Below are 576,716 nucleotides of genomic sequence, written 5' to 3'. Positions count from 1 at the left end.
TAGAGCAAAAATCCCCTGATCCGTGGGACCAGAGGAGAGCCTAGCATAATAAACAAAGGATTTGAAGCAGTCTGTAAATATAGATACTCTACAATTAAAACAATTAACCGCAGAATTAAAGCAAACCTGTCCGGCAATTTCTGTTGGCTTATCTGGGAGCCAGCTATAAGGGAGAAAAGCCGAGCTCTGTGATATATACATTTATATATAACTGGCATCAGAACTTGAGTAACCGTGCCCAGACACAGTGATCTCTAGTGTGAGAACACAGAAGACTGTCAATCATTGTGTGTGGGCAGGGTAAGCAGAAATCTCAATATCTCTTTTAGGAGTCCCGTCGGGATTACTCAGAAATCATGCTCTTAATAATATAATCCTACAGTATCTATCATAAGCTTTTCTCTGTCAATCTCCGGAGAAGCAGAAATTACTTGACAGATTTACTATAAACAGACTTAGGGTACATGTTCTATTCTACAGAGGCATAAATCACAAAGTGCTGTGTTGGGCTCTGGCCATCCTTTGCAAAATACTACAGACTAGTCAGCAGATTAGATGAGGACACTTTCAACAGATAGTCAACAGTCATCCTTTAAAGGCATTGGTCACATTTAGACCAATATTGAGAGACAAATGTTATTTTATAACAAGAAGTTGTACAATTTTTCAATATAGTTTCTGTATCAATTCCTCATGGTTTTCTAGATCTCTGTTTGCTGTCTTTCATTCTGCTTACTCATGGTTATGAGTCCATTGTCATGTGATATACGGTCAATAGTCATGTAATGAACACACAGATGTACAGCACGTCATCAGGCAGATTTCTGATTACTATGCTGTGGCTATAACAACCTTTGTACCTGTGTGATATCACATGACCATAGACTGATTGTTAACCACTAGAAATAAGCAGAATGAATGACAGCAAGCAGAGATCTAGAAAACCATGAAGAATTGATACAGAAAGTATATTGGAAAATTGTACAAATTTTTATTATACAAATAACATTTGTCTCTCAATATTGGTCTGAAAGTGGTCAACACCTTTAAATATGGTCTTGTTGTAGGTTTCTATTTTCCAGTAGTGCAAATGTACCACGTTACCATTACTCTTTCATAAGAGCATATTTGCTGTATTACATTGTACAAAAAATAGAGGCTAGAGCAAGCTTTGCCCAGTTTGACATGGAATCGCCATTGGTCATGTGTAAGATTGGTCTTTTCACTCCTTCTTCTCTGGTGTTTTGTTTAGCTCCCGGAAGCTGATATTAAACTCTTTGAACATCTGAATTAATATAACTCCAGTAGACACAGTCGTGAACCCACACAACATGGCCAAGAAGTCTACTGCTCCAACTTTGGTCCATTCTTGAAAAAGAATTGCAGTTGCGACCAGGACTATCGTTGTAAACGTAACATAATAAATAGCACTAAATATGCAAGAGTCATAGTCTTCTAGAGCTTTGTTAATATATCGAAACTGGATGAGAATGCTACACCCCAGGACTGCCAGGAGGCATACAAAAAGGTAAGTTGAGCTTGAGCTGCTTGGATTGTTGGTAAAAGCATCTTGAGCAAAAAGTCCAATGCCTTTGGTACAGGGGACAGTAAATGTACCTAACAGCGAGCACACACCTATGTAAACCATGATATTTTTCTTGCCATACACTGGGGAAAGCCAAAATATCAGCAACGTCAACATCAGGAGAACAAAACAGAGGTAACCGAGGAATACTGAAAGACATAAAATATAGAGTATTAATATTTCAGATAACATTTTTAAGAATACTGGTTATAGAGGACATTTCACCACCTCCACCACCTCTCTGTAATAGGTTCTGCTACTTATTCTGGTGCCGTTGAAGTTTTTTCTCTAATGCCCATTGTTCTTGAGCAATCATATTTGATAGTTTCAGCAAAATTATGCTCTCTACTGTAGGCGGGTCCTGGGCTGGAACAGAAAAACAGGGACCGCCATCTGACAGCATAACGGTGCTAAAACTAACAGAAATAATTGCTTAGGAACATTAGGGGCTAACGAAGAAACGCCAACTGGGCCCGAATCAGTGGATCAATGCCACTGAAGGATGCAAAGAGTTAAAGTTGCTTGAGGTGTGGAAGGCATTCTGTAACTGTCTAAGAAAACGGATAGCCCAATGGATGAGGCAGCCGCTAACCCTGAATCATGGTCTATTTATAACCATGACAGAAAAAGCAGGGTTAGGGACCAAATCAACAACTGAGCTATTAGATGTTACAGTCTGTACCTTAATCATTGTGTTTGGGTAATGCTGTGATAGGATTCTATTACTGTTTTTGTGTTACATTTAGATTAGCTGACTTAGAATTGTCACAATGGACATTTTGTGAAGTGGGTAGAGACCTAAAAATCAATGGATGTAAAAGAATCTAAGAAACTGTATGACAGGCATTTCCATTTCACTATATTTCTACCACCACGAACCAGGTCACCCAGCAATATACCTTTTCTGTGTCAGCACCAAGTAGATTAAAGGATTTCTATTCAACACATACTTTTATACCATTATATATATCTTGTTAATGTACACATTCATAAATATCAGCAGTTTCCTGTTCTATGAGAACTAGCGACCCTGATGATATATACAATTGAGATGTGTAGTGTCTTTGGAGTTATCTGATGGTGAAGAGCACAGGTGGTCAGCAAGCAGGAGAGAAGGGCCAGGAAGGGTATAACAAATAGGGCACCAAAAGTGAACTGAATATATGACATAATGAATGAAATAGAATACGTCCTTCACATTATCCTCATAGGAAAACAATATTTTACCAAACAAAATCTGGGGCCAAGATTTTAAAGAATATCAATAAAAAATAATTGTGTTAATGAAATTAGTATTATGAGTGTCCTATATTGAGCTGATCTTCCTCATGAGGATATATTCTGCTAGAGGTTTCTAAACTGGACCTACATGTTAGACGCAAATGTCAGCTGAACCAGACAATACAGGCAGAATCAGCTGACCATTTAATGTATAAGAGGGTGTTCTAACATTTTCCCCACATTAGGGCAGGGATTTCAGCATGCCCAATTCTTTGTTCTCAAGATAAATCTCTGCCAGAAGATTTTCTGAGTCCTGCTTTTGTCTCGGAAACAATAATAGCCAGAGATTGTTCTGGAGACCATGTGGAGAACGCCATGAAGAAGCTTTACAAAGGAACATCACCCTAGCCCTGCTTCCGGGATAATGGTCTTTAGCTCAGGTACACTAACAGCCCAGAGTTACACGGATTTAGTTGTGAAATCACTGGTGTGGTCATTTCTCCATTTCTCTCATTTGTAACAAGACAATTTCAGGCCACTTGTTGCTCGTGCTATTGTCAATAGCATGTAACTTCATTGAAGGTGAGAGCAACAAAACTAAGTTTTCCTTCTACCATTAAATACACCCTAGGACTGAAATTATTATGATAGAAAATACTACCCTAAAAAAAAAGCCCTGCAAAAGATACCTGGGGACAAGATATGCACAACTAATACACAATAGTTTGCAGGACTATGTAATATATAAAACCCACAATAGGAACCAATGACAAAGTTCCTATATAGTATCAATAAGTTGGAAGACTGACTGCGATAAAGGGAGAGATATTGCCTGGGACATAAATGTAGAGCCATACAATTCAATCTAACAAATACAGAGTTCAGCCATGTGATTAACCAACTACTGGCTAGAACTGGATCATTACCATCAATCATGCATGTGCTCAAAACAAATAACCCAGTCAGTGGCTAATATCAGTATCCCATTGGGGATTAATGATTAATATTCATATACAATATATCTGAGTTCAATGATAATAGCCACTGAAAGTGACTGCACTATACTGATATAGTCACTCCTAGTGAACATACCACAAGAAAGCCGACAGTGTGCTATACTCAGCGGACTATCGGCTTTCCCGTTATGTGCGCCTGGTGAAGAGCTATCGGTGCTGTTACCGTAGCTCTTCAGTGTCAGGAGGGCGTTCCTGACAGTCTGTGCGGAACGCCCCTTCTGACAGTAGAGTCCATAGCGCTGTACTGTCAGAGGGGGCATTCCTTACTGCCCAGCCATAACACTGAGTGGTGAGGAACACCCCTCCTTCCTCCTGACAGTACTCGCCCATAGACTAGTACTGGGGGGGCATTCCTCACCACGCAGCATCATCGCTGGGCAGTAAGGAACGCTCCCTCTGACAATACAGCGCTATGGACTCTACTGTCAGAAGGGGCGTTCTGCCCACTGTCAGGAACACCCTTCTAATGATCAAGAGCTACAGTAATGGCACCGATAGCTCTTCACCAGAGGCACATAATGGGAAAGTTGATAATGTACTGAATTCAGTGCACTGTCAGCTTTCTAGCTGTATATAAAACCGCAGGTGCCTGAGGACATGAAAGGTTCTCTTTAAGGTATAATTGCCGTGTTGGCACTTTGCGATAATTTAGTGAGTTTTGAGTTGCAGTTTGGGTATTTGGTCTCAAATAGGTTCTCCATCACTGCTCTATAGGAACTTTGTCATTGGTTCCATTGTTTCTTATTGTGGGTTTTATATGTTAAACCCACTCAGTTCCATAATCTCCAAACTATGGTATATTAGTTGAGCATATCCTGCCTCAGGTATCTTTTGCAGGGCTCTCTTTTTTAGGGCAGTATTTTGTATCATATTTATTTCAGTCCTGTAATAGTAGACATAAAAGCTTTTCTTTTGTTTTGTTACTCTCACCTTCAGTGAAATTAATCCTTTACCAGTGGTAGGTTCGCATCCATCAGTGAAGTTCACGCCAAGCATGTAAGAGTGCATATTTCTTCACGTGGTGCTTATACTCAATACAAAATAAATCAAAATGCTTTGAATATTTTGTTTCCATTTTCGATCATTTCCATATCTATCAATCCTGTAATTTCCATAATTCCAAGTCTTTTTCCTCTTGATGCTGCAGTTTCAGTGTTGAGTGTATAAGAAACAATACATTTCACAGCACTAGAAGTTTTCCATTGACATGTTTGTGAATTAGATTTGTATAATTACTGGAATTATATGATGGTTTAGGTGGAAATGACTCAGCTGATGCAGGCCCGAGTTCAATGCACTTTATTCAATCTGTTATTGTTATGCAGCTCTCATTTCATCATCATAAAGAGGATTCACAGCAAATTATACAGTACCCCACTACAAATTGTTAAGAATATTAGACGCTCCATAAGAGTTGTATTACCTGCATAACAGCAATTAGAATATTCATAAAATAGGGGATACATTATTTCATTTAGTAGAACATTATGTTTAATTTCCATTATAAAATTAAATAAGGTCACATTTTTGTCAGTATCCGGAGTGCAGATACTGAAGGGTTTGAGTGGTTACCATAGGAATTGCCTGGTTTCACCAGTGGATCTAAGGAAACACAGTGCAAACATGTTGTTGAATTTCCATCAAGGTGAACCAAATGCACCTCACCTACAGGAAATACCAAAGGTTGAGAGCCACAGGTCATGACTGAAATGTTGTGCATTTAAAACCTTTAGTGCAGGTCACTTATTGCAGTGGCATTTAGTCGCAGCATTTGGATAATAGTTGTTTAAATCTCATCCACTGTGCTGCTACTGTAGATTATAGTCAACCCTTCCCCTTTATTCCCAGCCTCATGGTATATTCAGATGGTGCACTTAAAACAGCAATGAAAATAAATGTGTTTTTACATGTAAAATGCGAGTGCTTCCAAAACACGTGGTTTTTCTGAAGAAGTTTTTGATACAGTTTTAAAGGGGTTCCTCCATTAAAGACTTATCTCCCATCCACTTTGTTAGGATTTCCAATCGTTAGGTACCCCATTGCTGAGGAGAACAAGGCACTGAAAGTCCCCTATGTCTCTGTCAGTGCACTTAAATGATTGGCGCTCCATTCACTGCTATGGGGCTGCCATGACTGTAATATCTGCATGGAACACTCTGCAATGAATGAAACACTGGTCACGCAAGTCCACTGATGTTTCATTCACATGGAGGAGACATAGGGGACTTTCAGTCCCCCGTTGTTGTGATCACTGGGGAACATGGCGGTCTACCCCCCAGGTTTGTGACTCTTATCACCTATTCACAGTGTCTTTAATGGGACAACCCCTTTAACCTCACTCAACTGCACTGTCTAAATTAGGGATTTGAGACCACAAATATAAATCTAACTTAATTTACAGATAATATGCTGTTGACTATCACCAATCCTTTGGTTTCTCTCCCGAACTTGATCAATACTATCTCCCGTTTTACGAAATTATTAGGCCTTAGACTAAATACATCAAAATCCAAAATTCTACAATGTAACATCCCTTCGGCCACTGCCAAGTTGATTGCCCTGAATTTTGGCTTTCAACCGAGAGATAAATATTTTCCCTGGTTAGGCATTAATTATTGCAACTCTTTAGAAGCCCATTTTAAAAGGAACTACGCCATGTTGATCTGAAGCACTGAAAGGACCTCGTTGCATGGCATTGCCCCACTCTCTCCTGGATAAGATGTGTCCACTCAGTTAAGATGGTTACCTTATCCCGTATTCTCAACTTTTTCCACATCCTCCTGACTCCGATGTCCTCCGCCTCCTTAGCATCCCGCCAGAATTAAATCTTAAACTTTATTTGGGTCTACAAGCGGCCACGTATACACTGGTGTGTTATGTATTTCCATAAGAGATTGGATGGGTTACCAGCGTCTCTTACCTTCATAAACATTATGTCTCCGCTAGGCTCTCCCTTAGACTAATTTTGGACTGCACAAGTATTGCACTTTTTCCGTTCTCCCACCCCACTCAATCCAGAAATCTCACCTACCAGCTTTGAGCAATTGTGCTGGTTTAGAGTGGCGGATAGAGGCTCTCTCACTTTCATATATGGTTTCTTTAACGCTCCACCCCCTGACCTTAAGCCTGACTTTATGGCTGCCTGGGAGCAAAACCTTGGCACTACCCTGACCCAAGTCCAAAGGATTGATTTAATACAAATAAAGTAGGTGTGATTTTAACACCACATTTATAGTTACTTTATTTATTTTTATTTATTTGGATAAGACTTCAAGCCTTCCCTATTTTATCTGTGCACATTCATGGTGTATTTTTCATATAGATGCACTAACTCCTTACTATATAATATTGTATCTACTGCCATGAGGTGTTAAATGCGGATTCAAATTTTCTCAGTTTATGTCTTATGTTGGTAATTTTTATATATATATACAAATAATAAAACATAATTTATTAGAATATATGTGTGCGGGATTTATTTCTAAAATTTTGTTTGCTAAATTCAACCTTAGGCTGAGGCCACGTTCCACAAACGCCTTTTCTTTTACTATAGATTTTGCTATGGTTTTTTGAGCCAAAGCCAAGGAGTGGAATGAGCAGAAGGTAGAATTATAATATCTTTTGTAGATATTCTTGGCTTTGACTCAAATTTTTTTTTGCAAACTCTGCAACATAAAAAGCTGCGTTTCCCCAGCGTGGGACCTTAGCCTTAGGCCCCTTGCAGACAACTATGGTCAGACTGCTATCCGTGTATTTCATGGATATCACACTGACCCATTCTTTTCTAAGGGCCCATACAAACGACTGTGAATTTCACGGTCCTGTGTGCAGGGGCGAAACTCCTGGCCGCAAAGTATAGAACAGGTCCTATTCCTGTCCTATTTTGCTTGCCCTTGCCTCTGTGGCTCTTATTAATTTAATGAAAGGAGCCGCAGAAACACGGCCCTGTGTGCCTCCCTGTGCTTTTAATTCACTGCCAGCCAGTTGCAGCACGGTTGTCTTCCACCGGCCTTAAAGGTGTTATCTAGGATATTTTAGTACTGAGGCAGCAAGCCAAAGAAAGTTAAACCTTAAAATAAATAAATAAAATACTGACCTCCTCTTTCACCAGTACTAAAAAATCCTGGACAAACCCCTTTAAAATGGCCATGGAGATTCGATTTTAGACCATCATCAACTGCCTACAATGAACTGTGGTTGATTGGTTGTACAAGCAACTATCCCAAACACACGAGCAAACCTTCCAATGAGCATTTGAATACCCCAGACACTTGGGAAAATAACAGATGAAAATTGTCCAAATTTGTACCATTAATATAAAAAATATAAATAAATAAAAAAAAAAGATAAAATCACAATGAAAATGGATTTAAATTATTGTTTGGCTAACTAGCACGTTTAGCATGAAACCTCCAGAAAGATAACTGTACCTGGGTTAGAAAGTTTTTCTTCAAACTCAGCTCGTGATGTTATACTTTCAGACTTGGGAGAGTGGATAATAAGGATAACAGAGCCCACACAGCTGAGGAGACATCCCAATTTTCCCAAGAAATTAAGCTTTTCTTTCAGCACATATGAGGCCAAGACCGACCTTCCAAATGTAAAACAAAATGAAGCCACATAAATTATTCAGGAATATAAAATGAGGTTTAGAATATAACATGATGTCCCGATGTAAGTGAAAGGCATTGCACATTTATACCAGGGGCTTTCCATAGAAAAGAATGACTGAAAACGTGGAAACTGCAAGCGAGAAGGAGCTAAATTACCTTTAGCATGTGGAGATAAGTAACAAAGGAACAAGATCTACATGTATAGAGCATTTGTGAAACCTTCATAGCTCAGCCATTTGCACTACAAGATTTATTTTTCCATAAATCACAGGAAGCTGTTATTGTCTGACATTTTACAGATACTGTATAAGCAATGCTCCCTCCTATGCCGCCCCTGCTATCTCTTGTGTCACCCCCTCTACCTCATAGATTGTAAGCTCCAGCGAGCAGGGCCTACAGTCCCATTGTGTGAAATGACTTATTACTCTGTAATGTCTCAATCTGTCTGTAGTTGAACATTACAAATTGTACTGTGCTGCAGAATATGTTGCGCTATATAAATAAAATGTATTATTATTATAATATTAGTATTATAGTGGAACTGAAGACTGGTTTCCAGTTTCTCTATTGACAAGCCTGCTATCTCACATTGCATTTGCTATCCCTCTCCTCACACCAATAGCCCTACATTCACACACAACCATGGGTGAAAACAGAGGTGAAAAATGTCTAAAATTTTTCATGGCCATTTTATACCCAAGGGGCACTCATTTTCCCAAATACCTCATACATATCAGCACATGGAAGGATCTGTGAAAATGGACAAAAATAGAGCATAAGCTGTATTTTGATAGTCTGTCACAGCGGACTGTCCAAATATCGGTCATGTTAGTGGCCATTCGCAGACAGTCTAATTAATATGGCGGTCATACAGTCAATTCTCACTCCTGTGTGAATATAGGGCAACACTGCACTGAAAGAAACTGCCTGCTTGAATCAGTGCTGATGCTGCTGCGATCAAAGAACTTTATTAGCTAGATGGTTCAAAGGTTTGCAGTAATTTGCTATACTTTTCTCCATTCTTCCATTCTTAAATGACTGGAGTGAGCAGCCTGCAAGTAAATGAAGCTTATAAATGGAATATAGCGCTTTCACTTTTTTTTTTTTACTTTAGATTAAAATCTTTAATTAATACAATCTCAGCTAGAAATCCTAACATGTTTTTAAGTGGATCTCTGAGGTAGCATTTACTAAACATCAAATGGCAATCAAATTTATTTATTTGGCTTACTTATACTGTCTCATCATATTCCGCAGCACCTTATGGAGATATTGCCAAAGGGGAATTCTACTAGCGCGATTAACTACTTTTTTGGCTAAGGCCCACGTATTGAGCAGCAGCCAAAAATTTGCGGACTTTCTGCTTCTATTATACGTATAAGGAAAACTCCAGCGCTTTCATAGGTATGACATGCTGCAATTTATAAAACGTCGAGCGCTTTTGAAAATTGACTTTTTATGCACTGTGTGGATGGGATTAGCCATAATCCCATCCACTTTACAGGTAATATAAAACACTGCAATTTTGCAATGTGGGCCTGAAGCATTTTTTGCAGAAAGTCAGCAGAAGAATTCCACTCCTGTAATTAACTACTTTTTTGCTAAGGCCCATGTATTGAGCAGCAGCAGCAAAAAAAATCTGCGGACCTTCTGCTTCTATCATACCTATAAAGAAAATGCCAGTATTTCCTTAGATATAATTGACATGCTGTGACTTATTTTGCAGCTTTTCTGGTGCTGATTTTTTTTTTTTAACTTTGCAGGTACTGTAAAATGTGGCGTTTTCGCAACGTGAGGCCAGGGCCTTAATGTATTTTGGAACTTCCTATCTTCAGTGTGCCGACTAGGGTGCCATTTCACACTCCCACTTTAGAAAAAAAAAAAATAGCAAATCGACTTACCCAAAAGGAATGCCCAGAGCACCCAATGGAGTTACCAGCACAGCTGGAGCAGCTGTATAGGCAAGGAAATTTCCAATCTGCCCTAAAGCCACTAGAATAAAGTCAATATATAGTTAGAAGACAAGTATGTGCCTTACTAGGTTTAAAAAAAAAAAAAAAAAAAAATTATATATATATATATATATATATATATATATATATATATATATATATATATATACACACACACACACACACACACACACACACTTATACAGACACATACAATTGATTTAAGAATATATTTATCCCTTTCAGAAATTCAGAATTCAATTACGCTTTACATAAGTAGTTTAACTAGTCAGATCATTGATACCATGTTTAGCTGGAGTTCACACAGTGCTTTTTTGCTCTAGATCTGTGCACATTTTTTTAATTACAGTGATGAGTGGCACATGTTACCATGCATCTCACCAGTGGTGGGATTCACATTTTTTTAACAACAGGTTCCATTGGGGGAGGTATAGGTGTAAGGCAAAGGCGGTGAAATCTTTCAGGAGTTTCCCCTATAGCACAAAGCGACCAAGAGTGTTACCTAATATTAAAATATATATATATATATATATATATATATATATATATATATATATATATATATATATATATATATATATATATATATACACACACTCACCGGCCACTTTATTAGGTACACCATGCTAGTAACGGGTTGGACCCCCTTTTGCCTTCAGAACTGCCTCAATTCTTCGTGGCATAGATTCAACAAGGTGCTGGAAGCATTCCTCAGAGATTTTGGTCCATATTGACATGATGGCATCACACAGTTGCTGCAGATTTGCCGGCTGCACATCCATGATGCGAATCTCCCGTTCCACCACATCCCAAAGATGCTCTATTGGATTGAGATCTGGTGACTGTGGAGGCCATTGGAGTACAGTGAACTCATTGTCATGTTCAAGAAACCAGTCTGAGATGATTCCAGCTTTATGACATGGCGCATTATCCTGCTGAAAGTAGCCATCAGATGTTGGGTACATTGTGGTCATAAAGGGATGGACATGGTCAGCAACAATACTCAGGTAGGCTTTGGCGTTGCAACGATGCTCAATTGGTACCAAGGGGCCCAAAGAGTGCCAAGAAAATATTCCCCACACCATGACACCACCACCACCATCCTGAACCGTTGATACAAGGCAGGATGGATCCATGCTTTCATGTTGTTGACGCCAAATTCTGACCCTACCATCCGAATGTCGCAGCAGAAATCGAGACTCATCAGACCAGGCAACGTTTTTCCAATCTTCAATTGTCCAATTTCGATGAGCTTGTGCAAATTGTAGCCTCAGTTTCCTGTTCTTAGCTGAAAGGAGTGGCACCCGGTGTGGTCTTCTGCTGCTGTAGCCCATCTGCCTCAAAGTTCGACGTACTGTGCGTTCAGAGATGCTCTTCTGGCTACCTTGCTTGTAACGGGTGGCTATTTGAGTCACTGTTGCCTTTCTATCAGCTCGAACCAGTCTGGCCATTCTCCTCTGACCTCTGGCATCAACAACGCATTTCCGCCCACAGAACTGCCGCTCACTGGATGTTTTTTTCTTTTTCGGACCATTCTCTGTAAACCCTAGAGATGGTTGTGCGTGAAAATCCCAGTAGATCAGCAGTTTCTGAAATACTCAGACCAGCCCTTCTGGCACCAACAACCATGCCACGTTCAAAGGCACTCAAATCACCTTTCTTCCCCATACTGATGCTCGGTTTGAACTGCAGGAGATTGTCTTGACCATGTCTACATGCCTAAATGCACTGAGTTGCCGCCATGTGATTGGCTGATTAGAAATTAAGTGTTAACGAGCAGTTGGACAGGTGTACCTAATAAAGTGGCCGGTGAGAGTATATATATATATATAACATATTCAAGGGTAAGACAGCCAGGATGCCCACAGATCAGCTATTCTGAGACAGTATGGCTACCAGTAATGTTAACATGCCGGAAGCAGTGTTGGTTACCCTCTACAATGTAAACTGCTGCAGTACCTAAACCCACTACTACAAATTGAGTGATGAGTGAGCAGTGCAACTCTTGGCATGTTAACATTACTCATTGTCACACTATTCTGGGACAGCTGATCTGCAGGGGTCCTGTTGGTCGGACCCCCGCACATATAATATTATTGGCCTATCATAAGGCCATCAATATTAGAAAGGTGCATAACTCCAGTAAGACTAGGGTTCATACAGCAGAAAATTAATAGATGTTTGAGGTGTACAACTACATCAGATTCCACTTCATGTTCAGGTCCTCCAGGGCCCCCCAGTGGAACTAAAGCAGAAATTTGGCTTCCATATTGGCTTTTCCGTGTTGATTAGGCTCAAATGAATTAACCCAATCAGCGGGGTGTCTCACAACGCCGACTCTGTGGCTGTTTCAGCAGCAATATTGAGCTGGACACTTATTTTTTCTGCATCCTACTTTGATCTTTGTCTGCCATTGAAAACAATGGAGCTGACTTTTCGGCATGAACATACAGTGTACGGTCCCCCACATAGTGGCCCTGATACAGTACAATGTTCACCATGTAATGTCCCCCATACAGTAATGTCTCTATATAGTAGTCCTCATAGAGTATACTGTCCCCTATGCAGTAATGTCCCCATGTTATATATATGTTTTTGCTACGAAAGATGGGTCAGGGCTTATTTTCAGGGGATGGCTTATTTTTTTTTTCCATGAACAACAATCCACATTTATTCTTTAGCAAAAATAATAAATAAATCAACATTTATTCAAATAATATCATGTACCCATATAGTTGCCTGTGTACAGTATAGTGACTCCATATAGTATACTGTCCCCCATATAGCGGATCTCATACAGTAATGTCCCTATATAGTGGACCCCATACAGGATAATATGCCTCATACAGTTCTTAGTATTAACCTATCTTCTTCCAGTCTACGCCGTTCTGCTGTTCCCCTGTGCACTGCTGTGATGATATGCATCCGAAGCAGGAGGAACCAGGGAGCAGAGATATAAGTACATTCATTAATGTGGCCTGCAGCATACAAGTCAAAAAGTGATAGGGTAGGAAGCCCCAGCTCTTTCCATCAACAGAACCAGGTCGGAGCTTCTCTTCTCCCCATTTCTGTGATCCAATTTGTAATTATTTTTTTTATTATTATTATTTTTAATGTAGATTGTGAGCCCCACATAGAGCTCACAATGTACATTTTTCCCTATCAGTATGTCTGGAATATGGGATGGAAATCCATGCAAACACGGGGAGAACATACAAACTCCTTGCAGATGTTTTTTTGCCCTTGGTGGGATTTGAACACCAGGACTCCAGCGCTGCAAGGATGCAGTGTTAACCACTGAGCCACCGTGTGGCCCCATCCAATTTGTAATTTTAACAACCAGATTGGCAGAACTGGTTGCATCCCACTTGTATGCTAACAGTCAGAACACCAGAGGTTTTCAGTTTAATGACCATTGACAGCATAGTAATATGTGCTAGGCTTTACTGCAACTGAAAACGGCATGTATTTCTTCAACAAACCCCCCTCCCCCCAAAAAAAAAACCCCAAAACCCCCCCCAAAAAAACCCCCCCAAAAAAACCCCCAAAAAAACCTGTGTAAACCCAGCCTAAAACAAAACAAAACAAAAACATGTGCAGAATGTTAACAAAAAGGGTTGGCTTGTGTGCCCTGTTATGATATATGGATGTCATTTTACCAAACCCATGTAGCTGCTGGGTAGAATCATCTTACATATGACTGGTAGCCATGTAGTACTACATTTGCGGTCTGTAAACACTGCTGACCATGGCTTTCTAATAACTTTTTGCCAGGGGTGCAACTCCTTGGGTAGTTAGGTGATCATCCCAGGGCTGAGTTCAAAAAGAGGTTGATGGGACATCACTTTAATTATTTTGTAATTATATCAGTGACTTACTTGTGATTGTGCCTATCCACCATATCAGGTCTGTAAGGTAAGACACACCTACAATTAAAAAAAATAAAAATTATATATATTACACAGGGAATGATAATGAAATACGCATAATGCACTGCAATTCTCGTGAAAAAGTCTAATATATTAATAAATAATAATAATAATAATAATTAGATAACTAATTATGGATTATTTACTAACATTTCTCAAGGATAATCAAGGTTCACTGCTTCATAGGACAATTATTTGTTGTTTTCCAATGGATCAAAAGTAACAGTGACAAACTGTGTTAAAGGGGTTTTAGGGATCCTGGGAAATTTTCTTACTGATGACCTATTTTCAGGATAGCTTCTGATACCCAGAAGCATGTAGAATAGCTGATTGTTGCAGGTCTTGTTATCTGACCCCCATCTATAGGATACCTAATCCTGAGCATAGGTCATTACTATGTGAACTACCCAGGGACCTGGAAAACAGTTTTAACTTAAAAAGGACTTGCCAGCTCTACTAAACTAGAAAGTCAAAGTCAGAAAAAAATTACCGATTGACTGTGATTTCAAAATAAAATGATTATTTTATTATCATATTATACAATTATCAATATTGTATAATATATTAGATGTATAGTATGCCACATATTTACTTTCATAGGAATTCAAAAACTAGCTTTTTAATGGAATAGACGCTATTTGCTTCTGACTGATCGTGCCATTTATAAAGGAGTTGGAGTCACACAGAGAGTCGGACTGTAGAGTACTGTAAGGAGGGGGGCATTTCTCACAGCTCAGCATCATGGCTGGGCGGTAAGGAACGCCCCCTGAGACAGTTCAGAGCTATGAACAGTTCTGTTGAGGGGGTGGGGGCGCTCCTCACAGCCCAGGAACGCCCTTCTGACAGTGAAGAGTTACTGGTAACGTCACCGATAGCTCTTGCCCCCAGGGCACAGAACGAGAAAGCAGATGGTGCGCTGAATTCAGCACACTGTTGGCTTTCTAGCGGTATATAAAACTGCATGTGCCCGTGGACATGAAAGATGCTCTGTAATAGTTACATTTTGTTCATTAACAAAATGAAGTGAATGAACAAAAGAGAAATCTAAATCAAATTAATATTTGGTGTGGCCACCCTTTGGAGGAGGAGTCCTAGAGTTGATGATATGGCCCCCACAGAGCTCTGATCTCAACATCATCGAGTCTGTCTGAGATCCCATGGAGACACAGAAGGATCTTAGCAAGCCTGCTTCTACAGAAATTTTGAAGAAACAACCTGTCAAGTTCCATTAAAAACTGTGTGCAAATATACCTAGAAGAATTGATGCTGTTTTGAAGTCAAAGGGTAATCACACCAAATATTGGTTTGATTTAGATTTCTAATTTGTTTGTTTACTTTTCCTAGCAACTTTTTTTTCCTAACAACTTTTCCTAAATGAATAGTGCATTTAAATATTAGACACTTTGTAATATATCTTATTAAGAATATCTGTTTACTTCTCCACCCAGCTGGCGTTCACACTACCGTTGGATGTCCGTTCTGATAGTGTCTGTAAAACATTATCGGACACTAACTGATGTTAATGTGTCAAGGTTTTTTTTTAACTGATCCTTTTAATGCATTTCTCTATACAGTGCATTTATTTGCTGGGTTTTTTTTATTTCTGCTTTCTGAACTTGCGCAGCGAAAGAACGAACAGCAATAACGGACAGTATAACAGACGGCCGTCTATTACTGTCTGTAATAGACATTAATGTTAAAAAATAACGAATGCTTGTCTCAGTTGTTAATTGGCTGACTGGGGATTCCGGGCTATTACCAATGGGGACCAGTAAATGGAAAACATTGGGAACTAGGCAGTGTGGAAATGGTCACTAACTTTTCAGACAACTTATTTAATAGGCATCTCATTTAATCAAGCATGCGATTCTGACCCCAAATCAAATGAACTTTAATTAGAAATGTTGCTGCATTCTGAATAAAAAATCTCTAGTGTTCCTATGGGCTGTTTCTCCTCACAGACTCCGCAGACTGCTTTTGCCATGGAAGTGAATGGAGCAGGGGTGCATCTTTATCCACCATGGGTAGTAGACACCCAGTTTTCAGGATCAGTCGGGGTCTTATTGGTGGAGCACCACTGCGCAGCAACTTACCCTTTGAATATAGGATAACTCCTTAATTTAATAATAACCCTTTTAAAAATGCAATCACCTCAGCAATGACAACTGTCAAAGGTCCTGCTCAACAGACCACAAATAATGAAAGTTGAAGCTGCATATGCATCAGCGTATGTAACACAAATCTACCATACAAGCAAGCATTAGTGTGTATATTAGGGTAAACACATGAGCATTCTTGTGCTGTTTTTATTGCCCTACATGACAATATTTCAGGTCTTAGGATAGCAATGTAAACTTCTGCAGCTATGATGACATCAGGAGAGTATGCCAGTCTATGTTCTGTACTGGAAAGGGCACAGGAATGTGGAGAAGACATATAGGTCAACCAGAGAAGGAATCCACAAAGATGCTCTGAGATGCCATTCGACACAGAAGCTTTGTTGCAGCAGTCTCTGTGAAAGGCATGCTGGGTATTGTGGTACACACAGAGGGAGGTCAGGCTGCTAGTTGTAGGCACTGCAGTCAGTGAGCCCCTTACCAGCTCTGCGCAGGGCTGCTACTGCATCAATGTGTGGTTGCCAACAAGACTCTAGAGGCTGCTACATATATAATATCTCCTGCAAGACAAGACTCCCTAGGACTGGCACACTGCCCTCCCTTACCTCTTGTGCGGGCTCTCAGGATGCCTTTCTTCTGCAGTACGAACGTGGAGCCATTCAGCAGACTGGAGAAAACTGCCACACTCAGCCCCAGTAAGGGCAACTCAGCCTGGAAGTCCATGCTGGCAATGCTGGTGTTGTGCTGTCACTCCCCTGCCTGTAGCCTTGTCATGCTCCCTCTTCCTGACACCCGCAGCATGTCAGTCCCCTTCCGGTATCACCCGTCCTGTCACTTTCCTGTGCTCTACACAAACTCACACACATACCGCTCTCTGCTCTATACTGCCATTGGGATATGCGGGCTCATTTTTTTTTTTTTGTTCTAACTTTATTGCTATAACACAATATTACACAGCGTGCACGTTCCTGTTCTACAATTGTTTGCAAACACGAAGTGGTACCATAGAGCCACTGCGGCCATTACTCTGATGTTAGGAAGGCTTTAGAAACAGAACAAATCACGACACATATATTTCCATTCAGTCCATTTCCATTCAGGGTTTGTATTTTGAAGCGTTTTTTACACGTGTCATTTAGGGAGCATGTTTTGGAACGTTTATGCATGTAGAAAAACACGCTTCCGGAAAAGCTCCAAAAAACGCTCCGTAAACGCCACGTGTAAAAACGCTCCAAAATATGCACGTAAATTTTTTACACGTGTAAAATTACACTCCATTTTACTCCGTGTGAACGCACCCTTCTACTGCCCGATAAATGAAGAAAAACAGACGCTTCCAAAAAAAAAAACCTGAAGGACACGACCCCATTTTTCAAAGTTGACATGTGTCACTTACATAAATGAGGCTGGTTTCACATCTGCGCCTGGCCTCCGTATGGGCATTCCACTCGCCTTTCTGCATGAAAAATAAGGAGAGTAAATCGCTGCAAGCCGCACTTTTCTCTCCGCATTTTATGCCCTTTTTGGATGGAAACCACAAGGTTTCCTAAGATAGCCTCTTTTTTATGCGGATTAGGTTTCCGTTCGGAGGGGCCTGTGAAATGGAAACCCTTGCACAGATGTAAACCAATCCTAGTTTTGAGATTATTTGTGATACATTGTACTTCATGTTAGTGGTAAATGTTGATCAATATTTCTTGCATTTTTGTTATAAAAAAAAAGAAAGAAAGAAACATTGATCAATATTTAGTGTTTCAAACAGTCATAAAACCCAAATACATTAATAAATATTATCTACCATATCTCTGCTTTATAATGGCATCTTTTTTTTTTTTTAAAGTGGACCTTTCATCAGATTGGGCACAGGCAGTTCTACATACTGATGGAAAGCTGACAGTGCGCTGAATTCAGCGCACTGTCGGCTTTCCCGATATGTGCCCCTGGTAAAGCGCTATCGGTCCCAGTACCGTAGCGCTTTACAGTCAGAAGGGCATTTCTGACAGTTAGCCAGGGATGCCCTTCTACCCAGCTGCGCCTATTGCGCTGTACAGTGTGAGCGGGGAGGAACTCCCCGCTCCCTCTGCTCACACAGCTCGTCCATAGACGAGTATTATCAGAAGAGGGAGGGGGGAGTTCCTCCCCGCTCCACAGTACAGAGCGATAGGCGCTGCTGGGCAGAAGGGCATCCCTGGCTAACTGTCAGAAACGCCCCTCTGACTGTAAAGCTCTACGGTACCGGGACCGATAGCGCTTTACCCGGGGCACAGATCGGGAAAGCCCACAGTGAGCTTTCCAGCAGTATATAGAACTGCCTGTGCCCAATCTGATGAAAGGTCCTCTTTAAATGTAGATTGTAAGCCCACATAGAGCTCACAATATACATTTTTCCCTATCAGTATGTCTTTGGAATATGGGATGGAAATCCATGCAAACACGGGGAGAACATACAAACTCCTTGCCTCCTTGCAGATGTTTTTTTTTGCCCTTGGCAGTATTTGAACACCAGGACTCCAGCGCTGCAAGGCTGCAGCGCTAACCACTAAGCCACCGTGTGGCCCCCTGGCATAATCTTTTAACCCCTTAAAGGGGTATTACCAACTCGCTTGTTCAGCAGCCTGCATGCTGTCTGCTCTGTTCACTTCCTGGTTTTCTCGGTACATTGGTGGGCGGGGCTTCACTTGCTCTGCTATCTCCCCTTCATAGCAGTATGTTTGCAGTCAGTAATGAGGGATTGGTTGTAAATGCATTACCACAGTATGAAGTTGATGTAGAAGCTGATGTAGCAGAGCTGGATTTTAGTCAGTTTGCAATACATACAGAGGTATCGGAGTCCCTATCTCAGCCCTTATCAGCCAAATTCAATTAAACCGACTGATAAGTGGAAGAGCAGGAGATAAAACAGCTCAGAAATCCCGGAGCACTCACCTCCCCCCTCCCCTATCTGAGAGCAGGAGCTCCGTTACTTGTCTGTGACAGAGACATACACAGCTCAGAGCTGCTGCTGAGCACTCAGCCCCCCTCCTCCTCCCTGAGAGCAGGGAGCTACATCACGAGGAGGTCAGCTCAGCACCAGGCCCATGGTCATGGAAACACAGTATAAACAATGAAGTGAATAAATTAAGATAGCGGCCAAACAAAACAGTTTTGATAAAGCAATGTATTTAGGAAATCGAGAGGGGAGAGGGTTCAACACACTTCCATTAGAGCAAAATGCAAGCACGGGCAGCGAGGAACAAGAATCGGAGCAAAGACTGCTTATAGACTTTCACTGAAGACTCGCAATGATTGAGCAGGAACAAATCTGAAGTGTGGGGCTGATGGTGGGGTAGTTTGCAGTGGGACCGAAGAAAATGCTTGTGCAATTGGTTTGAACATGCTACGTCTACACCAGTCATCTATATGTGCCAGATGAGCAGCAAAGTAGTAGGACTTCATGTCCGGGAAGGATAGACCACCGCAGCTCTTGGGGTGGAAGAGGAGCGCCTTACCTTCTCTTGCGGGTCTGTCCAACCAGATGAATGTCAACTGGACAGTAGTAAGTGACCGAAGAAAGGAAGTGGGGATGTGGATAGGAATGATCTGCATTAAATATTGGAGATACGGTAAGCTGTTCATCTTCAAAATGGTGCATCTCCCAAACCAGGTGAATGTTCCAGCGGACCATCTGTTGTAGTTGGCATGGATAGAAGCTAGTATAGGAGGGAAGTTGTAATGAAAGAAGTCTTTCGGGTCAGGCGTGAGATGGACCCCCAAATATTTTATAGTATAGGCCGCCCAGTGGAAGGGGAAGGATTGGCTCAGGGAGGTGACCTGAGAGGCAGGGAGTGTAATGTTAAGGGCCTCTGCCTTTAAGAAACTGATCTTGAAATTAGAGAGCTGGAGTATTCCTGGAAGGAGTACATTAAAATGGGGAGTGAGACATGGGAGGAAGAGAGGAAAAACAGCAGATCATCTGCGTACACCACAACTTTATAAAGACAGGTGGGGTGGGCCATGCCCGAAATATCTGGATGCACCCTAACATGGCGTAGGAAGGGTTCCAAGGTCAAGATGAATATAAGGGGGAACAAAGATGTTGTGCCTACTTAGTGTCATGAGAGACATGCACTTCTAAAACTATTAAGTGAGTTATCTTGGTTACAAAGAAGTTGTATATATGGACGAAAACTGCTGCTTGGGCACACAGCAGGACTCAGAAGGGAGAGAGTTATTAGCTTTTTAGCTTTAGGAGTATTGATTTAGAGGGATTTTGCAGAATCCTAGAGGTGCCAGTAGAAACCCCCCAAAATGACCCCATTTTGTAGTGCAATCTTAGGGTCTCATCAAATGCTACATCGTGTCCCAAAAACCAACTACCGTATATACTCCTACTTCCTGGCGCCCTTAGTGGCTGCCTCGATACAGGGCTCCAAGCTAGGAGCAACCTTTATTCTTTCCTTTCTCACTCTTTTTCTCAGTATCTTCAAGAATCCTGTAACCAAGCAAACTAGCAATATGAATTAGCAACTATAAATCGAATGGAAGACCCTGTGGAGTATTTTGTTTCTATTGTAAAGCATGGACAATGACTCAAGACCTGGTTCAGCTGGTTTCCTGTGTGTACACATGTGCCTGCTACCATCCCCCCAGGAGCTAAGGACTGCATGGACACCATGCGGCATGCAGAAAAACCTACATGGAAATGCGGACTTCTTCCTTCAAGGAGATGATTTTTGGCGTCTATTGCTGATGTGTGAAGATGCCTAAGCTGACTGGTATTTCTTTCTATTACTGTGGACATGTGGGACTCTGTTACAACCTAGGAACCTACCATCACCCACCCACCCCAGGAGTTATGGAAGCTTGGCAAGAGAGCAGCACCCTGTCTATCTGGACGGCTTCAGACCTCTCTGGGCAGTAGAACACAGTCGTAAGAAGAAAGGAGGAGGAGGGCTTGTGATGAAGGACATTTGGGGCATTTTTGTGGTTAATGGACAATAGTGCTGATACAAGATACCAAACTATCAGCTGTGAGCATGAGATCTCACCACCTAACAAAGGAACTACCACATGTTATCATGATAGCTACATATGTCCCCCACGTCTGCAAAAATGTTTTCTGCTTGTTATATCTACATGCTGTGACCCCCTCCTCGTGTCCCCCAACCACATTCGGCTGTATTATTAACATCAATCCGCACAGAGAACTAAATGATCCTGCAGTGTGTCTGTGTTTCTTTCCTTTTTAGTTGCTATGATTCCTAGGATTTCTCTATCTGCCATGAGCTGTATGTGTTTTTCTCTTGTTATATACTACTGTACCATCTATGAAACTGTATCACTGAAATTTCCCCATTGTGGGACTATTAAAGGATTATCTTATCTTATCTTATAAGCCGACCCAAATATAAGCCGAGGCCCCTAATTTTACCACAAAAAACTGGGAAAACTTATTGACTCGAGTATAAGCCTGGGGGGAATGCAACAGCTACTGGAAAATTTCAAAAATTTAAATAGATACCAATAAAATTACATTAACTGATCTTTGATTAAAAATCAATTGATAGGGCTGCAAATGCAGACACATATAGGACAGGTAGAGGACCTACTCCATAAGTTGCAGCTCTTCAATTTGGACCAGACACACAGCTGCAAAAACAACGGCATCTATGTGTACTAACCCATTGAAATGTAATAGTCCATAATTTTATGCACCATTGCAGATTAAAAGTCTGGTCATGTGTATTACAGTTTAATAACTCCATGTGCCTCAGGTTAATAGTAGTTAACCCCATCATGTCCCTCACATTAGCCCCCTGTGTGCCTCACATAAGGGTTACTGATATGTGAGAGACATGGAGGTAATCATTATTACATTAAACATTATAAAGGCACTTTATTATTACCTCCATATGTCTTACATATTAGTAACCCTTATATGGGGCACACAGGGGTTAATGTGAGGGACATGATAGGGTTAACTGCTATTAATGTGAGGCACATGGAGTTACTAAAACTAAATTAATAACCCCAAATGCCTGACTTTAATAGGAATTGTAACTCCAGTATGTACCTGTGTGTTTTACTTTCACTTTACTGTGTGAACTCTCCTTGATGCAGACACAGGAGCAGGGACCTGTTGCCTCCCGGGCTTTCATTTCTCTTGTTAGTGAAGGGGGGGGAATGTCCTATATCATTACTGTAGCAACCACTGAAGGACACTCCCCCTTCACTTAATTTATGCAGGTCCTTGCAGTCCTGTGCTGTGTGCTTCATTTTGTTGGACACTGACTCGAGTATAAGCTGAAGGGGGCTTTTTCAGCATAAAAACTGTGCTGAAAAAGTTGGCTTATACTCGAGTATATACGGTATCTAAATTAGTGGTTAAAGGGGCTCTATCAGCAAAATTTTGCTGTATGAGCCTCATATATGCGTGAATAGCCTTTAAAAAGGCTATTCAGACACCGCTAATCTTATTTTAAACCTTCGTTCCATTTTAAAATAAAACTATAAAAACATATAGGTAAATCATACCTGAACGTGCACTGACGTCATCTTCTGGCACGCCTACCTCTTCTTTCTTCTTCTTTCGGTGACACCCTCCGGTCCTGTCTCATCCCCAGCTTCATCTTCATCTTCTTCCAGCGGTTCAAATCCGAATGGTTGAAATCCGGCGCGTGCGTAGTAGCGCTCCCTCCGGAGCTACTGCGCACACTCTGGCGCCATTTTTCTCAATGGCAGTGCCGCCGGAGTGTGCGCAGTAGCTCCGGAGGGAGCGCTACTACGCATGCGCCGGATTTCAACCATTTGGATTTGAACCGCTGGAAGAAGATGAAGATGAAGCTGGGGATGAGACAGGACTGGAGGGTGTCACCGAAAGAAGAAGAAAGAAAAGGTAGGCGTGCCAGAAGATGATGTCGTATCGTGCACGAACGCCCCCCGTGCATACAAAGGTATGATTTACCTATAAGTTTTTATAGTTTTATTTTAAAACGGGACGGGGGTTTAAAATAAGATTAGTGGTGTCTGAATAGCCTTTTTAAAGGCTATTCACGCATATGTGGGGCTCATACAGTATAATTTTACTGATAGAGCCCCTTTAAAAAGCACATAGGGCTCATTCACATGTGCCCCACTGTGTGCCCAAACAGAAGTGTATGCCCAAATGTATGACACTGTTGTAACCCAGATAACATACTTAACAATGCCATTTGTGGGTATAAACTGCTGTTTGGAACAGCTGGCACAGAAGGGAAGGAACACAGTTTGGTTTTTGGACGTCATGCACCTTTTTCAAAGACCTTGAATTGCCAGTAAAGTAGAATTTGTAGACATGTTATACCATTTTGGAAACTACACTCTTCAAGGGATTTATCAAGTGGTGTAGCAAGCATTTTTAACCCATGGGTGTTGCATTAATTAAATTTCCAAAAATGAATGTGCAGCTGATAAAGAAAAGTGAAAATTGCAATTTTTCCAAAACTACACTATTTCAGTGCCAGATATTTTGTTCCCAGCTTGGGCAAGCAGAGACACACACTTCAAAAACTGGTAAGAAAGTATCCCGGACACAACAGCATATGGATCATTCATCTCTGATATAAATTGGACACAACATATTATGTACTGAAATGATGTAGTCCTGAAAAAAATTCATTTTTCTCCTTTCACCATCAGCTGCGCATTCATGTCCTGAAGATAAATTCATGCAACATTTGGGGGTTAAAAATGCTCACTGTCTTTTCTCTCTCTGTCTTCCCATTTTTCTAGACTCCACAGCCTGTCTCTCTCTCTTTCTTATTCTATTCCCTTTATCTTCTTTTGCTTTCTTTCTTAATTCCTCCCATTCCCTCTCTCTTCAGTTTGCTACTCCAGCAATTTATTTTTTCTTTTCACTCCCTCTCCTTTTCCCACTAGATGTTTTGTATTTGGACACTATGTCATGTTTGCAGAGCCCCTGAAGTGCCAAGTAAATGAATCCCCTAGAGAGTGACCCCATTTTGAAAACTACACCCCTTAAAGATTTTATCAAGGGATATAGTGAGTATTACTATCCCATATGTAAATGCATAGCAGATGATGAAAAGTAAATACGTAAAATGTTCAGAGTGAATTGGGAACACCAAGTTCCCTACAATTTTCCCTGTAGCTCCTATGATTTGGGGTGGGGGGTAATTTCTGGTGACTTTTCCATTGTTAGCTCTAAATATACGCTTGCACAGCTTATACATTCTCTTCCTGCTGCAACCAATTTTGTCCCAAGGATATGGTGATTTTCTTTTTTTTGATCATCACATTGTACAAGCTATTTTTTTTCTTGTGATGTCGCCATATAAAGGCTTGTTTTTTTGTGGAATGAGATGCATTTTCTAATTACAACAATTTGAGGTGTCTAGAACTTATTAACACAATTTTATTAATTCTTTCAAGATGGATTAAAAAAAAAATCAATTCTGGCATTATTTTTTAACATTTTTAATTTTTGCTCTTCACCATACAACATAAATAATATGTTACCTTTACTCTATGGGTTGGTACGATTACGGCGACATCATATTTATATAGTAGTTTTATGTGTTACTGATTTTGCAGACTAAAATTACATTTGGGGTACAAAAAAATCTATTATTTTTCCATCGTTATCTTCTGAGAGGCGTACCATTTATACAGGAGGTCCTTTTGGATCCCTCTGTTTACTTGCTTAAGCTCCCTTCCTCCCCAGACACCTAGGTCAGAGGACCTCCAGGCTATTCCTGTATCTGTGCACTGCTGCTAATAAAACGCTCATTGCAATCCACTGGTGGCAGATCTCCCCCATACTGGCCCGGAGCTTATTGCCTGTATGAAGGATGTCTGAAGCATCTAACTGCCTCCCTTCATCACAAAGTGGAGGCTTTTAATGCTGTGTGGTCATCTTGGGACACGTACTGCATTTTGCAAGATCTCTAATGGCGTTCCGGCATCTAATTTTGTGGGAAGATACATTTTCCCATGAGATACCAGTACATCATTTTGTGTTAAGGGGTTAATCGTTCTTTAATTGATTTTAAATGTTAAAAGGCTTACAAGTGTAACAACGATTTTTCAGATTTACAAGAAAATTTCCCAAACCCACATTTTAAGGACCACTGTGAAGAGGATTTTAAAAGCCTATGTTAAAAATCCCCATAAATCACCCCATTTTCAAAACTGCACCCCTCAAATAATTCACAACCACATTTCACGGAAATGAAAACAATATGGAGGTGAAATTTAGAAATTACATTTTTTTCTCAATAATTCTCACTACTCAATAATAAAACTGACACATTCACAAGGGGTTAAAGAAGAAAATCTATTAATCAATTTGTTATGCAGTTTTTCCCGAGCACAGAAATACCCCACATATACTGTAGATGTAAACTAATGTATGGGCAGACGGCAGCGTGCCAATGAGAAGGAGCACCCCTGAGCGTTTGAAAAACAGATTTTCCTGGTATCTTTTTCAGATATCATATCTCATTTGCAGTATAAAGTATCAGTACAGTGGAACCCCCCCCCCAAAAAAAAAAAAGTGACCCCATTTTGGAAACAACACCCTTCAAGGAATCCATCAAAAGGTATTGTGAGCATTTTGAATCCACAACTATTGCACATATTTTATTAACATTGGAATGTGAAAATGAAAAATTACTAAAATGTCACTTTATCCCCAAATTTTTCATTTTCATAAGGGGTTAAAGAATAAAAAACACCTCACATTTTGTTAAAGACTTGCACCTGCATATAGCAATACCCGTTTGTGGTTGTAAGCTGATAAATGGGTACATGATGAGGCTTGGAATTAGAAGAGCACTATTTGGCTTTTGGAGGGAAGATTTTGCTGGAGTAGTTTTCAGATGCCCTGTCACAATTACAGAGCCCCTAGAATACCCATGCAATAGAAACCCCCCAAAAAGGGATCCCAATTTGGAAACTGCAGACCTCATAGAATTTATCAAGGGATATTTTTACACTCCAAAAAGAAATGTGCAGTGGATTGTGCAAAATGAAAATTGAAATGTACCCTGATATCTGCTACTTAAGTGGCCGATACATCATGCCCAGCTTGTGGCACTGTGAAAGGGCAGTTCTCCGGGTATTATGCTGTTTCCTGATTTTGGAAACACTCTACTTGCGGCCCTAATCTTTTGCCTGGAAATACGACAGGGTTCAGAATTTAGAGAGCATCATGCACATTTGAGACCTAATTTGTATATTTACACTGCATTGGCAGCCATTTACATAGGCCCAAAGATACAATAAACTAGCAGGAGGACCCGGTTTCGCACAGGTATATTACATTTTTTGTTTGTGTAGTGGCCCCATAAGAATTGTCCAATTTTGCACTGGTGTATTTTGTATGTTGTTTGTGTTTATGTCCATAAGCGTCATGTGATTATGTGTATCTTATTTTGGATATCAGTGAAAAACCTGTGATTAGTTGTTATGGATACCTGGAGTAAAGCTGTGTGTATGTGACCTTGTGTAACAGTGTCATCCACAGTGCCCTGCTTCTTTAAAGCTGACATACAGCAGTGAAGAAAAATGGCTGGGTTGCTATGGAAACCTGGAGTAAAACTCTAATGTGTGGTACTCTGTGCAGAGCCGTCTATATAATTCTCCAGCATATGGTACTGTGTGCTGAGGCACGTATCTAATCCTATGGCTTGTGGTACTGTGTGTAGAGGCACGTATCTAATCCTCCCTGTGTGGTATTGTGTGAAGAGGCGTGTATCTAATCCTCCGCTGTGTGGTATTGTGTGAAGATGCGTGTATCTAATCCTCTGGCGTGTTGTACTGTGTGCAGATGTGCGTATCTAATCCTTCCCCATGTAGTACTGTGTGTAGATGCAAGTATCTGATCCTTGTTGGTGTGGTATTGTGTGAAGAGGCGCGTATCTAATCCTCCGGCAAGTGAAACTGTGTCCAGACGCACGTATCTAATCTTACGGCATGTGGTACTGTGTGCAGACGTGCGCATCTAATCCTCTGGCATGTGGTACTGTGTGCTGAGATGCGTATGTAATTCTCTGGCGTGTGGTATTGTGTGCAGAGGCATGTATCTAATCCTGCCCCGTGTGGTACTGTGTGCAGATGCAGGTATCTAATCCTCACCTATGTGGTATTGTGTACAGTGGCGCGTATCTAATCCTCCGGCATGTGGTATTGTGTGGAGAGGCGCGTATCTAATCCTCTGGCATGGGTTACTGTGTGCAAAAGCAAGTATCTAATCCTCCCACGTGAGGTAATGTGTGCCGTGGCATGCATCCAATCCCCCCGCATGTGGTAATGTGTGCAGATGCGCGTATGTAATCCTCTGATGTGTGGAAATGTGTGCAGACACGCGTATCTAATCCTACGGGATGTGGTACTGTGTGTAGATGTGCATATCTAATCCTCTGGTGTGTGGAACTGTATGCAGATGCGCATACCCAATCCTCTGGCATGTAGTACTGTGTGCAGACTCATGTATCCAATCCCCCGGCGTGTGGTACTGTGTGCAGATGCGCGTATCTAACACTACGACATGTGGTACTGTGTGCAGACGTGCGTTTCTAATCCTCTGGCATGTGGAACTGTGTGCAGATGTGTGTATCCAATCCTCTGATGTGTGGTACTGTGTGCAGATGCGCGTATCTAATCCTCCCCCATGTGGTACTGTGTGTAGACGCGCGTATCTAATCCTCTGGCGATGGTACTATGTGAAGACATGCGTATCTAATCCTCCGGTGTGTTGAACTGTGTGCAGATGTGCGTATGTAATCCTCCCCTGTGTGATATTGTGTAAAGAGGTGCGTACCTAATCCTCCCCCGTGTGGTACTTTGTGCAGACACACATATCTAATCCTCGGTCGTGTGGTACTGTGTGCAGACGCACATATCTAATCCTCCCCTGTGTGGTATTGTGTGAAGAGGCACGTATCTAATCCTACAGTGTGTGGAACTGTGTGTAGACTCGCATATCTAATCCTCTGGCGTGTAGAACTGTGTGCAGACGCACGTATCTAATCCTCCCCTGTGTAGTATTGTGTGAAGAGGCACATATCTAATCCTACAGTGTATGGAATTGTGTGTAGACTTGCGTATCTAATCTTACGGCATGTGGTACTGTGTGCAGACGCGTATATCTAATCCTCTGGCGTGTAGAACTGTGCGCAGACGCGCGTATTTAATCCCCTGGCATGTGGTACTGTGTGCAGATGCACGTATCTAATCCTAAGGCATGTGATACTGTGTGCAGATGTGCATATCTAATCCTCTGGTGTGTGGAACTGTGTGCAGATGCACGTATCCAATCCTGTGGCATGTGGTACTATTTGCAGACGCATGTATCCAATCCACTGGCATGTGGTACTGTGTGCAGATGTGCGTATCTAATCCTCTGGCGGTGGTACTATGTGAAGACATGCGTATCTAATCCTCCGGCGTGTTGAACTGTGTGCAGATGTGTGTATCTAATCCTCCCCTGTGTAGTATTGTGTGAAGAGGTGCATATCTAATCCTCCCCATGTGGTACTTTGTGCAGAAACACGTATCTAATCGTTCAGCGTGTGGAATTGTGTGCAGACGCGCATATCTAATCCTCGGTCGTGTGGTATTGTGTGCAGACACACGTATCTAATCCTCTACTGTATGGTATTGTGTGAAGAGGTGCGTATCTAATCCTACGGTGTGTGGAACTGTGTGTAGATGCGCGTAACTAATCCTATGGCATGTGGTACTGTGTGCAGACGCATATATCTAATCCTCTGCCGTGTAGAACTGTGTGCAGACACGCGTATCTAATCCTCTGATGTGTGGTACTGTGTGCAGACGTGCATATCTAACCCTCCCCGTGTGGTACTGTGTGCTGAGACGGATATCTAATTCTCTGGCGTATGGTACTGTGTGCAGGGGCATGTATCTAATCCTCCAAAGTGTGGTACTGTGTGGAGATTCACGTATCTAATCCTACGGCATGTGGTACTGTGTGCAGACGTGCATATCTAACCCTCTGGTGTGTGAAACTGTGTGCAGATGTGCGTATCCAATACTCTGGCATGTGGTACTGTGTGCAGACACATGTATCCAATCCTCTGGTGTGTGGTATTGTGTGCAGACACGCGTATCTAATCCTTCGGCATGTGGAACTGTGTGCAGACGCACGTATCTAATCCTTCAGTGTGTGGAACTGTGTGCAGAAGCGCGTATTTAATCAGCTGGTGTGTAGGACTGTGTGCAGACGCGTGTATCTAATCCTCTGGTGTGTGCTATTGTGTGCTGATCTCTGTATCTAATGCTCTGATGCGTGTATCTCAGTTTGGATATCAGTGTTGGATAGTACATGTGGAGTGACCGTGTGTATGGCAGTTGGAATGTGAGTGAAAGACTCGCAGGTTTGTATTGGCTAAGGGGGGACATTGTGTTGGGAATGCTGTATCTCAGCAACGGTACGTCCGAGCAAGTTGGAGTCTCGTCTTAAACCTTCCCGGATACCTACAATGCGAATACAGACCCGGTATCCGCTGTAATAGAGAGAGGCGGATGTCGGGTCTGTATTCGCATTGTGAAGGCTAGACTGGTCTATGAGCGCGCATGCAGGGCCAGCGGCATCTCGCCGCTTGGCTTTGCATATGTGACCCCGCCCACCAATGACGCAACAAAGCCGGAAGACAGAAGATTTTATAGCAACGAAGGCTGGTGAGTATGCGACGTGGGACAACTCCTTTAAGTACTGTGAAGATTTGCCAGCCGCTAACACGCATTTCTATGGGAGCTAGGTATTTATATCTACTATTCGCTCAATACTAATAATAAATAATTCACCCCCAAAATATGACCCCATTTTCGAAATGATACAACTCACAGAATTTAACAAGGGGTATTATTATCATTTACAGTCCAAGAGTGCTTCCTCAAAATTAATGTACACAGTAAAAAGTAATTTTTTTTTTTAAATATGCCATTTCAGTGCCAATATGTTGAGCCCACTTTATGTCATCAGAAACGTGCACTCCTAAAACATGTACTCCAATAGCCCCATGTTGCGGAAATGCTATTTTTTTAATGCAGAATTCGCTGCATTTTTGAGCCAAAACCAAGAGTGACATTAAAAGGAATGGGCATCCAGGCAGTGAAGAAAGTGCTCACTCAGATGGTTGGGGTCTGGGCAGAAAGACACTAAAATGATGTCCTCGTTAATAAGGAAATAAGAAACTACCTTAGTTAGGAAGGGTAGTGGCGGACGGAAGATAACCTTTTCCTTGTGGAGAGCAAGAAAGGGAAGTTTCTAGGAGAAGGCAGCCAGCCTGAGAGAACCTTGGATAGAGGTTACGGCCATCAGGAAGGCAACCTTTCAGTACAGAAGACGAAGAGAGATCTCACGCAAAGGTTTGAGTGTCGAGGATCATGCCCAGGTATTCCATATTCTGGGAAGGCACGAGACTTGTTGTTGAGCCAGTCGATTCAGCGAAGGAGGTCTAAGGTGATCAGTAAGCTGATCAGATTATCCATTTTGGAGTGGGCTTTCACTAGCAGATCATCCAAGTATGGAATCACGGTAACTCCTCTGGAGTGGAGGATAGCCATTAGGGATGCCATCATATTAGTAAGTACCTAAGGGGCAGAAGCTAGCCCGAAAGGGCGCACAACCAACTGAAAATTATGCAAACCCACTGCGAAATGAAGAAAGTGCTGATGGCACAGTGTAAATGGAGGTAAGTGTTGTAAATGTCGGCGTACAACAAGAATTTCCTGGTTTCCAGGGATGCCACCACCGACCATAGGGACTCCATGTGGAACTTGCAGACATGGACAAAATGGTTGAGCCCGTTCACTTCCAGGATGGGGCGAACGGTGCCGTCCTTCTTGAGGACGGTGAACAAGTTCGACTAAAAGCCCTAGAAGCACTCTGAAGCATAGACAGAGATAAAGATCGGAAAAGTCCTGCAGGAAAGAAGCCACTGAAGCAGGGGAAGTGGATGGAAAACAAATCTTCCCTGAGGAAAGGAGAACTTGATAGTAGCCGATCAACACCACCTCTCAGGCATTGTCAATGCTGGCAAGGCAGATCTCCTGGAAGGAGAGCAGCTACTCCTCACCAGAGGAGCCCTGAGTGGGGGAAGACCTTCACACACAGCAATGCTTGGAAGGTATGGAGGGCTTGGAGCAGGAGTTTTGGGAAAAGTGCCCTCCAGAGCGAGAGTTGGATCCATGAATGGAGCAAACCCCCCCCCTAAAAAAAAAAAAATATTTTTTTTTGCTTGACTTGAATATAAGCCGAGGAGGGCTTTTTCAGCACAAAAACTGTGCTGAAAAACTCGGTTTATACTCGAGTATATACGGTAGCTAAAAAGTACATCCGGCCCCGCAAAAAAAGACGCCCTATACATACACGGGGATGGCACAGTTTTTGGATTTTTGTTAAGGGGTTGAAATGTAAATAAAACCATATAAATTTGGTATGTCCAGAATTGTACTAAAACATAGAATACAGGCGATATGTCATTTTGGCTGCACAGTGAACGCTGTAAAAACAAAGACCATATGAAAATCGCACAAATGCACTTTTTCTTCAAATTCACCCAATTCTGAATTTTTTTTCCAGCTTCCCAGTACATTGTACAGAATAAATAATAGTTCAATCATGAAAAAAAAAATTGCCCCGCAAACATTAAGACCCCATGTGGTTCTGAGAGCGGAGAAATAAAAAAGTTATGGGGTTTGGAAAGAGGGGAGTCCAAAACAAAAAACGAAAATCAAAAAATGCTGTCGGCAGGAAGGGGTTAAAAATATATATATTTTTTTACCTGGATAACCTCTTTAAGTCTGGGAAAGTCGCCTATGGCCCAGATAAGAGAAGGTCTGCCAGAGAGGGGCCGGCAGGGTCCTGAGCAGGCTTAGGTGGAAGGCAGTGAGAGCAAATAGGCTCAGGTTGGCTACATGGCGACTTCTGTGCACAGCTTGTGTCACCAGAGACACACACTCAAGCTACAAAGGGGCTTTATTACCATAAACGAAAAAAAAAAAAACATCTGGTATTGTCAAAGCAAAGAATGGTTAGGGTTGGGAAAAGGGGGTGGGAGTGGGCATGGGGTGAGTGGTTTGGGGGTATGTGCATGCTTGGGGTCTCGTTGTTCTTGTTTGGGACGTGTCGGTATGGGTGGGCGTAGAGTGGGTGGGTGGTGAGGTTTAAAGGTCTTTGGGTGGTGGGGTTTAATAGTCTTTGGGAGTCTCATCTTCCTCTTGTTTGGTGGCAGCTGGACACATATTGGGCAGCGATCTCCACTTCTCCCAGTAGGATGTAGAGTTTCCTCTTCTCGTCTGCAGATGTGAAGTCTGGGATGTGAGCTCTAAAAACTGTTAAGCGGGTATCCCGGGCAAAACAGCTTTTAGAGTAAGTGTATCCCGGGCCAAAGAGATATTCCTATCCAGTTTTGCAGCCGTCCTCTTGCGGCTCCTATTCCTTTAATGTGTGGGGCTGTGGAAGCACATGTCCCCATGCAGATTCCCCCAGACAGAACACCAATGCAGATGTGAACGAGGGGTTAGGTGCAGCACACCATGTGTTGCCAATGACTAAAGTAACCCCTCGTTCACATCTGTGTTGATATTCCGTCCAGGGGAGTCCGCATGTGGACCCCCTGAACGGAATACCAAACGTAATTGCAAGCGCTGTGCAGTAAAAGCACACGGACTCCATAGAGTATAATGGGGTACAAGTGCATGCCGCATCCTGCCTGCACAATTCATGTGGATAGGAAAGTAGATTGTGAACTACTTTCCTGTCCGCATGATCCCTGCGGAGATCTGGTGGCAAGCATACAGACCCTATTATAGTCTATGGGGATCTGCGTGCTTTTACTGTGCAGCGCTTGTAATTGCGTTTGGTATTCCGTTTGGGGGTTCCCCATGCGGGCTCCCCTGGACGGAATACCAACGCAGATGTGAACGAGGGGTGACTAGCCAGGGCTGCATCAAGATAGCCAGAAGACCTCCATCATGTTTGGATTCCTTAAAACCTTTGTGTTGGGCAACTTGCATGCAGTGGACGACAGACAGCCTATATTAGAAATATAATAAAAGTAGCCATATTGGATGTTCCCTAGCTCACCCATGATGAACTAAACTGACAGGGGAGGACAACTCAAGAACTCCTATCTACTGACTTGTGTAATGTTAACAGTGTCCTCTCCATCACCAGAGCATTCTAGTATATAAGCACACTAGTATATAAGCACTCTAGTATATAAGCACACTAGTATACAGGCACACTAGTATATAGGCACACTGGTATATAGGCGCACTAGTGTATAGGAACACTAGTATATAAGCACACTGGTATATAGGCGCACTAGTATAGAAGCGCACTAGTATAGAAGCACACTAGTATATAGGTGCACTAGTATAGAAGCGCACTAGTATATAGGCGCACTAGTATATAGGCGCACTAGTATATAGGCGCACTAGTAATATAGGCACACTAGTAATATAGGCACACTAGTATATGTATAAACGGGTTTTATTAGAGATTTTTCAAAATTAAAACATATAAACAGAAGGGAACAAGCGGAGCAACGTCAATAATCAAAATGGACAAGGAAAAAGGGGCGGCTCAGGAGGAAACCCCAAACCGCTAAATTAGCGCAGTACTCGCACAACATAATACAAAAGAAAAAGAAGAGGAGAGAACAGAAACAAGAAAGAAATACAAAGGAATCGGAAAAAAAACAGCCAGGACAAACATCGGAAGACAAACAGGGGAGGGAGAGGAGAGGACAACGGGAGAAAGAGAATATAAAAGGCCACACCACACTCAAGCAAAAGAAGCGGAAAAGTCAGATGATTCCTGGAACAAGATCCAAGGCCGCCAGAGGCGTTCAAACCTGGAGTAATCAGGAGAGTCCTCGGCCACCAAAGCCTCCATCCTCTGAATAACAAGGAACTCCTGGAGGAACTCAAGCAAAGAGGGGGGGGATGGGGCTACGCCAATGCCTCGGAATGACAGCCCTGGCGGCCGTAAGGGAATGCCCCAAGAGGTCCTTCTTGATCGCAGACAATTTGCCCGGAATGACAGACAGGAGCGCCAACTGCGGGGAGGCAGGAACAGAGCGCCGGCACACTAGTATATAAGCGCACTAGTATATAGGCGCACTAGTACAGTCCTATGAAAAAGTTTGGGCACCCCTATTAATCTTAATCATTTTTAGTTCTAAATATTTTGGTATTTGCAGCAGCCATGTCAGTTTGATATATCTAATAACTGATGGACACAGTAATATTTCAGGATTGAAATGAGGTTTATTGTACTAACAGAAAATGTGCAATATGCATTAAACCAAAATTTGACCGGTGCAAAAGTATGGGCACCTCAACAGAAAAGTGACATTAATATTTAGTAGATCCTCCTTTTGCAAAGATAACAGCCTCTAGTCGCTTCCTGTAGCTTTTAATCAGTTCCTGGATCCTGGATAAAGGTGTTTTGGACAAACAATTCAAGTTCAGTTAAGTTAGATGGTGGCCGAGCATGGACAGCCCGCTTCAAATCATCCCACAGATGTTCAATGATATTCAGGTCTGGGGACTGGGATGGCCATTCCAGAACATTGTAATTGTTCCTCTGCATGAATGCCTGAGGATTTGGAGTGGTGTTTTGGATCATTGTCTTGCTGAAATATCCATCCCCGGCGTAACTTCAACTTCATCACTGATTCTTGAACATTATTCTCAAGAATCTGCTGATACTGAGTGGAATCCATGCGACCCTCAACTTTAACAAGATTCCCGATGCCGGCATTGGCCACACAGCCCCAAAGCATGATGGAACCTCCACTAAATTTTACAGTGGGTAGCAAGTGTTTTTCTTGGAATGCTGTTTCTTTTTGGACGCCATGCATAACGCCTTTTTTTATAACCAAACAACTCAATCTTTGTTTCCAAAATGAAGTTGGCTTCTCCAAATGTGCTTTTGCATACCTCAGGCAACTCTATTTGTGGCGTACGTGCAGAAACGGCTTCTTTCTCATCACTCTTCCATACAGCTTCTCTTTGTGCAAAGTGCGCTGTATTGCTGACTGATGCACAGTGACACCATCTGCAGCAAGATGATGCTGCAGCTCTTTGGAGGTGGTCTGTGGATTGTCCTTGACTGTTCTCACCATTCTTCTTCTCTGCCTTTCTGATATTTTTCTTGGCCTGCCACTTCTGGGCTTAACAAGAACTGTCCCTGTGGTCTTCCATTTCCTTACTATGTTCCTCACAGTGGAAACTGACAGGTTAAATCTCTGAGACAACGTTTTGTATCCTTCCCCTGAACAACTATGTTGAACAATCTTTGTTTTCAGATCATTTGAGATGAGCTGTCCATGTTCGGCGACCATCTAACTTAATTGAACTTGAATTGTTTTGTAGAAAGAAATGGTCCAAAATACCTTCATCCAGGATCCAGGAACTGATTAAAAGCTACAGGAAGCAACTAGAGGCTGTTATCTTTGCAAAAGGAGGATGTACTAAATATTAATGTCACTTTTATGTTGAGGTGCCCATATTTTTGCACCGGTCAAATTTTGGTTTAATGCATATTGCGCATTTTCTGTTAGTACAATAAACCTCATTTCTATCCTGAAATATTACTGTGTCCATCAGTTATTAGATATATCAAACTGAAATGGCTGTTGCAAACACCAAAATATTTAGAACTAAAAATGATTAAGATTAATAGGGGTGCCCAAACTTTTTCATAGGACTGTATATAGGCGCATTAGTAATATAGGCACACTAGCATATAGACACACTAGTATATAGGCGCACTAGTAATATAGGCGCACTAGCATATACGCACACTAGTAATATAGGCACACTAGTATATAGGCGCACTAGCATATAAGCACACTAGTATATAGGCGCACTAGTATATAAGCGCACTAGTATATACGGTAGGCGCACTAGTAATATAGGCGCACTAGTATATAGGCGCACTAGTATATAAGCACACTAGTATATAGGCGCACTAGTATATAAGCACACTAGTATATAGGCGCACTAGTATATAGGCGCACTAGTAATATAGGCACACTAGCATATAGGCACACTAGTATATAGGCGCACTAGTAATATAGGCGCACTAGCATATACGCACACTAGTAATATAGGCACACTAGTATATAGGCGCACTAGTAATATAGGCGCACTAGCATATAAACACACTAGTATATAAGCGCACTAGTAATATAGGCGCATTAGTAATATAGGCGCACTAGCATATAAGCACACTAGTATATAAGCGCACTAGTATATACGGTAGGTGCACTAGTAATATAGGCGCACTAGTATATAGGTGCACTAGTAATATAGGCGCACTAGTAATATAGGCGCACTAGTATATAAGTGCACTAGTATATAGGCACACTAGTATATAAGCGCACTAGTATATACGGTAGGCGCACTAGTAATATAGGCGCACTAGTATATAAGCGCACTAGTATATAGGCGCACTAGTAATATAGGCGCACTAGTAATATAGGCGCATTAGTAATATAGGCACACTAGCATATAGGCACACTAGTATATAGGCGCACTAGCATATACGCACACTAGTAATATAGGCACACTAGTATATAGGCGCACTAGCATATAAGCACACTAGTATATACGGTAGGCGCACTAGTAATATAGGCGCACTAGTGATATAGGCGCACTAGTGATATAGGCGCACTAGCATATAAGCACACTAGTATATACGGTAGGCGCACTAGTAATATAGGCGCACTAGTATATAAGCACACTAGTATATAGGCGCACTAGTCTATAGGCACACTAGTATATAGGCGCACTAGTCTATAGGCGCACTAGTATATAAGCACACTAGTATATAGGCGCACTAGTATATAGGCGCACTAGTATATAGGCGCACTAGTATATAGGCGCACTAGTATATAGGCGCACTAGTATATAGGCGCACTAGTAATATAGGCGCACTAGTAATATAGGCACACTAGTAATATAGGCACACTAGTAATATAGGCGCACTAGTATATAAGTGCACTAGTATATAGGCGCACTAGTATATAAGCGCACTAGTATATAGGCACACTAGTATATAGGCGCACTAGTAATATAGGCGCACTAGTAATATAGGCGCACTAGTAATATAGGCGCACTAGTATATAAGTGCACTAGTATATAGGCGCACTAGTATATAGGCGCACTATTATATAAGTGCACTAGTATATAGGCGCACTAGTATATAGGCACACTAGTATATAGGCGCACTAGTAATATAGGCGCACTAGTAATATAGGCGCACTAGTATATAAGTGCACTAGTATATAGGCGCACTATTATATAAGTGCACTAGTATATAGGCGCACTAGTATATAGGCACACTAGTATATAGGCGCACTAGTAATATAGGCGCACTAGTAATATAGGCACACTAGTATACAGGCATCCCTTTCGGGTAGTAATTGCCGCTCCTGCCATCAACAAGGCCGGCGTGTGTCTGTGTACAATACGCACGGTATACGCTTCTAGACGCCTGGCAACAGGTCACGTGAGGGTTCCTTGCATGACGTCAATGCTCCACCCATACCCATCCCCTTTGCAGCTCTGGGAGGATGTCCCGCCCATCGTCGGCGCTGGTTCGTTGCTGTCGCTGTGTTCTGCTGTATGATTGGCTGATGGGCTTCTGGCTGCGTCTTGTTCTTCCTGTGTTGCCCACAGAGGCCGCTTGATCCTGACGGGTGAGCTGAGAACCTGCTGCGGCAGGTTGTGTGTGTGACCCGCTGGGGGTAGTTGCCCCTCGCAGGTTACTGGGGCAGTCACTGCAGGTGAGTGGGGCCTGATTGTACGTGGAGGTGTGTGTAGGCGCTGTGCTGAGCCACTGTGGTATGGCTGATCGTGTAGCATCATCTTTATTCTTATCATTCCTCCCTGAGGCACAGTATACACTGAGATGTGATCTGCAGCCTCCACTAGACAGCAGAATGGCAGCCTCTAGAATCCCAGCCCTGTGGGGGAACTCTCCACTTCAGCACCACTCTGCCTACAGAGATGCAGTAGCATAATCCTAGTTCAGGGGCTGGATTGATGCAGGGTTACCCAATAGTCTGGATTATCTATGGTGTTTTCTAATCAGTGTAGAATATGCATAAAATACTTCTGAGCTCTAGATTTGTATAGTGTAGGTTATGTGATATGCAACATGTGTGGGATATGGGGTTATATGACATGAAATGTATCATATGCTTCTTTATCTGTCTGTACCATTACTGAAGCATATATTCCAGTGTTTTCCATCACAGTGCCCCTTATCATGTGTCTGGTGTATTAGAATTCTAGATATCAGATGCTGGGTACACATCATTTTATGGTCAGTTCTGTCACTAAGGCTTCAGGTGTCTTCTCATGCAACCGAAATATTGCAAATGTCCAATTTAGATGGAACTGACTTTGTCACAAATATTTCTTCAGCAAATCTGCCATGTGTGAATTCGCGCTTAGACTTTTATTTATTCATCGCATCCAATGATTACTCAGGATGAAGTATGTCCTTGTTATCCCCTGATCTGTTCCAATTTTCCTATAAAAGTAGACCCCTCTTCTGTGCTTCTGTACATTAGTGGATAAACTGATCTCCGGAACACTGGCAATGGCATGCTCTAGTCTGTTTTTGCTGTAATTTGGGACAGTCACATAGCCCTAAAGGTATCCACAGACTGAGGTTCATAGGTTCACTGCCAAACATGTCTGGTCCCTAAGTGCATATCTGTATAAAGTATTCTTATTGCCTTTGGTGGTAAAAGTATTATAGCAGGGAAACCTTTATTATCACATGCCTGTGTTGCAGAAGGCTGCAGCGTTTTTTGGCTTGTATGTACCGTACAATATATCTGGTACTCTATAGTCTGTGGTCTTCCAAGACATTTAGGCTATAACACTTCGTTTATCAGTCATGTGAGGGTATGTGTGCTCAGCCATCTCTCTCTCTCTGATAAAAATACATGTATGTGGGGACATAACACAATGTGCCACTTCCTGGCATTGTGCAGAAATGGATGAAGCGACTGCTGTATAGTGGGCTCCTTTCTGCATCCTCCTTGGCAGGTGGGCTTCAGCCTGGTGAGGTGTGCAGTGAATGCTGTACATCATAGAAGATACACAAATGCCTTTATGCAATCTTTGGTCTGACATGGACCCACAAAGCAAACACTGGGGACCGGGTATCATGGTGAGCAAGGCCAGGCCTAGTGATGTGTACCTTGGGACTTGTGCTCACGAAAGACTAAACCACGTTGTATTTAGCCTGCAAGTACTTGCCTGTGGAGGTAGAGGCTAGACTCGAGGATACACATAGTATTGTAGCATCCTATGTACCTGCTAGAGAGGTACTGAAAAGAGGAGGACTACCCTCACCGCTCTCTCCAACTTTGCTGCTGTGCTGCCTGCACTTTTCTGAATCGTGTGTTGCTCTTGTGGGACCCAAGTTCATATAAATGTAATGGGCCTTCACTGTACGTTTGTACGGATCTTCCATCTGTCACTGAAGGAGCCGGTATTGTGCCAAAACCTTCCTTTTTCACACTGTAAAAAGACAAACTTTTAAAAAAATATATATATACTTGTTGTCATTGGATTTGAAAGATTTGGGCTTTGTTGCCCCACTATATAATAATCGCTTTTTAAAGATAATGGCCATGCATCACTATTCAATATACTATACAATATCTGCTATATAATAGAATAACGGTTCTTCTGTTCTGTATGGATTGTGTTCAAGATCCTTTCCTGGATTCCATCTTGATTCAGTGCTGTAGGAACACTCCCCTCTGAACTGGAAGTACTGCTGATGCAGATATAGACTATATAATAAGTGCACTTTAGATTAATAATTGTCTTCCTGGTGTTGTTATACCAGACTGCACGGGCCTTAATAGCTAGCACATACTGAGAAACAGAAACCAGAAACATTTTGCATTTGCTTCCTTATTTCTGTGCAATCTAATGTGTTTGTACTGGGTTTTTGTTGATTCTGCTGCTTTTAATTGGCTTCAACTACTAAATACTGATTTTATTATTTTTTTTACCAGCCTTTAAGACTTCCTACTTTTGTTAGTTAAGGTGTATATTTGTTACACTAACCTATTTGCTTAAAAAAAGTTGAACACAATGTATAATTTATGAAAACGATAACTCACTCCACTCCAATATATGGAAAAGATGGAGAGCACGTCAGTATATTTTGAACTTGCTTAAATTTAATAGGTTTCTGATTCCATGTATGACAAAAGGAAAGCCGCATATATTGCTTAAAAAAATCAACAAGTCTTATGGTACAGCTGGCGAGTGTGAGAAATGTTTTGGGCACAGTATGCCCTTCATCAGGAAAGTTGCAGGTGTCTCAGGGCTCAGATTGAGAGCGATGGAGGGGTCCCAGGGAGGTGACCCTGGTAGCTGACCCAGTAGGTGTAGGATGATGATGGGCAGTGGCTGTGTTCTGTACTAACAGTATGGCAGGTCTCCTTTTCAGCATCCGGGCAAGCTGAATAAGGTATACAATATAACTTTTCCTCCTTGATCCAGAATTGCCTTTCACACTTCTGGGAAAGCTGGATAACCTAGCTTGTGGAGTTTTAATTTGGAATACTGAAGACTATATTATGATATATTATAATTATGCCACTTCCCAGGATTTCCTTTTCATGATTCTGGGAAAGTTGGGTAACATATTAGCTAATGCAATAATGGGGACTGCTGAACAATAAATATACTTAAATAAATCCTCCTTGCTTGATCCCAAAGATTTCTTGATTTGCTTTTCAGAGTTCTGGGAAAGCTAGGTAACCTAGCATGTGACGCTGTGACAGAGAACACTGAATATATATATGAAGAGACTGACAGTATAATAATAGCAGTTCTGGTTTGGGTGTTTTTGGTCTGAACAAAACTGCAGGTAGAAGTCTGGGGATATTGAAATACCCGATGTGCACAAAACCACGCTGGTTTACCAAATTGACAGACTGTCTCAGCTACCTTTCGAATAATTGCCCAGTCCTACTATGGAATTAGAATGTGATCTCATAAAAACTTTTGTAGGTATTTCTATGCTTAGTCTTGTTGGCCAATTTTTCCAATTACTTAGAACAATTCTATTTGGTTCAGTCACTATTTGCTAATTGAGAGTTACTATGTGTAATCTGCACACTTTGGTGAATGAGCAAACTTATTTTAGTATCATTTGCTTAGAGGAGAATGTCAGTGTATTAACCCTTATTGACATGCACTGTACATGTTCGGAGGGGTACATTTGTGTGTTTGACCCATGTAAAAGTACAAACAATCAGCTGGCAAACAGACATTCGTTGGATGATTGCATCATTTGTGTATCATGTACAATGGTAGATTGCCTGTAAATCATTGCCCTGTTTACTGAGGCTAGTATTCTGCCCAAAAATTCAGTCTGTAAGACTGGGTTCACACCAGCGTTGGTGTTGCGTACAGGGATTCCATCCCCCTCTGCATGAAAATGCAGAGAGAAAAGAGCTGAAAGCAGTTTTTCACAGTTTTTACCGCAGTTTTTCTCAGCTTACTTTCTGCTTCAGTTATACCTATAGGGAAACTGCCAGCATTTCCGTAGGTATAATTTACAAACTGCAACTTTCGAAAAAAAATGTGACGGCTACACATATTTTTCTGCAATGTGTGGATGAGATTCGCTTCCATAACACAGTCCACTTTGCAGGGACTGTAAAACGATGTGGTTTTTGCCATGTCATTTATTCTATATGGGGTCCCGGTTTTAAAGGGATTCTACCATTAAGATTTTTTTTTTCTCGTTGACACGTGGGAATAGCCTTAAGAAAGGCTCTTCTTCTCCTACCTTTAGATGTCTTCGCCGCGCCGCCGTTCGGTATAAATCCCGGTTTTCATCGGTATGCAAATGAGTTGTCTCGCAGCACTGGGGGCGTCCCCAATGCTGCGAGAGAACTCTCCAGCGACACCTCTATCTTCTTCAGGAACGTACTCTTCACGCGTCTTCTTCCGGCAGACTTCTAGGCCTCTGGCAGAGCTGACTGCGCATGGCCGCTTACACAGTAAGTAAGGGGCCATGTTCTTGTGGCCTGTGGACATGCGCAGTTGGCTCGACCCGAGGCCTAGAAGTTTCACCACCTACGCTGGAAGAAGATACATGAAGAGGACATTCCTGATGAAGATGGAGGCGTCGCTGGAGAGTTCTCTCGCAGCATTGGGGACGCCCCCAGTTCTGTTTGAGCCCTGGGGCCCGCCCTCAGTGCTGCAAGAGAACTCATTTGCATACTGACAAAAACCGGGATTTATACCAAACGGCGATGTGGAGAAGACATTTAAAGGTAGGAGAAGAATAACCTTTCCTAAGGCTATTCCTACGTGTCAACGAGAAAAAAAAAAAATTATTTTAATGGTAGAATCCCTTTAAGGTTGTACACTAAATTTACTGATGCCATTCAAGGGTGTGGAAAGGGAAATAAACAAAATAGAAAAACTGAAACTGAACTGTCCTCAACAGGTTCTTTCTCTTTGGAATTTTAGGCAAGATGTCTTCAGAAAAGTTCACCCTAGTCGCCCAATCAAGATTCGATTCAAAATGGCTGAAGACAGATTTACAGGTAAACTGTCTGGTTTATTGTATAATATAGTCTATTTCTAGTATTGTGATACATGTGAATAAATTCCTTGCATTACTATTATCATGATTAATTCCTGGTAAGTAAATCAATATGTTTAATATAGTGGGCCAGCAGCTGGGAAGCATATTGTATATTTCATCCAAAGATCTATTGCTGTTTTGTGTGTTTTATTTCTGTAGCAGAATAGTAGCAGGGAGTTATTCCAGTTAGTGGCTTATTTACCTCCTGAATAATCTGTAATATAACTACATCAGCAGTGTCATTTGCTAGACATATTTGTATTCTCCTCTTTAAATGTAGCCCTTTATCTTTTTCTTGCAAATAATTGGATTTGTATTTCAAAAGACACCCAGAGATGTTGTTAACAAGTATACAAAGTGTAAAAGCTGCATAAAATGCATTTATGGTGTTTTGTTTGTTTTTTCCCCCCAAGCCAAAAAAGCCACAAAATGTGAAGGAAGCCTTGCTGTCCTGTAATAGGTTATGAAACTTTGAAATGCAAGGGTTAAACTAACCTGTTGCCATGGGATATTCATTTACTTTCATATAAACTATGGTACTTGCTATACTCTCCTCCAAATGTATATTTGCGTGAGAAGGTTAAGGCATATGGTTTTGCTGGCCTTTGCTGCTAGAAAAAAGTGTTGCTTGACTGTAGTTTGCTTAAAGAAACATCCTGGCAGACATCCTGTTAGTAGCCAGTGGAAATCTTCTCCTTGACTGCACATGACCATTCTGACATTTACAAATGGTCCTCTTTATCAGTAAATTGATCTCTTATGCAGAATGTGGATCATACGACAGGTACGCATCAGCACTTTTGTTAAAGGCGTTTTCCCATAAACAACATTTATCACCTATCCACAAGGACTTTCACAGTTAAAGGGATTCTATCATTGGCTATAGTGATTTTTATCTTTGCATAGCCTTAAAGAGGTATTCCCATGTACATAATCATATCTATACTTGTAGATAATTAAAAGTTAAACATTTTTGCAAATATAAGTAATTAAAAATTCTGCAAAGTTTTAAAGATTTTGGGGGCATTCACACTGAGTAAACGCTAGCTTATTCTGAACATAAAACACGTTCAGAATAAGCGGCGTCTAAAGCAGCTCCATTCATCTCTATGGGAGCCGGCATACGAGCGCTCCCCATAGAAATGAATGGGCTGCTTGTTTCACTCTGAGCAGTCCCATTGAAGTGAATGGGGAGTGCCGGAGTGTACGGCAAGCTCTGCTCATGCCGGAGCGTACACGCCGGCACTCCCCATTCACTTCAATGGGACTGCTCGGAGTGAAAGAAGCAGCCCATTCATTTCTATGGGGAGCGCTCGTATGCCGGCTCCCATAGAGATGAATGGAGCTGCTTTATACGTCGCTTATTCTGAACGTGTTTTACGTTCAGAATAAGCTAGCGTTTACTCAGTGTGAATGCACCCTAACTCTAACTTTCTTAGTGGTGAGTCTTTTATCTTGATTGGATGCCAATGGTTACGACCACTAATGCAGAAACTTTCTATGGTCTGGGACTTGTCAGGAGCCCAGCCATGATTTTCTTATTGTACCGGGGTTATCAGGCAGAGACACTACATGTATCAGAAGATATCCCGGCCACAATAAAGAATTCATGGCTGATTTTCTGACCTTAGAAAGTTTCTGCATTAGTGGTCGTATCCATGGCAACCGATCAGGATAACAGACTGTCACCACTAAGAAAGTTAGAGAAAATCTTTAAAACTCTGCAGTATTTTTAATTACTTACGTTTGCAAAAATGTTTAACTTTTAATTATCTACAAATTTAAAAATAATTATGTAGATGGGAATACCCCTTTAAGAAAGGCTATTCTAGACATCCCTTTTATGCATTGATCGGTGCCACTGTTTTTACTTTTTTTTTTTTTTTTTAATTAGCCCGCTTTTATTGATATGCTTGTTATCCTGCACGGTGCACCAGAAGCCTTCTCGCTGTTCCCTGAGCACTGCTGCGTCATCAGCCTTTCTCGGTTTTCACCGCCCCCTTCTTTACACAGGAACCCTCCTCCTACATTTATTCACTGCTACCTTCAGCACAGCTAGTCACATACTGTGCTATTAAAATCGCGCACGTATGCTGTGCATGACTATCTGCTCTGGAAGCAGTGAAGACTGAACAAGAACCACAAATCCAGTGTGGGTGGAGCAGTAGTGCACACGTGTGACCAGCACTCGATTCATTACTATAGGACTGATGGAAGGCACAGAGTACAGAGTAATAGCTGTATAGAAGTGAAGAAAGAGTTTGGCTCTCTGCACGAAATCAGTTTTTAAAACGGTCTCAAAATCCTCAAAAGTTGATTTAGAAAAGTTTATTTTAAAACCCATTGATTTCAATGGGTTGTAAAAACCATCTGCTGGAGTGTGTCTGGAGCATTTCCGTCTGGTATCTGCTCTTTTGAATGGAGAGAAAAGTCAGATTAACAGTAAAAAAACAATCCATGTTTTTTTGTTTTTTATTTTTTAAACATTGAAGTCTGTGGAAAGCGGATTACAAACTGATAGCAATCAGTTTGTGTCCATCTTGCAATCCGTTTTTTTTCCTCTCTGCACATGTTCAGAATGAAGCAGGGGAAAGAAAAAAAACTGAACAAAACCAGATTGATCAAAACCAGAAACAAACGGATAACAAACTGTCCTTTTTTTTTTTTTACAAACACCCATTGACTAATCCTTTTCGTACCAAAGCGGTTTGCAAGCGGATGGACACCAGACGCAGATGTGAACCCAGCCATACACAAGTACATTGTACATGCTTGAGAGCCTTCTTGGAAATCCCTAGTGTTTAAGTGATTGTATTGTAAATGTAGTACGACTGCTTTGCCCCTGATTGGGAGGTGATAATGCAGTGCAAGATGGCCCCCAGTGGGCTAGGAGTACTGCTGATCCAGCATGGGATAAAATTAGTCCCGGTTCTAGATTAAACCTCAATGCCACAGCATCTACAGGGACTCTACTTCTGATACGGTCATGTGATAGTGGCCAGACGAAAAAATTTTAGTCCCTACTCGGTGATGGACTTCAGAGAAATGGAGCCATAGCATGTATACGCGGTTTTATCTTTCTACATCTAATAATTACACACTTCTTATGGATCAACATGGCCATGTCCTATTATAGGAATTTAACTATAGTAACCTATGTTCTGTCAAGCACCAACCTACTGTTTTATTTTACAGGTTGGGCAGTAATAATACTAACCGTTAAAACAAATGATCATCTATTAACATTGTCCCAAATTCTGTAATCTCTAGAATAGTGGGCTCCACAGCTTGTATCACTTCCAGGTGGATATGTAGAATTCCGCATATTCCCTGGGTACATTTGAATCAAGATAACTGCCAGCAGTGGCTGTTGGGGCAGAAAGCACATTATAAATCTACATATCAATACAATGTAGCTATTATATGAGGGTAAGGTATGGTTCACAGCTGTGCTCGGGGAGTCGGCTTGGGGACCCCCTGAACGGAAACCCATACACATTAAAAAGCGGTTACCTGAAAAACCTGTGGACCCCATAAACTATAATGGGGTCCGTGTGGTTTTCACTCAGTTCCTGCAAGAAGCACTTTTCTCTCTACATGTTTCTTGTGGAAATCATACGGACCCCATTATAGTCTATGGGGTCCATGGGTTTCCTTAGGTAACTGCTTTTTAATGCGTATAGTTTTCCATTTGGGGGGTCCCCAAGCCGACTCCCCAAATGCATATGTGAACCGGGCCTAAGAAAAAGACCCTATTATAGTAGTTTACTAAGTCTGTATAACATTGGACATAGCTGATCCTCTGTATCATCACATATGAGTTCTCAGGCAACATTTACAGTAGTAGTAAACAACCATGTCAGCTGACAGGTTGCTTTAATAGTGTCTGATAGCTTAGCTTGCTCTTTTTACACAATATTAGACACTGTGTATATGTATACTCTTCTTTGACATGTGGCCAGTGTGTTGTGGTGGTCTTCAATTTCACGGCCTCAATGAGAAACCCTTGCCAGGAAATAAACTTGTGCTCACTCCGTCACTGGTTGTTTGTGTTCTACAGTTGTGCAACTCATTCCGTGTTAGCACCTACTCCTAGAAAAGCCTTGCCCATAAATTGTAGATTTCTCCATGCAGGTATTTGTTTTCCCTAAAGGAAGTCGAGGTATAAAGCAAATCCTTAAAAGCTGCTCCTGTATTATGGATCCACTTCTAGTTTTATCTTCGTTGTTGTTGTTGTTTTTATTACCATCCAACTTGTTGTACTCTATAATATATGTGTGTACACCTATATATAAGCTATATGTAATCAAGTCAGTTTCTACTTTGAGGCATGTGACACATGTGGAGAGAAAAGTAGTCTATGGGGTCCGTGTGGTTTATTGGGTAACCGCTTTTTAATGCATATAGGTTTCCATTCGGGGGTCCCCAAGCGGACTCCCCAAACGCTGATGTGAACCAGGCCTTACTTGTAACCCGTATATTAACAAACATTGAGGTTAAAACATGTGGTTTAGTACATTGTCCTTTACAGTCACAACCGACTTGACATAAGAGAATTTATATCTTGGCAACTTTTTAGCAAAATGTTAGTTAAATGGCATTATCCCGTATAATGTTGTATATAAAAAAATTTCTATTTCATCACAGTGCATTTTTATTTCCAGTTAAAGGGGTTTTTTCGTGGCCAAATAGAATTTGTTCTATACACAGGATAGTTCATCAGAATGTGATCTGTCGCAGCCAAGTTTTCTGTTCTAGCAGTCTCCAGGTGCTGGAAGCTGCTATAGGACAGGCATTTCTGCTAATATACAAGTAATAGGAGTGAAGTATCTGCCCCATCCACTGCATAGCGCTGGTTCTGGTGAACTGGCACACCGCTCCTATTACTTGAATAGGAGTAGTGTTGCACGTGCCCCCTGTCCACTAGCAGCCTTTGGCACCAAATGGCTTCTGTGTGGAGTCCAGGTGTTGGACACATTACATACTCATGACCTTTAGATAGATCATCAATATATAGATTTGATTTGTGGACAGAAAACCCCGTTAGGCTGAGGCCCCACGCAGCTGTTTTTGTTGCAGATTTTGTTGAGGTTTTTTGAGCCAAAACCAGGAATGGATTGAGGAGGAAGTATAATAACTTCCTATATATTTCCCATTCCTTTTGTAGCCATTCTTGGCTTGTGCTCTAAAAACGACAGCAAAATTTACAATTAAAGCTGCATTTCTGCAATGCAGGGCTTTAGCCTTAAAGGGTTTAGAGGCTATGATTATCAAAATCACAAAAAAAACTTTAAGTGTAATACAGAAACCTTTATTTTCTTTTCCCACTTTACAGCTTGCCTTCACTCGGGATGGGTTCTGCAGTCTGTGGAACGAAATGGTGAAAGATGGGGAAATTGTTTACATGGGAACTGAATGCAGCCAAACTGGAGATCTTCCATCCAGAAAAGGTTAGAATTTTTTTTTTTTTTTTTTAATGTATGCATGTACCCTGTACTAATAATATATATACTCATTAGCATAAGTTATAATAAATCTGCATTGGCCTGCCTTTTTTCCCGCCCAAATTCACACAGTGTAATGGATGAGATGCGGTCAGGACTTTTGGTGCAAGAAAGATCCTTGCACCAAAATGTGCCTCAATATCATCTCTATATACCACATTACTGGCATACAGGGCATGATGAATTTACTCCAATTGTCCTGAAGCTGTATGACAGATCTTCACTTGGAAAATCAAAATTTTGCCTGGGAAGTGGTGCAGTGCCCCTTAGTATCCCAACATCCTTCCCTGGCTTTACTTGAGAGGTAAACAATTCATGCTGTTTCTGTGATGCTTCTTTTGACTCCCGATACTACTTCATTCTAAAAAAAAATTTCCCCTCCCTTGCATTTTTTTCTCATCTCTTCTATTACTTTGGTTTCTATACTTACCATCTGACCTTCAAACTCTCCTTCACATGCTGCAATTGAGCCTGTCTTAAAATAGTCAGTGTAAATGCTTTTAATCAATTGGAATTACTCTGGGACAACATTAGCACCCAATATAGTTGGAGTATTGTTGGTTTGCCCACAAAATTGTACTCGATAGGGTAGTAGAAGCAGTATTGGGACCTTTTTGTTAGGTGAGAACATTCTGTGTCCCCTGGCTTCTAAATGCTAAATCAGCATTTCAATGTTTTAGCCAGTTCTCTGTTGGTACATAAAGATATTGTCACTCTTTGTCATAGTTACTTAAAGAATGCTCGTCAGTATGCTTTATTCAGGCTGCGCTCCCTTGGTTGTACACATGAAGCAAAGGTTGCACTTTGTGACATACTTTTAAGTCTATGGAATTATCTAGAATAACCAAATGTTGTTTAAAGGGCTTGTCCAGCTGTTTTAAAATTGATGGCCAATCCTTAGGGTAGCCGCCCAGTATCAGATTGTTGTGGGTCCAATTCTTGGTACCTTTGCCAATCAGCTAATGAAAGGTGTTGAGGCACTTGTGAAAATAATGTGACCTTTGTGGTTTTTTATTTTTTATTTTTAATTAAATTGGGTTATTGTTTATTAAATGTTTTTTTACATAACAAAGCAACCTCAGCGCCATACATCCTCCTAAACCCCATATCTCCGCACCCATCCAGAGACGCACGTGGACAAAAATTTTACTTCAAATAAGCCGTTTTACTAACGAACAGTATTGCATGTATATGACAGCAGTAGTCATTGGGAAAGGGAAGGAGGGCTGAGAAAGCAGGGTCACCCGCTGAAAGCCCACACCCTCGAGTATCGTGTATTAGTTAAATGACATTCACTCATGAGATATCCCTAGCCTATGCTATTGAATAGGATTTTTCAAATGTACTGATGGTAGTCCTGGGGTATCTACCCATGGACCCTATCATTTTTAGAATGTAACTTCTGCCTTTCTTTTATAATATACACTGTTTTCAGACCCAATTACATTTTTCATTTTCATGCTACATATTCAGGCATGGATGGAGGGAATGTCTGGATCCAATGCTGGGCAATTTCTTTGCCTGTTACAGCTTTTTATCAATGCCCAGTAGCCCTCCTCCCTCTTCACCCTCATCACCAGGGCAATACTATAAACCTTACCAAAGCCCGCTGGAGCCTCTTTAATGTTGCCATCTCTTTGGCTCTACTGCTTTTTACATAAACAGTAGTACGCAAGACTAATGGTCTGGCCTACATTTGTTCTATTCTGGCTAATTGTAATCTTGTGTAATCTTGTGTATATGTTACCAGTTCTTAATACCACTTCTCCAACATCAAATGCATATTATAGCCAAGGTTGTGTAGTTGGTTGGCCAAATTTCCAACTTCCTCTATTTTTGCTCATCCCAACTCAGGCTCCTTTATAAATGGCTTATAGCCACGGTCAGTCAGAAGCAGTAAAACTCCTGTAATATGTTAAAAAGCCAGTGAAAGTAAGTAAGCAAAAAGCTATAGATCTAATTATACAACTTTAAAAATTGGATAATATAATAAAAAGAATCACTTTATTTTGAAGTTAGAATTGTTTTCTGACTTTGCCCAAAATTGGTTCAAACCCTTAAGTTCTTTGACTTATATGTAGAATTATTTCCACATTTAGGTGACCTTATTCATTTGTTCTCTGTTTACATAGTGCATTTCAGATTCTCTGTGTTATAGTGTGCTGTTTTAACTCACTTTAGGTTCATTTGAGCCGTGTACACATTAAGTATATATTCGGACACAAGTTTCACATTTTCTTGGCAGGTTGAACTAACTGGGGTGTCCTTTTGTAACGAAAAACTAAAAAGAAAATTAAACTATAATTGATGTAAAAATCTTAATTTCTAGATGAAGTTAATGAAGCTCAAGCAAGTTCAAAAAAGGAGGATCAGAATGATAGGGAAAAAAAAGATGAAGATGAAATGCCAATACCAAACTACAAGGCCAAAACAATTATGGACAGCTGGGTCTGGGGAAGACAACCAGGTAAGAACTGACCCTAAAGGGGCTTCCAAAAATCATTTCCAAATACATCTACAGTTGTGCCAAATACTCACTGTTCCCTTGTGCACCCTTTTATTGGTTTTATTTTACTTCAGAGCCCTTGTATCATTGTTATTTACATATAATGCATTTGTGAACAAACTACATTTCCCATGATGCATCTGCCTGCTCTCAGCCTCTGTGTACCCCTCCCTTGTTCATTCTACCCTCTAATGAAATCACATCTGAGGTCACATGATGCTGTGATGTTTTGTTTGCAAACTGACCCCCCCCCCCCCTTTGAGCATCAAACATAGAGGGTGAGAGCAGGGAGATGCATCATGTAAATGTGTAACCCATATTCCTTTCAAGGTACATAATAAATCTTTCTAACTTACTTGGGCAGATAAATTAATGCTAACTTTTAGACACGGCAAACTTAAATTTTTCAAAGTGTCTTATCTAGATTAAAGAGAGACCAGATTATAATAATAACAATGAAATAAACTGGAGGGTCGAATCTCAGAAATATTTGTGGAAACTAATTTGGTGGTAAAGGGGGTTGGGGTTCAAGGTGCGGGAGCATATTCTATTTTGTGAGGCCACTGTGTAGCAGTATAGGGGGGAGGAGGGGCACTGTGGGGAGCATATACTTGTGGGGTTGCTGGGGAGCATTATATACCATGTGAGCAACTGGGGGCTTATTTGAGCATTTTATACTGTAGAGTGCACTATGGCGGGTTTTATAATATGTGGAGCATTATACTGTGGTGGAGGGCTCAAAATTCCTGCTGGCAGCCCCGTGTGCTATGCCAGCATCACATTTCCCTCAGTAAAATCTTGCACATGCGTGGGGTGCTCTATGGCAGTGTAATTTACCGTACACTACTGTGCATGAACCAGCCATGGAGCTATTGGGACATGCACAGTACTGGAGGGAATGAGGATACTGGGAAATTGCTCAGTAATGCTCAGTAATGCCGGATAGTCAGCACATATGAAATATTTCAGTAAAGGAAAAGTGGTGTAGGCTGTGGTATGATGTAAGTAGGAAGCTATTGAGTGCCCTAGGCTCTTCAGTCCAACACTTGGTGTCAGGCAGGAGCAGACAAAGGATGTGATTCTGAGCTCTGGCACTGGCTGCCTCTGATTGGAGCTCTGAATCACACCCCCAGCCTGACACAGCCGTTCTGACATTACAAAGCTTAACTAGCATTTCAGGCACCAAAACTAACAACACTGATGGTTCAGGAACAGTGGAGACTAGAGAGAAATTTCCAGCTGGGCTGGAATTAGTGGAGCGGCACCTATTAGCAGATGCTAAGAACCTGAGTTGGTGGAAGTGGTGAAAGGTCTTCTATAATATATATTGCTGTGTGTACTTTCACACCTATTTGATTTAGCACTGTGTAGAAGGTGTTGGTACCACCAACAATAGTGATGGAGTATCCTATTGTCAATGCATGCAAGATACTACTGTTAATTACTGTACTGCGCTTCCGCCTCTTTGGTCACATACACAGTCCGTACACTGTTGCTACGTATACAGTGTCCAGACTGGGGTACCTAACAGTTTACCTGTTACTTCAGGGGATAGGAAATAAATCTATTAGAAGATGAATTAAATGCTTTGGGTAGATGTTTGGAAGGGGTGGGTTTGCATATTCAGGTTTTCTGATGATTTAGAAGCCATAATCTGGTGTGGATCATAAAAGGAGCAAAAATATAGTGAGTAGGTGCTATTCATCTCCTTATAATAAAGGAAGCACGCACTTGTAGCTCTTATTAGATGTTAAAGAGCTCTTAACGAAGTCAAAATAGTGCTCACTACTAGATGCTCCTGGCAGTTATATGCAACTATTTGCTGATCTTGGGGTTGAAAATTTTTAGTTCTCAAAAAGATTTTTGAAAGTAGTTATTGGTAATTCTTTTCACATTGAGATGATTGTATTCATCATTTGAAATTTAAGCATATGTAAGTATGCAAGCCACCAGAAGTAGAAGCAGAACAAGAGTTAATACTAATCTTCATCTATGTTTTTAAGTCTCTTGTAAAGACCTAAAGTAACTCCTTCTTGCATGTGTCTGCAAATACCTATCTGGGGACTTGTTTCCCCACAAATTAATGTTTTACTCAGTAGATGCTGTTGACCTACGGTCTGTATTCTGCATCAATGGCAATGCAAAAAATAGCTAGGATATACCATCACTACTATGGTGGTGGTTAGACTGCTAAGAACATTCATGATGCCTGGAATGAAGTAGTCCCAATTTATTGCTGAGTTAAAAGGGATAGAAATTGTGAATGGTACCCCCTACAGTGAAATTCTGATGGAATATCTGTGATTTTATAGTTATTTTTTCATGGGTTCACCAAAGTGAGCTGTGTGGTAACCCAGTAATAAATTTAGCTTCTTTGCTATTTTCCAAAGTGTCCTCCTCGCACAGTGTACTACAGTTAGTACATGCATAGCTAAACAGGAATTCACACTTAGAGGAAAATTGGAAAGCTGATCTTCATGTAGAAGAGAACCCTGTTGTTAATATTTCCAAGAACTTCCTCCTTAACTGGTCATATGGGGGGTATGGCTCAAGTGTTTCTAGTACATGTGGCCTTCATACTGGCTATTAATAATCTCTTGTATGTCAACTGATAGGGAGTTTCATCCTTCAGTTTTTACACAAATATCCAAACAAACTATATTTGTTAGGTGTACGTTGATGTTTCTTGTTAAGGTAATGAATATCATTTAGACATAAATTTTTATGTACAATATATTTTTGGATCCACTACTAACCTATGTTGAACATTGTCATCCAAGTTCCATCTATTCCAATTAATTGTGCTGTAGTATTTAAATTGCCTCAGCAGTTTTTGAACAAGTCCGTTTTTATTCATATGCTAATTGGACTGGGTGCATGATGCATCGTGCACCTGCTTTGCTATTGTTTCCTATGGGTGTATACAGCACAGGCTGCTTCTGATGACTCAGCTTTCTGTTTGCGCACACACACATAGGAGATAATAGCAGAGACGAGTGCTGCTGGGAACTTCCTGTGCTGGCTGGAAGCTCATTAGCATATGAATAAAAGTGGACTTATTCAAAAACCACTGAGGTAACTTACATACTAAAGGTAGGTGTGAAATAGACTTTCTAAATGCTTTGCAAGGATGTGATTAGTTAAAAATGACTTTTCCCAATGATGGAACCCCTTTAATGGGAATGAACTTCTAGGCACCATACCAGTACTAAGGTAGATACAGCCATGTGTAAACATGAAAGTGGCTCCTTAATTCCATTGATTTTAGAGGATACTAACATCTGCCCGCGACTTCGTCCACAGGTTGGTGGTGGCGCTCAGCCGCGGAGAGGCAACTCTTCTCCCGTGCTCCCCCTGCCGCGTGTGGCCAGGCCCCTTCTTGAACCCACCAAAGTGGGTCCTGCGCACCATCCTCCTGCGCGCTAGCCAGGGGCACAAATGCTTTGCCCTCGCTCACCTTACCCGCACCCTACAGTGTCCCGGTGTACTTACTGCCCTGGCCGAACCGATGGACATGGTGTCTCTCGCTGAGTGGTGCTGCGCAGCCACGTCAGGTCCTGAGGGAGGCTGCACTGTCGCTGTAGAGAATACTAGAACTCACTAGACTGTGAAGAGAGAAAAGTATGGTGCACAACTGCGCCAAGCATCCCTTGTGAGCACCTTAGGGCCCAACAAGTCATTCATAGGGGAAGAATAAAGATCAAACCAGAACAAGGAGTTAGGATGGTGGGGAGCAAGCCACAACTTCTCTATCTCCATCCATTTTGTGTGAGCCTGGAGGGTAGACTGAGCCGGAACACTATGCAACTAGGTTTTATATTAGAAAATAATATAAAATGTTAGTAATGGAAAAGGCACCCCTGGTACTGGGGGGAGGGAGGGGGTCATCAGTAGCTGCCTGTGTCTTCCTCCGGCCCAGACAACCCACAGAATCAGGGCACAAAGGTCTCGAAGAGGAATCTGTATTAGGAGATTTTCAACTAGAGTAATTTCGGCAAGATAGTCATCTTTACCGTGACTATGCAGCCGAAGAGGGACAAAGGGTTTTCCAAGCACTTTAGTGAGAAGGACCTGTATGTGTCTAAAGAGTGGAGGGAAATTTTCTTGGTGAAGCTGGGAGAACGGCTTGGTCGAAGAGATTCCCTGTCACATACTGTTAGTGAGATGGGGGGGGGGGGGGGGTGAATAAGCTGAAGGGAGTTTCATTGTTGTGGAAGTAGAAGAGTAGAGGCCTTTAATTGCTACTAAGAAGGGGCTATGTAGACAATATGTGTCTAAAACTGTAAACAAGAATGGCCACACCAGGTGATCAAACACCTTTTCTGCATCCAAGTTCGAAATCACATCGATAAGGTCAGTTGTCGTCCTAGTGGGACTGGTGTGGGGGAGTAAAAAGTGTACGGTAACTCTGTCAGGTGATCCTCCACAAGTCATACATAGTGTTGCCTAATGATATAACTGAAATGAGTGGAAAGCCTACAGTGGACAAGGTGACATGAGGTGCCAGTCAGACTGATGGTCCATGGAATCTGAAAAATGACATATTTAAGTCACCTCCAATAAAAATACCTGCAGTGGGGAGGGCTGCGTCTTTAAGAACCCTAGTGAGGAAGTCAGAGGGTAATAGGCTGGCCTTTAAGTTTACTGTGAAGAATAACATATCTTGTGTGGCGTCTAGGAGATACAACCTCAAGGGTGAATGATGGGGAGATGAGAATGGCCGTCCCTGCATGGTTTTAGATTGGGTGGCAGAATACACTGTGGGGTAGAAACTCAGAGCATAATTAAAGGAGCAAGAATCGTCAAAATGGGTCTCTTGCAGAAACGCAGTATCCGCTTTAAGAGTGCATAGTTCTGCTACAGCCATTTTGGGCTTTGCATTATAATTAAGACCTTTGACAATAATAGACACAATCTAAGAAGACAACATAAAGCTTACCACCAGACGACCAAAGAGCCGTAGGGCCCTGATACTCAAAAGATGAAGATCGAGGTAACCATGAACATGGAGGCAGAGTAGGCAGAGGCAAGATGAGGTAGACACAGGAAAAAAACAAAGAGGGAAGGAGGAAGACCAGACAAAGAACACAACAGATACAGGAATAGAAAAACAATCAATAAATCCTGGGAGAGCTATTCCCGGTAGGGAATAGATTTAAGTGCAAAAAAACAGAGGGAAAATTTATCTATAATAACGTGCCATGTAGAATCAAATATAACTACGGCCTAGCGTCCCTATGCATTGGGAAGCAGTGAAAAACAAAACAAAAAAAATAAATAAAAATTGGGAAGCGAGGCTGTGGAAGCGGATCAGGCGTGTCAGAGAACCAGCTATCCCAGACCAGATACGAATCCCAACAGCCTACCCTGCCATGTAGCAAGCTCTAGCAAAAATGAATAACTGAGCCTAAACGACTGTGGGGAAGAAAGTAAGAATGAAGAGGCAAACTGCCCATAAAGAACAGCGAAACAAGGGGGTTAAAGCATTGTCAATGCAAAAGAAGGTCAGTGAGGGGAATCCCAATGAAGAGGACAGGGAGATCTGGAGGCAGGAGCAGAGTCCATTGAAGGCAGATGTCGCCGCTTCGGCAGCATGGTTTTCCACACGGGTTTGAAAAGGGAAGGCAAGGCAGCAACTTCCCAGTCTGAAATGGTAGGTGGAGAGATGCCAAAGATGGCATCATAGATAGCATAGTCCAGAGATTGCAAAGTGGTGGTACGCCCATTCTTCTGAGCTATACAAGGAAAGGGGAACCCCCAGTGATGGGGGAAGCTGATGGCCCCGCCGGACTGAAAGGAGACTCTTTAGGAGCTGCCATTTCTGTAGCGTAATCCAGGAAATGTCAGGATAGAGTTGGAACTTTGTGCAAATCTTGCATGGAGCAGGCTCGCCCCATAATGACCTCTTTAAGCTCAAAGTCACAAAGTAGATAATATCCTTAGGAATGGTGGTCACTTCCTTAGGACGGAGGACTCTGCGTGCTCTATCTAACTTAATGCGATGGTCTGGTGGCTTGTCTAAGTGTAGATTTCTGATACTCCTCCTCTGTAGCCTTTGGCCGTAGTCCGTTGCTATGCCTCCTTGGTTATCCAGGTCCACGAGGTGACTGGTCTTGGCCTTAAAGGAATTGGTCACTTTCTAGACCAATACTGAGAGACATATGTTATTGTTTGTATAATAGAAAGACATACAATTTTCCAATTCTTCACACTTTTCTAGAACTTCGCCTTTTGTCATAAATTCTGTTATTTCTAATGGACAAAACTCTGCCCATGGTCATGTGATTTACAGTCCATGGTCACGTGATGTACACACAGGTGCACAGCTGATTACCAGGCAGATGTCTGATTACTGTGCTGTGACTATAATGAGCGGCACCTGTGTGCTCATCACATGACCATGGACTGTAAATCACATGACCATGGTCAGAGTTTCATCCACTAGAGGTAAGTAAAATGAATGACTGCAAGCAGAGATCTAGAAAACAACGTTATGTTTCTAAATATTGGTGCCAGTTGGTGCAAGTCTATGCGCGCGCACAGCTGCAACTTCTTGTTTAAAGGTGTGTTTGACTTCGTCGATCAAGGTCTTAAGGCTGTATTCACACTGAGTAACGCTGGCGTTTTTTGTGCTTATTTTTGCACATAGCGCTGCGTTAATGCCGCGCTATTTTGCGGTGGCGTTGCCCGGCGTTAACGCGGCGCTATGTGCAAAAATAAGCACAAAAAACGCCAGCGTTACTCAGTGTGAATACAGCCTAAAGATCTGTTTAGTGGGAAGCATTTGGAGTAGGGTTTGTTATTAAGAGAAGGGGCCAAGGCTGATGATGGCTGGGGGTGCTGATGACTGACTGCCAACACAGGAACTGGTCCATCGGGGAGGGACCTCTAAAAGTTGTCTGAGGGCCAGGGACCTTTTTGAGAAGCGTCTTCCCCATAACAAGTATGTAGCTTCTACAAGTTCAGCTAAAATGGCAGAGGAGAAGGGAGCACTTAACTCATGTGACTGTCTCCATCAGCGTCTAGGCCACGTCTCCCCAAAAAGTCCTCCTTTAAGCACACAGACTTTTCGTCTGTGAAGCCATCCTTTTCTGACCGATGCAAAACGGGGTTTAGCATTGTCTTTCAGAAATATGCAAGGTGATTTATTTTGATTGGGTTTTATGAAGTTCTAGGTTTGTATGTGTGGCTAGCCACAACTTTGGCACATAGCTTGTTTTATTACGTAAATGGTATATACTTCATAGGCCAACTATTAAAATAATAGTATCAGTGCTTGCACAACACAGAACTGCTATCCCCAGTAGTATTGACAATCTCTTTGTAGAACTGTGGGATATATTGATGCTGTAGAAGCACAATGGAAAATTTTAGTTGCTGCGGTTTTTTTTTTATAACGGGTGTAATACTAGTGTGTATGTGTATGTGTGTGTGTGTGTGTGTATGTGTATATATATATATATATATATATATATATATATATATATATATATATATATCAGTTAGCTAAATAACAAAACTATATTTTGTGTTATTAATTTCTTATACTGTTGTATGTCTTGTACAGATGTCAGTGAACTTAAGGAGAGCCTCTACGTGCTTGTAAAGGAGCAGCAAGTACTCGCAACACAGACTGCCACCACCACCCTCTCTGCTATGAGACTAAAGCAAAGACTGGTCATACTGGAGCGATATTTTATTGCACTGAACAGAACTGTTTTTCAGGAAAATATCAAAGTAAAGTGGAAAAGTAACACAGTCCCTCCTCCTACAGTGGAAAAGAAAGGGTAACTGCTTCTTAATAGCCTCCCATGCCTATAAAATATTAATGTATGCTCATCACTGTATTAATTTACACAAATGATACTATAAAAGTGTAGGAACTACTCCTGATATATTCTCCAATAGAAAAAAAAAATATGAACATGGCCCAAGTAGCTTTAATGCAGTAACTGATATGTATGTTAATATTTTGCTTGCAATGCATGTACTTTTGTATACATGTTATGGCATGTTTCCCCAATTTTTGCATTCACAACTTTGCATGCTGTAGAACTGCAGTTTACCAGAATTCCTTGTTTGTTTAGAGCTTGCACCAAACACTACTATAATGTGATGCAGAAAAAACTAATAATCCCACTATATTGCTGGTTCTGATCTGCTAAAGGGGTTGTCCAGTCATTATAACCATTATCCTCATGCCTTATTAGGATGACATCACCTTTTACTCCAAGGAGAAGCTGTGGCTCTCGCTGTAGCAAACTCAAGCCGGTAAATAATTTAGGCTAGGGCGACACCGGAATTTTGGTCACAACACACATTGTACAGCCAACGATAGCAGGATATTGCTGCATTCACTGCAACTAATGAACTCAATGTAGTCGTGATTTGCAATTTACCATAGTACAATACTTACAAAGGATCCAACAGGGTTATTTTGTTTTGCGACCGATGTGTTGCCACAGGTTGTAGAGACATCCCCTTTTTGGCAGCGTTTATCTACATTTGGAATAAGGTGAAATATGAATGTCGCCTGTGCTATGATCCAGATTATAACTCTGGATCAGAAAGTGTAACTAAAGCAGTGTTTTAAGGAGCTTTTACATGGGTCAGTGAATGCTCATTCTCAATTATTGGCCTGCCTGTCACATGAGCACTAATGGTACATTGAAATGAGCAAATGTTCATAGTTTAGATCAGGGGTCTCAAACTCAACTCAGCATGTGGTCCGCAGAGCAAGATCCCAGCCAGTCGGCGGGCCGCACCGCGGCAAATTTAGCTCCACCCACTTTTATGTTGACTCCGCCCATTCATTTTTCATGTGCCCCCACACTGTATAATCCTCCTACAGTCACCCGTAAACTATGTCCCCCCTCCATCTTTCCCCCAGTTACATATACACCCTTCATCTGCCCCCAGATTCATGTCCCCACATCTCTGCCCTCAGATTCATGTCCCCCCATCTCTGCCCCCAGATTCATGTCCCCCCATCTCTGCCCCCAGATTCATGTCCCCTCCATCTCTGCCCCCAGATTCATGTCCCCCCATCTCTGCCCCCAGATTCATGTCCCCCCATCTCTGCCCCCAGATTCATGTCCCCCCATCTCTGCCCCCAGATTCATGTCCCCCCATCTCTGCCCCCAGATTCATGTACCCCCATCTCTGCCCCCAGATTCATGTCCCCCCATCTCTGCCCCCAGATTCATGTCCCCCCATCTCTGCCCCAGATTCATGTCCCTCCATTTCTGCCCCCAGTTTCATGTCCCCCCCCATCTCTGCCCCCAGATTCATGTCCCCCCCCATCTCTTCCCTCAGATTCATGTCCCTCCCCTGGTTTAGATAATCACATCAAATGATTTTTTTTTTCAGCAGCACATATTCCCCAATGTACTTTGCATTAGCTTGTTTCAAGGGGTCATGTGCTATATTGTGTCGGTGCTTGACTTTCCTTGCATCGTTCCTTGTGCCAGGGCTTTTACTCAGCATTTCCTATAGATTACATCTATACACTTTGGATTTCCACAGGTTTCTGTAAGCTAACTAAAAACTATTTATTTATTTATTTATTTATTTATTTTGAAGAGACTTAATTAAAAACTGTAGTCAAATAAATTAGAGTCCACAAAACCCAATCTTGTGACCACATTAATAGTTCTTTATTTTTTTCCCATTTGTGTGCACTTAATTTCATTTACATAATTTTCTTTCTTTCTTTTTTTTTTTTCTTACTTTCACACTCTGTACAACTTTTTATTTCTCATCCGGTCTATTTTGTTGTTTCTGAAAATGGTGACTTCATCCCTTGCAGTGAGGACATTTTTGAGCATACCTTTCATGTACACAGCTCTCGTCCTGTTGGCCAGGGGGTGGAAGGACTTGCTAGAGTGGGCTCCCGAGCTGCACTGTCATTTGCCTTTGCATTTCTCCGAAGAGCATGGAGATCTGGTAAGTCAAACTCTCCTTGAATGTTCATTTTCAGTCTCTCTGTGAGTGACCTGTATTTATGTTGCTATGTAATGCTTCTATTGTTCATGTATCAAATAAGTTTCTTATTTGGTTAGAAATAGCAGCTACAGTATGTCCAATGTACGGTATATCCACATTCTGTTTGCCTATAATGCAGTATATATTCCTGCAGCACTTTTACCTGCAAAGCCACAAGTACATTGGTAGTCAATTCGAAAATTGTTACCTTCAGCATTTCATCCAGGCTATGGCCTCCTTCTATGTCATTACTGAGTTATCTCTATGAGATATGGTGCTGCTGCAGATGCTACTTTTCTAGCCCCAGAATTTGCTGATCTCATTTATCACACCTCAGCAGCTGTTAGTGTTGTTTGAGTTTCTCTTTACTTTCTGACTTATACATTAACACATGTTTCCCTAAATAATCTAAAAACCTGCAACATAGTAATTTGGCATTATTGTCCATGAGTAACTATAGAAAAATCCTGCTGTTAGGCTGATGCTCTATGTGTGTGACTCCTGGGACCCTTGCTACCCTATGATAGATGTGCTAGAATGGATATTGGTCATTGGATGATGAGTTTCACATCCTGGGGCACATGTGGTTTAATATATCTCTAGAAAGCCAACAGTGCGCTGAATTCACCCCTGAAGGAATACATAAACCCTTGAAGGAATTTATCCAGGGTGTGGTGAAGATAGCTCGGTAGAAGCAGTGGTGCGGACCCAAGCAGTCAATTACAGGGACACAAAATATGCAGCAAACAGGTTTATTTAGAAAAAAAACCCCATGAAAATAAATAAAGCTTCACTTCAGGCACAAAAAGAGCAAAACAAAATATAGCCTTAAAGAGGACCTTTCACCTCCTGGGGTACATGCGGTGTAATACACCTCTAGAAAGCCAAAAGTGCGCTGAATTCAGCACACTATCGGCTTTCACGTTCTGTGACCCCGGTGAAGAGCGATCAGTGCCAGTACCGTAGCTCTTCACTGTCAGAAGGGCGTTTCTGACATTCAGGAAGCCCTTGTTCACAATAGCATCTATTGCACTGTACTGTCAGAGGGGGCGTTCCTTACTACCCAGCTATAACACTGAGTGTTGAGGAATGCCCCCCTTCTCCCCCAGTACTTTTCTATGGACTAATACTATCAGGAGTAGGGGAGGCATTACTCACCGCTCAGCGTCATGGCTGGATGGTAAGGAATACCCATCTCGCAGTACAGCACAATAGACGCTACTGTGAAGAGGGGTGTTCCTGACAGACTGTCATAAACGCCCTTTTGACAGTGTTGGAACAAGAGAAGAAGAAAAATACGGCACCGAGCCAACCCTAGTATAGTAAATTCAGCACAGGTATGAGTAAAGGTAAGCAAATGGAAAGCCGCTCACCTTAGGGGGTTGTGTAGGATACAACAACCACAACATTTAAAAAGATGTTAGAAACCTAGAGGGAAGCAGCTGGAAGAAACGTCACTGGGACGTAGAGGCATCAACAGACTGGGACCAAAATCTTCAGAAGGTTTGGCAAGGAGAAGCGCTCACCCAATTGGATAACGATATGTTTATTAAGGCACGACGCATTTCAGGCACTTAGGCCCTTTATCAAGTGCAATAAATCACCTTCCCAGAGCAGCTGGGAGTCTTAGTGGTTCCGAGTTCAGGCTCCAAACCTTCTGAAGATTTTGGTCCCAGTCTTGACAGTGTTGGCACTGATGGCTCTTCACCGGGGGCTCAGAACGGGAAAGCCGAGCTGATTTCAGCGCACTGTCAGCTTTCTAGAGGTGTATTACACCGCATGTGCCCCAGGAGGTGAAAAGTCCTCTTTAAATGTTTGGAAAACCCTTTTAATCCTGTTTTATTATTTTAAAGAAACCTACAAATAATATTACAGAATGTAGAAAAGTATGTAGTTTGTATGCAAGTATGGTTATACGTAGGTTGATTTGCAATAGTATCCATCTATAAATTTAAAGCAACAAAAAAGAAAAAATTGACTTGTAAGCTCACCTTCCCACAGACCAGGTGCACGATCATGAACTTCTGGACTTATCAAAGTTTTGTGTATCCTTTTGTGTATCCTCCTGCACTTCTAGGGCTATGATTAAGGGATACCGCAATCCCGAAACGCGTCAGCCTAATAGCTAAATATGTAACAACAGCGGTTTTTATCTACACCTTTTTGGGATTTCTGCCTTTCTCACTGTTCTATCTGTTTGTGAATTTTATATGAAGTATTAAGAGTTAAATTTTACCACAACCAAGAGCTGCGGATCTACTCTCTCTCAGTATTTTCTACGAGTATCCATCTACAGTATGTAAAAAGCAGGTTATAGACATTGATAGCCTGAGGAGCCACAATACATAAGCATGCTTGGTAATCCATATGTGGCGAGCCCAGGATTCCTTCTCCAGGATGCAAAATGATCAAATTTGACATTTTTGTCAGTAAATCAATAATGTACATCCAGAAGTTTTAGATTGTAGTGTGGGCCACACTGTATGCCAAAAGTCTGCAGGGGCAAACAAAAATCTTGATGCAAAGATAACTATTTTTATCAGACATATACAATCCTCTATAAACCTGCTATATAATTTAAACTTGTCCTTGTACAGCGAGCTCCATGGGTACACATTCAGCTGTCGTGACAATTCTGTGTCTTTAGTGATATCGTTGTCAAGATGTTTACTGGATGACTACTCTTAGGCACTCTGCTGAAGATCGTATCAGTTGTTACAGAGATCGCAGTAGTCTCCTTGGCTCTAGACAGAGTTGGAGCTGGTATGATATAAGGAGAATTAGGTCATCCAAGGGATGGGTGATATCCCTGTACTCTGGGTGATATCCCTGTACTCTGGGTGATATCCCTGTACTCTGGGTGATATCATTGTACTCTGGGTGATATCCCTGTACTCTGGGTGATATCCCTGTACTCTGGGTGATATCCCTGTACTCTGGGTGATATCCCTGTACTCTGGGCGTGTGCACAATCTAATAGGAAAGATGTCATGGTAATGGTAAAAAAAAAAAAGTGGTGGCCAGGGACCACCCTGTAGTATATACCTCCCAGGTAGAAAGGTGGCTCAGTGGTTAAAGGGGTTGGCCACTTTCAGACCAATATTGACAAACAAATGTACAATAAAAAGATATACAATTTTCCAATATACTTACTGTACCAATTCCTCACAGTCTTCTAGATCTCTGCTTGCTGTCATTCATTCTGTTACTTCTAGAGGATAAAACTCTGACCATGGTCATGTGATTTACAGTCCATGGTCATGTGATGTACACACAGGTGCCGCTCGTTACAGTCACAGCACAATAATCAGACATCTGCCTGGTAATCAGCTGTGCACCTGTGTACTCATCACATGACCATGGATCGTAAATCACATGACCATGGTCAGAGTTTTATCCTCTAGAAGTAACAGAATGAATGACAGCAATCAGAGATCTAGAAAACCGTGATGAATTGATACAGAAAGTATATTGGAAAATTGTATATCTTTTTATTGTACATTTGTTTGTCAATATTGGTCTGAAAGTGGCCAACCCCTTTAACATCTTTCATCACTGGAGTCCTAGGTTCAAATCCAGGCAAGGGCAACATCTGCAAGGAGTTTATTTTCCCTGTTTGGGGGTTAAAGGCAATGGCGGCTCTTGGGTTTTTGTAGAGCTTTTGCACCCAAGTGATGCATGTCTGACCAAAGCTAGTTGGCATCTAAAGTAAGAATGGCAATTTGAGAAAACCCTTCTAAATTCCTGGGCCATATGAAATTATTTGTTTTCCTGTCTTCCTTAAGAAATGTGGTTTATGGGCCAGTTGAGTATGCTTTAAATACTTTAAACTATGTCAAGCTGTTCTTAGCTGTATCATTTTTATTCTTGGCTTATAAAATGTTTCTAATTTGTGATATTATACTCTGTCTTCCTTCTAATGCTGTTTTTTTTATTTTATCCAGGCGAGGACGCAGATCTATGCAGTGAACTGCTACAAGAATCACTTGATGCCCTTCGGGCACTTCCTGAGGCCACACTCTTTGATGAGGGCACAGTTTCATCTGTCTGGCTTGAAGTTGTTGAGCGAGCCACAAAATTTTTAAGGTCTGTTACAGGGTGAGTTTGCTGTGGTTTTTGTTTTGTTATTATTTTGTTTATTTATTGTAGTTTTTTTTTTTTTTATTTCTTTTGTGGAACATAGTTGTGTGTATTAATACTGTATCACTGCTTGCTTGTTATAATAAAGCTGTACTAATTTATGTACTAACTGATTCACAAGGTTCCTTTCAAATTGTTTTACTTATGAGGTTATCCCTGCCTTGTGTCAGAAATGTGTGGTTTTTTTTTTTTTGTTTTTTTTGATCCAGTAGTGGAATAAGCAGAAGTTTTCGAGAGATTTCCTATATCTTGTGTAGCCACTCCTGGGTTTGGCTCAAAAAACCGCAGAACAAACTGCAACAAAAGGAGCAGCTTTTCTGCAATGTGCGACCTCTAGCCTTTACGGGGTTGTCAAGACAAAAATCAACCACCCTTTTAATGTTTAAATATGCTGGGAACAGTAAAATATAATCTAAAAAATCCATATTCTCCTGTCCCTGTTGCTCCGGTGTCCTCTCGCGCCTCCTGATTTTTCTACTCTCCCAGGTCTCTTCTGGAGTTGTGCTGAAGCTGCTGATTGGCCTCAGCAGTCATGTGACTGCTGAGGTGAATCATTTGCCTCAGCAGGCATCAGGAAGAGTACCCATGATGTCAAAGGTAGTGATATTTAGGCCCTTAGCTGATTGACTTCAGTGATCGCGTGACTGCTGAGACGAATCAGCGGTTTCAGCAGGACACCGGAAGATGCCGCCGGAACAGATGAACTGGGAGGTGCTGGAGGACACCGGAGTAACGGGGACAGGCGAGTAGGCCTTTTTTTTTCTTTTTTTTTTTTATAACTGCCCATGGCAGATTTAAACATTAAAAGGGTTGTCCATTTTTGCCTAGAGAACCCCTTTAAGGAAAACACCAGCATGTGACATGCTGCAGATTTTTTTTTTTTTTACATTGTGTGGATGGAATTAACCAGATCCCCATCCACTTTGCAGGTAATGTAAAAGGTTGCATTTTCGCAACATGGGTCCCAGGATTTGCGCATGGACTACTCCTCCATCGATGAGACCTATGTAAACAGATACTTCCCATATTGTAGATGCAGTCCCTGGAACATATTCTGTCTTATAAGTTGTCTTCTGAATGACTACTTATTACCATTTAAGTTCATGTAATAATAGGGCAGAAGTCTTACATTGTAGTATACTGGTTATAGCGACATTGTAAGTTGTGTTGTCCAATGCAAATGAGTCTATTTAATATCCAAATTCTGTCCTATACATAACCAGTTTTTCCCCCTCAATAAATTTGTTGTACTAGCAGTATGTGGTCACATTTTCCAGTATTCATGTGACCCAAAAGCTGGCAAATTAGTTAAAAAAAAAAAAATCTTAATTGAAAGATGGTCAGTGAATTACCGTATTTTTCGGACTATAAGACGCACTTTTTTTCCTCCCAATATGGGAGGAAAATGTGTGTGCGTCTTATAGTCCGAATGCAGCGTGCGCAGCGTCTGTGTCCCGTCTGTGCGAATGAAAAGAAGAGCAGCACGGTGCCTGCCTGCTCTGCCCCTCCTTCCCTGTCTGTGTCGCGTGTTTGCAGGAGCGAGATCTGAGAGGCAGGGAAGTAGGGGCGGGCCAGACAGGTGAAGGAAGCGTGGTTTCAAGCTTGCCGAGAAAACCACGCCTCCTTCTCCCGTCTGGCCCGCCCCTCCTTCACTGCCTCTCAGATCTGGCTCCGGCAATGATGCTACACAGACAGGGAAGGAGGGGCGGGCCAAACGGGAGGAGGAGGCGTGGTTTTCTCGGCAAGCTTGAAACCACGCCTCCTTCACCCGTCTGGCCCGCCCCTATTTCCCTGCCTGTGTGGCATCATTGCAGAAGCGACATCTGAGAGGCAGTGAAGGAGGGACGAGCCAGATGGGTGAAAGAGGTGTGTTTTCAAGTTTGCTTAGAAAACCACACCTCCTTCACCCGTCTGGCCCGCCCCTTTTTCTCTTCTTACATAGCTTCACTGCAGGGTGTCTCTTTCCATCCATGGATGAGATTAGATAGAATAGATAGATAGACAGATAGACAGACAGATAGATAGATAGATGGATAGATAGATAGATAGACAGACAGATACACAGATAGACAGACAGACAGACAGACAGACAGACAGATAGATAGATAGATAGGAGATAGATAGATAGATAGATAGATAGATAGATAGATAGGATAGATTAGATAGATATGTTCAAATCACCCCCATAGCCCTACAATACATATAAAACAAAAACATTACTGTGAAACACATACACATTTGGTATCCCTGTGTCCGAAAGCCCCCGGTTCTATTTACATTGGTGAAATATTATATTATTAGGTTATTAAATATTTCACCAATTTTTTTTCCTTAAAATTTTTTTTTTCCCTATTTTCCTCCTCTAAAACCTTAGTGCGTCTTATGGTCCGGTGCGTCTTATAGTCCGAAAAATACGGTACTCTAATAACACCAGAATATAATAAAATAAGTCTTTAATAAATGAAAATAGATAATACTTAGCTGTGGTTACAAATGATGCAATAGTTCACTGGATGGGGATCATTCACTGATATACACCCATTGTTTGATTAATTCCGGAGGGGCGGGGCATCTTTTTCTCATGATTCCAGCTGAGACTACCAAACCATAGCCCCCTACAGTTTTTCTAGTATCTTTGGGGTGGGTGAGTGGCTGAATAGTATACAGCAAGCATGTCAAACTCAGGGTACCCCGAGGGCCACATGAGTAACAAGAGGTTGTTGCGAGGGCCGCACACAGCAGCTAATGTCACACACGATTTTAACAGCACTCATGAAAACAAGTTATGAAGTAGTAATATGTAACAGCAACATATATTTAACAAGAATACAGCAATTAAAAACTAAACATTTATTTGCTATCATTTTTTTCAATCTTTTTTAGATAAGTGGTGATCAGTCAGCCTTGTTCTCTGAGAAGATTTTGTTAATTTCATAAAAGAAAATTATCTGTTTACATATACACCCTTCATCTGCCCCCAGATTCATGTCCCCCCTCCATCTCTGCCCCCAGATTCATGTCCCCCCATCTCTGCCCCCAGTTTCCTGTCCCCCCATCTCTGCCCCCAGTTTCATGTCCCTCCATCTCTGCCCCCAGATTCATATCCCCCCCATCTCTGCCCCCAGATTCATGTCCCCTCCATCTCTGCCCCCAGATTCATGTCCCCTCCATCTCTGCCCCCAGATTCATGTCCCCTCCATCTCTGCCCCCAGATTCATGTCCCCTCCATCTCTGCCCCCAGATTCATGTCCCCTCCATCTCTGCCCCCAGATTCATGTCCCCTCCATCTCTGCCCCCAGATTCATGTCCTCTCCATCTCTGCCCCCAGTGTCATGCCGTCCCCTCCTTCATCTGCCCTCAGTTTCACGTTCCACCTCTATGCGTACACACAACTTACCTTCTCCGACGACTCTGAGTCCTCGCTCCCCCGCCGCACTCTCTCTCTCGGGCTAGTTCACACGTGAACTGCCCGCGCGGGTTTTGACTCTGAGAGAGACGCGGCGAGCCGCGTCTCTCTCTGGTCAAAAAACGCCTGCCGCGACCATCGCGGTCGCAGGTATCCCCTCCGCTGTCGGCTCAAATGAATGAGCCGACATAGGAGGTTGCTGCCGGGGGTGCATCACGTCACATCACGTCTACACAGCAGCGTGTAGTAGCAAGTAGCCGCGAGAGTTGCACCTCTGCGGCCCGCACAAAAGTCTCAAACTTTGTCTCAAGAGACAAAGTTTGAGACTTTTGTGCGGGCCGCAGATATGCCTGTAAAGGGCCGCATGTTTGACATGCCTGGTATACAGAAGTATACAGAATTTGACTATTTTTGATCACTATAAGAATTTTTTTTTTTTTTTTTTTTTTTTTTCTTGAGCAATTTTGAACCAATAAGCACTGAATCAGCCAAAAAAAATGCATGATAATGTATAGGATACTTTTTTGGGTTTCTTTTGTTTTCCGTATAGATTTTGGTAGCAAATAACCAATTAAAGGGATTTTCCAGGCACATGATATTATCGATCTACCCTTATGATAGACCATTGGTGTTAGATTGGTAACACTCGGGTCTCTGCTGTGGCACTTGGCTCAGCTCCACTTTCTCTTCTCAGGCTCACCAACATGGTGCAGCGTAATCCCTTTCACATGAGTAGAGTTGTGCTACAATATCAAAACATTGGGCGTTTGTTTTACATCAGTTGGATATTGATGGCCTATCCCAAGGACAGGTGATCAATATCTTAGTCCTGGAGAACCCCTTTGTTGTTAGGGAGCGTTCACACTACCGTCGGTGTCCGACATGTAGTGTCCGCTCCTAGTGTCCGCTCAAAATCTGTCACGGACACTAGGAGCGGACACTAGATGTGTCCGTGACACCTGTCATTCACTTGAATGGGCATCAGGTGCATTCTTTTGCACTCCGTGCCCGTCCTTCCCTGTCCGCAAGAGAAGATGTCTGACTTCTCAAGCGGACAGAGGAACCCTGCATGCAGGGCTTTTCTGTCCGCTTGAGAAGTCGGACATCTTCTCTTGCGGACAGGAAAGGACGGGCACGGAGTGCAAAAGAACGCACCCGATGCCCATTCATTTGAATGACAGGTGTCACGGACACATCTAGTGTCCGCTCCTAGTGTCCGTGACAGATTTTGAGCGGACACTAGGAGCGGACACTACATGTCGGACACCGACGGTAGTGTGAACGCCCCCTTAGTTGGTAATTCTTAGATTCATACTCTCCTCAATATGTTCCTCTGAATTACTTACTGTAGAAGTGCTTTTATGGGTATTAATTGATCTACCATCAGTATATTAGTTTGTTCGTGTTCTTTTTGTTTTCAGTGATATCCATGGTGCTCAAAGTCCTAGGGGTGCGGGAAACATTCCACTTCAAGACCAGCACTTGGCACTTGCTATTTTACTAGAGCTTGCTGTACAGAGAGGCACTCTAAGGTTAGTATGTATAGCAAGTGAATTGTGTCTATATAAAATTATATTCTAGTGTCTATTTTTTCCTACCGCACTGCCTCACATTATATTACACTATGACAGCAATATATGTAAACACCCACAGTCTTTAGAGGAGTTATCGGCTTGACCAGAATATTTCTTACCACCTCTACCAAGGTCATCAATGTTGATTTATGATTAAAACTTGGCTCCACAAAGGTGTCTGCTAATGAATGGTATTAAATCATTATTCCGTAGTTGGGATTTGAATAGAGCAATGTTTGTATGCGCCTTGTTTGTGTATATGTTGAATACAATGGTGAATTTCCCAAGTGCGAACAAAAGCTTAAAGTTGGTTTTTTATTATTTGTTTCATGAAATATGCAATTTTCATATATTTTGTGTTTCCTAGCCAAATGTTATCTGCTGTTATGCTGCTACTTCAACTCTGGGACAATGGAACAAGGGAAACTGATAATGAGAGGTCAGCCCAGGGAACCAGTGCACCTCTCCTCCCTTTACTACATCGCTTCCAGAGTATTGTGTGCAATAAAGATATTCATAACCTGGAAAAAGAGATTCAGGTACGTGCTCAGGATGGTGAGAGGCAGAGGAGCTAGAGCTGCCTATGGAAGCTTTGCCATTTTTTTTACTTGGATTTAACTAGTTCTAGGTTAAAACATAAATATATATAATTTTTTTTTCTAGGTGCTCTCATGTCCTCTAAGCCCAAATGAAAACTTCTTGCGTTATCTGATATTGCCTCAGGACAATGAGCTAGCTATTGACTTGAGGCAGACTGCTGTTGTTATTATGGCACATTTAGACCGACTGGCTGCACCATGCATGCCTCCACAGTGCAGCTCACCGACCTCACATAAGGTATACTGGTTTTCTTTTATTTCGGCTTTTCACTTAGCCTTTTGTATGTAAATATATCCATATAATACCTTTATGGCTACTATGTTAAATATCACTGATTTAATATGATTTTAGATTTTCATTCCGGCACGTGGGCATGTACCTGATTACACGCCGAAGCCACTTGATCATTCAGGCGCAGGTCGCTCCAGTCAGGGCCTTTATTAAGTGTTAACGGGATCCTATCATTAAAACTCATTTTTTTCCTGCCTAACACCTAGGAATAGCCTAAAGAAAGGATATTCTTCTCCTACCTTTAGATGTCTTCTCTGTGTTGCCGTTCGGTATATAGTCCAGTTTTCATTGGTATGCAAATGAGTTTTCTTGCAGCATTGGGGGCGGTCCCCAGCGCTCAAACAGCACTGGGAGTGTCCCCAATGCTGCGAGAGAACTCTCCAGCGCCGTCTCCATCTTCTTCAGGAACGGGTCTTCTTTGCGTCTTCTTCTGGCGGTGGCTTCAAACTTCTAGGCCTCGGACAGCCTGCTGAGCATGCCTGCTGGCTACAAGAGAATGGCCGCTTATAATACTGTGTAAGCGGCCATTTTCTTGTGGCCGTCAGTCATGCGCAGTCGGCTTTGGCCGAGGCCTAGAAGTTTGAAGCCTCTGCTGGAAGAAGACGCAAAGTAGACCTGTTCCTGAAGAAGATGGAGGCGGCGCTGGAGAGTTCTCTCGCAGCATTGAGGACGCCCCCAGTGCTGCGAGAGAACTCATTTGCATACTGACAAAAAACAAATTATATACTGAATGACGGCACAGAGAACACATCTAAAGGTAGGAGAATAGCCTTACTTAAGGCTATTCCTATGTGTTTAGTCACAAAAAAACTATGCAGACCTGCCATGTACAATTGGAGTATATTAGTAAGTCATCTAACTTGCATTTTAACACAATAAAACTTTTTTTTTTAAACTGAACAACCCCTTTTAAGCTTTAATAAATTCTAGTTGATTGTTTTTCTGTTAGCTTGGGTAGAATTTGACTTGAAGTACTGTCATGCTACTGGATAAAAGGCACAGATTGTAGAACTGATTCCTTGCCGACTTGGAACTGGGATATTCAACAAGAATCTTACTTTGCTACTTCACGGTGCTAGAGGACACATTTATTTTAAGAAGGCGGTTAAAAAAAAGTTTCATCTTTTTAAAGACCGTGTAATGTAATGGTCTAAATTTAAGCTAAATATATTTTTAGCTGAAATTAAAGTACAAATCTATGACCAGCCGCAATAGTAATATATAGAATCTCCCATAAAATAGTGGGGAAAAAAAAGCTTTAAAAAAAAAAAAAATAAAAAATAAATGTTCTAAATCCCTCCTTTCCCTAGAATACATATAAAAGTAGAAAATGACTGTGAAACACATACACATTAGGTATCTCTGTGTCTGAAAGTGCCCGGTCTACCTAATATAGGGTATCTGCAGTGCTCCTGTTCCGTCGGGAAGGGGTTAATAGGAGCACTGCAGATACCCTATATTCAGCCAGGCTGAGTTCCAATTGCGGGGGAAACCCCCCAGTCCTCAAGCTCAGGGAAGGGGCAGACAGACAACCAAAACACCCCCTCCCCTTCCCAGCACCCAACACCTACTCCACCCAAAAACTCCGGCCATTTTAATTTTTTGAAATTTTCCAGCAGCTGCTGCATTTCCCCCCTCTGCTTATACTTGAGTCAATAAGTTTTCCCAGTTTTTTGTGGTAAAATTAGGGCCCTCTGCTTATATTCGGGTCGGCTTATACTCGAGTATATATGGTAATCCACATGGTATTACAGCAGTTTACTCCTTTTGTTTCTTAGGGTTCCTTACAGGAGGTAATCAGCTGGGGTCTATTAGGTTGGAAGTATTATGCGAATGTGAATGGCCCGATACAATGTGAAGCTCTCGCTACTCTTGGTGTTACACAAATAGCCTGCGCTGAGAAATGTTTTTTGATACTTTCCAGAAATGGCAAAGTTTACACTCAAACTTATAACAATAATACACTGGTAAGTAGAAAATTTATTGTATTGTAGTGTATTGCAATAATTAAGGAGATGTAAAGTGTTGTCCTATGCATTATAGGACCAGTTGCTTGAATTCCTTGTACGCAGAATAGCAGACTACATAGAAGGCTCTCGATGCTCTTTACAGATTAAATTGTTGTCTCTTCTCCAATTAGTAACTAGCTAATTTAGCTAACAATAAGAGTTAAAGGGAAAGTATTTGTGCAGATATCACAATAGATACAAGGATGCTCACTACTGTGACAGGCTTACTTAAATTCTTTACATTTGCTTCCTTTAATGGATTTGTGTGTATATTCTTTAGCTCATTTCTGGGGACACCATAGAAGAAAGTAAAAAAAAAAACTGCGTTTCAATGATCTGATTGGATATTAGAGTTACCTGAGTGTTTTCTATCTTTAGTAAATTATCTCACAAGTAAAAAATCCTTCCTGTTTACTCTGTTAGGGCTAGTTCACACGTGAGTATAAGGGGAGGTTTTTGACAGCGGAATTCGCGTCCAAAACCTCCCCTTATAATGGTGGTCTATGGAGACCGCCGGGCTTCTGTTCTCCGCTAGCGGCGAGCTGCTGCTAGCGGAGAAAAGAAAGGACATGTCCTTTCTTCAGGCGGAAGCCGCGCAGTCTCAGCCGCGCGGCTTCCGCCCCCGGCAGCTCCCTCCTATGTCGGCTCATTCATTTGAGCCGACAGCAGAGGGTTAAGCCACGACAGCGATGGTCGCGGCGGGCGGGTTTTTGACAAGAGAGAGACGCGGCTCGCCGTGTCTCTCTCTGTGTCAAAACCCGCGCGGGCAGTTCACGTGTGAACTAGCCCTTAGATGGACAGTTAAGGCTTTATTAGATGGCCTAATGTCTGGCCTCCAGGACTACCGATCAATGAAGAACACAATAATCGGCAATTGTTTGCATCAACCTTATTAGAGAGGCTGATGCAAACTGAGGGTAGGAATGATCTCTACTGTAGTAGTAGATCCCACAAAATAACCCCCTACTCCCCCATGTGCCTGCATGGGGCAGCACTGCCCTGGCTACACAGAGCGATGGATGTTCTGCAGATAATGTGTATCTTTTAGCTTGCTTAAAATATGCGATCAGCTGACCAACATTCGCTCATTACTTATCCAATAGACGGGGCACTTATCGCAATGAGCGTTTCTAGAATTGCTCCTTACTGATAATTGCCCTGAACATCAGTATGTCTAATAGGGCTTTTAGACAGTTCTCAAAGACAGGCCCTCAGCGTATAAGTGGGAAACTGCCTCCTCGTGTGTTTGGGTTTCAGTGTACCACAAGCTTTTCTAGTGAAATGACCTTTTGCGATACAGGGAAGTATAAGTCTCAATCAATGTAGATAGCTGGTGTGAGTGTCAGTTTCCTGACAGAAATATTGTGCTTTTCTCTTCTACCAGGGACCACAGGTTGTGCAGGGTCTTGCCTCCCGAAACATTGTGAAGATTTCTGCTCATTCTGATGGTCAGCATTATCTGGCCTTATCTGCAGCTGGTGAACTATTTTCTTGGGGTTGTGGTGACGGTGGAAGACTAGGCCATGGAGACACTGTGTAAGATTTTTTTTTTTTTGTATTTTTTTTTTTTAAAACGTTTTCTTAATGTGAATTTAAGTTTTATGTGGCTGTCTAAAACTTTCCTCATTATTCTCTTCAGTTCATTAGAAGAGCCTAAGCTCATCTCTGCCCTGTGTGGAAAGCAGTCTGGGAAGCAGGTGGTTCACATTGCTTGTGGCAGCACCTACAGCGCGGCGATCACTGCTGATGGAGAGCTGTATACTTGGGGCCGAGGAAACTATGGAAGATTGGGACATGGTAAGTACAATTTATACTGACAGATATAGAAAAGTGACTGGTGCACTGGGTCCTTGATGCAAGAACATTGCATGGAGATAACGTGCCTCTTCAGCGATTATCTTTCACATTTAGTAACCATGTTACTTGTTGCATATACTATTCTGACACTATCTAGTCTAATATTTTAATTGTAGTTCTTATAAAGAAAACCTTCCACCTTGAAAATGAAAATGGAGTCTATTCTTCAGGCATGATGTTATAAAGCAGAGGGAGCTGTGCAGACCGATCTATAGCTTTGAGGGAAAAGATTTAGTACAACTTTGTTCTTTCTATGCTTGGAAGAAGTAATTGAGTCCAGCAGGTGGACCTAACAATGGCCAAAAGTCTTCCCTCTATGATTGACAGATATATATATATATATATATATATATATATATATATATATATATATATATATTTTATTATGTTAAAAATATGACTTATAGCACAACAGTGAGGAATAAATTGCTGCTTCCATAGGTTTTAAAATAGCTGTGTCCTGTAGTGTACCATATGGTGTGACAGAATCTCTCCCTGCTCCACAACCACCAAATTCCTCAACAGGGTACACAGCTAACAGAGTTAGTCCCCAACGCCTCGGTGTCTGCTGCCACACTCACATATGCCATATGATGGTAAGTGTGATAATTATGTCATGGTTCTGCTTCTTCTAGGCTCTAGTGAGGACCAGACTGTTCCAATGCTGGTGACTGGACTGAAAGGACTTAAAGTAGTTGACGTTTCTTGTGGAAGTGGAGATGCTCAAACTCTAGCGGTCACTGAAAATGGTATTTTATTTTTTTTTCTTCTGTATACGGTTACTGTCCCTGAGATGAAATATTTAATATTCTTCGCTGTATCGTTCCTCTAACCTTCCAAAAAGCCACTGAGCGAATTGCTTCTTATGAAATTATATTATTATGTGCGTTTGATTTACAGAGGATGGGTTGTGAGCCTGATGGGGACATGGGCTGGTATCTTTTAAGAGCGCTGTGCAATGTGTTGTCTGTGTATAAGTGACAGGAAATAAATCTATAAGTTAAAGCTATAGATGTTTTCAAAGAACTCTACTAATAGCAGTTGAGAATTATTATAAGGAACCAAGCAGTCAATAACTGTGAAAATATGATTAGCAATAATTTAACTTTTTTTTTTTTTTTTCCTTTCTTTTTAAAGGTCAAGTATGGTCTTGGGGAGACGGAGATTATGGAAAATTGGGTAGGGGAGGTAGTGATGGCTGTAAAACTCCCAAATTAATTGAGAAACTTCAAGACCTGGACATAGTAAAAGTTCGCTGTGGCAGCCAGTTTTCCATTGCTATCACCAAAGATGGACAGGTCTATTCCTGGGGTAAAGGAGACAATCAGAGGCTTGGACATGGAACAGAGGAACATGTCCGATATCCCAAAATACTTGATGGATTGCAAGGTAGGTTTTTTAACTACAGACTATAATAATAGTAAGTGTATTTACAGAAACTTCACAGATCGGTTGATAGCTGTTGATATCAGAGCGATGAAAAAAATGATAAAATATAACTTTTAGCAACATGAATTACCCCAAATATGTCTCCTATAGGTAAGTATCGTATATTGACATTAGGTGTAGCCTATATATACAAGCTCCGCTTGTTAGTGACAAATATACACCCCCCCAGGTTAAATAGAATAGCACTCCCTGTCACACCGGGAACAGATATAACTAACTACCAGTGTGCAGCAAAGTGCCAAATCCCTTGGGGTACAAAGAGCAGAGTTCACCGTTACACTGGGGATGGAAATGGTTAACCACCAGTGCACAGCGAGACGTTTGAAAACTGGCTTTATCACTAAGAGACACCCATTATCAGATTAAGTCGCCAGGTGAGTATCGGTCAGCCTTTCTTGGATCCTCAACTAACAGCTTTCAGCCGCTCTACAGCCACAATAAGCAGCTCACTACAATTTCACAGCTCAACGCGTTTCTCCTGCGTTACTGCAGGTTCATCAGGAGCTAAGAAAGGTATCTACCGGCGTCTAGCCTGCCTGTCCAGTTCTAGTATTCCCCCAGATGTGCGGTGGGAATACTGATGGTGTGCCCCAGTACTATAGAGTAGTGTATTTACACTCTGGTACATGAGTCTTGACATGAGAAATAGGTTAGACATAATATTTATGTAACTCTTTGCCTAATGGGTGTTAAAGGGAATCTGTCATGCCGAAAATGCAATCTGATCAGTAGCAAGCATTTTATACAGAACTAGGAGCTTTGCAGATTGATGTATAGTTTTTTGGGATTTAGCATGGCTTGTTATTTGTAGATCTAAATCTCTGCTTGTTCTGGGCTTAGAATCTGCTTATAGAGTTGGCTATCAGTTACTGAGTAGAACCGCCGACTTAGCTCCAGCACAGAACAAGAAGAGATTTAGATCAATGATTAACTCTTTGTCACATAACATGTATAAAAATGTATATGTTATAAAATATAAATCTGCTGGTGAGGCGGCTGCTGCGTCCACAACTGCTCAGCTGTTTCCTGCATCCTATAAATATGAGTGGAGCCATCTCTATTCATTCTCTGCCCAGATTCAGTAGCCAGTGGCTGCATTTTCCAGGTGAGTAGAGGTACCTGAATTCTTCACGCGGAGTGGGAGACTTGCATCTAACAGACATCCATGTCATATTCTGTATGTTATAAATGTATAGGAATATCTCTTTAAACTTATGAATGACCGCTTGTAATAAACAGTTACAGTTTTTACACTCATCATATCAATAATTGATACCTTGTAATTTATTCTTTACTTTGTATCTTGAAATTATTATTTTTTCTTTCTCTCAGGCAAGAAAGTGGTTGATGTAGCAGTAGGCTCAACACATTGCCTGGCGCTCACTGAATCTGGAGAAGTATACAGCTGGGGTAGCAATGATCAATGTCAGCACTTCGACACCTTGCGGATTGCAAAACCTGAACCTTCTGCTCTCCCTGGATTGGACTCTAAACACATAGTTGGAATTGCATGTGGCCCTGCTCAGGTATGTATCTTTTGAACTTCTGGAAAATATATATTAGGGCGAGGGGTGGGATTTAAGACTAATGTTTCCTATGCCAGTCTTGATTCATCCCTTCTCCTGTTGGTGCAGGATGCTCCTGAATGATTAAGAGAGACTAACCTCTTAATAATTCTACAGCATCTTGCAAAATCCCATACACCAAAATTGAAACTTAAACCCGTTAGGGACTGGTTTAGATTTCAGATATAACTCTGGCTGGGTTCACACCAGCGCATGAAGTCCATTTGGGGTTTCCGTCCATGAACCCACTTAAAAACTCTACTACATCTGTATATATCAAAAAAAGGATTTTAAGTATAGTGTGTGATAAAGCAGATTATTTTTTTTGTCTGGTCACATTCCTCTTGAGTCAAGTAATCACATTTCTTTAATTTTATTTTTTCCTATATTTTCTGTAGAGTTTTGCCTGGTCTTCATGCTCAGAGTGGTCCATTGGCCTTCGTGTGCCTTTTGTGGTAGATGTGTGCTCCATGACCTTTGAACAACTTGATCTTTTGCTGCGCCAAGTCAGTGAAGGGATGGATGGCAGCTCAGACTGGCCACCTCCACAAGAAAAGGAGTGTATGGCTGTAGCAACACTCAACCTTCTTCGATTGCAGGTAATTCTTATTTTGGTGCCTAATAAATGTTGCTTTCACTGAGCCATCTATTGACTCTGGCTTTTTCCTTCAGTTGCATGCTGCTATTAGCCATCAAGTAGATCCTGAGTGTCTGGGCCTTGGTCTTGGAAGTACTCTGTTGAACAGCTTAAAGCAGACAGTGGTTACTTTGGCTAGTAATGCCGGGGTCTTGAATACCGTGCAGTCTGCTGCCCAAGCAGTTTTACAGAGTGGATGGTCTGTTCTCCTCCCAACAGCTGAGGAAAGAGCTAGAGCTCTATCTGCCCTGTTACCAAATGCAGGTAAGTTTAAGTGACATATTATAGCTAGTTAAAGGGGTATTCCCATAACTCTTGTTCTGCAGCCTGAAGGCTCTGTACTCTCTCCACTTCCTGGATTTCTCGCACATTGGTGGGCGGGGTTTCACTTGCTCTGCTATCTGCTATGATCCACAGTATGACGCTGATGTGGAAACTGATGTAGCAGAGCTGGATTTGAGTCAGCTTGCATTACATACAGAGGTAACTGACTCCTTATTTCAGCCCTTATCAGCCAAATTCAATTAAACCGGCTGATAAGTGGAAAAGCTGAAGATAGACAGCACAGTAATCCCGGAGCTCTCACCTCCCCCTCCCCTATATGGGGAGCTCCATTGCTTGTCAGCCTCTCCCTCCCCCCTTGAGAGCAGGCAGCTATGTCACTTGACAAATGAGCAGATAATCCCAAGTGCCAGTGTCAACAATGAAGTGAATAAATTAAGATAGCGGCCAAACAAAGCAGTTTTGATAAAGCAATGTATTTAGGAAAAGTCTTATATCCACATAAACTAGCAGTATAGATAGGATACTTGTTATGGGACAACCCCTTTAACTTTGATTAAATGAGTAGTCCTATATGAATACACCCTTTTCTATATGGTTAAAGTGGATATATAAATATTGTAAAGGTAGGATCGCCCACTTCAGAGCACTCCCTGGTGATAACACTTGATCACAGGGGCACACTGTGCCTTTGTAACCCTTCTAAAATTCATTTAGCCATCTCTTGTAGCCGTGCATTTGCCCAATAGTCATTCTGATAGCAGTTGAAATGTTGAAGGCTATTGATCACTGCTTTTTCAAACTACAACAACTACAAGCATGCATTTTGAGAGTTGCAGTTTTGTAACAGCTGGAGTGCCATAGGTTTCTGACGGTTGTGCTATTTGTTGTCCATTTTCCAAGTCAATATCTACATTTAAAATCCATATATATCAAAGCTAACCTCTTTGTAAAGACTGAACTTGGTGAGGAAATTCTACCATTAAATGAAAAATGTTTTTTGGCAGTCCTGAACAGTTGCATGGTGCAGTGACCTGGTGTTAGCCCTCCACCAATCAGATATTGATGGTCTATCCTAAGGCCATCAAAAATGAGCCCAGTAAACCCCTATAAATGAACATTTTCACTCTAAATGTTCCTCCGGTATTTGTGGCGGCTGTAAAGTATATCTTGAACCTTGTTATCTGCAAGACTGCAGCTCCCATAATCCTGAAACTATAATAAAATAAAAATAAATGTAGAAAATAAAAACATATTACAACAAACAATAGTTATAAATATCTGTATTTTTAGCTGGTAAAAAATACAGTTCAGCGGAGTTGGTAAACCAAACCACCCACTCCTCCATTTTCCCATAGTTTGACCATGGCTATCAGCCATTTATGAAAGAGTCAGTCTGAGCAGGAGTCGGTCAGAAGCAGTAAAGATCCTCTAAGTTATTAAAAACCTATAAATTGACTTCCCATGAACGTAAATGTGCAACCCTGCATCCAATTAATTATACTGTATTGTACTGTACAATTTAAAATGATTATTTTATTTTAAAGCCAGTCAGTAATTTTTTTTAGACTCTTGACTCCTCAGCCCTGAATAAATAGGCATTATTTCTGTTTGTAAAATATTGCAGTTAACAGCTCACTAAAGCTTAAGATATAGTATAGTTTTAGCTCCTTTTGTTACTTTACACTTCGTGTTTATGTGCAATGCTTAAGTGTTTTATCATTTAACAATATTTTCCTATTCTGTTTAGCATCTGGAAATGAGATGACTATAAGTCCAGGGCGCCGCTTTATGATTGACCTGTTGGTGAGCAGTTTGATGGCTGACGGAGGATTAGAATGTGCACTAAACACTGCAATAACTGCAGAAATTCAGGTACGATATAGCTAAAAATCTTATGGCTAAGTTTTCTTTATCTGTCTTTCTAATTGTTTTGTTCTATGCTGCTTTCTGTTTATTCTCATAATTGTACTTTTTCCCCTCACAATTTTACTGCTGTCTTTATAGTTATGTTTAATCTGATTTTATTATAGTTTTCAAATCTAACAAAAAAAGACAAAAACAAAGGCTTAGTGGCTCGCAGGCCTCGCCTATGAACAAGAGGATGGACTGGGATGAGACCCCAGCCAGCATTATAAAACATGCTAATATAATTAAGGGATGGAAGGTCCAAAAGTATGGGGCCACGAAAACAACATTGATACAGATATGGGGAGAAAACAAACAGACAAAGGGGAACACACATGAGGAACAGCATTCAGGGGAACACATACAGTAAAAGAAAAGGGTGGGGGGGGGTAATATAGAGGGAGGGGAAGGATAACCAGCGACTCCCTCCTGGGGCAGAGAAAGGATAAAAAGGTTATACTACATCAGGAGAAAAAGAATTCAGTGGAATCCTGGAACACCACCCAAGGCTGCCAGAGAGCCTGAAACTTGGAGACATCAGGAGTATCCTCCACCATCACGGCCTCCATTTTTCTTAATAGGAGAAGCTCCTGTAGAAATTCCACCAGAGAGGACGAAACCGTGCTCCGTCAATGTTTGGGGATGACTTTTCTGGCAGCCATGAGAAAGTGTCGCAGGAGGTTCTTCACTGCCGAAATCCTGCCAGGGATAACTGAAAGAAGGGCCAGTTTGGAGTCTTTATGGTTACGACAGGCAAAATGATATTTTTTACAATTACAAGTCTCCAGTCTTCTTGGTTATGATGTGTGGGGAAGGTAGCTCGGTAGTAGCAATGGTGCAGATCCAAATAGTTATAGACAGGGACGCAACGTCTGGTGCAAACAGGATTATTTGGAAAAACAACAAAATGAATAAACCTTCACTTGAGGTACAGAATAAACAAAATAAAATACAGCCTTAACTTCAGGCAGAAACGTCAAATAAAACCCTGCTCATCCGAGCACTAACTAAACAATAAAAAGCTAACTATATGTGTGGCTTACTATCAACCATACCAACAAACAAAATAGCACAGTAAGGTTTTGCCAGAGTCTCAGTATTTCAGGACAGGCCCAGGCGCTTCCTCTTGCTCCCTGGATCTGCCCTGAAGTGCAAGCTCTGCATTTCTGAATGCATTGTCCTCTTACTGATTTCACTGTGTGAATGCACATGTGCCAGTAAACTTCACAACAGTCAGGGAGCTACTAATTTTTTGTTCTTTAATTGTTTATAGTTTTGTGTTTCTAGCCTGTCTTGTGATATTTTCATAGGATATTGAAGCCAAGAAGGAGGCCCAGAAAGAGAAGGAGATAGATGAGCAGGAAGCCAATGTGTCATCGCTGCATAGGAGCAGCACACCACTGGATAAAGACTTAATAAACACAGGAATCTATGAATCTGCAGGAAAGCAAACCTTACCTTTAGTACAGCTTATACAGCAATTACTTAGGTAATAATTTAGCATTTTTTTTAATCACTTTACAGTGCTCCTATTGACTATTGAAAGTAGTTTCACTGGATTTCCATTAATAGCCTGAGTTTGGGATAGGCCATTAAAGGGTTTTTCCTAGATAACAATATTAATGACCTATCCTAAGCATAGGTTATCAGTATGAGTTTGATGAAGGTACAACAATGGACATCCTCATGATCAGCTTTCCTGAGCAGCAGATACACATAGAATGAAGGAAGCAGACAGATCCCTTCTCTGTGTAGTAGCTGAACTGAGTCTGTTCACTGCACATGGGATGCTAGATGCCGGTTGCCCACCAATTTGATGTCCTTGATCTAACCTTACGATTGGTTATCATTATTATATAGAGTACCTTTCATGTCCTCCTGCACATGTGGTTTTATATACCACTAGAAAGCCGATTGTGTGCTGAATTCAGCGCACTGTCAGCTTTCCTGTTATGTGCCCCTGGAGATATCAGTGCAGTTTGTTTTGGCACTGATCTGTGCCCACCGTCAGAAGGGCGTTCCTGACGGTCTAGCTGGGCTGTGAGGATAGCTCCCCTGACAGTACTCGTCCATAGCCCTGTACAGTCAGAGTGGGTGTTCCTTACCGCTCAGCTATGACACTGAGCTGTGAGGAACCCCCCTTTCCCCCAGTACAAGTCTATGGACAAGTACTGTCAACAGGGGCATTCCTCATAGCCCAGCTAGATTCTTAAGAACGCCCTTCTGATGGTGAGCAGAGATTGGTGCCTAAAATTATAGCACCAATATCTCCAGCCCCGGACATACATAACTGGAAAGCCGACAGTTCGCTGAATTCAGGGCACAGACTGCTTTCTAGTGGTATATAAAACCAAGACAGAAAGACATGAAAGGGCCTCTTTAAGGCCGCAACTCCATTTTTCGCGTGTGGTTGATGTGGCACTGTTCAGCAGAATTGGGTGAAGTGATATCCGACTTCGGGCTGGTTTTTGTATTCAATATTTTGTCTTATTGTGTATTTGTTCCATAAATCTCCTCTAAACCTCTGTTTGATGTCTGTAGGAACATTGCATCTCAGACCATTGCTAAACTTAAAGATATGGCACGGCGCATCTCCTCCAGCTTAGATCAGGAGCATTTTAGTAAGGAAAGATCAGCATCCATGGATCTGTTGCTCCGTTTTCAGAGATTACTGGTCAGCAAGCTCTATCCAGGCACAATGGTGGACCCATCTGCAAACACCCATGGTATATATATATTATATATAAAATGTTAATTTCACCTTATGGATAGGTTTTGATTCAACAGTTCATTCATATTCTTTTGTGTCTGTCATTTAGCCCCTGATCTTTTAGGTGTTGGCTCCTTATTGAAAAAGTATACAGCTCTTTTGTGTACACACATTGGAGACATTCTTCCTGTTGCAACCAACATTGCCTCAACCTCTCATAGGCATTTTGCAGAAGTGTCCCGTATTGTGGCAGGTGATCTTACAGGTAATGTGATAAATCTTATTATGAGAATCTTTATGATGAAAATCCTTTTCCCATGTAATTGTTAATGTGCGCTTCCACTTTTGTTACCAGGTGTTCTCCTCCCAGAGCTGGTGGTCTCGGCAGTACTGCTGCTTTGTAAAAATGCTTGGCTTATGCAGGAAGCTGGTTCCATCCCTCTTCTGGCTAGTCTTCTGGAACCTCTAGATAGGTTTAACCATTTGGCACCTGGGAGGGAAAGAGATGACAATGAGGACTTAGCATGGCCTGGCATAATGAGTAAGTTATGGTTTTGTTAATGTGAATGTCTGTATCAGTGTAATGCTTCAAAGCCTATTTCTTGATCTATGAGTAAGTGAAATTCATGTGCAATATTGTGATGGTAATGTGGTTTGTGACTTACTAGAAATATACATCTATAATTTCCCAATTTTTATTATTTTTGTTTTCAAAGGCTCATTTTTTAGTGGTCAGAGCTCTAGGAACAATGAGGAAGTTACATTAATACGTAAAGCAGATTTGGAGAATCACAACAAAGATGGAGGATTCTGGACTGTAATAGATGGGAAAGTCTATGACATCAAGGACTTTCAAGCACAATCCCTACATGCGAATACTATACTTGGTATGTTTACTTTTCATTGAAGATCAAGCCCTTTTTTGGAAATGGCAAATATTGTCCTTGCTATAGTTTAAAGTTTAGACAACCAAGTATTTGTACCTTTTAGTATTAAGAACATTTCCTCCACAAATTTGGAGATCTCCTGCTGTCGGCCAATAAGGTTGGTAGAAAGTACTGACACTTGGCACTATTGTATAGAAAAATTAGGTAATGAGGAGATCATCTCTCTACTGGGAATGTTGAATATCAGCATTTAGGACAATATAATGTTATTTCCAGCATTACAAATTGCTGAAACTGCATTTAAATTCTTTTATTCTCCGGTTGTGTACAGTATTTGTTGATGATCATGTTTTTTAATGTACCAAAAGGTCACTTGCACTTCTGTTGCAATTTTATAAGCCTCTGCTAACATTTTTTCCACTCTTCCATAGCTCACTTTGCTGGTGAAGACCCTGTGGTGGCTTTGGAGGCTGCACTTCAGTTTGATGACACCAGAGAATCCATGCATGCCTTCTGTGTGGGCCATTACATGGAGGTAAGCTAGTGACTGTATATTAAAGGGCCTCTATCATTGGGAAAAGTAATTTTTAACTGAGCACATACTTGCATAGCCTTTAGAAAAGCTATTCCACACATACTATTTGTATGTTAATCCCCTCAGTCATTTTTGAATGAGCCTACCTTTATTCATATGCTAATTAGCCAGCAACGAGCACCCAAAAGTCTCAGTGAGCACACTCTGCTGTGTGTGAGAAAGCAGGGAAGGCTGATGAAACATCATTAGCAGCAACAGCCTCCTTGTTCTCACACACAGCAGAGAGTGCTCACTGAGACTTCCAGGTGCTCGTTGCTGGCTAATTAGCATATGAATAAAAGTAGGCTCACTCAAAAACGACTGAGGGGATTAACATACAAAAAGTATGTTTGGAATAGCTTTTCTTAAGGCTGAGCAAGTATGTGCTTAGTTAAAAATGACTTTTCCCAATGATAGAGCCACTTTAAATGACATAAATAAAGGAAGAAATTGGGGCTGGAGAACTACTAATTACTATTTGTTTAATTTAATATTTTTATATATATATATATATATATATATATATATATATATATATATATATGTTTTAGCATCTAGACTGTAAATTGCATGTATTTGTATTTCAGTTTTCTAATTCCTTTTACAGTTTGCTTTCTGATGATCATTAAAACTGGTATATAAGCATTTAAGCAGTTTGGTATTGACACTTTAAAGTATTTTTATTACTAAGAGCACCCCTTGTGTTCATAGGCATTATTTGGCAATGCAGCTCAGCCCCTTTCACTAATAGGGGACTGCACTTCAAGTCTGTGGACAGAAATGGTGCCCTTTTGGATTAAAACAGCCATTTTTTTTTTTTTTTTTTATTCATTTATTTATTTATTTTTTTAATAATGTGACACAAATTAAAGGAGTATTCTATGACTTCCATAACCTATGTTGTCATTATCAAATTGGTTTTGAGTCCCAACTCCTTATATTGACGATTGAAGGGGTCACAGGGCAAATGTGTAGGCCTGTGTAGTAACGGACTTCACATCTATCGTTATAATTACGTAGTCCTGAATGCACCTCAGTCCCTTGGAAATGTATTGAACTGAACTTTAGTACAAGGCACAGCTACTATATTATGTGTGGCATTGTGCTTGATATTTTGGTAATAGATTCCTTCAGTCCACTGAATGATGCAGATGTTGGGTGTTAGATCTGACTGATTTGATATTGATGACCTATCCTAGGGATAGATCATCACTATTAAAATAGGAATACCCCATTTAAATACTTTTAAAAAGGGTATATTTCCAGCAGATATACCTAGTTTATAACTTGGAATTCTTAGCAGGCATTCACACTACAGTTAGATGTGCGTTTTGATAGTGTATGTTTTTTATTTTATTTTTTGTAAAAAAAGACATCATAACAGACACTGACGGATGTTAATGTGTCCATTTTTTAAGTGCTCCATTTAATCGATAAAAGACACATTAGCACCAGTTAGTGTCTGTTTTTATACAGTCCGTTTTTTTTGTTTGAGCGTGCGTAGAAAAAAACCTGACAGCAATAACAGACAGTACAACGGACGTCCATTAGACATTAATGTTTAAAAAAAAAACAAAAAAAAAACAAACTTGCTGTCCATCATAAGTCTGTTATTTTGAACGGACACAAATACTGAAATCAATGGGATTTTTAACAAATTTATGACTGTGTAGTGTCTGTTGTTAAAATCTTGTAACAGACAGTAACAGCGGACACTACAGAGTGTCACCAACAGTAGTGTGAATGCCCCATTAGTGATTGGGTTAGCTACTTTCTGCAACTCATTTCCACATTCCCTATTGAGATATATAAAGTTAAACTATATAATGATCTGTAGGAGTAAACCATGCATGGCATGCTTTGGAAACAGCAATTTATACAGTTGCACTTATCTGCAGGACATAAACTTTATATTGCTTTGTAAATCCTAAACTTTATGTGAACAGAGCCTTGCATCCTTAAGCTCTCTTTGTTGCACTGTACAATAAAAGCTTCTTTTTTTTTTTCTTTTTACTTTTAGAATCAGGAGTGTAAGCTAATGCTCTTGAGAGCAATGAGCTATGGTTTTGAGAAATATTCCATGATTTTCACGACAGAATCACTTTAACACTCTTATATATTTTTCTTTAATTTAGGCTTGTTTTTTTCTTTTTCTTGTTGTTATTGTACCATGTGTTCTCATATTGGCTGTCCCACTGATACAATTTAATTTGCTCTGTTAGATAAAGCAAAATTTAACCAGATGTTAAATCGAATCAGTTAGAAAGAATCTCTCCTGTGTCTCTTTCATTGTTATATACTTGTTATTCCACCCCTTTGGTTTCCTTTAATCTCTTCTTATCTAGTCCTGCTAATGTGTCTTTGCAAGTGCAACAACAGCACTAATTTCAGCTCCCAAATCCTCTTGTACAGGGGGGAATGATTGATTGCTGCTATTGTAGCTTCTTCTAACCAGTTCTGAACACTTTAAAGCGGCTCTATCACTGGGAAAAGTCATTTTTAACTAATCAAATCCTTGCATAGCCTTTAGAAATGGCTATTCCACACCTACCTTTTGTATGTAAATTGCCGCAGTGGTTTTTGAATGAGCCCATATTTATCCATTTGCTAATTAGCTACCAGCCAGCACAGGTAGTTCCCCAGCAGCACTCGTCTCTTCTATTCTCTCCTATCTGTGTGTGCAAACAGGAAGCAAGAAATTATCATCATCAGCAGCCTGTGCTGTACACATACATAGGAAAGAATAGGCAGAGGGTGCACGATCAGACTTCAGGGATGCACTGAGAGGCTAATTAGCATTTGAATAAAAATGGGCTCATTCAGAAACCACTGAGGCGATTTACATACAAAAGGTAGATGTGGAATAGCCTTTCTAAAGGCTATGCAAGGATGTGCTTATCTAAAAATGACTTTTCCCAATAAATGGAGCTCCTTTAAGCTCTAGATCTAGACAATGCAATGTGTCTTTAAAGAGGGTGTCCAGGATAACCCATTTTTTTGTCAGGAGGCTGGGGAAGGTAAAAAAAACCCCAAAACAACATGCTTGTCTGCTCCAGGTACTTTTGTATGAGCAACTGTGGTCTAGTCCTACTATTCACTAGTCTTGTTTTGGCGGAAGTCCTCACCGCACTTGACGTCTGAGGCCAATTGGCGGCTTACAGGGATGCTACCATTAAAACCTCTTTTTTGTGGATAAGACATCGGAATAGCCTTTAGAAAGGCTATTCGTCTCTTACATTTAGATGTCATCTCCGCCGCGCCGTTCATTAGAAATACCAGTTTTTACCGGTATGTAAATTAGTTATCTTGCAGCGATGGGGGCGAGCCCCAGCGCTGAAAATGCGATGGTGGCGTCCCCACTGCTGCTCGAGAAAACGATCCTGCGACGCCTTTATCTTCAGCTGGATCCTCCCCTTCTCTGTCGTCTTCTTCCTGTGTCACCTCCGACGCCTGTGCAGTTGTCTCTGCCAGTGAGACACTAGTAGAGCCGACTGCGCATGCCGGCCGGCGGCCATTTTTGGGAAGCCGCTCTTTCTCTTGTAGTTCAATGCAGGAGCGGCCTCCCAAAAATGGCCAACGGCCAGCATTCGCACTCAGCTCTGCTGGTGTCTTCCTAGCAGAGCCAACTCCGTAGGCGTCGGAGGTGACGCAAGAGGAAGACTACAGAGAAGGGGAGGATCCAGCCAAAGATAGAGGCGTCACAGGATCGTGTTCACGAGCTGCAGTGGGGACGCCCCCATCGCATTTTCAGCGCTGGGGCCGCCCCCATCGCTGTGAGAGAACTAATTTGTATACCGGTAAAAAACGGTATTTCTAAGGAACGGTGCGGCGGAGATCACATCTAAAGGTAAGAGACAAATAGTCTTTCTAAAGGCCATTCCGATGTCTTATCCACAGAAAAAGAGGTTTTAATGGTAGAATCCCTTTAAGGATAGGATCCAGGACGTCACTGGTGACATTTGCAAGTGATGTCCAGGTTCCTTTGCTAAGATCGCTGATTGGCGTCAGCGGTCATGTGTGGCGAGGACTTCTGTTAAAACAAGACCAGCAGCAGGCGAGTGCTTGTGTTGTGTTGTGTGTGTTGTGTTTTTTTTCTTTCTTTCCTCCTTCTATAACTTCCCCGGCCTTCTGGCAAAAAACAGATTCTCCTGGAAAAGGAGTTTTGTGTTAAAATTTAAGAGAAATGTCATGTTTAATTGTTTTGTTTAATGTTTATTCCCATAGCCTGACCAAGAAGTGATTACAGCACCAGATCTTAGCAGCCTTTCTTCTCCACTTGTGGACACGGAACGAAATTTGGGTCTGCTTCTAGGACTTCATGCTTCTTACTTGTCCCTTAGTACACCGTTGTCTCCTGTAGAAGTTGAGTGTGCAAGTAAGTGTAGTGTTTTAATAAGACATATATGAAATCCAGTATATGTAATGAAAATAAAGTCATTGATTGGCTGCTGTGGTCTTGTGAGCCTCTCCACTTTTGGTGTGGGGGATATTGTCTCTCCTTGGGGAGAGACCACCATATAGGTGTGTGGAGACTTATTAAGCCTTTACCACTCCACTTCGCAAGGGACCATGGGAAGAATATGCAAATCTGTCTTCCATGATGTAATTAGGAAGTCAGCTGCTGCCAAAGTGTTGCAAACCAAGAGAGGGCGCTCACTGGAATGTGCAAGCCTGTCTTCCCTGATGTAGTTAGGAAGACAGAATTTCAGTGAAATAACCCAACAAAGGTTTGCTCCCTTTAGCATCATGCTCGACCTTCCAAGAGACCTTTGTTGGGATTATTACCAGGTATAGTCTCTCAATCGAGGACGGCCGTTTCGATGTACTTGCATCTCGTCAGCTCAATGTAGAAAGGACTGTAGAGAGACAGATTTGCATATTCTTCCCACTTTTGGTGTGGTTAGCTAGTCTTTATATTGGAGGGAATGGGGATCAGGGCTGGAGTGGCATAACTTCACTTACACTACACATGCTTTTTTTGTGTGGCAAAAATGCACTGTGTGAACCAAACCTAAAACACATTTTGTGTTAAATTGATTTAATCAAGGATGCAGCTCTATTTATTTTTCAAAATTTTATTTTTGTTCATAGAATGGCTTAAATCATCTATATTTTCGGGAGGTCTCCAAACCAGCCAGATTCATTACAGTTATAATGAGGAGAAAGATGAGGACCATTGCAGTTCCCCAGGCAATACTACGCCAAACAAATCAAAATTGTATGGACATCGGCTTTCCATGAGTGATCATTCCCAGCCCTTTCTTCAAGCCATTGCAGACAACAATACTCAGGATCACAATGTTAAGGTAAATTTCAGCAGATTAGTATTATTGGTTTTAGTATTACAAGATAAAAAAAAAAGCAACAAAAAAACCCACTTTTTTTCCCTTGCACTATTATGATTTGTTACAGTGAAGAAATTCTTCCCGGTTAATTTTGTGCATACATTATAATAACCTAGCTATGTCAAAGTAATACTATACAACTCTCAGTATATAAGTTAAATAAATTTTTTGTTCTTTGTTTATCCGCTCATTTATAGGAATTTCTGTGTCACATAGAGCGGTACTGCAAACAGTGTCACTTGACCACGCCAATTACATTTCCTCCAGAACATCCAGTTGAGGAAGTAGGCCGCCTGCTGCTCTGCTGTCTATTGAAACATGAAGATTTAGGTATGATGACATAAGCGACTTTTAAAAGTTCATATTGGATATTGCTATGACCTTAAGTAACAATTTGATCTTGAATTGATCCAGTGAATAAATCTATCAGGTTATGTAGGCTACACGGTGAATGTTGCAAAATTTACAGTATAAAGAGGCAATGGCAATATTGCTATGTTTTTCCATTCCTTCCCAGAAAGAGTTAATACAAGTCTATCAATGTTATCTACCCCAAAATAGCACCATTACACACTACCACTTGTCTTGTGAAAAAACAACATTCCATCATACAGTTATATTGACTGAAAATAAAATGCTATAGGGCTTTTTATGTTACTACAGAAAATCCCCAAAAATGCACTTTGACGGTAATATTATTAGAAAGTAACATGAATTGGAACTCCTTATTCAGGGCTCGTTCACATCTGTGCCCAGTGTCCGTTCTGCAAGTTTCCGTTTCCTGCACAAAACAGAGGCAGGAGACGGAAACCTGCAGGACTCTTTCTCAACTATTCATTTGAATGGATGAGAAAGCTGTCCAGCCGTGAGCGGCGGTGAGCGTTTTATGCTCTCCGCCGCAAAATCGTTTTTTTAAATCCGGACACAGAGTCGGACATGTAGTACTCTGTGTCTGGATGAAAAAAAAACGGTTTCGCGGCGGAGAGCATAAAACAATCACCGCCGCTCACAGCCGGACCCGGTCTGTGCTTTCTGTCTTCTTGCATGCAGAAGACGGAAACCACAGAACGGAGACCCAAACACAGGTGTGAACCTAGCGTCATCCTTGTGAATTAATCATGATGCTAAACATAAGGGGCAACAACCCGGCTAAAGTAAACAGTAAAAACTTGCCAAAATTCTAGTTTGAGCCCTCTGACCGCACATTTCGTCATATTATATTCCATAATGCTGATCTACGATCTTTGACATTATTCTGTCTTTTTTTCTCCTTGCATAGGTAACATTGCTTTGTCTATGGTCCATCACGGTGCTTTAAATGTGGATCAAGTGAAACACAAGACATTGCCCAAATCTGTTGTGGATGTGTGCCGAGTTGTTTACCAAGCCAAGTGCTCACTCATAAAGGTTAGTTGTCTAGTTCTTCACAATTTTGTGGGGTTTATGAAAAGGATCAAATGTGACTTCATATTTTGTTTCCACCTTGTAGACACATCAAGAACAGGGGCGTTCCTACAAAGAAGTATGTGCTCCAGTTATTGAACGCCTCAGGTTTCTGTTCAATGAGCTGCGTCCTGCAGTCTGTAATGATCTGTCCATTGTGTCAAAGTTGAAACTCCTCAGCTCTATCCCAAGGTGGAAAAGAATAGTTCAAAGAATTATCAGGGAAAAAAGAAAAAAGAAAGGTACTACTTGAGCTTGAGACTTTTGTTTTAATCTTAAAGGCTGTTTCGGCTGGATGGGTTAGCTGACTCTAAGTATACTCTAGTTGACCCAGTGTTTCATCTCGAGAAAGCCAGTGCTAGAACTGCTGACATATGGTATATATAAAATTTTTAGGTCTTTTTCATCTTTAATACATTTGTTTCTAAACTGTGTCTTTGGTAGTATCCAAAAAGTCTGACTCTGCTGATGTGGATGATACTAAAATTGGTAATGAAGAAGGGGAACAAGAAGAGTCCTTTGTAGTACCAACAAGTCCTTTGTCTGTGGATAAAAAGCCGCCATCAGTAAAGTCACCCAAGGTTTGTAAAAATCATGTGCATTTTACCTATGTTTTCTCAATAGTGCTTTTTTTTTTCTTTTTTTTTTTTTACCCCTAAATAAACTATTCACTTTTTTTGAAGGATAAATGGCAGCCAATCCTGAGCTCTGTAACCGGTGTCCATAAATACAAGTGGCTCAAGCATAGTGTACAGGGTACATACCCACAGTCTGCTTTGCTGAGCACAGTTATGGAGTTTGCCTTGAAGGAGGAGCCTGTTGATGTCGAAAAAATGAGGAAATGTTTACTGAAACAGGTGAGGTGCTATTTTATCCTATCTGTGCAGATTTATGCTATACTATTTTATGTTTTGTTCATTATTTTCTACACTCATTTGGAATTACTATATATTTATTTTTGTTTACTTAGTGTAGGAGTAAAAAGTAACGCTAGAGCAAATATAGTGGTCTCTCAATTTGCAATATTAATCAATTGAGGGACAACCATTGAAACCTGAGGTCATAACTAAGTAATACTAGTATGTGGTTCCAGTCCTAATAATAATAATATATCCGCCATGCTTAGTGTAAGTTCACATGTAGTTGTTTTTTTTTTTTGTTTTTTTTTGCAGGTTGAGTTTTGAGATGGAATCCACCTACAAACTCAAATGCAGATTTTTTTTCATTTTAGCTGTTTTTTTTTTTTTTTTGTAAAGCATCAAGACCGATATTTATGTGGATTGAGACTTTCAAATACCATTGAAATATGTGGGAGGCAGAACAAATGCTGTGGATTTTGAAAAAAAAAAAGTTTTCAAAAATCGTTAACGTATTTTTTTTATTTTTATTTTTTGCCTCCCATTCATTTCAATGGCGTTTGAAAGTCTGAATCCACATACCGTATATACTGGAGTATAAGCCGTGGTCCCTAATTTTACCACAAAAAACTGGGAAAACTTATTGACTGGAGCATAAGCCGAGGGGGTGAAATGCAGCAGCTACTGGAAAATTTCAAAAATTAAAATGGTCGGAGTTTTTGGGTGCAGTAGGTGCTGGGGAGGGGTTGTTTTGGTTGTCTGTCTGCCCCTTCCATCAGCTTGAGGACTGTTCCCCCCCCCCCCCCCCCCCCCTTGAAATTCAGTCTGCCTGAATATAGGGTATCTGCAGTGCTCCTATTAACCCCTTCCCGACGAAACAGAGCACTGCAGCTATCCTATATTCAGTAGGTTGGGCACTTGCAAACACAGGGATACCTAATGTGTATGTGTTTCACAGTCATTTTCTACTTTTATATGTCTTCTAGGGAAAGGAGTGATTTAGAACTTATACTTTATTTACTCTATTATATTTTTTCTAAAGCTTTTTTTCCTTCACTATTTTATGGGAGATTCTGCATATTACTATTGCAGATGGTCATAGACCTCCCCCCCCCAGGATGGAAAACAGATTTGCATATATTTCAAATAAAAAGTCAGTAAAAGTTAGAAACTGTAAATCACTTTCACTGATAGTGGCAGGAGTTTTCTCAGTATCCTACATAGTACGTACTTACATAGATAGATAGATAGATAGATAGATAGATATTGCATCCAACAAATAATATGGAGCCTCTCTCACCTGGTGTCTAAAAGAGCAGCTCATCTTGGCGCAGCTAAAGAGAAGTACATAAGATGTAGAATCACAATGCATTATAGAGCGGTACTACTAGTCAGCTGGTCTGTGTATTCGCTTCACTAATCCAGAGGTTTTACAAGTGAAATAAACATGTTGATTGGTTGGAATCTTAATCTGACGTTTGTGTGTTCAGTCAAGTTACCATGGTCCAAAAAATACTATTGTATGTTGACCATATTACATTATAACTTTTAAGACTACTGTACATTGATAGAATTCGGAAGTAAATCTGAAGTAGGAAGCTTGAGAGGACTGTGTGCCAAAAAAGATTGTGGATGTCATGATGAACCTTTATGAACGTGATGTGGAAAGTTGTATTGGATATGACTTGGTGATGTTTTAAGGCTGAGACTAAATGTTCTTGATCATCACGGTATGTATTTTCTTGCAGCTGGAACGGGCAGAAGTTCGCCTAGAAGGAATAGATACCATGTTAAAGTTGGCAGCCAAAAGCTTCTTACTTCCATCTGTCCAGTATGCAATGTTTTGTGGTTGGCAGAGACTTGTTCCTGAAGGAACCAATTTAAGGTACATTTTAATGGCTTGCATTGTACTTTACTATTATTTTGACTGGTTCAGTATTCTAGCTTTTCTTTATGTTACAGTGAACCGCTCACAGACTGTTTAAAAGATGTTGACCTTATTCCACCATTTAATCGTATGCTGCTTGAGGTGACATATGGGAAACTGTATGCCTGGTCGATACAGAACATTAGAAATATATTGCTTGATGCTACTAGTAGATTTAAGGACATGGGTGAGTACCTTTAGAGCAAATGAACTGCTGTATGTATTAATGGCTAAACCTAAAACGGAATGTCTTCGTAGGTATCCAGCCTGTTCCTCTTCAAACCATCACCAACGAGAATCCCTGCGGACCAAGCCTTGGAACCATTCCACAAGCCAGGTTCCTGCTAGTTATGCTGAACATGTTAACACGTCAACATGGTGCAAACAGCCTCAACTTGCTAGTCAATTCTGGCATGCTGGCACTAACTCAAACCATGCTCCGTCTCATTGGTATGACTTAGTGTTTTACTTTTTTAAGACTGCAGTAGAATGTTGTTGTCTTTCTTTACAGGATCACTTATATCCTTGTCGTTTCTCCAGGTCCTAGTTCAGATAACTGTGAAGAAGATTCAAGTACAAGTTTACTAGGCGCTTCTGCCACTGTCTTGGAGGAGTCAAGAAAGGAAACAACACCAGTTCAGATTCCTGCCTCTGGACCAGAACTTGCGGCTATGATGAAAATTGGAACGAGGGTGATGAGAGGAGTAGACTGGAAGTGGGGAGATCAGGTAGGTAGTCATCCAAGAGAGAAACTGGTTTGTATAATTCTTACACAATTTACAAGTTCCCCCAAAATAATCCCAATAAATATTGTTTCAGAAACCAAAATAAAATGGTAGCGTTTAAATAGGTTGTCCAGGTTTTCTTTTTTCTATTGATGAACTGTCTTCTGGATAGGTCATCAGTAAAAGATCACGGGGGTCCAACACCGAGGACACTTGCCAATTAGCTGTGCGAAGGGGCTGCAGCGCTGTAATCCTTCACTATTCAAATAGCACACTGCTTGTTTAATAGTGGTGATATAATAACATTCTTGTCTCATTCATCACTATGGGATGAGGCTGTAATTACGTAGCACAGCTGCTATGAAACAAATGGTGTGTGTGAAACATTTGGTGGAGCCAGGGTGCTTGCACAAGTGCTGCAACCATCAGTTAAAAACAAAAATACCCCCCCCCCACCCCGCCAAAAACAACAAAACTGGACAACCCTTTTAGTCCTTTCCCAACATTTACCGTAATGTTACGGCAGATGTTGAGTCCTTAAAGGGGTATTCCCACGTCGCATACTCACCAGTCTTCACTGCTGTAAAATCTTCTTTCTTCCTGGTTTCTTGCGTCATTTGGTGGGCGGGGTTTCACTTGCAACCTGCCGTTTAGCTCCGCCCCCAAATTGGTGTGTAGCTCCGCCCACCACATAGCGTGATCCTATGGGGCGGCTGAAGGGTCTGTGATGTCATCAAAGGTCCTCAAATAACACTATATGCACAATATTGGACTATGAAGTATAGGCAGGAACAACTCCATTCTGTGTTACATACAGAGACTACCTGTCTCTGCCATAATGAACACAATTGAATTGGCTAACCTGATAACTGGGAGAACAGAAGACGAGTTCAGAAATGAAAGCAGCTCCTCTCCCCTATCTATGAGCAGGAAGGTCACGTGGTGTAGACACAGGAATAGCTAGAAACACAGGCTCGTTCCTGTGCACTTAGCCCCTCCTCCCTCCCCCCTGAGAGCAGCAGATACATCACTTGACTTTTGAGCAGATAAGTCAAGGGCTGTGTCAACAATGAATTGAATAAAGTAAGATAGTGGACAAACAAAGCAGTTTTGCTGAAGCAGTGTATTTCGGAAAAGTCTTACATTCACATTAACAAGCAGTATAGATAGGATCCTTGTGATGGGACAACCCCTTTAAACATGGTGGCCGCCAGGTCTCAGTTGTATTATGCTGATCACAGGTATTAACCCTACTAATACCATTTTAGGAAGGATTGCCGATCCTTGCCAAGCTTGTCACTACGTTACTTCTATTACAGGCCTCACTAGTCAGCCTGAATTAGAACTACAGTGATTTTTACAATGCACTAAAGGTCTTCAACCTTTTCATTTTTTCTCCTAGTATTCGTGTAACACAGTCATTGGGGAATATATAACTGGTAATGAAATTCTAACAATATTTAAGTACCGTATACAACATTATATGTGTCTACGTTCTAGGATGGCCCACCTCCAGGACTTGGCCGTGTCATCGGAGAGCTAGGAGAGGATGGCTGGATCAGAGTCCAATGGGATACAGGCAGTACAAATTCCTATAGGATGGGAAAAGAAGGGAAATATGATCTGAAACTGACAGAACCCCCGCCTGCCACTCAGCCCATGGCAGATGACTCTGACACCGAGGATGACTCAGGTTAACTTTTAAAAAAATGTTTATACTATGCTCATACTTATGTAATATGAGGTTGTACAGTTTTAAAATTTTAATGTAATGAACTTTTAATTTTGCTTACCTATCTTTTAATCTTCTAGAAGGTGAACAAGTGGACAGAAACTTACACCCTACCTCTATGATGCTGATGAGCACTGTAAACCTCCTCCAGAATCTTTGCCTCTCAGCTGCTGTAAATGCAGAGATTATGCAACCAGAAGCAACCAGAACTCTTTGTGGCTTGCTCCGTATGTTGGTAGAGAGTGGCACTATGGATAAAACTGGTGGGTAGAACTTAAATCTTAAAATTACATCTTCATGACTTCTCATATCTAGGCATGTCCTAAGATTTTATATTATTTTTTGAATCATTGCATGTTTTTTTTTCAGTTTCCTCAACAAATAAAGTTGTATATAAGGAGCAGCATAAGAGCTGGTGCACATTGGGATTCATCCGTAGTATCGCCCTTATGCCGCAGATGTGTAGTACCTTGAGCATGTCACAGTGGATAGCCCTACTAATGAAAATTGTAGAAGGTCCAGAGTCCTTTACTGCAGCATCCTTACAGCGTCAGGTACTGTGTTTTATTATCCTTGCTTTTATGTTGTACTCTGACAGGGAACAATTATAACTTCTATGGTCGATGATAACTGTTATGCACCTAAAATAGTGAAAGTGAATATTGTTTTCAGTTTTTGCTGTGAATTAACCCCTTCCCAACAACAAGAGCTCTCTCCATATATAGTGGGTGACAGCTGTATTATGTAGCAAATATTTGCCAATAGCAATTGTGAATGGTGCCAGCATCAGTTGCGGCCGTTGAACTTTTCAGTTGTGGTGCAGCGATCTAACAATAAATTGCAGGGCACAACTATTTTGTATGCAGCATTTTACAAGTGCAATACAGTACTATAATGTATGAACATCTAATTTTGCAAATAAAATAAATCTATGTACAGCTCTATATAGTCCCAGCACTTCTTCATAAATCGGACATACCCTGTGGTAGAGCATCTATATATAACTTGCATTGAAAATGGCAGTCTTCATACATCTCTCCCAATAGGTATTGACATGTCCGAAAATATCTGATGATCTGGCATAGAGGATTATACCAGTTCTGTGGCAGAGTACTTAAATTCAACAGCCAAAGACTGTGTAAGGCCAGGGCACCATGTGGTGTAGAGCTAGTAAATTCCATTCATACATTGTAGAAAAATACACACAGTGGAAATGCTGTGATTTCCAAAACCAATGCACTTTTGTACATAGCAGAATGCCAATTATACCTACGGAAATGCTGGCAGTTTCCCTATAGGTATAATGGAAGCAGAAAGTCTGTTTCTGTGAAGGTCTGTGGACTTTGTGTGAAAAGCGCTGTGGAAAAAATCACAATACGTTTCCTGCGTGGTTTTTCACTACGGCCCGCTATGTGGAGCCTTAGCCTAAAAGTCTTTAAATTTCATTTCCCTCTCTGAGGTTAACAAGGACAATTTTATCAAAGCCACAGCCAATAGGATATGCTGCTGTCCTTTAACTGCATACTTTAATCACGGACTTAATTGAACTTTGGAGATTTTGTACATTTGAGTTAATAACTATAAATTGACTTAATAAAATAAATAAAGCAGGTAATGTGTTGAAACAAAAAAAATCTCTTTACTGAAGATAATCATTGACTTGGCAATGGCTTCACTTACTTATATGCATCATGGCCCCTGTGGCTAAGTTATCCCACCAGTAAGTACTGCCTGTTATTGCTGAGCCACTGAATGGCTGCAGTGGTCATGCGTGAGCCACTAGCAAACAAAGACTGGCAGGGATCATCAGAGCTTGATTGCTAATATAGTTTTTTTATTTTTTTTTGGCATTTTAACCAATTGTAACCTGTTTAATTACAGAGAAGTTTGTTTTTATTTATTTTTCCCTTTTTTCATATTTTAGATCCTTGCTATTCGTTTGCTACAAGCTGTCCTTCCTTCATGGGACAAGAATGAAAGGTCAATGGACATGAAGCTTCTTGTTGAAAAGCTTTTTGGTTTTTTGGGTAGCTTGCTGACTACTTGTTCTTCAGACATCCCCCTTCTCAGAGGTAAATGGAGCCGCACTACCACTTAGTTTACACCTGTCTTGACTTACCATTTTTAAGTGTTAACTGCCTTTTTCTTTGTTTGTAGAATCCACCCTTCGAAGACGAAAAGCTCGACCACAAGCGTCTTTGACCGCAACTCACAGCAGCACTTTAGCAGAGGAGATTGTAGCTTTACTCCGTACTCTTCATTCATTAAATCAGTGGAATAGTCTCATCAACAAGTACATCAATTCTCAGCTAAGCTCTGTCTCTACCATTTTTGAGGGAAAACGCATTGATGTGGTAAGGAAATATCTATGGTGATAATAGCATATATGGTGTAATACCACCACACAGATGACTGACTGACCAGATTTAAAAAACAAAAAAAACCCAACAAAAACCTGATATATTCCTATGTGAACACGACAAACAAGGTGTCACTGGCTGCATATAGGTAACAGAAAACAGATGGAAATGCATGAAAACAATATATGGAACAGTTCTGAACAAAAATAACCATGATAGAAATACCATAGTAAGAAATACAACCACATGAAATACAGGTTACTAACATATGAAGTAAGTGTTTATATTGAATTATTATTTATTTTATTTTTTTAAATCCACATTAACCCAGAGTACACTAGTAAGCACTGTAAATAATGTGCATTACTTCATGCCGTTTTCTGCCACTGCAAAACCTGCTGTTATGATCTGCGGATCTCTGACCATGGACTGGCCCCTGACTGATAACTTCTCAATCACAAAAGAAAAATAAAAACATAATGTAATGAGCAAGTTGGAATTGTAATAACAGAACTTAGTATCACACAGTGAAAAAAACCTTACAAAAGTCCAAACTTCCAAGCAGTAAAAGGACTAGGGTTCACTGCACATGGAACAACTATACCTGGAACAATATGCACAATACTTAGCAAATATCCAGACAGTATGAATAGGCAGCAAGGTTTGCAGAATGGGCCAGGACTCAGACACAGATGAAAGCAACAATTTCTGGCAGACATACCACTTCAGGAACTACTGGAAACTGGAGTTTAAGACTGGCAACTGACAGAATGCTCCTGCGGAGTTATATAGCCAGGAGCAGGAGTAATAAGAAAAGTGATTGAAAGCAGCACTCTGAACTGCCCACAACCTGTAATGAGTTCCCAGCAATGCAGCTCATCACATAATCCACGCATGAGTGCTACCGCAGAGACCGCATGTATGAACATTCCTTTGCAGCGTGTCAGATGTTTCATGTGCCGAATGCTGTTCAAATACTCTGTAGCCTCAGTCTGTTAGGTTCAGGTGCCAAGACTGGGTCATAACACCTGCTGTGGGGAAGTTAGCTTGGTAGAAGCAATGGTGCGAACCCAACTAGTCAGAGATAGGGAGACAAAATGTGACGTAAACAAGTTTATTTAAAAAAACACGGTAAAATAAATAAACGTTCACGTAAGGTACAAAAGTAAGCAAAATAAAATACTTCCTTAACTTCAGGCAAAAAGGGAAAACAAAACTCCTGCTTGTCCGAGCTCTAACTAATACAGAATAGGCTAACTGTACATGTGGCTTACTTCTGGCCACACGATCAAACAAAGCACAGTTCCTAGTATCATCTCGCCAAAACTCAGCTCTCCAGGACAGACCCAGGTACTTCCTCCCACTCCCTAGATCTGTCCTGAAGTGCAGGCTGTACAGTCTTTTTTTGGGCCAATAATGAGCCAAGGATCTACACCTGGGGCTGAGGTCTACTCAAGACCCGCTCTGGACCACACATAGGTCAGGAATCTGAGGGATATATATCGTGACTCCAGCACTCTGCCTGTCTCCTTCTCACACTACTATTTCTTTCAGATGTTACCCTAAGGTATTTTTCATGAAGATAGAAGTAATGTTTTGATTCTTTTCATGTGGATTTATGTCCTAGAAGTGTTTTTATCTTCTTCTTTTAGCAGGCTGTGTTGGAGGATTACTTTCCTGACTCTGAAAACCCTGAAGTGCGTAGCCTTATGGCAGTGTTGGCTGTGATCGGTGGCATAGACAGTCGCTTACGTCTTGGAGGGCAGGTGTTACATGATGAATTTGGAGAGGGCACAGTAACCAGAATCACTCCAAAAGGCAAAATCACCGTACAGTTCCATGATGTGCGCATCAGCCATATTTGCCCTTTAAATCAACTTCACCCAGTGAGTGGAATTATTCCTGTCATTATGGTCATATGTGGGATTTTTTTTCCCTTCCTCTTTGTATGTAATATGATGCTTATGTTCTCTTCACACATTTCCCTTTTTAAATCTTCTAGCTGCCTGTGGTGCCATTTTGTGTGAACAACCTGCCTTTTACTGATCCAATGCTATCTGTCTGGGCACAGCTGGTTAACCTGGCAGGGTGCAAGCTGGAAAAGCACAGGATGAAGAAGTCTCCCAATCAGGGGCTTGCAGGTAAAGTCCACTTGAATTCCTCTTCTGTGGCAGAAATGGATTGCTCTGAGTGGTTTAATTCTGTATCTTCTGTAAATCGCAGCATGGGCAACATCATTACAGGATAGTGATTGGCATTTATCCCCGTTTAGCTAGTTTGAACGATCGTCGAAGTGCAGCCTTTCTGACCTCTGCCACTCTGTCGCAAAACGCAAAGTGTCTTGAAACTTTAAGAGTGATTATTGTGATTCAGAATGATTATCCAGTCGATAAAAGGAAGCTTTGACAGCAGGGCAAGAGGATTAAATTGATCGTCTCCTTCAAGGGAAAGACATTACAATCAAAGCACAGCTCAGATTTAAGCTACAAATAGAAACCTCTGCTGTTTACTACACTGAGAGCTTTACAAGTCATCACAGCAGCTCCATAGTGCCTCACTTTATTATGCCACTTATTTTATTCTTTCACAGACCAAGTTGATCTGGATCGTTTGAGATGTCAGCAGCTGAAACTTTACATACTAAAGGCTGGTTGGGCCCTTCTATCTCACCAAGACAGATTGAGACAGATCTTATCTCAGCCATCCGTACAAGAAACAGGACTCATTTCAGCTGGTATGGACGTTTATTCTCTCACGCGAAATGTTCAATGTTAAAGCTCTGTCTACAGTGGTTTTGGCCATTAGCCCTTTCACTGTCAGGTGTGCTTTTTTTTTTTTTTATATATATTTTGCACCTCTGACTGCCAGGACAATTTTTACAGTTTTAAGATGGACAAATAAAATGTAATTTGCAACATCAAAAAAAAAAATAAAAAAAATTTACTAACTTAAAAATACAAACTCCTCACCCCGTACCTATATATTTATAGGTAGGGTTTTATTTAAAAAAAATGCAGATAAATTTTTTAGTTGCTAAAAGTAATAACCAAACTAAAGGTTCTATGCACCACACCTCCTACAAATTAGAAATCAGCATGTGCAGAAGTCATTCATATCACTAACATTTACAACTGCATGCACATATCTTCATGAAATCACCAGAACTGGATGTAACAAAAATCTGCTTTGATGCTGGAAGTGTTAAAGTATCATCCTGTAAAATGTAGGGATTACATACTGTGAAAAATAAGTGCCCTTTAGATTTCTTGAAAGTAGACATAGCCATGTCCACCTTCATGTAACGTTGTGACAAACACAAAAACATATATTTGCACATTAATACTCATATTCAAACGTACATTCACACACAAAAACATAATAGATTAAGTTGTACACAATTTATATATACCGCAAACCGCAACTACAACAAAAAACGCAACTTAATTTCATATATATAAAACCACCTTCATGTAAAGTACATACTCAAGCAATCCCTTTATACAAATAAAATGAACTTTTCAAAAAAACTGCAGGATGTGAGAAGTTCATACATAGTACACATATATATATTTACAGGTGCAGGTGTTAAAGAAACACCAAAAATCGCAGATATGCGCAAAAGAATTTTGTGCATGCAAATTAAATAGGGGCTTACATATTATGAATGCAACCTCTGAAGTTCCTGTGGTTCATCATTACTGGTGTTAGAGAGCCAATTGTAGATATGATGACCTACTCTATATACTGTGTCAACCCCCCCCCCCCCAAACACCCGACATTCAGTGAGTGAAAATTAGTCTTAAAGTGGTATTACATTACTTCCCTATGTGACAATCAGAGATCAAAAGTATAGTATTCTCTCTGAGTGATAGGAAAGGGGATAACATGGACAGAAGTCCTTGCTACCCCTCCTCCTGAAGTCACATTCAGGTTATGTACAGTAAATGATGATTTATCATTGTCTCTGCAGCTCTGAAGGACACTTTACACCCTATATCTCAGGATCTGTTTGGTCTATGAAGATGACCTTGGATTCATTCTATAGATGATAACTTCATCTGTAAAATTATATGAAAGTTATCATCATAGCCATACAGATTTTAAGGCTAAAATTGTATCTTAATTTCTGAAGGGGGTTTTTATAGGAGAATATTAAAAGTGAATATAATACATACTATTTTAGTTAAAAAAAAGTTTATTTCTCCATTTATCGGGTTACTTTCTACTTTATCAGTAACCAAATCTGTAACTAGAGAGTTTATATGGACAGGCAGTTCATAAACCAAGCAAGGCTTAACCATAAAAGGTTAAGAGTTGCTGCTGGACTTGAGAAAAATCGGACATAACTTTATCACAACCATTTTGAAAGCGTATACAATTCTCCAACCCTAAAAGGCCAATCGTGCTTGTGCCAGTTTGTGTACAGATGGCAGCCACCACACTTGGCTTAACTCTCAACAGAGAGCCCTCTATCATCGTTCATTTCTACAGTTGCAAGTAACTCTGTACTGTCACACTAATATTTTTCCCAACCGCTTCTTTTGCTATATTGTTACAGCATCATCAGCTAAGCAATCTTAGTCCCTTATTTTTCAGTGTATGATTTTTTTATTTTATTTGACATTTCCATCTTTAATAGCACTTCAGAAAACTGTAGCTGAGCACATGTGGCGTATAATCTTAGTGTGTTTTAGTAAAGACTAGAGATGATTGAACACTGTTCGAAACAGCCGTTCCGAACAGCACGCTCCCATGGAAATGAATGGAAGCGGCCGGCACGTGGGGGGTTAAGCGGCTGGCCGCCGGCAAAGTCTGCGTGTCAGGTGCTTCCATTCATTACTATGGGAGCATGCTGTTTGGATCGGCTGATCCGAACAGTGTTCGCTCATCTCTAGTAAAGACTACTGTATTTCTTACCACGCATCATCTTCACCTTTGTAAATATTTACAGATGCAACCACTCTTACCTTAGATCAGAGTTGGTAAAAGATTCTAATTTCTTATGAAACCTATTTGAATACAATATCACTATTCTAGCGAAACCTTTGCTAGCTACCGTTCACAACACAACCACTTGATCATACTTACCGCATATAGATAGACATCTTATGACAGTTGCAAAATCAAGCTGGTTATCTTGTGCCACATGTCTTGTAATATTCTGAGCCAAGAGAAAAGGTAATGAACACTGGTATATATAAACCTGAATCTAAGTGGTTTTTGAAGGGGTTGTCCAGGAAATACCATTTGTTTTCTGGAGGACAATGAAGATGAACACTCATACCTGTGCCCAGTTCTCTGGTGTTCCCCACTGCTGTCTGATCCAGCGGAGTCCCAGGGCTTGTTAGAGTGGACCTTAGTGGTCTAAAGAAAGTTTGTCACTCACATACATTACCTGTGTTGTGTCCCGGGTCCTTTTCATGGATCACATGCAGCAAGTACTTTCGTCTGAACAAACCCTGGGGCACCACGGGACCAGACAGTGGCCTGAGACACTGGAGTGCTCGGGACAATTGCATATGTGATATATATTTATATTATATTTATATTATATAAATATATATATATAATATTTATTTATTTTTTAAATTTTCACCTTCCCAGACCTCCCCTGTTAACTTCTTGCCTCTGGCACCAAGCCATATGGCTACTTATATTTTTGCCCTTCATGCTAAGAGTATCTGCCAATTATTTTAATTTACTTTCCTTCAAGATGAAGGTGCTGCAGCCACTCCAGATTTTGCGGATATGTCTCCAGAGGGTCCACAGCCACCAATGATCTTGTTACAACAGTTACTAACCGCAGCTACTCAGCCTTCACCGGTGAAAGCAATATTTGACAAACAGGAACTGGAGGTAAATTTCTGTTTTACTTCTCTAACTTTAATCTTGGAATATCAGACAGTACTCTCCAGTTTCAAGAAAAGAAGAACTGGCAGATAAAAGAACTTGTAGAGAAGCTGCTTTTATGGGGAAAGTCAAGTGGTTGGTTTGATGGTGGAAAGCTTTTTCCTCCTTGCAAAAATCTTGTGTACCCTTTCATTTTGAAGCGCCTGCACTTTGTACTTAAATTTACTTGATTTTGTTTTTTGACATTAATGGCTGATTCCTATTTGCCATTTTACAGGTTTACAGCTGTCTGACATATGCATATGAAGCTATCTGTTTAATATGTACCACCAGAAAGAAACTTTCCTGCCTGATCACACATGTGGTGCAATAAAGCACAAATGCACGCCGAGCCGTGGTGTTGAGAGAACCATATACTGTCCAATGAGTATTGTGCACTTGTCCAAGTCTAATCATTAGGACCTGTGCACAAAACTGAGTGAGTGTCATATGGTTGCCTCAGCAGCTGTACTATCAGGCATAGTGTTGCTACTCTCTACTCACAATGCATCCTTGGAGGTAAACTTTAAATCACCACCTTTTGTTTTTCTTTAGGCAGCGGCACTGGCAGTTTGTCAGTACTTGGCAGTGGAGTCCACACATCCATCATCTCCACTCTTTGATGACTTCTGCAGTTCAAGTGAGGTCTCGTCCCCTGTGACTGTACAGCACATCTGCCCAGCAAAAGTAAAAAAGCGAAAACCATCTCCCATACCACCTGTACCAATTGTTGTACAGTTGATGGAAATGGGATTCCAAAGAAAAAACATTGAGTTTGCTCTGAAGTCGCTTTCGGGTGCATCTGGAACTGCTTCAAGCTCTCCAGGTACGTGACTTTTATGCCAATTTTATCCTAAAATCAGAGATCAAAATTGGAAATGCACACTTTTTTTTTTCTTTCTTTTTTTTAACCGTAACCTGCTTTCCCAAAATGTTAAAGCAGATGTATCACAATCATATGTCCTACTTAAAGAGGTATTCCCATGTACATAATTATTTTTAAATTTGTAGATAATTAAAGGTTAAACATTTTTGCAAATATAAGTGATTAAATATTTTGCAGCGTTTTAAAGATTTTCTCTAAATATCTTGTGGTCACAGTCTGTTGTTTTGATCGGTGGCCAGTGGATACGACCATGAATGCAGGAACTTTCTAAGGTCAGAAAATCAGCTATGATTTCTTTATTGTGGCCGGGATATCTTCTCATACATGTTGTGTCCCTGCCTGATAACCCAGCTACAATATGAAAATCATGGCTGGGTTCCTGACAAGTCCCAGACCATAGAAAGTTTCTGTATTGGTGGTCATAACCAGAGATGAGCGAGTACTATTCGAAACGGTAGTTTCGAATAGTATGCTCCCATAGGAATGAATGGATGCTGTCGGGGCCGACGTCCTGACGCTTAACCCCGTGACCCCATTCATTCATATGGGAGCGTGCTATCCGTAACTACCATTTTGAATAGTACTCGCTCATCTTTAGTCATATCCATTAGCAAACGATCAAGACAACAGACTGTCACCACTAAGAAAGTTAGAGAAAATCTTTTAATTACTTGTATTTGCAAAAATGTTTAACTTTTAATTATCTACAAATATAGATATTAGTATGTTCATGGGAAAACCCCTTTATCTGTTTACACTGGCTGTCTCTTACACAGTATTAGTTAGAGCTGCACCAATGTATGCAGTATTGCACAACCTCAGCCCATCAGAGCAAGGACATCTCAAAACTGCATGGCAAGTCATCTTGGCACGTCAGATGACTATAGAGTGCGTTTGTCTTGGCAGTCTGTCAAGCTATTCCGTTTCCTCCCAAAGTCAGTGGACCAAAAGGACTAGCTTGACAAACCTCCGAGACATTCCCTGTTGTCTTCCAAAGTTGCAAGACTGCTTTTTCCATAGTATTTTCATATAACATTCTTTTTATCCCTTTCTTGATGGTCCATGGTTGTGCAGTAGTTGTGTTTACTATCTGTTGTGTTGCAGTAATAGCTATAAGGGCTGATCACTGGCATTACGTGGCTAATAATGTGTTATTTATTTGCCTTTTTGGTGCCGTATTTTAAACTTTTTCTTATAGGTTCTGACTTGCCAGTCACGTCTCTTGATCTTGGCTCTGATTGTCCCATGTACTGTTTTCCCTTTTTGATTTTTAGTAAGTAGATAGGTAATATGTTGCTTATTGCTTTCCAGCATTGACTTGGTCCTATGATTTTAGGTGTGGAGGCGTTAGTCGGGTGGTTGTTGGATCATCCTGACATTCAGATCACTGAGCTTTCAGACTTTGAGACTGCCTCTGAAGAGTCAGATGAAGAAGTGGTGGAAGAAGTAGAGGAGCTGGAAGCTGCATATCCAGATGTTAGTATTGAGCGGTCTTAACAATAAGTTTGGTGCGGAGTTCCCACAAATCCATGCCTTCCTTCATCTTTATCCCTTAACATTTACAGGCAAATGGTGCGGTTGTCACAGAAAGCCAGACTTACAAGAAAAGAGCGGACTTCTTAAGCAATGATGATTATGCAGTGTATGTGAGGGAGAACATTCAGGTATGTTACATTCATATTTGGTAACTCTAAAATTTTCTTACCTAAGAGTAAAATTGCAACTTTATCATAGTGACTAAATTTGGCGCAGGCAATGTTTGGAGGTCTGTAATGTTGTGTATGTTTTAAGGTTGGTATGATGGTGCGATGCTGTCGAACTTATGAAGAGGTTTGTGAAGGAGATGTGGGGAAAGTCATCAAGTTAGACCGTGATGGACTCCATGACTTAAACGTTCAATGTGACTGGCAACAGAAAGGTGGAACCTACTGGGTTCGATATATCCATGTGGAGTTACTTGGTAAGTCTGTCTTCTTTAGTATGAATATGACAGGATGGAAGAGGGACTATAAGTAATCGGCATATTCTTAAAATTTGCAGGATTTCCTCCCCAGAGTTCTCATTCCCATATCAAAATTGGTGATAAAGTGAGAGTGAAGGCCTCCGTTACAACACCTAAATATAAATGGGGTTCAGTTACTCACAGGAGTGTGGGGGTTGTTAAAGGTAATTCATTATTCTTTATTTAAAAATATAGTTATGCTTGTAGTGTTCAGATGTCCCATATGCCATTGCCATGTTATAGGAGCTGAATGTCAAATCCCAGTATTCAGTGTCACTGAAATCATGTGTGACCCGTTCTTTCTTTTGAGGATATTGAGATGTAATGAACTCTGCTGTTTCTTTAAGTTAATGTTATGATTTTATGTTTTGCTCAATGATGTGAAAAACCTTGTTTGTTCATATGTGAAATAAATTTTTCTTCTTTTTGGTAGCCTTCAGTGCCAATGGGAAAGATGTGATTGTAGACTTCCCTCAGCAGTCACACTGGACAGGACTGTTGTCTGAAATGGAATTGGTTCCAAGCATTCACCCTGGAGTGACGTATGTTTCTTCTCTATTCCTGACATTTAGTTCATGTAGAAGATTGTAACACTTTCTATAGGTGTAATGTCTATTTTAGTCACTTTTAGCTTTGCTGTACTATAGAGCAACTCAATCAAAACCTAAGATAATCTGTTTGAGATAATATGGGGTAGGGTCTAATGCATTACCCCTTTGTCCCCTTGTGCTGTGTCCAGAAGAAATTATCCTACTATGTTGTGCATACAGCTCCTATGCTAGCCTATGTGTCTCCATGGTTACAGATTCCAAATGAACATTTGGTAGACTAATCATGCAGTTATGTGTCTTCCTTGTGCCCCCTTTCCATTGAATCAAATCAAATCGGCTTTATTGGCACGTCCGAATGGATATTTGGCATTGCCAAAGCTAGTAAAGTGGGTGTTGGGGGGGAGGGGGAGTTGGAGTCGAGGGAGAGAGTATGGGGGGGTGGGGGTTTTTTTGATTTGGGGTATAACAGTCCGTGGAGTCTCATCTTCCTCTTAGTTGGTGACCACTATATGGGGAGGTGGGGTGACTTTGTATTAGCAAGAAAAGGGAAGGGGAGAGACATAAGAAATAGATTAATTTATTGCAGCAGGTCAGTAATCATAGAGACTCAGAAATCTACATAGAAGCTGTTGACACATGACAGTAGTACATTTTTTAAACACAGGTGTCATTATTTTAAGATTTTAAGTGCATTGTACCAATAGAAATAGTCATGACATATGTCTGTTTTAGTATGCACACTTTTATATATACTAGCTGTGATACTTTGTACAGTTGGTGCAGGTCAGTAGTGTTACTGTATGTTTGCACATGGATGGGATACAGTACAGTGACTACACTGCATCGCATGTAAACTAAGTAATAGTGGAGAAGCTTTTCTTACCTTATTTTTTTGTCAACAGTTGTGATGGGTGTCAGATGTTTCCTATTCATGGGCCTAGATTTAAATGCCGAAATTGTGATGACTTTGATTTCTGCGAGACCTGCTTCAAGAACCGAAAACATAACACAAGGCATACATTTGGCAGAATAAATGAACCAGGTACATAGTGTTAACCATGTGTTGCTATGTGGAATATAATCGCTGAGGCAAATTATTTTATGCTTATTAGTAATTTACACTCCCGCATCAACAGGTCAGTCTCCAGTGTTCTGTGGACGCTCAGGCAAGCAACTGAAGCGACGGCACAGTGGCCAAAGGGGCATGTTGCTGGATGATTGGTCAAGAATTGTGAAAAATTTGAATGTGTCATCTTCTGCAAACCAGGCGTCACGTCTTATAGATGGTAGTGATCAGTGCTGGCAATCTTCTGGCTCACAGGGCAAGGCAAGTTTAATGGATATAACAGAGATGGGCAAGATATTTTGTACAGCATGCTGAATTAAAAAATAAATTTAAAGATTAGGTGCTCAGAGTGCCATGCAATAATTGAAAGGTTCAGGGGCCACACTGTGGCTCAGTGGTTAGCACTACAGCCTTGCAGTGCTGGAGTCCTGGTGTTCAAATCCCGCCAAGGGCAAAATCCATCTGCAAGGAGTTTGTATGTTCTTCCCACGTTTGCATGGATTTCCATCCCATATTCCAAAAAAGACATACTGAAAGGGAAAAAAAAAGTACATTGTACTCACAATCTACATAAGAAAAAAAAATGATGATTGAAAGGTTCCTTAAATGGAAGTTATATAATGGGACTAACAACTGTAATACAGAGCGTCAGTATGACAGCCTTGTGATGCTGGCCTATGCTGTGATCATATGTTTACTGGATGCTATTAAAAGCATGTGTTAATGGTTTAAAAGAAAACTGACAAAATGGTGCTCCATGCTGTGTCTTTTATGTGGTAAAATGGTATGCATCCCTATGATGCACCGCAGTCCTACACCTCTTACATAGGAGTACTGCACCCTCTTTATTCCTTATATGTGTATGTAATGAAGTGGATACAGCAGCACTGTGTGAGAAATGAAGAGGTGCAGACTACAGCAGTCCTTTGTAGTAAAGAAAGGGGTCTTGGCTGCTGGCTACAAAAGTCATGTGCAAAATATTTTTTTACAAAAGGCTAGTGTAGCCAGGAATCAAGAACACTGTCTTTCCTAGGACTGCTGCCTGTCGCTGCATTCTTTACACAAGACAGAATACCCATATCAATAAATAAATCACTTACCAGCTGTAGCTATATACAGACTGGGCCAGAGGGAAGTAGAAGTAACTGCATAAAGGGTTAACTCCACTGAGGCCGCCAGCCAGGGAACAAAAGAGTAGACCATTGAGTTATTTAAAGATACCTGCAGTGATTTATTAATTTGTTTGCACCTTCCCTGACCTGTCACAGCGCTACCGAATATTTGAATACCAGCGTTCTGTACGTGCCCGTGTTTGTAAAGAAGAGAGATGATGATGCTGTGGCTACTTTTCCTTTGAGGACCTAAATATATTCCTATATAGTTTATTTATGTTAGTCTTTTCTGTTCCTACAGCATTGGATCAGGTTGGAAATCTTCCCAGATGTCTTGGTGCACAGACTCATGATGATTGTGGACCCTGCGGACAGTAGCTATATGCCTTCGCTGGTGGTTGTGTCAGGTAAGCAGTCTGTAATTGCTATGATGTCTTATTGTTACTCATGCAAGACAGGCAATAAAACTCTTTTTTTTTTTTTTTTCTTTTTTTTTTCCCTTCAAATTTTAGGTGGCAGTTCCTTAAATAACCTAATCGAGTTAAAAACAATCAACATAAATCCTACAGACATGAGTGTATTGCTCCTCAGTGACTGTACAGAGGTAAGCAGTCATGTCAGTAGATTTATAGTTTTATGTTTGATATTATGTTGTGTAGTAATTTGATTCATTTCTTTTCTGAAGTATCACAGATATATTGAAATTGCCATAAAACAGTGTCGGAGTTCGGGCATTGATTGTAAGATCCATGAATTGAGTATCATAGGTCAGATTCGAGCAGAGGATGAAGACATGGCAACTGTGCCATTTCTTGCTTCAGATAATGAGGAAGAAGATGATGATAAAGCAAGTACTGGCAGGTGTGTTATTTATTTTGGGATCGTTGTAAATCTATATTGTGTGATCTTAACAAGACATTAGACCTAAAACGTTCTAGTGGCTGAACATACAGTCTCCAAAATAAAGCAAAGTTAGACATGCTTTACAGCGTTCTTGCACTGCTGTTATTGGCTGCCTAATTTCTACAGATGATATATTCGTAAACTTCTAACTGTATGGCCAATATCCGCATAGCTGAATTGCGGCGAAACGTGTCCGATACGTGACTAAGGCACTTTACAGCTATGCGTGAACCCAGCCTCAGCTTGAATTATTCCTGCAGTCACATCTGTCAGACTGCCACCATTGAAGGCATAACTCAAGCTATTGCTGATATTTGAATACTATTTGTCTTCTTTTGGGTTTGCCAAAAATCTTGTTTTCCAGCTTTGTTAGAAAAAAAGCAGCAGCTTTAGAATCGGCAGCAACAATCAGAACAAAGGTGTTTGTGTGGGGTCTAAATGACAAGGATCAGCTGGGAGGATTGAAAGGATCAAAGGTAAAGTTGGCCTTGTGGATTTTAACGTTTCATGTTGTGGCTTATTATGTTACACCTTTACTTATTGTTGTAATTTTATATTCTATGCCATGCTTTTTTCTGCAGATCAAAGTTCCTTCATTTTCTGAAACCTTATCTGCTCTCAATGTTGTTCAAGTTGCCGGTGGATCCAAAAGTCTTTTTGCAGGTACTCAAAGTACTCACTTAGCTTAATCTTTGTGTCTCTTTTTATCTGGGATTCAGTGCCTAGATGGTACAGATAGTTATGTATCTGTGTTTTAAGAACACTACTGACATCCTTGTAGTCTTACCATTTCCATCTGTTTGTAGTTTGTTTCTTAAACTTTCATATCTCAGAGACTTATGATGTTATTGAACCCCGGCTGGATAACTTTTCTTTCATCATCTATGTGCAGTGACTGCTGAGGGGAAAGTATATGCGTGTGGTGAAGCTACCAACGGGAGATTAGGTCTAGGCATTTCCAGTGGCACAGTGCCTATACCTCGACAAATGACAGCCCTCAGCAACTATGTAGTGAAGAAAGTAGCTGTTCATTCAGGTTTGTCATTCACTTTATAGCCATCTATTTAGTATATGAATATATGCTTTAGTATGTTTTTACCGTGAATGAAATGACTTTGTTTAGGTGGAAGACATGCAATGGCTTTAACTGTGGATGGCAAAATATTCTCCTGGGGAGAAGGAGACGATGGCAAGCTCGGGCACTTCAGCAGAATGTGAGTTTATCTTTGTTTGCTTTTGTGTTTTAAATTATTCAGATTTGAATAAGAAGAATTGAAATTGTCAAAGTGACTTTATAATTCCTGAATAAATCAAAGCTTAAGCTCATTTCCGCTTGTATTGTAATATGTGGCACATTGCAGTTTTACAATTAATTTTTGTGCATGTTTAGGAACTGTGATAAGCCAAGGTTAATAGAGGCTCTGAAGAGCAAGCGGATCCGGGACATCGCCTGCGGCAGCTCCCATAGTGCTGCTATTACTTCTAGTGGGGAACTGTATACATGGGGTTTAGGTGAATATGGTCGGCTTGGGCATGGTGACAATACAACTCAGCTGAAACCTAAAATGGTAAGTTTTGCAGTGCCAGCATTCGTTATCATATGTACATTACTGACTGTGGTAAAAGCACTATCAACTATAACATGTTTCATTCACTTATTGTAAAGTGCCCTGCTTCATCTTATTGCATGACACCCTGCTTCATCATCTTTTACTGCAATCCACTTTACTTTATTGCAAAGTGCTTCACTTCAAAGTGTGCTTTAGCCTTTGGTTTCTAGTTTGTCTTTTTACCTCTGACAACTTTTTCAGGTAAAGGTACTCCTGGGCCATCGAGTCATACAGGTTGCATGTGGAAGTAGAGATGCGCAGACACTGGCTCTGACAGATGAAGGTATGTTCATATCGGTAACAAGACTGTATGAATCCTTTCTCTGTGTTTTACTATAGATTTTCAACCAATTTTCATTCCTGAAAATATATAGAACATTTCTGCATTCTGTGTGGTCGTGAGCAACATGGATAGTTGTTTAAAGACTAGTTTAAAAAAAAAATAAAAAATTGTGAAAATTGGAATTAGATTTTTTTTCCAGTGTAGGTGAAAAAAAATAGGAGTGATTGGTTGCTATGGTCAAACCCGAACTGAGATGAAGTGATGGGAAAGATGGTATAAGATTTCCTTCATTCCGATGGATTGGGATTCCCAATTAAAATGGTGGTAAAAGTGGACATGATTATATAAATAAGGTGGTATACAAGAACAACATTAATGCAGTTTACTCCACCATATTGGTATAATTATATCCATAATTTATTTTAATCTCTGGATTAAAGCGGTCGTCCAAGACTTTATATTGACGGCATATGCTTAGTATGGGTCAGCAGTATGAGATTGGTGGGGTCTGAAACTTGTTACCTCTTTGATCAGCTTCTGTGGCTGTAAAATCTGTACAGTTGTGGAGCTAGAAGCATATAGCTCCCTAAATTATGTAGTGTCCTACTTAAATGAGAGACCTTAGCACACCCACCACACAATGTACCGAGCTGTCTTCTAATGTCTTTGCACACTGTTCATATCCAACAATCTCAACAGCTGATCACTGGGGGTGCTGGATGACAGGCTTCTAGACAGACCCTTTAAGGTTTAGGATAGAGTTAAAACAGATGTAACGTTTTATATGGCTAATACTCATTTAGTCTCAAACGTACAGTAAAGTAATTCTTTTTGTTGGTTCTTCTTATGTGCAATTTCCCTTAGGCATATTCATAATGTGCTTTTATATTTTCTTCAAGGACTTGTCTTCTCTTGGGGGGATGGCGATTTTGGAAAACTAGGTCGTGGAGGAAGTGAAGGATGTAATGTTCCTCAAAACATTGAAAGGCTCAATGGTCAAGGCGTGTGCCAGATTGAATGTGGAGCTCAATTTTCATTGGCATTAACAAAATCTGGTGTTGTCTGGACATGGTAAGTGACAAATAGTGATTTTTAATGTGAATCTTCATAATTCTGCTACAATTTAATAGTGATTTTTAGCATGTGGTTTGTATTAACCCCTTCCCGACATGCGCCGTAATAGTACGGCGCGTGTCGGGTCTGTAACTATGGCGACCGCCCGGGAGCCGGGCAGCCGCCATAGCCGCCGGGTGTCTACTGCTTTAAGCAGTAGACAACCGGCTCTCATGCCTCCGATCGGTCCCCGGACCAATCGGAGGCATTAACCCCTCCGGCGCTGCTGTCAAAGGCGCCGGAGGCGCCATTTTCCCGGCGGCGCATGGGCGCCGCCATTTTGGCAAGGATCGCCGGCTCCTGGAGCATGCTCCAGGGCCGACGTCATGTTGCAGTGACAGCCGGGAGCCTTGTTAAAGGCTCCCAGCCGGTCTGCAAATTCTCTCTTTTGCAGGCTGGTGTATACAGCCTGCAAAAGAGATGATGCTTTTTTGCAATGCATTGCAATGCATTAGCATTGTAATGCATTGCATTAGTGATCAGACCCCCTGGGGTTCAACACCCCTAGGGGGTCTAATAAATGCAAAAAAAAAAAAAAAAAAAGTAAAAAAAAATATAAAAAAATATAAAAAGTATTAAAAGTTCAAATCACCCCCCTTTCCCTAGAACAAATATAAAAGTAGTTAAAAACTGTGAAACATATACATGTTAGGTATCCCCGCGTCCGAAATCGCCCGCTCTACAAATCTATAAAAATATTTTTCCTGTTCGGTAAACGCCGTAGCAGGAAAAATAGTCAAAAGTGCCAAACCGCCGTTTTTTCACTGTTTTAATTCTGATAAAAATTTTAATAAAAAGTGATCAAAGCAATAACATTTCCCGAAAATGGTACAACTAAAAAGTACACCTGGTCACGCAAAAAAAGACGCCCTATGCATCCCCGTACACCTATGTATAAAAAAGTTACGGCCGTCGGAATATGGCGACTTTTAGAAAAAAAAATTTTTAACACCGTTTTGGAATTTTTTTTAGGGGTCAAAATGTAAATAAAACCATATAAATTTGGTATCCCTGGAACCGTACCGAAACACAGAATACAGGGGACATGTCATTTTGGCTGCACAGTGAACGCCGTAAAACCAAAGCCCGTAAGAAAGTTGCAGAAATGCATTTTTTCTTCAAATCCACCCCATTCTGAATTTTTTTTCCTGCTTCCCAGTACATTATATAGAATAATTAATGGTGGCATCATGAAGAAAAAATTGTCCCGCAAAAATTAAGACCTCATATGACTCTGGGAGCGGAGAAATAAAAAAGTTATGGGGTTTAGAAGGAGGGGAGTCAAAAACGAAAATCAAAAAATGCCATCGGCGGGAAGGGGTTAATGTGTGCAGAAATATAAACAACTCATTCCTAAATAGATGATGTAGTATGTTAGGGGTCAGACAAAAGCAATACATTTCCAGTAAAGACAATTGGAGCCGGACGCATAAGTGTACAAGGAAAATTGAGTTTAATTACTTAAACCATGCATTAATGTACAGTAATGGGATCCATCAGGATTTTAGTATTTTTAACAACAAGAATACTGCTGCATGTTGCGTTATTCTTGTCATCAAAGTGCTAGAGCTTCTGTTGTGGTTTGTGGTTGACATTGTTAATACACCCAATTACAGTATATGGATTCAAAGGTGGAAATTTACTCATCATACCCGTACCCATACCTCACTTCCACACCTATTATTTGCTAGATCACTGATACAGAAAGTGTTAACACTGTTAAAAAATATTTCAGGGGCAAAGGAGACTATTTTCGACTGGGTCATGGCACAGATGTTCATGTAAGAAAACCTCAAGTTGTTGAAGGCCTCAGGGGAAAGAAAATTGTTCATGTTGCTGTTGGAGCCCTTCATTGTCTTGCAGTTACTGACACAGGACAGGTGAGATGATCCCACTGTGATCTACTTTCCAATGTTTTTGTTATTGCACTAGTATGCACGTGTTATCATTTTTCTTAACTAATATGCAAAGAAATGTATTAATAGCTGTTTATTTATAGGTTTATGCATGGGGTGACAATGATCACGGACAGCAAGGTAATGGAACCACAACCGTCAATAGAAAGCCGACCCTTGTCCATGGTTTGGAAGGGCAGAAAATTACCCGTGTGGCTTGCGGGTCATCTCACAGTGTGGCCTGGACAACAGTGGATGTGGCAACACCTTCTGTTCATGAGCCGGTCCTCTTTCAAACAGCCAGGGACCCACTAGGAGCCTCATATCTTGGTAATCCATTTACGGGATTAAAGCCATTAAATGTTTTGTTGTACATTCTCTTTCTCTTCGATTATGTGTGGACTCAAGCTGTGCATATTCTTCCTTCAATGGGTAATGTAAATCAATGTCCATGTCTTTACTAAATATCCTATGAAAATTAACGTCCTTGTTTTTTTGGTTACGTCCTGGATGTCAGCAATTTAAGAATATTCTGTTGTAAGAGAGCTTTGGTATGTTTTACATATTAATCTACATAAGTTAAAGGCTTTGTGCTCACTGCCATCACTCAAGTCTATTGTTCTGATCTATCACAGGATCAGAACAACAGACTGAAAAGCTAATAGAATGACTGAGAGAGAGCACACTGCAGACTTTCTTCCATTGAAAACTAAACAAGACAGAAGAAAACTACTATTTAGTTTTTAACATTTACAGTGATTGGTAGCAGATACAGAATGAGGGTGCTCCATCTACATCAGTCATTTTGTGAGCTGCTCAGTCCGTTGTTCTGGTCTGGCATAGGTGGACACACGCACCTATACACTTTTTGGTCTGGTGCTTTCAAACACCCATTGTACCCCATTATACTCAAAGGGGTCTAGCAGGATCCGGGCATTCCACTATTTTAGTGGTCCATGTGTGCATTGTTCTAGACGTCCTCTGGACCTGAACAACAGACACCCCTGCACAGATGTGAACTTAACCTTAGCCTAACCTGAAGAACTGAATGCCACTCAAGTATACTATTATGATACATTAACAGTAAATATATTAATTAGCATTCTTTAAATGTGAATTTTCCCTTTTTGTTTATTTTATTTTATTTTATTTTTTGAAGGTGTACCTGCAGATCCAGAATCTTCATCGTCTTCCAGCAACAAAATCAATGGTGTGAACAATATCAAGTCGAACCGCCCATCCCTTGCAAAGATTCTTCTCTCTATTGATGGGAACTTAGCCAAACAACAAGCGCTCTCTCATGTTCTTACCGCATTGCAGATTATGTATGCTAGGTAGGAAAGTACATTACTGACAGATTTTTGCTTTTGTGAATAAGTGATCAGAGAAAGTAATTTGCATTTAAGCACATTTTTGTTAGTGATCTGAAATTCCCTGGTTGGATGTATTATATGGTAATCGTTTTGTGGCACTACTACTATACACAATTACAATTGTACCCAGAAGAAATCTGTTCAAGATGCAATCTGTAGAAAAGAGAAGAAGCAGAAAAATCTTACCCTTTGAGGAAACTAATCACTGGTTTGAGATTAGGAGTTAGATGAAGCCTGTTTTCTGCATATTTTATTCAAGTCGGTGGCAACTATAACATTTTTTCCAATTAAATTCTCCTTTCTTTTCGTGTGCAATCCTTATGCCTTTTCTTTATTGGCGATTATGTGTTTTTTATGTTTGGCCATTAGTTTCAGGTTCTTTGTGTTTCTGGCACAAAAAGTTCAAAAGTTAAAACTCTTCTTTTAACTTTGTCTACTAGAGGGATGACCTCCCAATGACACCCCCTATTTAAATATAAGTAAGCTGATCACCGCAGGTCTAGATTCTCTAACCCCTAACTTTATTAATGACCCAAATGTGCAGAATACATATAGATCCCTGGTAAATGGTGTGATGTGATATATTTATTTTACAGGGATGCTGTTGTTGGGGCTTTAATGCCGGCTAGTATGATTGCTCCTGTGGAGTGCCCGTCGTTGTCCACTGCCCCACCTTCAGATCTGTCTGGCACATCTAGCCCCATTAACAGTGATGATGTAGGCTTAGCTATGGATTTGGAGGATCGGTTAAGTCCCAGCCCCTGGCAAGATAGACGTGGAGAGGTATGTTTTTAGAAGATAAACTCTGTATGCTTCATAGTATGGAAGAGAAAAGATTGTTAAATCATACATTTTCTTTAGGTGACCACCTCTGAAGATGCAGTGACCCCTTCTGCTGTGACTCCTTCCGCTTCTGCTGCTTCTTCTCGGCCTTTTATTCCAGTTACAGATGATCCTGGAGCCGCTAGTATCATTGCAGAGACAATGACCAAAACCAAAGAAGTAGGTGATCTCTGTTGAGGTTTTTTCAACTTACGGGTAGTATGTAACCAAAAAATGGCTTATTGTGTGTGTTTTATTTTATTATATTGTGAGTGTTTTATGTTTTATTTTCCGTGTTACCATTTTATAGTTAAAACATAAAATCATGCTGTTTTCACTCTCGCCACTAATCCTAATAATATGCATGCACTTACTGATCTGTACACTGTACATTCTGTTGGCCTTACGACAGGCATCTAATTATCATCACAGGCAGGATTTCAATGATGGGTAACCCCTACAGTATACATAGAGAACACAAGATCATATTATACACAGTAGGTGTGATGGTCACTGCTTATCTACTCCCCCTCTACCTCACAGCGACTTCTGTGCAGATCTCATAGCATGTCGAGAACTCTCTCCTATACATCTGAACTAACTTCTTCAGACTATTGCTCTCTGTGGTCCTTGATGTGGCTGATATTTTAAAGTATATCTCTGTTAACAGCAGCTCCTGATAAATGGCTGCCACCGTAATAATGTACACAAAATAAAAATGAGTTAGAAGATTGTTTCGCTATCTGGTTTTAATTATTTCATTAGTAAGAAAACAAAACATAGGTGATGCGTTCCCTTTTAAAAAGCTTCTTAATGGAATCGGCATAGATTTTTGCAGCAACAACTTCTTATATCTAAAGGTTTTTATTTTATTTTATTTTGTCTAGGATGTGGAAAGCCAGAATAAAGTGTCAGGCCCAGAACCTCAGTGCCTGGATGAATTCACCAGTTTACTTGTGCCTGATGATACTAGAGTCTTAGTTGACCTTCTCAAACTGGCCGTATCTAACAGAGCTGGAGAGAAAGGGAAAGAAGTTCTGTCTGCTGTTCTGTCTGGAATGGGCACGGCATACCCACAGGTCAGTGCATAACTACTTGCATTACGTTATTGATGTATTGTTTAGAACAGGGTTAGGGAACCTTCGGCTCTCCAGTTGCTGTGAAACTACAACTCCCAACATGCTCCATTTACTTCCATGGGAGTTCAAAGAACAGCAGAGCAAGTATGCATGCTGGGAGTTGTAGTTTTGCAACAGCGACAACAAGTATAAAAATAAAAAAAACCTAGTCTCCTGATAAACATTGTTACACCTTTGAAGCTGTGGGCTGAATTGGTCAATACGCCCCTTATGTTGAAGTTGTTTGGCCAATAGGTTGGTCATGATGGTGCATCCCTTTTATATATTTTTTTAATTAATTTTTAGACAATCACTACTTGTTAGAAGGGTCTCTTGACAATAAGTAAAGTACAAGATGTCCTTCCACAGGACCACTGTGCAAAAAGCTTTTATCAGCTGATAAATCTGGCAAAGTGTGCCTGTTGAAATAAGTGGTTTGCTTGTGTAATATAGGACAGGTCAGGTCCTCAATTTCTGGTCAAGAAATAAGGACTCTGAACTGGACCCTTGGTTTTCTAAACTTGACCGTCCTTTTCTTTTTGTCTACCAAGTTCTTCTCCACTAAGGAGTGCCTGTTCACCTGTGACAAAACAAATGACACAGTGGAGTATAGTTACATAGGATAGGACATCCATTTTTATATTGGTGGGACTCTGGCACTTTCCCTGTACAAGTGTGATCTGTGGTGCTCACTCGCTGTACTTTTAATAGTACTGTTGAGTACTACAACAGTTGTCCTATTCCAGTCTATAGAAACTACAGCATGTGAGCACTGCTTCTCGTGCCAGCACAGGGAAAGAACCAATTGGGGGAGGTCCTACAGTCTAAACCTCCATTGACCTAAATTGTTGTATTCTATAGAAAAAGTTGGACAACCCTTTTAAGGTTGATAAGTTTCTTGTATAATGGTGAATAAGTTGTTCTTAGTATTGTTATTGTTTTTATTCCAGGTAGCAGATATGCTGCTTGAGCTTTGCGTCACAGAACTAGAAGATGTTGCCACAGATTCCCAGAGTGGACGTCTCTCCTCACAGCCAGTTGTGGTAGAAAGTAGCCACCCATATACAGATGACACTTCAACAAGTGGCACAGTCAAAATACCCGGTAATCACTTGCCATTTTTTTCTGGCATATTATGTGAAAAACTATTGTTTGAAACGGAGTACGGTATGTTCTTTTTTTTAATCTTGGTGATCATGTATACCTATAGGTGAAAACCGATTGTGGCTCGCCATAGTTTATGCTATTTTATGCCTCATTTAAGTTGGTCTTTTATTTTTTCATTGCATAGTGAAGCTAAAGTTAAGCTAAGTAATGAAAATGCTCCACATTATATAAGAAGCGTAACTTTAGTAATAGTGAGTTTTGTTTTTATTTTTTTTGGCTTTTTTTTTTTTTTTGGTACCTGTAATTTCTGAGTTGGTATTTAACCATTTAAATGGGGGGAGGGGAACACAAAAAATGCCTTTTATTGTGCATGTGCATTTTGTAGCTGCTGCTTGCCCCAGTGGCTGACTGCATCTAGCTGTGACTATTGGAGAGGGAGGTTGAAACTAAGTGCAGCCTGCTTTGACTACTTGAGGAAGGTGAAAGGGGTCTTGCCGTATCTTACCACTACTTTTATATGTTGTTAGCATACCGTTCTATAGCTGACATTGTACTGTTGTTGACTTTCATGTTAATCAAACACCTTTGTCTTTTTGTCTGTCTCATTGTGTGTTGTGCTAAAAAGTGGTTATTTGTAAAGTAATGTGCAAAATTCTATGTTTGATATAAACACATAATTTGTGCAGTATTGAAATATTTGACCAATATGGGCTAACTTGTGGGAGGGGGTGTTCTATCTCAAATCCCCCATATCAGCCGTTCAGGAGAAAACATTCAGAAAGATTCAGTAAGCTAAATGCACTAGAATTTCATCTTAAATTGTGCTAAAAACAAGCCTGCATGCTTTATACATAATTTTTTTTATACATTTAATCCAATCTTGGTTTTGGCTGCGCATGAAAACCTGAACTGTGGCAAAAACGTAAGACTCTATTGGGACTATTACTATCACTCCTAAGCATGCATGTTGCCAATAATGGCACTGAGTAGTAGAGCTGCCGATCAGCTGACTAAAGCGATCGCTCACGGGTCAGATGCTCGCATCTTTTATGCAGGTAAAGGATGTGATCATTGGAAACTCAATGCTCTTTGTAAACAGTGTAGTGCTGCAGGCAAATGGGGAAGGGGGAAACCATTGCAGTAGGGAGTATTCCTCTCTCATTCAGTTTGCATCGACCTGTTTGAGAATGCTAATGCAAATGAATGCTCTGACTGTGTAAGACTACAATGACTAAAGATATGTAAGATTTATCATCCAGCTACAGCCAGCTGTGATCCGTCCTGGTTAGGTTTACACTGTCCAAATGAAAAATTGGACTAAGAAGTCTCCCCAATTCCAATAATCTTATAGTTCTAGAAAGGGAAGCTGTCCTGGGGCAGCGTGGCTCACCAGTTGCAGTGCTTGGGTTCCGGGATCAAGGGCAACATCTTCATTAAATTTGTATTTTCTCCTTTTGAAAAGATTTCCTTTCGTTCTTCAAAAACAGTTTTTAGTTTTCCATGAAATTGACCATTGGTTTTGTGTTGAGTCCACTGAATGTGAGAAAAAGCAAAATCACAAATTATTGTTGCTGTTGCACCTCCATCCTTCAACATATCACAAGAAACAATATAAATAATGAATTATATATTATGAATTGTTAATCACTAGCCCACTGCCATAGTCTTTCTAGCCCAACATGGACAGTAACAATATTAACCCATTCATTACAATCAAAGACAATAGGTGAGTCGCTGTAGACCACAAGGGATATGGCAAAATCAGTAATGACTAAGTCACACTATGCGTAAAAGAGTTCTGCAGATTAAGGGAGAATGAATGAGGATGGTTGAAAATCACTATATGATATTGGGAGCAAGCGGCACTGTCACAAAGGTTGTGTAGCCATGTCGCATCCTTGAGATAAGACAGAAGCGGCTGTAAGTGACAGCAACTGCACCACATCATTATGGGAAAGGTTCTTACTGTGTAGTTCAGTCTTTTCTCCCTTAAGCAAGAAATGGGATTACAAATCGGCTTCTTTAAAACGTTGTACAAAATTGTTCACATTATCCTTCTCAGCTACGCTTAAATTGTCACTTTCTGTCCTTGCAATTTGCAGAATGACGGGGGCACTTCAGGCTCATTTATCTGGCTTGGAGCTGTAAAATTAGCCCTGCTTAATGGCTATTAAGTGGAAATAAACTACATGAAAGCTTAAAAGTACAGTAAACGTGTAATGGGGTAAAATGGAAATTTATCAAAACTCTTATAAAATGTTATCAAATAATTGTCTCCATCCATGGGTCAGAAAGTATGTTATTTCATGGCTAATGGTATTTTTACATGCATTATAGTGATCTTCACAATTTGGAAGATTTCAGCAGCATTACTTAACATATAAGAGGCCAGTGCCAAAGTGTGTACGGCAAAACAACCAAAAATGCTTCCAAAAAGCTGACGCGGATTAGCTCTACCTTAGAGATCACTGCTGTGTGAACTGGTGAAATAAGAAAGATAAATACTCTGTTGTAGGATAAAGTTAATTTCTCAGGATGTCTTTAAATGCAGATTTGAAACTTGGCCTCGTAGCCTGAAAAATTACACAGAGAGCCAGCAGTTGTGGGCACATGAAGTCACTGTTGCCATAGCAATATATTGTCAGTGCGGAGGATTAAAGTACCAATTGCTGCAAAATCTGTGTTTGGTCACCTGAAGCTAATATCATAATGGCTTTTTAAAGCTCCTCACTGCCCAGGCTGAGGCGCACAATGTTCTGGGATCTCTGGGAATGGGAAAATGTATGAACAACTGTTCCGAGCTTCACTCATGTGCCTAGGAAAACGTTTGCTTACTGCTCTGAGCAGCATGACATATAGTCTACTGTCACACTGCATGTTAAAGTGGCCATCCGCAGTATATGACAAGTGGATTTTCCAGTACAGTGGCATCTATCAACCATAGGCTCACATGTATTTTAGGCTTCCTTTTTTGTACACTGGATGGCTCTTAATGAAATAATCCAGTCTGGTGCACTATTCCATACAAGAACAAATGTATCCAGGACTGACTGATGGACCCAACTGGCCTATTATTATGTTCCGCATGTACCTCTTACTCTAGGTTCACACTACTATTTGGCTTTCTGGAAAACTAACCCACTTAAAAAGCGGGCCCCAGATATCAGGAGTAGGCCACCTTCGGCACTCCAGCTGTGGTAATACTACAACTCCCAGCATGCATACTTGCCTTCTGTTCTTGGAACTCCCATGGAAGTGAATGGAGCATGTTGGGAGTTGTAGTTTCACAGCAGATGGAGTGCCGAAGATTGCTGATCCCTGCCATAGAATATAATGGGGGTACACCCGTCTACTGTTCGAAAAATGCTCTGCGTTTTTTAGGCGGGTTCAAGGAAGGAAACCCAATGCGTCGGTGTGAACCCAGCCTTAAACATATATTGGAAATGCATAAATCAAAGTCCCTTGGTGAAGCTTATTTCTAGCTCTGACGTTGTGAAAAAAAACTCTTTAAAGGAAGACTTAAAAAAAAAAAAAAAAAAAAAGTGCTGCTGTAATAAAAAAAATAATTTATTAAAAAATAAAGTACAAGTAAAAAATACAAATATAACGGCGATGTATTTTTCAAGCTCTGACTCGAAGTTGCTTCAGTTATATGAAAAACCCTTATTAAAAACATGGTTTCCCCAAATGTAGACGACCCTAGGTCTTTGGAGTCTGCTTGCAAGTCTTTTCTGCATGGGAAATATGAAAACTTATAATTTATCCCTTTGAAAGCACATCTCTTGTAAAAGAAAGCACAACAATGTTTCTGGACTCTGATTTTTGTGTAACCTTACTTGTCAGGTTTAGGGTCCGTACACCAAACTGGTGCCTCTAAGAAACACTACCATCAGTCTGCTTCTTTTACAAGAATAATTCCTGTCTCATTTTCTGGTCTTCCCACCATCCAATGACTATAAGGCAACCCCTCTATCCTACTCACGGTGCAGAGCCTTATTTGGCCGAATATATACCTTTTATCTGCAGAGCTCAGGGCGGTGTGCTGTATTAATTCATAAATAATTTCTGCTAAGTTAGGATCCTGTACATATTAGCGTTTACGAGGAGTTTGCAATCTGTAACTCTCCATATGTTGTGAAGCTACCTGCTTGTCGTGAAAACCGAAGGCATGCAGATCGCTGGGGTCTGACCGCTGGGATCCCGTTCTCCTGGACATTAGGATACCGACCTTTGGACCACCGCAGTGATCTGATACTCCTCTTTTATCCTGTGGCTAGGGGATAAGTGTCTGTATTGCCACAACCCTTTTAACTATTTAGACACTAGCACTTTGCTTTTCAATTTGGCTGTATATATTTTTGCTTTTCTGTTGGTTATGTGTCTCTTACAGTCCATTGGTAACATAGCTACTGCATGTACTTACATATATATAGATGTGTTTCTAAAGCTTCAGGTTATGAAGATGACAAAGGGCATAGTATTTATCCGTGAGATGAGGGAGAGCTGGGATGAAAATTTAATAACCTTTAGCAGTTTCAGTTGGCTACTGAAATAATTTAGCATCCTGTGTTTTATATGTATGTTAGTAATTTACAGTGATGTGACGCTGTTTTCGATCCTGTGATCATGTTACCGTAGTTTTGCAGTAGATGTTTTTGCCTATTTGTTACATTTGGGATTGATCTACAAGTTTCCAAAGCTATCATAAAACTGTTAATGTGTATCATAAATCCGTATTATTCCAGTAAATATTTTGTTCATTTTAGTCCTTGCATTTCTCCATAGCACACAGTGTTGCAAAAGTGGTAGTAAACTACAGTACAGCCATATTTTTTCCCTTTTTACTTTTTTAAACTCATGTTAATGCATTTTTGTACTATATCATATTATTTATTTTTTTAATTTTTTTTTTTTAGTTATTTTTGGTGTGCCCTATAAATCAGTTTGCTTTTAATTTAGAACATTATAAGCTCATACATAGTCTATATAACTGTATGACCGATTGTGTTAAAACAACATTACTCTTTTTATGGTTGTTTAGGTGCTGAGGGCCTTAGAGTAGAATTTGACCGCCAGTGTTCTACAGAGCGGCGACATGACCCGCTTACCATAATGGATGGGGCCAACAGGATAGTTTCAGTCCGATCAGGTGATGTGCAAAGTGTTGATAAAACATTTCACTCTTTCCATATTCACTGATATATTTGTTCTTCAGTTGCTCAAACATACAATTATTTATATCCAAACTAAAAATGGCAGTACCATCTCTTAGACGTGTGTAGCCCTTTATCGGTTCATTCCATAATTTTCAATGCAGTCCTATAGGTTGATGCATGAAAAACCATTTTCCAGTCAAAAAAAAAATGCACAAAAACAATTGTCAATGAAGATTTGAAAGGGTATCAACCAGTACCTTAATCAATCAAAATTTAGATTTCTGTTAACAGTAAACAGTTAAATGGGTTTTCCCTTTCAAATGAAGTATACATGCTGTTGACTTATTCACAGGATACATTATCAGTATGTGATTTGTGTTGTTTGACACCTGGACCCCATGCAGATCAGCTTTTCTTGTAGCCTCCAGATGCTGAAAGCTGGTGCAGTAGACAGGGAGTCTGTGTAGGTTGCTATTATTTAAGTAAAAGGCAGTGCAATTCCCTGGAACCACCATCATGCAGTGGATTGGGGCAATGCTGTTCCTATTACTTGAATAAGAGCAGCCTGCACTCACTCCCCATGCATTGTAGCAGTTTCTACCCCCTGGAGGTTGCTGGAACAGCTGATCTGTGTGGGGTCTGGGTGTCATACTGATAACCTATCCTGTGGATGAAAAATCTATATGGGGACAGAAAAGCCCTTTTAACCAAATTTTGGGGAATAGTTTTATCATATTTGTAGATGGAGTTTTGACCAATCAATACAAATCATGGTGAATATGGAAATTATATTAGACCAGATTTAGTTCCTATAATATTAAATCTGTAACAAATCTATAAAAAAATCTTTCTTGGTCTTTGTCTGTATTTCAGTAAAGTTTACTGTTATATTGACACTTCTTCTCTGACATATTGCGCTGGTTGCGTAGGTGTTCAGCAGTTTAGTATCCTATGATTATTTTTGTGATTGTCAAATATCCCTCTATGGACCGAAAATGGAGAAAAAGATGCAGCATTCAGGGAATTCCAAAATTTCTGTGATGTTCAGATTGCTCTCCTGGGCATTGATAACTCCTGCCATAAAAATGCTGGAAATTTCCAACACCTCGATAAACTGTCATTTTCAGTTCAGGACTAGTACTAATACTATTTGTCACGAATGCCAATGTTTTACCACTCTCGAAAATGTACCCACCGTAGTCCATTTTACAGATAAAATTTGTATGTTTTCCATTACAGAAAATTGTGTTGAATTGGTCCTCTATCTATTCCTCCTGTCAGTAATGATGAAGTAATGTTAGCCATGCTGCCATATTCACCCTACTGTGTATAAGTAGCATTTCTGCTACAGTGGGTATTATGAAAGGAAATCAGTTGGTCGAGGTGTCTGTGTATAATATCAAACTAGTAACTGATATGACAAGTCTATTATACAACATGGCAAATATAATGCTGATAAATCAAAAAAATAAATATTCATTGTCCACATGACAAACTGTTAGCAGCAAAGTACAATGCTATTGTGTATAATTTTAAGAACCATTTTAAGAATATTTTTACACATGACTAATACTTTGTTCACCTTATTTTTGGTTACATCAGACAGATACATTGAGAGCATCCCGTGGCATGTACCTCCAACTTTTCTAGACTCCCAGTATATGCGAAGGCCTCACATAGCAAAATGAAGCTAAAAAAAAAAAAAAAAAAGCTATGGAATGTTTTTCATTGAGTCTTTGCTGAGTTTTTCTCCACAGATTTTTTTTCCCTTATAAAACCTGTAGGGAAAAAGTGAACATTTCCACAGGTATATGCTATTTTCAAAAACGTGGACATCTTTGAAAAAGCAGCTTTTACCCATTGTTTTTATTTTTGCAACGTGATAATGGGATTAGCCAGAATCTAATTCACTTTGCATGTACTGGTATGTCAGTGAAGAAGTTCAGGTCTCCTCCAGTTCTCAGAAATAAGATTTAATTCAAACCACTTGAGCTTCTTCCCTGTGTCCTGAGTCCTTTTGGTTCCTAGTTCAGTGCCATGAGTATATTTTATTTATAAAAAAAAAACCAAAAAAACTCTCTCTTAAATTTAGGGTAAGTTCACATCTGCACCCGGGGTCTCCGTTATGCAGGTTTCCGTTTCCTGCCCGAAACTGGGCAGGAAACGGAAACCTGCAGGCATTTTTCAAACCTATTCGAATGAATGGGTTTGAAAAGTGTCCAGCCATGAATGCCGGTGCATTTTGTGCTCTCCGTGGCAAAACCGTTTTTTTTTTTTTAACTGGACACAAAGTCGGACTTGCAGGACTTTGTGTCCAGTTTAAAAAAACCGGTTTCGCCGCGGAGAGCATAAAATGCTCACCGGGGATCAAGGTTGGACACTGTCTGACAGGTTTCTGTCTTCTGCCTGCAGAAGATGGAAACCTGATAACGGAGACGGACGCTGGTGTGAACCCAGCGTTACTGTTGGAGCCAGACGTATTTCTATATGGTGTTCGATAGCGAACATTGCCATTACCATAGGAAACATCCATGTGTCCCTATTTATCACCATGGTAAGGTACCCTCTGAAGGTGCACTGCCTTTTAAAGGGCGTCTATCAGCACTAAAAATGTTATTAAACAAGCCCCACTTAATGGCCACTTAATTTTGATGAGAACCTGCTTTTTATTTGTATGCAAATGAGTGAAGAGTAGATCGGGTGCATGTTCAGGGTGACTGAGCATCACGACCAGCTCTTCCTCTTCCTTTGGAAATCTATGAATGTGTCTGTGTTTCTGGGATGAGTATTGAGTGAGAGGAAGATCTTGTGATGTTCAGCTGCTTCCAAAAATGCCCTTGATGCGTTCTTAGCTGTTTTGCATAGGTATAAAATAGTAGCATCTCCTCCAAATTAAGCAGCCATTATACAAGCAAATTCTAGCACTGTGCTCACAGCTCTGAGCGGTACTTATTACTGGGGCTGGCTCAATAACATTTTTGTTCTGACAGTCTTCCTTTAAATAAAAAATGACTTTTATATTCCATCATAAGCCGTTACCAGTATATTTCGAGAGTTACACTAGACATCTCATTGATATGATTGAATAGTTACTTAACTTTCATCACCAATGTAGTAATTAAATCTCCCTTAATTTTATTTGGTAGGCCGAGAATGGTCCGACTGGTCAAGTGAACTGAGAATTCCTGGAGATGAACTGAAATGGAAATTTATTAGTGATGGGTCAGTTAATGGCTGGGGCTGGCGGTTCACAGTTTACCCCATCATGCCTGCTGCAGGTAAGGACTGATAATGTTTTACTTCAGTGTCGATGACTTGGTAATCTCCTTATAATTTTAGAAGTATAATACAGTCCTATGAAAAAGTTTGGGCACCCCTATTAATCTTAATCATTTTTAGTTCTAAATATTTTGGTGTTTGCAGCAGCCATTTCAGTTTGATCTATCTAATAACTGATGGACACAGTAATATTTCAGGATTGAAATGAGGTTTATTGTACTAACAGAAAATGCGCTATATGCATTAAACCAAAATTTGACCGGTGCAAAAGTATGGGCACCTCAACAGAAAAGTGACATTAATATTTAGTAGATCCTCCTTTTGCAAAGATAACAGCCTCTAGTCGCTTCCTGTAGCTTTTAATCAGTTCCTGGATCCTGGATGAAGGTATTTTGGACCATTTCTTTCTACAAAACAATTCAAGTTCAGTTAAGTTTGATGGTCGCCGAACATGGACAGCCCGCTCTCAAATGATCTGAAAACAAAGATTGTTCAACATAGTTGTTCAGGGGAAGGATACAAAACGTTGTCTCAGAGATTTAACCTGTCAGTTTCCACTGTGAGGAACATAGTAAGGAAATGGAAGACCACAGGGACAGTTCTTGTTAAGCCCAGAAGTGGCAAGCCAAGAAAAATATCAGAAAGGCAGAGAAGAAGAATAGTGAGAACAGTCAAGGACAATCCACAGACCACCTCCAAAGAGCTGCAGCATCATCTTGCTGCAGATGGTGTCACTGTGCATCAGTCAGCAATACAGCGCACTTTGCACAAGGAGAAGCTGTATGGGAGAGTGATGAGAAAGAAGCCGTTTCTGCACGTACGCCACAAATAGAGTTGCCTGAGGTATGAAAAAGCACATTTGGACAAGCCAACTTCATTTTGGAAACAAAGATTGAGTTGTTTGGTTATAAAAAAAGGCGTTATGCATGGCGTCCAAAAAGAAACAGCATTCCAAGAAAAACACTTGCTACCCACTGTAAAATTTGGTGGAGGTTCCATCATGCTTTGGGGCTGTGTGGCCAATGCCGGCATCGGGAATCTTGTTAAAGTTGAGGGTCGCATGGATTCCACTCAGTATCAGCTGATTCTTGAGAATAATGTTCAAGAATCAGTGACGAAGTTGAAGTTACGCCGGGGATGGATATTTCAGCAAGACAATGATCCAAAACACTGCTCCAAATCCTCAGGCATTCATGCAGAGGAACAATTACAATGTTCTGGAATGGCCATCCCAGTCCCCAGACCTGAATATCATTGAACATCTGTGGGATGATTTGAAGCGGGCTATCCATGCTCGGCGACCATCTAACTTAACTGAACTTGAATTGTTTGTCCAAAATACCTTTATCCAGGATCCAGGAACTGATTAAAAGCTACAGGAAGCTACTAGAGGCTGTTATCTTTGCAAAAGGAGGATCTACTAAATATTAATGTCACTTTTCTGTTGAGGTGCCCATACTTTTGCACCGGTCAAATTTTGGTTTAATGCATATTGCACATTTTCTGTTAGTACAATAAACCTCATTTCAATCCTGAAATATTACTGTGTCCATCAGTTATTAGATATATCAAACTGAAATGGCTGCTGCAAACACCAAAATATTTAGAACTAAAAATGATTAAGATTAATAGGGGTGCCCAAACTTTTTCATAGGACTGTATAAATTGTACATCTTCTTCTAGGACCAAAAGACCTCCTGTCAGATCGGTGCATCCTGTCCTGCCCATCTATGGATTTAGTCACTTGTCTTTTGGACTTTCGATTGAATTTCGCTTCCAATCGGGGGATTGTTCCACGTCTGGCGGCTTCCCTTGCAGCTTGTGCTCAGCTTAGTGCTCTGGGTATGTAATGAAGTTCAGGATTCATTTATTCAGTAGTTCTTGGCTTGATAATTTCATTGCTATGTCCTTGTCATTGTGCATATTGTAGCGGCAGGCCACAGGATGTGGGCTCTCCAGAGGCTGAGGAAACTTCTTACCACAGAGTTTGGACAATCTATTAACATCAATAGGTTACTTGGAGATGGAGACGCTGAAGCACGTGCAATGGTAAGGAATCATTTCTGTTCACCAAAGTTTTCTACCAACAAGTTTACATTGCTTGATCAGTCATTGCTTTACTTCACAGCAACTTTTTGTAGCACTACAGAATGTAGCAAGTGGCATTGTAGCCTTGGCATTAAAGATAGAGAAAGGAAAATGGTACATAGGGTAGTGGGCTACACCTTATTGCTTGTAGATGGCAGCAAATGTTATTGCCTAGTGAAAGTTGTCTTGTCAAGAAATAAGCGGTCTACACATGTCTTTTTTTCACATAAGATCTTTTTTCAGAGTTTTACTGGCAGTGCCTTAGCTGCGTTGGTGAAGGGCCTACCTGAAGCCTTACAGAGACAATTTGAATATGAAGATCCAATTGTGAGAGGAGGGAAGCAATTACTTCACAGCCCATTCTTCAAGGTAAGACGCTGTCCATCATAAAGGATTGAAATGTACCCATGAAGAGTTTAAAAAGCCCCTATAGTTTCTTAAAACCTTTTACATACAGTGACCTATTATAAGCTGTGCTCTGTGTCTGTTGTGGGTGTCCTGGGCAAGGAAGGATTACCTGTATATGGACCGTAGACTTTATATCATATATTTTAACTTATGGAAAATGGCATTCTTTATTTTGTATAGTTTTTCTGGAGTACCTTCAAGTAATGAAATATCTCTAATGAGCTACTGCATAAAGATTTAACAAATATTAAAATATGTGCATATGTGTTCATTTCATTCCATTGCATTCATTTAAGCAGTTATGGTCACTTATTATAAAAATGTGACATAACTGTGTAAACGTAATTCAAAGTAACAGTTATATGATTATATACTTGTGTGTCTTGTAGGTTTTGGTGGCCCTTGCTTGTGATCTTGAGTTAGATACTCTTCCATGCTGTGCAGAGACTCACAAGTGGGCATGGTTCCGGAGATACTGTATGGCTTCAAGAGTTGCCGTTGCACTAGACAAGAGAACACCTCTTCCTCGGTTGTTTTTAGATGAGGTATACGTCTTCATTTTCTGTGACCATAGTAATAAGTTAAAAAGAAAAGAAATTACTTGCTTATGATTTTTATTCTTACCTGGAATAATTTGGTTTTGCATAAAGGTTGCAAAGAAAATCCGTGAGCTGATGGCAGATAATGAAAACATGAATACCGTCCATGAGAGCCATGACGTTTTCAGGAGAGAACAGGATGAGCAGCTTGTCCAGTGGATGAATAGGTTTGGGTTATTGTATACTTCTATTAGATGTAACTGTATTGATATGTTTACAGCCTCTTCATAAACGAATCTTGCTTTGTAGACGACCTGATGACTGGACTTTATCAGCTGGTGGTAGTGGCACAATCTATGGCTGGGGCCATAATCACAGAGGACAACTTGGAGGTATTGAAGGTGCAAAGGTTAAAGTTCCAACACCATGTGAAGCACTGGCAACGCTTAGACCTGTACAGTTAATTGGAGGAGAACAAACCCTATTTGCTGTCACCGCTGATGGGAAGGTAACCAAGTTAGTGAATGCTTTTCCTTTGCTATAACATGAATTAACATGTTATTAATTTTTTATTGTAATGTTTTTTTTTCCAGTTGTATGCTACAGGATATGGGGCTGGTGGTAGGCTGGGCATTGGTGGTACTGAATCTGTGTCAACACCCACACTACTGGAATCCATTCAACATGTTTTTGTGAAAAAGGTTGCAGTTAACTCTGGTGGAAAGCACTGTCTTGCTCTCTCTTCTGAAGGGGAGGTCTATTCATGGGGTGAGGCAGAAGATGGAAAATTGGGCCATGGAAACAGAAGGTAAATTAAACATGATGTAAGAAATAAAATTCTGTAAAAATAACTGATCCTATTTTTTTTTCTTTCAAACATCTATAAAATAGATTTTCTGTCTCCTGTCTTGAGTGTACATCTGTATGTAACCTTTAAACATATTAAACTTATTGACTATAAGATACCTAAAGTTGTTCTAATCTAGGAAATTGTGGCTGACATAGTAAAGGAGAGGGGAAGCCCTTCTTATGGTTCTCAGAGCAGAGATTTCTTACTTTAAAAAAAAAAAAAGTTAAGTTTGCATCTTAAATTCTATTTTTCAGTCATATAGTCAGTTTCCTTTTATTGTTGCCCTTGCAGCCCATGTGATCGACCTCGTGTTATTGAGTCTCTGCGAGGAACAGAAGTTATAGACATAGCTGCAGGTGGCGCACACAGTGCATGTATCACTGCAGCTGGAGAACTGTACACTTGGGGCAAAGGAAGATATGGACGTCTTGGGCATGGTGATAGTGAGGATCAACTGAAACCGAAGTTGGTGAGTATCTGTTACCTATACAAAAGTAATATTTGGCACTTTAGCACCCTGTAATTTGTTCAGAATATGTACCTGTCAGATTTAAAACTGATAATCTGGTGCTTGCACTGTGTTTACACCAAAGGGGTCATGCTATGCAATGTTCAGGTGCCCATGTAAATGCCTGGATCATCTACGCTGTTAATGAACACACTATTAGGCTGGTCTTACACGACTGTATTGATTGTATGGTCCGCAAGTTGCTGATCAGCAACATAGACTCCGCAGACGCCCGTGAACTGCTGCACTCGCCCATAGAGTTCTATGGGCGAGTCCATGCAGTGCCGTAATTCACGGCCATTACGGACCTGCTCTATAAATTGCGGACCTCGGTTGCGGCCCGGCACAGCACGGATAAAATATCCGGTGGTGTAAGAGGCCGCATTGAATATAATGTGTCCAAAATTGAAAACCCTCAATTGCAGACTTGCATTACGGCCATGTAAGACCAGCATTAAAGGGATTCTTGCAGATATAAAATGATTCAAAACCAATAATAGTGCAGAGTAATGGACTTTAGCAAGAGCAGAAACCAACTTGAAGCAATGCAGTGATAATATTTTATGGATATGCAGAGCAGCCTGTAAGTACATCTAATCTGCTTTGATTTGCCTACAGATAGCAACAAGTTCTCTGTCATCTAGAATTGCTGTCCAATGTCACCTTGTTAGTGGTGAATGACATTTTCATCCTCTACCCTTTGTCACAGCTGTCTGTCAGCAAATCTGGCACTTGGGATAGACCACAATTAACATTTATTGTCCCTTCAATATGCAAAGGTTTTATTATTTCTCTCCAGGTGGAAGCCCTGCAAGGATATCGGGTCATCGACATTGCCTGTGGCAGTGGGGACGCACAAACTCTCTGCCTCACAGATGATGACACAGTTTGGTCTTGGGGAGATGGAGACTATGGAAAACTTGGACGAGGGGGCAGTGATGGTTGCAAAGTACCTATGAAAGTAAGCATTTCTTTTTAAATGGCGGATCAAATGTCATAAATGCATTTTGTTCAGTTAGTTTTTCACAGATTGGTTAAAATTCAGTCATTGCCCAACGGGCCTCTAGTAAATCTAAGTTTCTGATACCTAATTGCAGACTGGAAACCGAGGGAAATGGGTAATGGAAAATAATGCTTTTATTCAGCTACTGTAATGTAAGATGTTTATTCTTGTTAATGGGTTTGTTCCAACTACCAGCACACCAGCATATCTTGTACTTGGCGAGTTATAGAAACATTATGGATAATTGTTTATATGTTTTTTGTCCTCTGCAGATTGATTCTCTGACAGGACTTGGCGTTACCAAAGTGGAGTGTGGTTCTCAGTTCTCTGTGGCTCTGACAAAGTCTGGTGCTGTCTACACGTGGTACGTTCATTGTAAAAAGAAGCAATGCAATGTATCAAGATATTCTTTCTTCTTTCTTGTTCTTTATAATACTCATTTTGTTTTTGTAAGATTTTTAAGTTTTTTTTTTTTGTTGTTGTTGTTCAGGCCACCATTTTCATGTGCTTTATTAGGGCAAGTCCATCTAAAGGGGCAGACAGCCCCTCTGTTAGGTAGAACCAAAAGCTAATTGCAGTGCTGCCCAAAATTTGGGGCAGGAGGGCTGTTCACTTTCCATGGGAAAAAATATATATGCCAATAGTTTCCAGTGGATTTCCCCCTTTGGAGTAACCGGAGTATATTGATCCATTGCCTCCCTTTTAATAATGGCTGATCAGTGGAGGCAGTAAATGGAGTTCTTCAAACCAGTCAGCCATGTTAATGATAAAAAGGTATTATCTGTATCTACTGTGCCACAATGTATTGGAGATTAACCATAACCAGTGCAAGAGAAAGTTTTTAAAGCGCCCGCCAGGCACCTGCTATACTTTTTCCTTGCTCTACTCTTGATAAATCCCTCAGTTTGGGGTAGATTTCCTAACAGTCTGAATTTTTGATACTGCAAACTGAGACTACACAGACCTAAGCTCCACTAGGTCTAATGTTGTTTGATAAATCTTGTGCATGTTAGTCTATAGTAGTCTGACGTTACATCTCTTATTAGGTGACTTAGTTTCTGACAAAAAAAGTGTCAACAATTTTGGCACATATTTCTCACAATGGCTTATCTTAAGATCCGCTGCTTTCCCAGAAAGCTGTACCCATTTTCATACAAGCCTCTGAAAAAATGTATGAAACACTTGGTAATTGTGGCCCAGGGCATCATTTTGGTGCATTTTGCTTAGTACATCCGCACCCCTCATTGTGTTAATTTTAGGGCACAAATGCATGATGTTCTTTGTACTGGTGAGTCAAAGTCCTTCATTTTGAATGGGTTGCATTTTTACTTCTAAATTTTTATATGCAGGGGAAAAGGTGACTATCATCGGCTAGGTCATGGATCAGATGATCATGTGCGGAGGCCACGGCAAGTTCAGGGTCTTCAGGGGAAGAAAGTTATTGCAATTGCCACTGGGTCACTGCATTGTGTTTGTTGCACGGAGGATGGTAAGCTATAATTTTTTTTTCTTTCTTGCATGATTTCTTGTTTTCCATCCTGCTTACTTGGGAAGAGGAGGAGGGGTATGTTTTCCGACTAAAATTAGTTTGTCTTTGATACTACAGTTTATAGCCCATCTCACAGTGGAAATAGCCAGCTTTTATTACTTGTTCCCTGAGGATACTGTGGGTTTATTGGTTCCTGAGTTTTCTAATATTTTGTCAAGGCTTCTGTCTCCATATAATCTCAGCGCTGCCGCTTGTAATCGGGCAAGACGATCTAATCTATGTAGTTTGTTTACTCCGGCTCTGCTTCAATTTAAATTTACAGCCTGAGATTTTATTCTTATTCAATGCAAGTCCAAAGAGATTTGTAGTGGAAACTTGCCAGCTAATTTTATCTGTATGGATCATCTACAAGTATTTTATTTATTTAACGTCTGGTGCTGGCGAGGGTCAGCTTTATTTATTCATACAGACGTACTATACTGTATAAATGTGTGCTCTCACTTAAGTGAATAGAAACTCACATGGTTAATCCTTATTCCTAGGATTATTGCTATGTTTGGTTGTTGGCATATGGGAGGAGTTTTAAAGGGGTTTCCAGGTTTTTTTCTTATTTTCTATGGCCTATCCTTAGGTTGGCTCTTAAATATCTGATTGGTAGGTGGGTGTGGAAGATCTACTTTATATCTTATTCACCTTCCTCCAATCCTTCCTTCGCTTATTACAACTAAGTGATGATCATCTTGTCTTATACCCTGAATGACATTTTCTGTTTTAATAAATGTTGTTTTTATATGTGTATGACTAATACACCCATGGCTAAATTCTTTTAAACCTGGGACTATTCCTAGAAATCACTGGAATATATTCAGATACCTACTTGACTTGCCCGACAAACATATGTGACACAGTTGTCGCAGCTGTGTACCACACAACTCTGCCAGTGGGGCATTTTCCTAGCAATGAATTCCTTCATATCTAATAAATGTTATATATTTTCTACAAAATTGTATTTCAAATCTTTTCAACTTGACAGGGGGCAATGTGAATAATTTACAACTATTTTTTTTTCTTCTGCTTATTGCATGTGCGTGCTGTGTTTTTTGTTTTTTTTTTTTTGATTTTTTTTTTAAACCACTTTGACACAGGATTTCTAATACAATGACATAGTGCTAGACATTTATTGTTCTCTGCAGATTTTCCTTCTTTTCCATTGAGTAGAAGCAATTGTTGTCATCCTTTAGTATATTAATGTAGTAACTGATAATGAAACAATACTGGGACTATGGCTGGAGCGTAAGTGTTTAGCCAGTGTCTTTGGGTTGAATTTTTGGAATTGAAACCTTACTCAGTAAGATGTATATTTTATGAAAATGTAAATTGCAAATGACTTTTGAACCAGTAAGGAATTATGAGTCACCTTCCTTTCCCTGTCATACACCACCTTCTCCTAGTAAACTGAATTTGCATTTCGTAGGTGAAGTATACACATGGGGAGATAATGATGAAGGACAGCTTGGAGATGGAACCACAAATGCTATTCAACGACCTCGCCTTGTGGCTGCTCTTCAGGGTAAAAAAATAAACCGAGTCGCCTGTGGTTCTGCTCACACATTGGCCTGGTCTACAAGCAAACCTGCTAATGCTGGCAAGCTCCCCACACAGGTAATCTGCCTCTGACGTGTTCACATGGGTTTTTTTTGTTTGTTTGTTTTTTTTTTTCTTTTGGTGGTGGGGGTGTCATTAACCATACATAATTATAGTAGTAGGAATAATTATAATTATGATAGTAATAATAATAATTGTAGTAATAGAAATAATTTTGGTAGTAGTACGTATAATAATAATAATTGTAGTATTAGTGGTACTGGAAACCATAGTTAAAACCAACTCTAGTCAAAGTAGTAGCAGTGATAACAACAACAAATATGGACATCTCTGGTGGTGATTATATTAGTTTGCATTGTCTGTATTATGGAGTAAAACCATATTAGCCATCTCGACAACCAAATAAATTAAACTTTTACTCCAAATGGATGTGAGGATTCAGGAGAGCAGAGATGAGAGCAAAGTCTGTGGTTTCATTATAACTCCACGGCAACATGCTATTTGTCTTGGGTTTATGTTTGGCTCAGATCTTTCCTTTGCCTCTTGTAACTAATCTTGTGCATAGTCATTTCCCCTGCACCTCAAAAACATCTCTAGAATCCATCCTTTCTTTACCATTGAAGCATCAGAAACTCCCTGACTCACTCTCGACTTGACTACTGTAGCTCCCTAGGCTCATCTTTCAGTCTCAGTATTACACCAATGCCTCTGGTCTGTGCCAATCACTGTAAAGGTTCTTTATTAGAGATGAGCGAACAGTGTTCTATCGAACACATGTTCGATCGGATATCCGGGTGTTCGCCATGTTCGAATCGAATCGAACACCGCGTGGTAAAGTGCGCCAAAATTCGATTCCCCTCCCACCTTCCCTGGCGCCTTTTTTGCACCAATAACAGCGCAGGGGAGGTGGGACAGGAACTACGACACTGGGGGCATTGAAAAAAATTGGAAAAAGTCATTGGCTGCCGAAATCAGGTGACCTCCATTTTAGACGAATAGTGGATTTCAAATCCGGGTCATATGAGAATGTGAACTTTGTGACTATGAGACAGGGATAGCTGTACAGGCAGGGATAGCTAGGGATAACCTTTATTTAGGGGGGAATGTTATTAAAAATAACTTTTTGGGGCTCTATCGGGTGTGTAATTGTGATTTTTGTGAGATAAACTTTTTCCCATAGGGATGCATTGGCCAGCGCTGATTGGCCGAATTCCGTACTCTGGCCAATCAGTGCTGGCCAATGCATTCTATTAGCTTGATGAAGCAGAGTGTGCACAAGGGTTCAAGCGCACCCTCGGCTCTGATGTAGCAGAGCTGAGGCTGCACAAGGGTTCAAGCGCACCCTCGGCTCTGATGTAGGAGAGCCGAGGGTGCACTTGAACCCTTGTGCACCCTCGGCTCTGCTACATCAGAGCCGAGGGTGCGCTTGAACCCTTGTGCACACTCTGCTTCATCAAGCTAATAGAATGCATTGGCCAGCGCTGATTGGCCAATGCATTCTATTAGCCCGATGAAGTAGAGCTGAATGTGTGTGCTTAGCACACACATTCAGCTCTACTTCATCGGGCTAATAGAATGCATTGGCCAGCGCTGATTGGCCAGAGTACGGAATTCGGCCAATCAGCGCTGGCTCTGCTGGAGGAGGCGGAGTCTAAGATCGCTCCACACCAGTCTCCATTCAGGTCCGACCTTAGACTCCGCCTCCTCCAGCAGAGCCAGCGCTGATTGGCCGAATTCCGTACTCTGGCCAATCAGCACTGGCTAATGCATTGTATTGGCGTGATGAAGCAGTGCTGAATGTGTGTGCTTAACACACACATTCAGCTCTACTTCATCGGGCTAATAGAATGCATTGGCCAATCAGCGCTGGCCAATGCATTCTATTAGCGTGAACTGAGTTTGCACAGGGGTTCTAGTGCACCCTCGGCTCTGCTACATCAGATTGCTACATCTGATGTAGCAGTGCCGAGTGTGCATTAGATGTGTAGTTGAGCAAAACTGACTCAGCACTGCTAAGTCTCTGCATTCGCATAGGAATGCATTGGCCAGCCTTCGGCCAATCAGCGCTGGCTCTGCCGGAGGAGGCGGAGTCTAAGGTCGGACCTGAATGGAGACTGGTGTGGAGCGATCTTAGACTCCGCCTCCTCCAGCAGAGCCAGCGCTGATTGGTCGAGTTCCGTACTCTGGCCAATCAGCACTGGCCAATGCATTTCTATGGGGAAAAGTTAGCTTGCGAAAATCGCAAACTGACAGGGATTTCCATGAAATAAAGTGACTTTTATGCCCCCAGACATGCTTCCCCTGCTGTCCCAGTGTCATTCCAGGGTGTTGGTATCATTTCCTGGGGTGTCATAGTGGACTTGGTGACCCTCCAGACACGAATTTGGGTTTCCCCCTTAACGAGTTTATGTTCCCCATAGACTATAATGGGGTTCGAAACCCATTCGAACACTCGAACAGTGAGCGGCTGTTCGAATCGAATTTCGAACCTCGAACATTTTAGTGTTCGCTCATCTCTATTCTTTATTCACTATAGAATACAATTCTAAATTGTATCACCCTCCTTGCAATGCTCTCCATATCACAGCACCTCCCTACATCTTTGTCTGCCTTCCTGCCAGTACTTTCCATTCTACCAGTGATCTAAGGCTAACATTCTCATATTCATAACCTCCCCTTCCCTCCTGAGTGTCACCATTTCTCTGGAACCACTGACTATCAGATTAACACAGTCTCCAGTGCATCCTAAAAACTTCTCGTAATTTAACTCTTCTACACTTAACTCAAACTATTCCTTCTCTGTTCACCCTTCCCCTCTACATTATCCCACATTAGCCCTTATCTAAGTGCAACCCTGCATACCCAAGCACTTTGGATCTGTACATACAAAGACACCGGCAGCTTTACTTATTTGTTCTACCTTATCCCATAAAAATAACTGGACCATCACTGGTCACCTCTTCTACCTTGCACATTATAAACTCTTGCAAGCAAGGCCCTCATTCCCTTTCTGTGAATTGGTTTGTCATCCTGTAATGCCACATTTTGTTTGTACATGAATATGTTGTTGCTATACAAATAAAATGTATTCTACTTATTCTACATACGGATTATGGACTCTGACAGTTTGTCTGATGAATTTCACACTGAGCAGGACTAAATAGTCTGCAACATTTGAGAATATGTGTGACTGTAGTCGACAAACACAATTTTTCATAAACAATTGCAAATGTTTATCACATACAGAAAAAAATATCAAGTGTCGATAGCTTTTACGCAAATGCTCCATGTTGCTAATTGCTGGGGTTTTTTTTTTTTTGTTTTTTTGCTGCATATTTTTGAGCCCAAACCTAGCAATTGCTACAGAAGGAATGAAAAATATCTAACAAGCTGTTATACTTCTCCCTTCTCCCTGCCCAATCTATTCCTAGCAAAAAATGCAGCAAAATCTGCAACAAAAAAAGCAGCTTTTATACAAGGTAGTGCCTTAGCCTGAAAGGGGTTTTCCACTTTTCCAGTATCATTGACCTATACTTTAGAGCTGCATGGTTTCCGACAGCCAGGACCCCAGCAGAGAAACAGTTTCAGGACAGCGCGGCTCCTGGTAATTTTACATGCTAGAGCCACACTGCTCGGTCAACGCTGCAGATTGTGCAGCTTTCCCGACATGTAGGACTATCACAGATCTAAAATTGATGGCCTATCGTAAGGCTGTGCCATCTGTATTAGACAGGTGGATAACCCCTTTAAAATAGAGGTTGCAGGCCCTTTAATTACAGAATGAAATTTACAGGTTGTCTAGCATTATAGTACATAGCCTACTCTACATATTTGTTGCCTTTTGTATACCTATATGTATACATGTATACATGTTTGTATATCTATTTTGAATGTATATGACACTTACTTTTACAGGTACCAATGGAATATAACCACCTTCAAGAAATAGTGATTATAGGTTTAAGGAATAGATTGCTATTACTTCACCATATCTCTGAGCTCTTCTGCCCATGCATCCCTATGTTTGATTTGGAGGGAAAGCTTGATGAGACTGGTCAAGGTCCCTCTGTTGGCTTTGATACACTACGAGGAATTCTTATCTCCCAAGGAAAGGTATGTGTCTGAACTTCTTTTAAACATAATATTAGAAATGGTTGAATATGTAAGAAATCTGCTTTGTTGACACTACCTTAAGTCATAATGAAATCTGAAGATCCTGTTATAATTCACTGGGGCTGGGGTAATCTATTTCTTCAATGCATGGGTTGCTTGTTAACTTCTGCAACATCTGGTGTGACAAGTGTTTTGTCCAATTACAAGGCACTGATGCAAACGGGTAGTTCAGTAGTGACGGAAGAAAAGTTAGCCATGTGAACACTCCTAAAGATATGCTCGGATGTCCTGTAAATGATATCTTAATGACACTGCATTGTCAGGCTAATTGTGAGTTCTCTATGTAGGAGGCTGCCTTCCGCAAAGTTGTCCAAGCAACCATGGTACGAGACCGCCAGCATGGCCCAGTGGTTGAATTAAACAGGATACAGGTAAGCTGCTAGGACTGGTGTGCTTTTACTTGACAGATGTGTGATTTATGGTCATTTACGAAAGTGTTTGATTCTGTAACTGTATGTGCTGAAATTTGTAATGTTATTCAACTACTTATCCCAGTTTGTGGTTTTCAGCCCTATGATGCTATAGTTAGCTCTAGCGAATCCTATCCACACATTGCAGAAATATACGCACAGTTTTGGAAATCGCAGCATGTCAATTATACCTAGAGAAATGCCAACGGCTTCCCTATTGGCATAATTGAAGTAGAAAGCCCGCAGAGGAAACATCTGTGGACTTTCTATAAAAAGCGTGTCAGGAAAAAACCGCAATGTGTTGTCACTTTTTTTTTTTGCTACGCTACGTAGGGCCTTAGCCTAAATTCACAAAATAAAACCGTGATTGAATTCCTACAAAAATAAATATACATCTATTTATACAATATTATTAATTTTCTAATATAATAACATTTATTTTGAAATCTGAATCTTTTTTTTTTTTTTTCATCCATAACATTATGTTTATGTAGTTCTCTTCTCCTTTGATCATAAATAGGCTTTTTTTTTGAGGATTATGATATTTGTTTTATGTTTTGTTTTTCATAGGTGAAACGTTCAAGAAGTAAAGGAGGTTTGGCAGGTCCAGATGGCACCAAATCTGTCTTTGGCCAGATGTGTGCAAAAATGACTTCCTTCAGTCCTGACAGCCTTCTGTTACCTCATCGCGTCTGGAAGGTCAAATTTGTTGGTATGAGATTTTATACCTAAGACACAAGCAACAAACTCTTCATTATTATTATTTGGTAATAGATTTTGAACAGTTGATTTCAGTTGCTTGAGGTTAGGGTATACAATACCAAGGTGTCGATGTAAAAACTTTAGTTGAGCACAGTCTTTACTAAAGATAAGGCTTTTAGATCAGATTTCTTTAAAGCGGTATTCCCATGACGCTTGTTCACTAACCTGCAGGCTGTTGTGCTCTCTTCACTTCCTGCTTTTCTCGGCACATTGGTGGGCAGGGTTTCACTTGCACGGGATTGGTTGTAAATGAATTACCACGGTGTGAAGCTGATGTAGCAGAGCTGGATTTGAGTCAGTTTGCATTACATACAGAGGTAAGGGACTCCCTATCTCAGCCCTTATCAGCCAAATTCAATTAAACCGACTGATAAGAGCTCAGAAATCCCGGAGCTCTCTGAAAAGCTCTGTTACTTAAAAGACACAAACAGCTTAGAGCTGCTCCCAGCCCCTCCCTCCCCCTGACAGCAGGCAGCTACATCACTTGACAAATGAGCAGATAATCCCAAGGGCCATAGAAACGGAGTGTAAACAATGAAGTGAATAATTTAAGATAGCGGCCAAACAAAGCAGTTTTGATAAAGCAATGCATTTAGGAAAAGTCTTAAATCCACATAAACTAGCAGTATTGATAGGATCCTTGTGATGGGAAAAGCCCTGTAACTGCTCATGTAACGTTTTGATGCAGTTTTTTTGGTATTTTTTTTTTTTGTCAAGCCATCAAAGGAGAAAAATTTAGTTAAAAGCTCTAGGGATTTCCTCTGTTTTATATGCATTTCTAGTCCTGGAAACAAATAAACTTTACCAAAGGTTAACCAGATATTGAACAGAAAGCCAAAAAAATTCAGCAAAGCCACGATATGTGAACAGAGCCTTTTGGAATGTATTTGATAGGTAAAACTACTGATGAATCCAATTGATAAAAACCTACTCACACAGACTAAAGTGGAAGTAACATGACAAACAATTGTTCTTGTGTTTTAGGGGAATCTGTGGATGATTGTGGAGGGGGCTACAGTGAATCTATTGCAGAAATGTGTGAAGAGCTTCAAAATGGACTGACTCCACTTCTGATCGTGACTCCAAATGGAAGAGATGAGTCCGGGGCTAACAGGGACTGCTTCCTTTTGAATCCAGCAGCTAAGACTGCCCTTCACATGAACATGTTTAGATTCCTTGGTAAGTTTGTGCTTTAAAATAAACCTGTGTCATAATCTGATATGTATATTTATTACTCATTAAACAAAGCAGTTTACAATCTGTTTGTATATTAGTGTAATACTGCTGCATTATCTATATTATGTTATGCATTCCTCCAATTTGTAGAGTCTCCTATTGTTTGAAGTTCCTTCCCCACCCGTTTAAATAAATCCCAATAGCCAAACAGTGCTATTGGCTAATGTAACAGTCTTTACACCATGAATGTAAAGGAAATGTTATATTCCCAAAACCATATGTTTTCTGAAGTAGATTGAAACGTCCCAAAAGCCCTTTTCACCTAATTTGCATATGAACATTAGGCATTTTCTCGATTAGTTGAGCTGCAGAGGTGAACAACAAAGGCATATTTGGAAAGTGTAAAAGAACAGTACAAGGTGCTGTCATTACTTTGATTATGATTTTCCTGCTGACAGACTCCCTTTTAAATGGGTTGATATAGTGATCCAAGTAGAGCATGAGATGCAGAAAAACTAAATGCTGAAGCGTGCAGAGTTTGTGTGTGTCACTTATTTGTACATTCACATTTCTTCACAAAATCATCAGAACTAAATAAACCAAATCTGTCTGAGATCCAGATTCCATTTTGTTGACACTTTTTTCTCATTTTGAGCAGGAGGTCATGTGTGCAAGTGCGTTCATCTTCTCTAGAATCTATGATATCCTCCCTCTAAAAGTGATAGCCATAGACCACATATCCTCTCTGCTTGGTAAGAAGAGTGAGAATTCACAGAAACTTTCTTGTACCCCCCCTTAGAGTTAGTGGGGGCTTTACAGGACAGAAATTACAAGCAGAGAGGTCACTTGAAACCCCTTGGCCCCAGTGCATTTTCTATTTATAAGACTAGTGCCTTCTTTTGTTGCTGAGACACCAATGGGCTACCTGAGACTTTTGCTGCCTCCTCTATAACTATGCCCCTGAACAAGAACAAGTTTGAATGTTTATTTTTAATGTCACTTGGAGCTTGTCTGGCCCACATTTACACCCAAGATGAGAATGTAACCTCAAACAACTGCTGAACCCTGAATATAGCACGTCATAGGTGACCATACATGTTAGACAACTGAATGCTGAACCCTCTGACTATCTAATGTGAAAGGCAACCTAGGATGTGTGTGATACATAATGACTTGTAAACGTTACTGTAGCTCATAGAATATCAAGGCGGAAAGTAAAGGTCGGGTGTGTTGAAAACCAACCCAACACTTTTTATCCCTGGCATATGCCATTGGGGTAGAGTCGGGCTACTTCATACAAGTTATTAGGTCCAGCAGCAATTTAGCTTGCATTATATTTGAATCTACAATGATGGCACATGTCAGGGATAAAAAGTTTTGGGTTGGTTTTCAATTCTACCCATCTTTACTTTCAACCTCAATATTCTAGGAGCAGCAGTAACATTTTTAAGTCCTTATGTATTACTTATGTCTTTGGCAATGAATAAGTTAATGGAATAGAAACCTGTTACAATTCAGATTCTCTATTATCTGTGTATTATCTGTTTTGTGTAATCATCTAGGGAAAACAAGAATTCATTGGAACTCGGAGACAACTCGAAATTGAACACGTTCCAGTTCTGCAGTACATACTAGTATATTAACAAATGCTAAGTACTTGCAGCAAGTAATCTGTCGTGCTACTGCCAGCAGGCGTATAGAATGCTGCATTGCAGCCAACAAGAGAGAGCTGGACATTAGATTTGTCTTTCTAAGAACTGAAAATACCAGTAATATGGAAAATACTGCATAGTGTGAAGCACAGTGTCTTACATAGTGTGCAGGTACCGTAGGGCTTGTTAATGAGAACCAATACAGAAAAAATCCCAGCACAGTTGCCCATAGCTATGTGTTGAGATGTGCAGTAGAGAAATGAAAGTCATATTCCGAGTAATATCCTGGGCTATTTAATAACTAGCGACTCACAAACTATTAAATGAGTTCTGTTCTCTCGCTCTCTAGGTGTGCTTCTTGGAATTGCAATTCGAACTGGGAGCCCTCTAAGTCTTAATCTGGCCGAACCAGTATGGAAGCAGCTGGCAGGCATGAATCTGACAATTGCTGACCTCAGTGAGGTAAGCTCGGATTTAAGCACATAATATATGGTAATATCAGGAGAAGTGCACTCGCTGTCACAGTAGCCTAATACCTCTCTTTGTGGAGGGATAAAGAAATACTAATTCATAATCTCTCACGATTCCCCATAAGCACATAATTCAAGATTATCCTTGACTGGCCTGGTCCTAACAGGGGAAATGAACCCTTATTCAACATTTGCATTTTGAAGGTATCTTTTCCTTTCATCTCTTATCTCAGGTGGATAAAGACTTTATTCCTGGACTTATGTACATACGAGACAATGAGGCAACATCAGAGGAGTTTGAAGCAATGATTCTCCCTTTCACCGTGCCCAGTGCAAGCGGTCAAGACATACAGCTGAGCTCCAAGCACACACACATAACCCTTGACAATCGCGCAGAGTATGTAAGGCTTGCCATCGGCTACAGGTGTGTAGACGGTAGATTTGGTGTCATTTAGAGATGAGCGAACAGTGTTCTATCGAACACATGTTCGATCGGATATCAGGGTGTTCGCCATGTTCGAATCGAATCGAACACCGCGTGGTAAAGTGCGCCAAAATTCGATTCCCCTCCCACCTTCCCTGGCGCCTTTTTTGCACCAATAACAGCGCAGGGGAGGTGGGACAGGAACTACGACACCGGGGGCATTGAAAAAAATTGGAAAAAGTCATTGGCTGCCGAAATCAGGTGACCTCCATTTTAGACGAATAGTGGATTTCAAATCTGGGTCATATGAGAATGTGAACTTTGTGACTATGAGACAGGGATAGCTGTACAGGCAGGGATAGCTAGGGATAACCTTTATTTAGGGGGGAATGTTATTAAAAATAACTTTTTGGGGCTCTATCGGGTGTGTAATTATGATTTTTGTGAGATAAACTTTTTCCCATAGGGATGCATTGGCCAGCGCTGATTGGCCGAATTCCGTACTCTGGCCAATCAGTGCTGGCCAATGCATTCTATTAGCTTGATGAAGCAGAGTGTGCACAAGGGTTCAAGCGCACCCTCGGCTCTGATGTAGCAGAGCCGAGGCTGCACAAGGGTTCAAGCGCACCCTCGGCTCTGATGTAGGAGAGCCGAGGGTGCACTTGAACCCTTGTGCACCCTCGGCTCTGCTACATCAGAGCCGAGGGTGCGCTTGAACCCTTGTGCACACTCTGCTTCATCAAGCTAATAGAATGCATTGGCCAGCGCTGATTGGCCAATGCATTCTATTAGCCCGATGAAGTAGAGCTGAATGTGTGTGCTAAGCACACACATTCAGCTCTACTTCATCGGGCTAATAGAATGCATTGGCCAGCGCTGATTGGCCAGAGTACGGAATTCGGCCAATCAGCGCTGGCTCTGCTGGAGGAGGCGGAGTCTAAGATCGCTCCACACCAGTCTCCATTCAGGTCCGACCTTAGACTCCGCCTCCTCCAGCAGAGCCAGCGCTGATTGGCCGAATTCCGTACTCTGGCCAATCAGCACTGGCTAATGCATTGTATTGGCGTGATGAAGCAGTGCTGAATGTGTGTGCTTAGCACACACATTCAGCTCTACTTCATCGGGCTAATAGAATGCATTGGCCAATCAGCGCTGGCCAATGCATTCTATTAGCGTGAACTGAGTTTGCACAGGGGTTCTAGTGCACCCTCGGCTCTGCTACATCAGATTGCTACATCTGATGTAGCAGTGCCGAGTGTGCATCAGATGTGTAGTTGAGCAAAACTGACTCAGCACTGCTAAGTCTCTGCATTCGCATAGGAATGCATTGGCCAGCCTTCGGCCAATCAGCGCTGGCTCTGCCGGAGGAGGCGGAGTCTAAGGTCGGACCTGAATGGAGACTGGTGTGGAGCGATCTTAGACTCCGCCTCCTCCAGCAGAGCCAGCGCTGATTGGTCGAGTTCCGTACTCTGGCCAATCAGCACTGGCCAATGCATTTCTATGGGGAAAAGTTAGCTTGCGAAAATCGCAAACTGACAGGGATGTCCATGAAATAAAGTGACTTTTATGCCCCCAGACATGCTTCCCCTGCTGTCCCAGTGTCATTCCAGGGTGTTGGTATCATTTCCTGGGGTGTCATAGTGGACTTGGTGACCCTCCAGACACGAATTTGGGTTTCCCCCTTAACGAGTTTATGTTCCCCATAGACTATAATGGGGTTCGAAACCCATTCGAACACTCGAACAGTGTGCGGCTGTTCGAATCGAATTTCGAACCTCGAACATTTTAGTGTTCGCTCATCTCTAGTGTCATTCTCTTATTTGGCTACAATTGATTTCAGCAGTTGTTAACTGTTTGTCAGGATAACACCACACACAACGGCTATGGTGTGGCTAGGTGCATCCAACTGAAACCTCACCCCACTGGTCAATGGTCACACAGTGGGGTGAATTATATGTCAATTTAACCAACAACATCCTGCAACCTTTCATCAATTCAGGTGGGAATGTTTTCATCCAAATGCAGTTAGCTGCACTGCTGCTCCTATACATGCCGTCACTCTCAGGCTTTGCTGGGAGTTGTAGTTTCATAATAGCTGAACAGTCTAGGGATGGCCTTATATGTTGTTTTAGTTGCCAGATAAATGCTTGTTCAGCTAGTTGCTGTCTCCCCAACTTTGTTATTGGAATGGAGAGAGGGGATAATGCTACTGCCAGATATTTCAGGTGGAAGTTTATCTACTCACAGTACAAAAGTATTGGTCGTGTTGAAATCTCAGGCACGATCTATATCTCCCCCAACATCTGTTGTCAGGGAAGAGTTGGGAGGATCCAGCTGAAAACTCCTGGGTTCATTGCTATTGTGTATGGCCATTTTAAGGGGGAAAATCATGGCGCTAGAGGGTGCTGATAATTGATATAATGGTCACAGGCAGACATTAGGCCATTTAAAGAGGACCTTTCACCGATTTGGGCACAGGCAGTTCTATATACTGCTGAAAAGCTCACAGTACTCGTTCATAGACGAGTATTATCAGAAGGGGAGGGGGGAGTTCTTCCCCGCTCACACAGCACAGCACGATAGGCGCTGCTGTGGAGAAGGACGTCTCTGACTGTCAGGAACACCTTTCTGACTGTAAAGAGCTACAGTACCAGGACTACGGTACCGGGACCGATAGCTCTTTACCCGGGGCACAGATCGGGTAAAGATATATACCCGTATATAGAACTGCCTGTGCCCAAATCGGTGAAAGGTCCTCTTTAAAAAATATCCCTGTCTCCACTCAGCGGTTCATATAATTTTTGGCTTGTGTAATAAATAAGCTTGTTAAAGAGACAGCAGTCATTGAGTGAAAACAATTGCTCCTTGCAATTGATCTGTAGTGATCATTTCCATATCTTACAAATTCCCAAATTGGTACCATGTGGGTGGTGGTAAATATCGCTTTTGATTTTGACATCAGTATTTTATAAACTGCTGTTCGATGTTGTTTAAACAGAATGAAATTCTAACCAGTGCTACAGCACATAAGGTGTTTCTACAGCTTACACTAGGTTCATATCTGCATTACCACGGTTACCCATTGTCCCCATAGACTATAATGGGATCCGCTCAGTTTCCGCCTGAAAAGGGCAAGAAATGCGGAGAAAAAAGCACTGCGTGCATCACTTTTCTCTCTGCATTTTTCAAATGGAGACGGGAACTAAATCTCCGTACGGAGTGCCAATGCTGGTGTTAACCCAACCTTATACAGAAATCTATGCAACTATGTGCCATTCTGTAACAAAGCCTATGTGAAAATTCAAGGCCACAACCATGGGGCAGTGTTTGTTGAAAATACATCAGTTTTTTTAAAGTCTGATTGTTAGAAAAACGTGCACATATAAGATTTAGATATATAATATTTGCCTGGAACGGGGAAAAGCATGAATAAAAAGTGGAACTCTAACTCAGTTTTTATTTATTAACACACAATAACAAGAATTCTATTTATCTGTTAAGAAAAATTAAAAATGGCTTGTAGTTTCTCCATGTTACTGTAAACATTACGTTTAGGTCAATATATACAGCCAAACTCTTCAGCATTTGGCTATGCAGGCATTTCCTATGTGTCACAGGGACCGTAAAGCAGAGAACAGTGGGGGCCCAGGGAGCAACAGGTGATTAATGGAAGGAAATAGGACTGTTTTGGTTATTACCATATAGCCCTCTGCAAATTTTCTGAATATATATATGCTGCCTGCCTCAATGTACGCTAGCTGGCAAAAGAAGACAAGAATAGGGTCACAGATCCAGTGCTGTTTATAAGAATTTTTTAGGCGAGTAGTAATACCATGAATCAGATCTTATGTGCTGGAGATCCACTGTGTTTTCTATTGAGTCTCATGTTCAAAAAACCCCCCAAAAAAACGTTTTTTCCTTTATGTTTATTTTTATGGCAGAAGAAAAACTTGTGCGTGCATCTTTCTTCCATTACAAAAATAAACAATGTTTTTTTTTACACTAGCATCAACGGGAACGGATGCAGACTGACGCTAGGTTCACACCTATGTTCGGGGGTCCACTTGGGAACCCCCTGAACAGAAACCTAATCTGCTTAAAAAAGCGGTTACCTGAGGAAACCTGTGAACCCCATAAACTATATCGAAGTCGGCCAGGTTTCCACCTGAAAGGGGAAAAATACAGAGAGAAGCTTTTCTCCGCATTTTTTTTTTTTAAGTGGGTTTGGGGACAGAAACCCCAGAATACGTTCAAGCGCTGGTGTGAACCTTATGATGGATGAGAACAAACGGCGTTCATATCTATCTATCTATCTATCTATCTATCTTCATCTAGCATACTTTTAAGACAATAATGTCAGTTATAGTTATTATAGGTATTGACCAGTCCTAAAATACACTAATGTCAGGGACTCTATCCACACCCTGTCAGCAGCTATCAGTCACATTTAATGGTAAGAAGTGTAGTCTAGCATTATTGTTACTGTCAAAACAACAGACATTACTATGGAATCCCAACAGATACCATTGTGAAATATTTGAGCCTCTTGAATAACATTGATATCTGTAATAGAGATGAGCGAGTAGTATTCGATCGAATACCTCCCCTGCATAGTTATTGGTGTACTCGGTCGAATGCCACATGGTAAACGCAGTAAAAATTTGATTTCCCTCCCACCTTCCCTGGTGCTTTTTTTATACCAATAACTATGCAGGGGAGGTATTCAATCGAATACTACTCGCTCATCTCTAATCTGTAGTACAATGGATCTGGACTATAAACAGAAGCCATATTGCAGAGGCCTCTGTCACCAATTCTGCCAGATTTAACAAGATGCACAGCGCTGCATTTATCCCTGTTGTTGTTAAAATGATAGACACCATGGTGCAGTGTTGACTGACCCCATGAATAGTTGTCATTTGTGGATAAATGCATGAGGCCAGAAAAATATGTTAGGTTGAAACCTCAGTCACTGAGCCAATATGAGAAACTGTGTGCGTGCGTGCGCGCGCGCGCAGACATGTGTAAATAATTGGTAATGTGCAAAAATTTTAAGCATGTGTGGGGAAATTGATGGAAAGTAAGAGTTTTCAAAAATAGAAGCGTTACGGTAATTGAAATAAATAAACCATTAAGTAAGTGAACAAAAGAGAAATCTATATCAATATTTGGTGAGAACATCTTTTGCCTTCCAAACAGCATCAGTTCTAGATACACTTGCACACAGGTTTTGAAGAAACTCAGCAAGGAGGTTGTTCCAAACATCTTGGAGAACTAAGACCTTGGAGAATCCTCAGTGGGTGTAGGCTTGCTCAAATCCTTCTGTCTCTTCATATAATCCTGGACAGGCTCTGTGGGGCCATACCATCACTTCCAGGACTCAGCCTACAATGGGTGCTTACACCAAATTTTAATAATTTTCTCTTTTGTTCATTCACTTTTATTTTGATTGACAAAAATAAACTATTAAGGCTTCAGTACTGTATATAATGTATATTTCTAATGTGTGTGTTTACATGTATATATGTAATAAATTAGTGGATATAGATAAATGTGCATTTATATATGTGTGTGTGTGTATAGAGAGATATATGGATAGATAACATTTACGGGACTTGTATTGAAGTAATGTTACCTTCTGTTAATCTATTCTGCCCATAATACTGCCAGCACGACTGGAGACATAAAAATGTCTGACCCCTGCTACTTGAAAATGAAAGAAAATTGTTTGTCTTTCTTTGCTACTACTTAGTAATGATAGGCTGAAAATGCTCAGCTACAGAGAAATTTGCTGAAAAACGTCCGGTTGTTTTATCTACCTTGTGAAAATAAGAGGGAGAGTTTTGTATCATACAATCTAGTCCTGGGATTTTCTCAATTTGAGAAATAAGAAATGATTTCTAGAACTACACGAGGTCTATTTGGCACTTGTCAGTGCAAGCAGTGGGATTTAAGAATATGATTCATGTCTTTCCAGTTTAGGATTTAGCGAGGCCCCTTATGTAAACCAGAATACCACACATAGACTTGAAAGAGGACTCCTGCCCCTAGCTAGCGAAAATCAGAAGCTGTTAAGATAAAAGCTCTATTGATTTTCATTAGACAAATACATGTAGAAGCATTTAGAAAACGTCTGTTCCCGCTTCAGGTCATTTTCCATTATTTAGTTTTAAGAAATAAAGAAAATATATCATTTAAAGCGCACCCCTAGCCTCAAATTAATAGTTAAAGAGATTATACCATGAACAAGATATCCTTTCCCCCCACTGCACATTCAGAACAAAGCCATGCTGAATGTGGGCATGACCAGTGGTGGATAGCGCTCCCATTCACTTCAGTAGGAACGCTGAAGAAAGCCTAGGACTTTCCTTCACCACCAGTGTGGGAAGGGGCAGTGAGGATCTTAGCAGTCAAAAATCATGTCGTTACTATCTACCCTGTGGATAAAGGAGAAATAATTTTCATGGCATAATCCTTTTAGGCTAAGGTCCCATTAGTCATCCTGCAGCAAAAAAGCACTGCAGGAAAAAACGTGGTGGTAACGCATTGTGGTTCTTCCCGCAGTGCTTTTGACAGAAAGTTTGCAGAGGCAGGCAAATCGTGGCGTTTATGCCACGTGGGGCCCTGGCCTTAAAGTATACCTCTGATTTGTAAAGTAGCTTTTCATAAATGAATAACACATGTGAATATAAGAAACTATGGATTATATATCATTATAAATATATGTTTAGTTCTCCACTTATTTAGGCTACTTTCCTCCTCTTTTTCTTCTCTTAGGTTTTATGTAGGTAAACTGTCTTGGTACTTGGCTCTCACACACAAGTCTATGAGGAGGAGGAGGAAACTGTTAATTGATTTTATTGTCTCGCTCTGTGCAGTCTTTTTTTTTTTTTGAGAATACAGCAGTGTCAAAGGAACTCTCTCTCACCCAGTGTAAAGGTTTAGCAACTGCAGTTATTGTGTTTAATCTCCAGCAGCCTCCTCCTCCCTCTTTCCATTGACGTCTATGTAAAAAAAATAATATATATATAAAAAAATAAAATAACTAATAATTGGAGGCTGAAACCTATTTCTTTAAGACATTACAAAGTTTCTTATGTTCCTCCGTACTATTGATTTATTTTAGGAAGTACTCTTTACAGTCACACTCCAGGGAATTGCATCATTAGCATAAATTTAAGATCTGTTGTACAGTCTTCTGACAGCGCCTGCAGAGTAGAGGTGTGGAGATTTATGCTCTACACAACTCTACTGGGCGCCTTAAATATGACCCTAAGCCACTTTTGTGAAGTGAAAAAAAAAAAAAGTCACGAACAGGACATTTGAATGCGGTGTGTGCGTTGTAGTCATAACTTGGACACATCCACAGCACAGATAAAAGATTTACATGAAAACCTCATAATAAAGGTTTGCATATGTAAAGGGAAGTCAGGAGAGCTGGCTGCCAGCCTACAGCTATCTCATAAGTATGGTCAGCTTATCTTGGAGCCACATTAAACATAAGGCTGGATTCACACCAGCGATGGCTCTCTGTATGGGGATTCCATTCCCCTCTCTGCTTGAAAAATGCAGAGAAAAAAGTGCTTTTCTCTCTGTATTTTTTGCTCTATTTGGGTGGAAATCAGGTGGACCCCATTACAGCCTATGGGATCCACAGATTTCCGCAGGTCAACTCTTTTTTTTAAGTGGATTAGGATTCTGTTTGGGGGGTTCACAAGCGGATCCCCCGAACGGAAACCCAAACGCAGATGTGAACGTAGCCTAAGCCTGTTTTATTGATACACACAGACCTTTCAATAGGTTCCTAGATTATAATTGTGATTATTCCACTTCCTCTTCACAACAGGTTGCACGAGTTTGATGAGCAGGTAGCTGCAGTGCGCGAGGGGATGGCACGTGTGGTTCCAGTGCCGCTTCTTTCACTCTTTACTGGTTATGAACTTGAAACCATGGTATGTCACTATTGTGTACTCCCTTTTATTACACTGCTTGTATATTTCTTATTAGGGGCATGAACATCTAAATATATAAACTAAAGTATACAAACCCTATTAATATGTGTGGGATGAAGTTCTGTGGCAAGCAACTGCAATAATTAAAGTTATGCACTACAGAGCAACCTTTTTGTGCATGGTGTGCAGGATACAAGGAAATTCAGTCCACCCTTGGTGTATTTGCTGGCGGATATTCATATCATATGTAGATAATTATCTCTGCAGGTAGTGACTGTATGCAGATGCCTTTTGGATTGATACCAATCATCGATCTTAGGAGGGTCCTGCTTTGAGGGGCGGGTACGAGCAATTTCCTTGACAGTCAGGAGGCTATCAAAGGCTATATAGTTGTGTTGCAGGATATTGTATTAGTTAAACCCTCCTTAATGTTCAAGTCCCATAGAGAGTCTAAATATAAAAATTTAAAGAAAAGTTTTAAAAATGGTTATACAAGCAAAAGATATGTAAAAAGTTAAATTGCCTCTTTTTCCCTGGCTCCCATGTAAAAATAAACCGAATGATATATAAACACATTAGATATCGCCATGTATGATGATGCCAAAACAATAATAAAAAAAAAAATATATAAAAATGTTTATTCCATATGATGTATGGCGTAGAGAGAGAAAAATCGAAATTTCCAAAACTTGTCTGACTTTGTGTCCGGCTAAAAAACAAACAAACAAACAAAAAAAAACACTTTCCCTGCGGACAGGCAGAAGACTCTCCCAGACTGTCACCTTTGCAAATCCATTCAAGTGAATGGGTTTTAAAACTGACCGCCAGGTTTCTGACTCCTGTCCAGTTTCTCGTGCCAGAAGACAGAAACCCGCCGGATTGCACAAAGTGGACAATGAGCGCAAGTGTGAACACCCCCCCAATCGTTTGGAATCCTTTTTGTACCAAACTTTTTTTTTTTCGTTTAAATGGTTTGCAAGCAGGTTCCCAGTGTTACACAGCTGAGCACACAGTCTGAAACTTAGTTATGTGTGTTTGAAGAATACAAAAGAAATTTAACAATTATTTTTAATCACCAAATTCTAGGTATTAAAAAATAAAAAAATAAAAAAAATTGAAAATTGTCCATAAGGTTGAAAAACAATATATGAATTATGAACAGAAAAATAAAAAAGTAGCCTAGTCTAGAAGGGGTTAAGGAATTGTAGATTGCATGTCAGTAATATTTCTGAATACGGAGCTATACTTCAGTCTGTGAGAGGGCTAATTGATTTGCTGGATGTAACACATTTAATGTAGAGCTTCTTTTTTGCAAATTACTTCCTAGCACATTCTAGTCATTTGGAGGTTTCCAACCTGAGTTGCCTCCATGAGAAATCCAATTAATTGAGTGCAGTCCCTATGGAGTGTGATATGAGTATTTTCTTTAATATCATAGTGCTTTAGTGTTGAAAATCCCCCATCTTGCCAAGTTAATTTCACTAGATTTGATGAACCGTATCGCTATAAAATATATTGTCTTGTACCTTGAAGATTTCACATTTCCATTCAGTACCTCCATAATTTGCCTATGTTGGAATTGGCTAATTGTTCTATATTGTCCTTTGTATTTTGTTAGGTCTGTGGAAGCCCAGATATTCCCCTTCATCTTCTGAAGTCAGTTGCCACGTATAAAGGGATTGAGCCCACAGCATCTCTCATTCAGTGGTTCTGGGATGTGATGGAGTCATTCTCAAACACTGAGCGTTCCTTGTTCCTCAGATTTGTGTGGGGTAGAACCAGACTTCCTCGAACAATAGCAGACTTCAGAGGCAGAGATTTTGTCATTCAGGTAAACTGATTTCATTGTCTAAAGTTGCATTACTGCTATCTGTGCACCCAATGACGTCCCAGTTCCTTGTCCACTTATGGAAAAGTACAGGGACTGGTGGATCGGGGATTTAACATCTTTGGTTATTCTGTGAAAAAGCATATGTACAAGTCACATTGCCAATATAATATGCTGTAAAAAAAAAAAAAAACACAACTCAAATTGGTGTAAAAGCACATATGGGCCACAACATATAACCGGCATCTGGCTGCAGAGGTAAAATATTTTAGCAGGCTGCCATAATGCAGCTAAACAGTGCATAGGAGGATCCCGCTATTACTGTACATTTTCAAACTTAGTAGTTGACAACATGTAAGTCTGAAATGAACTTTTATTTACACCATTCCACTCTCGCAAGTGTGTGTGGATGTCTTGTACACACCTGCTTCTATCTCAATGCTATTGTATTGCCACGACTGCCACTGTATGTGTTATAACAGTCTACAGTGTAGACTATATGCAGTGTAGACTCTACACCATATACATGCAATTACAATACTGTAACACAACACCTTTCATAGAAATAAAAAAATGTTGGCAAAGCTGGAAACTTTCAATTGTCCAAAATGTCTTAGTATGCCGAAGCATTAAGATATCTACACTGAGTCTAAGGAACTTTCTACTTTTCAGTAATACCAATGGGAGAAATTTCACAAGCTGTCTTATTGCTGTGCTACCATCTTATTACAGCACCATGCTGAGATTCACAGACCCCTTCTGAACAATCCATTCTTTACTTGTGTGTTTGTAATGGCAGAACGGTACACACTTCAATGGGACTGAATGAAACGCCTGAATTCAGTGATGAAGATATGTGTCCCAATACTTTGCCATGTAGTATATACTGTGGCAGATGTATTAAGATTGACATTTCATATGCTTAAAGGAAGTCTGTATAACATTAAGAAGAACAAAAAATGGTCACAAAAATATATATTCAGAAATCAATCATATGTAAAAATATTGCAATGTTTATTCAATAGTTAAATTGAGTCTGTCACCAGAGTAAAACCTGTTAAACTAGCAACACCATTGGATAAGTCAGGCTCATAGGTCACATATCCATTTATTTTACAATATGCAGATGAGTTTGGAACCATAGCCCCACTCAGTGCTCCAAACTGCTACTCTCCACACTTCTCTAATATGCCCTCATTCACCCTTCCCTTCTTTGAGTGACAAGGCCAGGGAGCTATGCTGAAAGCTTGCCTTGTGCTGTCACGTTCATGCTGACATATTTGAGTGTGGGGTGTAGCAGTTTGGAGTAATGGAGCAGTCCTTGGGGTGCAGACCTTTTCTTTGCATATTGTGAAATTAATACCTTGACAAATGAAGTACCAATTTTCTAGGGGAAAAATGTGTTACACACAGATGAGTCTGATCTATCTGTGTTGCTGCTGGTTTAATATGCTTTACTTTGGCGTCAGGCTGCCTTTTAATAATGGGACCGAGTGGCGCAGAGGACAACTGTTTTATGAAGAAGCTGTGACGCATTTAGTGTATAGCCTTGCGACAGAATGGAGATCTTTGCCAGTTAGAAACTGGTGTAAGTTTCCATTATAACTCACGCCGGAAAACTGCTTTGAGTTATAAGAAGTATGTCAGGCCGAGGCATCCCTGGCCTGCCCTGCTCTGCCCACATTCACACAATGTATTAAGTAAGGCACAGAATGGGGGGATGCACATATGGAGAAAGAAAGGGCTTTGAAGAAGGGCTAACATGGAAGGATTGATAATTTCCCCCCATCCTCTTGTTCCTTTTGTTACTAGGTTTCATAAATGCCAACAATACTAGATACCTATGTTAGGCCTCCAGAGCTTGTCAACTGCCGTTGACCTGTTATATTTGGTCTCCTGATCTAGTACCCACATTCTTGCTACAAGCTGCATAAGGCCTGCAGGTTTATTAATATGTTAAATTTCCTTCAAGCTTGTGTGTGATGGTCTACTACTTTTTTAGATTTGGGTTATTGGGGAAGAATTCGCCAGATTATGGCAGGTCTTACACGTTTTTAACCCATTTTTCTTGAACCATTTTTATAATATTAAATGCAATAATATAGAATATAATACAGCAAATACAACTAGTATTCTCATATTGTTTCTTATCTCATTTCTAAACAGGTCCTGGATAAGTATAACCCTCCAGATCATTTTCTTCCAGAATCCTATACATGTTTCTTCCTGCTGAAGCTTCCCAGATATTCTTGCAAGCAGGTTCTTGAGGAAAAATTAAAATATGCTATTCACTTCTGCAAGTCCATAGACACTGACGACTATGCACGGATTGCACTTACTGGCGAGCCAGCCGCAGATGACAGCAGTGATGACTCTGATAATGAAGATGCCGATTCGTTTGCTTCAGACTCTACACAGGACTACCTTACAGGACACTAAGGGAGCCATGACAGAAGTAGTGGGCTCTCCTAATGCACTGAGACTCCCTGCATTCAAGGCAAATTGGCAGTCCAAAGTTTAGCAGTAGTTACTACAGATATATGAAGAAAGACTTATTGAACTTTTACATTGTGTTTGAAAGCGATGCGTAGGTGCCTATTCCTTATTACACTGCACTTATATTGTGTTTTATTATATGTGTTGTAAATGTTTATTACAAAAACAAACAGTGCAGTGTCCCAATGTGAGGCAGCACAGCCTTTTACATGTGAGTGCAATAGTTTTTCTTTTTTTTTCTATTTAGTGTTGTATACCTGTGTAATTTCTTAATGGTTGCAAATAACCGTGTAGTGGAGAACATGAAAGTATTAATCATTTTCATTTCCCTCTCCTGGCAACCTGCTTATTAAAACGTCTTCGGAAGCAGCAGATCAGTATTCCTTCCGGTCACATGGAAATGAGAGAAATAAGGGATATTCCAGTGTTTTCCTAATACTAGTTATGTTTGTATATTTCCGCTCCCACTTTCTGCTTTAAACGAACTCCTGTCACAGTCATTACATTTTATGGGAAATATGTATATAACTGATTAGTTCCATGACATATGCAATCCATTGTCCTTCTGAATAAACTGTGTCACTACAATATTTTACCGTGTCAGCCTAGTGCGTAGCTGTTTTAGTGAGTTATACAGCAATGGCAAAAATGATACATAAATATTGAACAGTGAATATCTTGGGAGTTTTTGGTAATTGAGTGGATTGGTATTTGGGCCAGCGGGAGTTAATGGGAGCCATTTTTGGCAGCAGATTTTGAGGCGGTTCCGCGTCAAAATCCGCTGCCAAAAGACTCTGTGTGAACTAGCCCTTACAACTGAGATGTTTTTAACCTAGTAAGCCCAAAGGTACCTGTTAAAATAAAACTGATAGGTAGTGGCCTGAGTTTCTAAACCCTGCTCAGTCATCGCAGGCACAACAGCGTATCTGAAGAGGTGGCAGTGTCTGGTACTGCAGGTCAATGTCTGATAACTGGATTGTGCTGAGCAGCAGACTGCTGGAGAATGCATCCAGAAGTTAGATAGAACATAGATAGTTAAAATATCCATTAATCTATGTAGATGGAAGAAGATAGCACTATTTTACATCAGTGTATTAAAGGGGACTCTATCATTGGGAAAAGTCATTTTTAACTAAGCGCACACTTGCATAGTCTTTAAAAAGACTCTTCTACACATACCTTTTGTATGTAAATCGCCTCAGTAGTTTTTGAATGAGATTGTTTGTATTCATATGCTAATTAGCCTCCAGTGTGCACCCCGGAAGTCTCAGCAAGCACTGTGTGCTGTATGTACAGCACAGGCTGCTGCTGCTGCTGACTCCTCTCCCTGCTCTCACACACAGCAGAGAGAAGAGTGCTCGCTGAAGGCTAATTCGCATATGAATAAAAACTGGCTCATTCAAAAACTACTGAAGCGATTTACATACAAAAGGTAGGTGTGGAATAGCCTTTCTAAAGGCAATGCAAGTATATGTTTAGTTAAAAATTACTTTTCCCAATGATAGAGCCCCTTTAAATGGCAAAACCTAGGGAAAGGAAACTGACCATAGAAGGGAATAAGGAATGGTGAGCAGGTACTCATGTAGCAAAGGTTAAGTGGCTGTATTTGACAGTGACAGCACACTACTGCTTGATATCTTATCACAAAACTCAATACACCCATTGAAAGAGTCAATTTTACATTGTGTGCCATAGAATTGTTAATACTGAGTGCCTGATTTTACTGATGTAGAAAAGCTTAACAGATATTCATGAACAAACCTATTCCCTGCCCTAATGTGTATTCTGTGTCCTCTATAAATAGTTTCCATGGACAAACCACTGTATGACTAAATGAGATCATCATACACAATGGCATACTTAAGCCTAAGTGTGTACAACAACTACCATTAGACTGATGGAAAAATACAACTCAACATTCCATTCAAGTGAACAGAGGTTTAGATCATCTACTAGAGGCAAAGCTTTCTTGTTGTTTTGGAGAAAGCGCTAATCTTCAATCCTTTTTTCCAGAGGAGCGTTGCATATCCTACAACACTCCTTATAGCTTCATGGTTCTCTCCTTATGAGGACGCAGTACCCCCAACATCTCAACAGATGTTTTTTCATCCAGCCAAATGCTTGTTCTGCTCTGCAGTGGTGAATGGCAATGACCCTGGAAGAGATGTCTGCAGATGAGTCTGTACTGGCACATATACAATATTCCAAGGCCTCCTTAAAGTGTTACACACTGATGTATAGGCTTGTTGCCATCCAATAGGTGGCACTAGAAGCACAGATTTGCTTCTTTTTTTTTTTTTTTCTTCGAAAGGAAGCTTATCTCCATACCTTTAGTCCCAGAGGCTTCCTGTATAAATGCAGTGCCAAATGTAAAGCTTGGTAGAAGAGAAATAACAGTGATTGAAACCTAGCTGCCATACTGTAGCATTAAAAGTTCCCAGATCTATTACCTGAAAGATGTATTTAAAAGTACTGTGTAGTGTCTAAATGAGTGAATTTGGATTATTATGTTTGGTATGATGATACAATAAGAAGCTTAAGTGTGTGTATACACTATATATATATATATATATATATATATATATATATATATATATATATATATTATATTATAATATCCCACAAGGTAATAGGGTAAATACTGTCTTTGGAATCTCCTGCATTCTACAGGTTGCATTCATTTCCCTCTTGTTGAGCGGGAGGTTTGACAATGGCTCATGCATTTTGTAACCACTTAATGTGCTTTTTTTTTCTTTTACAAATGTTTGTTTCTGCATTCATGTGTTTTGATCAGCGTAATGGATTGTGGATTATGGCCAATGGTGTGTCTGTTAATGCGTTAAAAGCCTAAGGGTTGAATCACATTTTTGGCACAGCCCAAAGGAGTCTGATGGAATTAACAAAATGTCGAGTTGCAGACTGATCAAAGAATTGGATTTCAAAGATTTTTTTTTTTTTTTGTTTGCTTGAAAACGCGCACTTTTGGAGCGGATGGCAAAGGGTCAAGGGCATGCAAAATCTTGTATTCATTGCTAGTATACACTTGTCATTCTCTTGTTCATACACAATTCTGTTTCATATTTATGAAACTTTGATTTGTACTCCAGGTAGAATATTTTACCCAAACAGCTTGTGTATGACCTTTACATCAGAATGAGAAATGCAATTTCGCTGTACAACATTACATGATTGAGTAGGATTATTTGGTATTGCAGTAAGTGAACAGAACTGGAGGTCATTGGACAGTAGGCTACCTTTCTAAATGGTGGTGACCATGTACTGAACTTGTAACCAGTGGAGAGCTAATGATGGTCATCCATATATAAAATGAATGCTTGTGGCCTGAACTCGTGCACCCTGTAAGGCCAGGACCACACATAACATGATCACCACACGTTTACATAAATCTCTGTTGGTTAAGCTGCTGCGATCTACAGTAGCAGTATAGTGGATGAGAATTACGTGCCCACTAAAATCCACAACGCAAAGTGACTTATGACTTGTGATGCAGATTTTGAACCCTCAACCCCAGGGGCGAACCTGCCCCTTTTGCCGCCCGAGGCGAACTACAGAAAGCCGCCCCCCGCCGGGAGGTGGGGGCGGAGCGGAGGGGGGGGGCGCGTGGTGAAATGAAGAGGCGGGACTTAGCGCCGTTTGCTGGCAGAGAGCAGGCACGGAGATGACCTGCTCTCTGCCTGAGCGTGAGGGGAGGCTGCTGGAGGAGCGCTGCTCCAGTGGCCTTTCCAAACCAGCGCTCGATGCTAAGCCAGTCCAGGACAGCTTGTCCTGGACTGGCTTAGGTAACCAAAAATGCCGCCCTCCCTGAAGCCCTGGCATAGCACCGCCTGAAGCGCTCGCTTCAGGTCGCCTCATGGGAGGTGCGGCGCTCAACCCCAACTATGCGAAGGTTCAAAACACTAGGAAGGGGGATTTCTACAGAGGACCCTGCAGGTCAGCTTTAGCAAAAAACACTCAACTTCTAGTGTTTTTTTGCTACATCGACATGTTTTTGATTAGATATCTGGCTTCATTCACACTTCTGCATGTTGGTCCATATCTTGCATCTGGCCTACAAATACTGATGGAAAATAAGCAAGTGGGAATAAAGCCTAAATCATATCAGTTTAAAGGGCAATGGTTCTTCAGTAGGATTTCAAGTCCCAGCCAAAAGGTGTAAATTTAAAGGGGAACCTTTGCATCTGCAGGAAAGACACAGGTACATTATTCATCCACATACACTGTATATCGGTACTGCAAGGTATAGTAACTTGCTGATATGTTGGGAAACCAAGAGCTAATGCAGTGTTCACACTAGCGCCGCTGTCCACCTTTTGGGTTTCCGGCCTCATCCCAGTAAAAGCTGCATAGGGGGCGACTTGCATTCAGTTTAAGAACCCATTCATTTGTCTCACAAACATTAAGTCCTCATATGGCTCTGTGAACGGAAAAAATAATAAAAAAAAATTATGGGGTTTGGAAGGCATGGAGTCAAAAACAAAAGTAAAAAAAATTGAAAAAATGTCACCGACAGGAACGGGTTAAAGATGGTCAGGCCAAAAGAGTTTGTAGAAGACTGAAAGAAATGTGCCTGAAGTGGGGCCTGCCTCCAAAGGTGGATATGGCTGTGGCCACACTTTCCCAATGCACCATTGTCAAACCAAGGATGGGTCAAACCTTCAGGACCCTGTTGACAGAAGGGCTGAGTGTTCTTTGAGGTGATGTTATTCTGCCTGTTCCGCTCCGACTTTTGTTGCCGTACCTTCCAATAGGGTCTTTAGGAAGATCTCTGCTGACATCCATCAGCTTTAGAGAGTTATTCTGGAGTCTCCAGGGATAATCTACTTAAAGGGGCTCTATCACTGTAGAAGTTATTTTTAGCTAAGCACATACTTGCATAGTCTTTGGAAAGGCTATTTCACTCGTACTTTTTGTATGTAAATTGCCTCAGTAGTTTTTGAATAAGGGCTCGTTCACATCTGCGTTGTTCTCTCCGTTCTGCAGGTTTCCATTTCCTGTATAAAACAGAGCAGGAGACGGAAATCTGCAGGAGGCTTTCTCACCCATTCATTTGAATGGGTGAGAAAGCTGTCCGGCCGTGAGCGGCGGTGAGCGTTTTGCGCTCTCTGCCGCGAAACCGGGTTTTTTCATTTGGACACAGAGTCGGACATGCAGTACTCTGTGTCCGGATTAAAAAATCCGGTTTCGTGGCAGAGAGCATAAAACGCTCACCGCCGCTCACGGCCGGACCCGGTCTGTGCCTTGCGTCTTCTGGCAGGTGTGAACCTAGCGTAAGTCTGTTTTTATTCATATGCTAATTAGACTCCAGTGTGCACTCCGTTAGTGTTTGTGCTGATGACTCATCTCCCTGCTCTCACACACATAGAGAATAGAGAGTGCTCACAGACACTTCCGGTGCACAGAGAATGTTAATTAGCATATGAATAAAAACTGACTTATTCAAAAACTACTGAGGCGATTTACATACAAAAGGTATGTGTGGAATAACCTTTATAAAGGCTATGCAAGGATGTGCTCAGTTAAAAATGACTTTTCCCAATGATAGAGCCCCTTTAAGTATATAAGCAGTCAGAGTGAGGTCAAAAAACATAAAGAGTCTTGTACATCATGCCTCACTTGATATTTGGGACAGATGTAGATCCGTTTCACAACTGCTGACTCACTAGCTTCTATATTTGCTTATTTAGAGCAGAGATGAAAAGTAACAATTTTTGGTAATTAATGCCCTTAAAGAAAGCCATTTCCTAGTTGGAGGCTATATGGGTTGGTAACAAGTTAATAATAAAGAGCATGACTTTCTCGCCTGTACATTCATGTGTAGGCTGCTGTGTAGGTGGATATGTATTCAATCACAGATTATTCAGGGTTGCTGAAAGTATAACCGAACTATAAAAGCAGTCAGCAAGTGTGAGTTATGAGTGGAGTTATATTGTTATTTCTCATATGTTATGTGAGCTGTTGGCGGATGCACAGTAAAAATGAGAATTCGCTTACCTGAAATTCAATTTCTTTGTTCCTTTAGGCAGCGCTTGTATTGCCTTTCATTAATCCATTCCCTTTTTAACGTCAGTTGATGAAGTGCAGCATGCCTTTTTATCATGCCATTTCCCATTACCCAGAAAGGTAAGTAGTACCCATAAATATGTGTGTGTGTGTGTGTGTATATATATATATATATATATATATATATATATATATACAGTCCAATGAAAAAGTTTGGGCACCCCTATTAATCTTAATTTTTTTTAGTTCTAAATATTTTGGTGTTTGCAACAGCCATTTCAGTTTGATATATCTAATAACTGATGGACACAGTAATATTTCAGGATTGAAATGAGGTTTATTGTACTAACAGAAAATGTGCAATATGCATTAAACCAAAATTTGACCGGTGCAAAAGTATGGGCACCTCAACAGAAAAGTGACATTAATATTTAGTACATCCTCCTTTTGCAAAGATAACAGCCTCTAGTCGCTTCCTGTAGCTTTTAATCAGTTCCTGGATCCTGGATGAAGGTATTTTGGACCATTTCTTTCTACAAAACAATTCAAGTTCAGTTAAGTTAGATGGTCGCCGAACATGGACAGCCTGCTCTCAAATGATCTGAAAACAAAGATTGTTCAACATAGTTGTTCAGCGGAAGGATACAAAACGTCTCAGAGATTTAACCTGTCATTTTCCACTGTGAGGAACATAGTAAGGAAATGGAAGACCACAGGGACAGTTCTTGTTAAGCCCAGAAGTGGCAGGCCAAGAAAAATATCAGAAAGGCAGAGAAGAAGAATGGTGAGAACAGTCAAGGACAATCCACAGACCACCTCCAAAGAGCTGCAGCATCATCTTGCTGCAGATGGTGTCACTGTGCATCGGTCAACAATACAGCGCACTTTGCACAAATAGAAGCTGTATGGGAGAGTGATGAGAAAGAAGCCGTTTCTGCACCTACGCCACAAATAGAGTTGCCTGAGGTATGAAAAAGCACATTTGGAGAAGCCAACTTCATTTTGGAAACAAAGATTGAGTTGTTTGGTTATAAAAAAAGGCGTTATGCATGGCGTCCAAAAAGAAACAGCATTCCAAGAAAAACACATGCTACCCACTGTAAAATTTGGTGGAGGTTCCATCATGCTTTGGGGCTGTGTGGCCAATGCCGGCACCGGGAATCTTGTTAAAGTTGAGGGTCGCATGGATTCCACTCAGTATCAGCAGATTCTTGAGAATAATGTTCAAGAATCAGTGACGAAGTTGAAGTTACGCCGGGGATGGATATTTCAGCAAGACAATGATCCAAAACACTGCTCCAAATCAACTCAGGCATTCATGCAGAGGAACAATTACAATGTTCTGGAATGGCCATCCCAGTCCCCAGACCTGAATATCATTGAACATCTGTGGGATGATTTGAAGCGGGCTGTCCATGCTCGGCGACCATATAACTTAACTGAACTTGAATTGTTTGTCCAAAATACCTTTATCCAGGATCCAGGAACTGATTAAAAGCTACAGGAAGCGACTAGAGGCTGTTATCTTTGCAAAAGGAGGATGTACTAAATATTAATGTCACTTTTCTGTTGAGGTGCCCATACTTTTGCACCGGTCAAATTTTGGTTTAATGCATATTGCACATTTTCTGTTAGTACAATAAACCTCATTTCAATCCTGAAATATTACTGTGTCCATCAGTTATTAGATATATCAAACTGACATGGCTGCGGCAAACACCAAAATATTTAGAACTAAAAATGATTAAGATTAATAGGGGTGCCCAAACTTTTTCATAGGACTGTATATATACATATATATATATATATATATCCATGGGCCTCGTACTTATATGAGCCTAGGTGCTCATATAGCTCTACACAAGTGTAAATCTGGATATAGAATTCATGAAATCTCACCTTTGTTATCATACAAATCAAATTTGCTAAGAAAGCTGAAATAAGCATAAAATATATTGGTAGAGATTTATTAAGATAGTGTTTTCACCACAGTCTTCATATCCCTGTGCTTGCAGAGGATGCAACTCCACCTAAGTCAGATGTAAACTCCAGGGCCATATGCCTGCACTGAATATCATGCCAGCCTGTAACTAATGTAGACTTCAGGTACAGTCCTATGAAAAAGTTTGGGCACCCCTATTAATCTTAATCATTTTTAGTTCTAAATATTTTGGTATTTGCAACAGCCATTTCAGTTTGATATATCTAATAACTGATGGACACAGTAATATTTCAGGATTGAAATGAGGTTTATTGTACTAACAGAAAATGCGCAATATGCATTAAACCAAAATTTGACCGGTGCAAAAGTATGGGCACCTCAACAGAAAAGTGACATTAATATTTAGTACATCCTCCTTTTGCAAAGATAACAGCCTCTAGTCGCTTCCTGTAGCTTTTAATCAGTTCCTGGATCCTGGATAAAGGTATTTTGGACAAACAATTCAAGTTCAGTTAAGTTAGATGGTCGCCGAGCATGGACAGCCCGCTTCAAATCATCCCACAGATGTTCAATGATATTCAGGTCTGGGGACTGGGATGGCCATTCCAGAACATTGTAATTGTTCCTCTGCATGAATGCCTGAGGATTTGGAGCGGTGTTTTGGATCATTGTCTTGCTGAAATATCCATCCCCGGCGTAACTTCAACTTCGTCACTGATTCTTGAACATTATTCTCAAGAATCTACTGATACTGAGTGGAATCCATGCGACTCTCAACTTTAACAAGATTCCCGATGCCGGCATTGGCCACACAACCCCAAAGCATGATGGAACCTCCACCAAATTTTACAGTGGGTAGCATGTGTTTTTCTTGGAATGCTGTTTCTTTTTGGACGCCATGCATAACGCCTTTTTTTTTATAACCAAACAACTCAATTTTTGTTTCCAAAATGAAGCTGCCTTGTCCAAATGTGCTTTTTCATACCTCAGGCAACTCTATTTGTGGCGTAGGTGCAGAAACGGCTTCTTTCTCATCAATCTCACATACAGCTTCTATTTGTGCAAAGTGCGCTGTATAGTTGACCGATGCACAGTGACACCATCTGCAGCAAGATGATGCTGCAGCTCTTTGGAGGTCATCTGTGGATTGTCCTTGACTGTTCTCACCATTCTTCTTCTCTGCCTTTCTGATATTTTTCTTGGCCTGCCACTTCTGGGCTTAACAAGAACTGTCCCTGTGGTCTTCCATTTCCTTACTATGTTCCTCACAGTGGAAACTGACAGGTTAAATCTCTGAGACAGCTTTTTGTATCCTTCCCCTGAACAACTATGTTGAACAATCTTTGTTTTCAGATCATTTGAGAGTTGTTTTGAGTAGCCCATGATGCCACTCTTCAGAGGAGATTCAAATAGTAGAACAACTTGCAATTGGCCACCTTAAATACCTTTTCTCATGATTGGATACACCTGGCTATGAAGTTCAAAGCTCACTGAGGTTACAAAACCAATTTTGTGCTTCAGTAAGTCAGTAAAAAGTAGTTAGGAGTATTCAAATCAATAAAATGATAAGGGTGTCCATACTTTTGCACCGGTCAAATTTTGGTTTAATGCATATTGCGCATTTTCTGTTAGTACAATAAACCTCATTTCAATCCTGAAATATTACTGTGTCCATCAGTTATTAGATATATCAAACTGAAATGGCTGTTGCAAACACCAAAATATTTAGAACTAAAAATGATTAAGATTAATAAGGGTGCCCAAACTTTTTCATAGGACTGTATCACTTATGCCAGATTTCTGGCACAAATAGTGATAAAACTAGCAGGACCTATGCTCACATCCCCTTTCAGAAAGTGGCAATAACAGTGTACAATTGCAAATTGTGACAATTTTTCTGGTAATGGCCATTTAAAAAAGTTGTAAACCCAAGTTGTGCCCATTTTTATTAGACAAGAAAACTGGTGGATATTAATACATTTCCCCCGTTACTCCTAATGACTATTCCCATGACCATTATTTCAGTTTTTATGACTTACCGTATTTTTCGAACTATGAGACATATCAAACCAAAAGACACACCTAGGCTTTAGAGGGGAAACATAGATTTAAAAAAAATTTGAAGTTGGACTGGCAGCTGTAGCTTTTAGTTTCACCATTTTGAGGATTGTCTATTGCTTTGATCACTTTTTATTCAAATCAAAGGTAAAACAGTGAAAAAAACGACAGTTCGTCACTTTTGATTCCTCTTCCCGCTATGACGTTCACCCTACGGGTAAAATAGTTTGTAGACCAGGCACTTTCAGACACAGGGATACCTAATGTGTATGGGTTCCACAGTAATTTTCTACTTTTATATGTATTCTAGGGAAAGGGGGTGATATAGAACTTTATTTTTTCAAACTTTTTTTTACTATTTTTATTAGCCCCCATCTGCATCAATTAGCAGGTCCCACAGTCTGCAATACAACTGTATTGCATTCAATGAGAGATTCTGTACATTACTACTGACGCTGGGTACACCCCAGCGTTCGATCTCCGTTCTGAGGTTTCCGTCTTCTGCATGCAAAAGTCGGAAACCTGTCAGACCGGGTCCGGCCGTGAGCGCCGGGGAGCATTATATGCTCTCCGTGGCAAAACCAGTTTTTTTAAACCGGACACAAAGTCCTGCATGTCCGACTCTGTGTCCGGATAAAAAAGAAACGGTTTAATCGCGGAGAGCATAAAACCCTCCCCGGTGCTCACGGCCGGACACTTTTCAAGCCCATTCAAATGAATGGGTTTGAAAGATGCCTGCAGGTTTCCGTCTCCTGCCCAGGTTTGTGAAGGAAATGGAAACCTGCAGAATGGAGACCGGGCGCAGATGTGAATGAGCCCTGAGGCTGCTCATTTACCAGCTGCAATAGTAATATTACTATGACAAGCCTAGAAGCCTTCATAAGGCTCTCAGCTGTCACAGGAATGGGTCAGCTCATGCGATCTCACTGCGTGGGAGCCAGCCTGCAACTTGAGAGGTATGGGGTGGGGCCGACTCCTGGGGCAATGTTTACACTTTGGGGGAAAACTTTGAGGTAGTAATGCCTGCTATCAGAGTGGACTCTGGTTGCAGGTATTAGCTCCAGGTCTCTGCTGTACATTACAGCTGGTAGCTGGTCCCCATGCGGACTCCTCAAATGAATTACTGACACAGATGTGAATGAGGCCTTAAGGACACTAATAGAGTTGTAATTGGAACCTAGCACCTGAAATTCTGGATTGTACTTCATCCTGTTCAGCTGAGAAAACCCTCAGAACCTCATCACAGTTACAGACATTAGTCTAAAGAGATCATTGATAAGATCTATTTACTGTCCATTGATATACTTGTATGAGTAATCAGGTCACCCATAAGCCATCTCTTTTCCAAAGTGAACAAACCTAACTTTGATAATCCGTCTTTATATTGTAATCCTTTCTTCCCTTCATTATCTTGATTGCCTTCCTCTGCACCCACACCAGTTCAGTTAATAATGAATAATAAAAAAGAAGAGGACAGTGCTGAGCTTTGTGGCACCCCACTGGTGACTATGACTAAATCTGACTATGTGCCACTAATAACCACCCACCCTTTTCTATCTATGAGCCGAACAAATACAAATATTTTCACCTAGTCCCATTAATCTCATTTTATCTATTAGCCTTTAATGTGTACAGACAAAAAGATACATTACAGGGTAATAGTAAAGTTACACAATGAGACTGAAGGCCCTGCTCGCAAGAGCTTACAATCTATGAGGTAGAGGGGTATCATTGAAATATTCCATGGTAGCATTTCTAGAAACTCACCAAATTTTCCCACAATACTATGGATGTTAAACTTACCAGCCTATACAGCTCACTTTTAGACCCCCTTTTTTTAATATTGGCACCGCATTTGCTAATCCTGTTGATCAGACCCAGTCATTATTTAATTCTTAAATAATAGATATAAGATTCTGTCTACCACTGTGAAGAATTCCCCAGAAGTCGGGGGTGTATGCCATCTGGACCTGGGGATTTGTCTATTTTAGTATCTTGCAGGTGGCACTGGCACCTCATCTTTTCAGTAAGTGTATAGTATATACAATATTCCTACAGCTCCATCTCATCTTCATGTCTGCCAGTGTATATAGATGAAATTGTCTCACCTGTAATTTTCTTTTCCTTGAAATAAATATCAGAGGGAATCGATGCATACAAGATCTCCCTGAGACAATAATATAAGACATGTTGTATGCAGCAAAATATCAATTTATTAAGGAGGGAAGTTTGTGCTGCCCTGGATTTATGGAAAGGAAAATTACAGGTGAGAGGATGATATCTTCCCTCTTCATCCTCTGCAGCACAACATATATGGGAGTGAATTGATTAGCAATAGTAATAGTGGATTACTGAGTCAACCATTAACCCCTAGGTGACGAGCACCGCACTTGGATCACTAAATCAATAAATGAATAAAGCTCCAAAATTCCCCTTTCCTATATAAAATGAAATCTAGAATTGAAACGTTATTTCACTTGCACGTTGAACGTCTTGGTGAAACAAAAAAACAAAAAAAACGCTAGAAATAATGATTTTTCACCATCTCTTCTTTCAAAAAAATGCTATAAAAAGTGATCAAAAAGTCATATGTATCCCAAAACAAAATCAATAAAAAAAACACTGGTCGTCCTACAAAAATAAACTCTCAGCTAACTTTGTCAACCATCCCGGCTGAAGTGACGTATCTTCCATCATTGACATCAGCAGGGAGTGCACCGGAGCCCAGTAACAGTAATTTTTTTTTATGTTTGGGTCTCCAATGATTATACTCTAGGGTCTGAAAAGGCCCCAGAGTGTAATAATTGTACATGGGTGGTCAACAATGGGGCATAATATTGTGCGCAGGGGCCACTATGGGGCATAATACTGTGTGCAAGGGCCACTATGGGGCATAATACTGTGTTCAGGGGCCACTATGGGGACATAATACTGTGTACAGGGGCCACTATGGGACATAACAGTGTGTGCAGGAATGCAGGGGGAAAACGGTTGGTCAAATGTTCTTCTTGGGGCCCTGCCATTCCTAGTTACACCACTGACACTAGTGACTAACAAGTGACATCTCTGACTGTAATTTTTCACATTTCTTGTCTCTCCCATCCGCAATGACCACTTCTTTCAGCAGTAATTTGTCTCTGCATGTCCGACTTTGCGTCCGTGCAAAAAAATCGGTTTCACAGCGGAGAGGCTGCATACGGACACTGTCAGTTTGCTTTAAAAAAAAAAAAAAAAAAACATTGAAATGAATGGGTTTTTAAACTGATCGCTGGCAAGCCGTCCCCAAACTATTTTTCCTGGGATTTTGGTGGAATCACGGCGGTCGGACAGCGGCGCAAGTGTGAACACCCCCTTACAGGCTAATATGTGTGCCAGTTGTTCATCTCCCTCTAATCCTTCCCTAAGAAAGAGACCACTGACTTTATGAACAAGTTTAAACAGCAATAAGAATCCATCTTTGAAGCAAAATCTGCTCATAGCTCTAAAGGGCCTGACTGTGTGAGCTGAGTCTGAAATATTGTCGGACTCAGATGACCCAGAAGAATATTATATTCTTGATGAAGACAAACTACATGGCCTAATAAACACAGGCATCCAGGGATGTGGGGCATAAAACAGTCAATCTCACAGTAGCAAAATTGTCAAGAGAAATCGATTTTTCCTCTAGAAGATTCTACCTTTGTAAAGGATCCAATGGACTGCAAAGCGGATCCCATCTTGAAGAAAGTCTACATCTCCTGTGTGGGATCCTGCAAAACCTCACTGTTCTCACTATCAGTTGCAAGACTTTTTCACATATGGCTGAGCCACTTCACTAGAGATCTGGAAAAAATTCTCAAGACATTACCTCAGATGAAAGGTGGCTGTATTTTTATGTAATTTTCAGCTAGATATTTGGCCAGGTCCATGGTCCTGACTAACTCAGCAAGATGTTCTCTGTGGTTAAAGCTCTGGTCAGTTGATACCCCCTCCAAACACAACTTCTGTAGTCTCCCATTCCAGGAGAATTATTGTCTGGGGAACAACTGTCCAAAATATTGAAATTTTTAACAGAGAGAAAAGAAAAAAAAATCTGAAACAGGAGAGTTTAGCAGAGGGTTTGGGTCACAAGAGACAATCTCCTAGGTTCAGGAGGCAGGAGGAATAACAGATATACAGACAAAGAAGACAGAAGAGTACCAATGCTCCTTCAGGAAGAAAACTATCTTAAAGAGTAGTGAACTATGACACCAGAAGTCTAGGATCAACAATAGGAACAAGGTTAAGAAACTTCTCTTATCAATGGTCTCAAATGTTGTTTGCCAATTTTGTGACATCACCTATCCAGAGAGGATATACCATATAGTTCAAGACAGTGGTCCTTCAGTTACTCGAGAGTTTATTGAGAAGGCTGCTCTAGAGGAAGTCCCATGTTCCAAAAGAGATCAAACGGTTTATTTCATCATTTTTCTAGTCCCAAATCAAGGGTAAAATTGAGACTTGTCATCGACCTAACTGTTCTGAAATGTTTCTTGGTGAAGAAGACCTTCTAAACGAAGCCCATTTGCTTGATGGTCCATTCTGTAACAAAAATGACTTCCTAACAACAATAGATCTGATGGATTCAAATCTACGCGTGTCTATTCTTCCAAGTCGCATAAAGTATTTATAGATTGCAGTACAGTCCTCAAAAGGGATTTGTCAAGTACAGCTCACTTGCCTGCCATTATGGATATTGTCAGTTCCACACATTTTACCAAAATCGTTGTAGTCCTGACTGCAGCCCTTAGGCTGAAAGGCATCTATGTCATTCCATATTTGGATGATCAGCTGGTGATCTTAAGAAATTCTTGTAAACAGTCACCTTCACATTGTCCTGGACCTCCTCCAGAGCTATGGATTACTTATGAATCCGCAAGAGATCTCACCTAGTTCTGACTCCTAGTTCCATATTTGACATTTCTGGGGTTTGTCATGGATTCACAACCCTTTTCAGTGACTCTCTCCTTGAAGAATTACCAGCATTTACTGGAAGGTACATATTTTATTTATCACCCCAGAGTCTCAATCTAAAAGGCTATGAGAAATCTAGGCTTAATGATGTCTAACATTGATGGGGTACCAAGGTCTACAGAAGACATAAGAGGTTTGCAGTGGAATATCCTACAAACCTGGTACATATGTACCTCTCATCAAGGGACCTTTCTAGTATCTAAAGTATGTGTCAACACATGAGGGGTAATGTACCTTCAAAAGTGTAGGTATGTATAGGGTTTAAGTATTTGTGAGGTCACAGCTTGGTACTGTCCTTGTAAGGGCGGGAGTCTTTTGGGGAGAACTGGGAAAGTTTCTCAGGGTGAACATAGGAAAAACTAGGCAGGAGCAGACAAGGGGTGTGATTTTGAGTTCTGAAAGGGTCCATTCACATGAAGTTTTTTTGGTGCTGATTTTGACACCTCCCATTGAGGAATCGACATAGAAATAAAGCCTCCAGTTGATTTCAGTGGGTTTCTTTTTCCTCAATGGGAGGCTTTTTTCCATGTGGATTCTGACACGAATTCAGCGTCAAAATCAGCGCTAAAAAACTCAGTGTGAATAGACCCAAACTGGCTGTCTTTCATTGGAGCTCTGAATCACAGCCCCCTGTAAAGTTTTATTTGTATCTATTTAAAGATGTAGCAGAGTTAACCCAAATGTCTGCAGTTGGTCAAACTGCTGCAGTTTGATATCTTAGTACACAAGACGACAAAATCTATCATTAATAATCGATAGTTTATGAAATTTTGAAGTTCAATTTTTTGAAAAAAAAAACCCTAATTTTTTTTCCCAATGACGTTCTTTGTTTTTTTTTGCTGTCTTGTATGAAATTGTATTGCACTAGAGCAGTTTAACCAATTGCAGAAGTTTGGGATAACTCTACTACATCAGTATCTCTCTATCCATCAAAACAATATTTTGTCAAAATATCTAGAAACACTTAATTTTAAATAATTAATAATTTGTAATACTCATAGCTTATCTTTAAGACCAGGTTGGACCAGTTGCTATTAATCTGTTCAGCTTAAGAAACTTACATCAGGTCTATCATTCATTTTACAGACAAAATGCACAAGGATGAAAAAAACTAATCAAATATCCATCCTGTCTGCTATGCAGGTAAAAAAATGAAGTAAACCAAGCAAGACTCCTCTGCGACAAAATCACATTATGGAAAGGTTTTCATTTATAGAGATGGGCTAAAAATAAATTGCCAATCAGTCTTTTCCGTGTAATCAAATCTACGCTTACAATTTGGCTTTAAAGGAAATAACAATTTCTGAATTGCTTCCAGAGCCCAAGTGCTGCAAGTCTGATTAATACTCTGCCTGAAAACCGATGGCTTATCAGATTGGCTCAACATATTTCCTGCATCTCCAAGTTGGCTTTAACATTACAAGTGGCTATGAAGAAGGTTCTATTTAAACAAAGAGCTCTACTTAGTCTGTTGCCCGCCTGATGTAAGTAATGAGCTACTAAAAGAAAGCAATGCTCTTATGCCAGCAAATATATTGGTTTATAAAATAATGAGGGAGATTTATTAAGACTGATATTTTATATCCAGTGTACCAATCTTAAACAGAATCCACTGGAGTAGATTGCACCAAATGTATGAAGCAGTGCTCCCTCCTTAAAAAATCTAGACCGTCTCTAGGCTTTCCTAAAGACTGAAAATGACATCTACATCTGTTATGAGCAGGACTCGATTTCTGCTTAATTTAGTAGCATTTACTGTCTATAGAATTGCTAAATCTTTTCGGGGTTTCTGGACATGCCACCTTCTGCTTACCCTGACCTCTCCACTTTTGAATAGTGACAAAAAAGGGGAACAGTGCAAAGTTAATAACAAATGTAGCATGCTTTGTGACTTGAGTTAGGTTGCTTTTTGGAAAAATACCACGGCAGGTTTTAGGCTAGGGCTAGATGCAAATCTTGGCTATGGATCCCGTTAATTGATCAAAGATGCCATATTCCACTGCAACATCTTTTTTGTTTTAATGTAGATTGTGAGCCACATATAGGGCTCTCAATGTACATTTTTCCTATCAGTATGTCTTTGGAGTTTAGGAGGGATTCCACACAAACATGGAGAGAACATACAAACTCCTTGCAGATGTTGTCCATGGCAGGATTTGAACCCAGGACTCCAGTGCTGCAAGGGTGCAGCCTGCACCCTGCAACATCTTCACCATTGTAAGAGAATCGAGTCACATTGCTCCTCAGAGGGGAGTGTAACTTCTAATCACAAAAAGAATGGCATTGCTGGATTTTTTGTGAATAGCTAAAATCACCAATCACAGCACTCTTGGGGTCCCAATGTGATTCTATTCACTAACATTTGTGAAGGAGTTGAAGGGTTGTGTGATGGGAATTGTGATGGGAGTTGCAGCTAAAGTGGCAATGTAGCCCTAGTCTTTAAATTATTTTTTAACCAAATCTAGGAATGGATTCATAAAACATTGGAAAAATATAAAATAAAGACTTATACAATACTTTTCTCTCCAAGTGGAGAGAGTGTATGGATAGAGATGAGCGAACAGTGAAATATTCGATATTCCTTTCGAGTAGCCCCTCAATATTCGACTACTTGAATCGAATATCGAATCCTATTATACTCTATGGGGGAAAAATGCTCGTTTCAGGGGTAGGCAATATTCGATCAAATTGAACTTACCAAGTCCATGAGTGGGGGTTAGGCTGGATTCTCCGAGAAGTCTTCTCCGTACAGCATCCCTGCGGCATCTTCCAGCTCTGAATTCACTGTGCCAGGCATTGGGCCTGGGCAGAGCCAACTGCGAATGCCCGCACTACAAGAAAATGGCCGTTTACAGTCAAAGCGGCCATTTTCTTGTAGTGCGGGCATGCGCAGTCGGCTCTGCCAAGGCCCGATGCCTGGCAGAGTGAATTCAGAGCCGGAAGACGCTGCAGGGACGCTGCACGGAGAAGACTTCTAAAGGTAGGAGAAGAACCAGCGTTGATTGGCCGAATGTATAGCATTCGGCCAATCAACGCTGGTTCTGCATCAAATTTTTCCATTCGAATAGCGAGTGGTACTCGATCGAGTACGAGTATTTCGAATACCGTAGTATTTGTTCGAATACCTACTTGATCGAATACTACTCGCTCATCTCTATCTATCAAATAATGCATAAAATCTACAGTGGCATTTTTCAAAACATGCTGTGAAAGAAGGGCAAAGGTATTTCTTTAGATATATTGAGATACAGATCCCTATTTTATATGCAGTACCTGTATTGGAAATGAATAGACCCTGAAATTATTATCTGGAACACATAACTAGAATTGCCTTATTTTGTCCAGTAAGCCCTGACTGAAGGCATAGCCTGGGGGAGGCCAGCATGACAGGAGCTTGGAGAGAATGGAGAGAGGGCTAATGGTCAAATATATTTTATCATTAAAGTTCAAAGAGAGATCAAAAAATAGGAGGCCCAGCCACAACCTCAGCTTTCCTGCTTGACAATAATACAAGGCAGCTACTTCCAAGGATACACCATATTCTTCTGCGTTGATGGCGCTCTTCAACCCAAATACAGATATATGTCAAAAACATAAGAGAAGAAGATGGGGGAACTCACCCAACCAGGATAAGTAAGTAAATTTAGTCTTTATTTAATCACAGTAAAATCACATCAGGAGAGGCAGTAGCACATGGCATCTGAAGGCAACAGCCATTTCACGGTATCCTCAAGCGCTTTCTGAAACCACATGTGTAATCATATGGCTTGAGAAACGCTTGAGGATAGCATGTTTTTGGGATGGGGCATTTTACGCTGACAGGTGTTTTTCCATGGGATGCTCCTTGTTGTGCACTTACTTTGAAACATTTAGTACATTTTTGGTATGGGTCATTAGAATAGTGTTGGGATGGCCATTGTGTGTTCGTTACCTTGGCAATTATTTGTTTGTGGGCCCGGCTGGATCTAATATGCATTTCTTGTTGGTACTCTATGGGCTCTACAAATGAGACATGGAACCTGTAAACTATTTCAGCAAAATCTACTTTTCAAATGCCTAGTGTGCTCCTTCCCTTCCGTGCACTGCTGTGTGCCCAAACATCAGTTTACACCCACATGTGGGGTATTTCTGTGTTCAGGAGAAATTGCATAACAATCTGTGAGATGCATTTTCTCATTTAATCCTTTGTGAAAGTGTTAATTTCAGGGCTTAATGAATGTATTCCAGCAGTACCTTTATTTTCAAGATGTAGCATGAAGATTTTGAATAAAGTGACATTTTGCGCGTATCCACTATGTTCATTAGCTCATAGAACTATGCTCATTCTTCCGGAAATCCAAGATGGTGCACGGAGCATACACAGAAAGGGTGCATTCACATGGAGTAACGTGCCACGTGATCTGACACGTATACGCCGTGTGAGATTTTGAGCGCCGTATACGCTCCCATTGATTGCAATGGGAGTTAGTCTCGTATACGCCCCGTTATTTTGCGGCCGTGATTTTGTGGCCGCAAAATAACGCGGCATATAAGATCCAGGCTCCCATTGAAATCAATGGGAGCGAATACGGCGCTCAAAATCTCACACAGCGTATACGTGCCAGGTCACGCGGCACGTTACTCCGTGTGAATGCACCATAAGCTTGGAAATGTAGCTGGATATGCTGGTCTGCTTGTTTTCTGGGACTGGCACTGGGAGGTGATGGGTTAACATTCCCAGTGGAAGGAGGATAGGGGGATTTGTCTTTGTTGTTTTATTGTATTGCATTGTACTATGCTATATGACTGAGATGTACTGTCTGTACTATGTTTTTTTTTAATAAACATTGCTGAATAAAAATCATGTGATTTTTTTTAAAAAAAAAAGATACAAAAATAATTTTCAGATCTGCAGTTAATAAGTCTTCTGTAGACACTCACATCATAGTCACATCATTAAGCTGGACACACTGTATTGAGAATGACAAGATTTTAATTTACACTCATGTAACACTTTTCATAGAGCCATTCTTACTTCAGCACTCTCACAGCTCAATAGTACTGAGACTGGGCCCGCAGTTTAATATTTCTCAAATCTGCTAACGGCACAGATCAATAATATCCATATTGCTCTTACCAATCCAATGTACAGTACAAAAGTTCCAATTCAGATGAATCTGCTTTTGGCTTGCTGGAAAAATTATATTTAAGATTGAATGGATGAAAGTTAGATTTATAGAAACATGTCAAACACACAAATATACACATGGCTGTGCCTTTCCTATGTTCCCAATAATTGTTATAGTCATTGTGTAGTGCAATCACTCAGATTACAGAAAATTAAAAATATTCTAAACATTATTTAATGGAAGGTCTAAACCCTTTTCTAATGGCAAATGTGGTTCTAAACTATAGGGTTATAAACAATTTAGAAAACTTGAAAGTCCTGCGTTGACCCAATTATATAATTCCACGTATCAAACCTCTGAGACGCCAGATTCCTTTATTGATTCTCAAATTTTTCTTTTACAAAAACCTTAAGCATCACCCTATATAGTCTGGTGGACTAACTCAGAATTCTATATTGATTGGTTACATGGTACCTTTTATTACACAAACTTGAGAATGGATGAGTCTTTCCCAGACCCATTACACTAATTGAAAATAAAAATAATGAACCAAGAAGGAGTTGCAATCGAATAAAACTAGAGGCATGTCTAATAGTCAGCAATTTCTCACCAATAGGTACACTACCCAAAAGTAGTCTCTGAGAGCCTTTTTATAGGTCAGAGACAGAAGCAATTTTATGCCCTCTTGGCAAGACCCAGTGTTTAATCAGAGCACACCTGTAATAATTTACAGATTTACTTGAGACATAACTATAGGCCAAGTATTGCAGCAATCCAACAGTTTTGTGTCAATGAGTGTACATCAGCAATATAATGCTTTTCATAAGGGGACCAGCGATAACCCTCTGATTATTAGCACAATGAAAGAGAGGTAGAGCTTTTTTGCTCTTCACCCAAATTGCTATTTACATCTAATCCTAACACCAGAAACCAAGGGATACTTTACAAACTTTTACATTATATTGCCACAAAGATGGTCTTTACAAAATGGAAATTGGATTATTATAGATTTATCATGGTTTCCCGCAACATTTTTTACAGACAGTTTGCAGAGTTTTCCTCTGCGGATTTTCTGCTTCTGTTATACCTAAGGGAAACTGATGGTGTATCTATAGGTATAATTAACATGTTGCAATTTCCAAATCCGCCATGGTTTTGGAAATCTCAGAGTATCCACTGGGCCTATTTTTCCACAGCATGTGCATGGGATCATGCCATGTGGGAAACTGGCCTAAATATTCGTCCCTAAATGTTAATCTTATTCACTACCTCTGGTTTTGTCCAAAACAGTTTTGACACAAATTATCTTCCTTTAATTTGACAAACAGTACTGATTTTTCACCTACGGACAGTGTTTGGGCAATTTTGGAATATATAGATCTTAAAATATATACCTGTACTCCAAGTCATAGAAGAATGGAAGATTATGAAGATAATCTGTTTTCCCTTAGCCCAAACAGCAGCACAAGATGGGGTATTCCTGCCCCTGTGTGCTGTTAGGACAGGTGGAACTTTTAATTAGCTAATAGAACTTTCCCCTATAAGAGGCCAAGAGACCTCCTCCCCCCTGTGTTAGTCCAAGAGTATAAAATTATACACATATACAATAATACAATAATAATTGGGAGGGAGCCTTGTGCTGCTGTTTGACAAAAATTGGAGATAGGTAGGTAACTATCAGGGACGTATTTAAAATTTCACTTTTATTGATATGTTTTAAAAGCTATACTTAGTACAAGACAACATAACAAAAATGTGGTATAAAATACCCCAAAATTAACAAAGGTAATGATAATGTGCAACCACCTAGCCTGTGGGGGAGTGGGACACACCGTCCTCCACAATCGTTTATTTACCCCACTAGTGTTACACTTATTATCTTTGTTGTGGATAATGGGTTAAAGAGCAGGGCTGGAAAAACGTGTGCTATAGCCACCTTTGTTATCTATAGAGTACTGGCTGGCAAATAACTCCACTGCTATAGAGTTTTCCTTCCCATAAGCTGGAGCTACAGTTAATAATTCATTTTGTTAAAACACTGAAGCTCTCTGCTGTGCAATAAAATGCCTACAAAAGAGGACTTGTTGGTAAGGCTGGTATACAGAGTAACCGGATAGTAACACCTATCAAAAGCTAAGGTAGTTATCCGGGTAGAGCTGCTCTGCTGCTGATAAAGCTGCTCTGCTGCTGATAAATCACATGCAGCTCAAGCAGCTCAATTCCCCTTGCCTGCTTTAGGGCTAAAACAATAGCCGAGATAATCTTAAACTTAGCCTGACGCGGCGTTTCAACATACTAACACTCTCCGTCAGCATGAATCATCAGAGGCTTTTGTTGTGCACAGGAGATTAACTGACCACTATCTAAATCACATTAGCGTCTTATGATATGACTCCTGTTTCCCCCATGGCATTGATGTTTAGCCATAGGGGGGCGCGGGAGAATGCTGAGTTTAAATGTGCAAAGCCACACCCCCTAGCAGACGCTATAACCAATCAGCGTGTGCAAACCAGACCCATAGTTCTGACGGCCGGCATGTGACATTGTGTCTTTACTGCACATGTGCAGGCGAGCACCACTCAGAAGCCGGAGGTGTGTCCTTACTCACTACGGCCGACTCCGCCCCGAGCTCCCTGCACATTCAATGACATCAGCTAGATGAGAACTGCCAGAAGGACCATTCATAATAACTCCCCAACTCCGCCCCCCTGCAGTTCAAATACACAATTGTTACAAAGGAAATGTCTATACAGGTGAGTATATGACCTGATGAATATATAAAACACCATGACTATATGACAGAACACTGGGATCCCCTCCCAGAGGGGGACTCACTCAGCACATCATCCTGGTACCAGCTACACGGGGATACTGCACAGGGAAAACAGATGACTACACCTCATGCATAACCCCTACCAAGAACTATAGAACCATACTACCATAGCTGTAACCATAACTATTACCACCCTACACCACCATCCAAGATCTTAAAAGGTAGTAGATAGGGTAAATCACCAAACAAAATCCCACATATGGAAATGGTAAACTGAACCCAAGTTTAAATAAAACAGGCAAACGAGATGCCATCATTAAGACCCCACGGTTTCACAGTCTTTAACGTAAAGGTCCATCTAGCCTCCCGCTGCAGGAGCTTTTTATCAAAATCTCCCCCCCCCGAGGAGATGGATGGACCAGTTCCACTCCCTGGAATTTTACAATGGACACATCTCCACCGTGTTTCTCACATATATGACGTGCCAAAGGGGTGTCTTCGCCTCTAGAGATATCATTTATGTGCTCACGAATCCTTCTGCGGAACTCGCGAATGGTTTTACCCACATATTGTGTTCCGCAGGCGGAGCAGCTGGCCAGATAAATAACTCCTCGTGTCTTACAATTTATGAAATTTTTATTAGTATATTCCATATTTGTCGAATTACTCCTAAAGGTCTTGCCAGGTACGATTGATGCGCATGCCCGACAGGATCCGCAGGAAAAAGTCCCCACCAGACCCTGAGCATGCCTCCCTAGCCAGTTATCATTTACAAGGGGTGCTAGATGACTCTTCACCAATCTGTCCTTAAGGTTAGGACCCCTCCTATATGTGACAAGCGGATAGTCATTAATCTGGGGACCAATGTCTGGGTCTGATTTAAGAATTTCCCAAGTGTTTTTTAAAACATCCACCACTTCTCGATTTGCGGAATCGAATGTTGCGATAATTCGCATATCTGCCGTTTTATCCCTTTCCACTGGTTTGAGCAGAGATGTTCTGTCACGTAACAGGGCATCTTTGTGCAGAACCCCATCCGGGTACCCCCTGCATTGGAATCTCCTACGTAGATCGCTGGCTGCCACTTCATAGTCTGCTACATTTGTGCAGTTTCTGCGCAACCGCAAAAATTGGCCCTTCGGAATTCCGCGGCGCAGTGGGAGGGGATGGCAACTCTGCCAGTTTAACAGGGAATTGGTAGATGTTTCCTTCCTGTAGATCGTGGTCCCCAATCTACCCGATGGTGACTTAAAGATAGTGAGATCTAAAAAGGTGATTGAGTGCTCCTTGATCTCTGAGGTAAAAAATAAACCCAGATGGTTAACATTAAGCTCTCTCACAAACTCCCCAAAATCCTCTCTTGTTCCTCCCCAGACCAACAGAACATCATCGATGTATCTGACCCAAAATAAAATTGATGATGCCCACCTTTCCATTTCATCACCAAAGACCACCTCCCTCTCCCACCAGCCCAGGTACAGATTAGCATAGGCCGGGGCACATGGGCTCCCCATGGCCACACCCCTGAGCTGGTGGAAGAAGAGGCGGTCAAAAAGAGATTCTTAAATCAGACCCAGACATTGGTCCCCAGATTAATGACTATCCGCTTGTCACATATAGGAGGGGTCCTAACCTTAAGGACAGATTGGTGAAGAGTCATCTAGCACCCCTTGTAAATGATAACTGGCTAGGGAGGCATGCTCAGGGTCTGGTGGGGACTTTTTCCTGCGGATCCTGTCGGGCATGCGCATCAATCGTACCTGGCAAGACCTTTAGGAGTAATTCGACAAATATGGAATATACTAATAAAAATTTCATAAATTGTAAGACACGAGGAGTTATTTATCTGGCCAGCTGCTCCGCCTGCGGAACGCAATATGTGGGTAAAACCATTTGCGAGTTCCGCAGAAGGATTCGTGAGCACATAAATGATATCTCTAGAGGCGAAGACACCCCTTTGGCACGTCATATATGTGAGAAACACGGTGGAGATGTGTCCATTGTAAAATTCCAGGGAGTGGAACTGGTCCATCCATCTCCTCGGGGGGGGGAGATTTTGATAAAAAGCTCCTGCAGCGGGAGGCTAGATGGACCTTTACGTTAAAGACTGTGAAACCGTGGGGTCTTAATGATGGCATCTCGTTTGCCTGTTTTATTTAAACTTGGGTTCAGTTTACCATTTCCATATGTGGGATTTTGTTTGGTGATTTACCCTATCTACTACCTTTTAAGATCTTGGATGGTGGTGTAGGGTGGTAATAGTTATGGTTACAGCTATGGTAGTATGGTTCTATAGTTCTTGGTAGGGGTTATGCATGAGGTGTAGTCATCTGTTTTCCCTGTGCAGTATCCCCGTGTAGCTGGTACCAGGATGCTGTGCTGAGTGAGTCCCCCTCTGGGAGGGGATCCCAGTGTTCTGTCATATAGTCATGGTGTTTTATATATTCATCAGGTCATATACTCACCTGTATAGACATTTCCTTTGTAACAATTGTGTATTTGAACTGCAGGGGGGCGGAGTTGGGGAGTTATTATGAATGGTCCTTCTGGCAGTTCTCATCTAGCTGATGTCATTGAATGTGCAGGGAGCTCGGGGCGGAGTCGGCCGTAGTGAGTAAGGACACACCTCCGGCTTCTGAGTGGTGCTCGCCTGCACATGTGCAGTAAAGACACAATGTCACATGCCGGCCGTCAGAACTATGGGTCTGGTTTGCACACGCTGATTGGTTATAGCGTCTGCTAGGGGGTGTGGCTTTGCACATTTAAACTCAGCATTCTCCCGCGCCCCCCTATGGCTAAACATCAATGCCATGGGGGAAACAGGAGTCATATCATAAGACGCTAATGTGATTTAGATAGTGGTCAGTTAATCTCCTGTGCACAACAAAAGCCTCTGATGATTCATGCTGACGGAGAGTGTTAGTATGTTGAAACGCCGCGTCAGGCTAAGTTTAAGATTATCTCGGCTATTGTTTTAGCCCTAAAGCAGGCAAGGGGAATTGAGCTGCCTGAGCTGCATGTGATTTATCAGCAGCAGAGTAGCTTTATCAGCAGCAGAGCAGCTCTACCCGGATAACTACCTTAGCTTTTGATAGGTGTTACTATCCGGTTACTCTGTATACCAGCCTTACCAACAAGTCCTCTTTTGTAGGCATTTTATTGCACAGCAGAGAGCTTCAGTGTTTTAACAAAATGAATTATTAACTGTAGCTCCAGCTTATGGGAAGGAAAACTCTATAGCAGTGGAGTTATTTGCCAGCCAGTACTCTATAGATAACAAAGGCGGCTATAGCACACGTTTTTCCAGCCCTGCTCTTTAACCCATTATCCACAACAAAGATAAGAAGTGTAACACTAGTGGGGTAAATAAACGATTGTGGAGGACGGTGTGTCCCACTCCCCCACAGGCTAGGTGGTTGCACATTATCATTACCTTTGTTAATTTTGGGGTATTTTATACCACATTTTTGTTATGTTGTCTTGTACTAAGTATAGCTTTTAAAACATATCAATAAAAGTGAAATTTTAAATACGTCCCTGATAGTTACCTACCTATCTCCAATTTTTGTTTATTAACTGGGCACGTAGCATTGGTTATCTCTACTTTAATTTTTGAATTGTGCTGCTGTTTGGGCTAAGGGAAAACAGATTATCTTCATAATCTTCCATTCCCCCTACGCCCAACAGCAGCACAAGATGGGGATTTAGCAAGTATTGTTAAGGGAGAACCCCCGCCAAAGTACGGGTCACTTACAGTGGTCAGTCACCTGCTCCAAATCAATCATGCATGTGCGCGCTGACTAGAATAAATTCTGACTAGTATATCAGGGTTAATCCCAGTCCATGCAATGAGCGTGATGCCTATTCACACAGAACTGAGGTTTATTGAGAAAAGCACAAATCTTATACAGGAATGCAAGAAAGATAAGATAACGGCAGGCTGTAAGCATATACGTCTTGTATCCGAATACACTGGCGATCAGTCATTGGCTCTTGAATTTTCAACATCTCCTCAAGTTTCGATTCCCAGGAAAATGATATTGTCTTTCTTGTAAATCACATGACAATCGTGTGCGTCAGCATCTGGGTGCGGTACTGGATACAGGTGCCATCTTAATGTGTATAAGGTATAATAAGCTTGCATAGAGAAAAATATAATTTCTTAAGCAGTATAAGAGATATATAAAAACAGGAATATATGGGTTTACCTTCACAATCCCCCCTAAATTATATTTTTCTCTCCCTAATACCGTTGTTGACTAAGTTGACCTTTGCAGCTGTCCCATGGTGGGGAGGGGTAACCTGGAGACTTCACTTGACTACTGGAGCCAATGTTCCTAACAAACACCAACTCCTTCCATCAAGACTTATCACACCATGGGAGTCTGCCAATCCCTAAACCTGTCCCTAAATCAATCCTTGACGTGAAATGAAATTGTTCTTCTGAGAACTTGGGGGTTTTACCACAGGCATATCTATCTCAGTCATCTGGAGTAATGAGTCTCCTTCTCCAGTGGAGATAACCATCTCTATGCTAGCAACCTTCAACATCAATCTCTTGTAAATGGGAACACAACAACACAGAGCAACCAGTCCCAGGACTAATAGTCCCATCATCACCATACCCAGGGTAATAAAGAATTGCTTCCAACCTCCAGCCCATTCTGTCATCCAGTTAGCCCATGAGGTGTCAACTCCAGTATTTCTCTTTAATTCTCCAGCTAGTCCCTTTATCTTATTTAGAGCCACCGTAATTTTACCATCCACCCCGGTATTTTCCGGAATGTAAGTACAGCACTCTTCACCGATCATGGAGCAAACTCCTCCTCTTTCTGCTGTGATCATGTCAATGGCTAATCTGTTCTGAAGGGTCATTCTAGTGTTGGGACCTAGTTCCTCAATTATCCCCTGGAAGGCATCTCGGCTGTAGTTGACAAATCTCTGCTGATTGTAACACAGGTAGTTAATCCAGTCAGTGTTTTTGTTAACCTGCACTTGAGGGATTATAGAGGCAAATCCTGCAGCAATCTGATCTTGGGCTTTGAACTGATCAGGGACCCCCCTTGGCACTCCAATGGCATCAATATACACGCTAGGGTCAGACTGGAAACCTTTCAACAGGGCTGATCTTTTCTCCCTTGTTGGTGTCTACGACTTAGAACCCTGATCTCCTTCTTCTGGGTCCCAAGGGGTTATCCTGAAGGGCATAACTACTTTCACCAATGTGCACTGACCTCTCCAGGTTTGTGGTAGTTTGTTTCTGAGTCTACCATCCCCACATAACCAAAATATATCAAACAGGGCTCGGGTAAGGTTTTGGAGAGAAGAGGAGGGGATGGATGAATTTTTCTTACAAAAACCTAGACCAAAGATTCCCAGCCCAGTCCCTGCTGCCCTATTGGCTGTAAAACAGGTATAATTACCATCATGGACATATATCTCCCCTGGGGGTCTCACCCTCAGATGACTAGTGACTAGGGGAAGGTATTCTGGGCATCTATTATCAGATTGGTTCCTCATTAAGTTCAGTAAGCAATCAGTAGAGTTCCCTTCAGGTAGCTCAAAAGGAATGGTGGTCAAGTGCACATTGGCTGCTGCACATGCCAGGCAACTGACGGTGATGTTTGCTGCTCTGACTGTATACCTGACCCATTCCACCCACAGATTCTTCCTAGGGCTGGTTTGGGTTTCAATGGAAAATGCATCTTGCCAGGTCAGGCCTGGGATGGGAATCACCTCCTGGACAAGCTGGTCCTGTTTTTGGGTATCCATTTTTGGGGCTTCAGTAGGCCTGGATGCGATGTCTTTGAGTTCTATCACTCCCAGCCTCCCAGCTAAAATTCCCCCATACATACCCAGGACATATTTCCCAACATCCCCTGAGGATGGGTTCTCTATGTTTAGATATAAAGGGAGACAGATCTTTGGCTTATTGTCTTTGCAATGTGCTGGGTTCCACACCCCCTTGGTCAGTGTCATTCGACTTATCAGGGACTTCCCATTCTTGTCTTTCTTATCTAGACCCTCTTGGGGACGGTAGGCCCAATCTGCCCCCGTGTTCCAACCCACATCAGACCAGTAATAACAGTTCTCATTACCAGGTCGGGTGACACACAAGTAAGCTTGACCTCCCCCCCCCTTGTCTGTACGTTGGGTCATAGTAGAAATTTAGGCATTCAACCACATTACAGAAATCAAACTGGTAGGTGACTACCGGGGCCATGGTATTTATCCAAAAAATGGTACTGGGAAGACTGAGTACTGCTGGAGTCAAGATACTCAGTACTATAAAAAGGATATGCATTATTCTGCTTCGAGTGAAGATCTCTGGCAGTGAGAAGCGTGGATCCAGAGGTCCTTCCCTTCAAGCTTCACAGCAGTGGGAGTGATCAGCAGGACTCGATAGGGACCCTCAAATCGTGGTTCCAAACAGTCTTTTCTGACGTGCTTCTTCAGGTATACACTATCCCCTGGCTTGAAGGGATGCACCGTGTCACCTGTGGACTCTGGAAAAGAAGCAGAGACTAGAGAGCGGGAGTTAGACAATTCTTGAGCAAGAGAAATCACAAACTGCACAAGCTTATCCTGTCCTTTCTGCAACTCTTGAGTCTCTATCTCAGCTATCTTAGGTGGGGAACCAAACAGAATCTCATAGGGAGTGAGCCCATGCTTAGACTGTGGGGTATGTCTGACATGATACAGAGCTATGGGCAGCAACTCTGGCCAGGGAAGAGGGCTGTCCTGGCTCATCTTGAGAAGTTTTGTTTTGAGAGTACCATTCATCCTTTCAACCTTCCCTGAACTCTGTGGATGGTAAGGTGTATGGAGACCTTGGTGGGCACCCAGCATGAACCATAGTTCTGAAAACACTGAGGCTGCAAAAGCTGGACCTTGATCACTTTCGATGACCTCTGGGATACCAAATCTGCAGGCAATCTCAATCAGCATCCTTTTTGCGGTTGTCTTGGCCGTCATGTTTTTCACTGGGTACGCCTCCGGCCATCCTGAAAACATGTCCACTACGACCAGCACGTATTCATATCCTCCAGCCGGAGGCATGTGAATATGGTCAACTTGGATCCTTTGCCATGGGTAGTCTGGCTTGGCAAGGTGTTGGGTAGGAACAGGCTGAGTGCTGCTTGGATTGCAAGTTTGACAGACTTGACAGGCTTGGTTGTAGGCAGTCAGGGTAGTGCTGATTCCAGGCGCGTGGTAGTATTTTCTCACAAAGGCTAGAGCCTGGTTCTTCCCTCTGTGTGTCATTCCATGTGCCCAAGCAGCTACAGCTGGATACATGCGCCTAGGGAGACAGTAGACGCTGTTCAGTTTCCATAACTGAGTATCCTTTTCCATTTCTGCTCCATCTTTCTTCCATTGTCTCCTTTCATCTGGTGGTGTTTGTGCTTGTTCCTGTTGTAGCTTCTGGAGGGATATTTTGACTGCAGCTGGTGTCTCTAGTTCTTTTCCAGGTGGATCTTCATCCTCCTCTTTTCTTTTCTGTGCTCTAGTGGTCACCATTGCTACTTCTGCCCCTCCAGGTTTCCACTGGAGCTCCTGGTTCTGCCACTTGGCTGCCACAGGTTCCAGTGCAGCTTGTTTTGCAGCTTGATCTGCAAGATGATTTCCTCTGGCTTCTCTGCTGTTGATCTTCCCATGAGCCTTCACTTTGAGTACTGCTACCTTCAGTGGTTTGGTCATGGCTTCCATGACCCCTCGGACTAATGCAGCATGCTTCACAGGAGTTCCCGAAGCACCACAATCGATCCAACTGGATCACCTGTCAGCCAGACAACGACACACCGACGGCCACCAGCAAATGACACATATATGAATATGCATACACTTACCGTGACTCTAGTGAGGGTGATCAGGCCTCGGGTCGGTGAGACGTCGTCCAGCGTCCAGGGTCTGGCGCGGGTCGGTCGTCCACGGTGGTCCCACGGTCGTATTCCCGGGTTTCGGCACCACTTGTTAAGGGAGAACCCCCGCCAAAGTACGGGTCACTTACAGTGGTCAGTCACCTGCTCCAAATCAATCATGCATGTGCGCACTGACTAGAATAAATTCTGACAAGTATATCAGGGTTAATCCCAGTCCATGCAATGAGCGTGATGCCTATTCACACAGAACTGAGGTTTATTGAGAAAAGCACAAATCTTATACAGGAATGCAAGAAAGATAAGATAACGGCAGGCTGTAAGCATATACGTCTTGTATCCGAATACACTGGCGATCAGTCATTGGCTCTTGAATTTTCAACATCTCCTCAAGTTTCGATTCCCAGGAAAATGATATTGTCTTTCTTGTAAATCACATGACAATCGTGTGCGTCAGCATCTGGGTGCGGTACTGGATACAGGTGCCATCTTAATGTGTATAAGGTATAATAAGCTTGCATAGAGAAAAATATAATTTCTTAAGCAGTATAAGAGATATATAAAAACAGGAATATATGGGTTTACCTTCACAATATAACCCCTACTAGGGTGGGTGGTCTTGGCAGGCCGATGCCAAGACAGAATGCCCGAAGGCTATAGAGTCCGCAGAGCACCAGTCCAACCTATAATGTCTGGCAAAGGTCAGCTGTGAACTCCAGGAGGCAACGGTACATATCTGCTCCAAGGAGAGAGAGCGTCTCTCTGCCCAGGAAGTTGACACCGCTTTGGTAGCGTGGGCACGGACAAATTCTGGCACAAGAAGGTCCTGGGCGTGAAGGGAGCAGATAATGGCCTCTCTGATCAAGCCAGTGATCGACGGGTTCTGATGGATAACTGGATAGGCTTCTGTAGTCCTGAAGGACTGTGGTTCCAGACTCTCAGGATCTCCATCTGTAAGGGGCGCATGTGCCATAAAGCCCACGGAACTGCCTCGATGGCTGCGGACATGAGACCTAGGACTTTCATAGCCGTCCTGATAGTAACCTTCCGGGTAGTGGATAGGTGATGAGCCGCTTGACCAATCTTCTCCTTCCGAGGAGGAGGCAGGGAGATCATCATGCTGAGAGAATCCAAAATAAATCCCAGGAATTGGATCCGGGTAGATGGAACCACTACTGACTTCTGCCAGTTTATTAGCCAGTCCAGCTCGTCTAGTAAAGCCACTTGGAGTCCAACTGTGTGGCGAGAACCTCCCTTGACTGGGCTTTTAGGAGCCAGTCGTCTAGGTACGGACTATGAAAATCCCTTGGAGGCACAGGGCGACTGCGACCGGAGCCACTACCTTTGTGAAGGTGTGGGGGGCCGAGAATATGCTGAATGGGAGGGCTGTAAACTGGAAATGAGATAATTTTCCGTTTAGGTATACAGCAATCCTTAGGAATCTCCTGTGAGGAGGATAGATGGGTACGTGGAGATATGCGTCCCTTAGGTCCAGGGTGACGAAGTAGTCTCCGGTCTGTAGAAAAGGGAGGACCGATCTGATGGTCTCCATACGGAACCGTACCTTGTGAATGAATCGATTCAAGTATCTGAGATCGATGATCACGCGCCTTCCGCCTGATGACTTTGGTACTAGGAACACCGGAGAGTAGACGCCTTGACCGAGTTCTGAACGGGGAACCAATTCCAATGCTGCTTTGTCCACGAACTCCTGGACGGACTTCTCTAGATGAAGTTGTCTGGTGCCCTGAAGAGGGTGGGTTCTTACATATTTTTCTGGAAGATTATTAAGTGCGGAAAAGCTTATTTTGTAACCGTCTCGGATCACTTGTAGGACCCAGGGATCCTGAATGAGACGGGACAAGGCGGACACATGTTGAGAGAGGCGACCGCCTACCACCGCCGAAACTTGGGGGGAGGGGGCGGGGTAGTCAGAAGAATCTTTTCTTCTCAGGGTCACGAGAGGACCCTCGACCTCCACCTCTGGACTGGGAGCCAGGGTGCCTTTGTCCACGAGAGCTTCCTTTGGGGAATCCACAGCCACGAAAGGAAGATCTTCTAGCTGACCCCTCATCTTCGTCATAGTCCTTAGACCTGATGATTTTCATCAATCTGTGCATTTTCTCAATTGGGAAGACGGGTTTCTCAGTTTCCTCCATTTCTTCCTCCGAGGAAATTTCATCCACTATGTGGAGATCTTCCAGAGGGGGGGAGGGACACCTGGAGGGGCTCCACCCATGGTCTTTTAGCTAGGTGCATGATAGACTCCTTCACCTCCCTCATGGATTGTTCTACGAATAGTTTGACCCAGCCAACAACATCACAAAGGGGTATGTCCCCTGATGGGAGTCCTCTGCAACCACGGCAGCACTAGTATTCATAGCCATCAGGTAACAGGAACCCACACTTCCTGCAGGCTAAGTGCTTACGTTTGGAGGTTGATTTTCTCCTGGGATCCACAGAGGAAGAGGAGGACATCTGGAAGAACAAAGTATATGTTAATGACTCACAAAGAAATAAGCTGCTTCCCCCCCCCCTCCCCCCCGAGCCACCTATGCGTAAATGCACCGCAAGGATAAATTCTAGATTTGCTAACAAGCAGCACAGTAGGCAAAAAGCTTGTGCACAGACGTGGGCAAGCATAGCCCTAAGGGTGAGGGGGGTGTAAATAGCCCAGGAGGAAGGTGGGAGGGGCGGGGCCACCAAAACCCAGAAGCGTAAGTCGGGGGGAAGACTCCTGGCCGGAGCCTGCCACGGCACAAAGATTTCGCATGGAGCGCGGGAACAGAAAAGTGTCCCCACCCACACGACAAAAGCCAGCGCGGCGGAGAGCCAAAATACAGAAGAAGCGAGGAGACAGCCTCATGGCCCGGACTCCCAAAGGGGGAAGAGGAGGAAAAAACATCAGCGACAGGTTAGAAAAACTGGGGGAGAGGCAGAGACACCCCCCCACACCTGTTCAGTCACACAGGACAGAAAAAAACACTGGGGGGGGAGGAGGTCCCTCGGGCCCTTTATAGGGGAAAATTCTGTTAGCTAATTAAAGGTTCCACCTGTCCTAACAGCACACAGGGGCAGGAATACCCCATCTTGTGCTGCTGTTGGGCGTAGGGGGAATATTATATATTGCACCTGCCATAAAAACGATTCTACAGACCCATTTAAAGCTAACCCCCTTCTTATAGTAGTTTATTTTGGAGAAATTAACCTTTGTTCCAAAGATGGACCGCTCTGTATAAGAAATAACGTATACAATATTTCTTTCACACTTGGGAAATTATTCCTACATTATCACATCAAATAGTCCTTGCATGACAACTGCAGATTTACTACCTGGTACCAACTCCAGATTCTCCGAGGTTCCCCCTGATGTTTATTGTTAATTCCTGTCTTACTTTCTGGGTGTTTTGGAGACTCCTACACAACATTTGCATGGATTCAGGTGTCATCGGCACTATAGCTTTTCCCTTTTACCTTATTTATCTACTGTTCTTTTTATTCCCTTCCTCCCCTCCTCAATTTGCCTCTCCACATGATCTCGATGATAATTGTACATCTGCAATATGTCCATTATGAATTCCTATACTGCTGAATGTTGTATTATTTCTTCATGCATCAAACTAAATTTACAAAATGATCAAATAAACTATTTAAAAAATCTAATTTTATGGCTTATGGTAAGATTTCATGTAACCTACAGTATATAACTATGTGACAGGATATATTACAGTATATAACATCACAACTGTACATTGTACATCAGCCATTGTAGTAAAATCTTTTAGTTCACTAGACTATTATGTGACTATTATGATTATATATATATATATATATATATATATATTATAGATGAGCGAACACCGTTCGATCGAATAGGCATTCGATCGAATATCAGGTCATTCGAGGTATTCATTCCCAATCGAATACCACATGGCATACGCAGTAAAAATTCGTATCCCCTCCCACCTTCCCTGGCGTGTTTTTGCACCAATAACTGCACAGGGGAGGTGGGGCAGGAACTACAACAACGAACTACGAGGAGGGGGCGGAGGGGCGGGGCCGAGTGGAGGGGGTGAGGCCGAGCGGAGCGAGCATCGTTAACAGGCAGAGAGCAGGCAGGGAAAGGACCTGCTCTCTGCCTGAGGGGCGGCCGCTGGAGCAGCGCTGCGTCCACAGGGCCGCCTCAATGCACCGCTCAGTGACGGTGACGCTAAGCCAGTCCAGGACAGCTTATCCTGGGCTGGCTTAGGTCAGCAAAAATGCTGCCCTCCCCTGGGGCCCCGGCATAGCGCCGCCTGAAGCGGTCGCTTCAGGTCGCCTCATGGGAGGTGCGGCGCTGATCCTACTTGGTGTTTGTATTTAGCCAACCTTGGTCACAAGGGCAAGTTTTCCAAAAGGGGGCTGTGTTATGGCTACCACAAAATATGGTTACGGATAGGACCCTTTTGTTAGAAACCTGAAGATGCAGCCAAGGTTGGCCAGGTCAGGCTTAAAGGGATCCTATCATTAAAACACAATTTTTTGTGACTAACATGTAGGAATAGCCTTAAGAAAGGCTATTCTTCTCCTACCTTTAAATGTCTTCTCCGCGCCGTCGTTCGGTATAAATTCCGTTTTCCGTCGGTATGCAAATGAGTTCTCTCGCAGTACTGGGGGCAGGCTTCAGCGCTCAAACAGCACTGGGGGCACCCCCAATTCTGCCAGAGAACTCTCCAGCCCTGCCTACATCTTCTATCCAGAGGTTTCACCAGAGCTCCTGATGTAGGAGATGGACTTGGCTGCTTCCTTTGGCCAGCACTGCAGCAGCCCCAAGGGTGCGGGACGCTCAGCGCACCACAAGTCACAACAAGCCCAGAAATCTGAAAACCACTCATCTGAGCACGTGCAGTCTCCAGGAGGTGGCAGAGGGTCCATATACTATAGTCAATGAGTCCAATTCGGCAGCAAGAGGTAGTACAGTACAAAAGGATGAGATGAGAGAGAGGTCAGCAGGCCGGATCGGTATCAGAAGGTCACGCAGTAAAACATCGGAGATCAAGGAGAATTGTTCTAGTAGGCAAGCGGTGGTCACAACAAGAGGGAATGGGGGTACAGAATCGGCAGGCAGAAAATCCAGTCAAGAAACAGGAGCAGGAAGTCAAAACAGCAAATGGTACCAGGAACGCAGAATAGGAGCTAACACCCAGAGAATCTGAAGAGCAAGCAAGCAGGGGCGGTGGAAGTAACAAGATATAGGCTCGGAAGTGACGCAGTTAACCCCTTGAGAAGCCAGCGCTCCGCTGACACATACAAGGACGGGAGCGGCACCTTACAATGCACCTGCCGAGGTACCGGCTCCCGTCCTAACAGACAGCTTCCAAAACATATTGAAAAATATCAAATTATGTTATTTTGTTATTTAATTTTTAGTAAGTGGCGCTAAAATGAATCTTTGCCCCAGATGAAGGAAAGCCAAGTCACATATATTGTATCAGGAATATTAAAACTCTTATTGGTGGATGCCTAAAAGGGTTATTTTAACAAATACACCTTTTTCTATGTATGATCCTTGTCCAACCAGGCATATTCCTTGCAGCTGTAGCCGGGGAAATGTAGATATATTGGGATTGATGCAATATCATTGGTTTGAGTTTGCCAGTACTGTAACATTTTAAGGTCTCCATTTTGACTTGTAGAGGGAGATGCAAAGATGTGACCCTCCTTGTATTTTATCCATTTACCCTAATGGCATATGAGGTCTGTTGGATCCTAACATTGAATTTAATGACTTTGCGGTTCTAGCCCCTTGATGCGAATTTTTAACGCATTTTGTTCTTTTACACATTTAAATTTTTGTATTCACCGGCATTTCTAAAGCATTTTCCTGCATTGCCATCCTAACCAGAAAGATAAATCAGTGAAGACCTGAATATCATTACACGTATCTCAGGGCAATACTGATATCCTAGCAACCTGTGGGCAGAGACAAATCCCCAATAATTATCAACTTGACATTTGTTTTGTTTAAGGCGAGCAATTAATTATCTGTAAATGTGGAGAGTTGTCAGAATTTCTGATCAGTGTTTACCAGAGCAACAGCTTCAACTGCAAATGGCAAGAAGTATTTACACTCAATATTGTGACATTTGGCATAAATCAAGATGTAGGCTGAACAGAATGAGTTAAGAAGCTGTTAGAAGAGAATTAAGGCCTAAGACAGAGTAATTGTCTGCCCAGGCAGATCTGACCACAGGGCTGAGGATGTGCTGTGAAGGTTGACAGGAAAGCTGTGGCTACTGTCACAAATTTACTAAAAGCAATAAACACATGGTGGAAGGGACAGCGCTCTATAGGAATAATAATGTATACTGACAACAAGAAAAAAGTGAAAGGAAGATTACTGTATATTGTAAATAGCAGGGATGTAATGAAATGGATACTAAGTAAATTGACTGTCACTACCCTTTAAGACATTTCTCTTATGGATACTCATTTCACTTTTTCCAAGTACTGTTTTTCCCAACATGTAGATATATTTTGTATATACATTGCTGTATAGGTCTGTGTGGACAATTGGGTGACGGAGCCTCAGTGAGCACCTTTGCGGCACAACTCATGCGGAAGCAGTGTTTTCCACTAAAAGAAAAAAAGAATCCAAAATCATGTAGCCTTTGGCGCACTGACATGCTGGAATGCTATAGAGTTTCCAATGACCAAGAGTGTATGGTGCACTCCAATGTGAGTGTGGATATTGGGTCCCAACCCTTACAGTACAGTAGAGAAAGGATTTCATACTCCAAGGAAATTTTGTTTAAATATTCGTGCTTTTAATTTGTCACACGTGGTGTATCCATGTAGAGTAAACTCTGAGTGGTGTTTCAATCAACACAGTCACCTTCATCAGACTCTTGATTGAGTAGCCCAAAGTGTGATGTGCTTCCACATGTACGATGGCTCCTTAAGACCCCATAAAGTATAATGGCCTCCTTATATTCCCATATAGTGTAATGTACCCTTTATATCCCCCTAGTCCTCCTTATGTACCCATACAGTATAGTGGTCCGTTATGCCTCTATACAGTACAATAGCCCCTTTATACATTGGTATAATTTGCCCATAGAGTACAATGGCCACATTATGCCTCCATATAATGTCCCTATTTGCCTCCATTAAGTACAATGGCTTCAATGACCCCTTATACACCCATATAATTGCCCTTTCATGCCCCTCTATAGTGCAGAACCCCATTATTCCTTCGTATAATAGTCCATTATCTTCCCATATAATGCCTCCTTATGCTCCCATATAATGGCACCTAATCTTCTATACAGCACAGTGTCCCCTTATGCCTGCCCGCTCCTCCTGCTATAAGAAGAGTGAATGTTAAGTGCAGATTTTACGCTCATCAATCATAGCTCCTCAGACCACTTTCCCTTCCCTGCTCTGACACACAACCCTATCAGTGCTGGAGCAGGGAAGGGCTGGGGGTCCTGGAGCTATGAATGATAAGTGAGAATGAAATCTACATTTACTGCTCAGCTCTGTCAGTGCAATACAAATGGAAGTGTTCATTATAGAAATCAAATGGGCCCCCTAGATGCTCTGGGTCCTTCCACTTGCCTAGGTTTGCTGGGTGCTGGTGCCAACCCATGTCTCCCCAATCAACTCCACTTATACTCGTTTTTCAATGCATCTAGGGTTGGCCAGCTTCTGCAGTTCCTCTCACAATTGAATTCCTTATCTATATTATGTATGATTATAGGGCATCGATTCAGTAAGAGATTTCTGATCCTTGTAAAGAGCCCTAAATGTTTTGTGCTTGTTTTATAAACTTTGGGTTTGTGTGTTATAGCTTAATGGGAAGGAACATGTTTGGTATCTGATGGTGTGAAGCAGCTGCTTCATTTAACAAGGTAAAATTGTTTCATCTTTGACCATTTATTTGTAAAGATGTTCTATAAAGTAGAAGTCACCACAAGTTTGTTTAAATGGCACATTGCATTTCCTTACATTTCTTGTAGCATCTAGCATACAAATTAAAGGGATTCTATCATTAGAATTCCTTTTTTTCAGTACTACCACACCAGAATAGCTTTAAGAAAGGCTATTCTTCCCTTAACTTTAGAATTCTTCTGTTCACCACCACCATTTTGTTGATATTCCTAGTTTTCTCCATATGCAAATGTGTCTCCAGACAGCACAGGGGATGGTACCCATGCACTCAAACAGCATAGGGGGCTTCCCCTGTACTGCCTGAAGACTATACAGCGACGCATCTGTCTTCTTCTACAGCTGAGCGTCCTCCTGCTTCTTATTCTTCTGGCGAGACTGCGTTCACTCATGCACAGTGGGAATGAGCCAGCAGGAATTTCAATAAGTAAGAGAATCTACTACAATCTAAGCATTATTCTCAATTCAGTACTTCTCTCTATATGTCCTGCATGGTCCTGGGAGTGCTTCAGAGAGAGGGAAACAGTGTCCTTTACTCACTGTGTGTAGTGTGCAGCAGATATTCACCACCAGTTCAGAGAGAATTACAAATTTCACATGTGTCATGCAGAAGGAAAAGCTGCTAAATAATGCCGAATGCATGTCATATAATCGTCAGAAACACTACTGCTCATCATGTGCACACAAATATAACAGCTTTTCTGAGATGACAGGCATGTAATAAGTGATTTCTTTTTGCTATATTCGGCAAGGACAAGTGACTACTGGTACCAAGTGGCCCAACTATAGGTAGGGATGAACATACTGCTTGTGCAAACTGCAATGCACTGCACTGTTATCACACATATCTATCATAGCCAGCTTTAACTTTTTTAATTTATTGTATGTTAGCTATGTAGGATTGAGCCTACATGCATCATCAATCACTGGGCACCCATGACCCTGTTGCTAGTTCATTGGTTTTCTTAATGATGTCTAATTTTTATTTTGTTGGGTATCAGATTGCTGGGTCCTCTGCAGATCAGCGGCCTTCCCATGACCATGTGAGATGTAGTGCTTACCTGCTATACTTCTAATAGTGGTTATAATAAATACTGCAACAGTTGTCTCATTCAAGTCTATGGGAGGAAAAAAGTACAAGCAAGTAAGCACTGCTCCTCGTAGTGTTATGGAGAAAAGTTGATCTCTAGGGGTCCTGATCAGATCTCCAACCAATCTATTGTTGATTTCCTAAAAGCTGGATAACCGCTTTGAACTACTTTTTTTTTTTTTTTTTTTTTTTTTTTTTTACAGACCACAGTACATAAGGAACACCATACAAGGCCTGTGAATTTAGGGATTCTCTGTATGGGTGTTTAGTGTGGAGTTTTGTGCAGAAAATCTACAGATTCCACTTATGTGCATGTATTCTGAATCTTCCAATACTCAAACCCACACATCAGTCTCAGCATCTTGGTAGTTATACTATGAAATTTGTCACTCACAGCCTATCTGATTGTGACGTCTTCATCATCCTATAAGATGGGGTGGGGGGCAATAATTGATAGTTTGCTACAAGAATATGCGGATAAGGCCTGCCACCAAAAATAAGGATTATTATTTGTGGAATAGATGGACGCAGGGGTAGATCATGGAAAGATTTGATTTTTTACATCCTGAAGAAGAGGGACATATCAACCTTTGAGTAAACACATCACTATCCAGTGATTCTTATAATAAAGGCAGGGATTTGTGACAATCTTTCATTTTTGTGAAGAAAAAGAGAAGCCATCACAGCTAATAAGAAATTGCTGTCAGGAGGGTATTATGGATGTGAAAGTAAACTGAATCTCCTGAAAGCCTGATTATAATGTGAACAGTAGAGAAGGAATGATGCATTATAGATGTAGGTTTCTTTCATCAACATGTCATAGTAAAGCGCCTGAGTATACAATAGTACGAATTTACCAGAAAGACCTTCTTTATACAGAATTGACATGTTCATCACATGTATTCAACATTCAATAGCATCTATCCTTATAAGAACTGAAGCAGTCGCCTGTAAACAGGAAAGTAAGAAATCAGCAATCCTGCGACAAATGTACATCGCTGGGAAAATGTATTTCCCCTTTTCTCTATAATTGTATATGGTCACTCTATGTCTTTTAGATAAAAGTAACATAATTACCACATTACAAGCTTTTTCTTAACACTCCGTTGACTTTCACAGTACTTTTACTCCTAGTGGGAGGTGACAGGCAAAGTGCTGAAGTCCCGCTATATCAGCCCAAGATTCATGACTTATGTGTGATCCTGTGCGGGCCTGGAATAGGCCTCATCCCCAGGTGTGGGTCCTAAGTCTTTTTACTGGTCCATAAAAGGTTGAGAGCCTGCACTTTAGGGCAGATCCAAGAAGTGAGGAGGTGGCTGGGTCTGTCCTGTAACCCTGAATCTGGTGAGATCAATTTGTGCTTGTGTTTTTCGTGTGGGCAGTAGTAAGCCACATGTATAGTTAGGTAATTACTTCTGTTTAGTTAGTCGCTCAGATGAGCAGGAATTTGATTTATTTTTGCCTGAATTTAAGGCTGTATTTTGTTTTGCTCATTTGTGCCTGAAGTGAAGGTTTATTTATTTTCTGTTTTTCTAAAATCTGTTTGCTGCATATATTATGTCCCTGTCTTAAGTTTTTGGGTCCACACCACTGCTTCTACCGAGCTACCTTCCCCACACTAGGTACGATAACTGTATATGGTACATACACACTAATGTTATTTTCTCAAATGATGAAGTGTATGGAGAAGCAATCCTACTATAGTTTCTTCTTCAAATGTCTAGACTGTGTTCTTTAAGTGACAAATTGTTATTGTAAGGACTAGAGATGAGCGAGTACTGTTCGGATCAGCCGATCCGAACAGCACGCTCCATAGAAATGAATGGATGCACCTGGTACTTCCACTTTGACGTCGGCCGGCCACTTAACCCCCTGCGTGCCGACTATGTCCATTAATTTCTATGCGAGCGTGCTGTTCGGATCGGCTGATCCGAACAGTACTCGCTCATCTCTAGTAAGGACATTACAGGTATAAGGATACCCAACATGTACTTTCATAATGAGGGATGGTATGGATTTAGGATCTGTGCCATCAGCAAAAGGTGTCAGCTATATTATAACTCCAGTACAGACTGTTACACCACTTAGATGCTATGGTATAGCATTCACTGCACCTGTGTTTTTACATAAGGATATGGCTCTTCTTGTAAACCTATCACCATCCCTGTAGTGCAATCGCAGGGCACCCATATGTTATTGTGACGGTTTGGAATATAAGAGTAGCTGTCAGCAAGTAGAAAGTGCTAAATAAAATACATCATTTGATTCTCGCTGTTCCCCTGGACTATTTGGTGTAGACAGGAACCTTTTATTTTCCCATAGAAAAACATAAGGTTACCACCCACTTGGAGGATCAGAACTAGTTTACATATAATTTTCTGGGGCCATATCTTTTGAATGGATGGACAGATTTTAACCTCTTTCTGCACTGGCATTTTTTGGTTTTTGTTTTTGACTCCTCGGCCTTCTAAACACCATAACTTTGTTATTTTTCCAGTTATAGAGTTATGTAAGGGCTTAATATTTGTGGGACAAATTATTTTTTGTAATGGTACCATTTAATATTCCATATAATGTACTGAGAAGCTGGAAAAAATTCAGAATGGGATGCAATTAAAACTGTGTTTGTGCGACTTTCTTACAGGCTTCGTTTTTACGGCGTTCACTGTGCAGCTAAAACGATAAGTCACATGTATTCTATGGGTTAGTACGATTCTGGAGATACAAAATTTATCTAGTTTATTTTTTTTTTTACGTTTTAACTAGAGATGAGCGAACACGTTCGATCGAATAGGTATTTGATCGAATATCAGGCCGTTGGAGGTATTTGTTCCCAATCGAATACCACGCGGCATACGCAGTAAAAATTCGTATCTCCTGACGCGTTTTTTGCACCAATAACTGAGCAGGGAAGGTGCAACAGGAACTACACAATGGAGGCAGTGAAAAAAATTGAAAAAACCCATTGGCTGCTGAAAACATGTGACCTCCCATTTATAAGAATGGCTGCCGCCATATTCACCATACTTGCGGTCAGAGATAGGGAGAGAAGCATATCTGCTGAGGGCTAGATAGGCATTAGCTTCAGATAGGCAGGGAAAAACCGAAGAACAACAACAGCTCTTCTCAGAGCTATACACTGCAGGGACAGGAGTCCAGCTTTCCACGGACGGTGGAAAACAGGGATACAAAACAGTTACTTCTTGCTATATACGTGCACACCAGCTTTTGTTAGGGGTGTCCCCACAAAATTGTGCAGTGTCTGCATATTTTACCGCAGCATCCCATCCACTACACAGTGACTGTAAAACACCGCAGTTGTAATACACCGCATTTACACCACATGGGGCCCTGGCCCAAAAGTGTATTCCACAATGGTATAATAAGGAATACTGTACATAAGACACAGCAATTGTCTTACCATAGCATGTGAGCTACCATAATGTCAGCAGTATATACATAAAATGTTTGTCTTGACCAGCAATAGGACAAAATCTAAAAATGTCACAAAATATATATTATATCTGCACAAACTTATAGGGAAAGGCAAGATACAAAGATAATAATAACTTATACCAAACCTGTGCTAGGAACGCTAAACCACTCTATGAAAACGTGTGACGTGTAGAATGAGTGAGGGACAATTTGTTGTCTCCACTGCAGGCCCAATGCTTTTAGATAACCACCTTTTACAATCCTGCAGAAGATTGTTTTATCATGTAGGTTGTGAAAATACAAGGCACAGACTGAGCCCTAAGACGGCACAGTAACTGTATTCCAGTACACTATGCGGCTGCTTCTTTAGCCCTCTGGTCAAGCGATTGTTCATTGTTATATCATCTGACACAGCAGAGTTTGCAGACGTCCAGCACATGATTACAGCCTGCTACTTTTTACTAGATGAGCTTTCCAAATTGCCTGCCAGGTATGTTACTTGTGAGCCTAACCTTATCAACTTCTCTCTCCATTGGCGTCACATGAAATGAGATAAATGAAAGGAATGGTTGTCTGATACATTTTTTTTTATTCCCACTATTGAGTCTGAACTTTTATAAAAAGCGACCCTCAAGCCAATTAAATTCCTTCTACAAATAGTTTCCAGCAGCAAATGGTTAATGAAATGTCTGTACTGTTACAGTCTCTAGGAGCTTGGTGCTATAAAAATATAAGGTTTATATAGTGAAAGACAGTTTTATCCTGGGAGTAAACTTTTATCTATTTTTCTAGCAATACCCTTATTTCAGCAGTGCGTCTGGAGTAGAACTGTAAGTGCATGTGTCACCGATTTACTGTAAGATTTCATTAGTCCAACATCCAAGAAGAAACCAACCTCATGCTAAATTAGTTGTCTTTCTGAAATGTTGCACATACAGTCTATCTATCTATCTATCTATCTATCTATCTATCTATCTATCTATCTATGTTACCGGTATATAGTATAGTAGAAACAATTTCCGGCACTCAAGATTGCAGCTTCCAATGTGTATATTTATTAACATCCGACAAAAATGTATAAACGTTTCGGTCTGGTGTAGACCTTCTTCAGTATGTCGGTATACTGGTTATAAGTGAAGTGGAAGCCAAGGAGTAAGGAATAGGAAGTCCAGGTCAAATAAGGACCTTATTTGACCTGGACTTCCTATTCCTTACTCCTTGGCTTCCACTTCACATCTAACCAGCATATTGTTGCAGTGCATTGACATTCCAGACTGTCAGAAACGCCCTTCTGGCAGTGAAGAGCTACAGTAACGGCACAGAACAGGAAAGCTGATAGTGCGCTGAATTCAGCGCACTGTCGGTTTTTTAGCGGCGTATTACACCACAAGTGCCCCAAATGGTGAAAGGCCCTCTTTAAAGGGATTCTATAATTGCAATTTCACGATTTTAACTCAGCCTATATTCACCTGCATCACCCCACCCCCTTCTTGATAGAAGTTGACTCTTTCTGTTCCTCTTCTTTGCTCCCTCCTTCCGTCTGTATGAACGAAATCTTGTGCGGCCGAGTATACAGCGCATGCTCCTACCAGTCAAATAAACTTAAAATGTCAACTGACAAGTCATCTCTCTGCTTTCTAAATAAAAAGGCTTATATTGCCATTCTTTAGAGGAAACAACTGCATACACTGTAATGGCGGTTTGGGGACTTTATTATTTAACTGCTGCCATACATCTAATGTATAATTTTGCTGACAAAAACTGTCCTGTGGACAAATTGCTCCCCATACAAATGAACCCTAGTTTGTCAGATAACATGGCTCGCTACACAAAGCTTACCCTCAATAAAGAGCATTTTATTGTTTTACCCAATAAGCACTTCACACAAGTTTATGCTCAACAACCTCTATCATTCATTCTTTCATTTTAAAATCTTGCAAGCCGGCAGGAATGTGTTCAGACTTATGAGGTTACATGTGTAGGCAGCAAACATAAAAAGAATAATGAGCGGTGTCAGATTTTTGGCTGTGCGGTAAGCGCTGAGCTGCAACCATTTTAATTATATCTGAGTAGCCAATCTCGAGTCAGTGACAAAGGTTAATTTATAAGCATCATTGTTGTTCAGTTACAAGCTGTGTTGTACGGTTGCACATTCACATTTACAAAATGCTACATATTGCTAGAATGTGATCACTTAAATACACTTTAATTGAATAGTTGGATGGTTCTTCTGACACAAGAGTGACATCCAATGTTGCTGTACTATGTGCTAGAAAACCAAGGCGTTGTAGTAACTGTAAATATAATTACTGGAAGTCGTAGCCATGGAAGAAAATCAGGGAATTATAGACTTGGCTGTAGTTTCTTTCACAACCATAACCGTGCAATTCTCGGATAAACTGCAGACAGGCCCAATGGTTGTCAAAATGAGCTATAAGGCCGGGGCCCCACGTGTTGTCGTTTTACAGTACTTGCAAAGTGGATGGGATTCATGCGAATCCCAATCCCACTTTGCAGTAAAAACCGCAACACGGACATACTGTGATTTCCAAAACTGGCACGGTTTTGAAATCACAGCATGTCAATTATATCTATGGAAATGCCGACAGCATTCCCATAGATATAATTGTAACAGAAAGTCCATGGAGAAACACTCTGTGAACTTTCTGTTCAAAGCGCTGCGGAAGAACCACGATGCGTTCCTGCCGCGGTCTTTCCCACAGCACTTTAGCGCTGCGTATCATCCCGTGGGACTTTAGCCTAAATGTTGTACTTGACATGTATATGGTTGGATATTAAAAAAAGGCCTGACAAAATCGTATTAATGGGTTTGTCCTGAGGCAAAAATATGCTTTTTTTTAATCTTAAATTTAATTTTTTATAACAATTAACTTTCTAATATGTGCTGGTTCATCATGCTGGTTCAGACACGCTCTCGTGGTCCCGGCAACTCCCCTTACGATTTTTTTCTGACACATGCTGAATAAGTAATGTGCTTTAAGTGGGCTGGTTGTCAGTTTCAGTTCAATAGCCATTCCAAGTTCAACATATTGAACTTAACAATACAGTCAGTTCCCTTCAAGCATGCCACCGACTCAGCCACTCTTTTAAAACAAATGTGGAAATGGAGGTATTAGGACCAGATTGTATAGAGTTGCATTCATTCTTTCCTTTTGTTTTTTGGTAATAAATTTGGCTACAAACCAACAATTGTTGAGAAAAAGCTAAAATACCCCTCTCTGGAATAAAGAAGCACACACAGATGATGGGTTTGGCCACAGCATTTATTAAAACAGAGGACAAGAATAATAGAGTATAACCTGGCACCCTTAAAAATCACCAAAAACACAACAACTTTAAATTACAGTGGCTCACCCTAGCTCACCTAATCGTAGTGTGTTAGTTGTTTGTGTGCTACTTTGTGTGTTAGTTGTTTTAAAAATGAAAATGGTGGAGAAAAAGAGACCTCTAAGGGTATGATCACACAGAGGAAAAGGTGGCAGAAACCTTTTCCGCATTGTGAGCATTCCGCGCGGCTAGCTGCAACGGGATGCCGAATGAATGGGCCTAAACAGGAGCGTGTCTCGAGCCACGGATGGCGCGGCTGACTCAGCCGCAGAATCCGCGGCAAGATAGGTCATGTCTCTTCTTTTTTTCCGCTACTAACTAGCAGAAAAAAAATGTGAGTGGCTCCCATTAAAGTCAATGGGAACCATTTTTGCAGGCAGATTTTGAGGAGGATTCTGCGTCAAAATTCACTTGCAAAAAAATTCAGTGTGAACATACCCTAACGCTGATTTTCAGGCGGATGCTGCAACGGACAAAGTACAGTTGGAGATACCCCACTAATTGGAATAGAAGCTAAAACATAACTTTTAATAACTTAATTAAAAACAGACCCAAATCCCCTTTAGAAAAAATGAATTAAAGTGAACTAGTAATGTAGAACCCAATCCACTTAGAAAAATGCAAAAGGGTGGAAAAAGCCCTAATCAAATTGCTATTGATGCCCTCCGCTACATATGCAGCACCTGATAAACAACCTCAGGCATGACAGGCCAGTGTGGCGCAAGTAGCAAATTCAATGACCATGCATTCATTCACAATGTTGCTAGAGTATATATGGGAGCATTGTTAGGGGTTAACTGTCTAATAGTATTGTTAGGGGTTAACTGTCTAATAGCACCAATGGGTTGGCTAGTGCAACAAGAGTTAACATGTCCTTATCAGTAACCTCCCTTCCCCCCTCAAAGCAAACATTCATTAGATCAGTAGATGCTGCCACTGCCTGTCAGTTTATAACTAATATATGACCATCGTCACTTTGTCTCTCTCTCAACGGGCCAGCACAGATGTGAGCATATCCTTAACATTATCGTATACAAAATCAGGTATTGACTCCAAAAGTGGGTAAACCTTCAATAAATTTACATTAAAACTTCACTTTTAATAGTATGCTCTAAAAATAGCCTAAATAGGCTCTAGCAATAGTCAACTCTACTAAAAAATATGGTGGTCAGATATGTACCTGTATATATCGGAGAAAGTGACACTAGGACTAGTCCCTATCCAAATTTGCTTTATCTCCCTACATATTACAAATAGTATACTGCTCCTGTAAGGTTGCTATATAAAATGTGCCTAGAAGAGGCAATATGAGATGTAATCAGCCGTAATTCACACCATCCTCAGAGGCTACAGGTCTAATGCCACATTAACTGAGGAACAGGAGTAACACAAGCTGCAATGTTGCCCCTACAAGCAACCTATAAGATACAACAGCAGTTATACACTACTAGATACCCTTAGGCTTATACTGTCCCATATTGAGCCACACCTCAATATGGGACAGTATGTTGCTGGGAGGCAGGGACTCCAAGCATCACAGACAGCTATACTATTAGGAGTCTCTTTGCCTGACAACACATGCATGCGGGGTAACACTACACATCAATATGTGTAATAGGCAAATTATTGAAATAAATGCAAGTATGTACTCCTCATTTCCTTTTCTATCTAGCTTTTAGAATAATCTCTCGGAAGGTGGTGGCGAACAAAGATTATATGATGATCCCAAAACAGTTTTTTGTTAGCACTATCCCTATTTCTGCTGCTTGCTTTGACACTGTTATATTAGGTATGTACAGCTGTAACTAGAAGGATACAGATTTATATGCCTTCCACCTAAGTGCTATCTGTATATAGCCATATACTTTTAGTTCTTACTGCTGACTTCATATAGCCAGACCTACCATATATTATTTTTTAAGCCAGAAAACTGAGCTCGATACAGATAGAGCATATTCTAAAATTACACAGCACAGAATTTTGTAACCAAAATTTGACTGATGGAAGGTGGATGTAAAACAGAATAAGTTTACAACTGGAATTGTTAAAAATAGTCACGGCTGTGTTGTCACTGCTGAAATTTTTCCAGAAAATTAACCATTTCTCCCACAAAAGTATTGCAATTGAATATGTGTTATTTCCTAAATCTTTAAAATTGTGAGTAAATAACTTTGTTCAAGCATGGGATGTTCTTCCAAACTCACCTGTGGCTAGTAACAGGTGTGGGCAATATAAAAATCACACTTGATATCAGATAATAAAAAGAAGAGACGTTGACTCAATCTTTGCATTATTTGTATGTGTGTGCCGCACAGTATGGAGAACCGAAAAAAAGAGAAGAAAACTGAACCAAAATTGTGGAAAAATTTCAACAATTTCATGGCTACAAGCCCATCTCCAAAGATCTTGATGTTCCTATGTCCACAGTGTGCGACATAATCAAGAAGATTGCAAGCCATGGCACTGTAGCTAATCTCCCTGGATGTGAACAGAAGAGAAAAATTGATGAAAGGTTGAAACGCAGGACAGTTCGCATGATGGATCAGCAGCCAAGTGCCAAAGAATTCAAGCTGTCCTGCAGGCTCAGTGTGCATCAGTGTCAGTGCAAACAATCTGTTGACATTTGAACGAAATGAACGCTATGACAGGAGACCTAGGAGGACCCCACCGTTGACAGTGAGACATAAAAAAACTAGATGGCAGTTTGCCAAAATGTATGTGAGTAAGCCAAAATACTTTTGGCAAAACATCTTGTGGACAGATGAGACCAAGATAGAGATTTTTGCTAAAGCACATAGTTCTACTGTTTACTGAAAATGGAATGACGCCTACAAAGAAAAGAACCCAGTACCAACAGTTAAATATGGTGGAGGTTCAAACACGTGTTGGGCGTAAGTACAGTATTCTGGTATGGTGTGTTGCATTATTATATGCTTACAACCCCATGTCTGCTATATTTCTTTATAGCACTCTCTGCCTGAGTAGTTTATAGCATCTTCCATTTTATATGTTACATGGTTATTATATCTCACAGACTTATAGCTTTGGTTCACAGCCTTGGTAGCCATTTATATATAAAACACTCAATCCCTTTGCTTTTGGGATAATAATTGTCATCTGTGCACACACTCATTCCATTAAACCACACGTTCCTTTGTTGGCATTCTGGATACTGTTCTGTATATCCCCTTTATTTATTTATCATGATGTTTCCGGTCACATTTATGTCTTTTTATATGCAGTAATTAATAAAATATGTTTTTTTACATGAGCATGGGACTTTTTTGTTGTTTGGATATAACTATGAGGTCCCAATGAACCTTTCTTGCATTAGCCTTTTTTCTTTCATATTCAGTTGACGCAGATAAACAGAAAAATACAATGCCAAATCTATTTGTGCATAAAAATTGCCAAAATGTTCCCAGTGCTTTATTAAAATATCAAAAGGTTTAAGGTCTGAATAGAGTTTTACGTGTCTTAATAGAGTATTACGTGAAGGTTGATGGTTTAACAAAAATAGATCTTTGTGTCTTTGTGTATCTGAAAGCTCTGCATTTACAGTTTTCAGATATTTCCTCCACTACAGCTGCAGATGAGCTCTGACCCTTTCAATCACACACCAGCCCTTAACATTAATATAATGATTATGATAGAAATACAGAAATAGAAGTTACACAAGTCCGATTACTTAAAAAAATAAAATAAAATTCAATTCATAGCTGACAACAGGAAGAAGACTTCTAGACAGTGGGAGACGAAAAGAAACGTATAAATCGAATTTCAGTGAATCTAATGTTCTTTTCAATAACTATTATGTTACACCAATCTGGTATGTCATAAATTAGAGTGATGGGAATCCAGCAGCCGATACCCCTACCGATCCTCAGGACAGAAAGCTCTTTCTCCATCATTCAACCTATAAATAAAAATTCTAAACATTTATGAGACCATGGTAAAAAAAAAGACCACCATTCTTTTACGATGCCAATCCCCCTTTTATTTAACTTTTATAAAATGTCTGTTTCTGTAATCAATAGACCCTTTAGGCTAAGGCTCTCCCTTGTGGAAAAGGTGTTTTTGTTGCAGATATTGATGTTGTTCTTTGAACCAAAGCCAGGAATGGACTGAGTAGAAAGTAGAAATATAAGTAATTCCTATATACAGTGGCGGCCAAAAAAAAATTCACCACCAGTGGATTTTGTCAAATGTATGCGATGCGTATAAATTGAGTCCATGCAGATGATATGTATACCTCCTACTATGAAATTGACTGAAAAATGTCACGTGACATCATTGCCAAATATTCGTCATCCAGGAGAGAAGAGGATAGAAATGAAAAAAGACAATCATTATATTTTGTGAAACAGTGTGGTTTTTTTGGCCACCACTGTATTTCCCATTCTTTTTTTAGCCATTCATAAAAAATCAGCAAAATCTGCAACAAAAAAAGCTGCTTTTCTGTAATGTGGCGCCCTAACCTTAGGTTGGCGACACACATTATGTACTCACAGTGAGTTTGCCAGAGAGAAATTGCCAGCAGCTAACTCATTGCAATGCTCAGTAGCAATGGAGTGGATGGTATGTAAACTCAATCCACACACTGCAGTACATCTATTATTGCTGCATGCTTGCCCATAGTTTCCAAGTTTTACAATGCTAAGGTTCATAGCCTGGACCAGTTACCCACGAATTGTAGTTGAAAGCCATTTCAATAACCATACATTTTTGTCTGTTTTTGATCTTCTATGTGTGGATGGGGTATTGAAGTAAGGGTGTTAAATGCTCTGTTTCATTGTTATGATTATAGAGCATGTCCCATCCTGCTCCGTGATATTGGAACACGTTCTGAATCAGCGGCGTTAAAACAGATCCCATTGCTTTCTATGGGAGCCGGAATACGTGTGCTCCCCATAGAAATGAATGGGCTGCTTTTTTCCCTATTGCTTTCAATGTGTATCTTTCTGTTTCTGTCTCTGACTCTTATAGCTATCAGTTCTTTGAGTTTTCCATAGTCGTCTATTTCTTAATATTTAGAGCCACTAGGAAATAATCGCGTTCACACTACCGTTGGTGTCCGTTATGAAGGTGTCCGTTTAAAAGAAAAAAAACGGACACCTATCATAACGGACATTAACGGACACTAACTGATGCTAACTGATGTTAATGTGTCCGTTTTTTTAACTGATCCATTTAATGGATCAGTTAAAAAAAACGGACACATTAGTATCAGTTAGCATCAGTTAGTGTCCGTTTTTTATACTGTCCATTTTTTTCTTCTTGCTGTTTATGCTTTCTGAGCATGTGCAGAAAATAAACGGACAGAAAATAACGGACTGTAACTGATGGCCATCAGTTACTGTCCGTTATATGTCCGTTGCCCATAGACCTCAATGTTAAATAAAAAACGGACACTTTCTGTCCGTTTTTTCAAACGGACAAAAAAATCCTGCATGTGTGATTTCTCTGTCCGCTTGAAAAAACGGACATGGTTGTTAACGGACACAAACGGACACAAACTGACAACAGATGAAATCCCATTGAAATGAATGGAAATTGTAACGGACACAGCTAGTGTCCGTTGCGAAAATCTTGAACGGACAGTAGCAACGGACACTGCAATCGGACACCAACGGTAGTGTGAATGCCCCCTAAGCTGCTTCATTACCCTCTACCAAACATTCCTGATATCTCTGACTACCATCCTAGATGCTGTTACTGGTAAGTCCCCTAGGAATTGCCTAGGATAACAATTCTCTCAATGAGTGCACACCTAACACTTATTTTCTTTTTAGTAACTGTCTTTTCATATATAACCCAATCTTATACTTACTAAAGCAAACATGCCAAATAATTTCTCTTTATATGTGGGATTGCCAGTCACTCTCCTTATGAGCTCTAAAAAGCCTTGGCAATGAGATCATCCTTTTCCCTTTCCATAAAAGTACATTAAAGGCCATATTAATTGCTATAACATCTCTAGGGGACTGCAAGAACAGTAATGTTTGTAGAGTAGGGTATAAAATCCTCAAAAAAATAAACATCTTTATTAAGATATTGAGAGCTCCTTCTACTTCTCCAGTTCTTTGTTCATTCTCTTTGTAACTCTAGTGTAATTTAACATGTAAATTTCTTTATTTTATCTCTATGCATAACTTTATACCCAAATACAGAATTTTTTTATTTTCCTGTTGTCAATCCTAGTTCTGTCACTTTATCTGGATATCCATTGTCATCTTAACTGAGAAAAAATACCTCACATTTTCATTTATTGATCTTAAATCCAGTAAACAACCCATACCGAGCCCTAAATCCTATAACTCTTCTTAGTGAATCATTACAGTCACAGATACAGTATACATTTTTCTAATAAGTTTGACCTATTTGAATAACGTTTATATCTTTAGATTCTTTAGATCTTTGGATTTCAGTCTTAAGCAGTGAAAGGGTGCATGTCTAAGGCCTGGTTCACATCTGCGTTCAGTATTCCATTCGGGGAGTCCGCATGGGAATGGAATACCGAACACACTGACAAGTGGTGCGTAATGAAAGCACACGGATGCCATAAACTATAATGGGGTCCATGTGTGTTCCGTGCGGTGTCCGCACGAGTCATGCAGAGAGGAAAGTAGTTCATGAAGTACTTTTCTCTCCGCATGACAACCAAAGTGTGTCACCTGTGTATAATAGTGAAATTTGCACTTCCTGGAGTCCAGAGTAAATTTCATCTTTCCTGTTCGTCCGTTGGTAGTACACACATGGGAACTTATAAAGCAATAGCAAAGTCCTGATGTAGAATGGCTGGAGTATTGAGCGGCCCCACAGATTCCAGTGAGGGTTGTTCTGAGATGTCATAACAGATACTAATATTTTCTTTTCTCTCATAGGTAACAGACATGGAGACAGGATCTATCTCCCAGGATAGCGGTGTATTTGCTACCATCAAGGGAAATGGGATGGCTTTTCCGCACTGAACACAGGGTTGATCTCTGTCCCTCAGTGGCAAAGGTGTAACATTATGGCGGCGCCCAAACAACAATCTTGGTAGACGAGCAGGAGCTCATATGTTGGGGTTCCATACCCCCCCCCCCCCCCCCTTATGCCGGCAGGACATACTCAGGCAAGTGGCTGACAGCAGTGCTGCTCAAACTCTTACATGTTATGGCGCCAGTCTGTGTTTGCTTTGCACATGGTACTTGTGGTTCTCCAGGAAGTGATGTTTTCCCTTCAGCCGAGGCTGAGTAAGGGCAGAAGTGACATAACCATGTGCATCAATGCTCCCTGCATCTCATAATGCTTGCTGCTTCCTTGGCTATGGTGCACTCAGCTGACTACTCTGCCCTCTACTTGCTACTGTGAGTATGGCACATGCCTGCAACCATCCCCATCCGTGTATCTGCCAGAAGAGTTTGGAGGTTTTTGTCCTGTGTCTTATAGCCTTTGTTTATCATGCTATATTTGCTGTTTTGCCTCATGTATGTTTGCATGTGTATACCGAATGCTTTCTGCTTGCTTTGCAGCTACTAAGCATGTGTTTTCTGTGTCTTCAATGTGATCTTCTCAAGAAAGCTCCAGGAAAAGGTTCCATAAAGCAAGACACAGAGTTTGTAATAAGTGTGACAGCCATTGCCTGATGACTTGCTCTCTGATACATGTGAGGCCTGTGTATGTCCTGCAGCTCCATTATCCATGGAGGATCCAGGTCGTTTCTTAAAATGCAACAAAAAGGGGTACGGGGAAAAAGGAAAAACACAGCCCACTCACTCTGTTCAGATGAAGAAGATGTCCATAGACTTGGTAAGGTGTGGTGTCCACAAACAATCGCGGATGCCCGGATCCAAAAACTCCAACGGTACGAGTGGTTAAACTAGTGCATACGGAATCCAGCACCAAACGCGTTGTTTTTTTCTTAAAACTTAGCCTTTAACCCCTTCCCGACATTCGCCGTAATAGTACGGCGCTGCAGGGAAGGGCTTCCCGCAAACCGCCGTACTATTACTGCGGATGCATGGTGCGCACACAAAACCTGTGTGCGCACCATGCACAGCGGGTGTCAGCCGTAATACACGGCTGACAATGCCCCGTAACACCCGCGGTCGGAACCGGGTCCGATCGCGGGTGTTAACCCCTGAGATGCCGGTGATCAACATGACCACCGGCACCTCCGGGGTTACAGTGTCATATGGAGGCGATCGGCACCCCCCGCGCCGGTTTCGGGGGGTGTCGGTGTTCGTAGGGGGCAGCCCGGGGTCTGATCAGTGACCCCGGGTCTGCCCCTTCACTTACCCCGTCCTCGCGCCTGGCCGATCCTGCCGTAAATGAAGCTGTCAGCCTGTGCGTCCACACAGGCTGACAGCTTCCTATACTCTGCAATACACGTGTAACACGTGTATTGCAGCGTATCTCTATTGAAGCAGTGATCAGCCGATCACTGCTTCAATCCCCCAAGGGGACAGAAAAAAAAAAGTGAAAAAAGTCAAAATAAAAAAGTTTAAATAAGTTTAAAATAAATTATAAATAAATAAAGCCCCAAAAATCCCTTTTTCCCCATATAAAATGTTTTATTATGTAAAATAAAGAAAAATAGAAAAAAAATTACATATTTGGTATCGCCGCGTCCGTAATAACCTGAAAAATAAAATTAAAACATTATTTAACCCGAACGGTGAATGTCGTAAAAAAAAAACGTAGAAAACCGCACAAAATAATGATTATTCACCACCTTTCCCTTACAAAATGTTCAATAAAAAGTAATCAAATGGTCATATGAAAACCAACATGGTACCAATAAAAAGAAGAGGTCTTCCCGCAAAAAATAAGCCCTCAACCAGCTCTGTCTAGCGAAAAATAAAAACGTTATGCCTTTCAGAAGATGGCGATGCAAAAACAATAGATTTTTTTCCCTGAATTGAATTCTATTCTGCACAAATAGCAACGCATTAAAAAACCATATAAATGAGGTATCGCTGTAACCGTACCGACCCGCAGAATAAAGGTAACATGTTACTTATGCTGTACGCTGCACGGGAAAAAAAAAAATGCTAAAAAGCAATGCCAGAATTGATGTTTCCTTTTACATCCCACCCAGAAAGAGTTAATAAAATGTAGTCAATAAGTTACAGGCCCCAAAATGGTGGCATTGAAAAGTACATCTAATACCGCAAACACCAAGCCCTCATATGGCCACATTGCCAGAAAATAAAAATAAAAATCTACCTTGTACAATGTGAAGACAAAAACCCCAAAAGTCGCCAAATCATTAGGACATAAGTGGCTGTGACTAGAAGGAAATGTGTAAGCGGTGCGAGCGTTTTCAGGGGACACCCCATATTTAGAGCTTATGAGAGATAATACAGCAGCACTGACCCCCCAGAATGCCCCTCTTCCCCGTCCATGTCATAGGAGCTAGTGGGAAAATAGAATGGGATTTGGTGTGCCCAATTTACTCCGCACAGCTTACACATTCACTTCGGGGTTACTATTGCTCACTACATCACTTGATAAATTCTTTAAGGGGTGTGGTTTTCAAAATGGGGTCACTTTCTAGAGGTTTCCACTGTTTTGACTCCTCAAGGGCTTTGTAAATGTGACATGGTTCCTGAAACTGATCACAGCCAGATCTGCCCTCTAAAAGCTCTTTGGCGCGCCTTCCCTCCTGTGTCTCGCTGTGCGTCCATATATTAGTTTACACCCACAAGTGGGGTACTACGGTAGTCGAGGGAACTTGCCTAACAAATTGTGGGATGCGTTTTCTCCTTTAACCCCTTGTGAATGTGCAAATTCTAGGGCTAAACGAAAATATTAGTAAAATAAATTCAAATTTGAAAATTTCACCTCCATTTTGTATTAATTCCTGTTAAGCACTTATAGGGTTAAATTACTAGGTATATGTTGTTTTGGCTTATTTAAGGGGTGCAGTTTTGAAAATGGGGTGATTTATGGGGGGCTTTAATACAAGGGTCTTTCAAAACGCTTTCATAACTGGATTAGGCCCTTTAAAAAATGGGTTTTGGAAATTTCTTGAAAATTTTGAATATTGTTGTTTCACTTGTAAATCTTATAATGTCCGTAAAAATTAAAAGGGTGACTAAAGTTTGATGCCGACATAAAGCAGAGATCTGGGACATGAGATTTATGATATAATTTTGGCGGTCTGACTATCTGTATGTAATGCACATCATTTCAAACTTTATAAAATGCATATTTTTCAAAATTTCCACCAAATTTCCAATTTTTTTATAATTAAACACAAAACATATCAACCAAAATTTACCACTAACATGAAATACAATGTGTTACGAAAAAACAATCTTAAAATCACTTTGGTAAGTTAAAGCGTTCCAAAGTTATTGCCACATAAAGTGACACATGTCAGTTTTGAAAAATCGAGCTTGGTCAGGAAGTCAAAAAGTGCCATCGGCGGGAAGGGGTTAATTTCAGTGGTTAAAAACCATACATCATGGAAAACATTACAATTCTTGCTATCACATCAGGAGATGATAACTGACGCGTTTCGAGGACTTATGATCCTCTTAGTCAGACTAAGAGGATCATAAGTCCTCGAAACGCGTCAGTTATCATCTCCTGATGTGATAGCAAGAATTGTAATGTTTTCCATGATGTATGGTTTTTAACCACTGAAATTAAAGGCTAAGTTTTAAGAAAAAAACAACGCGTTTGGTGCTGGATTCCGTATGCACTCGTTTCTTAAAATGGTTAAACAGCAAATATCAGAGGCAGTGCAGGGGTTAAATCTGCATGAGGAACTACAAGTGCCAGAGAGTCCTCCTCTCCTGATGAGAGTATACAGGAGTCAGCTGCACCTTCACACTCTGAAGTAGATTCCTCCTCTGTGGCCTCTAATTCAGATCAGTCTGAATAATTTTATTTGATGTCTATAAACGGCCTTAATAAATTACTTACAAGTGTTAAAGTCATGGTGGAGGCAGACAAAAATGTGCGGTATAAGCCTAAAAGGCAAAGGGTGTTTTATTTTCTGGCTTCCAAGTACAGGTCATTCCCAAGTCACCCAGTGTTGGAGGAATGGATGAGGAGAGACTGGGATAAACCAGATAAGAAAACTGACCCAGAGTCCAGATCAAAACTATTTACAAACTAGATATTCTGTGACAAAAAGCTGTGACTGAGTCCTCAGTTGGCCATGTTATCCAGAAAGGTTGTATTCCTATTTGAAGACTCAGCGCTCCAGAAAGAGTCATGCACCATAAAGCTCATTCTCTTATTTATAAAAAATAAATCCTACTTCTGCAGTGGGGGCCTGTAAAACGGCATTAGCCTGTGTCCAGTGACCAGGGCTCTCAGAGTCTTACTTGTAATACCCCCCATTACCCTCTGTCCCAGTGGCCAGGGCTCTCAGAATTTGGGTCAACCACTCAACTAGAGAGCTAGAAGTAGATTCTCCTAGGGAAGAAATATTCCATTCTTGTCCCCTCTTGAAAGCTGCTGCAGAGTTTTTATGCAGAGCCTTGTAGCACCAGTGTTTTATTTTTTCTCCCTTGCGGTGACCCCTAAAAAAAATAGATTTCAGGCCCTTGGGGGTGAGCCCTAAAACATTAATGTTCAGGCCCTTGGGGGAGCCCTAAAAAATTGCTTTGCAGGCCCTTGGGGGGTATCCATGAAAAATCAATTAAAATAAAAAAAAATGTAAGTTTTTTTTAAGAATTACATTAGGGTGAAGGGGCTGGGGAGGAGGAGGAGGATGATGATGATGATGAGAGAATTGGGTACTGGCAGCCCCTCTCTAGTACCTGGACTGTGAACTGGATACCCAGCTGGATATCCACGTCCTTGCCCACGTCCCCTGCTGCTACTGACGAGGGGCACTACTGGCGGCTCCTCTCCAGTACCTGGACTGTGGACTGGTTACCCAGCTGGATATCCACGTCCATGTCCTCACCCACGTCCCCTGCTGCTTCCCTGCTGCATAATTGGCAGGTTCACTTTATGTTTCTCACACTGAGAACAAGATCTCCCTATTACTCCAAAACGAAAATGGGACGAAGATGGCCGACACTATTCTTATGAATCAGAGGTCACATGTTTTCGGCAGCCAATGGGTTTTTCCAATTTTTTTTTCAATGCCTCCATTGTCGTAGTTCCTGTCCCACCTCCCCTGCAAAGTTATTGGTGCAAAAAACGCGCCAGGGAAGGTTTTTTACTGCGTTTGCTGTGTGTTATTTGATTGGAATTGAATAAATTGAACAGCCTGATATTCGATCGAATACCAATTTGATCGAACGTCGTTTTCTCACCTCTAGTGGATATCTCTTCACATTCCACAAAACTATGTGGATAGATTTAATAGTCTTAATATCCAAAAAAATGGAAGTGTCCCATGCTCTGATGCTTCTTCCCTTATGCCCTCCCCTTAAACCCTTCCCCCTCCCACATTACATAGGCGGTCACCCACAATGGGTTAAATAGCAATGCTGGATTATCTTTTTTAGAAGACTACGAGGTGGGGGGATTTATTAAGTAATTTACATCAGTTTTCTAGCATATATAATTTTAGTAAACACTATAGTTGCACTAAAATTTATGACTTTTTACTTCTCTTGATACTTTTGAAGGGTAGAAAGAAAAGGGGATGATATTGGATTGATTTACTATAATTTACTGCAAAAATTATAGTGCAAACCAGAGATATATTTCAATTTCTGCTACACAGTCAGGCACAGATCTCCCAAATTTATTAAGAGGCATCCTTCTCTCATCTTTTGATGTATTTTACTCCAGCATACTTTGGTTTAAATGGGAGTATATGTTCCCCATTGTGGTGCGCATTTCCTGTGTTATTCATGAACATTTCTGAATAAATTGACAACTGAACTTTACTATTTCCCATGTCAACAGTGTGTGTCTGTACACTGTCTAGCAAATGAGGAAAGAGTTGGGACACAACCTATTGTAGAGGGGAATAGTCACACCAGGTTGTCAATTTACTCATAAATGGTGATATACTTGATGCCACTCTTGGGTAGTGTATGTTTTTGATACTCTGTAGTGAAAAAGGTGACCACTGCAATATATTGAACATTTGTACTACAGTACAGACTAAAAGATAACAAAAACAACAAACATTTATAATGTGATTTTTTCAAAGAGCAGTCCATAGATTAAGGGTATGTCCACACAGAGTTTTGGGCAGGTGGATTTTGACGCAGAATCAGTTTCAAAATCCGCCTGCAAAAAATGGTTCTCATTGACTTCAACGGGAGCCCCTCGCTTTTTCTTCCCACTAGCTAGTAGCGGAAAAAATAAGCAACATGACCTATCTTGCCGTGGATTCTGCGGCTGAGTCAGCCGGGGCGTCCACGGCTTGAGACACGCTCCTGTTTATGTCCATTCATTCAGGCCTAATCAGGGGCAGAATGCTGCGACGGAATACCAATGCTGCATCGGTATCCTTTCGCGGCTAGCCGCGTGGAATGTTCTCAAGGCAGAAAAGGTTTCCGCGACCTTTTCCGCTATGTGAACGTACCCTAACTAAACAGTTTACTGTGTCACCAATTCCACAAACCTTAGCGTCTATGTACTGGGATGTCATTCTCAACTGTGTCAAATGCTGCTGAGAGGTTAGGATGGTGCCTCTGCCTCTCTCTCTGGCCATGAGCAGGTCATTTGGTACTTGTGTGAATGCTGATTCTGTGCTTTGTTTTTTCCTGAAGCATGAAAAGAGTCATAAATGTCATCTGGTATTTAGTTCCATAGCAACAACCTTTTCTATAAGGTTCCATAGTAGGTTACAGACAGGTCTGTAGCTACTCTAAGCATCTATGTAGGGTTTCTTTAGAAGGGTTTGATGACGGCTACCTTCAGTAGATCACGGCAGATCCCACTCTGCACAGAACAGTTCACTATGTTCTTCATTGCTGGTCAGGGCATTTCAAGGAGAAGTGTTATCGTGTCACATCTAGTTTACATGTTGTACTGCCTAGGCTCTGAAATCATGTGTTGTTGTTTCTTGGATTTAGTAAGGCATAATACATGTGAAAATGGTGCATCTGAGAGCATGTAAAATGAGATAAAATGTATTTAAACTATTACACAATACTGTGATTGTCCAGAACAAAGCATCTGGGAGTATTGTCTGGTGTAGAATGTGATAAAATGTATTGTAGGATCTGGGAAATGAGCCCAATGAAGTATTCAGGGAATATTTCAACAGTAAAAAAGGTATAAAATCTGGGAAAGTAGAAAAGCAGGGCACATACGGTACTTTCCTATATTTTGGATGGCGACAGTATTTTACATAATATCATTGTATTTACCTACAATCTATGCATGTAGAAATCCTGAATCACGTTACTGGTTATCCACAAATACATTCTTTTTCCTTATACTTTTGTATATTCCTTTCAGTACTGTAGCCTCATTAAATGTCGGAAGTAAAAATAAAAAAAAAATGTTTAGAACTTTTCTTATAAAATCCTTAAATAGTACCAAACCAAAGGGACAGGACAGTATGAAAACAGTGCTACCAGTGAGTGATGTTCTCAATTGGTACTATATAGAGGATTGACGTCCAACACATTTCCATGGTGACCCAGGGCTTTTGAAGGCTTTAATTATCTTCTTCTAAACTCTTTCTTGAGAAGACGGCATGCGATCTCCTGTATCCACAGGAAAATTACATGAGAAAGCCAGTGAAAGACATAAAATACATTTGTTTTTTTAGACAATAGACTGCAAGTGTGATTGTATGTTTCTAAGGAACATAATTGCATTGATGTGATGCTTGTTTGTGGGTGGGGGTCTCTTTCATGTGGTGCTGCCTCCTGGAAACTGACAGAAATATGTTTTTTCTTCCTGAAGTTATATTTGCTAATTGTACTTTTAACATATTCATTTCCAAACCTGTGAGTCCTGTAGGCAACATGACCTTAACAAGCACTAGCCTACTAGTCTTCAGGACCATGCTGTGCAATGTACATATTGTGGGGAAGTTAGGTCGGTAACAGCAGTGGTGAGGACCCAAACAATCGAGACAGGGACACAAAATGTGCAGCAAACTGGTTTATTTAGAAAAAAACAGGAAAATAAATAAACCTTGTCTTCAGGCACAAAACAAAACAAAGCACAGCCTTAACTTCTGCAAAAACAAAATAAATACCTGCTCGTTTGAGCCATTAACTAAATAGAACGGATCACCTAACTATACGTGTGGCTTACTACCAGCCACACAAAGAAAATAAGTGCAAGATACTCTTACTGGACTCAGAGTTACAGGACAGAACCATACACCTCCCCTCACCTCATGGAACTGCCATGAACTGCAGGATCTGCAGCCTTTTATGGGTAAGTAACGAGCCAAGGATCTAAAACTGGGCTGAAGCCTACTCCAGATACACCCTGGACCACACACATGTTCACAACCTGGGGCTGATATACATGGACTCCAGCACTTTGCCTGTTACCTTCTCACAATATATACAATGTACACTGCATTCTGTCAACTCCACGCTACACCTTTACATCTGTGTTTACTACTTGTATTTGCTGTGTAAGTAAACATGAAGGAAAAAGAGAACAAACAGGATGGCACTGCTGGATCTGTAAGTATGATTCCTAGTAGGCTGGAGGTGAATCAGAGGGATATGACCTTGAATATAAAGAGCCGTGGAGGTGCTACACAACCAGAAACAAAGCAATGTGGCAATATTGAAAAAGTGGGAAAATTGGAAGGGCACTCACCCACATAGAGGCTCATCTTCATAAAAAGACTTCTTTATTTAAGTATCACATCTTAAAAACAATTCTTGAAGGGAGGGAGAGACAGCATCAGAATGGCAAGAAGGCAACAGCCGTTTCACGCAACTATGTGCGCTTTCTCAAGCCTCAAAATGCAAACATGAAGGAACCAAACTAAATTTTAGATTGTTTGTCAAACGTAGGTTCCAGGAGCTTCAGTGTTCCTTTGAATAGGACCTTAGCTGACTGTTTTTCCAATAATGATTATTTCAGTATCATTCAATACTGTGTTCAATATCAGTATTCAATGTTTTATATCAGTGCAGCCAGTCAGTATATTATGCTGCTGTAAAGGTTTCATTATTCAAAGACATACTCCTACATAGCCATATTGTGACATTTGTGGTGTGTGAATACTTGTGAACACTTAAAAAGCATGTAGATGCCACATCCAGTCTTTCTTGAACTGCTCCCTCAATATGAGAAATCTATTATCCGCTGTGAAAGAAGGGCTGACATTACAGGGAGTACTTGTATACAATAGATGCTGTAGTTAATGCCAAGCAGTGATTCAATACAGCAGACGTTAAAGGGAGTCTACCATTAAAACCTCTTTTTTTGTGGATAAGACGTCGGAATAGCCTTTAGAAAGGCTATTCGTCTCTTACCTTTTGATGTGTTCTCCGCCGCACCGTTCCATAGAAATACTGGCTTTTATCGGTATGCAAATTAGTTCTCTGGCATCGATGGGGGTGGGCCCCAGCGCTGAAAATGCGATGGGGGCATCCCCACTGCTGCTCGAGAACACGATCCTGCGACGCATCCATCTTCAGCTGGATCCTCCCCTTCTCTGTCGTCTTCCTGCTGCGCCACCGCCGACGCCTGCGCAGTTGGCTCTGCCAGTGAGACACTAGTAGAGCCAACTGCGCATGCCGCAGTACCGGTATTTCAAAGGACCGGCGCAGTGGAGATTAGATCTAAGGGTAAGAGATGAATAGCCTTTCTAAAGGCTATTCCGACGTCTTATCCACAAAAAAAGAGGTTTTAATGGTAGAATCCATTTAACTCATCTTATCCTTAGGGGCAGTGAACTACATTTCCTAGCATTACTTGCTTCTACTTGCTTGGTCTTTTAATTTTTTAAATTTGCGGTCACTACACCTGACAAGCCCATGTTATCATGAATAAAGAAGGTAGCCAGACTAAATCAGTGTCATACTGGGATGTCTCGGGACCACCACTGTAATTGATTCTAAGGGCCTTAATACTGAATTCTGTGCCAGCATGGATCTTAGAGAAAGCGCCAGTGATGACAAAGTGTGCACTTTGAAAGGTGGAAAACATTGTTCTTGACAAACCAGCCTTTATATTTTCTGTATTGCTCAGAGATGTCACAGTTTGGGGTTAAATAGAAGAGATTATTAGAACAGTCTCTATCACTGCAGCATAATGGCACAGCGGTTGGCAAGAATAAAACTCCAACTCTCAGTGGGTTCTGAGGATCTGGAGGTTGCAGTCCTTAGAGGGTCAGGGAAGAGTAAGAACATTTTGAGATGGCAGAAAGTGAAGAGCAATTGAGGTGGACTTCTGCATCAAATTCCCCTTCATTTTCCAGTCCTCTAAATACCTGTGGTGGAAAGTCGAAGCAAAGCTTAATGTGATCAACCTTTTACTGGTTCTCACACAGTTTATTGCACCCTTTCCTTGCCCTTACATGGTATAAAGCCCCCTTTCCTGACCTCCACATGGTATAACGTGCCCTTTGCTGGCCCCACATGATATGAAACCTGCTTTCCAGGCCCCTCAATGTTATAAAGCTCCCTTTCCTGGTGCACTTATGGTATATTGTCCTATTTATTGCCTCCCACAGGGAATAATGCCCCTTTACTGACTCACACATGGTATAACACCGCCTTTCATGGCCCCACTTTGTAAAAAGTCCATGTTACATGACCCTAACATAGTATAAAGCCACCTTTACTAGTGCTCACACAGTATAACGCGCCCTTTACTGGTTCACACAAATAGTAAAGCCACTTTTACTGACCCCCACAAAGTATAATGCTCCCTTTCCTGATCATTACACAGTTTAACACCCCTTTTCCTGTCCCTACACACAATATAAATGCCCCCTTAGTTACATTGCTAACTTTATTGGCCCCCACACAATAATTTCTCCCATTACTGGTCCCCCACACAGTATAATGCCCCTTTATTGGTCCCTTACTGTAAGCGCCTTATTTAGTGGTCACCCTGTAGTATTTGCCCCCTTTACAGGATCCCATACAGTATGCGCCCCCTATACAATGACTTTACGCAATTACTCCAGCAGGTAATGGCTGTTATCCACTAACTGATCCCTGTTCCTACCCACGGCCTCCTCTTCTTCTCTTTCATCCTTCAGGAGGTCCTATGAGACACACATCATGTTAATAATGGCTGTTACTGTCGCTCCTTAACCAAACTAGCTGGAATTGAACACCATCACCAGGTGATTTATTACAAATACTTTTTTTTTTTTTACTCTCACAAAAAAGTGTTTGACACATTAAGAGAAAAAAAATCCACAGTGGACATGCTGCGATTTCTACCTTCTGCTCAATCCACTCCTGGTTTTGGCTCAAGAAAACACAGCAAATCTGCACCAAAAAAACACAGCAGCAGCTTTTCCGCAATATGGGGCCTCAAGCCTTACAGTGTAAATTTTTGGAATTACAATTCAGGGGAATGATAGTTTTGCAACAATCCACCAGTTTAACATGACTGCTGGAGTCTGTTCTTACTTTTCTGTACTTGACTCTATGTATCTTCGTACTAGAAGTACTGATGGAAGACACAGCGCTGTTTTCAAAGGTCTTTCCATGTATAACACATTTTTATTATTCTTCACTTATTCAAATGAATGTTAAAGGGCAATGAGATACAGATTTTACAGCAAGCCCTTCATCTGTATGGATGTGTACCCTATATGTGCTGATAGCTCTGACCCAAACACACTCGTGTCGTCTCTTTAACATTACGCTCTGTATTTGTAATGTCAGCCCTTCTTTTCTAAGTCATTCACTTTTTAGCAGCCTCGCATGTCTCGCAGTTACCATGACAATGCTGGAAACTGTCACACACTATACAAATGGAACATTCATAACAAAGCCTCTTATTTTGACACAAGCTTTAACCTTTTTATTGACTTGTTAAATTGCAAAAGATTCCTTTACCGGCATATAGATTAGGTGGGCAGGAAATATTTCCCTTTATGTCCATTTCTATGGTAATCTTTTCTTTTGTTCTGTTTTTGTTGTTAAACCATTATTTCATTGCTCAGAAACGCTTAGTTGATGCCGATTCATATTCATCTCTATGTCAAGAATCCATAGCAGTTATAGAAAGACCTGGTTACCCTTTTTATAAACTCAATTTGCAGTGGCTTTTGGTACTGAAGTGTCCATCATAATAGGTGACAAAGTATATATTCTGCTTCTATACACTTCTGTTATTTTTCTAAGTCAATGAGGCACATTTATTAAACTACTTGCACCTTTTTTGGCGTTCATTGCGCCTTACCACTTTCCCTTCCGACACCAGATTTAACCAAGCTTCACCATCATCATCCTGCTGAGATGGAGCCACTAAAGGAAACCCTGCCTTCAAAGGCATGTTCTGGAGCTATGACTGAGCCAAATCTAAACACAGAGTCCTTTGGAACTGAACAAAATTCACCAGCAGTGTTTTTGGCCCTTAGGGTGAGTTGAGCCTTGCACCAGCACGTGTCCTGTAACATCAGGCGGGCCCTAAGTTCTGCGCTAAGTTGCACAAAGCTCCACTTGACCACCGACGCGTGGACAAGTGCATGCGGCCAGGGACGCTGCATCTCAATTGCAGCACACTGGCTGAATGTAGTTGAGGCTGGGACTGGGTCGCAAACTGTGGTGGCCTGCCTTGTCTCCCCGCCCAATATTGCTGGCAGGAGTGCTGAAACACCACCCTCCTCCTCCTCCGCCGTTATATCGACCCCCAGCTACGAGCTGGAAACACTGCAACACTGGCATGGGGAGACGTCAGCAGGCCATGCTGAAGCTCATCAGCTTGGGGGACAGACAGCACAGTGTCTCCGAGGTCAGGGATGCCATCCTGGATGAGATGGCAATGTTTTTTGCCCAGGTGCAGGTTGGCGTATGTGATAATGGCCGGAACCTGGTAGCAGATCTGGAGCTTGCCAGACTCAAACACGGTCCACACATGGCCCACGTTTTCAAATTATTGTGGCAACGGTTTCTAACAACTTACCCCAATTTACACAAGCTACTGGTTAAAGTGAGGCGCTAGTGCTCCCACATTGGCAAGTCTACAGTACCTGGTGCTAGCCTCAATACACTCCAGCAACGCCTACATCTGCCTGAAGCACCGGCTGTTGTGCAAGATCACCACACGCCGAAACCCTAGATACCGTATGTTGAGCAGGGTGTGTGAGCAGCAGAGACCTTTGATGGAGTTCCATCTACAAAACCCAAGGGTTCATCAAAGTCAGCTCCCTCAGTTTCTGCACCATGAGTTTCCATGGGTGGCAGACTTATGTGAAATCCTATCCCATCCTTTCTACTGGACAGGAAACATTAGCCACGCTCTTCACAATTGCTGATATGACAGCTGTGTTAAGCAGGGTGCAGGGTACAACGCAGACCAGGCCCGAGCACCAGGAACAGGTGTTACAATGGCTATACCCACACCTATACCTTTGTCTTCTAATGCTTTAAAGGAGAGAGATCCTTTACCGCAAGGTAGGAATGGGATTCGCTAGAATCCCATCCACTTTGCTCTTACTGTAAAATGCTGTGATTTTTCACATGGCGTTTCTGCCATGGGCAAATCACAGCATTTCCGTCCTGTGGGGCCCCGGCTTTAAAGAAATCAGTGGCGTAACTATCGAGGTAGCAGGGATAGTGGTGGCCACTCCAGCCAGTAACGGGCCCTATTTACTGACACCACGGGCCCCACAAACATCATTATTATACTTGTGGTCTTTTCAGACCCCCGAGTATAATGATCGGAGGTCCAGGAAAGCTAGGAGAACATAAAAAAACATGTTACTTAACTTTCCACCGGGGAGGTTTGGGTCTACTTCTGGACGCTCCCTGATGTCACATGAACCACGACGCAGGTCCCAGTCATGTGACGTCATGGGTCATGTGACGTCCCGGATGTCATTAAAGAAGGCCGACGCCACCAAGGACTGTAGCGGAGCCGGAGATGGGTAAGTAACATTGTTTTTTATGTTTATATCCCCTCTTGGTCTCCGATTATTATACTCTGGGATCTGAAAAGACCCCAGAGTATAATAATTGTACATGGGTGTTCACTGTGGGGCATAATACTGTGTGCAGGGGCCACTGTGGGGCATAATACTGTGTGCAGGGGCCACTATGGGGCATAATACTGTGTGCAGAGGCCAATATGGGGCATAATAGAGCGGACAGGAATGCGAGGGGGGGGGGTCAGTCGGGGTCTTCAGCAGGCGTCAGTGAGGGGGGGAGGCCATGTCAAAAGTTTGCCATGGGAACCCGCCGTTCCTAGTTCCACTGAAAGAAATCCATTATGACCATAATTGTTTTGAAACCACTTATATTCTGGTACATACATCCTCTATTTGTGTATATTTAAATTTATTCAATCATATCTTCATATAAAATTAAGAAGAAATTAAATTTACCCTCCCCCACTTCCCCAAACTTAATACCAGTTGGTGATGTGAATACACTTCACTATTCCCTATGTAGATACATTCAATTAGGCATAAGTTATATAGTAGAAAAATCTGATTATTTCCATCTGGAATGTCGACAGAAGACACAATACTGAAGAATTTCTTTAACAGCTTAAAGCTGTCATATTTATTACTACAATTTAACATGCATTTTATACGTCTATGTACATTATACAGGAAATAACATTGACTTAATGCATGTATGGTGCAAACAGCATTGTTTGGCATGAATTTCGGTAAGAAAACATCTGTGTTGATGACCTTTTCATAATATTTGCAGGAACAAAATATTGGTGAAATGAAGCAGAAATAATGATATATCATTAAACAGTGATTATCTGGATACGCTTCAGGTAGACGCTATGCAAGTAACCCCACATCTGTCACAATGATGAAGGGAATACAGCAGAAATAACGCAGTAATAGTACATGAAATCCTTCTGTAATGATTCTTGTTAAGGATTTTTTATCATTTACAGAGGACTTGCTGATATGTTTGTCATAGTAAATACTCGCTTTCCCCATCAAATAACAATGAAACAGATGTAGAATTCTGCATTATTTTGGACCTCTATTATTTTTCCTGGAAATTTTCTGGACCTAGGCCTTTTGATGACTCTTTACAGTCTGACTATGTGAAGGCTAGTTCACACGTAAATTACGTGTGGCTTAATTTGGTCCAGAAAAAAAAACGCTTCCGGTTTTTGGATCTTGATGCGTTTTTTTTTTTTTGTTTTTTTTTTAGAATTTTCTGGAGCAGATTTTGGTAAAAACCGCTTCAGAAAACACCAGGTGGTTTCCCCCTCCCCTAAAGTGAATTGACCGTATAAAAATGTGTCACGTTTTCGGTCATGTTTTTTTGCAAAAAAACCGCGCCAAAAATTTGATGCGTTTTTTGCAAAAAAAAAAACAATGCGTTTTTCGCCTCCCATTCACTTCTATTGCTTTCCTCAGGTGGAATCCGCCTGAAGAAAGGTCATGTTGCTTCTTTTTTATGCTAGCAGCAAAAAATTGCTTGCAGAAAAATGAAAGCTAGCGGTCTCCATAGACCACTATTGTATGGAGGCGGATTTTGAGGTGAAATCCGTTGTCAAAGTCCGCCTCATTGCCCCCGTGTGAACTAGCCCTTAGAGTGTATGGGGGTCTAATTCATAGAATGGGGGGAAGAGCATTACTTTTTGTGCCACAGCAGGTGAGGTGTGTATTACACTGCTTCTACTAATAAAGCAATAACATACAGTGCCTTGTAAAAGTATTCATGCCCCTTGACCTTTATCACACAACACAAAGTAGCAGATAATTGTGAAGTGGAACGATAATGATTTATGGTTTTCAAAATTTTAATCAAACAAAAATCTGAAAAGTCTGACATGCAAAAGTATTCAACCCCCTATATCAATACTTTGTATAGTCACCTTTCACTGCAATTACAGCTGCAAGTGTTTTGGTCTATGTCTCTACTGGATTTGCCCATATAGAGACTGAGATTTTTGTCCATTCTTCTTTGCAAAATAGCTCAAGCTCAGCCAGATTGGATGGAGAGTGTGTGTGAAAAGCAATTTTCCCGTCTTGCCACAGATGCTCAATGGGATTTAGGTCTCGACTTTGGGGCATTCTAACAAATGAATATTCTTTTATCTAAACCATTCCACTGTGGCTCTGGCTGTATGTTTCGGAGCATTATCTTGCTGGAAGGAGAACACAGATCTGCGAAAAAAAAAATGTTTTCAAGAGCTGTTTTGGTTATTCCACGTAATCACAATGTTTGTGACTTCCATTTTGTCATAGGACATCATATTTACTGACAATTTATGTAAATATGTTAAATTAGGCAATACCTCAAAATAAGTAGAAATAGACTCATAGGGTCCATTCACATGGAGGAAAATGGTAAGGAATTTGATATGGAATTTCAGTGCTGAAAAAAAGCCTCAATTCTTCTTCCCTGTGAGGCTCCTCTTGGTTCACTTACGCTTGTGAGTAGCATCTGGAATGTCTCTGAAGCATTTTTCATTAGCTCACTCTGGAATTTCTTTTCTTTGAGAGATAAGGTTTTTTGGCATTTTATATTTTAACCCCTTAGTGACCAGCCTGTTTTGGACCTTAATGACCAAGCCACATTTTGGAAATTTGCCCTGTGTGACTTTATCAGTGAATAATTCTGTAACAGTATAGCGCATCCAAGCGATTCTGATATTGTTTTTTCGTGACATGTTGTACTTTACTGAGAAGGTACAATTAGACTGATATAACTTGCGTAAATTTATTAAAAAACTCGCAAATGCGGAAAATTTTTTAAATTTTTCAATGTTTTCCATTTTCAGCTGCGATATCTCACATATGCACAATAATACAGGGCAAAAAAGTTAGTAGTTATATATTTCTAAATATTCCTTTTGTGTTTCAAGCATATTTGAAATAATTTTAACATATTTGAGTAATTTAGACAATTTAGAAGTTTATCAAGTTTATAAGCAAAATTTGGAAATTTTGAGTTTGTGATTTTTTCCTGTACCAAGCGATGTTTGCAGACAGGAATAGGTGGCATAATGACAGAAACCCCCATTAAATGACCCAATTTGTAAAACTAGACCCCTTCAGGTATTCTTTGAGGGGTTTAGTGAGCATTTTGATCAAACAAATATTGTTTTGCAAGAATTATTACAAATGATGAAAAAAATAAAATTTTCATTTTCTTCAAATATGTGTCATTTTAAAGCCAGTTTTTTTGCACACAACACATCAAAAAGAAGAAACACACTTCTCCCGTGTTAAAAAATGTACACTTTGTGGCCTTCGTCCTATGTACACACATACAGCAGGGCCCAAGAGGTAGAGAGGGCCAAATGGATTTCAAAACACAAATTTTGCTTGCAGAGATTGCAACAAGATTTGAGTTACCAAAGCAATTGAAACCCCCCATAAATGACCCCATTTTATAAACTAGACCCCTTAAGGTATTCATTGAGGGGTATAGTGAGTACTTTGGCCCCATAAGTTTTGAGAAAATTTGCATCAAACAAAAAAATTTCATATTTTTTTTTACACAAAAGTGTCATTTTATAGGCAGTTTTTTTGCACATATCACATGAAAATGAAGAAAAACACCCCAAAATAGATGACCTCATTTCTCCTGTGTTCAAAAATGTGCACTTTGTGGCCTTAATCCTATATATGGACGCACGGTAGGGCCCAAAAAGTAGGGAGCACCAACTGGATTTTAAGACACAAATTTTGTTTGCAGATATTTTAGACCCATTGCGCATTCAAACAAGATTTGAGTTACCAAAACAATTGAAAACTCCAATAAATGACCCCATTTTATAAACTAGACCCCTTGAGGTATTCATTGAGGATATAGTGAGTATTTTTACCCCATAGATTTTAAAAGAATTTGTGTCAAACAAAAAATTCTCATATTTTTTACACAAAAGAGTCATTTTAAAGGCAGTTTTTTTACACAACAACGCATGAAAATGAAGAAAAACACCCCAAAATAGATGGCCCCATTTCTCCCGTGTTCAAAAATATACACTTTGTGGCCTTAATCCTATGTACGGACGCACGGTAGGCCCCAAAAAGAAGGGAGCACCAACTGGATTTCAGAACACAAATTTTGCTTCCAAATGTTTCAGGCCCATTGCGCATTCAAACAAGATTTGCGTTACCAAAATAATTTAAAACCCCAATAAATTACCCCATTTTATAAACTAGACCCCTTGAGGTATTCATTGAGGAGTATAGTGAGTATTTTGACCCTATAGCCGTTTCACAGATTTTACTAACCTTGGGATGTGTAGGTTAAAAATTACTAAAATGTCCCTTTATCCCCAAAGTTTTCATTTTCACAAGGGGTTAAAAGAGAAAAAGCCCCCCACAGTTTGTTACACAATTTCTCCTGAACACGGCAATACCCCATATGTGGCCATAATCTGCTGTATGGGTACATGATGGGGCTCAGAATAGGAAGAGCGCTATTTGGCTTTTGGAGGGCAGATGTTGCTGGAATGGTTCTCAGGTGCCATGTCGCATTTGATGAGCCCCTAAAGTACCAATACAATGGAAACCCCTCAAAGGTGACCCCATTTTAAAAACTACACCCTTCAAAGAATGTATCAAGGCGTATTATCACTTTGAGCCTAAAAATTCTTCTAAAAAATTAATGTACAAAATGAAAATTGAAATTTTGAAAGAAATATGCCATTTTGGTGCCCAATACGTTGCCCCCACTTTGTGTTGTCAGAGACCTGCACTCCTAAAACTATTAAGTGGGCCATCCCGGGTAGAAAAAAGTTATATATGTGGGTGTAAACTGCTGCTTGGGCACACAGCAGGGCTCAGAAGGGAAGGTGCATTGCACTTTTTAGATTTTGGGGTACAGAGTTAGAGGGACCCTCTGGGCGCCATGATATTTTTGCAGAGCCCTGGAGGTGACAGTAAACTGGAATTCCCCAAGAAGTGACCCCATTTTGTAGGGGCAATTTTAGGGTCTTCCCAAATGTAACATGGTGTCCAAAAACGAAGAATCTAAATCTGAACTCCAAAAGCACATATCGCTCCTTCACATCTGCTCCCTGCTGGGTACCCAAATGGCAGTGTATGCCCACATGTATGACACTGGTGTACCCCAGATAACGGACTTAATGCCATATGTGGGTAGAAATGGCTATTTGGGTACAGCCGCGCACAGAAGGGAAGGAGCGCTATTTTGGTTTTTGGCGCACAGTTTGGTTTTTGGACGTCACTTTTGCAAAGCCCCTGAAGTGCCAATAAAGTAGAATCCGCAGACATGTCACCCCATTTTGGACACAACCCCACTGATGGGATTTATCAAGTGGCGTAGCGAGCGTTTTTAACCCTTGAGTGTTGCATTTATTTAGTTTCCAGAAATGAAATCGTAGCTGATAATGAGAAGTTAAAAATGAAATTTTTCCAGAGATTCGCCATTTCAGTGCCAGGTATGTTGTGCCCAACTTATGTCAGCAGAGATACTCCAAAAACTGGTAAGTGGGTATCCCAGGCACAACAGCTTTCAGAGCGTTCATCTCTGATACAAGGCGGGCACAACATATTACGCACTGAAAGGACGGATTCCTGGAAAAATTGTCATTTTCACCTCTCACAATCAGCTTCGTATTCATTTATGGATAATAAGTTATAGCAACACTTGGGGGTTAAAAATGCTCTCTGTACCCCTGGATAAATCCTTCAGGGGTGTAGTTTCCAAAATAAGGTCACATATCAGGGGATTCCACTTTACTGGTGTTTCAGCTCTGCAAAAGTGTCATGGCATCCAAAAACCAAACCGTCTGCACTCCAAAAACCCAATAACCCTTCTTCCCTTCTGTGTCCGGCTGTGCCCTAATATCAGTATATACCCACATATGACATTACGTCCGTTATCCCGGATACACCAGTGTCATACATGTGTCATACATGTGGCATAAACTGCAGTTTGGGCGCACAGCAGGGCGCAGAAGGGAAGGAGCACGATGCGGCTTTTGGAGCACAGATTCATATGTTTGGTATCTGGACGCCATGTCATGTTTGTAGAGCCTGTAAGGTACCAGAAAAGTGGATTCCCCAAAGGAGTGACCCCATTTTGAAAACTGCACCCCTCAAAGAATTTCTCAGGGGGTGTAGTGAGTATTAGTATCCCAGACGTGACTGCACAGCGGATGGCGAAGAGGGAATATATAAGCTGTGCGGAGGACATTGGGAACACCAAATTCCCTACTATGTCCCCGTAGCTCCTATGATTGGTGGAGTCACTCTGGGGGTCACTTTGGGGGTCACTTCTGGTGTCTTTTCGCTCATAAGCTGTAAATCTGGGGTATCCCCTGATATCCGCTCGCACAGTTTATATATTCCCTTCCTGATGCAGCCAGTCGTGTTCTAATAATTTGGCGATTTTGGGGTTTTTTTGCCTTCACATTGCTAGATGCTATATTTTCTTTATTCTTTTGGTGACGCGGCCATATAAGGGCTTGCTGTTTGCGGGATGAGATGCATTTTGTAATGACACCATTTTGGGGTGCCTACAACTTATTGAATACATTTTATTAACCCTTTTTTGCTGGATTTAAAAAAGAAAAAAAAATCAATTCTGGCATTGCATTTTACCTTTTTAATTTTTCGCCATGCAGCGTACAGTATAAGTAACATGTGACCTTTATTCTGCGGGTCGGTACGGTTACGGCGATACCTCATTTATAGTATTTTTTTTATGCGATACTAATTCTGTAGAATAAAAACACATTTAGGGACATAAATCAATGTTTTTTGCATCGCCATCTTCTGAGAAGCGTAACATTTTTATTTTTCGGTTGACAGTGTTGGTTGTGGGCTTATTTTTTGCGGGACAACCTGCGCTTTTTATTGGTACTGTTGTGGGGTGCATATGACTTTTTGATCACTTTATATAGCATATTTTGTAAGGTAAGATTCGAAAAATCACTACTTTCGGCGGGATTTTTCCTTTTTTTTTTTTCCGACGTGCACCGTGTACATTAAATGTTGCTTCAGTTTTATTGTACAGATTGTTACGGACGCGGTGATACCAAATATGCATTGTTTTTATTAATTTTTAGTGTTTTTTTTAATATAATTCATTTTTAGAGATGAGCGAACAGTGTTCTATCGAACTCATGTTCGATCGGATATTAGGCTGTTCGGCATGTTCGAATCGAATCGAACACCGCGTGGTAAAGTGCGCCATTACTCGATTCCCCTCCCACCTTCCCTGGCGCCTTTTTTGCTCCAATAACAGCGCAGGGTAGGTGGGACAGGAACTACGACACCGGTGACGTTGAGAAAAGTAGGCAAAACCCATTGGCTGCCGAAAACATGTGACCTCTAATTTAAAAGAACAGCGACGCCCAGGTTTGCGTCATTCTGAGCTTGCAATTCACCGAGGACGGAGGTTTCCGTCCAGCTAGCTAGGGCTTAGATTCTGGGTAGGCAGGGACAGGCTAGGATAGGAAGGAGAAGACAACCAACAGCTCTTATAAGAGCTAAATTCCAGGGAGAAGCTTGTCAGTGTAACGTGGCACTGACGGGCTCAATCGCCGCAACCCAGCTTTCCCAGGATCCTGAATGGAATACACTGTCAGTGTATTCCCGTATACCCGATATATACCCCGATACCCGTTCCAACGGTGTGCCCCCCCACCTTCACCCCAGAAATACCCTGCAAGTCCCCTAGCAATAGAATTGGGGCTATATACACCCACAATTTTTACTACTGGTATACAGTGCCATTGTCTGACTGGGAATTCAAAGAATATATTGGGGTTATAAATACCCTCATTTCTTGCTACTGCCATATAGTGCCAGTGTCTGACTGGGAATTCAAAGAATATATTGGGGTTACGTGCACCCACAATTTTTACTACTGGTATACAGTGCCATTGTCTGACTGGGAATTCAAAGAATATATTGGGAATACAAATACCCTCATTTCTTGCTACTGCCATATAGTGCCAGTGTCTGACTGGGAATTCAAAGAATATATTGGGGTTACGTGCACCCACAATTTTTACTACTGGTATACAGTGCCATTGTCTGACTGGGAATTCAAAGAATATATTGGGAATACAAATACCCTCATTTCTTGCTACTGCCATATAGTGCCAGTGTCTGACTGGGAATTCAAAGAATATATTGGGGTTACGTGCACCCACAATTTTTACTACTGGTATACAGTGCCATTGTCTGACTGGGAATTCAAAGAATATATTGGGAATACAAATACCCTCATTTCTTGCTACTGCCATATAGTGCCAGTGTCTGACTGGGAATTCAAAGAATATATTGGGGTTACGTGCACCCACAATTTTTACTACTGGTATACAGTGCCATTGTCTGACTGGGAATTCAAAGAATATATTGGGAATACAAATACCCTCATTTCTTGCTACTGCCATATAGTGCCAGTGTCTGACTGGGAATTCAAAGAATATATTGGGGTTACGTGCACCCACAATTTTTACTACTGGTATACAGTGCCATTGTCTGACTGGGAATTCAAAGAATATATTGGGAATACAAATACCCTCATTTCTTGCTACTGCCATATAGTGCCAGTTTCTGACTGGTAATTCAAAGAATATATTGGGGTTACGTGCACCCACAATTTTTACTACTGGTATACAGTGCCATTGTCTGACTGGGAATTCAAAGAATATATTGGGAATACAAATAGTGTCTGACTGGGAATTCAAAGAATATATTGGGGTTACGTGCACCCACAATTTTTACTACTGGTATACAGTGCCATTGTCTGACTGGGAATTCAAAGAATATATTGGGAATACAAATACCCTCATTTCTTGCTACTGCCATATAGTGCCAGTGTCTGACTGGGAATTCAAAGAATATATTGGGGTTACGTGCACCCACAATTTTTACTACTGGTATACAGTGCCATTGTCTGACTGGGAATTCAAAGAATATATTGGGAATACAAATACCCTCATTTCTTGCTACTGCCATATAGTGCCAGTTTCTGACTGGTAATTCAAAGAATATATTGGGGTTACGTGCACCCACAATTTTTACTACTGGTATACAGTGCCATTGTCTGACTGGGAATTCAAAGAGTATATTGGGAATACAAATACCCTCATTTCTTGCTACTGCCATATAGTGCCAGTGTCTGACTGGGAATTCAAAGAATATATTGGGGTTACGTGCACCCACAATTTTTACTACTGGTATACAGTGCCATTGTCTGACTGGGAATTCAAAGAATATATTGGGAATACAAATACCCTCATTTCTTGCTACTGCCATATAGTGCCAGTGTCTGACTGGGAATTCAAAGAATATATTGGGGTTACGTGCACCCACAATTTTTACTACTGGTATACAGTGCCATTGTCTGACTGGGAATTCAAAGAATATATTGGGAATACAAATACCCTCATTTCTTGCTACTGCCATATAGTGCCAGTTTCTGACTGGTAATTCAAAGAATATATTGGGGTTACGTGCACCCACAATTTTTACTACTGGTATACAGTGCCATTGTCTGACTGGGAATTCAAAGAATATATTGGGAATACAAATACCCTCATTTCTTGCTACTGCCATATAGTGCCAGTGTCTGACTGGGAATTCAAAGAATATATTGGGGTTACGTGCACCCACAATTTTTACTACTGGTATACAGTGCCATTGTCTGACTGGGAATTCAAAGAATATATTGGGAATACAAATACCCTCATTTCTTGCTACTGCCATATAGTGCCAGTGTCTGACTGGGAATTCAAAGAATATATTGGGGTTACGTGCACCCACAATTTTTACTACTGGTATACAGTGCCATTGTCTGACTGGGAATTCAAAGAATATATTGGGAATACAAATACCCTCATTTCTTGCTACTGCCATATAGTGCCAGTGTCTGACTGGGAATTCAAAGAATATATTGGGGTTACGTGCACCCACAATTTTTACTACTGGTATACAGTGCCATTGTCTGACTGGGAATTCAAAGAATATATTGGGAATACAAATACCCTCATTTCTTGCTACTGCCATATAGTGCCAGTGTCTGACTGGGAATTCAAAGAATATATTGGGGTTACGTGCACCCACAATTTTTACTACTGGTATACAGTGCCATTGTCTGACTGGGAATTCAAAGAATATATTGGGAATACAAATACCCTCATTTCTTGCTACTGCCATATAGTGCCAGTTTCTGACTGGTAATTCAAAGAATATATTGGGGTTACGTGCACCCACAATTTTTACTACTGGTATACAGTGCCATTGTCTGACTGGGAATTCAAAGAATATATTGGGAATACAAATACCCTCATTTCTTGCTACTGCCATATAGTGCCAGTGTCTGACTGGGAATTCAAAGAATATATTGGGGTTACGTGCACCCACAATTTTTACTACTGGTATACAGTGCCATTGTCTGACTGGGAATTCAAAGAATATATTGGGAATACAAATACCCTCATTTCTTGCTACTGCCATATAGTGCCAGTTTCTGACTGGTAATTCAAAGAATATATTGGGGTTACGTGCACCCACAATTTTTACTACTGGTATACAGTGCCATTGTCTGACTGGGAATTCAAAGAGTATATTGGGAATACAAATACCCTCATTTCTTGCTACTGCCATATAGTGCCAGTGTCTGACTGGGAATTCAAAGAATATATTGGGGTTACGTGCACCCACAATTTTTACTACTGGTATACAGTGCCATTGTCTGACTGGGAATTCAAAGAATATATTGGGGTTATAAATACCCTCATTTCTTGCTACTGCCATATAGTGCCAGTTTCTGACTGGTAATTCAAAGAATATATTGGGGTTACGTGCACCCACAATTTTTACTACTGGTATACAGTGCCATTGTCTGACTGGGAATTCAAAGAATATATTGGGAATACAAATACCCTCATTTCTTGCTACTGCCATATAGTGCCAGTGTCTGACTGGGAATTCAAAGAATATATTGGGGTTACGTGCACCCACAATTTTTACTACTGGTATACAGTGCCATTGTCTGACTGGGAATTCAAAGAATATATTGGGGTTATAAATACCCTCATTTCTTGCTACTGCCATATAGTGCCAGTTTCTGACTGGTAATTCAAAGAATATATTGTGGTTACGTGCACCCACAATTTTTACAACTGGTATACAGTGCCATTGTCTGACTGGGAATTCAAAGAATATATTGGGAATACAAATACCCTCATTTCTTGCTACTGCCATATAGTGCCAGTTTCTGACTGGTAATTCAAAGAATATATTGTGGTTACGTGCACCCACAATTTTTACTACTGGTATACAGTGCCATTGTCTGACTGGGAATTCAAAGAATATATTGGGAATACAAATACCCTCATTTCTTGCTACTGCCATATAGTGCCAGTGTCTGACTGGGAATTCAAAGAATATATTGGGAATACAAATACCCTCATTTCTTGCTACTGCCATATAGTGCCAGTTTCTGACTGGTAATTCAAAGAATATATTGGGGTTACATGCACCCACAATTTTTACTACTGGTATACAGTGCCAATTTCTAACTAGGAATTCAAAATGCGCAAGGCTCCCGGAAAGGGACGTGGACGAGGCCGTGGGCGAGGTCGGGGGAATGGTTCTGGGGAGCAAGGTAGCAGTGAAGCCACAGGGCGTCCCGTGCCTACTCCTGTGGGGCAGCAAGCATTGCGCCACTCCACAGTGCCAGGGTTGCTTGCCACATTAACTAAACTGCAGGGTACAAACCTTAGTAGGCCCGAGAACCAGGAACAGGTCTTGCAATGGCTGTCAGAGAACGCTTACAGCACATTGTCCAGCAACCAGTCAGACTCTGCCTCCTCTCCTCCTATTACCCAACAGTCTTGTCTTCCTTCCTCCCAAAATTCCGAAGCTTTACAGAACAATAACCCAAACTGTCCCTGCTCCCCAGAGCTGTTCTCCGCTCCTTTCATTGTCCCTCAACCTGCCTCTCCACGTCACGATTCCACGAACCTAACAGAGGAGCATCTGTGTCCAGATGCTCAAACACTAGAGTCTCCTCCATCTCCGTTCGATTTGGTGGTGGATGACCAGCAACCCACCCTCATCGACGATGATGTGACGCAGTTGCCGTCAGGGCATCCAGTTGACCGGCGCATTGTGCGGGAGGAGGAGATGAGACAGGAGTTGGAAGAGGAAGTGGTGGATGATGAGGACACTGACCCGACCTGGACAGGGGGGATGTCAAGCGGGGAAAGTAGTGTGGATGTTGAGGCAGGTGCAGCACCAAAAAGGGTAGCTAGAGGCAGAGGCAGAGGTCAGCAGCTTAGGCGAAGCCAGGCCACACCCGGAATCTCCCAAGATGTTCCAGTTCGTACCCAGCCCCGAAAAACTCCCACCTCGAGGGCACATTTCTCGAAAGTGTGGAGTTTTTTCAAGGAATGCGCCGAGGACAGATATAGTGTTGTCTGCACAATTTGCCTCTCGAAATTGATTAGGGGCTCTGAGAAGAGCAACCTGTCCACCACTTCAATGCGGCGTCATTTGGAATCCAAGCACTGGAATCAGTGGCAGGCAGCAACGGCAGGACAAAGGCCGCCTGCCGTTCACGCCACTGCCACTGCCTCTGCCACTGCCTCTGCCTCTGCCACTGCCACTGCTGACTGTGCTGGCGATGCACTCCAGAGGACGAGCCAGGACACCACTTCATCTGCCTCCGCCACTTTGTTGACTTCTACCTCATCCTCCCCTGGTCCTGTCTTATCTCCTTCTCCTGCACCATCAAAGGCACCATCAGGCGTTTCTTTACAACAACCCACCATCTCTCAGACATTGGAGCGGCGGCAGAAATACACTGCTAACCACCCACACGCGCAAGCCTTGAACGCCAACATCGCTAAACTGCTGGCCCAGGAGATGTTGGCGTTCCGGCTTGTTGAAACTCCCGCCTTCCTGGACCTGATGGCAACTGCGGCACCTCGCTATGCCGTCCCTAGCCGTCACTACTTCTCCCGGTGTGCCGTCCCCGCCTTGCACCAGCACGTGTCACTCAACATCAGGCGGGCCCTTAGTTCCGCGCTTTGCACAAAGGTCCACTTGACCACCGACGCGTGGACAAGTGCATGCGGACAGGGACGCTACATTTCACTGACGGCACACTGGGTGAATGTAGTTGAGGCTGGGACTGCTTCCCAAACTGGCCCGGTGTACCTCGTCTCCCCACCTAACATTCCTGGCAGGGACACGAGAAGAACACCCCCCTCCTCCTCCTCCTCTACCGCCTCCTCCTCCGCCACCGCCTCCGCCACCGCCTCCTCCTCCGCTGTTAGATTGACCCCAGCTACGAGTTGGAAACGTTGCAGCACTGGCGTTGGTAGACGTCAGCAGGCTGTGCTGAAGCTGATCAGCTTGGGGGACAGACAGCACACTGCCTCCGAGGTGAGGGATGCCCTCCTCGATGAGACAGCAATATGGTTTGAGCCGCTGCACCTGGGCCCAGGCATGGTCGTTTGTGATAACGGCCGGAACCTGGTAGCAGCTCTGGAGCTTGCCGGACTCCAACATGTTCCATGCCTGGCCCACGTCTTCAACCTAGTGGTGCAACGTTTCCTAAAGAGCTACCCCAATGTTCCAGAGCTACTGGTGAAAGTGCGGCGCATGTGCGCCCACTTTCGCAAGTCGACAGTAGCCGCTGCTAGCTTAAAATCTCTCCAGCAACGCCTGCATGTGCCACAACACCGGCTTTTGTGCGACGTCCCCACACGCTGGAACTCAACGTTTCAGATGTTGAATAGAGTGGTTGAGCAGCAGAGACCTTTGATGGAATACCAGCTACAAAACCCTAGGGTGCCACAAAGTCAGCTGCCTCAGTTTCACATCCATGAGTGGCCATGGATGAGAGACCTTTGTGACATCCTACGGGTCTTTGAGGAGTCCACAAGGAGGGTGAGCTCTGAGGATGCGATGGTGAGCCTTACAATCCCGCTCTTGTGTGTTCTGAGAGAATCCCTGATTGACATCAGGGATAACTCAGATCACACAGAGGAGTTAGGGATAGCATCCGATCCGTCACAGCTGGAGAGTAGGTCCACACATCTGTCCGCTTCACTGCGTTTAATGGAGGAGGAGGAGGAGGAGGAAGAAGAGTTGTCCGATGATGTGATGGTGATACAGGAGGCTTCCGGGCAACTTCGAATCGTCCCATTGTTGCAGCGCGGATGGGTAGACATGGAGGATGAGGAGGAAATGGAGATTGAACTTTCCGGTGGGGCCAGAGGAGTCATGCCAACTAACACTGTGGCAGACATGGCTGAGTTCATGTTGGGGTGCTTTACAACCGACAAGCGTATTGTCAAAATCATGGAGGACAACCAGTACTGGATCTTTGCTATCCTTGACCCCCGGTATAAAAACATCTCGTCTTTTATTCCGGTAGAGGGGAGGGCCAATCGCATCAATGCTTGCCACAGGCAATTGGTGCAGAATATGATGGAGATGTTTCCAGCATGTGACGTTGGCGGCAGGGAGGGCAGTTCCTCCAGTAGGCAACCAAGTTCTCACCGGTCCACACAAACGAGGGACACACTGTCTAAGGTCTGGGACACCTTGATGGCACCCCCTCGCCAAAGTGCCGCCACGGAGGGTCCTAGTGTCACCAGGCGTGAGAAGTATAGGCGCATGTTGCGGGAATACCTTTCCGACCACAGCCCTGTCCTCTCCGACCCCTCTGCGCCCTACACGTATTGGGTGTCGAAGTTGGACCTGTGGCTTGAACTTGCCCTATATGCCTTGGAGGTGCTGTCCTGTCCTGCCGCCAGCGTCCTATCTGAGAGGGTGTTCAGTGCAGCCGGTGGCATCATCACTGACAAGCGCACCCGTCTGTCAGCTGAGAGTGCCGACCGGCTCACTTTGATAAAAATGAACCACCACTGGATAGAGCCTTCATTTTTGTGCCCACCTGTGTAAAGCACCCCAACATGAAACTCCATGTCTGTACTCAACCTCTCCAATTCCTCCGCATCCTCATACTCATCCACCATAAGCGTTGCACAATTCTGCTAATACTAGGCTCCCTCCAACATGATTTCCCCCAACTCTGCTGGTTAGAGGCTCCCTCCACCCTGATTTCCACCAACTCTGCTGGTTAGAGGCTCCCTCCACCCTGCTTTCCCACAACTCTGCTGGTTAGAGGCTCCCTCCACCATGAATTTGCCCAAACTGGGCTGGTTAGAGGCTCCCTCCACCATGAATTGGTCCAAACTGGGTTTTTTAGAGGCTCCCTCCACCATGAATTGGTCCAAACTGGGGTTTTTAGAGGCTCCCTCCACCATGAATTGGTCCAAACTGGGCTGTTTAGCGGCTCCCTCCACCATTAATTGGTCCAAACTGGGCTGGTTAGAGGCTCCCTCCACCATGAATTTGCCCAAACTGGGCTGTTTAGAGGCTCCCTCCACCATGAATTTGCCCAAACTGGGCTGGTTAGAGGCTCCCTCCACCATGAATTGGTCCAAACTGGGGTTTTTAGAGGCTCCCTCCACCATGAATTGGTCCAAACTTGGCTGTTTAGAGGCTCCCTCCACCATTAATTGGTCCAAACTGGGCTGGTTAGAGGCTCCCTCCACCATGAATTGGTCCAAACTGGGTTTTTTAGAGGCTCCCTCCACCATGAATTTGCCCAAACTGGGCTGTTTAGAGGCTCCCTCCACCATGAATTGGTCCAAACTGGGCTGTTTAGAGGCTCCCTCCACCATGAATTTGCCCAAACTGGGCTGTTTAGAGGCTCCCTCCACCATGAATTGGTCCAAACTGGGCTGTTTAGAGGCTCCCTCCACCATTAATTGGTCCAAACTGGGCTGGTTAGAGGCTCCCTCCACCATGAATTTCCCAAAACTTGGCTGTTTAGAGGCTCCCTCCACCATTAATTGGTCCAAACTGGGCTGGTTAGAGGCTCCCTCCACCATGAATTTGCCCAAACTGGGCTGTTTAGAGGCTCCCTCCACCATGAATTGGTCCAAACTGGGTTTTTTAGAGGCTCCCTCCACCATGAATTGGTCCAAACTGGGCTGTTTAGAGGCTCCCTCCACCATGAATTTGCCCAAACTGGGCTGTTTAGCGGCTCCCTCCACCATTAATTGGTCCAAACTGGGCTGGTTAGAGGCTCCCTCCACCATGAATTTGCCCAAACTGGGCTGTTTAGAGGCTCCCTCCACCATGAATTTGCCCAAACTGGGCTGGTTAGAGGCTCCCTCCACCATGAATTGGTCCAAACTGGGTTTTTTAGAGGCTCCCTCCACCATGAATTTGCCCAAACTGGGCTGTTTAGAGGCTCCCCCCACCATGAATTGGTCCAAACTGGGCTGTTTAGAGGCTCCCTCCACCATTAATTGGTCCAAACTGGGCTGGTTAGAGGCTCCCTCCACCATGAATTTCCCAAAACTTGGCTGTTTAGAGGCTCCCTCCACCATTAATTGGTCCAAACTGGGCTGGTTAGAGGCTCCCTCCACCATGAATTTGCCCAAACTGGGCTGTTTAGAGGCTCCCTCCACCATGAATTGGTTCAAACTGGTTTTTTTAGAGGCTCCCTCCACCATGAATTGGTCCAAACTGGGCTGTTTAGAGGCTCCCTCCACCATGAATTTGCCCAAACTGGGCTGTTTAGCGGCTCCCTCCACCATTAATTGGTCCAAACTGGGCTGGTTAGAGGCTCCCTCCACCATGAATTTGCCCAAACTGGGCTGTTTAGAGGCTCCCTCCACCATGAATTTGCCCAAACTGGGCTGGTTAGAGGCTCCCTCCACCATGAATTGGTCCAAACTGGGGTTTTTAGAGGCTCCCTCCACCATGAATTGGTCCAAACTTGGCTGTTTAGAGGCTCCCTCCACCATGAATTGGTCCAAACTGGGGTGGTTAGAGGCTCCCTCCACCATTAATTGGTCCAAACTGGGCTGGTTAGAGGCTCCCTCCACCATTAATTGGTCCAAACTGGGCTGGTTAGAGGCTCCCTCCACCATTAATTGGTCCAAACTGGGCTGGTTAGAGGCTCCCTCCACCATGAATTTGCCCAAACTGGGCTGTTTAGAGGCTCCCTCCACCATGAATTGGTCCAAACTGGGTTTTTTAGAGGCTCCCTCCACCATGAATTGGTCCAAACTGGGCTGTTTAGAGGCTCCCTCCACCATGAATTTGCCCAAACTGGGCTGTTTAGCGGCTCCCTCCACCATTAATTGGTCCAAACTGGGCTGGTTAGAGGCTCCCTCCACCATGAATTTGCCCAAACTGGGCTGTTTAGAGGCTCCCTCCACCATGAATTTGCCCAAACTGGGCTGGTTAGAGGCTCCCTCCACCATGAATTGGTCCAAACTGGGGTTTTTAGAGGCTCCCTCCACCATGAATTGGTCCAAACTTGGCTGTTTAGAGGCTCCCTCCACCATGAATTGGTCCAAACTGGGGTGGTTAGAGGCTCCCTCCACCATTAATTGGTCCAAACTGGGCTGGTTAGAGGCTCCCTCCACCATTAATTGGTCCAAACTGGGCTGGTTAGAGGCTCCCTCCACCATTAATTGGTCCAAACTGGGCTGGTTAGAGGCTCCCTCCACCATGAATTGGTCCAAACTGGGGTTTTTAGAGGCTCCCTCCACCATGAATTGGTCCAAACTTGGCTGTTTAGAGGCTCCCTCCACCATTAATTGGTCCAAACTGGGCTGGTTAGAGGCTCCCTCCACCATGAATTGGTCCAAACTGGGTTTTTTAGAGGCTCCCTCCACCATGAATTGGTCCAAACTGGGGTTTTTAGAGGCTCCCTCCACCATGAATTGGTCCAAACTGGGCTGTTTAGCGGCTCCCTCCACCATTAATTGGTCCAAACTGGGCTGGTTAGAGGCTCCCTCCACCATGAATTTGCCCAAACTGGGCTGTTTAGAGGCTCCCTCCACCATGAATTTGCCCAAACTGGGCTGGTTAGAGGCTCCCTCCACCATGAATTGGTCCAAACTGGGGTTTTTAGAGGCTCCCTCCACCATGAATTGGTCCAAACTTGGCTGTTTAGAGGCTCCCTCCACCATTAATTGGTCCAAACTGGGCTGGTTAGAGGTTCCCTCCACCATGAATTGGTCCAAACTGGGTTTTTTAGAGGCTCCCTCCACCATGAATTTGCCCAAACTGGGCTGTTTAGAGGCTCCCTCCACCATGAATTGGTCCAAACTGGGCTGGTTAGAGGCTCCCTCCACCATGAATTTCCCAAAACTTGGCTGTTTAGAGGCTCCCTCCACCATTAATTGGTCCAAACTGGGCTGGTTAGAGGCTCCCTCCACCATGAATTTGCCCAAACTGGGCTGTTTAGAGGCTCCCTCCACCATGAATTGGTCCAAACTGGGTTTTTTAGAGGCTCCCTCCACCATGAATTGGTCCAAACTGGGCTGTTTAGAGGCTCCCTCCACCATGAATTTGCCCAAACTGGGCTGTTTAGCGGCTCCCTCCACCATTAATTGGTCCAAACTGGGCTGGTTAGAGGCTCCCTCCACCATGAATTTGCCCAAACTGGGCTGTTTAGAGGCTCCCTCCACCATGAATTTGCCCAAACTGGGCTGGTTAGAGGCTCCCTCCACCATGAATTGGTCCAAACTGGGGTTTTTAGAGGCTCCCTCCACCATGAATTGGTCCAAACTGGGGTGGTTAGAGGCTCCCTCCACCATTAATTGGTCCAAACTGGGCTGGTTAGAGGCTCCCTCCACCATTAATTGGTCCAAACTGGGCTGGTTAGAGGCTCCCTCCACCATTAATTGGTCCAAACTGGGCTGGTTAGAGGCTCCCTCCACCATTAATTGGTCCAAACTGGGCTGGTTAGAGGCTCCCTCCACCATGAATTTGCCCAAACTCTGCTGGTTAGAGGCTCAATCCACCCTGATTTTCAAAACAAATGTTGGTGCCAACCTCAACTTACTACAAGGGCCAAATTCACTGCTGGTGACAAGCTCTCCTCACTGCAAGTGCCAAATACACATGTTTCAAGGTGTTTTCCTACTGTCAGAGAGGTGGTATTGAGTGTGTAAAGTGTGTAGTTGTTAGGCTGTGATGTTGGGGTAATAGAGGGTCTTTGGTGTGTTAGATGCCCCCAGACATGCTTCCCCTGCTGTCCCAGTGTCATTCCAGAGGTGTTGGCATCATTTCCTGGGGTGTCATAGTGGACTTGGTGACCCTCCAGACACGGATTTGGGTTTCCCCCTTAACGAGTATCTGTTCCCCATAGACTATAATGGGGTTCGAAACCCATTCGAACACACGAACATTGAGCGGCTGTTCGAATCGAATTTCGAACCTCGAACATTTTAGTGTTCGCTCATCTCTATTCATTTTCTATAAAAAAGGGCATTTTTGGGGCTTTATAACTTTATTCACTTTTATTATAAACTTTATTTATTTATTTTTCACTTTTTTTCTCTTACTTTTTCATGTGTCCCTTTAGGACACTTGGATTAGTGATGCTTTGATAAAAGCATCACTAATTCTCTATTAGACGCTGCAGGACACAGCTGTCAGTGTCTTGCAGCGTCTAGAGGAAGTCAGTCGCAGGGGCTGCCTGCGTCTGACTTCCTCTTACCCCGGGCAGGGTCAACCAGGTATTGGGGGTCTTTAGCAGTCTGGGGTCACTGGCCAGACCCCAGACTGCATGTTTTTCATATCGGCACCCCCCGATCTCGCCGCGGGGGGTGCCGATCATACCGGCAGCATCACGGAACCGCTTCAGTTCCGTGATCATGTTTGATCATGGAACTGAAGGGGTTAAAACCCCCCGATCGGAGACCCCTCCGATGGGGGGTAATGGAGCAGGGTCTTAGCTGTCAGGTACAGCTAAGATCCGCTCCATTTACGTCGGCACTGACAGGGAATCCTTCCCTGACTGCCCGACGTAATTTTACTATAGGGCAGTCAGGAAGGACCTGTCAGTGCTGACGTAATTTTACTATGGGCCGGTCGTTAAGGGGTTAAGTGCACTTATGTGAATTCAAGGGGTGTGAATAGTTTTTCAAGGCACTGTACCTAATACATTTAGAAACAATGCTCTTCTGAAAGCCTCTATAGAGTGTCCTCCGATGCCTTACCCATTCAAAATAAGCAATGCTACCCATATGTCACAAGCAAAATGTCTCCTACAGAGTGTTATAGACAATGACCTTTTCCTAGATACTGAAAGCCTGTTAAGGCAAAAAATTCAAATAATCCAAAAATGTATATACAAATACAAACACGGGACATAACATCCACACTAGTAAGATACCCCTGCAATAAGACCCAATGTGGTATTTTAATGTTGAAAACAATTAATAATAATGGCTGTTGGCTAAATGGCAGGAAAATACCAAACCATGAATTAATCCCCTTCTAATAGAGTGATATACATAATATTAGATACTGATATTATCCCAAAGGGATTATATGTAAATAACTACATTAACATGGGAATAATGATGATTACCCAGATTAAACACTGCCAGAGAGATACCAAGCCAAACAAAATATGTCATGTACACGAAAGAAAGGATCCTCTTACCAGGGGTATCTATCTATCTATCTATCTATCTATCTATCTATCTATCTATCTATCTATCTAATCTATCATAGCCTTTAATTTAATTGATATGTTAATATCCTCTACCTGAATGCATAAAAGTAATATCAGACTGTTGTGGGATGATGTGCTCCATTGGCATTTTCTTGTTCCCTGACAATTTGCCTTATAGTGAATAATTGAAGTTCTGACTGTAAGAGCCACATCTATCTTTAAGTGTGTGGGTGGTAATCTTTCCCTAAAAATTAGATTTAGTTTTGTGAATGCTGAAAATGTATTTGGCTAGAGGTGGTTGAGAAAGTGGGTATCATTTGAATTGCAGTTTTGTTGATAGACTTCTATATGTAGCAGCTGTTTTACTTGTTCATTTTTATCTGAGAATTGTATTATTACTTCAGTGACAAGAAGCGATTAGAGTAGATAAGCTAAGAAATTTCAATGAGTGCTGTACTTTTGTCACATATTGTTATTCTACAAAAATTACTGATATGAAATGAGAATGAGGGGACCCCCCCAGAGCAGTATTGCTCGGGGGGACACATGGTACCATGGTACCATAATAAAAGGTGTTAAAATTTAACTATAAATTTCTCCTCAGGAGGGCTTAGGGTCAAGACATGTACAGTAATTTGAATTTCCCGCCAATTTTAATAACTTACCTCAGGTAATGGTACAGGTCTCGAGACTGGTAGATCAGCTGACAGGATTCTTCTGGAAGGTTCGAAATAGGCGGGGTTAATATCAGGTGATTTTGAATCTCGTCAGCTGATTGGTGGCTATTTTGGTTTAGGCGGGAATTTTGAAAATAAATAGCCGCGCAATCAGCTCTTCGGGGCAGTTGAAGAAGATCTACAAGCAAGCATGGAAGAGCTGTTGAAGAGCCTGCTGAGGAAAGCCGAAAGCGCCGGCGGAGAACAGTGGCTGAGGCGCTGCCTCAGTGAAGAGCCGGCGGCATCTGAAGAGAGAGAAGCGGCAGCCGAAGAAGCGGACATCCTGTCCATAGGTGTCCCGGAAGAAGAGGAAGTGGAGTTCCTGGCTGACGTCGGCGGTGAGGCAGAGGGGAGGGGGAGCGAGGAGGCGTGGCGCCCGGCTAGCAAAAGAGCCAGAAAGAGCCGGCGCGCGTACACGCCCCCGCCCCCTTCGCAAAGCCGCAGCCGAAGCGGAGGCCGCCGCCGGCAGCCCAGAGCTCCGAGCGACACCAGGCATGTCGGAGCAGCTGACCGGTGGGCGGAGCTTCTGCCGCCCAAAGACAGCGCAAGCAGCGGGCGCCGAAGAGGAGAAGCCGACGCAGCATCGAGGGAGCGGCAGGCCAGGAGGCCAAAAAGGCAAGGCGAAACAAGCAGGAAGATGTCCGGAGCTGCAGGGGAGAAACATCCAGGTCAGCAGGATCCATCGACTTCAGCAGCAGCAGGAGACAGAGGGGAGGACATCAGGCCCTCGGAGACGGGTGAGAACTCCTTTATGTCTTCTATACACAATGTTGATTTGTTTAACCAGTTTGTTTCTTTGATGTCTAATGTTGTTGCTATGTCTAAAAATGTTAATCCAATGTCAAATGCATGGTGTCCTGACGCATCGGTGTCGGTCACTTCCACGCCCAATTTAAATATTCTCCCGGTGTTGGAGAGGGGCAGCGGAGTGGCGGAGACGTGCGCCAAGGAGGCTATGCCATGTGAAATTACACCATTAGGTTTCCACTTAACCAATTTAGTTAAAGAAAAAATTTGGAAAGGTGATTTTGTCGACATTCTGTCCTTGTTGCCCTCCGCAAAAGAGTCTATTTTTCGCGGGGACAAGAAGGACAAAAAAGAAGATGAGCGCAAACGTAGCGTTCCGCGCTCATTTAACAATTGGTTGCAAGGGTTTTGTATCTATGCATCCGTATTAGGGGAAAAATTCCCGGACAGGTGCAGCGGTCTCTTCCAGCACGTGGATATAGTGCTGGAGGCTTACCGAAATTTTGGAGGTTCCGCTTGGTTCGCCTATGATGAGTCTTTCAGGCAGAAACTGGCGGTTCATCCAAACTTGCGATGGGGGATTAAAGACGTAGGGTTGTGGATTAACCTTATGCTCCCTCAACGTGCTGCACCACCTGCTACCAAACAGTTTAGTGCATCACAGACGCCTTTTAAAAGGGGCGTCTGTTTTGCATTCAACGACTCAGCTTGCAAATGGCTGCAGAACTGTCGGTACCGGCACGAGTGCTCGTTTTGTGCTGGCACTCACCCGGTATCAAGATGTTTTAAAAGAGCCAACAGTCAACAGCAGCCAAGTGCAAGAGAATTACTCTCAAAAAGTTTGGACACCAGTGAAGCTGGAAAAAATGCTTCCGTGGTTAAACAAATATCCAAACAAACGGAAGGCTAATTTGTTAATTGCTGGTTTTTCCAATGGGTTTATGGTTCCAAAATTTAAAGGTTTAGGTTGTAAATGTTATAAAAATTTAAAATCTGTAGATTATTTTGCTGATATTGTTAGGGAAAAATTATTTAAGGAGGTTCAGGCAGGCAGGATTGCTGGACCTTTCCCTCACCCTCCGTTTCAAAATTTTAGGGTTTCCCCGTTGGGAATAGTGCCAAAGAAAGAAGCGGGCACTTACAGACTAATACACCATTTATCATATCCACCTCATGATTCTCTAAATGATGAGGTGGATAATGCCTTAGCTTCTGTTCACTACGCTTCCTTTGATGAGGTTATACCATTATTAAGAAAGGTGGGGTGTGGGGCATTTTTAGCAAAGGCAGATATTAAATCAGCTTTTAGATTACTCCCGGTACACCCTGACGGGTATAATTCCTTAGGTATGTATTTTGACAATTATTATTTTTACGACAAAATGCTGCCTATGGGTTTTGCCCTGTCATGCTTCTATTTTGAATCATTTTCTAGTTTTCTACATTGGGTGGTGGGAGTTAATATTAATGAGGGTGGGATTTTACATTATCTAGATGATTTTTTATTTATAGGTGATTCACAGTTATGTCAAAATTTGTTGAGCACATTTATGGAGGTGTGCGATAGTTTTGGCGTCCCTTTAGCAGTAGATAAGACAGTTTATCCGTGCCAGGAATTAGAATTCCTGGGCATAATAATTGATTCAAAAAAGATGGAATTTAGATTACCTTATGAGAAAGTTTTAAAGTTGAAGGAATGTTTGATTGGCATGTTAGCAAAAAATAGTACGACGCTAAAAGAAATGCAATCCCTGCTAGGGTCATTAAATTTCGCCACCCGCATTATCCCGATGGGGAGAACTTTTTGCAGGAGTTTATATCACTCCACAAAAGGTTTAAAATCTCCTAGATCCCATATACGTTTAACTAGAACTATAAAAGATGATTTGGGTATTTGGTTGAAGTTTTTAGGACAATTTAATGGTAGAAACTGTATTCAAGAGGATTTCCAGTCTGCAGAGTCTTTAAACTTGTTTACAGACGCTGCTGGGAGTGTAGGATATGGTGCCTTTTTCAATAATCAATGGTCAGCGGAACGCTGGCCTATATCTTGGATATTACAGAAAGTTACTAGAAAGATTGTAGTTTTAGAACTATTCCCAGTAGTAGTAGCCATTGTCATCTGGGGTGATAGTTTTAGGAATAGGAGAATTTTACTGCACACTGACAACAGAGGAGTGCTGTTTGCAATAAACACTTTATCTTCTAAGTGTTTATTCACAACTAGACTGCTACAGCATTTGGTATTATGCTGTTTAAAGCTTAACATCTGGCTAAAAGCCGTGTATGTTGAAGGTAAAAAGAATAACATTTCGGACGCTCTTTCTCGTTGTCAGTGGAAAGTTTTCAAGTAATTGGCACCGGAAGCAGCAGAAAAAGGAATTCCTTGCCCCTCCCATTTATGGGACTTAATTTGGGAATAATTGAGGACAGTATTAAAAATTCGGTAAGCGGTCGTACATGGGCAGATTACTCTGCGGCGTGGAGAGAGTGGTTAAATTTCTGTAATGTTTATAATTTATCTGTTTTTGAAGTGGATGTAGCTCTAAAGCTTGTGTTTGTTAATAGTTTATTCATGAAAGGTAAAGCAGTGTCATCGGTTTTAAAAATCTTAGCTGGTGTTTCTTTTTTCTTAAAATTGAGGGGTGAGGATTCGCTAATGAGTTACTTTCCTATTAGACAATTGGTGAAAGGTTACAAGAAAAAATTAAATAAAAAGGACAATAGGAGACCGATAACTTTCAAACTATTAATAAAAATTTGCGAGGTCTTGCCATCGATTTGCAGGGATCATTTTGAAACAATGTTGTTTAAAAATGCCTTCATAACTGCCTTTTTCGCTGCCCTAAGGATAAGTGAACTGGTTGCCCCCAATGCTCAGGACGTTTCACCGTTAATGTTGTCGGATGTCCAGTCCCATGAAAATTCGGTTTGTATTTTTCTACGCAAATCTAAAATGGACCAAGCAGGTAGGGGCGAGGTTTTAAAAATATCTTGCTTACAGGACAAAACAATATGTCCTGTTTATAATATATCTTTGTGGTTACAGATCAGACCTAAAGGTATGGGTCCATTTTTATTACACAAAAATTTGAGCCCTCTTACTAGGTTCCAATTTTCTGCTATTCTAAAAAAGGCTCTTGCTATATTAGGTTTAGCAGAATTTAGATTCACTACCCATTCTTTCAGGATAGGCGCAGCAACGGAGGCTGCAAAAATGGGTTTGGATCAGTCAATAATAAAAAAGATCGGGAGGTGGAAATCTGGGAGGTTTAAATTATATGTCCGCCCGGAGTTATGTCTTGATTAACTAATTATATTTTTTCTAAATTAGGAAAAACGTTAATCGTATGGATCTTAGGGCACTCGTTTGTCTTTTGGGCGGCGAAGAGAGCAGTGCAAAGGAATTATTCAGCGAACCTGTCATTTTCCAGCAAGTTATCAATCCATTGGCATGGCATCAGAGGTTTAGCGTGGAAGAGACTAGTTCAAGAAGTTAAAATGTTAAAAAATGTTTTACCATATCCTGATTTAGTGATAATACATTGTGGAGGAAATGATTTAGCGAGGGTTAAAACAGTATCTCTGTTATGGGAAATGAGGCGAGATTTTGCATTACTGCAATGTTTATTACCAAAGTCTGTCCTGGCATTCTCTGAAATTGTGCCTCGCTTAATTTGGTCAGGTAAGTCGGGTAAGTTTTATGACAGGATTCGCAAACGGGTGAATAGAGCGATGGCAAAATTCTTGCCGAGTCTTAACGGTTTTTCCTATAGGCATTCCGATCTTGAAGGATTCGTCACAGGTTTGTATTGGAAGGATGGAGTTCATCTATCTGAGATAGGGAATGATGTTTTCAATGTGGGTTTACAAAACATGGTTGAAAGATGGCTGCGGTGTTTTGGGGGGGACATGGATTGGTAATCCATGTCCTGTGGGTCAGTCTATCAGCGTATTGCTGATAGGACATACCTTTTATGGATTTGTTTATGTATTAAATTATTTAATTTAATTGAATATTTATTTATTTAATTTATTCTTGAATTATTTAATTATTTATTTATTTATTGATGGTTTTTAAATTAAATCCTTGATAAACACCGTGGCCAAATAAATATCCATAAATGTTTCTTGGTGTGTGTGTGTATTTATTTATTAGTAGTAGTAAGATTAAATTTTTATTTATTGGGACTTATGGTACCATGAGGGGACCCCCCCCCCAGAGCAGTATTGCTCGGGGGGACACATGGTACCATGGTACCATAATAAAAGGTGTTAAAATTTAACTATAAATTTCTCCTCAGGAGGGCTTAGGGTCAAGACATGTACAGTAATTTGAATTTCCCGCCAATTTTAATAACTTACCTCAGGTAATGGTACAGGTCTCGAGACTGGTAGATCAGCTGACAGGATTCTTCTGGAAGGTTCGAAATAGGCGGGGTTAATATCAGGTGATTTTGAATCTCGTCAGCTGATTGGCGGCTATTTTGGTATTTTGGAATTTTGAAAATAAATAGCCGCGCAATCAGCTGTTCGGGGCAGTTGAAGAAGATCTACAAGCAAGCACCCACCCTCCCACCCTGATGTAATACAAGACTGTCATGGTGTTTATTGAAGGGGGTCAGTCTATCAGCGTATTGCTGATAGGACATACCTTTTATGGATTTGTTTATGTACTAAATTATTTAATTTAATTGAATATTTATTTTTAATGAATTATTTAATTTATTCTTGAATTATTTAATTATTTATTTATTTATTGATGGTTTTTAAATTAAATCCTTGATAAACACCGTGGCCAAATAAATATCCATAAATGTTTCTTGGTGTGTGTGTGTATTTATTTATTAGTAGTAGTAAGATTAAATTTTTATTTATTGGGACTTATGGTACCATGACTGTCTTAAATATGTCTTTTACATCTTATTATAAAGGCAATTCCCAGAAAAAAGCTTTTCCTGGGACACAGGGACGTAACTACTGGGATACCCGGGACATCAGGGGGCCTGATGACAGCCACTACTGCTGCATTTTTAAAAAAAATAGGCCATTACCTCCAGGAGTACCAATCCTGGCTCCTGCTCACGGCTGCTGTCGCCTCTCCTTCTGAGGCGGTCGCTGTGAGACCCCCGAGTATAATGATCGGAGGCCCAGGAGCGGTGACGGAACATAAAATAGTCTCCTGGCTTCAAGCAGGCTTCAGGCCTACTTGTGTGAAGTCCCTGACGTCACATGGGCCAAGGCTTGCATCCTTATTTGTTACAACGCAAGCCCCGGCTTTAGTGACATCCCGTACATCATTGAAGATGGCCGACATCAGCAGGGACTGCACCGGAGCCTAAGAGAGATAAGTAACAGTGTTTTTTTATGTTTATATCCTTCCCTGGGTCTCCGATTGTTATATTCTGGGGTCTGAAAATTATAGGTCTCCATGTTCCATAACAGTACTATCCACAATGCCTTCATAACAGTGCCATTCACGATGCCCCTACAAGACAATAACGGCTGCAATTCACCTATAACAATTGCTGTTACAGTCCTTATAACAGTTAGTTATAACACCCCCATAACAGTGATCCCATAACAGCAAAAGTATTTCAATGGTAATGGCTAAAGTGGCCCTATGAGTACATTGTATGGGCTACAGTATCTCGATAAATCATTTTTATCTGGATTAGTCCCTGCCATAATGCCCCCTATAAAAACCAGTACCAGTGTCCCCTCATAAATATGATCCCTGTGTTCCACAACCACTATGTTCACTATAATATCTCAAAATGAATACTAGTTACAGCTCCTGATCCTATAGTCGTGGGTTATCTGCTTCCATCTGCCCCATGTTCCTGCTGATGTACAGTAAGAAGCATTTAGAGCATTGGTGAGGATCATTCTCTACCCACTGAGAAAAATATAAGACTGCTTCAAGTATCTCATCCCCTCTCATCATCTCCTCATAATACCAGCATTTACATCTCATGGTGTCACTCGTTCAACATACTAGCCCTTTATTGTGTTGCTTCTTTGCAAATCCCCTGTGTAAATCTATATTTATTTGCTCTTTGTTTTTTAAGCACTAAAAGGAACTGGATTCTTAAGGACTTAGACAAAGCCATCATTTATTGTCTCTCCTGTGTGAGTTAATATCCTGTGGTGGGCTGCTGAGACATGATAACATCTTAAAAACACAATCAATAAACAGCAAGCAGCTTAAGATGGATTTGGTGACCAATCTATGTGCACCAGACATTGTAGTCATATCCACTGTGGATCTTGGGAATTTGTTATATATTTAGATTCTAGCCGTCCTGTCAAACTATATAAAGAAGAGTTGATTTCTTAGCTATTATACTGTATTTTAGAACTAATATTATTCTTTCCATTTATACGCTGATGCACAGTTCTCCACAGGTAGATTCACACCTCATTGAGTTAGGGCTTCTTTTCTCATCTAAATGGTAAAACATCTAAAGACTTGAAAATGTCAGAAGCTGGATTTTCTTGGGAACCCTTGCATTTAGAAATCGATGATAACCATAACTCAAAGAAAGTAATATACAATATTAGTGATTGCAATCATTAGTTTCCCTCTTTGGAATATTTTAGAAAATGATTTACTGGAATAAAATATCAAAGTATATAGAATAAAGTAATCTGCCATTTATATATTTAGTGCCTGATGAACAATGTTTTACATTCATAGTCAAATGTATATTCTTATCACTTCTAATGTATTATAATCATCCTTGCTGCTGCTTCCTGATGGGGTTAATGGAACTTCTAATCTGTTTCAAAACCTTCAGAATGGAAACTTTTATCAACTGTAGAGCAAGTCTTAGGGGGCATTCACGGGCGTTGATTCTGGCATGATAACTCGCATCAGAATCAGTGCTGAGAAAAAAGCCTCCCATTGACTTCAATGGGTTCTGTTTTCCGTACGGAACCCATTGAAATCAATGGGAGGCTTTTTTCCCATTGATTTCAATGGGTTGTGACTAGAGATGAGCGAACAGTAAAATGTTCGAGGTTCGATATTCGTTTCGAGTAGCCCCTCAATATTCGAAAACTCGAATCAAATATCGAACCCTATTATAGTCTATGGGGGGAAAATGCTCGTTTCAGGGGTAGGCAACGTTCGATCAAATTATACTTACCAAGTCCACGAGTGAGGGTCGGGCTGGATCCTCCGCGCAGTCTTCTCCTTGCAGCGTCCCCGTGGCGTCTTCCAGCTCTTCATTCACTCTGCCAGGCATCGGGCCTGGGCAGAGCCGACTGCGCATGCCCACACTATAAGCGGACATGCGCAGTCGGCTCTGCCCAGGCCCGATGCCTGGCAGAGTGAATGAAGAGCTGGAAGACGCCGCAGGGAAGCTGCAAGGAGAAGACTTCTAAAGGTAGGAGAAGAACCAGTGTTGATTGGCCAACTGTATAGCATTCGACCAATCAATGCTGGTTCTGCATCGAACTTTTACATTCGAACAGCGAGTGGTACTCAATCGAGTACGAGTATTTTGAATACCGTAGTATTCGATCGAATACCTACTCGATCGAGTACTACTCGCTCATCTCTAGTTGTGACGTGAGTTATAGTGCCAGAATCAGCGCCAACTTCCTCCATGTGAATTCCCCCTTAGGGTCCATTCACATGGAGGAAAATGGTTTGGAATCTGGTGTGAAATTTCAGCTCTTAAAAAATAGCCTCCCATTGACTTCAATGGGCTCCTTTTTCTGATAGCCCACCTGAGGGCCCACGTTGTGGAAACGCAGCTTTTATTTTGTTACAGATTTTGCTGTGGTTTTTTGAGCCAAATCCAGGATTGCGTTGAACAAAAGGGAAAAGTATAAGAACTTCCCGTATATTTCCCATTCCCTCTGTAGCCATTCTTGGCTTTGGCTCAAAAAACCGCAGCTAAATCTGCAATAGAAAAAACTTGCGTTTCCACAACGTGGGCACTCAGGCTTAAAATAAACAGGTTTTGCTTTAAGGCTGGGGCCCCACATGGCGTAAACGCTGCAATAGAAATGCCAAGGAAAATACAGCAGCATTTTACAGTCACTGTGTAGTGGATGGGATTCCAATGATTACCATCCCAACATTGATGAAATACTCACAATTGACACACGGCAATTTCCAAAACCGTTGCAGTTTTGGAAATTGCAGCATGTCAATTATACCTACAGAAAAGCCCATGGAATCCCTATTGGTATCATTAAAGCAGAAAGTCCACAGTGGAAACGACTGAACTTTCTGTGAAAAAACCATGATGCATCTAGAGTTAAAAAAATATGTGTGGAAAGGTAAAAGTCTCAAAACATTCAGTTACTAGTTATAAAATGAGATCCTAAAAACAAAGTTGCAAACGTGCACAAGCACATGCCAAAATCCGTCTTTTTTGATGGAGTAGTCAATGGGTATCCATCAATGAAGGGTCCACTTGAGTCTGTTTTTGCCAGATTCATTTTTTTTTTGTTTCCCCCTTCTTCATTCTGAGGATGCGCAGAGAAGAAAAACAGATTGCAAAAAAGACACAAAGGGATTACTATCTGGTGGTTTTTCGGGTTTTCCATTTGTGTCCACCTTACATAGACCTCAAAGTTAAAAAAATGGATTTGTTGAATGGTCACATGGCAATTCTCTAAACGCACAACTGCAGGTGATTTTAAAAACTCATTGAAATCAGAGAGTTGTTTAAACAATCTGTTCTAGTCGGATGATCTTTAGATGGATCACAAAAACCGATTCCATGTGGTGGGAGGTGAGGACAAGGCGGATTCTTACACAAGCATTTCACTGCCACTCAGTATTATATACAATTGGATCCTGAACAATTCTCAGTGTTTTCACCCAGTCCTTCTCACACTGCTGATGGACTTTTCTCACTGTCTCAGTAAAGCCAACCTCCTGTGAGCTAAACTTAGCAGTTGTGACACTGTCTAGTCAGCTCTAACAATGTCACACATGTTGGCAGAATTTGGGTAAAAATTCCTGGGGAATTGTAAAGTATAAGTATTATAATAATGATTATGGTAGGAACAGAAATCTAAAATTCTATTTACTATTCCAGAATACTATTCTCTGCAATTGTGCCAGGTTTTTTTTTTAAAGTTTACATTTATTAATTTGATTAATTTGATTAATTTATTAATAAATTGTTAATATTTCCTTTATACAAAGTGGTGCAAATCGATGGACTGTAAAAAAAAGGGTTAACTCTGCTTATATTGAAAACTGGCTCCTTGCCCTATTTCTGCAGATGGATGAGAGACAGCAAATCATGTAAAAGCACTCTGCAATCATCTCAATTCAGAAGGTCAATGCACAATATGCTACTAGAGTATATTATACTGAATCATATTTCTAGAAGGTGAAAAAATGGTATCAGAATATTTTATATATAATTTACCGGTAGTTTAGTTTTGGCCCACGCTGCGGAAACTAAACTTTTTTGTTGCAGATTTTGCTGCTTTTTTTAAACCAAAGTCAAGAATGGATATAAAAGGAATAGGAATGAGAATTTAGAATTGAGTTTTCAATGCATTTTCATTACATTTATTGGGCTTTGTTTTTTAGCTGCAGTTCACTATGGGGTCTTTAGGCAAAAAGACAGATTGTAGAGTATAAGTATAATAATATTGGTTATGGCAAGAGAATTATTAACGGAAATCTTGAAATCTATTTACTATTCCAGAATGCTAGTCTGTGCAATTATACTAGCTATAAATTATTCAATATTCAATTAATCAGCGCTGAATTTTTGACACATCGCATCTTAGAATTACCTATGTTTTATCAGTGGTTTTAGTATATATAGCCATAATTTTATTTCAGTAATTTGTAGTACTTTTCTGTGAGGCCTAGTTCACATCTGCGTCGGTAATCCATTCGGGGGATTCCACATGGGGACTGAATGCATTGGCAAGCGGTGTACAGTGAAAGCACACGGACTCCATAGACTACAATGGGGTCCGTGTGCTTTGCACACATTCTCCGCACGGAAACTGGGGAAAGAAAAGTAGTTCATGACCTACTTTCCTGTCCGCATGACTCGTGCGGAGATCGTGTGGAGAGCACACAGATCTCATTATGCTCTTTGGGGTCTGTGTGCTTTTACTGTACACTGTTTGCCAATGTGTTCGGTAGTCCGTTCAGGGGGTCCCCATGTGAACGAGGCCTTAGATCAGATTAGGCAGACCAGCCTTAGTTCCAAATTCCTAATTCCTAATTCCATAGCCTTATGACTGGTTCAACAATTGTCATTTCTTGGACCATTTTTATAGCTACTATCTATTAGTTATTGTGCTTCTAAGAATTCTTCACAGTTCCTTCATAACAGTATTATGCTACAAAGGCCCAATACATCCCAATTATGCTTCTTAGGAGTGCTAGCTTTAGTGTCACTATAAGTTCCCCTTTCAGTGTCTCTGGGGTCTCTGGAAGTTACATGGAAGTAGACAGACACTACATACAAGTAACATTCTACCTCCTTAACTAATTTCTTATTCTTCTATATGCTATTGTCCTGGAGATGGCTGAGTATATGGTAATGAGCTATGTTTAATCGAATTCAAGCAAGGAATCCAAAGGGCATAAATATCAAAAGACATACAACATGGATGTACAAAGGTGTAACAGAGGTTTCTGGGTCCTAGTGCAAAATTTGTAATTGGTCCCTTTTCTACCTTTTTTCCATTTAGTATAGTAGTATATTTTAAGTTATTGAGGGATCTTTGGGCCTCTCAGGATCCAGGGCCTGGTAACACCTGTTATTACTACACCCACTATAGCTACTCCCCTGTAGATGTAATGACTTGTCTTGGAAGTCAGATCCCCACCAATGAACAATTATGGCATGTACTAAAGTTATGTTTACCTTACAAGATGAGAAAAAGCAGTTCAGCTTCCTTCTGACTACTTCTTGGAAAGTGGTACAATTGTTTTGGCCTTCATTCTTTTTCTTAGCTGCCTAACGTTTCATTGAACATTACTGCCCTTGACAAATGCACAACCTTTCTTAGACATTTTCCCAACACCTACATTTCATATGAAATGTCAATGGCAGTAAGAGTACTTGTACATTTTGAAAAATCGTATTAATACTCTATGTAGACATCAAATAAAAAATGATACCCTTTCCTCCTGAATAAATTCTTCAGAGAAGAGTGCTTTTATTATTAATGCATACAACTGGCTCTAGAGTCTGAAATGCTATATTTATAAAGCAGATTTCATTTCATTCGATTCCCCTCTATTTATTGTGCTGCTTTATATCTGCAGCCTGCTTCAGTTGAGTCTAATATGGAGAAGGCTGATGCAGATCCTAATCCCTCATCACGTTTTAGCCATGTGACTGCTATATGTGAGTCGGAATCATTCCTCTGACTTTATAGAGATAGATGCCATGTATTACTGAACCACAATAGTCTATCATGGAGATATATTTTGACAACTAATAACATTTGAATTGCATGAAGCAATGCTTTGGGTTTAGCGATCACTGCTGGCCAAGAATTATTCATGGTCGTGATTTATATGACTAACTATGTAAAGCGCATAATAAATATATACATTAAATACACAGCAGGGCAATATCTCATTAGTTTCAATTGAGACATCCATATATAAGCATTCCAGTGATGAAAATATCACCAGCAATATCATATACTGTGAATCTGCATAATGTATTTGCACATTAATATTTACAGCAGAGATTAAAGCTGAAATGTAGGATGGCACGATCTAAACATAACTGGCATATGCTTTCCTCTTTACTAATCGATTCCACTTTAGACCATTTGCCAGCTGGTAAATGCCTTCATACATTTTCTTCCAGTTCAGAATTACAATCCAAATTTAGTGAGAATTCACTTTAGTCCTGCAACAACAGGAGATGATCCTATAGTAACTGGCTTAAGAATTGCCTAGGAAAGTAAAACTAATCCAACATTATATTGCAACAACAATAAAGAGCTAATAATTGATAGTATGGGCCCTCTCACAAATAATTTGGGTGTAATTCCGGAAGAGGATGAGGAAAAGACAAATCTATTAAATGCTGCCTTCTCTACTATATTTACACAGGTAAAAACAATGACATCATTAGTAGTAATGTGAATTTTCCATTAAGGCTAAGGCCTCACGTAGCCTCACGCAGCAATAAGCGCTGCGAGAAAAAATTGTGGCGGAAACGCATTCTGGTTTTTGCCATATTGATTTCCATTATACCTATAGGGAAACCACCAGTGTTTTTGTAGGTATAATTGACATGCTACAATTTCCAAAACCGCAATGGTTTTGGAAATTGCAATGTGTCCACTGAAAGTATTCTTCCACAAAATTGATTCACTTGTATGTACTGTAAGCCGATGGCTGGTCAGGTAATGGAGGGGGTGTACATCTCACCCAGACTACTAAGGTGGGTGAGATGAGAAAACTCCAGAAGCAATGTTTGTTCTCAGCAGACAACTTTCGTCTTTTGAGGATTTTGGTAAATGCTCAGTATTGGGCTGGATTTTTAGGAATGGCAGGTAGGTTGGCAGTGGGACCTGTCATTCCACCCCCCTCCAGTCCACACTTTGGGGATGTTCCGGCAGCGACTCAGATGCAGAGAGTCTCCTAGTCAAGGAGGCTTAAGAAGCCAGCTCTAGCAGCAGACTTTTGGCAGAGCTTGGCTGGAGAGCCAACAGAGAGGTCATATTTTTGGAGCTGTATCCTGAATGATTCTACTGGCTTTTGGATTTCTGTTATTCTAGGTGAAGTAACCTATTCTATGTTTAGTTAGAGCCTAGCCGGGCAGGTATTTATTTTTGTATTGTTTCCTTTTGTTGCTGCACTACCTTTTTGAATGAAAATAAACTCTACCTTTGTTTTGGACTAAAGAAACTGGACTTTTGTGTCTATGCCACCCCACCTAGCAACCCCAGACCCTGACAGTACCTAAGGTGCTACTATAGCAATACTCTTATGTTATGACAGATTAACTTAACGTGAATTAATGTGCCTGTCCTTAGTACAGGACCCCTGCTAAATGTCTAGCAGGTCACTTTGCCCAATTACTTCCACCACCTTAAACTGTAACCTGATTGGCTTCTGCATTCATGGGCTACCACAGGTCAAATGGAACAAAGTAATTCCAAATATTCCTTCTTGGTGTTTTTATAGTTCAATGGTAAAAAGAGATAATAGCCCACACTGACTAGGTAAAGGGGTTAACCAACACCCAAAATGAATGACCTGTGCTTAGTAGTGATCAATAATTTGAGATTGTTGGGGTCTGACACCTAGAGCCTCTCCCAATCAGCTGTTTGAAGCACTGGAAGCAGATGGGTCTGTATACTGAGCAGTGTCTGTGCCGAATTATTGCACCTCACCTCCCATTCATGCAGGCCACTCGTAGTCAGGAACATCGCTATACGGGGTGCATCAGTAGCTATTAGACTCTGGACTCCAGGGAGCCCCCATAGATCTCTCTTCCACATAGAATAGACCACTATAATAAATGGCACAAGGTAGGAATGGGGCCCCATGACAGATTTTTCACTGGGGCCCAGGTCACACCTCCAAGTTACACCTCTGCTCACAGTGTATGGTGCTGTCTGCTTCCACCATCATATACTGTGCAGAGTTGGGGGTCCCAGGCGTTGGACCCCCACTGATCTGAAATTAATAACTGTGGTTTGAATAACTCCTTTAACAATTACCAGTTAATAGTATGTGGAGGGAAAGCAAGGAAAACACTGATCAAGCCTTTCCTGATAGTAAGGTCCAATTAAAAAATAAAGTGTTAAAGAGGAAGTGAAGAAAATGTTCAGTGGCACAACTAGGAATGGCTGAGCCCCAGGGCGAACATTTGGCATGGCCCCACCCTCCAACCCTGACTGACTTCCCTTCCTCCGCGCTAACTGCATTCCTGCACACGCTATTATGCCCCATAGTGGCCCCTGCATACAGTATTATGTCCCATAGTGGCCCCTTCACGCACACTATTATGCCCCATAGTAGCCCCTGCACTTAGTATTATGCTCCATTGTGGACCAACCATGAACAATTTTCAGACCCCAAAATAAAATGATCGGAGACCCAGGGGAGTATCCAAACATAAAAAGCACTGTTACACACCTCTCCTTGGCTAACATGCACTCATAATGATGCAGGCCCAGCCAGTGGTGAACCTAGCCTTTCTGCTGCCTGAGGCGGATGACAGAAAGGCGCCCCCCCCCCTTCCCGCGCCAGACTGAATACCGGAGTGGTGACATTACAATAATACAGTGCGTAACATTTTGTGGTGACTTACCGGAGACGTCCCTGACTAATCGCTCACATTTCCCGTCTCTTCCCTCTGGACCGCCATGACCACTTCTTCCACCATGTGATTTGTCTCTGTAAAGTTTGCAATACAGACATCATTGACTCCCCAGGCACCCAACCCATATTGTCCTCACCTACACAAAGCCCCTTAAAGAGGACCTTTCATGAGTTGGGGCACATGCGGTTTTATATACCGCTTTGAAGCTGACAGTGCGCTGAATTCAGCGCACTGTCGGCTTTCACGATCTGTGCCCCAGGTGAAGAGCTATTGGTGCCAGTACCTTAGCTCTTCACAGTCAGCAGCAGCAACTATAACGCTGTACAGTGAGACCAGGGAGGAACGTCCCCTCCCCTCCTGATAATACTCGTCCATAGATGAGTTCTGGGGGGATGTTCCTCACCGCTCTCACAGTACAGCGCTATAGGCGCTGCTGTGAAGAACGGCGTTCCTGGCTTATTGTCAGGAACGCCATTTTGACGGTGAAGAGGTACGGTACCGGCACCAATAGCTTTTCACCTGGGCACAGATCATGAAAGCCGACAGTGCATTGAATTCAGCGCACTGTCGGCTTTCCAGCGGTATATAAAACCGCATGTGCCCAAATCCATGAAAGGTCCTCTTTATATAGTGCCCCTAATTAATAATACCCCCTTATATTAAAAATGCCCCTAATAGTCCTTATATAAATAACTTTTTCAGCAAGGAGGAGTCCAGCACCACACTCGAGTCCTAAAACTGAACTTTTATTGTCTTGTAGGTTTAAAATCCATATAACAAAGAGCTCATTAATAGAGATGAGCGAACAGTGTTCTATCGAACACATGTTCGATCGGATATCAGGGTGTTCGCCATGTTCGAATCGAATCGAACACCACGTGGTAAAGTGCGCCAAAATTCGATTCCCCTCCCACCTTCCCTGGCGCCTTTTTTGCACCAATAACAGCGCAGGGGAGGTGGGACAGGAACTACGACACTGGGGGCATTGAAAAAAATTGGAAAAAGTCATTGGCTGCCGAAATCAGGTGACCTCCATTTTAGACGAATAGTGGATTTCAAATCCGGGTCATATGAGAATGTGAACTTTGTGACTATGAGACAGGGATAGCTGTACAGGCAGGGATAGCTAGGGATAACCTTTATTTAGGGGGGAATGTTATTAAAAATAACTTTTTGGGGCTCTATCGGGTGTGTAATTATGATTTTTGTGAGATAAACTTTTTCCCATAGGGATGCATTGGCCAGCGCTGATTGGCCGAATTCCGTACTCTGGCCAATCAGCGCTGGCCAATGCACTCTATTAGCTTGATGAAGCAGAGTGTGCACAAGGGTTCAAGCGCACCCTCGGCTCTGATGTAGCAGAGCCGAGGCTGCACAAGGGTTCAAGCGCACCCTCGGCTCTGATGTAGGAGAGCCGAGGGTGCACTTGAACCCTTGTGCACCCTCAGCTCTGCTACATCAGAGCCGAGGGTGCGCTTGAACCCTTGTGCACACTCTGCTTCATCAAGCTAATAGAATGCATTGGCCAGCGCTGATTGGCCAATGTATTCTATTAGCCTGATGAAGTAGAGCTGAATGTGTGTGCTAAGCACACACATTCAGCTCTACTTCATCGGGCTAATAGAATGCATTGGCCAGCGCTGATTGGCCAGAGTACGGAACTCGACCAATCAGCGCTGGCTCTGCTGGAGGAGGCGGAGTCTAAGATCGCTCCACACCAGTCTCCATTCAGGTCCGACCTTAGACTCCGCCTCCTCCGGCAGAGCCAGCGCTGATTGGCCGAAGGCTGGCCAATGCATTCCTATGCGAATGCAGAGACTTAGCAGTGCTGAGTCAGTTTTGCTCAACTACACATCTGATGCACACTCGGCACTGCTACATCAGATGTAGCAATCTGATGTAGCAGAGCCGAGGGTGCACTAGAACCCCTGTGCAAACTCAGTTCACGCTAATAGAATGCATTGGCCAGCGCTGATTGGCCAATGCATTCTATTAGCCCGATGAAGTAGAGCTGAATGTGTGTGCTAAGCACACACATTCAGCACTGCTTCATCACGCCAATACAATGCATTAGCCAGTGCTGATTGGCCAGAGTACGGAATTCGGCCAATCAGCGCTGGCTCTGCTGGAGGAGGCGGAGTCTAAGGTCGGACCTGAATGGAGACTGGTGTGGAGCGATCTTAGACTCCGCCTCCTCCAGCAGAGCCAGCGCTGATTGGTCGAGTTCCGTACTCTGGCCAATCAGCGCTGGCCAATGCATTCTATTAGCCCGATGAAGTAGAGCTGAATGTGTGTGCTTAGCACACACATTCAGCTCTACTTCATCAGGCTAATAGAATACATTGGCCAATCAGCGCTGGCCAATGCATTCTATTAGCTTGATGAAGCAGAGTGTGCACAAGGGTTCAAGCGCACCCTCGGCTCTGATGTAGCAGAGCTGAGGGTGCACAAGGGTTCAAGTGCACCCTCGGCTCTCCTACATCAGAGCCGAGGGTGCACTTGAACCCTTGTGCAGCCTCGGCTCTGCTACATCAGAGCCGAGGGTACGCTTGAACCCTTGTGCACACTCTGCTTCATCAAGCTAATAGAATGCATTGGCCAGCACTGATTGGCCAGAGTACGGAATTCGGCCAATCAGCGCTGGCCAATGCATTCTATTAGCCCGATGAAGTAGAGCTGAATGTGTGTGCTAAGCACACACATTCAGCACTGCTTCATCACGCCAATACAATGCATTAGCCAGTGCTGATTGGCCAGAGTACGGAATTCGGCCAATCAGCGCTGGCTCTGCTGGAGGAGGCGGAGTCTAAGATCGCTCCACACCAGTCTCCATTCAGGTCCGACCTTAGACTCCGCCTCCTCCAGCAGAGCCAGCGCTGATTGGCCGAATTCCGTACTCTGGCCAATCAGCACTGGCTAATGCATTGTATTGGCGTGATGAAGCAGTGCTGAATGTGTGTGCTAAGCACACACATTCAGCTCTACTTCATCGGGCTAATAGAATGCATTGGCCAATCAGCGCTGGCCAATGCATTCTATTAGCGTGAACTGAGTTTGCACAGGGGTTCTAGTGCACCCTCGGCTCCGCTACATCAGATTGCTACATCTGATGTAGCAGTGCCGAGTGTGCATCAGATGTGTAGTTGAGCAAAACTGACTCAGCACTGCTAAGTCTGCATTCGCATAGGAATGCATTGGCCAGCCTTCGGCCAATCAGCGCTGGCTCTGCCGGAGGAGGCGGAGTCTAAGGTCGGACCTGAATGGAGACTGGTGTGGAGCGATCTTAGACTCCGCCTCCTCCAGCAGAGCCAGCGCTGATTGGCCGAATTCCGTACTCTGGCCAATCAGCACTGGCTAATGCATTGTATTGGCGTGATGAAGCAGTGCTGAATGTGTGTGCTTAGCACACACATTCAGCTCTACTTCATCGGGCTAATAGAATGCATTGGCCAGCGCTGATTGGCCGAATTCCGTACTCTGGCCAATCAGCACTGGCTAATGCATTGTATTGGCGTGATGAAGCAGTGCTGAATGTGTGTGCTTAGCACACACATTCAGCTCTACTTCATCGGGCTAATAGAATGCATTGGCCAATCAGCGCTGGCCAATGCATTCTATTAGCGTGAACTGAGTTTGCACAGGGGTTCTAGTGCACCCTCGGCTCTGCTACATCAGATTGCTACATCTGATGTAGCAGTGCCGAGTGTGCATCAGATGTGTAGTTGAGCAAAACTGACTCAGCACTGCTAAGTCTGCATTCGCATAGGAATGCATTGGCCAGCCTTCGGCCAATCAGCGCTGGCTCTGCCGGAGGAGGCGGAGTCTAAGGTCGGACCTGAATGGAGACTGGTGTGGAGCGATCTTAGACTCCGCCTCCTCCAGCAGAGCCAGCGCTGATTGGCCGAATTCCGTACTCTGGCCAATCAGCACTGGCTAATGCATTGTATTGGCGTGATGAAGCAGTGCTGAATGTGTGTGCTTAGCACACACATTCAGCTCTACTTCATCGGGCTAATAGAATGCATTGGCCAGCGCTGATTGGCCGAATTCCGTACTCTGGCCAATCAGCACTGGCTAATGCATTGTATTGGCGTGATGAAGCAGTGCTGAATGTGTGTGCTTAGCACACACATTCAGCTCTACTTCATCGGGCTAATAGAATGCATTGGCCAATCAGCGCTGGCCAATGCATTCTATTAGCGTGAACTGAGTTTGCACAGGGGTTCTAGTGCACCCTCGGCTCTGCTACATCAGATTGCTACATCTGATGTAGCAGTGCCGAGTGTGCATCAGATGTGTAGTTGAGCAAAACTGACTCAGCACTGCTAAGTCTGCATTCGCATAGGAATGCATTGGCCAGCCTTCGGCCAATCAGCGCTGGCTCTGCCGGAGGAGGCGGAGTCTAAGGTCGGACCTGAATGGAGACTGGTGTGGAGCGATCTTAGACTCCGCCTCCTCCAGCAGAGCCAGCGCTGATTGGTCGAGTTCCGTACTCTGGCCAATCAGCACTGGCCAATGCATTTCTATGGGGAAAAGTTAGCTTGCGAAAATCGCAAACTGACAGGGATTTCCATGAAATAAAGTGACTTTTATGCCCCCAGACATGCTTCCCCTGCTGTCCCAGTGTCATTCCAGGGTGTTGGTATCATTTCCTGGGGTGTCATAGTGGACTTGGTGACCCTCCAGACACGAATTTGGGTTTCCCCCTTAACGAGTTTATGTTCCCCATAGACTATAATGGGGTTCGAAACCCATTCGAACACTCAAACAGTGAGCGGCTGTTCGAATCGAATTTCGAACCTCGAACATTTTAGTGTTCGCTCATCTCTACTCATTAACTTGTTGGTTCTTTCATATTGAGAAGGAAACGTCCAGCGAGACTAACAAGTTAATGGGCTCTTTGTTATATGGATTTTAAACCTGCAAGACAATAAAAGTTCAGTTTTAGGACCCAAGTCTGGTGCTGGACTCCTCCTTGCTGAAAAAGTTTGAATTCATTACACAGCTGATGGAATTTATGGTTCAAGCATCTACCATCCTGTCTGCACAGTGACACATGTGAGTAATAAATCTGCACTGGGAAAACCATGCAAGCTGGCTGTGAAATTTTTTCCTTTTTTTCCCTTGAACTAATAAATTATCTAAATAACTCCTGATAATAAATAAAGTGCCCCCTCCTAATGACCCCTTAGGGCTAGTTCACACGTGAACTGTCCGCGCGGGTTTTGACACAGAGAGAGACGCGGCGAGCCGCGTCTCTCTCTTGTCAAAACCCGCCCGCCGCGACCATCGCTGTCGCGGCTTAACCCTCTGCTGTCGGCTCAAATGAATGAGCCGACATAGGAGGGAGCTGCCGGGGGCGGAAGCCGCGCGGCTGAGCCTGCACGGCTTCCGCCTGAAGAAAGGACATGTCCTTTCTTTTCTCCGCTAGCGGCAGCCCGCTGCTAGCGGAGAAAAGAAGCCCGGCGGTCTCCATAGACCACCATTATAAGGGGAGGTTTTGGACGCGAAATCCGCTGTCAAAAACCTCCCCTTATACTCACGTGTGAACTAGCCCTTAAATACCCACAACTCGCCTTAAAAAGAAAAAAAAAAAAAAGTTATACTTACGTACCTAGGAGTGCTTGATGCAGCCGCGTCTCCTCTTCATTAGCCGGGATCACAGCGCGCAGGACGGCTGCTGCGTCTCAGCGTAGGAGGCGTATGACGTCATCACACGGCGCTTCCCACACAGGGAAGCAGACGTGTTGTCTGTCTTCTCCGTGTCTATAGAAACACGGCATTAGTTTTAAATAGATCGGTGTCTTGCAGACACCGATCTATTTAACAGCGCAACCACTATCAGGAGGGGCGGCATATAATAATGGTCTGGAGCAAATCACACAGACCAGCGCTCCTCTACGCCGCCCCCCCCCCCCAAAGTGCCGCCTGAGGCCGTCGCCTCACGTCGCCACATTAGAGGTGCGGCCCTGGGCCCCGGCCCACGTCATGTTTGGGATGTCACCAAACAGGTCCGCAGACTGCTGGAGCAAAAGAGAGATAAGTAACTGTTTGTTTTTTTTTATGTTCCCTTACCTTCTATGGGTCTATGATCATTATACTCGGGGTTCTGCCTTATATATTTTGGTTTCAGTAATGAAGATTATTTTATAATAAAAAGCTTTACAATTTTCTAATATACATTATCTGCCAGTTCATTGTTATATTTAAGGCTAAGTAGTATGCTTAATGATAACTTTTAGTGAAGAGCTCTATCTTCTCATAGATACAGATATACTTAAAGGGGCTGTCCATGAAATAAAAACTGGAGTAGGAGTCTGGGAAAGGTGAAAGTAAAATAAAAAAATTGTGTACGGAAAAAATAGGATACTGACATGGCTTGAAAAAGCGCTTAGATACAGCGCGAAACGGCTGTTGCCTTTTGATGCCTTGTGCTACCACCTCGCTTGATGTGATTTTACTTCTCATGTAATAAAGGACTGTTTTACATATTTATCCTTGATTGGTGAGTTCCCCCACTTTTTTCTTAAAAAAAAAAAAAAAAAAAAAAAAAAAAAAATTGGGGTAGGAGGCTGGGAAAGGTGAAAGTAGAAAAAAAATACAGTGTCTCCTGCCGCTCTCTGGTTACTCAGAGATGTCACTGGACCCGGGTCCTTTCCTTTGACCGCACATGACTGATTGGCTTCAGTGACCATACGCAGTGAAGACTTCTGCCAGAACAATCCCTCAGGCTCCACTTGACCGGACAGCAGTGGAAGACACCAGAGTTCTGGGACAGGTGAACATTGGCTTTCTTTTTGTTTTACCATCTCCAACCTCCTGCCTCAGTTCTGTATTTCCTGGACAACCCCTTTAAATGTTCCAATGTTACAGTTGCAGCATGATTGGATCATTCACCTGTAGTGGCTTTCTCTTTCTCTTGTGTATTGGAAGTAGTCTTTATCTGGGCAACGACTAGTACGTCTGCTGCAAAGTATTTTTTTTCCCCTGACCCTTTTGGCTTTACTATAATACAATACAACTCCCTCTAGTGTTCATGGGCAAATGGCCTTACGCAGAACCCCAATAACTAGCAAGCAAAATATTTACCTTTCCACATTTAGTTTCATCCTAAATTATGCTGTGATCTTCACATGGATCTTTAGGATCTATTATCATGTCAGAAACTGGACCCACTGGCGAAGACTGAAGACATTGCCATGTGAATGTATGGAAGAATCTGTACATGCCTACAATACAACAGAAAAGACCTATAGAAAACCTATAATTTTACTTTTGTCCAATTTAGATCTATTTACGAAATCATAGAACACTTTATGAGATTTTGTAAGGCAATATCCTACTGGATTTAGTCACTATACCTTCCAAACAGCAGATTGAATTGTTAGCACCTCACACGTTACGAAAGTGCTCCAAGAAAAAAGTTCAAAAGAAGCACATGAGTGTCTGGAACAAATCCATAGCTGCATGTGACTTGTTCAGGAGGAGCCGTCTCAGGGTGCTCTTTCTTTCATCCTCACGGATGGATCAACTTTAAAGCTGTTAAGAGACCCTCTGGGATAATCTTTGCCCTGGTCCATCTGCTTTGTTGGCACCATTATGTCCACAAGAGAGCTTGTACAGTGAAATATTTTCTCTCTAGCTTACAATATAACTGCAGTCATCTAGCAAGAAGCTTGTTCCACCCGTGAAGTACAAAACAGCTTTTTTAATATATTAAAACTACAAGTACAAGAACAAACCATACCTGCAACTATAACCATATGAGTCTACCTATCTATATCTATGTAGATGGAAAAACACTGCCTCAGCACTTCAAGTATTATCCAACCATAGCGCAAACTTTATTCACTCATGTGATGCAATGCTTCAGTTCTATTGAAGCTTTTCTCAAACGACAGGACTGAAACAGGCCATCGCAGGAGTTAGTAAAGTTTCCACCTTTTTTGGATTACATTTAGAAGACAGCAGCATCTTTTTGCATCTGGCTATTATAGGACCTTTGGATCAAGGTTAACCTGCTGGCACCTACCTCATTTTTTACCTGATGCTGCCAATCTCTGTTTTTCTCTAGTATCTCTCTTCATCCGGTATTTATATGTCTAACTGCAAAAATGTAACAAGACTATAACACTTAATTGAGAATAATGAAAAAGGTATTCCATCATATACGTTTGTTACATACCTATATCTTATACAGTATTTCAATACATTCCAAATACAATAAATTATATTGAATCACAATGTTTACGCATTTCCCTTATCATTCACCTCCTGTGTTTGGCAAGCCAGAGATATGATAGGAAATCAGGAGGTTTCAAGGAGTCAAGATGGCAGACAACTAGAGATGAGCAAACCCATTTAGAACAAACCGATTTCAACCCAAATTTTCCCAAGCTTTTAGTTTTTAAAGAAACCTAAACTTTCATAATTTGCCTTGGATGAACTGAAAATGCCACTACCACAAGTGACATGAGATAGAAGAGCATAACCTGGTCTCTGTGAATTTGGTGGGCTTCTGGCAGTCATGAGTGGTCGGTGGAAAGGTTATAGTGCTGATGTCATGTAAAGATCTAGGATACTGCAAAAAGAGAAGAAGATCCATTTTGTGAAAGAACGTGCTAGGAGAAAGAAATCCCAATGCAGCTACAGCAATGGTTATACATTGATAGTGAATCCGATTGAGCACATCTGGGACATCATGTCTCACTCCATTCACCGTCACGTTGCACCACAGACTGTCCAGTAGTTGGCAGATGCTTTAGTCCAGGTCTGGGAGGAGATCCCTCAGGAGACCATCTGCAACCTCATCTTGAGCATGCCCAGTAATTGTAGGGAGGTCATACAGGCACAACATGGAGGTCACACACACTACCGAGCCTCATTTTGACATGTTTAAAGGACATTACATCAAAGTTGGATCAGCCTGTAGTGTGTTTTTCCACTTTAATTTTGGGGGTGACTCCAAATCCAGGCCTCCATTGGTTAATACATTTGATTTCCATTGATGATTTTTGTGTGATTTTATAGTCATCACATTCAACTTTGTACAGAACAAAGTATTCAATGAGAATATTTCATTCACTCAGATCTAGGATGTGCTATTTGAGTTTTCCCTTTATTTTTTGAGCAATGTAGTATGTATTATTGAAAATAAAGATGCAAAATAATAACCCGATTGAAAAAAATGGCTTCAAGCCATTCAAGATGAACTTATCAAAAAAACCTGAAAAAGTGCCCAGTCATGTACCAAGGAAATAGCCATAAAGCGGTTAAAGCATAATTTCCTTCAGGTAGCACTATCAATTGTAATGCTTGATGAATCACAGCCAGGTGCTCCAGTATACTGTATTGCCAGCTTTACCTAGAAGCGAATAAAAACTAAGAAATGTTCTTACCACTTGAACTGATTTCCAAAAAATCCAGCTGATTCTGATTTTCGACTACTATTAGACATATTGTACTATGTACTCTTATGGGAGTTACACTGAAGGGTGCCTGCAATACTGTACTTTAAATAGCAGTAGAATCTGCCCACTATTGAGCTAGTCCTTGTAACAGGTGGCACCTGGGAAGTAAATGTGTCCCCATAGATAAGGGTTTCTCTGTGTATCAACCATCTACCCTAACATTAAAACTATATGTCTAATGACTCACAATTCATGTTGATAGTTTTTTTTTTTTTTTACTGCTGGGCTTCTTACCAAGTTCTATGGTTGCTGGCAGAGGAAGATCACAATACGTGGATGGTGATGGCACTAAAAATGAACAGATGCGCAGTCAGTGAATAAATCTAACTAGATTGAAATGATAAATACAAAACACCTGTCAGACTTGGGGAAGCAAAACTTTGCAATCAATATGCTCATCAATCAAGTGGACAAGTGCTCTTCTAGCGGAGCTTCATTTTAGGGAAAATGCAATGTTTCCTTGTCAATTACATTAAGCACTTTTGACACTTTAACTGTGTAGTTGCTGAATTATGTAAAGCATCCTTTTTGCTATGCTAGGTTTGCATAACAGTAATAATCCTATAAATTAATATATAAGTTTTATGATTTGAAGGGTTGAGGGTAAAAATGCAAAATTATATGTATTAATAGCATCATTACAGGATGTTTCATGAATGTCTAATAGATATCCTATGTGAATATCTAATAGATATTCCTAATGTCTATATATATTCCTTGTGGGTCCTATTTCTGGAATCCACAAGGAGCTCCAAAACAGAAGTCCTCTGACCTACCGTTTTGCCTGGTCTGTGGCCGCTGCGAATGTAGAATGGGCTGCACATAAGAAGCAGCTCTCTCTATCATCTTTTAAGGAACTTCTAACAACAGGCAAGCACGTTTCCTGTCTCTTCCATTTGGACCTCCGTGACCACTTTTTCCAGCTGTGACTTGACTCTGTAAAGTTTGCAACACAGAAAGTTTTGACTTCTCCAAGCACCTGACCCCCTATATATATATATATATATATATATATATATATATTCCCCTCATAGATATGCCCCACAGTGGCTCCTGAAGCCTCTATTATGCCTCACAGAGGTCCCTGCAGCCTCTATTATGCCTCACAGTGAACCCTGCAGCCTCTATTATGTCCCACAGTGGACTCTGCAACCTCTATCATGTCTCACAGTGAACCCTGAAGCCTCTATTATGTCCGACAGTGGCCTCTGCAGCCTCTATTATGCCTAACAGCAGCCCCTGCAGCCTCTGTTATGCCTCACAGCGGCCCCAGCAACCTCTATTATGTCCCACAGTGGCACAACACAGTGTGTCGCAGTGGCGCATCACACGACCATGAACTGTATATCACATGACCATGGACTAATTGTAATCCACTGGAAGCAAAGAAAGAATAACTACATGTAGAAATCTAGAAAGCCATAAAGAATGGATACACCAAGTAGATTATGAAATTGTACAACTTTGCATTATACAAACAATAACATTTATTACTGAAGCCGAATAACCTCTTTAAGGTAACCATCCAATGTTTATGGGGCCTCCCAACTCTCTCCTGATAGCAGTAATCTAACTGCCCAATCCTTTTGTTCATGGGGAGATAAATTGCTGGTAGAGTTATCTGTCAGTGGACTCCTCCATTCTTCCTATTCTGTATACATGTGCTGCTCAGTTGAGCCAAATGTGCATGTGTATGGGGAGATCAGGTGAGACAGCCATAGTTTGGTCGACAGCTTTCTTATACGTTTGACCTGCTTTACATTCTCTGTATACTTTAAAACTTTATAAAGGTTATCATTTTATTGAGGGTATACAATGTTAGAAAGTGAACAGAACCTAATAGGTAAAAATATTTTTGAAGTATCTCATTTTCCACTTGTATTTTTCCTTTGATTATACAGTATATGGAGATTGAATTATGCAAGGGCTTTTGAATGTGAAAAGTCAAAGTTTGGAATGCCCAAATCTGTTTTAATCCTATATTAGGCAGTAAGAGATTAAATGATAATTATCATGTGTAAAGTAAGTAGCATGGTGAGTATGACCTTGAAGTGTGCGGCACAATGGACAAGCCTTAGTTTATTAAGTCAGGAGTGAATCAGCCTTAATGAACTCAAAGGATACATTAAGGTACTCATGTGTATTATGTTGTCAGGCTGAAAATAATGAGAATGGTAGATCGAGTCTTATGACCCTCTCTACTCAACGAGAAGGTTAATTAGGACATTCTGCTGGTGGTACGTAAGGTGCCTTGGATTATTTCCTTCTCTAAGAAATACAAAGAAGATGGGCGCTGTTTAATTGGATTCTTAAATCTTTTAAGTTTTTTCCTCAAAGATTTTGCAAGTTATTGATATAGAAATATACATAAACTAATTATGTTGTTAGCGATATCATCGAGAAACAGTAGGCAAAAATACTCACTAATAACTTTTCTAGTTTGTTAGAAACTGAATATGCAAGTAAAAGCAAAGAGGGAATTTACTAACCCATCTATGGCAGTTAACTGGCATAGATGGGTGTAAATGAGGTGCATTTTTGGCGCACAGTCAATTCTTGTACCAAAGGTATGCTACAGTGTTCCTTCGGTGCATTGCTCGACAGTTTTTATGAATGTGGACGAGGTCAAGGTAGGTCACGGCGGGATGTTTCAGTCTGACAATATACTAGGTCAGAGCCTCTTAATGATTCTGATTCTGGTGCCCACCATTGTGATAGAATTGAAGTCTACATCAGTTTTCTGGTGTGAGGTACAGTAAAATTGTTGGGCTGAGGCGTCCCCACCACGGCCTGTCTCTACCCACTTAAAAGGAGGTGAGTGTGGATCAGAAAGGGAAGTGGTATATCTATGATGCAAAAATGCGTGTTGTACGCCAAAGATGTGTCAAAACTATTGCCATCTATGGCTGTTTTCTCTTGTAGAGGGAAAACATAAATTCTCCCCATTGTGTCTAATAGAATATATTATAGCACATTTACTTATTATATCTGATTTTTAGACAGTACAAACTGAGATTTGTCATTCTTAGAAGGACCAGATATATCACAGATGGTTGTGGAAGATGAATTTGGTGCTTAATTTTCGATTTTCTAGTTTAAGGTTATACTTAGGCTCACTTTGTGACAGAAATCTTCTCCAGAATTCTGGAATACACCGTTACATCATAAACCCCATCCTGTTGATAAACATTGTCTCTTAACCACCCTCCAACTACCAAGCTCTGCCATTGGTGCATTGAATGTAGGTCAGTTTTTTTGGCATTTAGCTTAGGAAATTTTGAGTATAAGAAATATAACCAAAATGCCTTGTAGAATATGTATAAATGCTTAATAGGTTCAGATCCCAGCGCTAAGAACTGTGCCTATCTACAAAATAGAGAACCCCTCACCAATCTAGCATGGTGATACACTCCCGGTGATTTTGAGCTTCTACATCTAATTACATGCAAAATACAAGATATGTGGAACCGAATATTTGTCGTGTGAGACAATTTTTTTTTTTAAATGTAGATTGCAAGGGATCACAATGTACATTTTTTCCCCTATCTGTATGTCTTTGTAGAATGGGAGGAGATCCACATAAACACGGGAAGAACATACAAACTCCTTGCAGATGTTGTTCTTGGCCAGATTCGAACCCAGGACTTCAGCGCTGCAATGCTAACCACTGAGCCACCGTGTTGCCCCATGTGAGACAATTCTTAGTAAGCAATTAACATCTGTGCGATTCACCTAAAATTTGCTATCTCATTTTTTTCCACTCACGTTAAAGGGGTTGTCTACTTTGGACAAGCCCTACTTGATATAAAGTTATTTTGAAAATAAGCATAACCAAAAGTCCTCCCCTACTGGAATTGCTTGTGATCAGCTATTACTGTATCTCTGGGAAAACCAAGCAAAAAGTGTGCGATTTCCCTGCAGCACCTCCACGGGGAACCTTATGTATTACATGTATTAAAATCAATGTATTGTCTGTTTAATGTGTCTGGATAATGTAGAAATGGAAGGGTCCATTAGAATCAGAGACAATTTTTTAAACGACGCTCCATGATCTTAAATATGAGTCTTCCCTCTAAGAGCTTGACTTATTACTATGATATGTGAAAATGGGTTTTCCAAACTTGACAGCCCTTTTAAATAAGTGTTAACAGTATAACCACATATCATGCTATTTGATAGTGCTCACCTTGTGAGGACAGGAATCGAATTGCTATTGAAATGGACAGGAATAAGAAAATGTAGAAAAAGTGAAAAGTAATATTATGGTCTTTTAACAGATACAGGAAATGTATTTTAGGTATATTTTGAACTGGAAAAGGGCTCAGGCAAATGATGATATTACTAGGGACTAAGGGACATTACTGTATCCCTCTTCTTCATATTTTACATTCTGTATTATTCCAACTTATAACAAATCAAAGAATTGTGAGATATTCACTCCTATATGCTTGGCTTGGCTTATTGGGCAAAAAAACCTTACATGAGGCTGAGGGCCCCACATGGTGTAAATGCTGCAGAAAAAAACGCGTCATTTCACAGCAATCTAGCGAATCCCATCCCCACTTTTCTGGAAATATAGGTGCAGTGACATACTGCAATTTCCAAATTTAGAAGATCATAATATCACCAGTGACATGAAAATTTTGATTTTAAGAGGGAATTTTAAATCAAGAAAACAGTGACTGATTTATGAATACAAGAGCATGACCCTATTTAAGACTCTGGACAATGGAATGAATACATCACTTGGGTTCATGTCATTTTATACAAATCACTGAACTAAGACAGCCATAAAGATAAAGAACCTGGGAAATGGGAATTGATTATTTGTTTTTATATGTATATAGTAATAAGCCTCTTCCTCCCCCTCCTGAAATCCTATCCCTGTGTCCAGTTATACATAAATATGCAGCCAGCAGAAAGTGTTATTAGACATATCTGAGGAAGAAGCCCAGAGTAAGCTTCGAAACGTCATATTCTGTCATCATTATGAGCTAGCCATTAAAAAAGGTATCACCTACTGAAGACTTGCAATTTTTTTGTTTTTTTATATTTCATAACCACTGGCTAACACAGTACAAAAACAAACATTTTCCTTATACCAAAATTTAGCTGTGAAATGCTACGTGGGGCCTTAGCCTAACATGGTAACACTAGAATCCTAATATATTGAATTACAATGCAATGTGTCATTGTTGAATATAGTTTTGTTTGGTGATAAAAAAGGGTGTAGTTTTCCCAGGAAAAGAAGTATGGTAAAATCCAAAACAATATCTGCAGTTTACATGAATCCATAATGGTAGTGAAGCTAGTACTGAATTACATGTAATTAATGTTCTACAGTTCTTCTTAGTAGTATTGACTGGTATCGCTGATGTTAATATCAAGTGTGATTGGAGTTATGGCTGAACTTTGTTGAAATTTACAGCTGAATGTGCAAGCACTGAAACCTGCAGAGCTGACTGACATAATTAATGTCTTTGGTAGAATGCCTTCACCATGATAAAAGTCTACACGTAATCCCATTACTGCTGCTAAAATCACTTCCGCCATGGCAGTTAAAGGGTTATCTCTTCAATGTTTTGTTGTAGCCATTTTGCACTGAATGAAACCTTTTCAAAAGAATTCTAAAAGGATATGAAAGTTTCATTGTAATGTATTTTATGCAGATTGCATGCCGACTTACTTGAAGATGATAATTATTCTGACTTCATAATACCACGGTGCAGTACAGTTCTGCTTGACAACAGTTCTTTCATGAACTTTAAATGGAATGAGATGAAACAATACCTTCTCACTATTATTGTAAAAGAACCGCTTTATCGAAGGCAATGTGACAAGTCTTACACTTAGCAGAATGTCAGCATGTCTTAGTAGGGAAAATATTGTATAGACTGTTTCCCAATAGCACTTCTGACATACTCCTTTTGTCACAGCTTCTGAAGGCAAGAAGAAAAGCCAAGTACAGCAACTTAAGATAAAAATGCTCCAAACTGGAATAGAAAATTTGTTTGTATTATTACTCTCATTATTATTGTTAGTGATAATCTGATCTATCTATCTATCTATCTATCTATCTATCTATCTATCTATCTATCATTTCTCTACCTATATATAACAAAGAAATTCCAATTGCGCAGTCCTCAAAATGTAATAAATAAAATAAATATATCCATTCTATCTATCTATCTATCTATCTATCTATCTATCTATCTATCTATCTTGAATCAATGATTTCTTGAAGAGGTTAGACATAGTAAATCCTCTGAATTGGGATCCCTTTTCTCAAGTTTTTTAGTGTCTAGAGTGCCACAGATGCGGGCAGCCATCTTTCCATTCAACATACAACCAAATGTGGATGCTAATGAATGCCTTTTTTAGGGAAGTATGGGGTCAGAGAACCACTGATCTTATAATATATGGGCTCCCAGAAGTGCATAGGCCAAAATGTCCATTGTGATAAAAACCCTTTAATGCAATATCTAATATAACGCATAAGTGGATATGCCATAAAAGTGTATGTGGCACAGTTGCTTTAATGCATCTGTAATATTTTCACTCCTGGTTTCTATCAGTTTGGTGTGGTGAGCCATATAGTCCTAAATATTGTGAAATTGAAATGTTGCAGAAGTTAAAACATTCTATGCTGATACAGTTTCAGTGTGTGACTAGCACAAGCTGGACTATGTAGCTCCCATTTCAACAAGTCCTAACCGGAAGATTCTTTTTTAAAAATGACCAAAGTTCACTGGATTGAAGATGACCAAACCCACTGATTTTGGCTTGGTAGGCCTTCTATCTAATATCTATGAAGGTCTCCTAACTTTCACTTGATGACAAATGCGAGGATAGATGAAGGCTAGACTGTTGGACTTCAACACATTCAATCCTTTTCTTGCTCAGGAGCATAAAGGAGTATTCTCATCTCAAGGATCCTACAGTTAGGGCCAGAAATATTTGGACAGTGACACAAGTTTTGTTATTTTAGCTGTTTACTAAAACATCTTCAGAAATACAATTATATATATAATATGGGCTGAAAGTGCACACTCCCAGCTGCAATATGAGAGTTTCCACATCCAAATCGGAGAAAGGGTTTAGGAATCATAGCTCTGTAATGCATAGCCTCCTCTTTTTCAAGGGACCAAAAGTAATTGGACAATGAACTCTAAGGGCTGCAATTAACTCTGAAGGCGTCTCCCTCGTAAACCTGTAATCAATGAAGTAGTTAAAAGGTCTGGGGTTGATTCCAGGTGTGTGGTTTTGCATTTGGAAGCTGTTGCTGTGACCAGACAACATGCGGTCAAAGGAACTCTCAATTGAGGTGAAGCAGAACATCCTGAGGCTGAAAAAAAGAAAAAATCCATCAGAGAGATAGCAGACATACTTGGAGTAGCAAAATCAACAGTTGGATACATTCTAAGAAAAAAGGAATTGACTGGTGAGCTTGGGAACTCAAAAAGGCCTGGGCGTCCACGGATGACAACAGTGGTGGATGATCGCCGCATACTTTCTTTGGTCAAGAAGAACCCGTTCACAACATCAACTGAAGTCCAGAACACTCTCAGTGAAGTAGGTGTATCTGTCTCTAAGTCAACAGTAAAGAGAAGACTCCATGAAAGTAAATACAAAGGGTTCACATCTAGATGCAAACCATTCATCAATTCCAAAAATAGACAGGCCAGAGTTAAATTTGCTGAAAAACAACTCAAGAAGCCAGCTCAGTTCTGGAAAAGTATTCTATGGACAGATGAGACAAAGATCAACCTGTACCAGAATGATGGGAAGAAAAAAGTTTGGAGAAGAAAGGGAACGGCACATGATCCAAGGCACACCACATCCTCTGTAAAACATGGTGGAGGCAACGTGATGGCATGGGCATGCATGGCTTTCAATGGCACTGGGTCACTTGTGTTTATTGATGACATAACAGCAGACAAGAGTAGCCGGATGAATTCTGAAGTGTACCGGGATATACTTTCAGCCCAGATTCAGCCAAATGCTGCCAAGTTGATCGGACAGCGCTTCATAGTACAGATGGACAATGACCCCAAGCATACAGCCAAAGCTACCCAGGAGTTCATGAGTGCAAAAAAGTGGAACATTCTGCAATGGCCAAGTCAATCACCAGATCTTAACCCAATTGAGCATGCATTTCGCTTGCTCAAATCCAGACTTAAGGCAGAAAGACCCACAAACAAGCAAGACCTGAAGGCTGCGGCTCTAAAGGCCTGGCAAAGCATTAAGGAGGAAACCCAGCGTTTGGTGATGTCCATGGATTCCAGACTTAAGGCAGTGATTGCCTCCAAAGGATTCGCAACAAAATATTGAAAAAAATATGGATATGACTATCCATCATTTTTTAGGCAATGCTCTTGGCTATCTCACACATGAATTTGACTTGCAACTATTTAGCATATGATTATGCAGATTCTGGCCAATCATTGTGGGAAAAGCTTACCACCCATAGGAATGAATGGAAGCGGCCAGCCGCTTAACCCCCTGCGCGCCGTCTGCGTCCATTCATTCCTATGGATTTACCACAGCCTGCCACTCTTCTGCTTTGTCCCTGTTTTACCGTATACTCAGCTGAATATACGATAAAACAGGGACGAAGCAGAAGAGTGGCAGGCTGCGGTAAATCACTGTGTGCTGTGCTGCTGTGAGGACAATGAGGCAAGTTTACAAGTAGATAGATACAGTACTACTGAACATTGACCTGTCTATCTACTAGACAAGTCAATGTACAGTAATATCTATCTACTCGTGAACTTCGCTCAACTTACCTGCTCAGAAGTGCTGTGGTTGCCCTCTCCTGGTCCGGTCCTCTGTCCTTCATGTGGCTTCAGAGCACCCTGCTCCCTGCCCCCGCCTCCACCTCCCTAGACTAGTATTATAGAGAAGGCTGGGCTTAGGCGAGTGTGGGTGGGTACGTCTCCCTGCCCACACTCTCCAGCCGCACCAAGCCCCACCTACTCCCTGCATCTGTACAATACTAGTCTAGGGAGGCAGAGGGGGGGGGGGAGGGCAGGGCGCTCTGAAGACATATGAAGGACAGAGGACTGGACCAGACGAAGAAGAAATGGGAGCTGCAGCTGTGCAGGTAAGCGGAAACACGGGGGGAAGAGGGGGGTTGGGTTTATCACTACACGGCGTGGGGTCCAAAAATTGAATCAATTTTTGGACTGCATGCTGTGTGGTGAATAGGATCGTATTTAAAATCCGATCTCTGATTATTTAAAAAATCCCATTGATTTGCATTGGGATCAGGATAGGGTTCAAATGGAAAATGATCGGAAATCGGATTTTAAAAACGATCCTGAAATTTCAAGATCGGCTCAACCCTACTCCCAAGTCAATGGTTCAAATCAAGCATCAGCCATTATGAAGATTTCCCAAGAAAAGAGAACCAGCTCATCAATAAAGGTCTCTTGGCCAAGAAAATTGCCAAACTATATCATGTGAGTGCCGTAATAGTTGGAAGAATAGGCGATGAAGTCCATCCATTCAAAAGCCAAGAATTTATATTCAGGCAAAATATTGCCAACAAGTTGGCTCATCACAAGGTCTATCAGTCCTGGTGCAACAAACGTGGCAGTGAAAGTGGCTCGTATGCTTTGTAATAGTGAGATCACAGATGTCCATGCAAGCACCGTGCAGCATGCGTTAAAAAGTCTGGAATGGTTGCTCAATAAAAGATGAAGAAGCATCACTGGGAGCGTGTACAGGAGATGTGGGATCAGATTTCGTCTGAAACATGCTTGAATCGGGTCGAGAATGTTACAAGCCAAAGGTGGATTCACAAAACAATAAAACTTAACTTTTAGGAGCAAAACAGTACCTCTTCAGTTAAATGACAAGAATCTGCATAACTAATCATATGCTAAATAGCTGCAAGTCAAATTTATGTATGAGATAGCCAAGATGAATGTCTGTATAGATTGTAGTCTCATGTTTGAAGCTGTAGTGGATGGTGAGAAATCGAGCCTGAGAGTCAAAGGTTGAAAACATTGTTACTAGAGATGAGCGAACAGTGAAATATTCGAGATTCATTTCGAGTAGATCCTCAATATTCGACTACTCGATTGAATATCGAATCCCATTATAGTCTATAGGAAAAAATGCTCGTTTCAGGGGAAACCACTATTCGACTAAAGGAGAGTCACCAAGTCCACGAATAGCAGCAGGAGAGTGTTTAGGAGGAGTGCTGTGCAGTTAAAGCGCACGGACCCCATTATAGTCTATGGGGTCTGTACGCTTTAACTGCACAGCTCTTGCAGTTGCGCTGATAAAAAGTAAGCTGCCTCATAACCGCAAGCTGCCAGCTCTCCCAACTAGCAAAGACGAGCCTGCGGCAAATCAACGCTGGTTCTGCAGAAGGCTCTTCCTTGCTTGTCAGGAGAGCTGGCAGCTTGCTGTTACAGGCAGCTGACTTTTTTGTCATAGGAATGCATTGACCAGCATTGATTGGCCAGTATACAGCATTCGGCAAATCAATGCTGGTTCTGCCGGAGGCTCATCTGTGAGGAGGCGGAGTCTAAAATCGGACCACAATGGAGACTCCTATGAGAAAAAAACAGCTCCCTTGTAACAGCAAACTGCCTGCTCCTAGCAAGGACGACCCTGCTGCAGAATCAGCGTTGATTTGCCGAATGCTATACACTGGCCAATCAACGCTGGTCAATTCATTCCTATGAGAAAAAGTCAGCTCCCTCGTAACAGCAAGCTGCCAGCTCTCCTGACTAGCAAAGACGAGCCTGTGGCAAATCAACACTGGTTCTGCAGCAGGCTCAATCAACGCTGGTTCTGAATCGAATATTTACTGTCAATAGCTAGTAGTATTCAATCAAGTACGAATATTTTGAATACCGCAGTATTTGATCGAATACCTACTCGATCGAATACTACTCGCTCATCTCTAATTGTTACCCTTTTGCACAGCAGTGTATGTAAATTCAAGAGTTTTCCTAAATACACTGCTTTGGCATTGCTGCTTTGTTTGCCTTATATGTCAAATCATTCCTCCTATTGTTTAGACATCATTTCTTTGGTTCCCGACCTGTTCAATCTTATCTATCATTATAGCATTATAGGATGGGTGATATGACTCAATGTTCCCCGTAATGGAGGGAGTTGAATTCTCAAGACCATGAGTTGTTTCAGAGCTCTGTCCAGGCAATCATGTCAGCTAATTGCTTTTTGATGACAAAGGCACAGGTTTTTGTTTTTTTTTAAATCTATCTATGTAAATACAAAGACAGCATTGAGTTAACTGCAAGTCTGTTTTCTCTGTAACATATCAGTTTGTTTTATCTGTCTAATTCTGCGTAATGTAATATACATTTACAGAGCAATCTTTTTTTATCTGCATTTACAGTACAGTACAGTACAGTAAAGGAAATGTCTGTTACAGGCAAAGTATGAAATCAGGCATTCTATAGAATGCCTAAAACTAGCAGTTAATGTATGAAATGATTCGTCATTTCACTCATTGCCTAGGTATTCTATACAATGCCTGACGAGAAGCAAGAAAAGTATGAAATGTTAGGCTGCAAGCAGCAAACCGCTTGAGCTCCCTCCAAGCGCTATCCCTCTTGTCCCTGCAGAGCTGTCGCTCGATCTCAGCATTAATCCTTTGGGACTCCTTCTCCTCAGCAGACAGGCAGCAGCACCCCGCTGCCATCGCCGAGACCTCAAAATAGTCCCTGCAAGTGAAAGCTTCAATCCCGAGCAGCCAGTGACAAGGGAACTTGTCTCTGCCTGTGTGTTCCTGCAAAAGTTCAAGCAGAGGAGGGAGGGGTAACGAACAAAGCCAATGAATCCCGACCTGGGGATGATCTTATCTCTCTGCCCAGGACAAGTGACGTACCTCCCTGCTCTCAGGAGGGAAGGGGGAGCTGAGCGCTCGGAGCGAGCTTGTATTTCTGAGCCGTTTATTTCCTGCTCTTCCAGTTATCAGGTTGGCTAATTGAATTTTGCTGATAAGGGCTGAGACAGGGAGTCTACTAATGCTGTATGTAACACACAGACCTAAAACGGAGTTTATTGCAAGCTGACTTTTGGTCCTGTAGCATGTAAATTTCTCATCACCTATCAAATCCAGCTGCTACATCGGCTTTATATTGTGCATCTTTCAGTGATACTGTGCTATTTTTTTTTTAAAACCATCCCTCATTACTGACTGAAAACATGTACTGCTATGAAGAGAGCTAGCAGAGCTGGCTTTGTCTGGGAAACAGCAAGTGAAACCCCCACCCACCGATTTGCCAAGAAAACCAGGAAGTGAACAGAGCATACAGCCTGCAAGTTGGTGAACAGGCGAGTTGGGAATACCCCTTTAAAGAAGGTGGTATGACTACCAGTTATTCTTTCATGCCGCTTCATGGAACAGCAGCAGCTCATTTGGGGGGGCTTTTTCATACTTTGCCTAAATAGTGTTATGGGAAGAATATGCAAATCTGACTTCCATGATGTAATTAAAATGCCAGTGCCTCAAGTATGCACACCAATAGAGGGCGCTGACTGAGAATGTGTAAGTCTATCTTCCATGATGTAATTAGGAAGACAGAGTCTCAGTCAAGCAAAACCTATAGAGGGCGCTCCCTTTAACATCATGCTGACCTTCTTAGAGGCCTTTGTTTGCAATGATGTTGGGATTTTACCAGATACAGTCTCTCAGCCAAGGACAGCTGTTTCGATGTATTTGCATCTCATCAGCTTGGCGCAGAGAGGACTGATCTGGCAGAGGTGAGAGACTTAGACAGGGTTAAGAGGATATCCTCACTCCATAGGGAGAGATCACCATTTAGGTGTGTGGAGTCTTATTAAGCCATGAGCGCTCCACTGCAAAGGAACATGGGAAGAATATGCAAATCTGACTTCCATGATGTAATTAGGATGCCAGTGCCTCAAGTATGCACACCAATAGAGGGCGATGACTCTGCACCAAGCTGATGAGATGCAAATACATCAAAACAGCTGTCCTTGGCTGAGAGACTGTATCTGGTAAAATCACAACATCATTGCAAACAAAGGCCTCTGAGAAGGTCAGCATGATGTTAAAGGGAGCGCCCTTTATAGGTTTTGCTTGACTGAGACTCTGTCTTCCTAATTACATCATGGAAGATAGACTTACACATTCTCAGTCAGCGCCCTCTATTGGTGTGCATACTTGAGGCACTGGCATCCTAATTACATCATGGAAGTCAGATTTGCATATTCTTCCCATGTTCCTTTGCAGTGGAGCGGTCATGGCTTAATAAGACTCCACACACCTAAATGGTGGTCTCTCCCTATGGAGTGACGATATCCCCTTAAATAGCGTTAGGCATTCTATAGAATGCCTATGCAAAGTACGTAACGAATCTTTCTTTTCATACTTTGCCTATAAATGCCAGGCATTTTATAGAATGCCTGCATTTCTTACATTGCCTGTAACATCTATACCTATTGAGGGACTTCTTAGTGTCCTGTCCATGAAACAGTCAAGGCCCATCAACCAGCTTGCTGAAGAATACAGAAAGTGATAAGAAGAGACAGCAGGTAAACTGGTGATAGAAGGAGATGGGAAAACCCCAATAAGTTGCCACAAAGGAGTATGTCAGGAGCTCTGTCCTCACAAAGAATGAATGCACACTGTCATTGGAACAACACTGTCGTTTTTTTTCTAACATCTATTTAATTTGTATGACCAACCTAATTCACACGTTGTAACGCGAGGCGTTTTTTGTGCTTATTTTGTGCTTATTTTTACGGCCGTAAAAAGACGTTTCCATTGAGTTCTATAGTAAAATACGCCTGTATTTTTACGTCCGTAATTTTACGTCCGTAAAATAACGGACGTAAAATTACGGACGTAAAAATACAGGCGTATTTTACTATAGAACTCAATGGAAACGTCTTTTTACGGCCGTAAAAATAAGCACAAAATAAGCACAAAAAACGCCTCGCATTACTCCGTGTAAAAGGCAGTTTAACCTGAACAAGTTCCCTCAAACCAGTATGAATCACTGTAGGGCAATATACAGCCCCTCACTCCTTTGGAAATATCTCTTTTCCTTATATTATTGAAATTAGTTTAAAGCAAATTACTACTACTAATACTAATAATAGGAAGACAACATGTACGATTTTTGATTGATTCCAAGTATTTCCCTTTATTTAAAGCTATTGTACTGAAGAATGTAAAATAATAATTGAATGTGGTAAATCTTCTCCAGAACTGAAATGAGATTATTCTTCACATTACGTTTCTGAAGTATGCACAATAATTTAAGCCACATTAAGCTTCAGTTAAATAAATGTTTTTCATCTCAGTGTTCTAAATCTGAAACTCACAATGAGCAGCCTGTATGCTGGGCGCACATGAGGAGCACATGTCCCAAGTCACCTTGGGAAAGAACAATGAGAGGCTGAGGAAATTTCATAACATGTTACTATGAGAACCAACCCAACCCAACCCAGTTATTTAATGACAATGTCACATGATTAGACCTTTTATATAATAGACTCTTGTGCTATACATTTGTATTACAAGTAGCTTTTGCTAACAGTAATAGTGGAAGGAGTGCAAGATTTTGTTTTCTCTCTGCTTTGTAAATTGATAATGCTTGAGAAGCGGTTTTCTTTTATCTCTTACGGCATAGCTACAATTTGCCTAGTGTAATGCCTCATTATTAGAGATGAGCGAACACTGTTCGGATCAGCTGATCTGAACAGCACGCACCTATAGAAATGAATGCAAGCACCTGTGACGCCGGCCGACCGCCGGCAAAGTCAGCGTCACAGGTGCTTCCATTCATTTCTATGGGAGCGTGCTGTTCGGATCGGCAGATCCGAACAGTGTTCGCTCATCTCTACTCATTATGTTATGCCAACCACAGCCGTGCCACTGCTATTTTCAACTATACATATTGATTAATGCATCTTCTCTTTGTTATAGGTTGGTAGAAAGTTACATTGGTTACGATAAGTTGGTAGCTACCTTTGCACCACTGTTAATTTTCAATGCTGCCGTGCATCATAGGATGGCAGCAACGGACAATAACTGTAGCAGAGTAACGGACACATACAGAGCTCTTTCTGTCTGTGTCTGTTTCCATTGACACTAATGTAAACTACATGGTGGACACTTTTCTCCATCATGTTTGTGAATTCCTGCCATAGTTTATGTGATGTTTGAAAGTAGTACATAACAATGATTTTGGATGGTTCTCTGGGTATAAGAGGGGTCGAAAAATATGCTCAGTTTACAGGGTATGGACTGAGGACATATCCCTTAAAAATATTTGCTTGTTCCTTTAAAAGGACCATAGGTTATCTCAGACACTACTTAGTAGTTTATTTGTGAATGCATGTACATATATGTAAATTATTCATAATATGTAATTCATAGTAAGTAATCTGGCCTGTGGGTTGCAGTTTTCAGTGATGTCCCTAAGTTAAAAACTGTGACGGCAACGTATCGTGGTTATTCCTGCAGTGCTTTAAACTTTCTGTTTCAATTATATCTACGGGGAAGCCGCCGGCATTTCCATAGATATAATTGACATGCTGCGATTTCCAAAACAGCGCCGGTTTTGGAAATCACAGTATGTCCATGTTGCGCTTTTTACCGCAAAGTGGGCATGGGATTCACAAGAGTGCTCCATCTGTATCAGTTATTCTGTTGGCGTTTCAGTCCATTACTCTGATCCTATGACAGATCTGAATGGACTTGAATAACAACAGTGTGAATTTAGGCTTTGAATGTTACATCTAAACTATTGTCAAGTTATTAAAGTTGTGGATAATGATAAATTATATTTTTTACTATTAATTATCTTCACTACTCATTCACTTGTGAATAATAAACATTGACAAAACTTGTTCCTGTAGATGAAAAGAAAAATCCTGCTTACAGTAAAACAATGCACGTGATGATAAATACCTGCTGATATACTCATGATATATACAATAAATAGATCCTCATAACTGAGGGCACGAGAATATGTTCTCTCATATTGTAGCAAATGCTTCCTGCAAGTAAGACAAAGAAAGCACTTAGCTTAAAGAATGCTATAAACTTGTGTTAGAATTGCTGACCAGAAAGAATCATTGACAATACCTTCCAGGAGAACATGCACTGAATGAACGGGCATATATCAAACATTAGACATATTCGATCTGGAAAGCACCCTCTGCATCATCTCTTGTTACACTTACTACTCACATCTGGAAGAAGTGATTCCAATAATAAGATTTAGTGGCATCATATATCATCACATATATATTCATCACCTGCTGAAGCCACAGGAAATGATACAATTGGCTCTTTCTTTCTAGAATCCCAGTCTTTCAGTTACAAGAACTCTTTATCAAATGCCAAAATCTCAATGAGCAAGCATTGTTTGTAAATTGTACACACCTCCGCTGAAACATGTCTTATACTCTAGAAAAACATTTTGTCACTTCTATATCTACGATTCTTTTCTTATAATGTATATATGTCTTAGCGGATTGTCAAGCTTTAAATACCTTATTAAACAATTACAAGGTAATAAATGGAGTCTCCTTTAGTTATTAGGATGGGTGGAAAGCATCTACAAAGCACATCTTTATCATGACATATGTTCATTACATTATAATGTACACTGTCTGCCATGTGATATAATTATAGCCTCATCCCATAGAAGTACATAGGTTGAGGGGGTAGTTACTGTTAGGAGTAGTGTCAGAACCTCCGCAGTGGTGATGTGGGAATTGCCGGCCTTCTCCTAACATGGACCATGACATAATAATAATAATAATAATAATAATAATAATAATAATAATAATAATACATTTTATTTATATACATTACACAGAAATAGTCACTTCACACAATATGACTGAGGGTCCTGCTTGCACGAGCTTACAATCTATGAGGTAGAAGGGGTGACACAAGAGGTAGCAGGGGCGGCATAGGAGATAGCATTGCTTGTACAGTGGTCAGAAAATTTTGTAATAGAGTTTACTGTCATTACACAAACATAAAACTGTAAAAACCATCCCCAGTTGTGTTCTTTAACATGCAGGTGATGCCTGGACATAAAAGGATAGCCTGAAAAGGCATCATATGGTGTGGGGTAATGTGGGAGCGGGAACAGAGAAGGTTCATTACAGAGATTCAAATTCAAACAGTACAGAGGGTTTTATATTAGGAATTTTGATAGGCCATTCTGAAAAGATGTGTCTTTAGTTTGCGCTTTAAGCTATAGAAATTGGGAGTTAATCTGATTGTCCGGGGTAGAGCATTCCAGAGAAATGGTGCAGCTCAGGAGAAGTCTTGTATACGAGCGTGGGAGGTTCTGATAATAGAGGATGTTAGTGTTAGGTCATTGAGTCAACGGAGAGCAGGGGTTGGGCGGTAGACAGAGATGAGGGAGGAAATGTATGGAGGTGCAGCATTATGGAGAACCTTATGGATGAGGATGATAAGTTTATATTGCATTCTGTAATATGCAGCCAATGTAGTGACTGGCACAGACAAACTTTTCTTCTTCTGGGGAAGGGTTAATGTTGGTGCCTTTCAGAAACTATTTATTGCTCACTTCTGCTCCCATTCACCGCTGGCTATTCAGTCTGACCTGGATGTTAGCTCTCCTTTCCTGTATTTCTTGTGTCTCTTGCCTGAATTCTCTCCTGTTGTCTCCTGACTTTGTACCTCCACTCTCTCCTTTTACGACCTCCGCTCTCTCCTGTTACGACCTGCGCTTGCCTTCAGATTCCTGCTCCTTGATTACAATTTGGTACCACTCTGCTCTCCTGTTACCGACCTTACTTGTTAGACCTCTCTTCTGGATTACCCCTCTGTACTGTGCTGATCTCTCGTTGAGGACTAGGATTGGATGAGTTCTCTTTTTCTGTACTGCTGCCACCTTTTGGTTACTGCCATATGTTGCTTTCTGCATCTTTGGATTTTCATCCTGTCTCTGGAAGTTTTCCAGTAAGTGATTTTAGTTTCTGGGTTTGTTGTGACTAGTGGTGCGCTGTGCGTCTTGTGTTCTCTGAGCTGTAACTGCCCTGCCCAACAGTAGCTTCCAAGTCCATCCCCACCATCAGGGGCTCTGATGAACATCTCTGGAGGGTCGATTTTTGTGCGGCTCAGAGTGAGCTGGATGCTCAGCAAAGTTTTTGCCATGTGATCAGTGTGTCTGGTGCTGGGACTCACTACACAGCCTGGTGCTTCATTTGATTCCTAACAGTTATATTACATGGCTACTCTGAAATGAAAGATACAATACATAAAGAAGAGGGGCCATGGTGCTTGCACAGGTCAAATAGCTGATTAGTAGGGATCCCAGATATCAGACAACTGCTGATTGATGATCTATCCTGAGAATCAGTGGCTTAATGATCACCGTCGCAGCGCGTGGGACCACATCTGGGCCTAGAGGGGTAAGAAGTCCGTTGCCAGTTGGAGATGGCCAAGGCCCTTCAGCACTATGATAGCAGCCGGAGAAAGCCTGATTCCCCAACCACATTCTTTTATACACCCCTGGCAGCGTAGATTGGCATTGAACTCTGCTGCCTATGAAGGTCACTGTACTGAACTCTCTAGGCAGCATGGGTGAGCACTGATCTCTGCTATCTGTAGTGTAATAGTTTTACATAGAAGACAGAGAGGAATCAAGATTTCCCCCAGTGATTAACCCCTCTAAAGAGAATATTCCTATTACCAGCTAATGATGGATAAGCTGTTTCCCCACAATACACAGCTCCCAGCATTGTCTGCATGTCAGGCGCTTGTCTGCTCACTTGTATTCTTGAAAACAGCAGTTATGGGTACTATAGTTGTATCCCTTTAAAGTCTCTGGGATACCACTGCAGCACCCATAAATACTGCTATAAAGAATATGCTGCAGGGTGGAGATAGGGGGCCCCGTTCAAAGTTTGTGCTGGGGCCCACAAGACTTCCAGTTATGCCACTACTGTGGATCATTGTATTAGGAGGACATAACCATAGGGCACTATTTAAAGGGGCACACAGAGGGTTTACTAATTTATTGGGCACACGGGGTCTTTTTTAATTTAAAGGTGCACAAGGGTGTTATGCATTCCTAGGGGGTTTTATATGATATATTTTATAACTATGGTGAGCACCAAGAAGGGGACTTTATTTAATTGAGGAAAATGTGGGCCAGGTGTCTAGAAAAGATGTTTGTGTTGCTAACTGTGTTGCTAAGTGGTCATGTCAATCCAGATAGAAGTAAGAGTAAGGGTGCATGCACACTACGTAACGCCGGGCGTGTATGAGAGCCGTACACGCCGGCGTTACAGCAGGGCTGCCGAGCACTTCCCATTCACTTCAATGGGAGCGCTCGTAAACGCCGCTGTTACGAGCGCTCCCATTGAAGTGAATGGGAAGTGTTCGGCAGCCCTGCTGTAACGCCGGCGTGTACGGCTCTCATACACGCCCGGCGTTACGTAGTGTGCATGCACCCTTAGGAAGCCTGCACACAGAGTTTACGCTCGCTCATTCTGAACGTAAAACTCGTTCAGAGTGAGAGGCGTAAAAAACAGATCCCATTGACTTGAATAGGTGCCGGCATACGCACGCTACCCATTGAAATCAACGGGAGGCTCTTCTACCTATTGCTTTCAATGTGATACGTGCGTATGCCGGCACCCATTCAAGTCAATGGGATCTGTTTTTCACGCCGTTCACTCTGAACAAGTTTTGCGTTCAGAATGAGCGAGTGTTTACTCCGTGTGCAGGCTCCCTAAGTGTGAATGAATACAATCAGAGAAGTCACCTGTTCATCACTAAATTTTCTGTCACTGGGCCATTTTCTGTTTCAGAACCAGACACATTTTCAGGTTTTTTTCTATGTTCGGTTTTGAGGGCTGTAACATTTTTATTATTTGCATTATTCAACTAATTTTGGTGTCTTTTTTGGGTAACACATTATGCTTTATTTTTATGTTGTTTTTATTTTTGCATGTTTTTAAATTTTTTTTATAACTGCAAAAATATAAACAAAAGAGGAGGGAAATTGTATATGTTTTTCACTTTTCCATATAATGGACCTCTGACCACTATTTTTATTGGTGGGGGGCTGATTTCCCCTGTAAGTGGGGCTGATATTTTAGCATCAGTTGCAGAAGGAATACAACCTCCTGGCCATAACTATAGAGCTTATCTGGGTCCTGTAAAACCCAGCAGCGCTAACAGTCTCTGATCCTGGTGCCCATTTACTGCTGTGTACACAGCGATTGAGAAGGCAGGGACGGTAATACACCTTCCTTGCCTTCTCTAGGGAAGCTCTGGATGTAGTAACAGCATGCTCCCTGTTTCTGCAGCTGCACAATTTAGTGCAGCTGCCTAAAACTGCAAGGAAATACCAGTATCTCCTTGTAGAATAAAACAACCACTTCTGGAAATATACATGTGGACAAAATTGTTGGTACCCCTTGTTTAATGAAAGAAAAACCCTCAATGGTCACAGAAATAACTTGAATCCGACAAAAGTAATAATAGCCAAACTACATGTTGACAAGCCACAAAGCTTCTGGGAGAATGTCCTATGGACAGATGAAACAAAAAAACAAACTTTTTGCCAAGGTACATTAGCTTTATATAGAAAAAGGGAAGGAAGGGAAAGGAAAATATACTCAGCCAACTTGTAGTGAAAATCACTCTCCCATATATCGCTTCCCACTCTGAGATCTGTGGATCTATAGACCGGCTCGGAAAAAATATGCTCCCTCGGTCCGGAGCCAAACGATAATACATCCAACAAGAAATTGATTCCAGCCAGGTTACGTGGAAAGATGTAAAAATACTTCTTCTTTATTGTTAAAAAGTTTACAAAATCACAGCAGCATGAAAAACAGGAATGTGGGCGTCAGACTGACGCGTTTCGGATATGTAATCCTTTGTCAAAGTCTTTGACAAAGACTTTGACAAAGGATTACATATCCGAAACGCGTCAGTCTGACGCCCACATTCCTGTTTTTCATGCTGCTGTGATTTTGTAAACTTTTTAACATTAGCTTTATGTTCACAGACGGAAAAATGAAGCATATCTTGAAAAGAACACTGTCCCTACTGTGAAACATGGAGGAGGCTCTGTTATGTTCTGGGGCTGCTTTGCTGCGTCTGACACAGGGTATATTGAATCTGTGCAGGGTACAATGAAATCTCAAGATTATCAAGGGATTCTAGAGAGAAATGTGCTGCCCAGCGTCAGAAATCTTGGTCTCAGTTGCAGGTCATGGGTCTTGCAACAGGATAATGAACCAAAACACACAGCTAAAATCACCCAAGAATGGCTAAGAGGAAAACATTGGACTATTCTAAGTGGCCTTCTATGAGCCCTGACCTAAATCCTATTGAGCATCTTTGGAAGGAGCTGGAAAAGGCATCCTTCAAACCCGAGACAACTGGAGCAGTTTGCTCATGAGGAGTATGCCAAAATACCTGTTGAGAGGAGCAGAAGTCTCATTTCATTAAACGAGGGGTACCAACAATTTTGTACATTTGTATACACTATATGAGTGATCTGGAAGTGGTTAAATGGCCTGCAGAACCTTCCGTACTTACCATTATATAGTCACTGCATGGCGGTAATATTGTTATACCCGAATAAGATTAGGTTCACATCTTTGCATGGGTTTTTGTTGTTCTAGTTTACCAGGAGACCTGAACGACGGAGAGATGGATTGCTAAAATAGCGGGTACTTGCAGACACTTGTTGACCCCCTAGACTATAATGGGGTCCCTTGGGTGTCTGCCATTTTTATACTGAAACATGTTTTCTTATAGATTCTAATGAATCCATGAGGTTACTTCAGTATTGAATATTTCTAATTGACAGTTATATATTGATGACAAAATCAAAACGAGCCAAAAATATAGCTTTTTCATGCCTGAAAACTCCCATAGTTACTAGTAAAACTCCTCTTATACAATGACTAAGCTTTATTTGTATGTTAAAAAGAGAACCTCTTTAACAATATGTAAGATTGAATTTACTGTGCAGGAAGACAAGCCATATTCCCAAAGCACCAAAGATTAATGGAGCACAATAAAGTTTCAGTGTATTCATTTTATTTAGTTCCTTTCTTTTGCATTATTCTTCTTTCTTCATTAACATTGCTAATCCCTTAATCTTAAAGGAAGAGGACATACTGAATAATGGCATGCAAACATGTTACTGCTGTCTTCAATGCATTCTCAGTAAATTAGGTTCCATTACATGTATAGGACAATAATGTATATATACTTTGTGAGCCAAGTTATGGTAGATATTGTAGATACTCACTACAAGAAAACATTCTAGGAAAGATGTATGAAAATATATCGTCATAGAATATATTAAAATATGGGAAAATATAATATTTATTACACAGGCTTCTGTAGCATGTGAGTGCAGGTTTCTTCATACACATTCAGTTGACAAGCAACAAGATCAGTCAGGTCTACGATACTCTTCCAATGCTACTAGATTTATTTCCATAAAAATACAACAACTCAGAATTTCTCATTATTTTTATGGGGCTTGTAGGATCTACTACTGTTCTGCTGAAACAAATGAAATACCATATTTTATGTTCATCTGAATGTGGTTTCATGGTTTCCGCTTTTATTTCTTTCTCATATATTTCAGACCATTTAGGTTCTTGCTATACGTTTGTTGTTCCCTTTCTCCTCATAATAAAACTGATTTAAACAGATATAACAATCTTAAATAAATGTTTAATAAAACCTGAATAGGAATTATTACTGTCACATTGGGAAGATATATCCTGGTTAAACATATTTATGAAGCGCTAAGACAAATGTATGATGGATTCAGTTTCTTTTGGTAGCTGTGGTGTAAGTCAGAAGTGCAGGATTAGCTTAATTTTCTGGACATGTTCGTATATTTCGTTGTATTATTGGATGATAGAAAAGAACATTCTGTCTCCTGTCATATATATCTGAATGTAACTTTTGTCAGTTTTATTCTTTGGTACCTATCATAAGGGAACATTTCACTTTAGCATGTTTTCTATAGTGATTGGTGGATTGTATGCTAGAAATAGTTAGATTTATTACTATTATTATTATTTAGTTATTATTTTTTATTTATAGAGAACCATTGAATCCATGGTGCTGTACATATTATGTACAACACCATGGAATATTATTATATTCCATGGTGTTGTACATACAGTACACAAAATATACAAAACAAATACAAATACAATACCATCAGTGACCAACAGTGGGACAGTTGGAACTACGGGACAAAGGGTCCGCAAGGGCTTACAATCTATGAGGAGGAGGAATAGAGACAGTAGGTGAGGGTGGAGAATGTTCAGATGGTGTTGTGATGACGGTAGCATTAGGTTAGTCTCCAGAGTCTTCTTGAAGCCTATGATTGTGGGAGACAGTCATGGATTGTGAGTTCCAGAGTACAGGGGATACACGGGAGAAGTCTTGGAGACAGTTGTCTGAAGAGTGGAAAAGGGAAGAGCGGATTAGGAGGTCTAGGGAGGATCGGAGGTTACATGTGGGCCGGTCGCGGGAGATTAGGTAGGAGATATATGGATGGGACAGGTTGTGGGTGGCTTTGCATGTCAGCGTTAACATTTTGAACTCTATTCGCTAGGTGGCAGGTAGCCAGTTAATGGTATTGGCAGAGGGGAGCAGCCAATGAAGAATGGGAGGAGAGGAGTATTAAGTGAGTGGAACAGTTTAAGATGGACTGGAGGGGAGCAAGAGCATTTGGTGGGTGGCTGTGGAAAAAGGTGTTTCAGTAATCTAAGCGGGAGATAATGAGGGCATGGACTAGCATTTTTGTGGTTTCAGGGGTGAGGAAGGAGCAGATTTGATGGATTCTCTTGGGTTGTAGACAGCAGGATGTGTTGGTTTTGAAAAATAAGTCAGAGTCAAACTTTATCCCAAGGCAGAAGACCAGTGGGACTGGTGTAAGTGTGGTTCCATTAACTTTGATAGATACATCAGGTAGAAGGGCTGTGTGAGAAGGGGTAAAAATGATGAGCTTTATTCTCTCCATGTTGAGTTTGAGAGAGCTGGAGAAGAAAAAGGAGGCTACAGCCACTAGACACTCTGGAACTCTGGACAACAGAGGGGTAATGTCTGGTCCAGAGAGATATATTTGAGTGTTTTAGGCACAGCAATGGTATTGAAAACCATGCTAATTCTATGAGTTGGCCAAGTCCAAGGGTGTAGATAGAGAACAGGAGGAGTTCTAGGACAGAACCTAGGAGGACATCTACAGAGGGCGCGGCAAGGAGGTGGTGTGCGAGTGGGAGATGCTGAGTGTGTGGCTGTTGTGGTTTGAAGAGATCCAAGAAAGGGCTAAGTCTGCGATGCCAAGGGATGAGAGCATTTCTAACAAAAGGAAATGGCTCGACTGTATCTAAGGCGAAGTAGAGGTCAAGGAAAAGGAGGACAGAGTAGTGACGCTTGGTTTTGGCAGTTAGTAGGTTTAGTGACGTCGGTTAGTGCAGTTTCTGTGGAGTGACGGGGTCTGAAGCCTGACTAAGTATAATTCATATTACTTACTAATAATCAATTTACAGTCTTCTCTTAGTATTACTAAGAATCCTGACCGAGAATTACATATGTTGCATGCGTTACAGATTTATTATATGTTTTAGATGGCTTAAAAAAAACTAATAATATAATCTGGGAATAATAGCCAACTCAGGAAAACTCATCCAAAAGAATATTCTACCATCCGCAGTCAGCTGTTATGTGGGTATTGCATCTCATCAGTGAAGAGCAGGGTAGTGGCTGCCTGTGTGAGAGGTCTAGACATGGGTCAGAAGGGGTACTATGGCTCATTAGGGAGTTAATACAGGGACTTATTAGACCATGCATGATCTGCTGAGAATTCTTGGTAAGGAATATGCAAATAAAACGTACTTGGTGGAAAAGAAGAACATGCTCTAGCACCATCTTTTGGAAGGTAGCTTTCTGTTTGCACTGATGGTAGGTGATAAACTTGAAGCATATGTGAGTGGAAGAATCCCTCTTCCTTTTGGAGGAGTATTGGCTTGGCTATTATTCTCAGACTATGCTTTTTTTATGAAGACCATGCAATAATCTATAGGGATCTGCCTTCCTAAACGTGGTGCTACCCCTTCTACCTTAGTAAATATCATAGATGAAAATTAATACAAGATTGTTAGAGACACACAAGGTGATCATTTAGGAGCAGGGGATCCATATACCGTTCTTGCACAGAAGCACCTCGCTATCTGTGTCTGCCCATGTCTATACCAATGTGCTATTAAACTGGATCTATATGCAGTAGCCATAACTGAGACTGCAACTAACAGTAGATGTTTGCATGCAATCATTTTGTTGAAGTTGTTTGATAGAGCTTGGCGAAAGCTTGTAGATACTGCTTTGCTCCAGTGCCCACAGGGAGAGTTGTCCTATAGTCTGCATATGTTCACTTCTTGCAACCTTTATATCCAAAGAATCTATTACAAATTCAGCAAAGCTTTGGGCTAAATATTTCACTTCATATTATGTAAAACAGATAAAGTAAAAATACATTTCACTCCGTCGTAAGTTTTATGAACAGTAATTATACTTATCTTTCATGGATTAAAATCAATGACTTGATTTTCATAGCAGTCTAGTGATTTCTCTAGAGTAATGGTATTTGACACTGTACAATTTTATACTTGGCTATAACTTGGAAATAATGTTCATTAAATTTCATAAGAGACTCAAGGGGCATTTAAGCTGAGGATAAGTAAATAAGAGCTGATCTTTTTTAAACGTCTCCAATAAAAAATAATGAGAGGGTGCAAATCCCAAGTGGTCAGGCCTGAACTAAGAGAAATGCAGAAAGGCACAGGACTTTATTGTAAAATACACATTGTTTATTGTTGTACTAATGATGTTTGCACTTTTGAAATTCTGCTGATGTATAATATAGAGTAAAATACTTCCATACAATTACTTCAGATAAACAGGAAACATTCTATGAGACACAAAGGGATTGGCTACTTTATAATAATATTTATTAAAGGGCTCGTTCACATGCTTGAAAGTTTCTGAACCCTTCAGAATTGTCTATATTTCCATATACTTTTGATCTAAAACTACATCAGATTTTCACACGGTCCTAAAAGTAGATATGACAGACAGAAATATGAGATATAGTCATTTATGTATAGAAAAATATGATCCAATATCTGTTGATATATAAGTTGAAGGTCCCAGCTGTTTTGAAGCAACGGGATGATAAGTAGGTGATTTATCACAGTCTGATCTTCAAAACACTTTTGTGGAAATGTTTTTTTCGTGGCATAAATGAAGGACGTTTATGAGGACCTCAGATTGTTCCTGTGAACGAAGGACATTTATGAGGACCTCAGATTGTTCATGTGAATGAAGGACATTTATGAGGACCTCAGATTGTTCATGTGAACGAAGGACATTTATGAGGACCGCAGATTGCTCATGTGAACGAAGGACATTTATGAGGACCTCAGATTGTTCATGTGAACGAAGGACATTTTTGAGGATGTCAGATTGTTCATGTGAACGAAGGACATTTATGAGGACCTCAGATTGTTGATACTCATCAAACTTACAAAGTCATCTCTAAAAAGGCCACAGTCAAATTGTGTACAAATAGAACAAATTCAAGACAACTATTATACTCCCGAGGAATAGTTGACCAACAAAAATAATGCCAAGAGGAAGGCGTATAATATCTGAGAGGTCAAAAAAAGTACCTGAGGTAACCTAAAAGCAACTAAAGACCTTTCTCCCATCAGCTAATGTTCGAACAACAATGATGTGCATGGCAGGATTGCAAAGGAAAAACCTGCTGCTCTCCAAAAAAAACATTGTTGCCTATCTGCAGTTTACTGAGGATTACCTGGGTATACTAGAAGACGATTGGACTGTTTTGTGGACAAATGAGACCAAAAATGAGGCTTTTTTTTTAAATGAGAAGTGTTATGGTTAAAGACAAGAAAACACTAAAAACCTCATACCATCTGTGAAACCCAGTAGTAGTAGTAGTATCATGGTTTGGGCCTGTTTTACTTCATTGGGCCCAGGATGGTTTACCATCATTGATAGAACAATGAATTCTGAATTTTACCTGCAAATTCTAAAAGTCAGTACTTCTGAGCTGAACCTCAAGAGAATGTGTGTCATGCAGAAAGTCAATGCTGAGCATACATTTTGATGTACCAAAGAATGGTTAAGAAGAGTAAAGTTAAAGTTTTGGAATGGCCAAGTCAAAGTCCAGAGCTTAATCTAATAGAATTGTTGTGGAAGGACCCGAAGAAAACAATTAATGGAAGGAAACCTACCAACATAACAGATTTGAACCTGTTTTGTAAGGTTGAATGGGCTAAACATCCTCCAAGTTGATGTGCAGGACTCCTGAACAATTACCAGATGTTTAGATCCAAGTATTGCTGGCATAACATCACATACCTTTTCCGCTTATGGGTAATGGGAAGAATATGCAAATCTGTCTTTCATGATGTAATTAGGAAGTCAGATGCTGCCTCAGTATTGCAAACCAATAGAGGGCGCTCACTGGAATGTGCAAGCCTGTGTTCCCTGATGTAGTTGGGAAGACAGAATTCCAGTGAAATAACCCAATAAAGGTTGCTCCCTTTTGCTTGACCTGCCAAGAGGCCTTTGTTTTGCAATGACGCTGGGATTATTACCAGGTATAGTCTCTCAATCGAGGACAGCTGTTTCAATGTACTTTCATCTCTTCAGCTCAATGTAGAGAGGACTATAACCTGGTAGAAGTGAGAGGCTTAGACAGGGTTAAGGGGATATTATCACTCCTTAGGGAGAGACCACCATATAGGTGTGTGGAGACTCATTAAGCCTTTAGCACTCCACTTTGCAAAGGATCATGGGAAGTCATATTGGATAATTTTATTCTATAAACTTCTATACATAAATGATCAAGTCTAATATTTTTGATTCATCTGGTTCTATTTATTTCATTTTTATCTGATGTAGTTTTAGGTCACATTTATGCCGAAATATAGAAAGATCTGATTGGTTCACAAACTTTCAAGCACCATTGTATGTAAGACCTTATTCACAGCAAAAAACTGTTTTATTATAGGTTCACATCTATGCTAGAAGAATGGAAACCCAATCAATTTAAAAAACGGTTACCCATGGAAACCCGCGGACCCTATAGACTATAATGGGGTTTGCCGAGCCTACGCCTGAAAAATGTGGAGAGAAAGTTCTGTTTCCTCGAGCGGAATCTGTTTTGATGGACATGAAGATAGTCATGTGAACAGATCCACAGACACTCATGGGTTTTAAAATGGCCATGTCACTTATTCACTGTCATGTAAATAAGCTCCTTGTACGGGATTCAACTGTTGTTTGCAAATGTTAGGTCCATTAAATATGTCACTGTTATGTGAACAAGGCCTAGATGTCACCAAACATTATCCCTACTGCTAGCACAAGTCTCCTGACTTTGTATGAACTTTCTGTGCAGAGTTGCTGATAACTAAACACATTTAGTGCATGTGGTGATGTGGACAGCAGAATCTCTTGTATCAGCCCTTATCCATAGCGACACCTGTACAATCATCTTGACGCAACGATACTTCAAGGTACCTTAACTACCTGAGGCCATTTATACACTAATATGTCAAGGTGTGCGAGGAGATAGAAAACTCTCACTTCCATTCTATGTGAAGAAGAACTTAAAATGGAAACCGCTATAGAGTTATAGATATTCAGTAGATACAATAATGTCACGTGAAGAAATGATATGACTTGTGGTTCTATTATACGTTTAATGACTTTGTTGGATAAATGAGATTGTTGTGTCATAATTTTTATTACATAATTTTTATGATCCTTATTTTTAGATGACTTTTCAGGATGTTGTTTCCGTACACTATTTGTAACCATTATTCAGTATGTCTTCATTTATCATTAGTTTTCCCCTCTGCAAGCTCTCCCTCTAATTCTCAGTTGTCCCAGAGCTAGTGGGTAGAGACAAGCTGCTTTTGCTCCCTAAGTCTCTCTCACTCACTCAAAAGCAACAGCAACAAATAGGACATTAGCAAAAAGTTCTAACTAGTATGGATGTGAATAATGCACTCGTGTTGAGATAGATTAGCCATAGACTTCTCTGAGGAGATGGATTCAACAGAGATTTCAGAGTCAATGTCAATTTAAGGATTTAAAGGGAAAGGAGGAAAAGAGCCTGATAACAGAAAAGAAAGCATTTCTTTCTAAATAACATATATGAGAAAGTTTCTTCAATCTACTTGCACTCTAGATTTATACAAAGTGCTGCGCCTTGGCTTTATTGACAATTTGTTATTTACAATTTCCTATATTCAAGCAAGATAAGAACAGTGGCTTGAAGATAGGAAATTACAAGCAGTGAGCTGCCAATCTAGAGAAGATGGTTGGCGCTGGTTTTTGAATGAGATCTTGAGCTGTAGAAGGAGCTCTGCCAAACTAAGAAATGCCCTTTTTGCACTTGAAACAGATTGTTCTTGAAAAGGGAGCATCAATTCTATTGCGCTTCCACTTGCAGCAGACATAACACAGTATATTGATTTTATTAAGTCATGAAATGGTTCCTTTAAGGATGTGGTTAAATAATGTTAGTATATTACAGAATTTAGTATTTCACCACCTCCACCAGAATTTACACACGTGGAAAAAATTGTTGGTACCCTTGTTTAATGAAATAAAAACCCACAACTCACAGAAATAACTTGAATCTAACAAAAGTAATAAGAAATAAAAAGTCAATGAAAATGAACAAATGAAAGTCAGATATTGCTTTTCAACCGTGCTTCAACAGAATTTGTAAAGTTATTTCTGTGACCATTGTGGGTCACAATGGAGCAGCACCTATTAAATGATGTCAAAAGTTGGACTTGTTGGAAGTGTAAAGGGGCCATGTGCATGTATGGCCACTAGAGATGAGCAAACACTGTTTGGATCAGCCGTTCCAAACAGCACGCTCCCATAGAAATGAATGGAAGCACCTGGCACGTACACTTTGCCGGCGGCGGGTCGCTTAACCCCCCGCGTGCCAGCTACGTCCATTCATTTCTATGGGAGCGTGGTGTTCAGAAAGGCTGTTCCGAACAGTGTTCGCTCATCTCTAATGGCCACCTCTCCTACATATTGCTTTAATAGTGGACCAGGAAAAGACCCAGAGATATGATCTACTTCAACTACCCACCCACCTAAAGCTGGTCTTCACCATGATTCATACTTACAGTGCAAACTGTGAATTTCCAAAGTATATGGAAATGAATAGATATCATGCAGCCATATCATCCTGTCCCTAAGATCTCAGACAGTTTTTGGTGACCAGCGTAAGATCATAATACATTATCTCAAACCTTGAAAGACTTGTTTGAGCCATGACATTTAATAATAGTATGGCAAGGACTCCACAGCAAAAACTGTTTGTGTTATGGTCACTGTATGTAGTTGTGCAAAAAATTGTGATCTTCATGTGAAAATCTCAAGAAGTTTAATACGGTGTAGCCCTCGCCTTATTTGACATGGAATTTGCTTGACCTTGATTTACACTAGACATTCATCAGTAGCCATATGTCTACTTGTTCATTACTCAGTAACCAAACCTTTGTGTCTAAGATTTTTATCCTCTGTAAAATAACATTCTATCCAACAGAGAAATGATATTCTTCTTTGTAAATGGATCCTTGATTGAAAATGTTACATCAAGTTATTTATGGCAGTCTATTTACTGCTGTAAAACAATAAATGGTAAGTAGGTAAAGGCTTACATATGGAGCATGAAGAGCAGGAAGTGTATAATCGATGAAAGGATGCAAATTACATAATTCACTTCTTCAGGTTTATACAATGTTAATTAATTCCAAGCCAGCAGTCTCACTGTAAGCTATAAATGGCAAGACATGCAGCTCAGAAGAACAGATGCAAATGAAGATGGGGGGTAATTGAGAAAAGAACAAGCCTCCCTGGGTGCTCTCGAGTTGAAAACTTTCTGTCTTGCGATATATTATGCAGTATCAACGAATAAGATTCTCAAAACCAAAGTAAATCAGAAAAGTAATCTGACTGTGCAGGAAGTCAGTTTCATACAATATATTTCACTTTTGCTGACATGTTTGGCAACATGTTCCTAGTTTTATTACTCCCATCTGAGCATCAGTTAATAAACTACAACTCATGTCATGTAGGACTATAGTACAGATTATATACATTTCACATTCTTTATGTGTTACAGCATCACTTTAGTAAGCCATTGGGAACAGATAAAACACTCATAGATGCTTCAGTTTAGCTACTGTAGGATATAACAAATATTAGTTCACTTTTCTATGAATACCTAAATCTCTTTTATGGCTACCTGATTTAAAACATAAAAAACACATCCAATGACATCTGTTGGTCCCAGTTCATTTTTTGGTATTATAACTAGCACATAAAGAACTGATAACCTCTGATACTCCTATTTCATCACAGCCATGTTCCTCAGATCTCCTACAAGTTTTTCTGTAGGACCCTGGTGGTTTTCAAGCATTGCATTGTAAAGTTTGAAATCTGCAAATAAAATCTGAAGCAATAATTGCTATCCATTGGGTTTAAATTACAGAATGCAAATGAGATTTGTTTAAGTCTATGGCTAAATGGTGACTTTGGCCGTGACTCCTATCACACACCCAAAGATCTCCATAACTCCTATCACACAGCCAAAGATCTCCATGACTCCTATCACCCACCCAAAGATCTCCATGACTCCTATCACACACCTAAACTTCTCCATGACTTCCATCACACACCCAAAGATCTCCATGACCCCCGTCACACACTCAAAGATCTCCATGACTCCTATCACACACCCAGAGATCTCCATGGCTCCTATAACACACCTAAACTTCTCCATAACTCCTATCACACACCCAAAGATCTCCATGACTCCTATCACATACCCAATGTGAGTGAATGGCGTCACAGCATACTCCCTGTAAAAATAATAATAATAATAATAATAATAATAATAATAATAAGTAATTTACTTATACTGTGGAATTTGGGATGGATTTTTTTTTTAAACACAGAACACAGAACAGAAGTTTTAATGGCCATGATTTCATTCAAACACCCAATACATATAACCATACAATGCCACTAAGATGCCACAAACCAAAACACTGAGCGAGGTATTGTCTTTTACTTTAGACCAGGGGTCGGCAACCCCTGGCACGCGTGCCAAGAGTGGCACGCGAGGCATATTTTGCTGGCACGGCAGCCAGCCCGCATCCTTCATACACTAAATTGAGAGAGAGAGAGAGCGTCCCTTCAGTGCTCTGGTAGAGCTGCGGTGTAGGACACGCCCCCTTCTCTCCCTGCCACCAATCAGAGGTGAGCCTCTCACTGTACAGGATAAGGGCTCCCTGGAGCTGCTGCTACATGTGAGGAGGAGCTCCTGCCGTCTGCAGTCCTGAGGAGGAGAGAAGCAAAGTGAAAGTAAAAACACCAGGTAAGTGTGTGTTACTAACTATTCTCATTAATGTCAGGCATTTGGGGTTATTAATTTAGTTTTAGTAACTCCATGTGCCTCACATTAATAGCAGTTAACCTCATCATGTCCCTCACATTAACCCTGTGTGGCTCACATAAGGGTTACTGATGTGTGAGACATATGGAGGTACTAATAAGGGACCTATATAATGAAGATATTCACTTATTACCTCTATATGGCTCTCATATCAGTGTCCCTTATGTAAAGCACACAGGGGGTTAATGTGAGGGACATGATGGGGTTAACTGCTATTAATATGAGGCACATTGAGTTGTAACCTGCAATGCACATGACCAGACTCTTTATCTACAACTGTGGATAAAAGTACAGACCTATATATTTCAATTGACCCATATATACAGCCATTCTTTTTGTGGCTATGTATCTGGGCCAAATTGAAGAACTGAAAACTATGGAGCAGGTCCTATATGTGTCCTATACATACCCTGTATCTGTCCTATACGTACCCTATATCTGTCTGCATTTCCAGCCATGTCAATTCATTTTTAATGTATAGGTCAGTGAAAACCACATGCGTGCCACTTGTATGCAGGAGGCGTAAGTCTGAGGCCCCATGTTGCAGAAACGCAGCGTTTTTGTTGCAGATTTTCATGCGGTTTATTTCAACCAAAGCTAAAATTGGCTACAGAAGGAATGGGAAATATATAGGAAGCTTCTTATACGTCTCCCTTCTGCTCAATCCACTCCTGGCTTAGGCTCAGTAAAACACAGCAAAATATGTAGCAAAAAAAGCTGTGTTCCCTGTGCCTCAGCAGGCTAAAGCCCCACGTTGCAGAAACAGCTTTTTTTTGTTGCAGATTTTGCTGGGGTTTTTTAGCCGAAGCCAGGAGTAGATTGAGCAGGAGGGAGACATATAAGAAGCTTCCTATATATTTCCCGTTCCTTTTCTAGCCATTCTTGGCTTTAACGGAAAAAAAAACGCAGCTAAATCTGCAATTAAAAAAAAGCTGCATTTTTGTAATGTGGGGCCTCAGCGATTCTATTGGATGGTGACACTGTAACTAGATGCAATTATAGCCAAATCCAGTTCCTGGGCACCAGTGCGGTCACTTTGTTGAAAGTGTGACACCGATTAATTCCTGGCTGGGATTTTGCTGTTACTGCACCACCAGGAACTAAAAGTGACTGAAATTAATCTGCGTTTCACTTAGGGAGCGTTCACACTACCGTCTGTGTCCAACAGCTAGTGTCCGCTGCTAATGTCTGTTCAAAATCTTGTGCGGACATTAGCAGCGGACACTAGCTGTCGGACACCGACGGTAGTGTGAACTCTCCCTTACAGAATACTGAAGTTACTAACAGCCGAGGACTGGATGGAGCATACAGGCACATTGTGTGTCAGCTCTTTACAGGTATGACCTCACTCTGCTCCCAGTCACATACATTACCACTAATTCTGGGTTACGCATGTACTTACATTGCTTCTAATGGAAAAGAACATATGTATCCAGGCAAATAGTGGTAAGCGCATGTGGCTTGGATCACAGTATGACAGCACCCCTGTGCTATATGACTTTAGTGTAGGTGTCGTCGGCTTTACAATTATTGGCCGGCACTCCGAGGACCTCATCTTTCATTTTTTAATTTAAATCGGCACGCCGAACAAAAAAGGTTGCCTACCCCTGCTTTAGACTTTCAACTAACATCTGTCAGCAATGCTTGAGTCCAAACCTAAGTCAAAAACAGTACAAGAATGTCATAAAACACTCAGACACTACGCTAAATATTATGTGTTAAGAAACATGGCACAGTTTACTAAAAGTTGACATGAGTTACTCTAGTATTTTCCATGTAAATATTACAGTTGGGTGCTAACACTAAGCCCGTAGTTTACCTTTTCGAGGTGTACTTTTCTCACTCCACTACATACAAGATTACTTTTTTCTCTCCCTCATTTGAATAGATTGCCTATGGCAGCCTGGGAACTGTATCACATGCTAGTAAACCTAGGAATTCCTGTCCTGAGTGTGGCTCTGGGAGTTATGTAGAATGTGATGGTCACTCTTTCTTGCTGCAGGGATATTAGTTGTTGAGGGCTGATCCCAATTATTCAGTGACCTATTCACTTTCTCTAAATCAAAGCTCCATTCAGAAAACACAAGCCAGCCTGCTGCTCACATTGCTGGAGGGCACTGGGGAAATGTTTTCTACTTGAATCCAACTTCTTTTCATTCTTCCTGACTCACTTTTTGTCATCTTCATACCTCTGCAACCTCTACTGGAAAACTTCAAGTCCCAGGATCTACAGATAGAGTAAGTGTTGGATACAATTGTTTTCTTTATCGTATTGGTATCATTTATACGTCATACTATAAACTGGATATAGCACATATTTGCGACATCAGGACATCTTCAGCCTTAATATCACAATATTACAGTCTTAAATGTATTCATATTCATATTCCTCGTCTCTACCTTTTTAAATTCGTTCAGTGATTCGTAGAACCATTTGTTTTTTTATACAAAGTTACCCAATGTCAATGCTTTTTGACACTATAAGAGATGTAATTTTCTTTTAAATAAAAACTGTATTTGTGATCTACATATAATTGTATGTTACAAGTTATTATTATTATTATTATTATTGTTTATTTATATAGCACCATTAATTCCATGGTGATTTACATTTGCTTTACAAGTGGTAACATACTCCTTTATGAGCACAATGATGTCATACATGACTGAATACAGTAATGGTCCAGTCCATGTTCATGTCCATAGTTCTCACTTATAAGAAGCTAATATTTATCTAAAAGCAATGTATGTTTGGTTTATTTTAGTATGGACCAGTGTATTTAAGCATTGTGTAATAGAGAGACAACACAGACAATTCAGAAATAACATATTGGATGAAAGGTGAAAACAAAGCATTTATTACATGTATTTAAGGTTTTCATTCACAGGACAGATTTAGCATCACATATGTGATGGCTCCTCCTTGTATCGGTTTGTTGTTGGCTAAACTAGAATATAAAGCAATACTAAAGCCCAATAAGTTATTATGAAAAGCCAATGCAAGCTGAGGTCAGAAACATTGTAATTCAGGCAAGGTCAGGTTACAACTGTGGGTCAGGGCATGGTGCATACAAAATAAAGGTTGGACTATGATTAGACAAGAAAAGATCAAAGTATAATTTAAATTCAAGTATGTGACAAAAAGAATCATTAATCCAAAAAATGACAATGAGTTTTACAGCAATCCAACATTTCTATGGGTGTGGGCTTTTTTTTTTTGTCAATGAGTTGACATGTGGTCCAAAGTCTGTCATTTTTACATCACCTGTAAAGCCGCCACTGAACAACTACAGTGAACACTCTTCCCAGTGTAACACCACAGCAATATAATCAACCATAAGGGCATAATGCTACCAAGCAACAATATTTTGCTAGCGTTATACTACATATTACAGCAAGTAGTACTGTACATCATGTGGAGTAAGATAAACATTTCTATATTACAATAACAATACAAGGTGCTATTCTCATAATAATAGGACTGAAGGTAACCCATTGTAAAAGCAAGGATGCAACAGTGTGAGGTGTTAGAGTTCCTTTTTAGTAGGAGGGTAACAGACCCATTCTCAACACTGTTAAAAGTCCATCGGATTTCATGTGCATTTGTGTAATTTCTTTGAAGTGCTGACAGTTTTTTGTTTCTTTGTACATTTGGGTTTGACTGTGCCGATTTTGGTTGTGGACTCTATCCACCTATCTGTTTTTTTAATCACAGTAGAATATAGTTGGATTCTTCTCTTGAGTTCATTTAAAGGCATAGGTGAGTCTATTTAGTGTGGGGTCTGATCTATAAAAGTTTGGTAGATGGTGTTTCAGACTTTGATCAGAATGTGTGCTAAGAACTTCAAATTTCTGACTATGGTGAACTTAGCAGTAATGCAGTTCTATATGTACAATGTTTGCAATTCGCTGTTTCATCTTGTGTATACTTTTGCAATGCAGCTAGACATACGTGCATCTGTGCATTCGTTTCAGTATGTGAAAAGTGCTGCTGACCCATAGGCTGAAGCAATATTTCAGAAAAGCTCAATTTTCTCATTCCAAATATTGCTGCATTTTTTATTGTTTCAAACAGAATGGGATTTATAAATGGCTTCAAAAGAAATTGGGTCTATAAAGGACACACTTCTACTTCTCCCTTCTGCTGATGTAGTCCTGGCTTTTGTTCAAAAAATGCAGCAAAATCTGCAACAAACAAAAGAAAGCCTCTCTGTGTGGCCTCAGTCTAATACTGCAATAGATAGAAAGTATTGGTATGTACTATTATAGAGCATACTTGTTATCAACATATTAGAGCCCAATAATCCTAGATATTAGAGCACAGCCTACAGTAACCTTGCTTATAGGCTTGGCTTTTTCCACATAAGCAGCAGAACACGTTTTTCATGCAAGGAACAGTGGTTCCCAAACTTTCTGTAGACGGCATCCACTTTGACTGAGACTTATCCAATTCGAAAATCAAATTCCTTGTAACAGTAAAAACAATGGTTATTAGATTGATATTGTTTGTTGCTGCATTTAGTTTTATCCTGCCTCTTATTCCGCTGTTATTATGCTGTATTCTGACTCTTATTCTGTTGTATTCTACCTTTTATTCCTCTGTATAGTTCATCTTATTCCACTGTGGTCAGCATATTATTTTGCTGTATTCTGACACTTATTTCACTGTACACGCCTCTTATTTCAGAGTATACTGCCTCTTATGTAGTCAGCCAAATATTCTGATGTACTCTGCCTCTTATTCCAATTTATTATTCATCTCATTTTGCTTTTCACCACTGTATTCTGCTTCTCACACTTGTGTGCACCTTCTATATGTACTAAAATCTGCCATGGTGTTCGATCTCATGGTTGAAAGACAAGGCATCCTACACAGACATTGCACTGGCCTTTTAGGAAATGTAGTTCAGTTTAGCAGGGGCTCCATTATTAGCAGGAGTACCTTCTGGATTATATTTCCTAAAGGACCCATTGGAGAGGGATAATAGAGGACTAGCAAAAGGCAATAAATATCCAGAACATTTATTGACTCTCGTGGTGATATGTTCTCATACACTGCCTGTGTATACCCACAAGTATTTTTGGGGACTGTACAGCTGCCCATTCATGCATTCACTTCCAAGTCTGTTTGGCTCCTCCACTCTGCTCCAGTCCACACCTCCCACTATGCTGCCCACAAGGCTGTGCAGTGCTCTGCTCTAGATATGGCTACCCTAGATATAGACTTTGAAAAAGAAAGGTATTCCGAAACGCGTCAGCCTGACGCAGAGACATTGTGGGATGCGTGTATACAATATTTTATGAAGAAATTTAAATAAAGATGGAGTTTTAATTTTCCACTACGGCCATGCTGGATCCGTTTTATTTTCGGATTTACCCTAGATATGACCTAATCTGAATATCACGGCAAAGTGCAAAACCCAGAGGCCTTTCCTTGACCACCAACCAGGGGGTTGTGACCCATAGTTTGGAAATATGTGGTTTCTTGTACTATTTACATTTTGCAGGTCAATAGGAAATTTCAAGACACTAATGTATTTTCCTACTTTATTCTTATTTGTCCCTAGATAAAATCAAGAGTTGGTATAAATAGTCTTGTAGAAATAAATACAATTATTAATTACTTTACAACACATTGAAAAATAGATAGATGGATAGACAGATAGATAGATAGATAGATAGATAGATAGATAGATAGAAAGAAAGAAAGAATAATCTCTAAGACTAAAAGACTTTATGAGAACGTAGAGGTTAATGAAGAGAGAAGCATTGTACAAGAATACAGGCATATAATGTTTTACAGCTAGATGTTGTTTGTAGTTTTTAACCTATAGAAAATGAAAGATATTATAAGGGTTCTTCTGTTTCTAAGTGGCATTATAAAAATCATGAACAAATGCTCCTGTTTCAATTGAATGTGTATATGATTTGTAAGACAACACCTTAGAAAAGACAGCTCAAATACCAATAAATGAATATACACAGCCTTGAGATTCTATAATTTCTTTGTATAGTGTGTGGAATACAGTCTGTTGCCAACATCTGACACTTGCCAAGGACTTGATGCTTCTCTAAAAACATGGAAATACCGCATAATTAGAGATGAGCGAACAGCGTTTGATCGAGTACATGTTCAATCGGACATCATACTGTTCGCAATCGATTTGATACGAACACCGCATTGAAGATGCACTTAAAGTTCGATTCCCCTCCCACCTTCCCTGGTGCTTTTTCTGCACCAATAACAGCGCAGGGGAGGTGGGACAGGAACTACGACAGCGGGGGCATTGAAAAAACTAGGAAAAAGCCATTGGCTGCTGAGGACATGTGACCTCTGATTCAAACGAACAGACGGCATCATCTCCGATCATTTGTGCTTGCACTTAGTTAGAGAGAGACGTCTGCTGAGGGCTAGTTAGGATTTAGATTCTGCTAGGCAGGAATAGCAAAGAAGAAGAACCACAACAGCTCTTTTAAGAGCTACACTAAATGGAGAAGCTGAAACAAGCTTGGCACAGTGTCTACCCACTAACTCTAAAGTGGGATTCACAGCAATTAAGCCAGGCTGCTGGAAACCCAGCTTTCCATGGTGGGGATTAAGCTAAGTGGGATACACTGAAATTGTATGCCCATATACCCTACATACGCTTAATCCATGGTTCAACAGTGTGAAACTAAGGGGTATACACTGAAATTCTCAGCCCATATACACTATATACACTTCATCCAGGTTGTCATGGTGTGTACCCACAAAAAGCAGTGGGATATACATTATAATTCCCAGGCTATAGACGCTTCATCCAGGTTGTCACGGTGTGTACCCACCAAACCATCAAAACCATCTAAAAATGCGCAAGGCTACTGGTAAGGGACGTGGACAAGGCCGTGGGCGAGGCTGGGGGCGTAGGAATGCTACTGGGGAGCAAAGTCGCGGTGAAGCCACAGCACATTCTGCGCCAACTCCTCAGGGGCAGCAAGCATTGCGCTTCTCTACAGTCCCCAGCTTGCTGGCCACATTAAGTAGGGTGCAGGGCACAAACCTAAGTAGGCCTGAGCACCAGGAACATGTGTTACAATGACTGGTGGATAGTGCTTCCACCGTATTATCCACCAGCTAGTCAGCCTCTACCTCAACTCCTCCTCCTACACAACATTCTGGTCAGCCTTCCTCCCAAAATGCCCAGTCTTCCCAGCAGAGTAATCCCAAATTTCCCTTCTCCCAGGAGCTGTTCTCTTGTCCTTTAACTGTCCCTATCCCTGTCCCTCCATTTTCTGATTCCACGGAGCTACCAGACGCCATCCCTAGCCGTCACTACCTCTCCCGGTGTGCCGTGCCCGCCTTGCACCAGCACGTGTCATTCAACATCAGGCGGGCCCTAAGTTCCGTGCTTTGCACAAAGGTCCACTTGACCACCGACGCGTGGACAGGGATGCTACATTTCACTGACGGCACACTGGGTGAATGTAGTTGAGGCTGGGACTGGGTCACAAACTGGGCCGGTGTACCTCATCTCCCCGCCTATCATTCCTGGCAGGGGCTCTGAAACAACACCCTCCTCCTCCTCCTCCTCTTCCTCCGCCACTGTTAGATTGACTCCAGCTACGAGCTGGAAACGTTGCAGCACTGGCGTGGGTAGACGTCAGCAGGCCGTGCTGAAGTTCATCAGCTTGGGGGACAAACAGCACACTGTCTCCGAGGTGAGGGATACCCTCCTCGATGAGACAGCAATATGGTTTGAGCCGCTGTACCTGGGCCCAGGCATGGTCGTGTCTGATAATGGCAGGAACCTGGTAGCAGCTCTGGAGCTTGCCAGCCTCCAACATGTTCCATGCCTGGCCCATGTCTTTAACCTAGTGGTGCAACGTTTTTTAAAGACATACCCAAATGTGCACGAGCTACTGTTGAAAGTGCGGCGCTTGTGTGCCCACTTTCGCAAGTCTACCGTAGCTGCTACTAGCCTCAAAAAACTCCAGCAACGCCTACATCTGCCCAAACACCAGCTGTTGTGCGATGTCCCCACACACTGGAACTCAACATATCATATGGTGAGCAGAGTGGTTGAGCAGCAGAGACCTTTGATGGAGTACCATCTCCAAAACCCTAGGGTGCCACAAAGTCAGCTCCCTCAGTTTCTCAACCATGAGTGGCCATGGATGGGAGACCTATGTGAAATCCTATGGGTGTTTGAGGAGTCCACCAAGAGGGTCAGCTGTGATGACGCACTAGTTAGCGTAATAATCCCGTTCTTGTGTGTGATGCGAGAATCCCTCATTGCCATCAGGGATAACACAGATCACACTGAGGAGTTAGGGATAGCAGCAGAACCGTCACAGCAGGAGAGTAGTCCGCTTCACAGCGTTTAATGACGGAGGAGGATGAAGACGTGGCAGATGATATGATTGTGACACAGGAGGCTATCGGGGAAGTTCAATGCGTCCCATTCTTGCAGCGCGGATGGGGCGAAAGGGAGGAGGAAGAGGAGGAAATGGAGAGTGACCATTAAGGTGGTGGGGGCAGCGAAGCCATGCCAAGTAACACTCTGGCACACATGGCTGACTTCATGTTGGGGTGCTTTTCAAGTGACAAGCGCATAGTCAAAATAATGGAGAGCAACCAATACTGGATATTTGCAATCCTTGACCCCCGGTATAAAAATAACATTTACTCTTTTATTCCGGTAGAGGAGAGGGCCAATCGCATTAATGACTGCCACAAGCAATTGGTGCAGAACATGATGAGATGTTTCCATCAAGTGTCGTTGGCGGCAGAGAGGACAGTTCCTCCATGAGGCGAACAAGTGCCGTCCGATCCACACCCACAAGGGGTACACTGTCTAAGCTCTAGGACATGTTAATGGCACCCCCTCGCCAAACTCCCGCCACTGAGGGGTCTAGTGTCACCAGGCGGGAAAATTATAGGCGCATGTTGCGGGAATACCTGTCGACCACAGCCCTGTCCTCTCCAATCCCTCTGCACCCTACACGTATTGGGTGTCGAAGTTGGACCTGTGGCTTGAATTTGCCCTATATGCCTTGGAGGTGCTGTCCTGTCCTGCCGCCAGCGTGCTATCTGAAAGGGTTTTCAGCGCAGCTGGTGGTATCATCACGGATAAGCGCAGCCGGCTGTCAGCTGAAAGTGCCGACCGGCTGACTTTCATCAAAATGAACAGCCACTGGATAGACCCATCATTTTCGTGCCCAACAGTGTCAAGCATACCAACATGAATTGTCATGTCTGCGCACAACCTCTACAATTCCTCCTCATATTCCTCCACCATCTGCATTGCACAATTCTGATCCTTCTAGGCTCAATCAACCCTGATTTCCCCAAACTCTGCTGGTTAGAGGCTCAACTAACCCCAAGGGCCAAAAACACTGCTGGTGCAAGGCTCAACTAAGTTAAAGGGCCTTAAAACTCTGCTGGTAAGAGGCTGAAGTCACCTAAAGAACCTCAATCTTTGCTGGTAACTCAGCTTATGGGCCTCTAACTTAATTTGGAAGGGCTCATGTTAAGGGCCAGAAAAGTGAATTTTGGAAGGTCACACACACATCACACACACACACACACACACACACACACACACACATCCACAATGACAGTTAAGAGTGGGTACTGTTGGATTTCCCCTTGCCTATTCCATCTGTGGTTGTCATGGGCAACGTGATTTAAAGAGGTGCTTGTTAAGGTTACATTAGAGTAAAATCTGGGTTTCTGTCTATCCAATTGGGGAGAAAAAAAGGTTTCCAGGTATTTTTCCACTTTCATAGGGGTTCTACTGAGTTTGGAAAGTGTCTAGTTGATAGGCTAGATTGTGGGGATAATGTCTTTCCTTAGGGAGAGACCACCTTTTCAGGTGTGTGGAGACTTATACAGCCATAGTTGCTCCACTGCAAAGGGACATGGGATGAATATGCAAATCTGTCTCCCAAGATGTAAACAGAGAGACAGTGCCTCTGTTATGCTGCCCTCTATAGCAAGCACCCTGAACAACATGCCCGACTTCCCAGAAGCCTTTGCTGCATGATGCGAGGTTATAACCAAATCAGTTTCTCAGCTACGGACGGCACCGTTTCTGTCTCTTTGGACTTCATCAGCGCAGCATAGAGAGAATTGATTTGGTTTAAGTGAGAGGCTGAAAGACCAGATTGTGGGGATAATGTCTTTCCTTAGGGAGAGACCACCTTCTCAGGTGTGTGGAGACTTATACAGCCATAGTTGCTCCACTGCAAAGGAACATGGGAAGAATATGCAAATCTGTGATAGTGGGGTAATACAGGGACTTTTGCATGTTAGATGCCCCCAGACATGCTTCCCCTGCTGTCCCAGTTGCATTTCCGAGGTGTTGTCATCACTTGTTGAGGTGTCATAGTGGACTTGGTGACCCTCCTGAGTAAAACATTGGTTTCCCCCTAAACGAGTATTTTTCCCCATAGACTATAATGGGATTCGAAGTTCGATCGAACAGTCGAGTATTGAGTGGCTACTCGAATTGAACTTTGAACATTTCACTGTTTGCTCATCTCTACGCATAATATATTAATAATGTTTTGCTTTTTATAACCCTCAATTAACATCATAAATGCATAGATAACAAATGAGAGATTCTATCTAATCTACACTGAGGAGAAAAAGGTTAACAATGTTTTCAACTTGTGACTTTCAGGCTCCATATCTCATCATCCACTACAGGGTCGATTGTGAAGCTACCATCGTTTTATAGATAATCATCTTGGCATTCACATACATAAATTTGACTTGCAGCTATTTAGCATAAGATTAGTTATTCAGATTCTTGTCATATTATTTTGTAAATCCAACACTGCCTGAATCCTTCTGGGCATGCTCTCGACAGAAAACTTATCCCATGTCACCTTCTTCTTCCACGTTCCCAATGTTGGTGGATACCACTTGACTCATTTGGGTATGAATCCAGCTTTTTCTTCAACTCTATCCACAAGTGTTCATTTGGGCTGAGGTCTGGCGACTCTGGGAGACAATCCAGCACCTTTACTTCATTGTCATTGAATCATTTCTTTGCTAATCTTTACAAAAGCTTTGGGGTCGTTGTCCTGATGGAACACTATGCCATTCTTTTCATACTGTACACATAGTACTTGAGGGTATGAAGTAACCCGTATTGTAGGATACTCGCATATAGCTCAGGATTGAGACTTCCATCGATCCTGGTCATGTATGTAATGTCTTTGGCTATGAAACAACCCCATAACAATAGGCTTCCTCTGTAAAACTTGACAGTTCCTTCAATTTCTAGTTCTCTTAGCCCATTTTTCAGTTATTTCTTCCAGATCCATTTGCAATCCTCTACTGTCCACTTTTTTGCAAACTCTAGACAACACTTCTTATGATGATATTGAAGTTAAGGCTTCTTCACCTTTTTTGGGGCCACCATTCCAGACTTGCGTAATATGCGTCACATGATGCTTGTAAGGATGTCTATGATCTCACTATTATGAAGCCCTGCACACAGTATTATGCCGCATTGTGGACCACCCATAAACAATTATTATACTCTGGGGTATTTTCAAACCCTAGAGTATAATGATCGGAGACCAAGGGGAGGATAAAAAAAATAAAAAACACTGTTACTTACCTCTTCTGCGCCCTGGCACACTCCCCACTGATGTCAGCCACCTTCAATGATGGAAGAGACATCACTTGAGTAGGGCCTGTGTCGCGATGCATTATGATGCAGGCGTGGTCCACATGATGTCTGGGACATCACTAAATAAGCCTGAAGCTTTTCTTGGATCCCAGGAGAGGTGAGTAACAGTGTTTTCTATGTTACCTCACTTCTCTTAGCCCTCCAATCATTATACTTGGGAGTCTGAGTATAACGATAGTGGCCTTTGTTGTGTTCGCGGGCCCACGGCCTTACTTACCGATCCCCTCTCTTGATCACAGCCTCTGCAGAAGCAGGAGCAGGAGCAAAGCAAGGATCAGTAAGTAAATTGGGCAGGTAACAGCCTATTAAAAAAAAAACAAAAAAAAAAAAACCCATCAGGGGCTCTCCAGGCCCTCTAATGTTCTGGGCCCTGTGGTAGTCGTTACTGCTGCTACAACAGTGGTTACTCCCCTGGCTATTAGGAGCTGTGAGAACAGGTTGTAACTTGTAGTATACAAGAAGAAAAAGATTTTTCCACCACCAGGAGCTAAACAGTAACAATGCAGTTACATGACAACAATGAATCTGCATAACTAATCATATGCTAAATAGTTAAAAGTCAAATTTATGTATGAGATAACCAAGATGATTTTCTATAAAATGTTGGTAGTCTCATGTTTGAAGCTGCAGTGGATGGAGAGATATGGAGCCTGAAGGGCAAAAGATCATAAAATTGTTACCCTTTTGCTTGTCAGTATATAAGACACTTGAAGTTAATTTGAAGAATGAACGGTGAATGAAAACATAGAATGTTTTATGGAAAAACAAGAAAATGAAAACATAGGGTTACTGGCAAACTTGTTCATGTACAAAATGTTCTGAATATTGCTTCATTACTGTGTTTATAAAAGTGATCATAGATATCTATAGACTATGAAACTTGGTCCGTGTGTTTGCTGGATTTACTATTTTAATCATTATCAGACAGAATGTTGCTGGTATGTATAGATTCCTAGCATCATAGATAGCTATACTGCTAGCAGTGCCTCACCCAGAATACTGTTCAGGCCGGAGAATCTGGCCAACCCATGGACTGAGTTTTATGACTGAAACTCGCTCGTGTGAATGTGGGGTAAGACTACTTTTACATGTCAACATCTTAATTTTTTCATCAATAAGCTGGAGTGGGTCCAAGTCACTGTACTTTTTTTTACTGTTCAACAACTGGTTTTAATTTACAAATACTAATGCAAAATACTGAGAAGAATATGCAGGTGTGTAAACGTGCTATAAAGAGTGAGGCATGTATAGTTATTAGTGTACTAGTCTCAGCCATCCAAGAGCAGGAACTGATGAACATTCGGCTTTATTATTTGTATGTTCGTATAATTATAGGCAATTAAAGTGTATGCTTTTCAAAGCCCTGAGAACAAGGCACAATGAAGGTAATGAGCTCATAGCAAGATATCCCAAATGAATGCAATTTTGAAATATGACTCATGTAGGCTTTTAAGGTCTTTTCAAAAGCAAACAAACAAGGTCAAGAGGCACTTTAGAAATGACAAACTATGTTCAACTTTATAAATAAATATGTTTATTTAAAAACTTTGAACATACACTAGGTATCTGCATTAACCTCATGCCAAAATAGGCAGTACGCTTTAGATGTTTGTCATTTGAACCTGTTGCTTTTGGTAGGACTTGACGAGGATTTAGCCATATTCACACGGTCACTGTTTGGTCAGTGATTTACATCAGTAATTATGTGCCAAAACAAAGTGCCAATTGAAAATGCAGAACAGGTGAAAACCTTTTCACTTTCTTTATCTCTGTATAGTCTTCACTGATGGTTTTGACTCACAATCACTGCTGCAGATCATTGTGTAAATAAACCCATGATAACAGGAGTTGGGGACCATAAGGATCAGACAGTAAGGGTAAGTTCAGACGGGGCTTTTTGGTAGGAAACCTGAGCCGGAGGCTGCCTCAGGTTTCGGACCAAAAGCCGGGTAGCCGCGACTGAAAGCCATGGTATGTACCCACAAAACCCAACTGGGATTCACACCAATTGTCAGGCCATATACGACCATCACAGCCTGCCACGGTGTGTACTACTAAACGCTAAAGTGGGACACACAGCAATAGTCAGGCTATGTACGCAAAACCCAGCTTTCAATGGTGTGTACCCGTAAAACCTAACTGGGATACACAGCAATTGTCAGGCTATATACACTTAATCCAGGTTTTAAGGGTGTGTACCCACCATAAATTAGTGATATACACATTAATAATTTTTTTCTTTTTTTTATTATGTAGATTGTGAGCCCCACATAGAGCTCCCAATGTACATTTTTTCCTGTCAGTATGTCTTTTTTTAATATGGGATGGAAATCCATGCAAACATGGGGATAACATATAAACTCCTTGCAGATGTTTTTTTGCCCTTGGTGGGATTTGAACACCAAGGCTCCAGCGCTGCAAGGCTGCAGTGCTAACCACTGAGCCACAGTGTGGCCCCAGGATACACATTAATTGTCAGGCTATGTACGCTCAACCCAAGGGCCACAGGTCCAACTTCTACATCCAATAAGTGTAATTTGCAGAGGGATCGGAGAGGACTGGGCTGTGGTTGGCCAGGTACTCATGCAACATGTGCCAGCAGGTCACAGAAGGCCAGAGTCTTCTCAAGCTGGGACGGCTATATCTCCTGGGCCAGCAGTTTTAAGATGAGGCCGTTGAAGCCTTGGGCATGTGGGTGGGTTGCGCTGTACTTCTGCCTGCGATTACAGGCCTTTGTAGATGGGGAGTTGCTGGGAAGAGGCGCATGATGGTGCAGGTGAGAGGAGCAGAGGCAGGAAAAGGTACAGATGAGAGTGAACTCCCCAAAATGTCAGAGGCAGATGTTGAGGTGTCCAGGCTGGTGGCTAGAAGAGGGAACATCTTGGGCCTTGCTGCCTCTGACCTGGCTTCTGGGATTCAGCTGTCCTGTGCCTCTGGACATGCCTCTGCCTCTAGCCACCCTCTTTGCTGCACTTCCCTCCACATCTACACTGCTTTTCCCCGTAGACATAACCCCAGTCCATGCTTCTGCCTCTAGTCACCTTTTTTTTTACTGCTTAGCTTGCCTCCACATCTACACTGCTTTCCCCCCTAGACATGGCTCTGCCTCTAACCACCTTTTTCCCTTCTTAGCTTGCCTCCACATATACACTGCTTTCCCTGCTAGACATCACCCCTGTTAAGGTCGGGTCAGTGGCCTTGTCGCTCACCACCTCCTCTTCCAATTTCTCACTCTCCTCTTACTGCAAACCGCACATAACCACAGCCTGCCCTGATGGCAACTGTGTCTCGTCATCAACACTGAGGCCGAGAAACTCTGGTTGCGGGTCCAGAACCACAAAATTGTCAGGAAATGGCGGATGCTCCAGTGTTTTGGCATCAGGACACACAAAGTCATCTGGTAGCTCCTGGGATTGGTGAAGTGGTTGGACAGAGTGAGGGACAGTTAAAGGACCTGAAAACCTCTCCTGGGAGGGGGGAAATGTGGGATGACTGTCCTGGGAAGATCGGGCATGTTGGGAGGAAGGTGGACAAAGACTCTTGGCAAGGAAGAGGACTTGAGGTAGTGGCTGACTGGCTGGTGGAGAAGGAGCTGTAAGCATTATCCGCTAGCCACTGTAACACCTGTTCCTGGTGCTCGGGCCTGGTCTGCGTTGTATCCCTGCACGCTGCTTAACACATATGTCATATCAGGAATTGTGAAGAGTGCATGCTAATCTTTCTTTAGCTTAAAATTTGGGTTTCTGTCCAAACAATTGGGGAAGAAAGAAGGTTTCCAGGTATTTTTCCAGTTTCCCTAGAGGTTGTATGGAATGTGGAAAGTGTTTTATTTGATGGTCTGTGATAGTGGGGTAATACAGTGACTTGGGCATGTTAGATGCCCCCAGACATGCTTCCCCTGCTGTTCCAGTTGCATTCCAGAGGTGTTGTCATCATTTGCTGATGTGTCATAGTGGACTTGGTGACCCTCCTGAGTCGAACAGTGGTTTCCCCCTTAACGAGTATTTTTTCCCCATAGACTATAATGGAGTTCGATATTTGATCGAACAGTCGAGTATTGAGCGGCTACTCGGATCGAATTTCGAACATTTCACTGTTCGCTCACCTCTAATTGTAATACATAGCCTTAGAGAATGGAATATTTAGAGCTCACTAGCGGATGTGTACAAAACCATTATATTCATTCAAATAAGAAAGTAGTTTACATGAGCATGATGTTTTAATACATACAGAACATATTAGATTCTGTTGATATCTTTGTTGTGTTCTGTGATTTTCATAATGTATATTGGGATATGGTCCACACAGCTACATTCTATATTTTTCCCATTGTCTACACTGTATGGTAAGTTTGTTGGCAGATTCCATTGTACTGTAATGAATAGTAAACTATGCTTTTCAATATAATAAAGAAAGCTGATACATTCCACCTACACATGCCAAAAGGACACTCTTTAAGTGTATAGTTGTAACAATGGATAGATTTGCTGTATACCATACATCTATGAAAATTTCCTGATGTTTACCCTAATTGTAGCAAAAATATAGTGTGAACATAGCCTTAATTAAAATTTTTCTTTTAGCTTCCTCTGTACCACTGATGGTGTGTGAGGCGAAACCTCTATTCCTTCTCTCCTACAGTATATACCGTACTACCAAACATTTGTGTACTTGCATTCAGTTGGCTTACTAATCACTGCCGAGACTCTGGAAAGTCTGCGGATATCTTCTGCACCGGAAACTTAAAATTTAATGACTTCAAACTTTACTATCTGAACACAAGTAAATTGCTTCATTTACTAAACTTCCAAGTAATCTTATGACAGCAAGGACTGATAAATGGAATGTAGCTACAAGATACGTGTTTCTATTTTTTTTTAAGTGTCGGGAATGTGATGATAATTCCTTTCATTATTGTGATCTCAGGGTAAAGAAAGAAATGGCAGGCATTGTCGATTATATAGACTACAAATAATTTGGTGGTGTTAGTGCTCCGCCGAAGCTTACTGGTAATCAAACATAGAGACGATAATTATGCGCTGCCTTACGTGAATGTATTCAATTTAGCATTAATGGGTAGGAAGTTTTACACAGCAGCTCATCTCTAGCTATACAGCTAGACAGAAAAGAGTCTTGTATATATCTTATTAAAATTTCATGAGTCTGTGTATCAAAGTAAATGTAGCATATGAGTAGCTCCAGATGTATCAGAAAGTCTTGCCTAAATTATACTTTTTTTTCAATTTGATGCAAAGTTTACATTTGTAAGGCTGTAGTCTAAGCCATTCTGATCATCAGTATAATTAGAAAACTTTCCTGTGTGGGGTTATAAGAATGAAATGTTTTAGTGGATATTCATTTTCCCTTAGGGCTCGTTCACACGGAGTACATTGCGTGCCGCGTTTACGGGACGTTTGCGCCGCGATTTTGACGGTGCATGTTTGTAAGTTTAGTGTAAGTCTTAAATTACCAAACACAATCCCATGCATCTGATGGAGTGGTGTAAAACATTCTAACTCTGGACTCTAGAGCAGTGGAAACATGTATTTTCTAGTGAGGAATCACGCTTCTCTATCTGGCAATGTGATAGATGAGTCTGGGTTTGGTGACTGCTAGGAGAATGGTATCTTCCTGATGGTATAGTGCCAACAACAAATTTTGGTGGAGAAGGGATAATGATACAGGTTTTTTTTTTTTTCAGGGTTTACCAAGGCTCCTCTGAAGCAAAATCAAATGGCTCGGCATATCAAGACTTTTTGGATAATTGTTTGCTTCCAACTTTGTGAACGCAATTATCATAAACAACCTTAATGTGAAATATTTTCAACTTGAGTGTTTTTAGGAGATAAAACACAGTGGGAAAATGTAAGCTTTGCTTAGGAAGCAATTTGGCATATTAAGGCTCCATGCACATGAATTTGTACTGTTCTACATGGGTTACTAGGTCTAACATCCAAGGTTTGTTGTATTGTCTTTGACTTTGAATTTCTTTTTGATGAGACCACATTTGTTTCCTCGAACCCAGGTGGGTTCTCTCCCCACCCCCTCCAACTATTACACTATAGCATACCTATTCCATTTTATTTTTTCACCTTTATTTGTTTTTGGTTGTTTATCATTTTATCCACATTATATTACAAGATTTATCATCTTTAATTAATCATTGTACTCTTGTACTAAGATTAGTGTGGTTTTTTCCATGTTCATCCTCTTTGCTGATCTGTCCACCACTGTAATGTGTTAGGGCCCCTTCACACGGCTTTACGCGTGCTCCCATTGAAGTGAATGGGAAGTATTTAGAAGCGCTCGCGTGTACGGCTCGGAATGAGCCGAGCGCTTACGCCGTGTGAAGGGGCCCTTATGTTATCTAGACTGTCCTACAGATTGTTATCTTGCATATATGCTATATCTTTTCATTAGGCTGGTTGCAGATGATCGTGCTGCAACTGATCTGCCTTGAATTAAAAGCACAGGCTGCACACAGGGGACATGGGGATGTTCCCCGTCTGCCGCCTGTGCACGAGCCATGCTTCCTCGGCTCCTTTCATTAAATGAATGAGAGCCATGAAAGCAAGGGCAGCAAAATAGGACAGGAATAAGACCTGTTCTATATTTTGTGGTTGGACTGTGGGCCTGCACACAGGACCATGACATTCACTGTCATGTGTAGGGGCCATAGCAAACTGACCATGGCCACGGTCATCTGCAACATGCTTAATTTGATAAATACTTTTGAAACTAAAATGGTGGAAACCCAATCAACGCCTTTATAGTCTAAGGGATCTGCTGTGACCACTGTTAACCACTGTTCAGGAGGTCAGGCTCTCTGTTGTTCGGGTCCATCGATGGAGCCCAGCACAGGTGTGAACTTAGCCTTAGTGTGCTCATATTGGTAGTGAGTACACTAAAGAAATTGTAATTGCCCCAGATCCCCTTTAGGCTTAGGTCACACACTGTGGAAACATAGTTAAAAATGCTGTGGAAAAAACCTTCCACAGGTATAATTAACATGCTTATTTTTTTTAACAAACATGCTTTTTGAAAACTTTTTTTTTTTTTATAAATTCTTTATTTATAAACTCAGAACAAACAGAAAAAACAAACAAACATAGTGAAACAACACTTAACATAAGCGCGTAGACCAAAAAGGCCCAACGTTTAAACAAAGGGCCAGTGCCACATAGAAAACAAATAACTCCTAGGTCAAACAAGTGAGGGAAAGGGGGGAGGAGGGGAGGGGGTGAGAAAAGAAGAGGAGAGAAAGAATGGGAGAAAGGAAGTAGCATGAGGAAAAAGATGGGGGGGGGGGGGTCCAGACCACAAACGAGCCACGAGCCAACGAGGCGTGCCTAGCCCATAATGTCTGTGTAAGAACGGGACCCCTGAAAGAGGATCCAGGGGGTCCAGGCCCTGACAAAAGCCTCACGGGTGTTTCTGATGGATGCCGTGAGGTCCTCCATGGACTGGATATCCTCCACCTTACGGAGCCAGTGACAAAGAGAGGGAGGATTAGGGGACTTCCAAAGGGCAGGGATGCAGGCTCTAGCCACATTAACCATGTGTCTTATCGCCGACTTACGATAGGCACGGAGGGAGGTATCCGAGAGATGTAGCAGATGAAAACTTTTTTTATCTGCCGTATTTATGCAAAGGCCAAAAACTCTTTTTCTAAAGAACCCCCGGGTGACAAATTATACAAGGGCAGATATAAGACACTAAACTACACATGCAAGGCATGTCTACTGCTTTGTATCTACTTTTTCTAAACCCCTGTCTATTACTCTGCTCACTGCATATAGTTTTTCCCTTAATAGCTGTAATAAGTGATTTGCACAGAATTATGAATGGTCATTACTATGGAGCATGGCGCAGTAGGTCAAATGCGTTATGAACTTAGAAGCATGAAATTCATCATTTTGTGTTTTATTCTCTAAAAGGCTACTTTGACCATTAAATCAATTTCAATAAAAACACAAACACAATCATCCATGGTTAATTGGAATATTATGAATATGGGTTTAAGCTGATGTGCCAGATGCTTCAATTATAGTCAGCATATGCTTATTTCTTAATATTCTGCTATTTATAATGTATTGTCATTGTGTATATTTAGATTTTTTTCATCATATGGAAATGAACAAACTTTAAATAATTCTTGAACTTTCAAAGTTTTGATTTTCGGCAAGCATGTGCAGTATGTCATTAATATACAATGCAGTATATTTATTAATTGATTTTGTCCCCAAGTTTGTTTGGTTTTTTTTAACAGTGAAAGAACAGTCAGTGGGCCGTGATAGACTTTGTGTAGTGTGGCATCATATATGATATGTCCTTGAATGGTTGAAAAACAACTGATTCGCTGCAATGAAAAACATGGGTGAGAACCGGACATGGTTGTATGAACAGAGCCTTACCATTTACGTTACCACTGCTGCCTCTCAATTCCATGTAAAACAGACATTTCTGTTACACAGTGCTGGCTGCTTTATATGTAAAGATAGTCCTATGTAAGTATAGTTATAGATAGTGGGGTCAGGGTGGCAATTAAACTATAGCTGCAGCAGTCACCATCAAACTCACAGTCCACTATTTCTTCTATCTAAAGGCCCTCAGGATTTGGAAACATTTTGGAGGGCCTGGGGGAAGGTATAACATAAAAAAGAAAAACATACTCCCTGGTGCTCTGATGTTCTCTGACGCAACTTGTTCAGTCACATGCTTCATTCATGCTTCATTCCTCAGAACGGAAGGGACCAATGACATACTGTATGTGAGTGACATATGTGAATGGCCTCTGCAGTCATGTGGGTTGTTGGGCTTTTGGGACATGAGGCACGGTGCGTGAGTGAACAGTCTGCGGCATCAGAAAATTGAACATTGGGGAAAGATTAATATGCTTGTTCCTTAATGTTACATTTACCTTGCCTGGCTCCTCTGGAGTTTGTCCCATTCTTAGACAACATCTCTAAGAAAAATGTCCCATAGTGTACACAGTATAATGTTCCACTGTGGCCCCATACAATATGATGTCTCACAGTGGCCTCCATACAGTATAATATATAGTAACCCCTCCACACAGTACTGTATCCAATGATGACCCCTCCACATGGTATAATGTTCTATAATGGCCCCTCTACACAATATTATATACCATAATGGCCCCTCCACATTCTATAATGCCCTAGAGTAGCCCATACGGTTTTCTTTAAGAAGTTTTGGGGTTCGCCACCAATGAACCAGCACAGGTCTTCCAGCTTCTTCTTGTTACAGAGACATCATGGATGATGTCAGAGACAGATGAGGCCTCTGATTCAGCCTCAGTGGTCATGTCAGCGTCTTGATACAAAATGACCCCAGTGTAATATCATAGGGGTAACACCGCTGTCATTTTGCATCCCAACGCTGATTTAATTCATAATGTCTCTTAGACTAGAAGAGACTGGAAAACCAGAGCTCAGGAGAGGTGAGTAACACTATTTATTATGTAGAGACCAGAGTATAATAGCAGTTTTGATTTGGACCTGATCAGTCCTAAGGAAACCACTAGGTGAACCTTGTGTGACAAATTTCATGAGGTTTGCCCAACAAATATAATGGGCCAACTTCCCTCCATGGGCCCTTGTTCAGCCAAACTGCACAAGGGCCCACGTGTGGTTTCATATGTCCTCCCCTGTAGTGACTGATGTCATTGGCATGTAAACGATTTGCAATGCGAAAGATTAAAAACTGGGATCAGAGGAGACATTAGACAGCTGCAAAGCTGGTTCAGAATGACAAGGGACGTGGTGTCCCTTTGTCATCCTGAACCAGCTTTGCAGCTGTCTAATGTCTCCTCAGAGTGTAGAATAAGACCCCTTAGTATCCACTGTTCCCTCCAAGCTTTGCACTTTGGAAATTATATAATATACAAACATTTTCAGACAATTATAGCAGCTATTGGGCTCATTTACCTCATTACTAAATTGTCTTAACTTGATTTCAGGTTGCCCAGTTTACAGGGAACACTTTTAGAGATCACTATAAAAATAGCATATTGAAATAGAAGGGTGTATTGTTATTCAGGAGGAGGTAAAGAATTATAGCTTTTTGCAGCACCACAAGCCATCATTACCAATTACTAAAAATTAAGCCCTTATGCCTTATGGATGGATAATTAACTTAAGTTTTTTATATGTTTTTTTTCTTAATAAGACACAGAGGCAAGAAACTTTAAGAGACCGAGGCATGCTTTACATTTCTGTTATCCATCATTAATGAACGAGAACACTAAGCTGTAATACATTAATATATCTTCAATTATGTTGCTTAGGTAAAATAGTGAAATAATATATTTATATTAAATTTGCAACAGGAATATGTTAATTAAAACGAGCAGGATGATTCTTAGAAATCGATGTATCTCAGCGGGATTGCTCATACTAATTTATGGTAAAATCCTAGCTCGATGTGAACATGCTGCTCCAATAAAATACCAGTCAATAGAGGCTAGTGAAATTAACTCACGTTTATGAAAATCCTTAGATTTTTGTGATGGCTATTCCTTATAAATATAAGAAAAAACATATAAAGAACAGTTAAAAACAGCACCTTTTTAATATGGGATTTGGACTATGTTTGCGTATTGTAATGTTGACCATATTAGAGACCCAAATCCTAACTCTACGCTGTTATATTATATAACATATGTCAAATACCTTACAAATCTTGGAACTTCTCTATTGTCACAGTTATGAGATTTAATAATTTGGAAAAGACTGTGCTTATTTTGTCATTTGATTGTTTTTATTTATTTCCTGTGACTTTTTAGTGGATTCCACAGCGGAATAATAGTATTATGTCTGACCTTAAAATACTAATCATTATTCTCGCAGCACGGAATCAAAGCACAACCCCTATAATGGGAAACATGCAGGACACAATTTCATAAAATAAGTAATTCAAATCCATAAAACTTGAATGAACGCACATTTGAAATTGAATTCCCATAGACCAGAGCAGATATTAGGGACACTTGAAAGAGGCTTGCTCTATAGATCACTGTATACAGTATCATACTGTATATATACTAAATAAACATGAGAAAAGTCTCAATAAGTGGATTATGCAGTTTTTCCCACAATATAACATGATATACCAACACTATTGACATAATACCAAGCCAGCATTCTCCCACCAAATCGTATTTTGCCGTAATGGCTTCCTCGGGGTCTGCTGACTGCAGTGTTCTGCCTTTTTCTCTCATAAGTTGTTTGAACTCAGGTCTCTAATATCAGAAATAAATGGGTTACCATTAATACAGACACCAGGAATGTGTGGTAGAAATTCTTTCATTTTTACAAGTTATTTTAATTGTTTCATGCTTTCATCTCAAGTTTATCATCTGATGAACTGATACCTGCCAGGCATTCTGGTCACCACCATTTACGTCAATGCTGCCTTTTATTCTTTCCCTTGAGGCAATAAAATATGACTGATGCAGTAAAGTTGGACTATTGTTAACTTTTTACTTTCATAATTACTTTACATAAGTGAATATATTTTTGTCTGCATTCATTCAAATAGATACATTTATGTAGAGATGGTAAATTATAGAATTGCGCAGATTTGTAAAGTATTGTCAACTCTATAACAAAAATTATCTAACATTCTATTTATACGTTATTTATTACAGCATTGATTAATTTTCCGTACTTCATAACTAGGGTTGAGCGATCGTGTTTGGAAAAGATCGTATTCCGATCGGCGATCGAGAAAATTTCACGATTGCGATCGGAATTCCGAACATGATCTTTTTATGTGGGATCAAGATCGGTGATCTTTTCCCACAATACTTTGCTTAGCCTTTACACTGAGTATACGCTGTATACTCAGTGTGAAGGCTCCGCTGCAGTTCCATAGGAATGAATGGAAGCAGCCGGCACACAGCCTTAACCCCCTGTGCGCCAGCTGCCTCCATTCATTCGAATGGGAGGCTAAACTAAATATCTCTAGCAGCTACTTACCTCTAGAGATGGCTGCTCCGGTGCCCTCCTTCTTCTTGCCTCGCTGCCCTGCCTCCCAGGTTAGTGTTTAAAGCGCTAGGTAGGCTTGTGGCTTAGGAGAGTGTGGGCGGGTACAGGGCGGGGAGACATGACATCTCCCCTCCCAGTACCCGCCCACACTCTCCTAACCCGCCCACACTCTCCTAACCTGGCAGGGAGGGGGCAGCAAAGGGAGAAGAGAAGCGTGCAGCGGCAGCGAGGCGAAGAAGGAAGGCACCGGGCACCGGACCAGCCATCTCTGGAGGTAAATGGACACCAGGGGGGGGGACTAAGTAGCCAGAGGATTAAAAAAAAATCCTCTGGCTACTTTAGTGATTCACTACACAGCGTGGATTCTAACAATTGTTAGATTCCATGCTGTATAGTGAATAGGATTGCTTTTAAAATCCGATCTCCGATTAATTAAAAAATCCCATTGACTTGCATTGGGATCGGAATTGGGATCGAGATCGGGTTCGAATGAAAAATGATCGGAAATCAGATTTTAAAATCGATCCTGAAAAGTCAGGATCGGCTCAACCCTATTCATAACATTTTGTGATGGCAATAACATTGGAAAGAGGAACTGATTTTCCTTCAATCCAACCATATCACAGAAGACGGATATTTTCATTTCTCTGCCAGAGTAGTGCTGCCCTATTCAGCTACTTTTATGCACAGTCTTGCAGCCAGTGATGTACTGAAAGATAATACCGCTGGAGCCCAGTAGAGTCCCCTGGGACTCCAATCATTATACTCTGGGGTCCGAAGAGACCCCAGAGTATAATAATAGCAGTTTCAGTTGGGATATATTTGGTCCGAATGGAACCACCAGAGTCACGAGACTGGTGGAGTTCACCCAACAAATACTCTTGCCGCTGGCCTGTAGCCATACTTACCAATCCCAACTCCAGCTCATGGCTGCATCTGCTTCCACTTCTGCCATCTAGGTGACCCTGTGTGTTCCATATCACCTTGCTGTCAGAGACATCCTGACATGATGAGTGTCAGTGACATGATGTGATGCAAGGTGGCCCCCTGGAGGGCAGAAGGGAAAGCATTGGTGGCCATGGACAGAAATGAGGATCGGTAACTAAAAGAAGCCCATTATCTGCTGGGGTTACTCCAGTAGGTAACGGCCTAAAAAAAACCTGCAGGAGACCATGGGGCCCACTAAGGTCATGAGCCCAGTAGCGGTAGTTATGGCACTAATTTCTGCTAGTGTTACATCAATGAGACCCAGCTATGCATCTGACGGTAGGTTTACACTAGCCCAGGGCTTACAGTCATTTGGAACCATCAGGGGTGTGAACAATGGACAGCTGGGTTGGAAAAACAGCGGTTACACATGGAGGACTATAATGGGGGTCTGTCAGGTGTCCGCCATTTTAAAAATGAAAGCGGTGGAGAACAACTCCTTCGTGCAGGACTCTTTTTTACTCCACCGATTATCAGAGGTCTCTGCAGAGGTCTCTGATGCAGATGCAAACCTAATCTGAAACGTATGGATAGGCCATGCTTGGCAGAAGTGAGGTGAAGTTAAGCGGGTAGAGCCTAAATGTACACCCCTGTTGAATGCAGTTGATTTGTGAGTACACTGTAGCATTTCTGTTCATGTGCCTATAACCTTTGTTTTTATTCCTCGATATTTTCCTTCCTGTGGCCATTGGTTTAACTGAGCCTTTCATCCAAAGGCTTTAAACAGAGCAGTGTATCTATCTAAACCATTTTCCTGATGTTAAAATGGCATCACTCCGATTCATTCACACTAACATGAATCAATAGAGTCTTTAAAATGAGGGAAATTTTTTTAAACGATAGATAAAAAAAAAAATACAATCATATATTGACCTTATGTTAAAGACATTTTTGTACTATAATGGACGGGTGAAACATCTGTCATTGTAATTTCGTAGTAAGCATGAAAAAAATATCAAACATGCAATTTTCATTTATTTTTCTCTTTGTGTGCTGATAGAGGAAGAATAAAAGTAAGAGCTTTTTCAATCATCCATTCATTATCTACTCTCAGAGAGGAATTTTAATCAATTCGGCACTTTTTAGAACAAGGCCATAATGTTTTAATATAATCATCTCATCATTTAAATGAATTTTATATGAAATGTAATTTTTCGCTTCTGTGGCAGTTAGAACAAGCTGCTTTACTATATTCATTAGAGGAAGAGAAATGGCTCACTAATACACTCTTCAACAGGGGACAGTCATAGGCAGACATGCTATTTGTACCAAACAGGCGTTTCATTAACAATAAATTGGCACGAGCTGGCAATGACTGGCATTTATGAGGAATAAAATACCTGATTAACCTACGGGCTGCTGTGCTGCACAGATTGCAATAAAAACTTATTGATATTACACCTGATATGTATTTATTTTGGAGTAAAAATTTCTCATCCCCCAGATGGACTGTTTCCCTTTTGTACATTGTACATGTATGAAATTAAAAATGTCTAAGATAATAAAACTTTATAAAACTTTAGAACAATCTTGTGGGATGGTTTTAGGGGTAATGCAGTATAAAATATCTGAAATAATAATAATAATAATAATAATAATTATAATACATAGCTTTCTGAGAGTTCAGTTCTTCAATAATTTCTAAATATGGAGATATAGGAGAAAATTATATTGCTTCCAAGTGCAAAGGCATATTAGGGATCTGGGAGGGATAATATCGAGGCCGACGTTTGACACAAGACCCTTTCTTGCACTAAACGTGGCCCTCAAACCCCTCATTCATTGTACGAATGTGGGTCGGTGCAGGGCAGGGATAGGGGAGGCCTGAGATGTCCATGCCTCCGTCCAACAGATTTGTTATAACTCATGCCAGTTTTCTTGTGTGAGCTACAAAGATAATCTAGGCCAGTAACCTAACTAACCTAACCATTCTGGCACAGGGACAGCAGACCAATTTATGAAGAGGCCGTAAACTCTTCATAAATATCTCAGTCCCTATAATATAGACTTGTTGCCGCTAGTCTTAATAAATTTCCCTCAATGGTCATTTTATTGTGGAAACAGAGAAAAAAGCAAAATGTAAAACTACAGTATGTTTTCCACGGTGTCTTTTCTGTTATTTTAGACTGGGACCCGACGTTGTGAAAATGCAACCTTTTGGCCATGGCGGAAACACTGCAGCAAAAAACTCTACGTTTTACATTACCTGTACTTTCAACTCCCTAAAGAGACATAGTACTCCTTGTGGTCAATGTGTAAAGTAAGGGTCCGTTCACACTGAGTTTTTTGGCGAGGATTTTGGCGCTGAATCCGTGTAAGAATCCACGTGGAAAAAACGCCTCCCCATAGAGTTCTATTGGTTCTGGAAAAAAGCTTCCTTCAGGTGAATTCCGCCTGCAAAAACCAATGCAGTTAATGGGAGGAGGAAAATCCACGTGGAATTGGCAAAAATCCACATGGAATTAGCAAATTTCCAAATTCCTGAAGTGGAATTTTTCCTCGCCAAATTCCTCACCAAAAAACTCAGTGTTAATGGATCCTAAGGGTCAGTGCACACAGTTTTTTGGCATTGATTTTGACGCTGAATCCGCCTCAAAATCAGCCTCCAAAAAAGGGAAGCTATTGGGAGGCTTTTTTTGGAGACTGATTTTGAGGCAGATTCAGTGTCAAAATCCGCACCAAAAAACTCTGTGTGCACTGACCCTAAGAAATTACAACAAAAAACACTTGTAGCTTTTCCAACTGATGTCACAGCGTACTTTGGCTTGTAGTGCAACTCTATTCACTAACATGAGTGACAAGGGTGACACAACAATCTTTGGTTACGTGTCAGGAGTCACAGCCAAGGTCATAGTGTAGCCCTATCCTAAATTAATCTAAAGCTAATGACCCACAGCCTGACTGCATTTCACAGTACAAAAAATCCTAAATCCCATCCATACATTGCAGAAAAAAATGTTGTAGAAAAACTGCATGTGTTTTTGAAAACCAAAGCATGTCTATCCTGCAAAAACACAATAAAAAACACAATGCGCTTCCACTGCGCTTTTTCAGCAGCATTTTATAGTTGCGTACTGCAATGTGGGGCTTCAGCCTATGTAGAATAATAAATGCGAATGACAATGGGAGTAATTTATGAAATGCACTTCTTTTCACTGAAATTTTGTGCAGTTACACCTTATGTGCGCCTTTTCAGTTTCTAGTGTGATTTACTAATCGGGCAAAAGCTGTTGAAAACTACCTTGCACAAGTCCTCGCCATGTGTCTGGCACCTTTTTGTTGTGCCTACATAATTATTAAGACTCAGAACAGAATGGTATTTAACCCCTTCCCGACATACGCCGTAATAGTACGGCGCATGTCGGATGTGTAACTATGGCGACCGCCCGGGAGCCGGGCGGCCGCCATAGCTGCTGGGTGTCTACTGCTTTAAGCTGTAGACAACCGGCTCTAATGCCTTCGATCGGTCCCCGGACCGATCAGAGGCATTAACCCCTCCGGCGCCACGGTCAAAGGCGCCGGAGGCGCCATTTTCTCGGAGGCGCATGGGCGCCGCCATTTTGCCGGTGATCACCGGCTCCTGGAGGTATGCTCCAGGGCCGACGTCACGTTGGCATGACAGCCGGGAGCCTTTACAAGGCTCCCAGGCTTGTCTGCAAATTATCTCTTTTGCAGTTTGGTCTATGCAGCCTGCAAAAGAAATGATGATTTTTTGCAATGCATTGCAATGCATTAGCATTGTAATGCATTGCATTAGTGATCAGATCCCCTGGTGTTCAACACCCCTAGGGGGTCTAATAAATGCAAAAAAAAAAAAATTTAAAAAAAGTAAAAAAAAAAATATAACAACATATAAAAAGTATTAAAAATTCAAATCGCCCCCCTTTCCCTAGAACACATATAAAAGTAGTTAAAAACTGTGAAACACATACATGTTAGGTATCCCCGCGTCCGAAATCGCCCGCTCTACAAATCTATAAAAATATTTTTCCTGTTCGGTATACGCCGTAGTGGGAAAAATAGTGAAAAGTGCCAAACCGCTGTTTTTTCACTGTTTTGATTCTGATAAAAATTTGAATAAAAAATTATCAAAGTATTTCCCGAAAATGGTAGAACTAAAAAGTACACCCGTCCCTGCAAAAAAAGATGCCCTATGTATCATGCGTATAAAAAAGTTACGGCTGTCGGAATATGGCAACTTTTAGAAAAAAATATTTTTTTTACACAGTTTTGGATTTTTTTCTGTGAAACTCATTTTTTTTGTTATTTTTTTGCAGGTTTTTTCCTCTCTATGTATATGAGATGAATTAAAATGTCATTCACTTTGCTGATATTGTAAAATGGAGCATTTTTGTCCACTTTGTTTCCCCAGCAGTCGAAAATGCTGGATATCTGCAACATGGAACCTTAGTCAAATGTGTTTTTGCCTAAAAATTGTATGTATGAAAAGATAAGAAATACATTGCAGTTCACCTCCCACTGATTTCAATGAGTGCTGATCTGTAGTGACAGGATTCATCCACTGTTGAATTTCAGCTAAACAGGTATTTATAGATTAAGACAGGTCATTTACTCCGGCATTAAAGACAGATATAGCTTGTTACCTAAAAATAGAACATTCCGTAACACATTTCTCAGTAGTGTGATTTTCTAATATAGGAGCAGTCAGTTATTTGCTGTGTTTCTTGAAAAAATAACGTACAAATTTTTGCAACACAACACATGGTGGCTCAGTGGTTACCCTTACAGCTCTGGAGTCATGGGTTCAAATCTTGCCAAGGACAACATCTACAAGGAGTTTGTATGTTCTTCCTGTGGTTGCGTGGATTTCCTCCCATACTCCAACGACATACTGATAGGGAAAAATGTAGACTGTGAGCTGACAATCTACATTTTTAACCGCTTCCTGCCGATGGCACTTTTTGACTTCCTGACCAAGCTCGATTTTTCATAACTGCCATGTGTCTCTTTATGTGGCAATAACTCTGGAACACTTTAACTTACCAAAGTGATTTTGAGATTGTTTTTTCGTAACACATTGTACTTCATGTTAGTGGTAAATTTTGGTAGATATGTTTTGTGTTTTGTTATGAAAAAATAGGAAATTTGGTGGAAATTTTGAAAAATATGCATTTTATAAAGTTTGAAATGATGTGCATTGCATACAGATAGTCAGACCGCCAAAATTATATCATAAATCTAATGTACCAGATCTCTGCTTTATGTCGGCATCAAACTTTAGTCACCCTTTTATTTTTTACGGACATTAGAAGGTTTACAAGTGAAACAACAATATTCAAAATTTTCAAAGAAATTTCCAAAACCCATATTTTAAGGGACTAATCCAGTTATGAAGGGGTTTTGACAGGGGCGGATCCAGGGCCGGGCGAGCCGGGCAACCGCCTGGGGCCCCGCGCTTAGCGGGGCCCCGCGGCACGGCCGGGACCTAACAAAATGGTCCCGGTCGGCATGTCCCGACTCCAACTGAGCTCAGTGTTAAAGCAGGAGCTGAGCTCACAGCTCCTGCTTTAAACGCCTATGTATTTCAGCTCATCGGCGGTAGGACGCCGATGAGCTGAATGCATAGGCGTTTAAAGCTGGAGCTGTCACAGCTCAGCTCCTGCTTTAACGCTGAGCTCCGGCATTTGTAGCCGCGATGTGATGACGTCATCACATCGCGGCTACAATATGTGTATGAGGGAGAGAGCTGCGGGGGAGCGAGGAATGGTGAGTGTGTGTGTGTGTGTGAGAGAGAACGTGAGAACGGCATGACACTGGGGCAGATGGAGGGGGAGAACGGCATGACACTGGGGCAGATGGAGGGGGAGAACGGCATGACACTGGGGCAGATGGAGGGGGGAGAATGGCATGACACTGGGGCAGATGAAGGGGGGAAGAACAGAATGACACTAGGGCAGATGGAGGGGGGAGAATGGCATGGCACTGGGGCAGATGAAGGGGGGGAAGAACAGCAGGACACTGGGGCAGATGGAGGGGGGAGAATGGCATGACACTGGGGCAGATGGAGGGGGGAGAATGGCATGACACTGGGGCAGATGGAGGGGGGAGAATGGCATGACACTGGGGCAGATGGAGGGGGGAGAATGGCATGACACTGGGGCAGATAGAGGGGGAGAGAACAGCATGACACTGGGGCAGATGGAGGGGGGAGAACGGCATGACACTGGGGCAGATGGAGGGGGGAGAACGGCATGACACTGGGGAAGATGAAGGGGGGGAGAACAGCATGACACTGGGGCAGATGAAGGGGGAGAACGGCATGACACTAGGGCAGATGAAGGGGGGAAGAATGGCATGACATTGGGGCAGATGAAGGGGGGAGAACGGCATGACACTGGGGCAGATGAAGGGGGGAGAACGGCATGACACTGGGGCAGAGACGGGGGGAATGAAACTGGGCAGATAAAGGGGGAGAATGGCATGAAACTGGGGACAGAGATAGAGGGGGGGACATGAAACTAGGGGTAGATGAAGGGTGTATATGAAAATGGGGGGGAGATATAATTTACGGGTGACTGTAGGAGGATTATACTGTGTGGAATCACATGAAAATTGAATGAGAATGGGTGGAGTCAACATACAAGTGGGCGGGGCCTAATTTGCTGCGGCGTGCTGCGCGCGCCGCACGTTTTGTTCCCTCTTTCTAGTCTTCAACAGTTGGGAAGTACAGGTTAGAAGTGCAAGACCCCCAGTAAGTAGGGCCCCGCCAAAGTCAATTGCCCAGGGCCCCACAAACCCTGGATCCGCCACTGGGTTTTGAAAGACCCTTGTATTAAAACCCCCCATAAATCACCCCATTTTCAAAACTGCACCCCTTAAATAAGCCAAAACAACATATACCTAGTATTTTAACCCTATAAGTGCTTAACAGGAATTAATACAAATTGGAGGTGAAATTTTCAAATTTGATTTTATTTTACTAATATTTTCGTTTAGCCCTAGAATTTGCACATTCACAAGGGTTAAAGGAGAAAACGCATCTCACAATTTGTTATGCAAGTTCTCCCGACTATCATAGTACCCCACTTGTGGGTGTAAACTAATATATGGACGCACAGCGAGACGCAGAAGGGAAGGCGCGCCAAAGAGCTTTTAGAGGGCAGATCTAACTGTGATCAGTTTCAGGAACCATGTCGTATTTACAAAGCCCTTGAGGTGTCAAAACAGTGGAAACCTCTAGAAAGTGACCTTTTTGAAAACCGCACCCCTCAAAGAATTTATCAAGTGATGTAATGAGCATTAGTAACCCCAAAGTGAATATGTAAGCTGTGTGGAGTAAATTGGGTACACCAAATCCCATTCTATTTTCCCACTAGCTCCTATGACACGGACGGGAAAGAGGGGCATTCTGGGGGGTCAGCGCTGGTGTATTCTCTCTCATAAGCTCTAAATATGGGGTGTCCCCTGAAAACGCTCGCACCGCTTACACATTTCCTTCTAGTCGCAGCCACTTACGTTCTAATGATTTGGCGACTTTTGGGGTTTTTGTCTTCACATTGTACAAGCTAGATTTTTATTTTTATTTTCTGGCAATGTGGCTATATGAGGGCTTGGTGTTTGCGGTATTAGATGTACTTTTCAATGCCACCATTTTGGGGCCTGTAACTTATTGACTACATTTTATTAACTCTTTCTGGCTGAGATATAAAAGGAAACGTCAATTCTGGCATTGCTTTTTAGCATTAATTTTTTTCCCGTGCAGCGTACAGCATAAGTAACATGTTACCTTTATTCTGCGGGTCGGTAAGGTTACGGCGATACCTCATTTATATCATTTTTTAATGCATTGCTATTTCTGCAGAATAAAATTCAATCAATTATTTTTGCATCGCCATCTCCTGAAAGGCATAACGTTTTTATTTTTTGGAAGACCGAGCTGGTTGAGGGCTTATTTTTTGGGGGATGACCTCTGCTTTTTATTGGTACCATTTTGGTTTTCATTTGACCATTTGATTACTTTTTATTGAACATTTTGTAAGGGAAAGGTGGTGAATAATCATTATTTTGTGCGTTTTTCTACGTTTTTTTTTTTTTTAATGACGTTCGCCGTTCGGGTTAAATAATGTTTTAATTTTATTGTTCATGTTATTATGGACGCGGCGATACCAAATATGTAATGTTTTTTCTATTTTTCTGTATTTTACATAATAAAAGATTTTATATGGGAAAATGGGATTTTTGGGTCTTTATTTATTTATAATTTATTTTAAACTTATTTAAACTTTTTTATTTTTACTTTTTTTTCACTTTTTCTTTTCTGTCCCCATGGGGGATTGAAGCAGTGATCGGCTGATCGCTGCTTCACTATATGTATCTGCAATACGCACAGGATGACAGCTTCTATTCCTGGCAGGATCAGCCAGGTAAGTGCAGGGGACAGCACTGATAAGACCCCGGGCTGCCCCCTACGAACACCAGCACCCCCCGAACCAGCGCGGCACCACTGTACCACGATCCCCAAAAATGTCGGCGGTCATGTTGACTGCCCGTATCGCAGGGGTTAACACCCGCCATCAGACCCGGTTCCGACCGCGGGTGTTACAGGGCATAGTCAACCGTGAATTACAGCTGACACCCGCAGCGCATGGTGCGCACACAGGTTCTATGTGCGCACCATTCAGCCGCAGTAATAGTACGGCGGTTTGCGGGAAGTCCTTCCCGGCAGTGCCGTACTATTACGGCGGATGTCGGGAAGGGGTTAAGGACAAAAAAAGCAAATTGTACATACCTTATGCATGTGCACCTAAAGCATATTACCAAGTGTGCAGTACAAGGGGAGCTTTGGAGGATTATGTAAAATGTAAAATGCCCTAATGCATTTCCACTACATCACCAATGGATCATGCCTGATGAAGTTCATACATAGTTACATAGTAGATGTGGTTGGATGAAGACATCAGTGTTATGGTCTGGGGACCCTTGACCACGGACTGGCCCCTGACTGATAACTTCTCAGTACAGTACAGGAAAAACACACCAAAAGAAAACAAAATCGGAAGTATGAGCAGTTTGGACTTCTAGTGTGGATCCTCCTGCACCCTGCCTCGCACAACTAGAAGTAGCCGTGAGCCCGACTAACTTGCCTGAATGGGCACGAGCACAGCCGGAGAAGTAGCTAACCTACCAAGGGAAATAGAGCCCCTGTCTAGCTTCACGTTTACGAAGGAGAGGCAGATACAGAACAAGCCCCCACGGATGTCCAGACGCGGACTAACGGTGAACATGAGTAACACAAAGCATAGGAAGAAAATAAACGTGAAACACAGAATAACTGAACTAAGCAAGGGATAGGGAAAAACAGAACTTAGGATCACACACAAAAAAACCCTACCAAAATTCCAAACTTCCAAACAGAAAAATACCTAGGGCTCGCTGCGCCCGGAACACTATGTCTGGATAGGAGCTCAATACTTAACGAACCAGTCCTGTGTGAACAGGAGCAAGAAACTGGATGGGCCGGGATGCAGATGGTAGCAGCTTCAGACAACAGACCATTACTGGAGAACAATGAGGAACAAATGATAATACCGAGCAACCACAGGAATAGATTGTTAATACAATACAAGGAAGATTGGCAGCAGCAGTAATTCAATCCAGAACCCCTTAGGGAACAGAAGATGCAGGAGAATGACCGATGGATATGAAGAAAACCGCGCTACTCTCTTGGGATAAACCAATACACGCACTTTATTCCACTTTCTAAAAACACAGTTTTAAGAAGTGTTTTTAGAAAGTGGAATAAAGTGCGTGTATTGGTTTATCCCAAGAGAGTAGCGCGGTTTTCTTCATATCCATCGGTCATTCTCCTGCATTACTGGAGAACAGGAACAGACATTTAAGACCAGCCTCAGATAGCATGTACAACAGCCTTATATAGTAAGAGAAGGCCTCGCCCATGGCCTGTCAAGTATTCAGCACTGCAGAGAACTTAACCCCTTCAGAGGCCAAGACACACCAGGCACTGATCCACCAGGCCACTCACCACGTGATCCATGCCCGAGTGCCAGAGCAGAAACAGCATGTCTGGTGTGAACATTCCCCTGCCGTGCATCAGGTGATTCACGCGCTGAATGCCGTCTGGACATTCTGCGTCTGAACCTAAGAGGCCGAGACTGCTGAGACCGGGTCATAACAATCAGTCCATCAAGTCCAACCTATAACCCTGCAATCCCCTACAGTGTTGATCCAGGGGAAGGCAAAAAACCCATGAGGCTCATGCCAATTGCCCCATTTCAAGGGAAAAAATTCCTTCCTGACTCCAATCTGGCAGTCAGTATAAAAACCCTGGATCAAAGTGTCATTAAAATCTAGAGTCCATAACCTGTAATATTGTTCTCTTCAAGAAAGGCATCCAGGCCCTCTTTGAACTTGTTCATTGAATCCACCATCACCACTTCCTGGGGCAGAGACTTCCAGAGCCTTGCTGTTCTTACTGTGAAGAATCCCCTTCTATGTTTCTGGTGAAACCTTCTCTCCTCCAGACGTAGAGGATGTCCACTTGTCACTGTCACTGGTCTAAGAGTAAAAACATCCTTAGAAATTTCTTTGTATTGTATTCATAATTCAGAATGAAATGTTGCACGCTATTATTAATCTGACAGTACCTTGTGTCTAAAATAATATAGCATTGTAATATATGAAATAATTGCCCAATTGTGAAAAAAAAACTGAAAATAAATACTTGTACTATTTCACTAAAGAACCAAATGGTGTGTTCAGTAATTTTAGAATATTGTGGAATGGGTTGTAGAACCCCTCAACAAGCACCACCAACACCTTTATAAAGTGTGCGGCACCAGCGATTTAGAAACATGCTTTTGTGCCACATACCAAAGATGCAATCTGATTTGTATATTGATACAAAGTTTATATCTGCATTGCAAGTGCATGTTGGGTATGTACAGAGCATAGTAAGTGCCCCCATTCTTCTTCGCAGTTGCTTCCCAATGCCACCCCTTTAGCCATGTATCACTTTTTATTCTTACATTCTAGGACAGCATAACACCAAGTTATAAAAATTGTTTCATTGGCAATACAAGAATTTACGATATCAGACGTGTCAGTAGAGGAGGCAGGTTCCCTTTACATGTAGTGATTATAATAACTGGCTACAATAACATTTAGAGGTAAATCGTGGCACAACCTCTGTGTGCCTATCACATGTTCTTGATGTTGCAAAACATAAAAAAAGTAAAAGTTTTTTTTTTCAAGTACATATTTGAGTTCCCTCTCTCTTAAGGTTGGATGTACATATTCATGTGTAATATATACACATATGTCATGTAAGATTGCATCACACGTGTTGCCATAGTGGAGCCCTGGGGGCTTAAACCTAGAGCAACATTTAAAACCAGATCTATCCTAAAACAGATGGTAACCCCATTGACTTGTAATGAGATCTCTAGAGTTTTATCAAGGTTTTCATAATTTCAATAGCAAGAATAGCTCTGTATGCTGCAATATATTTACCAACAAAAGTATGGAACCCTGTAGGGAAGTTCTGTGTAGGGGTAAAGTATATTTAATATATGATAATACAGTGTTTTTGTGCTTTCATGGAGGCTTGTAAACAGAATATTGACTTTTAAATGACTATTTCTTAATAGAGTAGTATCAGGCTTCAATGAGCAGGTACAGTGTGATTTAGAGGGTTTGTATTTCAATAGAAATATTTTAATACGATTTAGTGGATTTTCTATGGCAGTGTGCGTTAAAACCCATGAAACTGCTGATGTGAAAAGTCAGTGACATTTATTTCAATTTATAGGACCTGTAGAGACTGAATGTGTTATTATAGATCCTAGTGAGACTGTATCATTATGCAAGTATTGATTTATTTCTTCTATCTCCTGGTGCGTGACTGGTCTCTAATGCACAGGATGCAAATCTTAAAAGAAACAGAAGGGTGCACTCTGGTACAATATGTTGATATTGAATGTTGTTCTTGAGTCCTAAAAGGGTTATTAATGTAAGATTTGTCTTTAGAAAAGAGGATGGGGAGGGGGGATTTGGTTGTTTATACTAAGTGTGTATTCATAAAGTGTAAATCAAGATTTTCTTTGTGGCATTGGCCTCATATAAATCTAATATAATTAAACTTTGTACCTAGCAGCATCGTGTTCCTTTCATGTAAATTTTGAGTATACTAAGAAGCAGAAGAAACCTAAAATTGAAGGATACTATGCTTTATTTCCTAGGGGTTATTGGAGGGTGAGCCTGTAGAATCATTTTATCTGGTGGGTTAAAGGCATCGCAGTCCAACATTGATGCTAATGGGCTTATCTGAGGATTCTTTAAAGAGCCCACTGTGAAATAGAACTTCTTTTGAGACAAAATGCTAAAATAGACAGTTTTAGGATAGGCTATCAATATTACATCTGTAGGCGTCTGATAGCTAGGACCCCTGCATGTCATCTGTACCATGACAGCACATTTACAGGTAATAACATGTCGGGAGCCATGCTGCTCATCAGCCATACAATGTGCACCACTTAGACCTAAACCCATCGTTACACATTGTACAGAAAGCAAGCAGTGTGGTTCTTGAAATTGTTAACAATACCAGTATCCATGCTGTCCTGGAAAGCTGATCTGCAAAGGTCCTGCCTGACGAACCCTTCTTAAGTGTAATATTAAAGATCAAAGGTAAATAAACCTTACAGAGGTTGTCCAGGAATTGGAGAAACCTTCATGGTAGTAAGGTACTCTGTTGTCTGTTGTCTGCTGCCAATGTCCGTTCAGTCTTGTGCTGGCTCCTCATTGCTGGAAGTCCTGCACCTCATATGACTGTTGAGACAAATTAGTGGCCTCAGTGGTCGCTGGTGAAACAATATACAGTCCTATGAAAAAGTTTGGGCACCCCTATTAATCTTAATCATTTTTAGTTCTAAATATTTTGGTGTTTGCAACAGCCATTTCAGTTTGATATATCTAATAACTGATGGACACAGTAATATTTCAGGATTGAAATGAGGTTTATTGTCCATCAGTTATTAGATATATCAAACTGAAATGGCTGTTGCAAACACCAAAATATTTAGAACTAAAAATGATTAAGATTAATAGGGGTGCCCAAACTTTTTCATAGGACTGTATGTGAGTGATGTTACCAGTCCATCTCCACTGAAGCCACTGATTGCTCTAAGTGGTGATAGGACTTCCAGTAGCAAGATGCCAGCACAAGACTGACAGTGGGCAATGGGAAGCTGGGGACAAGTGAGTATGCTTTTAATTTTTTTTATAGCCTTGTTAAAACTTGACCCCTTGTTATCCAAAAAGATTCCAACTGAGTAAAAACAGCAGATGCAACAGTGTCTAAGCTTCTGACACAAAACATCTGGACACCCTTTGAGTGGATTATTCCCAAATTAATCTGTCCCCAAGTGCCTTATCGAGAATATAATAGAGCTCTCTCTCTCAAAAAAACCCAAACATTTGCGGGGTCACAGTCCAAGAACTGGTAACACTCTTGGTGGGAAAGGACATCTAGGCACATTTGTCTATAGTTGGCATTGTACCTCATGAAAATATTGCCTCCTTCATCTGAAGGCTTGATAATTATGGACTTCTCCTCCCTCTTCAGATCAAGTAGCTCTTCAATCTGTTTGTGACTCAAATTGCCCCTCCCCTTTGTGCCCCTATTCCCTTTAAGGATAGACTAACCCTGTACCACCATTTTGACAAAGGTATTGATAAAGCCAGTATCAAATACTGAAAGGAGCAGGGTGCTTCCTTTAAATAATAAAGTCAAAAGCTAAATATTGGTCTGTAGGACCTTCTCCATTTTCTGAAATTCAGAATTAGCAGGGAAATGTCTTGCCATATTGATTGCTAGCTTAAATTAGCAGAACATTTATCCAGAATGATTTGTTCCTTTTCAAGCAAGATAGAGATAAGTATAAGTGGACTATTTGCAATCTTTTTCCCACTTAGTCAGGAAACGCACCTGACTAACAGGTAACACGGGTTTTCTTAATCCTTAGGATATTATCCAAATGCTTTTTTCTGCACTTCCCTAAAGGACTTAACAAAGTCATTAGTTGTTTAAAGAGTAACTGAATTTTCATAATATGTTGAAAGATGTGCAGTTTCTTGCCAGCCATACACTCTATGACTATATGAGCCTTCATACATAGTGTTTTATCAGTTTTTCTGCTGCTAATAATAACATTATGGCTGCAGCACATTTTACATTTTTCCCTCAGGCAGCTGGCCTTTTCAGTAAGGAGCAGTCTGTTCCCTTTCCTGTCCATTACTATTATTATTGGTTCTACATGTAATTCTTCCAGGGTTACCTGTAAAATAACAAACGATTGGCTAAGAAAAGCCCAAGTAACCATAATATAGGAGATTCAGGGACACTGGACAGAAAATACATACAGGCATGATGCATCTAAAAAAGATCCCTGAGGCTAAGGCCCCACATTGCGGAAACACAGCTGTTTTTATTGCAGATTTTGTTGCATTTTTTTGAGCAAAAGACAACAATGGCTACCAAAGGAATGGGAAATATAAAGAAAGTTCTTATACTTCTTCCTTCTGCTCAATCCACTCCTGGCTTTGGCTCAAAAAACTGCAACAAAAAATGCTGCGTTTCCACAACATGGGGCCTTAGCCTGATACAGGAGAAGAGAAATCTATGAGCAGAGACAATCACAGTCATACAATCAGCCAGAAGAAGATACTGTCAGGAATCTCCATTCTGCCACTATTGCTTTAAGGATACTGTGCCAACCTGAGGTACTTCTACAGTGTCAGATAATTCTCTTCTTATCCAATTAGTAGCTGAGAAGACATATTTAAACTCTCTTCTGCCTCAGCCAGGTGCCAGCAGTTATTTTCTCTTGTTTGGCTCTCATACCTGACTTTGTCTTACACTGCTTCATACTGATCTCTAGGAACCAAATCTTGGCTTGAAAGCAGAAAACCTCTTATTTCCTGATTTTGCTTCTGACTCTGACAAGAACTCTAGTAAATCAACCCCTGGTTTGTTAGCCGCTTATCTCCTGACTGTGTTGCGGACATTTCCTCTTGGACTATGACTACTGGCCTGAACATTTAATAACCTGATTTGTCTTCCTGATTCTGATTAGCCTTGTACATTTTTTTGTGAGTTCTGGTTTTTATTTCTGATAGTAGAGCATTTATTTCTTGTACATGTTCAGTGGTGACAAGTTGTACTCCAAATTTAGTAAAGTCCATCTGTCCTTGTGCTTGGTGCTGGTAAAAGTGTTTAGGTGTCTGAGATCTATTTCTCAGCACTTTATAACATTTAACAGCTAGTTCTACTTCTCCTTATCAGCCAGATCCTGCAATTTTCTGATATTCGCTATAGGGACTCCACCATAGCAAAACTTCAGACCTATAATAACTAGAGATGAGCGAGTAGTACTCGATCAAGTAGGTATTCAATCGAATACTACGGTATTCGAAATACTCGTACTTGATCGAGTACCACTCGCTATTCGAATGTAAAAGTTCGATGCAGAACCAGCATTGATTGGCCGAATGCTCTACAGTCGTCCAATCAATGCTGGTTCTTCTCCTACCTTTAGAAGTCTTCTCCGTGCAGCTTCCCTGCGGCGTCTTCCGGCTCTGAATTCACTCTGCCAGGCATCGGGCCTGGGCAGAGCCGACTGCACATGTCCGCTTGTAGTGCGGAGGATCCAGCCCGACCCTCACTCGTGGACTTGGTAAGTGTAATTTGATCGAATGTTGCTTACCCCTGAAACGAGCATTTTCCCCCCATAGACTATTATAGAGTTGGATATTCGATTCGAGTAGTCGAATATTGACGGGCTACTTGAAACGAATATCGAACCTCGAACATTTTAATGTTCGCTTATCTCTAATAATAACTATTTTTCATTATGAAGCATATTCTTAAGTCTGTGGACCAGATGGAAGGAATTACCCAGCTGGTACAGGATTTGGCTAGGTACCGAATTTTCACTTGACTGGGTTTCTCATGTCAAAAATGTATGGTCAGTTCTCTGGGAATACTACTTGTATACTAAAATGTGTATTTGGTGTAAATAAACTTACTTTTTTGGGTTATATTCTGTCTCATGTGATTTCCTTGGATCCAGCCAAGGACCAGGCTATTATAGATTGAATACATCCTACCACTCTTAACCCCTTCTCGACATTAGCCATACTAGCATGGTCAATGTTGGGTGTTTAACTATGGCAGCCGCTCGGGAGCCAGAAGGCCTCCATAGCTGTCATGTGTCTGCTGTTTTATACGTACTAATGCGTGTGCATTGGTGCCTGAAGTGATTGTGGGCATTAACCCCTCTAGTACCTCAGTCAAAGCTGACCAAGGGACTATTTTTCCATATATATATATATATATATATATATATATATATATATATATATATAGCACAGACCAACAGTTTGGACACACCTTCTCATTCAAAGAGTTTTCTGTATTTTCATGACTATGAAAATTGTACATTCACATTGAAGGAATCAAAACTATGAAGTAACACATATGGAATTATATACTTAACAAAAAAGTGTGAAACAACTGAAAATATGTCTTATATTCTAGGTTCTTCAAAGTAGCCACCTTTTGCTTTGATTACTGCTTTGCACACTCTTGGCATTCTCTTGATGAACTTTAAGAGGTAGTCACCTGAAATGGTCTTCCAACAGTCTTGAAGGAGTTCTTAGAGATGCTTAGCACTTGTTGGCCCTTTTGCCTTCACTCTGCAGTCCAGCTCACCCCAAATCATTTCGATTGGGTTCAGGTCTGGTGACTGTGGAGGCCAGGTCATCTGGTGTAGCACCCCATCACTCTACTTCTTGATGAAATAGCCCTTACACAGCCTGGAGGTCTGTTTGGGGTCGTTGTCCTTTTGAAAAATAAATGATGGTCCAACTAAATGCAAACTAGATGGAATAGCATGCCGCTGCTACTCTGGTAGCCATGACCAGCAAAGCACCCCCACACCATCACACCTCCTCCTCCATGCTTCACGGTGGGAACCAGACATGTAGAGTCCATCCGTCCACCGTTTCTGCATTGCACAAAGACACGGTGGTTGGAACCCAAGATCTCAAATTTGGACTCATCAGACCAAAGTACAGATTTCCACTGGTTTAAAGTCCATTCCTTGTGCTCTTTTGCCAAAACAAGTCTCTTCTGCTTGTTACCTGTCCTTAGCAGTGGTTTTCAAGCAGCTATTTTACCATGAAGGCCTGCTGCACAAAGTCTCCTCTTAACAGTTATTATAGAGATGTGTCTGCTGCTAGAACTCTGTGTGGCATTGACCTGGTCTCTAATCTGAGTTGCTGTTAACCTGCGATTTCTGAGGCTGGTGACTCCGATGAACTTATCCTCCGCAGCAGAGGTGACTCTTGATCTTCCTTTCCTGGGACGGTCCTCATGTGAGCCAGTTTCTTTGTAGCGCTTGGTTTTTGCAACTGCACTTGGGACACTTTCAAAGTTTTCCCAATTATTCGGACTGACTGACCTTCATTTCTTAAAGTAATGATGGCCACTCATTTTTCTTTACTTAGCTGCTTTCTTCTTGCCATAATACAAATTCTAACAGTCTATTCAGTAGGACTATCATCTGTATATCCACCTGACTTCTGCACAACACAACTGATGGTCCCAACCCCATTTATTAGGAAAGAAATCCCACTTACTAAACCTGATAGGGCACACATGTGAAGTGAGAACCACAAATGCAATTTTTCTTCAAATCCACCCCATTCTGAATTTTTTTCCAACTTCCCAGTACATTGTACAGAATAATTAATGGTAGCATCATGAAGAACAAATTTTCCCTCAAACATTAAGACCTCATATGGCTTTGAAAGTAGAAAATTAAAAAAGTTCTGGGGTTTGGAAGGAGGGGAGTCAAAAACGAAAATACAAAAATGCCATTGGCGGGAAGGGGTTAAACTACTGTGTGCCCTTAGAGCTATAGAGCTTGCTGTAAAAACACTGCAGGACAATCAATCTTCAGAATCAGTATACCACCCCCCAAATCTTCTCTGTATTTCAGGCAATATACAGACAGTTATTACAGTACTTACTTTGTGTGTTCCATTTTTTCACAAACCTTGAATGACACACACTGTAAATTTACATTGCTATGCAGTTATGTCAAATACTGGAAATCCACCATCTGTTCGCTAATTTTTTTTCTTGAGGCTCGGTTGCCTCTGGGGGCCAAAATCTAGGTCATATATCAATGTCCTTCTGCCAGCTAACATAATTGCTTTGAAAAAAATTATATTCAGCATGAATGACATATGCACCAAAGTCCCAGCTACTTTTACCAAAACAAAATTCTTTGGGGTCTTGGTGTAACACAAGAGTTGCCAAATATTCTCAATTCAGTTAAGACCCACCATTTTGTGACTGTGACCTTAATAAGGATTATGTTCTCTTACAGACCATTTCCTTGCACAAGGCTGTTTGAGGGTATGTTCAGCTGCGGAATCTACGGCAAGATAGGGCAGCCCGCTTCTTTTTTACACTACTAACTAGCGGAAATAAAAATTGTGAATAGAATATTATGAAGCCTGTGGAAGCTCCTATGAATAATCATATTGCCAGAATACATGTAATACATGTGATGACTTAGAAAGAGGAGAACACTTTTACGTTGGCATACAGTTCTCACATGCAGTATGTGTACCACAACTCTTACTTTAGGGGAGAATGTCTGGGCCCAAAACAGAGAGGAAGTATAAATCTTTCCTTTTTTTATTTCAATGTACTATTGCTTGCTTTATCTTTCGATGCAAAAAACCCACCAAAAAACTGTGTGAAAGTGACTTAAAACCATTTTTGTGATGACTTTGTGTATCATATGGTTAGCCATATAAGCACATTTTTTAGTTATTTTTTATGACATAATTCTAATTTATAAATGTCAATTTATTTTCCTTATATATATTTATTTAATTTTCTATTTATTTTTACAGTTTTCTAAAGTGCTTCCCAAAAGTAAAATGTACCTAGAGAACAATAATGACGTCCCGCGTATAAGAAAATTGGAGGTGGAGCGAACTCAGACAAATGCCACACATCATTCCAACTTGAATGGTCGAATTGGCACAGCCGCTGTGGCCGGTGACTTCAATGAGCTCTTACTTCTAGAAAGCTTTCACCGAGTAGCCGATGCTAAAAGTGAGAGGGACAAGTCTTATCAGAACGGGCAAGATTGTAGCATTGCTTTTGGAGAAGACTTTGGCCCAACCCCAGTAGAGGGAAGGTAAGGAAATCCACCTACTTCAATAATTATAATGGCATGTAGAATGGTAGTATGAGTACATTTGTGACCTGAACTTGTAATACTAAAGTGTTACCTCAAAGGCCAAAGAGGAATAACAAATCTACAGCAACTATTGAACCATAATATAGGCTGTTCGATATTAACTATGTATTTAAACTAGTTAGGGGGGTACAAAGTTTTATATTCGAGCATTTATGACATTGGCAGAATATTACTGATAGTTATTGAGTCTTTGTTTATAGTGTGTGTACTACAGACAATTCCAAAATTCTCTCATCTACACTAAAATCTCGGGAATAAAAACAAATTGGAGTACTAAAAAATTAAAGCAAACCTATCACTGCATCCATGCTGTCCTCTCAGAGAATGGCACACAGTAGGGACAGGCACATGGATTTAACATGTGCAGCAAAAATGTTGTGTTTTGGGTAAACTCGTATCTTGTTAGTGGCTTCAAGCATACGCTCTAGGAGTTGTGTGTATTCATGAACACAAGGCTCCCACCTCCAGTTCATTGACTGTTCTTTCCCTATTGCATTACATGAGGAAGGGGAATGGAGAATTTTCAGATGTTTGACAGGTGGGCTAAGAGAGCTCAATACTCATGAGTGCATCATGCTCCAAGTACACAGTGCTTGCCTTGTAATAGGATCTTGATTTGAAGGACCCAAATGCCTGTGCATTACATAGACAATCCATTGATTTTAAAGCATTGCAGGGGACTAGAAAACTTGAAACAATTTGTGATATGGCAATTTTATATCTTACAAAAAGGGTTGTAAAAAGTGGACAATCCCCTAACCCAAAAGGTAGAATTAATATTTCTTCCCTTACTACTGTGACTTTTACTTTTCATTGCCTTTTACAAAACCTGATTCATTAATGTGGTGAACTGTAAAGTGGATGTATAGAAAAGTGTATACTTATGGTTAAAGGGGTTTTCCCCACCAAGATAATCATATTTAAATTTGTAGAAAATACAATTTTTTGAGATTTTCTCTATTCACCTTAGTGGTGACCGTCTTCTGCCTGTTAATGAATTCAACCATGAGTGCAGGAACTTTATATGGTCTAGAATTTGTCAGCAATTCTACCATGATTTCCTTTTTATGGACAGGTTATCAGGCAGGTACAATATGTGCAGTAGAAGATAACCTGGTCACAATAATGAAGTGAAGGCTGTGCCAGACCATAAAAAGTTCCTGCATTCATGTAAATATCCAGAGGACTACGACTAAGATAACTAGAGAAAAAATTGTTAATTAATTACTTATATGTGCAAAATTGTTTAACTTTCAATTGTCTACAAATTTTAATACAATTATATTTTTGGAAAACTCATTTAAAGAAGTCAGCCTATGTTATCTATATATAGCTCAATGTATATAACTAGAGATGAGTGAGTAGTATTCGATCGAGTAGGTATTCGATCGAATACTATGGTATTCAAAATACTCGTACTCGGTCGAATACCACACGGTAAAAGCAGTAAAAAGTCGATTCCCCTCCCACCTTCCCTGGCGCTTTTTTTTATATCAATGCAGGGGAGATGGGGAATGAACTAGGACAATTTAGGCATTTAAAAAAATGTATATAGTGGTGATGAGCAAGTAGTGAAATATTCAAATTCGATTCGGGTAGACCTCAATATTCAACTATTCGATGGAATACCTACTCGCTCATCTCTATAGATAACCTATAGAATAATTGTGGTGCTCCATATAGCTTTGTATCTACAAAAATGAAAAGTGAAGACAAATCCAAATAGCTGAACTTTACTTCTCCATTTTCATTTTTTTTTCCCGTACTTAAAGCAAAATTAAATGAAAGAAGGCCAGCCACTATGTGAAGTGAGAGGTCAGTCACAATCAGAGAATATCTTTTCTTGGAACAAGAAGTAGGAAATAAATGCATTTTTTTCTACTGAGGTGAAACATGAATTATTCATCTGGAATCAGTCTGAACCATTGCCAAGAATGAGAAGAGTCTTTTAAGCCTTTGAGAGTAATTTGTAGATCAGTTATAATACGCTGAAGGATCATTGTCGCTACTGCAAGTAATGCTGCTTTGTGAGGCGTTAGCAGAGGTAGCACATGCATTAATGTTTTCCAATGTATTCTGCCCCAATGCCAAGAAAAATGAGCCAAGGAAACTGCTGTGCTTGGGCTTTAAAAATTAACCTCAATGTCACATCACAGGATGTGCTAAGGCTTACATCTAACGTAATGAGATTTCAAGAGTCCTATAGTGCGTTTTTCAACATTATTTATTTTTAGCACTTATTTTCATATACATTATATGTATACATTAAAGTGTAATTTTTCTGCAATGTTGACTTTTAAATTCGTGTTCCTAAATCATTATGCCAATATCTTAGTCAGACATCATAACCAAGATGAAGAATAGAATGTGGATATAACCTGAACCGTAATATTCAAATGGCTTGACTCAAATATATTAACTTAGAGGGGAAGGCCTAAGCCAAATGAGATGATGGATCTCCTAGGTTAAAATCACACGTGTTTGTGTTGTGTGCATTTGTTGCAGATGTTTCTGCAATATTATCCCTTTGAATGTAGTTTCAGAGATCCAAGTTCTTGCTGAAGAAACAACCCATTCAGAGGCATGGAATTGTACAATTGCAGGGTTGAGATGTCTATTCATGCTTTACAGTATAGCACACCACATCTGTTTTATAGCAGCAGTGTATTATTATTACTGGTTGTAATAACATTGCATGGTGATTATATAAAAGATACTGTGCAATATAAATAGTGAAGGGGTCATGACACTCACAAAAGCACCACAGAACCTTCAAACAGTTGATCAACAGGGGACCTAGGTGTTGGACCCCATGATCTCTTACATCTCTTAGACTGTTAGGACCCTTCAGATCAGCTGTTTCCACAAAACGCAGCTTCCATTATTGTCTACATGTTGGGTGTTGTGCTGCTCGCTCCCTGTATTCTTGATAACTGCAGTGGTGGGTACTATAGAGTTGTATCCCTTCCAAATATCTGAGATACTGCTGCAGCACCCACAACCATCACTATCAAGAATATGCTGTTGGGAGCCCCAGACAAATGTTTGTTTTTAGTTACACCACTGCCTGTAAAACTGCCTGTGATGATAAGAAGACTGCTGATGGTACCTTCAGTCTACACATCGCTGAACATTAGCAAAAGGCTTAAGGGTTTGGTTTGAAATCAATAACATTTTCTTTTTATCAGACACTTTAAATCTATTTTTATCTCTTTGTAAAAATGCTGAAAAATATGTTTAGCGTAGCACTTGGGTAGCAGGTAGTAGATAAGAGAGCAAAGCTTTGCATCAAAATATAGTCGCAGAAGGGAAGGAGTGACACTGGGTGTTCGAAAAGCGGATTTTGCTGGGATAGTTTTCAGGTGCCATGTCTCATGTGTAGAGCCACTACAGTACTAATACAATGCAAATCCGCAGAAGTGTAACCTCATTTTGGAAACTACACCCCTCACAGAATTCATCAAGGGGTAATGAGCATTTTGACTCCAAAGCCATTTCACAGATTTTATTAACATTGGGATGTGTAAATGGAAAAATAATAAACTGTCAATTTAGCCACACATTTTTCATTTTCGCAAGAAGAGAAAAAGCACCTCAAAGTTTGTTTGAACATAATAATAACCCATATGTGGTCATTAACTACTGTATGGGTACATGGTGGGGCTCAGAATGGAAAGAGCGCTATTTGGACTTTGGAGGGCAGATTTTACTGGAATAGTTTTCAGATGCCATGTCACATTTGCAGAGCCCCTAAACTACCAATACAATGGAAACCCCCCCAAAAGTGGCCCCATTTTGGAAACTACACCCCTCAAAGAATTTCTCAAGGGATATTATCATTTTAAGCCCAAAAGTGTTTCCAAAAAATTAATGTACAAAGGGAAAATTGATTTAAAGAAATTGTCACTTCAGTGCCCAGCATGTTGTGATCACTTTGTGCCACCAGAGACATGCAATTCTGAAACTATTAAGTAGGCTCTCCTGGGTACAAACAAGATGTATATGTGGGCATAAACTGCTGCTTGGGCACACAGCAGGGCTCAGAAGAAAAGGAGCACTGCGCTTTTTAGCTTTTGAAGTATAGATTTAGAGAGATTTTCTATAGCTGAGTTCTCAAGTTACCCATAATAGGTCTTGCTTTTTTGCCCAAAAGAATGAATACTTGGAGCAATTCCTAATGCAGTGCTAATTAAATACTAAAAATGTGACTGTTTATGGTACTTAACCCCTTCCCGACAACCCCTGGATGCCATGTCTGTTCAGCAGAGACCTGGAGCTAATACCCACATTCAGAGTTCACCCCCTAAAGTAAAAAAAAAATTACCTCCTAGAGCCAGACCCCAAAGGCCTTGTATCTTGTACTTGTACCCTGTATGATGAGATAGCGCGACTCAATCTGTTCCTATAACAGCCTGGATCCTTATAAAACTTCCAGGCCTGTCCTAGGAATATTACTATTTTTTTTATAAGTTTTAAGAAATAGAAAGACAAATAAAAAAAAGTTCAAATCACACCTCTTTCCCTAGAATACATATATATATATAAAAAAAAAAATACTGTGAACCACCTATACTTTAGATACCTCTGTGTCCGAAATCACCCAGTCTACAAACTTATAAGAATTATTTTCTCACTACAACATTCAGTGTGTTGGAAAAATAAATCAAAAGTGCCAAATTGTCCTGCAAACATTAAGCCCTCATATGACTCTGTGAACGGAAAAATAAAAAAAGTTATGGGGTTTGGAAGGCAGGTAGTGAAAACTCCAAAAAAAAAAAAAAACGAAAAATGCCACCGGCGGAAAGGAGTTAAAATTGTGATCCAGGTTCCTCAGGATGGACAGGGCCTATAAATTCTCTGATGATACTGATGGAATACAGTGTTTGTTTTAATTGCCTATATGAAATGCTTAGATAATTCTCAAAGCCACACTTTCATTTGGTTTAACAGAGGATAAAGATCAAATGTTCAGCTTGAAAATGGAAATTGCTCATAAAGAGCTGAGTTGCACTCTTGTCTAAACTGCTGCCAATACAACTATTGTATTTAATTAGCTCTGCAAATCCAAGGAATATTATTCCGACTGTACATTATTTTTTATAGTACATGGGTATGCTCTGACTGCTATTTAATTAAAAGTACTTCAACGTCAATGCTTGTTTTAGGCTGCTAAAGTTTTTATATTTGTGAGCGCTGAACAAAAGAATCTTATTGCTGCCTGTCAGTCCGGTCAATTTTATCGTAGGTGTAACAGCTGCTAGTGGCGCCATTTGATTAACCTATAGTCTAGAATACAAAGATTTATTATTACATGGGGGTGTAATGCCAATGCAGAATGTATCTATGCAGGCATGCTGGGGAGGAGGTTCCTCTTTTATTTCCTCTACCTCTTAAGGAATCTTGGGCAAATCTTGAAGACTAAACATACAATTAAATTAAAGTAATTTTGATACTATTTACACGTGGTAACCAGAAAATACAATAAATATTCCAAAAATGCGGAAAACAATTGCGTGTGAGCATGGGACATGCTACCGTATATACTTGAGTATAAGCCGAATTTTTCAGCCCAGTTTTTGTGCTGAAAAAGCCCCCATCGGCTTATACTCGAGTCAGCAAAAAAAAAAAAAAAAAAAAAAAAAGGGGGGGAGGGAGGGTCTATGACTAGCCACAATATTAATGTATAGAATCTCCCATAAAATAGTGCAAAAGAAAAAAAAAAATTAAAAAAAATAAAACAATAAAAGTTCTAAATCCCTCCTTTCCCTAGTATAGACACAAAAGTGGAAATTTACTGTGACATACATACACATTAGGTATCCCTGTGTCTGAAAGTGCCTGGTCTACTGAATATAGGGTATCTGCAGTGCTCCTGTTCCGTCGGGAAGCGGTTAATAGGAGCACTGCAGTTTCCCTATATTCAGCCAGACTGAATTCCAAGTGGGGGGAAGAAAAAACAGTCCTCAAGCTCAGGGAAGGGGCAAGCAGACAACCAAAACACCCCCTCCCCATTCCCAGCACCCAGCATCTACTGCACCCAAAAACTCCGACCATTTTAATTTTTGAAAATTTCCACATTTGCTGCTGCATTCCCCCCCCCCAGGCTTATACTCGAGTCAATAAGTTCTCCCCAGTTTTTTGTGGTAAAATTAGGGGAGTCGGCTTATATTCGGGTCAGCTTATACTCGAGTATATATGGTAGTTAAATTTGTTAAAACTTTGGAAAAATGGGAAATAATATTTATCTGCATGGCTTTGACAAGGACCAAATTGTGATGGTTAGATAAATAAGTCAAGGCAACTCCAAACCTGTGCAGGTCTTGTGGAAAGCTTCTTCTATTCAGTAGTTAGTATGTACCAAAGTGGCATAAAGCTTATTGACCTGCGTAATGAGTATCACAACTAGGCAATGCAGCAATGGAAGAAAATAAAATGGTAGTTTGTAATGTCTCTGCCGATTATTGCCGATTATTGCTTAGGATAGGACTGGCAAGCAGGAAGGGACAGTGGGTGGCAATTCAGCTTATGGCTAGCTGTCTATTGTGCCCTCCCCCCAGGGTTCACCAGCAGCTACTGGGGAATTGCTCCTATTGCAATTCCCTTATATAGTTATAAATTGTATCAATGCAATGACTTACAGAGGAGCTACAATTTGGGAAGAAGACAAGTGATGTTCTGCTCACTGTTCTACTAGGAAACCTTGGGTCCTGACATTCATGTGGAAGTTACTATAAAATGTATAGTATCTCCTCCTAAACACAACTGTACACCAAGTAATCCTTTCATGGTCACCCTAATATACCCTAATGGTAGTGATCTCTTTCTGATGGATGATGTGCCCTGACACATTGGGGTGGTTTAGGAATATGAGGGTTCAAGATTTTAACAAGTCCTCTAAATTACTCAAATCTCAGTCTAACTGAACATTTGTGGAACATGTTGGAAGTAGCAATGTTGTCAGAATTGCCTTAAAGAGGACCTTTCACTAGAGATGAGCGAACACTAAAATGTTCGAGGTTCGAAATTCGATTCGAACAGCCGCTCAATGTTCGTGTGTTCGAACGGGTTTCGAACCCCATTATAGTCTATGGGGAACAGATACTCGTTAAGGGGGAAACCCAAATCCGTGTCTGGAGGGTCACCAAGTCCACTATGACACCCCAGGAAATGATGCCAACACCTCTGGAATGACACTGGGACAGCAGGGGAAGCATGTCTGGGGGCATCTAACACACCAAAGACCCTCTATTACCCCAACATCACAGCCTAACAACTACACACTTTACACACTCAATACCACCTCTCTGACAGTAGGAAAACACCTTGAAACATGTGTATTTGGCACTTGCAGTGAGGAGAGCTTGTCACCAGCAGTGAATTTGGCCCTTGTAGTAAGTTGAGGTTGGCACCAACATTTGTTTTGAAAATCAGGGTGGATTGAGCCTCTAACCAGCAGAGTTTGGGCAAATTCATGGTGGAGGGAGCCTCTAAAAACCCCAGTTTGGACCAATTCATGGTGGAGGGAGCCTCTAACCAGCCCAGTTTGGGCAAATTCATGGTGGAGGGAGCCTCTAAAAAACCCAGTTTGGACCAATTCATGGTGGAGGGAGCCTCTAACCAGCCCAGTTTGGGCAAATTCATGGTGGAGGGAGCCTCTAACCAGCTCAGTTTGGACCAATTAATGGTGGAGGGAGCCTCTAACCAGCCCAGTTTGGACCAATTAATGGTGGAGGGAGCCTCTAACCAGCCCAGTTTGGACCAATTCATGGTGGAGGGAGCCTCTAAACAGCCCAGTTTGGGCAAATTCATGGTGGAGGGAGCCTCTAAAAAACCCAGTTTGGACCAATTCATGGTGGAGGGAGCCTCTAACCAGCCCAGTTTGGACCAATTAATGGTGGAGGGAGCCTCTAAACAGCCAAGTTTGGACCAATTCATGGTGGAGGGAGCCTCTAAAAACCCCAGTTTGGACCAATTCATGGTGGAGGGAGCCTCTAACCAGCCCAGTTTGGGCAAATTCATGGTGGAGGGAGCCTCTAAACAGCCCAGTTTGGGCAAATTCATGGTGGAGGGAGCCTCTAACCAGCCCAGTTTGGACCAATTAATGGTGGAGGGAGCCTCTAACCAGCCCAGTTTGGACCAATTAATGGTGGAGGGAGCCTCTAACCAGCCCAGTTTGGACCAATTAATGGTGGAGGGAGCCTCTAACCACCCCAGTTTGGACCAATTCATGGTGGAGGGAGCCTCTAACCAGCCCAGTTTGGACCAATTCATGGTGGAGGGAGCCTCTAAAAAACCCAGTTTGGACCAATTCATGGTGGAGGGAGCCTCTAAACAGCCCAGTTTGGGCAAATTCATGGTGGAGGGAGCCTCTAAACAGCCCAGTTTGGGCAAATTCATGGTGGAGGGAGCCTCTAACCAGCCCAGTTTGGACCAATTAATGGTGGAGGGAGCCTCTAACCAGCCCAGTTTGGACCAATTAATGGTGGAGGGAGCCTCTAACCACCCCAGTTTGGACCAATTCATGGTGGAGGGAGCCTCTAAACAGCCAAGTTTGGACCAATTCATGGTGGAGGGAGCCTCTAAAAACCCCAGTTTGGACCAATTCATGGTGGAGGGAGCCTCTAACCAGCCCAGTTTGGGCAAATTCATGGTGGAGGGAGCCTCTAAACAGCCCAGTTTGGGCAAATTCATGGTGGAGGGAGCCTCTAACCAGCCCAGTTTGGACCAATTAATGGTGGAGGGAGCCTCTAACCAGCCCAGTTTGGACCAATTAATGGTGGAGGGAGCCTCTAACCAGCCCAGTTTGGACCAATTCATGGTGGAGGGAGCCTCTAACCAGCCCAGTTTGGACCAATTCATGGTGGAGGGAGCCTCTAAAAAACCCAGTTTGGACCAATTCATGGTGGAGGGAGCCTCTAAACAGCCCAGTTTGGGCAAATTCATGGTGGAGGGAGCCTCTAAACAGCCCAGTTTGGGCAAATTCATGGTGGAGGGAGCCTCTAACCAGCCCAGTTTGGACCAATTAATGGTGGAGGGAGCCTCTAACCAGCCCAGTTTGGACCAATTAATGGTGGAGGGAGCCTCTAACCACCCCAGTTTGGACCAATTCATGGTGGAGGGAGCCTCTAAACAGCCAAGTTTGGACCAATTCATGGTGGAGGGAGCCTCTAAAAACCCCAGTTTGGACCAATTCATGGTGGAGGGAGCCTCTAACCAGCCCAGTTTGGGCAAATTCATGGTGGAGGGAGCCTCTAAACAGCCCAGTTTGGGCAAATTCATGGTGGAGGGAGCCTCTAAAAAACCCAGTTTGGACCAATTCATGGTGGAGGGAGCCTCTAAACAGCCAAGTTTGGACCAATTCATGGTGGAGGGAGCCTCTAAACAGCCAAGTTTGGACCAATTCATGGTGAAGGGAGCCTCTAAAAACCCGTTTGGACCAATTCATGGTGGAGGGAGCCTCTAACCAGCCCAGTTTGGGCAAATTCATGGTGGAGGGAGCCTCTAAACAGCCCAGTTTGGGCAAATTCATGGTGGAGGGAGCCTCTAACCAGCCCAGTTTGGACCAATTAATGGTGGAGGGAGCCTCTAACCAGCCCAGTTTGGACCAATTAATGGTGGAGGGAGCCTCTAACCAGCCCAGTTTGGACCAATTAATGGTGGAGGGAGCCTCTAACCACCCCAGTTTGGACCAATTCATGGTGGAGGGAGCCTCTAACCAGCCCAGTTTGGGCAAATTCATGGTGGAGGGAGCCTCTAACCAGCCCAGTTTGGACCAATTAATGGTGGAGGGAGCCTCTAACCAGCCCAGTTTGGACCAATTAATGGTGGAGGGAGCCTCTAACCACCCCAGTTTGGACCAATTCATGGTGGAGGGAGCCTCTAAACAGCCAAGTTTGGACCAATTCATGGTGGAGGGAGCCTCTAAAAACCCCAGTTTGGACCAATTCATGGTGGAGGGAGCCTCTAACCAGCCCAGTTTGGGCAAATTCATGGTGGAGGGAGCCTCTAAACAGCCCAGTTTGGGCAAATTCATGGTGGAGGGAGCCTCTAAAAAACCCAGTTTGGACCAATTCATGGTGGAGGGAGCCTCTAAACAGCCAAGTTTGGACCAATTCATGGTGGAGGGAGCCTCTAAACAGCCAAGTTTGGACCAATTCATGGTGAAGGGAGCCTCTAAAAACCCGTTTGGACCAATTCATGGTGGAGGGAGCCTCTAACCAGCCCAGTTTGGACCAATTAATGGTGGAGGGAGCCTCTAACCACCCCAGTTTGGACCAATTCATGGTGGAGGGAGCCTCTAAAAAACCCAGTTTGGACCAATTCATGGTGGAGGGAGCCTCTAAACAGCCCAGTTTGGGCAAATTCATGGTGGAGGGAGCCTCTAAACAGCCCAGTTTGGGCAAATTCATGGTGGAGGGAGCCTCTAACCAGCCCAGTTTGGACCAATTAATGGTGGAGGGAGCCTCTAACCAGCCCAGTTTGGACCAATTAATGGTGGAGGGAGCCTCTAACCAGCCCAGTTTGGACCAATTAATGGTGGAGGGAGCCTCTAAACAGCCAAGTTTGGACCAATTCATGGTGGAGGGAGCCTCTAAAAACCCCAGTTTGGACCAATTCATGGTGGAGGGAGCCTCTAACCAGCCCAGTTTGGACCAATTAATGGTGGAGGGAGCCTCTAACCAGCCAAGTTTGGACCAATTCATGGTGAAGGGAGCCTCTAAAAACCCGTTTGGACCAATTCATGGTGGAGGGAGCCTCTAACCAGCCCAGTTTGGGCAAATTCATGGTGGAGGGAGCCTCTAAACAGCCCAGTTTGGGCAAATTCATGGTGGAGGGAGCCTCTAAAAAACCCAGTTTGGACCAATTCATGGTGGAGGGAGCCTCTAAACAGCCAAGTTTGGACCAATTCATGGTGGAGGGAGCCTCTAAACAGCCAAGTTTGGACCAATTCATGGTGAAGGGAGCCTCTAAACAGCCAAGTTTGGACCAATTCATGGTGGAGGGAGCCTCTAAACAGCCAAGTTTGGACCAATTCATGGTGAAGGGAGCCTCTAAAAACCCGTTTGGACCAATTCATGGTGGAGGGAGCCTCTAACCAGCCCAGTTTGGACCAATTAATGGTGGAGGGAGCCTCTAACCAGCCCAGTTTGGACCAATTAATGGTGGAGGGAGCCTCTAAACAGCCAAGTTTGGACCAATTCATGGTGGAGGGAGCCTCTAAAAACCCCAGTTTGGACCAATTCATGGTGGAGGGAGCCTCTAACCAGCCCAGTTTGGACCAATTAATGGTGGAGGGAGCCTCTAACCAGCCAAGTTTGGACCAATTCATGGTGAAGGGAGCCTCTAAAAACCCGTTTGGACCAATTCATGGTGGAGGGAGCCTCTAACCAGCCCAGTTTGGGCAAATTCATGGTGGAGGGAGCCTCTAAACAGCCCAGTTTGGGCAAATTCATGGTGGAGGGAGCCTCTAACCAGCCCAGTTTGGACCAATTAATGGTGGAGGGAGCCTCTAAAAAACCCAGTTTGGACCAATTCATGGTGGAGGGAGCCTCTAACCAGCCCAGTTTGGGCAAATTCATGGTGGAGGGAGCCTCTAAACAGCCCAGTTTGGGCAAATTCATGGTGGAGGGAGCCTCTAACCAGCCCAGTTTGGACCAATTAATGGTGGAGGGAGCCTCTAAAAAACCCAGTTTGGACCAATTCATGGTGGAGGGAGCCTCTAAACAGCCCAGTTTGGGCAAATTCATGGTGGAGGGAGCCTCTAAACAGCCCAGTTTGGACCAATTCATGGTGGAGGGAGCCTCTAAACAGCCCAGTTTGGGCAAATTCATGGTGGAAGGAGCCTCTAACCAGCAGAGTTGTGGGAAAGCAGGGTGGAGGGAGCCTCTAACCAGCAGAGTTGGTGGAAATCAGGGTGGAGGGAGCCTCTAACCAGCAGAGTTGGGGGAAATCATGTTGGAGGGAGCCTAGTATTAGCAGAATTGTGCAACGCTTATGGTGGATGAGTATGAGGATGCGGAGGAATTGGAGAGGTTGAGTACAGACATGGAGTTTCATGTTGGGGTGCTTTACACAGGTGGGCACAAAAATGACGGCTCTACCCAGTGGTGGTTCATTTTTATCAAAGTGAGCCGGTCGGCACTCTCAGCTGACAGACGGGTGCGCTTGTCAGTGATGATGCCACCGGCTGCACTGAACACCCTCTCAGATAGGACGCTGGCGGCAGGACAGGACAGCACCTCCAAGGCATATAGGGCAAGTTCAAGCCACAGGTCCAACTTCGACACCCAATACGTGTAGGGCGCAGAGGGGTCGGAGAGGACAGGGCTGTGGTCGGAAAGGTATTCCCGCAACATGCGCCTATACTTCTCACGCCTGGTGACACTAGGACCCTCCGTGGCGGCACTTTGGCGAGGGGGTGCCATCAAGGTGTCCCAGACCTTAGACAGTGTGCCCCTCGTTTGTGTGGACCGGTGAGAACTTGGTTGCCTACTGGAGGAACTGCCCTCCCTGCCGCCAACGTCACATGCTGGAAACATCTCCATCATATTCTGCACCAATTGCCTGTGGCAAGCATTGATGCGATTGGCCCTCCCCTCTACCGGAATAAAAGACGAGATGTTGTTTTTATACCGGGGGTCAAGGATAGCAAAGATCCAGTACTGGTTGTCCTCCATGATTTTGACAATACGCTTGTCGGTTGTAAAGCACCCCAACATGAACTCAGCCATGTCTGCCACAGTGTTAGTTGGCATGACTCCTCTGGCCCCACCGGAAAGTTCAATCTCCATTTCCTCCTCATCCTCCATGTCTACCCATCCGCGCTGCAACAATGGGACGATTCGAAGTTGCCCGGAAGCCTCCTGTATCACCATCACATCATCGGACAACTCTTCTTCCTCCTCCTCCTCCTCCTCCTCCTCCATTAAACGCAGTGAAGCGGACAGATGTGTGGACCTACTCTCCAGCTGTGACGGATCGGATGCTATCCCTAACTCCTCTGTGTGATCTGAGTTATCCCTGATGTCAATCAGGGATTCTCTCAGAACACACAAGAGCGGGATTGTAAGGCTCACCATCGCATCCTCAGAGCTCACCCTCCTTGTGGACTCCTCAAAGACCCGTAGGATGTCACAAAGGTCTCTCATCCATGGCCACTCATGGATGTGAAACTGAGGCAGCTGACTTTGTGGCACCCTAGGGTTTTGTAGCTGGTATTCCATCAAAGGTCTCTGCTGCTCAACCACTCTATTCAACATCTGAAACGTTGAGTTCCAGCGTGTGGGGACGTCGCACAAAAGCCGGTGTTGTGGCACATGCAGGCGTTGCTGGAGAGATTTTAAGCTAGCAGCGGCTACTGTCGACTTGCGAAAGTGGGCGCACATGCGCCGCACTTTCACCAGTAGCTCTGGAACATTGGGGTAGCTCTTTAGGAAACGTTGCACCACTAGGTTGAAGACGTGGGCCAGGCATGGAACATGTTGGAGTCCGGCAAGCTCCAGAGCTGCTACCAGGTTCCGGCCGTTATCACAAACGACCATGCCTGGGCCCAGGTGCAGCGGCTCAAACCATATTGCCGTCTCATCGAGGAGGGCATCCCTCACCTCGGAGGCAGTGTGCTGTCTGTCCCCCAAGCTGATCAGCTTCAGCACAGCCTGCTGACGTCTACCAACGCCAGTGCTGCAACGTTTCCAACTCGTAGCTGGGGTCAATCTAACAGCGGAGGAGGAGGCGGTGGCGGAGGAGGAGGCGGTGGCGGAGGAGGAGGCGGTAGAGGAGGAGGAGGAGGGGGGTGTTCTTCTCGTGTCCCTGCCAGGAATGTTAGGCGGGGAGACGAGGTACACCGGGCCAGTTTGGGAAGCAGTCCCAGCCTCAACTACATTCACCCAGTGTGCCGTCAGTGAAATGTAGCGTCCCTGTCCGCATGCACTTGTCCACGCGTCGGTGGTCAAGTGGACCTTTGTGCAAAGCGCGGAACTAAGGGCCCGCCTGATGTTGAGTGACACGTGCTGGTGCAAGGCGGGGACGGCACACCGGGAGAAGTAGTGACGGCTAGGGACGGCATAGCGAGGTGCCGCAGTTGCCATCAGGTCCAGGAAGGCGGGAGTTTCAACAAGCCGGAACGCCAACATCTCCTGGGCCAGCAGTTTAGCGATGTTGGCGTTCAAGGCTTGCGCGTGTGGGTGGTTAGCAGTGTATTTCTTCCGCCGCTCCAATGTCTGAGAGATGGTGGGTTGTTGTAAAGAAACGCCTGATGGTGCATTTGATGGTGCAGGAGAAGGAGATAAGACAGGACCAGGGGAGGATGAGGTAGAAGTCAACAAAGTGGCGGAGGCAGATGAAGTGGTGTCCTGGCTCGTCCTCTGGAGTGCATCGCCAGCACAGTCAGCAGTGGCAGTGGCAGAGGCAGAGGCAGTGGCAGAGGCAGTGGCAGTGGCGTGAACGGCAGGCGGCCTTTGTCCTGCCGTTGCTGCCTGCCACTGATTCCAGTGCTTGGATTCCAAATGACGGCGCATTGAAGTGGTGGACAGGTTGCTCTTCTCAGAGCCCCTAATCAATTTCGAGAGGCAAATTGTGCAGACAACACTATATCTGTCCTCGGCGCATTCCTTGAAAAAACTCCACACCTTCGAGAAACGTGCCCTCGAGGTGGGAGTTTTTCGGGGCTGGGTACGAACTGGAACATCTTGGGAGATTCCGGGTGTGGCCTGGCTTCGCCTAAGCTGCTGACCTCTGCCTCTGCCTCTAGCTACCCTTTTTGGTGCTGCACCTGCCTCAACATCCACACTACTTTCCCCGCTTGACATCCCCCCTGTCCAGGTCGGGTCAGTGTCCTCATCATCCACCACTTCCTCTTCCAACTCCTGTCTCATCTCCTCCTCCCGCACAATGCGCCGGTCAACTGGATGCCCTGACGGCAACTGCGTCACATCATCGTCGATGAGGGTGGGTTGCTGGTCATCCACCACCAAATCGAACGGAGATGGAGGAGACTCTAGTGTTTGAGCATCTGGACACAGATGCTCCTCTGTTAGGTTCGTGGAATCGTGACGTGGAGAGGCAGGTTGAGGGACAATGAAAGGAGCGGAGAACAGCTCTGGGGAGCAGGGACAGTTTGGGTTATTGTTCTGTAAAGCTTCGGAATTTTGGGAGGAAGGAAGACAAGACTGTTGGGTAATAGGAGGAGAGGAGGCAGAGTCTGACTGGCTGCTGGACAATGTGCTGTAAGCGTTCTCTGACAGCCATTGCAAGACCTGTTCCTGGTTCTCGGGCCTACTAAGGTTTGTACCCTGCAGTTTAGTTAATGTGGCAAGCAACCCTGGCACTGTGGAGTGGCGCAATGCTTGCTGCCCCACAGGAGTAGGCACGGGATGCCCTGTGGCTTCACTGCTACCTTGCTCCCCAGAACCATTCCCCCGACCTCGCCCACGGCCTCGTCCACGTCCCTTTCCGGGAGCCTTGCGCATTTTGAATTCCTAGTTAGAAATTGGCACTGTATACCAGTAGTAAAAATTGTGGGTGCACGTAACCCCAATATATTCTTTGAATTCCCAGTCAGACACTGGCACTATATGGCAGTAGCAAGAAATGAGGGTATTTATAACCCCAATATATTCTTTGAATTCCCAGTCAGACAATGGCACTGTATACCAGTAGTAAAAATTATGGGTGCACGTAACCCCAATATATTCTTTGAATTACCAGTCAGAAACTGGCACTATATGGCAGTAGCAAGAAATGAGGGTATTTATAAGCCCAATATACTCTTTGAATTCCCAGTCAGACAATGGCACTGTATACCAGTAGTAAAAATTGTGGGTGCACGTAACCCCAATATATTCTTTGAATTACCAGTCAGAAACTGGCACTATATGGCAGTAGCAAGAAATGAGGGTATTTGTATTCCCAATATACTCTTTGAATTCCCAGTCAGACAATGGCACTGTATACCAGTAGTAAAAATTGTGGGTGCACGTAACCCCAATATATTCTTTGAATTACCAGTCAGAAACTGGCACTATATGGCAGTAGCAAGAAATGAGGGTATTTATAACCCCAATATATTCTTTGAATTCCCAGTCAGACAATGGCACTGTATACCAGTAGTAAAAATTGTGGGTGCACGTAACCCCAATATATTCTTTGAATTACCAGTCAGAAACTGGCACTATATGGCAGTAGCAAGAAATGAGGGTATTTGTATTCCCAATATACTCTTTGAATTCCCAGTCAGACAATGGCACTGTATACCAGTAGTAAAAATTGTGGGTGCACGTAACCCCAATATATTCTTTGAATTACCAGTCAGAAACTGGCACTATATGGCAGTAGCAAGAAATGAGGGTATTTGTATTCCCAATATACTCTTTGAATTCCCAGTCAGACAATGGCACTGTATACCAGTAGTAAAAATTGTGGGTGCACGTAACCCCAATATATTCTTTGAATTACCAGTCAGAAACTGGCACTATATGGCAGTAGCAAGAAATGAGGGTATTTGTATTCCCAATATACTCTTTGAATTCCCAGTCAGACAATGGCACTGTATACCAGTAGTAAAAATTGTGGGTGCACGTAACCCCAATATATTCTTTGAATTACCAGTCAGAAACTGGCACTATATGGCAGTAGCAAGAAATGAGGGTATTTGTATTCCCAATATACTCTTTGAATTCCCAGTCAGACAATGGCACTGTATACCAGTAGTAAAAATTGTGGGTGCACGTAACCCCAATATATTCTTTGAATTACCAGTCAGAAACTGGCACTATATGGCAGTAGCAAGAAATGAGGGTATTTATAACCCCAATATATTCTTTGAATTCCCAGTCAGACAATGGCACTGTATACCAGTAGTAAAAATTGTGGGTGCACGTAACCCCAATATATTCTTTGAATTCCCAGTCAGAAACTGGCACTATATGGCAGTAGCAAGAAATGAGGGTATTTGTATTCCCAATATACTCTTTGAATTCCCAGTCAGACAATGGCACTGTATACCAGTAGTAAAAATTGTGGGTGCACGTAACCCCAATATATTCTTTGAATTACCAGTCAGAAACTGGCACTATATGGCAGTAGCAAGAAATGAGGGTATTTGTATTCCCAATATACTCTTTGAATTCCCAGTCAGACAATGGCACTGTATACCAGTAGTAAAAATTGTGGGTGCACGTAACCCCAATATATTCTTTGAATTCCCAGTCAGACACTGGCACTATATGGCAGTAGCAAGAAATGAGGGTATTTGTATTCCCAATATATTCTTTGAATTCCCAGTCAGACAATGGCACTGTATACCAGTAGTAAAAATTGTGGGTGCACGTAACCCCAATATATTCTTTGAATTACCAGTCAGACACTGGCACTATATGGCAGTAGCAAGAAATGAGGGTATTTGTATTCCCAATATATTCTTTGAATTCCCAGTCAGACAATGGCACTGTATACCAGTAGTAAAAATTGTGGGTGCACGTAACCCCAATATATTCTTTGAATTCCCAGTCAGACACTGGCACTATATGGCAGTAGCAAGAAATGAGGGTATTTGTATTCCCAATATATTCTTTGAATTCCCAGTCAGACAATGGCACTGTATACCAGTAGTAAAAATTGTGGGTGCACGTAACCCCAATATATTCTTTGAATTACCAGTCAGAAACTGGCACTATATGGCAGTAGCAAGAAATGAGGGTATTTATAACCCCAATATATTCTTTGAATTCCCAGTCAGACAATGGCACTGTATACCAGTAGTAAAAATTGTGGGTGCACGTAACCCCAATATATTCTTTGAATTCCCAGTCAGAAACTGGCACTATATGGCAGTAGCAAGAAATGAGGGTATTTGTATTCCCAATATATTCTTTGAATTCCCAGTCAGACAATGGCACTGTATACCAGTAGTAAAAATTGTGGGTGCACGTAACCCCAATATATTCTTTGAATTACCAGTCAGACACTGGCACTATATGGCAGTAGCAAGAAATGAGGGTATTTGTATTCCCAATATATTCTTTGAATTCCCAGTCAGACAATGGCACTGTATACCAGTAGTAAAAATTGTGGGTGCACGTAACCCCAATATATTCTTTGAATTCCCAGTCAGACACTGGCACTATATGGCAGTAGCAAGAAATGAGGGTATTTGTATTCTCAATATATTCTTTGAATTCCCAGTCAGACAATGGCACTGTATACCAGTAGTAAAAATTGTGGGTGCACGTAACCCCAATATATTCTTTGAATTACCAGTCAGAAACTGGCACTATATGGCAGTAGCAAGAAATGAGGGTATTTATAACCCCAATATATTCTTTGAATTCCCAGTCAGACAATGGCACTGTATACCAGTAGTAAAAATTGTGGGTGCACGTAACCCCAATATATTCTTTGAATTACCAGTCAGAAACTGGCACTATATGGCAGTAGCAAGAAATGAGGGTATTTATAACCCCAATATATTCTTTGAATTCCCAGTCAGACAATGGCACTGTATACCAGTAGTAAAAATTGTGGGTGCACGTAACCCCAATATATTCTTTGAATTACCAGTCAGAAACTGGCACTATATGGCAGTAGCAAGAAATGAGGGTATTTATAACCCCAATATATTCTTTGAATTCCCAGTCAGACAATGGCACTGTATACCAGTAGTAAAAATTGTGGGTGCACGTAACCCCAATATATTCTTTGAATTACCAGTCAGACACTGGCACTATATGGCAGTAGCAAGAAATGAGGGTATTTGTATTCCCAATATATTCTTTGAATTCCCAGTCAGACAATGGCACTGTATACCAGTAGTAAAAATTGTGGGTGCACGTAACCCCAATATATTCTTTGAATTCCCAGTCAGACACTGGCACTATATGGCAGTAGCAAGAAATGAGGGTATTTGTATTCCCAATATATTCTTTGAATTCCCAGTCAGACAATGGCACTGTATACCAGTAGTAAAAATTGTGGGTGCACGTAACCCCAATATATTCTTTGAATTCCCAGTCAGACACTGGCACTATATGGCAGTAGCAAGAAATGAGGGTATTTGTATTCCCAATATATTCTTTGAATTCCCAGTCAGACAATGGCACTGTATACCAGTAGTAAAAATTGTGGGTGTATATAGCCCCAATTCTATTGCTAGGGGACTTGCAGGGTATTTCTGGGGTGAAGGTGGGGGGGCACACCGTTGGAACGGGTATCGGGGTATATATCGGGTATACGGGAATACACTGACAGTGTATTCCATTCAGGATCCTGGGAAAGCTGGGTTGCGGCGATTGAGCCCGTCAGTGCCACGTTACACTGACAAGCTTCTCCCTGGAATTTAGCTCTTACAAGAGCTGTTGTGGTTGTCTTCTCCTTCCTATCCTAGCCTGTCCCTGCCTACCCAGAATCTAAGCCCTAGCTAGCTGGACGGAAACCTCCGTCCTCGGTGAATTGCAAGCTCAGAATGACGCGAACCTGGGCGGCGCTGTTCTTTTAAATTAGAGGTCACATGTTTTCGGCAGCCAATGGGTTTTGCCTACTTTTTTCAACGTCACCGGTGTCGTAGTTCCTGTCCCACCTACCCTGCGCTGTTATTGGAGCAAAAAAGGCGCCAGGGAAGGTGGGAGGGGAATCGAGTAATGGCGCACTTTACCACGCGGTGTTCGATTCGATTCGAACATGCCGAACAGCCTAATATCCGATCGAACATGAGTTCGATAGAACACTGTTCGCTCATCTCTACCTTTCACCACTTTTGGGCACATGCAGTGTTATATACTGCTGGAAAGCTGACCGTAGTGCTCTATGGTCAGAAGGGCGTTTCCACAGCACAGCGTGATTGGCGCCGCGAGACAGAAGGACGTTCCTGGCTAACTGTCAGAAACGCCCTTCTGACCATAGAGCACTACGGTACCGGCACAGTAAGCTCTTTACACCGGGCACAGATCGGGAAAGCCGACAGTGCTCTGAATTCAGCGCACTGTCAGCTTTCCAGCAGTATATAACACTGCATGTGCCCAAAAGTGGTGAAAGGTCCTCTTTAATAAGGTATCTGTACAGTTTACTGAATTTATTGAATTTAGTGGGTGCAAGTTTTTATATCATAGACCTGATGAGGATAAACAATGATCCACTCATTTAGATAAGTAAAAAGAACTTTTGGAGTCACAATTTTTCCCATTTTTTCTGTAGAAAAATTAGTTATCAAGAAGAAAAAAAAGGTTGGCAATTCCGAAACCTTTAAAATGCACAGAAGCAAATTTATTTATTTATTGATTTTTTTTATTTTTATTTTTTATTAGGAAGCAAATTTAGTAAGGCTAGAGATTTGCTTTATCTTACCATGTCTGAAAGTAAGTATAATTTATAAAACCTAAAATTGGTGAGATTTATAATATGTAATCCATAAAGTATGAAAAGCCGTGGAATACTTGAAGTTTAGAAAGGTCAGTATATACCTTTTATGTACTATGCAATGTATTTGCTAAGCCAATGCCTATAATGGTAAGAAAATATATTCTCTTCTTTGTTAGGATATTTGAAATGTACATTTCAGAAGGCCTAGAAGTGTTCACACATAATCGCGTGCTGTGTAAGAGCACATTGGATTGTACTGTCAATTACGTGAAAATGGTTTTCAGTCTCAAGCTAGATGTGTCAATTGTGTGTCATTTTACTTTTGCAGTGACAGGGAAAGACTCGGCTCTTTGCACTGTTTTAGCATTACTTTCTTGAAGGATTATGCTCTATATATGTTATTGTAAATGTGTTCTGTCTCCAGAACCCACACTATATAAATAGATTTACATGCTGATTTGTATTGTTACACAAAATATAGCATCAATTTGAACACTTGAGGGTGAATGGGCAGGACGGAAGAAGCGCACAGAGGAGCACTTGTGTTTTTGTTGATTTTTTTTAATTTTTTTAAACAAATCCTTCTGCAGTAAATTATTTTAGAAATTTCATTTAAATAACTATATTGGTATATGTAAGTTGTAAAAGGAACAGCTATAAAAGTTTTTCATAATGCCTAATTTTATATGTTTATGTTAAAGTGGTCTGCAGCTATGTTAATGTGTGATCTGTTCATCACTCACTAATATCTACCAGTCTGTGTTTAAAATACTACATTATATTACACTTCAGTTTTAGATTCCTGTAATATTTTTATTTCTAAATGATATACCTTAGTCACAACTTTCAATAAATAATTTAAATTTGCCATATTTGTATTCTATTTTAACCTTTCGAGAAAGCCTGCATGTGTGTGTATATGTGTGTAGTAGAGGGAAGAGCTAGTCCTACACTTTGGATAGCTCATTAATCTCAGATCAGTAGAGTTCTAACTGCTTAGCTCTCCTGCTGATCAGCTGTTTGCAGAAGACTGACCTGTAAATTTGTTCAACAGCTGGAAGTCACAGGTTTCTGCAAATCTATGTGTTGCCTAGACTCTCTCATAGACTTACATAGAAAGATTACTTCCAGCAAGTGGATGACTTGTCAGGGCAGTCTGCTAATCACATGACCAGCTAGGAAACTCATTTGGCGGCGAGCTAATGTGAAGGTTGTGCTAAGACAGTGACTGTATCATTATTTACACATCAGTATTCCCTGTAGTACAGGGCGAAAGAATAAAAACAAATGAGCAGCTTTGTGGGGTTCCTTACAGTATATAAAGCTGTTATTGCAAATGTAGGCAGAAGTACATTTTGTTCCGAACTTTAATATAACCAAACTGTGCATTGCTTTCATTAAATTCATTTTTCTTAAATTTTTTGAATGGAGAATATATGTGGCAGACCTGAGAAGTGCATAGTGTATATGGGCTGGTAGCTGGGGAGAAAATGTGTTTCTTTTCCCTCCCCATTATTATAGAAATCATGAAACATTTTGTAAAATTCCACAGCGTGCAACTTTCCTCAAGCAGGATTTTTTCTATAGTGGTTCATTTTACCAAATCAGTATCAGTCGAATGATCAAGAAATTAATCAAAGTTAATCAAGTAAAATAATTGATATCGTATAAGAATTATGAGAAAAGGCTTCATAATTGGACAATGGTTTACTATGTCTGGTATGGGGGTTGATAAGTTTCCCTCAATATGTATAGACCAGTCTGAGAAGTTAGTGAACATCTTAAGGAAATGAGCGGACTGTGAGTTCCAGGAATTGTTCCAGAAATATTGAAAATAGGGTATTTTTGCAATTTGTGCATTATCCATAGTTACATTTCAGTTGGGAACCTGAACTAAAAAATGGTTACCTAAACTGCACATTGTGTCCTATGTCTACAAATTTAATAATGTTTAGTATCAAAATAAAACTGCCACTGCATAGACCATGTCCTCTTCAAAAATTGGAATGTTCCTTGAATATTTTTATGTTTCTTGATTTTTATTTTCTTAAGCTCTGCAGCTAGGTCAATGTCTAATCTGTTTATCACTCAAATCCATATTTATCAGTCTGCATTTAAAAGATTAGACTATAGTACACTTGAAGTATTTCAATCTCTGTTTCCTGCAATATTTCTATTTCTAGAATATATATCTGTAGCCACAGCTTTAAAAGAATAACTTTCTCACTTAAAAAAAATGTTTATGCAGTTTATTCTAGGGTGGAGGTCTACTAGTTGGAGGATTTTTACAATCTTTGGAGGAACCCCGTGTGTTTGTGTAGGTTTCTCTTGTATGTATATTCACGTATCAAGTTGATTCATGAGAAACCAGAAGTGAACTAGAAAAAATGCAAACACAGTCCACTTACATGTCTATGGGTTCCAAGAGATTATTGGTATTTGATATTTGAGTGCTAAGAAAAGAACCCTTTGGTTGAGGGTGTAGTGTACACAAAATTGAAAAAAAAATGTTTCCAGTGCTGGAAAATTAAAAAGGAAAATGTAAAAGTGAAACTTAACTTTTAATTCCCATAAGGAGGAATAAAAAACATGGATGGAATATAATGTATAGTAACCATCTTACACATTTCAGATCATCTGCCCCTTAATCATAGGATAGCGTTTACAACATATTGTTCAGAATAAAAACCTTTCCCAAACCAGAAACACCTGAGTGTTAATTAATGGAACATAACATATGCGCAAGACATGGTTGGGGGTAAGATCCCAGATCACAATTATTAACCATCAAAAGGTCCCAGAATCCATGTCAGAAGTAACCCATGACTATGCTGGTCAGTGTCACGACCTGAATTCTGGTAAATAAATTGTGTATTTTTCTGGTGGGGATTTGATCCGGGCTTCTGTGGTCTTTGGGTGGTTTCCTTGCCATTAGTCCATTCTGTTTGTGCATTTGGTGTCGGCCTTCAGAGTATGCTTGAGGTTCTCTGGAGCGAACCTCAGGTGCTGGTCGTTGTCATTATCCTATGGGACGATTCTGGGGCCTTTATTAGGAGGGCTGGCTTCACTAGTTGCTGGTTTTTGTTGTAGCCTACATAGAATTTGTGGCTCAGGGAGGAGGAGTGTTTTTGGAACTTCAGCTGACTTGGAAGTGGTGTGAGTGTTGCCTTCTGTGTGAGTCTGGTTTGTCCCTGCACACTTCCACTCTGCCTTGTCCTACAGTTCTGATTGCCACTGTCTTGGTGTTTGTGAGGAAGTTTGTGTTCCAGTTTGTTTTGTCCCAGTCCTGTGTTAACCCTTTCCTTACCTATCCACTGTCCCTCTCCTCATTCTCTTGTTACGTATTGTGTTGTGCTGCGTGTCTGTTGTCCAGCACACCCCATCCTGTTTTGTCTGCAGCTGCACCTTGGTTTCTGCAGGGGTGACCACCTTAGTATCCCCAGTCCCTAACTCACTAGCAGCTCTCGCCCTCTCTGTCAGCTAGGCCTATGTGTTAGAGAGCCAGGAGTTGTCGGGGCCAAGGCTAGCTTGGGAACAGCTGACAACCACCCGCAGGCAGAGCCTAGCTAGCCGCCGTAGCGTCAGGGAAAGCTTCCCTCCCCTGTTCCCTTAGCGGTGCAGTCTGCAGTCCGGATTTTGGGTCTAGACATAGACACGAACGTGACAGTCAGGATATGTTATAAAGAAGCCGGAAGTCATGAGGATCACGTAACCTGAGTCATGTGGCCATGAAAACCCAGCAAATATAAATATATATGAATAACACATCTTAAGATCCTCTAGAAGATCACATGACACAGGTGACCTACTTACCTGATACAATCCACATATGAAGAAGTTTATAGATATAGTCATTAAATATCTGTTTCATTGTTACACTCTAAAGTATCTATATTAGACTAGTGGGCTTAGTTGAAACACAAATAGATAAAATAAAAAGGACAAAACAAAACAATACAAAAGCAAAACAAAGAAAAATACAGAAAAAAGGGGGGCGGAGCCTGACCGGGGAACGTGATGGCAGCTTAATCTGCAGCTCTGCCACTCGAGTGTCCGCATCCATCTCCATCCAGCCTCATAACAGCATAAAATGGTCAGAACTGGCAAGGATAGACTCTCTGATACTCCTGGCTCACAGAAACCCCAAAGTTCGCAACCTGGGATGCATAAATTCCTGAAGAAGAGTTCCCTGAAGCTATCTCTCCCTGCCGACAATATGGCGCCTGACGACAACAGTAGCGTGGGAGAAGCAACGGCCGACTCCGATATGGACTCTTATCCTGCGGAACCGATTGTGACCCATGCCTCGGCGCCTATATCCCGGACCTATCTGAAGAAAACCTTGGCACAAGCCTTGGCCCAAGCAATAGCTCCGGTCATGACTGAATTGGCGGAGTTCCACGCAGACACATAGGCCATAGGTAAACGAGTAGACCGTTTAGAAGCTACGCACTCCGTCTTCCTGAAGTCGGTTAAAGCCAATACCAGACAAATAGATCTACACACGGAACATCTTAACAAAACTTACCTTATTCTCGAGGATGTAGAGAACAGGAGTCGCCGCCGAAATGTGCGCATCCGTGGCCTGCCGGAGCTGATTCTTCCTGAAGCACTGCCGGAGGCTGTCTCGTCTATCTTCCAGGCTCTTCTGTCCTCTGCGTCCGACCTACACAATGTGGAGATGCCGTTTACTACCTCCCGTATCGAACGAGTGCACAGGGCACTTCGTCCTAAACCCAACCCTGATGAACCACCAAGGGATGTCGTATGCGCCCTCCTCACCTCTGCAGACACCACGGCGATCCTGAGAGTGGCGAGAGATAGGCCTCAGTTCACCCATGAAGGTACGTGGCTACATTTTTACCAGGATTTGTCCCCGGCCACTCTCCAAAAGAGAAGGGTCCTCAAGCCCCTCTTAGACACCCTACGGGCGAGGAACCTCCAGTACTCCTGGCTCTTCCCTTTCGGCCTATCGGTGCTGAAAAATGGTAGACGGCTTAATATCTACTCCCCCGCAGACCTGGATGGTCTTTATTTGGCCCTGGACATACCCCCCTTAGACATTCCCTCCTGGCTACCGGTGCAAGACCCGACACCCCTGGACTTGCCGACTACTTCTGCGACGCCACCCCGCACACCGGGGAGAACCAAATCGCCTAAGAGTAGGCGAACACATCCTAAGTCCGGTATGCTCCCGTCGGCTTTGTCCCTGGGATAGGTGAGACACGCTTCCCTGTCATGTCTACAGTATACCGGGTTCCCCACCAGAGATACCCGCTTTCATTACCCACACTTCTCCTGAGTTTTGACCTCAGGGACTGATATTGATGTTCTATGATGTCATTTTAGGATGCTTTTATTTAGTATGCCTTGGAAGTTTAACTTTTGAGCTCCCTTCTACCGCTGTACATCTGATCCTTCTTTGCCTCCCCCCTCCCCCCCTTTCTTATTTCCCCCTCCCTCCCTCCCCCCTCCTTCCCTGTCCACCCCTCCCCCTCCCCCTCCTTCCCCATCCTACTTATCTTTCCCGCCTTTTCTTTTCCTTCCCGCACTTTTGCAAGCCCCCCCCCTCCCATCTAGTCACTGTCCCGCTCTCATTGCCCGTTCCCCCCCCCCCCCCCTCATACCCCTCCCCTCCCTTTACTACTTCATTTACTTACCTCTGGTTGATTGGATCCCGGTCTCAGCTTCAGATTCGTTTTCCTTCCCCTGGAGCTCTTGATTGTCGGGAGTTATCAATGTCTGTTTATTTTTCTATTGCTGTTCATACCTATACGCGATGTGTATTAAGGTTATATTGTTACTACAGCAGCAGCATTAGATCCATCACCCGGGCGCTGACACACACACTCTTAATGCTCCTGTGATGTATACACCACCTCCCACGGGTCCTTCATTCTAATTCTAACATTTGCATACGTGGTTATGGATCTTTTCTGCTTCTCTGCCTAATATTGCTCACTGATATTCCTATGACTACTAAGATTGCTTTTGTCCTTCTGTTTTAAAGAGCCCTATTGTCATACCCTTCCCCCCCTTCTCTGCTCCCCTTTTTTCCCGTCCGTCACCCCCCCTCCGTTTGTCCCATGTATTAGTATTGCTCTGCAATTCTCTCCCCACCACGATTCCCCCCCCCTCATTTCCCTTTCCCTGGTCCCTCCCCATCTCCCTCATCCCCCCCCCCATTCCCATTATCCTTATCATGGTTTGTGGTTCCCAGTTCCCTTTCTTTCATTGGCTCTATGGAAATGTTATACATGCTGTTATGACTCTATATCGTTTTCATTATTATCCGTTATGGAGATTTATGTTATGGACACGTGTTTTGATCAGGACTCTTCTCTGCCTCTGACAACACCTGCGTTCACACGCACTCTCACATTCCCCTAGTAGTTGTCTGAATACTTTATTGTACCTTCTCAGTGGATACGCAGATCTAATCCACTGCACTCAAATACCCTCAGCGGCGTTTAGCCGTACTCTCTCATACTCTTATTTTTTTGGGGCGCGGACCCTGCGGTTTCCCTTCCCCCGCTCCTCCTCCCCTTATCCTTACCACAGATCCTCCCCTTTCCCTCACCCTTCACCTATACCCAGTCCTCTCCCTCCCTTTTGTCCCTCTTCTAGTCTTACTTTTCCCACCCATCTTTCTCTTCCCCCTTCTCTTTCCTCCTCTTTCTTTTTCTTCCTCCTGCTCCTCCTCCCCTCTCCCACTCCTAACCTGCTCTTCTCATATCTAACTCCCTCCTCAGACCTTGTTCTTACTTCCCCACGCCTCTCCCCTCAGCGGCGCCCATGGCTCGCATCACCTGTTCTACCTTTAATGCGAAAGGCCTCAATTCACCTGAAAAGAGGCACCACATCCTATTTCTACTGAACAAGCTACACACCGGAATTGCGTTTCTACAAGAGACTCATTTTAAGGAGGGCCGGGTCCCGACACTCCCTAAGCGTCATTTCCCTCTAGCTTTTCACAACCCTCATCCCACGTCTGCCTCTAAAGGAGTCTCTATCCTAGTTAGTAAATCTGTACCGTTTGTTTGTCGTGAACGTTATGCGGATCAGGAGGGTAGGATTCTTTTGCTTAAAGACACTGTCGCGGCTCAGCCATACACCCTCGCAAATCTATATGCTCCGAATAGAGGCCAGATCTCCTGGATTTTGGATGCTCTCCAAACTCTGAAACTTTTTGCAGAGGGGCCCATTATACTGGGGGCTGATCTAAATGTAGCTATGCATCCGCAGCTTGACTCTTCCTCCTCCTCGCAGATCTTTACACAGAGATCACTTGGTAAGCTTCTAGGCACTCTACATGAGATGAATCTTCTTGACGCCTGGCGCACGCAACATCCTAACGTTAAGGACTTCACCTTTTTCTCAATCCCTGGCGACTCATTTCACCGCCTGGATTACCTATTTGTCTCCCGCCCCCTCCTAGAGCAACTAATTTCATCACATATAGGCTCTATTACGGTCTCGGACCATGCTCCAGTATCCCTTACTCTGCGCCTGGGTCATCTGCCTCGACCTCAGTGGACATGGAGACTTAACGAGTCCTTGTTGGACTCGGAGGAGAATTATACCTCTCTTTTGACACATCTGGAAGAGTATTTTCATCTAAACTCTACACAAGATGTACAACAAACCTCTATTTGGGAAGCCCACAAGGCTTATATTAGAGGGGTCTTGATCTCCCTGGCATCGAAGACGAAGAGGACTAGACAGAAGGAGGTGGACACCCTTCTTCAGCAGATAGCAGATATTGAACGTACTAGGAAGAAGTCACAGTCTTCACTTCTTCAGACGGAGCTAGACTCACTGAGGAACAAACTCCACAATGTTCTTAATTTTAGAGCGGCTAAGCACCACCTTCACTATAGAAAACTCCTTTACGCGCATGGAGACAAAGGAGGGCGCCTAATGTCCAACCTTATCAAGAAGGAAAAGGCCAGATCCTATATTGCAAGCATCAAGGACTCAAAGGGGAAACTCCTCACGCGCACCTCAGACATTGCTGATGCTTTTGTCACTTTCTATTCTTCTTTGTATAACTTACAATCAGAAGACTCACAGCCCTCCCCTGTCCAGAGACAAACCTTGATGACTCGCTTTTTGGACTCTATCTCCCTCCCCAAGCTTTCCCCCCTAACCTCCTCTTCTCTCCTTGATCCGGTCTCTCTGCAAGAGGTCGAAGATACTCTTAACAGCTTCTCGACGAGCAAGAGCCCTGGCCCGGATGGTCTACCACTTTTTTATTACAAGAAATTCCGAAAAGTTCTTTCCCCCCAGCTCTCCCTTCTCTGCAATGCGCTTTTGAATGGGCAGTCCCTACCGCCTCAAGCCCAGGAAGCCCATGTGACCCTTATCCCCAAAGAGGGTAAGGACCCATCTGCCTGTGGTAGTTACCGCCCCATCTCGCTACTGAATGTAGATGTGAAAGTCTGGGCAAAGATCCTCTCTAGACGCCTCCAATCCTATATCCCAGACTTGGTGAATGACGAACAATCCGGATTTGTCTATGGCAGGGAGGGGAAGCATAACACTGCTAAGCTCCTTCCACTAATACATTGGGCTAACCATTCAAATACCCCTTTGGTCCTGCTAGGTGTCGATGCCGAAAAGGCGTTCGACAGAGTAGATTGGCAGTTTATGAGGCTCACCTTGCTCAAGTTCGGCTTCCCCCCCTCCTTTGTCGACGCTATATTCTCCTTGTATAACGCCCCTACAGCCAGACTGAGAGTGAATGGCACTCTCTTCCCCACCTTCGCTATCACTAATGGGACCCGGCAGGGTTGCCCTCTATCCCCGACACTCTTCATACTGGTGTTGGAAACCCTCCTTCAAAAAGTCAGGCAAGATGACAGAATCCGAGGATTGGAGAAAGGAGACCTTACCTTGCACTCCACGGCTTACGCAGACGACGTACTTTTCGTCGTCACCAACCCCGAGGACGGCTTACTAGCATTGGCTGATGTTCTTTCTGACTTTGGTAGAGTCTCACGATACAAACCTAATCTGTCGAAGTCGGAGGTCCTCAATATCTCTCTCCCTTCACCTAGAGCGACGCGTCTCAAGTCTATGACCCCCTTTTCCTGGTCGAACTCCCACTTGAAGTACCTTGGCATATATCTTACCTCCCGCTCATCGGATCTCTATGCCCGCAATTTTCCTCCCCTTCTTGACGAAGTATCCAAATCCCTCGCAACATATACTTTGCTTCCTTTATCCTGGTTCGGTAGAAAAAGCTTGATACAGACTTATATTCTCCCGAAGATCCTGTACAAAATCATGATGCTTCCAATTTTCATACCGCCGGCTTTCTTTAAATCCTTACAGAGTCTTTTCTCTAAGTTTATTTGGAGAAATAAGACCCCAAGGATTGCGTGGGGGAAACTGACGGAGAGGAAGCAATATGGAGGGATCGGTCTCACGGATATTTGCAAATACTACCGAGCGAACCAACTGGCATGGTGGTTGGAGCTTACCTCTCCCATCCGTTCTCCTTTGCCGCTCCACCTTTTGTCTCCTCCGACCTCTCCTCCTCCTTTACTTGCTCTTTGGATCCCTTCGTTTAGAGAGGACAAGACACTTCAAACCAACCCCCTTCTAAAAGGGCCCATTTCCATCTGGTCTTCTCTGGGTACTGAACTTGCACCGACGCCTTCTCCACTGATGCCACTGGCTGCTCTCCCGGCCCTCCTTGGATTAGAGGGCACCCCTTACCGGGATATGTGGTCCAAATTTGGGTCTATAACTCTTCTGGACATTCTGACTACAGAAGGTCTCCGCCCGCTCTCGGAAATCCTAGCGCTGACCCCGAACCTCTCTCTTTCTTTCCTTCACACTCAACACCTGACAGCCTGTTTAACTCTCCTAACTCGCAACTTCCCACTCAGGAAGAAACTTACCGAATTTGAAAAATTAATATCATCTAAGACTCCTCTCCTCAGAAGGGTATCACGCCTCTTGCACAGATATGTCGCCCCGATCAGATATACTACACCGAGTTTTATCACCATGTGGGAAAAGGAACTGGGAGTCACCCTTCCGGACCACTCGATCGACTCTATCTTGCAACACTCACACGGTCCATCTAGATGTATTCGACTGCAGGAATGTCATTATAAGCTGCTGTCGAGATGGTACCGCACCCCCTCATGGCTTCACAGCAAGGGCCTAGCGCCCACAAACCTTTGCTGGAGATGCCTTCAAGAGGAAGGCACCTATTTACATATTTGGTGGAATTGCCCGCTCATTCGCCAATACTGGACTGATATACAAGATACAATTCGATCCATCGGACATCCTGAGCTTGAGATCACACCTGCCATGATATTTTTGTCAGCCTCGACGCCTGAATACCACCCTTCTAAACATGTCCTGGTCTCCCACCTGCTAGCAGCGGCCAAGTCGCTCATTCCTATCCACTGGCTGCAGACTGTTCCCCCTTCCTCCCAACACTGGATACATAAGGTAGATCTTATTGCGCGCTTTGAAGAGCTTCTAAGCTGGACCCATCGGTCACATGACAAATTTCGCCAGATCTGGTCACCGTGGCTTGACCGTCTCACTGCCCGACTCAATACGCCCCCTCCATCTTCGCCTGGACTGGCATAGTGGCGTGGAAATTCCTACTGACTCTCACTGAGTAGCTGTTCTTTTCTTTGCCCTCCCCCCTACCCCGTCCTTTCCCCCTTATTCTCTTTCTAAGCATTTCTCCTCCTCTTCTTTTTTCTCTTGCTCCCTCTCAGTGTGCTCATAGCTCTTATGGACCCCCCCTCCCTCTCTCTCGCACTTCACTCTCTGCCTCTTTATCCATCTCCCCTCCCCCCCTCCTTCCCTCCCCCCCTTCCCCACTCCCATTCCCTCCTCCCACACCCCTTCCCCTCTCCCCCCCCACCCCCTCCCATTCTGTAGGCAGGCCTGCTTACACCACGGGTCTTCGCGGGGACCGCGACCCTATGTCTCCACTCTTAATTACCTTTCCATTATTCTCCCTTTTTCATCCCCTATGACCTACCCACCTGATTACCTAATCCTTAACCCACCCATACCCTCACGAAAGCCTGATCAGACGCATTTGTAGTCCTTATATGTTGATGCTCTCTCTTTACTTACCGATTCTACTCCTGTTTGCATATTGGACTTGTTAATTTCGATACCCCTGTATCATTTGTTCGCTATATTAAGTTGTTGTAACGTTTACTGTTACTCATTCACGTTTCCTTTCCTGTATCATACAAGAAAAACTTAATAAAAAACTTGTTGAATTAAAAAAAAAAAAAAAAAAAAAAGTACAGAAAAAAGTATAAAAAAACAAATGTAAAAAGTCACTTCCTTCTCCAATTGCTCCCAATGGATTGCATCTAAGAGCTCCACATTTATAGAAACCCTTTGAATGAATCTATGGACATTTGATAATTTTAATTTTATCTCTATACAAACTTGGGGATAAAATAGCTGCTAGGGCTTTGCCCTGTTGGGAAACAACCTTCTTAAAGAATGGTTGCCAAAATGTGATTCTGACATAAGATTGGCAGATTGGGGGTTGAAAAAATCTAATTCCTTTAAATCTGTATTAAATCAATGAGTCTAGTGATGCAAAAGGACAGATCTGGATGTCTTTTGGACTCTCATTGGCTCTGACCATAAAGGATGTCCTCTTTGTCTATGTCGGTGGCTAACTTGCTGACTTTGTAACTGAAAATCCTCATCAGAGGAACAAGCTCTTCTCATACGTGTCATTTACCCTAAAAGAATGGATTTGATTGTATGTTTGGGATGATAACTCGAGGCTTGGAGAATAGTATTTCCTACCTCTTCTTTGCAGTAAGATGATGTATGTACTAATCCCCTCTTTACACCCCCTCTCAAAGTAACATCCAAGAAGTTGACATTTGCACTTTCAGTATTATAGGTATATTTAAGGTTCCAGCCATTATTATTAATGTAGTCAACAGACTTGGGTATAAGCCCACCTTCTTCTGACCACACCGGGAACAAGTTGTCAATATAACGGCCATACCAATGAATATATTTTGAATATGGAATTGAATCAGAGTAAAGAAAGCATTCCTCCCAACATGCCATTGGGTGTAATAATTAGGCACAAAGGAGACAGAGATATTCTCGTGTATTTTTGGGAAAGCTGATTGGATTCTCTATCTGGATTGATACCTAGGTCAGCACCCTCTGCTATGATGAAATCTAATGTTTGGGCAAAAATTGGTGTATGGTCTGTTTCCAGAACCCTGTAAGTGGACTCATCATGCAATATTCTCACAAGACTCTCATAATAATTAATTTGTTTAAGAATCACCTTTATTGGCCATCCTATTAATTATTCTATCATCCTTATAGAGTTTTATTCCGAGATGTTTGTTCTCTCAATGTGAGGTTTTGTTCATATTTTTTCTGGGATGAAATATGAGATAGTCTGGTTAGATCCCTTTCAACAGTGTGCTGAAATTGATCTAATGCTGGAACTCTAGAGGATGTAGGATGAAAATAAGGATTATTTGTTTTAACTTCAACTGAATGTACTCTGCAGACTTTTTTTGTCCGATTCTGTATATCGTGGATCTTTTAAATTCAAACAACATTGTTCCCAAAAGGAAATATCTGAAAATTCATTAGTTGTAGATCTGATCTGCTGTTTTTCTAAAATACAATCTTTACTTTGTTAAAAAAAAAAGTCTTTTAACCGTTAATGTACGAAAAAAATTTGTTACCGTCTAGCATAGTGTTAAATAATTAAATCTCTTATTAGGGGAAAAATTTAGACCTTTATCTAGTAATAATTTGGATTCCTCGTTAGCTCTAATGAAGATAAATTCACATAACTAAATGTTGATGTCAACATTTCCCAACTGTTCTATGGGGGTTAATAAATATCCTTGTGTCTTTGCTTTGGTCCTGTGTTTCCGTCCTACTCTGTGTCTCAGATTTTTGGATTATGGAAACCCAATTTTGATGAGTTCTATGTCTATACAAAGTCCAAGGGCTTTATGCCAAATGAAGAGTCACCGCTCCAGGTAAAATAACTGTTCCACATCGGAAGGCTCTGACTTGACTTCAGAAGACATCAAAGAAACTCATGTGGAAGAATAAAACTTTCCACCCAAAGATTAATGTCCATTATTCTTTTTTTAATATTGATTTAGGAGTGGAATGTGTGATGGTATCTCTCCACGTGTACACTACTCCCGAATCCTAGTCCTGTTTGTCTCTCAAAAATAGATTTTTCTTTATAGCCACATGTGATGTTTTAAGTGTAGTACAATCCCACCACGTTTTCACTTCTTGGATTAATACTTTTGAAAAACAAAAATGAAAGATTTGGAAGATCACATTATGGGCATAAAGACAAAGTCTTGGAATAAGATAAAACTTGCGTCGTGTTTGGGGGTCACCCACGCTATGTGTTATTATGTTGGTGGCATTGATTAATTTGAATATCTGAATACATTATTGCTTTTATTTATATGTATATTTGAGTATACTTATGCATGTAGGAGTATATCCGTTTATCTATTAAAAGTCTAGTGACCTAGTATATACTCTTTATATAACTGTCAAAGTGTACAGTTATGTACAGTACAGTATATATTTGATATAGTTTTCTTTACTATGGCTGATCCGTAGTTTATCCACTTAAATATATATATATATATATATATATATATATATGATGCTTAGTCGCTTTTTGCCACCTTTTGTACCACACATACTTTGATTGTCATGATTGACATTTCCCTATGCAGATTGTGTAATTCGCTGTGAGCTAGGACACAGTAACATGGAGTTATCCCCCAATTGTCAATGTTGTACTGATGTAATTATATATATATATGCCATATATATATATATATATATATATATATATATATATATAAACAATCCGGTCTGTCAGCAACTTGTATGGATGGAAAATGTCCTTTTGTTGGAAAAAGCAGTACACCACGTATCGGTCCACACCGGGACCTTTCTCAATATATATATATATATATATATATATATATATATATATATATATATTATATGTGTGTGCATTGCATGATTTAATAAATATTTAGAATATATTTTCTCTTGGTGACTTTTTTTTAAATCTTACAAATAATGTTATTGCCACCATACACAAAAATCTGCCAATCTTATGTCAGAATGACACTTTGGCAATCATTCTTCAAGAAGGTTGCCAATTTGTATCCTGATGGGGCAAAACCCTAAAAGTTGTTTAATACTTGAGTTTTTATAGTGATAAAACTCAAATTATCAAATCTGGATGGCTTGATCCAAGGGGTTTCTATAAATGTGGGGCCCCTAGATTCCAGGTTTGCAAATTTGCTAGAAGGACCACTAGCTTTACCAACACAGGGGGCACAAAGACTTTTAATATAAAAAATGGCAGAAACTCTAAACATGTGGTCTATATGATCACATATACTAAGCACAAACCATCCCATGGGACCAATTGGAGAAGGAAGTTACTCAGTAGGAAGGCATACTGGATATTCGAGTTAGCTACTTGCTATAAGGCAGGCCTCAATTTGAAATCTGATTTATCTTATTGCTATTAGAAAATATGTTTTTTCAAAATTCTCTTTTTTCCTTTTTTTTTATTTTTTTTTTATTTTTTTGATTATTTATTTGTGTTTCAGCTTGTATTTCAACCAATAAGTCTACTAGTCTAATATAGACTCTTAGATACTTTAGAGCATGACGATATTTAGTGATTGTATATTTCCATCTTTCCATAAACTTCATCATATGTGGGTTATATTTGGTGGCTAAGTAAATCACATGACTTGTATTTGCTGGGTTTTCATGGCCGCATAACTCAGGTCATGTGATCCTTGTGACTTCCAGCTTCTTCATTACATGTACTGACTAGCAGAGTCATGGGTTACATCCAGCATGGATTCTGAGACCTTTTGGCACAAGGTCCATCACAACATGCATAGGAATTTCATAAATCCCAAGATTACCATGGGGATTCTCAGCAATATAGAACAATCAGTAAATTACTTTTAGGCGATTTCCACCTCTTTTTTTACACAGCTGTGTTCATATAACATTAGTGTATATGTATTTATTTATTACTGTGTTTATTTATGTTTCATGTCCACATGTTCTTTATTGTGTGTGTGTCTTGATTTGTGAGCAATGTGATCTGTATCTATTTATATGATCTGCATTGTGTATTGAATCCATAATTACTCATTATGTTCCTTTGTTTCTGGGATCTATGGAATTGATGAAGGTCTCTATTATTGAGTGTGTTTGCTGAGATGATTGGTAATTGTGACCCGGGATTTTATCCCTAACCGTGTCCGTGTCTTGCGCATATGTTATGTGTCATTAATTGACACTCAGGTGTTTCTGGTTTAAGAGAGGTTTTTATTCTGAACAATCTGTTGTAAACTCTATTCTATGACTGACGGGCAGATGCCCTGAAAAGCGTCAGTGTGTTCATAAGCATTGTATTTCATCAATATTTTTTATGCCTCCTTATTGGAATTAAAAGTTAAGTTTTATTTTTACTTTTTCCAATTTTTTTTTTCTTGCTTGTTGAAGTTATGTGCTTAGAGTCCATAGTGAGAAAGGAGCACTACTAATAGTGGTGGTGATTATTGTGATCCTAACAGTAGATAACAAAGAGTATATTGAAGAATAAATCTAGTTTGTGATATTCTTGCAAATATGCGAGGAAAAGCTCTCCATCTATAATCTGTTGTACAATATTGCTTTTTTGGCCAACACTTTTCTTTCCAGACATATGCAATTGTGTGTTTATGGAATTATATATGTCTACATGTTTAGTGTTACTGTTTCAAGAGTTCCTGCCAAACATAAACCCAAAATGTGATTGGTACATTCACATCATGTTATTTTACATCCATTTAGTATAACCATTTGAGGCCGGGGCCCCACGGGACGTAAACGCCGTGATTTCCCTGCAGCGGAGACGCTGCGGGAAAAATCGCGGCATTTTACAGTGCAAGAAAAGGGGATTTATGCGAATCCCATGCCCACTTTCCGGAAGAAATTGCAGCGCAGACACGCTGTGATACCAAAGCCGTTGCGGCTTTGCAAATCGCAGCATCTCAATTATATCTATGGAAACGCCGGCGGCTTTCCCGTAGATATAATGTTTAGAGAAAGTCCGCAGAGGAAAACTCTGCGAACTTTCTCTTAAAAGCGCAGCGGAAAGAACCACAGTGCATTCAAGTCGCGGTTCTTTCCGCAGCGCTTTAGCGCTGCGATTATGGCCCGTGGGGCCTTAGCCTAAGGGATGCATCTCTTTCCATCCATTTTTGCATTAATTAAATAGATTTGCTAAAGGGATGTAATAAGCATGACGTGAATGTAGCCTTATTTGTAGTCTGACATACCTTAGTTTGCTCTTAAGGGGGTTTTTTTGCATGTACACTTAAAAAGTGTCTCTAAAAATGTAAAGGAAGAACCTTCTTCTAGGCTTAGGGTTGCAAACTATCTGCTATGGGACTTTTTATTTTCTGTAGTTTTATTATGTTCTTTTTAAAAACTTTTAATTTCCATTTTCCATGCAACTTTTTAATTTTGTAGATATCCCTTTAATCTATCAAAACTATTCAGCCCTGTGAAAGATGAGAGTTACACAGAGAGGACTCCTTTATTGAAAGATCACTCAGAAAACAAAAGGTAAGTCTGGCTACATACAGTTTTATGTATCTATCTATTAGAGTATGGATAGTGCTTTATTTTAGTGGTTTGTTCTAGTTTTTTGTGCTCTGTTTCCAGTTTTGATGTAGGAATTTATTCCTTGTCTATTACTGGTATTCGGGTGATCCAGTTAGTTTTTTTTGTCTCTTGGTCCTAGTGCTCCTGTGTTGTCAGCTCAGGTATTGCATATTAGGGTTTCATTTAGGGATATTAAAGGGGCTCTATCAGCAAAATTATGCTAATACAACCAAAGTGTGAACGCATCGCAGTTCTTCCTGCACTGCTTTGAAGAGAAAGTTCACAGAGTTTTCCTCCGCTGACTTTCTATTACCATTATATCTATGGGAAAGCTGCCAGCGTTTCCGTAGATATAATTGACATGCTGCGATTTTCAAAACCGCGGCAGTTTTGGAAAGTTTTTTCCGCAAAGTGGGCATGAGATTTGCATGAATCTCATCCACTTTGCAAGTACTGTAGAACGCCACAATTTTTCCCGCAGCATTTCTGATGTGGGTAAATCACAAAGTTTATGGCCCGTGGCGCCCCGGCCTTAGGCTACATGCTTGCAACCATGTGCAAATGGATGCCTATGTGCTGCCTATGCCTCCACTATTTGTGTGTGCTGGTCGCAAAACAGACATGTACAGGCTTTACATACATGGTCATGTGTACTGTACGTGCCCATAAATAGAGAAGAGGTCAGTTTGCTAGCCATAAAAACACAGCTTGTACACCGAAAGTTGTGTGCATGGAGCCTTATACTTAAACACTATAGTTGATTCAGAGGAAGGAAAACACTCAGTATATTGCAGAGACCATAGATGTCTAGCTTTTAGATGTTTTCTTATTGTGTATATTTCTGATATTACATTTCTATCAATCATAAGGGGACGACTATTCCTTGCTTTGCTAAGGGCCTATGAATGCTGTGGTTACTACATTATAATCACACGTTAGTTATATAAAAATTGTATTGGTCGCACTTATACACATTTTCTGTACAAAATTACTGTCTGCCCAGTCACTGTGCACTGTGCACGTTTTAATGTGTTACATTCATTTATGACTATGGTGTAAGAAAAAATGGCTACCTTACCTGTGATTTGCATGACAAAAGATTGGCTAGCAAGGATACGGTATGTTTGTGTCTGCAAAGACCTTGTGAACTGATTCTTTTGGGTAGAAGAAGGGCAGTGGATTGTCTTAAAGAAGCCCTATGAGGACTAAGATTCATTCCTATGAGGTGTAGATCTAGTTGCATTCACAGCTCATATACAGGAACACGAAAGCTTGCTGACAGGCAAAGTATATTGAAAAACAGGGAGAGAGATTATGTTAAAAAAAAATATGTATTTGCCTTAAAGTTGATTAAAAATTATTTTAGCATTTTTGTCTCCTCCCTCACATATAAGCTACACTTTTTTGATATTGGCTCTTCAGTGACTAGTCCTCCACATTTATTTTGATAACTGGTTAGTTACGGGTAAGTGTTTTTGCGCAGAAAGTGAATTTCAGAAGCACAATATTCATCTTAAACAGTCCACCAAAAATAGATCTGCAATTTGCAGTTTGTGAAGCTCTGGGAATGTGTTATCTTAGAATGTGTTAATAACGCGTCCTTTGTAAGAGTAGGAAACAATGATAATATGTCATTTCATTATTAATGATGTTGCATTGTAGAGAAAAATGATTAAAGTGCACAATGCACAACCAGAAAATCCATTTACAAATATTGAATGGTAAAAGATTTGTATAACAATAATTTGCTCCCTTTTTTTTCCAGAACACTTAAAGTGCCTTCCCTTTGTTTTCGGGGAAAATTGCACCTTGGCTGTGTACTTAAAACCAAGCTTTTTAGAATGAACTTTTGGATTCTTAATATGCTATTTTTAGAAGTTTCCATTCAGCATTCTCCAGAGCATATAATTATTAATGTAAGACATGATACGTGATTCGCTGGTAGGCTATCAAAGCCCTTTACTTTGATTAATGGAATCTGACAGAAAATTGTATGTTAGCCAGCCCAATAAAGCAGAAATCTAGCTCTTGATGAGCACCTGATGACTAATATTTTGGTGTTGGCTTCCCAGGCTACTAATTTTACTTTGTTAATCATTGAATTCTCCATGCCAGAAATCTGTTTTATTTATTTAATGCTTCACTTTTTTTTACAGCTCATTCTAACAGCTCATTTCATACAGCTCATTCATGGAAACTCATATTGTACAGGGTGCTATGAAGAGCTGTAGCCACCAGACAGATGCAACCAAATAACTGAATTTGTATAACTTTTCTGAATGTTATTACTGTAAAATATGTTTTCTTTAACACGTTTCTGCACCATGACTGATAATAGTACAACATAGAAATGTGTGCCACCGTGATGTACTATTACATCATGATAATGTCACTCGATCAGAAGCTGGGTGGGTGACATCAGGAGTGGGTGTCACCGGTCAGAGACTCCCTTTACTAGTCAGATATTGTTTTCCTTCCCCTGGAACCAGTAGATGAAGGCAATAGGAAATATTTTTCCTCTTCTAAGGAAACACATTACTTAATTCAGGTGGTATGCAGTACCATGAATATTGAGGAGGTCATAAAGCCAGAAACGATAGCGGACTAGTTATTTGTTTTTCTAAAATTGTAGAAAAACTGACTTTCCCATTAATGACACTTTGAAGGAATTGGTTCTGGGTGAATGGGCTGATCCTTAAAAACAGTTGTCTTTTCAAGACGTTGAAAAGTAGGCTGTTATTCATTGAGGAAGATATTAAAGTTTGGGATAACTTCTCAAAAGTGCATGTACAAGTGGCCAAGGTTGTCAAGATCTTCCGTTTGAGGATGCAGCTCAATTGAAGGGTCCAGTGGACAGAAAAGTCGATTTCTATTCCGAAAAAAAAAAATCTGGTGAAACAGCACTGATTAATTTAGACTAATATCGCTTCTATCTCTGTAGCCAGAACTTTCTGTTGGCTTTAATGAGCTAGAAAATTTGTGAGGGTCTCCTTTTCCCCCTTATGTTAGAGCTCATTCAACTAGGGCCAACTCTTCCTCGTGGGCAGAAAGAGGAACAAATTTGTAAAGCTGCTACTTAGTCCAGTATTTTTAACTTTTGCTAAAAACTACAGGTTAGATTTAGCTGCTTCTTATGAATTAGCTTTTGGAAGGAAAGTCCGGCAAGCAGTAATCCCCTCTCTCATTGGCATTCCCTGGTGGTTATGCTTCATAATAATAATAATAATAATAATAATAATAATAATAATAATAATAATTAATACATTTTATTTATATAGCGCCAAAATATTCCACAGCACTGTACAATTTGTAGGGTTCAAATACAGACAGAAAGATACATTAAAAAGAAAGTCATTTCACACAATGGGACTGAGGGCCCTGCTCGCAAGAGCTTACAATCTATGAGGTAGTGGATGATAGGTGACCCATCATCCACTGTGGGTAGGTTATCTGTATGCACTTGAGAAAGAGCAAGATAGGCTCGAAACACGATGTACAAATAAAGTTTGTTGATTTACTCGGGCGAGCGCGGTTCTTTTGTTCTCCCCTCGAGTGAAAAGGTTAACCCCCAATATTGTTGCCTTGACGTCTCCCAAACGCATATCCAGTTGCCGCCCACGTTTACCTGTGCCATCCATTCCTAAGATACACTATAGAGGTGGTTGTGTCTCACAAAACCCCACCAGGTGAGCGACCATTTGTTTCAACTTACCCTGACTTTTTGATTCGAAAAATACTACACCAAGGTCGGCTCGGTGCCTCTCTTTTTTTTTTTATTTAATCTTTTAGTTATTTTCCCTTTATTCCTGGAATGGGCCTCTAGGTCGTATAGTCACATTGGGTGTTGCCACACGAGGGGATAACCAAGCCAGTGAGCCACTTTACTTTTAGAGCTCACTTTTTCATTGCACTTACATGTTGTGTTTGCCTTCATCTAAGTTTTTGCCTTTGTTTTACAACAGTGAAGGATATGTCTTATCCCCCAGCAAAACAATTGTAGTGCAATGTGGCTGCAGCAATTCTATATTTTCTTTATTGAATAAGTGAAGTTGCCATGAGACTGTAGCTGACAGATGGAGCCATACAACCTTTGAGTAAATTCCATATATTTGAATCCTCTAGTGCTTTCTCTACTGTCTGCCTGGTGTTAATATGTAGCAATAAAAAAACATCTTTCCTACATTACCTGTGCATTGTCCCTTACTGTATACACAACGGACTGCAAAGAATATTACTACTCTCTGTGTAAATGTAATGAGGAACTGCATCAGTGCACCTATTCATATTAGGTAACCTAATGGTGTACATCAGGGCACCCAGTACCCTAACATAACGTGGCCGAACAAGCTCTCAGACACTGGCAGGATTCATGTTCAGGAGATTTACTTGAGGTAATTGAGGATACAAAGTGCTTTACAGCAGATTCACAACAAAGTCATTTGCAGAATAATAAAGCCAACAAAGAAATTGCCTGTATTTCTATTGACACAGGGGATACGAGCAAAACTCATACAGACTCTGTTATTAAGAGGTATTGTCACGTGGAACAAACAATCTACTATACACAACTGAATCCTTTTTCTTTATTACTACAACACTAGAGTATGGGACACTAATACTTAAGGCACAATTGTAACAATTGTAGTAGGGGACGACTTCCACCACCATACATAAAACTACTCTGTTTTAATAAATTAATGACAGATTTAGGGCAATGTTAAAGGTGGCTGTGGTGTACCTAATGCTAGTGATAGTTGTAGAATCCTCTTCTCTTACTGAGAGCAAATGTTCTGCAGAATGAGTAAGTTCACATTAGCGCTTGCCTCCCGTCCAGAAGGAGTCCGCAGGAGGACCCCCGCATGGAATATCAGCGCAACTGCAAGCGCTGTGCAGTTAAAGCGCACGGACCTGTTATAGTCTATGGGGTCTGTGCGCTTTAACTGCACAGCGTTCCTCCTAAACACTCTCCTCCTTCTACTCATGGACTTGGTGACTCTCCTTTAGTCGAATAGTATTTTCCCCTGAAACGAGCATTTTTTCCCATAGACTGTAATGGGATTCGATATTTGATCGAGTAGTCAAATATTGAGTCTCTACTCGAAACGAATATTGAATCTCAAATATTTCACTACTCTCTCATCTCTAATGGTAACATTTATATGTTTCATTTTTTAAGCTTAACCTATATTGGAACTTTCCACCTAAGAACTCGCATCATGAAAAATAAAAGTAACAAACATTTGTTCCATGACTTTCCTATGCATTGTTTATACAATATCTGTTCACCAGCTGTGACGATACAATGGAGATGAAAAATGCCACTTTCATGTACAGAAAGAGTTTCCTCTCTTCTCCACACACCACATGATTTTAAAAGACAGTTGCTTTCTTGCAGAAAAGTTGTATATTAAATGAGAACTCAACTTTCTTCTAGAGACAGAACAATAGTGTTTACATTCATGTGATATGCTCTAAAGGCTACAGATCTATCTTCACTATTGTGATGCCTTTATAATGCTAGACAGTTTGTTCTCATTTGCAGTGTGAAATGAGGAATGTCTGTGTCAAATGCATGGATTGCTGCTCAGATAAGAGAGTGCATCAAAAAACCATAAGTGTCAGGAAAACGGTTTCCTAGGAAACCCAGGCGTATTCGGCTACATGGGGAGAAATCTCACAGGCAGCCATTATTTGAAAGTTCCTTTTGCTTAAATGAAGGGACATTATGTGCATGTTAGCTGTCTGTGTACAGTATTAGCTTTCTGTAGTTTATACCGAGTACAATTTTTATATTTTTATTGATCATAATATCAGAAAAAACAATATGTTAAAGAGGAGACACAGTATTAAACTAGATTGAGATTTTTTTCTTAAGATAATATTATTTCTTTTTAGAGTACCATTAATTTCATGATGCTGAGCATTTAAAGAGAGGGGTTACAAGCAAAATGCACAAGCAATTACACTAGGCTAACATAGTAACCAATTGGTACAGTAGGATAGAGGACCCTGCCTGTAAGCACTTAAAATCGATGAGGGAATGGGATAGAGCGAGTACTTGAGGGGAGAAACAGTTCATAAGGTGGTGTGGTGGAAACAAATTTATTGAAGGTTAAGAGATGGAGAAGGTTGTGGTTGTTGAGGATAGTCTCTTGTATTATAGTAATAAGTTCCAGAGTACAGACGATGCACAGGAAAATTCTTGGAAGGGCAGGTTAACACCTGCGCCCGCTCTCTGCTTTCTGGTTTTCCACTCCTGTCGTGAGAAACTGGACAGGAGATGGAAACCTGGTGGTCAGTTTTCAAACCCGTTCACTTGAATGGGTTTGCAATGTGACCGCACGTGAGAGTGAATGGGTTTGAAAACTGACTGCCAGGTTTCGGTCCCCTGTCCAGTTTCACTTGGCAGAATATGGATATCCGATAGTGGAGAACGGGTGTGGGTGTCAACCTACCCGAAACGGTTGTGTGAAAGAGGATAAGAGATTACATGTAGGGAGGTAGCAAAAGACTGAGAGGTGCATGGAAGGGACAGGTTTTGGGTAGCCTCTGTTGACTGGTTGATGGATAGCCAGTGAAGAGATTGGCAAAGTGTTTTTCTAACAGCAAAGCACTTATTCTGCCTGTGACTATATGAAAAAAAAAAAAGAAGAAGAAAAACCTGTTTTAATTTCACAGGGGGTAAGGGGGATTAATGCTCTGTTCACCAACTACACGGTGTGCTGTTGTTTTGTTAATCTGAAAAAAATGTTCATGGCTTAAGTGTTTTTTTTTGGCTGCACAAGTGTGCACATATACACTGTATTGTAGGGTCCACTAATCAAAAAAAAAAAAAAAAAAAAAAAAAAAGAATCTGCTATTGAAGAATTTTCTTCATCCAGATATGTTCTGAAGCCCGGTCCATCATATTATGGCTTACTGCACTGCCACACATGTTGTCACAACTATCACAATCTTCATGGCAAAGCCAAACATGTCCTGCAGCCTGGTCCACCACATTCCATTATACCACACTGTTGGTGCATGTTCTCCATCTATACTCATGGCTTCGACCAACTCATAGAATCCCATAGTTTTCATTACCATTGTTATGCTGATGACATTCAGATATATCTTTTTGGCCCAGACCATACTGCTTTACTGAACGACATTCCAGAGTGTCTAGCAGCCATCACTTCCTTCCTCTTCTTCTGCTTTCTAAAACTCAACATGGAGAAAACTGAATTTATCAACCCTCCCACCTTGCAGAGTCCCTCACCTGACCAATCTATCAAAGTTAATTGTGCCACACTTACTCAAGTCTTGCAAGTGTGTGATAGCCTTTGATACTACCCTATCCTTCAAGCCTTGCGTTCAAGTCCTCAATCTCCTACCACCTCCAATTCAAGAACATTCATTGAATCCACTCCTTCCTCAACCCACTATAAGAATACTGGGCCACAGGAGCTAAGTAGCCACCGTAGCTGCCAGGTCTCTTCTGTATCATATAACAGAGACCCAATACTAATGCCCACGATCATCGCTCGTATTTTCCTGAAGGCACAGGGGCGCTGCCATTTTTGGTAGGATCGGCGGTAAGGGGTTAATAAGTCTCTCCTAATGCTTTTTTTCCGTCAAATGGAAACACTGAATTTTCATACCAGAAAATGTAAGCAATTGCTTGTGTATAAAATGTTATCTGACAGCAATCCAATTTTATGAATTTTCCAAGAAAACCTTAATTTTCTATATTTATATTGCTGAAAGCAACATTGAATTATTGCAGTCATTACGTATGCAACAATTCAATTATCATCTATTAGACTGTAAAATTTATTACATATGGCCATATTGTTATCTGTGTATTAGTCACAATTGCTTATAGATCTTTAGGGAACTTGAGATTTGGCATAGAACATAATAATGAGCAAATTCTAGAAATGATATTAGAGATTGAGAGATGAAGGGAATAATTGCAATATTACATATATGTCTGTTTCATATATCATTTTTTATAAGTACAATAGACTTCAGGGAAAAATCATATATGTACTTATTACAAAACAGAGTATTTTAAATGTATTGGTAAAGCACAAAATACACAATTGTTGCATTTTTATGATATCTTAAACATACAAATAAATATATTGCATATTGCTTCTTTTAAATGTTAAGCTAACCTTAGAAGGTTCTGTTAGGACTTCCCTTTCCCTATGTTTGCCTACTCCAAAAAAAACCCCTCTTCAAATGCATCCAGGAAAAATACAAGGTATAAGGTACAGGGGATGTTACCTAGGCTAAGGTAACAGGTATCCACTGTCCAATACTGCCTCCTTCTGGCAAGGCATTACAGATAGTACACTCCCTTACTACTTATACCTGTTTTGATTCTTTGCTTAGTTTATACGGTTTGTGTTTATTTTATATATTTATTTTACTTATGTTTTCCATATTCTGAAATCTAAAACTTATCTTTTATTTTATTTTATTTTTTATACTTAACCATCTAACCACAGCAGATGCCATAATCAATGGCATCTAAGGAGTTCACCTTCAGAGTATTTTCTGACACTGGCAGTCACGGGTTTGAACTTGAAGCTCCAGTGTCTGCTACATTAATGCATTGTATTATTAAGGCTTTCAGTGTTAACTATTAACTCGACATGACTATTAACTCAACAAGAGCAGGAAGGGATTAAAGAGGACCTTTCACATCCCCGGGCACATGCGGTTTAATTTACTGCTAGAAAGTCGACAGTGCGCTGAATTCAGTGCATTATCAGCTTTCATGTTATGTGCCCCTGCTATCGGTGCCATTACCATAGCTCTTCACTGTCAGAAGGGTGTTTGTGAGGCACGCCCCTCCTGACAGTAGAGTCCATAGCACTGTACTGTCAGGAGGAGAGGGGGTTATTTTCTGGGTAGTGCCTGTCTGCACTAGTGTAAGGGCTCGTTCATATCTGCGCCCGGTCTCCGTTCTGCACGTTTACGTTTCCTGCACAAAACAGAGACAGGAGACGGAAACGTGCAGGATTCTTTCTCACCCATTCATTTGAATGGGTGAGAAAGCTGTCCGGCCGTGAGCGGCGGTGAGCGTTTTATGCTCTCCGCCGTGAAACCGGGTTTTTTAATCCGGACACAGAGTCGGACATGCAGTACTCTGTGTCCGGATTAAAAAAAAACGGTTTCGCAGCGGAGAGCATAAAACGCTCACCGGCGCTCACGGTCAGACCCGGTCTGTGGTTTCCGTCTTATTGCATGCAGAAGACGGAAACCACAGAACGGAGACCCGAACGCAGGTGTGAACCTAGCGTAAGCTTATCAATGTAGTATAATGGTGAATATATAGTAACAGTCTGTGAGTAAAGAGCAAGTCTGTTCTATATCCAGTTTACATAGGAGTAGATATAAGTAGGTGGTCAAGCTGACCCTTCCAATGGTTGAAAAAGCAGATAGACTTTATAATGCAGTAATTCAATTTTACATTACGTCATTGAGAGCATTAATGGAGATGAATTAACCCTTTATAATTGGTGCCAATTTTCTGATAGTGTTAATTAAATTAACCTTTTGATATTTATGAACTGTAAAATTGCTAGTCACAGACTAGCAGAAAATTTACTTCATATATAACTTGAACGTTTGATTATCAATATGATGTAAAATGAACACTGCTAATAAAAAACCAAACGCTATTAGGAAGTAATGTAAAACTAACTAGTCATATAATAACACAAATATATTATTTTTTTGTTTTAATCTAACACATTGTGTTAACCTTAATAGACCAGATTTCATTTGTGGTGCCGAATCCTGGGAAAACAGCTCATCCGAGTATGAACAAAGATGTCGTCTTGGTAGTGAGGTTGGTAGCCTTTCTCGATCCGCCTCCTCTGAAAAATATGAGAAATATGAACTTCTTGACAACATTCAAGAAAAACTGAACTCTTCAAAACTAAGGTAATGCACAGATAAGGAGCGAGGAAGCTTTTACATTGCGCAGATGAGGATCTTTTAGATTGAAAATGTCTAGTACTATTAGAAGTGCTCTACCTATAGACAATAATGCAACACATTCCTTTTTAATGTGTGTTCTTTTAGTGCCTGTAAAATAATCATTTATATAGTGCCTGCATATTTCTTGTTTGTTACCTTCGTACTTGTAACCAGTAAGCGAATTTACAAGTTATGTAAGCAAATGTACAATGAGTAATCTGAAAGGATAATCTGTTTTCTATCTTCATAGATCATGCTACTGTACCAGTAATTTTTGGGAGTCTTGTCCTAAAAGCATTGCTGCCTATGTAGTGATACGTAACAGTGCTGCTTTTTGGATGGCCTCCCAACGGCATGGGTTTTAACCCATCGTGCTCCATGCTTGGCCTAGCATGCTCTATGCATGATAAAAGTGTGTGACCGAAACAGCCACTCTTGTAAAATAATGTATACATTGAATACCTTTCTATAAGCCCCCCAAAACTTGTCACAAGTAAGTGTGTGAAGGAAGTCTTATAATGGTCTGTTTGTATGTGTGTACATCTCTACTAAACTGTGATTAGCTGAGACATATATTGGTGATAATACAGGTATTAATAACATTACTATTGTTCATGAATTTTCTGCACGTCACTGATTTTTTATTTTTTTTTTTGCCTCTAAGGTGCTTCTTAAAAAATCTAAAGATTTACGGACTCTTCATCATTGTAGTTGCCTGTTCGGTGAGTGTTTAATTTACAAACATTACCCATGGCCTACAGCACCTCTGTGCAGTGTGAAACTGAAGATGTGAGATTACAGCTGACACTTCATTTGCCCTATTCTCCCAGTGTAATGGCACTAGATTGCTTTACCCTTAAATGCTTCCTGTGAGGTTTTAGAAAACTCACTTTACATTCCCATTTTGCATTTTCTTGATGTCATTTAAATGAACACAATTCTCCAGGGTCTTTTATTTACTACGTACCTGGAATCTCCTACAATAAAACTATTACTATTGAATATTATCTATTGTTTTCTAACATTTTTGTTAGTGGGAAAACAATTGTTTTAGTAGGTCCTGTGCTTCACTCCTAAGCAGCCATAGCTTAGCGTAAGGGCCAGTTCACACGGAGTTAATGTGCTCGCATTCTGGCACGTAAACACGAGTCAGAATGTGAGCGCTCAAAACAGATCCCATTAATTTCAATGGGTCGTTACGGACAAATAACACGCGTAATTTTGAGCACGTAATTTTGCCGATGTAGCAGTGCTGGCCGATGTAGCAGTGTCCGATGTAGCAGTCCGATGCAGCAGTGCTGAGTGTGAAGCAGGTTCAGCTGACACTTGCACATGGGCCAGCACTGCTACATCGGACTGTGCGCTCAGCTTGGCTACTCCGGAGTAGCCAAGCTCAGCCAACGGCCAGCTCTGCTTCATCTCTGATGTAGAAGTGCTGGGCGTGCGCTCTGCTCAGCTGCATCTCTGGAGTAGCCCAGCTGAGCGCACGGCCCGATGTAGCAGTGCTGGCCGATGTAGCAGTGTAGCAGTGTCCGATATAGCAGTCCGATGCAGCAGAGCTGAGTGTGCAGCAGGGTTCAGCTGAACCTGCTGCACACTCAGCTCTGCTGCATCTGTGTGTGTGCTGAGCTCTGCCGCTTTCTCCGTGTAGCAGTGCTGTGTCAGCACTGCTACATCTGAGATTGGACCACAATGGAAACTGCTGTGGATGGATCTTAGACTCCACCTCCTCCGGCAGAACCAGCGTTGATTGGCCGAATGCTGTAGTCTGTATGGCATTCGGCCAATCAACGCTGGTCAATGCATTCCTATGGGAAAAAATCAGCTTGCGCACATCGCAAGGGGTGTGCCTTTTTTTGCGGGGCTGGGTGTACATTTTAATTCTACCATTTTGGGAAATTGCTTTTGCTTTGATCATTTTTTATTCAAATTTTTATCAGAGGCAAAAGAGTGAAAAAATGGCGGTTTGGCCCTTTGGCCTTTTTTTTCCCACTACGGCGTTTACCGTACAGGAAAAATATTTTTATAGATTTGTAGAGCAGGCTTTAACAAGGCTCTGGGCTGTCATGGCAACGCGACGTCGGCCCTGGAGCTTGCTCCAGACGCCGGCGATCACCGGCAAAATGGCGCAAGCAGTAGACAGTAGCAGTAGACAGTAGCAGTAGACACCCGATGGCTATGGCGGCCGCCCAGCTCCCGGGCGGTCGCCATAGTGACACACCTGGCATGCGCCGGGGGGCACAAACTATTGGCCCGAGGGCCGCGAGTTTGAGACCACTGGTTTAAATCAATGGGTTTTAATAAAGACTTGTTCAAAATCAGTTTTTGAGAATTATTAGATGGCTACAAAAACTGATTTCATGTGGCGAGACAAACGCTAATGTGAACCCAGCCTTAAATTGTCTGGTGAATATTTCCTAGAAAACTCCCAATCTAGCCCTGTGTCCTATTAAGCTGTGTGTTATGTTCATACATTAAGTTTTTGTTCGAGAATTTGTTGCAGTGAAATTATAGCTCTATTTTAGATTCTCAGAATGTAACACATGCCGATTTCATTCCAGATTTTGGTGCACATATCTATCCAGTTTTAATAATGTATGATGTGTGTTCACAGTCATAAGCACGTGAGCAAAAGAGAGCATGTACAGTAGTGTAGACCAGATCTCTATGGCTCTGTAGTCTGGAGTTGCTGGAATTTGTGTGATTTTGTATGATGCCTAATCAGATAGAAAAGTCTTACAGAAAAATAATTCAATATTGTAGGGATTGAATTATCTCTTTGGTGCATCATTGTACAGGGCTGACATAGCCATGTACAGGAGTCCTTGGATTGAATGTCTATATACACATATATTATACATGTTTGGATGCAAGATATGTGAGCTGCCATTTACCTCTCTTTAGTGAAAAGAAAAATGTCTTGAATGTCTATGGGTCTCTATTATCTACTTAGGTGCTTGTAGTCTTGATTTGGCAGCTGCTTTCAAAGACTTCTGATCATATTATAACCATTTTATATATATCTGAAGGCCAATGCTGTAACTAATGTCTTGTGGGTCCCGGTACATTCTTTTGTCTGGGGCCCCCTACCTCATCCCTACAGAGAATTCTTGATAGTGATGGCTACAGGTGCTAAGGAGTTTAATCAACCTTATTGTGGTTAGGGTAATCTGTGGGTCTCCTTGGTTTATGGGCCATACGGAAGTTGCAATCTCAACACTGATGCTAGTGATTATGGGCCCCCTAAGGCTCCTGGGCCCTGTTGCCACTGCACATTCTGCACCCCCTCAAGTTACGCCCCTGATGAAGGCCAGTCAGACTTTGGAGATGCTTGTGCATGGCATGTACAAATGATCTTCTGCTATTTTTCTGGATTGCTAATTTTATCATATTTAGAAATGCAATTGTGTGACATTTTATTACACTGAATATTTTTTTGTAAATGGTTAATGTCTGCAAGAATTCCAGCATTTTTATCACAATAATCTAAATAATTGTGTTTAGAAATGTGAACAATATGCTACTTCAGAATACTGGCAAAAAGCGGGCAGAAAGCAATGTTTATATAGTCTGTGACACCTATTTACAATGTGGATGAGAGGAGAAATCATCTGATTATGCTGTGGTGATTACTTTGATGAAAATTTATTTTCTGTGCATAAATAATTTGTTAATTACATGTTTGTCGTATTGCTGCAGATATTATTTAGCACTTACTCCGATAAAAGCAGCCCTTGGCAGATGTTGGCCCTGTCATCTCTGGAAAGCTACAGTATCCTTTTTGTCACTTGCTATTTTCTCTCATCATGGAGTGTAATGCAGTTTAATTTAAGGTGATACATAATGGCTCTAATGCCGCTCCAAGTGTGGCGCTCACAGAGATTCATTTTCTCGCTCGCTGCCATTCCCCCCCCCGCAGAATTAATTTCAAAGTAGAATATTACTTGTTTCACAAAAGCTGTTCCCACTTTGGATTCAATCCAAATGACATTGTGCTTATTGAAATATCTGAAAAGCTTGCGTTTCTCCTCTTTTAAGCATGACATTGTTCGTGAAACACATTCAACAAAAGCTTTCTATGAATTTACATGTAACACTTGTGCAACATTTGTCACTTCTTTGGGGTGTAATTAAAAATGGAGGAGAAAAAGGCTGGGGTCATAAAGAGCGGACACAATGCAGAATGGAAAAATGTTTCCTATAAGACGTTGCCAGAATCGCCAGAAATGAGGGCGATTTTACAGTAGCAAACTTGTGGGAATCATTGTAAGTGCTGAACCGGCCACACAAACTTGACATGACAGGTTACTGTGAAATGTGTTTTTCTTTTTCAGCATTTGGATGGGATTTGCTGAAATCTTATACATTATGCTGTAACTGTAGATCATAGTGGGTTAGCCACTGGTGAGTATACTGTGGATAACCCGCTACCTCCTATGCTCTGTAACCCAGACTGAGAATACTCAACTCAACTTGGACTGATGGCTGTTTCACATTGTCGAGTTTGTGCTAAGAAAAAGGTCCATGTATTAGTCACATTTACTAGTCTGAATGTGGCTTGGGTGAATTGAACGGACTTGCTGAAGCACATCCAGGTTGGTAAATCCAGATGATACATGGACTGCTTCTCAAGGAACTTGGTTACATAAAAGAGTCCTTCAAGGTGATCCTAATTTGCATAGCAAATTTTCAACATCCACTAATTAGAACCTTATTAGAACCTCTAGAGGATTCTAGAGAATATCAACTAAATGAATACAGGTGCATAAGATTGAAAAAACTGTATGAAATCTGAGACATATGGAGGTACAGCGGAACCCCATAGACCAGGGGTTCTGTATTCTGGCTCTGTACAATGAGCATGAGCCTTTAGTATATCAACAGCTATAGGATATATCCATATGGAACATGTGTTACAGATGTGTTGTCAAATGTGTTTTGAAGTGGAATTATCCCTACGTATTGCAAATAGAGAAAACTCAAATTGAAAATTTTCATCATAAATTGACATGTTGTGGATTCAAAATCTGCATTGCGATCAATATATAGTGTGGATTTTTCTGAGTGACTTACTGAAACTGTTACTCTAAAATGCTGTTTTTTTTTCTCTCCTGTATACAGATCTATGGCCGAAATTGCAGCATATGTACCTGATGTATGAACATGAACTATATTTTGATGTCTGTTACAATAGACCATCAAAGTAAAGGTCATGTGAATAGCCCCCACACAACCATTAATCATTATTGTGTGAATTTAGCCTTAAATATCCAAATCCTTTTTATGTTTAAGACCTGTGTGGTTAATCCATTAATCTGCACAGCTGACCATGAAATGTTCTATATAATTCTCTATAATGAACTTTAGGAGCTGTCTTCTCCTCTTCTTATACGAGACCACCGCAAATTGGCCAACGGAACATATGCAGTCGGCTGTTCCGTTGGCCATTTTGCAGTGATCTCGTGTAAGAAGAGGAGTGAAGAGAAGGGGACGAGTCAGAAGCAGAAGACAGAGACAGCGCTGGATGGATGACAATGCTGTGCTTTGAGCATAGGGGGAACGCCCCCTGTGCTTTCTGAGCACAATTACCATAATGAAGAAAAGAAGAAAAATGTAAAAATGGTGGCGTGGACCTGCAAAATAAAGGTAACAGATGAATAGCCTTTCTAAAGGCTATTCCTATGTGCTTTCAGTTTAAAAACTACTATCCTTCAAATCTCTATTTCCTTTAGAATCCTTGAATGCAACAAAGTTACTCAAAGCAGACTTGGTTTTATGGAGATGTGGGCACAGAGTAAGTGGGTGCTGGGTGGTGGTGAGATTTATTTTTATGATTTGTAAAGAAATATATATTGGGAAATAAAGTCATTATTGCATCAATAGACCTTCTTTAAGTATACAGCACTTTTCTTTCTTGTAAGGTCTCATACCAACTTCTTTAAGTTAGGTTGGAATCTAAATTCTGGAACAGCCAATAACCCAATTCTTAACCTCATAGCACTAAAGGGCTGAATGTGAGCTATAGTTTATATGATATGTATTGATATTAGATATTTCATATTAGTTGATCTACAGTATATATCTAAATCATTGTGAAAACTGATTTTCTAAACACTCAAAATTACTTATCAGACCACAGACCCGTCCAATACACCATTTTATCTCAAGGACATAACTATAGCCATACCAGTTGCTTTTGGAGCAAGAAGATGAGAGGATCTGGTCATATTCAAAAAAAATTTGTTTAGAAACACTCTTTTACCTTTTTGCTGTTTTGACTTGTTTATCTGATATCCATTCTTTGCTTGTTCATTTTCACAGTGCCATAACATAACCTTATTTACTCACAGTATGGTGATGCAGCCCTAATCTATTTAGTAAGTGTGAACTGGAGCATATTGCTACTCACTGTTGACCCTTTACCCTAATGACTGTGCCAGGCAGAAAATCCTGTAAAGGAACATGACCTCATATTTTATATGTATGCTCTGTTGAGGTTTGTAGACCAAATAGACCAGGTACCCAACTCTTGACAATGCTGCAGTATGAAGTAGTGCACAGTATGGCGCATAAATAAATGTAAAACAATACAGAAGACACATAGGAAATACATTAAAATACATTTTAATAACCCAATCATGTATTTTAATAGGGTATAATAAAATTGAAGGTTTTATGGTTTGATAGAGGCTGGTTCACTAGTGAGGCCTTTTGTCCTTCAAGTAGTCCTTACTATAACAACAGTGGTCTTCAGTAGCAATTGTACTCCTACTACTCAGGATAGGCCATAAAAATATGATCATGGGAATGGGGGGGAAAGAGCCTGCTTTCATACTGATTGGATTTATGGAGCTGGTTCTGGCTTGATTCCTACACACTATACTTGGTTGGAAGTAAAAAAAACTCCATCCCCTGTATAGTTACCGTGTGCCGTCACTGCAGCTCAGCTCGCATTGACTTCATTGAGTGCTGATCTATAACGACAGCATCTACTGACTATATTGTGGCAGAAACTTTCTGCTTGCAGCCCTGTATAGTGTAGACGGGCACTGGAAGTAGCTCTGTACATCAAATTGGCCAGGTCTTGGTTCTCGGCCTCCCAACAATCAGGTATCCTGAGGATAGGTCATACATAACTTTAGCTTGGACAACCACTTTAGATCTGTTCATCCCACTTCACTGCACCTGAGCAACATAGGTTCTTGGTTTGCCACTTCCTGCGAGTGTTTCCTGCTTGTGTTTATTCTTCTATTTCTGCTTTGATTGTACTTGTATGGACCTTGACCTGTTTCTCATCTCTGCTACTAATTCTGTTCCTGACCTCTTGATCTTGGAATCACCTTTTATCTTTCCACACCTCTGCATCTCTGCTGATTGCCCTTAACCTTTGGACTGGACCATGCTTCTGACTGACCGTCTTGTTCTTTGCACCATTGTCTCTCTTTGGGTCATCTACCACCTACACTGTGACTACTTCTAGAGGTAGAAACCTTTTGGTACCCTACAGAGAAGACCAGATCCCTGTACACAGGTTCAAAGGTGAAAATCACTTTCCCTCAGGAGTAGTGCAAACCCAAACTGGTTTAGTTGGAGCAGTGGGCCCACTCTCTGTAATACTACATACATAATAGGGATTTGTTTTATTTAGATACTAAGTATATTTGCTGACATATTGAATACTATAAAAATACTCATATTTCATATTACTGCCCTTTAGTAGCTTGGTCTTCAGTCAAGGTCTCAATTCATGTTAGCAAATATTCCCTGTTACATGTATATTCAATCTCACCGTACCTAGATACACTTGAATAATTTCCATTGTAATCACTTGGAATGTGAGATGTTCTCCTTAGCCATTTCCTTATTAAGGCAGGATTATAACATACTAGTACAAATAATAGCAAATTGCTCTTTGACTACAATTTGAATTTCTTTCCTCTTTCATTATACTGACAAAAACTGTAGACATTCTTCTCATCCCATACTTGCTAATTTGCTTCTAAACTTAGAAACTTGGCTACGCTCCGCACGACACAACTGCATTCATCACAATTAAAGTTTTACACAAAAACCTTACTTGCTTCTTGCCACTTCAAAACCCCTTTTATTTTATTGGAGTTAAGTTTCTAACATTTTAACCCAGAGAATTTCATGTTCCAACTAGGTATTGTAATATAATCTGTAGTCATTTGAAAAATGAAATACGTGACCTATTTTTACAATATGTCAAGTGAATGAACAGCGGTTCTTCTCGGATAATGGAATCCTTACTGGCTATCGTATAATTGTATATCCTGTCTTACAAGACCTGTATTTGGTTATTGGATTTATATAGTTTTTGTGCAGCGTATAATAATAATGCATGTGTTAAAGGGGCTCCGCTTTCTCTTCCCAGACTGTGACTTAATGTCCATTGATCACATGGCAATGCTGCAAATGATTGAGTTTGAGCTGCAGTACAAAGCATAGCCACTATACAATGTGTGGTGCTGTAAGTAATGAAGAGGCTACAGCAATCAATGTCCGAACCCTGGATAACCCCTTTAAATAAAGTGTGGTAGTAATTAAAGAATAACATAGATTCCATAACTCAATGTGATGTATAGAAATATTATTGCATATCTTTGCACAAGAATGATGTCTTCCCCAGGAGTTTTATGTCCAGTTCAGTTGATAAAGCAATTGACTCCTTAAAACCAGCCATAGACACATCATTGTTTAGCGATTTCTTTATTAGCCAGAGCCACTGAAAAGACAACTCGTTTACGGGAAAATCTAAAATTTACAATCCCTTGTAAAACTAATGCCTATAGCAATTCATATTCCCAATTTTCAACATTTTATATTTTTTTAATCTATTAATGTTACAGATCTTGCAGCTTCTGTATTCTCGTTCTCTAGAATCACACATAGCTATGCAATAAATATTATACAAATATGAAAAAGAAACATTTCTGTCAAAGAATATTTTGTTCTGGGTGAAGAACAAGTTAATGGCGTGTCTCAGGGTGCGATGATTGTTCTAATCATATATAATTCAGTCTTTTCTTCCTAGGACTTCTATTTTGAATGTATTTATTGATGATTTTTCATCTAAGCTCTACAAAGCTGTGAGCAATCGCATATAATCTAGTTCTCTTTAAAAGCTGGAGGAATGAGTCAATAGAACTGCTGGGTGTCTCTATTATACGTGTGTGAGCTGTATAGTTCTAAGTATAGGAGCTTAGTAGCATAAATATTCCTTTAAATATGTTCACAAATAAAACTATTGTTGGACACTGTAGGAATAAGTGATTTTTAAATTATTAGAAAAAACTGTAATCACAAATGTGCAATGGCTATTAAATTTTTAAGAAATCTCAGCTAGTGTAAAAATATATATCTATATATACTGTATATTGTACATATTTAATCATCTAGGCCTCACATTGCCAAATCCTGGCGTTATCCTGGTACAGTAGCATATAAATCTCCCACACTTGTGGTTAGCACAATAATTTCCTACATGAAATATTGTATCCCTGGGCAATAGGACCATTCTGGATCCATAATAATGGGAAAGTATGATTTGGTGTACCCATTTCAGCAGTGTGATATTTCACATCAACCATATGGCCTTATGAATTTGTTTTAACTTTTAAAATGTAAAGGTGTGATTGTTAAAAATCTGTCTGTGCTGCCATGATACTTCCACCTCTTCCCTACAGTCGATGCTCTGACTCAGGGTCGACGTCAGCGCACAGCATAGTCGGGCGAGTGCCAGGGCCCACAGAGCCTCCGGGGGCCCCCTGGAACTTGCCCGCCCCAGCACTTGCCTGTCCCGATTTCAGCTCATCGGCGTCCGACGGACGCCGATGAGCTGAATACATAGGCGATTTAAAGCAGGAGCTGTGAGCTCAGCTCCTGCTTTAACGCTGCGGCCCGGCTTGTGTGTGTAGGCGCGATGTGATGACGTCATCGCGCCTACAACTTGTTAATGGAGTGAGAGAGCGGAGAGAGGAGCGGCAGGGGAGCGATGGAAGGTGAGTGTAAGTGTTTGTTTTGTATTAAATATTAAGGTGGAACATAATGAAGGGGGCTCATGAAACTGGGGGGCAAATGGAGGGGAGGGGGGGAATGGCATGACACTGGGAAAGATGAAGGGGGTGGGGAGAAAACGGCATGACACTGGGGCAGAGACGGGGGGACATGAAACTGGGCAGATGAAGGGGGGAGAACGGCATGAAACTGTGGACAGAGATGGAGGGGGCCCAATGAAACTGGGGGGCAAATGAAGGGGATGGGGGAACGGCATGACACTGGGGCAGATGGGGGGGCGGAACAGCATGACACTGGGGCAGAGACGGGGGACATGAAACTGTGGGCAGATGAAGGGGAGAACGGCATGAAACTGGGGACAGAGATGGAGGAGGGGACATGAAACTGGGGGCAGAGGAAGAGTGTATATGAAACTGGGGGAGAGATGGAGGGGGGCATATAATTTACGGGTGACTGTAGGAGGATTATACTGTGTGGGAGCACATGAGAAATGAATGAGAATGGGCGGAGTCAACATGGGTGGAGCCAAATTTGCCACGGCGTGCAGAGTGTCTTGGTGTAAATAATCATTTAGGGCCTACATGTGAACAGACAATGTAAATTGGGTAACTTTAGTAGCAACTTGAATTTAAGTAATAGTACTTGGTAAAAATGTATTTCTTGTAATGTTGGTCTTGTTATAACTATGTTAATTTTTTTTTAGAGAAAATCACACTCACAAGGTACTCACAGCAACTTTAGTGAGGGCTAGGAGTCAAATTTTTAGGCACAATCCATTGGTTTGGTTAGCTGTCCATTGAACATGTGGTGATCTACAGTATATAGTCTAGTATAAAGGTTTTTTATTACTAAGTTTAATCCAATGTGTTTAACAGTGTAGAATTGCCATCCAGATGTTTTCATAAAATGAAGACATTATGGTTGTGATGTTGGATCCTTCTATGTTTCTTATCTTCAAAGTGTAGGTAGTTAAAGAAAGAGTTATGACACAGGGAGGTCAGTGGTTGAGCTTCCCCCAGGTGTCCATAGGACTCCATTGTGAGAAAACCGTGTTACAAATGTTTGTTGTTGTAAATAGTACAATAGTACACTTGTATTATGAATGGGTTTTATTTATTTTAAATATTGCATTGGAAAGCTGTATATATTGGTCATATGTGGCATTTATAAGCAGATTTGGTGAGACCTGCCTTGCAGTTGACTACCTTTTATTTAGCTATGGCTAGCCCCATTGAGTGAATTGATGCAGCAGGAATGGTGGTAGTCAGTGGGCTATGGTGATTTCTCTATTTAAAGGGATTGTACTATCTCCCTCTCTCACCTTTTTGCCTGTTTTCTCCTCTTCTCACTTCCTGTATTCTTTAATAAGCTGGTAGGCAGCTTTTTCTGTTTGACGAACAGGACACTATGAAGAACCTCAGTCTTTTACATACTCACACCCCCCCTCAGCCCTCAGGGAGGTGTGACCTCTCTTCAATCTCTTATCCAATAGACATGCATCAGGACTACTGTTACAACACATCCACCAATCATGTTATGCTAATTATGCAAATCCAACCTGTTTTGTCTATGCAATGTGTTATATACTGCCGTATTGCCACCATTAAAACAGAACGCACTTTACACACATAAGCTGTATGTGGAGTGAGTGTCTCTGAGCCTGGCTTATGGAAAGGAAAAGACAACTTTATTCATTTGGACTTCAATACGGTGATACTTAGAGCGATTTGCGCTCACACTGTCCAAGCCTTTACTTGACCTGATTACATGAAGACGGAAGAGCAGGAGATAACTATGAAAATAAACGTGATCCCGAGAACTCTGCCTCTCTCAGAGAGCAGGGATGTGTCCTTTAATGATAGATAATGAGAGAGAACAGGATGGGTGCCAGTATAGGTGAAATAATCTAACATAGCAGAGAAGTGAGGTAGCACTTCTAAAGTAATGCATTTAGGAAAACTCTTGGATTAAGATAGAATTGCAGCTTAGATGGGATCCTTGAGATGGGAGTACAGCTTTATCTGCTTTTTATTCCTATGTACAGATGTGTCTTTGCTTATCTTTTCCTTTTGTCTGGGTATATCCCAAAATTAATGGCTCAAGATGCCCAGCCTTGAAAAATAAAATCCTTCTGTTACTGTGTCAGGTGTTGCGAATAATGCAGTTTTTTTTGTAAGGGTGCATTCACACTGAGTAAACGCTAGCTTATTCTGAACGTAAAACACGTTCAGAATAAGCGGCGTCTAAAGCAGCTCCATTCATTTCTATGGGAGCGGGGATACGAGCGCTCCCCATAGAAATGAATGGGCTGCTTCTTTCACTCCGTGCAGTCCCATTGAAGTGAATGGGGAGTGCCGGCGTATACGGCTAGCTCTGCTCATGCCGGAGCGTACACGCCGGCACTCCCCATTCACTTCAATGGGACTGCACGGAGTGAAAGAAGCAGCCCATTCATTTCTATGGGGAGCGCTCGTATCCCCGCTCCCATAGAAATGAATGGAGCTGCTTTAGACGCCGCTTATTCTGAACGTGTTTTACGTTCAGAATAAGCTAGCGTTTACTCAGTGTGAATGCACCCTTACATGGCAATCTCACACCACTCATCTCTGGAAAGACAAATTATTGTATGTCATGCAAATATTGATTTTTGGACAAATAGTTAAACAAACATGTTCCATATAATGTAAAATGTATCATTCCAAGAATCCACTGAAACCATATGTACTGCTTGCTGATTTTTCAATATTTAAGATTTGTAGTTTCTTACATCAGTGTCTTTTGAAAAACTGTAATCTTGCTCTATGATAAGTCAAGTATGATCATAATGTATATTATTTTTTGAAGGACAGCATAAAAGTAAGCTTCTAAGAAAATATATTGCGCATTTTTTTCTTTATTCACTGTTTGCTAAGGCAGTTTGTGCTCCAAGTTTTGTGTGTAAATATGATTCCCGCCTATAAGCAATATGCCTTTAACAATCTCCTACAAGCTGCAAATCTTACTGACTTTAGAGGCTCTGCGCTTCTAAAACTAGAAGTTGACGGTCCATTTGCTGGAGATTTGATTGATCAGCGTAATGATGAATATATCCTCATTCAAATTATGCAACTTGATGACCCCTTGTCAAGGAGACGTCGACCTACACAGGTTGGTAGCTGTATCTGACAAAGTAAGTGTGTGTCTGGTTATATTTCTATATTGGAAATCATACACAACAGACCCCAGTCATGTATAAAGTCCTAACAAAAGGTGTATGTTAACACGTGGATTTCATCTTTAATTTTTCCAAAGTAGATGTGATGAAACTTTCCAATTGGTTGCTATGAGCAACACTCTTAACACTCTTTAAAGAGGACCTTTCACCTCCTGGGGCACGTGCAGTTTTATATACTGCTAGAAAGCTGACAATGCACTGAATTCAGTGCACTATCGGCTTTCACATTCTGTATCCGCCTCAAAATCCTGACCAAATAGACATCTCCCGTTTTGTTCCAGCTCCTGGAAAAATAAGCAAGATGCTCATTCTTCAGGCCGTTTCACCTCGCGGCATCCGAAGTGAAGACACTCCCTCCCAACTAGGCTCATTCATTTGGGCCTAATCCGGAGCGGAGTGCATGACTGGATGCCGGTGCACTACATCGGCATCCAGTCGCAGCTACCCGTATTTTGGACCACCTCAGGTTCCGGTCCAAAAAAACCCTCTGTGAACTTATCCTAAACAAAGCACAAGGCCAATCACTTAAAGTAACCGGCATTAATTTGGAGAGCCTGCGTTTTTCACATGGACAGTTGTACGTTACTTGCTCTTCAGTGGGTAACCCCAAAAATCTTTTTATATACGGTATGCACCTGAAGGTAAAACTGGAAACATTGTTTACCAAAAAGCCCTACAATAGATAGCTATGTAACTGGAAACCAATTTTACTCTTTGGTCCGTGAACTACTTATAAATTACACTGGAGGGAGGAGGAAGGGTGCACTATGTTGTTAATTGGGTGTAAAGTTTTTATATGTTTGTGTAAGGGGCAGAAATTTAAATTTTTGATAAACAAAATAGTTTAAAAAAATAGTTGTAATAGTTTATACTACATAATATATATTGAATATGTAAAATCAATAAAACCATTGAAATTAACAACAAATTAGGAGAAATGCCAAAATAATAAATATTTAAAGTGGAATTTTTTTTTACTGTAGTACTCTGAAAATGTCAATTTCAGTATGACACTGAAAATTTTACTTTAGCATAACCAACAATTTAACATATTTTACGTGAGCGAAGCCGTGGGTATTCTACTACCGTAGTAATAAATATAATACAATAATATGAAAATGATCACAAGACCATAGATAGCCTTTAAATACTCTTTAGAGCAATGTCATGGCTTTCATATTATTTATTATCAATAATAATATTAATAATAATAAATCACTTCTAGCAGCAAAAAAGTCTCCATAATTTCTGTGGCTGCTTATCACTCCACTTGCCACTATACAAGCCCTAAGTACATGACTGTGCCTTATTCCGTATTAATATATAGTAGAAGTTACATATTTTCTAGTTCCCTTCTTATACAGTATATTGAGTTTTACATTAGAAGGTGGTAGGAGTAATCTCATGTTGCCCTATCTTATGGGTTTAGTTAATTTAGTTGCTGTAATATTTTGGTTTAAGCTAAGGGCTCGTTCACATCTGCGCCCGGTGTTCGTTCTGCAGGTTTCCGTTTCCTGCACAAAACAGAGTCAGGAGATGGAAACCTGCAGGACTCTTTCATACCCATTCATTTGAAAGGGTTTGAAAGATGTCCGGCCGTGAGCGGCGGTGAGTGTTTTATTCTCTCTGCCGCAAAAAAAAAGGTTTTTTTAAAACCGGACACAGAGTCGGACATGCAGTACTCTGTGTCCGGTTTAAAAAAAACGGTTTCGCGGCGGAGAGCATAAAACGCTCACTGGCGCACACGGCTGGACCAGATCTGACAGGTTTCCGTCTTCTGCATGGAGAAGAAGGAAACCACAGAACGGACTGCCGAATGCTTTTGTGAACCTAGCGTAAGAAGTAGAAAGTGTTGAAGTGAGTGTTAAACTCCACGTCCTTCCCTTAACAGTCTGTATTAGGATACATTAGTAACATTAGTCTATAAAGGTCTCAGAATCCCAGAGTGTGTGGTAGACTCTCTAGAGGAGAATGAACTTGACTGCATAGCACAAAACAAGCAATTCCATTGTTTCTCTTGACACTAGTGATTCTGTATTTGCAGGTGATACACAACTGGACTCTGGCTCTCAATTCTAGACGTAAGGAACACATCGTAAAAGAAAATACATTTGAAATACTAAACAGGTAAGTGTCATTATTTTTACCACTTTGTGGTATTTTTCTTGGTTAAAATATAATTGTTGGGGAAAAATGTTTTTAAAGGCTTTATGAAGAACTGTGCTTATGGTCTTTGTTTCGATAGGTGTATTTTCTAGGATTTTCTGTGTATTTGACATACCTACATGAGAAGTGGTAAATTGGTTCATTTAATCAATGCCACAACCACTTAAATGTTCCCTTAGAGATAACTAGGTGATTTACGAGTCTTCTGCTTTCAGCAAGTCACAATAATAAACATAAGTGGTAGAAATTAAAGATACAGATTGTTGGTTGATGTAAAGAGAAGGGATTTTTTTCTCACTTATTGTGAGATCAGTTTCAAGTCTGCACTTTAGGAGTCCGTAACACAGCTAGAGATGTCGCTAAAGTAGGTGAAGAGGTGGCAGTCACAGACATGCCCACTGACCTGTTTTTACTAGGTGTCTCCTGGTTTCCTAACAATTCTCCCAGTCAGTCTTAACTTTCGCCCAGATGTCAGTTGCTTTATTAATATTCACTCACTGTGACAGTGCACTGAATACAAATTTTTCATTAAGTCTGTTTTGGTATCAAACCCAAGTGCTTGTGTATGAGAGGTAGACACCCTAAGGGTATGTTCACACAGAGTTTTTTTTCCTGGCGGATTTTGACACAGAATCCGCCTCAAAATCTGCCTGCAAAAATGGCTCCCATTGAGCTCAATAGGAGCTACTTGCTTTTTTTCCCCCCGCAAGCTAGTAGCAAGAAAAAGATGCATCAGCATCTTGTTGCGGCTAGCTGCGTCAAGAAACCACATGGCGGAAACATTATCCACTGTGTAAACGAGTCCTAAGTAGGGTTGAGCGATTGTGTTCGGAAAAGATCGGATTCCGATCGGCGATCGAGAAAATTTCACGATCGCGATTGGAATTACGAACACGATCTTTTTAGGTGGGATCGAGATCGGTACTATTTCCCACAATGCTTTGCTTAGCCTTCATTCTGAGCAGAGTGTATACTCAGTGTGAAGGCTCCGCTGTGGTTCCATAGGAATGAATGGAAGCAGCCGGCACACAACCTTAACCCCCTGCGCGCCAGCTGCCTCCATTCATTCTAATGGGAGACTAAACGAACATCTCTAGTAGCTACTTACCTCCAGAGATGGCTGGTCTGCAGTACCTGGTGTTCTTCTTCGCCTCGCTGCGGCTCCATGCTGCTCAGCTCGCCTTGCTGCCGCCGGCTCCCGGGTTAGTGTTTAAAGAGCTAGGAAGGTGGGGCTTGTGGCTTAGGAGAGTGTAGGCAGGTACCCGCCTACACTCTCCTAACCCGCCCACACTCTCCTAACCTGGGAGGCAGGGGGCAGCGAGGCGAGAAGAGCAGTGTGGAGCGGCAGCAAGGTGAAGAAGAACACCGGGCACCGGAGCAACCATCTCTGCGTGTAAGTGGACACCAGGGGGGACTAAATAGCCAGAAGATTAAAAAAAATCCTCTGGCTACTTAGTGATTCACTACACAGCGTGGATTCTAACAATTAAAGCGTTCAATTGTTAGATTCCATGCTGTATAGTGAATAGGATTGCTTTTAAAATCCGATCTCCGATTAATAAATAAATCCCATTGACTTGCATTGGGATCGGAATTGGGATAGAGATTAGGTTCGAATGAAAAATGATGGGAAATCGGATTTTAAAATCGATCCTGAAAAGTCAAGATCGGCTCAACCCTAGTCCTAAGTTGAGCCACAGACTTATCTTTTCCCAAGGAGAGTATTCTCTGAAACCTTCAATAGTATATCTCTTTCTATACATAAAGTATTGGTATATAGGGACATATCTCCATATGCCTGTACATTGTTTAGTTAAAAAAAATATATATTTTTTCTTTTAACTATACAATGTACTTGCATGTAGAGATATATAGTTATAGGCAGCAGGAGAGGCATATAAAGAATAATAATACTTTTGAGGCTTGTAGACCGAGAAAATCTTGAGAACAATTAATAGATATAGATGTCTGATCATGCTATCTATTACTAGATTAAATACTTCTCTTAGTTGGATATCAGTGGTTACTAATTCTGGCCAACTTTTGGAAAGTGCCTTTTAGAATGGAAGGTGTGATATGCAAAACATGCTGTGGAATTTCTTTCTAACCATATTAATTCCACCCCCCCCCCCCCCCAAATTAAACATTTTTGAAATTATAATTAAAATTTTTCTCTGACCATCTAGCTGGTGATAGTCTTTTGTCTTGATAGGTTGGAAATGGATATGACTATGAATGCAGGAACTTTCTATGGTCTGGAACTTAAATCTGGAAATATAGCCATGACTTCCTTAGGCTGGTCTTACACGACCGTATTGAATGTACGGTCTGAAAATTGCTGATCAACAACAATAGTTGCTGATTAGCAACATAGGCTCCGCAGATGTCCGTGTCCATTACGGACATGTCCTATAAATTGCGGACCATGGTTGCGGCCCAGCCACATCACAGATAAAATATCCGGTGGTGTAAGAGGCCACATTGAATATAATGTGTCCAGATTATCAGGCAGGGACAGTGAATGCACAAGAAGATATTCCAGCCACAATAAAGAAATCATGGCTGGGTTTCAGAGTAATGAAAGTTCCTGCATTCATTATCATATCCGTTGGGAAACAAACAAGGCAACAAACTGTCGAGGCTGGGATGTTTGGAGAAAATCTCTAAAACTCTGCAAAATTTTTAATTAACGTTTTCGTAAATGTTTAACTTTTGTCTAAAAATGTAAATCTGGTTATGTTTGTGGGAAATCCCCTTATTAGGAACAATTTGTTTCTACCTGTTCATAAAATTATTAAAAATTATGTTTATGGAAGCTGATTATATATTGCTACTGACTAATATATTTTATCTTCAGTGAAACAATTTCAATAAACATTCAAGCATTTCTTCAAGAGACTCAACTCGTTCCACTATCCGTAACTCATCAATATCTTAGTGCGAGCATTGAGACCCAAGTAACTATTGCAGCCATTATTCTAGCAGGGGTCTATGTATTAATCATATTTGAGGTAAGACCTACCAATAGTATTCCTATACAACCTTTCTCTATACTGCAGGTTAACCTTGGACTTGTACTTCTCTAAAGCTACATTCTCACGACGTCTGACATCTATTTTTTTAACGGACATCATACAATGTCATTCATTTCAATATTAGTGAATGGAGGTTATTCACATGACTGTGAAAACTGGTGTCCTTCATGTGCAAGACGGCCATGAAAAAGGGCTGTTTTTCTCAGTTTTACTCCTTGATCATATGAATCTAGCCTTAGTTTTTCACACCTTAAAGGGCACCAGTCATGGCCTTTTTTCATGTGTTCACATTTTCTATCATGTCCCCAGTAAAAACATCAGTTATATGGTTTAAAACTCTTTTTGGCACACGCACATGTACCTTAAGTAGTTATGAGGCTTGCACGTCATCTAGTTGGTCATGCAGTCAGGGTGGTACTTCAGTGGTAAATCATGCCCACATCAGATGTCATCCTCCTGTCTCCTTAATCTTGCTCCTGTAACTGCAAAAAAATAAAATAAAATCCAGACTGACCAGGCACATGCTTGCTTGCTTGCCCATGCTCTGTTTTCCCCGTGACATGGACAGAGTAGTGAGTTAGCTGGATGAGTGCACTTACTTCCACAGGCAGACACATGAAGCTGGCAGGAGTTCAGGCAGAGGTGCCCGGAACTGAACATGTGCCAGGTTTCAGACAAAGTTAGGGATAAAGTAAGGCATCATCCATTCAACCATGTCTAATTTGAGGTTCACAAAATACAGCTCATTCAGTCTTTGTGATCCGTGTGTCATCATCGCGTCTTAGGCACCGTGCCATAAATCCACAAAAAGGGTCAGCATTGTACCAGTGTGTCCTCCGTGTTTGCGGACCTGCAAAAAAACCCTGTGGGTTCCTTGATAACTGTTCCTCAAATACATACGTCACACAGTTTAAATCCATGTGATGTCCATAGTTTTCTGTGTCCCATAGGTTTCTATGGGCTGGTCCATGCAGCAAACACTAAGTAGATAAGGACATACTCTGAGTTCTGTAGCTTGGATTCACGGACTGCAACACAGACCCGTGGAAAACATATGTGCATGGACGTATTGAAATGAATGCATCAGTGTCCTATCCAGGAAAAACCAGTATAGCACACTGAAATAGCACATGGTCATGTGCATGAGGCCTAAGGGGATGTGTGGGTTGGGAAGAAGCTGATTCACCACTGAAGTACTGTCCTGGCTGTATGACTAGCTAGGTGAAATGTCCATCCCCTGTGACTATATCTGCAAATGTCAAACCTGTTTTTATACCTCTAATTTTTGCTATCAACCAAATGATTTAAGGGCATGATAAGAAAGGTGAATACATGACGCTGCAGTGGATGGGGCCCATTTGGGATTGAAAAAAAGACCTGATAGGTTTCCTTTTTAAGTTCTTCAGTGTGATTGCTTGTTGTAAAGTATATTGGTTAATTACATTGTATGGATGTATTGCATACTCTGCTCTTCAATAGTCTGTCTTTATTTCACCCAGCATCACTAAAGTATTTCTTGCCCTACTTTTTTCTCTAACATAAAAACATATTGCATGCCAGAAAAGTGTGAAGATCTGTAAAAGATACACAGGGTTTTTGCAGTTCTGTATGGTGGTCCCTATGGTATTCTATTAAATTATTTTCCCTTTGGAAGAAATGCTTCTGTTGAAGAGTAATATGACATTTAATAAGGTACTCCATGAGCAAAAAATATATATCTTTGTATATTTCCTTATGAAATTTCTGGCACATGGAGGTATAGTAGTAACTCAGTGGTTGTGCAAATATTATATTAAAATTGTAAAATTTTATCATAAAGCTGTCTATGCAGTGGAAATTCATCTCTACATAACAAAAAAAAATGCAGTAACCACTATGAGGCAAAATGAACTAATCCACATAAAATGATGAACCTATAAAAAGAAAAAGATCAGTGGAATTATAAGCCTACATTGTCATAATTTGTCGAATGCCACACGTTATTATAATTTCTACGCCCCGCTTTCACTAGAGCAGTGATGGCGAACCTTTTAGAGACCGAGTGCCCAAACTGCAACTTAAAACCCACTAATTTATCACAAAGTGTCAACATGGCAATTTAACTTTAATACTGTGCGCATCCAAAATTGTAGACCTTTACGGACGGTCTGTAATAATATCACTTGTCTGCTATAAAACAGATACTATGTGATAAAAATGAATGGACCCCACACAGTACAATCTGCTCCACAGTATAATTTGCTCCACAGTGGACCCTACACAGTATAATCTTCTGCAAACTGACCTCACACAGTATAATCTTCTGCAAACTGACCCCACACAGTATAATCTGTTCCACAGAAGGGTGCCTACAGAGAGGGCTCTGAGTGCCACCTCTGGCACGCGTGCCATAGGTTCGCCATCATGACACTATAGTAAGATTGTGACATGTTTTATGACTTTTTAAAAACTTACTTTTGATAAACGTGATGTACAGCTTTTCAAAGGTGAGTGGCTTAACAATTCACAGAATTTTAAGCCTAGAATGTCACAAAAACCTATTTTGTGTAACATCTTTGCCTGTTCAGGTGTCTGCGCCACCCTCTGCTTCAATTATGATTCTTTGCACTTGTTGTAGCTGCACAGCCGAGGATTCGTTGTAGTATGTCAGTCCTGCCAGTGCTTTTGCTCCTTTGGCTACAAGGCAGTTAACTTAGTGCGTTTGATTGACATTCCTCCTGGCCAATCAAGTCTAGGGCGAATTCCTTTAAATACCTTTCTAGCCCACTCCTTAATGCTTGGTATTGCCTTTGTGACTTCTCTCTTGGATTTTGATTCTGTACTATGCTGTTCGACTGGTTCTGACCCCTTAGCTAATCTCCCGTTTGTTTTTGTTGTCTTTGTCTGCGTTCTGCGTTATCACCTATATCATAAGAAGGGACTACCACCCAGTTGTCCTTTGCTGCCTAGGGAAGTGAGGCAAGTAGACAGGGACAGGGGTCAGCTTAGGACTCATTATCTTGTCATTCCCTTCCTCCCAGGGTTCAACAACAGCTACTGGGAATTGCTCTTCTAGTAATTCCCTTACATTTTGCTACTATTTAGATTATTTAGGATTTGCAGAGCTTGATAAATGCCCCCCCCCCCCATACTGTTAAAACCTGAAATTCCCAACATGTCAATTGTCATAATTGATAGCTAATAATGGATAAAACTAGAGATGAGCAAACAGCGTTCGATCGAATAGCTATTCGATCGAATATCAGGCTGAGATATTTGATTCCAATCGAATACCATGCGGAAAACTCAGTAAAAATTTGTTTCCCCTCCCACCTTCCCTGCCGCTTTTTTTGCACTAACAACTGTGCAGGGGAGGTGGGACAGGAACTACGACAACGTAAGCATTGAAAAAAAATAGGAAAAAGCCTTTGGCTGCCAAAATCAGGTGACCTTTGATTCATAAGAATAGTGTCAGCCATGTTCGTCTCAGTTGTGGTTTGGAGAGATTGTTCTGAGGGTGATAAAGAGATTTTAGCTTTTTCTAGGAAGGAAAACATTCTGAAACAACAGCTCTTTTCAGCGCTACACTGCAGGAACATTGTACACACACAGTGAACTTGCCAATGATGCATCAGGGTAGCAGCAAGTGATGGGGGCGAGGACGTGGAAATCCAGCTGGGGATCCAGTCCACAGTCCAGGTACTGGAGAGGGGCTGCCAGCAGTGCCCATTGTGAGTAGCAGAAGGGGGCAAGGACGTGGAAATCCAGCTGGGCATCCAGTTCACAGTCCAGGTACTGGAGAGAGGCTGCCAGCAGTGCCCCTCGTCAGTGGCAGAAGGAGGCAAGGATGTGGACGTCAAAATCCTGATGGGGATCAATGCCACAGTACCTCGACTCCAATTATATACTTGAGAGGGGCAGCCAGCAGTGCCACAACATCAAGCGGGGTACAGGGTGTAGTGCTGCCAGCACACAATTTACCCGTCCTCCTCCTCCAACACCACCACCTTCACTGTAATTTAATACTTAAAAAAAAAAAAAAACATTAATGTTTTAGGGCTCCTCCCCAAGGGCCTGAAAATTAATATTTTAGCGCTTCCCCCAAGGGCCTGAAAATTAATGTTTTAGGGCTCCCCCCAAGGGCCGGAAACTCTGCTGCTACAAGGCTCAATTCACCCAAAGGGCCTAAAACTCTGCTGCTACAAGGCTCAACTCAATTTAAGGGCCTAAAACTCTGTTGCTACAAGGCTCAACTCAATTTAAGGGCCTAAAACTGCTGCTACAAGGCTCAATTCAATTTAAGGGCCTAAAACTCTGCTGCTACAAGGCTCAATTCACCCAAAGGGCCTAAAACTCTGCTGCTACAAGGCTCAACTCAATTTAAGGGCTTAAAACTGCTGCTACAAGGCTCAACTCAATTTAAGGGCCTAATACTCTGCTGGTAGAAGGCTCAACTCACCCCAAGGGCCAAAAACACTGCTGGTGCAAGGTTCAACTCACCCCAAGGGCCAAAATTACTGCAACATGATTTAAAGGGGTGCTTGGTAATGTTTCTTTAGCTTAAACTTTGTGTTTCTGTCTATACAATTGGGGAGGGAAGAAGGTTTCCAGGTATTTTTCCACTTTCAGGGAGCCTTCACACAGAGTTACGTTGCACTCATTCTGAACATAAAAACACGTTCAGAATGAGTGTGTAAAAAGCAGCTCCCATTGACTTGAATGGGAGCCGGCATACGTGCGCTACCCATTGAAATCAATGGGAGGCCTTTTTGGTACTTTTCCCTTATCGGGCTAGCCTCGCAGTCCAGCATCAGCATCGGGACATGCTGAACTGCTGACTACTGGCCTGATGCTGCCTGGCACTGGAGCTGTGTATAAAAGAGCATCAGATCAAAGGATGCCAGAGAGGGGAGCCTAGACCCTGCCCTCACTCGCGGTACAGAGAGGATGGTGGAGCCCGGCCTGGTGTGAGCGGTGTGCCACCGTGACAGATGCTGAGTGCGTGTCACTACAGCCGCAGCAGCAGGGGGTAACGTCCGGCTTCACAAGTTTGTGCTCACCGACAATCACCAAGTCATCCCACGTCCCGAGGGGACGTGGGTTGAGTTTGGGATTGCGGTGATTGTCGGTGAGCACAAGCTTGTCAGCGGCTGGGCTGCACATCCCGGTGCCCGGGGACATGGTGAAGCCGGATGTCACCCCCTGATGCTGCGGCTGCAGTGACACACACACGGCATCTGTCATGGTGGCACACCGCTCACACCAGGCCGGGCACCACCACATGTGAAATAGATCTGTAATAACGTGTTATTGTCATTTTGAAATATTATCAATAGAATTGTTAATTGTTTTCTGATTTGCTAAAGTCATAGGTATTAGCTAAATCTTCCAGAAATTTCCGTTTCGAGCCTTCTATGTCTTCCTGTCTCTTCCTCTTTAGCTACTCCTCTGGTTTTACATATTATCCATTTATGTCTCAACTAACACAGTCATTTTCAATATTAAGGTACATATCTTTTATTTACTGTTCAAATGGTTAATGTCTTATGTCTCAAGAACTTACTGTGATAACATTCATGTTTTAAATTTTATTAAAATGTTCTCTTTGTAGATTGTCCACAGAACTCTGGCAGCTATGTTGGGCTCCTTGGCCGCACTGGCAGCATTGGCAGTAGTTGGTGATGTAAGTTAATAAATGAAAATAATTTTCAGTCACCCATTTATATGCTCTCGCTATAAATTTGCCACATATCAGAAGTTGTGCTTGGTATCGGAATGCTGAAAAAGTCCCTTATCAAAAAAAAAAAATTAAGGTGAAGAATTGCTTTCCTGGTAGAAATGGGGTTTGTAGTATAAGCCATGCACATTAGATGTTTGTCAGCTGAACTGACTAATTTTGGCCATTTCAGCCGACAAACTGATATGAAAATAAAATGGACTTTCTGCCAAGAGACTGTGATGAAGGATAAAAAGTTGGGCAACATATTGGCATAGTGGTTAAGGGTCCATTCACCTGGAGTTTTTTGGCAAGGATTTTGGCACTGAATCCATGTCAGAATCCACGTGCGAAAAATGCCTCCCCATACAGCCCATATAGCTTAATTTTTCCGCTAGCAGGTTAATTCCACCTGCAAAAACCAACGCAGTCAATGGGAGGTGGAAAATCCACGTGGAATTGGCAAAAACTGTGTGAAAAAAACGATAGTGGTTTTTTCAAGGTCCATACACTGTGCTGGAGGAAAAAAAACTATTTCCTAATTCCTGAAGCAGATTTTTTCCTTGCCAAAATCCTTGCCAAAAAACTCTATGTGAATTAACCCTAAGTGCATAATACTGTTGCCTTGCTTGTATCTGTTGCATGGAGTTTTTGCTCTCCCCATGTTTGGGTGGATTTCCTCCAGATACTCTGGTTTCCTTCTATGTTCCAAAGACGTACTGATTTGATCCTGAGGTTGTGAGCGCTACTTGTGACACTGAGTGATGACAATGTTTGAAAAGCTCTGCATAATATGTTGATGTTATATGAGCAAGCAAAATATATACATTTTATAAAATACCCATTTGACTCAGCATTTAATCTCATCAACTAGACCAATATATAGTAAATGTGGAGTCAGCCCAGCACTTTGAAATACAGAGAATATTGGTAGAATGATATCTGTATTACAACAAGGTTGTTTTTGTAGCATTGTGACATCTTCAAAGCATTCTGAAAAGCAAGCTACTCTTTAAGTTAAGGCGAATGGTTTGTGCGCCCAGATCATATTCAGCTGAATGTTAGAAGCACAGACATCAGCATTTTACTGAATATTAATCTTTAAGGCAGAAGATGATGTGTACACTTAAAATGAATATGCTTGGAGTTGAAGTAAGGCCTCATTTTATCAGACTTCCTATTCTAAAGTCACTTTAATATGTAAATTTGACAGGATCATTTCACTACATAAATATAGTCTATGACACATTTCTTTTAATGTTACCTTAACTACATTTATACAGCCTGGCACTTAGAATCCATCAACCTGTAGGCCTTCTTACATAGAAGCAGCAGATGTTCTGCAGTTTATAGCAATTATTAGCTAGTGTTTAACTGTTACTGGAAAAATTATTATTAAAGATACCAGAACAAAACGTCACCTAAAACAATATTTCTGAAAGGGCTTTTTCCTATATTATAAAGTGATAGTATGTCATTAGGATATGCCCTCAAACTGAGTGGAGAATGCCCTACCTATGGGACCCCCAAAGCCTGAGAAGCTCCTTTATGGAAAAGGCCCCTTGTAGAGCAACACATTGCATTTTTTCCACAGTATTTTTCATTTCCCTATTAAATGTATGTGGTGTTGGGGACATTAAAGTGTCCTCATAAGAGTATGTTGCAGAGTTCCAAATTAGATAATTAATTAACAGGCCTAGATGGACTGCAGCCATCTTTCTTTTAAGCCTGGAGAACTGATTAAAGACACAAGATGGTAGTGTATCAAAAGAGTTCTGATTTTATTATAAGAAAAAGGTAGTTTAAATACATTACAGACAAAGAGCTGGCTTGGCTATTCTAATTAGTATACCATATGATTGGTTATAGAGATACAAGACAAGCCTGGCACATGGCTATTGGCTGAGGCCTGATATGATCTGCATCTCATTATAATTTTCCAAACTGGGATGGACTTTCCCATGAAACAAAGAAGGATTCAAAATACTTATGTGTGAGCTAACATCCCAGACTATGTCTATATGTATATATCATGGCAAAAGAGATAAGATGACATGTTCCATAGACCCTGTGTCTATACACTCTAAGTGACCTTCATATACCATAAAATATGACAGAGTGCCCAGATACCATAAGATTAATACTTTTGTTGGTTATGTGTCCATACATCATGTAAAGGAGATAAGAGGAGTGCAAAGTCAGCTGCATCTTCTCAAAATGAGGCCCTTGAGAGATAATGATTAGCAACCTATGCATTAACGTTCATTATCACATTCCTTAAAGTCTAACAAAGGGCCTCCTTTACTGAAGCAGAAAATACATACTTATGTGATGGCTGCCAAAATACAAAGATGGAGGACTTAACTCTAACAGTGGAGAACAATTGTGATTCTATGGTTAGAATGAACATGCTGTATTTTTCAAAAATGTTTGTGTTTTTGAAACTAAGTTTTTCCGCAACTCTTTTTTTCCACAGTGTGTGGATGAGATTAACCAAAAACGTGTTTACTTTTCTGGTACTGTAAAATGCAGCGTCTTTTTATTTTTTGCTGTGCTTCCAAAACAGCAAAAAATGTTGTTTCCTGCAACTTCGGGCCTTCGCCTAAATACTCTCCTTTAAACAAAAGATTTCAATGATCTGTGCAGAGTAATTATTATTAACTTTGTCAGATTAGCCGTCTGTGGGGCCACATGGTGGCTTAGTGGTTAGCACTGCAGCCTTGCAGCACTGGGGTCCTGTTGTTCAAATCCCGCCAAGGGCAAAAAACTGCAAGGAGTTTGTATGTTCTCCCCGTATTTGCATGGATTTCCATCCCCTATTCCAAAAAGACATACTGATAGGGAAAAAAATGTACATTGTGGGCTCACAATCTACGTTAAAAAAAAAATAAAAAAAATAACCATCTGCATGTTTTAAGGGATTATAGTATAAAGCATTCCCTGCATTGTATAAGATTTCTTACTAATATATATGCTGATCTTCTGGAGTCCTGATGAGAGTGCAGAGTGCGGCATGGTGCAACCCACCTTGTAATGCTGTCACTTGAGATCAGCTCAGGTTTCGTACAGTGATGGATAACTGCACTGGCCACATTGAAGTTCTGCACCAGGCTGGACTTGACAAAAAGTCTCCACCTATAGCGCAGCCAATAGGCACTTGCGGGTTGCCATCAAACCACATTTCATTCACAATGTACCATGAAGTGGGGTGATGACTCAATACCACTTAAAGTGACAATAGCATATTATATTTGCATTAGCATTAATGAATGTCACAATATATTGTCAATACTTTATTTTACATCACAAAGAAATATATAGAGTACAAACATACTCATAATGACACATACGACTATCTTGAGTGAGACGGTCTGTGTGCATACTGGGGCACATTTAAAGCAGTCTGTCACTAGAACAGTGTACATTGAACTATTAGCAGTCACATAGTTGGTGCTTATGTACAAAAAATAACGCCCCAATTGGAGCCTCCATTGAGATTGATGAGATTGATGAGCTATTGCCTTTACTTTTCCTCATACCCTATTGAACTGTTTGGTGAAATAACATCATCATCATTGTACTCATTGCACCAAGGAGCTATGTCTTCTGGCATCCAGTCCCTTCAGCCTTGCTATGATTGACATTTACAATGTCTGGCTGTCAGTCATGGCAAGGAGGTAGATCTTTACTGCAATGAGAGCAAAGGTGATGTCCCCACTGTACCAACCAATTCATTATTATATCAGTAAAGGAGTCAGTATATTATGTAAGTAGAAGGTATAGAATAGGTATTATTAATGCGGACTGAATAATTCAGAACAGAGCATATACTGTAGACTTCTGTCTTATGGCATGTGTGGAAACGGCCATTAATACTTCTAATCTCAATCTTATGTTACTTGTTGACGGCTCACAGTAAAACAGGGGTCTTTAATATGTCTAAATAATGAGAAGGCATTAGAGTGAGAAATACACAAAGGAAGAAATTAGGCTATAAATGGCCGTGAACATGCAGCATAGGAAAATTATGTTCATTAATGTTAATTTCCATTCATTAATTCATATTTGAATAGTTTATTATTAAATGGAGTGTATATTTTGTGCAGCTAATCATTATATGGGTAATTAACAGTTTTATTGAATACATTGTTCTGTCCTCTAATTGTAGAGACCAAGCTTGGTGAAGGTAGTGGAGTGGATAGATTATGAGACGCTGGCACTTCTGTTTGGAATGGTAATTATTCATCTGTAATTTTTAACAAGCAGCTTGTTTTCATTCATTGGTAATATTCCTGCATTCTACAAACTTTGGATTGTCTGATTCCAATAAAGAGAAGAATGTAATTGACATAATTCTAGATATGTGCTGTGAAATCTTATGTAGTTCACTGCTAATTTACACTGTCTAGTAAAAGATGTTTCCAGAACTGATACAAGCACAGCAACCAGTAGGGGGCATGACATGTTCTGCCTACGTTTGTTACCATTCTAGCACCCAACAATGCATTAGCACCCTATCATGTATATTATGTAGCTTTTAACCATGTAATGATACAAATTAGCCCATAGTGTCTGTATTTAATATGGGCAGTTTTTGTTCTTTTTTCAGGCATGTATGTGGGAAAACCAAAAGCTCATTTGTCCAATTTTGCCATGTATGGAAAATGTGATGAACACATAGATTAGACTAAAACCAAATTATTTTCTATTGAAGATTACATATAGCAGAAACACAGCTTTTCATCACTGGCACTCCCCACACCCTGACTGTCTATCACACTCTGCGCTTCCTTCTTTTAAGTGTATGTAACTTCTTGCAGTGCAGCCTCCTATATGCTTATGTTCAGACTCTATCTTGATTTTTACTTAATCTGCTTTCTTTCTCTGTGTTTTGCTATCAGTCCTATGATGCCTCATCTGAATATCACTTGGACAATACTTTCTTAGTCTCTCTGCAGATCAATTCTAACAAAATGTCTGTCAATGTTTGTGTTGAGAGCCTGAATACATTGCAGTACAAGCAGTGGTATATTAATTGTGGTCGCAGGGAGTCCGATCGTGACTGGACCCAAAGGTTATAGGGCCTGCGGCCAGCTTGAGCTGGCCGGGGCCCCGGACCATGGATGTTGGAGAAAGCCTTGTTCTCCGACCGCTATACATATTGTTAATGGAAATGGGGCCTGACTGGGCTGTGTGTGAGCAAGAGGGGAGGTTGGGGGTTCAGGTTCGGGGGGCACTGTGAGCACATAATACTATGTGGGGACCATTGTGAGCATATTATTCTGTGTTAGAGTTACTGTGGATCATATAATACTGTGTGGGGTCCACAGTGGAGCACAAAATACTTTGTGGGGACCACAGTGGAGCATGTAATACTGTGTAGAGGTCATAATGGAGCACATAATACTGTGTGGGGGCCACAGTGGAGCACGTAATACTGTTTGGGGGCCATTGTGGGCACATAATACTGTTTGGGGCCACTATGGAGCACGTAATACTGTTTGGGGGCCCCTGTGGAGCACGTTATACTGTCCCAGTATTGTTTACATGCCCAGCACTGCGCTGCTTACTCACCCATTGTATTCTTGATAACTGAAGTTGTGGGTACTAAAGCTGTATCTCTTTCAAGTATCTGAGATATTGCTTCAGTGCCTGTAACTGCCACTATCAAGAATTTTTGCTATGAAAGGGCTAGGGGGCCCTAGATAAAAGTTTGCACACGAGCCCACAAGACTTTAGTTACACCACTGAGTACAAGGTACTTTATCAGCATGCAGAGGAACACATGTCCACTCCTGGGACAAAAATATTTTTAAAAACGTTTAAAATGTAAAAAAAATTTTGATAAAATTAAGTCCCCCAAAACTGAAAAAAGTAAATTCTGGCTTTCTGAACATGTTGCTGAAAAAATGGGGGAAAAAGTCCATGTATCCATTCAGTTCAGTTGACATAGATGGCTATAGAGCAGGTTCTATTTGGCTCCATGTCATCAGAACAGAGTGGACGTGAATGCATAATGGAATATGCCCAAATATCACTCAGAGTGTCATCCTGCTTCAAACTCGGCACCACATTGGAACCACACTCAGCTGTGTGAATGTGGACTAAGGGTTAAAAGTTAAAATCTAATGATATCTAAAATAATAAACCATGACTCTGCTCCGTATAACACATACTTGTAATCTTCCTACTTGTTAGGTAAACTGAATTTTAAATGCTATAGTATTTTAAAAAGCTTCTATAGAACTTTGTGACCTTATATATTGTATTGTTCATAAGTTCTTTCTATCGGCTTTATGTGTATTTATGGTAGAATCCTGGTAGTTACATTTAAACAATATGACATTTTACAAGTTTAGTGGTATTTCAGAAAAGGGTAAGGCATTTCGATGATGCTTTCAAAACAAAAACTGCACCAAACATTAAGCGATATTGTTACTTTAACTATAGTATAGGACTTGCATGTGTTTTATTCTTACTATGAGTCTTACTATTATTAATCTAGAATTTTAATTAAAATGGCATTTTACCAGAAAGTCCTCCTCTGTAATAAAACTCCTTTAAATTCCACCAAATTTGTTAGTTACTGTATGTATGCTTTATTCACAGACAGACTCCAACTCAGGGTGTAGTTTTAAGCTGAATTCACACATGGTTTTTTGATCCGGATTTTGAGGTGGATTCTGCGTCAAAATCCGCCTCTAAAAAACGCCTCCCAATTGAGTTCTATAGGATCGGCTAACTTTTTCTTTCCGCTAGCAGTTTTTTTGCTGCTAGGGAAAAAGAGACGTGACCTGACCTTTCTTCAGGCGAATTCCACCTGAAAAAGCCAGTGGGAGGCAGAAAATCTGCGTTGCAGTTATTGCACGCGGTTTTTGACGCTAAAAACACGCCCCAAACCGAGCCGGATTTACATTACATTACATCACATTTCCATGGCCACATCCCAAAAAATGGGCTGGTGGAAAAAAAAAATCGCTTCCAAAAAACACTTACAAAAACGCGTCAAAAAAACGCTTGATGAATTTCTGAGGCGGATTTTTTCCTACCCAAAATCCTCTAGAGAAAACTCCCTCTGAACTCAGCTTTATTGTTCCTCTTTGGCCCTAGGTTCTCAGGTGGCACACATTAATATTGAGTACTACTTACTGCCATTGACTTACTTAGACACAGTAAACCGGTGCTTTCCTTAGCACAACCTTCTCTTGTTCCTGTTCGCTCTAGGCTTCTCTTGGGAGGGGGGTGGGGGGCATGTGAATGCAGACTTGACGGACCCTTCTCTTACATGACCCAACTATCTTATTGTGGTGCACTATAACTTTATGGATGCGGCACAAATCTCTCACTTTATATTGACAGTATCTCAGACTCTTTCTAGCCACTGTATCCAGTGTCATCCTGCACAAGGCATTTTATGTCCATGTCCATGCACACGGCTTACCATGTATAATGCAATATCACAGTAATGGTAACTAGATGCTATTTTATTGCAACAAGTTTGATGGTAAACCAGAGCAACAATAAAGATGCAGCAAGTAACTCCCGTACAAGGTGCTGTGATTAGCCTTATTACCAATTTACTATTGACAGACTCCCTTTATTTACAGCCAGTCTGGATATAGCTCACATACAATTTGGCATTCCTAGTTAGAGAAACCTGTTGTATAAATCACATTCTAGATGATTAATAGTCTAATAACAGAACAACTATGTGCCAGATGGAAGTGTCACGGTCAGTTGAAAGTTAGGTGTACAGTAATTGTCTTTTTATTTAATTTTCCTTTTCCATCAGCTTTCTTAAGCGCTTTTATTTTTTATCTGAAAATTACAAATTCAACAACAAATTTCTAATTAATTAATGTTTAATATCTATATTCTATGTCCTATTTAGCAGCCACTAAATACAAGAATAAAGTAGCCATAACATGGATGTTATTTCTTATAGTATTATGTATATATGTAGCATACTTCAAAGTCAATGTAAAGTTTACTGCACTGAGGCATGAAACCCATGAGGTGTCATTAGCAAGGGGACAACATAAGTTGAAGCCGCCCCTCCCCCAACCGTGACTATACTGGTTAATTTACATGTCAGTGTTTATGCTTTAAACCATTTATATCTTCACATTATGGTTTCTTTTAAAGTTTGAAATTCATCAACTGGTGAACTTTCTGTCAAGTCAAATAAATTAAAATATTTGATATCTTTCTTACTCTAGCTATTGATGTATGTTTGAGAAACTAAGGAGTAAAATAGAAGTTAGCCTGGTGGTTAGCTGGTTGCTGCAGGACAACCTTTTACCAATAACCATAGCTGATCATCTTGTCATACAAGTTGATCAGCTTCTGGTACAAGCCAACTATTGAAATGGATGGATGATCATTAAATGTATGGTCAGAAAGATCTGCTCAAAAGTGAACTGCTCTTGGGTGCAGCACGCTGGCTCAGTGGTAAGCACTGCAGCCTTGCAGTGCTATAGTCCTGGGTTTGAATCCCACCAGAAACAACATCTGCAAGGAGTTTGTATGTCCTTCCCATGTTTATGTGAATTTCCTTTCATTCTACAAAGACATACAGGTAGGAATAAAAATGTGCATCCCTATATGGGACTCACAATTTACATAAAATGAAAAAAAAAGTGAGCTGCTCTTTATAAGTGCCTATGTTCTGCCTAATAAAGGTATCCTGAGTGAGGAAACACATTGTGATGTCAGCCACTGAAAATGAAGGAGATTTTGTTGAATCAAAGAAAAATTTTATTTTTACACCATTTTTACAGTCTTTATAGGCAAATTGAAAGCAAAGTGTTATGATTATTGTGTACCTAGGTGTGAAGTATCCTATTTTTCTTTTCTCCAGATGATATTGGTGGCCATATTCTCAGAAACTGGATTCTTTGACTACTGTGCTGTAAAGGTAAGAACATGGTTGAACATGGTAGACAAGTTAAAACAACAATTTATTAAGGTTATTTTTACACTACCATAAAAACATGAAAGCAGTGGACCTCAATTTCGAAAGTATAGAATAGTTGGTACAGACAATACCGTCGTCTGTTTCTGATCCCATTCTCAGTGGGTATTTATATTGAAAAGTCTTGAGCAACAAATCCGGGGTTTTGAGTATTAGGAAAAATCTGCAACAGACAGCAAAGTAATTAACTAGGTGGCTTTACCTGATATTATGTAAAGCATACTAGTTTATAAAATATATTCTAATAAAAATGGCTATATATAGCATTACATGTGTAGCATAATCTTGAGACATCTGAACCTTACACCCTAACATACGCATTTTTTTTACCTGTAGTAATTTAATATTTCCCTATGTACCGCAACTATTGCAAAACCACAGAAGCCCTGATCATTAAGTCCTCTTATCAATAGGAATTCAAGGATACCTTACACAACTAGTTAAATCATAAATTCTGAGTTTTTCTTTAGACCCCTCATGTTTTTGCCCTCTGAATTTAGGTTCTCTAAAAACGAGGAATGAGGATGAGGCCACAAATTGTGGATACAATACATGTAAATAACTATAACCTGTAATATTTCTGATCTGAAAGCAATGCTTCCACTGTTCTTTTAGACAATTTCCCATTTCAGCTTCTTCTGCCACAGAGTTCTATAATCTATAATAGTTCTATAATAATCTATAATAGTTCTATAAGTTCTATAATCTATAGTAAAAAAAAAAAAATCTCCTTTTATGTCCATACAGAAACTTTCTTTCCTCTAAAAGTTGAAGATGCTCCTTTGTTTCAGTGAAAGTCCTGGGTACAAAGAGATCCTGACCGGGGCTCTCTTTTGTTCGAGTCCACCAGGGAACCCAAACTATGGAGAACCTGTCTGCTAAAGCAGAGGTTACCCACAAATACCCGAGGACCCCATAGACTATAATGAGTTAATGCCAGAGGGTTAATGCTCCCTATCAGTGCGGGCACTGATCGTTGGTATTAGCGCCAGGTTTGTACTGTATAAAACACTTGGGAGTCAGGTGGCCGCCATATTTAAACACCCGACATCCACTGTACTAGTATGGCGGATGTTGGAAAGGGGTTAAAAAGGATCTTTCATCACCTCCAACAACTCCATCTCCTTCTATCATTTAATAGGTGCTGCTCTACTGATTCAGGCACAGCTGGAATTTTTCCTCTATCATTCTACAGCAATCATTTCTGTTAGTTTCATCCGTCAGTATGTTCAGTAGGCTCCCTACTGTCAAGTGCACTTTCCCTGGCTATTTTCTTCAGCCCAGGATTACCCACTTGACCATTTAATTAGTGAATTGAGTTCTCTAACAACATTTATTGTTCCGGGATGGTGGGGGCTATAAGAAAAAAATCAACAGGCACCAGAATCAGTGGAATAGTACAGGTGCAGAGTTGGTGGACGTGATGATAAGTTCTTTAGGTCAACTGGACCTACATTTTTTTTTATTATGTTATTACAAAAATGGTAAAAGCTGTGCAACTTGTGGTGCTTTTTTTCCCAATGAAATTTAATGTCTACACTTTTTGAAAGCCCCAAAAACCCCAAATAGTTATTGTAATTAAGGGTTTTCCAGATGTAGATATTGGTATTCTCACCAATGATATATCAGGAGCTGTGGCTGCTGAAACTATCACACTGTATGGAACTGGAAGCAGACGGCTGTATATGTGGTAACCAGGGGCAACGGGCAATGTAGTGTTGTCACGTTTGGGCAGAGTGGGGTCCCGGTGTATCCCTGATTATCCACAACCCTTTCCACTCTTCCATTCACCCAGGTGCGATGTGCAGGATAACAGTCGACCACACAGGGTTAGGGTGAACAGGTTAAATTTACTGAAGAAACCGACAGTCTTACAGTGCTTTGCAGCAGCAGGTTCACAGTACAATGTGACAAAGTCCAGTACAGGCACTGAAGAGTTAAGTGAGGCACCGATCACCAATCCTTATGTCCCTTAGCAGTAGTTGGGAGGACGGTTGCTATCAGCAATGTGAAGGTGTTCAAATACAGTAGGAAGGTAGATGATAGGACAGGCCAGCCCTTGTGGGAGACAACGATAACTGCGGCTTCGTAACTTGGCTCGTTACGGATAAAGACTCACGTTTGGTGATGTCGGGGTGCAGTGGCTCGGGGACCGATGAAAGGCCACTAGCAAGGCAGGAGGGTCCTTGAAGTAGTTGCCCCTCCTGGCAAACAGTATGCACAATACTTTAGGGAGGTAGGAGACCTTGAAGAGTTTCCGCAGTTCGCGGGGCTCGGTCTGGAGAGGTAGAAGGTGCAGGAGTTGATTTCAGGGGTGCAGGCACTTCAGCCCAGCTGTACCGGCGGGCTATATCTTCCAGACCCGGATTTCAGCTTGTCAGGGGTCTCGGCTGAGACCTGCAGTGTCACTGCAACTTCAGAGAAGACAAGTAGGCCTAGACCTCAGGCTTGAGGCCTACACAGGAGCTAAGAGCTGGTGGCAGGTATGTCTGCCTTCCCTAGACTCTAGGCCTAGACTGCAGGCCTGAGAGGAAGGAAGCTCCTCCCAGGGAGAGGACTGGATAGGGATTGGTGCTCACAACTCACATGTTTAGCAGACACAGGAAACTTAAAGTGACAGTACATAACAATACATTTATAATGCAAAGTACATCAGAACCTATATAAAAGAGAGATACATCTGCCTAAATACTGACAGGGGTGCCACAGAGGTGCTGGGGAGCAGTGCCCAGGAGTAAGCTACTGGCCACAGGCGCACAAGGGCCCTAACTCACTATCAGTGGCCGCTCTGGGTCACTGCACACCCCCGGGCTTTAACAAAAGCCGGCCTCGGCGCAGGGCTCGAGGGCGACTGGTGGACAGTCTAGTCCCCAAACTAGAAGGCAGGGGTTCTGGGTCACCTCGGCTCAGGATTTACTGCAACCATCAGGCCCCTAGGGGTCCTGCAGGCTAGGCCTAAGAGAACCTGAGGAGGGAAGAAGTTAGGCACTCCAATACATGTAAACAGTTGTAGTGCAAACAAGGTATACATCCTTAAATATCAAAAATATACCTATTGGCATAGATGTGTAAACAATAGAAAAATACATAAAAGCATAAAAATCAAAGTGCCGATCCAAGGGGGCTCATAGTCTTTAGAGTCCATGTAAAAGGGGCAAGGTCAGTAGATGTATAACGTTCATGGCAGAGCCAGGCACACAGCTTAAACGTTGCATAACAAAGAAACAGTCCATAACAAGGGCAAGTCTTTGCAGGCTCAGATGCATTAGAGTCCGTGCAGGAGATAAAGAATTTAATCCTTGTAACGGGCAGGAGGCACACCTCTTGTGCTTCTCTCAGACCTCCTGAGAGCAATCTCGGCAGCAGGGGGAAGTCCGTGAGGTTCTGCAGCAGGCAGAAGTGGTTGTGTAGCTGGCAAGGTTGGTGCAGCTGGAGGCATGGCTGCAGGCTGTAGAACAGATGGGTAGTACCCTGTCAGGAGAAAAGGGGTTTCCTGACACAGCTCACTGATGGGAATGATAGTTCTGAAGGTGGTAGAAGGAGGATGAGGAGGAGGTACCTCAGGAGGAGGGAGAGGGTACCTGATAGGAGCTTCACTCGGTGGCAGCACTGGTGCAATGTACAGTTCTTCCCTGTGACAGGGCTTTAGCCGGTTTCGGTGAACGACTTGGGGAGCTCTTCCTTCTTTAAAGATCTCACATACATCAGGGTAAGGCACAGCTGTGAGGATATATGGTTCTGGTTCCCACAGAGGTTCTAGCTTGTGGCTACGGTGCTCCTTCTTCAGCCAGACCTTGTCTCCAATCTGGAGGGGAACAGCATGCGCTCGCTGGTTGAAATCTTCCTCCTGACGTCGGCGAGCTTCTTCCATTCGGAGATTAACAATTTCTTGTGCCTCTGTTATTCTCCTCTGATGTTCCGTAACCCAGTCATCCCTTGGCAGGGGATTTGTAGAGTCGGGTATCTGTATCCCAAGAGCTCGGTCTTTTGGGAGTTGTCCTTGTCGCCCGAACATCAGGTAGAAGGGCGTGAAGCCAGTGGAACAGTGGACGGTGTTGTTATAGATTTCCACCAGCTCAGCAAGGAGATTAGGCCACTCTTGTTGTTTCGCCACTGAGGCTGTGCGCAGCATGTTGATGAACACCTGGTTAACCTTTTCGCACAGCCCATTGCCTTGGGGATGGTAGGCAGTTGTCTGCAACTTCTTGCACTCATGGTACTGGCATAACTCCTGGAACAGCTGGGATTCGAAGGCAGAACCACGATCTGTCAGGACTTTCTCCGGGCAGCCATAGTGCTTCACGTACTCATGGTAGAAGACAGCAGCTGTTGTGCGGGCGGTAAGGTCTTTGACAGGGACAACTGCAGTCCATTTGGAGAAGTGGTCTACCATTGTGAGAGCATAGGAGTAGCCAGCCCTAGTAGGGGCCAATTTTACATGGTCCAGGGCAACGAGTTCGTTAGGCCTTTGAGTCTGGATGGGGTGAAGGGGTGCACGCTGGTCTCTTCTTCCTGCCTTGGTCAAGTTGCAGGCGGTGCACTCCTGGCACCACTTCTCGATGTCGAATCTCATCCCAATCCAATAGAATCGGCGGCGGATTGTAGCTTCGGTCTTATAGACCCCGAAGTGACCAGACTGGTCATGGTAGGCATCCAGCACCATGTTGGCGTCTCTCCTGGGGATAATAATTTGATGAAGTCGTTGGTTGGACACTGGATCTAGGGTGTTTCGGAGGATCAGCCCCTTTTGGAGGAAGAGACGCTTTCTTTGCCGCCACAAACGAAGGAGTTCGAGGTCTGGACAAGATTGACGTAGGCGGACAGGAGTTCTTCCGGTGAGCAGGTAGTCGTGTATCTCACCTAGGCTGCGGCTCTCTTGCTGCATCAGCAGCCACTTGGAAGGTTCCTGTAGAGGATCAATTGAGTTAGATGGTGACGTTTCTGCTTCTACAGCAGCGGTAATGACGTTTTGCTGGGCGAATCTGTTATAGAAAGGCGGCATCTCGACTTCTTCCCATTCATCTGGGACAGCAGACTCTTCTCCATTTTGGAGTCGTGACAGGGCATCTGCGTTTGTGTTCGTCTTTCCGCTTCTATATTTTATAGTGAAGGAGTAGTTCGCCAGCCTAGAGGCCCATCTTTGTTCAAGTGCACCCAGCCGTGCGGTGTTCAGGTGCGCCAGGGGATTGTTGTCAGTGTAGACTACGAAGGACGATGCAGCAAGATAGTCCTTGAATTTTTCAGTGATAGCCCACACAAGAGCCAGGAGTTCGAGCTTGAAGGAGCTATAATTGTTATCGTTTTTCTCAGCTCCTCGGAGACTTCGACTGGCATAGCCGATCACCCTTTCACGGTTGTCTTGCACCTGAGACAGCACAGCACCAAGTCCTTGGAAACTAGCATCAGTATACAGCCGGAAGGGTTGACTGTAGTCCGGGTAAGCTAGGATAGGAGGCTGGGTGAGCAAGGCCTTCAGCGCCTGGAAGGCGGTTTCTTGTCTCTGGGACCACTCTACTGGCAGCTTTCTGTTGTAACTTTCTTTTGGGCACCCCCGAAGCAGTTCTGTCAGAGGCTCAGCAATCTGTGCGAAGTGGGGGATGAAGCGGCGATAATAGCCAGCGAAACCCAGAAAACTTCTGACTTCTTTGACAGTAGAGGGTGTCTTCCAATCCGTGACAGCGGAGACTTTGTCCGGGTCAGGTGATACGCCTTCTGCGCTGACGATATGGCCTAGGTAATTGACACGAGGTTTCAGGAGGTGACACTTGGAGGGTTTGATCTTGAGACCGTGCTCTGTGAGCACGTGGAACACTTCAGCAAGGTGGTGTAGATGGTCTTTGTAAGACTTGGAATAGATGATGACGTCATCCAAGTAGAGCAACACATGTTGGAAGTTCACATGCCCTAAGCATCTCTCCATCAGTCTCTGGAAGGTGGCTGGTGCGTTGCAAAGCCCGAATGGCATGCTATTAAACTCATACAGGCCCATGGGAGTAGTAAAGGCAGTCTTTTCGCGGTCCTCCGGAGCCATGGGGACCTGCCAGTAGCCACTTGTCAAGTCCAGAGTGGAAAAGTAAGCAGCAGAGCCCAGTGCAGTCAAGGATTCCTCTATACGTGGCAGAGGGTACGCATCTTTGTGGGTCACAGCATTCAATTTTCTATAGTCCACACAAAATCGGATAGTCCCATCCTTCTTTTTGACTAGCACAAGAGGAGCGGCCCAGGGGCTCTGACTTTCTCGGATGACATTGGCCTCTTTCATTTCCCGCAACAGCTGCTTGACAGGTTGGTACATTGCAGGAGGAACAGGCCGGTGCCTCTCTTTGATGGGAGGATGATCGCCAGTGATGATGCGATGCTGAATTAAGGAGGTCTTTCCATAATCAGAGGGGTGTTTGCTGAAAGCGTGGTGATGACGTTTGGCCAGGTTGATGACACCATTGATGTATTCTGGAGGTGTGTTAGCGTCCCCCACGTTAAGCTCCATCCACCAGGGTGAAGGGCTGGTCCTATCTGTGTAAGGTGTGGTGGTAGCAGCCCGTTGTTTTGCCGTAGCTGTGTCAGCAAGGATATCTGCAGGGCACAATTGGCCGACCGGTGTGAATTTGTAAAGGCTCACAGGTGTGTCACTCATGTTGATGAGGCGTACTGGTATCTTACCGTTGGTGACAGTCACAAGACTGCGTGCTGCTTTCACCAGAGGTTGAGTCTCCAGCTGGATGGGTTCCAGAAGAGCCTGATAATCTTCGTTCTTTACACCGGGGCGTGCGTGGCACCAGACGATCGTCTCAGAGTTGGCAGACAGAGTCACAGGGTGAGTGTCCCGGATACGGACACGGCAGATCTCTCCGTTGCGGTTAGCGAACCGTTGATGTGCCACCAGCACCTTGACATGGTGTTGTATGGCTTTCCTGTGGGAAGAAGAAGCAGTGGAGAGAGACACGTGCAAGGCACTGATTATTTCATCAAAACAGTTCTTAAGGACATTCATGCCTAGCACTAAGGCAGCAGAGCCCTCTTCTTCTACCCCTGTGACAATGACACCTTGCTGAGGGAGACGGCAGTCGCCAATCTGGATGGTGGGTTCCCAATAACCCACTTGAGGAATAGGCTGACCGTTACTTGCTAAGAGATCAAATCCTTGGCTGCCAATGTCTTTGGATAGGTCTCTGAGGTCCCAGTGTTGAACATAAGCAAACTTCTTTAGGGTAGTGACTTGAGAGCCAGTGTCTATAAGGGCCTCAAATGGGACTCCATTGATTCGGACAGTGATGTACGGACAGGGCGCAATGAATTTGGGCGCCTTGGAGGGACCTCTGTATATTCCTCCCGAGGGTTGGTCCTCTGCCTCGGGGGCATCCCGTTCAACTGAAAGCATTGGTTGCGATGGTGGCCAAATTTCTTACAATAAGAGCAAACAGTTCTATTAGCAGGTGGTGGCCTGTCAGGTGGAGGACGCCTGGGACGTGGATAGTACTGTCGTGGCTCAGGTGAGGAAGAGCGGGACAGGGAAGGCTCCCTAGAGGGAGGCACGGCTTGCACTGTCAGTCCCTCTAATTTTTTAACAGCACTTTCAACTATTCTGTCCATGCAATCTTTCAGACAGGCCACCAGATCAGGTGTAGAAGCTTGGGCAGCCTGAGTAACAGCAGGAACAGCTGGAGCGGCAGGTAACAGAGGTGTAGGTGCGACAACCGGTCCACTTTCTAAGCTGGAAGGGTGAGAGTACCGGAGGGGGCTGTAAGGTGACTCGGTCCCTAAGACTTGGATGGCTAGCGACTTGAAATCTGCAAAGGAAACGTCCTGATCCTGCACCGCTAACATGCGGAGTTGGCTTTGTACTAGCCGGGAGTCTACGCCTTCAATAAATCTGTCCTTGAGCATCTTATCAGCTTCAACCGCACTAATGGAATCAATTTGCTGTACAGCCCGGAAAGCAGTTTGCAGGGCTAAGGCATAGTCTCTCAATGTCTCACCTGGTTGTTGTCTTCTATTGAAGAATCCCAGTCTCACCTCTGTAGAAGATCTTGGTTCAAATTCCCGCTTGAGCCGGGTGAAGATCTTTTCAACAGAGTCTTTATCAGCTGTGGGCCAGGAGCGAGCTTCTTGGAAGGCGACTCCTTCCAGCTGGCCCAGAAGTACATTCACCTGCTGCACTGGGGATAAAGGTAACAAGTGAAAAGCCCGGAGTATTTGTTCCTTAAAGTCTGTTAAAGTGTGGGGGTCCCCCCGATAACTGGGTAGGTGCGGAGCCCCCAGAAGAAAGTTCACTCCGGTAGCTGCAGCAGCTGATCCATCATCAGGAATAACATTTAATTGAGCATTGTCCGCGTCAGACATGATAGTAGGATAGTGTGGCACTGCACCGGGTGGTCAATCAATTCACTCTTTCATCCTCTCACCAGCGCTGCTGGCTTATTCACTGCGCGGCTGGGCGTGACGTTACTCCTTTCCCAGGAGTGCACTGCGGCCGGCTGAGATGAAGGCACGCCTCCCAACACTAGAGGGGAAGGCCAGGGCTTCAGCAAGATGGCGGCTGGAGCGGAGGCCACAAGAGGAGGAGTCAGCAGAAAGCAAGTACACAGTCTGTGGAGGGGGCGGCGACACTCCGGGGCTTTTGGCGCCAATCCAGGGGGCGGTTCTGGCGCAGCCTGAGGATTTTGGCGCCCGCGGCAATACAGTCCACAGACACGCCGGCCACACAGCAATGGCGGCGGTTTTAAAAGCACAGTACCCCTTTATACACAACAGTTCGTTACTCACTCTGAGATGGCTGGTAGTCCACAGGAGGGGTAGCGCTGATGGAGTATAGTGTCCAGCAATAAATTGGGGCCCAATTTTCACAAAGTTCAAATCCTGTTCGTGACGCCAGAAAAAGGGGTCTTGTGGTAACCAGGGGCAACGGGCAATGTAGTGTTGTCACGTTTGGGCAGAGTGGGGTCCCGGTGTATCCCTGATTATCCACAACCCTTTCCACTCTTCCATTCACCCAGGTGCGATGTGCAGGATAACAGTCGACCACACAGGGTTAGGGTGAACAGGTTAAATTTACTGAAGAAACCGACAGTCTTACAGTGCTTTGCAGCAGCAGGTTCACAGTACAATGTGACAAAGTCCAGTACAGGCACTGAAGAGTTAAGTGAGGCACCGATCACCAATCCTTATGTCCCTTAGCAGTAGTTGGGAGGACGGTTGCTATCAGCAATGTGAAGGTGTTCAAATACAGTAGGAAGGTAGATGATAGGACAGGCCAGCCCTTGTGGGAGACAACGATAACTGCGGCTTCGTAACTTGGCTCGTTACGGATAAAGACTCACGTTTGGTGATGTCGGGGTGCAGTGGCTCGGGGACCGATGAAAGGCCACTAGCAAGGCAGGAGGGTCCTTGAAGTAGTTGCCCCTCCTGGCAAACAGTATGCACAATACTTTAGGGTGGTAGGAGACCTTGAAGAGTTTCCGCAGTTCGCGGGGCTCGGTCTGGAGAGGTAGAAGGTGCAGGAGTTGATTTCAGGGGTGCAGGCACTTCAGCCCAGCTGTACCGGTGGGCTATATCTTCCAGACCCGGATTTCAGCTTGTCAGGGGTCTCGGCTGAGACCTGCAGTGTCACTGCAACTTCAGAGAAGACAAGTAGGCCTAGACCTCAGGCTTGAGGCCTACACAGGAGCTAAGAGCTGGTGGCAAGTATGTCTGCCTTCCCTAGACTCTAGGCCTAGACTGCAGGCCTGAGAGGAAGGAAGCTCCTCCCAGGGAGAGGACTGGATAGGGATTGGTGCTCACAACTCACATGTTTAGCAGACACAGGAAACTTAAAGTGACAGTACATAACAATACATTTATAATGCAAAGTACATCAGAACCTATATAAAAGAGATACATCTGCCTAAATACTGACAGGGGTGCCACAGAGGTGCTGGGGAGCAGTGCCCAGGAGTAAGCTACTGGCCACAGGCGCACAAGGGCCCTAACTCACTATCAGTGGCCGCTCTGGGTCACTGCATATACACTGTGCATGGTTAAAGCAGCTCAGCTCCCATTCTTGTACGGGGATGAACTGCAGTAACCATGAACAGAAATACACAGATAATTGTTAGGTGTATGAGCATTGGATATAATCAATCTAATAGTAATAATTCTTCTTGATTATAGGTTATCAATATTTCCAGTGTAACTGTAGACAAATTAGCTTTTTTTTTCCCTGGGAAACTTTTTACAAGGTCTCCTAACACACAACAGTAGGGGATAAAATCTGATATGCTTATAATCAAAAGAGCAATTTGACAAGTAGGGCATGTTTACAGTGGGTAACACATTTGTTGATGCAGAATTTAAGACAAGTTCCAAAAGCTTGGCACCTTTACCTCTTTGTATGTGGGATTCAAATCATGGTTAGAAAATTTATTTCCCTCTGGCATAGGGAGAGTCACCGGCCAGAGAGAAAGTAAGCTAATGACATCTTAATAAAATGATTCTCCTACTGACTTTCACTCTTAAAGTATCTGCTTTGTCCACCTCGGGACAGTCTAAAGGTCATATGTATTAGATTACAAATTTCTATAAAAGTCTATGGAGATGATAAGGGGAGAGAAAACCAGCAGCCTGGAGTGCTGCTGTGTATATGTTAGGATGGGGATACTTTAGTCCCTTTTTTCGCTGGATTGAAGTGAAATCCAAAGACCCCTTCCTTGCATATTTTAGGAAAATTAGGCAATAGTTTAACCTTTCTCTACTGATATTTTGAAATTTCAGATGTTTCCTTTACAAGGTGCCTTCTAGATAAAAGTAATTTTCTTTTGAATGTAAAATTTATGCACAGAGTAATTCTTGTTTGAAATGTTTTCTTGTAAATATTTGTATTTACATTATGAATTATTGAAATATTGACATACCAGACTGTTACATACTTATTTGTTATGCTGTATTTTATTTCTGTGTTTTTATTTCAATAGGCTTACCAGCTGTCTAGAGGTAGAGTGTGGCCGATGATAATAATCCTGTGTCTTATTGCCGCCATTCTTTCTGCATTCTTGGACAATGTCACCACAATGCTTCTTTTCACCCCAGTGACAATAAGGTACCGTATTTGTTATAGCTGTATGCACAAAAATTATGATGTTTTTAAGAGGCCCTTTCATGTCCTCCTGCACATGTGGTTTTATGTACCGCTAGAAAGCCAACAGTGCGCTGAATTCTGTGCACTGTCAGCTTTCCCATTATGTGCCCCTGGAGAAGAGATATTGGTGCATTTACCGAAAGGTCTTCACTGTCAGAAGAGCGTTCCTTACAGTCTAGCTGGGACTGCTCCTCCTGACAGTACTGTCCGTAGTGCTATACTATCAGAGGGGGAGTTCCTTACTGCCCAGCCATGATGCTGAGTGTTGAGGATGCCCCCCCCCCCCCCGACAGTACTAGTCTATGGGTGAGTACTGTCGGGGGGGGGGGGGGCATCCTCACCGCTCAGCGTCATATCTGATGGTAAGGAACGCCCCCTCTGACAGTATAGCACTACGGACAGTACTGTCAGGAGGAGCAGTCCCAGCTAGACTGTAAGGAACGCTCTTCTGACAGTGAAGACCTTTCGGTAAATGCACCAATATCTCTTCTCCAGGGGCACATAATGGGAAAGCTGACAGTTATGTCCGGGGCACATAACAGAAAATCCAACAGTGCACTGAATTCAGTACACTGTCGGCTTTTTAGCAGTATATAAAACTGTGCCTGAGGACATGACACGTCCTCTTTAAATTGTTTTTATTATGTTGTTAAAAAGTTTCACTAAATAGAGCTCTAAATGATTTTTTAAAAAGCAAAAACAAAAAACAATTTTCACCTATTCGCAATCCATTGATACACTATAATATACTCTTAAAACTCAGTGTTACAGCATTGTATTTTATGCTAAGCTCAAAAGATGTGACATTTTCAGGAAATTGCTTAGTCAAATGTAAATTCCCTTAAAGCTATCACATATGTTTGCATTAAAAATTTCTTTAAACTTCAGATAAAAGTTCTTTATAATTAAAATGTAATAAAGAATATATTTAAAAACCATTCGTGCTTGGGGATAGTATTGTTAAACATTGGTGACCTTCTACTCCTGGGTAATCGTTGCCACCAGGGATAACTGCAGTTTCCAATATTTAGTGGCTGTAATCCTTTATTCCTGAGACTTCTTTTAGAGGCAGTGTGCAAACATTTAGTCCTTTTCTCTGTAGATAGATTATATCTTTCATTTTGGAAGTTCATAAAGCAATACATAAATTTTGTTGCACGGTCACTAGAGTTTTGTAGCTTAGAGCTTTTTTACATACACCCGCATGATGGTTAAAGGAAAATGTTCTTTCTTTCTGGATAATTTCAATCAGTTCAAACATTCAGACATCAGTGATAAGCGACGTCTGAGAGCTGTTGCTCCAGGGAACACATTCACTACTTTTATTTTGTTTTGTGATTATATTCTTTGAAAAACAAATGTCAGACTACATTTACCACAACATCCTGTTATTGATGGATACAGAGAGAGAGCTGATAATTTTGTCTCCTTACGTCCACGTAAAAATGTAATTTCTTGTACTTCTAATATTTGCTAGTATGATTAAAAAAAATATAACAAATACGATAATTATTACTTTGTTTTTATTTTGGTTTCCATCCCTATGTCCAGTATTCTATCAATGCTGTAATTGGAATTCTTATATTTTTACAGTATTTTTCTTAGTTAAAATATTTCCATGACAACTATTACTGTATAAACTTATATCAAGCCAAGATATCTTATGCAGAAAATATAATTGGGATCCTGGGTGTATTAAAGTCTGCAAACTTCTTTATATTCAAAGTTAGTAGCCATAACAATTAAAGTAATATGTTACATTGCTTGATGCATGTTTTATATGTCATTTATAATAGGTATATTCTATAACTCCTTTAAAGGAGTTAATCACCTCCCCCAGGCATACTCACCAGCCACCATCATGTCAAATATCACATAACAGTTAAAACAACATACCTTTGTTATGTATATCACATTTTGAGGTTTTAGAGAAAAACAACTTTGAAATCTTATGCAAATAAGGCACTTGGTACACTGGGGGTGGACCTTAAGCTTCTTGGAGCATTGTTCTAGCCATCCAGAGCCCTACCTGCCTCAGCCATCACTTGCAGTGGGAGTTGATCCCCCACTGCTATGAAATCGCCCTACCTAGAATTGCATCTTGAATGAGAACTTTCTAAGGTAAGGCCATCCAATGCTACTTGAGTGCCCCCCAGCATGGCAGTATTGAGATGCACAAGAGAATTATTGTCAGGCACTAGTGTAAAGTCTGCATTTGCCATGATAATCCACAAACTTTTCTGTCATTGTCCATACCACTGCCAACGGCTCCTATTTGAACACGCTATAGTATCTCTGCTTTTATAAACACCCCTACTAGTGTACGCTACCATTCTCAATCAGCCTTAATGTTTTGGTCCTCTTCTTTCATCTAGGCAAGAGCACTCTTCATGGTCTTCACATGGGAAATGCCAACTTTGTACAGTGGAGATGGAGTTTTGTCAAAATTATTTTATAAAGTGCCTGTAGTAATTCACCAGTCCCAGGAATTAGCAAAGCTTGGATGTGTTGGTGGATACAGGCCTCTGCTGAATAGCCTGGGATTTCATATCCAAAATTGACGTTTCATTTTTGGACACCACATACCCCCAAAAAAATCTTTTTTTTTTTTTTTAATGTAGATTGTGAGCCCCACATAGAGCTCACAATGTACATTTTTCCCTTTCAGTATGTCTTTTTTGGAATATTGGGATGGAAATCCATGCAAACATGGGGAGAACATACAAACTCCTTGCAGATGGTTTTTTGTCCTTGGTGGGATTTGAACACCAGGACTCCAGCGCTGCAAGGCTGCAGTGCTAACCACTGAGCCACCGTGTGGCCCCTACCCCCAAAAAAATCTGTGCTTTTGTGGAGGGAATGACTTTTACTAAGTTTCATCTCATAGGCATGCAATGGCTAAAATCAGGTTCATTGGCTTGGAAAGTATAGTTTGTAACTGGATTGAATGACTCATATCCAGAGTTATGTTCAGTTAATTCTACTCACTACTGTGTCCAGTTATAAGTGGTGTTCTTCAAAGCTCAGTGCTGGGCCTGCTGTTACTTAATTTATGTAGGAAATAAAACAGGATTGATGGCACTGTCTCTAATTTTGTAGTTGACACTAAACTATATAGTAAAATAGTAGTCTATGGAGGATGTGCATAGCTTACAAGCAGACTTGAATAGATTGAGTGTTTGGGCATCTACTTTGCAAATGAGGTTCAGGGCTCATTCACATCTGCGCCCATACTCCGTTCAGCAGGTTTCCGTTTCCTGCACAAAACAGGGGCAGGAGACAGAAACCTGCCAGCATGTTTCAATTCCATTCATTTGAATGGGCTTGAAAAGTCTCCGGCCATGTGCGCCAGTGAACGTTTTATACTTTTCATGGCGAAACCGTTTTTTTAAAACCGGACACAGAGTTGGACATGCAGTACTCTGTGTCCGCTTAAAAAAAACCAGTTTCGCCACGGAGTGCATAAAATGCTCACCGGCGCTCACGGCCGGACTCGGCATGACAGGTTTCCGTCTTCTTCAGAAACCTGAAAACAGAGATCGAACGCTGGTGTGATCCCAACGTCAATGTGAATAAATGTAAAGTTATGCATCTGGGCAAAAATAATCTGCATGCAACAAATGTCCTGGGGAAGGGGGGATAACGATTGGAGATTCACTGATGGAGAAGGACCTGGATGTTCTTGTAGGTCATAGATTGAATAACAGAATGTAATGTTAATCATTGTGCACAGAGGGGAGTAGATTAGCAGTGAAACCATCCATTGTGATTGGTAGATTCTGTTTACTACACATATGCATGATAACTGTGATCATCAATCAGCTGATAAGTGAGGAGGCTGCTGCAAAGTATTCTACAGAAAACAAAAAATGTCAGCATATTATTGCCTTAGTGGCCTAGTTCGTGTTAGAACTGTGCAGTAGGTGCAGCCTTGATATCAGGGTCTCTTCCACTGTGACTGTTCAGTCCAGCATGCATGGGATTAATCCCCTTGCAGCCGATAGGCGTGGTCGGTCTGCTGACTGACATTGATGTCAGCCTATCGGCATCTGGCTTGAGCACCTTGGCAGGCTGATCGGTCCCGCCTTCCCTTCATTTAAGGAGGCTGGTTTGGACGCTTGGTGCTCTAGCCTAAAAACTCAAATACCACATGCTGCTTGTCAGTGTGTACATTATTTTGGCAGAGTTCTGCTTTAGCTAGGTAGGGCTTTAGTCCGAATTGTCCCTAGAATTGCCCAGGGAATTCCCACCTAGCTAGCCTTAATCTCTATTGTTCATGTGCTTCGGCTGTGTGTTTGGCCCAGCACTGTTATATGTTTCACAGTCTGTCAGTTTATTTAGGCAGGCTGTTACCTGTGGTACTCCACAGCAGGCGGCTGTGGTGTGGGTGTGGCCCAGTAAGCTTCTGGGAGCACACAGTCATTGTTGGTTGTGTTGTCTAGTCATAAAGTAACCACTAAGACTTTAGTATGCATTTAGCAGCTGCTTTGTTCTGCAGTGGCAGATTCTGTGAGAAGTTATCAGAGAAGCACTTTAGTTGGTGGAGTAGTCCGGCAGTGAAGTTAACTGTCGGGCCTTGTTCACACCAGTACGCCCTGCGGTTCAGTGCTTAGTGGGCTTTGCAGGATTGTTATTTAGTTTTTTTTTTTTTTTTTTTAAAATATATCCTGCTGACTGTAACAGTCCTCTGCCTATTTGGTTCTATTATCAGTCATCATTGATAACTGAATGCAAACAAATATACAAGTTTAGTCATCCATGTATCTGTCAACTGAACTCCCATATGGCCAAGTTGCTGGTGGTGGAAAAGCTGCAACTCAACTTTGTGGATTCCACTACCTTAAGGTAACTGATGGTTTGCACTCAGACTCAATGGAGAATACCTAGCTGCCACTTTTTTTCTATAGAAAAGGTGTCAATGCCTTATACTCCATTTGTCAGACAATGTTTTTTATACTTTTAAATGGAGTCTATTACTGCCCCCTGCTACTTTAAACTGCTCCCATAGTGCTGTAAATGCTGTTAGCAGAATCAAAACAATACCTTTCTTATGTTTCAGAGCCCCAGAGATGGAATAGAACAAGCACTTTTATTCTTTATTCAAATGAGGATCTTGGAGCACAGAGGGAGTGTTCTTCTATTGCTGAGCACTTCTGCATCATCCCTAAATAATCCCATCTTGCATTCAGCTCATTCCCCTGGGCAGTGGGAGAATCAACTGACACTAGGAGGAGAAAATAACACTGTCCGGGGGGATGAGCTGAATGCAGGATGGGTGTGTTTAGTGACAGACTCCCAGTCATAGACTCCCTTTATACATCTATAACTTTTCTTTGATGCAACAGAAAGATTTCAGAGGGGCACCAAAGGGAAATGAATTACTTCATCCTGCACAGATGGGGCCAGTTTATGGTAGAAAAAACCCTCTGACAGGTTCTCTTTAAGTCCATTTTAACAAAAACTGTTATTATTTTTAGCATTTTTGCTGTAAAAACTATCTCTATGCATATGTAAAATATTAATGTTAAAATGTACTTGGGTATGTCCCAAAATTCAGTGACAACATTTTGTACTACATAAGGGTAATTGCTCAGATCAACCAATTTTCTGTTCCTGCTTTCAGTCGTCAAGTTTTATACACTGTCACCTTGACACCTTCTGTTCACCCTATTCACTTTAGTGTATACAGTAGCTGTCAGACTTAAAAGGACCAGATTTATTTCCAATCACTGCTTCAAACGTGAAAGCTTTAAGTGAAAGTCAGATTTGTTTCATAGTACGCTGGGCCATGGAATTTAATTGAATGTAATGATGTACATTGTATAGTATGTACTCATTTACTGAAAATGTCACCACTATATTTTGTGCATATATAATTCCAATAGTTTTACTTTCCAAATAGAAATTTTGACTTTTGAATGTTTCTCTTCACTTATTTCACATGTCACAGCGGTAGATGAAACTCCAGAGGTGACCTTCCTATTATAGCTGCAGACACAACCATCATTATTGGAGTTGTAGAAACTAAACTTTCTGTCAATCATTCAAAGGCTGCATAGGAGTATGTAGACACATCCCTGCTATTACAAGAAAACAGAGAAGTGTGGATTAGGGGAATACCGTATCTGAGGCAGGGAAAAGGGGTCTGCAGGATTATGGAAAACAGAGGTGTCTCTAATAATGTAAGGCTTTGTATGCTCTAAATTTAGCATTGCTAAATTAGGAAAAATGGGTTCATCTTAAATGAATCGGAATATGATAGTAGGAATGGCCGACACTTCAGAAATCTCAAATAATGATACATTTTGTACTGACCATGCATCAGGCAATTGCTTATCTTATTCATATTTATTTAAGAGCAAGAAGCTCCACTGGAGTCCATTCACTTTCTAAGGTGAACTGGCATTTTCTTCTGTCTTTGGAGATACTGGGCCAGATTTACTAATCCCACCTCATATTTATACTGTGCAAACTGAAGATTTATTATTTTATCAGTTTTCTTACATATCGGGGATGACAAAGACACGGTTTTTGATGCATACCATTTTTTGCAAAACAATAGTGACTTTTGAACATTTTCTGCAAGCTCGCCTCCTTTGTAAAATGCAGGCTGGAGCAGGGACACTTTGGTCCAAAAGATTTACTAACATTTGCACCAGAAACCTGGTGCAAGATATAGCCCAAATCAATTTTTATTCAATCAAGCATTTAGTGTTGTTTCCATCCAATATAGTCATGGCTATTGAATATATAAGAACATTGAATAACATTAATAAAGCGCCAGCTATGTTCTAATAGTAACATACTTACTACTTGTATCTTATAACATTTTCACCAGTTTATGGTTTCTCCTTCCCTCAGGTTATGTGAAGTACTTAATCTTGATCCTCGACATGTTCTGATTGCAGAGGTCATCTTCACAAACATAGGGGGAGCTGCTACTGCTGTTGGGGATCCACCCAATGTAATTATTGTGTCCAATCAGGAGCTGAGAAAGGTGGTAAGTGACATAACAGGTATATACTGTATAGTGTATACGCATTGATTGGTGTGTAGATATAATCCACATATAATACTCTTAAATACTCTTTTTGATTTCTAGAATACAGTATTTAATGATACATCCATTGCTGTTCTTGCTACTGACAGGAACATCCCATCTAACTGGATATCTAGCAGTGTAAAGCTGGATAAATACATAAGATTTATATGCAGAACCTAGTCATATTCTGCTAAATTTGGTAAAATGTGATGCCTTTGTTGGTCATACACATAAGGTGAACAGCAGATGCTACTAAAATAAGGTACATTTGATGTCACACATTTTGGCACATGATGTGAATTAAGACAAACCCCTTCCTTGATGAACTGTGAACCTCCCATTGAGTCATTGAGTAAGGTCAAATAGTTGACTAAAACAAATATAGTGGTAGGCATGTACACTAGTTTTGGGTGGAAACTGAGCAGAATTGTGGCTTATTTTGGTAAGTAAATCTTACCCTTTACATTCTGCATGGCACACCTAGGTTACCAACAATTTAAACATTGGTGATTGTGATTTAACCAATTTTTGTTCTTTTAGATAGAGCTTGAGAAACTTCCAAGACTCAAACATCGTTGGTTATTATACCAATGAATGAATTATGAATTGGTATAAGAGATTGTCTATTTTCAGCAAATAAATATTTTTGTTGGTATAATGAAAAGTTAATTTAATTTTTCAATATACCCTCTGTAGCAATTGCTCTTGGTTTTCTAGATCTTTGCTTACAGTCACTCATGATTTAATTTCAGTGGATAAAAATCAGTCCATGGTCATGTGATGTACAGTCCATGGTTACATGATGAACAAACAGGTGCACAGCTTGTTACAAGACAAATGTCAAATTACTGTGCTGTGACTATAACGAGCCGTGCACCTGTGTGTCCATCACATGACCATGGACTGTATATCACATGACCATGGACTGTATATCACATGACCATGGACTGATTTTCACCCACTGGATGTAAACAAACAATGACAGCAAGCAGAGATCTAGAAAATCACAAGGAATTAATACAGAAAATATATTGGATTTTTTTTTCAACTTTTCATTATCTAAACAATAACATTTGTTTGTGTTAACTAGAGAACCCCTTTTAATAAAGTGATAACTGTTTGTAATAGAAGACATTGTGTGCTGAGGACTTCAATAGTATACTCTTTACCAGAAAACAAAATAAAATAGTTCCACTTAAGGACACTGTAACAGAAAATCAAAACAGCTTGTGAAAATACAAATCAAGGATTCACATGTTGAATGATTTTAAGTGATCATTTGGGCTTTACCAAGAGGCATTCAAGGAAAAAAAAAGTTTATAATGATACCTAACCTGCCTTTTCATAAGCAGTCCTACATCTCCCTATTGTGCTTGCCTGTATGATGCATTCCTACCAGATCAGAAAAATGGTCTATTATACTGCCCAGTAGTGCAATTTCCACCATATGAATGTCCTTGTGTTATTGATGTTTTACAATTTCTGTATTCTGCTGTAATTCTGTAATCTTCTTGGCCAAGATTGTAAACCACAGTAATATATTGATTTGAATTTCATTTGAAATGAAGTGCTTTATTGCATAATGTGTATCCTGATGGCTACAGTGTAATATATTTATCTCTGGAATCATCTAAAAATAATTCAATTCTTTAAACCATATAAGGGAACAAAGATAAACTGTAACTTATGAACAAATAGTTAACATATTAATATTACCTTAATAGTACCTTCAAACAGTTGATTAGCAGCAGTCCTGGTGTTGGACCCCCACTGACCTATTACATCTCAGACTGTTAAGACCCTGCAGATCAGCTATTTCCCACAGGACATGACTCCCGGTATTGGTTATATGCCGGGCACTGAGCTACTCACTCACCATATTCTTGATAACTGCAGTTGTGGGTTCTAAAACTGTATCCCTTTCGAATATCTGAGACTTCTTCCTTAACCGTCACTATCAAGAATTCACTGTAGGGAGGGGGTAGGGGGCCATAGACAAAACTTTGGATTGGGCCTACAAGACTTTAGTTATGTCACTACTTAGGACACACGGTGCAACTTTGTAGCAGGATCTCTGTAGCTGACATTCCTTAGTGGACCTGTCTTTGGCAAAACAACACATTTGCAGTGAACTTTTCTCACAACAGACCAGAAGTGCAGTCCAGTGGTTTACTAAATTGTATTTTACAGTATTGTATCTATAGTGAGTATTATTTGCCCTGAAATGTCAGACTGAATAGATGTGTTTTGAGTCTTGATTTTAAATTGTCCAAGGATGGGATTTCTCTGATCGCACCAGGTCATCTATCCAGAAGTTAAAATCTGCAACCATCTTTGGTCTAATATATAGAGGTTGTCCAGGCAAAAATTTAATTTTTTAAATAGGCTGGTGGAGGTAAAAAAAATCATACTTTTTTTTTTTTCCCCCTGTGCAGTCTGATCCTGTTGATTCTTTGTTGTGTAAGTCCCTGCTGCACTTGACCATTGAGCCAATAAGCAGCCAATAAGCAGACACGTGATGTCACTACCTGTAACATCCTTGGTCCCTTCCCGAGGCAGCCAATTGATCTCAGTGGTCACATGATATAGCGTCAAAACTGTAACAGAAAAATGCTGACAGTTTTGATGTGATTCAAGTTGTGATTTCAAAAATTGCACTAAAAAGGACATCAAAACTGCACCTTTTTGTCTTATGGTAAAAAGAATTTGGTAGTGGTGCCTAAGGAACATTTTTTTCCAGGGGTTCCCAGAGTCTGAAAAGGTTGGGAAACACTGGATCAGAAGGGCACTGGTTCATGTCCTATATTGGGGAAAAAAATTCTTCAAAAATGCCCATTTTCCCATATATGATGTCAAAATACAAATCGCAGTCTAAAATGCTACAGTTATTATCACTGCATATGTAACCAACTGTATAACAAAACTAATCCAATAGTTAACCCAAAAGGTAACATTGTAAAAAACAAAAAATACTAGAAGTAACAATTTTTTGCCACTGATTTCCTTCTAACATCCATTCTGCAGCCTCTTCTAGTCTTTTTGAGAATCCCTAAGGATTTTAAAAAATGTATTTTATCTGGGTGTAGATTAGATACAGCACTTAGAGGACGCACTGAGAGTATGACATCAGCTGAGTATATGGATTTTGACATTGTAGTAGTTCAGGTCTATAGTGTCAAAAGCAGCACCTAGGAGTCTTGAAGTTAGGAATCATGCTCAAAAAGAATCTTGCTCATGAGATCAAAAAATATGAAAGACAAGACCACCTTGGAGGGTCTAGGTGTGAAGAGTCACTTAGGATAGCAATGTCAGTGAGGGCTTGGCATCCAATTGATACACTGTCCTTTAGATTGGTCAGCTGTCTGGTCAACATGTTATGCTCTATACCAGGGGTAGGCAACCTTCGGCACTCCAGCTGTTGTAAAACTACAACTTCCAGCATGCATACTTGCTCTGCTGTTCGTGGAACTCCCATAGAAGTGAATGGAGCATGCTGGGAGTTGTAGTTTCACAGCAGCTGGAGAGCCGAAGTTTGCTGACCCCTGCTCTATACAGTTCAGTATGAGAGTTCTTCAGTGCTGAGTTTAATCCAATATTTATCATGGAGTAGAGTTACCATTCAGCTGTATTAATCAAATGAAGATGTGGAGGTCATCGATGTTGGATCCTTCTTTATTTTCTTGTTTATTTTCCTTGGAGAGATGTGTACTTTGTAAGATTTACACAGCATTTCTGATCTGGATCTTCTAAGATCCACCACTTTTATAGCTACCACATGGTCACATGACTGATGGGTCTAGAGCAAGAAGTGGCTTTGTCACTTTCTGAACTATATACTGAACACTGTGTATAAGGCTACAATATGAAATATAAAAAAACAAAAAAAACCTGATCGCCTTTAGTAGTTGATACCTTTTTAATGGCTAACTCATAATGATGACAAATTACTGACGTTTCGGAACCTCCAGGGTCCTTTATCAAAGTAAATTTAAAACATTTCTGAAGGATGCATATATATATACAGAGAAGGCATTAAGGGTGTTAGAATTCCAGGAGGAAGGGGGGGGGGTTGTTAGTAATTGGTAGAGACAATGTGAACACTTCCATTTCCTTATCCAATACCAAAAAGGAAAACAATCGGGTGCCCTTGGTTGTCACATATAACCCACACCTGGAGACGCTGAGAGGTATCACATGCAAATTACATCCACTACTACAAAAAGACAACCGTCTAACATCCATATTTCCAGATCCCCCTATTCTGTGCTACAGACAGCCACCAAACCTCAGGAACATGGTTGTCAGTAGCTCACTATCACCCCCAACCAACAGAGGAACATTCCCATGCGGTCAGCAACGTTGCAAAACCTGCCGACACATACTAACGACTGACAGGATAAAGATACCGAACTCGAACAAGGAATATAAAATTCCAGGTACGTTCACCTGCAACACATCCAATGTAGTGTATTTAATAATATGCATCAAATGTTCCACTAATAACCTGTATGTTGGAGAGACCGGACAGCAACTTAGAACGTGGATGAATTCACATCACCATACAATTAAAGAACGAAGAATTGACCTTCCCGTACCAAAGCATTTCTGCAGTGGGGACCACAATATCACCAATCACATGAAAATTTTAGTTTTGAGAGGGAATTTCAGATCAAAGAGAGAACGACGCATTCATGAATGCAAATTCATGGCCCTGCTTCAAACGCTGGAGTGTGGATTGAATGTGTCACAGGGCTTCCTGTCTCTTTACCGGAAGTGTTCACATTGTCTCTACCAATTACAAACAACCCCCCCCCCCCCCTCCTTCTTCCTGGAATTCTAACACCCTTTGTGCCTGCTCTGTATATAAATATGCATCCTTCAGAAATGTTTTAAATTTACTTTGATAAAGGACCCTGGAGGTTCAGAAATGTCAGTAATTTGTCATCATTATGAGTTAGCCATTAAAAAGGTATCAACTACTGAAGATTATCAAGTTTTTTTTGTTTTTTATATTTCCAACCCACTGGCTAACACGGTACAAGAACTAACATTTTCCTAGCTACAGTATGAGTAAGACTGGAATGGCAATAAGCCATCTCTGCCTTTTCTTTGGGGAACTATTGACTGTAGGCTCACTGCTGAGCAGCTGCAGACTATGCAATGACAATATAACCGTCATAACAGAGGTTTGTCACCTACTGACATTTATAATCATCAAGGAGTTGGTTAATTATTAAATTCCTGGATGCCAACTTGCCAATCTGACTACAGTCTCCTTTTTACGTATCTGATCTACATACTTAGTCCTTTCTATTACACTTACACCATGTTCAAAATTCTATTTTGCCTTTGAGGAATGGGTGCTAAACAATGATCATGTCTACGCTGTGTGAATGAAGCCCTAGACCTTATCCACTTGGACTTGTCTGGATTTTGAACCAATTTTTGTTCACCTGTTTTTAAATATTTTAAATTTTAGTAAGATATATTGCTGTAATTTTTACTAACCATAAATACATCAAGTATTGCTGACAAAAGGGCAGATGTGAATACCACAGTACCAGTACAATCATGTGGCAAATCTGTCATATATTAGATCTGTCATGTATTAAATTTGTTTTATGCTGTCATGCTTCCTTTCCTCATTATTTTCAATTCATTTCTTTTTTGCCTAGGGATTGGACTTTGCTGGATTCACAGGACATATGTTCTTAGGAATTTGTCTAGTTCTTCTGGTATCTTTTCCTTTTCTAAGAATCTTGTATTGGAACAAAAAACTTTACAATAAGGAACCCAGTGAAATTGTTGGTAAGATAATGAGCAGTTTCTTGTCTTGTATAGTCTAGTACTACAGACTATATTCTATAAAATATAATGAAAGAAAATCCCTACTAACTAAAGAAAAATTGATGCCAGAGCCAAGACAGTCACTATATACGATTGTTAAAATTGTTCTCCAGCTAAAAATAGACAAAAGTTCTTAGACAACCAGTGGCAATTACGGTAATATTACATTTTTGTTTGAAGCAGAGAGAAGGTAACACAAGTGTAAGACTTTGTGCTTAAAGGAACTTCTCTGTTTATTAAAAACAATCTTAAGTATTTAAAGTTAGAAAAGGTGAGATGGCTGCTCACAAGCCAATATCAGACACAAAGCTTATCAGTATTTAGGCTGGAGACATTGCACATAAGAACTTGCACAAGTAGGTACAATATATGCATTCAAATTACCCACAGCGCACAGCTTACAATATATAGAAATATTATTTTGCTGAATACAAAATGGAGCCTCCGTACAAAATGGACACAAATTCAAACAAGTTCAAACTTTGATACAAAAATAGACTTCAAAAAGATCAGAAGACAACTCCAATGAAGTAGGTTTTTGATACAAATGGCTTTACAATACAAGCTGATTAACAATTTTGACCTTGTTGCTCTCGTATTCAGCAAACATTTTAGGCAGGTATGAAAAAAATGTAACAAAAGTAAGAATGCTTTCAAGAAGTAGAAGTATTAGAAGGTTAGTTTTTGTTGAATAACAAAATTAGGTGAATGAACAAAAGAGATTTCTAAATCAAATTATTTGGTTTTAACACCCTTTGGAGAATACGTGGGAGCTATCTGGGATTACATGAAGAGACAGAAGGATCTAAGCTTGCCTACATCCACAGAAGATCTTTGCTTAGTTCTTCAAGATGTTTGGAACAACTTCTCTGCTGAGCGTCTTCAAAATCCGTGTGCATGTGTACCTAGAATAATTATTTTAATCAATGCTGTTTTTAAGGGTCAATATTGAGTCGACTTAATTTTATCTTTTGTTCATTTATCTAATTTTGGAAAAAATAAACTATTAAGGCATCTATTTTGGAAGCTTTCTTACCCTGCAGCATTTTTCCTACACTTACCTAAAACAACCGTATGTTCTGCATGTACATTAGTAACAACAAAGATTACAATAAACTTTAAAGTAAAAGATTACAAATTCAATATACGTTGAGAATGGGCCCTCAATTGTTTCTATTGGTATCGCCAAAGAAACATAACATGACGATGCAGCCATCCTGCTAATGTACAAAAAGATGCCATGTCTCACGATACTACCTCCAACTGTCAAAGAATTATTCTGCAGGCTTTTGTAGAATCTCTTAAAATGTCACTTTTTGTTTCAGGTTGTTGTTTAATTGATATTCTTTACTATTGTTTTTGTGGTTTTTTTTTCAACTTTGTATTTGAGATATTTTGTCAGCTAAAATACGATTGCTTTGTGCTATAAAAATCTAAATTTTATGGAAAGTTCACAAAATTCAAGCATGAACATGTCCCAGATGTTGGTTTGAACATGATGATGTTTCATTTAGATTCAGGAGAGTACAGTTACTGAAGTACAGGTGTAGTTCATTGCTGCGGAGTACGGCACAGCAACTACAATCAACTTCAATCAACAAAAACATTTGCAGCTAGAAATCTTCTGATTAGCAATCAAAAACTCTGCTGTATCAGTAACATGGAAATCAAATTGCTCCTTAACACTTGCTCATTTCTATATTTTTACATTGTAATTTAACCTGCTCTATTTTTAAAAGATCAAATATTTTGTATTCCTTTACAATAGAATTTTTATAAAATCTGCTTAGTTTTTTTTTAAATGTTTAAAGCTTTCTTATAATGAAGGAGCATGGTAAATGAGATACAATGAGGCAGGTAATTGAAAATTAAGGGGAATATTGCAACCTTTTTTTACATTGAAATACATGGTTGTCAACATTAGATGAGTTCCTATATATTACTGATAAATGCAATGGATCTTATGAATGATTGCTATCAGAGGCATACCAAGGCCCGGAGGGGTAGTGGGCTCATGGCCAGATGGAGATGCTAGCACCATGATAGCGGTCAAAGACAGCCTAGTTCCCTCACCGCTACACATCTTCTTAATGGAAAGGGGCCCTGCATCATGTGATATATGTACATGATACCTGACCCCTTTCCAATAGAGGCCTGTTCAAGTGAGGGGTGGTGATTAAAAATAACATATTCTTATACTTATCTCTTCTGGGCTATCTATGTTCTCCAGCATTCCCTAGACAATATACCATATTATCACAATCTCACACTGAGTGGATAGTGTAGAAAATGGAGTCTCAGGACAGAAGTGTTAGACTCAAGTGTGTAACTAGGGTGTAAGTTTTGAATTGGGACTCCCCCAACCCCATAAGGCATAGTGCCTCCTTTCCTAGCCTCCACATTGTATAATGTCTCATTTACACACACTATAATGTCTCAAAGAGTATAATATTCCATAGAGGCCCCACACACAGTATAATGTCCCATAGTGGTTCCTTCATAAGAGTATAATGTCATTAAAATGGTTCATAGTTTGATCAAGAAATACTGTTGCTGCAGGCTCAAAAGGACCCTGTAGCAGGTATATTAGTCTAACCAGTTCTGCTACTGGTTAGACTTAGAAATGTGCCAAATTTATCAAACCTTGTGCAACATTTCAGTAATTTAGCACATACTACAACAATGCAGACTCTAAAAAAATTGGGGGATACTATTAAAAAATGAGTTTTTATTGTCAGTTTTGTTAGTCTGAGCAGTTTTCCTTTAAGCAGAATTGTCTGTTGGAAATGGCTGTTGTTTTTCCCAAGCCTTGCTTGTATTGTTAAAATATACTTATTTAAACATAAGAATCTGCAGTTCAGCTTTTAATGAATTTGTGTATATGTGTTATTGTAGAAATGAAACATGAAATCCATGTTTGGAAGTTGACTGCACAGAGAATTAATCCTGCTAGTCGTGAAGAGACTGCAGTCAAATGTCTCCTAATGCAAAAAGTCTTGACATTGGAAAGTTTGCTAAGGAAGAAGCTTAGAACTTTTCAAAAGTAAGTTTCGAGGTAATATTAGAGAATACAATTGCAACATACTGTATAACCTTATAGTACGTACCATGTCTTTTATATAAATGTATAAAAATAAGATAGATTGAAACGTTTGACATAGCAAATTACAATGTACATCAGTGAAAGTATGTGATCATGCGGAATCCCCATGTAATTTTAGGGATGTGGGGTACTCTAACTGTTTACTGTTCGAATTGCTCCATATTTACATTAAATTACACTGTGATCTTTTTCTTTTTACAATTATATTAAATGTATATTTATTGTTTCATAGGCAAATATCACAAGAAGACAAAAACTGGGAAACAAACATTCAAGAACTCCAGAAAAGAGTAAGTATTTATAGTTGAGTTTAGTTATTGTTTATAGTATATTATAAAAGGTAATTATAAAGGTGTAATGTATATCATGTGAGATGAACTAGCTGGGTTCTTTTCCACCCTCCCCACTCTTGTGCTGTACATCTGCAGGGATCTCTCAGCTGTATTTGACACTGTAGACCACAAACTCCTCACTATGCTCCACTTTATAGGCCCCAGGGATAATGCTCTCTCTTGGTTTTCTTCTTATCTGTCTGACTGCTCATTTAGTCTATCATTCGCAGGTGCTATTTATTTTCCTCTGCCCCTTCCGGTTCATCAAGGCTCAATCCTAGTCCCCTCCTCTTCTCTCTGTACACAGCCCCAGTTGGAGAAACCATTTACAAATCTGGCTTCCAATACCATCTTTATGCAGGTGATACCTCATCCCGTGACATCACCCCTGCTCTACTGCAGAACACCAGTGATTGTCCCTCTGCTGTCTCTAACATTATGTCTTCTCTTTATCTGAAATTGATTCTTTCAAAAACTGAACTTCTTATGTTTCCTCCATCTTCTAACCGACCTAACCCTGATATCTCCATTTCTGTCTGTGGCCTTACTATTACACCAAAGCGACATGCCCGCTGGTTGTATAGGATTCAGTGACTTGGACATGTTAGATGCCCCCAGGCATGCTTCCCTTGCTGTCCCAGTTGCATTCCAGGGTGTTTGCATCATTTCCTGGGGTGTCATAGTGGACTTGGTGACTCTCCTGAGTCGAAGAGTGGGATCCCCTGAAACGAGCATTTTTTCTCCATAGACTATAATGGGGTTTGATATTCGTTCGAATAGTCGAATATTGAGGGGCTATTTGAAACGAATGTCGAATATTTTACTGTTCACTCATCTCTAATGAAAAACCCTCATTGTTGCTCTAATTCTTTCTTGTCTTCACTATTGCAATTCTCTTCTATGGGACTTTCTCTTCTCCCCTGTACAATATGTCCTGAATGCGGACGACATACTCATCTTTTTGTCAAACTGGTACATTGACACATCTACCTTGCGTCAATCTATGTATTGGTTGCCCATCCATCACAGAATACAATATAAAATTATCACACTGACTCACAAATTCATCCATAGCGCTGCACCCCCATATATCTCCGCTCTTGTCACTGTCTACTGCCCTAATCATCCTCTACAGTCTGCCAGTGACCTTAGACTTGCATACTCTGTAGTACAAACATCCCACTCCTATCTCCAAGACTTTTCTCGAGCTGCACCAGTGTTCTGCAATGCTTTACCCCAAACAATTTGATTAATTTCCAACTACAGCAGCTTCAAATCTGCCCCATAATCACATCTGTTTGGTCAGACTTATCACATGACCTGATCCCCGTGTAATGTGCGGAGGTGTAGAACAATAACACTTTTTATCCTTCCTCCTCTGTTCCTCATATCCTGTTCTCTCCATCTAGAAGTTACACTGCACTCCTTGCATTTAGCATCTGTTTATTCACAGATACCGGCTGGTGAAGGGTTTATACAACTTCAGTTGCACAACCTTTTCTATTAAAAGATGGCTGGACCATTGTAGCAAACAAGCCACCTGACCTCTTGTGCAAGCAGGGCCCTCACTACTGTTGTTTGATATGTTTCTTTCTTTGTCACATTGTAAAGTGATATCATTATTATTATTATTATTATTATTATTATTATTATTATTATTATTATTATTATGCCACACCCTAATTCCCTATAAAACGTTACCCACAACTTTTTTGAAAAAAAAAAAAAAGTAGCACTAACAGTCTGTGCTACATAGCAGCTAATAGCATGATTATAAAGGAGGAAAGTTTTGATTACTAGAATATTATTCAGCTACTGTATTCTTGTTAGCTTTTAAGCTAAACCATAAACTTTGGCATACAATAAATTATAGACTGAATAATGCTATATTTGTAAAAATCTGAATTGTTTTTACTTCAATTTGCATTCCTAGGGTGTGCAATACTGTGTTAAATGTGGCATATTTTATAAAGATAGAGCAGTCAGATTGAAGATAAGGAGCAGAACAGCTTAATAAGTGGTGAAGGAAATAGATCTCCTTAATTTTAATATAATTCTTTATGCATTACAAAGTTTCTTATATTCAAATGGACACAATATACTACAAACATAGCACAACTTAAAGGCCACACTTGCCCAATAACAGATGGAACATCGTCATGGTTCTTCATGCCATTGCAACTCCCTAACTAAAAAAAAAATCAAAAACCTGTTACTAAAAGTATGGTTTTAGTGATATGTTTTTGATTTTTTTTTTTTTTTTTTTTCTTTAAGAACCATGATGATGGTTTGTGAGCTTGCATATTTTGGTCCAAATATTGACTACTATTTTTTTACAGGATGCAGCCAGGACCTGTTATGTTTGTAGGGTGCTGATAGTGGTGAGGCGCAAGTATGGAGGTTGTGCACAACCCGCCTGAACTAATGTGTGGGGCACGATCAACATACCATACCTTGGATCTTTGCATGGATTGCAGGCGTGTGATTGGTCACTTTAATAGTATTTTGCACCTGTGCTATCTGCATATACTGCCAAAGTGCCTGTGGACCTGTCTGCATTTTGCACAGCCATGTAAGGATGGCCTTTTTTTTTCATGTAGATTGTAAGCCCCACATAGAGCTCACAATGTACTTTTTTTTTCTTCCCTATCAGTATGTCTTTGGAATATAGGATGGAAATCCATGCAAACACGCAGAGAACATACAAACTCCTTGCAGATGGTTTTCTGCCCTTGGCGGGCCGTGTGGCCCCTAAGGATGGCCTTTTTTAAGTGATTTTTTTTTTTTTTTTATAACTGGAGGTTAAAAACACTTTTCTTTAGTGAGATGTATTGCAAAGTTTATTCCCTTCAGCCGCACTATAAAGTTATGAAAAATGAAATAAAAACTTGCTTACATATTAACTTTACACCGGTGTTACACTGTAAAGACACTTCATATAGTAGAGATTATGTATAGCTAGTGTAACAAAAATATACATTCAGCATGTTGTTACATCAATTTTAACGTCCCCTTTTCTTTTGGGAAACAGCATAGGATTACGGATAAAATCCTTCTAATCAAATGCCTGTCTGTCTTGGGATTTGTCATCTTCATGTTCTTCCTTAATTCATTTGTCTCTGCAATCCATCTGGATCTTGGTAAGATTTATGTTTCTTATAAACTTCTTTTATAAATGTAATTGAAAATAAGGTTATTGGTAAAGGCAGAGCTTTCAAATGATATAAGTACTATGAGAAAGTTAGCTCGGTAGAAGCAGTGGTGCCGACCCAAACAGTCAAGACACGGATACAAAATATGCAGCAAACTGGTTTATTTAAAAAACAGCAAAATAAATAAACCTTTACGTCGGACACAAAATGAGCAAAACAAAATACAGCCTTAACTTCAGGCAAAAACAAATTAAAAAACTTGCTCGTCTGAGCGACTAACTAAACAGAACTGATACCCTAACTATACCTGAGGCTTACTACCAGCCACACGAACAAAACAATTACAATATACTCTCACCGGACTCAGGGTTAGAGGACAGAACCACACACCTCCTTTCACCTCATGGAACTGCACTGCAATGCAGGACCTGCAGCCTTTTCTGGCCCAGTAATGAGCCCAGGATCTACACCTGGGCTGAGGCCTACTCCAGATCTGCCCTGGACCACACATATGTCAGAAACCTGGGGCTAATATATCTGGGCTCCAGCACTCTGCCTGTCACCTTCTCACACATATAGATGACATATTACCTTTCTGTTATGCATGATATGCTGCGAGCTTGCAGTGTTCAACACTCTGAAAAAATCCTTTAAAGTGAAGTTCTGTGACTTTAAGTCTATCTCCATACAGGATGGATTGCAATTTTGGGTTCCTTATGGCTACTTGTTCTTGCGGACATTCACGATTTTGAAATGATTCTGCATCGAGTGGAATGGGCTACTTTGCTCTTTTTTGCTGCACTATTTGTGTTGATGGAGGTAAGACTTATAAGTGAAATGGTTTATCTTTCCCCTTCAATGTTGCATTATACCTAATGTAATAGAAATCTGCAGTGGAATAACTCATTACTATAGATAAATATGTCTAAACAAGTCGTTAGCATCACGTACAATTATTAAATTAGATGTGATGAGATGAGATCTCAAGTGTCTATTTTCTGCCTCTTACTTTGAGAAGATGGTCCTGGAACATTCACACAGAACAATGTGACCCTTTGTCTTTGAGGGCTATAGATTTGCTTTCTGGAGACAAGAAAATACAATTTTACTTTTAACACTTTTCACATTTAATCTAATGAAAAGCTAAGCCCTGGAAGATGAAAACATCATTAAAAATAATTATAAGCTTCTTACTCCTTGTGTCTCGTGGTAAATACTTTAGAATCGCCTGTAATGTGTTACAAGGATATCATAACATTGTGGCAAAGGGCCAACCTTTTTCATGGCATTTGTTACACTTTTCTTTTCTTCTCAATTATTTCTGTTAATTAAATCAAATTGGATGCAGAAATGATAAAGAAATAAAATATCAATGTGTCGTTGAACTAATGGTATCCTAAATGGTTTTTCCAATCTTGCATTGCTCTTTTTAGGCCTTGGCTAATCTGCACTTAATAGATTACATAGGGGAACAGACTGCAGTGCTTATCAAGGTGAGCTATGAAAAGAATAAAGAAACACTATGAGCAAAAGAGATAAGAGAAAGGGGGAATTTATAGACAGTCTGCAAATTGCAGATTTTGATGTATGTCATACATATATAGCAAACATTATCATAACTCATAACACTTTGTGGCACAGAGTGTTAACTTGACTCTTTCAATTAATTTTGGTGTCCCCTGAGATAGGATATTACGGCGCAGAAAATTATGCTGCAGACACTCAAGACATGCAGTGCAACACATGTATTGAGTGCTAAAATTTGTGATTTTCCTCCTTAATTTTGTAGTATTGTACTGAAAAGCGGCTGCAGATACCTGGGAATGTCAGGGCTAGAGGATTTCCAACAAATGTATTACAGTATAATTAGAGAGAGAAAATGGAATCCATTTCATTTCCGCTAAACCAGTTCTGTTGGCAGGAGTCAGAAAAATTTACAGCTACTTTGAAGGCTACCCAAAATAATCGACCCAAGTTAGACAACAAGGCAATACCGAATACTTCCATGTCTATGTAAACTTTTGAGCCACTAAGAATATGAAATAAATGCTAAAATCTGAGGCAGAGAAACTAAAAATATACACCATAATTCTAGTGTAACTTGTGCCAAAAAGCTGGTATGCTTTACACCTCATTCTATGTGGTTTTAAAAAAAAAAAAATTTCATGTAGATTATGAGCCCCACAATGTACATTTTTTTCCCTATCAGTATGTCTGTCTTTTTTTGGAATATGGGATGGAAATCCAAGCTGACACGGGGAGAACATACAAACTCCTTACAGATGGATTTTTGCCCTTGGTGGGATTTGAACTCCAGGACTCCAGCGCTGCAAGGCTATAGTGCTAACCACTGAGCCACCGTGTGACCCCTTTATTCTATGTGTTTTTGACACTTTATAACAGATTGTGCGCCTTGTACAACAGTCAGTTTGTTGTAAAGGGGGTGGATTTAATATGCTAAACTATGAGCCAGAAATTGAACCAAATTTTTGTGCTAAATTTCTGTCATAAAGTAAACCAATTAATAATTGTTGCAAAGATAATGGTTAAAGTACAGTCTAAAAGTAAAAACATCAATAGACACTTAGGCAAATCTAGTTCAATTTAAGATTACCCAGTCTAACATTAAACTGTGAAAGGCTAAGGCCCCACATTGCGGAGACGTAACTTTTTTGTTGTTGCAGATTTTGCTGCAGTTTTTTGAGCCAAAGCCAAGAATGGCTACAAAAGGACTGTGAAATATATTATTTTATATTATAATACTTATACTTCTACATTCTGCTCAATCCTCTCCTGGCTTTGGGTTAAAAAACTGCAGCAAAATCTGCACCAAAAAAAAAACCAAAAAAAACTACGTGTCCGCAACGTCTTAGCCTAAAAGTTTATGTCCCCCAAGTTCACAAGTTTGAAATATAGTAATGTTTCTAATTTGGCCTAGCGAAGAAATGTGTACAAAGATGAAATGTCAGGAATTGTGAGAAATAATAGTTTTTTAGTGAATATGGCTATGTAAGGTAAACTTACTCTTCTATATAACTCTAGATATATCTCAATGTATAAAATCCCAGTATGTGCCTTGGATGTCTGTATCTGCATATAAAAGTCTTGTCTTGGCTCCGTTCATTACGTTTACAACTCTTTTGTACCAATGTTTATGTATAACACTAATTGAAGCTCACCTGAAAAATGACGGTAGTCTTTCAAGCAATAACAAACAGACGTCTTGTTACCAACAATTACACCTGCGCCTAAATGATATTATTGATATCATCTCTCTGATAAATAATTTCTCTAATAGGCTGTTCCAGAAGATGAAAGGCTGGCAATTGCAATCATATTGGTAGTATGGATTTCAGCTTTAGCGTCCTCCCTAATTGACAACATCCCTTTCACTGCTGCAATGGTAAGTTGATGGATACACAGGCTTGAAAAAAATATTGCAAGAATAAAAGCTTCCTACTTCATATGTTGCCTAGAGACCATGAAGTACAAAGCGAGAGGGGACATCAAGATGCTCCTGACTTATAGTGCCCATATTCTCTATCAAAATGTCTATAATGTTCTCTTACTGGGCATTGACCTTAATGAGAAAATTCAACCTCTGACTGAATATCTGAGGTAAATCTATGTAATTTAGACTACATATACCAGGCAGTTGATCAGTGTTACGTTCAATCACTGTATACACCTTATGGTTATTACAATGTCCACTTTAGTTGGTGCAAGTCGGAGGATTTTTCTTCAGCAAGCTTAGTACTGCGGCCTGCCTGGAAATGTGTCATGGATTGATCTTAGCAAAACTGCCTTTGATCTTCTCTACTGTCAGAACCGTACCGATTGAGCTTTGAACTGATCATATCTGATCTGATAGTTGCTACAGTGACATTGCCTAGTAACCACAGTATTTTTTTTTTTTAATCCATTTAATCCTAGTTTCTAACCAGCTATTCAGATTGGGTTATAAATACTATGTATGTGCTGGTGTAATGGGAAACATAAAGCTTGTTAGGACATGAACTAAACATTCTCTCTGGTTGCCACATTTATCTTTGTTGCCATTTGACTTGAGTGACACTTTCATTTTGACATAACAAATCCATAATACATATGGAACAGAATCTCATTCACTTTGCTTGTGCTGTAAAACGCAGTGTTTTTTTCGCTGCATTTCTGCAGCAGCCAAAAACTCTGCATTTCGGTTATATGGGGCTTTGTCTAATAGAGATTTCAAAGCTACTTTCATAGAGTAACTTGAATGTAGAAGATTTGTAAAAGATTTTCAGACTACTTAATTTATTTGCTATTGGTGGTGAAATAACAGCAATTTTTTTGTAGAGCAGTAAAAAACCTTTGGTGTAGCCTTAGTTTTAAAGAAGACCTTTCATCAGTTGTAGAGATGAGCGAACAGTGTTCTATCGAACTCATGTTCGATCGGATATTAGGCTGTTCGGCATGTTCGAATCGAATCGAACACCGCGTGGTAAAGTGCGCCATTACTCGATTCCCCTCCCACCTTCCCTGGCGCCTTTTTTGCTCCAATAACAGCACAGGGTAGGTGGGACAGGAACTACGACACCGGTGACGTTGAAAAAAGTAGGCAAAACCCATTGGCTGCCGAAAACATGTGACCTCTAATTTAAAAGAACAGCGCCGCCCAGCTTCGCGTCATTCTGAGCTTGCAATTCACCGAGGACGGAGGTTTCCGTCCAGTTAGCTAGGGGTTAGATTCTGGGTAGGCAGGGACAGGCTAGGATAGGAAGGAGAAGACAACCAACAGCTCTTGTAAGAGCTAAATTCCAGGGAGAAGCTTGTCAGTGTAACGTGGCACTGACGGGCTCAATCGCCGCAACCCAGCTTTCCCAGGATCCTGAATGGAATACACTGTCAGTGTATTCCCGTATACCCGATATATACCCCCGATACCCGTTCCAACGGTGTGCCCCCCCACCTTCACCCCAGAAATACCCTGCAAGTCCCCTAGCAATAGGATTGGGGCTATATACACCCACTATTTTTGCTACTGCCATATAGTGCCATTGTCTCACTGGGAATTCAAAGAATATATTGGGCTTACATATAACTTCAATTCCAGGGAGAAGCTTGTCAGTGTAACGTGGCACTGACGGGCTCAATCGCCGCAACCCAGCTTTCCCAGGATCCTGAATGGAATACACTGTCAGTGTATTCCCGTATACCCGATATATACCCCCGATACCCGTTCCAACGGTGTGCCCCCCCACCTTCACCCCAGAAATACCCTGCAAGTCCCCTAGCAATAGGATTGGGGCTATATACACCCACTATTTTTGCTACTGCCATATAGTGCCATTGTCTCACTGGGAATTCAAAGAATATATTGGGCTTACATATAACTTCAATTCCAGGGAGAAGCTTGTCAGTGTAACGTGGCACTGACGGGCTCAATCGCCGCAACCCAGCTTTCCCAGGATCCTGAATGGAACACACTGACAGTGTATTCCCGTATACCCCATATATACACCCCAAATCCCCGTTCCAACGGTGTGCCCCCCCACCTTCACCTCAGAAATACCCTGCAAGTCCCCTAGCAATAGAATTGGGGCTATATACACCCACAATTTTTGCTACTGGTATATAGTGCCATTGTCTGACTGGGAATTCAAAGAATATATTGGGGTGACGTGCACCCACAATTTTTGCTACTGCTATACAGTGCCATTGTCTCACTGGGAATTCAAAGAATATATGGGGGTTATGTGCACCCACAATTTTTAATACTGGTATACAGTGCCATTGTCTGACTGGGAATTCAAAGAATATATGGGGGTTACGTGCACCCACAATTTTTAATACTGGTATACAGTGCCATTGTCTGACTGGGAATTCAAAGAATATATGGGGGTTATGTGCACCCACAATTTTTAATACTGGTATATAGTGCCATTGTCTGACTGGGAATTCAAAGAATATATGGGGGTTACGTGCACCCACAATTTTTGCTACTGCTATACAGTTCCATTGTCTCACTGGGAATTCAAAGAATATATGGGGGTTATGTGCACCCACAATTTTTAATACTGGTATATAGTGCCATTGTCTGACTGGGAATTCAAAGAATATATGGGGGTTATGTGCACCCACAATTTTTAATACTGGTATACAGTGCCATTGTCTGACTGGGAATTCAAAGAATATATGGGGGTTACGTGCACCCACAATTTTTAATACTGCTATACAGTTCCATTGTCTCACTGGGAATTCAAAGAATATATGGGGGTTATGTGCACCCACAATTTTTAATACTGGTATACAGTGCCATTGTCTGACTGGGAATTCAAAGAATATATGGGGGTTATGTGCACCCACAATTTTTAATACTGGTATATAGTGCCATTGTCTGACTGGGAATTCAAAGAATATATGGGGGTTACGTGCACCCACAATTTTTGCTACTGCTATACAGTTCCATTGTCTCACTGGGAATTCAAAGAATATATGGGGGTTATGTGCACCCACAATTTTTAATACTGGTATATAGTGCCATTGTCTGACTGGGAATTCAAAGAATATATGGGGGTTATGTGCACCCACAATTTTTAATACTGGTATACAGTGCCATTGTCTGACTGGGAATTCAAAGAATATATGGGGGTTATGTGCACCCACAATTTTTACTACTGGTATACAGTGCCATTGTCTGACTGGGAATTCAAAGAATATATGGGGGTTATGTGCACCCACAATTTTTAATACTGGTATATAGTGCCATTGTCTGACTGGGAATTCAAAGAATATATGGGGGTTACGTGCACCCACAATTTTTGCTACTGCTATACAGTTCCATTGTCTCACTGGGAATTCAAAGAATATATGGGGGTTATGTGCACCCACAATTTTTAATACTGGTATATAGTGCCATTGTCTGACTGGGAACTCAAAGAATATATGGGGGTTATGTGCACCCACAATTTTTAATACTGGTATACAGTGCCATTGTCTGACTGGGAATTCAAAGAATATATGGGGGTTATGTGCACCCACAATTTTTACTACTGGTATACAGTGCCATTGTCTGACTGGGAATTCAAAGAATATATGGGGGTTATGTGCACCCACAATTTTTAATACTGGTATATAGTGCCATTGTCTGACTGGGAATTCAAAGAATATATGGGGGTTACGTGCACCCACAATTTTTGCTACTGCTATACAGTTCCATTGTCTCACTGGGAATTCAAAGAATATATGGGGGTTATGTGCACCCACAATTTTTAATACTGGTATACAGTGCCATTGTCTGACTGGGAATTCAAAGAATATATGGGGGTTATGTGCACCCACAATTTTTAATACTGGTATATAGTGCCATTGTCTGACTGGGAATTCAAAGAATATATGGGGGTTATGTGCACCCACAATTTTTAATACTGGTATACAGTGCCATTGTCTGACTGGGAATTCAAAGAATATATGGGGGTTATGTGCACCCACAATTTTTACTACTGGTATACAGTGCCATTGTCTGACTGGGAATTCAAAGAATATATGGGGGTTATGTGCACCCACAATTTTTAATACTGGTATATAGTGCCATTGTCTGACTGGGAATTCAAAGAATATATGGGGGTTACGTGCACCCACAATTTTTGCTACTGCTATACAGTTCCATTGTCTCACTGGGAATTCAAAGAATATATGGGGGTTATGTGCACCCACAATTTTTAATACTGGTATATAGTGCCATTGTCTGACTGGGAATTCAAAGAATATATGGGGGTTATGTGCACCCACAATTTTTAATACTGGTATACAGTGCCATTGTCTGACTGGGAATTCAAAGAATATATGGGGGTTATGTGCACCCACAATTTTTACTACTGGTATACAGTGCCATTGTCTGACTGGGAATTCAAAGAATATATGGGGGTTATGTGCACCCACAATTTTTAATACTGGTATATAGTGCCATTGTCTGACTGGGAATTCAAAGAATATATGGGGGTTATGTGCACCCACAATTTTTAATACTGGTATACAGTGCCATTGTCTGACTGGGAATTCAAAGAATATATGGGGGTTATGTGCACCCACAATTTTTAATACTGGTATACAGTGCCATTGTCTGACTGGGAATTCAAAGAATATATTGGGGTTATGTGCACCCACAATTTTTACTACTGGTATACAGTGCCATTGTCTGACTGGGAATTCAAAGAATATATGGGGGTTATGTGCACCCACAATTTTTAATACTGGTATATAGTGCCATTGTCTGACTGGGAATTCAAAGAATATATGGGGGTTACGTGCACCCACAATTTTTGCTACTGCTATACAGTTCCATTGTCTCACTGGGAATTCAAAGAATATATGGGGGTTATGTGCACCCACAATTTTTAATACTGGTATACAGTGCCATTGTCTGACTGGGAATTCAAAGAATATATGGGGGTTATGTGCACCCACAATTTTTAATACTGGTATACAGTGCCATTGTCTGACTGGGAATTCAAAGAATATATGGGGGTTATGTGCACCCACAATTTTTAATACTGGTATACAGTGCCATTGTCTGACTGGGAATTCAAAGAATATATGGGGGTTACGTGCACCCACAATTTTTGCTACTGGTATACAGTGCCATTGTCTGACTGGGAATTCAAAGAATATATGGGGGTTATGTGCACCCACAATTTTTAATACTGGTATACAGTGCCATTGTCTGACTGGGAATTCAAAGAATATATGGGGGTTACGTGCACCCACAATTTTTGCTACTGCTATACAGTTCCATTGTCTGACTGGGAATTCAAAGAATATATGGGGGTTACGTGCACCCACAATTTTTGCTACTGCTATACAGTTCCATTGTCTCACTGGGAATTCAAAGAATATATGGGGGTTATGTGCACCCACAATTTTTAATACTGGTATACAGTGCCATTGTCTGACTGGGAATTCAAAGAATATATGGGGGTTATGTGCACCCACAATTTTTAATACTGGTATATAGTGCCATTGTCTGACTGGGAATTCAAAGAATATATGGGGGTTACGTGCACCCACAATTTTTGCTACTGCTATACAGTTCCATTGTCTCACTGGGAATTCAAAGAATATATGGGGGTTATGTGCACCCACAATTTTTAATACTGGTATACAGTGCCATTGTCTGACTGGGAATTCAAAGAATATATGGGGGTTATGTGCACCCACAATTTTTAATACTGGTATATAGTGCCATTGTCTGACTGGGAATTCAAAGAATATATGGGGGTTATGTGCACCCACAATTTTTACTACTGGTATACAGTGCCATTGTCTGACTGGGAATTCAAAGAATATATGGGGGTTATGTGCACCCACAATTTTTACTACTGGTATACAGTTCCATTGTCTGACTGGGAATTCAAAGAATATATGGGGGTTATGTGCACCCACAATTTTTAATACTGGTATACAGTGCCATTGTCTCACTGGGAATTCAAAGAATATATGGGGGTTATGTGCACCCACAATTTTTAATACTGGTATACAGTGCCATTGTCTCACTGGGAATTCCACAAATAATTTGGGGATTCATTCACCCTACATCTCAGGCTCTTGCCATATTCACCCAGGTTGTCAGTGCTGCACCAGCTCGTTCCCAGACAGCTCGGCCCGAAAAACGCGTTACCTATATAGAGGATTTGGACAATGAAGACAACATGTTCTAAATCTAATGTCTGCACCTTCTCCAGAATTAAAATAAAGGCAGCGTTTAACTTTCAAATAGCACTGCACAAAGGAAGAGCTTATCAGCTTGTCTCATGACATGCTACTGAAAAGTTTCATTTGTGTATCTTAATGTAAATATAGTTGTATAAGCTTTTTGGGTTTTAGGCACTGCCAAGTTATTTATTACCACCCGCTCCCTTATAATGATGATGACGCCAAAGTCACTGTGGGTGTTCAGAGCTCACAGCTTTGGGTGACATTTGTCTTGCTCTCTGTCGGTACCAGCTGTCTTTTTGGATACCGTAAAGTTATGTTGACTTTATTAACAGCTATAGAAGCTTTAGCCAGGTTGTGACGGTGTGTAACCCTAACAACACTAAGTGGGATACACATTAATAGTCAGTCTATGTACGCTAAACGTATCACTGAAGTAATTTTTTTTCCCTCTCCCCTAATATAAGAAAGGAACAGACATTAGACCTAGACCGGGGTTCGAGGCTTGAAAAAATCCAGTATTATTTGTTCTTCATGATGTGAAATATGTGTTGAAAAGCAACCCAAGATGAAGTCAGCCATGTGTGCCAGTGTGTTACTTGGCATGCCTTTGCTGGCCCCAACTGTAAGGGTCACTCTCCATTTCCTCCATTTTCCACTCCCCTTCACACCATTTGTGGTGAAGCAATGGGATGCACTGAAGTGCACCCTCTAGCCTCGTGTGGGATAGGGACATCAGATGCCACTCCAACCCCCTCGTCTTCCTCCGCCAGCCAACGGTGCGAAGATGAGAGGAGTGTGCTCTGAATGTTTTCTGCCTAGCAGAGGCTAGTTCTCACTTACGAAAATGGCCCCACTTTGACCTGTATATCAGGCACAATGGTGTAGGTTTCAAAGAAACATGGCACCAACAAGTTGGAAAACGTGGGCCATGCGTGGACCGTGTTTGAGTCTGGCAAGCTCCAGATCTGCTACCAGGTTCCAGCCATTATCACAGGCGCAAAAATGCCAGGCCCCAGGTGTAGCAGGGAAAAAAAAATGCCATCTCAGCCAGGATGGCATCCCTGACCTCGGAGGCACTGTGCTGTCTGTCCCCCAAGCTGATCAGTTTCAGCATGGCCTACTGACATCTCCCCATGCCAGTGTTACAGTGTTTTCCGCTAGTAGCTGGGGTGGAGGTTGCAGCTTCGTAGGGTTTCAGTCTACTCCTGCCATGAATTTTGGCCTGGGAGAGGAGATAGGCCACCCCAGTTTGCACCCGGGGAACAGACTCCACCACATTCACCCTGCCTGTCATTAAAGATAAGCACTGCAGCATCCCTGACCACAGGCGCTTGTCCATGTGTCGGTGGTCAAGTGGACCTTGCAGCAAAGCGCAGAGCTCTGGGCCCGACTGATGTTATGGGACACATGCAGGCGCAAGGCAGAGACAGCACACCAAGAGAAGTAGTAACGGCTAGGCCCAGCATAGGGAGGTGCCCCAGCTGCCATCTGCTGACGGAAGGCCTGGGTCTCCAGAAGCATAAACAAACACCAACATCTCCAGGGCCAGCAGTTTATCGATGAGGCTGTTACAGGCTTGGGCATGGGGGTGGGTTGTATTGTACTTCTGCCTGCAATGAAAAGCTTGGGAAATGTGGAGTGGCTGGGAAGAGGCGCATGATGGTGCAGGCCAAAAGGGCGCATGAGGGTGAACTCCCCAATGTGTCAGAGATAGGTGTGTAGGTGTCCTTGCATCATATACTTTCACCATATTTGGCTTTGGAAGTTAATTTTGTGCCAAAAAGTGGTTAAGACAGCGATCCCTCAGCTACTCCCGTTACACTGTCTATTGAAGTTACCATCTGTGGAAGTGGACCACCATTTCTAAGATCCCAAAGGAAGCAGGCAAGAGATGTGCAGTTCAGAAAAAAAGATGAGAAAATAAGTTTAGGCTGTAGAGCACAGAGGGATCGGAGAGGACAGAGCTGGTGTCGGCCAGGTATTCCCACAACATGCGCCTATACTTGTCCCTCCTGGTGACACTAGGCCCCTGAGTGGCAGTAATTTGTCCAGGGGGGCCATTAACGTGTTCCAGACCTAGGAATAAGTCTTCCAACAGGGTAGAGTTTTGCATGCCTTTGCTTCTACCCACTGTTTTTGCTGCTTAGCTTCCCTCCACATCTACTCTGCTTTCACCCCTAAACATCACCCCAGTTTATGCCTTTGCTTCTACCCAGGTTTTTTGTTGATTCAGCTTCCCTCTACATCTACACTGCTTTAGCCCCTAGACATCACCCCTGTCCATGTGGGGTCGGTGGCCTCGTCATCCACCAACTCCTCTTCCAATTGCGCACTGCCCCCTTACTGCAAACCGCACATGACCACAGCTTGCCTTGATGGCAACTGTGTCTCATGATCCCCACTTAGGTCCAGACAAGTCGGTGGCGGGTCCAAAACCCCAAAATTGGAAGGAAATGGCAGATGCTGCAGTATTTCTAACACCTGTTCCTGGTGCTCGGGCCTGGTCTGTGTTGTACCCTGCACCCTGCTTAACGCATCTGCCATATCCGAAGTTGTGCTGAGCGCATGCTAATGTTTCGTGTCCAGTGCAATGGATGGGATGGGATTTCACATAAGTCTGCCACCCATGGCCACTCATGGTTGAGCAACTGAGGGAGTTGACTTTGACGAACCCGAGGGTTTTGGAGTTGGAACTACATCAAAGGTCTGTGCTGCTCACACACTCTGCTCAACACATGATATGTTTAGTGCCAGCAGTGTGGAGACGTCGCACAACAGCCGTTGTTCCAGCAGGTACAGGCGTTGTAGGAGTGCATAGAGGCTAGCAGCGGCAACTATACACTTTAAAAACTATCCGCACAAGCGCCACACTTTCACCAGTAGCTCAGGAACATTGGGGTACCTTTTTCAAAAGATTAGCAGCAATGAGTTAAAAACGTGGCCCAGGCATGGAATATGTTGCAGGCTGCCAAGCTACAGAGCCAATCCCAGGTTACGGCCATTATCACACATGACAACATGCCTGGGCCCAGGTGCAGTGGCAAAAACCACATTGCCGTCTCATCGAGGATGGCATGACTCACTTTGTAGGCAGTGTGCTGTCTGGCCCCCAAGCTGATGAGCTTCAGCACGGCCCGCTGACGTCTCCCCACACCAGTGTTGCAGCGTTTCCAGCTCGTAGCTGGGGTCAATTTAACAGCGGAGGAGGGTGGTGTTTCAGCCCTCCTCCCAGGAATGTTGTGTGGGGAGACAAGTCAGGCCACCACATTTTACGACCCGGTCCACGCCTCAACTACATTCAACCACTGTGCCCAAATTGAAAGGTAGCGTCCCTGTCCGCATGCACTTGTCCATTCGTAACTGGTCACATGGAACTTTAGGGCTAAGCGCTGAATTTAGGGACCGCCTCATGTTTGGGGGAAAGTGCTGGTGTGGACGGCACAGTGCGGTGGCGCAGTAGACACTCTGCCCAAAAAGGGCAGAGTGTCCCCCAGCCGGGATTCCAACATCTCCTGGGCCAGATTTCTTGAGATGAGGCCGTTGAAGCCTTGGGCATGTGGGTGGGTTGCGCTGTACTTTAGCATGAAATGAAAGGCTTGGGAGATGGGGAGTTGCTGGGAAGAGGCGCATGATGGCGCGGGCAAAAGGAGAAATGGCAGGAAAAGGTGAGGATAAGGGTGAACTCCCCAAAGTGTCAGAGGCAGATGTGGAGGTGTCCTGGCTCCTGGTCTGGACTGCAGCGCCAGCCCTGTCAACAGTGGAAGAGGCAGTGTCCGCCAGGCCAAACGACGATTATCCTGCGCTTGCTCTCACCCACTGAGCCCAGGGCTTGCCTTCCAAATGATGGCACCCGCAAGAGGTGGTGAGATTCCTCTCCGCAGATCTCCAAACCATCTTGGACTTGCAAATTGCACTAAATTTGTCATGTAACTGACATGTATATGATGAGTCTATCCATTGTCTGTTCATTTTGGTGAAAGTCAGCCTGTCAGCTGACAGACAGCTGTGCTTGTCAGTGATGATGTCACCGGCTGCTTGTACCCCCAGTTTTTGCTGCTTAGCTTGCCTCCACATCCACACTGCTTTTGCCCCTACACATCACCCCTATCCATGCCTGTGCCTCTAGCCATAAGTCTGCCACCCATGGAAACTCATGGTGCAGAAAGTGAGGGAGCTGACTCTGAGGAACCCTTGGGTTTTGTAGCTGGTACTCCATCAAAGGTCTCTGCTGCTCACACACCCTGCTGAACATACGGTATCTAGGGTTAGAGCGTGTGGTGACCTCGCACAACAGTAGGTGCTTCAGGCAGATGTAGGCCTTGCTGGAGTGTATTGCGGCTAGCTCCAGGTACTGTAGACTTGGGAAAGTGGGTGTCCAAGTGCCGCACTTTCACCCTTAGCTCAGCTAATTTGGGGTATGTTTTTAAAAATCATTGCACCACTACATTGAACATGTGGGCCAGGCATGGAACGTGTTGGAGGCTGGCAAGCTCCAGAGCCCTCCAACAAGCTAAAAAACCTGGCCCCAGGGGCAGCGGGGATAAACAAATTGCCATCTCATCCAGGATGGCATCCCTGACCTCAGAGGCAGTGTGCTGTCCGTCTCCCAAGCTGATGAGCTTCAGCCCAGCCTGCTGACGTCTCCCCACACCAGTGTTGCAGCGTTTTCAGCTCGTAGCTGGGGTAAATCTAACAGCGGAGGAGGAGGAGGGTGGTGTTTCAGCCCTCCTCCCAGGAATGTTTTGTGGGGAAACAAGTCAGGAAAATTCTTGAAACGGGAGAGTTTTGCATCTTTGCCCTTGCTGCCTATGGACATCCCTTTGCCTCTAGCCACCATTTTCCCTGCTTTGCTTGCCTCCACATCCACACTGCTTTTGCCCCTAGACATCACCCCAGTCCATGCCTTAGCTTGTACCCCCAGTTTTTCCTGCTTAGCTTGCCTCCACATCCACACTGCTTTTGCCCCTAGACATCACCCCAGTCCATGCCTTAGCTTGTATCCCCAGTTTTTCCTGCTTAGCTTGCCTCCACATCCACACTGCTTTTGCCCCTAGACATCACCCCAGTCCATGCCTTAGCTTGTACCCCCAGTTTTTCCTGCTTAGCTTGCCTCCACATCCACACTGCTTTTGCCCCTAGACATCATCCCTATCCATGCCTCTTCCCCTAGCCATAACTCTGCCACCCCTGGAAACTCATGGTGCAGAAACTTTGGTTGCTGACTTTGAGGAACCCTTGGGTTTTGTAGATGGAACTCCATCAAAGGTCTGTGCAGCTCACACACCCTGCTCAAGATATGGTATTGTAGGGTTTCAGCGTGTGTGAATGACGGACAACAGCCTGTGTTTGGACAGATGTAGGCCTTGCTAGAGTGTTTTTAGGCTAGCAGCGACTCCTGTGCACTTGCAAAAGTGGGCGCACAAGCGCCGCATTTTCAACAGTAGCTTCGGTACATTTGGGTATGTTTTTAAAAAACTTTGCACCACTAGGTTAGACGTGGGCCAAACATGGAACGTGTTGGAGGCTGGCAAGCTCCAGAGCCGCTACCAGGTTCCAGCCATTATCACAGGCGTAAAAATGCCAGGCCCCAGGTGTAGCAGGGAAAAAAAAATGCCATCTCAGCCAGGATGGCATCCCTGACCTCGGAGGCACTGTGCTGTCTGTCCCCCAAGCTGATGAGCTTCAGCACCGCCTGCTGATGTCTCCCCACACCAGTGTTTTAGCGTTTGCCGCTAGTAGCTGTGGTGGAGGTTGCAGTGTCGTAGGGTTTCAGTCTACTCCTGCCATGAATTTTGGCCTGGGAGAGGAGATAGGCCACCCCAGTTTGCACCCGGGGAACAGACTCCACCACATTCACCCTGCCTGTCATTAAAGATAAGCACTGCAGCATCCCTGACCACAGGCGCTTGTCCAAGTGTCGGTGGTCAAGTGGACCTTGCAGCAAAGCGCGGAACTAAGGGCCCACCTGATGTTGAGTGACACGTGCTGGTGCAAGGCGGGGACGCCACACCGGGAGAAGTTGAGACGGCTAGGGACGGCATAGTGAGGTGCCACAGTTGCCATCAGGTCCGGGAAGGCGGGAGTTTCAACAAGCCGGAACGCCAACCTCTCCTGGGCCAGCAGTTTAGCGATGTTGGCGTTCTAGGCTTGCGTGGGTGGGTGGTTAGCGGTGTATTTCTGCCGGCGCTCCAATGTCTGAGAGATGGTGGGTTGTTGTAAAGAAGCGCCTGATGGTGCCTTTGATGGTGCAGGAGAAGGAGATAAGACAGAAACAGGGGAGGATGAGGGAGAAGTCAACAAAGTGGCGGAGGCAGATGAAGTGATGTCCTGGCTCGTCCTCTGGAGTGCATCGCCAGCACTGTGAGCAGAGGCAGTGGCATGAACGGCGGGCGACGTTTGTCCTGCCGTTGCTGCCTGCCACTGATTCCATTGCTTGGATTCCAAATGACGGTGCATTGAAGTGGTGGACAGGTTGCTCTTCTCAGGGCCCCTACTCGATTTCGAGAGGCAAATTGTGTAGACGACACTATATCTGTCCTCGGCGCATTCCTTGAAAAAACTCTACACCTTCAAGAAACGTGCCCTCGATGGGGGAGTTTTTCTGGGCTGGGTACAAAAGGGAACATCTTCGGACATTCCGGGTCTGGCCTGGCTTCGGCAAAGCAGCTGACCTCTGCCTCTGGACATGTCTCTGCCTCTAGCTACCCTTTTTGGTGCTGCACCTGCCTCAACATCCACACTACTTTCCCAGCTTGACATCTGCCTTGTCCAGGTGGGGTCGGTGTCCTCGTCGTCCACCACCTCCTCTTCCAACTCCTGTCTCGCCTCCTCCTCCTGCACAATGCGCATGTCAACTGGCTGCCCTGACAGCAACTGCGTCTCATCGTCGTCGATGAGGGTGGGTTGCTGGTCATCCGCCACCAAATCGACCGGAGATGGAATGGAGGAGACTCTAGTGTTTGAGCATCTGGACACAGATACTCGTCTGTTAGGTCCGTGGAATCGCGAAATGGAGGGGCAGGTTGCGGTACAGTCAAAGGAAGGGAGAACAGCTCTGGGGAGCAGGGACAGTTGGGGTTATTGTTCTGAGAAGATTGGGAATTTTGGGTGGAAGGAGGACAAGACTGTTGGGTAAGAGGAGGTAGAGGCTGACTGGCTGGTGGACAATGTGCTTTAAGCGTTATCCGACAGCCATTGCAAGACCTGTTCCTGGTTCTCGGGCCTACTAATCTTTGTACCATTCAGCCTAGTTAATGTGGAACTTTTGTGCAAAGCGCAGAACTTAGGGCCCGCCTGATGTTAAGGGACACACGCTGGTACAAGGCTCAACTCACCCTAAGTGCCAAAAACACTGCTGGTGCAAGGCTCTACTCATGCCAAGGGCCTCAATCTCTGCTGGTAGCTCAGCTTAAGGTCATGTAACTTTGTTTGGAAGGGCTCATGTTAAGGGCTAGAAAAGTGAATTTTGGAAGGTCTTACCACATCACACACACACACACACACACACACACACACACACACACACACTCAAAATGACAGTTAAGGGTGAGGGCTTTTGGAATTCCCATTGCCTATTCCATTTGTGGTTGTCATGGGGAACGTGATTTAAAGGGGTGGTTGTTACTGTTTGTTGAGCTTAAATTGGGGTTTGTGTCCATCCATTTGGGGAGTAAAGAAGGTTTCCAGGTATTTTCCTACTTTGATAGAGGTTTTTTTGAATGTGGAAAGTGTGTAGTTGTTAGGCAGTGATGTTGGGGTAATAGAGGGTCTTTGGTGTGTTAGATGCCCCCATGCATGCTTCCCCTGCTGTCCCAGTGTCATTCCAGAGGTGTTGGCATCATTTCCTGGGGTGTCATAGTGGACTTGGTGACCCTCCAGACACGGATTTGGGTTTCCCCCTTAACGAGTATCTGTTCCCCATAGACTATAATGGGGTTCGAAACCCGTTCGAACACACGAACATTGAGCGGCTGTTCGAATCGAATTTCGAACCTCGAACATTTTAGTGTTCGCTCATCTCTAATCAGTTGGGGCACATGCGGTTTTATATACCGCTAGAAAGTCGATAGTGTGCTGAATTCAGCGCACTGTCAGCTTTCACGATCTGTGCCCCAGGTGAAGAGCTATCAGTGCCGGTACCATAGCTCTTCACCATCAGTAGGGTGTTCCTGACAGTCAGTCAGGAACACCCTTCCTCAAAGCCGTGCCTATAGTGCTGTAATACGAGAGCAGTCAGGAACACTCCCCCCTCAGTACTCGTCTATGGACGAGTACTATCAGGAGGGGAGGAGGCGTTCCTCCCTGCTCTCACAGTACAGCGTTATAGGCACACATCGTGAAAGCCGATGGTGCGCTGAATTCAACGCATCGTCTGCTTTCTACTGGTATATAAAACTGCATGTGCCCCAAGTGATGAAAGGTACTCTTTAAAAACTAGATGTGCTTTATGATAAATGTAATGTTTCTTTTAATAAATTTATGTGTTTGTATTGATTGATAATCTGCAGAGGAAATTCTGTAAATGATAAATTCCCCAAATTATTATAGGAGCTCAAATAAATGGTAAAGTTGGGCAAATAGTTTTTATTCTACACAAATTACTTTACGAGAATTGCCATCCAGATATACTGTATATTTTGTGCAACTGTATAAAGCATTTGCAATTAAGTAAAAAATGATACTACTTTATCACATGAATACCATATTACTGCCCAGGTAAGAGATGCAACAGACTTGGTTCCTCGCTGTTTATATTGTTCTTCACAGTTTATTTGTTCAATAACTGCAGCGCATAGAAGTATTTTTAGATATGGAATTGTACAAGGCACCTTTCTAATTCCAAATAATGTAGTTAATACACAAACTCTTTTATCCACCCAAGTTTTTTTTAATCAAAATTAACGGTTTCAATAACACTCTGGTTTTACGCTTTAATTTTTTGTCCATTTTATGTTCCAGGAAAGGCCACATCTGTCCCAAATGATTTATTAGTTAATTACAAATCTATAGCAAAATATAGAAGTTAATGGAATGTCTTAATGCTTTTCAGAAAGGTCACGAGGCAAACAATATAAAAAGATGTGTTTCTAAACTACTATAGAAACAGGGAAAATTCTGGATAACTGTAATACTTCGAAGGAATAAGGCCTGATTCATATCTGCGTTTGGTATTCCGTTTGGGGAGATTGCATTGGGCCCCCCCCGGAATACCGAACGCATTAAAAAGCGGTGAGCAATGAAAGCACATGGATCCCATAGACTATTACAGGGTCCTTGCGTTTTCTGCATGTTGTCCAAACGAATCATGTGGAGAGAAAAGTATGGGGTCCGTATGGTTTCTTAGCTAACCGCTTTTGAATGTGTTCGGTATTCTGTTCATGGGGTCCCCAAGCGGACTACCCAAACGGAATAGCGAACGCAGATGTGAACCAGGCCTAAAGTAAAATGAGATTTAGGGCCAGTAATACACTAAGCAATATTGCCACAGTAATTTGCAAATCTCATTTGCATGCTGTGTTAAAAAAACAAAAACAAAAACAAAAAAAAACCTCAGTGCAAAGTGAATTTCATAGAAATCTGAAGGTGGGCACCAAGCAGGAACCACCTAATACGACACAGTGATTTTTCAGGGTTTTCTCAGTCTGTGCCCTTGCATTGATGTTGTAGAATAGTGTACTGTGAGCAATTCTTTTGCTCAGTTCTAAAACATTAGTGATCGGTTAAGTTGTTGCCAGGGACAGATCTCCAACTTTACTATAAACTGACAAACCATGAAATGGCTGAATTAAAGTTTTAATCCTAAAAAAAATAGAGTACAGACGCACTGTAAACATTACATTGATCTGTTTTATTAAATGTTTCTTGAAACGCTCACAATAATGCAGCAATGAAGATGAAAGAACAAACTTTAAGGCTTTCTACCATTCCAAACATGAATCAAAGCACTCTTGCAGACTTGCTGGAATAAAACAAATTAGGTCATTAAATTATAAATATTTTTATCCACTTTTTTTTATGTCTGAAAAGCTTTTCTGCCCTTTGAACATGACTAGCTCACTACTATAAATACATTGCTCATTATTTTAAGATTTTCTTTGAAGGCGTCTTGTTTCTTGGTCATCAATACATTCACTTATTCTGCATAAATAGCCATGCTGTAGAAATGTGCATCTGATATTTGAGAGCAATCTAAATGCCCTAAAGTTAAATCTTCCCAGCATCTATTTTCTTCCGTGATATGCTCTAGATCCTGAATCTTTCATTTTATACGGTGTTCAGCATCTTCAGATAAAATGAAGCACAAAATGATGATGGTGCACTTGTTTTCATAAAAGTAATGGTTCACTTACTACATTCTTTATTTTGGTCAAGCTCAGAAATGATAACTTTATTACATTTTCTTAAGAGCTTTGAACAATTCTAGCTATTTAGTCAAACTAGTTTCTGCATAATATGTGATGCCTATATATATATATATATATATATATATATATATATATATATATATATATATATATATATATAGTCTATCGATACAATTAGAAGTTACCCCCCATATAGGGCTCACAATCTACATTTTTCCCTATCATTATGTCTTTGGTGTGTGGGAGGAAATCCTTACCAACACTGGAAGAACATACAAACTCCTTGCAGATGTTGTCCTTGGCAGGATTTGAACCCAGGATTCCAGCACAGCAAGGCTGCAGTGCTAACCACTAAGCCACCATATTGCCCTGGAAGTTAGTAATAATGTATCACAGAAAGTATTAAATATAACATTTCTTACTTAATACCTACAGAAATAGGGTTTCCAACCTTATAATGCAATAGGTCTCATATATTAAGTTATTTCCTGTTATTTTCACTATTCTCTACTATTAGTTTCCATCTCAAGTCACCAATCTGAATTTATTTTTTTTTAAACCTGAACTATTTTTGAGTCCTGAAGACATTTCTTACTAAATGACCTTTGCTGAGAACACTGTGGTCATTGGCTTGTATGTCTGTCTATAGGTTTGTTCTATTTCCCAGGTAACCTTTTTTAATATGATGGTTTTCATGTTATTTTTAGAAAAGACTTTTATGCATTGTCACGATGAGCACATTGAATATATACTGCGTTGCTATTTCAATATTTGTTTGTATATGAAAATGTAATATATGTTCATCTTTACAAAATTAGGGCATGTTCAGATGTGCCATGTAGATATTATATTTACTCTGTATGAATGTGATTTTTGAAACTCTTGTTCACTCTCATCTGGTTCAGAATCCCTTAAGGAACAGCCTATTGTAGGAGTGAGAATTTTTCTTTTTCTGTTTTGTTATATCTAAAGGCCATAAGTTTCATTCTCCAACTAAAGTAGATTTATGGATGGGATAACTTTTTGACCGCACAGGTTGTAATTGTTATTGCCAGCGCTGGGGTTCTCATAACTTGCTTGCTAACTGTTGCTGATTTATTTTGCTTACATGTACTGTTGCCTCTTCATTGTTCACATTGGTCTGTAGAGGCAGAAGTGCAGGGTATTTCACCTTTGTCCCATTCATTTGAGCTCTATCTGTGCTTTGGGCATCCCGCTGAGAATAGAGTGGAGGCAGGAGTGTTTCCTCTCCACTGACTCACAATTATAAACAGCCCACCACATGTATATACAGCAGAAAAGCCCAAATGCAACATGTCAAAGCTGGTGTATGGTTTTTACATGTTTGTTCTTTTGTCCCATATCATATACAGATGTGTTCATTTCTTTGCCTGAGCATGCACATATATTGTGTCATAAAAGGAGCACCTTTTTTCTCTGTCCTTTGTGTTTTTGTGTTGCCACCCTGTAGCTGTGCTGCAAATTGCAGCCTTTCAATAGAACAAAGACAGAGTGGTAGCTAGGATTGTTTTTGCTATTTTATTACATTTTTAGATGAATTTCTTCTTATTCCATTTAGGATGAGTTAAAACACCGTACAGTTTATTTGACATCAGAAATAGAGATCTGAAACTATACACTGGCCAGAGCAGTTGCAAAGGCAATTGTTCAACAGTCAGCAAATTTCACTGACTAGTTCTATTCTAAATGATAGGACTCACAATATTTGCTTCACATCTGATGGTTATCTCAGTAACTCTCCTGCCCACTATGCACATATACAGGTATATCTTTACATGCCTGATATCAGATGAGGCAGGAAGGTATGCTTGTGTGGCATGTGGAGGTTTTATGCTTAAACTTTATTTTTATGTTACTACAGGACATGGAGGGCATCATCTTTACACCAGCCTTGATGTCTCCTGTGCCAGTGTAGGGATCGCTGTGTCTCATTATGAAATTGGCGTTTCCTTTCAGTGTCCAGGAACAAAGCTACAGTACCTTTCATAGATTCATAGATGCTGACGTTTCTATTCGACTCCTATCCGGCGCACTGAGTGCCATCTCAAAAGGTTGAGATTGACTGCTGCTGACAGAGGGGCACCCTGTGCCAATGACATCAGCCACCCTCTGTAAGGAGCTCTATTTTGTGTACTAACCCTCTTCCCTCCTACATGTGCCCTGGTCACATGTCCTGCATCACCACTCTAGCTATGCCCCTGAAAATAAGTTATTGGGATATAGAATATTACCATAAAGGTGGTCATTTGTACATTGTAATAAATCTTAGTCCGAATGATGAAAAGGAAATCCTAACTGACCACTGTTGTCTTCTGATTTCTTACTAGATTCCAGTGTTAATAAATTTAAGTCAGGACGCAGATGTTGATCTTCCAATTCAACCTCTTATTTTTGCCCTTGCCATTGGTGCCTGTTTTGGAGGTAAGAAATTCCACAAACAGTTTAATTCTTTACCACTTTAATGGTTGTATCACAGTATAATGGTTGTCTGTCCGTGTTCATGATTCTTAAGGGAAGCTGCATGCTTTATTGCTATGAGGTTAATATTAGAACTATGGGACTGTGGTTGTGAGTGAATCTTTACGGCTTTGCCATTTTTATGGTTTTAAGTGCACAATTGCAGTGTCTGTTTATGATATTGATACAATAATTCAGCAGTACATTTTATGAAAGCTGTATATCACTCTAACAAAAATGTAGCAAAAACTAAAGCCATGTATTTTACTTGTGTGATATCAGAAAATAATTCCTTATGGGAAATGGTCACCAGGTTTGAGGTCCCCTAAACCAAAATCAGGTCTTTATGTTGCTAGGGTTTAGGGGCATAAAACTGGGAGACCCCACACATTCATTTAAGACATTCAGCAATGAACCAAGGTGTACTCTCCTTACTTTTAACTAGGCACTACATTTGTACTGGCCGCATTTATTCTGCTGACTAAACTCCAGCAGAATAAAACTTTCAATTTCTGCCAAATGCCACCACAGATGGGATTGGGTTCAGTAGGTTTGGGACCTTAAACCCCAGCAGCATAAGAACATGCTGCTGATTTACGGGCCTCAAACTTGATGATAGGCTTCCATAGTGGTACATAGGGGCTCAGCTGTACCTCCCTCCGTACACCTCAGATTTCAAAGGCATAGTGACATTTTTCTCTTTTGTAATCCATTTGAATTAATCACCATCTACTGCTGTGGGTCAAGTTTGCATAGACCATAAAATGGCACTTACAAAAAGGGGTTGCTTCTTGGGGAATTCCGATTTACTGACACCCCCGAGGCTCTGCAAAAATATGGTGTCCATTAACCAGTCGCCCTATATAAGTGGTTCCCAAATTTTGGGTCGCGTAAAGACTGCAGGGGATTGTTTGACATCAGTTGTAAATAGGCTGTGTAGTGCTGCGCAACAGTCCTGATGTGGTGGCTGATAAAGATCAGCTACCATATCAGAATCACAACATTGCAAACAGTAGTGGACCCAGGAGAGGTGAGTAAAAATAAGACACTTATACTCACCTCTTCTGAGCATCTGGAAATGCTCAGGCATTCTCTTCAAGTCTCATGTGATGTCAAATGCTCTGGAGACCAGCACTGAAGCCTGTGATTGGGCCTCAATGGTCACATGGGACATCATGAGAGGCCTGAAGAAGATACTCATCACAGATGAGATAAGGTGAGTATTAATGTTTATTTTCCTTCACCTCGCTTCAGCCTCCACTTATATTCTGGGGTCTGAAAGAACAGAAACGAGCCTAGAGGGCAAGCTCATGAAAATTGGAACATTATACTGTGTGTGAGCCACTGTGGAGCATTATACTATGTAGGGCCACTCTAGAGCATTATACTGTGTGGAGCCATTCTGGACCATTATAATTTCTGGGGCCACTATCAGCATTATAATGCGGAGCTGCTCTACAGTATTACACTGTGTGCAGACACTGTGGAGAATTATACTTTCTGGGGTCTCTATGTAGTATTATACTGTGGGGGTTACTCTGGAGTATTATACTATGTGGAAACACTGTGGGGCATTGTACTGTGTGGGGCTACTGTGGGGCATCATACTGTGGAAGCTGCTTTGGACTATTTTACTTTGTGGTGCCACTGTGAAGGATTATACTGTGTGGAGACACCGTGGCATGCTGGATCCGAATGACGGAGAGCCTGTTGTTGGTGTAAACCTAGGGTCAATGAGTTTTCTCCAGTCTATTGTTGCCTTTGGCCCTGACTAGCATAAAACTTATCAGTAAATGCTGTTAACAGAGCAGAAAAACACAAGCAGAACCAGAATCCTGTACAGAAAATGGAATAAAAAATTCTAACAATCTGAAAATTAAAATCCGATTAGCAAAAAATGATCTATTAAACTAATTTAATAAATAAAGAATTGGCGATACAGTCCTTTTAAGTTTATCATTCTGTTTTCATGAACATGTTCTCTTGAGCCTTTTTCCATAGTTCAGATCAAGTAATATTAAAAGTAGGTACAGCAGTCAGCCCTATACTAACACAGCAGGGATTAGCTTTGATTTTACATTTGATACTCAAAAAAAAAAAGTACTTTTCCAATAGAATAACATTCAGAACACTGAACTGCTTAATGTTCATGTACAGAGCATGGCTTCAGGCTACAGAAAGCCTGGGTCACTGGTAATTTGATGTACTGCGGTTACAAAACAAAGGACAAATCCCATATATTAATCTCTTTATCAGCGGTGCCCTGAATAAAAGATTCAATCCAAACCGTAAAAACTCTTGTCTAGTATCTCATAACTTTGCAAAATTTACAAGATACACTTTGTTCTTTGAAATCTGTTTAAAAATAAATGTCTGATTCTACAGATCTTAGCATAAAATAATGTATTCTAAAAATTCAATGTTTGCTTGGAGGCAAAATGTTTTCCAGCTACCCTACCTCCTACTTGCCTGGAACTGCATGATGAACTTTCTGTGGTGCTAGCAGTTCTTGAGATCATTAACCTTGTTTTACATTTTATATGGTGCGAGTAAACACTGTGGCCAGATGTTGCACACAGGTCTTTAGCTAAAGAGAACCTTTCACTACTTACACCAAGTCCAGTTCAATGCATCCTTCAATAGTTGTTGCTCTACTGATTCCAGTGCAGTTGGAATTTTTCCAGCATCCCCCACCATTCCTGAGTAATCAATACTGTTACTGTCAGCACAACTATACTCTCTACTGTCAGGTGAGTGGTCCTGGACTGAAGCAGAAAGACAGAGACCACCCATATGGCAGTAGAGAGCATAACTATGCTGAAAGGATTGCTCCGGTACAGAGGGTACTACAGAAAAAATACCTTCTGCATCAGAATCAGTACTTATTGAAGAATTGATCATTTGGAATTGTTGTTCTAAATAAGGCTTCACAAACACCAAGAGAAATGTCATTAAAACATTAAAAAATCATAAACTGCCTCAAATTGCAAGCATGGGAAAGTACTACTAACTATACCGAATACTGTGCTGGGTAGTAATGGAAAATATTTGTATAAGGAAATACTTTCATCTTCATTACAGGTGTTGTTGAAACGGAGTCTGTCACTAGAACCCAACAATGATACATTAGGGTTACCTAAATCTTTCTTTTTTTTCTTGTGAATCAGTGCCTCTGTTGCCAACATATCACTGTGTTTGGCAATATGAATATTACTTTAGAGCAATGAGGGTATTACCCCTTACCTCTTTAGAGCAACAACAACACCCTTGCAAAAAACACTACAAGCTAAATTGATGCTTGGTTCTGGTGACAGACTCCCCTTAATATTTCTGCTCAAGCATGTGGATCTTTCATTTACTTCTGGAGACCACTATGTTGCGAACTTGAAGAATAATCCCAGTGTTCTTGGCAGTACCAAAGGGAACAGAAAGAAAAGAGGTCAGTGGACAAGCGCAAGAGTGTAACATTTGGGGGTGTGATTGCACCCAGGTCCATTAGCCTTAGGGTCCATAAACATAACTATCGGATGGCAGCCAGAGGGACCCACAGATCACCTTCACTACACTGATTAAACTTCTTTTCTGACCACTGATCTTTGGTGCACTGCAGTACAACAATGGAAGTAGATTTATGATACATTATGATTAGAGATGAGCGAACACTGTTCGGAACAGCCTTTCCGAACAGCACACTCCCATAGAAATGAATGGAAGCTGCCGGGCAGAGATTCGGGGGGGGGGGCTTCCTGGTTGTGTTATTTGTAGCCCAGCCTCCAGCCCACAGGAGCAGTCCTGACCTGCAGACTATGTACTCAGGCTGGGGCAGGAGACACTGGCTGTTGCTCTCTTCATGTACAATGTAACAGCTGAACAACTTGAAATGGCAGCTATAAGGTGTACAGCCAGTGAATACAGGTCAGTCTGCTGCAGCCAGGTGTATTCAGTAACAGATAAGGGTTCCCTTTCGCCTAAAGCAAGTTATCCCTTATACACAGAATAGGGCATAACTTGCAGGTTAGTGGGGATCACTGAATGGTGCAATGATTCTGGGCAGCACAAGCAGTTTCATTTACTTCAATGGGAGTGCCAAAGATAGCACTGTACGACAGCTATTGCCAGCACTCTCATTGAAATGAATAGAGCGGTGCACATACTGCCAACCATCGCTCCATTCAGAATTCTCCTGATCAGTGGGGGTCAGATCACCACTGACCTGCAAGTTATCCCCTATTCTATGTATAGGAGATGACAAAAACCACTTAAAGAGCTTTCACCTTCTGGGGCATATACGGTTTAATACACCACTAGAAAGCCAACAGTACACTGAATTCGGCACACTATTTGCTTTCCCTTTCTGTGCCCCCGGTGAAGAGCCATCGGTGCCAGTACTGTAGCTCTTCACTGTCAGAAGGGAATTTCTGACAGTCAGTCAGGAATGCCCTTCCTCACGGCAGTGTCTGTAGCGCTGTACTCTCACATTACAGCGGTATAATCGCTGCTGTGAGGAAGGGCGTTCCTGACTCACTGTCAGAAACTCCTTTCTGACAGTGAAGAGCTACGGTATCAGCACTGATAGCTCTTCACCGGGGGCACAGAAAGGGAAAGCCGAAGTGCGCTGAATTCATTCACTGTCGGCTTTCCAGTGGTGTATTAAACCGCATGTGTCCCAAATGGTGAAAGGTCCTCTTTAAATAATAATTGCAATGTTATGTCCCCTGCACTTAAAACATCTTAAAGGGTACCTGAAGGTAATGGATACTGATGATCTATCCACATGATAAGTCATCAATATCTTATCAGTAGGTGTCTGACATCGGGACCCCACACATATTGGCTGTTTCAGCTGCCTGAAGCTGGATACAAGGTATACATCTAGTAGCAACTAGGCTCCTAGTCAAGTGAATGGGAGCAAAGCTGCAGTTCCAAGTAGCCATCAATACTGTGTATGGACCCGCAACCTGTATACATCTTACGACTCTGTACATTGTAATGATGGCACTGGAGAACTGCAGTTCCCGTTCACTTGAATAAGAGCCGAGCTGCCTCCAACCATTTACTTCCATATACAGCTTCAGGCAGCTGAAACAGTTGATCTGAGTGAGACATTAATAAGCATTATGTTCAGGTCCCGGAGAACCACTTTATCATATTCCTAAAGTGCCACATTGCAGAAACACAGTGTTTTTGAAACACAGATTTTGCTGCAATTTTATGAGCCAAATTCAGGAGTGGATTAAACAGAAGGGAAACTTCTAAGAACTTCCTTTATATTTTCCAATCCTTTTCAAGCCACTTCTAAATTTGGTTAAAAAAAAAAACCGCAGCAAAATCTATAACAAAAAACACTGCATTTCTGCAACATGGGGCCTCAGCCTAAAGCCTATTAGTCTATTCACATTAGATGATGATCAGATGAAATGGCTAATTTCAGCAGTCAATCAATCATTAAAATATTATTAAAGTTCATTCATGAGTCATAGTGAGCAACAGCAGATTTTGCCTAATAAACAATTGGGAATTTTTGGCCAGCAATTGACCATAAATATTAGTACTTGTTATGATGAGTTGCCTTTGGCCGGTCATCAGCCAGTTTGCACAGACTCACCCTGACTAATTTATGAAAACGGTCATAAAGAAAAATGGTTTTAGTTGCCCATTGCAACCAATTACAGCACAGCTTCCATTTTATAGTGCCATTGAAAAATGAAAGCTGTGCTGAGATTAGTTGCTATGGGCAACTAAGACTATTTTTCCTTATGACACTGCGCTTTTATCGTTATCAGACAGTTCAGTTGTAAAAGGTATCAAAACTTAAAGATGCCTGGTGTCCTCTGAGATGAGTCCTATGATGGACTCTGGCACACGATCTCTGTGTGCAGTGAAGATTAGGTCCACATCACATGTGCCCAAAGTGTAAAGCACATGCAGTGCTGTGGGATGGACTGACCTTGGCTGTACTGCATAAAATTTGCAGGTTCCATAGTCCTTCAGTGGACTCATTTTAGCAGAAACTGGGCATCTTCAACCTTTGATTCCTAAGGCCCGGTTCAATCCTGCATTCGGTATTCCGTTCCGGGAGTCCACTTGGGGACAGCCCCCCACCCCGAAAGGAAACCTTTATGCATTAAAAAGTGGTTACCTAAGGAAACCACATGAACCCCATAGACTATAAAGGGATCCGTGTGTTTTCCATGTGGTGTGCGCACAAATCACGTGGAGAAAAAAGTATTGTATAGTACTCCACTCCTTGGAATTTAGGGCCCCACCTGTAAACTTTCCCAGGGCCCTACTTTGTCTAAAACCGGTCCTGTCAGTGGCGTAACTACCAGAGTAGCAACTGTAGCGGCTGTCACAGGGCCCGGGACATTAGGGGGCCCAGCGGGCCTCTGATGTTGTTGTTGTTTTTCAATAGGCTGTTACCTGCTGGAGTAACCCCCTATTTACTTACTGATCACTGCTTTTGCTGAAATGAGTGCACAGGCAGAGTACAGAGAATTACCTATGCAGACCACTGTTAATCTAGGAAGCTTTATGCTCAGGCAGTTTCATGTGACAAAAGCTGACTTAAATAGTCCACATGTGCAGGACCTTAGCTGGGAAAAAAGTGCAAAGGGAAAGCAAAACCTACAAGTGAGGACCGGAATACAGGACTTGTTGTCTAGAAGAAGAGTGTAACAAGAAGCTGTGGCCAGATACTACTACAAGTTTAAACAAAAACTTCCTATTTTGCTGTATATCTGTCTGACAAAGGAGCCCCTGCATCTTAAAACATTGGCATTGTAGTTTGGTAGGTGATCTAGTGTATATTTTCATATAAGCTTGTGTGTCCCATTTAATACAATATTCTAACATATTATTTTAGGTACAGTATAAATAAGGTTTTTGTTTGTTTGTTTTCTTTTAAACTTGTACCAGTCATACTCGAGTATAGGTATACTGATAATATTTTCTCTTCTTGTAGGAAATGGAACATTGATTGGGGCATCTGCCAATGTTGTATGTGCTGGAATTGCAGAACAGCATGGATATGGATTTTCCTTTATGGAATTTTTCAGGTATGGTTTGCTTGGGAAATACAACTGATACATGGTTTATATTTCATGGACTGAATATACCCATCTGAAACTGACATAAAGAAAATTTTCTGACAGTGCATTATTATATTGTCACGTGTTTTGCTTATTAGATGTTTCTAAACTTAATGCAAATGCAGTAATCTATAAACTGATGGGAACAATGATTCTATTTGAGGTTCAAAAATCCTTTATATTCTGCAAATACTGGCAAATAAAGGAACATTGAAGGTGTCTGCAGGGAATGGTAGGACCAGCTGGGCGTCTTTGTCTAGGAATATGCCACAAGCTTTGATTGATACTCAAAGAAAACAAAATGTTCACAAAACCGTTCTGTGTAAGTTATAATTTGAATCCCATCAGTATGCTTTATAAGTAATTCAAGGTGTATTAATATATGCCTCTTAAAATGTACACTGTTATCACAGAAAACAGATTGTTTCAGTTCCTGAAATTTTGTGACACATACTTTTAACAAAATTATTCACAGTAGGTAACTCAATTTATCCCTTTCTGTAAATGGTGGCCAATAAAGCGTACAATGCAATGCTTTTAGTTGGCCCTGCCATTCCCACTTGTGTGAAGGATTAATGGAATTTCCTACTGTTGTTTTATCTGATGATTTGGTTTAAGCTATACATAAAATGTGTGAAATATTATGCATTGGGAATCCACAAACCTTTTAGCAGCTGGCTTAAAAAAATAAATAAATATAAAAAAGATTTTCTTAATGGCATTCCATTAGTGAATGTAAAAATACTTCATGCGAATGAGAGCGAATGACAAACAAACAAGAAGCGTACAATACAACTGAATCACTAAATGGTTGCTAGTGAGGTTTTAATCTCCAAATTCAGAAATGTAGTTGTCTGGATTTATCCATGCTTGACTTACGGGTTGGTTCATTCTTGTTTGATGGTTGACATTTGGAGCTGTCATATATGAAGATGAGCCCCACTACTAGAAGTGATGTTATAAAGTCAATGGTTGTATTCTTGCTTGTGATGCTATAGGACCATACTATAATTATATACATTTTTCTATCTTTAGAACACAAATACAACCCTCTCAGCCATAAAAAAGAAGGATGTTAAATACATGCTATGGACTGTTACATTCCTAAATATTAGCAAATGATTCTCACAGTAAGAAATATGATTAACTGTTATGTTACTAGTAATCAGTCTCCAAACATTATGGCGGATTTCTCAGTGGTGACCGATATATATGGCTGTGTTCACAGTAGAATCCTTTAAGCTTGGCTGCTAGAAAATTCTCACGGCTCATTAAATTTCTATATTGAGAATTTATTCAGCATTGTAATTCAACATTTGTGTAGAAGACCATCTAATGTGTTACTCTTGGCTGTCTAACGTTAATAATAGAATACCAGCTGATTTGTTTTCAGCTGGCTAGTGTCAGCTCGCATTTTGGAAATAATATGCAATTAGCACAATTGTAAAAAAATCTTGTATTAATACAGATGGTCTTGGTAAACGTCTTTGTGGCCATATGTATGCTATATATAGTATAAGTCATATACATGCATGTATATTTTGTGTATATTGCACTGTTCTTTTACTGAAGGGATGTTGTAGCTGTGCCTTTGGTGTAAAGGTAAATATACTGTATTATTGTAGGACTATTTGGTCTAGCTTTTATACTGTACCTCTCCCACATGCAGTTTAGACTGAATAAGGGGGTGTTCACACTTGCGCCTGTGTCTGCCCACCGGTTCTCCGTTCTATTCCCAAGGGAAACTGGACAGGAGACTGCTTCCCGGTGGTCACATTCAAAACCCATTCATTAGAATGGGTTTTTAAAGCAAACCACCGATGTCCATATGCAGCCTCTCCATAGGAAAACCGTTTTTTTTGGACAGACACAAAGTCCTGCATGTCTGACTTTGTGTCCGGGCAAAAAAAATGGTTTCCCCCTCGGAGAGGCCTCAAACAAACACCGGCGGTTTGCTTTAAAAACCCATTCAAATGAATTGGTTTTAAAACTGACCACCAGGAAGCCATCCCCTATGCAGTTTTCCTGGGGAATAGGACAGAGCCCCATGCATGGACACGGGCGCAAGTGTGAACGCCCACTAAACTGTGCAACAAAATCACTCTTTTGGCACTATGGGGCCATGGTGACTTTCAAGTAAGCCAATACAATGTACTACAGTTTTAATAAACATATAGACTGGTAATTGCTCGAAATAATTCAGTTTCATAGGGGGCAGGGTTAATCCAGGACCTCTTTTCCATATTTGTGTGCTGTGAACATTGACAAAGTCTTAATAGAAATTGACCTATCAGATAAAACTAGAAAAGCACAGAAATCTCTCATAGAAGACCAATTCAGATGGATAATTGTGAAATCTGTCATAGGATCCAGTCACTATTTCTATTGTTTTTTGGAAGAAAAGACATTTAGCCATAATGAATAGAGATGAGCGAACAGTAAAATGTTCAAAATTCAATATTCATTTCGAGTAGCCCTCAATATTCGACTACTCGAATCGAATATCAAACCCTATTATAGTCTATGGGGGGGGGAAATGCTCGTTTCAGGGGTAGGCAACGTTTGATCAAATTATACTTACCAAGTCCTCAAGTGAGGGTCGGGCTGGATCCTCCGAGAAGTCTTCTCCGTGCAGCGTCCCTGCGGCATCTTCCGGCTCTGAATTCACTCTGCCAGGCATCGGGCCTGGGCAGAGCCGACTGCGCATGTCTGCACTACAAGTGGGCATGTGCAGTCGGCTCTGCCCAGGCCCGATGCCTGGCAGAGTGAATTCAGAGCCGGAAGACGCCGCGGGGAAGCTGCATAGAGAAGACTTCTAAAGGTAGGAGAAGAACCAGCGTTGATTGGCCGACTGTATAGCATTCGGCCAATCAATGCTGGTTCTGCATCGAACTTTTCCATTCGAATATCGAGTGGTACTCGATCGAGTACGAGTATTTCGAATACCGTAGTATTCGATCGAATACCTACTCGATCAAATACTACTCGCTCATCTCTAATTATGAATAGCCAATCCGAAATACACTGGATATAGACGTTGCTTCTAAAAGTTGTAGAAATCTTGTGCAAATGCAATGTTTTAAAGAAGAGGCATAATATATGAATAATGTCAAGCAAAAGTTTGGTTTTGGTGCGCTTGATAGAATATTAATACAAACTGTCAACTCAAAATTTGAGTTGTGTATAAATGTTCTCATAGTGATCACCCAAAGTTCAATAACCCATAAACAAGATATGTTATCATTATTCAACATTATCTATGAATTTTCATGAATTCAGCTGTGTGCTCTTTTGATAAGCAATCAGGATCGTGGTTCATCAAATAATTGTAACAATGCTGAATCAGAACTGGCAGAGCTGGAAGTGACAAAGTAAAATAGCAAGCTGCAATGCTTCGATTGGGCTGGTTATCCTCTAGTGCTTTTTGTCAGTGTCACTTCTTTTTTTGGCTTTTGCTGTTGGTGTATGTCTTAATTGCTGTATCCGCATTCTAGACCGGGCTCGCTCTATTTAAATATTTATATTGTCAAAGTAAAACTAAATGAAATGTCCCTGCCCTCATCTTGCATTCAAAGCTAGTGTTAAGCAGTAAATTGCTGTTCAGTTTAGTATGTTTTTGCTCCTCTACATTAAACTTGTATGAGGCATAAACACTATCTTGTAAGACCATGCTAATAGTACTTATTTGTCTTTCCAGGTGGGTGTAAACTTTACCTAAACTTGGCTTGCTGTAAAACTGTGATAAATTATTCTGTAGAGTTTTCAGCCGCAAAGTTATATCGCAGTCTTAAAGCTCTGCTATATTGGAGGCAAATGTATGTGTTATTTATATATGTGCAATTTATATGTACAGTAAACCTGAAAAATATATAAAATATAGTGTATATAGATCTAGATAGATAAACGCAATATATATGCTTACAGTTTATAAGACTTTTCTCTCCGCATGTTTCGGGCGAAAACCCTGTGGGCCCCATTATAGCCTAGTTTCTGCTGGTGACCGCTTGTGAGGCGAAGACTGGGTTCACACAGGGTTTATTGGGCCGGATTTTGACATGGAATCCACGTCAGAATCCAGCTCAAAAAACTGCCTCCCATTGAAATCAATGGGAACTGGTCATTTCCTTTTTCCGTGAGCGGTTTGTTCCCGCTCGCGGAAAAAAAAAAGCAACATGCTATTTCTTTAGTCGGATTCACCTTGCGACATCCGCCTTGCGACACCTCCCTCCTGACTATGCCTCCTAACATAATCCGGAGAGGAATGCATCCAGTTGTGGCCAGACGTTTTTTGGACCGGAATCTGAAGCAGCCTCCACGTCAAATTCCGGTCTAAAAAAAACCCCTGTGAACCCGGCCTAAGGCTGAGTTCATACGGAGCTTTTTGTCAAGGATTTTGGAGAGGAAAAAATCCACTTCAGGAATTAGGAAATGTTTTGGGCCAAAAATGGCATTTTATTTTACATGAGGCATTTTTTGTAGCGTTTTTGAGGTATTTTTAGTTTTTTTTTCCCTCCAGCATAGTGCATGGACCTTGAAAAAAATGCTAGCATTTTTTTCACCTCCCATTGACTCCCGTTGAAGTCCTGGTTCACATCTGCCTTCAGTATTCCATTCAGGGAGGCTGCTTGGGGACCCCCCCAAACAGAATATTGAATGTATTAAAAAAGTAGTGAGCAATGAAAGCACATGGACCCCATAGACTATAATGGGTTCCGTGTGTTTTCCTCGCAGTGTCCGCATGAGTCATGTGGAGAGGAAAGTAGTTATTGAAGTACTTTTCTCTATGCCTGACTCGTGCAGACACCCTACTTTAATGGGGTCCGTGTGCTTTTATTGCTCAACGCTTTTTAATGCATTTGGTATTCCATTCAGGGGGTTTCCAAGTGGATTCACCAAACGGAATACCGAATGCAGATGTGAACCAGGCTTCAGGCGCCATGTGGCGTCCTGCAGCAAAAAAGCACTGTGGGAAATACCACAGTGGCAACACATTGCGGATGTTCCCACAGAACTTTTTACAGAAGGTTTGCATAGGTTTTCTCTGTGGACTTTCTGCTTCAATTATACCTATAGGTAAACCACCAGCGCTTCCATAAGTATAATTGACATGTGGCAATTTCCAAAACTGCAATGGTTTTGGAAATCACCATGTGTCCACAGCACGTATTTTAATGCAAAGTGGGGATGGGATTCACTGGAAAAGAGCAGTAGTTTACGTTACGTGGGTCACTGGCCTTAAGCAAATTCAGTTTCCATTTTTCAGGTCCCTAAGCAGAACTGAAGAATGGAAACCCAAACGCAAGTGTGAACCTATTAGTAAGTGTCTATACACATGTATAGCCAAAGAGACTTTTATAATATATTTCCTTAAAAGGGTTGTCCCATCACAAGGATCCTATCTATACTGCTTGATAATGTGGATGCAAGACTTTTCCTAAATACATTGCTTCAGCAAAACTGCTTTGTGTGTCCACTATATTACTTTATTCATTTTTTTTTGACACATCCCTTGACTTATCTGGTCATAAGTCAAGTGATGTATCTGCTGCTCTGAGGGGGGAGGGAGGAGGGACTAAGTACACGGGAGCGAGCCTGGAAGGGGGGGGGGTAGTTTTACCCTTTGGGGGGAAGGGACCGCCAATACAGACTGTGCTGGCGTCTACACTCCTCTCTATTACAGCGGATGCTGGGGAGTGTAGACGCTGGCACAGATGCCTGCAACATCGCTATGTGCCTGCCCTGCATGAAGCCAGCAGCGGCAGAAGCGATACTGCTATTCCAGAGGGGAGGGGGAGGGGGTGGGGTGGAGGAGCGGAATAACAGGAGCTCCTGCCGCTGCTGGCTTCATGCAGGGCAGGTACATAGCGATGTTGCAGGCATCTGTGCCGGCGTCTACACTCTCCGGCATCCGCCTCTCTATTACAGCGGATGCCAGGTCTGTAGTCGCACTGTGAAGGCTACACTGGTCTCACTATCTATGAGCGTGCACGCAGGGCCAGCGGCATCCCGCCGCTGGCTTTGCATATGTAAACCCCGCCCACCAATGACGCAACAAAGCCGGAAGAAAGAAGAATTTACAGCAACGAAGACTGGTGAGTATGCAACGTTGGAATACCCCTTTAAATTGTTTTAGGTGTTTAACAACTTAAAAGAGGTCAGTTCAGGCAAAACATCTGACCTTATAATGTACAAGCAGCTCTTATCTGCAAAACATACACGCAGGCATAACCAAGCAGTAAGCAATATGCCAATGAATGCAAGCAAACAAATGTAAATGAAGTAGTTTCAAGCATAAAGAATATTATAGGTTTAGTTTTGTTCATTACAAAGAAACATGTAACAGTCAGAAGTTTATGATTCATTTGTAACCTGAATAACCATAAGTGTAGATTAATAAAGCACTCCCACAATAATGTTTTATTCTCTTGCCTGTTAAAAAGGAATATGATGTCAATTGTAATGGAGGTAATCTTATCAGTGGTTGTATTTGAGGTATTCACCCCTTCTGATCCTTAGCTGTGTCATATCACTGACTGTGACTTACTCTGACTTTCCGACTGACAGTGTCAGGGTCAGGGTCAGTGTCAGTGTCACCACTTCCTTGCCCTGACATACTATTATGTCAGTGGTATGAGTCTAGTATTGTGAACTGTACTTTTATGTCATTTCATCTTGGACATCATCTTATCATCACAATGGTTTTTCGGTGATGGCCGTTGCGACTGGTCAGTCATTACTAACCTGTTACTATTACAAGATGGGGCAGTCAATAATTACACATCGTGAAAGACCAATTGTAGTTCACTGGTGATCCCAACTCAATTCCCTTATTGCATTTGCTGAGAGGAAGCCGATCAGTTGTCTATTAGAGGAGTGTGCTGTGTTTTTGTTTAAAAAACCCAATATCTACTAAACCATGATTCATCATCCCTGATCATTACGCCCAGTCAGTCGGTGATCTCCCCTATTCTTTGTGTGGCTGATCAGTGACTTCTAATTTGCTGGTCACTTATTATATAAGCCCTTTATTGTCTTTTATCTTTTTCTTTAGTGTCATTTGTTCAGTATTTTTTATTCAGTATTTTTTGAATACTCTTCATGGGATTCAGTAACATTACAGCTACTTGACTTTTTAGCTTCTTATTCCTGCCATGTGTCTTAGAAAGCAGATAGTCACACTTTAGGTACTGCCATGCTCTGAAGGACTAAGCAAACCCATTACATTGTGTTTAACAAACTGCACACATTTTATTGAGCTCTAATTCTTTGGCTTTGGATTGCCTTTAAATGTAACCATAGTTTACTCTACACAGCTACAGTAAGATTATGGCACATGCCGTTCCTTTCCTTCATTACCCTCATGTATGTCCACGCCATATCCTTAAGTTCCAGCTAAACACAGCTACATATATTTCAATTCTGCATCCCTGTGGCTGATGAATGACTTTATCCAAATTTCCAGACTTTAATCAGATTTTCTCCAAATTTACATTCTTATTCTTGCTGTGTGCCCAGGTCAGACCTTGAAGGACCAGCTGACCACGGCTGCATATATTTAAGTCCTGCATCTCTTTAGCTGATCTATAACCCTTCTATCAATGATTTATAAACCAGGACTTGCTCCAATTTTTTTTTTTTTTTTTTTTTGTAATCCAACAGATGTAGTATATTGGAACACATTCACACATCATCAGACTTTGTTCCTACTTTTTTCTGAGCAAAACTTTGAGTACTACACGTACATTTATTTGTAATACAATTTGTTTTGCTGTTTACACATACTACACCTGTTCATGCATGTCGCATTTTCACAAAATACTCGATCTGATAAAAAGAATAATGGCTGCACAGTATTCGTATCTGAGTGGATTTATTCCATGTTTCCTCAGACAGCCTTTCATAGCCCTTCCATGTTCCATGGTGTGTCCTGAAGGACCAGCTAAACACAACCTCACATATTTCAGTTCTTGGTCCCTGTGCATGACCAGTTGCTCATTCATTTCTTGGTTTTATAATGCTCACTACACTCATGCTTAAATTCTTTAAAAGGTGTAGTTTCCAAAACTATGGCTAGCAAGGCACAAGATAATGACTTATTTGTGGAAAACATTTCAATATTCCATCTAGACCATTTACTGCACATTGAAAATGGGTTCAACACTTGTGTGCTGAGAATACTTACTACTAGAGATGAGCGAACACTAAAATGTTCGAGGTTCGAAATTCGATTCGAACAGCCGCTCACTGTTCGAGTGTTCGAATGGGTTTCGAACCCCATTATAGTCTATGGGGAACATAAACTCGTTAAGGGGGAAACCCAAATTCGTGTCTGGAGGGTCACCAAGTCCACTATGACACCCCAGGAAATGATACCAACACCCTGGAATGACACTGGGACAGCAGGGGAAGCATGTCTGGGGGCATAAAAGTCACTTTATTTCATGGAAATCCCTGTCAGTTTGCGATTTTCGCAAGCTAACTTTTCCCCATAGAAATGCATTGGCCAGTGCTGATTGGCCAGAGTACGGAACTCGACCAATCAGCGCTGGCTCTGCTGGAGGAGGCGGAGTCTAAGATAGCTCCACACCAGTCTCCATTCAGGTCCGACCTTAGACTCCGCCTCCTCCGGCAGAGCCAGCGCTGATTGGCCGAAGGCTGGCCAATGCATTCCTATGCGAATGCAGACTTAGCAGTGCTGAGTCAGTTTTGCTCAACTACACATCTGATGCACACTCGGCACTGCTACATCAGATGTAGCAATCTGATGTAGCAGAGCCGAGGGTGCACTAGAACCCCTGTGCAAACTCAGTTCACGCTAATAGAATGCATTGGCCAGCGCTGATTGGCCAATGCATTCTATTAGCCCGATGAAGTAGAGCTGAATGTGTGTGCTAAGCACACACATTCAGCACTGCTTCATCAAGCCAATACAATGCATTAGCCAGTGCTGATTGGCCAGAGTACGGAATTCGGCCAATCAGCGCTGGCCAATGCATTCTATTAGCCCGATGAAGTAGAGCTGAATGTGTGTGCTAAGCACACACATTCAGCACTGCTTCATCAAGCCAATACAATGCATTAGCCAGTGCTGATTGGCCAGAGTACGGAATTCGGCCAATCAGCGCTGGCTCTGCTGGAGGAGGCGGAGTCTAAGATCGCTCCACACCAGTCTCCATTCAGGTCCGACCTTAGACTCCGCCTCCTCCGGCAGAGCCAGCGCTGATTGGCCGAAGGCTGGCCAATGCATTCCTATGCGAATGCAGACTTAGCAGTGCTGAGTCAGTTTTGCTCAACTACACATCTGATGCACACTCGGCACTGCTACATCAGATGTAGCAATCTGATGTAGCAGAGCCGAGGGTGCACTAGAACCCCTGTGCAAACTCAGTTCACGCTAATAGAATGCATTGGCCAGCGCTGATTGGCCAATGCATTCTATTAGCCCGATGAAGTAGAGCTGAATGTGTGTGCTAAGCACACACATTCAGCACTGCTTCATCAAGCCAATACAATGCATTAGCCAGTGCTGATTGGCCAGAGTACGGAATTCGGGCCAATCAGCGCTGGCCAATGCATTCTATTAGCCCGATGAAGTAGAGCTGAATGTGTGTGCTAAGCACACACATTCAGCACTGCTTCATCAAGCCAATACAATGCATTAGCCAGTGCTGATTGGCCAGAGTACGGAATTCGGCCAATCAGCGCTGGCTCTGCTGGAGGAGGCGGAGTCTAAGGTCGGACCTGAATGGAGACTGGTGTGGAGCGATCTTAGACTCCGCCTCCTCCAGCAGAGCCAGCGCTGATTGGCCGAATTCCGTACTCTGGCCAATCAGCACTGGCTAATGCATTGTATTGGCGTGATGAAGCAGTGCTGAATGTGTGTGCTTAGCACACACATTCAGCTCTACTTCATCGGGCTAATAGAATGCATTGGCCAGCGCTGATTGGCCGAATTCCGTACTCTGGCCAATCAGTGCTGGCCAATGCATTCTATTAGCTTGATGAAGCAGAGTGTGCACAAGGGTTCAAGCGCACCCTCGGCTCTGATGTAGCAGAGCCGAGGCTGCACAAGGGTTCAAGCACACCCTCGGCTCTGATGTAGGAGAGCCGAGGGTGCACTTGAACCCTTGTGCAGCCTCGGCTCTGCTACATCAGAGCCGAGGGTGCGCTTGAACCCTTGTGCACACTCTGCTTCATCAAGCTAATAGAATGCATTGGCCAGCGCTGATTGGCCAATGTATTCTATTAGCCTGATGAAGTAGAGCTGAATGTGTGTGCTAAGCACACACATTCAGCTCTACTTCATCGGGCTAATAGAATGCATTGGCCAGCGCTGATTGGCCAGAGTACGGAACTCGACCAATCAGCGCTGGCTCTGCTGGAGGAGGCGGAGTCTAAGATCGCTCCACACCAGTCTCCATTCAGGTCCGACCTTAGACTCCGCCTCCTCCAGCAGAGCCAGCGCTGATTGGCCGAATTCCGTACTCTGGCCAATCAGCACTGGCTAATGCATTGTATTGGCATGATGAAGCAGTGCTGAATGTGTGTGCTTAGCACACACATTCAGCTCTACTTCATCGGGCTAATAGAATGCATTGGCCAATCAGCGCTGGCCAATGCATTCTATTAGCGTGAACTGAGTTTGCACAGGGGTTCTAGTGCACCCTCGGCTCTGCTACATCAGATTGCTACATCTGATGTAGCAGTGCCGAGTGTGCATCAGATGTGTAGTTGAGCAAAACTGACTCAGCACTGCTAAGTCTCTGCATTCGCATAGGAATGCATTGGCCAGCCTTCGGCCAATCAGCGCTGGCTCTGCCGGAGGAGGCGGAGTCTAAGGTCGGACCTGAATGGAGACTGGTGTGGAGCGATCTTAGACTCCGCCTCCTCCAGCAGAGCCAGCGCTGATTGGTCGAGTTCCGTACTCTGGCCAATCAGCGCTGGCCAATGCATTCTATTAGCCCGATGAAGTAGAGCTGAATGTGTGTGCTTAGCACACACATTCAGCTCTACTTCATCAGGCTAATAGAATACATTGGCCAATCAGCGCTGGCCAATGCATTCTATTAGCTTGATGAAGCAGAGTGTGCACAAGGGTTCAAGCGCACCCTCGGCTCTGATGTAGCAGAGCTGAGGGTGCACAAGGGTTCAAGTGCACCCTCGGCTCTCCTACATCAGAGCCGAGGGTGCGCTTGAACCCTTGTGCAGCCTCGGCTCTGCTACATCAGAGCCGAGGGTGCGCTTGAACCCTTGTGCACACTCTGCTTCATCAAGCTAATAGAATGCATTGGCCAGCACTGATTGGCCAGAGTACGGAATTCGGCCAATCAGCGCTGGCCAATGCATCCCTATGGGAAAAAGTTTATCTCACAAAAATCACAATTACACACCCGATAGAGCCCCAAAAAGTTATTTTTAATAACATTCCCCCCTAAATAAAGGTTATCCCTAGCTATCCCTGCCTGTACAGCTATCCCTGTCTCATAGTCACAAAGTTCACATTCTCATATGACCCGGATTTGAAATCCACTATTCGTCTAAAATGGAGGTCACCTGATTTCGGCAGCCAATGACTTTTTCCAATTTTTTTCAATGCCCCCAGTGTCGTAGTTCCTGTCCCACCTCCCCTGCGCTGTTATTGGTGCAAAAAAGGCGCCAGGGAAGGTGGGAGGGGAATCGAATTTTGGCGCACTTTACCACGTGGTGTTCGATTCGATTCGAACATGGCGAACACCCTGATATCCGATCGAACATGTGTTCGATAGAACACTGTTCGCTCATCTCTACTTACTACAGCACTAGAAATATTATACTAGAATTTAGTCTCCAAAATGAAGTCACTTTTTGGGGGTTTCTGCTGTACTGGTCCTTCAGGGGCTCTGTAAATACAGCATGGCATTTCAAAATCATTCAAGCTTACCTTACTTGAATTGTTGGCTATCGGTGCCCCATAGAAATCGATGTAAAATAAAAGAGAACTTCCCCCCATTGTCTTATGTTTGGGTAGAAAGTCAGTTTCTCTATTCATTCCCCAGAGACTTGATGTTGGTTTCATAGCAATGGATAGAATAACTGACTACCTGTGTACACATAAATGCTGTGTCGTGTGGAGGGTCAGTGTATCAGTCACATGACTCTGAGCTGAGGACCAAATAACTTGCAAACTCAGCCACTGGTAAGAAGTTTGCAATTTAAGTATGTTCTTTTCTAATGGGCCAGAGGAAAAAAAAATATGGACAGCATTTGAATGTCACAAATGAAAGTAAAGAAAAAGAATAAACCCAACTTAAGCCCATCAATATGCACTTATAAGTAACCAACTTAAATAAAAAATGTGTGTGTGTGTGTGTGTGTGTGTGTGTGTGTGTGTGTGTGTATGTATATATATATATATATATATATATATATATATATATAATCAGGAGGACCCAATTTGCACGGGTATATTTCATTTTCTGTTTATGTAGTGGCCCCATAAAAATTGTCCAGTGTTGCACTGGTGTATTTTGTATATTGTTTGCGTGTGTATCCATAAGCAAAATGTGATTATGTGTATCTCATTTTGGATATCAATGAAAAACCTGCGATCAGTTGTTATGGATACCTGGAGTAAAGTTGTGTGTATATTACCGTGTGTAAACGTGTCAACCACAGTGCCCTGCCCCTTTAAAGCTGACATAAAGCGGTGAAGAAAAATGGCTGGGTTGCTATGGAAACATAGAGTAAAACTCTAAGATGTGGTGCTCTGTGCAGAGCCATGTATCTAATCCTCTGACGTTTTGTACTGTGTGCAGAGGCACGTATCTAATCCTCTGGCGTGTGGTATTGTGAGCAGTGGCACATATCCAAATTTCTGGCATGTGGTACTTGCTGACTTGTGTATCTAATCCTCCAGCATGCGGTACTATGTGGCGATGCCTTTTATCTAATCCTCTGGCATGTGATACTGTGTGCTGACTTGTGTATCTAAACCTCCAACGTGTAGTACTGTGTGCAGACGCGTGTATATAATCCTCTGGTGTGTGGTATTGTGAACAGTGGCGCGTATCCTATCCTCTGGCGTGTGGTACTTGCTGACTTGTGTATCAAATCCTTCAGTGTGTGGTACTGTGTGGAGATGCCTTTTATCCAATCCTCTGGTGTGTGATACTGTGTGCTGACTTGTGTATCTAATTCTCCAGCATGTGGTACTGTGTGCAGACGCATGTATCTAACCCTCCCGTGTGGTATTGTGTGCAGTAGCGTGTATCTAATCCTCTGGCATGGGGTATTGTGTGCAGTGGTGCATATATAATCCTCCATTGTGTGGTATTGTGTAAAGACGTCCGTATCTAATCCTCCAGTGTGTGGAACTGTGCGCAGACGTGCGTATCTAATCCTGCAGCATGTGGAACTGTGTGCAGATGTGCGTATCTAATCTTCCAGCATGTGGTATTGCGTAAAAACATGTGTATCTAATCCTGCGGCATATGTTACATGCAAACCAGCTTTTATTAGGGGTGTTCCCCACAAAATAACAGGAATTCACAGCAGTTACTTCTTGCTATATAAGTGCAAACAAGCTTTTCAGGCAGTGTGTAATCCCAAAATAGGGATACAGAGCAATTAGTTCCGGCTATGTACGCTCAATCCAGATATCCAGGGTGTGTACCCCCAAAACGTAGGTGGGAGACACCGAAATTCAGTCCAGCTATGTACACTCAATCCAGATATCCAGGGTGTGTACCCCCAAAACCTAGGTGAGACACCGAAATTCAGTCAGGCTATGTACGCTCAATCCAGTTTTTCACGGTGTGTACCCCAAAACGTAAGTGGGAGAGACAGAAATTCAGTCAGGCTATGTACGCTCAATCCAGTTTTTCATGGTGTATAACCCAAAAACCTACCTGGGAGACACAAATTCAGTCAGGCTATGTACGCTGAATCCAATTTTTAAGGATCTACCCCCCAAAGCTAAGTGGGAGACACAGCAATTCAATCAGGCTATATCAGCTCAATCCAATTTTTAAGGGTCTACCCCCAAAGCTAAGTGGGAGACAGCCGTTCATGCTAATGTTTTGTGTCCAGTGGAAAGGATGGGATAGGATTTCACATAAGTCTGCCACCCATGGAAACTCATGGTGCAGAAACTGAGGGAGCTGACTTTGATGAACCCTTGGGTTTTGGAGATGGAACTCCATCAAAAGTCTCTGCTGCTCACACACCCTGCTCAACATACGATATTTAGGTTTTCAGCGTGTGGTGACTTTGCACAACAGCTGGTGCTTCAGGCAGATGTAGGCGTTGCTGGAGTATATTGAAGCTAGCACCAGGTATTGTAGACTTGCCAAAATGGGAACACAAGCGCCGCACTTTAACCAGTAGCTTGTGTAAATTGGGGTAAGTTGTTAGAAACCGTTGCACCAATAATTTGAAAATGTAGGCCATGTGTGGACCATGTGAGTTTGGAAAGCTCCAGATCTGTTACCAGGTTCCAGCCATTATCACATACGCCAACCTGCACCTGAGCCCAGGTGCAGCGGGGAAAAAAACATTGCCCTCTCATCCAGGATGGCATCCCGGACCTCGGAGGCACTGTGCTGTCTGTCCCCCAAGCTGCTGAGCTTCAGCACGGCCTGCTGATGTCTCCCCATGCCAGTGTTGCAGCACTTCCAGCTCGTAGCTGGGGTCGATTTAACGGCGGCGGAGGAGGGTGGTGTTTCAGCACTCCTGCCAGGAATATTGGGTGGGGAGACAACAGTTTGCGACCCTGTCCCAGCCTCAACTACATTCAGCCAGTGTGCCGCTATTGAGATTCAACGGCCCTGGCTGCATGCACTTGTCCACGCACCGGTGGTCAAGTGGAACTTTATGCAACTTAACGCAGAACTTAGGGCCCACCTGATGTTACAGGACATGTGCTGGTGCAAGGCTCAACTCACCCTAAGGGCCAAAAACACTGCTGGTGAATTTTGTTCCGTTCAAAAGGACTCTGTGTTTAGATTTGGCTCAGTCGCAGCTCCAGAACATGCCTTTGAAGGCAAGGTTTCCTTTAGTGGTTCCATCTCAGCAGGATGATGATGGTGAAGATTGGTTAAATCTGGTGTCGGATGTGGTTTCTGATCTACATCTAAAGTACTGGAGCATGTTGTTTGGACTATTAACACCTGATCAGAACCCTGTAGAGGTAATGTAGAATCCGATATTAGAGGACCATTACCGGTACTAGTAGTTGCAGCCAATTCTCCACCTTTGCGGTCCTCTAAATAAAAGTTACCCCCAGGACTTGATGTCAAAATGTTATCAATTTCCCAATCAAAATCAAGGTCAATGTCTGGGTCCTCAGTCCAATCCACTGCATCAATCCAACACAATGAGAGTGATGGTTCTGGAACCACCGTTTTAGGGGCTAAGAATTTTAAAGGGGCTAACCAGGGGTGAACCTACCCCTTTTGCCGCCCGAGGCGAACTACAGAAAGCCGCCCCCCCCCCGGAGGAGGGTGCGGAGCGAAGGGGCGTGGCGGAGCGAAGGGGGTGGGGCTTGGCACCGTTCACAGGCAGAGAGCAGGCACGGAGATGACCTGCTCTCTGCCTGAGCGTGAGAGGAGGCTGCTGCAGCAGCGCTGCTCCAGTGGCCTCCCCAAACCACCGCTCAGTGTTAAGCCAGTCCAGGACAGCTTGTCCTGGACTGGCTTAGGTAATCAAAATTGCCGCCCTCACTAGGGTCCTGACATAGCGCCACCTGAAGCGCTCACTTCAGGTTGCCTCATGGGAGGTGTGGCGCTGGGGCTAACACTCTGCTGGTGCAAGGGTCAACTCACCCAAAGGGCAAAAAACTCTGCTTGTGCAAGGCTGAACTAAGTTAAAGGGCCTAAAACTCTGCTGGTAAGAGGCTGAAGTCACCTAAAAGGCCTCAATCTCTGCTGGTAGCTCAGCTTAAGGGCCTCTAACTTAATTTTGAAGGGCTCACGTTATGGGCCATAAAAGTGAATTTTGGAAGGTCTTACCACATCACACACACACACATCCACAATGAGCATTCAGGGTGGGTACTGTTGGATTTCCCATTGCCTATTCCATCTGTGGTTGTCATGGGCAACGTGATTTAAAGGGGTGCTTGTTAATGTTTCTTTAGCTTAAATTTGGGTTTCTTTCCATCCATTTGGGGAAGAAAGAAGGTTTCCAGGTATTTTCCTACTTTGATAGAGGTTTTTTTGAGTGTGGAAAGTGTGTAGTTGATAGGCTGTGATAGTGGGGTAAAACTGTGACTTGGGCTTGTTAGATGCCCCCAGCCATGCTTCCCCTGCTGTCCACTTGCATTGCAGAGGTGTCACAGTGGACTTGGTGACCCTCCTGAGTTGAATGGTGGATTCCCCTGAAATGAAGCATTTTTCCCCATAGACTATAATGGGGTTCGATTTTCGATCGAGTAGTTGAATATTGAGCGGCTATTTGAAACGAATATCGAATATTTTACTGTTCGCTCATCTCTAATACTAACCTAAAAATATTTGTAGTGTCTGTTGTACAGGGTTTTTTTTTTAACCATTTTGTTGTTCGTAACAATTAGAAAAAATGCATCAAAACATCAGAGATTCCAAAACTGATATAACCAAGTACATCGGGTCCTGCAAACAGACATCTTCTGCATCCTTGTATATGGAAGCATAAAAAAGTTACTGGTGTATGAATATGGCAACTGCAGAAATTTTTTTTTAACCAAGTTTTGGATTTTTTTAAAGGAGTTTAAACATAAATAAAACTATATACATTTTATATAACCCTAATTGGACTGATCCGTGCAATACAAGTGTCATTTTGGCTGCACAATAAATGCTGTAGAAACAAAGTCCACAAGAAAATCACCCAAATGCACTTTTTTCACCCCTTTCTGAATTTTTTTTTCCCAGCTTCTCAATATATTGTACAGAATATAAAATTGTACCATTATGAAGTGAAATTGTCTTGCAAACAAAATGCCCTCATATGGTTCTGTGAAGAGAAAAATAATAAAGTTATGGGGTTTGAAAGCCTCAAAATCAAAAACAAAAATCAAAACATGAAAAATGGCTGTGGCAGAAAGGGGTTCAAAATATAGAAAATGACATTGGGGAATTATATATTTTTTATCGTAAAAATTTTACAATTATGCAAAAAAAGTTATGTACTGCGGTCGCAAAATCATGGCCGCAAAATAGCGCCGCGTATACGATCCCCGGCTCCCATTGAAATCAATGGGAGCGTATACGGCCCGCAAAATCTTACACGGCGTATACGTGCCACATCACGCGTCACTTTACTCTGTGTGAACTCTCCCTACCACAATGGGGATATGGTTTTCCTCCATGGATCAGAGGACATTGTCTGACCATCTGAGTACTTAACAAAAACCCTCTAAATGCTTCTGATAAACTGAAACATTAACAAAATCTGTAATGAGCTATTGTGTATGAAACACGACCATTATTCTAAATATAGAGAAATAAAGCACTTGAAATATCAATTATCTTGGCGTTAGATGTTGAATAAGTGTGTATATACTATATGTGATTGCATGTATGTACACATTACGCTAGAAACTTTTAAATCTTTAAAAAATGATCTTTTATTAGAAAATATTTTTTTTTAGACTTGTACGTACAATTTTCCAGCCCAATGTCTACAAAGAATAAATACCTTTTTATGTTTGCGTACATGGTTTCGGAGTACAGGGACATGTACTACATTCTCTTCTGCTCCTCTTGAGACTTAGTTAAATAATAAAAACTGTGTTGTAGATGAGAAAGAGAACCTTGTCAAGCTGGCGTATGAAAGCAGCCTCTTTCCACTGGGGAAAAGTACATGAAGAACATGGTCGTTCAATTAAGGAACTTTTAAAAACTGAAGAAATCCCTTCTGTTGTGGCATGCTGGCCAATAAAGCAATAATGGTATATTGCTTATTATTCAGTAATTGCCAAGTTGCATCAAAATTGTAGCTTGCTAACATGTACTGTATTTATACTCATTGCCAAGAAAATAGCGCCCCCAGATTTAAAAAAATGTCAGATTGCTACAACACTCTCCAATCCACCAATTAAGAAAAAAACACCTGCAGCGGTAGCGGCTGTCGCCGGGCCCCTAATGTCCCGGGCCCTGTGGCAGTTGCTACTGCTGCTACCCCTGTAGTTACGCCACTAGTTCCAGGATTATGGTCACTTGGCCTTGTCTCAGATATTTGTTTGCAACTGTATAGTTACACATGGCAATATGGCAGAACAGTATCAGTAATGGAATGGGGGCAGACTGCTCCGTGTTGTAAATGCCCACAGCCTCAGACAGAAGTGTAAACTGTGTTTCAGCCATAATTTGATTAGCAGCAGAAAAACTGATAGGGCACCATATATGAAGACTTATATATTCATAGAACAGACTGCCTAGGAAATCCCTGCACATATTTCAACTTTTAATAAAAAATCTGTACCCTTTAAAGTCGATGTCCTCTATTATTGACCTGTTATGATAGGGTTAAATTTGAACACCGTTCTTTACTGAAGGCAGCAAAGCACATCCATTTTCAAACAAGTTGCAACAAAAAGACCAGTAACAGCAGGTCCATACCAGCACCCGGTCTCCGCTTTAGGCTATCCGGCAGCTTTCCGTCTTCTGCCCTGAGAAACTGTACAGGGGATGGAAACCCGACAGTCAGTTTTCAAATCCATTAAACGTGAATGGGTTTGCAAAGTTTCCACCCGTGTGTGTCTTCTGCCTCTCTGCAGCGAAACCATTTTTTTTAAATTGGTCACAAAGTCCTGCATGTCCGACTTTGTGTACGGATAAAAAAAACGGTTTTGCCTCAGTGAGAGCCATGTTCCCATGGTTGAAGGCCTGCTCCCAGTGCACCATCTGCCTAACAAAGAACATTTGCACCTGAGGAAGGGCGAAGTTTACGCCCGAAATGTGTAGTGCGAGTTACCCAATAAAAGTCGTGTTGCCTCACCTATATGGTAAGCGCGGGTCCTTCTTAACCAGTCTTCAATTACAATTCTGTACTTCTGGTCCTCTACCTACACTTCATACACACCATTGTGGTGTGAGTTACTCTTCAGCTGCTTCCATCTCAGAGAGGGATACTCTGCCAAGTGATCCCACTGCTGATACTAAAGTTGTGTATTCACAGCCTACCAAGGTGAGCCGTATTCATAACATATCTTAACTCAGTTCTACACTAAGGGCTGCTCGGTGTCTTCTTTTTGTTTTTGAGGTTCAAGTTGAATGGATTTGAAAAATTACTACCGGGTTTCCATCCCCTGTCCAGTTTCTCGGGCAGAAGATGAAAACCTGCCGAAAGTGGAGACCGGGCAGAGGTCTAGGTCTAACCTTCCCTAATGGAGGTAAAGTTTAAGTCTTTCTGTGTAACCAGGCCTGAAGGGATAGTAGGGCCATAGTCAGGTGAAGGTGACTGGGGCCCCACAGCCAGCTAGATCATGACAATGGTAGTGTAAGACAGATAATAACCCGCCTGTATCCATTAGCATCACAGTACAGCTGCAGCAACACAGATTGACACCCATCTCTGCTTCCTGTAAAGCTATAAGCAGCACAAATGAGTGCCAGGCTCTGCTGCTGTGAAGGTATTGTGATCCTAGTGGAGACAGTGGTCAGGATATCATCAGTCTTAGCCAACTATTATCATACTTATGGAGTAAGTTCTCTTACTTTTTGCAGGCACCTCCTGATCAATCAATGTATCACAGATTTTAAAGGGGTATTAATGTATTTTTTAATTCATGACCTATTATTAGGATAGGGTAATCAATAAGCGATCAGTAGAGGTCCAATATCCAGGAACCCCACTGATCAGCTGATTGAAGGGGCTATGGCACTTATGTGAGCACTGTGACCTCTTCACTGTTTATATAAAATTCTGTTTGTTTTGTAGTGGCCATGTGATGTAATTACAGCATAGTCATATAGAAATGAATGGAATAGTAGTAGCCTGTAACGTAAACAGTGAAGGGGTAACAGCATGAGTGCCCCTTGAAACAGCTGATCAGTTAGGGGTCCTTGGTATTGGACACCTTTCTGACCTTTAATTGATGGTATATGATAAAGATAGGTCTTCAATAACAAGGAACTGAAATATCCCTTTATACAGGTAATCTGTTCTTTGACTTCTCCAGTGCTTTCAACACCATTCAGCCAGGGCTACTGAGGAAGAAGCTGAACCTTGGTGGTGTGGACCATCACCTGTCCAACTGGATCCTAGACTACCTGACAAACCGCCCTCAGTATGTGAGAGCCCAGGACGGTGTGTCTGACACATCTGTAGTACGGGGGCACCACAAGGTACAGTTCTTGCCCCATTCCTCTTCACACTGTACACTGCTGACTTCAGGCACAACTCATCCAGCTGTTACTTACAGTAGTACTCCGATGACTCTGCTATAGTAGGCCTTATCACTGATGGCGACGATAGGGAATACAGAGACTTAAACCGGGATTTTGTTGGATGGTGCCAGCGGAACCAGCTCAGGATTAATGCTGGTAAGACCAAGGAGATGGTGGTGGACTTTAGTAAATGGAGAGGTGCTCCGACCCCAGTGGAGATCCAAGGAACATGTATTGAGATAGTCAGGACCTATAAGTATCTGGGCGTGATCCTCAACAATAAACTAGACTGGGCTGATCACCTGGACGCGCTGCACAGAAAGGGCCACAGCAGACTCTACCTGCTCAGGAGGCTGAGGGCCTTCGGAGTCCAGGGGACACTTCTTAGGGCCTTCTTCAACTCTGTGGTTGCTTCAGCCATCTTTTTCGGTGTGGCCTGCTGGGGGAGCAGTATATCAACCAGGGACAGAAATAGACTTGACAGGCTGATCAGGATGGCCAGTTCTGTCCTGGGGAGCCCCCTGGACCCAGTACAGGTGGTGGGTGACAGAAGGATACTGTCTGTGGTGACCTCCATGCGGGAGAACAAATCCCACCCCATGTATGGGACCCTGATGGGACTTGGCAGCACTGTAAGTGACCGTCTGCTTCACCCCAAGTGCGAGAAGGAGCGCTATCGCAGGTCCTTCCTTCCAACCGCGACCAGGCTGTATAATCTACATCAAACCAAGCGAAGATCACTCCGCACAGAGAACTAATGATTATGACGATGACCATGAGGTCTTCCTCTTTCTCTTCCATTCCTTAGCTGCTATGGACTCCTAGTATATCTTCTCTTCTCAGCATATGCGTGCCTACGTCTGTATTATATTACTGTGTATTATCCTGTACCTGTATTACTATGCTGCTGTAACATGCTGAAATTTCCCCAATGTGGGACTATTAAAGGATTATCTTATCTTATCTCTTAATCTACTTTCTAAAAATTCGCTGGTCCATTATTAAGATTGGTCATCAATTTGAGATCTTTAGGATTCAACTGTTTGCACCCTGCTGATCAGCTGTTTCCCAGAGCACAAAGCTCCTGGCATTGTTTACATGCAGAGTGTTGAGCTGCTTTTTTAGTCTTGGTCATGGCAGTTGTGGGTACGGCCACTGCCACAATGTGTAGATTTCCTCTCCTCTTATTAAAGAGGTTTTCTGAGGTTTTTGGTTTTTTGACAGATAGCCAAAATGTGCTGATATGAATTTTCTAATTGACATCACATAAAAATATCCTACCGCTTATCAGAAGTGTGTAAGAATCATAGTCTCTTCTACAATCTCTTGCTTAATGGTCCTAATCATGTGCCATTCGTTGTGCACATGACTACAGTTGTTAGCCACACCTACACATGATGGAATTTGTCTAAACTTTGACTGCCATAGCAGTCAGGAGAAGGTGTGGTTCCTGATTACCAGACAATCCGGAAACTGCTTCATACCTCTATAGTGTGATTAGTGGCAGCAGAAGAAGAAACAAAACAGGTAGACAAACACATTTTATTTATTTATTTATTTATTTTTAACACTTCAAATCTCTCTTCTTCTGCCTCTATCAGACAAGCATCCTTCAGTGAGTGTGTTAGGGAATTGCTAGATGACAATTCCCCAGAAGCTGCTGGAGAACCCTGGAGGAAGGGGCACAAGGGACAGTGAGCCCTAAGCTGAAACCCCCCACTGTCCCTTCCTATTGCCAGGCCCTATCCTACGTAATAGGCAGCAACTCAAAGACGATCCCTTCCTATATATGTGACACACAAAACGCAGACAAGACAAACAACAACAATGGGAGGTCAGCTAGCCAAGGTTCGGTAACAGTCGAGCAATGCAGTGCCAAATTGAAGTCCGAAAGAATAGTCAGTAGGGAAAGCCAGGCAGAAAGAAAGAAGGCAGGCTGTCAATCACCAGGGCAAGACCAAATTAACTACTTCATGGACAGAGACAGACAAGGGCAGAAGATGGGTGTGGTGCAAATTCAATTACAGAACTAGAGCCGTGTTCACTAGAGATGAGCGAACACTAAAATGTTCGAGGTTCGAAATTCGATTCGAACAGCCGCTCAATGTTCGTGTGTTCGAACGGGTTTCGAACCCCATTATAGTCTATGGGGAACAGATACTCGTTAAGGGGGAAACCCAAATCCGTGTCTGGAGGGTCACCAAGTCCACTATGACACCCCAGGAAATGATGCCAACACCTCTGGAATGACACTGGGACAGCAGGGGAAGCATGTCTGGGGGCATCTAACACACCAAAGACCCTCTATTACCCCAACATCACAGCCTAACAACTACACACTTTACACACTCAATACCACCTCTCTGACAGTAGGAAAACACCTTGAAACATGTGTATTTGGCACTTGCAGTGAGGAGAGCTTGTCACCAGCAGTGAATTTGGCCCTTGTAGTAAGTTGAGGTTGGCACCAACATTTGTTTTGAAAATCAGGGTGGATTGAGCCTCTAACCAGCAGAGTTGGGGCAAATTCATGGTGGAGGGAGCCTCTAAAAACCCCAGTTTGGACCAATTCATGGTGGAGGGAGCCTCTAAAAACCCCAGTTTGGACCAATTCATGGTGGAGGGAGCCTCTAAAAACCCCAGTTTGGACCAATTCATGATGGAGGGAGCCTCTAAACAGCCCAGTTTGGGCAAATTCATGGTGGAGGGAGCCTCTAAACAGCCCAGTTTGGGCTAATTCATGGTGGAGGGAGCCTCTAAACAGCAGATTTGTGGAAAATCAGGGTGGAGGGAGCCTCTAAACAGCCCAGTTTGGGCAAATTCATGGTGGAGGGAGCCTCTAAACAGCCCAGTTTGGGCAAATTCATGGTGCAGGGAGCCTCTAAAAACCCCAGTTTGGACCAATTCATGGTGGAGGGAGCCTCTAAAAACCCCAGTTTGGACCAATTCATGGTGGAGGGAGCCTCTAAGAACCCCAGTTTGGACCAATTCATGGTGGAGGGAGCCTCTAAAAACCCCAGTTTGGACCAATTCATGGTGGAGGGAGCCTCTAAACAGCCCAGTTTGGGCAAATTCATGGTGGAGGGAGCCTCTAAACAGCCCAGTTTGGGCAAATTCATGGTGGAGGGAGCCTCTAAAAACCCCAGTTTGGACCAATTCATGGTGGAGGGAGCCTCTAAAAACCCCAGTTTGGACCAATTCATGGTGGAGGGAGCCTCTAACTAGCCCAGTTTGGGCAAATTCATGGTGGAGGGAGCCTCTAAAAACCCCAGTTTGGACCAATTCATGGTGGAGGGAGCCTCTAAAAACCCCAGTTTGGACCAATTCATGGTGGAGGGAGCCTCTAAAAACCCCAGTTTGGACCAATTCATGGTGGAGGGAGCCTATAAACAGCCCAGTTTGGACCAATTCATGGTGGAGGGAGCCTCTAAATACCCCAGTTTGGACCAATTCATGGTGGAGGGAGCCTCTACAAACCCCAGTTTGGACCAATTCATGGTGGAGGGAGCCTCTAAAAACCCCAGTTTGAACCAATTCATGGTGGAGGGAGCCTCTAAACAGCCCAGTTTGGGCAAATTCATGGTGGAGGGAGCCTCTAAACAGCCCAGTTTGGGCAAATTCATGGTGGAGGGAGCCTCTAAAAACCCCAGTTTGGGCAAATTCATGGTGGAGGGAGCCTCTAAACAGCCCAGTTTGGGCAAATTCATGGTGGAGGGAGCCTCTAAAATCCCCAGTTTGGACCAATTCATGGTGGATTGAGCCTCTAAAAACCCCAGTTTGGACCAATTCATGGTGGAGGGAGCCTCTAAAAACCCCAGTTTGGACCAATTCATGGTGGAGGGAGCCTCTAAACAGCCCAGTTTGGGCAAATTCATGGTGGAGGGAGCCTCTAAACAGCCCAGTTTGGGCAAATTCATGGTGGAGGGAGCCTCTAAAAACCCCAGTTTGGACCAATTCATGGTGGAGGGAGCCTCTAAAAACCCCAGTTTGGACCAATTCATGGTGGAGGGAGCCTCTAACTAGCCCAGTTTGGGCAAATTCATGGTGGAGGGAGCCTCTAAAAACCCCAGTTTGGACCAATTCATGGTGGAGGGAGCCTCTAAAAACCCCAGTTTGAACCAATTCATGGTGGAGGGAGCCTCTAAACAGCCCAGTTTGGGCAAATTCATGGTGGAGGGAGCCTCTAAACAGCCCAGTTTGGGCAAATTCATGGTGGAGGGAGCCTCTAAAAACCCCAGTTTGGGCAAATTCATGGTGGAGGGAGCCTCTAAACAGCCCAGTTTGGGCAAATTCATGGTGGAGGGAGCCTCTAAAATCCCCAGTTTGGACCAATTCATGGTGGATTGAGCCTCTAAAAACCCCAGTTTGGACCAATTCATGGTGGAGGGAGCCTCTAAACAGCCCAGTTTGGGCAAATTCATGGTGGAGGGAGCCTCTAAACAGCCCAGTTTGGGCAAATTCATGGTGGAGGGAGCCTCTAAAAACCCCAGTTTGGACCAATTCATGGTGGAGGGAGCCTCTAAAAACCCCAGTTTGGACCAATTCATGGTGGAGGGAGCCTCTAACTAGCCCAGTTTGGGCAAATTCATGGTGGAGGGAGCCTCTAAAAACCCCAGTTTGGACCAATTCATGGTGGAGGGAGCCTCTAAAAACCCCAGTTTGGACCAATTCATGGTGGAGGGAGCCTCTAAAAACCCCAGTTTGGACCAATTCATGGTGGAGGGAGCCTCTAAACAGCCCAGTTTGGACCAATTCATGGTGGAGGGAGCCTCTAACCAGCAGAGTTGGTGGAAATCAGGGTGGAGGGAGCCTCTAACCAGCAGAGTTGTGGGAAAGCAGGGTGGAGGGAGCCTCTAACCAGCAGAGTTGGTGGAAATCAGGGTGGAGGGAGCCTCTAACCAGCAGAGTTGGGGGAAATCAGGGTGGAGGGAGCCTAGTATTAGCAGAATTGTGCAACGCTTATGGTGGATGAGTATGAGGATGCGGAGGAATTGGAGAGGTTGAGTACAGACATGGAGTTTCATGTTGGGGTGCTTTACACAGGTGGGCACAAAAATGAAGGCTCTATCCAGTGGTGGTTCATTTTTATCAAAGTGAGCCGGTCGGCACTCTCAGCTGACAGACGGGTGCGCTTGTCAGTGATGATGCCACCGGCTGCACTGAACACCCTCTCAGATAGGACGCTGGCGGCAGGACAGGACAGCACCTCCAAGGCATATAGGGCAAGTTCAAGCCACAGGTCCAACTTTGACACCCAATACGTGTAGGGCGCAGAGGGGTCGGAGAGGACAGGGCTGTGGTCGGAAAGGTATTCCCGCAACATGCGCCTATACTTCTCACGCCTGGTGACACTAGGACCCTCTGTGGCGGCACTTTGGCGAGGGGGTGCCATCAAGGTGTCCCAGACCTTAGACAGTGTGCCCCTCGTTTGTGTGGACCGGTGAGAACTTGGTTGCCTACTGGAGGAACTGCCCTCCCTGCCGCCACGTCACATGCTGGAAACATCTCCATCATATTCTGCACCAATTGCCTGTGGCAAGCATTGATGCGATTGGCCCTCCCCTCTACCGGAATAAAAGACGAGATGTTGTTTTTATACCGGGGGTCAAGGATAGCAAAGATCCAGTACTGGTTGTCCTCCATGATTTTGACAATACGCTTGTCGGTTGTAAAGCACCCCAACATGAACTCAGCCATGTCTGCCACAGTGTTAGTTGGCATGACTCCTCTGGCCCCACCGGAAAGTTCAATCTCCATTTCCTCCTCATCCTCCATGTCTACCCATCCGCGCTGCAATAATGGGACGATTCGAAGTTGCCCGGAAGCCTCCTGTATCACCATCACATCATCGGACAACTCTTCTTCCTCCTCCTCCTCCTCCTCCATTAAACGCAGTGAAGCGGACAGATGTGTGGACCTACTCTCCAGCTGTGACGGATCGGATGCTATCCCTAACTCCTCTGTGTGATCTGAGTTATCCCTGATGTCAATCAGGGATTCTCTCAGAACACACAAGAGCGGGATTGTAAGGCTCACCATCGCATCCTCAGAGCTCACCCTCCTTGTGGACTCCTCAAAGACCCGTAGGATGTCACAAAGGTCTCTCATCCATGGCCACTCATGGATGTGAAACTGAGGCAGCTGACTTTGTGGCACCCTAGGGTTTTGTAGCTGGTATTCCATCAAAGGTCTCTGCTGCTCAACCACTCTATTCAACATCTGAAACGTTGAGTTCCAGCGTGTGGGGACGTCGCACAAAAGCCGGTGTTGTGGCACATGCAGGCGTTGTTGGAGAGATTTTAAGCTAGCAGCGGCTACTGTCGACTTGCGAAAGTGGGCGCACATGCGCCGCACTTTCACCAGTAGCTCTGGAACATTGGGGTAGCTCTTTAGGAAACGTTGCACCACTAGGTTGAAGACGTGGGCCAGGCATGGAACATGTTGGAGTCCGGCAAGCTCCAGAGCTGCTACCAGGTTCCGGCCGTTATCACAAACGACCATGCCTGGGCCCAGGTGCAGCGGCTCAAACCATATTGCCGTCTCATCGAGGAGGGCATCCCTCACCTCGGAGGCAGTGTGCTGTCTGTCCCCCAAGCTGATCAGCTTCAGCACAGCCTGCTAACGTCTACCAACGCCAGTGCTGCAACGTTTCCAACTCGTAGCTGGGGTCAATCTAACAGCGGAGGAGGAGGCGGTGGCGGAGGAGGAGGCGGTAGAGGAGGAGGAGGAGGGGGGTGTTCTTCTCGTGTCCCTGCCAGGAATGTTAGGCGGGGAGACGAGGTACACCGGGCCAGTTTGGGAAGCAGTCCCAGCCTCAACTACATTCACCCAGTGTGCCGTCAGTGAAATGTAGCGTCCCTGTCCGCATGCACTTGTCCACGCGTCGGTGGTCAAGTGGACCTTTGTGCAAAGCGCGGAACTAAGGGCCCGCCTGATGTTGAGTGACACGTGCTGGTGCAAGGCGGGGACGGCACACCGGGAGAAGTAGTGACGGCTAGGGACGGCATAGCGAGGTGCCGCAGTTGCCATCAGGTCCAGGAAGGCGGGAGTTTCAACAAGCCGGAACGCCAACATCTCCTGGGCCAGCAGTTTAGCGATGTTGGCATTCAAGGCTTGCGCGTGTGGGTGGTTAGCAGTGTATTTCTGCCGCCGCTCCAATGTCTGAGAGATGGTGGGTTGTTGTAAAGAAGCGCCTGATGGTGCCTTTGATGGTGCAAGAGAAGGAGATAAGACAGGAACAGGGGAGGATGAGTGAGAAGTCAACAAAGTGGCGGAGGCAGATGAAGTGGTGTCCTGGCTCGTCCTCTGGAGTGCATCGCCAGCACAGTCAGCAGTGGCAGTGGCAGAGGCAGTGGCAGTGGCGTGAACGGCAGGCGGCCTTTGTCCTGCCGTTGCTGCCTGCCACTGATTCCAGTGCTTGGATTCCAAATGACGGCGCATTGAAGTGGTGGACAGGTTGCTCTTCTCAGAGCCCCTAATCAATTTCGAGAGGCAAATTGTGCAGACAACACTATATCTGTCCTTGGCGCATTCCTTGAAAAAACTCCACACCTTCGAGAAACGTGCCCTCGAGGTGGGAGTTTTTCGGGGCTGGGTACGAACTGGAACATCTTGGGAGATTCCGGGTGTGGCCTGGCTTCGCCTAAGCTGCTGACCTCTGCCTCTGCCTCTAGCTACCCTTTTTGGTGCTGCACCTGCCTCAACATCCACACTACTTTCCCCGCTTGACATCCCCCCTGTCCAGGTCGGGTCAGTGTCCTCATCATCCACCACTTCCTCTTCCAACTCCTGTCTCATCTCCTCCTCCCGCACAATGCGCCGGTCAACTGGATGCCCTGACGGCAACTGCGTCACATCATCGTCGATGAGGGTGGGTTGCTGGTCATCCACCACCAAATCGAACGGAGATGGAGGAGACTCTAGTGTTTGAGCATCTGGACACAGATGCTCCTCTGTTAGGTTCGTGGAATCGTGACGTGGAGAGGCAGGTTGAGGGACAATGAAAGGAGCGGAGAACAGCTCTGGGGAGCAGGGACAGTTGGGGTTATTGTTCTGTGAAGCTTGGGAATTTTGGGAGGAAGGAGGACAAGACTGTTGGGTAATAGGAGGAGAGGAGGCAGAGTCTGACTGGCTGCTGGACAATGTGCTGTAAGCGTTCTCTGACAGCCATTGCAAGACCTGTTCCTGGTTCTCGGGCCTACTAAGGTTTGTACCCTGCAGTTTAGTTAATGTGGCAAGCAACCCTGGCACTGTGGAGTGGCGCAATGCTTGCTGCCCCACAGGAGTAGGCACGGGACGCCCTGTGGCTTCACTGCTACCTTGCTCCCCAGAACCATTCCCCCGACCTCACCCACGGCCTCGTCCACGTCCCTTTCCGGGAGCCTTGCGCATTTTGAATTCCCAGTTAGAAATTGGCACTATATACCAGTAGCAAAAATTGTGGGTGCACGTAACCCCAATATATTCTTTGAATTCCCAGTCAGACAATGGCACTATATGGCAGTAGCAAGAAATGAGGGTATTTGTAACCCCAATATATTCTTTGAATTCCCAGTCAGACAATGGCACTATATACCAGTAGCAAGAAATGAGGGTATTTGTAACCCCAATATATTCTTTGAATTCCCAGTCAGACAATGGCACTATATACCAGTAGCAAAAATTGTGGGTGCACGTAACCCCAATATATTCTTTGAATTACCAGTCAGAAACTGGCACTATATGGCAGTAGCAAGAAATGAGGGTATTTGTAACCCCAATATATTCTTTGAATTCCCAGTGAGACAATGGCACTATATACCAGTAGCAAAAATTGTGGGTGCACGTAACCCCAATATATTCTTTGAATTCCCAGTCAGACAATGGCACTATATACCAGTAGCAAGAAATGAGGGTATTTATAACCCCAATATATTCTTTGAATTACCAGTCAGACAATGGCACTATATACCAGTAGCAAGAAATGAGGGTATTTATAACCCCAATATATTCTTTGAATTACCAGTCAGAAACTGGCACTATATGGCAGTAGCAAGAAATGAGGGTATTTGTAACCCCAATATATTCTTTGAATTCCCAGTCAGACAATGGCACTATATACCAGTAGCAAGAAATGAGGGTATTTGTAACCCCAATATATTCTTTGAATTCCCAGTCAGACAATTGCACTATATACCAGTAGCAAGAAATGAGGGTATTTGTAACCCCAATATATTCTTTGAATTCCCAGTCAGACAATGGCACTATATACCAGTAGCAAAAATTGTGGGTGCACGTAACCCCAATATATTCTTTGAATTCCCAGTGAGACAATGGCACTATATACCAGTAGCAAGAAATGAGGGTATTTATAACCCCAATATATTCTTTGAATTCCCAGTCAGACAATGGCACTATATACCAGTAGCAAGAAATGAGGGTATTTGTAACCCCAATATATTCTTTGAATTCCCAGTCAGACAATGGCACTATATACCAGTAGCAAAAATTGTGGGTGCACGTAACCCCAATATATTCTTTGAATTCCCAGTGAGACAATGGCACTATATACCAGTAGCAAAAATTGTGGGTGCACGTAACCCCAATATATTCTTTGAATTCCCAGTCAGACAATGGCACTATATACCAGTAGCAAGAAATGAGGGTATTTATAACCCCAATATATTCTTTGAATTCCCAGTCAGACAATGGCACTATATACCAGTAGCAAGAAATGAGGGTATTTATAACCCCAATATATTCTTTGAATTCCCAGTCAGACAATGGCACTATATACCAGTAGCAAGAAATGAGGGTATTTATAACCCCAATATATTCTTTGAATTCCCAGTCAGACAATGGCACTATATACCAGTAGCAAAAATTGTGGGTGCACGTAACCCCAATATATTCTTTGAATTCCCAGTCAGACAATGGCACTATATACCAGTAGCAAAAATAGTGGGTGTATATAGCCCCAATTCTATTGCTAGGGGACTTGCAGGGTATTTCTGAGGTGAAGGTGGGGGGGGCACACCGTTGGAACGGGGATTTGGGGTATATATATGGGGTATACGGGAATACACTGTCAGTGTGTTCCATTCAGGATCCTGGGAAAGCTGGGTTGCGGCGATTGAGCCTGTCAGTGCCACATTACACTGACAAGCTTCTCCCTGGAATTTAGCTCTTATAAGAGCTGTTGGTTGTCTTCTCCTTCCTATCCTAGCCTGTCCCTGCCTACCCAGAATCTAACCCCTAGCTAACTGGACGGAAACCTCCGTCCCCGGTGAATTGCAAGCTCAGAATGACGCGAAGCTGGGCGTCTCTGTTCTTTTAAATTAGAGGTCACATGTTTTCGGCAGCCAATGGGTTTTGCCTACTTTTTTCAACGTCACCGGTGTCATAGTTCCTGTCCCACCTACCCTGCGCTGTTATTGGAGCAAAAAAGGCGCCAGGGAAGGTGGGAGAGGAATCGAGTAATGGCGCACTTTACCACGCGGTGTTCGATTCGATTCGAACATGCCGAACAGCCTAATATCCGATCGAACATGAGTTCGATAGAACACTGTTCGCTCATCTCTAGTGTTCACCTAGTGCAACTAAAAACTCTAATCAAACTGCTCACGCCTCCTGCGTCGCAGCATGCAAGCAGAGGGTGGTGCAGAGACCCAAACAGGCAGAGATGTTACAGAGTGGTTGAAGTTTTATGTAAAATTACAGGAGAGTATTGCACATTACAGGGTGTACTGAGTGTGAATGAAAAAATGGTAGGAGGTGCAGTGGGTGCATTCTGGGAAGTACTGCTTAATAAAACATGGACACTCCCACAATCAGGAAGTATTGCATGAGCCTGAAAATATGAAAAATGGTAAACATTGTAAAAGCACACATAAAGGTACTCAGTTATGTATGAAAAGCATTTTGTGCCTTTAGTCACATTTTCCTAGTTCCAGAAAAGCCCTTTAACTTGGTAAACAACAAATTGCAGATTTTATCTTACAACAGCTATTAGAAGCACCTCAAAGCAAAGTTCCTTCTAGACTGGAGAAACGTTCCCTGCCTACCTCCCTTCTCTGTTTTCAGTGTATCACCCCTCTCGCTACTAAGGAACAAGGACAGGAGGCAGAGTGTGGGCAGAGAGTAATGGAGACCGGAGGCAGAGATAGACATAGTACAGTAACACCTGCCTGACCCCCTGTATACTTGTGCCACTGATGATACAATGTGCTCTGCTTAGAACTAAAATGCTGATTGAAGGAGGTCACGGAATGTCACCAGAAAGAATGAAATTGCTTTAAGTGTGGTCATGTGACTAATACTTGTATCAGTGAAATGCGGGGATTTACTTCTGCTGTTATTAGGTGTATATGTTTTAAAAGACTTCATTCCTGGACAGTTCCTCTAACCTCAAACAAGCGGCTCTCACAATATTTATATTACTGTGCTTAACCTTTCCCTAGAAAGCCTCTACTTTTATATACTCTATAAAACACCTTACGGTATAATAGTATACGGTAGACTATACTATTGTATGATGCCTCTGAAAATTATCTGGTCTTGAGTGAAGGTTATTACAAGGCAGGTTACTCCAACACATCCAACAATTTTGGCCAATTCTGAATACAAATTGGGGGATGGCTATGGAAAATGATCCAGTAAAATCTTCCAAAAATTTTTTACACACTCTTTTACATAATTATGTAAATTCTTGCTCACATACTTCTCACATGTCCTGTCATTTTTAGCGGGTTATTGTCATTGTAGTGTTCTTTTAGGAGTAAGGATAATCGCGCTCTCCTTTGAGTTATCAGTTGATGTTTATTGCAAAAACTAATTTATAACGGGCTGCGTAGTGGATTTTTTTTCTTTTAATTTTGTTTGCCTGCTTGTTTTGTTTTATTCATTATTATGCTAATCATAGTTTTCTGTTGAGAATTGTCTCATTTAAATCAATTATTGTTCAGTAAATCTAAGGCACAAGGGAAATCTGAAGATCTACCAAGATGAAATGTTTTAACAATAAAAAGGTTTCCAGCTTCAGTAATGAAAGTCTTGGCGTCATACTTCTCTGGAATAGATACGATTAACCTGTTTACAATGGGATCTGCACTTTTTTTTTTAAATCTGGAAAATTTTGTCATAGTTTGGTTCAAAAATCATAAAGGGTAAATAGGAGATGTTGGCGTGTAATGCAAGCATAAAGATCGGAGTCGAATATAGAAACCTTCTTTACTAGAGATGAGCGAGTAGCGAAATATTCCAGATTCGTTTAGAGTAGAGCCTCAATATTCGACTACTCGATTGAATATCTAATCCCATTATAGTCTATGGGAAAAAATGCTCGTTTCAGGGGAAACCACTGTTCGACTAAAGGAGAGTCACCAAGTCCACGAGTAGCAGGAGGAGAATGTTTAGGAGGAGCGCTGTGCAGTTAAAGCGCACGGACCCCATTATAGTCTATGGGGTCCGTGCGTTTTAACTGCACAGCGCTTGCAGTTGCGCTGATATTTCATTTGGGGGGTTCTCCTGTGGACTCATTCCAGAGGCAAGCGCTAATGTGATCTGGCCCTTACTTGTCCTGCAGAACCAGCATTGATTGGCTGAATGCTATACAATGTATAGCATTCAGCAAATCAATGCTGGTTCTGCAGCAGGCTTGTCCTTGCTAGTCGGGAGAGCTGGCAGCTTGTGTTTATGCAGGAGCTGACTTTTTCTCATAGGAATGCATTGACCAGCGTTGATTGGCCGAATGCTATACAGTGTACAGCATTCGGCCAATCAACACTGGTTCTGCCAGAGGCTCTTCTGTGAGGAAGCAGAGTCTAAGATCAGACCACAGAAGTCTCCATTGTGGTCTTAGACTCCGCCTCCTCACAGACGAGCCTCTGGCAGAACCAGAGTTAATTGGCTGAATTCTGTACACTGGCCAACGCTGGTCAATGCATGCCTATGAGAAAAAGTCATCTCCTGCATAAACGCAAGCTGCCAGGTCTCCCAACTAGCAAAGAAGAGCCTGCTGCAGAACCAGTGTTGATTTACCGAATGCTATACAGTGTATAGCATTCGGCAAATCATTGCTGGTTCTGAATCGAATATTTACTGCAAATAGCGATAGTATTCGAACAAGTACGAGTACTTCGAATACCGTAGTATTCGTTCGAATACCCACTCGATCGAATACTACTCGCTCATTTCTAGATACAATCACCTAACTTGAGCCTAGTCCTCTCTAAAGGATAACATACTGCAGCATTTTTCATGTTGAGCAGGCGGTTTCCTTGGATACATAGCATATGTTTAAATATATAAATGGAACATTTTAACATTTAATAGCAGATAAAGATAATGAACCTTGTAGGTGGTCACAATGGAGGCACGTAGTCACTCTTAGGATTTTACCAAAGTATTCTTACAAATGCATCTTACATCTTATATAACCCTGTTACACGCTCAGCACTGAAAAAATACATTTCCACAAAGTTCTTCATATACTCTTTAGAATTATACCGCATAAATTCATAAAATGTATGTTACATTAGCACTTGTATAGATGTTTTAAGGAACAGATTTCGAGCACATGACCTATGGAACACACACACTGCTTTCTGACTTCTATTTTTTATGCTTTATGTAAAATGCTTTTTATCAAGTATTATAGAAAATGAAGCGATATGTGGTGTGAAGTGCTGACAAATTCATAGGAAATCTGTATTTTTTCTCTTTACTTTTCACTCTGCCAAAATTCATTTTAGCATTTTGAAGAAATACAAAGGCGGCTGGCACATCTGAGCACAAAGGGCAGCAAAAGTTAAGGGCACTGTTTCACTTCATTACCTGATCCAACATGTACAAAGTTGTCTGCTTGGCATTTAAATGGCTGTCTCACTACAACTAGCCACTTTAATATGCTAGTAATCACCATACGTCCGCTGCTCTTGTCTCTTACATTGGCTACTAAAGGAACAACATAGTAATACATATAGTACCATTTAGGCTAGGTTCACATATAGGAATCTGCCACAGATTTTGGAGCGGATTCCATTTCCCAAATCCGCGGCATATTCCATTCTGAATCTGCCTCGCATTGTTTTGAATGGAAGACAGAGCTTGCAATAGGACTCTGAAAAAAATCAGTGTCCTGTTCAGTCTTGCCACAGATCCCACAACTCATTAGCTATGGATTCTGGGGCTTGGGAGTCCCTGCTAATTAGGTCTATTCATCTGGACCTAATCAACAGAGGAAACCCGCAGCACAACACTGATGCACTTCAGTGGCATTCCATCATGGTAATCCTACGGCAGAAAATGGAAATTGGCTTTATTTTCCACTTTGTGAGCCCGAACCTCTTCTTTTTATAGAGGAATCTTAAGTGAGGAATCCCTCAGATGTGCATTTTGCCCCAGTGGGAAATTTGGACAGGGGACAAGGACTGTCTTGACATGACTAAGGGCTTGTTCACATGGGGCAAGAGGGGGAGGATTTTGACACTGAATCCACCTCAAAATCCGTCCCCTCACAATACAGGTCTATGACAAACCGCTCACGGAAAAAAGAATAGAGCTGTCCTTTCTTCAGGCGTCCGCCTCATGACATGACCCTCCGGACTAGGCCCCTTCATTTGGGTCTAATCCGTAGTGGATAGGCACGACGGAATATGTTCACGCGGAGCCCCGTGTCAACTAGCCCTAATCCTTTAACACTGTGATAGCAAAGATTCACACACAGCAGGTGATGGCTCAGTAACTAATGTGCTGTATGCATGCTACCAATGTAATGCTGCTGGACTGTCATCTTTTACCCGGCATCTTCTGTTACAAAGTGCCGCTGTGCTGTAACTGCATTCTGGCTGATTTAACAGGCATCAATCTTTGTGACCAGTTAGGCATGTTCCATTAATCAGTTTCACAATCTGACTGTAACAGGCTATGAAGTCATGCATAATTTGTGGCAGTCTTCTACTACATTAGCTACTTTCTATTTGTGTTTAAAATTAACACATTTGGATTTATTATCGAAGAATTGTACATTATGTAATTGAAAGGATAGTGTACTCTATACTATATATGATCAGAATACTCGCAGCAAGATCACTGTATGCTAACCTGAGTCATTACGCTGAGTGCATTACATTTTATAATGGTGGGTACTTTATTTTGTGTTAGACACCGCCTTCATTTCAATATCCGCAGTGTGAATTTTACATAGTAGTAGCTGAAGTAAAGAACTGTATAATACACAATAAAGCTACATGGCAATCAGTGTTTGGCACAGAAGAAGGGAATTTCTATCTGCATTGCATGAATGTAGCACAACTAATCTCTATACCCAACTTTTTGTTCAGTGTACAGACTTTGAGAGAAGGGACATCATTGGACTGCGAGAATCAGAATGGTTGTTTGACTATATGCCCTCCATCTAGGCTATTCTAATGTAGCTGTTAGGAGATTCATGAGCAGTAGTTACAGGGAGGCCTCCACACAGAGAGAACATTAGAGACATTAGAAGGCCCAGATAGATAGTGAGGATCATTTGATCTGCCGACAAACACAAGCAGCTCCCACAGTTTCCTTGTCCATCGTTTAGACACAGGTGACATCTTCATAGCATACCACTATACCTGTCAGGGCACGGAGTCGCCGCGGTCTCCTTGCTGCGCGGTGCCTCCCCGGGAGACGTGTTAAGAGTTCTGTTGGTTGCGCTTAGGTGATTAAGGGTTAAATCTTTCAGTACTCTTTGCCATTAGCCATCACAGGTTTTGAGTGTGTTTGTTACGATACTGGTGATACAGCTGGAATCCAATAGCCAGGAAGGACGGCAGACACAGCGGAGTAGGAGACTTGGTCGATGGATAGCCAGAGGTCGGTGCACAGAGCGGGTAGTCGGGTGAAGCCAGGAGTCGGTACACGGAGCGGGTAGTCAGATGAAGCCAGGAGTCGGTACACAGAGCGGGTAGTCGGGTGAAGCCAGGAGTCGGTACACGGGGCGGGTAGTCAGATGAAGCCAGGAGTCGATACACGGAGCGGGTAAGCAGGAGAAGCCAGGAGTCAGTACACGGAGCGGGTAAGCAGGAGAAGCCAAGGTATACTGAGCATGAATACCTCAGAGCTAGAGGACTGGGAACAAACACAATACTCAAGCATTGTTTATAATATGCTCTGGCTATATATAGGGCCAAACAGGAAACAAGATGGCCGCCAACAGGAAACAAGATGGCCATGGTCATGAAGCAATACTCGCCATATTAACTGTGGGCAAGAGTCAGGGAACAGCAGCCTCCAGTGGTGGGAGTAGTAATGACATTTGAATAGCGGCCACCAGTGGAGATCCTTGGAACAGCATCTTCACATGATGATGAAACACAGGTTCTAACACACAGATTCTGACATTACTCCCTCCTTTAACAGCGGCCTCTGGACGCTGTTTGACCTGGCTTGTCTGGATATCTTTGGTGGAATTTTCTAATCAAACGAGGAGCATTGATGTTGCTGATGGGCTCCCATGAATTTTCTGAAGGACCATATCCCTGCCACTGTATTAAATATTGCAGACGGTTTCTGAAGATCCTAGAATCCAGGATTCTCTCAACCACGTAGTGTTCTTCTCCAGCAACTTTAATGGGACCCGGAGGAGGCAACAGACGACCTGGAAAAGGGTTAGGAACAACTGGTTTCAATAGTGAAACATGAAATACTGGATGTATCTTCATTGTCCTGGGGAGTTGGAGACGGAAAGCCACAGAGCCTACTTGTGTTGTTATCTTAAAAGGACCGATAAACTTCTGTCCCAGTTTTACTGATGGTACATTGAGCTTTAAGTTTTTAGTAGACAGCCAAACTTCATCCCCTATCTGGAAGGTCGGTGAAGGTCTGCGTAACCTATCAGCTGTCTTCTTATACTTCTCTTGAGCAAGTTTCAGAGTCTCTTTTAACATCTTGAGATTTTGCTGTAATGCTTGGATTCTATCGGTGACTGCAGGAATGAAGGTTTCTATCGGAAAGTTAGGAAGAATATTGGGGTGGTAACCTAGATTTGCAAAAAATGGAGTTTGTTTCGTTGATGCATGCTGTGAGTTGTTGTACGAGAATTCTGCCACAGGAAGTAAGTCGAACCAATCGTCCTGAAGATGACATGTATAACACCGTAGGTATTGTTCCAAGGTCTGATTGGTGCGCTCTGTTTGTCCATTAGACTGAGGGTGGAAGGCAGATGATAGATTAATATCGATATTTAATGCTGTACAAAAACTTCGCCAGAATCTTGAGGTAAATTGTACTCCACGATCTGAGACAACCTCATCAGGCACTCCATGAAGCCGAAAAATATTGTGAATCACAAGATCAGCTGTCTCCTCAGCTGAAGGTAATCCAGAACAAGGGACAAAATGTGCAGCCTTAGTGAGACGATCCACCACCACCAGAATGGTATTCTTCCCCTTCGAAACTGGCAGATCAACGATAAAGTCCATAGAAATTGATCCCCAGGGGCGAGATGGAATTGGTAAGGGCTGCAACAACCCTATAGGTGAAAAGCGTGGAATCTTATTCATTGCACAGGTACTGCAAGATGTCACATATTTCTTCACATCCTTGAGATGATCAGGCCACCAAAAGAAGCGGGATAGGAATTCTTGTGTCTTCTGCACTCCCTTATGACCCCCTATCTTGGAGTCGTGAATTAGTTTTAAGACTTCTAGTCGTACTGCTTCAGGAACATAGAGACGGTCCTCATGGATCCACACCTTGTTCTTGAAGACTAAAGATAAATCATTGGGGGGATGTGCCAAGACTGGGTCACTTGTATAGGCTTCTCTTATCTTCCCCAGCAGGTCTGTGTTATGGATCACCCCAAAGAATCTTGATTCAGGGAGGATAGTCTTTGGTGGCTCTGCAGGAGAGGATTCAGTGGAAAACATTCTAGATAAGGCGTCGGCCTTACCATTCCGAGAACCAGGCCTATAGGAAATTAAGAAATTAAACTGATTCAGGAACAAGCTCCATCGGGCTTGACGAGGACACAGACATTTGGCAGATCTGACAAATTCTAAATTGCGATGGTCAGTTAAGACCACTATTTGCTGTGTTGCGCCCTGTAAATGATGTCTCCATTCTTTGAAAGCGGCTACGATCGCTAGGAGCTCTTTGTTTCCTACATCATAATTCTTTTCTGATGAGGTCAGGCGTCTTGAGAAGTAGGCACAAGGGTGTAGCATGTCTTTTTCCCCAACTCTTTGTGACAAAATGGCTCCAATTGCACAATCCGAGGCATCCACTTCGACAATGAATGCACGTTCCGGATCAGGATGTATCAGTATGGGAGCTGTTGTAAATTTTGTCTTTAGCTAAGAGAAAGCTTCTTGTGCCTGTGTGGACCAGACGAAGGCTGCTCCCTTCTTTGTTAATCGGGTAATTGGTGCAATTATCTCCGAAAAATGTTTGATAAAACGTCTATAAAAATTGGCGAATCCCACAAACCGTTGCACCTCCTTCACATTTTTGGGAATGGGCCAGTCCATGATTGCTTGAACTTTACTAGTGTCCATGCATAATCCTGAAGGAGAGATTACATAACCCAGAAACTGTATTTCCCTTTGATGGAATTTGCACTTCTCTAGCTTGATGCAGAGTTGGTTGTCCCTCAAACGTTTCAGCACGGTCTTCACGTGATTTTGATGTTCTTCTAACGTGTTGGAAAAAATTTGAATATCATCAAGGTAGATGACAACAAATAAGTCTAGTAAATCTCTGAAAAGGTCATTGACAAAGTGTTGGAAGGTTGCCGGTGCATTACAAAGACCAAAGGGCATGACCATGTATTCAAAATGCCCATATCGTGATCTAAACGCTGTCTTCCATTCATCCCCTGGTCTAATACGAATAAGATTATAGGCTCCTCAGAGGTCTAGCTTTGTGAATATTTTTGCCTGATGGACTCTCTCCAGCAACTCAGGAATCAATGGGAGGGGATAACGGTTCTTAATGGTAATTTTATTCAGCTCCCTGTAGTCGATGCATGGTCTAAGGGAACCATCCTTCTTTTTAACAAAAAATATGGGTGCGCCTGCTGGTGATGAAGATGGACGAATAAATCCCTTTGCCAAATTCTCATCAATGTATTCCTTGAGAGACTTAAGTTCTGGTTTGGCTAAAGGATAGATGGTTCCAAAAGGTATAGCCGCACCTGGTAACAACTCCACCGGACAGTCATAATCGCGGTGTGGTGGGAGTTTGTCAGCATTCTTCTTATCGCAGACATCAGCAAATTCTGCATATATGGATGGCAATCCTGTAGTTGATTGAGGATTCTCCTCTGGCTTGCTCTGGGGTTGTTCCGAAAAACACTCCTGTTGTAAAGACTCAGATGGGAAGGATATTTTCTTAGTCTCCCAATCAATTATAGGGTTCTGTGTACGCAGCCATGGCAATCTCAAAATAATAGGGAAGTGTGGAGATGAAATTAGAAGGAAAGATAGGACCTCATGGTGATTAAGCTCCATGACCATCTCCAGGGGTTCGGTCTCATGATCAACTGGTCCTGAGTTCAGTGGAGACCCATCCACAGTTTCCATAACGATAGGAGACCGCCTTTTTTGCAGTTTCACCCCATGTCTTCTGGCAAAGTCAATGTCCATAAAGTTACCGTTAGCTCCAGAATCGACCATAGCTTGTGTGGATATCCACTGGGAGTTGGCTAGGAATTTTACAGACATAACACAGTGGGAGTCCTTGTTCTCCTTTCCTATACCAGGTGCGATGGAGCGGGTAACTGCAACCACAGGTGAAACATGTTCAGAGCACACAGATTCCTCATCTGAAAATTCTGGTTCGACCATAGCGGCAACAGTCTTGCGCCCCCGGTGGGGACAATTAATGAGGAAGTGATCATTCTTTCCACAATAGAAACATTGATTCTCTCGAAGCCTACGTTCTCTTCTTTCAGCATTTTCACGTCTCTGCATGCTGTCTACTTGCATCAGCTCTACTCCGGATTCCTGGTACCCTTTCTCCTGGGAGTCTCTGGTAGCCGGAGCTGAAACAGAAGTATAGCTGTTATTATTACGGAACCACAAGGAGCCCCATCTCTCCTGTTTACGTTCAGCCAATCTAGTGTCAATCCGGATACAGTGTTGTACGAATTTATCCACCTCAGTGGGGGCTTCAGCACGTGCCAACTCATCCTTTATTGTCCCAGAAAGTCCATTTCTGAAGATTGTAAGCTTAGCAGCATCATTCCATTTAGTGTCAATTACCCACCTCCTGAATTCCAAGGCATATTCAGCTACTGAGCGTTTGCCCTGGCTTAGTGCTAGTAAAGTCGCCTCCGCTGTAGCCACTCGGTTGGGGTCGTCAAACACTTCACTCATAGCTGCCAGGAAGTCTTTTAAATTATTCAGCCGAACATCGTTTGTCTCGATGAAAGGGCTAGCCCAGGCTAATGCCTTATGTGTCAGGAGCATGATGACGCACAAAACCTTGGATCGGTCTGTGGGGTAATGCATGGGATGAGCTTCAAAAAAGAGTTGGCACTGATTGAGGAATCCTCGAAATTTATCTCGGTCCCCACCAAACCTAAAGGGTGGAAGTGGCAGAGTGGGAAGGGCAGATGCTGTTCCACCACGCTCTTGGGACTCCAGTTTGATCACGCGGTCAGTTAGATCACGTACCAATTCCTGCAAGTTTTGGATGGCTTGTCCATAAACTTGAATGTGGTGTGTAGTCTGATTTTCCAAGGCCGTATGTTTAGTCTTGAAGTCACGCACCTCACCATGAAGCTTGGACAGTGTACCGTGCATCTGGTTCACACGATCCTCCAGACTCTTAATCCCGGCGGATTCCATTATTAAGGCTTGAGTATCCTGTTACGATACTGGTGATACAGCTGGAATCCAATAGCCAGGAAGGACGGCAGACACAGCGGAGTAGGAGACTTGGTCGATGGATAGCCAGAGGTCGGTGCACAGAGCGGGTAGTCGGGTGAAGCCAGGAGTCGGTACACGGAGCGGGTAGTCAGATGAAGCCAGGAGTCGGTACACAGAGCGGGTAGTCGGGTGAAGCCAGGAGTCGGTACACGGGGCGGGTAGTCAGATGAAGCCAGGAGTCGATACACGGAGTGGGTAAGCAGGAGAAGCCAGGAGTCAGTACACGGAGCGGGTAAGCAGGAGAAGCCAAGGTATACTGAGCAAGAATACCTCAGAGCTAGAGGACTGGGAACAAACACAATACTCAAGCATTGTTTATAATATGCTCTGGCTATATATAGGGCCAAACAGGAAACAAGATGGCCGCCAACAGGAAACAAGATGGCCATGGTCATGAAGCAATACTCGCCATATTAACTGTGGGCAAGAGTCAGGGAACAGCAGCCTCCAGTGGTGGGAGTAGTAATGACATTTGAATAGCGGCCACCAGTGGAGATCCTTGGAACAGCATCTTCACATGATGATGAAACACAGGTTCTAACACACAGATTCTGACAGTGTTTTTCTCTGCTGTTATTTAAACTCCACCCAGGCTTGTATCCTTGCCAGCCATTCACTTTGTGTTTCCCTGGTCTCCTGCTCGGTCAGATTTCCTTCTGTGTCTTTTACAGTCTGTGTATTAGTTGCTGTGTACCCGGCTTGTATTTGACTATTCTTTTGTCTTCTAATTCGGCACTTCATTCTGATATCCTGGTTTAACTCTCTGCTTGTCCGACCTCGCCTTCTCTATTGTGTTCTCGCTGGGACTTGTTGTCCTCCCTGGTTCCATGCTATTTTGCCTTTTGTTTTGCATTGCATTTTACACTGTGCTTTCTGCTTAGGTGTGACCCTCGTTACTCCAGCCCCTAGCACTTTCAGGGCTTCCTCTTCCTTCACCCTAGCTGCCTGGACAGTAGCGTAGGAGTCACGGCAGGCGGACTCCAAGTAGGGAGTGCATTGGTCTGCCTCACGTCAGATATAACAGCATAGTTATAGCCGCAGGGCCTACGACCCCTTTTGTCATTAGTTGCACAGTGTTGCATCCCAGCTGTGTCATCTTGTACCGCCTGACCCTGACCCCAATCCTTACAATACCACTGTCTCTGCCCAAGTCTTTTCCATGCATTTAGCATAAAGAAATTTGGTGTTACAATGGCTATTCCATACAAGTACTGCTATCGACAGCCAGTCACCATTGCTTGTGTTTGCAGTGGTTTTATGAGTGAGAAACCTGGACTACACAAACTGGATTTGTATTATCTTTAGTGATGAATCCACATTTTGTTTGGTATTTGACAACTGTTGGGTTTGCATATGGAGGCCTTGCGGTGAGTGCTTCAGTTATGCCTTTGCTGTAGAATGACACACTGCCCCAACTGTAGGTGTAAAGATCTGGGGAGCCATCACAAACAGTTGGTCACCTATAACAGTGATACTGTATGTGGGATACTAACAGCTTAGTGATATGTGCAGGAATCCTGTGGCCACATGTGTTGCCTCTCATGGCAAGGCTTTAAACTAGTGTTTTTAGTAGAATAATGCTCGCCTACATAGAAAAATGGTTTACCAGTAAAGTCTCCACATATTGCAACACTTCCTTGGCCTATTTGCCAGATTTATCACCAATTGCTTCAGCAACCTATGAGTGTGCAGTATGTAGAGGCCTATCTGTAACTTCTTTGAGTGAATATGCCGCAGGATAACATATGAAACCTATATGCCTACATATTCAATTGTATCTCATCTTGTATCCAGGCCGGAGCTAGCCTAATAGAGTACTAGAGCCTCCTATAAATTGTACAGTGTTACCCAATAAACGTAACCTTTCACTCTAAAATTGTAATCACTTACATACATTATCATTACATTCACCCACATAAAGTTTCATTCAATTACAACAACTCCTTTTTGGTGCATTATATTTTGTGTTTTACATTCAGTTGTAGCTGTATACTGTAGTGGACATCATGAAGTTGCTAACTTACTGTATAGCTTAATTCATGTAGAGTATATCACAAAAATGAATTGCGCTTAATGTCCCTCTTTTGATTGCATTTATAACATCAGCTTCCCTATAAAAATTTGTAACCCCTATTTGTAGACAGGATTTTATATTTCAGATTGAGATGTTGTTCCTGTTTTCTTTTTTTTTTTTTTTCCCTGCCTGTCTTTTTTTTTTTTTTTCAATTTCTTCTTATTTTAGACTATGGAGTCTATCCTTTTGCTCTAATATTGCAATCACTTACATACATGATCATTATATTCACATACATAGTTGCATTCGACTCCATCAATTCCTTCTTGGTTCTTTATTTTTTTGTGAATGAAGGTAATTAGAGATGTCGATGTAGAATGATTAATTACATGGTTATGGCAGGTTCAGCAGATTTAACCCTTTATGAAGGCATAAATATAAAATATACTTGGTTTGAGAGAATGCTCCTTGAGTAACAGTTTCAGCTGGTAGAGATAACTTGCGAAGACCTAAATCTGCTAATTCCTGGTATTGCGTGACAAAATTTTTGAACTATAGGACAATTCCTATACCATAGATCATTTAAAGATGATAAAACACTTTTTTTTTCTTTTTCAGGTTGGGGTTCCCTATGATGATTGTTTCCACCACAATTGGAATGATTTATCTGTTGGTGTCTCATGTATTACTGAAGTGGAATACATAAGCTGCAAGAGAAGTCTAATACAATTTCACCAATTACACTGTTCTAATAAAGCCATGGTTGTGTATGAAGGGCTGCTGGTGATTCCTTCTGTATACAGGAACAAATGAACAATATTTAGGGTCAGTTACATTAAGTCATGCACTTAACGTCTATGGATATCTTTGGGGGACAATGGGGAAGATTTATTATGCCTTGTACAGATTTATTATGCCTTGTTTTCTGGCATACAAGGCATAAAAAGTTGAAATTTTTGCACACAAAAAAGTTACTTTTCCATTTCTGGGCTATTCTTGCCACTTTCCTGAAAAAGGGGAGGTAGTGAGGGCATGCAGGGGACAAAAAGAGGATATGGTGCTAGGTTTATGATAATGTACCCCAGAAATCTGACGTAAATGATGCGGGAAATGTATGCCAGCTCATAGCTCATTTTTCTTAAGGCTTGCGGTCTGGTGGAGGATGCACTTCATTTATGAGGAGGTGGTGCCACATCATAACTAAGGTCTACCCTCCACTGACTGAGGAGTTATGAAGACTGTCATTAACAATGACAGTCTTCATAAATCTATCCCATTGTTTTTATTTTATTTTTTTGTCTTACTGAAATACATGTTTTTGAGCCTGCGCTGTGCAGAAGCAGACAGCGGGGATGCCTGGGTGGCCACCTCTCACGACCCGCCCGGCATCGCCCACATGTCCAGGCCCACCCTGGCCCCGCCCACAATAAGTGGGTAGTCGATCTTAGGGCTTGGTCATTTAAAGAAGTAGCTTACATGCTGACAAAGTGTGAGCACCCCTGATCTACAGCATCAGTATGTTATCTGTTAGGGTCTGACACCCAAATCCCGCACAGATCATCTGTTGAAAAAAGCTCTGAGTGCCTGAAGCTGTTAGTGGACAGGCATCACTGATTTTATTCAAGACATAGAAATGAGTCTTCAATTCCCCAAAACCGCTGCTATGCAGTGGACAAATCTGCTGCACTGCTTCTATTACTTGAATAGTAGTGCCAATGCTTTTCCACTAGGAATTTCTAACACCTGGACACTGTTTCAACAGATGATCTGTGCAGGTTCTGGGGATAAACCCCCACATAACACATTATGAAAAATTGGTTTGGGTAAAATTGACTTTGGTGTGGGTATATAGGTGTGGACAGCATGGTGGTGCTGGAGCTCTAGGTTCAAATCTGACCAAAGACAATAACTGCAACTAGTTTGTATGTCCTGCCTGTGTTTGCATGGGTTTGCTCTCATACACCAGAAGACATACTGATAAGTGATTTACAACATATGAAAAGCGCTGCAGAATATGACACCACTCTACTAGTTAGCACAAAAAATAAATAATAGTGTGGATATATATATATGTTTGAACGTGGCCCTATGATCAGAATCAAGTTCATTCTTTGTCTAGTAAATAATCATAGAAACCTAGAAGAGAAAATGAACACATGGGCCAACCACCTAGTCTGCTCTTCTATATTTGTATTCATTTAGGATAACTATGTTTAACTTAGAAATCATAAACATGGTATCGACCAACCAATGTCTTTTAATGACTTTTAGCTTCACGGCACTAAAGAGGACCTTTCACCACTCACCACAAATTCAGTATAATTTAATAACTGCTGCTCTAGTGATCCTGACACAGTTGGAATTTTTTTTTCTAGCCCCCACCATTCTTGAGCAATCAATGCTGTTAGTTTTTGTACCTGATATGCTATTAAGACTCTGCACTGTCTAATTGGAGCTCTGAATCATGCCCCCTGCCTGACACTGCTCTTCTGATGTTACCCTTCTGATATTACAGAGCTTAAAGGGTATTCGTCTCCTACCTTTAGATGTCTTCTCTGCGCCGCCCTTCCGTAGAAATTTGTTTTCGCCGGTATACAAATGAGCTCTCTCGCAGCACTGGGGGTGGGCCCCAGCATTCAAACAGCACTGGGGGCGTCCCCAATGCTGTGAGAGAACTCTCCAGCACCGCCTTCATCATCTTCAGGAACTTCCTCTTCACGCTTCTTCTTCAGGTGCAGGCAGTGAAACTTGTAGGCCTCGGGCACAACCGACTGCGCATGCCCGCGGCCACAAGAAAAATGGCCGCCTACACATTAAGTAAGCCATTTTCTTGTGGCCTGTGGGCATATGCAGTCGGCTCTGCCCGAGGCCTACAAGTTTCACTGCCTGTATCGGAAGAAGAGGCGTGAAGAGGACGTTCCTGAAGAAGATGGATGCAGCACTGGAGAATTCTCTCAAAGCATTGGGGATGCTTCCAGTGCTGTTTGAGCGCTGGGGCCCACCCCCAGTGCTGCAAGAGAACTCATTTGCATACCGGCAAAAACCGGGATTTCTACGGAACAGTGGCGCGGTGAAGACATCTAAAGGTAGGAGACAAATAGCCTTTCTTAAGGATATTCCTATGTGTTAGAGACAAAAAATTTGATCTGAATGATAGGATCCCTTTAAATAATACTTATAGCATGGTGAGGGATAGAGAGAAAATTCCAACGGTGCTGGAATCAGTGGAGCAGCTATTAACAGGTGCTAAGAACTTGAATTGGTGAATATGGACCTCCTTAAAGTGACATTGTCTATTTCCTGTTTCTGCAAAACACTGCAGAGCTCTTAGAACTCTATACCTGCTAGGGTCTTACATTGTAAGTATTATATCACCAAAGGTCTACTGTTGATAGCATGGGAAAATTAATGGGTGAGCGTGATAGGAACCAGATTGAGAGGCAGAGTAAAAGGCCTAGAGGACAGAAGTAGAGAGGGCAGAACTCTGCTAAATAAGAGGTTACAGGGCAGATCTCAATTGAATTTGCATGGAGCACAGAGTGGATTTCTGTTTACATAGAAATGCATTCTGGAGAAAAAAGATGTCACATTACGATCATGTGGCTTATTAAAGAAGGTGAAAACAGGATAGGCAAAGGCACAGTGAGTAGACATTATTACTATTGAGGGGATGGCCTTTCAGACAATATAATGACCCACGGAAAAAAAATACCTGCAAGCTAGCAAGTCTCTGACAGCTGGAGACCCTTGGAAAAAGACCGAAGTTAGAGCAATGTAGTGACTATAGGAAAACAGGATGCTGCTGCTTCTATTGATCCTGTCAATTATATGATCAATTATATACAATAGTATAGTGGATGTCAGAGAAAGGTTAGGTCTATTTGTTATGAAAAAATGATGCACAAATGTTATCACTAGCCCATGAAATAAAACAGGGCCATTCAACTACAGTAACCATAAAATTGCTAATAAGTGTCTGGCTATTAAGGGGTTAAATTCACAAACTGCTTTTTTATTTTCAAGCATATCAGCTAGAAGCTTGTTCCAAACATTTACTACACATTCAGTATAATAATTTCTGATATTGCTTTTGATCTTTACCTAACTAATTTGACCCCTTATTCTTGTGTCTGCAACCTATGACATTTAGCTTAAGTTTCATCATGTCCATTTTTACTTCTTTCCCCAAGGCTAAAAATAAATGAAGTTCTTTACTTTTTCCTGACATTTTATATTTAAAAGATTGAGTAGAACTTGCATTTGGAATTAACGCTACGATTGTTTCAGGCTTATATGCTTAGTAGGCGGTCCGACTGACAACTAGAAATGGGGGCATGACTGAGCTTCTGAGACTCAGTAGGTTTTCAGAACTGCTATTGTGGGAACACTACATATAACTCACGTTCTAAAATTAGCTTTAGCATGAGAAGTGATGAAATGGGATCCACATGATGGGAATGGTACGTGTAAATTATGGGGATTATGAGCCAAAATGGTGAAAAACAAAAAAACCTCAACAATAAAAGAAAACTGTCCTCATTGATCTCCCATCCCTCCTGATCCAACTTTGAGTGCTCCACTAAATCCTGGTACTTCTTGTTTTAAAGGAAGTGAAGTCACTGAGCAGCAGAGCAGCATTTCTTGTATGTCAGACAGGATCGGGAAGTAAAGAGTAGTGGGGGATGGTGACAACATTGGAACAAGAAAGGTAGAGGGCCAGTGTAGAGCAGCTTGTCTGTACTTACCATCATCCTCTCACTGCTCACTACACTGTTCTCCAGTCACTGTCTCTGTAATGAAACCTGATCAAAACATACATACCCGAAAATGCTAACCATTATTGTTGACAGAAATATAAAAAACATGATTTTTTAAATAAAAAAAGTTACAAAATTAATAGATATGAAAAAAGTTACTAAGCATTAACACCCAAACTACCATGTTGTTAAAAGGTTAAATGTTTATCAGTTCATATGATCTGCAGTCACCAGTTGCTGGGACAGTCATCAGGCAGAAGAAAAATTATCTTAAATAGACTTCTGTGTTGTAATAGTAAATTGAAATTTGTAATTGTAAAAGGGATTCTAAGGGTTAACCTAAAACACTCTTTATCTATCCTGGGTTTTATGATATGGTCCAGGGTCCAGGGGTGTGCTCTGATTCTTAAAGAGGACCTTTCACCACTTGGGGCACAGGCAGTTTTATATATCGCTAGAAAGCCAACAGTGTGCTGAATTCAGCGCACTACCTGCTTTCACGATCTTTGCCCCAGGTGAAGAGATATCGATGCTGGGACTGTAGCTCTTCACCGTCAGAAGGGCATTTCTGACAGTCCATCAGGAATGCCTTATCTCACAGCTGTGCCTATATAACACTGTACTGTGAGAAACCCCCTTCCCTCCTGATAGTACTCGTCAATAGACGAGTACTGGGGGGTGTTCCTCACCGCTCTCACCGTACAGTTCTATATACACTACTGTGAGGAAGGGCGTTCCTGAATGACTGTCAGAAACGCTCTTCTGATGGTACCGGCACTGATAGCTCTTCACCGGGAGCATAGATAGTGAAAGTTGAATTCAGCGCACTGTCGGCTTTCTAGCGGTATATAATACCGCATGTGCCTCAGGTGGTGAAAGGTCCTCTTTAAATGTGAGAAGAAAGTTTTATCCAAAATGATTTAACATTCACACCATACAGATTTTGTTTTTATAAATTTGGCTTTACAGATACCTTTATTTTTAATTATTTATAACACAAATGCCAGTTGTAAGACTTACCAGTCTTAATAAATCCCCCTATATTAATAAATCCACCCCCTCAGTCTTAATAACTCTCCCCCAGTATATTTGTTTTAAACCTTTACGTAGTATCTTTGAGGTTAGTAGGGTACTATAGGTTAGGTTCAACAGAAACATGGGGGACAGGGACATGATGGTTCTTAAACTCAGACAGTGGCAAGCACACAATTTGCCAATCTGAATGAGGCCTAGGCTGTATTTTTGCTTTCTGAGGCATATGCTTGTATCATTGCTGGACACTTCATTTATTCCTGCCAAATACATTTTATCAAGTTTTTATTTTCAGAAAGGCTTTCATGACTACATATTCCAAAATATCATCTTTGGCATTGAATATATAGAGTGCAGAGTTGTCATATAGTTTTGTGAAGACCAACAAAAAATCATATTAAGTTCTCATATCTGAACATGTGGTTTAATTTTGTGAAAATACATACTTTTCCCCCCTATAGTTGAGCAAATCAATTTTGTTACTGAAAATGCCAGGAATTGCTACCTTTGTCAACACTTAGAAACAGTTTGGTATAATATTCTAAGCTAAATTATTTTGCTTTTCATTGCATTTCCTTTAAAATTATAGATGTTGTTTTTGTGACATTTATTTTAATCTTTTGTTTAAAGCCAGTTCATTGAATTATATCAGAATAATACCGCCATGGTAAATAAATGAACTGGATTTTAATATGAGCTTTAGAGAAAAACACCTGATGTGCGTAATTGCTGAGAAACAATACATATAATGCTATTCACCTTATTGTCACTAACAATAGCATTTGTACTAAATGTTCCTTTACATGTTCTTGAGCGCATTGTGAAGACCGAGAATCTTAAATATATTTTCATATGCAACATAATGCGCAATCTTTAAATAGCTATTATAATTTGCCAGCCTATTCAAAATGGAATCCAGCTTTATAATTGTTGGATGTTTTAGAATTATTCATGAGCCAAAATTTGCCTTCTGATCGATTAGGGATTTTATAACCAGGTTATTTTATTTTCTTATGGGCTTTTGTTTAGAGGAAGGCATTCTTTGTTGAAGCAATGATTGCAATTTCTATCACAAGCAGCAGAATTGTCAAAGAAAATAAGACATGCTGCTGAAGTTAAAATGGAAAAGATTTGAAATAATTTGAACATGAATGCAGTATCTATGACTGCAATGTATGAATCTCCAACTCATTTATTATAGAATAAATTGATGTCCTATATCTGCCATACGGTTACTTGTATAGCGTATCCTCCATTATTTAAAGCAAATTTTTAAATTATATGAAATGTGGGCTTTAAAAAATTGTGGTGATGTTGCAATTACAAAATAATATTAATTAAGGAAATTTACCTACAAATTTACTATATTTTTTGGATAAAAAACAAACCTATGTAGAAAACCAATTTTTATTACAAATTAATAATTCTTAGAGAAATATAAAATGACACAAGGTACAACCTGCCATTGATTTTCTCCTGCAATAGATAAATCAAGCACATATGCATTCTGCTGGTAAATCTGTCACACAATTCACTGGGGAGAGTTACTAGTATGGTGTTAGAGTATTGATCTCCCCCAATGTACACGTTGGGAGACTTTTGATTGGACATTTCACTGCAGAATTTTTCACATAACAATTAACTGTTGTTTTGGACGCTAGCTATAAGCATAGGTCAAAGCAAAGGAGTCAGATTCTAGAACAGATCTTGTTTTGTGCAATGTCTTCATGATTTATGGGTTTAGTAAATGCATGTTAAAATAACGTATGGGATATCGACAAAGATGAGACTTGAGGGGATGTGGTCTTGCCTCTGTTGTAGGTCTCTGCATGAGCTACAGCTCTGTTTCAGAACCTGAAAATCCTTCCAGTGACCTTCTAATGACATTCCAATATGTCTAGGATCTTTATGCTTCCAATGGGCAGGAATAGGCAGCGCCGCACCTCCCATGAGGCGACCTGAAGCGAGCGCTTCAGGTGGCACTATGCCAGGGCCTCAGGGAGGGTGGCATTTTTGATCACCTAAGCCAGTCCAGGACATGCTGTCCTGGACTGGCTTAGCACCGAGCAGTGGTTTGGGGAGGCCACTGGAGCAGCGCTGCTCCAGCAGCCTCCTCTCACGCTCAGGCAGAGAGCAGGTCGTCTCCGTGCCTGCTCTCTGCTGGCGAACGGCGCTAAGCCCCGCTCCCTGCACGTCGCCACGCCCCCTCCGCTCCGCCACGTCCCCTCTGCTCTGCCCCCTCCTCCCGGCGGAGGGGGAAGGCGGCTTTCTGTAGTTCGCCTCGGGCGGCGAAAGGGGCAGGTTCGCCCCTGGGAATAGGACTGGCATGAAAGCATTGCACACTGTACTAAAAGACCTCTCACTCCTGACATAGACCAGCCGTGCCACTTATTGGCAACTAACAGAAGTCAGCATATACTGGTGCCTTTTAATACATCCCACACCTTACAAGATAGGATTGGAAACCACTGCATATGTACTGGCTAGATGGTCAGGATCTCAATCACAGACAAGTAAAATGACAATGTCCTCAACACTCACTAAAGATGAATGCAGAGTGCCTCCTCGGATCCTGGATTCTAATTAGGACTCGAACTCTCCTACATCAGCAGCTTGTTCAAGTAATTCTGGTTCCTCAAAGTCAAGCCCTGCGAATCACAAATTCTTTGTGATTTACAGAATGATATGTCAGACTTGTTTGCTAAGTTCTAGACCAATGATAAAATGGTCTCTGATCAAGCTGAAGGAAATGATGGGGGATCTGGGAATTTACATTTCCAAGCTACAAACTAATATAATCAATACCGAAGACTGAGACGGAAGGAACAATAAATTCAGGGATCTCCCAGAATCTGTGCTGGGACCTCAGGTGAAACTGTACATACAGCACAACAAGACACCAAAATCGTGCTACATATTATCGTAGATAATTTACATGCTTTTATTTATGTGAAAGAGAAACATGTACCAGTCCAAGAAACTGAAACAAGTGACAACACCATACACTTTTTTGTTGGTGTTTGTTGATCTTTTTGTTTTGATGCTCAAGGTAAGGACAGTACTGGGCCAATTCACTCATTAGCTAAACCATAAAGGAATTCCCTACAGGTTGCGCTTTCCCCACCAAGATAATGGTGAACTGACATCCTATCCCATCAAAGACCTTTTTACTAAACCGCATGAACTCTAATTGTATCTGCTTTATTTTTTTTTATATTGCTTCAACTCTTCTGTGTTTCAATGTTTTGCGAGTTACTTGTTCTCTAGACCCATGACCCATATAACAAATATTGTAATGTGTGTGGTTTTGACTATCCTCCTACTGTTTAAATAATTTTGTAGATTATGATGTCATGAGAGCAATACAGAGTAAATACAGATGAGATCTGAATGCAGAACCATCACCTATTGGTCAGAACACTGGCTACAAAGAACTTCTATTGCTCTGGACAACCCATCATGTCTATATAATGTGACAACAGCCATTTCAAAGGGAACTTGGTTATGGCTATTTTCTCAATGGATCTGATCACTTGGATCCCAGGAGTTGATAACCCAAAGTGGATATCCCCATTAGAGGTACTTGAACTAGTAACGTATGTTTTATATGATGTTCCAGGTGGTCTTCTCTGACTTTGACAAGAATTCAACAACTGAATATAAGCCCTTAAACATACTATACCCTACCTCAGTAATTCTCAGTAGGGTTTACTCAACTGCCTGTTGGCAATAAAAAAGTGGTTGACTGCATTGTTGAATAGCATAGATTTCAGTTAAACTGTAGGGTTTTAAAGAGAGATTTTACTTTCTTATTGTCTCTGCAGTTCATCATTCGTATTCCTTTACTTTACAAGAACATTGGCTGTAAATCACAATAATTGCAGGTAGCACTGCTGTGACCTAAATTCATTTTAGTAATTAGTGAAATTGACACATTTCATAAACATGGTAAATAGTTAAAATTGTAGTTGTATAATCATAATTACTCTTGTTTGGTAAAAATAAGCTGCTAAATACTTTTGTTTCCTATTATATCCTGCTGTTATGTAGAGATGTATGATTGTTACAATAATTGCTATGAGCAAATAATAGATAAATTCATACATTAATAGTCATGTGTTCATAGCTAAGGGAAAACTAGCAGGATAGTCATTTGCTTAATAAGTTGTGATCTGTCAATGAATAAAAATGAATTATGCCCCCCCAAAAAAACACTTTTATGCTGGCCAATTAACCCCTTAGAGAAAAGCTTGTGTTAGGCCTTAATTTTATTTTCTTCCATTGTCACTTACCAAGAGCTACAACATTATTTTTCCATCGATGAAACCATATGAGGGCTTGTTTTAAGGTTGTAGTGTTTATTGTTACTATTTTGGGGTAGATGCATCATTAATGAACTTTTATTAACTCTTTTTGGGAAGACAGAGAAAAAAAGAGCAATTCTACAATTGCTTTTTTATTGTATAAATTTTGCACCCTCCCCTATGTTACTTAAATAAGTTATTAAATTTATTCATTGCGTTGATACAATTACATTGACAAAATTACTAAATTATTTTTTTTTTTCTACTGTTTTTCTACTTTTTCTATGTTTTTCTTCTATTGCAAAGTCAAAAAACCTTTTTCTAGTAGAAAGGGTTGTATTTTTGCGTCACCACTTCTGAACACCTTTAACTTAAAGAGGTTGTCCAGGATAACTTACACTAATGACATATCCAAAGGATGCTGCTGCTGGAAGCTGTATATAAGGTATACAGCCAGAAAAAGTGATTACCTTGATAAAGTTAAATTTGACCCTAGTAATTTGCTTTTCAATTCTGTACCAATTCATTTTGAAACTGTTCAAAGCGTCACTTTTTACCCACTTTAATTCTGCTTGCATTTCTTATTGTGTAAAACTTCTTCTTGTGTAAAGCTACATTTACACAACAGTCATTAAAGGGCATGTAAAGTCACATGGCAGTAATAAATTCAATATCAGTGAATGGGGCTATTCAAATAAATGTTATTTTGACAGTCCTTTGACATGGGCCATCGAAATATAAATCATGCCCTAGTTTTAGCCATTTTCACAAATAGCCCCATATATTCAAATGTATGGGGGACCTGTGAAAATGGATCTCCATCTGGTGCAAAATGGTCATGAAAAATGGTTCTTGACAGCTGTTTTGCACCTCAGTCATGTGCATGTAGCCTTAAAGTTAAGTATTCCTTTCCAAGGATATAATTTCATCTTCTCTGCATCAAATGCCCAAAGTAAAAGCAGAGAATGCAGCTAGACAATGTTATGTCACCCAAAACTTCAGCTGCTCATCACTGTTTAATAGGAGTCTTGGGGCCTCATACCGCCCATCATGCAAACTCATTGTGAAATTTAAGGCAGGGACCCCACGATGCGATAAATTTTTTTTACAGTAAATGCAAAGTGGATAGGATTCTGACCCCATCGCCACATTGGAAAAGCTGTGTTATCAAGCACGCCAGCATGTCAATTATACCTGCAGAAACACTGGTGTTTTCTATATAGGTATAATAGGGGCAGAAAGTCCACAGAGGAAAACTCTGCAGACTTTCTCTGTAAAACAATGTGGAAAAAAAAAATACAATGCGTTTCCGCCATTGTTTTATCTGTAGTGTTTTTTGCTGCACATCACTACATGGGGCCTTAGCGTGATTTACAACTTGAGATGGGTGAGAAGAGGAAATGATGCTAAACATTTAAGTACATTGCATTTGATTTTCATGTCACATCTAATGAGACACTTTAAGTTCAATGGAAATTGCATAATGTGCTGATTATGGATATAAAAAAATGTAATTTCCACCTAAACTATAGTAATATTTAAATATTTCCAGCAGGGATTTGCTTTGATTGACATATATCCAGGACAAACTCATCACATACAAGGAAAAAATATTGTGCAGAAATTTACATCTTCATAAGCTTATAAACAAGGTCCCTTATTAAATAAATACACTCAAATATTTATTCAAAAGATATTCAAATTCAGCGGTAGATGTTAATAACTTCCCATACATAGATAAATATCAATATAAACCAAAAGAAGCAATTAACCTTCTAAATGTAAGCGTTGGCCCCTCTGGGTAGATCAACGTGAGCTCAATGAAGTATGTAATCAAATGCAGTAAAATAATCTAAAGGATGGAAAATCAAATGAATAAAAAGTCATGTGTTTACCTTCTGGTTTTGCATCCTTGTAATTTGGTTCTGGTCATCATGTAATGTGAAGTGAGTGCTGACTGTAAGTCCATCAAGGTCCCATCCCTGTCTGAATTTACATTTTATGCCTCAGAGAACATCTTATGTTAAACAGGGACACAACTTAGGGTTGCAAATTAAATATATTCTGTAGTGTTTTCAGAGGCTGATTTCACATCTCTTTGCTTTACATTGAAGAGAAGATTGTACACGGTTTGACATTTTTATAATTCGACATTTAACAAACTCAATCTTTGCTAATGCATTTATACAGTTATAATTAGAAACCTATTGGGTTTCTCAATAATGGCACTTTAACATCTGCATTTAAAACTGCGGGGAATGTTAAGATCAAGCTTAAAATTCTATTATCTTTTGTCCTACTCTATGACTTTATTAATATTTTTCTATTTTCTTAGAGGATTTCTAACAGTTTATAGCGTTTTTTTAAGTTAATGTACATAAAATAAGCAAACTGTTAGAGAATACTAAATACAGCGAAGCCTAGAGCAAAACAACAGGTTTGGATGGCGAATTCCGAGAGTTTACTGGTTTCTGTTGTTGCAAAAGATTGACAACTAGAGATGAGCGAACATTAAAATATTCAAAACCCATTATAGTCTATGGGGAAAAATGCTTCATTTCAGGGGAACCCACCATTCGACTCAGGAGGGTCACCAAGTCCACTATGACACCTCAGCAAATGATGACACCACCTCTGGAATGCAACTGGGACAGCAGGGGAAGCATGCCTGGGGGCATCTAACAAGCCCAAGTCACAGTTTTACCCCACTATAACAGCCTATCAACTACACACTTCCACACTGAAAAAAACCTCTATCAAAGTGGGAAAATACCTGGAAACCTTCTTTACTCCCCAAATGGATGGACACAAACCCAAATTTTACTCTAATGAAATCTCAACAAGCACCCCTTTAAATCACTTTGCCCATGACAACCACATATGGAATAGGCAATTGGAAATCCAAAAGCCCCCACCCTTAACTGTCATTGTAGATGTGTGTGTGTGATGTGGTAAGACCTTCCAAAATTCACTTTTGTGGCCCTTAACGTGAGCCCTTCAATATTAAGTTACAGGCCCTTAAGCTGAGATACCAGCAGAGATTGAGGCCCTTTAGGTGACTTCAGCCTCTTACCTGCAGAGTTTTAGGCCCTTAGAGTGAATAGAACCTTGCACCAGCAGTGTTTTTGGCCCTTGGAGTGAGTTGAGCCTCTAACCAGCAGAGTTTGTGGGAATCAGGGTGGATTGAGACTCTAACCAGCAGAGTTGGAGGGAATCAGGGTGGATTGAGACTCTAACCAGCAGAGTTGGGGTGAATCAGGGTGGATTGAGACTCTAACCAGCAGAGTTGGGGTGAATCAGGGTGGATTGAGACTCTAACCAGCAATTGCGATTGTATAACGTCCGGAGGGTCTCCATGCGGACTCTAACCGGACGGAATACATACGCTAATGTGAACTGACCCTTAATGCTTAGAATACTGTTAGGGAGAATTTTAGAGCCATTTTGAACTTAAAATGAGCAGAAATGGTCCTGAACCAGGGAAAATGGCATAGCCCTGAAATGGGTAATACGATATATCACAAAGTTTCTTGGATTGTATTATTTACTTAGAACAGTTGTTTTATAAAAATCACTTTTATGAGATTTTCCTTTCTTAGCAACCTATATCCTAGGCCCTTATTGATCATGAAAACACAGAATCTTTTGATCCCTTTTCTAAATGATATGGTGTTTGGACAGGTCTTTTAACATTGCAGCCTCTTCAGTTTATAGATAGAGGGCTCAGAAGTTGTAGTCTCACCTATGGTATAAGCTAGTGAAATGAGAAATACAAAATTTTAGCTAAAATATGAGTACACTAATCTTTAGAATCATAATATTGTGCTTCTTATTAATTTGCTTTTTATTCAGGAGAGACAGAATTTTCTTTTGGTTATAAATTATGTAAAATAAATTGATAAAAACAGCCCGTGGAAGAATAACACTTTAGTAAAGCATTAATTATTTGTTTTTGTCTTAATTAAAAAATGTTAGAACAAGATAAATGAGCTTCTAAACGTCCTTAAGTTATAATTTAGCATGCAGTATACAGTTTTAGAATGTAAGTTTTGCTGGAGCATAATTTATTTTATTATGTAGTAAACACAAAAGAACAACCCAACTCCAATCTCCAAGTGGTTCCATACATCAATACTCATATGAATGAGTATGTACGTTTTCAGACAGTATATACTCTATGATATTAGCAATACCTATGTGCAAAATTGCCTATAAATCATCCCCATAAGGACAGTGGTCCCTGGAAAATTTCTGTAACATATGTGTGACTCTTTTGGGCCTGGTATCCAGTTGAATTCCGTAACCTTGCAGACCAACTATTTTTTCAGCAGTTAGTGATGATCCACAAAACCAGGTAGTTGTTAGTTAATTAGAATAAGTGAGAGAAGCAGTGAGTTTACTTTCTGTCAATTATGTATTTTTATGTATTGTTAAAGTAAGTTTATATATGCAAATAGGGGTGCCACAGGATAACAGGGGACACATCGGGTCAGGTGTTTTTTATTTTCTTTAAAACTTCCCCAGCCTCCTGTCTCAATACAAAATATCCTGGGCAACCATTTAAATGATTACAAAGCTATGTATTATTAGTTGGAGTTGTGTCATTATACAGTTTGACACAGTCCATTAAGTGCTGAAAGGGTAGGACTGTGCAGTTTGTCAAACACAGCCCTGGGGAATGGGAATACCAATTTGTCATTTAGGCTAAGGCTCCACAGCGCTTTAAACAGAAAGTTCTTGGTGTTTTCCTCTGCGAACTTTCTGTAACAATTATACCTCTGGAAAAACCGCCGGCGTTTCCGTAGGTATAATTGGCATACTGCGTTTTAGAAATCGCGGAGAGTTTTCTAGAATCCCATCCACTTTGCCTGTACTGTAAAAGGCCGCGATTTTTCCAGCGGTGTTTCCGCCATGGGAAAATCGCACCATTTCCAGCCCTTGGGGCCCCGGCCTTATTCTTTCATTTCTATTAGGAATAACAAACAGAGTAAACTCAGAGTTATGACAAAAGGTGCCCCCAGAAGTATTTTGTGGGTAATATACGGTAATTATTGACTAATAGAGATGTTAGTATTCACTAATTTAGCAACATATGCAATTTGAGGTTTTTTAAAATGTATTCTTTGTTTATCCATTGTATTATTAAATGTAATGTGTATAAACACACAAAAACTTGATGTACTTACTGTATGAGTTTCACAACCATAAGCTCCCCCCTCCCCATGTGTAAAATGTAAACTGACTTTACATCCCCTTTCTTATAAAATAAGGCAGTCCGTTTTCTGTGGGAAAAAAAATCTAATAGGTCTAATGAAAACTATATTTTTAACAAATGTATGTATTCTTAGGCTTAAACTTGGAGAAAAATCATGGACTTTCTGTAAGTGAATTTTTACTCGAAAACCAAGTCGTCTGTACTACCAGACTGCAGTGTCTAAGATCTAATTACAGTGTAAGGGAATATTCCCAGATGTTCCGAGTCACTTCCAGGTGGCATGTCCATAATTATATTTCTGTTGTGAAGTTTTCATTTAAAATACTTCACAACTGTTTGGAAACCTCAAGCATAGTACTAGAAAATAATCTCTAGTTGTCTACTCTTCAGCAGATGGGCCCTGCATCTGCATGACCACTGCTTTCATATCTGGCACAATTATTTTGATAACATAACAGATATAATTTGCGGGCAGAAAAGTCTTACAAGTCTCTGAAACCAGAATAAATTATCTAACCTGACATCAGTGACAGTAGCTGTCATATTAATTAGCCTCACAAAGATAACAAAAGGGAGCATTACAACTAATGGAACTGTATTGACAACAGTGCATTGTACCGTCATGTGTATTCTCTAGAACTACAGTAAGTAGACATACAGTGCATATTTTACCGTATAACACATAAAAATGTCCCTCCGCATTAAAAGTTTTCTGTTAATGTAAAAGATATTGTATAATTGAATCGTATTATTCATTAGTATGGCATGGGCTAAACATTTCCAGATAAAGTTAAAAGTAATATATTTTATGTCAAGTATAAATCCAAATGAACAGTCTTAAGTGCTAAGTTTAGTAGTTGTATACTGTATGTCTTGTTTGATGACAATAGAACATAAAATGCATACAGTACAATAGAGAAAGAAGTCAGAAATACTCTAATTAGTATCCAAAAAGACTTACAATCCATGCAGGAGATTCTATTACTGGGCTCACAGTTAGCATAAGGATCCAAGACATTTATCACTGCTATGTCTTAAAGTCTCTGGTGTCATTAATACACAACAGTATTAACAGACGCCAACAATTGATGAGTTGTGGAATTTCAAAGGCATCGGCTGGTTCAAAAATATGTCTTGACGCTACTGGCTCTAATGTAAACCACTAAAAAAGCTGTTATATTGGACTTTAGTGGCATCCCTTGGGCCCTGGTGTAAGTACCACCTCGCTATAGTTAAGAGATAGTAATGGTTATCATAAATAAGTGGCAAAGAAGGCCTCTGCAAAGTGATGTCCTGACTGGCATGTGATACATATCAAAATGGACCATGCAACATTTTTATACTTAAAATAACTTGCAAGTAGTGTGAAAGATGAAATTACTAGTGATGAGCGAGTAGTACTCGATCGAGTAGGTATTCGATCGAATACTACGGTATTCGAAATACTCGTACTCGATCGAGTTCCACTCGCTATTCGAATGGAAAAGTTCGATGCAGAACCAGCATTGATTGGCCGACTGCTATACAGTCAGCCAATCAATGCTGGTTCTTCTCCTACCTTTAGAAGTCTTCTCCGTGCAGCTTCCCCGCGGCATCTTCCGGCTCTTAATTCACTCTGCCAGGCATCGGGCCTGGGCAGAGCCGACTGCGCTTGTAGTGCGGACATGCGCAGTCGGCTCTGTCCAGGCCCGATGCCTGGCAGAGTGAATTCAGAGCCGGAAGATGCCGCGGGGACGTTGCAAGGAGAAGACTTCTCAGAGGATCCAGCCCGACCCTCACTTGTGGACTTGGTAAGTATAATTTGATCGAATGTTGCCTACTCCTGAAACGAGCATTTTCCCCCCATAGACTATAAAAGGGTTCGATATTCGATTCGAGTAGTCGAATATTGAGGGGCTACTAGAAACGAATATCGAATATCGAACATTTTACTGTTCGCTCATCTCTAGAAATTACAACACAACATTGTAATGGACCCACTGTGCTACCAAACCAGTTTGACTTTGGACCACTTTTAAGGGCACTGACTAATTCACTTCAGAGGTCCAATGACGTCTCAATTTTTACATCCATTTTGTAAAATGGATGGAAATAGATGGCCATCCATTTATATACATCAACCTAAAAAAAAATTAAAAATTTATTTGTAGGTAACAAAAACACAGTATACAATACTTTTTGTATAATTCAGATAATAAAAAGACATAAATGGATCCTTTTTCCCCCCTTTCTGCCTCATTTTATTGTCTGAAAGACCATTCCCTTCATAGTAATAATGTTTATAGTGTTTTTTTTCGCAATCCAGTTCTTTGCTTTATTCAATTACATGCTCACAGAATTATCTCTTTTTGTAGCACAGATTGCTGTGTAAAGCTGCAGCCCCACGTGGTGGAAACATCACAGTTTGCCCATGGTGTGAACGCCACAGAAAAAAATGCGTCATTTTAAAGTCACAGCAAAGTGGATGGGATTCTCGCAATCCCATCCCCACTTTGAAGTGGAATATGCACAGTAGTCAGGTTGTGATTTCCAAAACCATTGTGGTTTTGGACATCACAGCATGCCGATTATGGCTACGGAGACGTCGGTGGTTTCCTTATAGGTATAATTGAAGCAGAAAGTCTTTTTCCCACAGCACTTTAGTGCTGCGAATCGTCCCATGGGGCCTTGGCCGTAAGAAATTATTTTCCCTGCAGATATTATTGAGAACTACCATGTGACCTCAGATTCATCAAGGCCTCCCCACCTGTTATTTTGCCCAAACTCATCTGTGAAAATCCTTTGCTGCTTCTCCCTCTGCCTCTCCACATAATGAGCTCTCTGTAGCCACCTTCTCTCACATACTGACCTCCTGCTCTCACAGGCAGGTCACCATTGTATCATTACATTTCCCTAGTATTATCAGCAGTAGTTGTTGCAGTTTTCAGGACCTTTGGTGAAAATGACATGGGTACAGGTACTAGAACAGGGTGACATCCTCAGCACTAGTAGGATTTAAAGAGGACCTTTCATGTCCTTGGGAATATGCAGTGTTATATACTATTAGAAAGCCAACAGTGTGCTGAATTCAGTGCACTGCTGGCTTTCCCATTATGTGCCCCGGAAGAAGAGATATTGGTGCATTTACCGAAAGGTCCTCACTGTCAGAAGGGTGTTCATGACAGACTAGCTTGGAACGCTCTTCCTGACAGTCTGTCCGTAGTGCTATACTACCATGATGCTGATTTGTGAGGAATGCCCCCCCCCTTCCTGACATTACTTGCCCATAGGCTAGTACTGCGGCGGGGGGTTCTTCATCGCTCAGCGTCATGGCTGGGCGGTAAGAAACGCCCCTTCAGACAATACAGCGCTATGGACAGACTGTTAGGAGGGGTGTTCCCAGCTAGATTGTCAGGAACGCCCTTCTGACAGTGAAGAGCTATCAGTAATTGCACCGATAGCTCTTCTTCCGGCACACGTGACAGGAAGGCTGACAGTGCGCTGAATTTGGTGTACAGTCAGCTTTCTAGCTGTATATAAAACCACATGTGCCCGAGGACATGAAAGGTCCTCTATAAAACTTAAAACGTAACCTTTAATACTGATTGTTTAAAAGATAAATACTCTACTAAAAACACCCAGGGAAGATTAACATATGTAGGTGAGTGTACAAGATATATAAATGGGTCAATAAACCACACAGGCACGGCGGCCTCCAGAAAATTAAACCGAAGTAACTCACCATTCAGATGATGTGACAAATGTGGAACCAACCCTATGGGCCTAACTCAGGACCATGGCCCTAATAGCTCATGACCTGATCAGAACCTATCCCTATATATATGGCTGCCCTAATGGAGAAACCCCCGATAAAGGCACTCAGGATAATAAAAATGAATTAGAAAAATGAGCATGTCACCCGACATGCATGTTTTGTCAAAGAAAGGTAAAGACCTAACCCTGACTCTTCAGGGGTTAAGAAATGCTCAAACAGCATACAATAATTTTTTTTTTCATAATAATGTCCCCCAGTGCCTCCATAACAACTAGCAATGCCAACCTGTGGCCACACATTGTAGTTGTGCTATATAAATAAGAAAACAAACACCATTTATCAATCCTTGGTCCCTGGAGATCTGTGATCCTCCTCCTCTGCAGATCGATGGAGCAGGTCTAGTTCCCCTTCCCGCCGATGGCATTTTTTGATTTTCGTTTTTGGTTTTTGACTCTCCTCCTTCTAAACCCCATAACTTTTTTATTTCTCTGCTCTCAGAGACATATGAGGTCTTAATCTTTGCGGGATAAATTTTTCTTCATGATGCCACCATTACTTATTCTGTATAAAGTACTGGGAAGCTGGAAAATGGGGTGATTTGAAGAAAAAGTGCATTTCTGCGACTTTCTTACGGGCTTTGGTTTTACGGCGTTCACTGTGCAACCAAAATGACATGTCCCCTGTATTCTGTGTTATGATTCCGGGGATACCAAATTTATATGGTTTTATTTACATTTTAACCCCTTAAAAAAAAAAAAAAAACTGTGTTAATTTTTTTTTTTCTAAAAGTCGCCATATTCTGACAGCCGTAACTTTTTTATACGTTCGTGTATGGGGATGAATATGGCGTATTTTTTGTGGGGCCAAGTGTACTTTTTAGTTCTACCATTTTTGGGAAATGCTATTGCTTTGATCACTTTTTATCCAAAGTTTTATTAGAATAAAAACAGTGGAAAAACGGCGGTTATATATTTTGTTTACTTTTTTTACATTTCTTTTTTTGCATTTATTAGATCCCCTAGGTGTCTTAAGCCCCAGGGGGTCTGATCACTAATACAATGCATTGCAATGCTAATGCATTGCAATGCATTGCAAAGTACTGGCACTTCTATTGCAGGCTATGTAGCATAGCCTGCTATAGAAGCAATGTAATGGCAAGCCTTCACAAGGCTCCCAGCTGTCATAGTAACGTGACGCCGGCCCCGGAGCTTACTCCGGGTGCCGGTGATTACCAGGAAAATGGTGGCGCCCACATCTCGGTCTGCTTTGACCGAGGTGCCTGAAGAGTTAATGCCTCCGATCGGTCCGGGGACTGATCGGAGACATTAGCGCCGGTTGTCTACTGCGTAAAGCAGTAGACACCCGATGGCTATGGCGGTTGCCCGGCTCCCTGGCAGTCGCCATAGTTACACACCCGGCATGCGCCGTACTAGTACAGCAGATGTCGGGAAAGGGTTAAAAGGAGGCATGCAACCATTTCCTCCTCTAGTTGTCTTTTATACATTTAATTTTTCTCATTATAAGTTTTTAATGCTACGTCATTACCTTCTTGTTTTAGTACTTTGAATGCTTTCATTAACCCTCATTGTACTCCTTACAGTTTTAGTTAGCAACATTGGTTATGAATTCTAGCCTGCTTATTCCCATTACATATATATTTTTCACTGGGCCTATTTAATATGATTTTGAAAATATCCCACTTACTTTGTGTTCGTATAAGCAGACATTAAACCGTAGGGGTAGCTGGTTGGTGACAATAAACTAGGGGCAACTACAGGCAGACAGGTCCCCCTCCAGCTACCTCCACGGTTTAATTCCCCCTCCAGTTGTCCCCAGTTTAAGTGACCACCTTCCTCTACCCCAAGTTTCATCTCCCACCACCATTTCTCCCCCAGTTTCATATCTCCCTTCATCTGCCCCATTTTATGTCCCGCCTCCATCTGCCCCCATTTTCATGCCCCCACTCATCTCTGCCCCCAGATTCATGTTCCCCTTCCATCTGTGGCCTTAGGTTACTGAGAGACACACAGACTTACACAGACACATACACACACAGAAACACACATGGACAGACAAACACACACTCTCCACCCTGCATCTCACATTCCCCTCCCCTTTCAGTACCTTTAGACAGCACATCCCTTCATATTCCGGCCGGCACACTAAGACACGCCTCCCTAGTCAAGTGACGTCTGACGTCACACGCAGGTCCTTCAGTTACAGTACCGCAAGCTTTCCACCGATCACCCATCGCTTGTATCACTGTTATAAGAGTGGGGGGTGATCGGAGGAAAGCTTGGTAAGTAAAACACTAAAGAGATATAGCGAGACATGCAGGGAGCTGCGCGGGGGCCGCAAACTATCGTCCAGAGGGCCGCAGTTGAGACCCCTGGTCTAAATAGAGCTGGTTAGTTGAGCATAGAACCATAAATAGAGGTTCCAGACGCATTTCCCCAATCCTATGTGAATTAGATCATCAGGGGAAGCAGGGAGAGCCGCAACATATGCTGCTACAAGCAGTCAAAAAGGCAAGGATAAGGACTGTTGTATGTCCTTGTTAGGGCACATCTCCACTGAGATGTCACCACATCACAGATTCTATATGTAGAATAGCTGAGAAGCTTATGTGTGTGGTTCTTTTGACCAGCCTCTATGCATATCTCTTATGGTCTTTTTAGACTAGAAGACAATGGTATACCCTTTTAGGGCCCGTCTCCTTGGGGATGTTACTATACCACTGCTCTTATGCAATAAACAGTTGAGGGGAACTTATCTGTCTGATGCACCAGAGATCACTTCTATATTTATGGGATCTTTTTCAGCCAGTATTTTTTTAGTGTCTACCTAGGGGTCATCCTTTTTGACATCTGCCGATCACCCTGTATTTTTGCATCAGAACAGTTGGTGCTGTGGTAGACTCTCTATAGAATCTTATAGGCTTATACGTATAGTTTTTTATACCTCTAGCTGGTCAAACTTAAAGTCAAACTTATTATCTCATAAACAGTGTACAGCCCGAGTTTTTTCTACACAGAGTTGACATCATTGAACACTATTTGCATTGTCCATGTTAAATCTGGACTTTGCATAACAGTGAATAGTGATCCCTGGTAGAAGTCAGACATGATCCTCACACACACTTCTTTTTATTGTCATGGAACCAAGGAGACAGTCTTAACACAATAATATTACATACCTTCATACTTGTCATGGATCCTAGTGCAAGTATAAGCAAAAATTCTGAACAAAGCCTTTTGAAATGCCTTAGATGATTCGGTCATCTTTTTAGCATTTTGACAGCTGTCTAAAATGTGTGTGAATAGATATATTAATCAGATCATAATTTAACATGTTATTTTATTTGTTACTCATCTCAAGTTGTCATATGAGATGAGCGAACAGTAAAATATTCGATATTCGAACGAATATCGAACCCTATTATAGTCTATGGGGAAAAATGCTTTGTTTCAGTGAAACCCACCATTCAACTCAGGAGAGTCACCAAGTCCACTATGACACCCCAGGAAATGATGCCAACACCTCTGCAATGCAACTGGGACAGCAGGGGAAGCATGCCTGGGGGCATCTAACAAGCTCAAGTCACAGTTTTACCCCACCATCACAGCCTATCAGCTACACACTTTCCACATTCAAAAAAAAGCACTATGAAAGTGGAAAAATACCTAGAAACCTTCTTTCCTCCACAATTGGATGGACAGAAACCCAAATTTAAAGCTAAAGAAACATTAACAAGCACCCCTTTAAATCACGTTGCCCATGACAACCACAGATGGAATAGGCAATGGGAAATCCAAAAGCCCCCACCCCTAACTGTCATTGTTTATGTGTGTGTGTGTGTGTGTGTGTGTGTGTGTGTGTGTGAGATGTGGTGAGACCTTCAAAAATTCACTTTTCTGGCCCTTAACATGAGCCCTTCCAAATTAAGTTAGAGGCCTTAAGCTGAGCTACCAGCAGAGACTGAGGTCCTTCAGGTGACTTCAGCATTTTACCTGCAGAGTTTTAGGCCCTTTAACTTAGCTCAGCCTTGCACCTGCAGAGATTTGTTGGTCCTTTGGGTGAGCTGAGCCTTTAAAGAGCAGAGATTTAGTTTTTGTCCCTTTGGGTGAGTTTAGCCTGTAAACAGCAGATATTTAGTTAGAGCCTTAGAGATAGTAGAGCCTTTAAACAGCATTGTTTTTGGCCCTTGGATTGAGTAGAGCCTCTAACCAGCAGAGTTGGGGGGAATCAGGGTGGATTGAGACTCTAACCAGCAGAGTTTGGGGAATCAGGGTGGATTCAGACTCTAACTAGCAGAGTTGGGGGAGTCAGGGTGGATTGAGACTCTATCCAGCAGAGTTTGGGGGAATCAGGGTGGATTGAGACTCTAACCAGTAGAGTTTGGGGGAATCAGGGTGGATTGAGACTCTAACCAGCAGAGTTTGGGGAAATCAGGGTGGATTGAGACTCTAACCAGCAGATTTGGGGGAAACAGGGTGGATTGAGACTCTAACCAGCAGAGTTGGGGGGAATCAGGGTGGATCGAGACTCTAACCAGCAGAGTTTGGGGGAATCAGGGTGGATTGAGACTAGTAGGAGCAGAATTGTGCAACGCTGATGGTGGATGAGTAGTATGAGGAGGAAATGTAGAGGGTGAGCACACACATGAAACTTCATGTCGGGGTGCTTGACACCGGCAGACATGAAAATGATGGGTCTATCCATGGGTCAGCACTGTCAGGTGACAGTTGGCTGCGCTTATCCGTAATTATGCCACCGGCTGCACTGAAGACCCTTTCTGAAAGCACACTGGCGGAAGAGCAGGAAAGGACCTTCAATGCATACAGTGCAAGTTCCAGCCACAAGTCCAACTTGGAGACCCAATAAGTATAGGGCGCAGAGGGATTGGAGAGGACAGGGCTGGGGTCCGCCAGGTACACCCGCAACATGTGTCTATATTTGTCCCTCCTGGTGACACTAGGCCCCTCAGTGGTGGTAGTTTGGTGAGTGCCATTAACCTGTCCCAGACCTTGGAGAGTGTGCCCCTGCTGGGTGTGGACCAGATGGCAATTGTTAGCCTGTTGCCATCCATGGCCACTCATGGTGCAGAAACTGCGCGAGCTGACTCTGAGGAACCCTTGGGTTTTGGAGATGGTACTCCATCAAGGGTCTCTGCTGCTCACACACTCTGCTCAACATGTGGTATGTTGAGTTCCAGTGTGTGGGGATGTCGCACATCAGCCAGTGTTCTGGCAGATGGTGGCGTTGCTGGAGGCTTCTGAGGCTAGCAGCGGCTACTGTAGACTTGCGAAAGTGGGCGCACAAGCGCCGCACTTTCACCAGTAGCTCGGGTAAATGGGAGTGAGTTTTTAAAAACCGTTGCACCACTAAATTGAACACCTGGGCCATGCATGGAGCGTGTTGGAGGTTGGCAAGCACCAGAGCTGCTACCAGGTTCCGGCCGTTATCACACACGACCATGCCTGGGCCCAGGTGCAGCGGTGAAAACCATGTCGACGTCTCATCGAGGAGGGCATCCCTCACCTCAGAGGCAGTGTGCTGTCTGTCCCCCAAGTTGATAAGCTTCATCACGGCCTGCTGATGTCTTCCCACACCAGTGCTGCAGCATTTCCAGCAGGTAGCTGGGGTCGATGTGATGGCGGAGGAGGAGGGTGGTGGTTCAGAGCCCCTGCCAGGAATGTTGGGCGGAGAAATGAGGTAGATCACCCCACTTTGTGACCCGGTCCAAGCCTCAACTACATTCACCCAGTGTGCCATCAGTGAAATGTAGCATCCCTGTCCGCATGCACTTGTCCATGCGTCGGTGGTCAAGTGGACCTTTGTGCAAATCGCAGAACTTAGGGCCCGCATGATGTTGCGTGACACGTGCTGGTGCAAGGCAGGGACGGCACAGCAGGAGAAGTAGTGAAGGCTATGGATGGCATAGCGAGGTGCCGCACTTGCCATCAGATCACGGAAGGCCTGAGTTTCCACAAGCCGAAACGGCAACATCTCCTGGGCTAGGAGTTTGGAGATGTGCGTGTTTAAGGCTTGTGCATGGGGGTGGATAGCGCTGTATATTTGTCTGCGCTCAAAAGTCTGGGAGATGGTGGGTTGCTGTGAAGAGGCGCATGATGGTGCAGGAGAAGGCGCTAAGGCAGGAGAAGGCTTAGCTAAGGCAGGAGAAGGAGCTGAGGCAGGAAAAGGGGAGGATGAAGGAGAAGTCTCCAAAGTGGTGGAGGCAGATGTGGAGGTTTCCTGGCTGCTGGTCTGGACTGCAGCTCCAGCATCGGCAACAGTGGGAGAGGCAGTGGCGGCAACGCCGGACGACGATTGTCCTGCATTTGCACTCCACCACTGAGCCCAGTGCTTAACTTCCAAATGACGGTGCATGACAGTGGTGGTAAGGTTGCTCTTTTCAGAGCCCCTACTCAGTATGGAGTTGCAGAGTGTGCAGACCGCAGTATATTTGTCCGCCACACATACATTAAAAAAATTCCACACCACCGAAGACCGTGGCCTCGATGTGGGAGTTTTTCTAGGCTGGATACAAGAGGGAACATTTTGGGCCCTGCTGGCTGTGGCCTGGCTTTGATGAAGCAGCTGTCCTCTGCCTCCGGACATGCCTCTGCCTCTAGTCACCCTCTTTGGTGCTGCACTTCCCTCCACATCTACACTGCTCTCCCCACTTGACATCCACCCTGTCTAGGTTGGGTCAGTGTCCTCGTTGTCCCCCACCTCCCTTTCCAATTCCTCTGACAGCTCCTCCTCCTCCTCCTCTTGCACACCGACGATGGCAACAATAACAACAACAACAGGAAATAACGGATGCTCCAGTGTTTGGACATCAGGACAAAGCAACTCATCTGTTACCTCCGGTGATTCAGGACGTGGTGGGACAGAGAGAGGGACAGTGAATGGACCCGAAAACAGCTCCTAGGAGGTGGAAAAGGTGGGATTACTTTGCTGGGAAGATTGGGCATGTTGTGAGGAAGGAGGACCAGACTGTTGGGTAGGAGGAGGAGTTGAGGTAGAGGCTGACTGGCTGGTGGAGAATGTGCTGGAAGCATTATCCGCCAGCCATTGTAACACCTCTTCCTGGTGCTTGGGCCCGGTTAGCCTTGTATCCTGCACCCTACTTAATGTGGCCATCAAGCCAGGGACTGTGTGGAAGCGCAATGCTTGCTGCCGCAGAGAAGTAGGCACAGAAGATGCTGTTGGTTGAGCGCAACCTTGCTCCATATCTGCATTTCCACGCCCCTATCCTCGTCCCCGTCCTCGTCCCCTTGCGCTAGCCTTATGCATTTTTTGATGTATACTAATGCCCTTTTTATGGTCTATATACCAAGAAAAGCTGGGTTGAGCATATCTGGCTGGACTGAATTGCTCTGTATCACTGTTAGCTGTTTGTGGGGACGCTGCCAGCAAAGCTGGGTTGAGAGTACCTGGCTGGACTGAATTGCTTTGTATCCCTGTTAGGTTTGTGGGGACACTGCCTGTAAAGCTGGGTTGAGCGTATATCGCTGGACTTTATTGCTCTGTATCCCTGATTTGGGGAAACACCCCATTGAAATCTCGACTCCTCTCCCTGCAGTGTATTGCTATGAAAAGAGCTGTTGTTGTTCTTCCGTTTTTCCCTGCCTACTAGAAGCTATCTAGCCCTCAGCAGATCTCTCTCCCTCCCTATTTCTCACCGCAAATGACACGAAGATGGCGCTGGCTATTCTTATAAATGGGAGGTCACATGTTTTCGGCAGCCAATGGGTTTTTTCAATTTTTTTCAATGGCTCTGTTGTCGTAGTTCCTGTCCCACCTCCCCTGTAACAGTTATTGGTGCAAAAAAAGCACCAGGGAAGGTGGAAGGGGATACGAATTTTTACTGCGTATGCCGTGGGGTATTCGATTGCAAACGAGCACCTCGAGCGGCCTGATAGTTGATCAAATACCTATTCGATCGAACTGTGTTCGCCCATCCCTAGTAATAGCAATGAAATATTTTTCATTATCCAGTCATGTATGAATATTAAAAGATTACTGTTATTATGCCACATATTTTTATTCATTGATTTTTCCTGCTGTGACAATTATTATTTTTTTCTATCTAAAAATTTTGATAAAATTTTCAAGGAATAATAATGGGACCACAAAGGAATAAGTGAAAAACACAACTACAATCAGTACAATAATTAGCAACAGTGGGAGAAAGGACAAAAAAATAATAAATGTGCAGTATAGGGGAAATGCCTGATGCAGCAAGGCAACAAGCTGCATAATAATAATACATTTAAATCTGAGAGGCAAAGAGGAAAGAAGAAAAGGTGGCAAGTATGCAGAATCCCTACAGAAGCCCAGAGGGGAAGAGAAAATCGAGGAATAGGAAGTGGAAGAGTAATAAAAGGTGTTCCAGAGCAACCATGCTTTCTGGTGGGTACTATTATCCTGGCATGGTGCTGTAATTAGGTCTTCCATTTGTGCAGGATCTCTTGAAACCAGTTATCCAATGTTGGAGGGGAGGTAGATTTCCAGAAGACCCTGCCTAACAGACCAGGCAGCAACATCATGTAACCAACCAGCCTATGTACATGCTTTTGGATTTTACGAGGGAAGATGGAGAGGAGAAGTGGTGCTGGATCATCCTTCAATATGACACCAGTTACTTCCTTGTGCCAAAATGGGTGGAGACGCGAACAATTCCACCAAGTATGTAGCATCGTGCTCTCTTCTGCAGAGTAGAGATGAGCGAGTACTGTTCGGATCAGCCGATCTGAACAGCACGCTCGCATAGAAATGAATGGACGTAGCCGGCACGCAGGGGGTTAAGCAGCCAGCCGCCGTCACAGCGGAAGTACCAGGTGCATCCATTCATTTCTATGGTGCATGCTGTTCGGATCAGCTGATCCGAACAGTACTCGCTCATCTCTACTTCAGGGCACTGTCAGCATTGAGCAGGGGCAGCAGGAAAAATCTCATGGAGAACTGAAGGAAATCTGTAACAACTTAAGAGAATCTTGTAATTAGTTACCTGTGCCTTACAGGAGACAGAAAACTTACATCAAGAGGGAAGGCAGAGAGCCACACATGAGGTAGAAAGGTAGACCCAAGTTCCCTCTACCAATAGCTACAAAAGTCAGTAAAGTGTCATCTTTATCAGAGTAGAAGAGGTTATAGCTGACAGATCTTGGGTGTAATGGCATGATGGAGCAAACACATAGATGTTGAAAGGGGAAGATAGATCTGTGAAGGTTATTGGTATTTTTAAAGATGAGTAAACATAGTATAGCTGGAGATTTGGCCATTGGGATATCTGATCCCTATGTTCCAGGAGAACTAGATCAGTGCAGGGAATGAGAGAGGAGGGGGATAGGAACACACGGAACCTGAAGGGTGTGTGATCAGTAGGGCAAGCACGAAAAGGGGAATGTAGTGGGCAATATGGTGGCTCAGTGGTTAGTACTGCAGCCTTGCAGGGCTGAAGTCCTGGGTTCGATTCCCGCCAGGAACAACATCTGCAAGGAGTTTGTATGTTCTCCCCATGTTTGTGTGGATTTCCTCCCATTCTACAAAAGACATACTGATAAGAAAAAAAAAAAGTACATTGTGATCTCTATATGGGGCTCACAATCTACATATAAAACAAAAAAAAAAAAAGAAGGGGGAATGTAGAGCTATGAGGAAGTTTGGGTGGCCAGAGACAGGCTGTGGCAGGTGAGTGAGAAAAGAAGAGCTGGTAGAATGGCAGGCTGTGGGAGCCGATGCTTCAGATACTTGCATCAGCATGTGAGAGGTGGGTTACCTTCCTCACCAACGGATGTCAGAGACCTGGATAGGAGGCAGAGAATTTGAGCTGTGGCCCCAGGGAGTAATATGCAGCTTTTTAGAAATTCTGCTGGGGTGTCGGGTACTGCCATCCACAGGAAGATAAAGCCTGTTGACAGATCCGGAGGCAGCAGTGTCTGAACTGCAGCAGGAGAGGCAACTATGCAGCCCGAGATGACCTTTCTGTTGGAGGATGTGCGAGATTCTCCCAGCAGGAGAAAATAATTGGAGATGTGCACCTCAGACCCCCGATGCCTTCCTGGGCATGTCTTGCCCATGGGCATGGAGATACAGTATCTCTCATCGTGGAGGTGAAGAAGCTCTGGAGACCTTCGTCTACTCAACTCGCATGTTAGGACCACCACAATGATTAAATTCAATGTGTATAATTTCTAAATCTAGACTTGCCATGTCAATAGATTCTTTAGAATAAAGAATACAGTAGATGTAAAATATCAGTTTAAGCCTTAATTCCAATTATATAGTACGTGTTTTTTATGAAACAACATGCTGCGGCAGTCATTTATGTCTTTGATTTTAAATAAGTTTTAGACTGATATTCAGAAAAAGAAAATGTTCAATTAGTATCAGTAAATCTGTAATAGGCCTCTTGTAATATAAAATATGTATGGAAAGTTCTGAATAGATGAAAGTAGATTAAAGGGACCTTTTTAGATAGTTTAGATACAATGCCTTTTAAACCGTCCAAATTATAAAACTTTTCATAAATGAATAATACAGGTGAATGTAAGAATTTTTGTAATAAATCTTATTAAGCAAATCTGTTTTCTTCTCCAGTTATCAAGCTGAGTTACATTTTATTTACTTGCCTTTGAACAGAGAAGAGGAGGCTGTTGGAAAAGGCACCCTGATAGCTTCCGCTGTTGCACTATGCGGCTCTGTGAGTGAGGGAGCAGATATATGCACAGAATATTATGCACAGAATAAGGCAATAAATCAATTAATATTCTTCTCCTCCCCTCTCCCCTCCCCATAGAGTTCTGAGTGTGAGCTGAATATGGATATGGATATGGATTGTACATTAACAGGCTGAATATAGGTAAGGAAGAGGAGAACAGCCTAATACGTGGAGAACAAAAGAGATTTCCTTAATAAGATATATTACAAAGTCCCTCTATTCACATTCAAATGAATGGGTTTTAAAAATGACCACCAGCTATGCAGCTTTTCTGGGGAATAGGACGGAGACCTGGTAGGCAGACAAGGGCGCAAGTGCGAATGCCCCTAAGAAGGGCTGGTTAGCATGTGCATGTTTGTAAAGTATTCAATAACTTTCACACATCCTACTACAGAAATGATAACTTTTTCATGCAGTTCAAACCCACAAAAATACTGATATTTTATGTCTTGACAACAGCATAGAGTGCACACACATTGGGCTCACTAACCTTTATAACTTGAATTTATATGTTCCAGTCAAGCAAACTGTATTCCTTGACTTTGGATTGAACTGCCCTTATTAAATATTTTACTTTTGTTTTTAGATATCTTGAACCATAGGGGGTCTGATCACTCATGCCATATGCACCAATACTACTTTATTGGAGTATATCATAAAATCCATTCCCTTCTACTGTAATAGAAGCACAGCAATGACAGGCCTGAGAGTCCTCAATAGACTGGCATGGTAACAGATTGCCTACATGGTGGCGTCTTTCCACTGCCTCTCTTGAGAGGCCTTGGTTACATTTGACCAAGGCATCTAAAAAGATAAATGCCCACAATCTGATTGTGGGCATTGCTGCCAGTTCTCCACTATATAAAACAGCTGAGACCTTACAGCTTAAAGTTAATGTAAAACTATGCCTGAGTACCCAAAGCCTTCTTGTCCCAGTCATAGTTCTATTGCTCTCTGCCTCAAAATGTCTTTGGTCACCAGTGTAAAAAGACTTTCAAGATTCCAGAGCAATGTCCTTGTCTATTGACTGGTAGTGTTAGGTTCCCAGTAGAAAGCATAACATTTATGACCAATTGCTCATCATCTAGTAGTCACTGAAATATCAAAATCCTGATTACTTAATAGAGAATGAATAGAGAATCCAAAAAGCAGAATATGGTCTTTGCAGACCCCCGAGTATAATGATCGGCGCACCGGGAGGGGTAAGGTAACATAAAAAACAGTGTTACTTACCTCTCCGCGATCCTGCCAGGCCTCCGTCATTTGTGTCTGACGTCTCTGACGTCACATGACCCAGGCCAGCTTCCCGGGTCATGTGACGTCTGACGTCATTAAAGCTGGACAAGAGCGGACAGGACAGCCGACAGGAACAGGTAAGCAACTGTCTCTGTTCTTTTAATGGTTTTAATCCCCCGGGTCTCCGATTATTATACTCTGGGGTCTTTTCAGACCCCAGAGTATAATAAATGTTTATAGGTGTCCACAGTGGGACATATGGGGACACTATGGGGGATAATACTGTGTGTGCAGGGGCACTATAGGGGTTAATACTGTGTGTACATTGGACACTATAGGGGTTAATAATACTGTGTGCATTGGACACTATAGGGGTTAATAATACTGTGTGCATTGGACACTATAGGGGTTAATACTGTGTGTGCATTGGACACTATAGGGGTTAATACTGTGTGTGCATTGGACACTATAGGGGTTAATAATACTGTGTGTGCAGGGGACACTATAGGGGTTAATACTGTGTGTGCATTGGACACTATAGGGGTTAATAATACTGTGTGTGCAGGGGACACTATAGGGGTAAATACTGTGTGTGCAGGGGACACTATGGGGGATAATACTGTGTGCATTGGACACTATAGGGGTTAATACTGTGTGTGCATTGGACACTATAGGGGTTAATACTGTGTGTGCATTGGACACTATAGGGGTTAATACTGTGTGTGCATTGGACACTATAGGGGTTAATACTGTGTGTGCATTGGACACTATAGGGGTTAATACTGTGTGTGCATTGGACACTATAGGGGTTAATACTGTGTGTGCAGGGGACACTATAGGGGTTAATACCGTGTGTGCAGGGGACACTATAGGGGTTAATACCGTGTGTGCAGGGGACACTATAGGGGTTAATACTGTGTGTGCAGGGGACACTATAAGGGTTAATACTGTGTGCATTGGACACTATAGGGGTTAATACTGTGTGTGCAGGGGACACTATTGGGGATAATACTGTGTGCAGGGCTTACTAAGGGACATAATAGAGTGCGGAGGAGGGGGTCAGTCGAGGTCTTCGGCATCGGTTTGGGGAGGGGGGGCCCCATGTCAAAAGTTCGCCACGGGGCCCCGCCATTCCTAGTTACGCCACTGGCCAGAAATGTCAGATACATGCGGATTTCAGGTTATACAGTGTCTTTACCACCATCAGCTTAATGTTGAATCATAAAATTGGAAGTTTATTTTCTGCAATTGAGACATGAAAGGAAATAAAATGTAAGAGAATTTATTATATATCTATATTTATCTATGTATCTATGTATCTATCTATCTATCTATCTATCTATCTATCTATCTATCTATCTATCTATTTTTTTCTTGTATTACTGTGCAATCTATTTATCCTATACTGGGGGCCTCCCAGGATTAATATCATAGTCTCCTGATGTAGTTTTGATGTCGATCGATGTCTACATTTAAATGTTAAATGTCATGTCTGCTAACATCTAACTAAATCTTGTCTGGCCATTCTGTAAAGTAAGATTAAACAGCACAGTATATTTATTGTTAAACTTTTGAAGGTTTCTGTTGCAAATGTAAAGGTCACTAACACTGTTAAATTGTCACATTTACAAGAATAAGTCCTGTAGACTATTTCATGAAAAGAAGAAATTAAATACTGTTGTAAGGAAAAGGTCAAGATTTCCCAAAATCATAATAATTTTTTCAACTAAATATTTGGATATGTAGTATCATAATGCTATTTATTGCTGTTCCTAGCTGAATCATACTTCTATAAAAATTGAACGCAGACTGTTCTTCCTACCAAACGTGTCTCTTTCTAGCTCAGTTTCCACTTTGTCCGGTGTGTGAAGACTAGTCTCAGTAAATACCATCACTAAATTTTTCAAGGCAATGTTTAGCATTATGTATTAAGGCTAAGTTCACATCTGTGTTAGAGTCTCCGTAGGGAACTCTGCTGCAGATTCCAATTAAATTCATCTGAGAAGAAAGGACTCCGAGTAGTGGTAGTGGCTACCACAGGGCCCGGGTAATTAGGGGGCCCAGCATGCCCCTGGTGTTTATTTATTTATATATTTTTTAATAGGTCATTACTAGAGATGAGCGAACACTGTTCGGAACAGCCGTTCCGAACAGCACGCTCACAGCACGCACCCATAGAAATGAATGGAAGCACCTGGCACGCAGACTTTGACGGGGGCTGGCCGCTTAACCCCCTGTGTGCCGGCCGCTTCCATTAATTTCTATGGGAGCGTGCTGTTCGGAACGGCTGTTCGGAACAGTGTTCGCTCATCTCTAGTCGTTACCTGCTGGAGTAACCGCAGCAAGTAACGGGCCCTATTTACTTACTGAGCCTCGCTCCTGCTCTGCACATAGAAATTAATTTGTCAAGTGATTTTTTGTAGAGTTCCAATTTAATTCTATCTTGTGTTACATAGGATTTCTCCATGGATTTTGTGAAATCTTCTATGAAAACAAGTCAATATACTTTCATACTAAGAGTATATTAGGAGCTACACAGTTCTCATTCCATCATACTGGACAGCATCAGAAGGGTCAAAGACCACACCTTATTGCCCCATACTCCCATTGTCACTCTTCAATGTATGGCTTCATTGGTACGTAACAATTACTCCCCAACCCAGGGTGTTCAATGCATTCGAACAGTTTGAGCTAAACTCTCCACAGTGATGACAGAAAAAGTGATTCTTATATACTGCTGGATCCACGTCTGACGTCTCTTTGGTGTTATCATCTTTCAATATACAGATAGGTCCATAAATATTTGGACACTGGCACAAATTTAGTTTTTTTTTACTCTGTTTACTGAAGCATATTCAACTTATAGTTATATAATGGACATGGACATAAAGTTCAGACTTTCATCTCTCATTTGAGTGTATCAACATTAAAATTGGATGAAGGGTTTAGGAATTTCAGGTCCTTAACATGCGCTACCCTATTTTTAAAGGGATAATGACACACATTTGAATGGGTTTGAAAAGGGAGCACCTGTGAGCGTCTTCTGCTCTTTGCGGCAAAACGTTTTTTTTGTGTCTGACTTTGTGTCCAGTTAAAAAAAAAAAAAAAGGTTTTGCTGTGGAAAGCAGAAGACACTCATGGGCACTCACAGACACTGAATGCCGGGTTTCCATCTCCTGTCGGCAGAAGACGGAAACCTCAAAACGGAGATCAGGCGCTAATGTGAACCCGCCCTTAGGTATCCCTGTGTCTGAAAATGCTGATCTGTGAATATAGGGTATCTGCAGTGCTCCTATGCATCAGGAAAGGGTTAATAGGAGATACCTGCACTGAAGATACCCTATATTCAACCAGGCTGAATTCCAAGTGGGGGTAAAAAACCCAGTCCTCAAGCTCATGGAAGGGGCAGATAGACAACCAAAACACCCCCTCCCCTTCCCCAGCACCCAGCAACTACTGCACCAATTTTAATTTTTTTAATTTTCCAGTAGCTGCTGCATTCACCCCCCCCCCCCTCGGCTTGTACTCGAGACAATAAGTTTCCCAGTTTTTGTGGTAAAATTAAGGGCCTTGGCTTATATTTGGATTGGCTTATACTCGAGTATATACGGTAATAAAAATGCTAAATTAATTTCTTAATTTTTTTTACTTTTTTAAGGCTGAGTGTTCAGTCACTTCAACAAATACATTACATAGATGTCATCCATCTACAAGGATACAATCATGTTCTTGTATGATGGTCAAAAGTAATTTCATATAGCAAGGTATCAGCCGAAAGCTAGTATAATTAGATTTCTACAATCCCCCCAATATTCTGTTCCTAATATGGGTCAGTGGGTTAATCCTGGCATCTATTTTTTCCCATTTCCTGTACTTCTCTGTAAGTAATTCTCTTCTCTAAGGTGCAATATCTATATATCCCTGTAATTTTTGGGAATTCAGATATTTCAACATGTTCAGGATAGCTATCTTTTTTGCCTTTCTGTAAAAGGCATTTTCTCTATCAACAGATCAGAGAAGTATGGCACAATCAAATGTCAGAAATCCTATCTGTAACATCCAGTATTTAATACCATCTTAAAAAGGGCAATTCTTCAGTATTGTCAAGTGGATTCATCCTGTCAATGAAGAATGGTATTTCAGTCAGCAATCGTCATCTGTAAACCCTATTATAGGGAGTAACTTTGTTGTCCTGTATACCTTACAAAGGAGAAAGACATGGGAACTCCTATGAATCCTACTAACTGATACTTTATATAATATGTTATACAAGTGCATCCCAATAAATTAGAATATCATCAAAAACTTTTTTTTTTATAGTAATTCAATGATTATGGCTTATAGCCAAGGAAAACCCAAAAGTCATTCTCTTAGAAAATTAGAATATTATATAAGACTAACTGTAAAAATGTTATTTAACACAGAAATTTTGGCCAAATGAAAAGTATGTACACCAAAAGCACTCAATACTTAGTCGGGCCTCCTTTTGCATGAATGACAGCATCAATGCAGCAATGTGGCATGGAGGGATCAGCCTGTGGCACTGAAGAGGTGTTATGGAAGCCCAGGTCGTATGATAGCCTTCAGCTCATCTGCATTGTTGGGTCTAGTGTTTCTTATCTTCCTCTTGACAATACCAAGTTTACTGGCCAAGCAAGCACAGTGATACTGTGGTGCCAAGTCCTGTTGGAAAATGAAAATTTAATCTCTGAAAAGATTGTCGGCAGAGGGAAGCATGGACCTACCCCAGCAGATGACATGGCTCCCCAAACCATTACTGATTGTGGAAAGTTCATATTAGACCTCAAGCAGTTTGGATTGTGCTTCTCTACTCTTCCTCCAGACTCTGGGACCTTGATTTCCAAATGAAAATTTACTATCATCTGAAAACAACACCTTTGATCACTGAGCAACAGTCCAGTTTTTTCTCTCCTTGGTCCAGGTAAGACGCTTCTGATGTGGTCTATTGGTCATGAGTGGCTTGACACATAAAATGCGTCACTTGTAGCCCATGTCCTGGATATGTCTGTGTGTGGTGGCTCTTGAAGCACTGACTCCAGCAGCAGTCCACTCCTTGTGAATCTCACCCAAATTTTTGAATGACCTTTTTTTAACAATCCTATCAAGGCTGTGGTTATCTTGGTTGCTTGTGCACCTTTTTCTACCACACTTTTTCCTTCCACTCAACTTTCTGAGTGATGTCACTTGTCCTACCTACCTGAGTGGTAGGACAAGTGACATCACTCACCGCTCTCACTGTTAGGTACAGCTCTGAAGGACAATCAGTTCAGCTAATTGGAGTTTGTTGATAAAGCCCTGTCTGTTACACAGATAAAACTGAGTCCATTCTCTACAAGGATCTGCATATTATCTGATCTGCATTTATATTGAATGTCTAGTAATCGTAAATGTTGTAATACTTCATAATGTCCTGTTCAGCAAGCTGGGAGGAGGAAGGATACAGTAAGTGAGAAGAAAAGACAGCAGGCAAAGCTGCTCAAACAGTGAGATGGGAAAACCCCTTTAAGGTGTTTAAATCTGCAAACAAATGTACAGTTGTATGTCTTATACATTCATTATGATGTCGATTAGAAAACAGAGTTATTGAACACCAGATTTGGTTTTACTATGATATAGTCCCCACATATACAGAAGTGAGAAACTGTATCATGCGGATCATCGACGCAAACAACACACTCATTATATGGCTTCCCAGAGAGCTGCTGAGATGCTGGAACAATCTCGGGCACAGCACAAGGAACGAGTTTGACAGTTTGACAGCTGTCCCCTGAAACAAGCATTTTTTCCCCATAGACTATAATGGGGTTCGATATTCGTTTGAATAGTCGAATATTGAGGAACTATTCGAAACGAATATCGAATATTTTACTGTTCACTCATCTCTAATGAACTCCACACGTCTTGCAGATTTTTGGAAAGTACGTTTTGTTTGCAGAAAGGGATTGTTTGAGTCGCACTTTAGTGGAAAATTTGAATTTTTGAGCAATTTTTGCTTGCAATCTCTATTTGCTGCAACGTTGCATGAAGGTGGTTGTATATATGAAATATTAAATTGTGTTTTTATATATGGTATGCTGTGTAATATGAAAAAAGTTAGATTTTGGTATCACAGTCACAGTTTGGTAGGTGCAGTATAGCTTTTTAATTTATTAGTGAATAACAGCAAAATCCTGCTTGTCTTCTGTATTAGTGTTTTTGGGAGTCCAAGCTCTTGTTGTAGTTGATGTTTGCGGTACATATAGTATATATACATATTGTATACACCTTAAGCTATTATTTTAAATGTATTTTGTATATGAGTCTGAGATTGAACATGAGTTTTAGGTGCAAATATGTATTTTAGTGCATTTTTTCAAAAAAATTTATTGTGTTTGTCACAAAGTTGCATGAAGTTGGGTGTGGCTATTGATGACCCATTAAGACATTTGTAAACTTCAGGTTGTCTACTTTCTAAAAGTATATAGGGTTTAGGGGTTCACTTACTTTTCATGGTGTGTAATCCCTACATTTTATAGGATGATACTTTTGTATCTGCTTCAAAGCAGATTTTTGTTCCTTCTGGTTGTGATGATTTTCTGAAGACTCGTGCATGCGGGTTCAGGCCATAGTGATATGTATGAACTCTGCACATGTTGAACTCTTATTTTTAGGAGGTTTGGTGCATTTAATTTTTTGTTTGGTTTCCGCTTTTAGCAACTAATATACATTTATTTGCATTTTTCATAAAACATTCCCTTTAAATCAAAATGGCATGAAGGTGCCTGTTTGTATACAGTACCAAATGGCATTTTCACAAGGCTGCAGGTGTCTACTTTAAGAAAATATATAGGTATGGGGGGTTGGATGCTTTTTTAATGTTGCAATTTAGGTTTGATTTGTCCGTCTCAAGACTATGAAAATTGCTTTGGCTACTGGAGGTGCAAAATTTCCAGAGACCCTTGGCAGTGAAAGGGTTAATATTAGAGACGAGCGAACAGTGTTCTATCGAACACATGTTCGATCGGATATCAGGGTGTTCGCCATGTTCGAATCGAATCGAACACCGCGTGGTAAAGTGCGCCAAAATTCGATTCCCCTCCCACCTTCCCTGGCGCCTTTTTTGCACCAATAACAGCGCAGGGGAGGTGGGACAGGAACTACGACACCGGGGGCATTGAAAAAAATTGGAAAAAGTCATTGGCTGCCGAAATCAGGTGACCTCCATTTTAGACGAATTGTGGATTTCAAATCCGGGTCATATGAGAATGTGAACTTTGTGACTATGAGACAGGGATAGCTGTACAGGCAGGGATAGCTAGGGATAACCTTTATTTAGGGGGGAATGTTATTAAAAATAACTTTTTGGGGCTCTATCGGGTGTGTAATTATGATTTTTGTGAGATAAACTTTTTCCCATAGGGATGCATTGGCCAGCGCTGATTGGCCGAATTCCGTACTCTGGCCAATCAGTGCTGGCCAATGCATTCTATTAGCTTGATGAAGCAGAGTGTGCACAAGGGTTCAAGCGCACCCTCGGCTCTGATGTAGCAGAGCCGAGGGTGCACAAGGGTTCAAGCGCACCCTCGGCTCTGATGTAGGAGAGCCGAGGGTGCACTTGAACCCTTGTGCACCCTCGGCTCTGCTACATCAGAGCCGAGGGTGCGCTTGAACCCTTGTGCACACTCTGCTTCATCAAGCTAATAGAATGCATTGGCCAGCGCTGATTGGCCAGAGTACGGAATTCGGCCAATCAGCGCTGGCTCTGCTGGAGGAGGCGGAGTCTAAGATCGCTCCACACCAGTCTCCATTCAGGTCCGACCTTAGACTCCGCCTCCTCCAGCAGAGCCAGCGCTGATTGGCCGAATTCCGTACTCTGGCCAATCAGCACTGGCTAATGCATTGTATTGGCGTGATGAAGCAGTGCTGAATGTGTGTGCTTAGCACACACATTCAGCTCTACTTCATAGGGCTAATAGAATGCATTGGCCAATCAGCGCTGGCCAATGCATTCTATTAGCGTGAACTGAGTTTGCACAGGGGTTCTAGTGAACCCTCGGCTCTGCTACATCAGATTGCTACATCTGATGTAGCAGTGCCGAGTGTGCATCAGATGTGTAGTTGAGCAAAACTGACTCAGCACTGCTAAGTCTCTGCATTCGCATAGGAATGCATTGGCCAGCCTTCGGCCAATCAGCGCTGGCTCTGCCGGAGGAGGCGGAGTCTAAGGTCGGACCTGAATGGAGACTGGTGTGGAGCGATCTTAGACTCCGCCTCCTCCAGCAGAGCCAGCGCTGATTGGTCGAGTTCCGTACTCTGGCCAATCAGCACTGGCCAATGCATTTCTATGGGGAAAAGTTAGCTTGCGAAAATCGCAAACTGACAGGGATTTCCATGAAATAAAGTGACTTTTATGCCCCCAGACATGCTTCCCCTGCTGTCCCAGTGTCATTCCAGGGTGTTGGTATCATTTCCTGGGGTGTCATAGTGGACTTGGTGACCCTCCAGACACGAATTTGGGTTTCCCCCTTAACGAGTTTATGTTCCCCATAGACTATAATGGGGTTCGAAACCCATTCGAACACTCGAACAGTGAGCGGCTGTTCGAATCGAATTTCGAACCTCGAACATTTTAGTGTTCGCTCATCTCTAGTTAATATTCTTTGATACAACACTCTGAACCACCAGCTTCTTTAGCATTGACCTTTTGTGGCTTATCCTCCTTGTGGAGTGTATCAATGACTGCCTTCTGGAAATCTGTCAAGTCAGCAGTCTTTCCTATGACTGTGTTGCTTACTGAACTGAACTAAGGGACATTTTAAAAGTCTTTGGAAGCCTTTGCACCTGTTTTGGGTTAATTATTCTAATTTTATGAGATAATGACTTTTGGGTTTTCCTTGGCTGTAAGCCATAATTATCAACATTAACATAAATAAGCTCTTGAAAAAGTTCACTCTGTTTGTAATGACTCAATACAATATACTAGCATCTGCCCGTGACTTCATCTGCATGTTGTTGGTGTCGATGATCCACCTATAATCAGGAAATTGCTGCCATTGATGGTTTACCTGCTCCAGCCTTTCGGCAGCTGTCAAGCTGTCAAACTCTTTCCTTGCGCTGTGCCCGAGATTGTTCCAGCATCTCAGCAGCTCTCTGGGAAGTCATATAATGAGTGTGTTGTTTGCATTGATGATCCGCATGATAAAGTTTCTCACTTCTGTATATGTGGGGACAATACCATAGTAAAACCAAATCTGGTGTTCAACAAATCTGTTTTCTAATCGACATCATAATGAATGTATAAGACATAAAACTATACATTTGTATGCAGATTTAAACACCTTAAAGGGGTTTTCCCATCTCACTGTTTGAGCAGCTTTGCCTGCTGTCTTTTCTTCTCACTTACTGTATCCTCCCTCCTCCCAGCTTAATGGACAGGACACTATGAAGTATTACAATATTTACGATTACTAGACATTCAATATAAATGCAGATCAGATAATATGCAGATCCTTGTAGAGAATGGACTCAGTTTTATCCGCGTAACAGACAGGGCTTTATCAACAAACTCCAATTAGCTGAACTGATTGTCCTTCAGAGCTGTAGCTAACAGTGAGAGCGGTGAGTGATGTCACTTGTCCTACCACACAGGTCTGGCATTATGGAAATGCTGCTGTGTAAACAATTCAAGGAATAAATTCACATAGCAGCATTGCAAAAGCAATATATTTAGGAAAAGTCTTCAATTTACATAAGCTACCAGTGTAGATAGGATCATTGAAATGGGAATACAACTTTAACTCAAATTTGGCTAAGGACTTCAATTTCTTATTAAATCCATTCAATGCACTATTGCAATTTGCTAGCAAAACCCTTGACAGCCTGAAATTCTTATGGAGCCCCTTGGTGTTCTTTTAATTCCCTATTACAATGTCTACCTAATGTGTTTAGTGATGGTCACATCTACATACAGTAGTTCAATGGCTTATATCTTTTTGAATGGAACTGAACAAAGATTTGTTCTGTTTTGCAGGACAACAGATAAGTATTGGAGCATTAAAACCGGCTTCTTCTATCCTGTACTGAACATATGCTGAGATGAAATCAAAAGATCAGCAGGAGGAGCAATACAAAGTACTATGTGTGCAGATATTTTTTCTCAAACAGAGAAAGGTACATTTGATTCATGGGGCATCTCCTTTAAGCTCTTATAATTAAGACTTATGGGCATACAATTAAACATTTGTTATATAATACATCAAATATAACTGCGTATACTTTTGTTTAGCATTGTGCCGTTGCCTGATTAAATATTCTACCTTGTAATGTGTGGATTTTTCATGAAATAGCAAAGATGACAATGTTCAGGCTGAGTACTTTAATGGGGAAAAAAAACAAAGGTTTAATGTAGAGAACCACGTTGGCAGTGATAAATGTTGTAGCAAGATGATTAATATGTGCAATTATATATCTGCCACTCATACGATATATCACCTTAGTCAACCTGTGTAACGTGTCAGTGTGCCAAATAGATGCATAATATGATAAAATAACTTTGTGTATCAATTAAAAACTTGACAGACAAGACAAAAAAGGTTAAAATTAAAATAATGATGAAAAATCAAAAGAATTCAAAATTTGGATGTTTAGCTTCTTAAGCTAAATCCATGAAATGTATAAAAATATTCACATAATCTCCTAACAACATTAACATTTTATATTCCTAAGCACAACTAGTAGATCTGCTAACTACTTATTTCATGGTGTCTTGCCCAGGAATAACAAAGGCACGTTAGGCCAGATCACAGTTAGCAGAAACCATACTGTAGTTCTGTAGATTATTCCAAGTTTTGAGCAGAAATGAAACAAACAGAAAAGTCAGGATAAGGCACAGAGGAGTCTGCTCATGTGCCCTATGCAGTAGTATGCAGATCTGTACAACTGCAGTGCGGACACTGTGTTTCTCATTTACATACATTTCTATAATCTATCTGTATGTAAAACCTATAAATGTATTCAATGTATTAAAATTTTGTAAACTCTTAGTAAGGAGAGAATGAATGATTTCAATATTGGCAGCGTTAACCATGATTTTTTACCCAAATTAGTAATACTTTACTAGAGACAGGATAGTTAGTGATTAGAGGTGAGCGAGTAGTACTCGATCGAGTAGGTATTTGATCGAATACTACGGTATTCGAAATACTCGTACTCGATCGAGTACCACTCACTATTCGAATGTAAAAGTTCGATGCAGAACCAGCATTGGTTCTTCTCCTACCTTTAGAAGTCTTCTCCGTGCAGCTTCCCCGCGGCGTCTTCCGGCTCTTCATTCACTCTCTCAGGCATCGGGCCAGGGCAGAGCCGACTGCGCATGTCCGCTTGTAGTGTGGGCATGTGCAGTCAGCTCTGCCCAGGCCCGATGCCTGGCAGAGTGAATGAAGAGCCAGAAGACGCCGCAGGGACGCTGCAAGGAGAAGACTGCTCGGAGGATCCAGCCCGACCTTCACTCATGGACTTGGTAAGTATAATTTGATGGAACATTGCCTACCCCTGAAACGAGCATTTTCCCCCCATAGACTATAATAGGGTTCGATATTCGATTCGAGTAGTCAAATATTGAGGGGCTACTCGAATATCGAACCTCAAACATTTTACTGTTCGCTCATCTCTATTAGTGATCTAAATAAGAAAAAGGGAAAGGAGAATTCTGCTTTTACTTCACCAGATTCAATTCACCTTCTTCTACAAATTTTATGTTCTACCAAAACGATTGCATAAACAACATTTCTATTATCTCCCAAAATCTAAAAGTGCCTTTCTGATTGATCTTCCGGATTAAAATGAAATACTATTGCTGAAGCGGGTGATGTTAAAAAACAAAACAAAAAACAAAACCTGCAAAATATATATACAGTCCTATGAAAAAGTTTGGGCACCCCTATTAATCTTAATCATTTTTAGTTCTAAATATTTTGGTGTTTGCAGCAGCCATTTCAGTTTGCTATATCTAATAACTGATGGACACAGTAATATTTCAGGATTGAAATGAGGTTTATTGTACTAACAGAAAATGTGCAATATGCATTAAACCAAAATTTGACCGGTGCAAAAGTATGGGCACCTCAACAGAAAAGTGACATTAATATTTAGTAGATCCTCCTTTTGCAAAGATAACAGCCTCTAGTCGCTTCCTGTAGCTTTTAATCAGTTCCTGGATCCTGGATAAAGGTATTTTGGACAAACAATTCAAGTTCAGTTAAGTTAGATGGTCGCCGAGCATGGACAGCCCGCTTCAAATCATCCCACAGATGTTCAATGATATTCAGGTCTGGGGACTGGGATGGCCATTCCAGAACATTGTAATTGTTCCTCTGCATGAATGCCTGAGTTGATTTGGAGCGGTGTTTTGGATCATTGTCTTGCTGAAATATCCATCCCCGGCGTAACTTCAACTTCGTCACTGATTCTTGAACATTATTCTCAAGAATCTGCTGATACTGAGTGGAATCCATGCGACTCTCAACTTTAACAAGATTCCCGATGCCGGCATTGGCCACACAGCCCCAAAGCATGATGGAACCTCCACCAAATTTTACAGAGGGTAGCAAGTGTTTTTCTTGGAATGCTGTTTCTTTTTGGACGCCATGCATAACGCCTTTTTTTTATAACCAAACAACTCAATTTTTGTTTCCAAAATGAAGTTGGCTTCTCCAAATGTGCTTTTTCATACCTCAGGCAACTCTATTTGTGGTGTAC

At 41.7% G+C, this 576,716-nt stretch overlaps 3 protein-coding genes across 9 annotated transcripts; 2 read left to right on the top strand and 1 right to left on the bottom strand.

Annotated features, from left to right (window-relative positions):
- Window positions 1-1,055: 1,055 nt before the first annotated feature.
- Window positions 1,056-17,345, bottom strand: NIPA1 (NIPA magnesium transporter 1). The gene is made up of 5 exons (XM_075262817.1): window positions 17,060-17,345; window positions 14,287-14,334; window positions 10,337-10,427; window positions 8,253-8,413; window positions 1,056-1,734 (listed from the first exon to the last, which is right to left on the bottom strand). The coding sequence occupies exons 1-5, from the start codon at window positions 17,175-17,177 to the stop codon at window positions 1,223-1,225; spliced, it is 930 nt and encodes a 309-aa protein (XP_075118918.1). The 5' UTR covers window positions 17,178-17,345; the 3' UTR covers window positions 1,056-1,222.
- Window positions 17,346-38,137: 20,792 nt separating this feature from the next.
- HERC2 (HECT and RLD domain containing E3 ubiquitin protein ligase 2) lies at window positions 38,138-159,976 on the top strand. 6 transcript variants are annotated; one of them, XM_075265220.1, is made up of 93 exons: window positions 38,138-38,260; window positions 42,999-43,075; window positions 48,452-48,566; window positions 50,950-51,087; window positions 58,694-58,913; window positions 60,971-61,071; window positions 65,055-65,208; window positions 70,078-70,188; window positions 70,598-70,769; window positions 70,894-71,067; window positions 72,900-73,088; window positions 74,515-74,666; window positions 74,770-74,927; window positions 75,623-75,736; window positions 76,125-76,376; window positions 77,769-77,962; window positions 78,400-78,600; window positions 78,674-78,902; window positions 80,671-80,795; window positions 82,139-82,317; window positions 83,370-83,554; window positions 83,648-83,803; window positions 83,894-84,079; window positions 84,255-84,425; window positions 84,857-84,960; window positions 89,224-89,374; window positions 90,091-90,305; window positions 90,542-90,674; window positions 91,624-91,751; window positions 91,834-92,029; window positions 92,232-92,368; window positions 92,471-92,644; window positions 94,393-94,529; window positions 94,607-94,758; window positions 94,830-95,021; window positions 95,112-95,299; window positions 96,797-96,989; window positions 97,109-97,291; window positions 97,398-97,582; window positions 98,953-99,100; window positions 99,186-99,382; window positions 101,041-101,274; window positions 101,391-101,529; window positions 101,979-102,122; window positions 105,102-105,244; window positions 105,833-106,103; window positions 107,500-107,639; window positions 107,729-107,827; window positions 107,955-108,123; window positions 108,204-108,329; window positions 108,599-108,707; window positions 109,619-109,758; window positions 109,853-110,043; window positions 111,196-111,301; window positions 111,407-111,498; window positions 111,580-111,755; window positions 112,162-112,273; window positions 112,379-112,460; window positions 112,690-112,833; window positions 112,921-113,011; window positions 113,188-113,365; window positions 113,609-113,690; window positions 114,590-114,761; window positions 116,539-116,683; window positions 116,803-117,028; window positions 117,858-118,032; window positions 118,668-118,854; window positions 118,933-119,073; window positions 119,781-119,972; window positions 120,962-121,115; window positions 126,160-126,267; window positions 129,421-129,552; window positions 131,237-131,395; window positions 131,484-131,602; window positions 131,885-132,010; window positions 132,439-132,594; window positions 132,700-132,815; window positions 132,898-133,096; window positions 133,182-133,396; window positions 133,730-133,907; window positions 134,746-134,907; window positions 135,222-135,313; window positions 136,299-136,438; window positions 137,913-138,100; window positions 141,959-142,156; window positions 142,504-142,587; window positions 143,197-143,338; window positions 144,373-144,567; window positions 146,566-146,678; window positions 146,920-147,110; window positions 154,957-155,062; window positions 156,681-156,893; window positions 159,057-159,976. In XM_075265220.1, exons 2-93 carry the CDS (start codon window positions 43,004-43,006, stop codon window positions 159,327-159,329), a joined length of 14,526 nt encoding a protein of 4,841 aa, XP_075121321.1. In that variant the 5' UTR covers window positions 38,138-38,260; window positions 42,999-43,003; the 3' UTR covers window positions 159,330-159,976. The 6 variants fall into 6 exon arrangements, with proteins under 6 accessions (XP_075121321.1, XP_075121319.1, XP_075121318.1 ...); XM_075265218.1 differs by having other exon boundaries at window positions 131,873-132,010; XM_075265217.1 differs by having other exon boundaries at window positions 60,935-61,071; window positions 65,055-65,196; window positions 131,873-132,010.
- A 147,324-nt stretch (window positions 159,977-307,300) lies between these two features.
- OCA2 (OCA2 melanosomal transmembrane protein) lies at window positions 307,301-533,807 on the top strand. Of its 2 annotated transcripts, XM_075265188.1 has the most exons (24): window positions 307,301-307,531; window positions 348,945-349,234; window positions 386,234-386,329; window positions 396,134-396,307; window positions 397,008-397,065; window positions 400,043-400,115; window positions 409,371-409,528; window positions 411,640-411,722; window positions 414,619-414,772; window positions 420,387-420,458; window positions 424,660-424,725; window positions 429,352-429,408; window positions 440,412-440,536; window positions 447,437-447,575; window positions 453,293-453,425; window positions 456,360-456,507; window positions 456,800-456,857; window positions 459,931-460,039; window positions 460,743-460,870; window positions 461,485-461,544; window positions 463,350-463,454; window positions 482,457-482,550; window positions 489,548-489,641; window positions 533,549-533,807. In XM_075265188.1, the coding sequence occupies exons 2-24, from the start codon at window positions 348,972-348,974 to the stop codon at window positions 533,634-533,636; spliced, it is 2,535 nt and encodes an 844-aa protein (XP_075121289.1). In that variant the 5' UTR covers window positions 307,301-307,531; window positions 348,945-348,971; the 3' UTR covers window positions 533,637-533,807. The 2 variants fall into 2 exon arrangements, with proteins under 2 accessions (XP_075121289.1, XP_075121290.1); XM_075265189.1 differs by lacking the exon at window positions 386,234-386,329.
- Window positions 533,808-576,716: the final 42,909 nt, after the last annotated feature.

The sequence above is a fragment of the Leptodactylus fuscus genome, chromosome 2 (assembly GCF_031893055.1).
Source record: "Leptodactylus fuscus isolate aLepFus1 chromosome 2, aLepFus1.hap2, whole genome shotgun sequence".
Taxonomy (NCBI): domain Eukaryota; kingdom Metazoa; phylum Chordata; class Amphibia; order Anura; family Leptodactylidae; genus Leptodactylus; species Leptodactylus fuscus.
The sequence above is the reverse complement of the archived record's forward strand: the minus strand, read 5'-3'. Positions and strand labels throughout refer to the sequence as shown.

Excerpts from the sequence above, each read along its gene's own strand:
- NIPA1 (XM_075262817.1), bottom strand. The coding sequence starts at position 17,177 with ATGGACTTCCAGGCTGAGTTGCCCTTACTGGGGCTGAGTGTGGCAGTT. Across the intron at positions 10,428-14,286 it reads GTGGATAGGCACAATCACAA|TGGCTTTAGGGCAGATTGGA; the intron begins GTAAGTCACTGA and ends ACTTTATTCTAG. Across the intron at positions 1,735-8,252 it reads AGAAAAACTTTCTAACCCAG|TATTCCTCGGTTACCTCTGT; the intron begins GTACAGTTATCT and ends TATGTCTTTCAG.
- HERC2 (XM_075265215.1), top strand. The coding sequence starts at position 43,004 with ATGTCTTCAGAAAAGTTCACCCTAGTCGCCCAATCAAGATTCGATTCA. Across the intron at positions 77,963-78,399 it reads TTGCATGTGGCCCTGCTCAG|AGTTTTGCCTGGTCTTCATG; the intron begins GTATGTATCTTT and ends TATTTTCTGTAG. Across the intron at positions 112,461-112,689 it reads ATCCAAAAGTCTTTTTGCAG|TGACTGCTGAGGGGAAAGTA; the intron begins GTACTCAAAGTA and ends ATCTATGTGCAG.
- OCA2 (XM_075265188.1), top strand. The coding sequence starts at position 348,972 with ATGTACCTAGAGAACAATAATGACGTCCCGCGTATAAGAAAATTGGAG. Across the intron at positions 349,235-386,233 it reads CCAACCCCAGTAGAGGGAAG|ATATCCCTTTAATCTATCAA; the intron begins GTAAGGAAATCC and ends TTAATTTTGTAG. Across the intron at positions 482,551-489,547 it reads CATTGGTGCCTGTTTTGGAG|GAAATGGAACATTGATTGGG; the intron begins GTAAGAAATTCC and ends CTCTTCTTGTAG.